Source organism: Lolium perenne, chromosome 2 (genome assembly GCF_019359855.2).
Source record: "Lolium perenne isolate Kyuss_39 chromosome 2, Kyuss_2.0, whole genome shotgun sequence".
Classification (NCBI taxonomy): Eukaryota; Viridiplantae; Streptophyta; class Magnoliopsida; order Poales; family Poaceae; genus Lolium; species Lolium perenne.
Genome location: NC_067245.2, coordinates 51136596 through 51713311, shown reverse-complemented (window position 1 = coordinate 51713311; position 576716 = coordinate 51136596). Strand labels below are relative to the sequence as shown.

The window sequence follows — 576716 nt, the reverse complement described above, 5'->3', positions numbered from 1 at the left end:
TTTGATAGCTTGGAAGTTCAAATAGTTAAGTTTGGTGAACATATGATCCTCATAAATTTGTGGGATGAGGAGGAAAACTGTAAATGGGATTTTATTTATATCCATGTATGGTCTAGATCATGATGAGGTTAAATCCAATTTTATTTTTGGGTTGTATTTCTTTTCCCATTGTCTGGATGTTTCCTATGTTGTTGGTGGTGAATTCAATATTCTTAGGCATGTGTTGGAGAAGAATAAACCTACTGTGTTATCTCCATCTTCTGAACTTTTAAAGATGGACATTCATTCTTTGGCTTTTCATGAGGTTTACATGAAAGGTGGTCTAATAGACAAAGGAAGACCCACCTTGGAAAATAAAACTGTAGAGTATAAGTTTTATTTATCCATCTTCTCAAAATAAAACTAGAGAGTTTAAGTTTGATTTATCCTCGTTAAAGAAGTCTAACTTCATAACCTTAGTAAAAGATATTTGGGGAAAAACCAACAAGAGTAAGGATACTATTGATATTTTAATATCAAACTGAAATTGTTTCAAAAACATTTCAAATATTGGGGAGTTAATTTGTTGGGTATGAATAAGAAGAGGAAAATGGAAATTAAAAATGTGTTACTGGCCATAAAAATCCTGGAGGAGAATGTTTTCTTACTCCTGAAGAGCAAGTTCATAGGACTAATATCCAGGTAGAACTTTACAATAGTTTCACTAAAGAGGAGAATTATTGGTACCATAGAGCACATGGTATGTGACTTTTAGATGGTGACAAAAACATTGCCTTTTTCCGTAGAGTGGCTGATAGCTCCGAATTCTGTGATTTCTAGCTATGGTTTTTTCCTCAGGTTTCCACTTGTTTTCGCCGGTTTTTTTTTAATCTTTGACTAACACTTATAGTGCAAAACAAAGAGACCTTATGCTTTATTGAACCTTTAAAGTGGTTTGACGTATTTTGGGGGAAATGAAGCCACACTTAAATTTTTTTGGAGTATTTTGATCAACTTTGCAGTTGGAGGCATCTTCATCTGAGGCTCCAGAGAGCTTAACTACCAGTGATACGGTCGCATCTTGCTCGTATCGCTGCCCGTATGGGATACCACCGTCTCCGCATCATTATAAGGGGCACCTTCATATGAATTTTTAACTTTTCAATTTCTCATAAAATATTCATATTAATGTTTAAAACAAAAATAAAAATATAAAGAGTAGACAAGGGGAGAATAGTAAAAGAAAAGGGAAAAAAGAAACATAACAAAAAATACAACTCAATATAGAGCCGCGCTATAAGAGGCCCATTAACGAAAATGCTTCATGTGTTGCCTCGTTTGCTGATGCAGCGAACGCCATATAGGAGCTTCCGGGATGGGGCACCACATGTGGCTCTTAAACACCCCTGATATTGTACCGATCCCTCTATTTGTTGTAAACATTATTCATTCATAAAGGGATGGTTTATCTTTAAAAAGGAGTTTCCGGGACTAATAGCATCGTAGGAGCAAAGTCATTCTTTAGGTTTAGCATTGCTGAACAGGCTGAGGACTGAGGAGTGTCCAAGAATTGGCCCGGCACTCTGCTTGGGGCAGAGACCAGCACTGGCCATAGCTTTCAGCCAACAAAATGGTTACTGGCGGAAAAAACCCTTCACCAAGTCTGTGTGCAAGTTCAAGTACTGTTACTGTCGTTTGTCGCTTCAACCATCGGATTTTAAGTTTGCCAAGGTAGCCATAAACTTCACCAGATTATGCAGTGTCCTTTCCATTTTGCAAAACATATTTCCTACATGTCCTCCCCACAATGAGTATGATAGAGTAGCAATTGAGATATTGGACATCGAAATATAAGAAAAATTGCAGTGAGCATTTTTGGATCTGTTCAATTCTACTGGAAGATATATACTGAGAACAAAACATCTTAGAGCATCTCGAATCCCCCACCCCCCAAATTCCCCACATAGGGTTACTAGGCCCCGTAAAAAATGGGCTGACACCACGCGCCCCCAATCTTTGCTGGCAGATGACGTGGCCCAAAACTTTGTCCGCCATTCTCGCGTCGGACCTGACCCATTGGGAGCGTCGGCACGCGCCATGTAGGAAACAGACAGGTGGGCACCACATTGCAGCGACCTAAACCATTCACTCTCACCCCTCTTCACTCGTACTCGCCTCCTCCCTATGAATCATCCGCAAAACCGCCACCACCCCCATTGTGACGCACCAACCTATACACACTTATATGGAGCACCGGTGCCTTCCTCCTGCTTCATCTATCACTCATGTCCTCGTTTGGAAGCCGTCGTTGCTTTGGGCCATCCACAACTCGGACAACTTCATTATGCGGGCTTAGCATTCCCGCTGACGCCTTCCGTCATGCGGAGCTAGAATAATGGTGAGACGTCCATCGAGTCATTTTTTTTCAAACGTCCATTGAGTCCTGGTAGGCGACTTTTGAGTCCTCTTAGCCAATTTGGTGCTATTTTCCTAACTGGTTGAAGGATTTATGGTTTTATTTGCTTAAATTTAGTCCTATTTTGCTCGATTTGAGTACCCGTAGGTGTACTATGCTCTCAAGTCCACCGCAGACCTAACATTCCGCGGGCTCGCCGACAATGTTTTCTGAGCGTTGTCATATCCACAAGCGCGTGCTGGAGGAAGTCATTGCTTTTGAAATGAGGAACACATGTCGGCAGTTCTACGCATGTTCACATCACAATGTAAGTGATGGTGCATTGCTAAATTCTAGTTGATCTAGGGTCACAAGATAATATGCATTGGTAGTTTGATTTGCTCAATTATAGTGTTCATCATATATATTTGTAGGACGCCATAATTGTGGCATTGTTTATTGGCCGGGTTGATCTTGAGTGGCTTGCAACATGCACTATCTATTTTATGGGGCATCTAGAAAAATGATGACACCGCTAAAATTGAAGAGAAAATTCAAAATGTTGTTTTGGTTAAGAATTGAAAAGAAGAATAAGTTAGATACAAAATACACAAGCTTATTACAAGATGTGAAACAATGGATGGATGCCACTGAACCCTGTGTTGAAGCAGAGATTGAGTTTAGTAGAGGGGAGGAACCTGCTGAAAGAGGAGAAGAAGGAATTGGAGGAGGAGAGCTGCAAGAGAAGAAGAGAAGGAAGAAATACATGTTGTTTGATCTTCTATAAATCAATGACCATAATAAAAAAGATGAAGAAGATCAGACAAACTTGTGAAGAATGATGTTGACATTTATGGCTCAAATAACCTAGCATTTGTCTAACTAGCACGGCGGCCCTCGCAAATGCGAGGGCATGCACTACCGTATCGTGTGTATAAGAAACACACTGCTAGCTTCATAGATATCCGTATTATGTAAATATAATATTGCTTGTGTTGAAAATATATTCAATCATGCTTAATCCAAGAGTAAATATTACTATGAAATTTTCAAGCTAGACCGTAATGAAGCCAATATTGTGTCTTCTTTACGATGTTAATCGGATTCGTAAGTGTGATTAAATTAAATAGTTTGGTGTACACATACACTTTCTCGGTATGATTTTATAAGACCCATGTGTATTATAAGTAATTTTGGACCCATATTTGATAGATAACATATATATTAGTAATACACCACTAAAAATATATGGTTGGATTTACATTTGAAAGAAGTTTCCAATGGAATTTCACATACGAAAGATTATACAGGTGAATAGACATGCTTTGATGACTATATATTTAAGAGCCAGAAATACGCCATGGAATTAAGCGGCAATGATTTGCTTCTTGCAAGCACATGTTGGTCTTACTGTTCGATTACATTTTTTTCGATAATGAGCGCTTTATTACTCATAAAAAGCAATTACACTCGACCTCTGCATAGCTAAGATGCACAGCCGTTCAAAAAGTCTCGAAAGTCTGGAGTGCTAAAAAAGACGAATTACATATCAGGCATGAGCAAATGTAAAACGCCTAAGGTGAAGGTGGAGGCCCAATCCGTAGATTATGCTGCCACCCATGTAGGGAAAAAGTATCCCTCGCCGTGTTCTCCAACCATGTACAGACCTCCGTAAACAGGTCGCGGTTCTCCACCTTCTGCAGCGCAGTACACGAACGCAGTACACGAACGGAGACTGTTCGATTACATAACACATATGTTAATGTACAAGATATCGTACGGTGACGTTATGGAGGTTCAGATGAATCTGGACAGAAGTTCAGATATTGGCGTGCGGTAGTTCAAATGTATTTGTGATGATCTGATCGCAACTATAAGATCAAGATCATATCCCTTCCTTTTCTCTTTCTGTTGTAACCTCTCATGTATCTATCTGTGCCATTGTTGGCCTATATAAAGTAACACGGAACCGATGGAAGTCCCCATCGTTAACAGCCAAACATTCACAACATAGAGTGGGCAATATCTTCAAGAACCACTCTGATCGAGACACTTAAAATTAATCCTGCAACAAAAAGTCTATAAGCGATGTTGTCTACCTGAATGTGTAGTACATAGTGCAGTACTTTGATTGCCCTCTTGCTGCAACTCCTTTGGTAGCATCCGTGCAACTTCGATCGACCAAGCAAACACAAGTTAGTTTAGGCACACAAAGAAAATCATTTTGAGAGAACCTTGCATACATGTGACCCTCAAATAAAAAAATGTATACATGCAGAGAACAATTATGCACTTAGGGGAGACCTGGATGATTTGAAAGAACCTATGAATCAAGCACTACATATGCTTCAATACGTGCGAGCCGAGAGAATAGCATTTCACACCACTTGTTGGGGCTAAAGTTGCCCAAAACGACAACTTCAGTTTGTTGTTGCATAAAACACCACTTTTTCATGCAATTCTTCGCAGGGAACATAATAGTACTAATTAAGAAACCTAATAGGCCATTAACAAATCAGACGCACTATCACGAGCCCAAGCCAAGCTCAATGTGACCAAACTGGTCAACGAGTTAAGCACACATGTTTCACACCACAATTTGTACAAATTTGGAAACACTACAGGAAAACGCTTCTACGCCGACCGAACTTGTTGTCGGCATAGCGCACAAAACCGTCGGCACAACCCTATGCCGACGGTCACCATCGGCCCATCACCCTTGGTAAAGCGTGTGACGGCACAACGGAAGAACCGTCGGTACAATATATCCGTCGGAATAGACCAGCTATAATGACGGGTTTCTTTGGCCGTCAGCACAGATGTTGCCCTTAGGGCTCCACCACTAACAAACGGGGGTAATGACGCATGACCTATGCCAATGGTCATAGGTTGGCCACGTGTTAGGCGCTGACACCCTCGTGGACGGCTCGCCTGCAGGAGCTATGCCGAGGGTCTAGTGACCTCGGGCGCAACAGGGAGGGAGCTATGCCGATGGTTCATACAGACACATACACCGGTCACCTTGATCACAGGAGAAACACAAACTTCACCACCGAGAACATCATCACTACAAAATGAAAGACAACACCAATTTAACATGGATATTCGTGGAAGTCAAAATCCATGAATGGAAAAATGATCAAACGCCCCTGTCGCTGGCTCGGTTGGAGGCTGGTTCGAGTCCAAACCAGTCAATGTCTGGTTCTGCGGCTCCAAATACTTCGTGGCCGTGTGTGTGTGGGGGGGGGGGGGGGGGGACTCATCCGGGCCGCCGGAGTTGTGGATGGTTGCCCATTGAGGGTTTGCTATCGAGAGGAACAGATGAGAGCATAGCCCGGTCGATCGCATTGAGTGGAGGCTGAGTGTGGGTTAGGCCCTAATATGTTAAAGGCCTATTAGGCTTTCTAAGTAGTATTATTGTGTTCTCTGCAAAGAATAGTATGAAAAAGTGGTGTTCTGTGCAACAACAAACAAAGTTGTGGTTTTGTGCAACTTCAACCCCAACAAGTGGTGGGAAGTGCTATTCCCTCGTGCGAGCCATCAGGGGACTGGGAAGGGCCGGCCAGTGCCTTCCAGCAATGTCAGATTATTTGAGCCACGGTGTCTCTCCGTTGCATCCATCGATCAGTTCACGTACCAAGAGAGGATGAAGAAGGTTGGGATGGCACGCGGACAGTGGCGCCACACCCCCTTCCAACAAAGATGGTGTGGTGGCGCTAGGGCAGCCACATGTCACCTTGGCTTCTTCCTTTCTGTTGCATCCGTTGATCGGATCACATGTCAAGAGAGGAGGAATGGCGTTGGGCTGGCAGCCTGGCACATCGTCGGACATTGGCTCAACGGCGTGCTTGGAAAGATGGTGCAACATGAGGAAAGTCAAATTGAACGTTGCATGTCATGAAGGACGGACTGAAAGCACCGAAGCGGATAAGCGCCACAACGTGTTACAGGCTGGGGATAGGAATACGGCGGAAGCGGCATCGTTCGAATATAATCTTGAATTTGGCGGCGGCAGGCTGCTATCAGACTGGCAAGAAAGAGCGAACTACTTTAAAGCTAATTATTTAGAACCAAATTGATCAAGAAGATGTGTGGTGTATTCTAAAGAAATAGATACAGAAAAGCTCATACGTAGGTACCTGCTTTGGGCTGGTTGATCAGGTTGGATGCATGATGCATGTCAAATTCCATGGATCGATCTATGTTGCATGGCTGCATGGTGATATATGAGGCAAAGCTTGAAATCTCACTAGTAGAGAAACCCCCTTTAGTACCGGTTCTAAAGGGCCTTTAGTACCGGTTTTGGAACCGGTACTAAAGATTCGGTACTAAAGGCCTCCCACCTTTAGTACCGGTTCCTTACGAACCGGTACTAAAGGTGCCTCAACGTGGGCATGGAGGAGCCCGCGGGGCTAGAGACCTTTAGTACCGGTTCGTATTTCGTTTAATTTTTTTATCCATTTTTTCTAATTATTTTTCACTCCCTCTTTTTTTTATTTTTTTCAGAATTTCTAGTATTTTCGTTAGTCTCTAACTACACTTTATCTCTAGTCAAATTACTTACCCGTGGTCAAACTTCCCGGTTGGTCACCCATCCTTACACTACTCCCGCACTAGCACGCTTAACTTCCGAGTTCCATCCCGTTCCACTTCCAAGTGCTTCGCGCGCATGTATGTGATAGTACTATCATATCAATCCTATTAACATGTTTGTCGATGTCACACTTCTTTATTGTTTAAAATCCAAATAATTCTTTGAGTAAACAAAAGTAATGATGTAATAATAATGTTGAATAAATAAATTAAATTAAATTTTATAAATTGTATTATTTTTAATTATTTTTAAAAATTTAATATTTTTTTGCCAAACCTAAAACCTGAAAATTTGAAAATCTTATAATTTGCTAAAAGTAATAGTAATATTTTAGGACTCAAAAAATCTTATAATTATTAATTTTAATTTTTTAAAAATAAAAAATATATAAATTTCTAAATTTCTGGAAAAAAACTAAAATCTTCTTGCTTTCATATTTTCATTTGGAATTTTGAGAATCTAAAAATTGGCTAACCGTGTAAACCCTGGTGAATTCGGATGTAACTTTTTCTCACGATGATTTTGATATATTATACGCATTTTTCCGACGTCGTATGCAAAAATTAATGCGATTTTACCATTTTTAAAACTTTTTTGCAAAAAAAGTCAAAATTCGAATTTCTTAATTTCACCGAATAGTTGGTTGCATAACATACAAGAATCTGAAAACATTTTATTTTTTGAATTTTCTTTCATTTTCATTTGGATTTTACAAAGCAAAAAAGGCGTGGGGAGCAGAAAAACGAACCGGTACTAAAGGTCTACCCTTTAGTACCGGTTCGTGTCACGAACCGGTACTAAAGGTTTTCCGCCTGACGCTAAACTAAAGGCCTAAGCAGTGCAACCGGTACTAATGCACCCTAACCGGTACTAAAGTTCTAGACGGAAGCCCCTTTTTCTACTTATCTGACCAAGGTTGATGTACAACTGATCGCATCAGTGCACGTATCTGCCATGGCATTGAAATACAGTGGCGGGAGCGTGCTGTGCGGATGGTCTAGTACATGCATCTGTTGCAAGATCCAAACTTAAGCATTTATCGATGCATGCACTTTGAGGAGATCCGCTGGCCCGAAGGGGCAAAGGAAAATATGGCGGCGGCTGGGCGTGAGGATATCCTAAAAAAAAGCTTAGCATAGGGTTTTTTTTGTTTTGTTTTGACGGAGGAGATTTTACATGTAAACGTGGACACATCAAATTTTAAACGTGTACGCGTCAAACGACATGTTACATAATTTTTGTTTTAATCATGACCATCAACTTTATATCTAACTGTCTACATAATTAAGATGATGTGGATTAACCTAACGCCTCGAAAAACACATTTATTTTGCTTTTAGTATATAATAGATAGATTTTACGTGTAATTTTCCAAGTTGTTGTATGACACTATCTTGGGACCCATTCAGTGTGCTTGTATTTTCATCTCGAATGTCGTTAATATTCAAAAATTGTTAAAAGAAACGATTTGGGTGGGCCTATTTAAGGGCACTGCTGATGGCAGACAACCCTAAACAGACGCCTGAAAAGGGTTTTTTTTTGCCGTTGTTGCCAGACAGAGTGTTTGAGCGCCATAGATGCTCTTAGTTGCAAACAAGACCATCTCCGGGCGCAACTGAAACTTTCATGACAACCAAAATTATTTACTACAACATAACTAGAATAAATTACCACAACCTGGGTTAATTTCCCGAAGGAGCATTCCTTAGATCCAATATTTAACCAGAAAGAGATCAGAGTACTTACTACCTCTATTCATGTTTAATTAACGTGAGACACGTACATCCGTAAGCTATTTTTTATGCACCACTCAGCGTCAATTTTATCCGAACGGAGGGAGTACATCATACCAACAAAGCAGCAAATTAATCAAGGAAGAAATGAACTCACACCGCGTTCACTAACCATGTCATCCTCATTCTTCAACACGCCGGACGTACCTAGCCGAGTAGGAGAAAGATTCACTTCTCTCTACCACTAGTGTCCCTGTGGATCTGTGATACAGCAAATCTCCCGCGCGCAAAGAGAGACGAGGGGCGACCATGGCTGGCCTTCGGCGGCCGCAGACGGCAGAAGCAGGGTCGCAGCAGTCGTCAAACGGGACTGCTTCCATAGAACCCAAATCCAGAGCTATGCACCGCAGCACCGGAATCAGCAGCAGGCGTGGCGTTCCACCCGAGGAAGGTGCCGATCGCGTCGAGCAGTGAAGAACTAGTCCTGTTACTAGTGGCGCCATTGTGAGGAGAAGCGCGCGCAGCAGCTGAGAGATTGAAATGCGACGGGGTAAGAACGGCGCCGGTTCCGGGCAGGACGTGTGGCCGTGGCGGGTGGACGAAGGGAGGCGGCGTGGAGAAGCCGGTGAACTCGTGCACCATGGCGCGGAAGTTGGAGGCGTCGGTGGTGAGAACGGTGGTGGGCTGCCGGCGCGACGGCCTGGGGCGCTTCCGCGTCTGCTTGTGCTTGGGCGCGCCGGACGTGGGAGGTGAGGGGTTCTGTGCGTCAGCCGCCGGGAAAAAGTAGCCGGAGGGGATGTGCAGGCTCGATGATGCCTGGTTGTTGTCGAGGAAGATGGAGGAGGGTGAAGGGAGGAAATATGTGTGGGAGTCGGACGGCGCTGCGGTGGACGGCGGGAGGCCGCGGCTGCCGCTGGTGGTCGGCGCCATTGAAGGGAGGGTGGCGAGGTGGCTGGGTATGATCCGCAAACACTGCTTTTTATATGAAGAAAACTCCAGTGTGAAGATCACAGCAGACAGACAACCACATGTCATGATGCTAAGCACTGTTCGCTCGTTACTTCTCTTCTCAAGGACACTGAACAGGATTATGCCAATTAAATCACATTTAAGCACCTTTAAGATCTCGCACGGTACGTAGCACAGTTCAATTCTGCACAGATCCTTTAAGAGAAATTCTGTACAGATTGGAGCTGTGCACGTACGAATCCTGCAGCATAGTGCACCACGTAATAGGATCGATACAGCCTTTTGCCTCATCGTTCAGTACCAAATATGTGATGCGACACGCCTCCTGCAGGAAGATAAATGGCGAGCGTGCAGTGGTACCTCGTCTGACCGGCCGGACTCCATAAATCTGGACAAAGTACTCGTACAATACTCCTACTACCATTAATCGCACCGTCAAATCAGCGGAGGCGGCAAGTGTCTTAAGTTAATTCCTACCCTAACTGACAAGCGCCAATGTAGAATTCCACCAGGTTTTGGAATTTGGATGGTAGTACGCACGAACACATTTTTTGTACAGTCTGTTGTTGCTATTAAGGTAAAGTGTGGTTGTGAGATGAAATTGTTCTTGGGTTTATTTTATTTTATTTATTTCATTGTTATGAGATGATTCAGAACCAGTCCCTTGTTGAGGCGACACGGAGGAAACCCTAAATCCTGTCATCTGCTGTCCTCCTCCCGCTCTCTCCATCACCTTTGTTGACGCCGCCGACGGAAGTGGGATCTCTCCCACGCACGGCACATTTGTGGAGCAAGGTGATAGTGAGAATCCGGTGACGAGATGCGCATACCCAGGTTCGAGTCCTCAACGGTTGATGGATCGAGGTATGGCAACTAGAGAGGGTGTAAAGGAGTTATAAAAAAAGCTACCGAAAATGGAAATCGGATTAGCAGGAGGTTCAAGCTAACCACAGAATTGCCAGATTACAAGTGAAGCGAAGCTACAAGTGATCAAGAGAGATATATAAACTGAAACGTAATGATAGGAAACGAATAAACGTTCGGATCTATATGGAGCCATCCTGTAACCCTATGTGATACGGCTGTCTACCCCATCCATCGCACGATGTCCAAGAGAGAAAGCTCACGCCAAGTTCTCCACCAATGTCATCTACCGCGCTACACGAGGACATCTACCACAACTCCCTAAACCGTACATCCGTTAAAAGAAGGTCACGAGATCAACTTAACGTGTAACACATGTCAAGACCTAATGTATGCCATGGAAAGATAACTCTACCAAAGTCAAGTTAGATTCACCGAAAAGTCTATGTTGTCTTTGTGATGCATAAATCCTAGCCACATCTCATCTTTTCGGGTGCACCTATAAACTCTACGAGATCCCATATTGTAATAGTCATGTACGATTGTGTACATGGGCGGCGCCAGAGGTATTCCCCTGTATTCATGTGAATACCAAAGATTTGGAGAAAAAGAAAATTAGTACTACTCATCTCTCCCATAGCCCACACAACGACAGCCCACCACGGTTGCTCTCCTCGCTACGGAGCCTGTCTCTCGCTAGCAACTCGCACACGAACTGAGAAAATTAATTCGGAAAGAAATTTTTTTGAAGCTCCACGCTGGCATCGCTGTCTCGCACACACAGCAGGCGGGCGGCGCGGCAACCCTAGGATCGGAGCCACGCCCAGCTTGCTCACGTCACCGGCGGGAAGCGGCGGCGACCGGAGCACCGGCGAGCGGCCAGGAGACCATCGCGGCACCGCTAGCTATGGACTTCATCTCCTGATCCCCTCTGCCCTCAATCCCTCATGCACGCATCGCAGTGGGCTCAAGTTTGTCTAGAAAATTAGCACTTAGAACTCGGAAGCAAATTTGGTGCACATAAGCACCAGTTCTCTCAGTTTTTAAAATATTTGAAAACTGAATTTTTGCATTTCAAAAAATCATCACATTTATTTCATGAATACATACGCATATTCTGAATATTCATGCAAAGTTTTGGTAGAAATTGCATTGTATTTTGAGCTACAAGAAAAAAACAAATTTGTGGCTATGTATAGAGGTATATATTTCACTGGTAGAAAAATGGCCTTCCGTCCAGCCCCATTAGTCGCCAAAATATAGGAACCGCGACTAATGGGGTCTTTAATGCATGATTCGGGTGGCGAATCATGACTAAAGAGCTGGGCCGGCCGCTCGCTGGCCAGCCGGTGGACGGGAGGAGTTTTAGTCGCGGTTGGCCTGGCCAACCGCGACTAAAGGTGCCCGAATGCCTTTAGTCGCGGTTGGCCTGCCAACCGCGACTAAAGCCCCACCCCTATATATACCGTTCAGCCCACAGCACTTAGCCATTTGGTGCCACTTCTCTTCACAAGCTTCACAAGGGGGTGTAGGTTTGCTTTTGGTTCCTCTTATGCACACAAGGTGTTTGATAAAATGCCCCAAGAGCATGAAACAAACATGATATGAAGTGTTGGAGCCACACTTGAGCTTCCTCATTTATTTTTTCCTCCTCGATCGCGGTTAGCAACTTGAACCTTTCATGCATGTGTGTCATTGATAAAATATGCATGTGTGTAGTTCATTGTTTAATTTCTATTGTTTGTAGCTAGTTAGTTTAACAATTGCATGATGGTTAATTATATATTTTATATTATAATAATGCAGATGAATCGGCAATGGATGTACGGTAACCGACTCTCCGGCGAGTTCACTACGGGTTTGAAAGATTTCCTCGTAGTGGCTAATGCGAACAAGCAGGGGGGTTTTGTTATCTGTCCATGTGTTAACTGTAAGACTCAGAAGGGTTACTCATCCTCAAGAGATGTTCACATGCACCTGCTTCGGCACGGTTTCATGCCAAGCTATAATTGTTGGACCAAGCATGGAGAAAGAGGGGTTATAATGGAAGAAGATGAAGAAGGGGATGATTTCATCGATGAAAGCTATCTTGCTCATTTCGGTGATACTTTCATGGAGGATGCTGAAGGTGAAGGGAAAGGTGAAGGGGGAGGTGAAGAAGAGGCACGTGATGAGCCCGTTGATGATCTTGGTCGGACCATTGCTGATGCACGGAGACGCTGCGAAACTGAAAAGGAGAGGAGAATTTGGATCGCATGTTAGAGGATCACAGAAAGGCGCTATACCCCGGATGTGATGATGGTCTGAAAAGCTGGGCTGCACACTGGATTTGCTGAAATGGAAGGCACAGGCAGGTGTAGCTGACTCGGCATTTGGAAACTTGCTGAAAATGTTGAAGAATATGTTTCCAAAGAATAACGAGTTGCCCGCCAAAGATGCGTCTGAAGCAAAGAAGGTTGTCTGCCCTCTAGGTTTAGAGGTTCTGAAGATACATGCATGCATCAACGATTTGCATCCTCTACCGCGGTGAATACGAGAATTTGAATGAATGCCCGGTATGCACTGCATTGCGTTATAAGATCAGAGGCGATGACCCTGGTGACGATGTTGAGGGCGAGAAACCCAGGAAGAGGGTTCCCGCCAAGGTGATGTGGTATGCTCCTATAATACCACGGTTGAAACGTCTGTTCAGGAACAAAGAGCATGCCAAGTTGTTGCGATGGCACAAAGAGGACCGTAAGTCGGACGGGGAGTTGAGACACCCCGCAGATGGAACGCAATGGAGAAAGATCGACAGAGAGTTCAAAGATTTTGCAGCTGACGCAAGGAACATAAGATTTGGTCTAAGTACAGATGGCATGAATCCTTTTGGCGAGCAGAGCTCCAGCCATAGCACCTGGCCCGTGACTCTATGCATCTACAACCTTCCTCCTTGGTTGTGCATGAAGCGGAAGTTCATTATGATGCCAGTGCTCATCCAAGGTCCGAAGCAACCCGGCAACGACATCGATGTGTACCTAAGGCCATTAGTTGATGAACTTTTACAGCTGTGGGGCAGACCTGGTGTCCGTGTGTGGGATGAGCACAAAGAAGAGGAATTTGACATACGAGCGTTGCTTTTCGTAACCATCAACGATTGGCCTGCTCTTAGTAACCTTTCGGGACTGTCAAATAAGGGATACAATGCATGCACGCACTGCTTACATGAGACTGAAAGTGTACATTTGCCAAATTGTAAGAAGAACGTGTACCTTGGGCATCGTCGATTTCTTCCGAAAATTCATCCAAAGAAGAAAGAAAGGCAAGCATTACAACGGCAAGGCAGATCACCGGCGAAGCTCGCGGAACGCACTGGTGCTGAGGTATTTGATATGGTCAAGGATTTGAAAGTCATCTTTGGAAAGGGTCCTGGCGGACAATCGGTTCGAAGGGAGCTGACGGGCACGCAGCCATGTGGAAGAAGAAATCTATATTCTGGGAGCTAGAATATTGGAAAGTCCTAGAAGTCCGCTCTGCATCGACGTGATGCACGTTACGAAGAATATTTGCGTGAACCTCCTAAGCTTCTTGGGCGTGTATGGGAAGACAAATGATACAAAGGAAGCACGGCAGGACCAGCAACGTTTGAAAGACCCTGATGACCGGCATCCGGAATGGTTTCAAGGTCGTGCCAGCTACGCTCTGACCAAAGAAGAGAAGGTCATCTTTTTTGAATGCCTGAGCAGTATGAAGGTCCCGTCTGGATTCTCGTCCAATATAAAGGGAATAATAAACATGGCGGAGAAAAAGTTCCAAAACCTGAAGTCTCACGATCGCACGTGATTATGACGCAATTGCTTCCGATTGCTTTGAGGGGCTCCTGCCGGAAAATGTTCGAGAATCCAATGTGAAGCTATGTGCATTCCTCAATGCAATCTCTCGAAGGTAATCAATCCGTAAGTTCTACCACGGTTACTGAACGATGTGATCCAATGTCTTGTCGATTTCGAGTTGGTGTTCCCGCCATCCTTCTTCAATATTATGACGCACCTCCTGGTTCACCTAGTCGAAGAGATTTCCATTCTCGGTCCTGTATTTCTACACAATATGTTCCCCTTCGAGAGGTTCATGGGAGTATTAAAGAAATATGTTCATAACCGTGCTAGGACAGAAGGAAGCATCGCCAAGGGCTATGGAAATGAGGAGGTAATTGAGTTTTGTGTTGACTTTGTTCCTGACCTTAAGCCGATTGGTCTTCCTCGATCGCGGCACGAGGGGAGACTAAGTGGAAAAGGCACGATCGGAAGGAAATCAACGATATGTATGGACGGCCATTCTCTGATCAAGCACACCACACAGTTCTGAACAATTCCAGCTTGGTGGCTCCGTACTTTGAGAAACACAAGAATATTTTACGCTCGGACAACCCTGGGAAGCCTGAATCCTGGATTAGGAAGGCCCACATGGAGACTTTCGGCAGTTGGTTGAGAAAACATTTAATGAATGACGATCATGTTGTAGATCAGCTGTACATGTTGGCCAAGACACCATCTTCGACTATAACGACTTTCCAAGGGTACGAGATAAATGGGAATACATTTTACACGATCGCCCAAGATAAAAAGAGCACCAACCAAAACAGTGGTGTCCGCTTTGATGCAGCAACCGAGAATGGGCAAAAGGTCACATATTATGGTTACATAGAGGAGATATGGGAACTTTACTATGGACCCTCCTTTAAGGTCCCTTTGTTCTGGTGCAAATGGTTCAATCTAACAGGAGGTGGGGTAAAGGTGGACCAGCAATACGGAATGACAATGGTGGATTTCAACAATCTTGGTTACCTTGACGAACCATTCGTCCTAGCGAAAGATGTCGCTCAGGTTTTCTATGTCAAGGACATGAGTAGCAAACCGAGGAAACAGAAAGATAAGAAAACGATCAGTACATCATGCGATGATCCAAAGCGCCACATTGTTCTTTCAGGGAAAAGAAACATCGTGGGAGTGGAGGACAAGACAGACATGTCAGAAGATTATAATATGTTTGCTGAAATTCCGCCCTTCAAAGTGAACACCGACCCAAGCATTAAGTTAAATGATGAGGATGCTCCATGGATACGGCACAATCGTAAGCAAGCAGGGACACAAGGGAAGAAATGATGTGTAATAATTTATTGTACCAAACTTTGTTGAATGGATCATGTGAATTATAGTACCCGTGATGTGTTTGGTGTCCATTTTCGAATGATTCGAGATACCACTGATGATACATGAAATTTGGAGTGATTTAGTCATACGCCTGCCTAGGCGTATAATATGCATACTCGTAGTCTTCATAGCCGCCGCCGTTGTACTGGTAGTCGTCGCCTTCTAAGTTGCCGCCGTCGTCGTCGCTGCTGTCGTCGCTGTCGTCGGGCGGCGCTCGTGGCTCGAACTGAGGGTAGCGCAGGCGGGGGATATCGCCGGCCGTGATGTAGTCCATGACGCTCTACAGAGTCCGGCCGTACCACCATAGCCGACGACCGGCCTCGTGGAAGTTCCCGAGAGGCGCACCGTCCTCCTCATACCTGGCGAGCGCCCTCTCACGCCGATTGATGAAGAAGGCGTCCCAAGTATGCTGGTTATCGGGATGCCAGCGGGGATTCATCCGCTGCTTCGGCGTGAGGTCGAGGTAGTAGTGGTTCGTGATGGCCGCCCGGCGCGCAGTACCCTGAGGGACGGGAGGGACCGGCACGCCGCCGGCGCTTAGGCTCCAGCCGGCGGGGACGCGGTAGCCCGGTGGGCAAGGGTAGTTCGAGGCGCAAAGCTCCTCCACCTGCTGGTAGGTTAGAGTGGGTGCGGTGGAAGCCATGAGAGAGTGATGAGAGATTGTAGAGATGTGATAATGCTGGCCAAGCCGGGCTACCTATATGTAGTGACAAATGGCGGGAAAAATGGGAGCGGGAAGACAGGAGGCGGGAAGAAAGTGGCAGGAAGAAAGAGGCGGGAAGAAAGTGGCGGGAAGACAGGGAAGAAATGGCGGGAAGAAGAGGAATCCAGAGCTGGTCATCTAATCTTTAGTCCCGGCTGGTGGGTGCAACCGGGACTAAAGGTGGTTTTGTATCATCTAATAAAACTGTCGGTGGGATAAGGACGGATGGGTAAGCTTTAGTCCCGGCTGGTGGGTGCAACCGGGACTAAAGGTGGTTTTTGTGTCATCTATGAAAACTGTCGGTGGGATAAGGATGTTTGGGTAAGCTTTAGTCCCGGCTGGAGGGTGCAACCGTGACTAAAGCTGTCGGCGGGATAAGAACGCGTGGGTGGACGCACTGCTCGATGAGATAAAGCATGTAGCGCAACTTCTCGAAGATGTCGTCGGTGCACACGCCCTATGACATCTTTGGAAGTTGCTCCTCGGAATTTTTTCTGCAAGCCCGTGAAAGAGGGGGGCGAGAAGACAGAGGCGTCCGGGAAGAACTGGCGGGAAGAGGGGGGGCGGAAAGACAGAGGCGGGAAGAGGGGGCCAGCGGAAAGACAGAGGCGGGAAGAGGGGGCCGGCGAGAAGACAGAGGCAGCCGGGAAGAAGTGGTGGGAAGAGGGAGGCGGAAAGATTTTTAAATGAATTAGTTTTATTTTTCTGAATTTTTTGATATATTATTTGTATTTTTAAGATTTTTAAATGAATTAGTTTTATTTTTCTGAATTTTTTGACATATTATTTGCATTTTTAAGATTTTTAAATGAATTAGTTTTATTTTTCTGAATTTTTTGATATATTATTTGTATTTTTCAGATTTTGAAATGATTTAGTTTTAATTTTCTGAATTTATTGATATATTATTTGTATTTTTAAGATTTTTAAATGAATTAGTTTTAATTTTCTGAATTTATTGATATATTATTTGTAATTTTCAGATTTTTAAAAAGAAAAGTATTTTGAAAAATACCTTTAGTCGCGGTTGGCCGCCCCACCCCCGACTAAAGGGTATTTTTCCGCGGGAAACGAAATTCGGGCGAAAAATACCCTTTAGTCGCGGTTGATGTGGCCAACCGCGACTAAAGTACCTTTAGTCGCTGGGGGGCTCCCCACCCGCGACTAAAGGGGGGTCCCTATTTAAACGCGCGCGCGCGATGGGCGGTTCACTTCGTTCTCTGCTCGCGATTCATCTTCGTCTCCGCCGTTCTCTGCAGCCGCCTCGCCGTCGCCGTCGCCGCCTTCTCTCCGTCGACGTCGCCGCCCTCTCCGTCTCCGCCTCGTACGTCGCCCCGTCGTCGCCGCCGCCCACCGTGTCACACTCGCGCGCGCCGGCCGTTTCCTCTGCCCCCCGCCTCGTACGTCGCCCCTTCGCCGTCGCCGCCATCGTCGTCCTCCTCCCTCTCGCCCAAGGCGCCGCCGCCGCTATCACCGGCCGCCCTGCGCCCACCCGCGCGCGCGCTGCGATGAACGACGCGCGCGGCCGCCTCGCTCGCCCGCCAACGCCGCCGCCCGGCCGGCGCCTCGGTTGCCGCGCGCGCACGCGCAGCGGCGCGCGCCTCTCTTGACGAGAGAGATCGTGTGGGAAAGGAGAGAGAGAGGGCGCCGGCCGCCGGATTTTTTTTAGTTTCTTTGTTCTTTTTAATTTTAACTAGTTAATTAGTTTTAGAAAAACGGTAAAATTTGATAATTAACAAAAAAACCGTAAAATTTGATAATTAACAAAAAAGTATATAAAACTTGATAATTAACAAAAGAAGTAAAACTTGATAATCAATATACAACGACCCCGCGCGTTAAAAAATGTACACGACCCCGCGCGTATACGGAGATGGGGCGGCGAGGGGGGCGGTGACCGCCGCCCCCCTCGCCGCCCCCTCCGTATATGCGGGTTTTTTTTTTGTTCGCGGCGAGGGGGCGGCGCCACAGCCACCGCCGCCCCCCTTTCGCCACCGCCACCGACCACCTTCCGCCGCCCCCCTTTCGCCACCGCGACCCCGCATATATGCATGTGTTGTGTCTCGACTCCGCCGCCGTAGGTCCCTAGCCATCGTCAACCCATTGCCGCTTCAGTCAAGGAACGCACGCGCGCGTACACTATATAATCCTTGTCATATCGGAACTCGTCACGCCTCGATGACGAGATTCTCGTCCGGTAGACATATCCGAGAAAACTCTCTCTAAGTTGAAAAAATGTATACTCTCACACACTAAACAAACGCCCCGTCTCGCGCTCTACCGCGACACCCTCTCCCACCCCTTCCTCGCCCCCTCCTTTTGCCACCGCCCTTTCGCCACCGCCACCGCCCCCCTTCTTCACTTAATTAATTTGTTTTGACTACATGTTTTCAGGACTGACATATGGCGGACGATAGAGCTGACCCGATTATGGCCAGCTATGATCCGGACGCTGAAGACCATATGTTCGGCATCATAAACGGCGATATTCTATATGTGCCGACCGGACAAGAAGAAGATGATATCTCTTCTTATCTGAACCTTGACGGTCAAGATGAAGGCCGTCAGCAAGATGATGCCGAAGAAACGTCGATAAACGACGATCTTCAATTGGAAGTAGCAACCACCTCCGGCGCCGAGGTATATATATACATTGAGCCTCTGGTGATACAAACTAACTGATTTGAATAAATATGTGTGTACTAACGCGCACGACTCTCTTTCTTATTTTAGCCCTCGGCCGGATCGTCGAAACAATTGAGTACGTCGTCAAAGCGTGGCGCAACCAAGACGATGAAACAAGGAGAAACATGTACCATCGAGGTTGTCGACAGTGCAACCGGCAGGCCGCTGGAGCCCCGCAAGAACGCCACCAAGTTTATCAGCCAATGCGGAGCCGTTGTTAGAGGCAACGTCTCGATCACCGTCCAGGAGTGGAATGAGCCAAAGAAGGCACGTCTTGGTTTCACTTTTGTCGATAAGAGAACAAAAAAAGATTGCTTCAAGAAGCTTATGGAACATTTCGTTCTACCTCCGGAATACAACAAATTCGATGAGGAGGGTAACAGGATTGAGGAAAACAAGGAGAGGAGGAGGCTAGTCAAACAGTTCACTCTTCATAAGATGTCCGACGCATTCCGGAAATTCAAGCAAAATCTAGCCCATGACTTTGTCAAGCAGAACAAGACTCCGGATTTCAAAGGACAATATGAGAAACTGAAACATGATTGGCCAGAATTTGTGAAGCAAAAGAAATCGGAGCAGTTCATTCAAATATCGAAAAAAATAAGGAAAATGCGGCTAAGGAGTACAATCATATTATGGGGCCAGGAGGGTATCGCCTTTGGGAGCCTAGGTGGGAGAAGATGGAGAACGAGCTGAGGGCGCGAGGAATCCGTCCAGGTACGGAGGGATGGGACCCAAGGGCCAAAAGATGGTGGTACGGGCATGGGGGATCGCTGAACCCGGAGACAGGGGAGTGTGTTTACCGGGGCAAAATAATTAAACCCACCAAAGCCCTTATTGAGGCAACGAGGGATGCTCAAGAGGGGAAGATCAAGTTCAACAGAGAGAACGACGTGTTGACAAAAGCCCTCGGGAATCCTGAACACGGAGGACGTGTACGAGGCATGGGGCACATTCCGTGGAAAATAGGGTTCCCCCAGAACGATGACCCGTACGGTTACAGAAGCCGTAAGAGAAAGATGGATCGGGAAGCAGATGTTGTGGCGCGGTTGGCATCGGAAATGGATGTGATGAAGAAAACCGTGAGTGTACTAGTAGCCGAAAGAGATGCAGCTCGGGCGCAGCATGAAGATCATCCATTGGATCTCGGAAGCCAGCAGCGGAGAAGCAGCGTGGCTTCCACGGAGGCCCCACCGGCTGGTGCACCGACGATCGAAATTACTGCACCGGAGCCTCTGGTGGTCGAAATTACTGCACCGAAGCCTCCTCGCTACCCCGTGGACGATATAAAGGAGATGAAAGAATGTCATCTGTATTATCCTATCGGGAACATGTCCATCAAGGTAGCCATCGGCAGTGCTTTACCATGTTTACCTGGAGCACTCCACCACAACAACCCCATTCAAGATGGCTATGCGCGTGTCACGGTGGAGGACATAGTCCAAGGGTTTGAGGACCTGGACATTGACATTGCTACACCTGAAGGGGCGAGAAGACTTGGAGATGTCAAGCGCCAATTCACTCTATGGCAAAAGAAGTTTATCAAGTTTCCAGGCGAGGCGCCAACAAGTCCACCCCCCTACGGTGGTGGTGGCGGTGGCGGTGGTGGTGGTGGTGGTGGTGGTGGTGCTTCACCTACACCTCCTTCACGTTAGCCGATGCCGCCCCCCAATTCACCTCCGGCGGGTAAGCAGCCGCCGCCCCCTAGTCCGCCCCGGGCGGGTAAGCAGACGCCGCCCCTAATCCACCTCCAGCGAAGAAGCAGAAGAAGTCCTGGATTATTAACCCGGACCCTTATGTACCTAAGATAACAAAGGTACCGGAGCCATGAAAGGATCGTATGCCGCACCTAGAGGGGGGGTGAATAGGTGCTAACCAATTTTTAGTTCTTTTTCAATTTAGGCTTGACACAAAAGGTAAATTCTCTAGATATGCAACTAAGTGAATTTACCTATATGACAAGGCTAACAACTAAGCAAGATATAGCTAAGCAATATAAGAGATAGAATAGGATAGAGGTAACCGAGAGTGGAGCACGCGATGACACGGAGATGATTCCCGTAGTTCCCTTCCTTTGCAAGAAGGTACGTCTACGTTTGGAGGAGTGTGGTTGCTACGAAAGCCAAACCAACAGCCACGAAGGCTTCACTCAGATCTCCGGTGAGCAACGCCACGAAGGCCTAGCCCACTTCCACTAAGGGATTTCCTCGAGGCGGAAACCGGGCCTTTACAAGGTTCTTGGGGCACACATCCACAACCGAATTGGAGGCTCCCAAATCTGTTACAACACAACAATCAACAACAATACATCAACACAAATCAACTAGGGAACCAAATAGGAACACTAGCATGAGATCCCTCAAACAAGAGAGGGGGAAATGAAGAACGCTTCGGTGAGGATGTAGATCGGTGTCTTCTCCTTCGAATCTCCAAAGATCAAGAGCTTTGGTTGGGGGAGGAAGGAGATCTTGCAAATCTTGTGTTCTTGAGGTGGCTCCAATGGTGGTGAAGCTTGGCAGATTTTTCTTGCAATGATTGAGCAACTTGTCCCTTTGGAGAAGAAAGCTATTTATATGATTGGAGCTCTCAGATCTGACCGTTGGGGACGAATTCCACTTACACCGGAAGTTCTGGCCAGGATGGCCGGAAGTTCCGGCTTCCACCGGAAGTACCGGCCATTAGGGCCGGAACTTCCGCCTTCGATAAATGCCCTGCACAACAAAAGATGGGGCGGAACTTGGGCGGAACTTCCGGTGACCGGAAGTTCCGGCCAAGTTCCGGCCAAGTTCCGGAATCTTGCGAAAACCTTACTGGACTATACTGAGCCACAATTCGAGAATTCCGGAACTTGTCCGGAAGTTGGGCGGGAGTTCCGCTGACCGGAACTTCCGGCCAACTCCACCGGAACTTCCGGTCAGGAAGAAAAAAACTGAGCACAGACGGCGCTGAGAAGCTTCTGCTGAACAAGCCAGGGCGGAACTTCCGCCTGCTGTGGCCGGAACTTCCGCCAGAGACAGAAAACCTGCAGAACTTCAGAACAGCTATACCAATTCACCGATCCAACATATTTCTTGATAGCTTGTACCTGTCTACATCAACACACATAAAAATATACATAGTGTTGACATCAAACACACAAAACCCAAAAGGGCGGGAAATGTTCTTTCAATCTCCCCCTTTTTGGTGTTTGATGACAACACAAGTATTTGCAAGGAATGGATAATGTAAACCAACAATGTGAGAGATATAGAGGAGCTCCCCCTAGATGTGAGCAATGGTACATAAGAAGCTCCCCCTATATCTTGCATCCGTCTTCCAAGGGTTAGCAATACAACATAGTGACAAGCATATGGATAATAAGATCATGCACACATAGATAACCAAGGAAGACTCACATACGGAGTTTACCATACACAAATATAAGGTTCCAAACACATAGATAGAGTTTACAAACCAAATAGCTAAGAACATAGTTCGACACCACAATGATATAAGGTTCCAAACACATAGATAGAGTTTACAAACCAAATAGCTAAGAACATAGTTCGACACCACAATGATAAATAGAATCACAAGCAATAAAAACAAAAGCCAACTAGAGCTTGTGACTCCACCATGCAAATACCCAATGGAGAGCAACCTAATAGGGTCTCACTCTCCCCCTTTGGCACCAAAGCACCAAAAAGGGATAGGAGAAACTACACGCCCCAAGGATCGGCGTTAGCCCAGCTGGGAGGGAGGTTCGATGAAGCGCCGGGGTAGGGAGGAGTGTGAGGAGGAGACTCGATCTCAAGGCCATCCGGAGGAAGAGGAACACCATGCCGAGAAACCCACTCAACCTCCGGAGTGATATTCTCCTCGGATCCGGGAGGAGACACTTCCACCTCAAGGGCCCCCATAATGCTCTTCTGACGAACCCTAGACTTCTTGGCTTCAACATGCTGCTGATACTGACGGTGGTTGACTACAGAGGTGAGGCAAAAAATCTGTCTCATGCGGCGAGCAAGCTTGGAAGCCCAGCTAGGTGGCTTCTCATCCATGGGGGTAACATCTTCAAGAGGAGAGTTGTGGCGCTTGGTCCTCAATGACTTCACTTCATGGGATGTGAGATTGAGAGGAATGGAGTGAAGGAGTGTAGCCTCACAAGTATCAACCCAAGTGTCCTCAATGAGCTTCATAATGTACGGAGCATAGGAGGGAAGCTTCTTCTCCATCACACATGACCACATCTCATGGTAGATGTAGTCCATCACATCAAGTTTCTCACCGGTGTCCTTCTTAGCAAAAGAGTTTGCCATTAGATCCACTTCATAAAGATGTAGCTCATCAAGATTGCCACCCTTTGGTCCAATGGTTTCCCGGTAGACTCTAAGCATAATGTCCCAAGTAGGGAGAAGATCCGCACTCTTGCCCGGTACACCCCAACCGGGGATGTAGAGGTTCTCCAAGACTTCCCTTGTTTGAGCCCATGAACTATCATGGCACCTCCAACCATTTGCATCTACGCCCGGGTAGCGAGGGTATCCAAGGGCGGCTCCAAACTTTGCCAAGTTAGACTCAAGGAGCCTCTCATGAGTCATCCACCGAAAAGTTCTAGCTTCATCTTGCTCAAAGTGGACGGTGGCATAAAATTGTTGAATCAACCCGATATCATAATCCTTGTTGAGCTCCATAATGGGATAGAGCCCAAACTCTCCACGCATAGCATAGGCTTCTTCAAAGTACTTAGTAGCGGCCATCTTCCCGGTGTCAATGGCATGTTGAGGGGCTACCCCCTTCTTGAATGGTATATAGACCTCATAGAATATCTCCTCTTGGGTCTTGTTGTGGAACCGCTTATCCGTAACCCTATTGCTCCGAGGGGTGAGGTAAGGGTTCATGTCATGGAGCTCCTTGTACTCAAGATATTGCATGCCCTTCACGGATACATGGATGTTCTTCCCACGAACAGCGGGTGACTTGTGCCTCTGAGCAGCTTGCTGACGAGCGGTGAGCTTGGATGGTCGGGTTTGCTCAAGTTCTTCCTCAACCTCATCCACATGATCTTTGCCTCTCTTCTTGGAACCACCTGGAAAGGAATCAACATGATAGGAATGATGAATGAGTGCACACAAGCAAGGAGGCCAAAAACCAGAGCATGCACGAGATATTGGGTAACAGCAGCAAAAATCGCCAGGCCGGAAGTTCCGGTGAGAACCGGCGGAAGTTCCGCCCCGGGCCGGAAGTTCCGGCGTGAAGGGCCGGAACTTCCGGCTGTTCGAAAATAGCGGCAGTTTCTCACCAGATCTGAGGCAATGGCTTAGAGAACCGCATTACCACGACATCCTATGCACGATCTAGTAGAGGAAAGGCATCTAGAGAGTTTCTACCATAGCTTTGCCTAGAGTATGCCTTATAGTTCATCTAGTGAGGTCTACCCACACATAGAGAGGGAGAGGGCACAAACCGGGGGAGCCATGGAGGAGAAGAGGGAGGGGATGCCGATCCACGGAGTCGATCCGGCGGGGAACGCCGGAGGAGGGAGATCCGGCCGGATGGGGTTGCAGCCGCCACAGGGAAGGAGCACCACGAAATAGATATTGGAAAGGGGAAAAGTGAAGGGGATGGAACTGCACCCCTGTTTCGGCCCAATTTTATAGTGGTCACTTAAGGGCGGAAGTTTCACTCGTTGGAGCCGGAACTTCCGGTCCCTCAGAAACCACACAAAGTTGGATCGAACAATGCAGATCTGGCGGAACAAAATCAGCCGGAAGTACCGGTCGGAACGACCGGAACTTCTGGTGAAACAAGAAACTGTGCCAAGATCAGGATTTTGACAGGGACAAAGGTGCACTCGGAGATGGTGAAGGATATGGCTTAGATGAGATAGGCTTAGGACAGATACGCTAAACTGTGAGATGGTACATGATCACTCATTTTTGCAAATAATGCAAACGAAGGCCAAAAATGAGTGATTTCCCATAAACAAGGAGATGTCAATAAAATCCAATGAAGATCCAAATAACTCCAACTCTTCATGAAGAAGAGTGCGGTGGCCTAGGCCACCATATATGAGTGTTATGGTATGGCACCGCGAAGATATATCTTGGGTCCAAACCAATACTCATCATTTAAGCTCACATATCAACACATGATATAACGAGAATGAAATCTTTAATGTTGGCATTATGGGGGGAGGGATAGCTCAATAATTTAAACCGCACTTCCCCTATTTCCATGCCCACATCTAAACCAAATAAAGTTTTGAGACGAAGGTGTGTTTGCAAGATGGTCAAACTATACTCCTTGAATCAATGATATTTAGCTCATTCCTCAAATAAGTGAACCTTGCTTCATCAAGAGGCTTCATGAATATATCGGCAAGTTGATCTTTGGTAGGAACATAGATAAGCTCAATATCACCACGGGCAACATGATCCCTAATGAAATGATTCCAGATCTCAATATGCTTCGTTCTTGAATGTTGCACCGAATTATAGGCAATCTTGATGGCACTTTCATTGTCACATAATAGAGGCACTTTGTCACAAATGACACCGTATTCCTTTAAAGTTTGCCTCATCCATAACAATTGAGTGCATCCACTTGCGGCGGCAACATATTCGGCTTCGGCGGTGGAGAGAGATATACAATTTTGCTTCTTAGATGACCAACACACCAAGGACCTACCAAGAAATTGGCAAGCCCCGGAGGTTGATTTCCTATCATCCTTGTCTCCCGCCCAATCCGCATCGGTGTACCCATTGAGAATAAAACTTGAGCCTTTGGGATACCAAATACCATATCTTGGGGTATCAACCAAATATCGAAAGATTCTCTTGAGAGCTATCATGTAGCTCTCCTTAGGAGAAGCTTGATACCTTGCACACACACAAACACTCAACACTATGTCCGGTCTAGATGCACAAAGGTAAAGCAAGGATCCAATCATGGAGCGATATACCTTTTGATCCACCTCTTTACCATTGGGATCAAGTGCAAGATGACATTTGGTAACCATAGGAGTGGCAACACCTTTCATCTCGGTCATCTTGAACCTCTTGAGCATGTCTTGGAGATATTTTGCTTGGTTGATGAAGGTTCCTCCTCTCAATTGCTTGATCTCAAAACCAAGGAAGAACTTCATCTCTCCCATCATAGACATCTCAAACCTATCGGTCATAAGCTTTGAGAATTCATCATTGAAAGCTTTGTTAGTAGAGCCAAAGATAATATCATCAACATATAATTGGCAAACGAAAAGATCCCCATTGACCCTCTTAGTAAAAAGAGTGGGATCGATTAGCCCAACATCAAACCCACGGTCTACCAATAATTCCTTAAGGTGCTCATACCAAGCTCTAGGAGCTTGTTTGAGACCATAAAGAGCTTTATCAAGCTTGTAGACATGGTTAGGGAAGTTGAGATCCTCGAACCCCGGGGGTTGCTTAACATAAACCTCTTCATGCAAAGGACCATTAAGAAATGCACTTTTCACATCCATTTGTTGTAACTTAAAGTTATGATGCGATGCATAAGCAAGAAGGATACGGATGGACTCAAGGCGAGCCACGGGTGCATAGGTTTCTCCAAAGTCAATTCCTTCAACTTGAGAGAACCCTTGAGCCACCAATCTTGCCTTGTTCCTCACAACATTCCCAAACTCATCTTGCTTGTTCTTGAAAATCCATTTAGTGCCAATAACATTGCGGCACCCCTTTGGCTTCTCTACTAAGGTCCACACTTTGTTGCGCTTGAAGTTGTTGAGTTCTTTGTGCATAGCTTCCAACCAATCCAAATCTTCAAGGGCTTCAAATAATTTCTTGGGTTCCACTAAGGAGATATAAGCATGATGATTGCTAAAGTTAGCCAATTGCCTTCTTGTGGAAACCTTCGCCCTTATATCACCAAGAACCTTATCATGAGTGTGATCACGAAGCTCAAGGTTCCTTTCTCTTCTTGCTAGATGACGGGCCTCGATCTCCTCCTTGGTTCTTCTTGGCCTTGGAGGTATCACTTGATCAACTTGATCTTTTGGGTCCCCGTCTTGACCTTCAACTTGAGCAACTACAATTTCTTGTGAGTGCTCAACATCATGTGCTTGATCTTGGACATCATTTGGTGCGGAGCAAATATCAAATGGATACTCGCTGGAACCATCATGAATTCTTGGTTGATCTTGACCTTGGTCTTGTCCTTGATCTTGTCCTTGATCTTGCCCTTGATCTTGTCCTTGATCTTGCACACTAGAGGGAGGGTTTTGTTCTTGTTCTTGGGTTGGTGCATCATTTGCTTCACTTGATGGGGTTTGTTGATGTTGAGAAGATGAGGGCTCCACCGTGGTAGAGCATAGTCCTTCCCGAGACGCCACACCGTGTCCCTCAACGGGGCGGAAAAATCCCACACCCATTCTTACTATGGCATCTTGAGGTATTTCATCACCTGCACATACATCAACTTGCCCCACTTGGGAGCCATCATTTTCTTCGAACCTCACACTACAAGATTCAATGATAATCCCGGAGGCTATATCAAGGATTCTATAAGTGTGAGACTCGGCACCGTAACCAACAAATATACCCTCCAAAGCTTTAGGAGCGAATTTAGATAAACGAACCCCTTTGATTTTGTAGAAACACTTACACCCGAACACCTTGAAGTATGAGATATTAGGCTTGTTCCCGGTGAGTATTTCATATGGAGTCTTGTTCAAGCCCTTGCGGAGATAGAGCCGGTTGGAGGAGTGACAAGCGGTGGAGATGGCTTTGGCCCAAAAGTTATAGCGGGATTTATACTCCGCCATCATAGACCTTGCCATATCCATAAGAGTCCGGTTCTTCCTCTCCGCAACACCATTTTGTTGAGGGGTGTAAGCAGCGGAATATTGATGACGAATCCCCTCATCACTAAGAAAATCATTGAGTGTGTAGTTCTTGAACTCGGAGCCGTTGTCACTTCTTATTGCCATAATGAGGAGGTTGTGTTGGCGTTGCACCTCGGTAGCAAAGTCAATGAATATTTTTTGAGTCTCATCTTTCGTCTTGAGAAAGTAGACCCAAGTGTATCTTGAGTAGTCATCGACAATCACCAAGCAATGTTTCTTCGCACCAAGACTTGCATGAGTAACGGGACCAAAGAGATCCACATGAAGGAGCTCCAAGATCCTCTTGGAAGAAATGATGGTCTTGCTTGGGTGCGGAGAGTCATGCATTTTGCCTTCAACACTGTCGTGGTATCGTCACGGCATATGCCAAGGTGGTTCCTGAGAGATCTCACGGCGGTATCCGGATGCGGGTATGGGGACGAGCGACACGGCGACGTACCCAGGTTCGAGGCCCTCCGATGGAGGTAACACCTCTACTCCTGCTATGAGTGTATATGATGATCACACAATACAATGGTGCTCCTAGAGCTGTGTCCGGCTGCTCCTGGGAGGCTAAGGGAGACGATGGTCGCTCTCACAGGGCAGCGCTAAGGGTGGAATGAAGTCAGAATGATCGATCCCCTGCACGAGAGGGGGTAGTGCGGCTTATATAGGCACCGGCACTTTACATATAAGACCCTATAGTTTACTGGCCGGCTTGGCCGGCTCCGGCTTCCGCTCCTTCCCGAGGCAGTGACGTCAGGAGCCGTTGAGGCCTCATGGCCTGTCCCATCCGGCTGCCAGGGTCAGCGGCATGGTGAGGAGGTGTCCCTGTCGCCATCAGCCACTGTAGCCAGTACGGATCGTCGTAAGCCATGATGGCCTGTCCGGCGCGTGGCACTATTGCTCCACAGTGCCCCGCGCTTTACGGAAGATGGAGTCAGCGTGGACTTTGGGAACCCGGATCACCAACCCGGTTCCTTCTAGTGCAAGACTCGCCAGCCTCGAGTCGGTCTGAGGTACAAACCCCCAGTCGGATATGGCTTGTAGAAGCCGGCCCAGCTACAGCATTGGCGGCCGTAGCCAGGCCGACTAGGACCTAGAGCCAGCCGGCTTCCGGACCAGCCGGCCACGGCGCCAGCCGGCTGCTCCTCAGCTGGCCTTTGCCGCGAGCCGGCCAGTGGCCAGCCGGCTGCTCCGCGTCCATTGCCCTACCCGGGGTCTTCCCCCCGACATTAGCCCCCGAAGCTGGCAAGGTCCTGCGTTTAGAAGGACCTAGGCAGGTTTTCCTGGCTTCTTGAATATACTTGACGGCACTTGGAGGGGCCGACTGAGAATTTCCATTCAGCCGGCTGCGCCCTCGTCCGGCTCGCCTCGGCCGGCTGCTTCTAGCCGGCCACTATTTACACTTATGCAGCTTCTGCTTACTCGCAAGTTTTGGTGGTGTCTCCACCTTGCTGGATGACTTTTGGTCCGAGTTGAACTTATTGTCCGGCTCCGGCTTGCGGCGCGCCGGAGTCTCCGCCGCCTCGGGTCCTGCACCCGACTTGACCGGTCTGACGCCTGGGCTCTGCCGCCGGTTCGTCTGGTCACATCAATGTTCCCTCCGGATCCGGTGCGGTCTTGGGCGACGTGGTGTGGCGGTTTCCAGTAACGGCAGCGGTCGTGGGGGAGTTAACGCGCAGAAGATCCGGGCGACGTGGCCACGATCGCCACTTGGAGGCTAACCGTCCGCCGCGGTCGGCTATAAATGCCGCGGGGGAGGGTACCGAGGCGGCCACTGCTTCACTTCATCTTCCTCGCGCTCCCGCTCCTCTTCGCTCTCTTCTTCGCGCTCAAGCCCGTTGCTGCTCCGGCGAACGTCTTCCACTGGCGAACTCCGGCAAGCACATCTCCACCGATCCGCCGCCGCTACTCCGACGAGCCGGCACCACGGGGCCCCGCATTTCGACGGAGCGTCCTCCGCCGCCGTCGTCGCCGCCGCCGTCGCAAGGTTCTTCCTCGCCTTTCCGCCTTTCGTGGTCTTCCTCTTCTTCTTCCTCGATGATGGCCTCCGCCAGCGGATCATGGAGGGGCTCGTACATGAGGGAGGACGACATCGAGCAGCTGGTGCGCCTCCGCCGGATCCCGTCGTCGGTGGTCACGCGGGCGCCCGGCGAGGAGACGGAGCCCGAGCCGGAGCCCGGCGAGCGCGTCGTCTTCGGCGCGCATCTCGATCGCGGGCTGGGCCTGCCGGCCTCCACCTTCTTCTGCCAGTTCCTCGACAACTTTGGCCTGCAGCCGCACCACCTGCCGGCCAACGCCTGCATCCTCCTCAGCTGCTATGTGGCCTTCATGGAGGCCGACGCCGGCTTGTGGCCGGATATCGACTTCTGGAGCCGGCTGTTCTACCTCAAGGCGCAAACCACTGAGGGCCGCCTGCGGGCCTGCGGCGCCGCCTCGATCTACACCCGGCCGGGTACGCCCTTCCCCAAAATTCCAACCGTTGACTCGGTGAAGAATTGGCAGATGTCGTTCTTCTACGTGCGCAACGAGGGCCAGCTCGTCGACCGGATCAACCTGCCGGAGTTCAACCCGGTGATATGTCTCCGACGTATCGATAATTTCTTATGTTCCATGCCACATTATTGATGTTATCTACATGTTTTATGCACACTTTATGTCATATTCGTGCATTTTCTGGAACTAACCTATTAACAAGATGCCGAAGTGCCGATTCTTTGTCTGCTGTTTTTGGTTTCAGAAATCCTAGTAAGGAAATATTCTCGGAATTGGACGAAATCAAAGCCCAGGGGCCTATTTTCTCACGAAGCTTCCAGAAGTCCGAAGGAGAGACGAAGAGGGGCCACGGAGGGGCCACACCCTAGGGCGGCGCGGCCCCCCCTTGGCCACGCGGCCCTGTGGTGTGGGGCCCCCGTGCCGCCTCTTGACCTGCCCTTTCGCCTATAAAAAGTCTCCGTGACGAAAACCCCAGTACCGAGAACCACGATACGGACTACCTTCGTGTGTCGCCGCCGCCGCCGATCCCATCTCGGGGGATCCAGGAGATCGCCTCCGGCACCCTGCCGGAGAGGGGAATCATCTCCCGGAGGACTCTACGCCGCCATGGTCGCCTCCGGTGTGATGTGTGAGTAGTCTACCCCTGGACTATGGGTCCATAGCAGTAGCTAGATGGTTGTCTTCTCCCCATTGTGCTATCATTGTCGGATCTTGTGAGCTGCCTAACATGATCAAGATCATCTATCTGTAATTCTATATGTTGCGTTTGTTGGGATCCGATGAATAGAGAATACTTGTTATGTTGATTATCAAAGCTATGCTTATGTGTTGTTTATGATCTTGCATGCTCTCCGTTATTAGTAGATGCTCTGGCCAAGTTGATGCTAGTAACTCCAAGAGGGAGTATTTATGCTCGATAGTGGGTTCATGCCTCTGTGAATCTGGAGGAGTGACAAGAACCACTAAGGTTATGGATGTCTTTGTTGCCACTAGGGATAAAACATTAGTGCTATGTTCAAGGATGTAGTCACTAGTTACATTACGCGCAATACTTAATGCAATTGTCTGTTGTTAGCAACTTAATACTGGAGGGGGTTCGGATGATAACCTGAAGGTGGACTATGTACTTTGTCGTAATGCCCAATTAAATCTCACTATACTCATCATGATATGTATGTGCATGGTCATGCTCTCTTTATTTGTCAATTGCCCAACTGTAATTTGTTCACCCAACATGTTGTTCGTCTTATGGGAGAGACACCTCTAGTGAACTGTGGACCCCGGTCCAATTCTCTTTACTGAAATACAATCTACTGCAATACTGTTCTACTGTTTTCTGCAAACAATCATCTTCCACACAATACGGTTAATCCTTTGTTACAGCAAGCCGGTGAGATTGACAACCTCACTGTTTCGTTGGGGCAAAGTACTTTGGTTGTGTTGTGCAGGTTCCACGTTGGCGCCGGAATCTCTGGTGTTGCGCCGCACTACATCCCGCCGCCATCAACCTTCAACATGCTTCTTGGCTCCTCCTGGTTCGATAAACCTTGGTTTCTTTCTGAGGGAAAACTTGCTGCTGTGCGCATCATACCTTCCTCTTGGGGTTGCCCAACGAACGTGTGAAATACACGCCATCAAGCATATTTTCTGGCGCCGTTGCCGGGGAGATCAAGACACGCTGCAAGGGGAGTCTCCACTTCTCAATCTCTTTACTTTGTTTTTGTCTTGCTTAGTTTTATTTACTACTTTGTTTGCTGCACTAAATCAAAATACAAAAAAATTAGTTGCTAGTTTTACTTTACTTGCTATCTTGTTTGCTATATCAAAAACACAAAAAATTAGTTTACTTGCATTTACTTTATCTAGTTTGCTTTATTTACTGTTGCTAAAATGACCAACGCTGAAAACACTAAGTTGTGTGACTTCACAACCACAAATAATAATGATTTCTTATGCACACCTATTGCTCCACCTGCTACTACAGCAGAATTCTTTGAAATTAAACCAGCTTTACTGAATCTTGTTATGTGAGAGCAATTTTCTGGTGTTAGTTCTGATGATGCTGCTGCCCATCTTAATAATTTTGTTGAACTATGTGAAATGCAAAAATATAAAGATGTAGATGGTGATATTATTAAACTAAAATTGTTCCCTTTCTCATTAAGAGGAAGAGCTAAAGATTGGTTGCTATCTCTGCCTAAGAATAGTATCGATTCATGGACTAAATGCAAGGATGCTTTTATTGGTAGATATTATCCCCCTGCTAAAATTATATCTTTGAGGAGTAGCATAATGAATTTTAAACAATTAGATACTGAACATGTTGCTCAAGCTTGGGAAAGAATGAAATCTCTGGTTAAAAATTGCCCAACGCATGGACTGACTACTTGGATGATCATCCAAACCTTCTATGCAGGACTAAATTTTTCTTCACGGAATTTATTGGATTCAGCTGCTGGAGGTACCTTTATGTCCATCACTCTTGGTGAAGCAACAAAGCTTCTTGATAATATGATGATCAACTACTCTGAATGGCACACGGAAAGAGCTCCACAAGGTAAGAAGGTAAATTCTGTCGAAGAAACCTCTTCCTTGAGTGATAAGATCGATGCTATTATGTCTATGCTTGTGAATGGTAGGCCTAATGTTAATTCTAATAATGTTCCGTTAGCGTCATTGGTTGCACAAAAAGAATATGTTGATGTGAATTTCATTAAAAATAACAATCACAATGATTCCAGGCCATACCCTGCTAATGGTAATTCTTATGGTAGATATGCTTCATCTAATGAAGAAAAGATGCTAGAAATTGAAAGATCCACTAAGAGCTTTGTGCAATCACAACATGAGCAAAATAAACTATTTACTAAAACTATGAATGAGCAATCTACCTTGTTGAAGAATATAGGGAATCAACTTGAAAATTTGAATAGGGAGATCTCGGGGTTGCAAACTAAACTTGCTAATGCTGAAACCCGAATCTCATATATGTCTGCATCACAATCTTCTTTAATTAATAAAATGGCTGCTAAACCTGAGGATTTAGATGATAAAATTACTACTACAGCAAATGCCATTCAAGTTAGAATTAATGAGAATATAAGATTAATGGCTGAACTGCGTGCTAGGTGGGATAGAGAAGAAAATGAAAAAACTAGCTAAAGAGAAGAATATAGCTAAAGTTTGGACTATTACCACCACTAGTAATGCTAATGCTACACATGTTGCTGCACCTCCTACTCATACTAATAAAAGAATTGGTGTTAGCAATGTTTCCACTTCGAATGCAAAGCGCGAAAAACTGCTGAAAGCTGCTAAAGCTGCTGAAACTGCCTGTGATAAAGCTGCTGAAATTTTTTCCAACATTGGGGATGATGATCCCATTGCTTTAGATTATAATGGTTTGAATTTTGATGATTGCCACATCTCTGAAGTTATAAAGTTCTTGCAAAAACTTGCTAAAAGTCCTAATGCTAGTGCTATAAATTTGGCTTTCATGCATCATATTACAAATGCTCTCATAAAAGCTAGAGAAGAGAAACTAGAGCGTGAAGCCTCTATTCCTAAAAAGTTAGAGGATGGTTGGGAGCCCATCATTAAGATGAAGATTAAAGATTTTGATTGTAATGCTTTATGTGATCTTGGTGCAAGTATCTCTGTTATGCCTAAGAAAATTTATAATATGCTTGACTTGCCACCGCTGAAAAATTGTTATTTGGATGTTAATCTTGCTGATCATTCTACAAAGAAACCTTTGGGTAAAGTTGATAATGTTCGCATTACCGTTAACAATAACCTGGTTCCCGTTGATTTTGTTGTCTTGGATATTGAATACAATGCATCTTGCCCCATTATATTGGGAAGACCTTTTCTTCGAACTGTTGGTGCTATCATTGATATGAAGGAAGGTAATATAAAATATCAATTTCCTCTCAAGAAAGGTATGGAACACTTCCCTAGAAAGAGAATGAAGGTACCTTTTGATTCTATTATGAGAACAAATTATGATGTTGACACTTCATCTCTTGATAATACTTGATACACACTTTCTGCGCCTAGCTGAAAGGCGTTAAAGAAAAGCGCTTATGGGAGACAACCCATGTTTTTACCTACAGTACTTTGTTTTTATTTTGTGTCTTGGAAGTTGTTTACTACTGTAGCAACCTCTCCTTATCTTAGTTTTGTGTTTTGTTGTGCCAAGTTAAGCCGTTGATAGAAAAGTAAGTACTAGATTTGGATTACTGCACAGTTCCAGATTTCTTTGCTGTCACGAATCTGGGTCCACCTCCCTGTAGGTAACTCAGAAAATTAAGCCAATTTACGTGCATGATCCTCAGATATGTACGCAACTTTCATTCAATTTGAGCATTTTCATTTGAGCAAGTCTGGTGCCATTTTAAAATTCGTCAATACGAACTGTTCTGTTTTGACAGATTCTGCCTTTTATTTCGCATTGCCTCTTTCGCTATGTTGGATGAATTTATTTGATCCACTAATGTCCAGTAGCATTATGCAATGTCCAGAAGTGTTAAGAATGATTGTGTCACCTCTGAATATGTCAATTTATAATGTGCACTAACCCTCTAATGAGTTGTTTCGAGTTTGGTGTGGAGGAAGTTTTCAAAGATCAAGAGAGGAGTATGATGCAACATGATCAAGGAGAGTGAAAGCTCTAAGCTTGGGGATGCACCCGGTGGTTCACCCCTGCATATATCAAGAAGACTCAAGCGTCTAAGCTTGGGGATGCCCAAGGCATCCCCTTCTTCATCGACAACATTATCAGGTTCCTCCCCTGAAACTATATTTTTATTCCATCACATCTTATGTGCTTTTTCTTGGAGCGTCGGTTTGTTTTTTTGTTTTTTGTTTTGTTTGAATAAAATGGATCTTAGCATTCACTTTATGGGAGAGATACACGCTCCGCTGTAGCATATGGACAAGTATGTCCTTGGTTTCTACTCATAGTATTCATGGCGAAGTTTCTCCTTCGTTAAATTGTTATATGGTTGGAATTGGAAAATGATACATGTAGTAATTGCTATAAATGTCTTGGGTAATGTGATACTTGGCAATTGTTGTGCTCATGATTAAGCTCTTGCATCATATGCTTTGCACCCATTAATGAAGAAATACATAGAGCATGCTAAAATTTGGTTTGCATATTTGGTTTCTCTAAGGTCTAGATAATTTCTAGTACTGAGTTTGAACAACAAGGAAGACGGTGTAGAGTCTTATAATGTTTTCAATATGTCTTTTATGTGAGTTTTGCTGCACCGGTTCATCCTTGTGTTTGTTTCAAATAAGCCTTGCTAGCCTAAACCTTGTATCTAGAGGGAATACTTCTCATGCATCCAAAATACTTGAGCCAACCACTATGCCATTTGTGTCCACCATACCTACCTACTACATGGTATTTTCCGCCATTCCAAAGTAAATTGCTTGAGTGCTACCTTTAAACAATTCAAAATTTATCACCTCTGATTTGTGTCAATGTTTTATAGCTCATGAGGAAGTATGTGGTGTTTATCTTTCAATCTTGTTGGGCAACTTTCACCAATGGACTAGTGGCTTCATCCGCTTATCCAATAATTTTGCAAAAAGAGCTGGCAATGGGATTCCCAGTCCCAAATTAATTAACAAAAATAGACACTCCTCCATGGTATGTGATTGTTGGACGGCACCCGAAGGATTCGGTTAGCCATGGCTTGTGTAAGCAAAGGTTGGGAGGAGTGTCATCATAATAAAACTAAAATAAAAAGGCACTCCTTCATGGTATGAGATTGTTGGCAGGCACCCGAGGATTCGGTTAGCCATGGTTTGTGAAAGAAAGGTTGGAAGGAGTGCCACCCAAAATAAAATAAAATGGGAGCCGCTCTTTGAAGGTTTGTCGGCAAGGGGTTAGAGTACCCGCTACCATTCGTTGACAACAACATACACCTCTCAAAACTTTATTTTTATGCTCTCTTTATGTTTTCAAAATCAAAGCTCTAGCACAAATATAGCAATCGATGCTTTTCCTCTATGGAGGACCATTCTTTTACTTTCAATGTTGAGTCAGTTCACCTATTTCTCTCCACCTCAAGAAGCAAACACTTGTGTGAACTATGCATTGATTCCTACATACTTGCTTATTGCACTTATTATATTACTCTATGTTGACAATATCCATGAGATATACATGTTACAAGTTGAAAGCAACCGCTGAAACTTAATCTTCTTTTGTGTTGCTTCAATACCTTTACTTTGAATTATTGCTTTATGAGTTAACTCTTATGCAAGACTTATTGATGCTTGTCTTGAAGTGCTATTCATGAAAAGTCTTTGCTTTATGATTCACTTGTTTACTCATGTCATATACATTGTTTTGATCGCTGCATTCACTACATATGCTTTACAAATAGTATGATCAAGATTATGATGGCATGTCACTCAGAAATTATCTGTGTTATCGTTTTACACCTTCGGGACGAGCAGAACTAAGCAGGGATGCTGATACGTCTCCGACGTATCGATAATTTCTTATGTTCCATGCCACATTATTGATGTTATCTACATGTTTTATGCACACTTTATGTCATATTCGTGCATTTTCTGAACTAACCTATTAACAAGATGCCAAAGTGCCAGTTCTTTGTTTCTGCTGTTTTTGGTTTCAGAAATCCTAGTAAGGAAATATTCTCGAATTGGACGAAATCAAAGCCCAGGGGCCTATTTTCTCACGAAGCTTCCAGAAGTCCGAAGGAGAGACGAAGAGGGGCCACGGAGGGGCCACACCCTAGGGCGGCGCGGCCCCCCCCCCTTGGCCGCGCGGCCCTGTGGTGTGGGGCCCCCGTGCCGCCTCTTGACCTGCCCTTTCGCCTATAAAAAGTCTCCGTGACGAAAACCCCGATCTGAGAACCACGATACGGAAAACCTTCCGGAGACGCCGCCGCCGCCGATCCCATCTCGGGGGATCCAGAGATCGCCTCCGGCACCTGCCGGAGAGGGGAATCATCTCCGGAGGACTCTACGCCGCCATGGTCGCCTCCGGTGTGATGTGTGAGTAGTCTACCCCTGGACTATGGGTCCATAGCGGTAGCTAGATGGTTGTCTTCTCCCCATTGTGCTATCATTGTCGGATCTTGTGAGCTGCCTAACATGATCAAGATCATCTATCTGTAATTCTATATGTTGCGTTTGTTGGGATCCGATGAATAGAGAATACTTGTTATGTTGATTATCAAAGCTATGCTTATGTGTTGTTTATGATCTTGCATGCTCTCCGTTATTAGTAGATGCTCTGGCCAAGTTGATGCTAGTAACTCCAAGAGGGAGTATTTATGCTCGATAGTGGGTTCATGCCTCTGTGAATCTGGAGGAGTGACAAGAACCACTAAGGTTATGGATGTGCTGTTGCCACTAGGGATAAAACATTAGTGCTATGTTCAAGGATGTAGTCACTAGTTACATTACGCGCAATACTTAATGCAATTGTCTGTTGTTAGCAACTTAATACTGGAGGGGGTTCGGATGATAACCTGAAGGTGGACTTTTTAGGCATAGATGCAGTTGGATGACGGTCTATGTACTTTGTCGTAATGCCCAATTAAATCTCACTATACTCATCATGATATGTATGTGCATGGTCATGCTCTCTTTATTTGTCAATTGCCCAACTGTAATTTGTTCACCCAACATGTTGTTCGTCTTATGGGAGAGACACCTCTAGTGAACTGTGGACCCCGGTCCAATTCTCTTTACTGAAATACAATCTACTGCAATACTGTTCTACTGTTTTCTGCAAACAATCATCTTCCACACAATACGGTTAATCCTTTGTTACAGCAAGCCGGTGAGATTGACAACCTCACTGTTTCGTTGGGGCAAAGTACTTTGGTTGTGTTGTGCAGGTTCCACGTTGGCGCCGGAATCTCTGGTGTTGCGCCGCACTACATCCCGCCGCCATCAACCTTCAACGTGCTTCTTGGCTCCTCCTGGTTCGATAAACCTTGGTTTCTTTCTGAGGGAAAACTTGCTGCTGTGCGCATCATACCTTCCTCTTGGGGTTGCCCAACGAACGTGTGAAATACACGCCATCACCCGGCTCCTCCAGTCGGCCGGATCAACTGGAGCTACAACGCCCGCACGACGGATCCGGACGCTGAGGTGAATCAGCTCTGGGACTTCCTGGGGGCGGCTGTCGCGAACGGGCTGACCGCCGAGGACCTCCTCTGCACCATCGCCGAGCGCCGGGTGCTGCCGCTCCAAATGCGCACCCACAAAATCGGGCACATGTCCGGCCGGTTCGACCCGAACCGGATGTCCAAGGCGCTGCTCTCCAAGGCGCAGGTGGCCCACCGGGTGAATAACATCACCAAGGCGAACATGCCGGATGAATGGAACTACGGGCTGGCGCCCCACGACAGGGACCACCAACCCGAGCTGGTAAGCTTTGTGTTTTCGCCGACTTCCGGCTTGCGGCTACGAGGCCGACTTCCTTTCCTTTCTGCCGACTTCCGGCTGGTTGTTTGCTCATGTTTTGTGTTTTTCTAGCTCTTTGACCGCCAAAACGTCGAGGATGGCGACCCGGCGACGAGGAGGTGGGCGCCGGATCACGCCGATCCGGCTGACCAAGCCGGCGACCAGGCTGGCGACGACGACCTGCTGCAGGCGCCTGACCTAGGCGGCCAGGGGGAGCACAATCCGCCCCCCTCTCCGGAGCAGCAGGAGGACGAGGAGCCGGCGACGTCCGCCACGGGGACAATCCCCTCCGTGCCCCTGCGCGCGAGGCCGCCAAGCACCACGGCGACTTCAGTGCCTAAGGGGAAGAAGCGGGCCAGCGAGCCCCGCTCTACTGCCGCCTTGGAGGCGAAGGCGAAGAAACTCCGCCGGCAGCAGCCGAAGAAGGTTCCGGAGTAGGCCGGGTGAGCTCTCTTTCTCTTTTGTTTGATTTCTTTTCTTTCCTTACTCTTTATGCTTATCTTCTCCTTGTTTGTCCGGCTAGGGCCCCCATCAAGTTTGCCCAGGGCGGCGGCTCCCGGCAGACTCCGCGCGTCGTGTCGTCGCCTCCGCGCCAAAGGAGGGAGCCGACGCCGCAGCCTCCATCGCGCGCACCTACGCCGCCGCCGCCTGCGGGTACTCCGCCTCCCGCAGGGGCGTCTTCCTTCGCCGTGCCACTGGCCTCGGCGCCGATCGCGGCACGCGGGCCGAGCCAACGCGCCAGCCGACGCTGGACGACATGTTCCCGCGCCAGACTCGTCTTCTGGATCCAGCTGCTGGGGCCGGCCGGGGCATGCCGCCTTCGACCGGAGCCGGAGCCGGTAGGGCTGCACCGCCCGCGGCCGGAGCCGGAGCCAGGCCAAGCGTGGTGGTGCTGGATGAGAGCCCGGAGGGCACCTCGAGCGCCGGAGACGGCTGCGCCGACTGGGCCATCTGCTTCGCCCGGAGCGCCGCCACCGCCGGAGCCGACGACGGAGGAGCCGGCCAGGCAGGAGCCGGCAAGGGATGAGCCGGCGCGCACGGAGGGCGCCGACTCGCACGCGCTGGTGAGGACGGGAGCCCCATCGGCGCCGCAGCAGGGCCTGCACATGGCCAAGGGCGCTCTTCTTCTGCATGTGACGTCCGCCTCCGACTCCAGCCTTGGCTCGGCTGGTACTATGGAGCAGGCGTGGCTCCGCGCCGACTCCTATGAGGTGACCAGCCGGGAGGGGAACCCCGGCCAAGCATCGGTGGAGATGTTCTTCTCCAGCCTGCAGGCCAACCTCAAGGCCAGGGCTGCCGAGGCCGCGGCCAACGTCGCCAAGGTGGATGAAGCCAACAAGGTACGCTTCATCTGTTTTCTGATTTGGGTATCATCCTGGTAGCCCTCCGAGGCATGGGCCGGCTGCTCGGAGCAGGCCCGGGTTTCGCCTAGCTGACTGATTTTCTTTTTTCCTTAGGCTGTGGCGGATCGGCGCACCAATTTGTACAATCGCGCCGTGACCCACTACCACAAGGCCAAGCTGGACCGGGCCGACTTGGCTCGCGAGCTGGAGGCCGTCAAGGGTAAGATCTTGCTTCTTCCGACTCGATATCTTCTTTCTTTTTAGTCTTGGTTGGCTAACGTTTCTTTCCGGCTGCCTTGCAGTTGAAGCCGCCAAGGTCCCGCGGCTGGAGGCGGATCTCTGGGCTGCTCGCGCCCAGTGCGCCGAGAGCGAGGAGGCGGGCCGATCTGCAGCCGCCAAGCTCAAGGTGGCTGAGCAGGAGCTGACGCGGCTGCGCCTGCTTGAGCAGAACCACCTCACCGAGCTTGCCTCCCTTAGGACGGCGGAGAAGGAGAAGGTGGAGGATCTGAGCCGGCGGCTGACCGAGGTGGAGAAGCAGCGGCTTGCGCTTCAGGAGGAGGTCACCACCAAGTCCACGGAGCTGTCGGCCACTGCCAAGCGCTGGACGGATGAGATTGGCGCGCTTGACCGTGGCTTGTCGGGTGAGTGCATTTCTTTGCTCCTTTCCCTCTGCCGACTTTCGGCTGTCGGCTGCCGACTTTCGTTGGTAGCCGGCGGCGGAAACTCTGATTTCTTCGCTGTCTCCATCTTTGGGCTGGGGGCAGGCGGTTCTTGCCGGCTGCCGCCAGGCTTTTCCTTTTGTCTTAGGACTTCGAAAATTTGCATTTTTCAGCTTATTTCGGCTTCGATGATTTCTGACTTGCTTCTTCTTGCAGCGGCCTTCCCGGAAACGCAGGATGCGGCGTTAGCAGCCGTTGGCGTTGCGCGCGAGTCCAGGAGGCGGGCGACTGGCGAGGGCAGCTCGGAGTATTTCACCATGGAGGACTATATGGCGTCCATGGCTGCCCGCGTCGAGCCCATCACCAAGCTTGGCTGGGAGCTCCGGAAGGCGGCTGAGGAGCTGGTCCCGATGCTGTGGCCCGGGGAGGCGGTGCCGCAAGACATCTCCAACCTTGTCTCCTTGATGGAGCGGGCGCCGGATGGCTTCCTCGACTGGAAGAAGTCTGCCACGCGCGCTGGTGCCGACATGGAGCTGTCCTTTGTCCTCTCCTGGTACAACGAGGTGGACCTGGGGCAGCTCGAGTATCGGCGAGCCGGCGTGGAGGACAAGCTCCCGGCCGAACACAAGACCGCCCGGCTTGCCCGAGCCAGTGCCATCGCCGACTTCATCGACAAGGGCCTCTTCGTCGCGGACCCGAACCCTCAATCTGATGAGGAGTACGAGATGGAAGATGAGGAGGCGGAAGACGCGCCCGAAGACGACCCGGCAGCCGGCTCCGTTGACGCTCCTCCGGCTGATCCTTCTCCAGCCGCTGCTTAGTTTACCTGTTTCTGTTGTTGCTTTTGCCAAGACAATTTATTAAATCCCCGGGATGCCGGGTGCATATGTATGAATATTATCGTCCTTTCGTTATATCATACTTTAATGTGTTTGTTAATCACTTATGTGCCGAGTTGCTTTCTTTCGACTCGTTCGCTTTTTCCCATCCGCCCCACTCTTTGGCTGTGCTCTTGCCGGTCGTACGTCCGACTTGCGATCCGTCGCCGGATCAAGAGCGGGCCGCTGGGTGAGGCCGATAGTATTTCAGTCGAACGAGCTGAGTTCGGCAATCCGGCACTTTTATGAAAAGTTGCAAGTCAACTCGCTTTTACTCTTTCCCTTAGTCGTTTTTCGCGTGCCGGCTCCCTAGGCCTTACTCCCGCCAGCCGGACAGCCGGGTTGCGGTCTGTAGCAGGATCAGAAACCGGATCACGTTACTGAGCCGGCCGCGTGAGAGGGTTCAAGCCAATTGGCGAAACAAGGTAGAGTACGCGAAAAACTTGTCGGAAACGGCGCTCTTGGCGCGTGCTTTTTCGTAGCTTACAAAATGGGCGGAGTAAGTTGACATTCTAGGGACGTTTAGTCTCCTCGTCAGCCTTGTCCGGCTTGTTTTTCTTAGCCTCTTGGGCATCTATGAGATAGTAGGAATCATTGCCTACTGCCTTGCTCACGATGAAGGGACCCTCCCATGGGGATGACAGTTTAGGCTGTCCGGCTGTCCGCCGGATCAGCCGGAGTACTAGGTCTCCTTCTCGGAATGCTAAGGGCTGGACCTTCCGGCTGTGATAGCGTCGGAGGCTCTGCTGGTAGATGGTAGATCTGGACGCAGCCAGCAGCCGGGCCTCTTCGACCAGGTCGACTCCATCTTCGCGAGCTTCTTTGGCTTCGGCTTCAGTGTATAGCTTGATCCTTGGCGCGTCGTGCTCAATATCAGTCGGCAAGACGGCTTCGGCCCCGTATACGAGGAAAAATGGTGTGAAGCCGACTGAGCGGTTTGTTGTTGTGCGCAGGCTCTACAGCACATTGGGCAGTTCTTCAATCCAGCAGCCGGCTGCTCGCTCAAGCGGCTCCACCAGCCGGGGCCGGATGCCGGCTAGGACTAAGCCGTTAGCCTTTTCCACCTGTCCGTTGGACTCTGGGTGCGCCACAGAAGATAGGGCCATCCGGATCCCCATTTCCCCGCAATAGCGAGAGAAGATGCCTTGGGAGAAGTTGCTGCCGTTGTCGGTGATGATGCTGTGGGGGTAGCCGAATCTCACAATGATTTCCTTGAGGAATGTGACGGCTGTGGAGCCATCCAGCTTCTTGATTGGCTTGGCTTCGATCCACTTGGTGAATTTGTCAATCATCACCAAGAGATGTGTCATGCCGCCTCGCGCCGTTCTGAATGGGCCTACCATATCCAAGCCCCATACGGCAAATGGCCACGTGATGGGGATGGTTTTCAGGGCGGAAGCCGGCTGGTGTCTCTTCTTTGCGAAGCGCTGACAGCCGTTGCACTTCTTCACCAACTCTTCTGCGTCTCTGAGCGCAGTCGGCCAGTAAAACCCATGCCGGAAGGCTTTGGCCACTATGGCTCTGGATGAGGCGTGATGTCCGCACTCTCCTTGATGGATTTCCCGTAGGAGTTCAATCCCTTCAGCCGGCTCGACGCACCGCTGGAACACCCCACTTACGCTGCGTTTGTACAGCTGGTGGTTGATGATTGTATAGGCCTTGGCCCTTCTCTCAATCTGCCTGGCCTGGACTCTATCATCAGGCAGCACACCGTCGGTGAGGTAGGAGAGGAATTCTTGTGCCCATGAAGGTACGCATCTTATCTCGAATACGCTGACCAACAGGGCCTCCTGCGTGGGAGCTTCCGGATTCGACTGCATGGTCGCCGGGTTCGGCTTGCTAGCCGGCGGGTTCGGCTTGCTAGCCCCCGAGTTTGGCGATGAAGCCCCCGGGTTGGACTAAGGAGTCCCCGAGTTCGGCATGGTAGCCGGCGGGTTTGGCTTTGAAGCCCCCGACTTGGGCGATGAAGCCCCCGGGTTCGGCTGAGCAGCCCCCGGGTCAGCCGGCACGAATATTGAATCCGAGTCCGGTGACGGTATGATGGACGGCTTCTTGAGAACCGCCAAGGCGATGCCCGGCGGAATGGCTTGCCGGGTTGAGCCAGTCTTGGACAAGGCGTCAGCCGCCTCGTTGTTTGCTCGTGGCACATGGTGGAATTCGCAGCCGTCGAAGAAGCCGGATAGCTGCTGGACATGGAAGCGGTATGAGGCCATGTTGGCGTCCTTCGCGTCCCAGTCGCCAGATGCTTGTTGTATGACCAAGTCGGAGTCGCCGAAGCAGAGTATGCGACGTACGCCAATCTCCTTGGCCAGCTTCAACCCATGAATGAGCGCTTCATACTCCGCCACATTGTTGGATGCGGCGAAGTGGATCTGCAGGACGTAGTCCAGCCGGTCTCCCTTGGGAGAGGTGATGACGATGCCGGCTCCCAAGCCGTTGCGCATCTTCGAGCCGTCAAAGTGCATCTTCCAGTGTGTGGAATCCGGCACAGGCGGCAGGTACTGCATCTCGGCCCAGCCGACGAAGAAGTCCGCGAGGATCTGCGACTTGATGGCTATGCGTGGCTCGTAGAGGATGGTGTCGGCGGCTAGCTCCAGGGCCCACTTGGCAACCCGGCCGTTGGCATCCTTGCTGCCGATGATTTCCGCCAAGGGCGCTGTGGCAACCACCTTGATGGGGTGCTCTTGGAAGTAGTGCTTGAGCTTCTTGGCCGCCATGTAGACACCGTAGGTGACCTTCTGGTAGTGGGGGTAGTTTTGCTTCGACTGGGAGAGCACTTCGCTAAGGTAATAGACTGGGCGCTGAACCAGCTGCTCCCTGCCGGCTTCTTTGCGCTCCACCACCAGGACAACGCTAACCACTCGGTTGGTGGCTGCGATGTACAACAGCATCGGCTCCATTGAAGCCGGCGTTGCAAGGATTGGCGCGGTTGAGAGCACGCGCTTCAAGTCACGGAAAGCTTCATCCGCCTGCGGTGACCAGACGAACTTGTCCGCCTTCTTCATCAATTGATACAGGGGCAGTGCCTTCTCCCCCAGCCGGCCGATTTAAGCGGCTCAAGGAAGCCAGGCAGCCAGCGAACTTCTGGACGTCCTTGAGGCACTGCGGCAGTTCCATCTTCTCCAGGGCACTGATCTTCTCCGGGTTGGCTTCGATCCCTCGCTGAGAGACGAGGTAGCCAAGGAGCTGGCCAGACGGCACGCCGAATGTGCACTTGGCCGGGTTGAGCTTCATCCGAAATCTTCTCAGATTGGTGAAGGTTTCTCTCAGGTCATCAAGGAGGGTAGTCGTCTCCTTGGTCTTTACAACGACATCATCCACATATGCGTGAACGTTTCTGCCGATTTGATCCTGCAAGCATTTTTGCATGCACCTTTGGTAGGTGGCGCCTGCATTTTTCAAGCCGAACGGCATAGTCGTGTAGCAGTAAGCCCCGTACGGGGTAATGAACGAAGTCTTTATTTGATCAGCCGGATTCAAAGGAATCTGGTGGTAGCCTGAATAAGCATCTAGAAAAGACAACAGTTCACAGCCGGCAGTCGAGTCTATAACTTGATCTATGCGCGGCAGGGGGAAGGGGTCCTTCGGGCACACCTTGTTGAGGCTGGTGTAGTCGATACACATGCGCCAGGAGCCGTTCTTCTTCAAAACCAGGACTGGGTTCGCCAACCAGTCCGGGTGCAGCACTTCCATGATGAAGCCGGCTGCCAGCAGCCGGGCGATTTCTTCACCGATGGCCTTCCTTCTTTCTTCGGCGAAGCGCCTGAGAGGCTGCTTCACCGGCTTGGCTTCAGGCCGGACGTGGAGGTGGTGCTCAGACAACTCCCTCGGCACACCCGGCATGTCTCTTGGAGTCCATGCGAAGATGTCCCGATTCTCACGGAGGAAGCTGGTGAGCTCGCTTTCCTATTTCTTGCTCAAGCCGGCACCGATGGTGACGTACTTGTCCGGCTGCGCCGGGTCCAGCAGGATTTTCTTGGTGTTGTCGGCCGGCTGGAAGTGAGTCGTCCCAGCCGGGTTGCCTGCAGCCGGCATGTCTGTCTGCGCGGCCTTGGCGAGGGCGACGGCGTCGTGGATGAGCTGCTTCTCGGTGGCGATGACCAGCGTCTGGGCCATCTTGGAGCTCTGCGTGGCGCAGTCCATGGAGCGGCGATAGTCGCCGGCTATGGTGATGACCCCCTTTGGGCCAGGCAGCTTCATCTTCAGGTACCCATAGTGGGGCACCGCCATGAACTTGGTCAGGGCCGGCCTGCCCAGAAGCGCGTGGTAGGGACTCACGAGGTCCACCACCTCGAACTCAATTCTCTCGGTGCGGAAGTGGTCCGGCTTCCCGAACATCACCTCGAGCGTGATCCGGCCGATCGGCTGGCAGCAGCGGCCTGGCACGATGCCATGGAAGACGGTGGGGGTGGGGCGCAACTCGGCCTCCTGGATGCCCAGCTTGCGGGCGGTGTCGCGGTAGAGGATGTTGATGCTGCTGCCCCCGTCGATGAGGACGCGCGAAAAGCGCACGCTGCGCCGGGTTGTGCCGATGGTGGGGTCGAGGACCATGGCGTAGCTGCCCGGCTTCGGCAAGACAGCCGGTGTGTCGCGGCGATCAAAAGTGATGGCCTGCTCTGACCAGTTTAGGTACTGGGGGACCGGCGGTATGACCGCGTTGACCTCGAGGGAACGGCTCTGCTGGCTCGTCTTGTCCTCGGGCTCGGAGGTGAAGATGATGTAGGTAGCATCTTCGGCCAGATATCGGCCGCCATGGTGCACTTGGTTAGCCTCGTGGTGCTCGAGGTTGGCGTTCTCCGCGCCGTCTTGGCCACCCGGCCCGCCGGCTGGTGGAGGCGGGGGTGGAGGCGGGAGAGGTTCACCGCTTGTCAGCCGCTTCATGAAGTGGCAGTCGCGGGTGGTGTGGTTGGAGGGGTTCTTGCCGCTGTGGTACTTGCACGGCGAGTCGAGCATATGCTCGAAGGTGTACTTCGGCTTCCACTGCCGGTCTTGCTTCTGGCGGCGGCTGCCGCCTGCCGCGTTGTCTGCCACGGCGGCTACGTGGGTGGAGCCGTACCGGCGGTCCGGCTGGTCGCTGTGACGCTTGCCGCGGTAGTTGTCTCGCCGGCTGCCATGCGAGGCGCCCTCGGCCGGCTTGTTGTTGTCCCTCCTGGCGGGGGCCGACGGAATTTCAGCCGGAGGCTTGCCGGCTTCCTCAGCCAGCGCGTACTTGTCGGCGATGACCATCAAGGCGGCCATCGACTGGGGGTCGCTGCGGCGTAGCTTGTGCCACAGCATGGTGTTGGGCCGACAGCCTCCCATGAAGAAGCTGATGGCCTGGATCTCGTGCACGCCCTCGCAGGAGTTGCGCATCTCGCACCAGCGCGTTAGGTACGCGCGATCCGTCTCGTCGGGGCCCTGCTTACACATCTCAAGCTGTTGGGGCCGACCCGGCCGGCGGTAGGTGCCGGTGAAGTTGCTGATGAAGGCCGCTTCGTAGTCCAGCCAGCCGTTTATGCTGCCGGCTGGCAAGTTGTTGAGCCATGTGCGGGCGGAGCCGAGCAACATGAGGGGGGAGTAGCGTACAGCCCATCGCTTGTTTCCCTTGGCGATGCCGACTGCGGTGGAGTAGTCCTGCAGCCAGTCCTCCGGCTTGGCAGTGCCGTCGTACTTGGGGGTGTCGCGCGGGAGCTGGAAGCCGTCGATCATGGGCTCGTTGATGATGCGTGGCCCGAAGCACTTTGGGCCGGCCGGAGCTTCTTCTTCCGCAATGCGGGATTCGACCAGCCGGTCGAGGCGTTCTCGGGCGTCGGTTGGCTCGATGCGCGGGCCCAGCCGGGAGCGTGCCGGCTGGCGTGCGCCGCTTGCTTCTGGAGCCGGCCGGTGCTGGCGGCGGGGCTCGGAGTCTTGCTCCTGGTTCCGGCTTGGAGGAGGCCGGCTGCGGCTGCTGCCGCCCGGCTGGTGGCTCGGCCGGCTCGAGCTGGCATGCGTGGCCCGGGAGTCACGGTGCCGGCTTGGTGTTGGGGAGGCGGACTCGGCCGAGTCCCTGGCGCCTTCCCTGTCGTTGCCTGCAGCTCCACGAGCGTGAGAAGTTCTGGGGGCATTGACATACCTGGGGTCGGCCGCCTGCCTGGTGGCTGCGTTGAGCAGCTCAGTCACCCGCTTGGTCTGGCGGCGTAACTCTTCGCCTTCGAGACGGTTCAGCTCTTCTGCGGCGGCTTGTGCCGCGCGCATGTTCTTGTCGGGGGTGTTGTAGACGGGTTGCTCCGCGGACGGAGCCGGCGAAGGAGCGCCGTCGCGGGCGATCTCGGCGCCAAGGTCGCGGCCCCTGCGGCGGATCTGGCCGGCTCGGCTGGGATCGTCGCCGCCTGGAGTGAGGCCGTGGGCGCGGTTGTACTCGCGCTGGGTGATCTCCATCTGGCGCTTAGCAGCAGCCAGTTCTTCTGTTTGCTTGAGGAGGAGCTGGCGGTGCGCCTCCAAATCCGCCTCGATGGCGGTGGGGTCGGCACCAGGCGTGAGCGGGGTGCTCAGTTTCGCCCGGACTTCGTCCAGTCGGGACGGTGGCGCCTTTGCGCCCGAGCCGGAGGCGTTGGGGTCGATGTTGCGCTCCAGGTTGGGGCCACGGGTGCGCGGGTTCTTGGTGGGGAGCTCCTCGCCAGCCATCATGACTTGCACGACGGCGGGGCTGGCGGGAGAGCTGCTGCCGGCTCGCGGAGGAGGGCTTGCGCAGCGCAGCACCTGCCACGGGTAGCGCGGCGGTGCGACGGTGGCGACGTAGACGTCGTGGCCGCCGAAGGAGATGACGCTGCCGCCGGCTGGGAAGGGCCGGTCAGCGAAGCAGCCAGTGTTGTCGCTGACGCAGTCGAGGGAGCCGAATCTCCAGATCAAGCCTGAAGCGACTCGCTCGCCGGTGGTGATGGTGAGGCCCGTCCGGATGAAGACACCGGCCGAGGATGCTGAAGGCCCCACGGTGGGCGCCAAATGTCGTGGTATCGTCACGGCATATGCCATAGGGTGGCTAATCGAAGGTGGTTCCTGAGAGATCTCACGGCGGTATCCGGATGCGGGTATGGGGACGAGCGACACGGCGACGTACCCAGGTTCGAGGCCCTCCGATGGAGGTAACACCTCTACTCCTGCTATGAGTGTATATGATGATCACACAATACAATGGTGCTCCTAGAGCTGTGTCCGGCTGCTCCTGGGAGGCTAAGGGAGACGATGGTCTCTCTCACAGGGCAGCGCTAAGGGTGGAATGAAGTCAGAATGATCGATCCCCTGCACGAGAGGGGGTAGTGCGGCTTATATAGGCACCGGCACTTTACATATAAGACCCTATAGTTTACTGGCCAGCTTGGCCGGCTCCGGCTTCCGCTCCTTCCCGAGGCAGTGACGTCAGGAGCCGTTGAGGCCTCATGGCCTGTCCCATCCGGCTGCCAGGGTCAGCGGCATGGTGAGGAGGTGTCCCTGTCGCCATCAGCCACTGTAGCCAGTACGGATCGTCGTAAGCCATGATGGCCTGTCCGGCGCGTGGCACTATTGCTCCACAGTGCCCCGCGCTTTACGGAAGATGGAGTCAGCGTGGACTTTGGGAACCCGGATCACCAACCCGGTTCCTTCTAGTGCAAGACTCGCCAACCTCGAGTCGGTCTGAGGTACAAACCCCCAGTCGGATATGGCTTGTAGAAGCCGGCCCAGCTACAGCATTGGCGGCCGTAGCCAGGCCGACTAGGACCTAGAGCCAGCCGGCTTCCGGACCAGCCGGCCACGGCGCCAGCCGGCTGCTCCTCAGCCGGCCTTTGCCGCGAGCCGGCCAGTGGCCAGCCGGCTGCTCCGCGTCCATTGCCCTACCCGGGGTCTTCCCCCGACAAACACAAGCCCTACAAACACGATCTTTGGCAAAAGACACATTTTCCATTAGTCCCACAATATGGTTCCCCTTGTGAAGACTTTGCAAAGTTCTCATGTTGACATGGGCTAGGCGGCGATGCCACAACCAACCGACGTCCGCCTTTCCGAATAGGCACATCGCACTTGTCGTGGTGGTCCCCGAAAATTCCACCACATACAAGTTGTGTTCGCGATACCCAACGAATGCGAGTTTTAGAGTCTTGCTCCACAAGAGGACCACAATATCATTATCAATAAAGACGGCGAAACCCATCTTGCCAAGGGCGGAAACGGAAAGCAAATTGTAACCAAGGGTTTTGACAAGCATGACATCCACAAGAGTAATGTTGTGTGCAACCACAACCTTGCCAAAACCCAATACCTCGGATGTAGATTTATCGCCAAAGGAGACGGTGATATGATTTATGTTGGGCCTCAACTCCTTGACGAGGTTCTTGCCGCCGGTCATATGACTTGTACATCCACTATCAAGTACCCATTTTGAACCTCCGACGGCATAGTCCTACATGAGATCAATTCTTGAATTTAGGTACCCATTTTTCAATGGGTCCTCTTTTGTTAGCAACAAGGGTTTTTGGAACCCAAATAGACCAAGCAACATAACCATCATATGGACCAACATATTTAGCATAAACATCACCATAATAATCTTTAAAGAGAACATAGTGAGGGTTATCTATTCCCGCACCATCATCATTAATGGTTTTGCCCTTTCGGGTTTCACCATTAGCTTTCTCATGTGCGGGCTTGGTCTTTTTCTTGTTTGCCTTTTTAGCCTTGGTATTATAACCAAGTCCCTCCTTCCCATTGTTTGACCTTTGCTTACTCAAAAGATCATCCAAGGAAAGTTTACTTTGGGGACAGGAGGCCTTAGCAAGTTCATCCTTCAACCTAGCATTTTCCTCAATAATATTTGCATGATCACATGAAAGAGTAGAGGTACTAGGTATGTCATATGAAGCAAGCCTAATTTGAAGTTGCTCATAAGACTCGGAGAGGAGAGAGTATTCACTCTTCAAGGCTTTGTGAGCCTTGTCTAGTTCATCTAGATCCTTCACAAGTTTCTCATGATCAACACCAAATTTGGCCTTTTCCTTTATAAGCACTTTAGTCTTAGCTCTAGCAAGATCTCTCGCTTTAGTGAGCTTGTTAAGTTTATCTTGAGGTTCTTCAAGATTGTCTAGCTTCTCTTCAAGAGATGCTATAGTTTCTTGACATTCCTCAAGAGCATTTTTAAGAGCATGTATTTCTAGAGAGTCTTGTCTCTCTATTTGGCACTTTTTCTCAAGAGTATCATTTAGTTGAGCCATATGTACCATGAGACTTGAAACATGCTTCTTAGTGTTACCTTGTAGGTTACTAATGAAATCATCAAACTCTAGCATTTCTTGTTTCACTTTTAGACTAGCGGGGTCAACTCCTAGATCATTAGAAATGTTAGGCATAGAGGGGTTAGGAGATGATACCTCGGAAGATTTAGCCATGAGGCAACTTTCTTCCTCCACATGAATGACCTCATTGGGAGATTCACTTGTTGATGAAGAGTTAGTAGAGAGGGAGGCAAGGGCAACCAATCCATTTGAGGTTGCATCTTCTTCATCATCAACATCTTCATCTCCGGAGGTATACTCTTCTTGAGTTGATAGCACAATAGATGTGTCCAAGGTGGACCTTGCCATGAAGCAATGTGCATTCTTGCGTTGAGGGTTCTCATTGGGTGAATCAAAGAGAGAGGAAGAGGGAATGTTGGTGGTGACAATGGCGGCCACTTCTCTTGAGCTTTCCTCTTCATCATCACTAGCACTTGCAATCTCATCGGAAGAGTATTCTTCATTAGCCACTAGCACAATCCTTGAGGGCCTCTTGCCCTTCTTGTTCTTGTTATAGAATTTCTTGTTGGGGGGCTTTGAATATTTGCCCTTTGAGTCTTTCCTCTTGTCCTTGGGGATGAGCCTTCCACCATGAGTCTCCCTATTCTCATAGGGACATTCGGCAATGAAATGGCGCTTGTCATTGCAATTGTAGCAAGATCTTGTTCTTGGGCCCGAGCTTGAGGGACCCCTTGAGTTGTTTCTCTTGATGTTGTCCTCCTTGGCCTTGGAAGGATCAATCCAAAAGGTGTTTGCATGGAATGCCATGTGGTCATGGTAGTGGTGTTCCAAGTCTTCCGGATAGGTCATGCTCCAAGATGCCCTATAAGATTCTTGAGGAATCACTTCTTGCACGGGGTTGACCACCAAGGCAAGGTTGGACCCTTTTGTCATCCCAATGGCACGATTGCGGGAATCATGAGAGTTTTGCTCAAGCACCTTGAGAGCTTGCATCTCGTGCACGGCTTGTTGAGAGGTGAGAGAGGCATAGCATTCTCTTCCGACAAGAGTCTTGACATCAATAGGCTCGAACGGCATCATGCACTCAATGTACTTCTCCTTGATCCAAGAGTCATTAATGTGAGTGGCTCCAACAATCCGGAAGGCGTCGGCAACGGTGAGACGTCTTCCATACATGTCTTCATGATCTTCATCCGGAAGCCTCATGAATCCTTCGGCTTTATTCCGAAGAGCATTATACTTGTTCCTTCTTGTGCTCTCACTTCCAATGCAACTCGCGGCCAAAGCATCCCAAGCATCCTTGGCGGTGGTGAAATGCCGAACACGAGACAACTCCTTTGTCCCCACAGCAGTTTGAATCATGTGCAAGGCGGTGTTGTTGAGTTGACTATCAACTGCTTCTCTTCTAGTCAACTTCTTGGGGTTGTAAGGATTGAAGCCTTCCTCGATGATTCTCCAAAGTTCATTGGAGGCACTGCGAACATGAGAGCTAAACTCAAATTGCCAAGTATCGTAATCATTAACGGAAAACTTAGGTGGGTCGCCCCGGATGTTTATATGAGGATGGGGAACCGGTATATCGGGTGATTGGAAAGGTGGAGGTACTCGATTGTAGCTCTCACTTCCACTAGTTCCCTTGGGAGATGCAATGGGGGGTTTGATAGTGTTTAAGTTATCACCATCCATGGGTGTGGTAGCGGAAGGTAATATCGAAGTATCACCCTCTACAACTGCATCCGTGATACTAACATCTATGGTGGGAGCCACGGGACGGGGAGGAGTCAAAAGCTCGGAAATCATTTTTCTCATGCTTTCCATTTGAGCATCCATGGATGACTTCAACGAATTGATATCATCCATGGTGACCGACCTAGCCTCCCCTTCCGAAGGTCCATCGTCCGGCATACTCTTAGGCGGTTAAGCCCGAAATAAGAGCCGAGGCTCTGATACCAATTGAAAGGATCGTATGCCGCACCTAGAGGGGGGGTGAATAGGTGCTAACCAATTTTTAGTTCTTTTTCAATTTAGGCTTGACACAAAAGGTAAATTCTCTAGATATGCAACTAAGTGAATTTACCTATATGACAAGGCTAACAACTAAGCAAGATATAGCTAAGCAATATAAGAGATAGAATAGGATAGAGGTAACCGAGAGTGGAGCACGCGATGACACGGAGATGATTCCCGTAGTTCCCTTCCTTTGCAAGAAGGTACGTCTACGTTTGGAGGAGTGTGGTTGCTACGAAAGCCAAACCAACAGCCACGAAGGCTTCACTCAGATCTCCGGTGAGCAACGCCACGAAGGCCTAGCCCACTTCCACTAAGGGATTTCCTCGAGGCGGAAACCGGGCCTTTACAAGGTTCTTGGGGCACACATCCACAACCGAATTGTAGGCTCCCAAATCTGTTACAACACAACAATCAACAACAATACATCAACACAAATCAACTAGGGAACCAAATAGGAACACTAGCATGAGATCCCTCAAACAAGAGAGGGGGAAATGAAGAACGCTTCGGTGAGAATGTAGATCGGTGTCTTCTCCTTCGAATCTCCAAAGATCAAGAGCTTTGGTTGGGGGAGGAAGGAGATCTTGCAAATCTTGTGTTCTTGAGGTGGCTCTAATGGTGGTGAAGCTTGGCAGATTTTTCTTGCAATGATTGAGCAACTTGTCCCTTTGGAGAAGAAAGCTATTTATATGATTGGAGCTCTCAGATATGACCGTTGGGGACGAATTCCACTTACACCGGAAGTTCCGGCCAGGATGGCCGGAAGTTCCGGCTTCCACCGGAAGTACCGGCCATTAGGGCCGGAACTTCCGCCTTCGATAAATGCCCTGCACAACAAAAGATGGGGCGGAACTTGGCCGGAACTTCCGGTGACTCGATAAATGCCCTGCACAACAAAAGATGGGGCGGAACTTGGGCGGAACTTCCGGTGACCGGAAGTTCCGGCCAAGTTCCGGAATCTTGCGAAAACCTTACTGGACTATACTGAGCCACAATTCGAGAATTCCGGAACTTGGCCGGAACTTCCGGTCACCGGAAGTTCCGCCCAAGTTCCGCCCCATCTTTTGTTGTGCAGGGCATTTATCGAAGGCGGAAGTTCCGGAATTCTCGAATTGTGGCCAACTCCACCGGAACTTCCGATCAGGAAGAAAAAAACTGAGCACAGACGGCGCTGAGAAGCTTCTGCTGAACAAGCCAGGGCGGAACTTCCGCCTGCTGTGGCCGGAACTTCCGCCAGAGACAGAAAACCTGCAAAACTTCAGAACAGCTATACCAATTCACCGATCCAACATATTTCTTGATAGCTTGTACCTGTCTACATCAACACACATAAAAATATACATAGTGTTGACATCAAACACATAAAACCCAAAAGGGCGGGAAATGTTCTTTTAAGCCATCACTGAAGCCTCTCCCCACGAGGCCTTGGGAACGTACTGCCGAGGAAGTCGACGCGGCCGCGACTGCTGATTATGAGAAATGGAAGGCGGACTGCAAGAAGAAAAGAGAGCCCGAGCCCAAGCCAGTATTTTCTGATGAGCAAAAGAAATGGGCTAAGTCATTTTTGAACGAACCGTCCCAAGCCGCGAAGAATCTGCCTGACGACTATGCACGTGAACTTCGTAAGCAGGCACTCATGTTCAAGGAGAAGAGAGAGCGGGAGGAGGCCGAGATAACAGAATTAGAAAGTAAAAAAAGCGGGAAACGAGTTGCCCAGCTCGGGGAACAAAGTAAACAATCGATTGCCCCGCTTATAGTGAAAGCCGCCGGTCCGGATGCCCCCGATATCATAGAAGCTGCGGCAGCACAGGGATTGACTGTAACGAGTGCCAGAGAACAAGCGGCCAACTTAGGTATTACTCTTCGTGAACTGTTAGGCCTTGATGAGGCGCCAGTGAAGGAGGTAGTAATTCAATATGTGAAGAATGGGCCTCTCGTCGAGCCTGCGCAGGAAGAGGATCTACCTCCACAAATGAAAGGTCTGCTGAAATAGTACAAGGGTTACATAAAAAATAAAAATGCCAAAAAATATATTTATGCGGAAGTTAGATATGAGCATCACTTCAAACATTACTATGTACAAATTCATCCGAGTGAATTGTTCAAGCTTTTCAATCTGCGCGAGCTCGACAAATCTATCATCAGTTGCTACGTTCTGTAAGTGATTTATTTCTACCCCATCTCGTTCATATTGCCTGCACTATATATATGTCCTAACTATATTGTTGTGTCCGCTATTATATATACATGCAGAATGAAGATTAAGGAATGCAGTGTAAGGAACATCCATGATGTTGGGTTCATTGACCCACACATCGTTAATGGATATGTGTTAGAGCATCACCCCGCCGACGTGGAGGCAGACCTGTGGCAGTTTCTTACAAAGCAGGAACTCAAAAGTGATATTCTATTTTCTTACCATTTTGGGTGAGTGTTTCTGTCTTGAGCACATTCTCTTGTGTTTACTCTAATCGATGAGTTATGCATGACGTACTGTGCATGTATCGTGTCCGCAGGTTCCACTGGATTCTGCTAGTAATTAAAGTTGACAAATCAGAATGTCTCGTCCACGACTCTCTGACTCTGGATTCAAATCTTTGGGGCGGCATGAGAAGAATGCTGCATAAGTAATTATTTTCATTCATTTGCGCTCTATATCGATCGGCCTATTTCGTTCATTTCCTAATTAAGCTTCAAGTAATTAACTAATAACTCTCTTGTTCATTTAATTTTCTTTGTCTCGTAGGGTTTGGAGACGGTTCTCGGATCAAAAGGTCGGTGAATTCAAAAAAGAGCTACATTTCATGCGGTCAAAGGCTAAGAATGGTGGCGATATTCAGCCACCGGGGACCAATCTATGTGGATTCTATGTCTGTGAGATGATCCGGAGATACACCTCTGAGCGCGTTCCGAGTGATACCAATGCTCAGAGGAATAACCTCCGGATGATGCTTAGTCCAGAAGCTCGCTTCCGACCACTTCAAGAGGAACTAGCTGGATGGTTCAGGAGGGAAGTCCTCGATCCTAAAAGAGAACACCATTACGAGGACGTAGAACTATACATGCATTAAATTATGTATGGAAACTTGTTCAAACTTGTATATGGTCATCCGATGATATTGAATATATATTGTGTATTCCTCTTGAATTTTTTTTGGTTCTAATTTCAAATTTGTTTGAAATTGTACATTCATATGCATGTATGTAGTACCGTAGAATATGTGAAACTCCTTCAAAATTAAAATAAAGCACAAAAGAAATATAACAATACAAATTAAACAGAAAACAGGTTTAGGGGGGGCAGGTTTAGGGGGGTGCTAAAACCCTAAACCTGCGGCGGCCTTTAGTCGCGGTTGGCCAGAAGAACCGCGACTAAAGGTCCTCCGCCCCGACGGCCGCCTGGCGCCCACGTGGACGGGCCTTTAGTCGCGGTTCTTAAGCAACCGCGACTAAAGGGGGGGCCTTTAGTCGCGCTCATTTGGTCGCGGTTGCGCAACCGCGACTAATGGCAGTTGCGAACCGCGACCAAAGGCCCTTTTTCCACCAGTGTTTGTCAGAAATTTATCTTTTTTGTATAGCTTTAAATATAACATATTTTTTTCAAAATTTCTACCGTACCTTCAGAATGTTTATATGTATGTGGGTATTTAATTTCATATTTTTTCAAATCCAAAAAATATAGTGCTCATGTGCCAAATACACTTTTCGTTAGAACTCGCAGTACCAAATTAGCAATTTTGCTATTTAGGAGAGTAGTAGACTAGCACTAACAGTAGCAGATATAATTTTTTAGATGCCATTACCGCTAGATGCAAGCATGTAATTGACTATTTTTTCCCTAAATTTTGCCCTTGTTTTATTTTGTAATGCTGATGGGGTTTGTTCGTTGACTGGATGGAAAATACCGTTCGAGCTTCCCCAAAGACGGCCCGTAAGGGCATCCCCTCGGCGGTCATGTTAAAGGCGCAACGCAATCATCTTCGATGGCTCGCGGCCCAATCTTCATGGCTTGCTCGACATGATTAAGATGGAGACCAAATCGTGAGCGGCAGTGGAGACTTCGGGGCTAGCGACGCTGCTCCCACGGCTTAGTGTTGTGGCCTTTCTAGGCTTGTATCAAGTTCTCCCTACCAATGCAACGAAATGCAAGGTTTTTTGTTTTCTCAGAAAGAAAAAAAGCTAGCAGTAGCCTACTGAAATTAGTCCTGAAACATTGGCCATATGTCTTATATATAGCTAGCAGTGCTTTGAGAATTTTTTTTGCAATGAATACACGCTGCCAAATTCCTGGCGCCGCCACTGATTGTGTAAATTACACGATGAATAAATCCGAGGGAGCTTCATCATCATTAATATGTAACCTCTTCTGATCCTAGGCACTGTGATTGATTGCCGAGGGATCATAAAAACAATTATTCGTCAAGGAAATATGCCCACCACCCGCTTATGTTGGACTACTTTGGAATGCCAGGTTCACTCACATGATACTTTCTTCATTAACACTTCGAATGTGATAAAAAGGAAAGAAAACTTATTTAAACAAAGAAGGAAATAGAGTTGCACGGGCTTGCTTGGTCATATAATACTTTGCAGAAGATGGCAGCGGCTCCCTTCACAATATGGCCTATATAGTCCTGGCTGATTTGGTTGATGACCACATTGATGACCATATTCTATTTGAGATCTTTTGCGCAAGAAATTATCAAGTGCTTTGGTGACTGGTACTTAAGAGCACCCAACTAAAGACACCAAGGGGCTTTTAGAGATGATCGCCACAAGGGGGTTTCCAGGGATGCTTGGTGATGATTTCATGGGCCATTGGGCCCCAGGTAGGCCCACTAGGCATGGAGGAGGACCACTCGGCATGTGGCTCAGCAACCCCACTACGCGGGCATCGGTCGGAGCCTGATCGACGATTCTCGGAACACAAGCCATGTCAGGGCCAAGCTGAGGATCTCTCCAAGGATTATTTGGGATGTAATTTGTAACCGACCTTAGATCGGACCTACAATCTCTCATTAGGATCCACTTACCGCTAGAGAGAATGGTTTGGCACCTATAATGCTTGGTCCTCTACTATATAAAGTACCTAGGGAGTCGCCGTCAAAGGACACACATCTCTCGCACAACTCATGTGAGAGCCATCATTTAAGATCCACCATAGAAGAGGTCAAGTCTAACTAGGCTTCGTTCTTGAGCATACTTAGAGATAATCCATCCACCACAACTAGGAGCATGAGTTTTACTGCGCCGAACGTATGGCTCTTCCGAAAAACAAATCTATCACCGAGAAAATATCACGAGAGTTGGATCTATTCACTACAAGGAAAAGCCTTATTGCCGGCGCACCAAAAACGGCTATTGCCGGCGCACCAGAGCCCGCCGGTGCGAACAGGCCGGTGGTAACAAGTTACCGCCGGCGCACCAGCTGGTGCGCCAGCAGCAACATGAATTATCCCCGCGAACTGTGCCTCGGGTGCGCCGTGCGACGTTTTTTTCGAAATTCAAAAAAAAAAGCCCGATCCAGATCTAGATCTAGATCTAGATCTAGCTCGGGTCCTCGAAAACAGTGGCCGTGCGTCACCTTGTCGTCATTGCCGCGCCGGAGGAGAATGAGGCCGGAGGTGGTGGTGGTTTAGGAGGAGGAGGATGAGGCCGGAGGTGGTGGTTGTGGTTTAGGAGAGGAGGAGGAGGAGGAGAAGATGGCCGGAGGTGGAGGTGGTGGAAGAGGAGGAGAAGGAGAAGGCCGGAGATGGAGGTAGAGCCCCGAGGTGGAGGAGATTACCGGAGGAGGAGGAGGAGTAGGAGGTCATCGGAGCCGCAGTAGTAGGAGGTCACCTGAGTAGTAGGAGGTCACCGGAGTAGTAGGAGGAGGAGGCCGTCGGTGAGTACTGCAAGGAGAAGAGGAGGAGGGAAAGAGAAGAAGGGGGAGAAGTGAGGAAAGAGAAGAGGGAGGAGGGCCGGCATGAATATATAGCACAGCTTACCGCCGGCGCACCTAGTATGGTGGTGCGCCGGGGGTAAACTTTTTATTTTTTTCACCCAAATCTTAAACCTGAAAAAAGTCCTGTTTCTGTTTTCCAATTGACGAATCCATTTTTTGTCCAAACGGCCGTAGGCGGTTGAATTCGAATAGGAAATTTCGAGTAGATCGATTTTGATATAAAAAAGTTTTTCATCGGAGGTCGTATGCAACCAGAAATCCCGTTTTACCGAAAGATGACGCCATTTTGCATAATACATCGAAATTCAAATTTTCAAATTTTTACTAAAACTAGATCACATATTACATGGGCATTTCAAAGGATTTTATTTTTTGAATTTTCTATCATTTTCTATTATTTTTTCGAAAACTGAAAAGGCGATTCCCGGGGGGGGGGGGGTGGAGAGAAAAATCTAGGCAGCTTACCCCCGGCGCACCTCTATGGTGGTGCGCGGTGCGCCGGGGGTAAGGTGCCCAGATTTTTACTGTTCATCCAGATCTCTTCGAATTTTATCCCCGGCGCACTAATTTTTTTTGTGCGCCGGCAGTATAGGTCCATCGCCGGCGCGGCGCTTATTTGGTGCGCCGGCAACATGTTCCACCGGCGCATGCCTATGGTGGTGCGCCGGCACCACTTGCGTGCAGCTATAGCCCTTTTCCTAGTAGTGATTGATTGCAGGACGCAGCGGGGGCCGGGGGCTGTGGCCCACCCAGAAATTTGCTGGCCCAACTTGTACCCATGGAAAAAAAATGGAAAAAAGCCATTGAGCAAGCCCATCCTGGAGCCTGGAGGAGTCGAGCCCCACGCCACGCGCACGACGCCCGGACCTTCGATTCCCCACTCCACCACCAGTCTCCACGCGCGTCCCTAGCCCGACCGCAGCCGCCACCCGCCGCTCCGGCCTCGGCCCCGCCGCCGCCCGCCTTGCCCCGCCGCTGCAGGTGGCCATCGGCCCCGCCAATCTGGCGCTCGCCCGCGCCCGCCCGCCTGCGTCGCCGCGCCTCGCTCTCGAGGCCCTCGTTGCTGCCGTGCCGGCCGCCCGGCCGCAGCACTGGCACCGACGGAGGCCCGCCCCGGCGCCCCGGATCTTCCCAGTTCACACGACTGCGAGCCTGCAACCAGAAGTGAGAGGGCTAATTTTGCTATTCAGTATCCAATTTGTTGTTTGCATATGATTCTCTGTTTGTATGAAAAATTGTTATTTTCATGTGTCTATGTATCAAATTATCAATGTATGTTAAGTCTTATATGATGAAGAACACATAAATTGTTAAATTAGTAATGTTTGAATGTTTCAATTGTGTAGAAATGAAGAGAAATAGCCAAATTGCGCTACTTTTTCAGAAACAAGCTGTTGACCACCAAAACCCACCGGCGAGCAGCGACGGGCAACACGTAGAGCCAGGAGGCTCCCAGGACTGCTGGTGGGCCCTGGTCCCACGGGCGACGGCCCGCAATGCTCCGGCACACGTCCAAGCTGGTGCAAGGGCGTGCCACCTGACCTATACCTGGTCAGGAAGGTGATGGATTGCTTCGACTAGTTTCCTGCATGGCATACACGTAAATATTAAATACGAGCCTCGATCGGCTCTCAGGTAATCCTGTGAATCGGCTCATGGATCCGATCCACCCATGACTCGTATTGGTTCTACGATGACATGGTGGTCCTGCTTGATCAATACTAAGCTAAAACGATCTACGACGATTTAGGGTTTTCACCACACAACCGGAACATCTTACACGTGATTGAGCCTGTCAGGTACGAAAGATGACGGAAAATCAACCCTAGAAAAGGCCTAAAAACCAACATGAAGTTGATCCTCGGAACATCCCTTCTAGGATCAACAAACCGTACCTCACGCCCTACTGGATCCTTCAACCCGTTTGCAAGGCCTAACCATATGGATATTAAACTAATCCTTGAAGAACAAGGAGCAATCATAACAGATCAGATCTACTAAACAATGATCAAGCAAGGTGCTGCCCTTACATCTAAGATAGGCGTAAAAGCAGCTAGATGTCTAGGGATAGCATATATGAACGCATACATCAAGATAAAACGATGCTAACCCTAACACATCTATGATAACTACATTGCTCGCCATCAACAAGGCTTCAGCACGAGCAACGCATGAACAACGAATAGACTCAATACTGCCTAGATCGCGAGATGCGATCTAGGCAGCATGGTGCTTACCCGGAAGAAACCCTCGAAATAAGGGGTGGCGATGCGCCTAGATTGGTTTGTTGTGAACGTGATCGTCCTCCTTTCTCAATAACCCTAGATACATATTTATAGTCCGTAGACTTTCTAACTTGGGAATAATCCCAACCGTACACGAGCTAAACTCTATCTTTTAATTCTAACCGACACGTAACCTACTATAATTTACAGATACACGGGCAATCTAGCCCAAACTCTTGCACGAGGTCGATTCATGAATATTTCCCGTGTATATTCTCCAAGCCCATCTCAATCACGGCCCACCTCCTGACTTGGTTAAAATCTGGTGATAACACATGCCCCCTGGTTTTGGCAATGATAATTCCAAAACCACTCTGTTTTTTCTTCGTAGGGTCATGTCGTGGCAGAGCAGAACCGTCGCAGTATCCTTCATCATGATGCCTTGCCTTCTCAACTTCTCCGCGTGATTTGACAGTTTTTTTTTTGGCACCACTTCCTCGGAAACTGCTATGGCATTAAATCTCCACTATATCCCCTTTTATTTAACCGCGCCGAACAGTTCGCCTCTTCATCCCCTTGCTCTGTACTAGCCATCGGCAAAAAACCCCCTTCCTCTGTAGCAATGTCTTCCTCTTCCTCCTCCTCCGCCTCGTCGGGTCTCTCTTTCCAATCTTCCTCCTCCAGCGAGCCGATACCAGAGAACGACCTAATGGCGCAGTACAAGAAAGAAGCCCCCGAGCATTGGGACGATGAGGAGTGGGATTTCACCGTCAGGGTGAACGACGCACCCCTGGTCCCTGTCGGGTCAGACGACGACTTGTCCCTGACCGATGGGGAGGCGGACCTCCGGTTCCTCGTCGACGGGGAATTGGAAGCAGAGAGCGAGGACAACCTCTTCTCCTGGGCGAGCTTCTCCTCCTTCGACGAGGAGGAAGAAGAGGAGGATGACGCCTCCTCTGACGAGCCACCGGCGAAACGCTTCCGCGCCGGGTGGGAGGACGACGACGATGGTGATGATGAGGAGGAAGAAGCCCCGGCCGAGGGCTACGGCAGCAGCGACGAGGAGCTCGCCAGAAGCAGCGCCGACGGCAGCTACGACGGCGATGACGAGGCCAGCGACAGCCCTTAGAATAGGAACTACTAGTATAGGACTAGTAGTAGTTCTTGAGCATTCGGCTCTTCTTTTGTTCTTCCTTCTTTGAGCAATCGGCTCTTCGTTGTAAAAAACCCCCCTTAATTAATGAAGAAGTGTTTCCAATTGATCTCGCCGATAGTCAAAGTTAGTCAACTCTCAAAGAGCCGATGGCATCGCATCGGCCTTTACCATAAAAACGTGAGTAAGGCCAAATCAGTTGCCTATTCAAACGGTAACCTGCACCCTTCGTCTGAGAGAGTAAACTCAGATCCCCAAATCGCCGTTCGAACAGATCCAAATCGCGGCCACACGAATCTCAGATCTCAATCGCTCCAATCCAACTCCGCGGCGAATCCAATGGCGGAATCATCCAACGCCAATGCTTCGGTCGCCAGTCTGAAGGTAATCCTTAACCGCTCCTCGTCATCCGAGTAAATGTTAGGATTAACAGCAAACACCTGAATTAATGTCCTATTTCGTTATTAATTTTTAGGTTTCAGACATTGTGCTGCCGCATCCTTCTCTCCCAAATTCTCTTTGTCTTGGTCCCCGTTCTTCCGAGAGTCCTGCCCATTTAATTTCATGCGAGGCCAATAGAATTCCCTTCGTAAACCAGAATTTAGATCTGACTTCTTGGGCCGACTGCCTACGAGCCTGGCCTAATCCTCCTGAGGGTTGGGTGGCATGGTACAGTAGAGTATCCAAAACTCACTATGCCACATGGGAAACTATAGGGATAGCCGATGCTTTGTCATTATCATTGTCTCCCCTTGAGAAGAACGAGAACCTTCTGAAAACCATCGGCTACTTTTGGTCTGACGCACTGAATTGCTTCATGTTTGGCCATGGCCCCATGACACCAACTCTGCTAGACGTGGCCATGATCACAGGTCTAGACATTGCATCCCCAAGCCCTTCTGCCTTTATGCTGCCAAAGGTTCCTTTCACCCTCTCCTCCAAAACAGAGTGTACAAGCTGGGGTGCCTACCTTAGACGTTACATGAAAACCAAAGGCCCTGTGACAGAGAAAGAACACACGGCCTTCCTAAACTTCTGGTTGGAACACTTCATATTATGTGGCCCTTCACTCGCCCCAACCAAGAATTACCTTTCCCTGGCCTATGAACTTGTCAAAGGCACTCAGCTTGGCATCGGCAAACTATTCCTTGGAGAGGTCTATCGATCTCTCCAACTAATGTCTGTCAAACTGTTCTCCCAAAAGACAGTTAAAACAGGAGGCCCCTGGTGGTTTATTCAGTTATGGGCTCAGCTGTACTTCCAAAACCAGATCCCAAACTCCCCACCTTTGGCCACTTGCACCTTTCCAGATGCCAATGGGAAGCAGATCCAATGCACTAGCTACGGCCAAGCTCTGTATAGCCTTCCAGGTAGCAAACTGATCCCTAAGGAAGCATCGGAATGGTTCAGGATTTTCTTCCAAGGCCTGGACAATCCCCTGTTCTTTCCTTACACCGAATCTGGAGATTTTGAAAATCCAGTCTCCTTCAGGCTAGACAGCTTTGCCGATGACCCTAGCACTCGGCACTTATATTCCATTATGATCCGTCCCTGCTTCCTTCCAGTTGGCATGAGCACCTCTAACAGGATCATCAAACCTGGTTATGAGTCTTACCAGCCGGTCGTAGTAGCCCAGCAGTTTGGTCTTGGCCAGGTGTCTCCACACTTCTTCCTTCACCATTTGACCGAAAGTAGAGCCGAGTTGCCTGATGTCCTCACCGGCCAAAGGTGTTACTCTTTCTTTGATGCTCTAGCAATTCCAATCCCTCACAACCTCCATTTCATCTCGTCAACCGATGGCTTTGAGACCTGGTGGTCAATATGGAAGACCCACGCCTTCAGGAGAGCTCTAGGACCGTTGCTGAAACAACTTGATGCTGAATACGATATCCCTGCAGAACAGGTACCATTACTCACAAATTTCTTGCAGTGGCTCACAATGATTGTTTGTATCCTGACTTTGTTTCCTTGCAGCAACAAGATGGTCCAGAACCTGTACATGAGGATGGCTCCTCCTTCAAGTTCCTTCCCCCAGCTCCAGTGGTTCTCTTCTGCAAGAGCTCACCATCCTTGAAGAAGGTTGTGATGCAGAGTCAGCCGATTCCGCCAAAATCGGCTCCTAAGAGCACAGCATCTTCTAGGCCGGCTGCCCCCCGAGCCTCAATCAAGGCGAGAAAAGCAGTAAGGAAAGTAGCTGCCAGGAAGACCTTGAAGCGCCCAAACCCTACTCCCGCTCAAGAAAGTTTGCACGTAAGCTGATCCATGCCTTGGTTAATTTCATCTATCTTTCCAGGTTTTTTTGCAACATGCTTGTATTTCTTTCGCATGCCTCTACTGAAGAAAACTCTAGCGAGGAGACACAATCCAGTCGAGAGAATTCCAGCTCGGGCAACTCTGGGAAAACCACCACGCAGAGCCAGCCAGACTTGCCACCGTCGGCTTCCAAGAAAAGGTCAGCTCCTGAACCTGCTTCCTCCCAAGCTCCCATCAGAACAGGGCTACGCACTAAGAGCCGATGCGTCAAGAGAGCTCGCAAAGAACCACAAGCTTCTTCAACAAGCCAGGAGGTTTCAAATGTAATTATTCCCCCTGGTTCATATTTCATACCAACCCATCGTTACTCGCATCGGCTGACCTCTTCCTTTGTAGACTGATGACACTTCTAGCGGGGACGTCGAGGAGGTACTGATGCCATCCGCCACCCTGGATCTAGCAACTTCAAAGAGCGCGGCTGACACGGTAGCCAACCTAGCCAAGCCCCCAGAGAAGCCGATCACCACAACATCGGCTGTCCCTCCAGTCTTAGGAGAGGTACACTCCATTCCCTTGGCTCTACCCTTTTGTTTTGCTGCATACTGACGATGTTCTTGTTTGTCTGTCAGGGTTATGACCTTTCAAGCTTGCTGACGTTCGACCCTGAGTCCATCGAACCAGCTATTTCCAGGGCTAGTGAAGAGCCAGGACCTAGCACTACCCATGGACAACTCCAGCGTCTCAGGGCTTTGCTCTCCTCTTCAATTGAGACATTGATTGAAAACCCCGAGGAGGTAAAAAGCATTCTTGAAGACATTCAGCCCCATCTCCCAGTGACACTGCAGGTGAAACTCTGGCCAGTCGTGACTCTGTCAGCCTTCAGGTCAAGGATGAGATTGGCCCGTCAGAGAATTGACCTTCGCCACGCCCAGCTTCCGTTGAAAGCCGATATTGCAGACAAGTGTCAACGGCTTAATGAGAAAAAGGCTGCCTTGGACACCAAAACTGACACTTCCGTCAGCAGCACCGAACTTGAGAGCCTGCGCAAGGAACTGGAGAACCTTGAAGAGAGGGTCAGGGTAACCAAACAGCTTATCCAAGATAAGGAAGCTCTTATTGCCCGCTCCCGAGAGGAAGCAGAAGGCCTCAAGGCTGAACTGAAGACCGATCTGGCCGAACTACGCGCCCTGAACAGCCAGCTGGTGACAGGCAAGGACGAGGATGATGAGGCCGTGATGGCCGAGGTGGATCGTGTCCGTGCTGACGCCCTCCATGCCCTTAGTGTATTCCTTCGTAGAGCCTCCCTTTGTAATTTGATACCTGCTGATAACTGCTCAATCGAGCTTTTTCATTCCGAAGTCGATGTCTGTGCATCGGCTGTACTTGCATCAATCGGCTGTACTGGTATCCATATTTCTAAAGTCGATGTCTGTGCATTCGGCTGTGATTTGTATGTACACATTTTTTTTACTGGCCGATTTTTTATGCATCGGCCCCCATATTTCACTTTCTATGTATACTCCATTTAGATGCCCCCCGAGCCGAATCTTTCAAGTAATTGAAGATATCGGCTCTCCAGTCATCCTGTCTGTATGGCTTGATGAACCCGGCATCCAACACCTCCTTGATCTCCTTCTTGACTTCTTCAAGAATTTCGGCCTTCATCTGACGTGCTCGTTGCTGGAATGGCCGAAATCCTTTCTTGAGAGGGAGCCGATGCTCAATTATGCTCATGTCTAACCCAGGCATCTCTGTGTAATCCCATGCAAAACAATCTGGGTATTCTTTCAACAGAGCTATCATCAGGCTCCTCAGATGCGGATCTAACTTTTTGCTGATAAAAGTTGGTCGTGGCTTATCCCCAGGACCAATGTCAACCTCTTCTAGCTCATCAGCCGATGTAAACCCATACCCTAGCTTTCCGTCTCCTGCTAGATCGATGCTCAACACAGGCAAAACGTATGGCGAGGATAATATGGGCCGATTGCTGGAATCGGCCCCCATTTTGATTGCATTGCTCAATGAAGGTTTACATCTTGTTTGTGCTCTACTATATCTACGTGACATGCTTGAGTTGAGATCATCACTTCCTATTTTTGGGGGCCGATCACAGGGATCGGCCTTGTCACGCAAGTCCATAGACTTTGCTCTTGCTATACTGTCAGGCCGGTGGATAAGACCAGCCTCACCCCGTTTTTTGTCACTTCGATGCGCTCACAGCCGTCCAAACTGACTCCAGAGAGTGGCTCTTGGTCTACAGCATCCCAAATGTTCATGCCAGCCGTTGAAATTTCGGCTGAGTCATCTGCATGGACGACCTCCACTTCATCTCCATCCCACTGTATCAAGCATTGGTGCATTGTGGATGGAATGCAGCAGTTGGCATGAATCCAATCCCTTCCTAGCAGGACAGCGTAGGTGCTTTTGCTGTCGATGATGAAGAATGACGTGGGGATGGTCTTGCGGCCTACAGTCAGATCCACGCTTAGAACACCTTGCGCTTCTGATGCTTGGCCATTGAAGTCGCTCAATGTGACGTTGGTTTTGATCAGATCCGCGCTAGAGCGTCCCAGGCGACGTAGCATGGAGTATGGCATTATATTGACTGCCGCTCCCGTGTCCACCAGCATCTTGTTGACAGGCTGCCCGTTGATATAACCTTTCAAGTACAGGGCCTTTAGATGTCTGTAGCTCCTCTCCCGCGGCTTCTCAAAGATAACTGGCCGTGGGCCGCAGTCAAGTTGTGCTACAGATGCCTCTTCTGCTCTTGGTGCACAAAACTCCCGACGGAAGTATGAACACCATGTTTGTGTTAGCCGATGTCTGATCATCGGCTTTCTTTGGTTTGGGGCGCCATTCTTTCTTCTGTGGATGACCTTCTTCGTCCAAAGTTTGCTGAATTTTAGCGGCCAGATCGGGCCGCGCCTTCCTCAGAGTGTGCAGGTATAACCTTTCGGCTTCCTCCAAGCTACGTAGCCGCTGCACCCTGCGCTTTTGAGAATGGCTGAGTCCATCAGGGCACCACCTTGGTCAGTGGTATCTGTCTTCTTCTTCTTCTTCTTCATCTTCTAACTCCTCGAGATCTTCCACTCGAGAGGACTCAGCTTTGTTGTTCCGAGATGGGAGAGGCCCTAGACGTTTGAACACTGACACGTCTCATGCGTCCTTCTTCTTTGGTCTACATACTGGGCAGCTTTCGATTGTAGGCAATCGGCTCATTCCTGAGTCCCAGCAGTGTTTAAAGAAAGGACAGTCCCAGTGACGGTCCAGGTCTTCTTGCTCCCTTGACCTTCCCTTAGCGCGGTGCTCATATCCTTCGTCATCTCTATCATACCGATGATATTTTCTATCGTCGACGTTAAGCCGACGATCTCTTTCGTCAGCCGTGTCATACCGCCGGCGTTGGTCATACTGACGCTCATATTTGTTAAGAAGGTGCTCGGAGAGTGGCCGTTGGTACCGCACGCTTCTCACTTGTTCCTCGGTGACGTACCGTTTGTCATCATATCGGGGCCGGTCGCGTGAACCGGCCTCCTCCTTGTCCTTACCACGAGCACGACTGCTCTCTTCTTTGTCCTTGCCAGGGTGGTATACAGGCCCTGCCATGTTAATACTGAACGAGAAATCTGGCTGACGCCTCGTAGGGTAGCTGTACTCCACCATGTTGACGGCAGGGAACTGTTGCGTGTCCACTTTCATGGCATACTGGCTGAAAATCAGTCGGCCTTGTTCTATCGCCATTTGGATCTGCTGACGCAACACTTTGCAGTCGCTGGTGGTATGGGTGAACGAATGATGCCATTTGCAGTATGGCCTTCCGTTTATCTCTTGCACCGTAGGGATTCTATGGGCTTCGGGTAACTTCAGCTGTTTCTCCTTAAGCAAAAGATGGAAAATCTGCTCAGCTTTGCTCACGTCGAAGTCAAACCCTTTTGCAGGACCTTGTGGTATAACCCACTTGCAGGACACGGGGTTTGCCCCCCGGGCCCATTCAGCCACGGCTACTTCCTGGTCTCCTGGAGAGTCTTCATCCTCTTCTGTCTCAACCAGGCTTATCGCGCGTTTGAATTTGTCCTGGTACAATTCTGGGTGGCGTTGTTCATACAATGAAAGTTTTTGAACCATATGCGCCAGTGAAGTGTACTCCGCTTGGGAAGCCATGTCCTTGATCGGCGACGCGAGACCTACCACTGCCAGATCAACCGCTTCTTTCTCATTCAAACGAGCCGAATAGCATCGGTTCCTCACGTCCCTGGAGCGCTGAATATATTCTGATACTGTTTCTCCGCGCCTCTGTCGTACTTGTGCCAGATCGGCAATGCCAGCCTCGGAAGCTTCTGAGTGATATTGCATGTGGAACTGCTCTTCCATCTGCTTCCACGTCCGGATTGAATCTGGTGGCAACGAGGTGTACCATCCAAAAGCCGGTCCCGTGAGAGACTGCGCAAAAAACCTTACACGTAGCGGGTCTGATGCTGAGATCATGCCCAACTGTGCCAAATATCGGCTCAGATGCTTAATGGAACTAGAGCCTTCTGAGCCACTAAACTTTGAGAACTCAGGGAGCCGATACTTGGGCGGCAGTGGAATCATGTCATACTCGTTGGTACGGCTTGGAATAGCCGATTGCCCTTCTTTTCGGCACCATGCCGAACTGGTCTCTCAAGATTGCGCTGATCTGGTCCACTGTAGGAGCTGCAGGGGTTGAATTTTGCTGATCTGTTGGGGTGGCGTATTTAGCCAGCCACGCCTGCTTCTCAACGTCTCCTCCAGTAATTGCTCCTGTGGCTCCAGAAATTCCTCTTGTGGCTCCAGAACTTCCTCCTGCTGTAGTCTGGTTCGTGCGCGCCAAGTTGTTGCAGTCTGGCACGTACATGCACGTGTATCCATGCGGGATTTCCTTAGGCGGTTCCAGCATGAACTGGTAATCAGCAGGGTCGCCTCCAATCTTGTAGACGACGAACGCCGGTGAACCCGGCGGCTCTGGAGCTGCTAGCGAGAACGGCAGCTGCGGTCTGGTGTAGAGCGGCATCTCTCCTTGGTGAGTCCCTAGTGTAGGTCCTGACGGAGAGTACTGATGCTTCATGATTTCCTGGACCACACGAAGCGCAACGCGCTCGAAAGCGTTTACCAGGCTCTCGGAATGATGGTGTAGCAAATGAGCTACCATGTAGTTAACTTCCTGGCGTAGAGCTCTGGTGCGTTCTTCTGAAGGAGTAGACAGATCCACCTCATCAAGGGCGCCTTCAGCTGAGAACCCTTTCCACCTAATGCCGTGTGAGCGGGTCCTCTGGAAAGAGCCGATGAGCTCGGCTTCGAAGAGAGCTTTGATCTCGTCATACTTCATCTTGTACTCCTCAGTCAGATCTTCGTACGTGACTGGGTCTTCCGCCATCTCTGATGCAGATGTTGATGTAGATGTTGACGTAGATGAAGGTCCCACCGGGCGTGCCAGAATGTGTTGACCACCAAAACCCACCGGCGAGCAGCGAGGGGCAACACGTAGAGCCGGGAGGCTCCCAGGACTGCTGGTGGGCCCTAGTCCCTCGGGCGACGGCCCGCAATGCTCCGGCACACGTCCAAGCTGGTGCAAGGGCGTGCCACCTGACCTATACCTGGTCAGGAAGGTGATGGATTGCTTCGACTAGTTTCCTGCATGGCATACACATAAACATTAAATACGAGCCTCGATCGGCTCTCAGGTAATCCTGTGAATCGGCTCATGGAGCTGATCCACCCATGACTCGTATTGGTTCTACGATGACATGGTGGTCCTGCTGGATCAATACTAAGCTAAAACGATCTACGATGATTTAGGGTTTTCACCACACAACCGGAACATCTTACACGTGATTCAGCCTGGCAGGTACGAAAGATGACGGAAAATCAACCCTAGAAAAGGCTTAAAAACCAACATGAAGTTGATCCTCGGAACATCCCTTCTAGGATCAGCAAACCGTACCTCACGCCCTACTGGATCCTTCAACCCGTTTGCAAGGCCTAACCATATGGATATTAAACTAATCCTTGAAGAACAAGGAGCAATCATAACAGATCAGATCTACTAAACAACGATCAAGCAAGGTGCTGCCCTTACACCTAAGATAGGCGTAAAAGCAGCTAGATGTCTAGGGATAGCATATATGAATGCATACATCAAGATAAAACGATGCTAACCCTAACACATCTATGATAACTACATTGCTCGCCATCAACAAGGCTTCAGCACGAGCAACGCATGAACAACGAATAGACTCAATACTGCCTAGATCGCGAGATGCGATCTAGGCAGCATGGTGCTTACCCGGAAGAAACCCTCGAAATAAGGGGTGGCGATGCGCCTAGATTGGTTTGTTGTGAACGTGATCGTCCTCCTTTCTCAATAACCCTAGATACATATTTATAGTCTGTAGACTTTCTAACTTGGGAATAATCCCAACCGTACACGAGCTAAACTCTATCTTTTAATTCTAACCGACACGTAACCTACTATAATTTACAGATACACGGGCAATCTAGCCCAAACTCTTGCACGAGGCCGATTCATGAATATTTCCCGTGTATATTCTCCAAGCCCATCTCAATCACGGCCCACTGACTTGGTTAAAATCTGGTGATAACACAAGCATCAAAGAAGATTGCATCTCCGGTCCAATCTTATATTGTTCACGATGAAGAAGTCGAATCCGATGTTGAGAGTGAGATTGACATTGAAGATACAACACCACACCCACCCTCACCCCAACAACCAAATGCAAGGTCATATGATGCTCACTTTTGTCCACATGATCCGGGGGACAGGATTCCTATTTCAAGTTATGATGTTAATATTCAAGATGACGTTCGGAGAGGATATATCCTAAAAGGTCCATGCCGACCATATGAGCATGCTTTCCCGCCAACAAAAAAGAAGGGCAAAAATCGACACTTTAGTTGTGTTTGGTTTCATCACTACAATTGGCTAGAATATAGTATCGGAAAGGATGCGGCATTTTGCTTTGTGTGTTTCTTGTTGAAAGAGAGAGCCAATGGAGGTCCCGGAGGAGATGCCTTTGTTAAAGATGGTTTTAGAAATTGGAAAAGACCCGAATCATTTAAGAAACATGTGGGTGGTGTTACTAGCATTCACAACCAAGCTCAAGAGAAGTACAACTTATTTGTTGCACCCAACACCAAAATTGATAATGTTCTTATGAGGTGTCTAAGAAGGACGTACTTCTTTACAAGACTAGGCTAACTTACTCTCTTAGATGCTTGAGATTTCTTTTGAAACAAGGATTGGCATTCCGTGGACATGATGAGAGTGAAGAATCAACCAACCGGGGAAATTTTATTGAACTTCTAAAGTGGCTTGCGGAAGGTAATGAGGAAGTCAATAAGGTTGTTTTGAAGAATTCTCCCGGAAATTGCATCTTGAATAGTCCAAGGATACAACATGACATTATTGAATGTTGTGCCATAGAAACTACTAGACTAATCATTGAAGATCTTGATGGTGACCACTATGCAATTCTAGCCAACGAGACTAGTGATATGTCTCACAAAGAACAACTTGCTCTTTGTTTGCGTTATGTGGATAAATTGGGAAGAATATGTGAGAGGTTCCTTGGAGTAGTTCATGTTTCCGATACTACTTCATTGTCTCTCAAGGTTGCAATTATATCTTTGCTAAAAGATCATCATTTGTCTCCCACTCAAATTCGTGGACAAGGATACGATGGGGCTAGCAACATGAAGGGTGAGATTAAGGGGTTAAAAACATTGATCATGAAAGAGTCACCTTCTTCTTATTACATACATTGCTTTGCACATCAACTTCAATTGGTTCTTATTGTCGTGGCAAAGGATAATGAAGCATGTGTGTGGTTCTTTGATCATGTTTCTTATTTGTTCAATATCATTGGAGTTTCTTGCAAGCGTCATGACATGCTTCGAGATGTTAGAGCTCAACAAGTTTTACAAGAACTTGAGATGGGTGAAATTGAAAGTGGAAGTGGACTCAATCAAGAGATGGGTTTATCTAGACCCGGTGATACTCGAGGGGGCTCTCATTACAAGATCATTCTACACATTGTTGATATGTACCCGGTGATACTTGAGGTGCTTGTAAGGATTGGAAAAGATCGTTCAAAAAAGAGTGAGTGGACAAGAATAAGAGGATTTGCCGCGGCCTTTGAATCATTTGACTTTGTTTTCAATCTCAACTTGATGCTTGTTGTTCTTGGCTACACAAATGACTTGTCTATATCTTTGCAAAAGAAGGATCAAGATATTCTCAATGCAATGGTTCTTGTTGGATTGGCAAAGGAGAAAATGAAGGATATGAGGTCATCACTTGGATGGGAAAGATTTCTTGCAAAGGTGACATTATTTTGCAACACTCATGGCATTGAAGTTCCTTCCCCGGAATCTAATTATGTGGCTCGTGGAAGATCACAACGGTATTATGAAAAGCAAACAAATGATGATCGTTATAGAAGAGAAGTGTATCTTAACGTTGTTGACCAAGTTATTCAAGAGCTTGACAATTGGTTTGATGAGGTTAACATGGAGTTGCTTATTTGTATGGCGGCTTTGAATCCCGTGAATTCATTTGCTTCTTATGATGCACAAAAGGTAATGAGACTTGCTCAATTCTACCCCAATGACATATCAAGCATGGATTTGTTAAGACTTGAACCCCAACTTGAGATCTTTATTGATGACATGCGAAAAGATGATAGATTCAAATGTGTCAATCATCTTGGTGAGCTCTCTATTAAGCTTGTTGAAACGAAAAAGCATGTTGTTTATGATTTAGTTTACATGCTTCTCAAATTGATATTGCTTCTACCGGTGGCGACGGCGAATGTTGAAAGAGTATTTTCCGCAATGAGTTTAGTAAAAAACAAGTTGAGAAATAGTATGGGTGATAACCTCTTGAACCATTGCTTAGTAACATTTATCGAGTGAGGGGTGTTCATTCATGTAAGTGATGATACCATTGTTGAAACTTTCATGGCAATGCGAAACCGTAGATTGAAGAAACGATGTAAGTTTCTAATTATGCTATATTCTACCATGTAAGACCCTTGTAATATTTTGAACTATTTGTATTGTAATCGTGCACATTTATTGAACTCCAATGCAATGAATTTGTCTTGTATATTGTTCATTACTTCATTCTGCAAAGGTTTTTCACAATTTGGGGGTGCGCAAAAAAAAATTGAGGTGGTGCCCCCCCCCCCCCCCCCTCCAATTCTTTCCTGCGTCCGCCACTGACTGCAGGTGAAAGAACTGCATGGCGGCATGGCATGGATAGTTCAATGGACATGTAGAAGACCCAACCGTCATACTTGAGGCATTTTTAGATGAGGAGACATGGATTTGAAATGCATATTTTAGTAAGCCTCAAGCTTGCAATGATATCAATGTGCTAAATTGGTCACCTCTTTCGCAAGCTTATATTAGTGATGGGAGAATATGAGAGGTGGATTTTAAACTCAATGGAAACAAATATAACAAGGGTTACTATCTTGATGACCGTATATACCCACCTTAGACAACATTTTTGAAGTCAATTTAGCGACCCCAAGGTAACAACTAACCACATTTTCATAATGCTCAAGATGCCGCGAGAAAGAACATGGGTAGGATGATTGAGATTTTGCAAGCCTAGTTTGCTATTGTGTTAGGTCTGGCTTGGTTTTGGGATAAAAAACTTCGGGAGTATCATGATTGCATGTGTGATCTTGCCCAATATGAACAACGAGCATGAGCGGTGTGACGAGGATTTCGCCTACCGTCCTAATTTCATTGGAAGTGTAGTGCATCCTCATAGGAGAGAAGAAGGCAGCATGCACTTCCTTCAATTTCACCATGAGATTCGAGATGCAAAGACTCATCAACAACTTAAACAATATCTCACTCAAGAATGTGGGAAGTGGAGTGGTGAATAGAATACTTGATTGGCATGGTTTGCTTCGATGCACTTTGTGATTTGCTTCATTGGAATTTTGTTTTGTTGATGACATTGTGTTGTAATAAATGTGTCCTATTTTTTGGATTTTATTTTACTCAATTTAAATTTATTATTGAGTTAATTAGACTACATATGCATAATTAGAAGTAAGATCTCAAAATCTTGCCACTCCGGTTCAACAATCCGATTATAAGAAGGTATGGAAAACATAATCTTTTCTGGGTTGCTAAACCTTTCTTTTCTCTTCCTATACCCAGTTTGCCTTGGCCTTTGGTTCCATCGAGGAGCTCCACCGCGTGAGGATGGCGGTTGTCAAGATGGAGGCATCGATTTGGGGTCGTTGATGCTTGGGCGTGTCAGTGTGGATCTTGATCTGCAGGACATCGGCCCCTAGCTCGAGGGTTGGCGGGTTCAGGTGCGTGTCGGCTATGGCCGGCGGGAGCTCTCTGGTGACCATCTTCGTGAGCTTCGTGGGAAGCGCAGGGGCAGAGAGGAAGCCGGGGCGGCGGCCCAGGTCGAGGACGATGGGTCTTGGTGGATGTGTGGCGGCGTGCTTTGCAGCGTGATGTGCTGCTTCGGCCGCCGCTTCGAGGATGCCAAGGAATCGGGCCCGGATGAGGGTGGCTAGGCACGCTATTGCTGCCACTGCCAGGGCAGATGTGCGGCAGCGTTTTTCGTAGCGTGAGGTGTTTCTCTGGACGCTGTTTCAAGGTGCTTGGTGGTCGATGATGGAGATGTGCGGCAATCCTTGCTGAGCTCTGAGCAAGCCTTTTCTCGGAGTGGAGAAGATCCGACATCTTTTCCCCGACCTCATGCCGTTGCCGACGATGGTATTGTCTACAGATGTTGTTTCCTCCTTGAAAGCATCGTTCTCTCTTCCGATGTGAATGCCTTGGGCTCTCCGGGTGAAAACTCAAGCTTCATTTATTAGGAGAGAGCGACGATGGCGGTGATTGCCTCCCTCTTGTGGGCATCGTCTTGGAGAGTCAACTTTAGTGGTTGTTTGTGGTTTCTCTTCCATCATAGTCCGTCGATGTCGGGGCAGTGGCTCCGGACGTTGGTTGTGCATCAAAGCGGCGGGATCGGTACCCATGGGCCACGGTGTGCATCAGCCTCATGAGGAGTGGTCATTGCTTGCGTGACTTGGGTCACATTATTTTTGTGCTAGTGCGGCAAGGTTATCGGCTCGGCCGACGCGCTTCAGTGGAGGCAGTTTGACTTTATGTTTGGGGCCGCCATCGTGGAGGTTGGCGCGACGGACGGGGTCTACGAGCAGTTTCCCTGTGGAGCTTGGGCTGCGGGGGGCTGGGCCGTGCGGCGTCGTCGCTTCGAGAGCGAGTGGTCGGAAGTTGGGAGAGTGGTCCCAGAAGCTAGTGTTGGCGGTCTGTTGGGCGTGACGGAGCAGATGGATGTCGGGGCGGCGGCCACGAAAGTTTGAGTGGGTTGAGAGTGTCAACCTTTTGTGTCGTGCGGCCGACGGGGTTGCCCTTGATGCTGGTCGTTGGCGGCGGGTTGGTGCAACCCTCCTAGTGTTGGTTTCTTCATCTATGTTTGAGCATCCCGTGTTTGTTCCTCCCATAGCATACATGGTGTCTTCTCTCTGGCGATGGTACGAGGCCATCTAGTCTTGGTAGGGTGGAGTGGTCTCTTGGGCTCGGTCTTGATTCTCGGATCTTGAGTTGGTTTGGTCCTATGGCGTAAGTGGGCGTGACTCCGTGATGTTGGTGTTGTTATATGGTTTTGGCCCGGTTTTTTGCTACTTAACTCGGTCATATCTTCCAAATTAATAGATAAGACAAATCTTTTGCCTCGTTTAAAAAAAAAACTAGTTTGGCTTCCTAAAATTTACCAATGATCTTGCAGTCGATTGAGTTGTTCTGTCGAAGAACACAGTTTCACCTTACAAACGTTTTGTCATGTGTTGACATTCCCTGCTCAGAAGATTTTTTTTGCAAATTTTCACACTCGTCTCTGTGATATGCGTGCGTTAAAGTTGTCTTGTTTCCAGATACTGAACTGTATAAAGCGACATCATAGACAGTTCAAAAGCGCAACATGATGAGGGTAGATAGCTCAATACAAATCTGATTTCTTCCGTAGCTTGGCGAAGCATAAGATTCAATACTGGTAAACACAGCCCACAGGCTTAATTATACTAGGGGAGATGGATCAACTCGCCTCTGGCATACGGAGTACGAAAGCACAGCTATAGACATGGCAGATTTAACAGCTAAACCCAAGCCGCCGTACGCTGGTACGTAGGCTGAGCCGTCGAGGGAGCTAGCCACTGCCAGTACTACTTATTACTACGCAACAGTAGATTAGATAATCACCGATGAGTTCTTGACGAGGAAGCGGCCGCCTTCTTCTTGAGCTCGACGCGACGAGGCCGGTCAGAGCTCCAAGCGCGGCGCGCGAAGCGGCCGGTGAAGCACGCGCGCGCACCAGTCCAGCGCACGCACGCACCAGTCGTTGAAGAAGACCTCGAGCGCGGGGCGCGCCCAGACGGGCGGGTGCGCTCCGATCACGATACCGATGAGGAAGCCCGAGATGAAGAACTTGGCGAGCAGCGCGAACTCCTCGTCGTGGTTCATGCCTGATCTCCTGGGGTGGGGAGGAACTTGGCAGCTGGAAGGGCGCTCTATCTGACAACCGGAGGAGGAAGTGGATGGATGCTGCTGAATGCTGAAGGATTGCGTCGAGTGATCTCAGATATCGTGTGCGCTCCCACCTATCTTTGCCTTCTCCCGAGACTAGAGTTAAGACAGGGCAGAAGTGGCAATGTTAGGGGGGATGATAACTGATGAAAATAGCGAACCTCTCTGTTCTTGTCGAAAAAAATGGGGTGCGTGAGACAGTAGGAGAGCTCTAAAAGAGAATGCTTGAGAGAGGAGGAGATCCAAGTTGTGAATGCTATATGAGGGACGAATGGTGAATTCTGGAGGAACTGAGGAAGGCACCGATCAATTTCAAATATCCTGTGCGCACCCACCTATCGATAGCCTTCTCAGGAGCCATTTCAGAGTAAAAAAGTGGCAATGTTAGGAGGACAGCTGCTGAAAATGGTATGAACCTCTCTGTTCTTGTCGAAAAAGTGAAGGTGCGTGAGACGGGAAGAGAGCTCGAAAAGAGAATGAGAGCGACATCCACACAAGAGGGTGCTCAACTGTGGCTCTTCGTCATGCCCCACTCGTGTGAATTGCTGGTCTTAGTGAGTGGCAAATTGCAGAAATACATGGAGACTATACAAGTGAGTGGCTGGACGTACAGGTCTTTATGACTGTATCTGTACTATGACTTGATGTTTTTCTGTTGAGTTGGGTTGTTACGGTTTCATGGGGGAATGTTTGGTTTCTCTCTGAGCTGAGAAAATCCAATAACTGATGTGAACATAATTGAACGCTTGTGTACTGCATTGACCATTGATTTTGAGGTTTTGGAAATCTAATGAGGTATATTGGGGTGAGCGGGTGTGAAGGAAACGCAGCAACCGAAGTAACCGGAAGCCCGGCGTCCTACCAATGGGCCATGGAGCAGCCTGGTTGTCACTTATGGGCCTCTATTCTGCTTGCGTCGCCGGGTTGGACGGGGGGTCTTATATACCGCATAAAGCGTAACTACGTGAGGCACCGCATACCCACGTCTAGCAATTGGCTCGGCCCATGTAAGTTAGATTGTTCCCCCGTTCAATAGTTTACTTCTTTTTTACTGTTTCGCCCGTTTTCAAGCGAATGAGTCCCCGCCACGGCGCCACCTGCTGCTTTCACTGGTTCGTTTTTTTTTGAGGTATTCACTGGTTTGTATCCTGTGCTACAGTTCTTCAGCGGGACTAACTAAGAAATGTAATTGGCAAATAAAACTAGCACTTATATTTTTTTTCATTTGCATTCTTATATTTTCGACTGTTTATTCTAATGTACATTTGTTGTACGGTCAGCATTTTTTGACCTGTCAAATAGTTTTCCAATACATGAACATATATATTATCTTGTTTGACGATTGCGTCGGGATCGCTTCAGGATTAGTAGCAGCACTGAGATCACTGTATCTCTTGTTATGATTAACTCCAGTGTTTCCTAAATGGAAAATAGCTGCACAGCGGTGGCCACTAATCTTACAACAGACAAAGGCCACTAATCTTACAACTGACAAAGGCCACTCTTTTAAAAAAAAAATCTTTAGAATATATCTTTCTTTTATACATTTAATTGATTAGAAAACTGTTCTGTAACCTTTATAGAAATACTGTGAAGATTTTTTTGAACAGTGAACATTTTTTGAATCTCGTGAAGTATTTTTGTTTACCTTGTGGAATTATTTTTGAACTGCGTGAACAATTCTAAAATCATTGAGCAGTTTTGAAACATGTGAAATTATTTAATAACCCAAATGAAACTATTTTTAAATCCATCAACATTTTTCTTAACATCATGTACCTTTTTTTGCGGAACTGTGAATATTTATTGAATCGGGTCAAACTATTTATTTAACTTCATGACCTTTTTTCAAACATCACAAAAATTCATTTTGAATCGTGAACATTTTATGAACCCAAGTATTTTTTTAACCTCGCGAACATGTTTTTGAAACATCGTGAACTTTTTTTAAATCGATGAACACTTTTTTTCTAGAACCATGAATATTTTTTAAACATATTACTTTTCCCGAATGCTGGAACATATTTTTAAGAACCGTGAATGTTTATCAGAACACGTAATTTTTCTGAATCCATGAACATACTTTTTTGAACCCATGAATAATTATTTAAACCTTCTGAGGATTTTTCAAACTATGTGAACAATTTTTAAATACGAAGATAAATCTTTTCTAATCCATGAACGTATTTATTAAAACTCATGAATTATTTTTGAACCTAATGAATATATTTCGGAAATTTTGAATGTTTTTTGAACCTATGAACATGCTTTTTAAACATATAAACATTTTTATTCCGCGTGCATACTCTATTTTGAACCAATGAACACTATTTTGAACCAAAAAAACTGCAAAATTATATATTTTCTAGAAGTAAGAACAACTTTTAGAATACATATAATATTTTATTTGAACATGTGAACATTGTTTGGACCCGAGAACATTTTATTGAGTTGCGAACAATTTTTTGTGAACCGTGAATATTTTTATTTTGAATACATAAACATATTTTTTTGAGCCTTTGAACACTGCTTGGACCTTAGAACATTTTACTTTATATAAACATAATTACATTTATCAATGTTTAAGAACATTTTTATATGTTCACATGTCTCTAGAAAATATTCATGTACCCCTGAGCAAGGTGCCATCAGGCGTTCAAGAGGCACTCTCACTATCAGGCATGAGTTTCCTGGAGATGAAATTGTATACTCCCTTTGGTCGGAAGGCGGCGGGGGGAAGGAAGGGGACACTGGGCGGGATCTTTCAGTGGCGAATTCCCCATACAGATAGAGGCATCCGGCCCATCCTTCAATTTCACCATGAGATTTGAGATGCAATGACTCACCAACAACTTTAACAAGATCTCACTCAGGAATGGTGGAAGTGGAGTGGTCAACAAAATGAATGATTGAGATGTTCGGCTTCTATGAACTTTGTGATTTGCTTCATTGGAATTGTGTTTTATCGATAAACATTGTGTTGTAGTAATTATGTTTCCTGTTTTTTAATTTTATTGTACTTCCATTTAAATTTATTATTGAATAATTTGGACTACATATGCATAATTAGAAGTAGGAGCTCAAATCTTGCCACTCTGTTTTAGCAATCTGGTTATAATAAGGCTTGGAAAGCAGAAATTTTCTAGATTGCTAAACCCTCTCTTCTTTTCCTATAACGGTTGGACCGAGGTGCGATGCAATGTACGTTGTGTTGAGGCCGACTATTCTTTGCTGTGCACAAAATTCATGCTACAGAAACTGTAATAAGCGATGCACACACTCTCTCTTGTTGTGCGAGTTTCCAGATGCCACATTACATTAGGCCATGTCCGGTTAATCCCCACCCCAAGTATATTTAAGTGTATTAGGGAAAAAATTAACTTAAATGGAATTTAATACTCCTCAATACACTACAAAACAAGGGGATTATTTTGGCTCAAACTGAACAAGGCCTTAGTCAAATTACTGTGTGCGTGGTTGGCAAGGCGCCAACCATGCATGTATACCGCAGCCGAGCCCCTAGTCTTCGTGTAGTCGTGTTCTCAACATCAACAACTCAACTGCCCCAGATAGAACATGCATGATTCAACGTCCTTCATGTTTTCATGCTTCATCAAGACTTCTAGCTTAGGTCGAGCCTCAAGCATGACCGTCAAATATTCCATCTTCGTGTTTCCAACTCACTGAAGAGAAAAAGGCCGCGCCACCAAAAGAAAATATTTCTTCAGCTTCTTTCCATGGTTGCCTTTACGACAAATACACACGTGTGAAATGATATCACGTCGCCAGTAATGTATCACGTCATATGCATGCATGCATCTGCATAGCTTTCTATGATTCTTTCTATGTATAAACTGCTGAAAACAATCTAATCAGCTAACAGTAACAGATGCATGATGCCTGGACTGATGTCGCTATTAGTCAAAGATCTGCCTCCACCTAACTAAAGTTCGGTTCTCTGGCAGCTTCTGCACGGCTACTTCTACATTTCCAGATGTGCAAATTCAAGCGTGCACCCTTTTCAACTCGGCGTGCGTGTCACTCTGCGATCGAGTTCCAAGATTCCAAGTCGGCCTAATCAAGGCTTAAGCAAGTACTTAGTGCCTTCTAGAGCACACTGCTGGTGCCACTTGCATCAAGCATTCCTCACACGAAATGTTTATATTGGAATAAAGTGCTCAGAGGACCGGCCTAGCTAGCTAAGCACGTTCTGATATGATTTGTCATTGTTTCCGAACTTCGAGGCGTGCAAATCATCAATTAGCATGAGCCTAGAATCCATGCGATACAGAAAACAGGAGCGAAGAATCAAGGCGTAAAATTGTGATCTTGTTCCATCACTTTAGATATGCTAATTGGAGAGGTCGATTGGTGTTTACCTAGCCTTGATGCTTGGTCGTCAATTCCAGACATTCACGAAAACATGCATGCTTTTGGAACATAGAGATCAACCAGGACATCTCTCTTGATTCGCAGTCTATCTGCATGTTTGCAGAGGACAGATGTATGCCATTAGGAAATCGCCGGTAAAAATGTCAGCATCTTATATATATTCGTCACATGATGTACCTCAATATGCTCCTTCACCTACTAGACAATACAATGTACTAGATGCCTAGGGGACCGTATCGATTTCATATGATCGGATCAGATCGTATAAAGTGTATATCACTGCCTTAAAGTTACAAAAATCACATCTTCGATCTTTCACCCGAGAAAAATATGTAAAATTCAATCAGTGCATGATGCTTGCATTGATACCCATATCTACCTTTCATGTGTACTCCTACATTATTATGGAATGGCAGGCTTAATCTTCTTTCATATGTACAATACCATATAACCGTCTACCACAGAAATACCGTCGTACTGTACACACTATTACTAACGAGAACCATATCTCAAGCTGCCTAAGGCTGCTCATAGTGGGAAGTAACTTAGACTAGTAACATATGTCATGTTACTAGTATATGTTACTAGTAACATATGCCCTTTTGCGAAGATAGTTTGGCGTATGATGTACCTTGCTTATAATATTCCTCCGCCAGCTAATATTACTAATATGCTTGGTAGATGGTTGAATGGGGTGAGGAAAGAGGATAAGCAAAAAATTTGGATTGGTGTTTCTGCTCTTTGTTGGGCCATTTGGAGAACCAGAAATGGTATTATATTTAACAAACAAAATGGAACTAATTTTTTGCAGGTTATCCGGCGGGCTGCTCTTCAATTCAGCAATGGGTTTTACTCCTCCCAGTGGAACAGCGGGAGGATAAGGTTATTGGATGCAACCGAATGCTAGTGGTTGCTCAGGACTTCTTTTTCCAGGCTACTGGGTTGCGGCATCTTAATATAATAGCAAATGCATAGCCTTTCTCTTTGCCATATTTTCAGCTGGTTGATTCATGTATCGACCTTAGCTTTTCTGTGATTGTAATAAAGGTATTGGATGTTCTATGACTTGATACTTTGTGGTTAATAAAGCAAGCCGTGTGCATCTATTGATGCAGAGGCTGGGGCTAAGCTCCTTTATCGAAAAACTAGTATAAGTTATTACCTCCATAGTGGGTGTAGTAACTTAGATGTAGATTCATGCATTGTGTTATTTATTATATTGTAGACTCATATTGCCTTGAAATGTGTGATGTTATGGTAACATAGCTAGTTACCACCTCACTCTCTTTGTTCGGTTATTGTCATGCCATGTCACCAAAATACCTTGAGATGTGTGATGTTACCACCTATGTTACCCCCACTATGAGAAGTCTCTATGCCTGCCACAGGACGCTCAAACTTCATTGCGAGTTTGGTGATAAACAAGTGAAAGAACATTTATTGCGGAATGGACAGGTTGACACATCCCACGATAGGACTTGACCATTCATAATGTATAGAACTATATACTAACTAAACATACTTGTAAGAGATTAGCGTATAAGTAACTGCAAACCTAAGCAAAACTTGCTACCATAAATTCAGAAGAGAAGGAAGCGATATCGTACAAGGTAAGTTTTGTGGAATTACAAGCTCTAACGAGTTCAATTAAAAAGGCCGATTTCGTGGAAGAGACTATCTAAGAAATTTAATTCAACGCCTACCCTCCGGTGGCCTTTTTAGTTTAGACACAAGGGGTCACTCAACTATTTATTGTCTTTTTAATACTAGGTTGACTAGGATTTAATCCCAAGAGGTAGTAGGTTTGATACAATGTTGCACGGGATCTTTACTGTTGAATCTTTATCAGGTAGACCGCAAATATTTATTTTTGACACCATGTTAGCTAAGATTTGATATATGATCCTTGTGGCTCGCATACAGTGTGAAATTGCATAGTCCAGCTAGTTTAACCAAAATATCGATCTTATGAAAAAGTCTAGGCAATTATATTCAACAAGTTTCACTTGATATGCACGAGATACTCTTACTTTTCAACATCCTTCAATACATAGTTAACTCTGGATGTTGTCTATAGGAAGAAAAAGAAGAAACTAGGAAGTGAAGTAATAAAATTAACAAGAATTCTCTAGGTTAGGTATAGTAAGTTTCTTGATTGAATTTATGCCTACTCCTCATAGATATCCTTTTTCCTTCTTGACTTTTGCAGCAGGCTAGAGGAGAGCCAGAAGGCTAATTCCTTAAAAAGATGCTAAAAGCAAGTTGGTGGTTCAAGTGACAAAACAAGACGCTTTAGGTACAGCCATGCTTGCCTGAAGATTGGTGTCTTGCTTGCAGTACTGCCAAGTAGCGCAAGGAGGCCATGGTGACTTCTCCAACTCCATTTGTCTGTCCGTTTGCAAAGATACGAAATTGGGAATATTTAGATAGTTGTCACGACACTCACTAGGTACAACGTGAGTGTGTATGCACTTGTGATTTAATGCCGGCATTTTGATCGATCGACCTATATATGTACTGGTGTTACGTACACAAATATCTAGATGCATGGACGATTTCCCTTTATTATGGGAGACATACTATAGAGGACTTGCACTACCACACTCTGATATGGCCTTCGCAATTGGATTAACAAAGCGGGGCAAAAAAAAATCTGGTTGTGTAAGGGTTTATAGTTGGCGGTTTGCTGCTAGAGCCGCCTACGAAACTTTCAAAGTCAGTTCCAGGGATGTACCGAATGTGGGCAGATTTATTTTGGCGACCCTACACAAGAAAATTGGTTGCCAATCTAGGTCATAATATCAACCAAATATGAGAACCAACCTGAGGTTGGGTGGTTAGGAGGGTGGTTGTACCCCCAGCCCACCAGAGTTCAAATCCCAGATTTGACATCTGTGTGTCTCATTAAGGCGGAATATTCATTCAGTGGGAGGCGACGTTCCCGTCGACAGCGAGGCGCCAGTGGTGACTTCGTCAATTTCAAGATCCCGTCGGCTCGGTCTTTCGGAGGTGCTCATAGGGGTAGGGTGTGCGTGTGTGCATTCATGGAGGTGAGTGTATGCGCGTGTATATGAGCGCCTGCGTTGTACTGTGTTTCTCAAAAAAAAAATCAACCAAATTTCTTCTTGTTCTTTATTTTATCTTAGGTTGTACTGTAGTAGTATGTGGACATGTTTGATTTTGTTAGTTTAAAATTTATCAACTTGAATTATTGTTTCTCTCGATCTTCCTGGTACGGAAGTGAGGCTTTTCTTGATAAGATAACAGCTCAGGCAGTTCACAACAATGAACCGTCCGTGAAAAGCATACTACAATCAGTTCTTACCGATGAGCGTCGGCATAATCTCTATTTTCATTATTGGCGTGCTTCTCCGACCGTGAAGGCCATTAGATCACCGACGACTCTCTTCAGTTGATATGTAAGCCTATCTCCAGTGGAGTGAAATGCGAAGACCAAATATGTAGTACTGTTGTTAGATATGTGGGTTTCCTTTTGGTTTTAAATGGTGTGAGCACACCATGTTTGTCTTAGTTTCTTGTGATCTCAAGAAGAGCATTGCATTGTATCGCTGCAGGGGATCCTAATTTCTCCGGAGGCTTTGCAATACCTTTCAGATGCCTTCTTTTTGCCATTTCCTTGGCCAAGCTCGCGCACTAGTTAATATATTCCCTCGCCGAGGTTGTGTGCTCTAGCTAGTTAGTCGTTTTCGATGGAATTATTTTTGCTAAAGTGCTCAACTAAAGAGTAGTATCCACCCAGCTGCTAGTGTCAGAGCTTTTTCACCGCCTTTTAAAACTTGCATGCAGTGCACACCCCATTTAAGTATGTGGCTACTTTCAAGAGTCCCACTCCCACAGAATTTAGCCTCGCCGAAGTGATCATGTACACAATGAGGATTTACGATGGTATAGGTATGCTAGCTCTTGACAGAGAAGATATGGAGAGAAGCCTAATCATAAGATCTGGTCACAATCGGGCCAAAAGTAGAACCAAACTGGACTAGTGGAGAGTCTGCCAGAGCAAATCAAAAACTATCATTGTCACCTAAAAAAGCAGAAGAAAAGGAAACAAAAGGCCAAGATCGATTGCAATTCGACATACCATAGCTATATATAATGGTCTTCAAAGAGAGGACTCAATCGCTAGGTGCAGCTAGTGTGCATGCGTGCCTGACTGCCTGCACAATCGGACAACGCAGATTTGTTTCCAAATATGCATCCAGCCTGTGCTGCCGCGATTGCCTCCCCTTTTCCAAGGCGGCCAGACAAAAAGTTGCAGTCCGAGTTTATATTTTGCTGAGGAAGAGCAGCTTGGTCGTTTATAAGAATTTGGGAACTATATATGTAACAAAAAAACAGAGCGTGGACACACTTTGCGGATGTGGTTCATGCCAAGACGCAGACGATCTCCTGTTGCCATATCCCGGACTAACTGCCTCCGACTTAAAGGTGTTAATACTTAGTTGGGCCTGTGAGCTAGCTTTGTCTTCACACACATACAGACAGAATTGATTGAGCAAACTCTCGCTCGTGACACCCTCACTTAGTGCCGTCCTGGAGAAATTTATGCCCAGGTTTTTGTCATCTGCTACATGTTAATTTCATGCCCATAACCGTATCCAGCAGATACAAAATATAGCTAGCTAGCAAGAATCGATCTGTGTGCTACCTGAATCAAATAAATCAATATGTATGTATATTCGTTGGATTTATCATACCGGCCAAAACAGAAAGATTGCGCATATCTGACCGGTTGATTTGCAAGCTAGACACGCGAAAACAACTAATAGTCTAATGCCGGCCAGACTGTTCAGTGTCTTAATATATATACAATCATTTTTATGTCCCAAATAAATGATAAATCATGCAGCCGACCTGACTGTGGCTTGAAACAGAAAATCCTGAAATCAGCCAAAGGTCAGCTAACAGTCGCATCTTCCCATATCACGCCCAATCACCAAACCTAGTCACATTGCATTATTATTTTTTTGCTTTTGTTTGGCAGCAATCTAGCTAGCGCTCTCTCTTTTTTATAAGAAATCAGAATTCGCGATCGCATGCTTTTGCCACAGTACTGTAACCGGACAGGCAGGCAACCCTAGCTACCAGTGCACATTTGATACTTAGATAATTGATCATTAAACCATAGCATGTACTAGCAGTAATGCACTTCCAACAGAAACCACTACAGATTGCGGAGCTTCTTCAAAGAGTTATACTTCGAAACTGACATCTTCGAGAAATACATACGTCACCGACATGTTGACCCTCCAAATTTCTGCAAAGAGGTAAACTTCTAGTGCAAAGTAGGATATTATTTGATTGATTAACCCAGTTGTTATTGCCGCTTAGCAGATGGACTGGCTTCAAGGGGAGGAAGCTTCCATGCATCTTACGCCTAGAAAACGCCATGCAAGTACACGGGTACGTACCCAAACGATATATATTGCGAAGCAATCTATATGGATCGATGATGTTCATGTAACAACGCGAGGCAACATTCAAGTGGCTGGATGTTTTTAAGTAATTGCCGCCACGTATGATTGACTTGGATCCATGACTACGGATCGACTGTGCCATCGGGCTTTTCTCCCTGTCTCTGTCCTCCGACCCCTTGAAAAAGTGCTATGATACAAGGTATCGATCATATATATACACAAATAATAAGCTGGCGCACTGACATGTACTTGACTAGGCACGAACATATATAAACACAAATAATTTTCGTAGTACTAACTGATAGTTCAGTTTTGCACCAATGCATGTGCTTGACGTAGACATGATAGTGGGCTAACACTAGCATGTCAAATGACGCTAATAGAACAAGTACACAAATTTAAACACATAAACGTCTAAGATAACTCGATACCCCTTCATAATTAAGGGCATGCTCACGTTAAAAAACCTAGACGGGTATACGTAGCCCTAAAACCCGTTTGGCCTAAATTATTTGTACGAATATATATTGTATGTATATGTAGGAGTAGTATGTTTGTATGCCATTGTCAGCTCATCGACGACGACTTTGCCAGGCGATGGAGGTTCACTAGTAGAAAATGGATCTTTCGTTTGGAGCTGTAAGGAGCATTCGTCCCGGCCATGATTTGATTCAGCATTATTGCTCCCGGTTCCAACGGCTAGAACGTGAGGTAACATATAGTCCCGGTTCGTTAGGGACCTTTAGTCCCGGTTAGTGCCAATAACCGGGACTAAAGGTTCTACGTGGGGTGCGGCAGGTCGCGAGCACCTTTAGTCTCGGTTGGTATCTCCAACCGGGACTAAAGACCTTTTATTTGCGCCAAAACTAAGTTTTTTTATATATGTTGAATATTTGATAAGTGATTTAATATGAATTTGAATAACTATTGCATACTTTCGAATGTGAATAAACTTTGAACATGGAAAGTATTTGAATTTGGAGAAGCAATCGAAAACATTTTCTGTTTTGTAGAGTAATTATTCTAACTATTTAAACCATTAACCAAACCCACGCTCCGATTTCCATTTCACGACTTGACAGACATGACAACACCTCTAGTGTGTGGTCGATCACTGTCCATTAACTTCATCGTGGAGGCGTTCACGGGCTTGCGGGGGAATTTTCCCGGGCCGGAACTTTCGAAGATGTTCTAGGGCGTGTGCACTAACGACATCTTCGAGAATTTCCGCCACGGAAGATTTTCCAACCCTTTCCTCGTAGATGTAAGATATTAACACTAGAGATGATTGGCTTGTTTTTGCTAGTTATATAGGGTTGTGACGTACCATAGGGAGATTCCCAACACTGTTATAGGAGATGGAAGCTTTCACGGGTTTGCAGAGAAATTTTCCTGAGCCAGAATTTCCGAATATTTCCTAGGGCGTGTGCACCAAAAATATTTTCGAGAAGCTCTGCCACGACAGATTTCCCAAACTTTCCCCCGGCCATGGGGACGAAGCTCCCTACCTTTTGGTTGGCTTGTTGATCTGCTTGCGTTTAGCGATTCTCATTTTATAGGCCCGATGCCGCTTCCTCCTTCGTCTTGTTCCTGATGAAAACCTCTTTAGTCCCGGTTGGTTCCTCCGATAGGACGGAGTGCGTTACATTCCTTATCTCACCGAGCAGTGCGTCCACCCACGCGTCCTTATCCCATCGACAGTTTTGTTAGATGACACTAAAAATCCACCTTTGGTCTCGGTTGCACCCACCAAACGGGATTAAATGTTGGTGTGCCAAAAACCCTTTTGTTCTAGTTGCACCCACCGAACGGGACTAAAGGTTGGACTGCCGGAAAACTCTTTAGTCCCTGTTGGTTTCTCGGATAGGATGTCGTGCGCTACAGGCCTTATCTCGCCGAACAGTGCATCCGCCCATGCGTCCTTATCCCATCGACAGTGTTTTTATGTTGAAAGTTTTGCCAGATTTAAAATTATGCAAAATTTTCCCGCTCTTATTCCAGTTGGTTCCTCCAATCGGTAGTGTTTTCATGCTGCTTCCTTCTGGTATGAATTTTTGTATTGATCCCAAGTTTGTGCAACAAACTGCATGTGTTGGTCTTCAACTTCCTGCAATCAATTGTAGGCAGGGAAATTGCTTTGGATCACCCAATAAACATCTTAGATGACTCTCCTCTCATAAGTTTGCAGGTTACATTCTTATTCTCTTCTTTTGATGGCCCATGATTATTAGCGGTCTCTTTTCTTTCTTTCTTATACTATTTTAACTTTACTGTTGGATGTATTAAAGTGCCAGAAGGGTGCTAATTCTATGGATCATTTCGGTTTTCTGTTCCTGTCAAAGAATCTAAAAAGGTATATATCATAGACGGTGAAGTACTCTCCTGCTCTTCCGAAGCTTTTTGTCTATAGAGTAACTGAAAGATCGAGATGTCGCCTAGAGGGGGGTGAATAGGCAATTAAAAACTCTTGCGGATTTGTCTTGTAAGAATGCAGAATTCAACTATAGTTTAATTTACAAGCACAACCCCTAAATATGCTAAGCTCAACTAAGTGTAACAATAGCAACTAGAGCTAAGCAAGATAGGTACAAGATATATGTAGCATAAGTGATAGCAAGATATATGTACTTCAAGCACGATGACTATCACAAGGAAAGAGAGCTCGGGTATAGAAATAACCGAGGCACGCGGAGACGAGGATGTATTCCCGTGTTCCCTTCCTTTGCAAGAAGGTACGTCACGTTTGGAGGAGTGGAGGTCCCACGAAGGATTCCTCGCGCCACGAAGGCTTACCCTATTCTCCGAACCACACTCACGAAGGATAATGGCCCTTTCCTTATGGTTGGCTTCTCCGTTCCGGAGATGGCAAGCTCCACAACCACTTCACAAGCTCCACGAAGGAGAAGCCCGGGCCCCTTCATAATATTCCACGAAGAGATCACCGGGGCACCAACCAAGCCAACTAGGAGGTCTCCCTCCAAGAGTAACAAGCTCACGGTCTCTCACTCGAACTAATCGTGGTGGAGAGCTCAACACTATGCAATGACGCAAAGCAAGAACACTAGAGGTGTTCAAGTCCTTCACACTCAAATCCCACCCAAACAACAAATGCTAGGATGAGATTGGAGAGGAAGAACAATGGGGAAAGTCAACAAGACTCCAAGATCTAGATCCCAAGAGTTTCCCTCACTTAGAGGAGAAATGGATTGGTGGAAGTGTAGATCTAGATCTCCTCTCTTAGATCCCTCAAGAATGAGCAAGAATCATGGGGGGAGACAGGAGAGAGCAAGTTCTTCAAAGGAAACAATGGAGGAGAGAGAATGAGAAGAACTAACTTGCTCAAGGAGGAAGAAGGGCTATTTATAGCTAGGGAGCAAATATAACCATTGGGGAAAAGGACATGTGAAAATCGCAGGAAAAACGGGCCAGAAAAGTGGCCCAGCCGGCTGCCAGGCCGGCTGACCGGAATTTCTGCTGAGGAGGCTGGCCGGGCGTACGGTCGGGCTGGCCCACCAGCCGGGTGATACGTCTCAAACGTATCTATAATTTCTTATGTTCCATGCTACTTTTATGATGATACTCACATGTTTTATACACACTTTATGTCATTATTATGCATTTTCCGGCACTAACCTATTGACAAGATGCCGAAGAGCCAGTTGCTGTTTTCTGATGTTTTTGGTTTCAGAAATCCTACAAAGGAAATATTCTCGGAATTGGACGAAATCAACGCCCAGGGTCTTATTTTTCCACGAAGCTTACAGAAGACCGAAGGGATTACGAAGTGGGGCGACGAGGCGCCGACACCACAGGGTCGCGCGGCCTGGGTGGGGCCCGCGCCGCCCTATGGTGTGGGGCCCTCGCGCCGCCTCCAACCCTGCCCTTCCGCCTACTTAAAGCCTTCGTCGCGAAAACCCCTGTACCGAGAGCCACGATACGAAAAACCTTCCAGAGGCGCCGCCGCCGCCAATCCCATCTCGGGGGATTCAGGAGATCGCCTCCGGCACCCTGCCGGAGAGGGGAATCATCACCCGGAGGACTCTTCATCACCATGATCGCCTCCGGATTGATGTGTGAGTAGTTCACCCTGGACTATGGGTCCATAGCAGTAGCTAGATGGTTGTCTTCTCCTCATTGTGCTATCATGTTAGATCTTGTGAGCTGCCTATCATGATCAAGATCATCTATTTGTAATGCTACATGTTGTGTTTGTTGGGATCCGATGAATATGGAATACAATGTCAAGTTGATTATCAATCTATCATATATGTGTTGTTTATGATCTTGCATGCTCTCCGTTGCTAGTAGAGGCTCTGGCCAAGTTGATACTTCTGACTCCAAGAGGGAGTATTTATGCTCGATAGTGGGTTCATGCCTCCATTGAATCTGGGACAGTGACAGAAAGTTCTAAGGTTGTGGATGTGCTGTTGCCACTAGGGATAAAACATCGATGCTTTGTCTAAGGATATTTGTGTTGATTACATTACGCACCATACTTAATGTAATTGTCTGTTGTTTGCAACTTAATACTGGAAGGGGTGCGGATGCTAACCTGAAGGTGGACTTTTTAGGCATAGATGCATGCTGGATAGCGGTCTATGTACTTTGTCGTAATGCCCAATTGAATCTCACACTACTCATCATGATATGTATGTGCATTGTTATGCCCTCTTTATTTGTCAATTGCCCAACTGTAATTTGTTCACCCAACATGATATTTCTTATTGGAGAGACACCACTAGTGAACTATGGACCCCGGTCCATTCTTTTACATCTGAATACAATCTACTGCAAACATTGTTCTTTACTGTTCTTCGCAAACAAACATCATTTTCCACACCATACATTTAATCCTTTGTTACAGCAAGCCGGTGAGATTGACAACCTCACTGTTAAGTTGGGGCAAAGTATTTGGATTGTGTTGTGCAGGTTCCACGTTGGCGCCGGAATCCCTGGTGTTGCGCCGCACTACACTCCGTCACCAACAACCTTCACGTGCTCCTTGACTCCTACTGGTTCGATAACCTTGGTTTCTTACTGAGGGAAAACGTGCTGTTGTACGCATCACACCTTCCTCTTGGGGTTCCCAACGGGCGTGTGCTTGACGCGTCAACAAGACTGTTTTTGGCGCCATTGCCGGGGAGATCAAGACACGCTGCAAGGGGAGTGTTCCACTTCCAATCTCTTTACTTTGTTTTTGTCTTGCTTTACTTTATTTTATTTACTGCTTGTTTGCTTTCTTATATCAAAAATACAAAAAAATAGTTATTTGCATTTACTTTATTTTACTGTCTTGTTTGCGTTCTCTATATCAAAAACACAAAAAAATTAGTTACTTGCATTTACTTTCTCTAGTTTGCTTTATTTACTATTGCTAAAATGGGTACTCCTGAGAATACTAAGTTGTGTGACTTCACAAGCACAAATAATAATGATTTCTTATGCACACCTATTGCTCCACCTGCTACTACAGCAGAATTCTTTGAAATTAAACCTGCTTTACTAAATCTTGTTATGAGAGAGCAATTTTCTGGTGTTAGTTCTGATGATGCTGCTGCCCATCTTAATAATTTTGTTGAACTTTGTGAAATGCAAAAGTATAAGGATGTAGATGGTGACATTATAAAATTAAAATTGTTTCCTTTCTCCTTAAGAGGAAGAGCTAAAGATTGGTTGCTATCTTTTCCTAAGAATAGTATTGATTCATGGACTAAATGTAAGGATGCTTTCATTGGTAGATATTATCCTCCTGCTAAAATTATATCTTTGAGAAGTAGCATAATGAATTTTAAGCAATTGGATAATGAGCATGTTGCTCAAGCATGGGAAAAAATGAAATCTCTGGTTAAAAATTGCCCTACCCATGGACTGACTACTTGGATGATCATCCAAACCTTTTATGCAGGATTGAATTTTTGTTCGCGGAACCTATTGGATTCAGCTGCTGGAGGTACTTTTATGTCCATCACTCTAGGCGCCGCAACAAAGCTTCTTGATGATATGATGATTAATTACTCTGAATGGCACACGCAAAGAGCTCCGCAAGGTAAGAAGGTAAATTCTGTTGAAGAAACCTCCTCCTTGAGTGATAAGATTGATGCTATTATGTCTATGCTTGTGAATGGTAGATCTAATGTTGATCCTAATAATGTTTCGTTAGCTTCATTGGTTGCTCAAGAAGAGCATATTGATGTGAACTTCATTAAAAATAATAATTTCAACAACAATGCTTATAGGAATAATTCTAGTAACAACTATAGGCCATATCCTTCTCATAATAGTAATGATTATGGTAATTCTTATGGTATATCTGTTTCGCCTAATGAGGAAAAGATGTTAGAAATTGAAAGAGCTACTAAGAGCTTTATGCAATCACAATATGAGCAAAATCAATTGTTTACTAAAACTATGAATGAAAAATCTGCCTTGTTGAAAAATATAGGAAATCAACTTGAAAATTTGAATATGGAAATTTCTGGTTTGCAAACTAAGCTTTCAAATGCTGAAAACCGAATCTCATACATGTCTGCGTCGCAAGCTTCTTTAATTAATAAAATGGCTGCTAAACCTGAGGATAATGATAATAAAATTGTTACTACAGCAAACGCCATCCAAGTTCGAATTAATGAGAATATTAGATTGATGGCTGAATTACATGCTAGGTGGGAAAAAGAAGAAAATGCTAAAGAGAATAATGTAGCTAAAGTTTGGACTATTACCACCACTAGTAATGATAATGTTTCACATGTTGCTACACCCCCTACTATCAATGGTAAAATAATTGGTGTTGGCAATATTTCTACTCCTAATGCAAAGCGTGCAAAACTGCGTGAAACTGCTAAAACTGCTGAAACTGCTAGTGATAAAACTGCTGAAATTTTTAAAAATATTGGGGACAATGATCCCATTGCTTTAGATCATAATGGTTTAGATTTTGATGATTGTCACATCTCTGAATTTATAAAGTTCTTACAAAAACTTGCTAGAAGTCCTAATGCTAGTGCTATAAATTTGGCCTTTACAAAACATATTACAAATGCTCTCATTAAAGCTAGAGAAGAGAAATTAAAACTTGAAACTTCTATTCCTAGGAAGTTAGAAGATGGTTGGGAGCCCATCATTAAGATGAAGGTCAATGATTTTAATTGTAATGCTTTATGTGATCTTGGTGCAAGTATTTCAGTTATGCCTAAGAAAATCTATAATATGCTTGACTTGCCACCATTGAAAAATTGTTATTTGGATGTTAATCTTGCTGATAATTCTACAAAGAAACCTTTGGGGAGGATTGATAATGTTCACATTACGGTTAACAATAACCTTGTCCCCATTGATTTTGTTGTCTTGGATATTGAATGCAATGCATCTTGTCCCATTATTTTGGGAAGACCTTTTCTTCGAATTGTTGGTGCTATTATTGATATGAAGGAAGGTAATATTAAATATCAATTTCCTCTCAAGAAAGGTATGTAACACTTCCCTAGAATGAGAATGAAGTTACATTTTGATTCTATTATTAGAACAAATTATGATGTTGATGCTTCGTCTCTTGATAATACTTGATACACACTTTCTGCGCCTAGCTGAAAGGCGTTAAAGAAAAGCGCTTATGGGAGACAACCCATTATTTTACTTCTGCACTTTTGTTTTATATTTGAGTCTTGGAAGTTGTTACTACTGTAGCAAGCTCTCCTTATCTTCATTTTATCGCATTGTTGTGCCAAGTAAAGTCTTTGATAGTAAAGATGATACTAGATTTGGATTACTGCGCAGAAACAGATTTCTTGCTGTCACGACTTTGAGTAGGATTCTCTGTTGGTAACTCAGAAAAATCTGCCAATTTACGTGCGTGATACTCAGATATATACGCAACTTTCATTCAATTTGAGAATTTTCATCTGAGCAAGTTAAGTGCCCCAGAAAAATTCGTCTTTACGGACTGTTCTGTTTTGACAGATTCTGCCTTTTATTTCGCATTGCCTGTTTTGCTATGTTTGATGGATTTCTTTGTTCCATTAACTTTCAGTAGCTTTGTGCAATGTCCAGAAGTGTTAAGAATGATTATGTCACCTCTGAATATGTGAATTTTTGATTATGCACTAACCCTCTAATGAGTTTGTTTTGAGTTTGGTGTGGAGGAAGTTTTCAAGGATCAAGAGAGGAGGATGATACAATATGATCAAGAAGAGTGAAAACTCTAAGCTTGGGGATGCCCCGTGGTTCATCCCTGCATATTTCAAGAAGACTCAAGCATCTAAGCTTGGGGATGCCCAAGGCATCCCCTTCTTCATCGACAACTTATCAGGTCACCTCTAGTGAAACTATATTTTTATTCCATCACATCTTATGAGCTTTACTTGGACCGTCTTTATGTTTTTATTTTCGTTTTTGTTTGAATAAAATCGGATCCTAGCATTCTTTGTGTGGGAGAGAGACACGCTCCGCTGTTGCATATGAACACATGTGTTCTTAGCTTTACTCTTAATGTTCATGGCGAACGTTGAAACTGCTTCGTTCATTGTTATATGGTTGGAAACAGAAAATGCTGCATGTGGTAATTGGTATAATGTCTTGAATAATTTGATACTTGGCAATTGTTGTGCTCAAATAGATCATGTTTAAGCTCTTGCATCATGTACTTTGCACCTAGTAATGAAGAAATGCTGTAGAGCTTATTGACATTTGGTTTGCATGATTGGTCTCTCTAAAGTCTAGATATTTTCTGGTGAGTGTTTGAACAACAAGGAAGACAGTGTAGAGTCTTATAATGCTTGCAATATGTTTTTATGTAAGTTTTGTTGTACCGGTTCATACCTATGTTTGCTTCAAACAATCTTGCTAGCCAAAGCCTTGTATTGAGAGGGAATACTTCTCGTGCATCCAAATCCTTGAGCCAAAAACTAAGCCATTTGTGTCCACCATACCTACCTACTACATGGTATTTTTCTGCCATTCCAAGTAAATACTTCATGTGCTACCTTTAAACAATTCAAAAGTTATTATCTCTTAGTTGTGTCAATGTTTTATAGCTCATGAGGAAGTACGTGGTGTTTTATCTTTCAATCTTGTTAGGCAGACTTTTACCAATGGACTAGTGGCTTCATCCGCTTATCCAATAATTTTGCAAAAAGAGCTGGTAGTGGGGTTCCCAGCCCCCAATTAATTAACTTTCATTAATAATTCTCTTCACATGTTTTGCTCTGATTCATCAGTAAGCAATTTAATTTTGCAAATAGACACTCATCCATGGTATGAGATTGTTGGAAAGCACCCGAGGATTCGGTTAGCCATGGCTTGAGAAAGAAAAGGTTGGGAGGAGTGTCATCCATAAATAAATAAAAAACTAAACTAAAGTACATGTGTAAACAAAAGAGAAGAGGGATGATCTACCTTGCTGGTAGAGATAACGTCCTTCATGGGAGCCGCTCTTTGAAAGTCTGTTTGATGAGGGGGTTAGAGTGCCCACTACCATTCGTTGACAACAACAAACACCTCTCAAAACTTTACTTTTATGCTCTCTATATGATTTCAAAACTTGAAAAGCTCTAGCACATGATTTTATCCCTGCTTCCCTCTGCGAAGGGCCATTCTTTTACTTTATGTTGAGTCAGTTTACCTACTTCTTTCTATCTTAGAAGCAAACACTTGTGTCAACTGTGTGCATTGATTCCTACATACTTGCTTATTTGCATTCATCTATTACTTTGTGTTGACAATTATCCATGAGATAAACATGTTGAAGTTCAAAGCAACTGCTGAAACTTATATCTTCCTTTGTATTGCTTCAAAACTTTCTACTAAGAATCTATTGCTTTATGAGTTAACTCATATGCAAGTCTTATTGATGCTTGTCTTGAAAGTACTATTCATGAAATGTCTTTGCTATATGATTCAGTTGTTTATTCATTGTCTTTACCATTGCTTCGAATCACTTCATTCATTACATATGCTTTACAATAGTATTGATCAAGATTATGATAGCATGCCACTTCAGAAATTATCCTTGTTATCGTTTACCTACTCGAGGGCGAGTAGGAACTAAGCTTGGGGATGCTTGATACGTCTCAAACGTATCTATAATTTCTTATGTTCCATGCTACTTTTATGATGATACTCACATGTTTAATACACACTTTATGTCATTATTATGTATTTTCTGGCACTAACTTATTGACAAGATGCCGAAGAGCCAGTTGTTGTTTTCTGCTGTTTTTGGTTTCAGAAATCCTACAAATGAAATATTCTCGGAATTGGACGAAATCAACGCCCAGGGTCTTATTTTTCCACGAAGCTTCCAGAAGACCGAAGGGATTACGAAGTGGGGCGACGAGGTGATACGTCCAAAACGTATCTACTTTCCCGAACACTTTTGCTATTGTTTTGCCTCTAATTTTTGTATTTTGGATACAACTAACACGGACTAACGCTGTTTTCAGCAGAATTGCTCTGGTGTCTCGTTTTTGTGCAGAAATTCAACTTTCAGGAAAATCCCCGGAATTTATGTCGAAGGGCTTATTTTTCCAGAAGAATCAAGGAGCCAGAAGGGCAGGCCTGGGGGAGGCCCAGGGCCCCCACACACTAGGCCGGCGCGGCCTGGAGGGGGGGGGGGCGCGCCGCCCTAGCGTGAGGCCGCCTCGGCCAGCCTCTGACGCCCCCCTCTGGACTATTTAAGGGTTTCGATCTAAAAACGCGAGGGGGGAAGTCGAAGTCGCCAGAAACCATCCAGAACGCCGCCACCATCGCGAAACTCCGTCTCGGGACCAGAAACTCCGTTCTGGCACTCCGCCGGGACGGGGAATTGGAGGAGATCATCGCCATCATCACCACCGACGCCTCTCCATCGACCAGCAATGTTTCCCCCATCCATGTGTGAGTGATTCCCCCGCTGTAGGCTGAAGGGGATGGTAGGGATTGGATGAGATTGGTCATGTAATAGCATAAGATTGTTAGGGCATAGTGCCTAGTGTCCGTAATTGGTACTTTGATGATATTGTTGCAACTTGCTATGCTTAATGCTTGTCACTAGGGCCCGAGTGCCATGATCTCAGATCTGAACATGTTATTGTTTCATGATGATATTCATTGTTTTATGATCTTACCTGCAAGTTGTATACACATGTCGCTGTCCGGAACCCGAGGCCCCAAAGTGACAGAAATTGGGACAGCCGGAGGGGAAGGCGGTGATGTGAGGATCACATGTGTTCACGGAGTGTTAATACTTTGCTCCGGTGCTCTATTAAAAGGAGTACCTTAATTTCCAGTAGATTCCCTAGAGGCCCGGCTGCCACCGGCTGGTAGGACAAAAGATGTTGTGCTAGTTTCTCATTGCGAGCACGTACGACTAAATATGGAACACATGCCTATGGATTGTTTAGTACTTGGACACCATTTTATTACTATCTGCAAATGCCCTGCTTTGATTGTTACATGAGTTTCTCTCATCCATGCAAAGCCCGTTCATCCATCCCTGTGCCTACAGTATTTTAATCCTACTGTTTACTATAATCACTACTGCTGTCTTTGTTACACTGCTGCTGTTATTTCACTACTGCTACTACTATAAACTGTTACTACTGATAAACTCTTGCGAGCAAATCTGTTTCCAGGTGCAGCTGAATTGACAACTCTGCTGTTAAGGCTTTCAAGTATTCTTTGTCTCCCCTTGTGTCGAATCTAAATTGGGTTTTACTTCCCTCGAAGACTGTTGCGATCCCCTATACTTGTGGGTTATCAAGACTATTTTCTGGCGCCGTTGCCGGGGAGCATAGATTTATTTGGAAGTTCACTTGGATTGATATTTTTCGCTGCAAATTCTCCATCATGGGTAAATCTTGCGATCCTAAAGTCGCCATATTACCATCCACTACAAGAAAAGGTACAACTCTGAGTACCTCTGATGCTATTGATTCACCATCTGTGATAAGTCAACTTGTTTCACCACCACAAGCTTCACTTGCTGGTACTTCTGCTGAATCTGAAAACTCTTGTATTATTGATGATGTTTCTGCTGTGCTTGATGATAGTGGTTCATTGGGATCTTTTCTAGATGCTACAATTGCTAGGTCTAGACAAATTGAAAATACTGAAACTCCTAATGAAAATGCTGCTACACCTGTTAATTCACCTGAGTCTGTTGAATACTCTAGTGATGATCCTGATGAAGATTATGTGGAACTTGATGATGATTTTATTGATAGATGAAATGCTACTACTGATGCAAGAAAAATTAAAAAGTTCCCTGCACAACATACTGTTAGATATAAACTGTCTCCTGATCCTAAATTTGCCACATCTCCTATAAACATTAAGGATAAGGATTATGATTTTTCTCTTGATCTATCTCATATAGCTATTGTTGAGAAAACACCCTTTTGTGGTACTGAAAAAGAAAGTGTTGTAGAACACATGAATGAACTTTCTACTTTGAGTAGCTTGTTTTCTGATGATGTCAAGATGCGTACTTAGTTTGTTGCTAAAAATTTTCCTTTCTCATTAAAGGATGATGCTAAAACTTGGTATAATAGTTTGCCTCCTAGTTCTATTGATAGTCCAAGTGGCTTGCTTGATGTTTTCTTTTGGAAATACTTTCCTGCTAGTGCTCAACATATTGCTTTGCACAAAATTTATAGCTTTGACCAGGAAGATGGAGAGAAATTGCCTGAAGCTTGGGCAAGATTTTGCTCTCTTATCAGAGCTCGACCTGGACATGATTTGGAAAAGCATGATTTACTTGATATATTTTATAGTGGACTAACCGTTGAGTCTAGGGCATACCTGGATAGTTGTGCTGGTTGTGTTTTCAGGAAAAGAACTCCAGACGAAGCTGAAGAATTATTGGCTAAAATAGGCCGGAATCATGATGATTGGACTACACCTGAACCAGCCCCGATGCCAATATTGAAGAAGAGGGTTTTGATTAAATTAAATGATGAAGATATGAGGGAAGCCAAGAAATCTCTTAAGGAGAAAGGTATTAAATCTGAAGATGTGAAGAACTTACCTCCCATAGAAGATTTATGTAAGATAATTCCCCCTTCATCCATGATTGAGGTAAACTCTCTTCAACGCTTATTCAGTACCTCATGCTGCTGATAATTGTGGATCTTTCTGGTGGAGATCGGTTATGAAATTATCACCAATTTATAGAGGAGTAGCTCAATGCACAGTTGGTCAAGGTTCATCAGTATTATTCTGGAAAGATGATTGGAATCATGGTATCATGCAAAATAACTATCCATGCTTATACTCATACGTTTTAAATGAGGACTGTTCAGTGGCTGATTTCTGCTCAACCAACGACCTTACTGATTTATTCCACTTACCCTTAACTCCCGAAGCTTTCAACAAATGGGAACAACTACAAAGTACCATAGAAGAAAATCTGCATATTACTTTGGAGAATGATACATGGAAATATAAATGGGGAGGGAAATTTACATCTAAAAGCTTCTACAAATATTGCTTCCGAAACATCACACCGTCGGCTCCTTTTTTATGGATATGGAAATCAAAACTTTGGCCAAAACTAAAATTCTTTGCATGGTTATTACTGGCGGACAGACTTAATACGAGAAATATGCTCAAAAGGAGGAATATTGATATTGGAAATAATTTCACTTGCCCCTTATGCAACACTGGAGAAGAAGAAACACTTGTACACCTATTCTTCAAATGCCCCTTTAGCTCTAGTTGTTGGCCCAGATTAAACATAGCGTGGTCTGATGCAAGCTACACATTAGACATCATATCTCAGGGTCACTCAATGCATCAGGATCCACTCTTCTTTGAGAAATTTATCATTGGTGCGTGGGGAATCTGGAAAGAGAGAAACAATCTTATTTTTAGGGATATTAGACCAGCTAGAGCGTCTTGGAGAGAAAGAGTTTACTCTGATTTACTTTTGCTTAGGTTCAGGGCACCTCAAAACCTGGTAGATCACATTTATAGTCTTATAGACGCATTGTAATATTATCTTTTCGTGTCGGTCATTGTAAAGGGTGTTTACACCAAACTATGTAAATATCTGTGGTAATGAATGAATGAAATACCACAGTAGGAGCCTCTCCTACTATGTCTTTGTAAAAAAAAAACGCTTTACTAGGGAAGATATTCCGTATTCGAAACCTCCTGCTCAATGCTTAGATGAGTTTGATAATTATATTGTTAAGCAAGAAAATTTTAATATGAGAGTAGAGAATCATTTAATGGAAAATTCTCAAGCTATTAGTAATTTGCATGATATTGTGGAGAGAACCTCCAATGTTGTTAAGATGCTTGTTAAACATTTTCATATGATTCAAACTCAAATTGATCAACTCACTAAAGTGCAAAATGAGTTGTTAAAAAATAGTTCTAAAGAAAAACATGCATATGAAGTAACAACTAGAGGCGGTGTTTCTACCCAGGATCCTCTATATCCTGAGGGGCATCCCAAAAGAGTTGAACAAGATTCTCAACGAATTGAACCTAGTGCTCCTTCTAAGAAAAAGAAGAAGAAACATAAAACTGTTGTAGAATCCTCTGAACCTGTTAATGATCCTAATAGTATTTCTATTTCTGATGCTGAAACTGAAAGTGGTAATGAACCTGATAAAGATAATGGTAGGAATGATGCTTCTGATAAAGAAGAGGTTGAAGATGAACCTGAAAAGCATGCTAAAAATAAAAAGTATACTAAAGAAGATTTTACTGCTAAGAAACATGGTAATGAAAGAGAACCATGGGTTCAAAAACAAATGTCTTTTCCTGCTAAGAAACTAAAATCAAAGGAAGAAGAACACTATAATAAATTTTGCGATTGGATGAAACCTTTATTCTTGCAAATCCCTTTGACTGATGCTATTAAATTACCTCCTTATTCAAAGTATATGAAAGATATTGTCTCTAACAAAAGGAAAATTCCTAATGAGGAGATTTCCACTATGCTTGCTAATTACTCTTTCAATGGCAAAGTTCCAAAGAAGTTGGGCGACCTAGGTATACCTACTATTCCTTGTTCTATTAAGAATAATTATGTTAGAACTGCTCTATGTGATTTGGGAGCGGGTGTTAGTGTTATGCCTTTTTCTCTTTACAAGAGACTTTATTTAGATAAGTTGATACCGACTGATATATCTTTGCAAATGGCTGATAGATCTACTGCTATTCCTGTTGGTATATGTGAGGATGTTCCTGTTCAAGTTACTAATAACTTCTTGATATTAACTGATTTTGTTGTGTTGGAAATGCCTGAAGATGATAATATGTCTATTATTCTTGGGAGACCTTTTCTTAACACCGCAGGGGCTGTTATTGATTGCAATAAAGGAAAAGTTACTTTCAATGTCGATGACAAGGAACATACCATTTATTTCCCCAAGAGGATTGATAAATTATGTGGAGTTAATACAATTTCTAATGTGAGAACTATCAAAGTTGGAACTATTGATTGTCCTATATATGAGCCTAAAGAAGGATATCAAAATATTATGATTGGATCCATATCAATACAATTCAAGGTAACATGATTGATTTGAGGTTTATTTCTTCTTATGCTATGTAAAATTTATTTGGTGGCAAGACTTGATCAACCTTGTTAACAAATTCATTTTATATGCATAGAGGAACGAAACAACATCTCTTTCTTCCTCCACTTGTTCTACTTGCTGTAGCATTTTTGTTTTGCAAAGTTCTTTAGTTAATGAGAGGATTCAAAATCTTTTTCTGCCCGGTAATAATAAATTTAATACCCAGAAATGTGCATTTTTTAAAGTTTTCAAAAATTCACAAAAATTATATCGTTGGTCTTATTTTTCGAAGAGGCACCTGGGAACACCTGGGGATGACCAGTGGGGCACCCCAGGGTGGCTCCCCACCAGCCGGCGCGGCCAGCAAGGGGGGCGCGCCACCCTGTTGTGTGGGGCCCTCCTTGCCCCACCACTTAATCTCTTTCTTCCATCTCATTCTCTCTCCCGAAAAAACTCGCACCAGCTTTCTCTCACTCGCGTTTCTGCTCAAGAGCTCAAGATTTCTCGATCTCTTTGCTCAGCCCAGATTTCTGTCTGAAATTTGGCACATTTGCTCTCCGGTATGTGACTCCTCCGATTATCCAAGTAGAATTTTGTTTGGTTGAGTATATCTTGAATATTTTGCTGTTGTAGGTAACATGTTTAGTGAGCTTGCATGCTTGTTATAAGTTGTAAAAACTAGTTTTGATGCATGCTTAGTACTCTACCAAGTTCCTATAGTAGTTTCCCTCAATTATATGTCACCAAATCAAATTTTATAATGTTTGTTGAAAAATTTCAGAAAAGGAAGATGGATAATTATAACTTTGGAGAAGTGTTTGAAAGAGAGACGACAAGCACGTGAAGGCCCTCTAGGACCGCCACTCGATTCAGGCGATCCTATAATGAGGACGTCATCGCACCGAGCTTCGAAGCCGAAGAGGACAATGGAGTCCCTAACGCTTCATATTTTCCATGTTATAACTTTTTGAGTAATGCAGGTCTGCTGGATGATTTCTTGGTCCTCGTCGGTAATGTGGGCTTAACCACCTACATGGAAGATGAGAGGGATCAATACCACATGCTAACCAAAATCTTTGTTGAAAGCTTTCATTTCAACAACAAGCACTATCAACCATCAGTTGCATTCAGGATCTATGGTAATCCTATTACTATGAAGTTTAAAGATTTTTGTACTGCATTGGATATTGCCCCTGTAGGTACAGCGAAGAAGATCGAGGACAATCCCAAGGCTTTGCTGGAGCTCTATCGAGATATCACCAATGATGATAGCTGATGACCCACAAGTATAGGGGGTGTATCGTAGTATTTTCGATAAGTAAGAATGTCGATCCCAACGAGGAGCAGAAGGTGTTGACAAGCAGTTTCGATGAAGAATTCCCTGTAAATGCTCACAGACAAGTATTCGAGGGGTTTTGATGTAACAGTTGAATAAAGTACGAGTAAGTAAAGTGCGAGAGTAACAATTGCAGCGAGTGGCCCAATCCTTTTTAGCACAAAGGACAAGCCGGTTTGTTTACTTATAATGACCAAACGTTCTCGAGGACACACGGGATTTTAGTCTAGTGCTTTCGCTACATATGGCTAAATAATCTTCATTGTTATGATAAGTGTTGTGTGGGTGAACCTATGCTAATGTACCGCCCTTCCTAGGACTAATACATACTTGTGATTATACCCCTTGCAAGCATCCGCAACTACAAGAAAGTAATTAAGAATAAATCTAACCACAGCCTTAAACTCTGAGATCCTGCGATCCCTCCTGCATCGATATACCAACGGGGGTTTAGGTTTCTGTCACTCCGGCAACCCCGCAATTGGCAAACGAATACAAGATGCATTCCCCTAGGCCCATAAATGGTGAAGTGTCATGTAGTCGACGTTCACATGACACCACTAGAAGAATAACACCACAACTTAAATATCATACCATTGAATATTACTCAACCATAGTTCACTACTAACATTTAGACTTCACCCATGTCCTCAAGAACTAAACGAACTACTCACGAGACATCATATGGAACATGATCAGAGGTGATATGATGATGAATAACAATCTGAACATAAACTTGGTTCAATGGTTTCACTCAATAGCATCAACAACAAGTAGAGATCGATACCGGGAGAGTTTTCCCTATCAAACAATCAAGATCAGACCCAAATTGCTACGGCGGTGACGGTGTCCAGCGGTGGAGACGGCGGTGATGATGGTGGAGATGATGATGATGGTGATGGAGATGATGTCCAGCTCGATGACGGTGACGATGGCGTCGATTTCCCCCTCCCGGAGGGAATTTCCCCGGCGGATTCCTGCCCGCCGGAGAGCTCTTTTCTCTCTGGTGTTCTCCGCCCCACAGAGGCGGCTGTAACTCTTCGCGAGGTACCCTCTGTGGCTTAGGTTTTCGGGACGAAGGATTTCGCGAAGAAAAGGAGGTGAAAGGGGCTGTGGGCCCCCCACACCACATGGTGGCGCGGCCAGGCCATGGGCCGCGCCGCCCTATGGTGTGGGCCCACCCTGGGTCCTCCTGGCTCCTCCTTCTGGCTTCCTTCGTCATCTTGAAAAATAGGATTTTTGGTATAATTTCCTTCCACAGTTGATCTTCCGAAATATTGCGTTCTGACGGTGCTTTTTCCAGCAGAATCCTGGCTCCGGTGCTTGATCCTCCAATAATGATGAAACATGCAAAATGGATGAAATAACATAAGTATTGTGTCCCAATATGAAATATATCAATGAATAACAGCAAATTATGATATAAAATAGTGATGCAAATTGGACGTATCAACTCCCCCCAAGCTTAGACTTCACTTGTCCCCAAGCAAAACTGAGCTCGATAAACAGGACCACATGTTTATGGAGTGAAGAGTCGATAAATAAAATACGGACAAGAAGCATCATATTCATTCGCACAAGACATTATAGTAGTCAACTTCCTCATATAACTCAACTTGAAACAAGTATAAGGTAATCACAAATAAAGGTGCATAGGAAATCATAATTGGTGATGGCAAACTTCGTTCTTGGTCAGAGAACAATTAACAGATTATACTTATCTCATTGAGCAGCGCTCTCATGTTAAAGTTTATATGGCACAACTTGCATACTCAATCATAATGGTCTCCTCATAATCATTGATAACTTGCAAAGTTATGTTCATTCAGATAAAACTTGTACTAAACAAGGAAGAATAAAAAGACATGATGAAGCAAATCACAATATAATGGTTTGATCACAACTACTCAAATGCTTGCTTGAGATGGAGGGAAATAGGTTTACTGACTCAACATAAAGTAAAAGACAGGCCCTTCGCAGAGGGAAGCAGGGATTAAATCATGTGCTAGAGCTTTTTCAGTTTTGCAATCATATAAAGAGAATAAAAGTAACATTTTGAGAGGTGTTTGTTGTTGTCAACGACTGGTAGCGGGTACTCTAACCCCCTTGCCAGACAAACCTTCAAAGAGCGGCTCCCATATTATTTTCATTTTGTGTGGCACTCCTTCCAACCTTTCTTTCACAAACCATGGCTAACCGAATCCTCGGGTGCCTGCCAACAATCTCATACCATGAAGGAGTGCCTTTTTATTTTAATTTTATTATGATGATGACACTCCCCCCAACCTTTGCTTACACAAGCCATGGCTAACCGAATCCTTCGGGTGCCGTCCATCAATCACATACCATGGAGGAGTGTCTATTTAGTTTAATTAATTTGGGACTGGGAATCCCAATGCCAGCTCTTTTTGCAAAATTATTGGATAAGCGGATGAAGCCACTAGTCCATTGGTGAAAGTTGCCCAACAAGATTGAAAGATAAAACACCACATACTTCCTCATGAGCTATGAAACATTGACACAAATAAGAGATACTAAGTTTTGAATTGTTTAAAGGTAGCACATGAAGTATTTACTTGGAATGGCAGAAAATACCATGTAGTAGGTAGGTATGGTGGACACAAATGGCATAGGTTTGGTTTAAGGTTTGGATGCATGAGAAGTATTCCCTCTCAGTACAGGTCTTTGGCTAGCAAGGTTAATTAGCAAGCATAAGAGTCGAGGGAAACAAACAAATATGCATGTGATAGAAACAATCATGCATCTTCCTTGTAAGCACAAACAGTTTTAACTTCAGAATAATAAGCTATGAGCTAACAAGAAAGAAAGACAATGAAACATCTACATGTATTTCTCTTTTCTACTTAAACCTCAAAGTGTTGTTGCTATTAACCAATGCTAAGTTTGCCAAAACCAAATAGATTTATTCAATGCTCCCAAAGTGATACCAATACTAATGACAAGGTAAATCATATAATATAGATTGCAAACTAAAATAAGATGTGCAATATGTAAATGATAAGACTTCTCATTAATATTCTATAACGATAACTCACACCAAGGGATACATAGACAACCAACTAAAGGAGAGATACTTCCAAACTGCAACCCAATCTTATATGATAACTTCCCTACTCATGATATGACACTACTTGACAATAAAAGTAGAAGGTAGTGATGATGCGATACCGCGGCACTCCCCCAAGCTTGGAACAAACCAAGGGGATGCCAATACCGATGATGAATTACTCCTTTGGTGATGATGGTGATGAACTCCTCCCGCGCTTCTTACAGAACTCCTTCAACTTCAGTTTCTCAGCTTGACAATTCTGCACTAAGATTCGAAGAGATTCATTGTTATCTGAAATTGGCGATGATGACCTTGTGATGCGAATCGAGTGGTGTTCCAGCATTCTTTGGAGACGGCAACTCTCCTCTTGGAGTATCTCCACTTCTCTTCTTAGAGCCCGATATTGATCACAAAACTCATCGGTAGTCCGTAGAACTTCTTCCAACATAGGGAAGGAGTCGAGGCTCAGAGCGGGTGGTAAAGGTCCCTGCAGGTTATGAGAAAAAGAACGTCGAGTGTCAACAGATCCCACCAAGATTTGCTTGCTCCCGCCGGCCTGCTGCTCTTGTCTTGATGGCACCTTCTTCACTTCTTCCTCCGAAAGCCCCTTGCCCTTGTTGTTGGAGGCCATGGTGCTTCTAGACCGAAAACAGATCCTGGCAGAAATAGCTCAAAATGAAACACGTCGAGAAAACGATATACGGACCTCCAGGGGTCCGGGGGATTATATAGCAAAAATTTTCTCGACAAAAGGAAAGTACCAGATCGAACCAGAGTCGGAAAGGGGCGACGGGGCGGCCAGACCATAGGTCGGCGCGGGCCCAGGTCAGGCCGCGCCGCCCTATGGTGGCACCCCCTCGTGCGTCCTTTCCACTCCGTTTCGAACTCGTAATTTTTCATATTTTCCAAAAACAGCAAAAATATTGTTCGGAAAGTAAATTGCGTACTTTTCATTACCAGTACTGTTACCTATTCAAAGTCGAGTTCTGGCGGACTGTCAATTTGCCCTTTGATGAAAGCCTCCGGTGTTTCCACTTGAATAATATCAACATCAACATTATAGGAATCACCTGAGATATAATGCTTGAGTCTTTGTCCATTCACCACTTGCGTAGCATTGCCTTGGAGAGAGCTAATTTTGATTGCTCCTGAACGATACACCTCCTCGACAACATATGGTCCTTCCCATTTCGAGAGTAATTTCCCTGCAAAGAATCTGAGACGCGACCGATACAATAGGACTTTGTCCCCAATATTAAATTCTCTTTTGATAATCCTTCTATCATGCCATTTTTTAACTTTCTCTTTAAAGAGTTTAGCATTTTCATAAGCTTCATTTCTCCATTCATCTAGAGAACTTAATTGCAACAACCTCTTATCACCGGCAAGTTTAGGATCTTTATTTAATTCTCTAACAGCCCAATAAGCTTTGTGCTCTAGTTCTAAAGGTAAATGACAAGCTTTCCCATAAACCATTTTATAAGGTGACATTCCCATGGGATTTTTATAAGCAGTTCTATAAGCCCATAGTGCATCCTTCAATTTACTAGCCCAATTCTTTCTAGTTTTATTAACGGTCTTTCCCAAAATAGATTTAATTTCTCTATTTGATAATTCCACTTGACCACTAGTTTGAGGATGATAAGCGGAAGCAATTCTATGATTAATACCATACTTAGCAAGAGTTTTTCTAAAACCTCCATGAATAAAATGAGAACCTCCATCAGTCATAATATATCTAGGCACTCCAAATCTAGGAAAAATAATGTCTAAAAGCATTCTTAAAGAGGTCTCACCATCAGCACTTTTTGTAGGTATGGCTTCCACCCATTTAGTAACATAATCAACAGCAACAAGTATGTGAGTGTTACCTTCTGAAGACGGAAAAGGTCCCATGAAGTCAAATCCCCAACAATCAAACGATTCAATAACAAGAGTATAATTCATAGGCATTTCATTACGTCTGGAGATATTACCAACCCTTTGGCATTCATCACAAGATAAAATAAACTTTCTCGCATCCTTGAAGAGAGTTGGCCAATAAAAACCTGATTGTAGAACCTTTTGCTCGGTTCTTACTCCTGCGTGATGTCCTCCATAAGCACTACCATGACATTTACTCAATATCTCTTGTTGTTCATATTCGGGAACACATCTTCGCATAATACCATCCACTCCTTCTTTATATAAGTGTGGGTCATCCCAGAAATAATGCCTCAAGTCATAAAAGAATTTCCTCCTTTGCTGAGCTGAAAAGGTTGGAGGCAAGTACTTGGAAACAATAAAGTTAGCATAATCAGCATACCAAGGACTGTCTCTCGAGCTCACCTTTATTACAGCCAATTGTTCATTTGGAAAACTATCATTAACAGGAACAGGATCATAAGCAATATTTTCCAATCTAGACAAATTATCAGCAACAGGATTATCAGCACATTTCCTATCTACAATATGTAAATCAAATTCTTGCAAAAGAAGTACCCATCTAATAAGCCTCGGCTTAGCATCTTTCTTTGTCATAAGGTATCTAATTGCAGCATGATCAGTATGAATAGTAACTTTTGAATCAACAATATAAGATCTAAATTTATCACAAGCAAAGACTACAGCTAATAATTCCTTTTCAGTTGTAGCATAATTTCTTTGAGCAGCATCAAGAGTTTTACTAGCATAATGAATAACATTCAGTTTTTTATCTACTCGCTGTCCAAGAACAGCGCCTACAGCAAAATCACTAGCATCACACATAATTTCAAATGGTAAGTTCCAATCAGGAGGTTCAACTATAGGAGCAGTTGTTAAGGCTTTCTTTAGAGTTTCAAAAGCTTCCTTACAATCATCATCAAAAACAAATGGTACATCTTTTTGAAGAAGATTAGTAAGAGGTTTTGAAATCTTGGAGAAATCTTTAATAAATCTCCTATAAAACCCAGCATGACCAAGAACACTACGAATACCTTTAACATCCCTAGGATAGGGCATCTTCTCAATTGCTTCAACTTTAGCTCTATCAACTTCAATACCTCTCTCAGAAATTTTATGTCCCAATACAATTCCTTCATTAACCATAAAATGGCATTTCTCCCAATTAAGAACAAGGTTAGTTTCTTCACATCTCTGCAAAACTTTATCAAGGTTCCGCAAGCAACTATCAAAAGAATTCCCATAGACGGAAAAATCATCCATGAATACCTCTACAATACTCTCACAAAAACCATGAAAAATAGCAGACATGCATCTTTGAAAAGTAGCAGGAGCATTACATAAACCAAAAGGCATGCGTCTATAAGCATAAGTTCCATAGGGACAAGTGAAAGTAGTTTTCTCTTGATCTTTAGCTTTAACAGCAATTTGTGAAAACCCAGAATAACCATCAAGAAAACAAAAATGAGTATTTTTAGACAACCTTTCTAGCATTTGATCAATAAATGGTAAAGGGTAATGATTTTTCTTAGTAACTTTATTAACTTTTCGAAAATCAATGCACATTCTATACCCTACAACTACTCTTTGAGGGATGAGCTCATCATTATCATTAGGCACAACAGTCATTCCTCCTTTCTTGGGAACGCAATGCACAGGACTAACCCATCTACTATCAGCAATAGGATATATAATACCAGCTTCAAGAAGTCTTAATACCTCATTCCTTACCACTTCCTTCATCTTCGGAATTAGACGACGCTGATGTTCAACAACAGGCTTTGCATCATCTTCCATATTAATAGCATGTTGGCAAATAGAGGGAGAAATCCCTTTCAAATCATCAAGAGTGTAGCCAATAGCTCCTCGGTGCTTCTTCAATATTTCCAATAACCTTTCTTCCTCAATCTCTGAAAGCTTAGAACTAATAATAACAGGATATATTTTCTTATCATCAATATGAGCATATTTAAGATTATCAGGCAAAGGCTTTAAATCAAAAACAGGATCTTCCTTTGGTGGCGGTGTTGTACCCAAATCTTCCACCGGTAAATCATGCTTGAGAATAGGTTGGCGAAGAAAAATTTCCTCAAGCTCATCTCTTTCTTTCCTAAAAACTTCACTCTCGCTATCCTCCAAATGTTGCTGCAAAGGATTGTTAGGAACAAGAACAATAGATGCACATTGCTCCATTTTAAAATCATCACTAGGCAAATCAGCTTTATAAGGAGTTTTGGTAAATTTAGAGAAGTTAAACTCATAAGATTCACCAGCAAATTTAGTCAAAATTTTCTCTTTCTTGCAGTCTATAATAGCTCCACAAGTATTTAGAAAAGGTCTACCAAAAATGATAGGACAATAATCACTAGCAGCAGAACCAAGTACCAAAAAGTCAGCAGGATATTTAATCTTACCGCATAAAACTTCCACATCTCGAACAATACCAATTGGAGAAATAGTTTCTCTATTAGCCAGCTGAATAACCACATCAATATCTTCAAGTTCACAAGAATCAATTTCGTGCATAATCTCCGTGTAGAGCTCATAAGGAATAGCACTAACACTTGCACCAATATCACATAATCCATAAAAGCAATGATCACCAATTCTAACAGACAGCATAGGAACACTAACTTGTTTGGGTTTATTAGGATGTGAAACAATATTAGAAGCATCTTCACAGAAAATAATATGACCATCCTCCACATTTTCAGTCACAAGATCTTTAACTATTGCAACAGCAGGTTCAACTTTTATTTGTTCTTCAGGTTCTACAGGTTTCTTTTCACTTTTATGAACCGCACTATTTATAACAGAGTACTCCTTCATTTTAGCAGGGAAAGGAGTTTTTTCAATATAAGCTTCAGGAATAACATGATCAGCAGTTTCAACTACAACGCATTTATTAATAGATGAATCAATTTATCTTTATACGGTTCATGATACTTATCAAAATTCTTCTTTGGCAATTCATAATGAGAGGCAAAAGCTTTAAAATGATTTGCAGCAACTTGAGAATCAAGACCATATGTAGCACTCATATTACGAAATTTATCAGTATCCATAAAAGCTTCAATGCATTTATAATCATAAATTATACCTGATTCTCTATCCTTGTCGTTCTCCCAACCTTCAGTATTTTCTTGGATTCGATCAAGAAGGTCCCTTTTAAACTCTTCTTTGTTGCGTGTAAATGATCCAGAACAAGAAGTATCCAGCAAGGTCTTGTCTTGAAAAGAAAGTCTTGCATAGAAATTATCAATAATAACATTACCAGGAAGCTCATGAATGGGGCATTTGAGCATTAAAGACTTCAATCTCCCCCAAGCTTGGGCAATACTCTCTCCATCATGAGGCCAAAAATTATATATGCGATTCCGATCCTTGTGAATTTCACTTGGAGGATAGAACTTAGAATAAAACCGGGGCACAATATCATTCCATTCAAGAGAATCCCCATTATCCAGTAATTTATACCAATGCGCCGCTTTACCAGACAGCGATAAAGAGAATAGTTTCTTCCTCACTTCATCCATGGCAATACCTGCACACTTGAATAAACCGCATAATTCATGTAAGAACAATAAATGATCTCCAGGGTGGACAGTTCCATCCCCTTCATAGCGGTTATCCATAACACGTTCAATAATTTTCATAGGTATTTTATATGGTATCACTTCCTCACCTGGCGCCTCATCCACTACCGTTGCAGTAGTAGTAGATTTCCCAAATAGAAATTGAAGAGAAGATCTCTCCATAATGACTTATAGCAGCAGGCAGAAATAAAATCAGCACAAACAGTAAATATTTTCCTTACCAATTCCACTTACCAATAGCGCTTCACTCCCCGGCAACGGCGCCAGAAAATAGTCTTGATGACCCACAAGTATAGGGGGTGTATCGTAGTATTTTCGATAAGTAAGAATGTCGATCCCAACGAGGAGCAGAAGGTGTTGACAAGCAGTTTCGATGAAGAATTCTCGTAAATGCTCACGTACAAGTATTCGGGGGGTTTTGATGTAACAGTTGAATAAAGTACGAGTAAGTAAAGTGCGAGAGTAACAATTGCAGCGAGTGGCCCAATCCTTTTTAGCACAAAGGACAAGCCGGTTTGTTTACTTATAATGACCAAACGTTCTCGAGGACACACGAGATTTTAGTCTAGTGCTTTCGCTACATATGGCTAAATAATCTTCATTGTTATGATAAGTGTTGTGTGGGTGAACCTATGCTAATGTACCGCCCTTCCTAGGACTAATACATACTTGTGATTATACCCCTTGCAAGCATCCGCAACTACAAGAAAGTAATTAAGAATAAATCTAACAACAGCCTTAAACTCTGAGATCCTGCGATCCCTCCTGCATCGATATACCAACGGGGGTTTAGGTTTCTGTCACTCCGGCAACCCCGCAATTGGCAAACGAATACAAGATGCATTCCCCTAGGCCCATAAATGGTGAAGTGTCATGTAGTCGACGTTCACATGACACCACTAGAAGAATAACACCACAACTTAAATATCATACCATTGAATATTACTCAACCATAGTTCACTACTAACATTTAGACTTCACCCATGTCCTCAAGAACTAAACGAACTACTCACGAGACATCATATGGAACATGATCAGAGGTGATATGATGATGAATAACAATCTGAACATAAACTTGGTTCAATGGTTTCACTCAATAGCATCAACAACAAGTAGAGATCGATACTGGGAGAGTTTCCCCTATCAAACAATCAAGATCAAACCCAAATTGCTACGGCGGTGACGGTGTACAGCGGTGGAGACGGCGGTGATGATGGTGGAGATGATGATGATGGTGATGGAGATGATGTCCAGCTCGATGACGGTGACGATGGCGTCGATTTCCCCCTCCCGGAGGGAATTTCCCCGGCAGATTCCTGCCCGCCGGAGAGCTCTTTTCTCTCTGGTGATCTCCGCCCCGCAGAGGCGGCTGTAACTCTTCGCGAGGTACCCTCTGTGGCTTAGGTTTTCGGGACGAAGGATTTCGCGAAGAAAAGGAGGCGAAAGGGGCTATGGGCCCCCCACACCACATGGTGGCGCGGCCAGGCCATGGGCCGCGCCGCCCTATGGTGTGGGCCCACCCTGGGTCCTCGGCTCCTCCTTCTGGCTTCCTTCGTCATCTTGAAAAATAGGATTTTTGGTATAATTTCCTTCCACAGTTGATCTTCCGAAATATTGCGTTCTGACGGTGCTTTTTCCAGCAGAATCCTGGCTCCGGTGCTTGATCCTCCAATAATGATGAAACATGCAAAATGGATGAAATAACATAAGTATTGTGTCCCAATATGAAATATATCAATGAATAACAGCAAATTATGATATAAAATAGTGATGCAAATTGGACGTATCAATAGCCGCACCATTCAGCGCGGCAAGATAAGAAACATTCAACTCCCTGCCATTAGATATTTCGCTTATTATCTTGCTACAAGCATTCTTGGTAGGGAGAACACTAGCAATATTTCTATTTATCATCTTGCTTTCTTAATTGCTGCACTTACTGGAGAAACACCTTATCATCTTGGTGCTCTTGTTGCTCGCCGTTTGTCTAACAAGGGTCCTATTTTTGGAGGAATTATTGCATCACACATTTTAGCATATCTAGATCTTCCTCTTGACCCTACTGATGTGAAATTAACTCCTATAAGGCTTGATATTGCTGCTATGAAGAGTCATCAATTTGTTACAACTGACTCTAGTTTAGATAATATGGTCTATAGAATGTTGTTTACTGACGGGGATGAGAGGGAAATCCCTTTGTCGCAGCCAGATTTGTTCAGTATTCACAAGAAACCGTGGTCGCGCTCTAAGGAGGAGGTGGATGAGCAAACTGAAGATACATGTCTTACACCAGCAGCATGACTCCGAGGACGCCGAGCCCTCCTACGACTACACCGTCACGTATCCGGGTGCTTCTTCCAGCACATACCCGGATCCATCTTCGTCGTACTACGGAGGTGCTACTTCATGGGCACCATGGGATTGAACTCCACTTAGGCCAAAATCCTAAGCTTGGGAGGAGGTATACCGGCATCACTCATTCTTTGCATATTATGATTGCTGGATACTTGTACATACTTGTTTAGTTTCTTAAAGTGGTTTTCTAATAAGAGGGAGATGATATTTGGGGAAGTGCTGCCTGAAAATAGATTCTGGACTGATACCAAAAAAATTCTCAAAAACAGCCAGAACGTTATTTTGCGAAGCCAGTTTTTGTGCATGTTTCCCAGGTTGTTATCTAACTTTCATTAGTTGAACACTTTTCGATCTGGGCAGCGGAAAAATTTCTTAAAAATCGATTACTGTACTGCTGTCAAGTTTGACGAATTCCTGCTGCTTTGTGTTTATGTGACTCTTCTAGTTTTCATTTTCTTGTTTTTGCTTTGTTTCTTTCCCAAAACACAAAAAGACCAAAAATATTTCTGTTGTTTCTCTTCACCATTTGTTTATTTTGGTTTCTTGCTTTTATTTTGCTTTATTTGCTTGTTTCCTTTTGTTCTTGTTTCCAATCCGAAAACACCAAAAATATTTGTTGTTCTTCTTTGGTTTTGTGAAGTCCATTATGGAGTTCAATGGTCTTCGGTGGCTGGAGCGTGGTTTTCATTCCATATTATTCAAGCTACACAAGTGAAAGGCAATAATGACGATCTATGACAATTCGACTGTGGTGAGAGGCTGGTATGAACTCTATTTGTTTTCATTTTTGTACATATACTCATCCATGTGAGCATGCTTAGTTGGTTCATGTGAGGTATATGTCATTTAAGAAAGTCTAGTAGTTCATGATCTCTCATGTTTAGCTCCAGTTTATTAATATGAGTAGCATGTCATGGATGTTTGCTTGCATTGTTTTATTCATAAATAGGTATGACATTGTGATATCCTCCTCTGAATAATTCATTTGAATCGACTTGGCACATGCTCACGCATGCATATGACTGAACAAAAGTCAATTAAGCCTTGATGATTTACTTTGCCTCAGAGTTCTTGTATCACTTTTATGCCTCTGTTAATTTATTTTGCCGCAAGCATGATTATGACAGTGACTGCTCTCTTGATTGTCGCTCCCCAGTCTATTGCTAGCCTTCACTTGTACTGAGCGGGAACGCTGCTCGTGCTTCCAAACCCCTGAAAACCAAGTTATTCCAAAGTGTCCACCATAAATACCTATGCATGGCATTTCAAACCATTCCAAGTAAATTCTCATGCGCTACCTTTAAAACTTCAAAATGCTTCTCAATTTGTGTTAATGTTTTATAGCTCATGAGGAAGTATGTGGTGTTTATCTTTCAACCTTGTCATTTATTTTGACAGACTTTCATAATAAGAGCTGGCAACGGGGTGCCCAGCCCAAATTAATTAACTTTCATAATTTTACAAATAGACACTCCTCCATGGTATGTGATTGATTGGAAGGCACCCGAGGATTTGGTTAGCCATGGCTTGAGAAAGCAAAGGTGGGGAGGAGTTCGTCTCTAAATAAAACTAAAATAAATAGACACTCCTTCATGGTATGTGATTGTTGGAAGGCACCCGAGGATTCGGTTAGCCATGGTTTGTGAAGCAAAGGTTGGAAGGAGTGTCACCTAAAAATATAAATTTCATGGGAGCCTCTCTTGAAAGTCTGGTTGGCGAGGTAGTTTGAGTACCCATTACCATTCGTTGACAACAACAAACACCTCTCAAAATAATTTTACTCCTGATTTAAAAATGAAAAGCTCTAGCGCATGTTAATCCCTGCTTCCCTTTGCGAAGGGTCAATCTTTTACTTTTATGTTGAGTCACCATCCTTTCTTTGAGCACTTTCTTGAGAGCGCAGATGTCATTCTTAGTATAATATGCTTGTCCCAAAATGTGATTGACTGTGGTATAACTTTGATGCTTTTATCTTTGACAATCTCTACTTCTAGTCTTTCCATGAACTTCAGAGGTGCCCGAGCATTTATGTTTTTCTGTACAAATACGGGCAAGCTAGATACCACTTTATTATATCCTTTTATGAACATTGCAATCCTGCTGATAGACATGATTCATGATGCTTATTATTAATTTGTTGGTACCTTTTCCATGATTGACATAGCTATTAGATGATTTTATTTGCATGTATCTTATTATGAATTGTCTAAGTACTTGTCCATATCATGAGAATATTTACATCATATGAACAAATATCTTCGTGAAAGTTCTTTTATCGCACTCAGTTGTTAACTGAATTGCTTGAGGCCAAGCAATAAGCTAAGCTTGGGGGGAGTTGATACGTCCAAAAACGTATCTACTTTCCCGAACACTTTTGCTATTGTTTTGCCTCTAATTTGTGTATTTTGGATACAACTAACACGGACTAACGCTGTTTTCAGCAGAATTGCTCTGGTGTCTCGTTTTTGTGCAGAAATTCAACTTTTAGGAAAATCCCCGGAATTTATGTCGAAGGGCTTATTTTTCCAGAAGAATCACGGAGCCAGAAGGGCAGGCCTGGGGGAGGCCCAGGGCCCCCACACACTAGGCCGGCGCGGCCTGGAGGGGGGGCGCGCCGCCCTAGCGTGAGGCCGCCTCGGCCAGCCTCTGACGCCCCCCTCTGGACTATTTAAGGGTTTCGATCTAAAAACGCGAGGGGGGGAAGTCGAAGTCACCAAAAACCATCCACAACGCTGCCACCATCGCGAAACTCCGTCTCGGGACCAGAAACTCCGTTCTGGCACTCTGCCTGGACGGGGAATTGGAGGAGATCATCGCCATCATCACCACCGACGCCTCTCCATCGACCAGCAATGTTTCTCTCATCCATGTGTGAGTAATTCCCCCGCTGTAGGCTGAAGAGGATGGTAGGGATTGGATGAGATTGGTCATGTAATAGCATAAGATTGTTAGGGCATAGTGCCTAGTGTCCATAATTGGTACTTTGTTGATATTGTTGCAACTTGTTATGCTTAATGCTTGTCACTAGGGCCCGAGTGCCATGATCTCAGATCTGAACATGTTATTGTTTCATGATGATATTCATTGTTTTATGATCTTACCTGCAAGTTGTATACACATGTCGCTGTCCGGAACCCGAGGCCCCAAAGTGACAGAAATTGGGACAACCGGAGGGGAAGGCGGTGATGTGAGGATCACATGTGTTCACGGAGTGTTAATGCTTTGCTCCGGTGCTCTATTAAAAGGAGTACCTTAATTTCCAGTAGATTCCCTAGAGGCCCGGCTGCCACCGGCTGGTAGGACAAAAGATGTTGTGCAAGTTTCTCATTGCGAGCACGTACGACTAAATATGGAACACATGCATATGGATTGTTTAGTACTTGGACACCGTTTTATTACTATCTGCAAATGCCCTGCTTTGATTGTTACATGAGTTTCTCTCATACATGCAACACCCGTTCATCCATCCCTGTGCCTACAGTATTTTAATCTTGCTGTTTACTATAAACACTACTGCTGTCTTTGTTACATTGCTGCTGTTATTTCACTACTGCTACTGCTATAAAATATTACTACTGGTAAACTCTTGCGAGCAAGTCTGTTTCCAGGTGCAGCTGAATTGACAACTCCGTTCTTAAGGCTTTCAAGTATTCTTTGTCTCCCCTTGTGTCGAATCAATAAATTGGGTTTTACTCACTACAAGAAAAGTTGCCATGGCCGACGAAGTTGAAGTCGCGCCGTGGTTGCTGGTGTACCATGGCCGACGATTTTGGGTATGTCTGTTGTGCATGTCAAAACATTTTTTTTCTCGTTTTTGAGGCCACCTAGCCCGACGAAAACGGCCAAAACGTTGCGTATGGTGTCCCGGGACGTGGTGCATCTTGAATTCTCGGGTTCGCCGACCGAGTCAACGCAAATCCGCACCGCCGAGGGATGTAGGGCCCAGATGGCAGCCTCTCTGGCATTGTTTTTTTTCTCGATCGCGCTATCTTGTTCAACGCTCTCCGATCGAGCCGTTTACGATGCAGGATCATGGGTCTCGCATGTCATCCTCTATGAACCAAAATTCTTTCTATTCTTGGATTTTTTTGACCCCCTGATTTCTGGCTATTTCCTTTTTCTTTTGATCCCTTGCCACCTTGGAAACATTGAGACCGCTGCTGCTAATTGGGACCCGCATGTCATCCTCTATGAGCAATCAACTTTCTTTTCTTGGAGTTTTTTTTGGCACCTCAAATTTGGTCACTTGCCTTTTTCTTTCGATCCCCCGCCGCCTCTCAAGCGGTGATACCGCTGCTGCTAAATGGGACCCGCATTTCATCCTCTATGTACTATAAAACTTTCTTTTCTTGGATTTTTTTGGCACCTCATATTTGGTCACTTACCTTTTTCTTTCGATCCCCTGCCGCCTCTCAAACGGTGATACCGTTGCTGCTAAATGGGACCCGCATGTCATCCTCTATGTACTATAAAACATTCTTTTCTTGGATTTTTTTGGCACCCCATATTTGGTCACTTGCCTTTTTCTTTCTATCCTCTGCCGCTTCTCAAACGGTGATACCGCTGCTGCTAATTGGGACCCGCATGTCATCCTCTATGTACAATCAAATTTCTTTTCTTGAATTATTTTTGGCTCCTGATATTTGGTCACTTGCCTTTTTCTTTCGATCTCATGACACGTTTGAAACGTTGAGGAACCTGCAGGCTCATGGGACCCGCATGTCATCCTCTATGTACTACTCCCTCCGTTCCTATATATAAGCCATATAGTTTTTTGAGAAAAATTCCAGAATATAAGGTTTATTGCGTTGCCCTACTTGTATGGACAATATTTTGAAAGATTTGATTAGGTTTACTTATCTTATGCAAAGTCCTCTATTAGCTCACGGCAATTACTTACGGTTAACCCTAGCCAAACATGGTGTAATTTTTCCTAAATATGTGTTTCTTAATTTCCGTGCCAGAAATTATATGGCTTATATTTAGGACCGGAGGGAGTATAAAAGTTCATTTTCTTGGTTTTTTTTCACCCTCTGATTTTTGGCTATTTCCTTTTTCTTTTGATCCCCTACCGCCTTTGAAACGTTGAGGACTTTGCTGGCTCATAGGTCCCACATGTCAGCCTGTATGAACGATAAAACTTTCTTTTCTTGGAGTTTTTTTTACTGGCTACTTTCTTTTTTCTTTTGATCTCAAGCCACATTTGAAACGTTGGGACGGCTGCTGCAAAGTGGGACCCGCATGTCATTCTCTATGTACAATAAAGTTTCTTTTCTTGGATTATCTTTGGCTCCTGATATTTTGTCACGTGCCTTTTTCTTTCGATCTCATGCCGCCTTTGAAACGTTGACTAAGCTGCTGGCTCATGGGTCCCGCATGTCATCCTCTACGAACAATAAAAGTTTCCTTTCTTGGAGTTATTTTTTGACCCCTAATTTCTGGCTATTTTCCTTTTTATTTTGATCCCTTCCCCTTTGAAACGATGAGGACGCTGTTGGTAGGTCGGTCCCACATATCATCCTCTATGAACAATAAAAGTTTCCTTTGGTGGATTTATTTTTGACCCCTAACTAATTTTCGGCTATTTCCTTTTTTTTTCTTTTGATCCCCTGCCGCCTTGGAATCGTTGAGGATGCTGCTGCCTCATGGGTCCCGCATGTCATCCTCTCAGAACGGTAAATATTTCTTTACTTGGATTTTGTTTACCAACTGATTTTTGTCTTATTTTTCCTTTCGATCTCCTGCCGCCATTAAAACGTTGTCAAGAGGCTGCTGGCTCACGGGTCCCACATGTCAGCCTCTATAAACAATAAACGTTGAGGATGCTGCCTCATGGGTCCCGCATGCCATCCTCTCAGAACGATAAATGTTTTCTTTTCTTCGATTTTTTTACCAACTGATTTTTGGTTTTTTTTCATCCCCTGCCGCCTTTAAAACGTTGACGACGCTGCTGGCTCATGGGTCCCCGATGTCAGCCTCTCCGTACAAGAAACATGTGATATCTTGATTATTTTGCAGACAATAAACATTGTATTTCGCTCTGAGCTATTGCAAACGGATAAATTAAATATTTATTTTTACATAAACAAACTTATATGTAGAATCTCCTTGTTTTGTGTTTTTGCGAAGCATAGGACTTTCCTGTTTTTTTTAGATAAATCCGAACTTTCCTGTTTTGGAGTGGGCTGAAATTGTACGAGTCAAAAGGCCCAGCAGGATAGTTTGAAGGCCCAGATGTCCAGATGCAGCCCAATTGAAATCTTTCTTTTCTTGGATTTTTTTCACCCCCTGATTTCTGGCTACTTCATTTTTCTTTTGGTACTCTGCCGCCTTGGAAACGTTGAGACCGCTGCTGCAAAATGGGACCCGCATGTCATCCTCTATGTACAATAAAATTTCTTTTCTTGGATTATTTTTTGCTCCTGATATTTGGTCACTTGCCTTTTTCTTTCAATCTCATGCCGAGTTTGAAACGTTGAGGAACCTGCTGGCTCATGGTCCCGCATGTCATCCTCTATGAACAATAAAAGTTTCCTTTGTTGGATTTATTTTTTACCCCTAATTTCTGGCTATTTGCCTTTTTCTTTTGATCCCCTGCCCCCTTTGAAACGATGACGACGCAGCTGGCAGATCGGTCCCACATGTCATCCTCTATGATCAATAAAGGTTTCCTTTGATAGATTTATTTTTTACCCTAATTAATTTCTGGCTATTTCCTTTTTTATTTTGATCCCCTGCCGCCTTGGAATAGTTGAGGATGCTGCTGCCTCATGGGTCCCGCATGTCATCCTCTCAGAAAGGTAAATGTTTCATTTATTGGATTTTGTTTACCAACTGATTTTTGGCTTATTTTTTTTGTTTCGATCTCCTGCCGCCTTTAAAACGTTGACGACGCTGCTGGCTCATGGGTTCCCAATGTCAGCCTCCCCGTACTGCAAATCCTCTTTCTGCAAAGGTTGTATTTCTAGCTAGATAGCTAAGGTGGATTCGAATCTGCCGTGGTTCAGGCAGCTCAGGTAAGCCTTCTTGCACTGATTAATGGAACTAGTGTATAGCAAGGTCAAGACATGTGGCTCGGTGTAATGAATCTATTTGAATCATGTTGTGGATTCAATCTGATAGTTCTCTAACAGGTCGGCCAAAATAGAAATTAAGTTTTTTTCTAAAACGGAAATGCAAATTAAGATGAACACAAACATTAGTTATCATAATAGCTGATCATACATACATACTTGCTAAGAGCAAAAGCTTGCAGAGTTTTACCACCCATATAATTAATTAGCAGTTCAGATAAGATAACCTTATATAAGTATAACTACAAATGCATTTGCTAAGGGCTCATGGGACAACAGAGCTAGACAACCACAAACTTTATGACCAGCATGTCACAGTGGCATCGAAAGATCTTGACCTTCAACTTTGATCCAATGCGAAGTTTGGCACCGCCAATGAACTTTTTCCACCTGGAAGTAACAGCCAAGCGGCCATCTGTGGGACTGACGGAGTACCGTCCCTCCACGGTGAGACCTTCACTCTCCATGACGAGGGAAATCTTGCCCCTTCGGCCAGCATTGAGATCATTGGAGATACTTTTAGGCAATTTCTGATTCAAAGCAAGAGATACCACCAAAAATTAGTCAATGGCACCAATGCACTAAAGACTGAACCATGTGAGACTTTGAGCAGAGAAGATATCAAGATAAGAGCAGTTATGCTGTCATATACTCACGAACATAGCCTTCAGATGCGTCATGGTCACCACACGGGTGGCCACAGCAATGAGCTGAGACATCGGTGATCTGGCTGGGGCAGGTGCAGGAGCAAGGGCTGGTACACGAGCTGGTGCTGATGCAGGAGACTGCTGGGCAGGTGCAATAAACGGTGACTCTAGTGGAACCGGTGCTGATGCAGAGACTGTTGGGCAGGTGCGATGAACGGTGCAGCTAGAGGAACCGATCTTGATGCGGGGAGCTGCTGGGCAGGTGTAGTATATGGGGCCTCGACAGGAACCAATGCTGATGTAGGGGCCTGCTAGGTAGATGCAGTAAACGGAGCTGGTACAGAAACCAGTGCTGATGCAGGAGAGTGGGAAGCCGGTGCCGGTGCTGGTGTGGGTGCCCTTTGTGACATCCGCTCATGTTCCATCAGGGGATCTGCAGCTTTGATCATGTTAAACCCAGCAAGCCAGAACAGAGGGAATGGTTTAGAACAACTGCTCAGAATGCAGTAATCAAAGGATATGAGTACAAAAAAGTTACATATTATATATTTGGAAGTGTCTCCAACTCTGTAAGCAGTTACGTATATCTGCCCGTTTGAGTTTCTGATCCTCAGCTCGTCGCCCTTCTTCAGACCGTAGTCAAAAGCAAACTTTCTCCAATCACTACACCACGACCCTACATATGGCTACGCATACCTTCCAACGGATTACCGATGCGTGTCTAGAAAACAACTTCCCCACTTCGCGTGCCAGCGGAGAATAAGATAATACACGATCTCTAACTTCCCAGACTCTCCTCCTTGATATTTCCTTTCAATCCCATCCTTTCCCCGCTACGCTCCTGCCAGATCTTCTCCCCGCGAGTAATACGCCCCAGCCAGATCCTCTTCTGCCGCTATGCCCCGACTGCCGCTGCGCCCCGGCCGCCGCAGCAACCCACCTTCACAAGCCTGGGTGCGCATCTCTACATCAATCCTCAATCTCATCTATTGATACACAGCCTCTGGGTCAGCCAGCCGTGCTTCATTCTTCGCACTCGCGTTATGGATACAGATGTTTAGGGTTCATCAACTATGTGCAGGGGCAAGCCGGCACACTCGCGTTATGGATACAACCGACCATCGACAGGAACTGCTCTATGCAGAGACATCGCTAGATATCCGGTTCAGCTCTGCAAATATTTAAGTTTATCGCTCACCCAACCCGATTTTCTGCACTCTATGGTTGGCTTGATCTGTTTTTTTTTCAGGTGATGTGGTTGATGGATCCGTGTTGTGCCTCCTGCTGTTCCCGACCTTCAACCAAGGGTGCCCTCACTCCCAGATCCCCTGCCATGAGTGTCACCTGCCAACCATCTCCAACACCCGACTCCTCTCTTAATCAGGTGACAAGTTCCTACATCTGATCGCTCCTTTTTACTTATTTTAGTACTACATGATTTGTTCCCCCAAATATTACAGCATGGTAGGTTCTGTAGCTTCATTGGTGCTCCTGTAACTAACATGTGTCTATGGTTTCATTAAACATATAGATGTGTGGTTGATTACTAAGCATCGAGTTTAGATCAAATGGTCCGCCAATATTACTAGTTATAATACTGTGCTTATGAGATTCTTCCTAGCAATAACTTCTTTATTTGTGCAAGCCAGCGGCTGTGTTTTTTCCATATATGCAATAGAAGATTTATATTACATACCTGCTTATGTCTTGTTGCTACACATGTGAAAACGAAAAGAAAAAAAATTAACTCATAATATTCATCTTGCCATCAATGATTGTGTATGGATTGTCATGTATGCATACTTCGGGGCTAGCTAACGCAGTAACTAGTTGGTTCACTAGTGGAAAACTGCTCTTTTGCACCGGTTCAAAAGGCCCATATGCACCGGATGGCCAACCGGTGCAAACCATCCGGTGCAAAAGGCCCCCCCCTTTTGCACCGGTTCTGTTACAAACCGGTGCTAAAGGGGGCACCACGTGGCCGTCTGTGGTGAGTCCGGCGGGGGACCTTTTGCACCGGTTCGTAATACGAACCGGTGCAAAAGGGTTGTGCCGCGGCAGGGTTTTGGTGCCATTCCCTGCCGCGGTAGACTCTGCCGCGGCAGAGAATTGCACTAAAACGCTGCCGCGGCAGACTCTGCCGCGGCAGGAATTTTCACTAAAACGCTGCCGCGGCGACTCTGCCTCCATTCGAAACACGGTATAATATTAATGCAAACAATTCAAATATATATATAGGAAACCATTGTATTACATATATCGATCAAAGTGACACACGTTCATGCATATATATATATATGTCTACATCAACTTTGATATTGGCGGTTGTCCACATAGTGTTCTCCATCTGGAGCTATGACTTGCTCAAGTAAGAACCCCGCCAGTTCTTCTTGAATTGCTCGTACACGCTCTGTTGCTAGAAGACCGTCCCGCAACCGTTCGATCTAATAATTTGAAGAAGATACGATGGTCAGTATATATATATGTGTGTATGTGAATGAAACACAAGGTGATCGATAAAATAAAGCCATGAATGTTGTTTAATTACTTACATCAAGTTGTTCCAAAATGTCCCTCACATGATGGGTATTCTGGCGGATGAACTCGCAAACGTAGAACCCGTATAAATTATTCCCGTCCTCTTGCCTCAAGCACTTTACGAGAACAAAGTTCAATCAAAATAATATATATATAATCAAGGATGATAATAATTGTATTGAAACTAGAATCAAAGAGATGCGCGGCCTAGCCATTAGTACTTACCGGTACATGTTTTATTCGAAGATCTTTATTCTTTAAACCCGGAGCTTTGTTGGTGAACCGTTTCCAAGCCTTGTGGAGGATATCAGCCATGTCCCCCCACGCCTCAAGGGGTTTACTCTTCGAGTCCGTGACTTCTACTATCCCGGTGTCGGGTTCAATGACTAGCAGGATATAGTGAAACCTGCGGACACACACATATATATATATATGCATAACTCATCAATTACACTTAACACATGGAGTAAGCGAAAAAGATTTAATGTGTGAAGAGAGTAACACTCACGCGAAGTTGTAAGGAAATAGTATTGCCCTTTTGTATGAGTTTTTCCTTAAGACATGTACCAAGTTATTCTCCGTGTCCTTGGGAGAGTTGTCGACGTATACCCATTCACGGTATATGGGTCAACGAACCCAAGATCATAGATTTGCCCTTGCGGCATTCGCGAATCTTCATTCGCATAATACGGTGAGAGTATGGTTATATGCATGCAATAATGGACGAGTCGCGGTAGAGACTTAATTACATAAATAATACTTACAGACAGTATGCACTCAGCGAGAGATTTGTCGAGGGCGTCTTGGTTGAATAACTGAAATAATTCACAAAATTCGATGTTCATCACGTCAGTTCGCCCGTAGTGCTCATCTCTTATTGCCACCATGATCCAGTTCTGGCCGTCCTTACATGCATCCAAGTAACAATTATGTAGTCTTCGCAGCTGTGTTGATAGATTAGGCAACTCCGCAGCTCTGACAAGAGGTTCCCCGTATGTGTAATGGTATGCTAATTGGACATCGTCCGTGGCCATGAATTCGATGCGGCTTAAGTACTCAGGAATACTCATACCGGCCGCATCTGCCTCATCTTTGTATAGTTTTACCATCGTTGGATCAAGGCACGCTAGGACATCGGGATACACTTGGAGCGGGGGGCACGAGTTTTTCTGGGCTCCAAGCTGGGGAACTGGTTTCCCATCTACCTTACTTTTTCCCACCGCTCTTTTGCTAACACATTTGACTTGCGAATAGACCGGTCATAGTTCGATGAAAGACTTGGCTCAGGTTGATGAAGGTTCTTCAGCAGTTTCAACTTCTTTTCCAGAGATATAGCTGGCTCCGGCTCAAGCTGGGGCTTTTTAAGTTTCAACATTTGTTGCTTGTGCTGTTCAGCTACGATCTTGGCATTTTCCTCAACTGTATAGTCATAAGGTCTCTTGGGAGCAACCTTAGGCACTCTTGGGAGGGGCTCTTGTTTGCGTCTCGGTGATTTGTTACGACTCAGCTGTGTCGTAGCGGCCTGCCTAATTTTCCTCTTATACTTGGGCGGCGGAGAAGGCTCACGCGGCGGCGGAGATGGCTCACGCGCCGGCGGGGAAGGCTCACGCGGCGGCGGAGATGGCTCACGCGCCGGCGGGGAAGGCTCACGCACTGGAGACGGCTGCATCGGTGGAGAATGCTGGCTCGGTGGAGACCTTGTTGGCGCCTTCCAACCCGGAATCACAATGAATTCCTTTCGCCATAGAACTGTAGTGTTCTTGGCCTCTCCCAGCTCTAGCAAATCCCCTTCACCGGCAGGGTGGTCAAGCCTCAGCGGCCCATACCCATCCATAACTTGATCCACCCCGGCAACAGCGTATCCAGGTGGAACCGGCTTGAAGTGATATCTTTGATCAGGTACCGGCGGTAAGACATAGCCGATCGCCGCCTTGAGCGTTAAGTAGCCCATCGTTTGGAAATGTAGCTCACAAGGTGTCGACTCTGTGATAAAGTCCACAGGGTAGAGATCAGAAGGCATCTGCGGATCCACAGGGGAGGGAGGAGCCATCTGCGGATCCACATCTGCATCATCACCAGGCAGCTCCGTGGAAGCCACGCTGCTCTTCCGCTGAGATCCCTGGCCGGTAGCATCGAATGCAACTTCTTCTATCCGCGGATTAGGTTGAGGTTGGGTGATCGTGATCGAGCACGACATTATCATCCTCACTTGCTCCTCTAGCTTAGCAACGCGTTCTTGAACCACATCCTTTTGCCTCTGACGGCTTCTATCGGGATATTTCTTCGTTTCTGCAGGAAACCCAATACACCACGGCTTGCCACCTGGTATGGTTCGTGTTCGTCCTGGGTTTTCAGGATTCCCAAGGGCGCGTGTGAGCTGGTCCTTCTCTCTTTCGGGACGGAACTTCCCCTCTTCAACTTCCTTTGCAGCATTTCTAAAGGCTTCGATGGGAAGTGGGTTTTCCCGATGTCTTTGTGTATATATGCAGAACCCTTGTGCGTCCAACGTGCCCCCATGCGCGTAAAACCAATCCCTTGACCGCTGGTTCCATTTCCGTACCTCTGGCTGGATCCCGTTCTTAATTAGGTCATTCTCCCATTTCTCCCACTTAGGTCTGCCAGCCTTGTAGCCTCCTCGCCCCATGGTATGGAAGTACATCTTATTAGCAGCATTTTTCTTGTTGGTGTCTGACCTTGTCTTTGCCCTCTCCGATGTCTTGTACTTCACAAATGCCTCCCAGTGGTCTTTTATCTTCTCATAGGGGCCGTTGAAATCTGGAGTCTTCTTTTTCTTGACAAAGGAGTTGTCCAATTTCTTCTTGTAGTCGTTGAACTGCGTTGCCATCTTCTTAAGAGCCCACTTCTTGACTCTTCGTTGTATGCTATTCAGCTCGGGATCCTCAGGGTCTGGCCTTTTATTATCACTATCAGAGTCAGCTGGCTCCGGAAATGTGAAATTTACCATGAGTTTCCTAAACATCAGATTTTTGGATCTCGTATCGACGTAAGTAACTCCTTCGTCCTCCTTTGCAGGTTTCTTCCATTCTTGAGTGGTGATCGGGATGGTGTCCCTAACAATAACTCCGCATTGACTTACAAACTTTTTTGCGTGATCCTTGGGAGAAATCGGTTCGCCGTCTATAGCGATTTCCGTGATGATGCACCTTTCATGCTCTTCCATCTTTCTGGCCGCGCCTCGTTTAGTTCTGCCAGTAGAGTGTGTTGATTGGGAGGTCTAAAAGAAGAAACAACGTTAATATATGTATATGCACATATCTGTAGGCTTGGTTAATTAATATATATACACCTCGACGTGGTGAGCTTCTCCCTCGCGATCGTCACCTTCGCCCTCACCGGAGCCGTCTCCACGGTGGTCTTGATCATCTTCCTCATCGGAGCCGTCTCCTCGGGTTCGCTCGTCTCCCTCGCCGGATTGGTTTAGGTAAAGAGAGGTGATATCATCATCATCACGGATAATCTCCTCGACGAGGTATTCTTGTTCTAGGTCTCTTTCCATAGTTTCTGCAAAGACTTAAAAGTTATTCTAATGCTATAAACACAACGAAGCTAGATTCTGCAAAGACTTACAAGTTTCTGCAAAGACTTACAAGTAATTAAGAATAATGCTCAATACATGATCAATAATAGTGCTGAAAGCAGATAGTGCAGTTACATGCATACATAGATCGATAATACATCAATCACTACTACAAAAACTCAACCACTCAACCGCGTGACCGGGTCCTAGAGGGCGCCGACCGGGTCCTGAGCCGCGCTGGGTGTACCCCCAAAGCCACGGAACAACAACGGGAGCATAGCTAACATGAGATCCCTGCATAACGCTCCATCCGGTCCTATACATGTTGTCTAACGCATACATGTAACGGCGAACGTGCTGGTCCTCCGCTTCAATGCGCTGAGCTACCTCCTCCGGCGGGGCCGGCTCCCTCTGAAACGAACGTGGCCCATAAGACCTCCACCAGAGAATATCCGGGTCGACGACGGGACCCGGATTCCGCACCAAGGTGCGCGCCCCGGAAGATAACACCTCCCAGTGCCACCCCGGCGGAGCCCAGTCCCGGACTTCCCCCATCTGCTGCATCTCCTCTAAAACTGTCCTAGCTCCAGGACGCGGAGGCCGCGGCATCGTATGCAAACTAACAAATATAATATTGAATTTGAATAAAGTACTTATGAATATGAATCAAAGTAATTAAAAATTTTCTAACACATACTAATATAGTACTGACATATTCCATCTAATTTTTTTCTAACACATCTAAAATAAAGTACTTACATATTTCATCTAATTTTTTCTAACACATACTATTTAAAATCTAACACATACTAAAATTTCCTAACACATCTAACACACTAAATTTTTTCTAACTAAAATTTCCTAACACATGTAACACACTAACTTTTTTCTAACACACTAAATTTTTTCTAACTAAAATTTCTAACAATTTCCTAACTAAAATTTCTAACAATTTACTAACTAAACTTTCTAACAATTTCCTAACTAAAATAACTAAAATTTCCTAACTAAAATTTCGTAACTAAAATTTCCTAACTAAAATTTTCTAACTAAAATTTCCTAACTAAATTGTTTCTAACTAAAATTTCCTAACTAAAATTTCTAACTAAAATTTCCTAACTAAAAACTAACTAAAACAAAAAAAAGGAGGGGGCAGGGGCGGGCGGCGCTGCTCACCTCGAGGGCGTGCGGCGCGGACGGCGCGAGGGAGGAGAGCAGCGGCGCGGGCGGGCGGCGGCGCGCGGGCGACGGCGGGCGACGGCGGGCGACGGGCGCGGTGTGGAGGAGGAAGCGGAGGAGCAGGGCGCGGCGCGGGCGGGCGGCGGGCGCGGGCGGGCGGCGGCGGCGGGCGACGGGCGGGCGACGGCGGGCGACGGCGGGCGACGGGCGCGGTGTGGAGGAGGAAGAGGAGGAGCAGGGCGCGCGGGCGGGCGGCGGCGCGGCGGGCGACGGCGGCGGGCGCGGCGACGGCGGGCGACGGCGCGGGCGGGCGCTGGCGACGGCGCGGACGGCGGGCGGGCGGCGGCGACGGCGAGGGCTTGGAAAAATTTGGCAGCCTGCCGGCGTCCAAAGCTCCTCAGCGAATGGGGAAGAAGGAGGCGCACGCAGATTAAGTAGCAGGGTCTTTTGCACGGTTCGTGGCTGGAACCGGTGCAAAAGAGTCTTTTGCACCGGTTCCAGCCACGAACCGGTGCAAAAGACCCCAATTTTGGCTGAAAATTTTGCGTTCTTCCCGCCTTTTTTCTCTGTTTCGCGCGGGATCGAGTTCCCGCCACGACTTTTGCACCGGTTCCAGCCACGAACCGGTGCAAAAGACCCCAATTTTGGCTGAAAATTTTGCGTTCTTCCCGCCTTTTTTCTCTGTTTCGCGCGGGATCGAGTTCCCGCCACGACGCTGCGCGGGTTTCCGCCACGACGCCGCGCGGGATATGTTCCCGCCACGACGCCGCGCTGGACATTTCCCGCCACGACGCTGCGCGGGTTTCCGCCAAGACGCCGCGCTGGACATTTTCCCGCCACGACGCTGCGCGGGATATGTTCCCGCCACGACGCCGCACTTGACATTTTCCCTCCACGACGCGCAGCGCGGAGATTTCCCGCCTAAACGCCCTCTATAAATAGTACTCCCCCGTGTCTCCCATTTCACTCATCACTGAACCCTAGCCCATTGCACAATGCCTCCAAAGCCGCACCCACCGCCGGTGGAGGTGGACCCGCAGCTCGCGGAGATAGAGGAGTGGGAGGAGCTGCGGCAGGAGGCGGCAGCCAGGAGGGCAGCAGCGGATGAGGTGGACCCGCAGCTCGCAGAGATAGAGGAGTGGGAGGAGGCGGCGCTAGCGGCTACCATAGAAGCGTTTGAGAGGCAGAGTCTCCAGGAGCTGCATAAGCGGCCGCGTGTGGCGGATCTGGATAGTGAGGAGATGCATAAGCGTCGTCGTGAGGAGGAGCTGCGGCAGGAGGCGACAGCCAGGAGGGCAGCAGCAGATGCGCGGAAGAACTAGTAGAAGTTGTTATTTTTGAATTTCAATAAAGCAGTGTTGTCGTTGTTTTAGTTTAAGTTTAGTTAACGTATCTTGTTAAATTTTAATAAAGTCGTTGTCGTTTTATCCCGGTTAATGGCTGGAACCGGTGCTAAAGACGGTTGATTAGTTTATATACCCCTTTTATCCCGGTTACTGGCTGGAACCGGTGATAAAGATGGTGGATTAGTTTATATATCCTTTTATCTCGGTTCCTGGCTGGAACCGGTGCTAAAGATGGGGGGGCTAAATCTGGGGGAGGCTTATCTGTTATTTGCCTTATCTGGGGTGGTTTCATCTGGGGGGAGGGGATTATCTGGAGGCACACACCGCTATATATAGCCCCCTCCGACCAATGTTACAGATACATATCACAACAAACGCTTCACAATATGAGCTCAAGGTACATGATAATAATTAATACATTATGATCGCTTCGACCGTAACCATGGAGTATCTTCAGCATTTAACGCGATGGTTGGATCAATGTTCACTGTGAAGGGCGGAATTTTAGCAAACTTATTATAATCTTCTGACATGTCTGTCTTGTCCTCGACTCCCACGATGGTTCTTTTCCCTGAAAGAACTATGTGACGCTTTGGCTCATCGGATGAGCTCGTTTCCTTATGTTTTCTTTTATTCGGTCTAGAGGACATGTCCTTCACATAGAAAACCTGAGCCACATCATTGGCTAGGACGAATGGTTCGTCTCTGTAACCAAGATTGTTGGTATCCACTGTTGTCATTCCGTACAGCTGGTCTACCTTTACCCCTTTTCCATCCAGCTTGAACCATTTGCACCGAAATAAAGGGACCTTAAAAGAAGGTCCATAGTCAAGTTCCCATATCTCCTCTATGTAACCATAATATGTGTCCTTTTTGCCACTGCTAGTGTTTGTTGCATCAATGCGGATACCACTGTTTTGGTTGGTGCTCTTTTTATCTTGGGCGAACGTGTAGAAGGTATTTCCATTTATCTCGTACCCCTGGAAAGTCACTATAGTCGAAGATGGTGACCCAGCCAACATGTACAACTGATCTACAATACTGTTGTTATTAATGAGATGTTCTCGGAGCCAACCGCCGAATGTACGCATATGTTTATGCGTAATCCAGTCTTCAGACTGCCCCGGATGTTACGAGCGCACAATATTCTTGTGATCAGTGATATACGGGGCCACCAAGGTGGAACTTTGTAGAACTGTGTAGTGTGCTTGAGTGAAAGAAATGCCGTCCCTACATATCATTGATTTCCTTCCTAGCGTGCCTTTTCCACTTAGTCGCCCCTCATGTCGCGATTCAGGAACACCAATCGACTTAAGGTCAGGAATGAAGTCAACACAGAACTCGATGACCTCCTCTGTTCCATAGCCCTTGGAGATGCTTCCTTCTGGCCTAGCACGGTTATGAACATATTTCTTTAAGACCCCCATGAACCTCTCGAAGGGGAACATATTGTGTAGAAAGACAGGACCGAGGATGGCCATCTCTTCGACAAGGTGAACCAGGAGATGTGTCATAATATTGAAGAAAGATGGTGGAAACACCAACTCAAAGCTAACAAGACATTGCACCACATCCTTCTGTAACCTTGGAAGACTAGCTGGATCGATTACCTTCTGAGATATCGCATTAAGGAATGCACATAGCTTCACAATGGGTATTCGAACATTTTCCGGCGAAGCCCCTCAGTGCAACCGGAAGCAACTGCGTCATAATAATGTGGCAGTCATGCGACTTCAGGTTCTGGAATGTTTTCTTCTCCATATTTATAATTCCCTTTATATTGGAGGAGAAGCCAGACGGGACCTTGATACTGTAAAGGACTTCAAAAAAAGATATCCTTCTCTGCTTTGGTAAGAGCGTAGCTGGCAGGACTTAAGCGACTCCCTGTATCCTTGTAATCCTGTTCTTGCTTGTCTTTTGGGACTTTCATACGATACTGGTCCTCCCGTGCTTCTGGTGTATCTTTTGTCTTCCCATACACGCCTAAGAAACCTAGCAGGTTCACGCAAAGATTCTTCGTCACGTGCATCACGTCGATTGAAGAGCGGACCTCTAGGACTTTCCAATAGGGTAGATCCCAAAATATAGATTTTTTCTTCCACATGGGTGCGTGTCCGGTAACGTCGTCATTCGGAACAGATTGGCCGCCAGGACCCTTTCCAAAGATTACTTTTAGGTCCTTGACCATATCAAGTAAAGCATCACCGGTACGGAGTTCAGGCTTCACCCGGCGATCTGCCTCACCTCCGAAATGATTGCCTTTCTTTCTGACGGGGTGCCTCTTTGGAAGAAATCGACGATGCCCCAGGTACACAACCTTCTTACATTTATGCAAATAGGCACCTTCGGTCTCATCTAAACAGTGCGTGCATGCATTGTACCCCTTGTTTGTCTGTCCTGAAAGATTACTAAGAGCAGGCCAATCATTGATGGTCACGAAAAGCAACGCTCGTAGGTTAAATGACTCCTGTTTGTACTCATCCCATGCATGTACACCTGGTTTGCTCCACAACTGTAAGAGTTCTTCAAATAATGGCTGTAGGTACACATCAATGTCGTTGCCGGGTTGCTTTGGGCCTTGGATGAGCACTGGCATCATAATGAACTTCCGCTTCATGCACAACCAAGGCGGAAGGTTATAGATACATAGAGTTACAGGCCAAGTGCTATGACTGCAGCTCTGCTCCCCAAAAGGATTCATTCCATCTGTACTTAGGCCAAACCTTAAGTTCCTCGCGTCATCTGCAAAATCCGGGAACTCTCTATCGATTGTCCTCCACTGCGACCCATCAGCGGGGTGTCTCAGCATCTCGTCTTTCTTACGGTCTTCTTTGTGCCATCGCAACAACCTGGCATGCTCTTTATTTCTGAACAGACGTTTCAACCGTGGTATTATAGGAGCATACCACATAACCTTGGCAGAACCCTCTTCCTAGGGGCTCGCCCTCAACATCACCAGGGTCATCTCGCCCGATCTTATACCGAAGTGCGTGCATACCGGACATTTTTCCAAATTTTCATACTCAGCGCGGTAGAGGATGCAGTCATTAATGCATGCATGTATCTTCAGCACCTCTAATCCTAGAGGGCAGAGAACCTTCTTTGCTTCGTACGTACTGTCAGGCAATTCGTTATTCTTTGGAAACCTCCTCTTCATTATTTTCAGTAACTTCTCAAATGGCTTGTCACATATACCAGCCTCTGCCTTCCATTGCAGCAACTCCAGGGTGGCACCGAGCTTTGTGTTGCCATCTTCGTAATTTGGGTATAACTTCTTTTTGTGATCATCTAACATGCCCTTTAACTTTCGCTTCTCGTTTTCTGTTTCTGCATCTCTGTGTGCGTCGGCGATGGCCCGACGAAGATCATCATCAACGGGCTCATCTGATGCCTCTTCATCTTGATCACCTCCTCCTGCATCTTCATCTTCATCATGCCCTGTTGCAGTATCACCGTAGTTAGGGTACATATCATCATCCTCTTCTTCTTCTTCATCGTCTTCCATCATAACCCCTCTTTCTCCATGCTTGGTCCAACAATTATAGCTGGGCATGAAACCTTTCCAAAGCAGGTGTGAGTGAATGACTTGCCATTCAGGGTATTGCTTCAAGTTATGGCAATCAACACATGGACAACACATAAAACCATCCGCCTGTGGGTTTTCCTGAGCCACACGGATAAATTCTTCCAGGCCCGATCTAAACTCGGGTAGACGTCGGTCAACGTACATCCATTGCCGCCGGTTCATCTACATCAAATAATTAATTAAGTTTATCAATAAACAATTACAAAACATCATAATATTTATAAATAGTGGAAATTAGCACCGTACAAATGAAAGGGTTAAGTTGTTGCTTAAACCTTGATCGAGGAGGAAAGAAAGAGGAGAAAGCTTAAGTGTCGCTCCGGCACCTCATCTCATTTTTGTTGGGTGTAAAATCAAGCGGCATCACTCTCTCACACATTTCATCGAGCACCTTATGTGCATGCCAAAGAGAAGCAACTTAGCACTCAACACACACACCTTCTCCTAGCAAAAATGAAGTGAGCTGGGCTGTTTGGCCGGTAGCTGAGCTGAAATAGGGCTGGGGACCTTTTAGCACCTGTTCGTGTTACGAACCGGTGCAAATGGTCTATCTTTTGCACCGGTTCGTAACACGAACCGGTGCTAAAGGTTCCTCGGCTGACACGTGCCTGGCGACGAACCTTTTGCACCGGTTTGTGTTACGAACCGGTGCAAAAGATAGATCATTTGCACCGGTTCGTAACACGAACCGGTGCAAAAGGTCCCTCGGCCGGCTGCTCCCCACGAACCGGTGCTAATGACCCCTTTTAGCACCGGTTCGTGCCAAATCCGGTGCAAATGACATTTGGGGCAAAAAACCAAAGCCCTTGTTTCTACTAGTGGTTGTGTAAACATAGGATAAATTGTGCTGACTTCTGAAGTTCTTTAATATATAACCCTCTGTACTCAAGGAGGGACATGATAAAGATATTAAATTCTCTAACTTAGTTGTGTTTGTCAGGTAATCTTTGCATGGACCTATACACACTGGTTCTGAAAATTAAAAAGAGAGGTAAGCTTTCGTATTTGTGATGCAATTAGAAATATAAATCCTGGGTTGTACAGAAGTACTGTCCATAATGTAATCAGAGTATGCATAGGTACTGGTGACGTCTTTGGTCTTGAGGTGGTTATGGTCTCACATATATCGGTCTAGGAATCTCGCATGGACAAGTATATACATTCTGAAGCATGTAGATATATCTGAATTTACTTCCATGTGCATTTTTTTTTGTATAACTTAGCTACTTTTCAATAACGTTTCTTTTTTGGAGATTTACTTCTAGAAGGATGCACATTGAGTCATCACATCACAGAAATGCTTAGCGAATTACCACGCCACAATTTTTCTTCAATCTGCCATATTCTTTAAAATCTTAATGTATTGCTCTGTCAACTATAACTATATATCATGCGTAGTCAAAAGAAATGTTTGACAGCTAGTAAGCTAAATATTTTATTCCACCTGTTATATTAATTTAATACTTACTCCACGAAGCACAACATGCTTAGTCAAAAGATTTAAAGCACTAAGGTACTTGGTGTAAGTAAGATTGCAATCTTGGGTAAAGTCTCCTCAACGAGTGTGGCAGCCTGGGAGGGTTAATTGGATCACAATAATAGATAATTTATACTATATGATAGAAACATTTCTCGGTTTCTTGTTTTTTGTTTTGACCTTGCTATTTATAGAAGATAAGCTCAAGTTCCTTATGTGTTTCAAGAAGTGGTCATGCATTAAGGTTAATTATCTCATTGTCTTCAACCTTTTTATGTCGCGGCTATTTTAAATTTTACTATTTTACTCGCTTGTTTTTTTACACAGTATTGTTAAGCTACATATCTAAATTTGTTGCTTTTGTTGCAGATTGGCAAAATAAGTGGATGATGCATGGCTGTGATGATGACACCAAGTTTCGAGAATGGTGTCACTACTAGATAGTTGTCTATTATGTTTTAGAATGTTATTGATATACACAACTTGTATTCACCAATTCATTCTCCATGTAAAGCTACAAAGTTATTTAATATATGACATCTTTCTTTTACTATATTACATCTCATGGTGCACTCCGATCATTGAAAAATAATTGTTGATGTCCATTTATAAACTAGTATTAATTATCTGAGCTATCCAGCAACTCTTATAATATTTTGCAGTGATCTATTATGTGTATTTATAAATCCAATCATGCAGGACAACCACCAACGCATATGAAGTGTTGTTAGTTTCTAGCCATATACGTTGCTATCTTACAACGGTTTTAATGTCGATTACCAACGCATCTATATCCATTGTTGTAGACCCTTGCAACGCCACCAACGGCAACGCATACCAAATCCGTTGGTGTAGACATTACCAACGCTTATTTGGACATTTGGCAACACAACGATGCGTTGCTGAAGGGGGGTTCTTGTTGTAGTGAATCATGTCCATACAAATATGTGATTGCCTGCGTCTTGTAGACATACACCTCATAGACCGTGTAGGTGTTCATCAATTTTCCATTGCCATGCATAGTGAAAGACCCTTCATGCGGACACATCTGGTTAATCATTGGACGAAGTTCACAAGGTACAGTCTGCGGGTGAAAATTGATACTAATGTAAGAAGCAGGAAGACTAAAAACAAGACTTTACTATATGCCAATTCATGCTAAACCACTGAGAATACATACCTTTAACTCTGTGAAGGAGTTATTAGAAAGGTAGATAGAGCCATAGGAGGTGTTATATGCGGGGTATGTACATGGGCTCGCCATATTCCCGCAAGCTCGGCATCGGGATGGTGAAGGAAACATGGGAGGTACTACTGGTGCGTAGCGCTGAATGTAAGTGGAAGAATTAGGTTGTGTAAAGTGCATAGTTCAGAGCAATGCAAATGTTGACAAGCGAGTGCATAACACTATGTTACAAACTGAACAGTCAAAATTTAGTGTACGATGAATATAAGCATGCTAATTTGGCGTTTCCGAATTCCAAAAAGCATTAGACAGAGCCGGTGATAATATCAGACATAAATCATGGCTTGTATATTGATACGTCCAATTTGCATCACTATTTTATATCATAATTTGCTGTTATTCGTTGATATATTTCATATTTGGAGATGATACTTATGTTATTTCATCTCTTTTGCATGATTCATGATTATTGGAGGATCGCGCACCGGAGTCAGGATTCTGCTGGAAAAAGCGCCGTCAGAATGCAATATTTCGGAAGATCAACAGTTGACGGAAATTATATGAAAAATCCTATTTTTCTAGAAGACGAAGGGAGCCAGAAGGGGAAGCCGAGGGGACCCGAGGTGGGCCCACCTCATAGGCCGGCGCGGCCCAAGGCCTGGCCGCGCCGCCCTGTGAGGAGGGGGCCCACAGCCCCCTCTCGCCTCCTTTTCTTCGCGAACGTCTTCGTCCCGAAAACCTAAGCTCGAGGGGATAGGTCGCGAAGAGTCACAGCCGCCCCTGCGAGGCGGAGAACACCAGAGAGAAAAGAGCTCTTCGGCAGGCTGAGATCCGCCGGGGAAATTCCCTCCCGGAGGGGGAAATCGACGACATCGTCACCGCCATCGAGTTGGACATCATCTCCATCACCATCATCATCGTCTCCATCATCATCACCGCCGTCTCCACCGCTGCACATCGTCACCGCTGTAACAATTTGGGTTTGATCTTGATTGTTTGATAGGGGAAACTCTCCCGGTGTTGATTTCTACTAGTTATTGATGCTATTGAGTGAACCGTTGGACCAAGGTTTATGTTCAGATTGTTATCCATCATCATATCACCTCTGATCATGTTCCATATGATGTCTCGTGAGCAGTTCGTTTAGTTCTTGAGGACATGGGTGAAGTCTAAATGTTAGTAGTGAAGTATGGTTGAGTAATATTCAATGTTATGATATTTAAGTTGTGGTGTTATTCTTCTAGTGGTGTCGTGTGAACGTCGACTACATGACACTTCACCTTTATGGGCCTAGGGGAATGCATCTTGTACTCGTTTGCCAATTGCGGGGTTGCCGGAGTGACAGAAACCTGAGCCCCCGTTGGTATATCGATGCAGGAGGGATAGCAGGATCTCAGAGTTTAAGGCTGTGGTTAGATTTATCTTAATTACTTTCTTGTAGTTGCGGATGCTTGCAAGGGGTATAATCACAAGTATGTATTAGTCCTAGGAAGGGCGGTACATTAGCATAGGTTCACCCACACAACACTTATCAAAACAATGAAGATTAATTAGCCGTATGTAGCGAAAGCACTAGACTAAAATCCCGTGTGTCCTCAGGAACGTTTGGTCATTATAAGTAAACAAACCAGCTTGTCCTTTGTGCTAAAAAGGATTGGGCCACTCGCTGCAATTGTTACTCTCGCACTTTACTTACTCGTACTTTATTCAACTGCTACATCAAAACCCCTTGAATACTTGTCTGTGAGCATTTACAGTGAATCCTACATCGAAACTGCTTGTCAACACCTTCTGCTCCTCGTTGGGATCGACATTCTTACTTATCGAAGATACTACGATACACCCCCTATACTTGTGGGTCATCAAGACTATTTTCTGGCGCCGTTGCCGGGGAGTGAAGCGCTATTGGTAAGTGGAATTGGTAAGGGAAATTTCTACTGTTTGTGCTGATTTTATTTCTGCCTGCTGCCATAATTCATTATGGAGAGATCTTCTCTTGAGTTTTTATTTGGAAAATCTACTACTACTGCAAAGGTAGTGGATGAGGCGCCAGGTGAGGAAGAGATACCATACAAAATACCTATGAAAATTATTAAACGTGTAGTGGATAACCGTTATACAGGGGATGGAACTGTCCACCCTGGAGATCATTTACTGTTCTTACATGAATTATGCGGTTTATTCAAGTGTGCAGGTATTGCTATGGATGAAGTGAGGAAGAAACTATTATCTATATCGCTGTCTGGTAAAGCGGCGCATTGGTATAAATTACTGGATAATGGGGATTCTCTTGAATAGAATGATATTGTGCCCCGGTTTTATTCTAAGTTCTATCCTCCAAGTGAAATTCATAAGGATCGGAACCACATATATAATTTTTGGCCTCATGATGGAGAGAGTATTTCCCAAGCGTGGGGGGAGATTGAAGTCTTTAATGCTCAAATGCCCCATTCATGAGCTTCCTGGTAATATTATTATTGATAATTTCTATGCAGGACTTTCTTTTCAAGACAAGACCTTGCTGGATACTTCTTGTTCTGGATCATTTACACGCAATAAAGAAGAGTTTAAAAGGGACCTTCTTAATCGGATCCAGGAAAATACTGAAGGATGGGAGAACGACAAAGATAGAGAATCAGGTATAAATTATGATTATAAATGTATTGAAGCTTTTATGGATACTGTTAAATTTCGTAATATGAGTGCTACTTATGGTATTGATTCTCAAGTTGCTGCAAATCTTTATAAAGCTTTTGCCTCTCATTATGAATTGCCTAAGAAGAATTTTGATAAGTATCATGAACCGTATAAAGATAAAATTGATTCATCTATCAATAAATGTATTGTAGTTGAAACTGTTGATCATGTTATTCCTGAGGCTTATATTGAAAAAACTCCTTTCCCTGCTAAAATGAAGGAGTACTCTGTTATAAATAGTGCGGTTCATAAAAGTGAAAAGAAACCTATAGAACCTGAAGAACAAATAAAAGTTGAACCTGCTGTTGCAATTGTTAAAGATCTTGTGACTGAAAATGTGGAGGATGGTCATATTATTTTCTGTGAAGATGCCTCTAATATTGTTTCACATCCTAATAAGTCCAAGCAAGCTAGTGTTCCTATGCTATCTGTTAGAATTGGTGATCATTGTTATTATGGTTTATGTGATATTGGTGCAAGTATTAGTGCTATTCCTTATGAGGTTTACACGGAGATTATGCACGAAATTGGTTCTTGTGAACTTGAAGATATTGATGTGGTTATTCGGCTGGCTAATAGAGAAACTATCTCTCCAATTGGTATTGTTCGAGATGTGGAAGTTCTATGCGGTAAGATTAAATATCCTGCTGACTTTTTGGTACTTGGTTCTGCTGCTAGTAAATATTGTCCTATCATTTTTGGTAGACCTTTTCTAAATACTTGTGGAGCTATTATAGACTGCAAGAAAGAGAAAATTTTGACTAAATTTGCTGGTAAATCTTATGAGTTTAACTTCTCTAAATTTACCAAAACTCCTTATAAAGCTGATTTGCCTTATAATGATTTTAGAATTGAACAGTGTGCATCTATTGCTCTTGCTCCTAACAATCCTTTGCAACAACATTTGGAGAATAGTGAGAGTGAGGTTTTTAGGGAAGAAAGAGATGAGCTTGATGAAATTTTCCTTCGTCAACCTATTCTTAAACATGATTTACCGGTAGAAGATCTGGGTACGACACAACCGCCAAAGGAAGATCCTGTCTTTGATTTGAAACCATTGCCTGATAATCTTAAATATGCTCATATTGATGATAAGAAAATATATCCTGTTATTATTAGTTCTAAGCTTTCAGAGTTTGAAGAAGAAAGGTTATTGGAAATACTGAAGAAGCACCGAGGAGCTATTGGTTACACTCTTGATGACTTGAAGGGGATTTCTCCCTCTATTTGCCAACACGCCATTGATACGTCTCCGACGTATCGATAATTTCTTATGTTCCATGCCACATTATTGATGATATCTACATGTTTTATGCATACTTTATGTCATATTTATGCGTTTTCCGGAACTAACCTATTGACGAGATGCCGAAGGGCCAGTTCCTGTTTTCTGCTGTTTTTGGTTTCAGAAATCCTAGTAAAGAAATATTCTCGGAATCGGACGAAATCAACGCCCATCATCTTAGGATCACCCGAAGCTTCCAGAACACCCGAGAGAGGCTAGAGGGGGGCCACAGGCCCACCAGACACTACCCTGGCGCGGCCAAGGGGGGCCCGCGCCCCCCTGTTGTGTCGTCGCCTCGTTGACCTTCTGACGCCGCCTCTTCGCCTATATAAAGGTCCCTGACCTAAAACTTCGATACGAAAAAGCCACGGTACGAGAAACCTTCCAGAGCCGCCGCCATCGCGAAGCCAAGATCTGGGGGACAGGAGTCTCTATTCCGGCACGCCGCCGGGACGGGGAAGTGCCCCCGGAAGGCTCCTCCATCGACACCACCGCCATCTTCATCACCGCTGCTGTCTCCCATGAGGAGGGAGTAGTTCTCCATCGAGGCTAAGGGGCTGTACCGGTAGCTATGTGGTTAATCTCTCTCCTATGTACTTCAATACAATAATCTCATGAGCTGCCTTACATGATTGAGATTCATATGATGATGCTTGTAATCTAGATGTCATTATGCTAGTCAAGTGGATTTTACTTATGTGATCTCCGGAGACTCCTTGTCCCACGTGTGTAAAGGTGACAGTGTGTGCACCGTGTGGGTCTCTTAGGCTATATTTCACAGAATACTTATTCACTGTTATGAATGGCATAGTGAAGTGCTTATTTATATCCCTTTATGATTGCAATGTGTTTTGTATCACAATTCATCTATGTGCTACTCTAGTGATGTTATTAAAGTAGTTTATTCCTCCTGCACGGTGTAATGGTGACAGTGTGTGCATCGTGTAGTACTTGGCGTAGGCTATGATTGTGATCTCTTGTAGATTATGAAGTTAACTATTGCTATGATAGTGTTGATGTGATCTATGCCTCCTTTCGTAGCGTGAAGGTGACAGTGTGCATGCTATGTTAGTACTTGGTTTGGTTATGTTGATCTGTCATGCACTCTAAGGTTATTTAAATATGAACATTGAATATTGTGGAGCTTGTTAACTCCGGCATTGAGGGTTCGTGTAATCCTACACAGTTAGTGGTGTTCATCATCCAACAAGAGGGTGTAGAGTCTAGCATCTATCTATTTATTCTGTTATGTGATCAATGTTGAGAGTGTCCACTAGTGAAAGTATGATCCCTAGGCCTTGTTCCTAAATACTGCTATCGCTGCTTGTTTACTGTTCTACTGCATTTGTACTGTCCGCAATATTACCACCATCAACCACACGCCAGTCCTGGACAGCAAAGCACTTTTCTGGTGCCATTGCTACTGCTCATATTTATTCATACCACCTGTATTTCACTATCTCTTCGCCGAACTAGTGCACCTATACATCTGACAAGTGTATTAGGTGTGTTGGGGACACAAGAGACTTCTTGCTTTGTGGTTGCAGGGTTGCTTGAGAGGGATATCTTTGACCTCTTCCTCCCTGAGATCGATAAACCTTGGGTGATCCACTTAAGGGAAACTTGCTGCTGTTCTACAAACCTCTGCTCTTGGAGGCCCAACACTGTCTACAAGAATAGAAGCACCCGTAGACATCAGCCATTAATATGGAAGATGATGCAAAGCCTGTTGTTGAACCTCAGCATCGTCTAATTCCTAAGATGAAGGATGTGGTAAGAAATGAGGTATTAAGACTTCTTGAAGCTGGTATTATATATCCTATTGCTGATAGTAGATGGGTTAGTCATGTGCATTGTGTTCCTAAGAAAGGAGGAATGACTGTTGTGCCTAATGATAATGACGAGCTCATACCTCAAAGAGTAGTTGTAGGGTATAGAATGTGCATTGATTATCAAAAAGTTAATAAGGTTACTAAAAAAGATCATTACCCTTTGCCTTTTATTGATCAAATGTTAGAAAGGTTATCTAAAAATACTCATTTTTGCTTTCTTGATGGTTATTCTGGGTTTTCACAAATTGCTGTTAAAACTAAGGATCAAGAGAAAACCACTTTCACTTGTCCCTATGGAACTTATGCTTATAGACGTATGCCTTTTGGTTTATGTAATGCCCCTGCTACTTTTCAAAGATGCATGTCTACTATTTTTCATGGCTTTTGCGAGAGTATTGTAGAGGTATTCATGGATGATTTTTCTGTCTATGGGAATTCTTTTGATAATTGCTCTCGGAACCTTGATAAAGTTTTGCAGAGATGTGAAGAAACTAACCTTATTCTTAATTGGGAGAAATGCCACTTTATGGTTAATGAAGGAATTGTATTGGGACATAAAATTTCCGAGAGGGGTATTGAAGTTGATAGAGCTAAAGTTGAAGCAATTGAGAAGATACCCTATCCTAGGGATGTTAAAGGTATTCGTAGTGTTCTTGGTCATGCTGGGTTTTATAGGAGGTTTATTAAAGACTTCTCTAAGATTTCAAAGCCTCTTACTAATCTTCTTCAAAAAGATGTACCTTTTGTTTTTGATGATGATTGTAAGGAAGCTTTTGAAACTCTAAAGAAAGCCTTAACAACTGCTCCTATAGTTGAACCTCCTGATTGGAACTTACCATTTGAAATTATGTGTGATGCTAGTGATTTTGCTGTAGGCGCTGTTCTTGGACAGCGAGTAAATAAAAAATTGAGTGTTATTCATTATGCTAGTAAAACTCTTGATGCTGCTCAAAGAAATTATGCTACTACTGAAAAAGAATTATTAGTTGTAGTCTTTGCTTGTGATAAGTTTAGATCTTATATTGTTGATTAAAAAGTTACAATTCATACTGATCATGCTGCAATTAGATACCTTATGCAAAAGAAAGATGCTAAGCCAAGGCTTATTAGATGGGTACTTCTGTTGCAAGAATTTGATTTACATATTGTAGATAGGAAAGGTGCTGATAATCCTGTTGCTGATAATTTGTCTAGATTGGAAAATATTGCTTATGATCCAGTTCCTGTTAATGATAGTTTTCCGAATGAACAATTGGCTGTAATAAAGGTGAGCTCGCGAGACAGTCCTTGGTATGCTGATTATGCTAACTTTATTGTTTCCAAGTACTTGCCTCCGACCTTTTCAGCTCAGCAAAGGAGGAAATTCTTTTATGACTTGAGACATTATTTCTGGGATGACCCACACTTATATAAAGAAGGAGTGGATGGTATTCTGCGAAGATGCGTTCCCGAATATGAACAACAAGAGATATTGAGTAAATGTCATGGTAGTGCTTATGGAGGACATCACGCCGGAGATAGAACCGCACAAAAGGTTCTACAGTCAGGTTTTTATTGGCCAACTCTTTTCAAAGATGCAAGGAAGTTTATTTTATCTTGTGATGAATGTCAAAGGGTTGGTAATATCTCCAGACGCAATGAAATGCCTACGAATTATACTCTTGTTATTGAACCGTTTGATTGTTGGGGATTTGACTTCATGGGACCTTTTCCGTCTTCAGAAGGTAACACTCATATACTTGTTGCTGTTGATTATGTTACTAAATGGGTGGAAGCCATACCTACAAAAAGTGTTGATGGTGAGACCTCTTTAAGAATGCTCTTAGATATTATTTTTCCTAGATTTGGAGTTCCTAGATATATTATGACTGATGGAGGTTCTCATTTTATTCATGGTGGTTTTAGAAAAACTCTTGCTAAATATGGTATTAATCATAGAATTGCTTCTGCTTATCATCCTCAAACTAGTGGGCAAGTAGAGCTATCAAATAGAGAAATTAAATCTATCTTGCAAAAGACTGTTAATAAAACTAGAAAGAATTGGGCTAGTAAATTGAAGGAAGCACTATGGGCTTATAGAACTGCTTATAAAAATCCCATGGGAATGTCACCTTATAAAATGGTTTATGGAAAAGCTTGTCATTTACCTTTAGAACTAGAGCACAAAGCTTATTGGGCTGTTAGAGAATTAAATAAATATCCTAAACTAGCTGGTAATAAGAGGTTGCTACAGTTGAGTTCTCTAGATGAATGGAGAAGTGAAGCTTATGAAAATGCTAAGCTCTTTAAAGAGAAAGTTAAAAACGGCATGATAGAAGGATTATCAAAAGAGAATTTAATATTGGGGATAAAGTCCTATTGTATCGGTCTCGTCTCAGATTCTTTGCAGGGAAATTACTCTCGAAATGGGAAGGACCATATGTTGTTGAGGAGGTGTATCGTTCAGGAGCAATTAAAATTAGCTCTCTCCAAGGCAATGCCACACAAGTGGTGAATGGACAAAGACTCAAGCATTATATCTCAGGTGATTCTTATAATGTAGATGTTGATGTTATTCGAGTGGAAACACCAGAGGCCTTCATCAAAGGTCAAACTGACAGTTCGCCAGAACTTGACTTTGAATAGGTAACAGTACTGGTAATAAAAAGTTCGCTATTTACTTTCCGAACAATATTTTTGCTGTTTTTGGAAAATATGAAAAATTACGAGATCGAAATGGAGTGGAGGAGATGCACGAGGGCGTGCCCCCATAGGCCGGCGCGGGCCCCAGCCAGGCCGCGCCGCCCTATGAGCTGGCCGCCTTGTCGCCTCTTTCCGACTCTGGTTCGACCTGGTACTTTCCTTATGACATACAAACTCCTGCTATATAATCCCCCGGACCCCTGGAGGTCCGTATATCGTTTTCTCGACGTGTTTTGTTTCGGGTTGTTTCTGCCAGGATTTGCTTCGGATCTAGAGTCATCATGTCTTCGTCGGAAACCCCGAAGGACAGCTCCTGCAAGGACGATGACAACTGGTACATGAACGAACTGAGGATGCATCCCAAGGAGTTGCTGCTCGTTGATGGGGAGCTGCAGATCAAAGATGTTCAGGGTCCTAAAGGAGCAGGAAGCTTGGAAGACAGGATGGAGAAGCTAGAACAAGAGGTCTTCAAGTACAAGAGGATGGCTGAGCGTGAGGTGGACGTTTTCCACAAGATTGTGTCTGAACTTATTGATGCACACGAGAAGGAGACTGCAAAGCTATGGGGCGACATCCTCTCACTTCACGACACCACCAACAAACTCCAAGCTCAACTCTATGACGTTCAGAATCAGAACTGTGAGTATGAAAACAGGTTTAAACACATAAGCTATGCCGCTAGTTTCAGGATTCCCGAGACCAAGATGTCGTTTGTTGATGGAGAGCCTCTTCCTTGGAAATCTGATGATGGGAATTCATCACCACCATCGCCGAAGGAGTAATTCATCATCGGCATTGGCATCCCCTTGGTTTGTTCCAAGCTTGGGGGAGTGCCGCGGTATCACATCATCACTATCTTTTACTTTTTACTATCAAGTAGTGTCATATCATGAGTAGGGAAGTTATCATATAAGATGGGTTGCAGTGTGGAAGTATCTCTCCTTTAGTTGGTTGTCTATGTATCCTTTGGTGTGAGTTATCGTTATGGAATATTAATGAGAAGTCTTATCATTTACATATTGCACATCTTATTTTAGTTTGCAATCCTTACTATATGATTAATCTTGTTATTAGTATTGGTATCACTTTGGGAGCATTGAATAAATCTATTTGGTTTTGGCAAACTTAGCATTGGTCAATAGCAACAACACTTTGAGGTTTAAGTAGAAAAGAGAAGTACATGTAGTTGTTTCATTGTCTTATTTTCTTGTTAGCTCATAGCTTATTATTCTGAAGTTAAAATTGTTTGTGCTTACAAGAAAGATGCATGATTGTTTCTATCACATGTATATTTGTTTGTTTCCTTCAACTCTTATGCTTGCTAATCAACCTTGCTAGCCAAAAACCTGTACTGAGAGGGAATACTTCTCGTGCATCCAAACCTCAACCCAAACCTACGCCATTTGTGTCCACCATAACTACCTACTACATGGTATTTCCTGCCATTCCAAGTAAATACTTCGTGTGCTACCTTTAAATAATTCAAAATTTACTATCTCTTATCTGTGTCAATGTTTTATAGCTCATGAGGAAGTATGTGGTGTTTTATCTTTCAATCTTGTTGGGCAACTTTCACCAATGGACTAGTGGCTTCATCCGCTTATCCAATAATTTTGCAAAAAGAGCTGGCAATGGGATTCCCAGTCCCAAATTAATTAACCTAAATAGACACTCCTCCATGGTATGTGATTGATGGACGACAGCCGAAGGTTTCGGTTAGCCATGGCTTGTGTACACAAAAATAAAAATAAAATGGGAGCCGCTCTTTGAAGGTTTGTCTGGCAAGGGGGTTAGAGTACCCGCTACCAGTCGTTGACAACAACAAACACCTCTCAAAATGTTACTTCCATTCTCCTTATATGATTTCAAAACTGAAAAAGCTCTAGCACATGATTTAATCCCTGCTTTCCTCTGCGAAGGGCCTGTATTTTACTTTATGTTGAGTCAGTAAACCTATTTCCCTCCATCTTAAGCAAGCATTTGAGTTGTTGTGATCAAACTACTATATTGTGATTTACCTCATCATGTCTTTTACTTTTCCTTGTTTAGTACAAGTTTTATCTGAATGAATATAGCTTTGCAAGTTATCAATGATCATGAGGAAACTATTATGATTAAGTATGCAAGATGTGCCATATAAACTTTAACATGAGAGCGCCGCTCGATAAGATAAGTAGAACCTGTTAATTGTTCTCTGACCAAGAACGAAGTTTGCCATCACCAACTATGATTTCTTATGCACCTTTATTTGTGATTACATTATACTTGTTCCAAGTTGAATTATATGAGGAAGTTGTTTACTAGAATGTCTTGTGTGAATGAATATGATGCTTCTTGTCCGTATTTTATTTATCGACTCTTCACTCCATAAACATGTGGTCATGTTTACCGAGTTCAGTTTCGCTTGGGGACAAGCAAAGTCTAAGCTTGGGGGGAGTTGATACGTCCAATTTGCATCACTATTTTATATCATAATTTGCTGTTATTCGTTGACATATTTCATATTTGGAGATGATACTTATGTTATTTCATCTATTTTGCATGATTCATGATTATTGGAGGATCGCGCACCGGAGTCAGGATTCTGCTGGAAAAAGCGCCGTCAGAATGCAATATTTCAGAAGATCAACAGTTGACGGAAATTATATGAAAAATCCTATTTTTCCAGAAGACGAAGGGAGCCAGAAGGGGAAGCCGAGGGGACCCGAGGTGGGCCCACCTCATAGGCCGGCGCGGCCCAAGGCCTGGCCGCGCCGCCCTGTGAGGAGGGGGCCCACAGCCCCCTCTCGCCTCCTTTTCTTCGCGAACGTCTTCGTCCCGAAAACCTAAGCTCGAGGGGATAGGTCGCGAAGAGTCACAGCCGCCCCTGCGAGGCGGAGAACACCAGAGAGAAAAGAACTCTCCGGCAGGCTGAGATCCGCCGAGGAAATTCCCTCCCGGAGGGGGAAATCGACGCCATCGTCACCGCCATCGAGTTGGACATCATCTCCATCACCATCATCATCGTCTCCATCATCATCACCGCCGTCTCCACCGCTGCACATCGTCACCGCTGTAACAATTTGGGTTTGATCTTGATTGTTTGATAGGGGAAACTCTCCCGGTGTTGATTTCTACTAGTTATTGATGCTATTGAGTGAACCGTTGGACCAAGGTTTATGTTCAGATTGTTATCCATCATCATATCACCTCTGATCATGTTCCATATGATGTCTCGTGAGTAGTTCGTTTAGTTCTTGAGGACATGGGTGAAGTCTAAATGTTAGTAGTGAAGTATGGTTGAGTAATATTCAATGTTATGATATTTAAGTTGTGGTGTTATTCTTCTAGTGGTGTCGTGTGAACGTCGACTACATGACACTTCACCTTTATGGGCCTAGGGGAATGCATCTTGTACTCGTTTGCCAATTGCGGGGTTGCCGGAGTGACAGAAACCTGAGCCCCCGTTGGTATATCGATGCAGGAGGGATAGCAGGATCTCAGAGTTTAAGGCTGTGGTTAGATTTATCTTAATTACTTTCTTGTAGTTGCGGATGCTTGCAAGGGGTATAATCACAAGTATGTATTAGTCCTAGGAAGGGCGGTACATTAGCATAGGTTCACCCACACAACACTTATCAAAACAATGAAGATTAATTAGCCGTATGTAGCGAAAGCACTAGACTAAAATCCCGTGTGTCCTCAGGAACATTTGGTCATTATAAGTAAACAAACCGGCTTGTCCTTTGTGCTAAAAAGGATTGGGCCACTCGCTGCAATTGTTACTCTCGCACTTTATTTACTCGTACTTTATTCAACTGCTACATCAAAACCCCTTGAATACTTGTCTGTGAGCATTTACAGTGAATCCTACATCGAAACTGCTTGTCAACACCTTCTGCTCCTCGTTGGGATCGACATTCTTACTTATCGAAGATACTATGATACACCCCCTATACTTGTGGGTCATCATATATGTGGCTTAAGAAAATATACCCGAACCCTTGGATGGTTACGGCCCGGCTGGTCCTTGGACTTGAGCTTATATAAGCATCCAGAAGGTGGGGCTGACAGTAACTTGGTGGCAGCCTCTGCAGATGTCTCATCAGCAGCAGTTGCAATCCTTTTGACCAATGAAGGCTTAGCAGTTTCAGTCTGCATATCAAAATTGAAGAGCAACAGACATCAGCCGTGATATATAAAATGAATCTATGATACACTGATGCATATAGTGCTGGATGTAAGTGGAAGAATAGGGTTGTGTGTGTTTCTGAACTATTGGTAAGCATTAGACAAAGCCGGCAATAAACAGACAAATCAAATCATGTATGAGGATTAAGAAAATATACCTGCTATCGAAAAGGATACCACCCAGCTGGCCCGTGGCCTTGTGCTTGAGGAGGTTTTCAGAAGATGGTGGCGGCACCATCGTCTTCACAGCAGCCTCATCAGGATCATTTTTTTTTCCATTTGAGTAGAGGCACAGAAGCTTCATCCTGCATATGAATAGCAAAAGAACTCATCATTGATATTCAATAAATCTATGAGATAGACTGATGCAAGTAGTGCGGGATGTAAGTGGAAGAATAGGGTTGTGCATAGACAACAGTTGACAACAATCCAAATGATTACAAAAGAAGCCAACAGAACTCAACAGTTTATATACTGGATGAGACAGACTGAAAAGTGAATAATTAGTGTATGATGATTGTAAGAAAATGCAGTGTTTCTGAACCTTTGCTAAGCATTAGGCAAAGCCAAAAGTAATTAAATAGATAATAATAAAATCATGTATGTGGATTAAGAAAATATACCAAATTCATTAAAAGGTCACCACCCAGCTGGCCCATGGCCTCGTGCTTGTAGAGATTTTCGGATGATGGTGCCGGCACCATCGTCCTCACAGCAGCCTCATCAGCCTCATTTTGCATCCACTTGAGTAAAGGCGCAGCAGTTTCAGCCTGCATAAGAATGGGAACAGATCTCAGCAGTGATATTGAATGACTTTGAGACAGACTGATGCATATAGTGCTGGTGTAAGTGGAAGGGTATGGCTGTGTATGGACAACAGTTCACAACAATTCAAGGGTGTGTTCGGTTCTGAAACAGCGTGGAATGGAATGGAATGGTTCCATTTCAGAGGAATGGAATGGTTACATTTTTTTGGTTGGGAAAAATGGAGAGCAGAACAGATCGAGGTTAAACTAATCATTTGTCTCAAAATTGTAATTAGCAATTGCAAATGACATTTTAATCTCAAAGTCGTAATTAACAGCGCCTAATGGTGCTCTTTTAATCTAAAAATTGTAATTAACATCATTTTTTGTTGGGTTAGGGGAACTGGAGAGTAGATGAACATTACTGTATGATGATTGTAAGCAAACGAATTTGGTGTTTCTAAACTTTTGGCTTCGAGATCTTATGGGTTTCAACTCTAGCCTACCCCAGCTTGTTTGGGACTGAAAGGCTTGGTTGTTGTTGTTGTTGTAAACTTTTGGCAAGCATTAGAAAAAACCGACAATAAACAGACAAAAATCAAGGCATGTTTTGTGGATTAAGAAAATATACCATATTCATTAATAGATCACCACCCAGCGGACGCGTGGCCTTGTGCTTGTAGAGGCATTTAGAAGATGGGGGCGGTATCAACATACTGGCAGCCTGATCAGCCGCAGTTTTGATCTTCCTTTTGAGTAAAGGCCCTAAAGTTTGAGTCTGCATATGAATAGCAAAACAAAAGGCTGACCTCAGCAGTTATATTGAATTACTGTATGAGATAGACTGATGCATATAGTGGATGCTCTTAGCTTTTTGCACCATGAACACTAGCTATGGACAGACAAAAAAAACTAGTTGACTCAGCTTTGTCTAGATACCTCCATCCCAAAGCTTAAGGCTTATTTATTTTTGAGAAATCAAAACAAGTAAAGTTTGACCAAAATTTTAGAACATTCTATCAACAAATATAATATTGTAAAGATACCGTAGGAAAATATATTTCACAACCTATTTAATGATATTAATTTTGTATTTTGCATGTTAATGATTTTTGGTAAAAGCTTAGTCAAATATGGTATAGTTTGACTTTCTAAAAATAATATAAGCCCTAAGCTTTGGGATGGAGGTAGTAGTATCTAGAGCTAAAACACGTCTAGATACATCCGTATCTACAGATAGTTGAGTCAATTAATTTGGATCTGAGGGAGTATCAGATTCAGACTACATCATGGTAAGTTGGTTAAAAAAATTTACCCCTGGGCGGTCCCTGCCCAGCTCGGCAGTGGCATTTCGCTTCTTGTGCTGCAGATCTAGCCATGCTCCTGCATCAGGTGGGGCGCTATCGTTCCCCATAGCCTCAGCACGGAACCTGGAGGTACCAACCTGATACAGAGAATATATAGCATGGTGTCACAGAGGCTTTACGCACAAACAGCTGAAGACATGTGCTACTTTAAGCATTTTCCAGAACAGGAACAGATTGTGGATGCAGACAGACAGAGTGGATAAGCAAACGGAGTACCTGCTTTGCGGGGCTGGGGACGCAGCTCAGGCTCAGCCAACTGCCCACATGCGTGGTGGCCTTACGCTCCATTGCCCCCCCACCACCACCACCGAGGTCTTCCCTTTCCTGTACAAGCTGACAAAAGATACAGTGAGGATCAGCAAAAACTACAAAGGTTGCAAATGTCGACAAATAAAGGAAGAACACCCCAATCCAAGCAAAGGTAGCCCCCGCCCCCATCCCCATCAATCACTCCCAGCGCGAGGGTGACCAGAAAGACACCCCTTCGCCTAGAATAGGAAATAGATGCGCAAGATATCGAGGTGAGGAAAAAAGAACCGATCTCGAGAAAGGAAAGAACATTACTAGTACTACCTAATCCCCTTGGTCTAGATGCAGCTTGCCCCTCCAAGCTGGATGCCTGGACGGTGGAGGCGAAAGGAGGGGATCGAGCTAGCGGCATGCATCCGTCAGCTGTCGGCACTCGATCGGGAGAGACAAGGGGGGCTACATAAAGGGGAGGGGTAACATATTTTATTAGACAGTGAACTTACTGATGTGACTAGTCATTACATGTCTCACTGAAACTGGGGCCCATAGTGTGGCACCCCAAATTCACTTGAACTTGCCCGCGGTACGCATTGGCGCGTCAAGAAAACCCCCGAATTGTAGCGGGGAAATGAAACATTTCACAATAATTCGAAATTCAAGCACACTGCCACGCGCCAAGCACGCGGGCTGTTCCTTCCTCTTCCTCGGTTCCTCCTCCCCTATCCGAAAAAAACCCCAAATCCCAAGCTCAAACAACAAAAAAGAAAACCAAATCCCCTGGCCGCCATGCATGTCCTCGTTAACCCGCTGGAGATCGTTCCCGGACGAGGCGGACCCCCCGCCCTGAGATCCCGAGTTCGTCCGTTCCGTCCACCTCGAGGCACTGCGTGCTGTCTTGCAGCGGTGGCTTGAGGGCGCTGCAGAGGAAGTTCCGCCGGAAAGTGCTCATGGCAACCATGCAAGCTCACCGGCGTGCTGTATCCCGAGAGGAACTGGTTAAAGCTTTGCTATTCTCAAAAAAAAAGCGGGCCAAGATCTGGTCAAAGCTTCATCGATGGCTTGCCGCGAGAGGCTTGGAGTCCAGAGTCAATAAACTAGCTGCTCGAGGACTTGGGCGGTTTACACCGATTCATATTAACTGACTCAAGTTTGTTAGTCTAGTTAACAAATGCATCTAGATACATCCATATCTAGACAAAATTGAGTCAATTAATATGAATCAGAGGGGAGTGCCTGAAAGTGTTTCATGCTACCAATTAATGCGTTGGCAGGACTGGCTGTAGAAGTAATTGTGCTACTACTCATACGAGGAACTGATTGTGTGGGTGTCAAATTTTGCAACGCGATCATCCACTGAATGCTTAATTATAGTTCTAGCGCCAAAGGGGTACAAATCATAACAAAGATAGTACATACTACAGCACCTGTACATAAGAGTACGAATCATAAAGTAGGTCAACATTTTGCATCAGGACTGGGTGGTCCTGAGACTACCGGGACGCCCCTGATGATCTCCGGGCGTGCATCCACTTCAACGCAAAGCTGTGTACTCGGTCCACTGCCTCCTTCTGTAGGCTGGATAATCTCAGGTGCAGGACCTTCGTCTATGAAAGGCTCGTCATCAGTACCATCCACGGGTGCATCAGGGCTGGGTGGTCTTGAAACTACCAGGACGCCCCTGATGATCTCTGGGCGTGCATCCACTTCAACGCAAAGCTGTGTACTCGGTCCACGGCCTCCTTCTCTAGGCTGGATAATCTCAGGTGCAGGACCTTCGTCTATGAAAGGCTTGTCATCAGTACCATCCACAGGTGCATCAAACTGAGATTCATCTTCAAATCTCCCATCAAACTGAGAGACCACTTCAACTCTATGCTTCTGCAATTAGTACATCAATAGATTAGACAAACATCTAAGGGATGCAACCTGAACAAATGCCGTTTTACATATTTACTTTCTCATCTGGCACAGCACATGTCCCAGAGCTGAAACCCGTTTCCTGAAGCAAGCGCTTTTTCTCTCCTTCCCGTCCATCCATCTACAACAAGTTAAATTTGAGTACAAAACCTTGCACAGCAATGCAAACTATTGATCGAAACAGCGACAGAGGAGTCCATTATCTGTTGTCTATGTTGTCCCGGTATGGATGTCTAAGTTGAGAATAATCAAAAGCGAGAAATCCAATGCGAGCTTTCTCCTTAGACCTTTGTACAGGCGGCATAGAGGTACCCCTTTGTGATACTTGGTTAAAACATATGTATTTCAATGATAATCCATGTAAATCCGAACTAATTAGGACAAGGTGCGGGCACTATTGGTAATCTATGCATGAGGCTTGCAACTTGTAGGATATAATTTACATAATGCATATGCTTTATTATTACCGTTGACAAAATTGTTTCTTGTTTTCAAAATAAAAGCTCTAGCTCAAACATAGCAATCCATGCTTCCCTCTGCGAAGGGCCATTCTTCTACTTTTATGTTGAGTCAGTTTACCCACTTCTTTCTATCTTAGAAGCAAACACTTGTGTTAATTGTGCATTGATTCTTACATACTTGCTTATTGCACTTATTATATTACTTTATGTTGACAATATCCATGAGATATACATGTTACAAGTTGAAAGCAACCGCTGAAACTTAATCTCCCTTTGTGTTGCTTCAATGCCTTTATTTAGAATCTATTGCTTTATGAGTTAACTCTTATGCAAGACTTATTGATGCTTGTCTTGAAAGTACCATTCATGAAAAGTCTTTGCTATATGATTCAGTTATTTAATCATTGTCTTTACCATTGCTTTGAATCACTTCATTCATCTCATATGCTTTATAATAGTATGATCAAGATTATGTTGGTAGCATGTCACTTCAGAAATTATTCTTTTATCGTTTACCTACTCGAGGACGAGAAGGAACTAAGCTTGGGGATGCTGATACGTCTCCAACGTATCTATAATTACTGATGTTCCATGCTTGTTTTATGACAATACCTACATGTTTTGTTCACACTTTATGATGATTTTATGCGTTTTCCGGAACTAACCTATTGACGAGATGCCGAAGTGCCAGTTCCTGTTTTCTGCTGTTTTTGGTTTCAGAAATCCTAGTAAGGAAATATTCTCGGAATGGGACGAAATCAACGCCCAACATCTTATAATTCCACGAAGCTTCCAGAACACCGGAGAGACACCAGAGGAGAGGCCAGGGCCACCACACGTGTGGGCGGTGCGGCCCAGGGGGGGCGCGCCCCCCTACTGTGTGGCTGCCCCGTGGCCCCTCCGACTCCGCCTCTTCGCCTATATGTTGCCTCCTGACCTAAAACATCGAGACAGATTGACGAAACCCGAGAAAACCTTCCAGAGCCGCCGCCATCGCGAAAATCCAATTCGGGGGACAGAAGTCTCTGTTCCGGCACCCTGCCGGGACGGGGAATTGCCCCCGGAGTCATCTTTACCGCCGTCTCCACCGCCATCTTCACCTCCATCGCAGTCTCCATGATGAGGAGGGAGTAATTCACCCCCGGGGCTGAGGGCTCCGCTGTAGCTATGTGGTTCATCTCTCTCTCTTTGTGATCTAGTTTAATATCATCTATGTGCTACTCTAGTGATGTTATTAAAGTAGTCTATTCCTCCTCCATGATGTAATTGTGACAATGTGTGCATCATGAAGTACTTGGTATATGCTATGATTGTGATCTGTTGTAGATTATGAAGTTAACTATTACTATGATGGTATTGATGTGATCTATTCCCCCTTTAATAGCTTGTCGGTGACAGTGTGCATGCTATGTTAGTACTCGGTATAATTGCGTTGGTCTATCATGCACTCTAAGGTTATTTAAATATGAACATCGAATGTTGTGGAGCTTGTTAACTCCGGCATTGAGGTGCTCTTGTAGCCCTACACAATTAATGGTGTTCATCATCCAACAAGAGAGTGTAGAGTGGTTTTATTATGTGACCATTGTTGAGAGTGTCCACTAGTGAAAGTAGGATCCCTAGGCCTTGTTTCTACACATCGAATCTCCGTCTGTTTACTGTTCTGTTGCATGTTTACTCGCTGCCATATTTTATTCAGATTGCTATTTCCACTCATATACATTCATACCACTTGTATTTCACTATCTCTTCGCCGAACTATTGCACCTCTACATCTGACAAGTGTATTAGGTGTGTTGGGGACACAAGAGACTTTTTGTATCGTGATTGCAGGGTTGCTTGAGAGGGATATCTTTGACCTCTTCCTCCCTGAGTTCGATAAACCTTGGGTGATCCACTTAAGGGAAAATTTGCTGCTGTTCTACAAACCTCTGCTCTTGGAGGCCCAACACTGTCTACAGGAATAGAAGCGTGAGTAGACATCACTCAACTTTGCTTATCTAAATATGGGTGTATCCACACATGTTTTTACTCTAGATACATACACGTCTAAGGATAGTTGAATCAATTAATTTAGTTCGGAGGGTGTACGATATACAGAGAGAAGTCGGCCTCGTCTCCGGCCGGCGAGGCCGCCGGAGAGACGGGGGAGAGGAGCCGGGGGAGTGGGAGAGACTCGAGAGAGAAAGAGAAGAGGAAGAAATGAGAGCTCCCTGGGGAAGAACATTATTTTTGTCGTTCTGCTCGTAGCTTGAAACTAAAAATTTCGGCCGCGCGCCAAATCATCCCGCCGCATCCATTCGAAAATCCCGTGACCAGTTTTACCCTTTTAACCCTGGTCCGGAAGCTACAACCCACCGACCATGGAGGGCTCTTTCGGTAACAATGAAATATCTTGCCTAGATCCCGAACCCTCCCCACAGGCCCACACCCACCCACCAACCATTCACCCCATTAGCTCAAAAATACTCTCACATGCCAAAGCTCTGACTCTCTACAGTACTAGATCTGCTTCGCCGCCGGCATACTCCTCCATAGCGTAGGCTTGATCGTGTTGGCTGTCCACCCACCTGATCCGCTCCCCCACCGCCCTCGCCACCGAAGGATCTGCTTCACCGCCGACCTCGCCACCGACGGATCTGCTTCATCGCCGACCTCGCCACCGACGGATCTGCTTCACCGCCGACCTCATCCACAGCGTAGCAATCAACGCCTTTCCTGTCGACGCACCGGATCCTCTCCAACGGAACCGGGTCTACTTCACCGCGGCCCCCCCCTCCACAGAAGCCGATCTATTCCACCGACTACCTCGGCGCAGCGGTTGTATCAACTTCACCGAATCCCTTGCCAGCCAACCAGATCTGATTCACTAACGCGTACTTCTACTGAAACAGGGTCGACTCATCATCTCCCGCGTTCGCCGCCGCTGGAATGCAAGTTGCCGCCCCCGTCCACCCCGCCGCAGCTTAGTTAGTACGCTGGCCCGTTAGATCGCGGTGTTTGTTTTGGCATGTTTTGTGTAGTTATTTGCATATCTCATATGCCATTAACTTTCTTGATGTGTTACTTCACATGAAGTTCGTTTAAATATTGTACAGTACAAAAGCATTATCCGGTCGCTACCATCCTGTTCATTCTACTGACACCTGTGTGCATCCACATATTTATAGCCTTATACCCATTCATTTGCTGCCAACTGTTTTTGTACTGCATGCTATTCCTTTTATAGTCATGCTATGGGCATTTCCAATCTGGTTGTTCTTATACCACGTCATTAGCTCACCGCTAGCCGCTAGCTGTTTTCCCGTGCCTGCTATTCTCACACTGCTTTTATAATCATGCTATGTGCATTTCCAATCTGCTTGCTCTTATACCTCGTCTTTAGCTTATAGCTATTTTTTTCCATGAATGCTCCTGTCGCACAGCTTGTATAGTTATTGTTGCGTGCATGTCTTGTCTTTGTATTATCGTAGACTAACTTGTCAATGTTATTTTTCCTAGGGATTGATCATGCGAACCACTTATTAGAATATCGAACATTAACAGCGGGGACGCTAGGGAAGGTTGGAATATGAGTTCTTGGTTGGTAACTTTGGCAGTTTACTTCCGTTATTATCTATAACATATTTGCATTGTTCCTTATGCAAGAGATTAACACTTGGAACCCTGCCATAGCAATGCCATCCATGCTTTACTATGTTTCTGCCTATTTGATATGCTTGTCTTGGAGCAAATGCGAAGGTGATTTGAACCTGACATTTGGTCATTCTTAATGCCAGTTTACTTTATGTGGAAAACCTTGGCATTACCCTACTCTAAATCTGAATGTCTGAAATTCGTATCTCATGCAAAGCAACATCTAGTTGGTTTTAATCTGATATCTGGTAAATATTGGCTTATTCATTTGACAGCTCAAGTTCTTTGTTATTTGAAACCAGCTGACTTGGTCTTAAATGTGATATCTAAACACAGATTAAGGACAATGGAGCAGGAGGATTAGCATTTCACTTGATGGCTGAACCTAAAATGACAGGCATGTCGACCACGACTAGTGCACGCAGGAGAAGGACCTGCAGCGAGCCAGTATGTGCTTAGTACATGCATCTTATCTTATCTTGTGCTTATTTCTGCTACATGTTGTTATCTGATCTCTACATTGCGTAATACATTTTTGAATAGTTAATTGTTGTAACTATGTTTGCAATATTACCGTGCAGTTTTAGTGAAGCAGTCATCATTAGAAGATACTCGCCAAAGCGACCCTGTGCAACATTATGATGTAAGTCTGCTTAGTACAAGTTCCATACATTGTCTTATTTATGCAACTTGTTATTATCTTATATCTACATTGCACAATAAATGTTTGAATAGTTCACTGTTGTAACTATGTTTGCAATATTACTAGAATGCAGTTGTAATGAAGAAGTCCTTAGTAGAAGATAGAGCGCAAAAAAGGTTCCGGGGTGAGCCTATGCAACGATATAATGTAAGTCTGTGCTTAGTACTTGTGACTATCTCATATCGACAATGCTTAATACATGTTTGCATAGTTCATCATTTAAATCTTTTGCATTATTATCAGAATGTAGTTGTGATGAAGCAATCTTCATCAGAAGAGAGGCCCACAAAAAGTTCTAATCTTTCTTCTGATGCATCCTCTCATAGCCGTCAACCTAGACCATTCTTTTCATCAAACAGTAAATATCTCAAGGCTGTACTTTATAAAAGACATGGTATTGCTGCATTAAGATCTGTAGCTGATATGTTGACCAAGAGTACACAAGATTCAATCAAGGCGATTGCCAAATGTCAACGTGTTATTGATGATGCTAATAGAAGTCTTCAATGATTCTATGTAATTTTTTTATTTGGGCACATTAATTGCCTTGTAATTTTCCTAGTTATTTTATTTGTGTATGTAATTGTGTGTATCATTGATATCAGATTGTAGGCTCATGAAATTTAATGCAATTTGACTAGTCAAACAACCAGGGCCCTACAACAGATTGGGCCGTCCTATTTACAGTAGTGTGGGACCCACTTTCATTTTGGGCCGGCTCACTTACTTATTGGGCCGCCCCGTTAACACGATAGTGGGCCCACCTGCTTATTGGGCCGGCCCACTATCTTGTTGGGCCGGCCCACTTGCTATATGGTGGACCCCACATACTAAATGGGCCGGCCCTTTAATAGGCAAGTGGGACCCACATGTGTTTTTGGCCCTGCCCACTTTCTTGTTGGGCCAGCCCACTAGCTATGTGGTGGACCCCACAAACTAAATGGGCCGGCCCTTTAACAGGAAAGTGGGACCCACCTGTGTTTTTGGCCCGGCCTACTACCTTGCTGGGCCGGCCCACTGGCTATGTGGTGGACCCCACATACTAAATGGGCCGGCCCTTTAACAGGAAAGTGGGACCCACCCGTGTTTTTGGCCCGGCCCACTATCTTGCTGGGCCGGCCCATTTGCTATATGGTGGACCCCACATACTAAATGGGCCGACCCTTTAACAGGAAAGTGGGACCCACCCGTGTTTTTGGCCAGGCCCACTTTTTTATTGGGCCAGCCCATTTGATCTATTGTGGACCCCACGTACTAAATGGGCTGGCCCGGTAGCAGGAAAGTGGGACCCACAGGCTAATTGGGCCGGCCCACTTGCTTTAAGGTGGACCCCACTTGTAAAATGGGCCGGCCCAATAATAGGAAAGTGGGTCCCACATGTCTTGTGGGCCGGCCTTTTTGCCTGTTGACCGGTCAAACAAGTGCATTCGGCCCGGCCCACATGCTTAGTGGGCCGGCCCATTAATGTTTTGACCAGTCAACCTTAGAGGTTAGGCCCGACCCACGTAACTAATGGTCCAGCCCAGCTATATAGTTGACCGGTCAAACTAAGTCAGCTGGCCCGGCCCGCAAACTTAATGGGCCGGCCCCCTCAAGATTTGGCAGGCCTCGTGTGGGCCTACCATCTACCACGGGGTTTCAGCCGGTTAACGCCGTTAACTGACAGTTAACGGCGTCTGCCATGTGGCAGTTTGCATGACGTCAGCAGTCAACGGGCTCCCGGAAACACTTCGGCAACGGTCCGATTTTCCATGGCGGAAGGGCGCCCAAGCGCGACAGACCGAAAAAAACGTGGTAGGACTTTGCCTGACGCAATTTCGACAACAGAACCCATATCGTCGGGTTAGGCCCATAGGAGATGAAAAATACCCCTTAGCGGACGATTTTGGGACGTTGTTTATCAGAACTTTTCTTGTAGTGACTTCCCTCGAAGACTGTTGCGATCCCCTATACTTGTGGGTTATCACGAGGCGCCGACACCACAGGGCCGCGCGGCCTGGGTGGGGCCCACGCCGCCCTATGGTGTGGGGCCCTTGCGCCGCCTCCAACCCTGCCCTTCCGCCTACTTAAAGCCTTCGTCGCGAAAACCCCTGTACCGAGAGCCACGATACGGAAAACCTTCCAGAGACGCCGCCGCCGCCAATCCCATCTCGGGGGATTCAGGAGATCGCCTCCGGCACCTTGCCGGAGAGGGGAATCATCACCCGGAGGACTCTTCATCACCATGATCGCCTCCGGATTGATGTGTGAGTAGTTCACCCCTGGACTATGGGTCCATAGCAGTAGCTAGATGGTTGTCTTCTCCTCATTGTGCTATCATGTTAGATCTTGTGAGCTGCCTATCATGATCAAGATCATCTATTTGTAATGCTACATGTTGTGTTTGTTGGGATCCGATGAATATGGAATACTATGTCAAGTTGATTATCAATCTATCATATATGTGTTGTTTATGATCTTGCATGCTCTCCGTTGCTAGTAGAGGCTCTGGCCAAGTTGATACTTGTGACTCCAAGAGGGAGTATTTATGCTCGATAGTGGGTTCATGCCTCCATTGAATCTGGGACAAAGGATGAAAAGTTCTAAGGTTGTGGATGTGCTGTTGCCACTAGGGATAAAACATCGATGCTTTGTCTAAGGATATTTGTGTTGATTACATTACGCACCATACTTAATGCAATTGTCTGTTGTTTGCAACTTAATACTTGAAGGGGTGCGGATGCTAACCTGAAGGTGGACTTTTTAGGCATAGATGCATGCTGGATAGCGGTCTATGTACTTTGTCGTAATGCCCAATTGAATCTCACACTACTCATCATGATATGTATGTGCATTGTTATGCCCTCTTTATTTGTCAATTGCCCAACTGTAATTTGTTCACCCAACATGCTATTTCTTATTGGAGAGACACCACTAGTGAACTGTGGACCCCGGTCCATTCTTTTACATCTGAATACAATCTACTGCAAACATTGTTTCTTTACTGTTCTTCGCAAACAAACATCATTTTCGACACCATACATTTAATCCTTTGTTAGAGCAAGCCGGTGAGATTGACAACCTCACTGTTAAGTTGGGGAAAAGTATTTGGATTGTGTTGTGCAGGTTCCACGTTGGCGCCGGAATCCCTGGTGTTGCGCCGCACTACACTCCGTCACCAACAACCTTCACGTGCTCCTTGACTCCTACTGGTTCGATAACCTTGGTTTCTTACTGAGGGAAAACTTGCTGCTGTACGCATCACACCTTCCTCTTGGGTTCCCAACGGCCGTGTGCTTGACGCGTCAACATCGAGCGGGGCGGCGCACCGCACAGGGCGGCAGATAGCCCAGGCCGCGCGGGGCGTCGCGGGCAGCAGGCCACGCTGTGGGCCGTGATACGTCTCCTACGTATCGATAATTTCTTATGTTCCATGCCACATTATTGATGATATCTACATGTTTTATGCATACTTTATGTCATATTTATGCGTTTTCCGGAACTAACCTATTGACGAGATGCCGAAGGGCCAGTTGCTGTTTTCTGCTGTTTTTGGTTTCAGAAATCCTAGTAAGGAAATATTCTCGGAATTGGACGAAATCAACGCCCGGAATCTTAGAATCCCCGGAAGCATCCAGAACACCCGAGAGTCGCCAGAGTGGACCCACAGGGGGCCCAGGAGGTAGGCCGGCGCGGCCCAGGCCCTGGCCGCGCCGCCTTACCATCTCACCGCCTCTTCGACCCTCTGACGCCGCCTCTTCGCCTATAAAAAGGTCCCTGACCTAAAACCTCGATACGGAAAAGCCACGGTACGAGAAACCATCCAGAGCCGCCGCCATCGCGAAGCCAAGATCTGGGGGACAGGAGTCTCTGTTCCGGCACGCCGCCGGGATGGGGAAGTGCCCCCGGAAGGCTTCTCCATCGACACCACCGCCATCTTCATCAACGCTGCTGTCTCCCATGAGGAGGGAGTAGTTCTCCATCGAGGCTCGGGGCTGTACCGGTAGCTATGTGGTTCATCTCTCTCCCTATGTACTTCAATACAATAATCTCATGAGCTGCTTTACATGATTGAGATTCATATGAGTTTTGTATCACTATTCATCTATGTGCTACTCTAGTGATGTTATTAAAGTACTCTATTCCTCCTGCATGGTGTAAAGGTGGCAGTGTGTGCATCATGTAGTACTTGGCGTAGTTTATGATTGTGATCTCTTGTAGATTATGAAGTTAACTATTACTATGATGGTATTGATGTGATCTATTTGGTTATGTTGATCTGTCATGCACTCTAAGGTTATTTAAATATGAACATCGAATATTGTGGAGCTTGTTAACTCCGGCATTGAGGGTTCGTGTAATCCTACACAGTTAGTGGTGTTCATCATCCAACAAGAGGATGTAGAGTCTAGCATCTATTTATTTATTCTGTTATGTGATCAATGTTGAGAGTGTCCACTAGTGAAAGTATAATCCCTAGGCCTTGTTCCTAAATACTGCTATCGCTGCTTGTTTATCGTTCTATCGCATCCGTATCGTCCGCAATATTACCACCATCAACTACACGCCAAAGAAGCACTTTTCTGGCACCGTTACTACTGCTCATACTTATTCATACCACCTGTATTTCACTATCTCTTCGCCGAACTAGTGCACCTATTAGGTGTGTTGGGGACACAAGAGACTTCTTGCTTTGTGGTTGCAGGGTTGCATGAGAGGGATATCTTTGACCTCTTCCTCCCTGAGATCGATAAACCTTGGGTGATCCACTTAAGGGAAACTTGCTGTTGTTCTACAAACCTCTGCTCTTGGAGGCCCAACACTGTCTACAAGAATAGAAGCTCCCGTAGACATCAAGCACTTTTCTGGCGCCGCTGCCGGGGAGGAAAGGTAAAAGGCACTCATACTCCGGTTCCAGGTAACAGTACTTTTCTGGCGCCATTGTGTTTGTGTTCGAAGCTATTTCCTTTAGATCCTGCAATTGCATCTTTTTGTTTCTTGTTTTACACTAGTTAGGCATAATGGAAAACAACAAAAATATGAGAGATCTTTATGAACTTTATCTTGAATTAGGACATGAAGTGTTTGAAGAGAGAATTAAAAAACCCATGGAACTTTATATGCATGCTAATGGGAATGTTATTAATATGAATGCTTTGAACACTATTGTTGCTAATGCTATGGAAAATTCTAAGCTTGGGGAGGTCGGTTTTGATGAAAATGATCTCTTTAGCCCTCCAGGTATTGAGGAGAAAGTTTATGTTGATTATGATATGCCTCCCATATATGATGATTATAATGATAGTGGTCTTTTGGTGCCGCCTGTTATGGAGGATAAATTTGATTATGATTACAATATGCCTCCTATATTTGATGATGAAAATAATAATGATAGATACTTTGTTGAATTTGCTCCCACTATTACTAATAAAATTGATTATGCTTATGTTGGGAGTAGTAATAATTTTATGCATGAGACTTATGATAAGAATGCTTTATGTGATAGTTATATTGTTGATTTTTCTCATGTTGCTACTGAAAGTTATTATGAGAGAGGAAAATATGGTTGTAGAAATTTTCATGTTACTAAAACACCTCTGTATGTGCTGAAATTTTTGAAGCTACACTTGTCCTATCTTCCTATGCTTGTTACTTTGCTCTTCATGAACTTGTTTATCTACAAGATTCCTTTTCATAGGAAGCATGTTAGACTTAAATTTGTTTTGAATTTGCCTCTTGATGCTCTCTTTTGCTTCAACTACTATTTCTTGCGAGTGCATCATTAAAACTGCTGAGCCCATCTTAATGGCTATAAAGAAAGCACTTCTTGGGAGATAACCCATGTGTTTATTTTACTACAGTACTTTTATTTTATATTTGAGTCTTGGAAGTTTTTACTACTGTAGCAACCTCTCCTTATCTTATTTTTATTGCATTGTTGTGCCAAGTAAAGTCTTTGATAGAAAGGTTGATACTAGATTTGGATTACTGCGCAGAAACAGATTTCTTGCTGTCACGAATCTCCGCCAAATTCTCTGTAGGTAACTCAGAAAATTATGCCAATTTACGTGAGTGATCCCCAGATATGTACGCAACTTCCATTCAATTTGAGCATTTTCATTTGAGCAAGTCTGGTGCCTCAATAAAATTCGTCTTTACGGACTATTCTGTTTTGACAGATTCTGCCTTTTATTTCGCATTGCCTCTTTTGCTATGTGGGATGGATTTCTTTGTTCCATTGACTTCCAGTAGCTTTAAGCAATGTCCAGAAGTGTTAAGAACGATTGTGTCACCTCTGAACATGTGAGTTTTTGATTATGCACTAACCCCCTAATGAGTTTATTTCGAGTTTGGTGTGGAGGAAGTTTTCAAGGGTCAAGAGAGGAGGATGATATACTATGATCAAGGAGAGTGAAATCTCTAATCTTGGGGATGCCCCGGTGGTTCATCCCTGCATATTTCAAGAAGACTCAAGCATCTAAGCTTGGGGATGCCCAAGGCATCCCCTTCTTCATCGACAAATTATCAGGTTCCTTCTCTTGAAACTATATTTTTATTCGGTCACATCTTATGTACTTTACTTGGAGCGTCTGTTTGTTTTTGTTTTTGTTTTTGTTTGAATAAATGCTTGTGTGGGAGAGAGACACGCTCCGCTGGTTCGTATGAACACATGTGTTCTTAGTTTTTAATGTTCATGGCGAAGGTTGAAACTGCTTCGTTAAATTGTTATATGGTTGGAATCGGAAAATGATACATGTAGTAATTGCTATAATGTCTTGGATAATGTGATACTTGGCAATTGTTGTGCTCATGTTTAAGCTCTTGCATCATGTACTTTGCACCTATTAATGAAGAAATATATAGAGCTTGCTAAAATTTGGTTTGCATAATTGGTCTCTCTAAGGTCTAGATAATTTCTAGTAAAGTGTTTGAACAACAAGGAAGACGGTGTAGAGTCTTATAATGTTTACAATATGTCTTTTATGTGAGTTTTGCTGCACCAGTTCATCCTTGTGTTTGTTTCAAATAGCCTTGCTAGCCTAAACCTTGTATCGAGAGGGAATACTTCTCATGCATCCAAATACTTGAGCCAACCACTATGCCATTTGTGTCCACCATACCTACCTACTACATGGTATTTTTCTGCCATTCCAAAGTAAATTGCTTGAGTGCTACCTTTAAATTTCTATCCTTCACCTTTGCAATATATAGCTCATGGGACAAATAGCCTAAAAACTATTGTGGTACTGAATATGTACTTATGCACTTTATATCTTATTAAGTTGCTTGTTGTGCGATAACCATGTTCCTGGGGACGCCATCAACTACTCTTTGTTGAATATCATGTGAGTTGCTATGCATGTTCGTCTTGTCTGAAGTAAGGGAGATTTACCGCTAGAATGGTTAGAGCATGCATAATGTTAGAGAAAAACATTGGGCCGCTAACTAAAGCCATGATCCATGGTGGAAGTTTCAGTTTTGGACAAATATCCTCGATCTCATATGAGAAAATTAATAATTGTTGAATGCTTATGCATAAAAGAGGAGTCCATTATCTGTTGTCTATGTTGTCCCGGTATGGATGTCTAAGTTGAGAATAATCAATAGCGAGAAATCCGATGCGAGCTTTCTCCTTAGACCTTTGTACAGGCGGCATAGAGGTACCCCTTTGTGACACTTGGTTAAAACATATGCATTGCGATGATAATCCAGGTAATCCGAGCTAATTAGGACAAGGTGCGGGCACTATTAGTATACTATGCATGAGGCTTGCAACTTGTAAGATATAATTTACATAACACATATGCTTTATTACTACCGTTGACAAAATTGTTTCTTGTTTTCAAAATAAAAGCTCTAGCACAAATATAGCAATCGATGCTTTCCTCTTTGAAGGACCTTTCTTTTACTTTTATGTTGAGTCAGTTCACCTATCTCTCTCCACCTCAAGAAGCAAACACCTGTGTGAACTGTGCATTGATTCCTACATACTTGCATATTGCACTTGTTATATTACTCTGCATTGACAATATCCATGAGATATACATGTTATAAGTTGAAAGCAACCGCTGAAACTTCATCTTCCTTTGTGTTGCTTCAATACCTTTACTTTGAATTATTGCTTTATGAGTTAACTCTTATGCAAGACTTATTGATGCTTGTCTTGAAGTACTATTCATGAAAAGTCTTTGCTATATGATTCATTTGTTTACTCATGTCATTTACCATTGTTTTGATCTCTGCATTCATTACATGTGTTTACAATAGTATGATCAAGGTTATGATGGCATGTCACTCCAGAAATTATCTTTGTTATCGTTTACCTGCTTGGGACGAGCAGAAACTAAGCTTGGGGATGCTGATACGTCTCCGACGTATCGATAATTTCTTATGTTCCATGCCACATTATTGATGATATCTACATGTTTTATGCATACTTTATGTCATATTTATGCGTTTCCTAACTAACCTATTGACGAGATGCCGCAGGCTGCTTCTTTGTTTTCTCATTGTTTTTGGTTTCAGAAATCCTATTAAGGAAATATTCTCGGAATTGGACGAAATCAACGCCCGGCATCTTAGAATCCCCGGAAGCATCCAGAACACCCGAGAGTCGCCAGAGTGGACCCACAGGGGGCCCAGGAGGTAGGCCGGTGCGGCCCAGGCCCTGGCCTCGCCGCCTTACCATCTCACCGCCTCTTCGACCCTCTGACGCCGCCTCTTCGCCTATAAAAAGGTCCCTGACCTAAATCCTCGATACGGAAAAGCCACGGTACGAGAAACCATCCAGAGCCGCCGCCATCGCGAAGCCAAGATCTGGGGGACAGGAGCCTCTGTTCCGGCACGCCGCCGGGATGGGGAAGTGCCCCCGGAAGGCTTCTCCATCGACACCACCGCCATCTTCATCAACGCTGCTGTCTCGCATGAGGAGGGAGTAGTTCTCCATCGAGGCTCGGGGCTGTACCGGTAGCTATGTGGTTCATCTCTCTCCCTATGTACTTCAATACAATAATCTCATGAGCTGCTTTACATGATTGAGATTCATATGTGTTTTGTATCACTATTCATCTATGTGCTACTCTAGTGATGTTATTAAAGTACTCTATTCCTCCTGCATGGTGTAAAGGTGGCAGTGTGTGCATCATGTAGTACTTGGCGTAGTTTATGATTGTGATCTCTTGTAGATTATGAAGTTAACTATTACTATGATGGTATTGATGTGATCTATTTGGTTATGTTGATCTGTCATGCACTCTAAGGTTATTTAAATATGAACATCGAATATTGTGGAGCTTGTTAACTCCGGCATTGAGGGTTCGTGTAATCCTACACAGTTAGTGGTGTTCATCATCCAACAAGAGGGTGTAGAGTCTAGCATCTATTTATTTATTCTGTTATGTGATCAATGTTGAGAGTGTCCACTAGTGAAAGTATAATCCCTAGGCCTTGTTCCTAAATATCGCTATCGCTGCTTGTTTACCGTTTCTCATCGCATCTGTACTGTCCGCAATATTACCACCATCAACTACACGCCAGCAAGCACTTTTCTGGCACCGTTACTACTGCTCATACTTATTCATACCACCTGTATTTCACTATCTCTTCGCCGAACTAGTGCACCTATTAGGTGTGTTGGGGACACAAGAGACTTCTTGCTTTGTGGTTGCAGGGTTGCATGAGAGGGATATCTTTGACCTCTTCCTCCCTGAGATCGATAAACCTTGGGTGATCCACTTAAGGGAAACTTGCTGCTGTTCTACAAACCTCTGCTCTTGGAGGCCCAACACTGTCTACAAGAATAGAAGCTCCCGTAGACATCAGGCCGCGCGGGGGAAAGGCGGCCCAACGAGGAAACCGGCGGGGCCGGGAGGTGCGCCGGGCAGGCCGGTCGCGGACCGAACCTGCGGCCGGTCACGGGCCAAAGGCCACTGGATCCAGCCGGTTGGCACAGGCGCCCGGGCCGGTCTCGGCCGGGTGGGCCGGCGGCTGGGCCGGTCCGGCCGGCTGGCCTCTTTCCTTTTTCTTTTCTTTTTCTTCTTTTACTCTTTTCCCTTTTTTCTTTAATAACTAATGCTCCCGAACTCTGATTCGAATGAAACCAATTTTTTTTGGAAGATAACAACAAATGCTATCAAATAGAAAGTGAAAACTCAAGAATCTATAGGAGGGGATTTTATCATGAATATAAAAGGTAGAACCTTATATCATGAATAACCGGTAAAATCACCCAACCTCGAAAACGCAATAGAAGATGCATGCGAACTCCGTTTTTGATGAACTTGGGCTTGTTGTAAAGCTAGCAACAAGCTCAAGAACCTCACACCGAGAAACACCAAGAAGCAATAAGGATATGCAATGTATGCAAAGGATTGAGCTCCCTAAGACGATGTGATCAAGTTACTCAACCGAAAGCCCCTCTTAATAGTGCGGCCATCTGTCCTATAATCCGGTCTCCCATCAACCACCTTGAGACCGGTAAACGGAAAACGTATCAAGGTTATACCTTTGCCTTGTGCATCCCGCTTGATCTTGATGATAACACTTCAAGCTCTACACAAGTCGGAATGTGTAACACCCCAAAATTTTAAAACAAAGAGAAAATGAATTTCCCTTTTTCCAAAAATGAGAGCCAACAAAAACTTTTATTAAATAAGGTGCTATGCATAGTGCTCTTGTTTGATAATTGTGTTATTGCCAAAGTTCTTATGTGAACTACCTTGAATTGTTCCTAAACCCTGAACCTCACCATTCTTTTTCTTCTTCCAAAAAGAAAACAAAATAAAAAGGTTTTAATTTAAAAAGTGGAGGCCTATGTAAGCCTATGGCTATTTTTGCAAATGATAAACTAGGCCATATCTACTTTGTGTAGATGGTTTGGAATACCTCAACAAAACCAACCCACCACTTACCAACCAAGTCCTTGGTGAAACAAAAAGAAAATAAAATTAGATATGGAGGCATATGTGGCACATAGCCATAATAGCAAATTTTGCCCTACGCCCTCATACCTTACCCAAATGGTTTGAAACTCTTATCCAACTCAATCTAACCCTAAATAGATCCTAACAACATGCCTAATTGGATCAAGTGAACCAAAATGGAAAAATAAGAAAAATCCAATTCAACACACACTTGTGTTTATGGCCATTTTGCAAAACTTTGACCTAGGCCAATTTGGCTTGTGCCATTGATTGTAGAATGTTACTAAACACTTAATAACACTTTTTTATCAAGAAAAACCAAATCAAATCAAGAGAAATTCAAAAACCTAGTCATATATGATAATGGTCATATATGTGCCACTTTTAATATCTTACCCACTTTGAGCCTCTTAGTTAGGAGTTTTTCAAACCAAACTTTGCCAACTCTATGCACCTCATCCAAGACAACATCAAGGTGAACAACTTTGGTAAAGACCACCAGTAAAAATTCATCTTAGATCAAATGCTATGCTCAAGCCAAGAGGAGACTTTGAAGCAAAACCAAGATTATCCCACTTTGCAATTTTTGCAATTCTTTTTATTTTTTAAATGCCACCACCACCTTTGTGTGTCTCTGGTCATTTGAACCAAGTCTAACCAATCCATTTTCAAAATTTTCAAAGTGCATTGCATGAGGCAATTGGACAAACACTTGGTGATCAAATTTAACACACATCCATTTTTCACTATTTGCAATAGTGTTCTTGCCAAACCTAGTACACCACTTGCCCCTACCTTGTCCCCTTGTCCCCCTCCACACAATGCACCTACCTGGGCATGCTAGACACGGCCAGGCATGGCAAGCAATGCCCATGCCGGCCATGTTGGCACACACCAAGCCAACCCTAGCTCCTCCCATCTCTAGCTCGGCCGACCCTGCCATTCTGCTTCCCCATGATCCACTGAGCCTAACTGGGCTAGCCACGGTCGAGGAGGAACCCTGCACCGCCGGGAACGCGCCGTGTCTGTGGCGCCCAGAACACGCCAGGGTGTGCATCGGCACGCCCTGGACACCATAGAACGTCGACGTGTGCCGTCGACCCAGGCCCCCTCTCGCCCTCTCCCTTCTCCAACACGCTCCCCTGGACAACAGCAACCCGCCAGACACGCTCCCGTGCCCGCGTGAGCGCCATAGCCTCCGCCATCGTCGCCGAGTTTCCGCCACAGCCACGAAGTACACCACTTGCCCCCGACCGATTTTGGCACCGACCCACTCCGCCGTTGCCGCCAGAAGGTCCGCCAGGAACCGCAGCACAGTGTAGCGTCCTCACCTTGCCCCTTCGCTCACCGGAATCGCCGTGCCATGGTCGACCCGAGCTCACACCCGCAGCACCCCTCGCGCCTATAAAAAGGAGCCTCCCCTTCCTCATCAGAGCACACCCATCGACTTCCCTCCTCTCTCTGATCCTCCTCCGCCCATTACCTCACCACATTGTCGCCGGTAGACCGCCAATCGCTAGCTGAAGTCCGCGGCGGTGCTGCACAAGGAGCCGTCAATTTCCGCCACCTCTGGAGTCGCCGCCGGTACCAGAGGATCCGCCGTCGACCGCAACGTCGCTGGGCGTCGTCGCCGATCATCGCCGGAGCCCAGGATCGCCGCCGACCCCCTTCCTCCACCGTGCCAGTGCCTCCCCTCTCGTCGACGTAGACGACGCATGTGAGCCGTCGATCCATGTTCTAATCGTGTGTCGGAGATTAATCGGTACCGTTTCGGGAGTTATGAGGCACTGACAGGCGTGCCCCACCCTGTCAGGCGGCCCGCTCGCGCCAGATGCGTAGCTGGGCTGGCCCAACTCCCTCTCCCCCGTTTCGGCCCGTTAATTTTCCCGCGCAGCCCTTTTATTCAAATTCGAATTTTTGGTTTTAAATCAACTTTCTTGCAAATGCTTTGTTCAAATTTGAATAGAATCATTTTGGCTCAACAAATTTAATGAATTGCATATGGTTAGAAAGCTAGAGAAAAGATCTACACAACCCCACTGGTCTCATCATGAGATTCCTTGTAGAATTAATCTGACAAAAAGAACAAGGTAGAGACTTCTCCAACTTCAAACAATTATTAAAAATCAACCAAAAATGCTTTTGAGTTGATTCCAACTCACATGAATCACATTTCACTTACATTACATGTTTCTGCAAAAATATGACATGGTTACTTTGAGTGATCATGGCCTAAATTCAATAAAGGACTTTATGGCTATTCCAGTCAAATGATATTGTCCAAAACTATTATTGAAATCTTATGCGAGGCTTGCTCTCATTTAAATCTTTTCCCAAGTAACTTCATATGAGGTTGTGACCATGGTCTACTTACTCTCATATTGAATTACTTGGTGATGTTAAATCATAAGTGGTATTGTTAAATTGTATGAGGTATTCTACCTCATTTAAATCATTTTCCCAAATGATGATTATGAATGGTTGGCCTTGGTCAACATGGATTCATAGGTTATTCATTTGAGGAGATTAAATCTTAACAAGATAATGAGAGGAAATTACTTCCCCCAAGACTTAAATAGAAACTCTAAGTCAAGTTTGATAATGAGAGGAAATTATTTTCTCTTAAGAAGAAAACAAGTCAACCAACCTTTTAGTAAATGTGGTGATGATAGATTAGTTTGTGTGAACCATGTGTGTGCTTAGAATAGTTCATAAGCTTGTTTGGTGATTGTTACCTCGTATCCGTTTTTAGACGCTAGCACAGAAAAGTACCAGGAGGAGGAGGTCTACCATCAAGAGGAGGAAGGCCACTTTGACCAGTACACCAACCAAGGAAAGCTAATATTCTTGCAAGTGCAAAGCTCTCTTGAGCAAGGCACCCTTTCTTTACTTAATGTGCAATGAACCCATCCCAAGTTTTTACCTTACAAGTTTTGATTTACCAAAGGTTACTTTTTGATTCATGATTCACTTGGTCTAAGTTAGCTAAGTAGTCAAGATTATCACACTTAGCCTACCAAGCTTTCAAGCTAGATAGCACTATCACCATGATTAGTGGCTAGTGCTAATTAAAATATGACTACTCTAGATGGGAACTTGTGATTTGAGAAATGACTTTGAAAAACCTTGGAAAGATGATTCTTTCTATTGAGAGATTTTGAAGGTGAATATGACTTGGTGAACTTTACCAAAAATGATAGTTGGGTTTGGATGCGATACCTTTCCAATATTTGAGTACCCCCTGACATGGGCATACCCTTCGGGTATCCATTATTAGTATACCTGGCTTGGCTCGGCCCAATATGGAGAAGGCCCAACAAGGCAACCCGAAGAAGTAGTCGACTAGGACTCTTGTGAAACCCTAGGCTGGTTGCATATATAAAGCTAGCCAGGGCATCCGAAATAAGAGGGACAACAGATAGATAATAGATAGACAACATAGCTCCGCCTATGGCGACACCCTGTAAACACATCTATGATCATATACTGGATTGCTAGCAGCACGCAGGGATCCTCCACCGAGGGGACCCGAAGCTGGGTACGTCGTGTGCCTAATCTCGCTCCCGGAATCTCCATCGTCGCTCTCTCCCGAAACCCAAGTCTACAATATGTAGGCATTGCCGAGGTGTTCCCTCGTCAATTGGCTCCGTCTGTGAGAATTCTGCGGCGATTGGATTTTGTCATCCGGGCGAGATCCTTCGACTTCAAACAAACTACGATCAGATCTTCCAAGTTCATCCGCCTCTTCACGTCAGGCTTCACCCGCTCGGCTTCATCATCCGCGAGAAAAAAAGCTAGCGCTGTTCCCATCATGGTCGATCAGCCCGATCAGCCCGTCTACACATACATGGATCCTGGATGACATGGATAGTGCCGCACGGAATTGAGATCAGGCTGCATCACCTGCAGGATCAAGCCCCGATGATACAATCTGAAAAAAAAAGCAGGAAAACATGCATACGCATGTCCACGAGGCTACGTCTATGACGCTACCGCTTGTGATTTATTTTTTCTATCTGATCTAATATCTTTCTCTCTCCTCTTATTTGTTGAATCAATTGTTTGTTGGATCGATCTAATCGTTTTGCAGGGACATGTACGTATTATTGGGGGAGATATGTGGAGACTTCGCGGCCACGACTTCGTCCAACGCCCAAATTTCTGCCAAGGATACTTCAATCTTGCGTGAATCTTTTCAACCGTGCCATGGATCTCTTCAACTGCGCGGACGACCCGGCATGGACTCATCATTGTGCACATCCGTCAGCACACGTTACCGCGAATTTGCCATCCGACAAAAAAATTTCAGCTTTCGGCTAAAACGCGGCATCTCTCCACTTCATCGGTCGCGTCCTCTTCATCGACTATATCGGCCACATCTACTACTTTCGGCCAGGCGCCGCGCGACTACATCGACCACTTCCGGCCAGGCGTCGCCGCAGCCGATAAAAAGCTAAGTAGTACGCTTCAAAGAGTCAATTATTATTTATTTTCTCCACACCCGAATACTTGGGGGCTGCACCATTACATCATTAGAGCAGATTCACCCAACACTTGGGCTGTGCCATTACTTCGTTATCACAAATATACTCGGTTACTTGGTGAATTTCTTTTTCTTCAGCTCTAGATATGTCTTCTCCGGCTCAGTGAAAATATTTTCTTCGTCTCAGTGGAAGTATTTTTTTTCGACTTAGTGGCTTTATCTTCTTCGGCTCAGTGGATTTAATTTATTCGGATTACTGGATTGGTTTTCTTTGGATTATCTTTGGTTCACTTATACAATATTACCCGATGCGTTTCCGGGTCAATGGATTCATCTTCTATGGTTATTATTGGAACTATTTTCTTCGGGTCAATGGATTCATCCTCTATGATATCAGCGGATTCATCTTCTATGGTTATTACTGGATTCTTCGGGTCAATGGATTCATCATCTATGATATCGGCGGATTCATCTTCAATGTATGCTTCATGATTAATGGCTGGATTCATACTATATTATTGCCAATGGTTTCATCCTAAATGGCCTCACCTTATTTCCGCGACTCCGCCAACTTCTTCCGACTTCACGACAAATGCTCGGGGGCTCAACAACTACTTCGTCTAGAGTAACAACTGTGACACGGCGTCTAAGCAACAATCATGACATCACCCCAGCAGTACTCGGGGGCTCGGCTATCTCTTCATCAACAATTTGGTAGTATCCACTTTCGCTAATTCGGTGGTTTCTACTTCGGCTCGACTTTTTCGCTGCACTCGAAGAACTCATCGTGCATCGACTCCGTCGTGCCCAATAAGCTAAGTGTTCCTTTATTTCACATGAAGTTGATTATCATTTACTTTCGCCGCACCCGACGCTCAGGGGCTGCGTGGCATATATTCACTTTACATATCATTGAATCCGAGCATCTGACACCGCATGCGAAAAAGAAACTAAGGGAAAAGATAGAAAAAGTTTGTTTGTTTGTGCATGAGAAAGCAAATTTCAAAGTATATAAGAGAGAACCCGACAAAATTGTCTACAGGGAGAACTCGACGAAATTGTCTTCAAGAAAGGACAGGACCCGACGAAATTGTCCTCAAAAAGAACCCGAAGAATTTTCCTCGAGGAGGACCCGATGAATTTCCCTCAAAAAGAACTCGAAGAAATTTTCTTCAAGGAGGAACTTTAAAAAAAATCTTCGAGGAAGAACTCGACGAAATTATCATCAAGGAGGAGCATAAAAAAAAGAGAGGGTGGATAAATCTTCGGGTCCATTGACTCGTCATATTCTTCCGAGCAAGAGCATCGGTGATGTACCCGACAATATAGAAGAACGCAATATATTCGGCTATCTCATCACGCCCGAGAAAAATATAGAAGAACCCGCAAAATGGGCCATTGCATCAGCCGAACAAGGCACTGGACAATATATTCTCAGAGCGCCAAAAGTCGCGAATAATCTCTGAATGCCGCAAAACTCTGCGAAGGTAAGACCCCGGGTCCGTCCTGTGTGGCGTGGCATCGCTAAAGACTGCGCTCTGCTACTTTTTTCCACATCAACAGATGTGAAGAAATATCCCAGCGGACGCGCTGTCGACCCGATAAAACATGACTGGGGCTCGACATATGGTAAGACCTTAAGCGGCACCTGTCGAGTTAGCACCAGTATCCCGAGATCATGTCCAGGGACGTGATCTTGAAGTAGGTTTTTGCGGATTGCCACTAGAGCAGTTAACTAGTACCTGATCCGTCAGATGAACTAGCCCCAATTACCATTATCCCTATACAATATAGATATGGATGTCAAATAAAAATAGCAACGGCTTAGAGTCGATAAAAAGAGGGACTGCGCCAAGTTCTTTATCGAGTAGTACAACTCGAGCTTATGCCTAGGTGCAAGCGCCTGCCCATAGGCTCGGGGGCTACTCTTATCGAGAGTATTGTTAACCCTCCTGATAAGATAAAAGAAAGAGGAAAAATTGTGGAGTCGATTAAAAGCAAGTTGAGCCTACACCCAAGTGCAAATACTTGGCTGTAGCCTCGGGGGCTACTCCCATCGGGAGCGCTGGTCGCGCATCCGATAGAAAAATAACTTCGGCAGCATCTATGACAATCAAGGTTTGTAGACTCAACTCGATTCTACGACTCGAGTAGAGCCTACTCCCATCGGGAGCACATGGATTTCATCAAGTCCTCCAGAAATATAGTTAAGTTCTTTATCAAGTAGTACAACTTGAGTCTATGCCCAAGTGCAAGCACTTGCCCATAGACTCGGGGGCTACTCCCATCGGGAGCGCTGTCGCGCACCCGATAATTTCAAGAATCGTCGACATCATCTACGCTACACATGATCTATGACATGGACCTCGCCTTGTATTTTCTTCAACTCCGGAGATGGCTATGCTTGGAGTTTCTATGCAAGTATTCGACTTCCCTATAAACTCGGGGGCTACTGACATGGGCATACCCTTCGGGTACCCATTATTAGTATACCTGGCTTGGCTCGGCCCAATATGGAGAAGGCCCAACAAGGCAACCCAAAGAAGTAGTCGACTAGGACTCTTGTAAAACCCTAGGCTGGTTGCATATATAAAGCTAGCCAGGGCATCCGAAATAAGAGGGACAATAGATAGCCAATAGATAGACAACATAGCTCCGCCTATGGCGGCACCCTGTAAACACATCTATGATCATATACTGGATTGCTAGCAGCACGCAGGGATCCTCCACCGAGGGGACCCGAAGCTGGGTACGTCGTGTACCTAATCTCGCTCCCGGAATCTCCATCGTCGCTCTCTCCCGAAACCCAAGTCTACAATATGTAGGCATTGCCTAGGTGTTCCCTCGTCACCCCCACAATACCTGATTATGGGTAGGGCTTAACTGGAAGTTTATACATCTTAGTATGGGTTCCCTCTGAACAAGCATCATAGGGGTTATGCCGAGGCTGCCTCCGTTACAAGTGAAATGATGTGAATGTACAGCCCAAGCCCTATGCAGTTCCCAGGTTGACGGTTTGTCTTTACTGGGAGGCCAAGCTCATGGGGAGAGGTACCTATACTAGGGTATGTAAGTGAAAGGTTATGGTTGATGATCCGCGTACTGTGTTACGATGATTCAGGGTTATCCCTGACGTATGTAATCAAATGTTGTGGCACAAGTGTGCAACCTCTGCAGAGTGTAAATCTATTCGAATAGCCGTGTCCACGGTTACGGACGGTTGGAAAGGTCATACTGTACCAGTTGTCAGTTGTTTTCTTGAAAAGGGATTGGTGATTTGAATGGTGACTTGTGACTGAAGTTTGAATGGTGACTTGACTTGAAACACTACTGAGTTGTGGGAATGACACTAATGTTCCCTCTTGAGTTAGTTAGCACATGAAGAGTCTTTTATCAAATACTTGTGAACTAAAACTGGCTTTATGCAAAATAAACTAGAGCTTAGAATCCCCTTATTAAAAATGTTAGTACTTGCACTAGTATTAGTTTGCGAGTATTTAAAGTACTCACGGCTGTGTCCCTGGCTATTCAAATGGCCAGACTATGAAGAGGAGCAGAACTACCAAGGTGACGACCAGCAGGACGCCTACGACAACTAGGAATCTTCTGACGTCAAGCGTTGTCCTGTGGACTAGATAGTCCCTTCTATTACGCTTCCGCTATGAATTGTGTTCGCTGATCATTAGATCAACTATTTGTGTAATATTGGATCATGTGATCTGAATTTGTAAGACAAGTATGGTTTGTAATGAATGATGACTTATGATATCGACTGTTATGTCTCACAACAACAATGTTCCTGGGATTGCGATGTATGGCATAATAGGCATCTGGACTTAAAAATCCGGGTGTTGACAAGTTGGTATCAGAGCCATTGTTTGACCTTAGGAGACCTAGTTAGAATGGACGTCTGAAAAACTTAGTTTCAAAACAAATGAAGTGAATATTTATGAAAACTTATTCCCCCTCTTATCCTTGAGATCTTTTCGAAATGAGAAATCCATGCTCTACTTTCCTTGTAATCCTACATAAAATTTTGCACACTTGACCACTTCTCTAACTTACTGATACGTCTCAAACGTATCTATAATTTCTTATGTTCCATGCTAGTTTTATGACAATACCTACATGTTTTATACACACTTTACATCATTATTATGCATTTTCCGGAACTAACCTATTAACAAGATGCCGAAGTGCCAGCTCCTGTTTTCTGCTGTTTTTGGTTCCAGAAAGGCTGTTCGGGCAATATTCTCGGAATTCGACGAAACAAAGGCCAAATATCTTATTTTCCACGGAAGGTTCCAGAACACCGAAGGAGAGTCGGAGGCGGGCAGCAGGGGACCCACACCATAAGGCGGTGCGGGTGGCCCCCTGGCCGCGCCAGCCTATGGGGAGGGGGCCCCCTGCCCCCTCCGACTCCGCCTCTTCGCCTATATAAGCCCTCGTGACCTAAAAACGCAATACCAATTGACGAAACTCCAGAAAGACTCCAGGTGCGCCGCCGCCATTGCGAAACTCTGTTTCGGGGGACAGAAGTCTCTATTTCGGCACGCCGCCGGGACGGGGAATTGCCCCCGGAGTCATCTCCATCGACACCACCGCCATCTCCATCGCCGTTGCTGTCTCCCATGATGAGGAGGGAGTAGTTCTCCCCCGAGGCTGAGGGCTCTACTGGTAGCTATGTGGTTCATCTCTCTCTCCCATGGTGTGATCTTTATATGATCATGAGCTTTGTATCACTATTAATCTATGTGCTACTCTACTGATGTTATTAAAGTAGTCTATTCCTCCCCCATGATGTAATGTTGACAGTGTGTGCATCATGTAGTACTTGGCGTAGGTTGTGGTAATCTCTTGTAGAATATGAAGTTAACTATTACTATGATAGTATTGATGCGATCTATTCCCCCTTTCATAGCTATTGTTGACAGTGTGTATGCTATGTTAGTACTCAGTCTAAATTGCAACGGTCTATTATGCACTCTAGAGGTTACTTTAATATGAACTCCGGATGTTGTGGAGCTTGTTTACTCCGGCTTGAGGTGTGCTTTTGTAGCCCTACACAATGAATGGTGTTTGTTAACCAACAAGAGAGTGTAGAAAGTAGAATTTATTTATTCAGTTATGTGATCAATGTTGAGAGTGTCCACTAGTGAAAGTATGATCCCTAGGCCTTGTTTCTAACCATTGAAACATCGTTTCCAACAAGTTCTGTTACATGTTTGCTTGCTGCCATCTCTATTTCAGATTGCAATTACTACTTACAATCATCCATATTACTTGTATTTCACTATCTCTTCGCCGAACTAGTGCACCTATACATCTGACAAGTGTATTAGGTGTGTTGGGGACACAAGAGACTTCTTGTATCGTAATTGCAGGGTTGCTTGAGAGGGATATCTTTGACCTCTATCTCCCTTAGTTCGACAAACCTTGGGTGATTCACTTAAGGGAAACTTGCTGCTGTTCTACAAACCTCTGCTCTTGGAGGCCCAACACTGTCTACAGGAATAGAAGCGTGCGTAGACATCAAGCTATTTTCTGGCGTCGTTGCCGGGGAGGTAAGGTAAAAGGTATTCACATCCTCCGACTACTAAGCTATTTCCTAGCATTGTTGCCGGTGTGTGAGTGCTCAAAGTTATTTCCTTTAGATCCTGCAATTGCATCTTTTTGTTTATTGTTTTATTTTCACTAGTTAGGCTTAATGGAAAACAACAAAAAAATTAGAGATCTTTATGAACTTTATATTGAATTAGGACATGATGTGTTTGAAGAGAGAATTAAAAACCCATGGAACTTTGTTTGCAAAATAGTTGTAGCAATGCTATTAGCATGAACTCTTTGAACACTATTATTTCTAATGATATGGAAAAATCTAAGCTTGGGGAAGCTGGTTGTGATATTTTTAGTCCCCCAAGTTTTGGGGGGCATATAGAATGCACTAGGATCATGAGGTGTACTAATGCACTAAGCATCCACAACCACACGATCAAGAAATCAGTGGCCCAAAGGACAGCTCACGTTTCTTTTGTAATATAACCCTGCTGCTATGCTATTTCAACAAAAGAACGTGGTCTGTTAGGGGTTTCACAAAAGTTTCCGCTATTGTTGAATGCATTTGCTAAACATATCATGAAAAAATATTATGTTCTGAAAAAAACTTTTTTTGAAAAATACATGATGGTTCAAACAAGCACCGTACAAAATTAACTACTCCCTCCGGTTAAATTTTTTGCTAAAAATGGATATATCTACATACTAAAACATGTCTAGATACATCTATTTTTGGCATATTTTTGTTGGTTTCACTAAAGTTTTAGGGAAAAATTAAGTATGGTCCAAATAATCTTTTGCGAAACTTTTAGCATTTCCCAAATTTGGATTAGTGTGTACACAGATTTCACATAAGTTTCTTTCTTCTTTTCGTGTGTTCTGTACAAGTTTCACATAGATTATATTCATGATTCTAGCTAATTAGGCATGTGTTTACACAGGTTTCACGTAAGTTTCATTCAAGTGTCAAGACATGAAAAAAATCAAAATTTTCAAAATGTGTCAAATTGATCTTGTTTCGAAGGTCTCGTCAAGACAAAGAAGATGGTGAAAACCTCTCCTGAATCGGACTCTCAGTTCAAAATATATAGTCTTTTCTTTGTTGGAACAAAATTTTGAATGCGTCCAGTAAATAATGGGAAAGAGGGAGTGTACTGCGGGTTAATTTTAGTAAAATCCGGGTGGTAAGTGCACAAACAACTGAACACTTGAATCTGGATCGGATGTAGAAAATCAAACGGTCATGGACTACCTTAGTGCATTAGTACACTTGATGGCCCTAGTCCATACTATATGCCCCCCAAGTTTTGAGGAGAAAATTTTCTTTGATGATACTTTGCCTCCCATTTATGATGATTATAATGATAGTGGTATTTTGGTGCCACCTACTATGCCTCCTATATTTGATGATTATGGTGATGAGAATAAAAATGATATCTACTTTGTTGAATTTGCTCCCACTACAATTAATAAGAATGACTATGCTTATGTGGAGAGTAATTATACTTTTATGCATGTGAATAAGAATGCTTTATGTGATGGTTATATTGTTGAGTTTGTTCATGATGCTACTGAAAGTTATTATGAGAGAGGGAAACATGGTTATATGCATCTTAATAATATTAGGTTTCCCCTCTTTATGTTGAGAATCTTGAAGTTGCGCTTGTGTTGCCTTTCTGTGCTTGTTGCGTTATGCTTACATGACTTGTTTATTTACAGGATTCCTTTTAATAGGAAGTGGGTTAGGCTTAAATTTGTTTCATACTTGCTTTTTTATGCTCTTTTTGCTTCAACTCTCATCCTTATGTGAGCATCATTGAAATTGCTGAGCCCATCTTAATGGCTATAAGGAAAGCACTTCTTGGGAGATAACCCATGTTTTTATTTTGCTACTGTTTTGTTGTGTCTTGGAAGTTGTTACTACTGTTTAAACATCTCCTTATCTTTATTTATTGCATTGTTGTGCCAAGTAAAGTCTTTGATAGTAAGGTTGATAATAGATTTGGATTACTGCGCAGAAACAGATTTCTTGCTGTCACGAAATTGAGTAGCCCCCTCTGTAGGTAACTCAGAAAAATCTGCCAATTTACGTGCGTGATCCTCAGATATGTACGCAACTTTCATTCAATTTGAGCATTTTCATCTGAGCAAGTTAAGTGCCTCTAAAAAATCCGTCTTTACGGACTGTTCTGTTTTGATAGATTCTGCCTTTTATTTCGCATTGCCTCTTTTGCTATGTTGGATGGATTTCTTTGTTCCATTAACTTTCAGTAGCTTTGTGCAATGTCCATAAGTGTTAAGAATGATTATGTCACCTCTGAATATGTGAATTTTTGATTATGCACTAACCCTCTAATGAGTTTGTTTTGAGTTTGGTGTGGAGGAAGTTTTCAAGGATCAAGAGAGGAGGATGATACAATATGATCAAGAAGAGTGAAAAGTCTAAGCTTGGGGATGCCCCCGTGGTTCATCCTTGCATATTTCAAGAAGACTCAAGCATCTAAGCTCGGGATGCCCAAGGCATCCCTTCTTCATCGACAACTTATGAGGTTACCTCTAGTGAAACTATATTTTTATTCCGTCACATCTTATGTGCTTTACTTGGAGCGTCTGTGTGCTTTTATTTTCGTTTTGTTATCTTAGTTCTCTGAATAAATCTTATCCTATCATGCTTGTGTGGGAGAGAGACACGCTCCGCTTTTTCATATGAACACTGGTGTTCTTCGTTTTACTTTTAATGTTCATGACAAAAGTTGGAAGCTACTGCACTTATTGTTATTTGGTTGGAAACAGAAAATGCCTCATATTGTCTTGGATAATTTGATACTTGGCAATTGTTTTAAGCTCTCAAGTAGATCATGATTAAGCTCTTGCATCATGTAGTATAAACCTATTAGTAGAGAACTACCGTAGAGCTTGTTGACATTTGGTTTGCATGATTGGTCTCTCTAAAGTCTAGATATTTTCTGGTGAGGTGTTTGAACAACAAGGAAGACAGTATAGAGTCTTATAATGCTTGCAATATGTTCTTATGTAAGTTTTGCTGTACCGGTTCATACTTGTGTTTGCTTCAAACAACCTTGCTAGCCCAAGCCTTGTATTGAGAGGGAATACTTCCCGTGCATCCAAATCCTTGAGCCAAAACCTATGCCATGTGTGTCCACCATACCTACCTACTACATGGTATTTTTCTGCCATTCCAAGTAAATACTTCATGTGCTACCTTTAAACAATTCAAAAGTTATTATCTCTTATTGTGTCAATGTTTTATAGCTCATGAGGAAGTATGTGGTGTTTTATCTTTCAATCTTGTTTGGCAGACTTTCACCAATGGACTAGTGGCTTCATCCGCTTATCCAATAATTTTGCAAAAAGAGCTGGCAATGGTGTTCCCAGCCCCAATTAATTAACTTTCATTAATAATTCTCGTCACATGTTTTGCCCTAATTCATCAGTAAGCAACTTATTTTTGCAAATAGACACTCCTTCATGGTATGTGAATGTTGGAAGGCACCCGAGGATTCGGTTAGCCATGGCTTGTGAAAGCAAAAGGATGGCAGGAGTGTCATCCATAAATTAAAAAAAAACTAAAGTACATGTGTAAACAAAAGAGAAGAGGGATGATCTACCTTGCTGGTAGAGATAACGTCCTTCATGGGAGCCGCTCTTTGAAAGTCTATTTGATGAGGGGGTTAGAGTGCCCACTACCATTCGTTGACAACAACAAACACCTCTCAAAACTTTACTTTTATGCTCTCTATATGATTTCAAAACTTGAAAAGCTCTAGCACATGATTTTATCCCTACTTCCCTCTGCGAAGGGCCTTTCTTTTACTTTATGTTGAGTAAGTTTACCTACTTCTTTCTGTCTTAGAAGCAAACACTTGTGTCAACTGTGTGCATTGATTCCTACATACTTGCTTATTTGAATTCATCATATTACTTTGTGTTGACAATTATCCATGAGATATAGATGTTGAAGTTGAAAGCAACTGCTGAAACTTATATCTTCCTTTGTGTTGCTTCAAAACTTTCTACTAAGAATTTATTGCTTTATGAGTTAACTCCTATGCAAGACTTATTGATGCTTGTCTTGAAAGTACTATTCATGAAAAGTCTTTGCTATATGATTCAGTTGTTTAGTCATTATCTTTACCATTGCTTCGAATCACTTCATTCATCTCATATGCTTTACAATAGTATTGATCAAGACTATGATAGCATGTCACTTCAGAAATTATCCTTGTTATCGTTTACCTACTCGAGGGCGAGTAGGAACTAAGCTTGGGGATGCTTGATACGTCTCAAACGTATCTATAATTTCTTATGTTCCATGCTAGTTTTATGACAATACCTACATGTTTTATACACACTTTACATCATTATTATGCATTTTCCGGAACTAACCTATTAACAAGATGCCGAAGTGCCAGTTCCTGTTTTCTGCTGTTTTTGGTTCCAGAAAGGTTGTTCGAGAAATATTCTCGGAATTCGTCGAAACAAAGGCCAAATATCTTATTTTCCCCGGAAGGTTCCAGAACACCGAAGGAGAGTCGGAGGCGGGCAGCAGGGGACCCACACCATAAGGCGGCACGGGTGGCCCCCTGGTCGCGCCAGCCTATGGGGAGGGGCCCCCCTGGCCCCTCCGACTCCGCCTCTTCGCCTATATAAGCCCTCGTGACCTAAAAACGCGATACCAATTGAAGAAACTCCAGGAAGACTCCAGGGGCGCCGCTGCCATCGCGAAACTTCGTTTCGGGTGACAGAAGTCTCTGTTCCGGCACGCCGCTGGGACTGGGAATTGCCCCCGGAGTCATCTCCATCGACACCACCGCCATCTCCATCGCCGTTGCTGTCGCCCATGATGAGGAGGGAGTAGTTCTACCTCGAGGCTGAGGGCTCTACCGGTAGCTATGTGGTTCATCTCCCTCTCCCATGGTGTGATCTTTATGTGATCATGAGCTTTGTATCACTATTAATCTATGTGCTACTCTAGTGATGTTATTAAAGTAGTATATTCCTCCTCCATGATGTAATGTTGACAGTGTGTGCATCATGTAGTACTTGGCGTATGTTATGATTGTAATCTCTTGTAGATTATGAAGTTAACTATTACTATGATAGTATTGATGCGATCTATTCCCCCTTTCATAGCTATTGTTGACGGTGTGTATGCTATGTTAGTACTCAGCCTAAATTGCAACGGTCTATTATGCACTCTAGAGGTTACTTTAATATGAACTCCGGATGTTGTGGAGCTTGTTTACTCCGGCTTGAGGTGTGCTTTTGTAGCCCTACACAATGAATGGTGTTTGTTATCCAACAAGAGAGTGTAGAAAGTAGCATTTATTTATTCAGTTATGTGATCAATGTTGAGAGTGTCCACTAGTGAAAGTATGATCCCTAGGCCTTGTTTCTAAGCATTGAAACATCGTTTCCAACAAGTTCTGTTAAATGTTTGCTTGCTGCCATCTTTATTTCAGATTGCAATTACTACTTACAATCATCCATATTACTTGTATTTCACTATCTCTTCACCGAACTAGTGCACATATACATCTGACAAGTGTATTAGGTGTGTTGGGGACACAAGAGACTTCTTGTATCGTAATTGCAGGGTTGCTTGAGAGGGATATCTTTGACCTCTACCTCCCTGAGTTCGATAAACCTTGGGTGATTCACTTAAGGGAAACTTGCTGCTGTTCTACAAACCTCTGCTCTTGGAGGCCCAACACTGTCTACAGGAATAGAAGCGTGCGTAGACATCACTTATCCATCCTAATTGCTCATAGATGGAGTACACATGCAAGTCCTATCAGCTTGGCCACGGAGGAAACCTAATGTTCGAGAAGGATTTGAAGCAACTAGTTGAATATCTAGGACGCCCGTATCCCGAGTTCTTCGAAATACCCCTCAATAATCACTCAGGAGGACCACCTCGGTGGGAAGTTACTGCAGATCTAAGAGGAAAGCTTGGAGCCCCAATATGGGGAACCATTTGGTTTTCTATAACGGGAAACACTTGGAAGGAGGGAATAGTCAGAGCTATGCAAGAAGAAATTGCTCGTCTGTGTGGACAAAATAAGAACAAGATCAAGAACACTCGCTTCATCTACTACCCAAGACATGACCCCCTGGGAAGACCAATGACCATGCCACCGCACCCAGAGATGAACCACTATGTGACACACCTGGATTTCATGCTGTACAAGACCCGCAAGGAGCTGGACAACGCTCTCACCTTTCGCCAAGCACATTAACCGTAAAGACTAAGAATCCACCCTGAAGAGTAGTATCGCTAAAAGCACTTGAGTAGGTGTGAGTTTGTATCAGGATCCCCTTGTATCGTAGAGCGAAGGAATGGTTCTTCAAACCAACGGTGTGTTAGCTTTGTAATGTGTGATGTTTGGTATGAATGAAAAAGTGTTGTTGGTTTTACCCCCTCAACACTACTCAAGTTTTCAAGTTTTGAACTTTTAACTTCTTGAACTTTAAACCAAACAAACCATAGAAATTTCCCTCTTATCTTATCATCTACCTCAATGTTCAGATGGCCCCACCAACCCGCAGCAGCAACCAAGACGCCATGATACAGATGCTGGAGATGATGATGGCAGACCGAGAAGCCGAGAGAGCTGAACGTCAAGCCAATATTGCCGCACTGCAGCAGATCGCTCAGAACAATCACGGCCATGAAACCACGACCACCCGGGGTCAAAGCTGAAGAACTTCCAGAACACCAACCCACCCATTTTTAGCAAGACCGAAGAGCCACTTGACGCAGATGACTGGCTCCAGACAATGGTGAACAACCTAGAAGTTGTGGGAGTTGAAGCCGCAGAGAAAGTGCTATTCGCCACCCACTACCTGTCAGGACCTGCAAGAGCCTGGTGGACCAGCGCCCGCGCAATGAATGCGGGACAGATGATGACCTGGGAGGACTTCAAGACCAAGTTTAGCAAATACCATGTGCCCCAAGGGCTGATTAAGAAGATGAGAGACGAGTTCCGTGAACTCAAACAAGGAAGGATGTCCGTGGTAGAATACCGCGACAGATTCCTCACTCTGTCAAGGTACGCCCCGGACGAAACCAACACCAACGAGAAGAGGAAAGAGAGATTTCTGAACGGACTGCATGACGAAATGCAGACTGTACTGGTCAACATTCCCTTTGCTGACCTAGAAGCCCTGGTGGACTCCGCCATCCAGATGGAAGGGAAGCTTCACCAAGCCAACGAGAACAGCAAACGCCGGATGATGAACCAGAATGGGTCCAGCAATGCCCAGAAGTACCGCAACAACTCAACTGGAGGGTTTGCCCCAAGAAACAACAGGCCACCTGCTCAGAATTACCTCCCAAACTACACCAACAACCATGGAGGACCCCCGAAGCCCGGAGGCAACAACAACAACAATCACAACAACAACAACAACCCCAACAGCAACATCAACAACGAGAACAACAACAACACCAACACTGGTCCAAGGACTGGAAGCAATGCAATCCCCCTCGCCCCCAAGGACAAGTCAACAGTAACTTGTTACGAGTGTGGAGTGGTGGGACACTACTCCAATGAGTGCCCCAAAAGAATAGCCAAGACTGCCACCAACCCTGCTGCACCTGCCCAGCAACAGCGCCGTTTCGCAGCCAGAAGGAACCAGAACAACCACAACGGCCGCCTCTACCACATGAATGCAACAGAAGCACATGAAGCACCTCAGGCCATGCCAAGTATGTTTTCCTGTTAAATCATATTGCCAAATCTCTCTTAGGAACCTAACTTTTCTTAAAATCTCGGGACGAGATTTGTTTAAGGGGGAAGGGTTTGTAACACCCCAAATTTTTAAAACAAAGAGAAAATGAATTTCCCTTTTTCCAAAAATGAGAACCAACAAAAACTTTTATTAAATAAGGTGCTATGCTTAGTGCTCTTGTTTGATAATTGTGCTATTACCAAAGTTCTTATGTGAACTACCTTGAATTGTTCCTAAACCCTAAACCTCACCCTTCTTTTTCTTCTTCCAAAAAGAAAACAAAATAAAAAGGTTTTAATTTAAAAAGTGGAGGCCTATGTAAGCCTATGGCTATTTTTGCAAATGATAAACTAGGCCATATCTACTTTGTGTAGATGGTTTGGAATACCTCAACAAAACCAACCCACCACTTACCAACCAAGTCCTTGGTGAAACAAAAAGAAAATAAAATTAGATATGGAGGCATATGTGGCACATAGCCATAATAGAAAATTTTGCCCTATGCCCTCATACCTTACCCAAATGGTTTGAAACTCTTATAAAACTCAATCTAACATGCCCAATTGGATCAAGTGAACCAAAATGGAAAAATAAGAAAAATCCAATTCAACACACATGTGTTTATGGCCATTTTGCAAAACTTTGACCTAGGCCAATTTGGCTTGTGCCATTGATTGTAGAATGTTACTAAACACTTAATAAAACTTTTTGGGATCAAGAAAAACCAAATCAAATCAAGAGAAATTCAAAAACCTAGTCACATATGATAATGGTCATATGTGCCACTTTTAATATCTTACCCACTTTGATCCTCTTAGTTAAGAGTTTTTCAAACCAAACTTTGCCAGCTCTTTGCACCTCATCCAAGACAACATCGAGGTGAACAACTTTGGTAAAGACCACCAGTACAAATTCATCTTAGATCAAATGCTATGCTCAAGCCAAGAGGAGACTTTGAAGCGAAACCAAGATTATCCCACTTTGCAATTTTTGCAATTCTTTTTATTTTTTAAATGCCACCACCACCTTTGTGTGTCTCTGGTCATTTGAACCAAGTCCAGCCAATCCATTTTCAAAATTTTCAAAGTGCATTGCATGAGGCAATTTGACAAACACTTGGTGATCAAATTTAACACACATCCATTTTTCACTATTTGCAATAGTGTTCTTGCCAAACCTAGTACACCACTTGCCCCTACCTTGTCCCCTTGTACCCCTCCACACAATGCACCTACCTGGGCATGCTAGACACGGCCAGGCATGGCAAGCCATGCCCATGCCGGCCATGTTGGCACACACCAAGCCAACCCTAGCTCCTCCCCTCTCTAGCTCGGTCGACCCTGCCATTCTGCTTCCCCATGATCCACTGAGCCTTCCTGGGCTAGCCACGGTCGAGGAGGAACCCTGCACCGCCGGGAATGCCTCGTGTCTGCGGCGCCCAGAACACGCCAGGGTGCGCATCGGCATGCCCTGGACACCACAGAATGTCGACGTGCGCCGTCGACCCAGGCCCCCTCTCGCCCTCTCCCTTCTCCAACGCGCTCCCTTGGACGACAGCAACCCGCCAGACACGCTCCCGTGCCCGCGTGAGTGACAAGCGTACAGCACGCGACCGTTGGGAACCCCAAGTGGAAGGTGTGATGCGTACAGTAGTAAGTTTCCCTCAGTTAGAAACCAAGGTTTATCGAACCAGTAGGAGTCAAGAAGCACGTTGAAGGTTGATGGCGGCGGAGTGTAGTGCGGCGCAACACCAGGGATTCCGGCGCCAACATGGAACCTGCACAACACAACCAAATTACTTTGCCCCAACGTGACAGTGAGGTTGTTAATCTCACCGGCTTGCTGTAACAAAGGATTAGATGTATAGTGTGGATGATGATTGTTTGCAGAAAACAGTAGAACAAGTATTGCAGTAGATTGTATTCGATGTAAAGAATGGACCGGGGTCCACAGTTCACTAGAGGCGTCTCTCCGATAAGAATAAGCATGTTGGGTGAACAAATTACAGTTGGGCAATTGACAAATAAAGAGGGCATGACCATGCACATACATGATATGATGAGTATAGTGAGATTTAATTGGGCATTACGACAAAGTACATAGACCGCTATCCAGCATGCATCTATGCCTAAAAAGTCCACCTTCAGGTTATCATCCGAACCCCTTCCAGTATTAAGTTGCAAACAACAGACAATTGCATTAAGTATGGTGCGTAATGTAATCAACAACTACATCCTTAGACATAGCATCGATGTTTTATCCCTAGTGGCAACAACACATCCACAACCTTAGAACTTTCTGTCACTGTCCCAGATTTAATGGAGGCATGAACCCACTATCGAGCATAAATACTCCCTCTTGGAGTTAAGAGAAAAAACTTGGCCAGAGCCTCTACTAATAACGGAGAGCATGCAAGATCATAAACAACACATAGATAATAGATTGATAATCAACATAGCATAGTATTCTCTATTCATCGGATCCCAACAAACACAACATATAGCATTACAGATAGATAATCTTGATCATGTTAGGCAGCTCACAAGATCCAACAATGAAGCACAATTAGGAGAAGACGACCATCTAGCTACTGCTATGGACCCATAGTCCAGGGGTGAACTACTCACTCATCACTCCGGAGGCGACCATGGCGGTGAAGAGTCCTCCGGGAGATGATTCCCCTCTCCGGCAGGGTGCCGGAGGCGATCTCCTGAATCCCCCGAGATGGGATTGGCGGCAGCGGCGTCTTTGGAAGGTTTTCCGTATCGTGGCTCTCGGTACTTGGGGTTTCGTGACGAAGGATTTAAGTAGGCGGAAGGGCAGGTCAAGAGGCATCACGGGGGCCCCACACAGCAGGGCCGCGCGGACCCCTGTAGGCCGCGCCGCCCTACTGTGGCGGCGCCCCGTGGCCCCACTTCGTGACTCCTTCGGTCTTCTGGAAGCTTCGTGTGAAAATAGGCCCCTGGGCGTTGATTTCGTCCAATTCCGAGAATATTTCCTTACTAGGATTTCTGAAACCAAAAACAGCAGAAAACAGCAACTGGCTCTTCGGCATCTTGTTAATAGGTTAGTGCCGGAAAATGCATAAATATGACATAAAGTATGCATAAAACATGTAGGTATCTTCAATAAAGTGGCATGGAACATAAGAAATTATCGATACGTTGGAGACGTATCAGTGAGCGCCATAGCCGCCGCCATCGTCGCCGAGTTTCCGCCACGGCCACGCAGTACACCACTTGCCCCGACTGATTTTGGCACCGTCCCACTCCGTCGTTGCCGCCAGAAGGTCCGCCAGGAACTGTAGCACAGTGTCGCGTCCTCACCTTGCCCCTTCACTCACCGGAATTGCCGCGCCATGGTCGACCCGAGCTCACACCCGCAGCACCCCTCGCGCCTATAAAAAGGAGCCTCCCCTTCCTCATCAGAGCACACCCATCGACTTCCCTCCTCTCTCTGATCCTCCTCCACCCATTACCTCGCCACATTGTCGCCGGTAGACCGCCAATCGCTAGCTGAAGTCCGCGGCGGTGCTGCAGAAGGAGCCGTCGATTTCCGCCACCTCTGGTGTCGTCGCCGGTACCAGAGGATCCGCCATCGACAGCAACGTCGCTGGGCGTCGTCGCTGATCATCGCCGGAGCCCAGGATCGCCGCCGACCCCCTTCCTCCGCCGTGCCAGTACCTCCCCTCTCGTCGACGTAGACGACACATGTGAGCCATCGATCCATGTTCTAATCGTGTGTCTGAGATTAATCGGTACCGTTTCAGGAGTTATGAGGCGCTGACAGGTGTGGCCCACCCTGTCAGGCGGCCCACTCGCGCCAGATGCATAGCTGGGATGGCCCAACTCTCTCTCCCCCGTTTCGGCCCGTTAATTTTCCCGCGCAGCCCTTTTATTCAAATTCGAATTTTTGGTTTTAAATCAACTTGCTTGCAGATGCTTTGTTCAAATTTGAATGTAATCATTTTGGCTCAACCAAATTTAATGAATTGCATATGGTTAGAAAGCTAGAGAAAAGATCTACACAACCCCACTGGTCTCATCATGAGATTCCTTGTAGAATTAATCTCACAAAAAGAACAAGGCCGAGACTTTTCCAACTTCAAACAATTATTAAAAAGCAACCAAAAATGCTTTTGAGTTGATTCCAACTCCCATGAATCACATTTCACTTACATTACATGTTTCTACAAAAATATGACATGGTTACTTTGAGTGATCATGGCCTAAATTCAATAAAGGACTTTATGGCTATTCTAGTCAAATGATATTGTCCAAAACTATTATTGAAATCTTATGAGAGGCTTGCTCTCATTTAAATCTTGTCCCAAGTAACTTTATATGAGGTTGTGACCATGGTCTACTTACTCTCATATTGAATTACTTGGTGATGTTAAATCATAAGTGGTATTGTTAAATTGTATGAGGTATTCTACCTTATTTAAATCATTTTCTCAAATGATGATTATGAATGGTTGGCCTTGGTCTACATGGATTCATAGGTTATTCATTTGAGGAGATTAAATCTTAACAAGATAATGAGAGGAAATTACTTCCTCCAAGACTTAAATAGAAACTCTAAGTCAAGTTTGATAATGAGAGGAAATTATTTTCTCTTAAGAAGAAAACAAGTCAACCAACCTTTTAGTAAATGTGGTGACGATAGATTAGTTTGTGTGAACCATGTGTGTGCTTAGAATATTTCCTAAGCTTGTTTGGTGATTGTTACCTCGTATCCGTTTTTAGACGCTAGCACAGGAGAGTACCAGGAGGAGGAGGTCTACCATCAAGAGGAGGAAGACCACTTTGACTAGTACACCAACCAAGGCAAGCTAATATTCTTGCAAGTGCAAAGCTCGCTTGAGCAAGGCACCCTTTCTTTACTTAATGTGCAATGAACCCATCCCAAGTTTTGATTTACCAAAGGTTACTTTTCGATTCATGATTCACTTGGTCTAAGTTAGCTAAGTAGTCAAGAGTATCACACTTAGCCTACCAAGCTTTCAAGCTAGATAGCACTATCACCATGATTAGTGGCTAGTGCTAATTAAAATGTGACTACTCTAGATGGGAACTTGTGATTTGCGAAATGACTTTGAAAAACCTTAGAAAGATGATTCTTTCTATTGAGAGATTTTGAAGGTGAATATGACTTGGTGAACTTTACCAAAAATGATAGTTGAGTTTGGATGCGATACCTTTCCAATATTTGAGTACCCCCACAATACCTGATTATGGGTAGGGCTTAACTGGAAGTTTATACATCTTAGTATGGGTTCCCTCTGAACAAGCATCATAGGGGTTATGCTGAGGCTGCCTCCGTTACAAGTGAAATGATGTGAAATGAGGTGAATGTACGGCCCAAGCCCTGTGCAGTTCCCAGGTTGACGGTTTGTCTTCACTGGGAGGCCAAGCTCATGGGGAGAGGTACCTATACTACGGTATGTAAGTGAAAGGTTATGGTTGATGATCCGCGTACTAAGTTACGATGATTCAGGGTTATCCCTGACGGATGTAATCAAATGTTGTGGCACAAGTGTGCAACCTCTGCAGAGTGTAAATCTATTCGAATAGCCGTGTCCACAGTTACGGACGGTTGGAAAGGCCATACTGTACCAGTTGTCAGTTGTTTTATTGAAAAGGGATTGGTGATTTGAATGGTAATTTGTGACTGAAGTTTGAATGGTGACTTGACTTGAAACACAACTGAGTTGTGGGAATGACACTAATGTTCCAGCTTGAGTTAGTTAGCACATGAAGAGTCTTTTATCAAATACTTGTGAACTAAAACTGGCTTTATGCAAAATAAACTAGAGCTTAGCACCCCCTTATTAAAAATGTTAGTACTTACACTAGTATTAGTTTGCGGGTACTTAAAGTACTCACGGCTGTGTCCCTGGCTATTCAAATGGCCAGACTATGAAGAGGAGCAGAACTACCAAGGTGACGGGCAGCAGGACGCCTACGACAACTAGGAATCTTCTGACGTCAAGCGTTGGCCTGTGGACTAGATAGTCCCTTCTATTGCGCTTCCGCTATGAATTGTGTTCGCTGATCATTAGATCAACTATTTGTGTAATATTGGATCATGTGATCTGAATTTTTAAGACAAGTATGGTTTGTAATGAATGATGACTTATGATATCGACTATTATGTCTCACAACAACAATATTCTTGGGATTGCGATGTATGGCATAATAGGCATCTGGACTTAAAAATCCGGGTGTTGATAGAATGCCTCACTTGATCAATGTTGCTTCGTGAAGACTCACAAATGCTCCCCCATACACTATGATGGGAAAGCTCCATTGATGCACATCTTCACATGTCCATTATCACCAAATGGACGGCAAGCTTCAAGCATGTGATCCACTTGAGATGCTCATCTTGAACTTGCCCAACTCAACCTTGTATCTTCTCATACTCACTTAAGATAGAGCATGGCTAATATTGAGTTCTACATAAGAACTCCATCTTCATTACTTCTTCTTGATCATGTCACATATATATATCTTCAAACAGATGATCTTGATGCCAATACACAAGATGTATCTTTATTTACATGGCATCCATACTTGAATCCAACACATGGAATACAAGTAGAACCTATGAAATATTCCTTCATATAAACTTAATGAAAACATTAGTCCATAGGGGTTGTCATTAATTACCAAAACCACACATAGGGGCAATGTACCCTTACAATCTCCCCCATTTTGTTAATTGATGACAATCACAATAAGAGGGTTTATATAATGAATATTAGAAACAAGTACGCAACTTATCCGAGAATAAGTTGTATACAAGAGGTTGTATTTGATATGGTCAAGTACCACAAAGCTACTCAAAACCGGCTCTACTCACACAACTACAACGAATGCAAGGGATGTGAGTAGAACCAATATATATAGAGAAAACTCCCCCACAATGTATGCACGTGTGATGAACATGAATTCATTGCATACATTGTCAAGATTAACCTTTGGGACAGTTTCCACTATATATATACAACCATGCAAGACATATAAATATGGAATGCATGAGAGGCAAAACACTTAAGCACAAACCAAACTTAAGTATAAAACCATTCCCTTAAACCCTCTAAACTTCTCCCCCATTGGCAACAAGTGCCAAAATGGGTGAAAATTTTAGAAAGCCAATATAATGTGAGTTCCTCCTCAAGGTGTGCACTTCTCATAATTTGAGTGGAATCAAGTGCACATATCCAATGATGAATACTTGAAGGAAGTCAAACTATGTTGAGGATCAAAGATTGCATAAAGATATCATGGTGAAGTGAGCTTAAACAAATAAAGCAAGCAATCAAAGATCCAATTGGACAAACAAAGATATCATGATAAGAGAGATATAGTGCTCTAAATGAAGTAAGGAAGCTCCCCAAGGTTCGTGCACAAATTATAATGTTTGTATTTGAATACAATATGCACAAACATGGAATCCTTACTCCCTCTATATCATTTAGAACACATCTAAGATAAAGAGAATAAGCTTATCAAGAACAACTTGAGCCCAACAAATATGAGATATGAGTGCATGAAGAAGAACAAATAAACCAAGCACTCATAAATCTTCTTTACCAACACCACTAAAATCAAGAGGATAAAAAGTGGTCGGCAAAGAACAAGGATATCAAGGTGATTGATTAACGCTCTCATGTATATAAGTTTCTAAAGTGGACAAAGTGATCCATAAAGAAACATGCACACACAAGAGATTAATAAAATAAATAAGACATGATATCCAAGATGAAGTAATAACCATATACCAAAGGATGTTTGCTTAAAAGCATGTATAGCCTATGGCTCCACTTTTCACTTATGGTATATGAATCAACTTCAACCAAGTAAAATCTCAAAAACATCACAACTAACAATAAGGGAAGTAAAGCTAGTTGGAATGTATTGAGAGAGGCAACAAGTATCACAAATAGGGATTTATTTCGCAATTTCATCAAAATTGCTAGAGGGCATATTTAAGATAGGTGAATCATAAACATGATATATATATATATTCCTATCATATGCATCTTCTCAAATTACTCAAATGTACAATAAGAAGTTTTCTTAAAAAAAGGATTTTCAAGAACCTCAATATTTTCGAAATAAAGAATTTCATGCCAAGATGCAACCTACAAGAGGATGGATGCTATATGAGTATGCATGAATAAGGTACTTGTTACCGAGATAGCAATGGCTTGATGTAGTAGATAAGAGTTCATCGATCATCCTAGCTTGACTCCAATTCTCATATGGTGACAACACCTTCCTTATAGATGAGACAAGCCTCCATTTCATCTCCAATGTACCTAAAACAACATTCAAGTACATCTTGGTCCCCAAACTTATTGGGTCCAAAATGGTTAGACTAACCACAATATATAGGACACACTCCATATAAATATGTGCATATTTACATGAAATTTGAATTTCACTCACATCTTAGCCATTTAGGATTCAATGGAGTATACCCTATATAATGGATCAAAGAAAGCAAGCATGCTACAAGTATAAACAAATTACATATAAGCTTGCACAAAGACTTTAAAGATCCAAGAAAGATACACTTTGGTCAAAACACCAAATGAATTAAAAAAGGCATAGAGGTGTGACCAAACAAATTTGTTTTCCAAATCATATCAAAGAAGCAAATCACAAAAGATTTGTTCAACAAAGTTCAACAAATGAACTAAGAAGAAACCATTGAGCATAAAGGATAAAATAAAGCAAACATGCTCAAAGATTTATCTCATTCAACAAATAAACATATAAGAAGGAATGAGATAGCAAACTCCCAAAAATGCAAGGTTCGAACAAATAAACCAAAACCTCTACACTTTTCACAATGGCACAATGTACCGTAAGGAAAAGGTTTGTCTTCCAAAACAAACACTTGATATGAATCAAGAGGATTTATCAAAAGATTTTTCAAAGGGACAAGGAAGACACATGGGAGCAACAAGGATTTGTTGGAAATAAAATAAGGCAATAAGAAACAATCCAAGATGAAGATGATCCATAAATTCAACCACATACAAGGTTGTCAATTGTCAAAGACAATGCGAATATTGGAATTAACTTCCGGTTGTATATTTCAACAAGAATAGTAAGGATCAACTTCACAATAAAAGGCATAGGATAAGTATATAGAATTAAGCACTATGCACGGATGAAGATTCTTGATAGCTTCAACTAGTCAAACAATCACGCACGGCAATGATTAGAATAACTTGAAGCAATCGGTGTCCCAAATAAGATATAGATATATGTATTTGAGGAAAAACCGTACCAAGAATTTCTTACTCAAAAAAGAATCCATAAGATGAGAAATAAAAGTTTTTCAATAGAAGTGGAGCTTGTTTGAGCAAACATGCCACCTAGGAACAAAATAACTAAGAGCATCAACTCTAAGTGGCATAACCTCATATGTTAACATTTTGTAGGCTTGTGATATGTACAAAACATATTAATCCCCCATAATGTGATAAAACATTTCTTCTAAACAAGAGGCAACTAAAATTCAATTAGAGATGATTAATGGACATTTAGAATTTGAATTTCTCATGAGTATGACATACCACATAGTGACTAGATAATTTTGCAATATCAATACTAAGTGGTGATACCCATGTACACACATTTTAGAGAAAGAGAGATGCACAATGCATATCACTCCCCCAAAATGGGATGTTCCGTTAATCACTCAAAGAGAGCCAAGATATCATCAAGATGCATTAGGCTCAAAACAATACACAAGTATATGATGAGTCAAACAAACATACTTGAATACACAAGATAGGCAAGTAAGACACAACACATACATCACATATTTGGTACAAAACCAAACATGCAAAAGGGGCAAGTAACTTACAATAAATATGAAGAGTTGGAGTATAAGTTACCGCAAAGAGGAACATTGGATATAAGATATATATGATAATCCTTATGACTTGGCTTGGTAAAATATAATATATGAAGATCCCTTATTTCTTCATGAAGTAGCCAAATCTCTAATGCCCTCCACTTGTACCTATTGATCAAGTTTGAACTTGTTGGTCCCCAACCAAGTTGGGTCCTAAGAGGTTAGTCACAATAGGCTTGGCAACCCAAATGGTTCTTTTCTTGAACCCACTTTGAGTTCCAACAAACTTGGCAAACACATTGCCATCCTTATCCTTCCCTAGAGAATAATCATCATCAACAATTATAGGGTTAGATAAAGTACCACCTAAGCAAGAAGAAGCAAAGTGCCCCTTCTCGCGACATAAGTAGCAAGTGTTCCCCTTTTTCTTCTTTATTTATTTCTTCTCTTGGGGAACAATATCTTGATTCTTCTTGGGAAGTGGCCTATCTTCAACTTTAGGTCAAGCTTGAGCTTGACCTTGACCTTGTGGCCGTTTCCCTTGTTGTTTCTCACTTAAGTGCTTCTTCTTCTTCAATGGGAATGATCTAAAATGGTGCCCTTCAACTTTGCACTTGAAGCAAACAATCTTGGCCGAATCCTTGACTTTGTCTTGGCCCTTCTTCTTTTTGTTCTTGCTCTTGGACTTGTTCTTGTTATTGGAGTTGAATCCAAGTCCACTCTTGTCATTGGGGGATTGTTGCACACTTAGCATCTTGTCAAGTGCGGATTTCCCTTCATGACGTTTTTCCAAGTCTTTCTTCAAACAAAGGAGTTGGGCCTCGAGCTCTTTTATTTCATCTACATGGTTAGTAGAAATACAAGTACTAGAGGAAGTAGAAGCTTCATTGTTAGAGCAACAAGGCAAAGCAAGTAATCCCACACAAGGTGTATCACTAGTTTGACTAGATGGATTATAAGGACTAGCACATGGAAAAATAGCAATTTGAGTTGAGGTTGTGCTAATGTCCACATGAGGCTCACAAGATACTACTTTAGTGATACTTGCCTCATGAGCTAACTTTAGCTCATCGTAGGAAGTTAGAAGATCCTCAAGAGAGTGTGAGAGCATTTTATTGCTTTCTTCCAATTCCCTACAATTGCTAGTTAGCCAATCAAGTTGAGCCCTTAGCTCAACATTCTCCTTTAAGATAGATGCTTCACAAGAAGTAGAGTTAGTAGCACAAGCATCAACAATAGATTTTTCATTTTCAAGCTCATAGGATTCAATTTTTTGTGTAAGCATAAAGTTCGTATGCTTCTCATCTTTTAACTCTTGCTTGAGGAGTTCAAGTCTTAGTCTCCTATTTTCAATATGAGACTCTAACTCCACTATGGTTTCCTTGTATTTGTTCAAGGTTTCCAAAGAGTGTTCAAGATTAGCACGAGCTTCTTTATTACCATGAAGAGAAGCATATACCATCCCCATATCATGCAACATGGTATTATATTCTTCATCATTATCATCATCATCACTCTCATCATTAGAGGATGTGTTAGGAGTCAAAGTAGGAGATACCTTTGATCCATTTTCCCTAAGGCACATGTGCATACCGGAGGATGATAATGAGGATATTCTTGAATCCCCATTTGAAATCGTGTCTTGATCCATAGATTGTTCGGTTTCCTCTACATGGTTAGTAAACAAACCACTAGAGGAAATAGAAGCATTTTGATTATCGAAACAAGACAAGGCAGGCATATCATCGTGAGATCTATGTATGCAATTTACACATGATATGCAAGGACTATCAACACAAGCATGTCGATTATTTTCAATGCTAGATGTGTTTAAGTCCAAAGAGGAAGCATTGCAATGGGATAGAGATGAAGAATCATCACTATTGAGCACAATATCATCATTGCAATTTTCCTCACCACTCACCATATCATTACCTCGTGTCTTGCTACACGTTGGTGAAGTGGAAGAAGATGAGACCTCATCACGGCCGGAGGTGGAAGCAACTTGGAGCTCTTCATGATGTGAAGGGGAAGAGAGCTCCTCGGAGACACCACCGACCAAATGAGAAATGGATCCACCAAACATTTCTTTAAGCTTGATCCACATCTCATGAGACGACTTTCGCTTTATATATATCAAGAACCTACGAAAATCAGGTCTCAAGGAGAATAAAAGCTCATTAGATACTTGAGCTTCAAGATGTAAGTTTTTCTCATCCTCTAAAGATAGATTTTGAGGATACATCTAGAAATTGCTCAATGTTTGGACAAAAGGTCCGAAGATTGCAAAGAAAGCAATTTCGCCACAAAAGATTAATTTGTGCCAACTAAGATAATTGTGTCATTGTACACTAAATTACTAGCCGACATCTTTACTCTCAAGGCGGTGAAGCCTTAAACAAGGAGAGACCTTGCTCTGATACCAATTGAAAGATCGAGATGCCGCCTAGAGGGGGTGAATAGGCAATTAAAAACTCTTGCGGATTTGTCTTGTAAGAATGCGGAATTAAACTAACGTTTAGTTTAAAAGCACAAACCCTAAATATGCTAAGAGCAACTAAGTGTAACAATAGCAACTAGAGCTAAGCAAGATAGGCACAAGATATATGTAGCACAAGTGATAGCAAGATATATGTACTTCAAGCACGATGGCTATCACAAGGAAAGAGAGCTCGGGTATAGAAATAACCGAGGCACGCGGAGACGAGGATGTATTCCCGTGTTCCCTTCCTTTGCAAGAAGGTATGTCACGTTTGGAGGAGTGGAGGTCCAACGAAGGATTCCCCGTGCCACGAAGGCTCACCCTATTCTCCGAACCACACCCACGAAGGATAATGGCCCTTTCCTTATGGTTAGCTTTTCCTCCGCTCCGGAGATGGCAAGCTCCACAACCACTTCACAAGCTCCACGAAGGAGAAGCCCGGGCCCCTTCACAATCTTCCACGAAGAGATCACCGGGGCACCAACCAAGCCAACTAGGAGGTCTCCCTCCAAGAGTAACAAGCTCACAGTCTCTCACTCGAACTAATCATGGTGGAGAGCTCAACACTATGCAATGATGCAAAGCAAGAACACTAGAGGTGTTCAAGTCCTTCACACTCAAATCCCATCCAAACAACAAATGCTAGGATGAGATTGGAGAGGAAGAACAATGGGGAAAGGCAACAAAAGACTCCAAGATCTAGATCCCAAGAGTTCCCCTCACTTAGAGGAGAAATGGATTGGTGGAAGTGTAGATCTAGATCTCCTCTCTTAGATCCCTCAAGAATGAGCAAGAATCATGGGGGGGCAAGAGAGAAAGCAAGTTCTACAAAGGCAACAATGGAGGAGAGAGAATGGGAAGAAATAACTTCCTCAAGGTGGAAGAAGGGCTATTTATAGCTAGGGAGAAAATATAACCGTTGGGGAAAAAGACATGTCAAAATCGCAGGAAAAACGGGCCAGAAAAGTGGCCCAACCGGCTGCCAGGCCGGCTGACCGGAATTTCTGCTGAGGAGGCTGGCCGGGCATCCGGTCGGGCCAGCCCACCAGCGGGGCGGCAGATAGCCCAGGCCGCGCGGGGCGTCGCGGGCAGCAGGCCACGCTGTGGGCCGCGCGGGGGAAAGGCGGCCCAGTGAGGAAACCGACGGGGCCGGGAGGTGCACCGGGCAGGCCGGTCGCGGACCGGGCCTGCGGCCGGTCACGGGCCAAAGGCCACTGGATCCAGACGGTTGGCACAGGCGCCCGAGCCGGTCTCGGTCGGGTGGGCCGGCGGCTGGGCTGGTCCGGCCGGCTGGCCTCTTTCCTTTTTTTTCTTTTCTTTTTCTTCTTTTACTCTTTTCCCTTTTTCTTTAATAACTAACTAGCGGGGTGGCCCGCGCACTTTGCGCGGCTAGAATCATGATTCATATCTTGCAATATTTAGTTTAGTTTGGATTTTCATTTGTGTGCGCGTGTATGGTATGGCTCGGCGTTCATCTATTATTTAATGCCTTGGTTTTTCTAAAAAAAATGTATTATATATAGCTACCATTCACAATGTGCATTTCTCATTCCATCACATAATACTAACTTGGTCCTATTTCTTAGGACCGACCGTCATGATTTGTCCAAATATCATTGTTGAGACATCCTAAATTTCAATTTTTTATCTGATATATGCATCCCTGTTTGTGCGAAGTGAGTCAGCAACATTGGTTCGTCACAATCAATTTACTATTTATATGGCCCTAAAGGATATTCATGGGTTTGATGGGTATTTAGATTTGCACCAATATTTTCTGCTATTTCTGTCGCTAATAGATTATGAGTATATATTATTGTAGTGCAGATTGACTCTTTGAAGTATCCAAACAGTTAATATAATATGTCTAACTGAACACAAAAAGCATGCCAACACTGTTAACTGGACCTGCCATTTAATTTTGCACCATTGTTGAGTTAACATTAAGGACAATGCGAATTGCTATTAAATACTCACCTACATGATGAGTGAAATTTATTCATGATTTGAGTCTAATTTATCACACTATAGATTAAATTCTAAATTATAGGTTTAATTATACACTTGAAATACAAACTGAGTCTCAATTTGTATTTACTTGGTATTAGAATTTTATCCTCGTGGACATCTGGAATTTGTCCGTAGGCAATGCCATCCTTGACTACTGACTTAATCTTGGTGAGAAATGTAATAACATCTTCAAATTTAAACAAATATTTTGTAAGTCGATAGTATCACATGGAAGTTATAAATGTAAATATGACTATTGCCGTACCTGGTCATTGTTGATCTTTCTCTAACTGTTCTTGTAGGGAGCATTAATCCTTAGTGAATTCAAACCAATAACTTAAAAATTATATGATGATCATTTTCAAGTACTTTACCTTTTTATATTGTACACAAAACTATTTTTATTTTATGCTTACCACGCGATATTTGCATATTCTACAACATTGAAATTGCTCAAATTATTCTTTCATCTGTAGTAGCCGAAAATCTATATCCTGGTAGTAGCTTAACGATAGACGAATTGATTAAATCAAACATACTCGCTGCACTTACTGTAATGTTGCATATTAGTCATCTCGCGGTCAGCTCACTCAGTTTCTTGGTATAATGTTGTTGTTTCCTTCCGAACTACATCGAAGAATAGTTGTTTATCGGTGATATGAATTTAGATCAGAAATCGGTGATTTAACTACAGAAAATGAACATGGGATTTTTATAATAAGGAAGCTGCGATAATTGTTGAGATGGAAGCAGCCAAAAACACACATGAAGACGTACGTGTTGACATTACTCGTACTGGATTACTTCTTCAGCTGTACTCTTACTTTAAAAAGTGGTGGCGTTGACATATCCAGCAAAAGGAAAACAATAGTTCTCCACCTTGTACAGGAACTTTGCTGCCTGCATGACACGCAGACGCGGCGGAGTATCCATTATGCTAAGCTCCAGGTTCTGCTTCTTAGTGCGCGTCGATCATCCCGCATCCATGCACGCATCTGCTGTTAATTAATCTTGCTGCCGCTCGCCTCCCGTGATCGATCGATCTAAGAATATCCGGCATATCTACGGTACCTCGGATCCATCCAAGGAGGGGGTCCTTGGAGAAACTGGGGCGCATGATGACGACGGGGATGTCGCTGTGGAGCTCTACCAGCAACATCTCCTCCCGCCTCCTGATCCATTAGTAGCTAAGCTCCAGCTTTTGCATCTAGCACTTTGATGATGATCATATCGATCGCCCATGCACCGCTCCACCATTAGTTAAACATGATGCCGCTCGCCGCTGGCAATATCAATCTGTTGATTATCCGGCCGATCGATGGTACGTCGTTCCTTTCATCCATCCGAGTAGATCGTTGAAGATGATGGCGCCGTGGAGCTGGCCTCGCAGTATCTCGTTCTTGACCTTCGTGAACACATCCGTCTTGTACCAACCTAAGTGTTGGGAGATCCTTGAAGATTTTTGGGCGTATGATGAGACGATGACGGCGCCGTAGAGCTGACCTAGCAGCATCTAGTTCGACCTTGGTGAAGTGCTGGGGCCTGGGAGACGGTAGCAGGTGCAACTCCTTCATCGATTTGCTCTGTCATGTGGTCGCCGGAGCAGATCGCGTCATCCCTGGCATCGTCCTCCAGGGTCGCCTACCGGCCGCAGCTTGGCATGATCTCTTCTGTCAGATGAAAGCTATCAAGAGCGTCGATCTCCCATTGATTTTGATCGCTTATACATGGATCGACGTGCGTGTTGACCTTAAATATCTATCTGTGTACCTTTTAAATTTTCTTTCTTGTAGATATGTCTGTTTAAAATTTCTTTCTTGTGCGGCAACCCTTTTTAGATTGGACGTGACATACGTGTTGACCTTGCACATCTATCCGTGTATCACTTTTTTTTTGCAAATGTGTGGCTATACGTGATAAATCTTCACCGTTTCTAAATCTTAGTTTTAGGTTGAGAAATCTCCACCGTTGGTTGTTTGTTGTTTTAATAATATAATAGATGCTCTGAACTCCGATTCGAATGAAACCAATTTTGTTTGGAAGATAACAACAAATTCTATCCAATAGAAAGTAAAAACTCAAGAATCTGTATAAGGGGATTTTTCATGAATATAAAAAGTAGAACCTTATATCATGAATAACCGGTAAAATCACCCAACCTCGAAAACACAATAGAAGATGCATGCGAACTCCGTTTTCGATGAACTTGGCTTTGTTGTAAAGCTAGCAACAAGCTCAAGAACCTCACACCGACAAACACCAAGAAGCAATAAGGATATATAAAGTATGCAAATGATTGAGCTCCCTAAGACGATGTGATCAAGTTATTCAACCGAAAGCCCCTCTTAATAGTGCGGCTATCTATCCTATAATCCGGTCTCCCATCAACCACCTTGAGACTGGTAAAAGGAAAACCTATCAAGGTCATACCTTTGCCTTACGCATCCCACTTGATCTTGATGATAACACTTCAAGCTCTACACAAGCCGGAATGCCTCACTTGATCAATGTTGCTTCGTGAAGACTCACAAATGCTTCCCCATACACTATGATGGGAAAGCTCCATTGATGCACATCTTCACATGTCCATTATCACCAAATGACGGCAAGCTTCAAGCATGTGATCCACTTGAGATGCTCATCTTGAACTTGCCCAACTCATAAGAACTCCATCTTCATTACTTCTTCTTGATCATGTCACATATATATATCTTCAAACCGATGATCTTGATACCAATACACAAGATGTATCTTTATTTACATGGCATCCATACTTGAATCCAACACATGGAATACAAGTAGAACCTATGGAATATTCCTTCATATAAACTTAATGAAAATATTAGTCCATAGGGGTTGTCATTAATTACCAAAACCACACATAGGGGCAATGTACCCTTACAGTAACACATCTGGACTTTTCTCTTCCATGGTAAAAGAGTATGGGGACGTGGCTCTTCAGATCCTGCCATCTGCTCAGGATATACTATGTGAATTCTTAACCATCAGGGGCTTAAGTGTCTCTCTTTCAGATTTTATATTTCTCGGATCATTACTCAAGGAGAAAACTTGCTGATGAGGTTAATCTAGCATTGGATGATGTCGAAGAGGCTTTTCTTGTCAAACAACTAGTGCTAAGCCCAAATTTCATACCAAATCTGAAGTGTTATGATGACTGTGATGATCTATCTAATTTTCATAAACAATCTGATTTCAATCAGAACAGTCTACCAATGATCTTCAATCATTGCATTTAAGAGTGTGTTTAGTGATCTTCTTAAGATGGTTCAACAACACATGAGTAAAGAGAATTCAGTGATAGTTCTATGGATCATTTCGGTCTATTTTAGCTTTATTGTCACGATGTATTAAAGAGCCAGAAGGGTGCTAATTCTATGGATCATTTCGGTTTTCTGTTACTTTCAAAGAATCTAAAAAGTTATAGATCATAGACGGTGAAGTACTCTCCTTCTCTTCCAAAGCTTTTTGGCTACAGAGTAACACATCTACCCTTTTCTCTGCCATGTTCAAACAGTATGGGGCCGTGGCTCTTCAGTTCCTATCATCTGCTCAGGATGTACTATGGGAATTCTTAGCCCCAAGGGGCTTAAGTGTCTTATTTCAAAATTTTATCTGTTCTCCCGGATCATTACTCAAGGAGAAAACTTTCTGATGAGATTAATATAGCATTGGATCAGGCCGAAGAGGCTTTATTGTCAAACAACTATGGCTAAGCTCAAATTCCATACCAAATCTGAAGTGTTATGATGACTGTGTTGATCTATCAAATTTTCATAAACAATCTGATTTCAATCAGAACAGTCTACCAATAATGAAATCTTCAATCATTGCATTTAAGAGTGTGTTCACTGATCTTCTTAGAGCAACTCCAATAGTATAGCCGGTTGTTGGCTATAAGCATGATGCCATGTCATCTATAGTCAACATGTAGCCAACAAGTACAATAGTTGGCTATAAGAATGTACTACTTTTTCAATGGATGGTCCATCTTACATTCACACACCTTGCCTAGGAGCACGTACTAGAGCTAGCTCTTGCATAAGAGCCCACTTACATTCTCTTTCCTCTTCTCTCTCCTCCAACTAGACACAAATATATTATTTTATTTCTTATAGCCAGCTGACTAGACCTTATTGTACTTGCTCTTAAGATGGTTCAACAACACACGAGTAAAGAGACTTCATTGATAGTGATGTGAAAAGAAAAAAATGGGATTAAGTTCTCTTATAGATGAGCTTACAGAACAATGGCAAAATGGTTAATACTTTGGCTAGTTAGAACATTTATTTAGAAAACAGAAAATGATTTTGGATTATTTTTTAAAATTAATGATTTTTTCATGTTTAAAGTTTGGCTAGATTTTAAATTATACAAAAAAAAATGAGTTAATGAATTTTTAATTGAAAGATGGCAAAAAGGTTAATAGTTTGGCTAGTTAGAACATTTATTTTACAAAACAGAAAATGATTTTGGATTATTTTTCTAAATGAAAACATTTTTTATGTTAAAGTTTTGCCAGATTTTAAATTATGCAAAACATATGAGTTAATGCATTTTAAATTAAAAATGGCATAAAATGTTTATATTTTGGCTAATTAGAACATTTATTTTAGAAAACATAAAATGATTTTGGATTATTTTTCTAAATTAAAATATTTTTCATGCTGAAAGTTTTGGCATATTTTAAATTATGGAGAAGTTATTTTAATTCATATTTTAACGCTTTGCAAAACGTGAAAACGGTGGGAAAATTGAAAATCCACTAAAACCGACCTTTTATTCCAGTTGGTTCCTCCAACCGGGACTAAAGGTCATTTTGCGCGCACGAACGAAGTGTTGGCCGAAAATTACCTTTAGTCCCGATTGGAGATACCAACCAGAATATTAGACCCTTTAGTCCCGGTTGGAGATACCAACCAGGATTAAAGGTCCTAGGGTAAAGTGGACCCTCGTCCTCCCAGTTCGTTACATGAACCGGGACGCCTCATAATCTTCTCCACCTGCCGTGCCATCGCTCTGTTCACCGGAGAGGAGAAGTTGCGCCGTCCGCCGCCACTGTGTTCTCGCTCAGGTATGCCCAATCCACCGCATCCGTTCGTCGACGCACCCAATCCACCATATAATCTCGCGCCGTGTGGATTTGCAGTAGAGCGCTTGTGGAGGAGAAGTCACCACCGTCAGCCATCCGTGGAGGAGAAGCCCGTGCGTGTGGAGGAGAAGCCATCGCCGCTATCGTTCGCCGTGCCCGCCGTCGCGCCGGCCGGTGTGGAGGAGAAACAGAGAGAGAGAAACAAAGAAGGTAAGAGAAAAGAGAGAAAAAAGAGAAAAAAGGAGAAAACGTAGAAATAGAAAATAAAATAGGATAATAGAATAGAAATAAGATTATTGCTACATTTCGCAAATGGAACATTATTATGAGAATATGATATTGAAATAAAAAAAAAGGAGAAACGGAAATTCTATTATTGCATAGAAAATTTGAATTAGAAATTAGAAATGTGATTATTGCTTAGAAATTGAAATGTGATTATTTCATACTCCATTTTATATTATTATCAAGATTATTTAGCACATGGAACATTATTAGGAGAAATAGGATTTAGAAATACTAATAGAATAAAAAGAAATTATATTATTGCATAGAAAATAGGATTTAGAAATAGAAATGGGGATGGAGAAGTTGGAAATAGAAATAGAGATGGAGAAAATAGAAATGGAGAGGAGATGGAGAAAATAGAAATGTGATTATTGCTTAGAAGTAGAAATGTGATTATTTCATACTCCATTTTATATTATTATCAAGATTATTTAGCACATTCTCCTATTTCACATGGAAATATAATTTCTTCTATTTGTATTTAAGAGAGTGCATTCGCTACCCGCATGGGTAGCTACACACCCATGCAGTATACCAATATGCAATCCATATTAACTTGTTTTAGCTCGGTTTCCTAGTAGAACGTGGAATTCTAGTGTACAAAAGTGGTTTCCGAATTTTGATATGAATATTTTTTGATCAAAGTCAACTCACCAACGTATTTTGCATTGACTTTTTGAATATTGAGTTGACTTTGATAAAAAAAAGTTCAAATCAAAATTCGGAAACCACTTTTATACACTAGAATTCCACGTTCTACTAGGAGATTGAGCTAAAACAAGTTAATATGGCTTGCATATTGGTATACTGCATGGGTGTGTAGCTACCCATGCGGGTAGCAAGCTTCATCCGTTGTATTTAATACTCCATTTATTTTATTGCTTAGAAATGGAAATGGAAATGGAGATGTGGACACAATAGAAATAGAAATAGAGATGAAGAAAATAGAATTAGAAATTAGAAATAGAAATAGAGATGAAGTAAATAGAAATAGAAAGTACAAATGTGATTATTTCATACTCCATTTATATTATTATCAAGATTATTTAGTGCGTGGAACATTATTTTAATGAAAAACAAGTTATGTTAATGCAAACTTGTTTTAATACCTTGTTTTAATGCAAAAAGGAGAAATAGAAATTCTATTATTTCACACTCCATTTACACCACCGTTAATGCAAAACTCCAGTTAATTCAACACTTGTTTTATATCTTTCTTATGTATTAGTTAAGCTATGGACGGTGGGACAGACCATGAAGAAGAACTGTTCCAAATTATAAATGAGGGTGCAGCTCCTGACGGTGGAGGAGATAATGTTGGACCAGAAGAGGGCTCGGATTTTCAAAACGATGCTGGTGAGGGAATGGATATTTAAGCAAGAGACGAAGCGGAAACAAGCGATCGTTGCGATGATGGCTCACATAATGTTGCCGAGGTATTATTAAGTATCTGGTGATCACTACATAGATGCATTACTTATATATATTACAAATGTTTCTTCTTTTGGATCTCCGCATCGAGAGAGTCTTCTAAAAGGATGCGAGGCGGGGCCAAACCTCTCGGCGAATGTGCATCTACCAATTGAAGAAGTCCCCCGACTTGGCGAACCGTTGCTTCCCGTTGCGAATGCAAAAGCATTTATAAATCAATGCAGGGTTGTTGTTCGGGAGAACATCCCGATCACCGCTCGGGAATGGAATAAGCCAACGGCAGACGGAATTACTTTTGTCTACAACAGTACCAAAGAGGAACTTTGGGATTCGCTAATGAAACATTTCACCCTACCGGTCTTGGTGACTACTGCACTCACAGACGCCATGAGGCGTAAAGTCAAGGAGTGGGGTCTTAAGAAGATGGCCACACAATTCTAGACCTTCAAGAAAAGGTTATATAAGTATTATGTCGATGAAAAGAAAGTTTCAGAATGCACCGGCTATCTAGAGAAGCAGGAAGAACACTGGGATACATTTCTGGAGTACAAGGAGTCAGATCTAGCTAAGAAGAGGTCGGTGGTGAATAAGCTGAATGCTTCGAACAGATATATAGCCATCATCTGGGCACATGTGGCTACAGAACTGCCATGCCTAAGTGATATAAAGCTGAGACCGAAATGCGCGCTGTAGGGATGAAGCTAGCTACAGGAGGTTGGCCCCTGATGGCAAGAAATTGGATACTTGCGCATGGGTCATCGTTTAACCCAGAAATTGGATACTTGCGCATAGAACTTACAACAACAAGTGACCCATAAAGGGTCAACTGTTGATCTGCAGCAAGATCATGGGTTCTATACTACCGCCGACCCATCTCAAAAGAAAAACAGTGTGGCTTCCACAGAGGCGCCGGGTGATGATGCACATGTTGATGAGGCACCTATAGATCGCTACCCCATAATACGTCTCAAACGTATCTATAATTTTTTTACTCCATGCTTGTTTTACACTAATCCATATCTGTTTTGCTCATACTTCGTGGCACTTTTATACATTTTCCGGCACTAACCTATTAACAAGATGCCACAATGTCACTTCCCTGTTTTCTGCTGTTTTATATCTCAGAAAAGTTGTACAGGAAATATTCTTGAAATTGGACGAAACAAAAGCAGAAGTCAATATTTTTTCGTAACAAAGACAGAGTCCAGAGGGGGGTCGAAGAGGAGCCACAGGGCGGCCACGCCATGCCTTGCCGCGGCCAGGCCTGGGCTCGCGCCAAGGGGTGGGGTGGCCCCATGGCCTCCACCGACCTCTCCCTTCCGCCTATTTATTCATGATCTCGGGAAAAACCTAAACAGCCGAGCCTCCATCCACGAAAAGTTCCGTCGCGGCCGCCATCGCAGACCCTAACTCGGGAGGGTTCTGAAGCTCTTCCTGGCACCCTGCCGGAGGGGGAAATCATCGCTGGAGGCATCTACATCGCCATGCCCGCCTCCGAAGTGATGCATGGGTAGTTCATCCCTAGACTATGGGTTCATAGCAGTAGCTAGATGGCTGTCTTCTCCAATTTGTGCCTAATGTTTAGATCTTGTGAGCTGCCTATCATGATCAAGATCATATTTATGTAATGCTACATGTTGTGTTTGCTAGGATCCGATGAATATTGAATACTATATTGAGATCTATTATATATATTTGTCATAATTTATTTGTGATCTTGCATGCTCTCCGTTTCTAGTAGATACTCTGGCCAAGTAGATGCTTATGACTCCAAGAGGGAGTACTTATGCTCGATAGTAGGTTCATGCCTCTAGTTTTCTGGAAGAGTGAGAATAACTTCTAAGATTGTAGATGTGTTGTTGCTACTAGGGAGAAAACAACAATGTTTTATCCAAGGGTAATTCTATTGTATACTTTACACACATTGCTTAATGCGATAATTTGTTGCTTGCAACTTAATACTAGAAGGGGTTCGGACGCTAACCGGAAGGTGGATTATTAGTCATAGACGCAGTTGGATTATGGTCTATGTATTATGTTGTAATGTCCAAATGAATCTCATAGTAATCATCTTGTCATGTATGGTCTTTATTTTGTCAATTGTTCAGCTGTAATTTGTTCACTCATCATGTTATGTATCTTTATGGAGAGACACCTCTAGTGAACTGTGGACCCCGGTCCTTTCCTTTACACTAATAAATTCATCTACTGCAATCCTATTATGTTTACTTTAATTTCACTGCAAACATCTCTTTCCAGTCGATAAGTTTAATCCTTTGTGTTCAGCAAAACCGGTGAGATTGACAACCTCATAGTAAGTTGGGGCAAAGTATTTTGGTTGTGTTGTGTGCAGGTTCCACGTTGTTGCTCGCGCTGGTAGTGTGCCCTACCAATAGTCAGCTAGCAACACCTTCAGAAGTCACGCCTTTCTCCTACTGGTCGATTAAACTGTGATTTATTAATGAGGGAAAACTTGCTGCTGTGCTCATCATACCTTCCTCTTGGGGTTCCCCAACAGTGTGAAATCTGCATCACGATAAGCACCATCACCCCGTGGAAGATGATATCATGGAGAAGACAAATTGTGAGCTACACCAGTCAATGAAGAACATATCCATGAAGGTGGCGGCCGGGTTTGCTTTAACTTGTGAATCTGGAGCACAGTGGCATGGCAATGAGATTCAAGTTGGCTATGCTTGTGTCGGGGCGGACGAAATTGCACCGGGGTATGAGTCATTGGATCTTGACATCCCTGGACCTGAAGGGGAGTCAACACTGCGAGAAGCGATGGGTGCTATCATTCTATGGCCAAAGGAAAACATAGTGTTTCCATGATCAGCGCCAAGGCCACCGTTTTCTCCGAGGAGGCATCCAGCACCTCGGAAGCCACCGTGTCCTCCATCTTCTCCAAGTCCACCTCTCCATCAGCAAGATCCAACACCTCCAAAGCCATCGGCTCCTCCAGCACGTCCAACGCCATCGGCTCCTCCATCACGTCCAAAGAGGAAATGTGCCAATACCTCCAAGTCCACCGTCCCCGCCAGCCGCAAGAAAATGGCCTTATCAAAGGATCCTCCTAAGAAGACGTGAAGTGTTGTATCTTGCGGGAAAAAAGTTCCGCAGCTTGGAGAACATGCAAATCAATTGATCCCCCCGCTCTAGGTGCATAACGATAAGAACTTACGCCTAGCTAATATAGCGGGATAACAAGGTCTTACTATTAATCAATATCTGTGCGTCGATCCAATGCCCAACCCTAATGAACTAGCATGTAAATATGTCCGCGTGCAGCCTCTGGTAAGACCTCGGCTGAGCCCACTCCTACTAGAACATATGGGAAAATTGCATGAGTGGTATCTGGACATCACGAACAGAACATATCGGAATTATCTAATGATGGCAGTATGCTTCCGTGAAGACTCCATAACTATTGAGCTTGAAGAATTGATTCAGTTCTTCAATCTAGACGCCCTCGAAAATCTATCATCGGTTCCTATTGTTTATAATTAATTTATTTCTGTAATTAAGTTTCTAGCCCACCTCGTTCATTGCATTTATCATCATTATATTCTTTTGTACGCCATTATGCAGAAGGAAAATTCTCGAATGTAGAAGAGAGGGAGTCTATGACATTGGGTTTATTGACCCATATGTAGTTAATTTTGCTACGGTATCCCAATATCCCAAGGACACAGGAGCCAACTTCCTAAAGTTTTTAGTGAAGCAAAATACCCTTGGGTACATATTATTTCCTTACAACTTCAGGTGAGTGCTTCTGTTTTATACACATATTCTATTTTGCTTACTCGATGCTAAGTGTATTTGATGAGTTATGCATGCATGCGCAGTTACTACTATCTTCTCTTTATCATTAGAGTTGACTTTGAAAAATTATATATCATGGACCTATTAGATAAAACCCAGAGGAGTACAACAGCTTGACATGATCGACATGTAATTTCAATCATTATCACATATCTGCCTTTGTCGTTAATTTCCTGATGAAATCATTATCACTGATGTTGGAAAGCGTTCATCACAGATGTGACCGGTGAATGGGCACCGGAGCTGCGTTATGAAAGGCTCCATGTAAGTACTAAGTACTAGTTCAATATATAAAACATTATCATGCTTGATTATTTGTTGATTCAATTCTATTCTCGTAAAGTGCTTGAGGTAGCCACTGGGGACCAACTTATGTGCATACTACTTTTCGAGTTCATCAACATGGTGACTGAGCTACGCGTAGATTACAAAGACATTCGAGTATGTCAAAAATGTTCACAACTCTTTTTAATTATGATTTGCTATATATACGCACAACTCATATATTCATATATGATCTTATTCTTTATAAACCTAAGACAGGTGTGGGGCATTGATACGTCTCCGACGTATCGATAATTTCTTATGTTTCATGCCACATTATTGATGATTTCTACATGTTCTATGCATAGTTTATGTCATTATTATGCGTTTTCCGGAACTAACCTATTGACGAGATGCCGAAGGGCCAGTTCCTGTTTTCTGCTGTTTTTGGTTTCAGAAATCCTAGTAAGGAAATATTCTCGGAATCGGACGAAATCAACGCCCAGCATCCTATTTTCCACGAAGCTTCCAGAACACCCGATAGTCGCCAGAGGGGGGCCACAGGGGCCCCAGATGATAGGCCGGCGCGGCCCAGGCCCTGGCCGCGCCGCCTTATGGTGTCGTCGCCTCGTTGACCTCCTGACGCCGCCTCTTCGCCTATTTAAGCCCCCTCGACCTAAAACCTCGATACGGAAAAGCCACGGTACGAGAAACCATCCAGAGCCGCCGCCATCGCGAAGCCAAGATCTGGGGGACAGGAGTCTCTGTTCCGGCACGCCGCCGGGACGGGGAAGTGCCCCCGGAAGGCTTCTCCATCGACACCACCGCCATCTTCATCACCGCTGCTGTCTCCCATGAGGAGGGAGTAGTTCTCCATCGAGGCTCGGGGCTGTACCGGTAGCTATGTGGTTCATCTCTCTCCTATGTACTTCAATACAATAATCTCATGAGCTGCCTTACATGATTTAGATTCATATGATGATGCTTGTAATCTAGATGTCATTATGCTAGTCAAGTGGATTTTACTTATGTGATCTCCGGAGACTCCTTGTCCCACGTGTGTAAAGGTGACAGTGTGTGCACCGTGTGGGTCTCTTAGGCTATATTTCACAGAATACTTATTCACTGTTATGAATGGCATAGTGAAGTGCTTATTTATATCTCTTTATGATTGCAATGTTTTTTGTATCACAATTCAACTATGTGCTACTCTAGTGATGTTATTAAAGTAGTTTTATTCCTCCTGCACGGTGTAATGGTGACAGTGTGTGCATCCGTGTTAGTACTTGGCGTAGGCTATGATTGTGATCTCTTGTAGATTACGAAGTTAACTATTGCTATGATGGTATTGATGTGATCTATGCCTCCTTTCGTAGCGTGAAGGTGACAGTGTGCATGCTATGTTAGTACTTGGTTTAGTTGTGTTGATCTTTCATGCACTCTAAGGTTATTTAAATATGAACATCGAATATTGTGGAGCTTGTTAACTCCGGCATTGAGGGTTCGTGTAATCCTACGCAATTAGTGGTGTTCATCATCCAACAAGAGAGTGTAGAGTATGCATTTATCTACTCTGTTATGTGATCAAAGTTGAGAGTGTCCACTAGTGAAAGTATGATCCCTAGGCCTTGTTCCTAAATACTGCTATCGCTTGTTTACTGTTTTACTGCGTTACTACTGCTGCGTTACTACTGCTTGTTTACTGTCCTGGGCAAAGCACTTTTCTGGTGCCGTTGCTACTGCTCATATATATATTCATACCACCTGTATTTCACTATCTCTTCGCCGAACTAGTGCACCTATTAGGTGTGTTGGGGACACAAGAGACTTCTTGCTTTGTGGTTGCAGGGTTGCATGAGAGGGATATCTTTGACCTCTTCCTCCCTGAGATCGATAAACCTTGGGTGATCCACTTAAGGGAAACTTGCTGCTGTTCTACAAACCTCTGCTCTTGGAGGCCCAACACTGTCTACAAGAATAGAAGCTCCCGTAGACATCAAGCACTTTTCTGGCGCCGTTGCCGGGGAGGAAAGGTAAAAGGCACTCATACTTTGGTTCCAGGTTAAGTACTTTTCTGGCGCCATTGTGTTTGTGCTCGAAGCTATTTCCTTTAGATCCTGCAATTGCATCTTTTTGTTTCTTGTTTACACTAGTTAGGCATAATGGAAAACAACAAAAATATGAGAGATCTTTATGAACTTTATCTTGAATTAGGACATGATGTGTTTGAAGAGAGAATTTAAAAACCCATGAAACTTTATATGCATGCTAATGGGAATGTTATTAATATGAATGCTTTGAACGCTATTGTTGCTAATGCTATGGAAAATTCTAAGCTTGGGGAAGCTGGCTTTGATGAGCATGATCTTTTTAGTCCCCCAAGCATTGAGGAGAAAATTTACTTTGATGATACTTTGCCTCCTATTTATGATGATTATAATGATACTAGTCTTTTGGTACCACCTACTATGGAGAGTAAATTTGATTATGATTACAATATGCCTCCTATATTTGATGATGAGAATAATAATGATAGCTACTTTGTTGAATTTGCTCCCACTACATGTACTAAAATTTATTATGCTTATGTGGAGAGTAATAATTTTATGCACGAGACTCATGATAAGAATGCTTTATGTGATAGTTATATTGTTGAGTTTGCTCATGATGCTACTGAAAGTTATTATGAGAGAGGAAAATATGGTTGTAGAAATTTTCATGTTACTAAAACACCTCTCTATGTGCTGAAATTTTTGAAACTACACTTGTTTTATCTTCCTGATCTTGTCGCTTTGCTCTTCATGAATTTATTTGTTTACAAGATTCCTTTTCATAGGAAGCATGTTAGACTTAAATTTGTTTTGAATTTGCCTCTTGATGCTCTCTTTTGCTTCAAATACTATTTCTTGCGAGTGCATCATCAAAACTGCTGAGCCCATCTTAATGGCTATAAAGAAAGAACTTCTTGGGAGATAACCCATGTGTTATTTTGCTACAGTACTTTGTTTTATATTTGTGTCTTGGAAGTTGTTTACTACTGTAGCAACCTCTCCTTATCTTAGTTTTGTGTTTTGTTGTGCCAAGTAAAGTCGTTGATAGTAAGGTTCATACTAGATTTGGATTACTGCGCAGAAACAGATTTCTTTGCTGTCACGAATCTGGGCAAAATTCTCTGTAGGTAACTCAGAAAATTATGCCATATTACGTGAGTGATCCTCAGATACGTACGCAACTTTCATTCAATTTGAGCATTTTCATTTGAGCAAGTCTGGTGCCTCAATAAAATTCGTCTTTACGGACTGTTCTGTTTTGACAGATTCTGCCTTTTATTTCGCATTGCTTCTTTTGCTATGTTGGATGGATTTCTTTGTTCCATTAACTTCCAGTAGCTTTGGGTAATGTCCAGAAGTGTTAAAAATGATTGTGTCACCTCTGAACATGTATATTTTGATTGTGCACTAACCCTCTAATGAGTTGTTCTAAGTTTGGTGTGGAGGAAGTTTTCAAGGATCAAGAGAGGGAGATGATACAACATGATCAAGGAGAGTGAAAGCTCTAAGCTTGGGGATGCCCCGGTGGTTCACCCCTGCATATATCAAGAAGACTCAAGCATCTAAGCTTGGGGATGCCCAAGGCATCCCCTTCTTCATCGACAAATTATCAGGTTCCTTCTCTTGAAACTATATTTTTATTCGGTCACATCTTATGTACTTTACTTGGAGCGTCTGTATGTTTCTTGTTTTTGTTTTTGTTTGAATAAATGCTTGTGTGGGAGAGAGACACGCTCCGCTGGTTCGTATGAACACATGTGTTCTTAGCTTTTAATTTTCATGGCGAAGGTTGAAACTGCTTCGTTAAATTGTTATATGGTTGGAAACGGAAAATGATACATGTAGTAATTCTAAAATGTCTTGGATAATGTGATACTTGGCAATTGTTGTGCTCATGTTTAAGCTCTTGCATCATATACTTTGCACCTATTAATGAAGAAATACATAGAGCTTGCTAAAATTTGGTTTGCATATTTGGTCTCTCTAAGGTCTAGATAATTTCTAGTATTGAGTTTGAACAACACGGAAGACGGTGTAGAGTCTTATAATGTTTACAATATGTCTTTTATGTGAGTTTTGCTGCACCCGCTTCATCCTTATGTTTGTTTCAAATAGCCTTGCTAGCCTAAACCTTGTATCGAGAGGGAATACTTCTCATGCATCCAAATACTTGAGCCAACCACTATGCCATTTGTGTCCACCATACCTACCTACTACATGGTATTTCTCCGCCATTCCAAAGTAAATTGCTTGAGTGCTTGATGGCGTGTAACTCACACGTTCGTTGGGAACCCTAAGAGGAAGGTATGATGCGCACAGCAGCAAGTTTTCCCTCAGAAAGAAACCAAGGTTTATCGAACCAGGAGGAGCCAAGAAGCACGTTGAAGGTTGATGGCGGCGGGATGTAGTGCGGCGCAACACCAGGGATTCCGGCGCCAACGTGGAACCTGCACAACACAACCAAAGTACTTTGCCCCAACGAAACAGTGAGGTTGTCAATCTCACCGGCTTGCTGTAACAAAGGATTAACCGTATTGTGTGGAAGATGATTGTTTGCAGAAAACAGTAGAACAGTATTGCATTAGATTGTATTTCAGTATAGAGAATTGGACCGGGGTCCACAGTTCACTAGAGGTGTCTCTCCCATAAGATAAACAGCATGTTGGGTGAACAAATTACAGTTGGGCAATTGACAAATAAAGAGGGCATGACCATGCACATACATATTATGATGAGTATAGTGAGATTTAATTGGGCATTACGACAAAGTACATAGACCGCCATCCAGCATGCATCTATGCCTAAAAAGTCCACCTTCAGGTTATCATCCGAACCCCCTCCAGTATTAAGTTGCTAACAACAGACAATTGCATTAAGTATCGCGCGTAATGTAATCAGTAACTACATCCTTGAACATAGCACTAATGTTTTATCCCTAGTGGCAACAACACATCCACAACCTTAGGACTTTCTGTCACTGTCCCAGATATCAATGGAGGCATGAACCCACTATCGAGCATAAATACTCCCTCTTGGAGTTACAAGCATCTACTTGGCCAAAGCATCTACTAGTAACGGAGAGCATGCAAGATCATAAACAACACATAGACATAACTTTGATAATCAACATAACAAGTATTCTCTATTCATCGGATCCCAACAAACGCAACATATAGAATTACAGATAGATGATCTTGATCATGTTAGGCAGCTCACAAGATCCGACAATTAAGCACAATGGGGAGAAGACAACCATCTAGCTACTGCTATGGACCCATAGTCCAGGGGTAGACTACTCACACATCACTCCGGAGGCGACCATGGCGGTGTAGAGTCCTCCGGGAGATGATTCCCCTCTCCGGCAGGATGCCGGAGGCGATCTCCTGGATCCCCCGAGATGGGATCGGCGGCGGCGTCTCTGGAAGGTTTTCCGTATCGTGGCTCTCCGGTACTGGGGGTTTCGCAACGGAGGCTTTAAGTAGGCGGAAGGGCAGGTCAGGAGGCGGCACGAGGGGCCCACACCACAGGGCCGCGCGGCCAAGGGGGGCCACGCCGCCCTAGGGTTTGGCCGCCTCGTGGCCCCACTTCGTCTCCTCTCCGGTCTTCTGGAAGCTTCGTGGCAAAATAGGACCCTGGGCGTTGATTTCGTCCAATTCCGAGAATATTTCGTTACTAGGATTTCTGAAACCAAAAACAGCAGAAAACTTGACAAGCGGCACTTCGGCATCTTGTTAATAGGTTAGTTCCAGAAAGTGCACGAATATGACATAAAGTGTGCATAAAACATGTAGATATCATCAATAATGTGGCATGGAACATAAGAAATTATCGATACGTCGGAGACGTATCAGCATCCCCAAGCTTAGTTCTGCTCGTCCTGAGCAGGTAAAACGATAACAAAGATAATTTCTGGAGTGACATGCCATCATAACCTTGACCATACTATTTGTAAAGCATATGTAGTGAATGCAGCGATCAAAACAATGTATATGACATGAGTAAACAAGTGAATCATATAGCAAGGACTTTTCATGAATAGTACTTCAAGACAAGCATCAATAAGTCTTGCATAAGAGTTAACTCATAAAGCAATAATTCAAAGTAAAGGCATTGAAGCAGCACAAAGGAAGATTAAGTTTCAGCGGTTGCTTTCAACTTGTAGCATGTATATCTCATGGATATTGTCAACATAGAGTAATATAATAAGTGCAATATGCAAATATGTAGGAATCAATGCACAGTTCACACAAGTGTTTGCTTCTTGAGGTGGAGAGAAATAGGTGAACTGACTCAACAATAAAAGTAAAAGAATGGTCCTCCATAGAGGAAAAGCATCGATTGCTATATTTGTGCTAGAGCTTTGATTTTGAAAACATGAAACAATTTTGTCAACGGTAGTAATAAAGCATATGTATCATGTAAATTATATCTTACAAGTTGCAAGCCTCATGCATAGTATACTAATAGTGCCCGCACCTTGTCCTAATTAGCTTGGACTACCGGATCATCGCAATACACGTGTTTTAACCAAGTGTCACAATGGGGTACCTCCATGCCGCCTGTACAAAGGTCTAAGGAGAAAGCTCGCATTGGATTTCTCGCTATTGATTATTCTCAACTTAGACATACATACCGGGACAACATAGACAACAGATAATGGACTCCTCTTTTATGCATAAGCATGTAACAACAATTATTATTCTCATATGAGATTGAGGATATTGTCCAAAACTGAAACTTCCACCATGGATCATGGCTTTAGTTAGCGGCCCAATGTTCTTCTCTAACAATATGCATGCTTAACCATAAGGTGGTAGATCTCCCTTACTTCAGACAAGACGAACATGCATAGCAACTCACATGAAATTCAACAAAGAATAGTTGATGGCGTCCCCAGAAACATGGTTATCGCACAACAAGCAACTTAATAAGAGATAAAGTGCATAAGTACATATTCAATACCACAATAGTTTTTAAGCTATTTGTCCCATGAGCTATATATTGCAAAGGTGAATGATGGAATTTTAAAGGTAGCACTCAAGCAATTTACTTTGGAATGGCGGAAAATACCATGTAGTAGGTAGGTATGGTGGACACAAATGGCATAGTGGTTGGCTCAAGTATTTTGGATGCATGAGAGGTATTCCCTCTCGATACAAGGTTTAGGCTAGCAAGGCTTATTTGAAACAAACACAAGGATGAACCGGTGCAGCAAAACTCACATAAAAGACATATTGAAAACATTATAAGACTCTACACCGTCTTCCTTGTTGTTCAAACTCAATACTAGAAATTATCTAGACCTTAGAGAAACCAAATATGCAAACCAAATTTTAGCATGCTCTATGTATTTCTTCATTAATGGGTGCAAAGCATATGATGCAAGAGCTTAATCATGAGCACAACAATTGCCAAGTATCACATTACCCAAGACATTTATAGCAATTACTACATGTATCATTTTCCAATTCCAACCATATAACAATTTAACGAAGAAGAAACTTCGCCATGAATACTATGAGTAGAGCCTAAGGACATACTTGTCCATATGCTACAGCGGAGCGTGTCTCTCTCCCATAAAGTGAATGCTAGGATCCATTTTATTCAAACAAAACAAAAAACAAAAACAAACCGACTCTCCAAGCAAAGCACATAAGATGTGATGGAATAAAAATATAGTTTCAGGGGAGGAACCTGATAATGTTGTCGATGAAGAAGGGGATGCCTTGGGCATCCCCAAGCTTAGACGCTTGAGTCTTCTTAGAATATGCAGGGGTGAACCACCGGGGCATCCCCAAGCTTAGAGCTTTCACTTTCCTTGATCATGTTGCATCATACTCCTCTCTTGATCCTTGAAAACTTCCTCCACACCAAACTTAGAACAACTCATTAGAGGGTTAGCGACAATAAAAATTAGCATGTTCAGAGGTGACACAATCATTCTTAACACTTCTGGACATTGCATAAAGCTACTGGACATTAATGGATCAAAGAAATTCATCCAACATAGCAAAAGAGGCAATGCGAAATAAAAGGCAGAATCTGTCAAAACAGAACAGTTCGTATTGACGAATTTTATCGAGGCACCAGACTTGCTCAAATGAAAATGCTCAAATTGAATGAAAGTTGCGTACATATCTGAGGATCATTCACGTAAATTGGCATAATTTTCTGAGTTACCTACAGAGAAAACAGCCCAGATTCGTGACAGCAAAAAAATCTGTTTCTGCGCAGTAATCCAAATCTAGTATGAACTTTTCTATCAACGACTTTACTTGGCACAACAAAACACTAAACTAAGATAAGGAGAGGTTGCTACAGTAATAAACAACTTCCAAGACACAAAATAAAAACAAAGTACTGTAGTAAAAACCATGGGTTGTCTCCCATAAGCGCTTTTCTTTAACGCCTTTCAGCTAGGCGCAGAAAGTGTGTATCAAGTATTATCGAAGGGTGGTACATCATCCTTACCTTGGGCTTTACCCTTACCTTTCTTGTTTTTTTTCTTTCTCTTTGATTTAGGAAATGTATGATTCCCCCCCGGTATAGAGGTGAAATCCAGGATGCCTTCTCCCACATCTATGACTGCTCCCAATAGTTTTAGCAGGGATCTTCCGAGTGTGATTTTTCCTGTCCCTACACATTCAATAACAAGATAATCAATGGATATTGTTCTTCCAAGAATGGTTGTATGCACACCTGCGGCTATTCCCTTAGGAATTATAACAGAGTTATCAATGAGAGTTATTTCTTCTCCCCCTTCATCAACTCCCCAAAGTTTCAAAGATTTATAAATGCTCTCAGGTATAAGGCAAAATTCAGACATAATATCACAGTTGGCACGAAGAGTTTGATCACCGATAACAATTTTAACAGTAGGATCCCATAATGAAGGTTTAGAGTTCACTAAAACTTGTTCAAGACGATTACGAACATGGCAATAGTTGTCATCCAAGCGAGATGTACTTATCTCGAGATTGTTTAATCTATTATAAATGCTAGTGAGGGCTGAATCAAAGTTATTAGCTGAATCATGTGATGCAACCAACTTCTTTATGGCATTAAAAGCTTGATCCCCATTGCAATGAAGGAAATCTCCTCCCACTAAAGTATCCAAAGCATATCTATAGCGAATCATAAGACCAAAATAAAAATTACTAAGGAGCAAACTTAGAGTCATTTGAGGTTCAGTTTTACGATAAGAAGTAAAAATTCTAGACCAAGCATCCTTAAAACTCTCCTCATCCCCTTGTTTAAAAGTGAAGACTAATTCTTCAGGCGAAGAAGTAACAGGTTCAGAGCTAGACATGGTAACAAAAGTAACTAATTTTTTTGTATTTTTAATATAGAGTGCAAGACAGTAAATAAAGCAAACTAGATAAAGTAAATGCAAGTAACTAATTTTTGTGTTTTTGATATAGCAAACAAGATAGCAAATAAAGTAAAACTAGCAACTAATTTTTTTTGTATTTTGATTTAGTGCAGCAAACAAAGTAGTAAATAGAACTAAGCAAGACAAAAACAAAGTAAAGAGATTGGGATGTGGAGACTCTCCTTGCAGCGTGTCTTGATCTCCCCGGCAACGGCGCCAGAAAAAGAGCTTGATGGCGTGTAACTCACACGTTCGTTGGGAACCCCAAGAGGAAGGTATGATGCGCACAGCAGCAAGTTTTCCCTCAGAAAGAAACCAAGGTTTATCGAACCAGGAGGAGCCAAGAAGGACGGTGAAGGTTGATGGCGGCGGGATGTAGTGCGGCGCAACACCAGGGATTCCGGCGCCAACGTGGAACCTGCACAACACAACCAAAGTACTTTGCCCCAACGAAACAGTGAGGTTGTCAATCTCACCGGCTTGCTGTAACAAAGGATTAACCGTATTGTGTGGAAGATGATTGTTTGCAGAAAACAGTAGAACAGTATTGCAGTAGATTGTATTTCAGTATAGAGAATTGGACCGGGGTCCACAGTTCACTAGAGGTGTCTCTCCCATAAGATAAACAGCATGTTGGGTGAACAAATTACAGTTGGGCAATTGACAAATAAAGAGGGCATGACCATGCACATACATATTATGATGAGTATAGTGAGATTTAATTGGGCATTACGACAAAGTACATAGACCGCCATCCAGCATGCATCTATGCCTAAAAAGTCCACCTTCAGGTTATCATCCGAACCCCCTCCAGTATTAAGTTGCTAACAACAGACAATTGCATTAAGTATCGCGCGTAATGTAATCAGTAAATACATCCTTGAATATAGCACTAATGTTTTATCCCTAGTGGCAACAGCACATCCACAACCTTAGGACTTTCTGTCACTGTCCCAGATATCAATGGAGGCATGAACCCACTATCGAGCATAAATAATCCCTCTTGGAGTTACAAGCATCTACTTGGCCAGAGCATCTACTAGTAACGGAGAGCATGCAAGATCATAAACAACACATAGACATAACTTTGATAATCAACATAACAAGTATTCTCTATTCATCGGATCCCAACAAATGCAACATATAGAATTACAGATAGATGATCTTGATCATGTTAGGCAGCTCACAAGATCCGACAATTAAGCACAATGGGGAGAAGACAACCATCTAGCTACTGCTATGGACCCATAGTCCAGGGGTAGACTACTCACACATCACTCCGGAGGCGACCATGGCGGCGTAGAGTCCTCCGGGAGATGATTCCCCTCTCCGGCAGGGTGCCGGAGGCGATCTCCTGGATCCCCCGAGATGGGATCGGCGGCGGCGGCGGCGTCTCTGGAAGGTTTTCCGTATCGTGGCTCTCCGGTACTGGGGGTTTCGCAACGGAGGCTTTAAGTAGGCGGAAGGGCAGGTCAGGAGGCGGCACGAGGGGCCCACACCACAGGGCCGCGCGGCCAAGGGGGGGGCGGCGCCGCCCTAGGGTTTGGCCGCCTCGTGGCCCCACTTCGTCTCCTCTTCGGTCTTCTGGAAGCTTCGTGGCAAAATAGGACCCTGGGCGTTGATTTCGTCCAATTCCGAGAATATTTCGTTACTAGGATTTCTGAAACCAAAAACAGCAGAAAACAAAGAATCGGCACTTTGGCATCTTGTTAATAGGTTAGTTCCAGAAAATGCACGAATATGACATAAAGTGTGCATAAAACATGTAGATATCATCAATAATGTGGCATGGAACATAAGAAATTATCGATACGTCGGAGACGTATCAGTGCTACCTTTAAACAATTCAAAATTTATCACCTCTGATTTGTGTCAATGTTTTATAGCTCATGAGGAAGTATGTGGTGTTTATCTTTCATTCTTGTTGGGCAACTTTCACCAATGGACTAGTGGCTTCATCCGCTTATCCAATAAATTTGCAAAAAGAGCTGGCAATGGGATTCCCAGTCCCAAATTAATTAACTAAAATAGACACTCCTCCATGGTATGTGATTATTGGACGGCACCCGAAGGATTCGGTTAGCCATGGCTTGAGAAAGCAAAGGTGGGGAGGAGTGTCATCATAATAAAACTAAAATAAAAAGGCACTCCTTCATGGTATGAGATTGTTGGCAGGCACCCGAGGATTCGGTTAGCCATGGTTTGTGAAAGAAAGGTTGGAAGGAGTGCCACACAAAAATAAAATAAAATGGGAGTCGCTCTTTGAAGGTTTGTCTGGCAAGGGGGTTAGAGTGCCCACTACCATTCGTTGACAACAACAAACACCTCTCAAAATTTTACTTTTATTGCTCTCTATATGTTTTCAAAATCAAAGCTCTAGCACAAATATAGCAATCGATGCTTTCCTCTTTGAAGGACCATTCTTTTACTTTTATGTTGAGTCAGTTCACCTATCTCTCTCCACCTCAAGAAGCAAACACTTGTGTGAACTTTGCATTGATTCCTACATACTTGCATATTGCACTTGTTATATTACTCTATGTTGACAATATCCATGAGATATACATGTTACAAGTTGAAAGCAACCGCTGAAACTTAATCTTCCATTGTGTTGCTTCAATACCTCTACTTTGAATTATTGCTTTATGAGTTAACTCTTATGCAAGACTTATTGATGCTTGTCTTGAAGTACTATTCATGAAAAGTCTTTGCTATATGATTCATTTGTTTACTCATGTCATTTACATTGTTTGGATCGCTGCATTCATTACATATGCTTACAATAGTATGATCAAGGTTATGATGGCATGTCACTCCAGAAATTATCTTTGTTTATCGTTTACCTGCTCGGGACGAGCAGAAACTAAGCTTGGGGATGCTGATACGTCTCCGACGTATCGATAATTTCTTATGTTCCATGCCACATTATTGATGATTTCTACATGTTTTATGCATACTTTATGTCATTATTATGCGTTTTCTGGAACTAACCTATCGACGAGATGCCGAAGGGCCAGTTCCTATTTTCTGCTGTTTTTGGTTTCAGAAATCCTAGTAAGGAAATATTCTCGGAATCGGACGAAATCAACGCCTAGCATCCTATTTTTCCACGAAGCTTCCAGAACACCCGAGAGTCGCCAGAGGGGGGCCACAGGGGCCCCAGATGATAGGCCGGCGTGGCCCAGGCCCTGGCCGCGCCGCCTTATGGTGTCGTCGCCTCGTTGACCTCCTGACGCCGCCTCTTCGCCTATTTAAGCCCCCTCGACCTAAAACCTCGATACGGAAAAGCCACGGTACGAGAAACCATCCAGAGCCGCCGCCATCGCGAAGCCAAGATCTGGGGGACAGGAGTCTCTGTTCCGGCACGCCGCCGGGACGGGGAAGTGCCCCCGGAAGGCTTCTCCATCGACACCACCGCCATCTTCATCACCGCTGATGTCTCCCATGAGGAGGGAGTAGTTCTCCATCGAGGCTCGGGGTTGTACCGGTAGCTATGTGGTTCATCTCTCTCCTATGTACTTCAATACAATAATTTCATGAGCTGCCTTACATGATTGAGATTCATATGATGATGCTTGTAATCTAGATGTCATTATGCTAGTCAAGTGGATTTTACTTATGTGATCTCCGGAGACTCCTTGTCCCACGTGTGTAAAGGTGACAGTGTGTGCACCGTGTGGGTCTCTTAGGCTATATTTCACAGAATACTTATTCACTGTTATGAATGGCATAGTGAAGTGCTTATTTATATCTCTTTATGATTGCAATGTGTTTTGTATCACAATTCAACTATGTGCTACTCTAGTGATGTTATTAAAGTAGTTTTATTCCTCCTGCACGGTGTAATGGTGATAGTGTGTGCATCCGTGTTAGTACTTGGCGTAGGCTATGATTGTGATCTCTTGTAGATTACGAAGTTAACTATTGCTATGATGGTATTGATGTGATCTATGCCTCCTTTCGTAGCGTGAAGGTGACAGTGTGCATGCTATGTTAGTACTTGGTTTAGTTGTGTTGATCTTTCATGCACTCTAAGGTTATTTAAATATGAACATCGAATATTGTGGAGCTTGTTAACTCCGGCATTGAGGGTTCGTGTAATCCTACGCAATTAGTGGTGTTCATCATCCAACAAGAGAGTGTAGAGTATGCATTTATCTACTCTGTTATGTGATCAAAGTTGAGAGTGTCCACTAGTGAAAGTATGATCCCTAGGCCTTGTTCCTAAATACTGCTATCGCTTGTTTCTTTGTTTCTTTGCGTTACTACTGCTGCGTTACTACGCTTGTTTCTTGTCCTGGGCAAAGCACTTTTCTGGTGCCGTTGCTACTGCTCATATATATATTCATACCACCTGTATTTCACTATCTCTTCGCCGAACTAGTGCACCTATTAGGTGTGTTGGGGACACAAGAGACTTCTTGCTTTGTGGTTGCAGGGTTGCATGAGAGGGATATCTTTGACCTCTTCCTCCCTGAGATCGATAAACCATGGGTGATCCACTTAAGGGAAACTTGCTGCTGTTCTACAAACCTCTGCTCTTGGAGGCCCAACACTGTTTACAAGAATAGAAGCTCCCGTAGACATCAGGCATCCTACCACAGCCACGCCTACGACATCTTCAGGAGTAATTGTCGGAATTTTTGCTTACGGATGTCATACCTGAAAACGGAGAATACTATTACCCATTTAACACCTTGTAATTCAATGATCTCCATGTAATAGAATAGATGCATCAACATGTACGATCGTCGAGCTCCCAAGGCTACCAATTGTATTTTTATATGTGTGTGGTCGTAAGAGAAAATATGTTATATATATTCATCAACGTGTGCAGTATATATGTATTACCGTAGAATATCTAATGAATTTTTATTGAATGAAAATGGAAAACACAAAATACAGGTGCTAGAACCCTAAACCCTGGCGTGGATTTTAGTCTCGGTTGGTAACACCAACCGGGACTAAAGGTCCGCCAACCAAAGCGGTCCGTCACTGCCACGTGTATGACCTTTAGTCCCGGTTTGTAAGCCAACCGGGACTAAAGGTTAGGGCTTTTGTCCCGCTTTGGCAGTCCCGGATGGTAAATCGGGACTAAAGCCTCTTCCGAACCGGTAGCAAAGACATGTTCTCTACAGGTGGTTGTCGCTGGCGGGTGGGAGTGATGGAAAGACTGTTCTTGCTAGCTACAAGGCATTGTGAGATGGTGCATGCCGGCCACTAGGCACGGTATGTCTCGAGACTAGCCGGGCTTTCGAGCTCGAGACAAGCCGGATTGTCTGGATTCCTTTTTCACAGTCTCGTTGGACACGCGCTAGACTTATTGGCGTTCTCTTGGGTGGACAGACCGGCGAATATGTGGATATTTTTTCATATGCTGGACTGTCTTGCTCTAACGGTCGGACCGTCTTGTGAATGGTATATGGGTATACCCATAAGTCATGCGCTGGACTGTATTGTGTTACGTGCTCTAATTACTGGACACTGTTTTGTGAATGGTATATACCCATGCATGGATCTACTGGGCTTGAACGATTGTGTTTTTTTTTTGTCAACGAAAGAGGTTTGCACATGTAAATGATTTATGGCTATGTTGCCCCAAAGTGTTACCTACAAGAAGACGAAGAAGAAAATTCGAGGGAGGCCGTATATTTGAGAGAAGAATACAAGGGACCATTCCCTGTCTACTTGTCTCTTTCGTCCCTCTTAAATGCACGTTTTCAAGTCTTGGGGCACTTAAATGTGACAGTTAAAACCGTTGAGGTCGAGGCAGAAGTGTGGCAGCACCGCCCAGGACTACAGGTCCAGATCGTCAGAGCCACATGCAAGTCTGTGGGCAACAAAGAACTGGTAGCATGCGTAGTCCTGCATCCGGTATGTGTAAACTGTCTCCCTGCAGGCATGCGGGTCCAGCGGTAGCCCTTGCACGTCGTGATAATGTGAGTACTAGGCGATTAGGCATGTGTGATGTGTCAAGTGCGACGAGGCAGAGAACCAAGTGTGGCCGTGCATGCAGCAACAGTATACTAGTACAGTACTTGTATAGCCACACTACGTGAGCTTTCCGACCGGTACGTACGTGAACTTTCCGACCCGCCCGCCGACCGACCACCGGCGTGAGTGAACGTCCCCACTCTAGCTACTAACGAGTAACGAGTCGTCCATCCTGGTACCAGGGCATGGGTGCCTGCACTTGGCTTTACAGTACGTGTTTCCGCCGCTCTCCATCGATCGGGTCTGCATGGCACGATCGTCGTCTCGGCGTCGGCCCGTGCACGCGCGCGCGAGCTTTACTTAGGTAGGCACGTTTCGATCTGCTGCATGTCGCCGCCGCTCGCGCGCTCACGTACACGCGCGCTCGGCGTGCCGACCACCGGCGTCGGAGCGGCGTGCCGAGCGCCGCGCCTACGGGCATGCGCGCGCGGCGCCGTGCCGGCCGGCCTACACCTTTCGCCGCTGTTCGAATTTACCATGCCAACTTGTGCATGCCGTGGACTGGTGGTGCACCGTGAATGCATGCACACATGTGCGCGCGCGCCTGACAATCGGTGTAGCGGATCGAGGAGACACCGTGCCAAAAAGTAGGAGTACGCATCCATCGGGCCGGTACTTGAACTCTGGTATCTTTGACCCATTTACTCGGGCCGGGTCTAGCTAGCTAGGATCCGGGCGACACGCAGGATCTCCTCACATGCGTCGCGGAATGTTTTCCCTTGGCCTACTCGTGCTACCATCGACACGGCCAGAATATTCGCAGCCGCTTTCCAGTTCAAGTGCATCGTCAAGTCAATCAACTTGTACGACCCTCTTTTGGGGATCCCTAAACAGAACAAACGGGGCCGGCCCCAGGCTTTGCATTGCGCGCCATACATGTGTCTCTCTCTCTCCACGCGATCGCCCCTGTTTCCGGCCGCCTCGGTTTCCCTACGTACGTAACACTAGCAAGCTCTTCCAATAAACTACTGCTCGATCTGCAGGTTTTAGGTTAGTGAGCGAGAGAGATGAGCTTCTTCTTCCTCGAGAAACTAACTAGCTAGTAGCAGCCTTGCTGTACGTACGTGGTGAGCTACTGACATGTCGGTAATTAGACCACCCAAGATTTCTCAAACTGATTTATAAATTTGCCCGTAGTTCATTAAAAGTATTTAAATTTAAGTGAATTATAGAAATGTCGGTGTATTTTTCATACGGTATAAAGTTTTCTAGGTGGTAACCGAAATAACCGGTTTTCGTCGAGATTTTGGAAATCTCGGCCGAGTAAAAAGACCCCATTTCCAATAAAAACTACTTCCCTATTGACTGTAAGGTTAGTGAGAGAGATGAATTACTAGTAATACACGTTGCTTTCTCTATCTCTGCTACACCTATCAAGCTAGCTAAGATGTCGTATGTGTGGATCTCTAAACCAACGGACATATTATATGCATTATTATTGCGGTTTTGCTATGTCTCAGTCAACTGAGATTTTCTTAAGTCTAAGTCACTTACAAAAAAGTGATTTGGGTTGCACTTTTCTGTTAAAAAAAATGCAATTGCACTTTTCTATCAGACATGTGTAACTGGACCGAATTACACTTTTCTTTAAACTACAGTTGCACTTTTCTGAGGTGATTGAGACTTAAGAAAATCTCAATCAACTGATACATAGACACACCCTTATTATTGTTGCCCTTTCAACTGTCAACGTAGGCGAGGCGTAAAACATAAATTACCCCCCATTCTAGTGAATAAGTCTTATTTTTTTAAATCAAGCTAAGTAAAGTTTTACTATTTTTTTAAGGAAAAATCATCATCAATTATATAATATCATATGAAAATATAGTTCATGATGTATCTAACAAATTTAGTTTTGTATTACACATCTTAATGATTAATAAACATTCGGTCAAACTATACATAGTTTGGTTTGTAGAGAAAATATAAGCGATATTCATTGAAACAGAGATTGTAGGTAAGCATGACGAAGATGGCTCTTTGCCACTCGCGTCAGTTGACACCAACGAAATTCAGAAAATCTTTTAAGAAACAAAGTACTTCATAAGTGTCTATTTGATGAACTGAACCTCATCGTCCATTGACGAAACTGACACCATTGATATTTACTCCTAGCTCCGCCCCTATGTACGACAAACATATAACATATAGTGAGTAGTATCATTTTTAAACTCCCGACAGATCAGCAATACGGTGCATAGAGCAGTATTACGACGACACTTGTTGTTTCTGTATGGAAGATATGATAAACTATAAAATCTGGCGCGTACGTACTTTCCTGGAATCGTCGGCAGCTAGGTACGTGCGGCACGTACGTACCAACTTGCATGTCGCCGCATCAGCGAGGTTGTTCCTATCATGAGTCACCGCTTACGTGTAGACAGCGACGAGGGGCTAGCTGTTTTGGACGGTGCTGAGCCTTCTCCGCCCGTGCTCCAGCGCCAAATTAAGCTCCTGATCAAGGACTTATTCATCAGTGTCTGCCTAGTAGTGTATCTGTCTTGCACGCTTCGGAAAGATATCTTTGTCTTTTTTATGTATCTAGTCCAGTGTGCATGTGTGACAAGGAAAGGAATAGATCGGCGACTTAGGCAACTACCTCATCAAATGCTTACAACCACGCTGCGAGATGTTCATGCAATGCAAGTTATTAACCTGATTGATTGGCAGATGGTATGTTGATCGTACAGTATCTGACAGTGACTCCAACATGGTAATAAGCTCATCGATTACCTCACTGCTTGCCCGATTTCTTCTTCTTTCCGATGACAATATATATGTCTATGTGCATGCGAAGCGTGTAGGGTACAAGCTTCACATACATGAGTACATGCATGACTCATTGACAATATTTCCCACATGCCGTTTGAACAAGTAAAACTACCTTGTGTATGTACGTGCTCTGTGTGCTGGCTTGTAGTACGACACGGCCCTTTGACCCTATCGATATCGATCGAAATAATGGTGCTTACTATAGTTAAAGCAAAGGTGTACGATCATGCATTATACTATTTTTGTTTCACATTAGTTGTCGCTAATTCAGATATACATAAACATTATATAAAAGTCAGCGATAACTAGTATGAAACGGAGGAAGGCAGGTTGTCTAGCTAGAGCATGCATGATGTCTACAATCTTGTAGGCCCATGAAAGAATATACACCCCATTATATTTGTTTTCTGTGCTAGTTGAAAGCTACAGAGTAAACAACCATATATATACATATATATTTGCCCACTTGGAACGATGCATGCTACTACTACTTGTAGGCCAAGAAAGAAGAATGTTATGTTTTGCCTGCCTGTCAGCTAGATAGCTGTTCATCAGATCTTCAATGTTGTGTTGTTGTGTGCAAGTACATGTGTAGGTAACCAGCTGTGCAAGGTGCTACCTAGCTGGCTAGCTGTACATGCCCGCACTTTTGTTTGTGAAAACAGTTTAGGGTAGAGTAGATAGGAGGGTAATGCCTGGCACGTACGGCCGGCCTTTGCTCTATTTATATCAGTACAAGATACAGGGTACAGAGGGGTACAGAGGGGTACAGAGATACAAGGATGTACGTATCTTACTCATATACAAACTATACAGATTAGGTAGTTTATCACCCTCCCTCAATCTCAACCGGACTATGAAGGTTGAGATTGCGCTTACAAGCCATAAATAATGGTAGTGGTAGAGGCTTAGTAAATATGTCAGCCAGTTGATCTTTCGAGGAGATGAACTTGATTTGAAGCAACTTCCGAGCCACCCTTTCGCGAACAAAATGATAGTCCACCTCAATGTGTTTTGTTCGAGCATGAAAAACAGGATTAGAAGATAAATATGTTGCTCCAATATTGTCACACCATAGGATGGGTGACCGACGCTGAGAGACTCCAAGTTCACGAAGTAGAGCTTGTATCCATATCAACTCAGCAGTGGCATTGGCAAGTGCTTTGTACTCAGACTCTGTACTGGAATGAGAAACAGTAGCCTGCTTGCGAGCACTCCAAGTAACAAGATTACCACCATAGAATATAGCATGGCCCCCGGTTGATCGCCTGTCATCAGAATTGCCAGCCCAGTCCGCATCAGAGAATGCCGACAAGAGATCTGGTGATGTAGTTGGACGCCGTAGGTGAAGACCATCTGACAGAGTACCCTGAACATAGCGCAGTATGCGCTTAACAGCAGACTAATGTCTACACCAAGGAGCATGAAGATATTGACAGACCTTGTTGACCGCAAAAGATAGATCAGGACGCGTCATAGTAAGGTACTGTAAGCCACCAACAATACTGCGATATCGAGTAGACTCCTCAGGTGTGAGAGGATCACCATCAACAGAAGATAATTTGTCAGATGATGTCATGGGTGTAGATGCTGGACTGCACTTGAGAAGGCCGGCACGCCTGATCAGCTCCGACGCATACTTACGCTCACTAAGGAGTATACCACCATCCAAGAATTTTACCTCAACGCCAAGGAAGTAGTGCAAGCGCCCGAGGTCCTTCAGAGCAAAAGAACCGCGCAGCTGATGTATAAGGCGATCAATGGCTGGACTAGAAGAACTGACAACAATGATGTCATCCACATAAACCAGTAAGTATAGTGTGATATCTGGGCGTCGCAAAATAAAGAGAGATGTGTCAGCTGTAGAGGCAGAAAAACCGAGACCACCAAGAACACTGCTAAGACGAGCATGCCATGCTCTCGGTGCCTGTTTCAGCCCATATAGTGCTTTGTCAAGACGACATAAGTAACCAGGCTGAGTAAGATCCTCAAAACCAGGAGGTTGGCGCATGAAAACTTCCTCCTCAAGAACCCCATGTAAGAAAGCATTCTGTATGTCGAGCTGTCGAAGGTGCCAACCATGTGTAAGAGCCATAGAGAGCAACAAGCGAATAGTAGTAGGTTTGACAACCGGGCTGAATGTGTCTTCATAATCAAGACCGTATCGCTGTTTAAATCCCTTGGCAACAAGACGCGCCTTATACCGCTCAATAGAGCCATCAGATTTTTTGCTTCACTTTAAAAACCCATTTAGAGTCAATAATGTTCACACCTGGAGGTGGTGGAACAAGGCACCACGTCTTGTTAGCTTGAAGTGCTGAGAATTCCGCCTCCATAGCATCACGCCAGTGCGGGCAACCCATAGCTTCACGATGATCACGAGGTTCAGTACGAGTAAGATCAGTTGTATGGACATGATCCTTGCCGTGGTAGTTTTCCTTCATGTGGAGCTTGTCAAGCTCGTTGGTGAGATGATCTGTTGCACCAGTGTCAGCATACCAGCTTGGATCCACAGGGAAGGATGATGTAGACCCATGGGTAGTTACAGAGAATGCCGCAATCTGCTTATCCATGTACCGCCCATCGTTATCCATACCGAGGAAAGTACGGTTGAACCGTTTGAAGCAGCAAGATGCGACATGGCCAGTCTTTCCACAAATCTGGCATGTGGGTCGGTTGCTAGTACCCCCGCCGGTAGGAGTTGAACGATCACCTGAACGTCCGGAGATAGGCAGTGGTGAGTAGTTCTCCTGCTTGGAGTAAACAGGCTTTTGCTGCTGACGCTGGTCCTGGCGGTAAGGCTGCTGGTAGTTGGTCTGATAGTTGGGCTTGCCTCCGCCTGATTTAGCACCATAGTTTGCTGTCATCTGCATCTCAGTACTCAGCTCGGCCTTCCTTTCCCCGACACGCTGCTCAAGGTGCAGCATCTGCGAATAAATATCCTGAATTGGCATTGGATCATGGAGGGCACGGGCTGAAACCAACGTGGCAAGAGGATCATAGTCTTCATCCAATCCAGCAACGAGGTAACCAGTAAATTCGTCAGGCCTGAGGGGGATCCCGATGGACATCAATGTGTCAGCCAGGGACTTCACTTTGTTGAAGTACACCGTGACAGAGGAGTTGAGTTTCTTGCACTTCTGGAGTTCGCCACGGATATGATGAGCACGAGCAGTAGACTGCGACTCAAAGCTTGACGAGAGCGTCGTCCATGCATCTTGCGACGATGTAGCGAAGAGGATGAGGCCCTGGACTGGTTCAGTGGACGTAGTCATGATCGCCGAGAGGATAGCGGCATCCTGCTGGTGCCACGCCGTGAAGTCAGCGTTGTACATCACTGGCGGTGCCTTGGGATCTTCAGCGAGCTTGGGATTCGGAACTGTCTTCGATGGACAGGGGAAGGATCCATCGACAAGTCCCGTCAGTAGATGGCTTCGAAGCACAGGAACCACCTGTGCCTTCCAGTAGAGCCAATTGTCAGGGTTGAGGCGAATCGTGATCATGGGGGCGAAATTGAAGGGCCCTCCCGATCCACCTCCAGAGGACGACGACGAGGAACCGCCAAAGTTGAGGGTAGGGTTGGCGAGCTTGGAGGAGTTCGCCTTGGAGCCAACGGAGGTCACAGAGCTTGGCAAGGACATCGCCATGGATGCAGCGGAGAAGAGGGTCGGCGGCGATTGGATCTAGGTCTGGGCCGCCGGCTCTGATACCATGAAAACAGTTTAGGGTAGAGTAGATAGGAGGGTAATGCCTGGCACGTACGGCCGGCCTTTGCTCTATTTATATCAGTACAAGATACAGGGTACAGAGGGGTACAGAGATACACGGATGTACGTATCCTACTCATATACAATCTATACAGATTAGGTAGTTTATCAGTTTGTACATGTGGGCTTTCTCTGTATTCCAGGGACAAAGCAGATTAGTTAGGCAATGTAACATTCCTGCACGATGCACCACGCGTGCATGCAAGTTGCAAATCTTGGTCGGAGACCGTCGACATCGAGCTAGTAGTCTTGGACTTACGAGTCTCCCAAAGGCTGCAAAGAAAAACAGAATGGTGGCGTGGAGCCAACTAGGACACGCTCAACATACTAGTATAACAAAGCACGCCACTCTTTTTTTTTTTTTTTTTTGAATAACAGCAGGAGAGCTGCTGTGTTCATTGCATTAGAAGAAAAGGTACAGAGACCAAAAACTGCTCAGTTTATTGAAGGAAAACCGAGCGAAAACCTTTACATCAACAAAAGCACCGCTAGACATAAAGGACGCCAGAAAGGTTAGGAGCGAAACAAACATAAAAGCACACCACCGGGGCAAGCAGCGTCACCGAACATCATCCATCGTGCTTACGATGGGACGACTTCGACTTCATTGCAACAGCACCAAGGTCACTCCAATCATGTTGCATCGATCACATTTGCCACGAGCTTGTTCGTCGGCTTCAACAACACCAGAGAGAGAAGACATAACCGAAGGGAGGCGGCATGTGCCGCTCTGGTCTTGGGAGGGCGGAAACAGGACTCGTCTGACGCCGTCTGCATGTCGAGAGTGCTCTTGCTATCGCCACCACGGGGCAACCCACGATCACCACAGACTCCAAGAACGTCCGCCATTGATAGTGCCCGGCCAACCGCTTGACCGCAGTCCATGTGCTCCCACCGGTACTAAGTCTCCAAAACGATGCTTCCAACAAAGTCGCGACATCGGGATGCCGCCATCGCCAATCCGACAAGCGGATTTAGGTTTTCACCCAAAGACAAGAACCAAGAGTGGGAGAGGTGCACGATCTCCTCAGTGATGCCTTCAACAAGGCGAACGACACCCAACAGTGACGTCGTCACCGGCACCGACGGGAGTCGAGCAAGATTTTCATCCGGAGAATCGCGCATCTCGCCGGAACCAGAGTTTCGGCACACCTCAGTCACACCCAACTGCTCCACATACCTCGCCGGAGCACCATCGAAAGACGCCTTCATGACCAGCACCTCCGCCGGCAACCAAGAGCCTGTGTGCACCGCACATACTTCCAGCCGTCAGCCAGGCAGCCTGCAAACTGCCTCAGCCACCAGAGCTCCGGATCTGGAGCAAGGACCGCTTGGTCATCCGCTCCACCATGACTGGAAGCAGCCGGAGCAGTGTATCGCGCCACCACGGAAAAGCCGCGGCCCGGGCTGTCCAGATCCTCCCCAATCTGGCCCGCGTGGCCAGGCGCAAAGCAGCACACGCCGCAGCTGCCGACCACCATCGGCCCGCCAGGAACCGCCGCGCCGCGCCCCACTTCCGCACCGGCGCCCGCTTGGGCGAGGCCGTTCTTACCCGCGCCGACGTCGTCCGCGCTGGGCAGCAGCCTCACTTCGCCGGCGACCGCCACCACAGCCCGGGCCCGCCGCCGGCGCACAACCGCTCCGACGCCCGCGTGAGCGCGGCCGGCCTCGCCGCGCCAACGGCCGCTGGCCGCGGTCGGCCTCGCCCGCACCGATGCCCGCTTGGGCGCGGCCGGCCTCACCCGCACCACCCAACGCCCGCTTGGGCCCGGCCGGCGCCATCGAGGGAGGATCTCGCATCGTCGCAACGGGGAGAAGACCCGCCGCCACCGGCCACCGCACGGGCTTTGCCCGGCGGCATCCACCAGCGGCGGCGGGGGAGGACCCAGGGGGAGGAGGCGGCTAGGTGGTGCTGGTCTGGGCTCCGCCCGAGCCGCTCCAGGAGGAGCGACGCGGGGGCGTTGGAGGAGAAGGTCTCTTGCCGGGGGATTGATGGCTTGTGTACTGATGGCGTGTATTTCACACGTTCGTTGGGCAACCCCAAGAGGAAGGTATGATGCGCACAGCAGCAAGTTTTCCCTCAGAAAGAAACCAAGGTTTATCGAACCAGGAGGAGCCAAGAAGCACGTTGAAGGTTGATGGCGGCGAGATGTAGTGCGGCGCAACACCAGGGATTCCGGCGCCAACGTGGAACCTGCACAACACAACCAAAGTACTTTGCCCCAACGAAACAGTGAGGTTGTCAATCTCACCGGCTTGCTGTAACAAAGGATTAACCGTATTGTGTGGAAGATGATTGTTTGCAGAAAACAGTAGAACAAGTATTGCAGTAGATTGTATTTCAGTAAAGAGAATTGGACCGGGGTCCACAGTTCACTAGAGGTGTCTCTCCCATAAGACGAACAGCATGTTGGGTGAACAAATTACAGTTGGGCAATTGACAAATAAAGAGAGCATGACAATGCACATACATATCATGATGAGTATAGTGAGATTTAATTGGGCATTACGACAAAGTACATAGACCGCCATCCAACTGCATCTATGCCTAAAAAGTCCACCTTCAGGTTATCATCCGAACCCCCTCCAGTATTAAGTTGCAAAGCAACAGACAATTGCATTAAGTATGGTGCGTAATGTAATCAACAACTACATCCTTAGACATAGCATCAATGTTTTATCCCTAGTGGCAATAGCACAACACAACCTTAGAACTTTCTCATCACATCCCTGTGTTAATGCAGGCATGAACCCACTATCGAGCATAAGTACTCCCTCTTGGAGTTACAAGCATCTACTTGGCCAGAGCATCTACTAGTAACGGAAAGCATGCAAGATCCTAAACAACACATAAGCATAACTTTGATAATCAACATAACAAGTATTCTCTATTCATCGGATCCCAACAAACGCAACATATAGAATTACAGATAGATGATCTTGATCATGATAGGCAGCTCACAAGATCCGACAATGATAGCACAATGGGGAGAAGACAACCATCTAGCTACTGCTATGGACCCATAGTCCAGGGGTAGACTACTCACACATCACACCGGAGGCGACCATGGCGGCGTAGAGTCCTCCGGGAGATGATTCCCCTCCGGCAGGGTGCCGGAGGCGATCTCCTGGATCCCCCGAGATGGGATCGGCGACGGCGGCGTCTCTGGAAGGTTTTCCGTATCGTGGTTCTCGGTACTGGGGGTTTCGTCACGGAGGCTATTTGTAGGCGGAAGGGCAGGTCAAGAGGCGGCACGGGGGCCCCACACCACAGGGCCGCGCGGCCAAGGGGGGGGCCGCGCCGCCTTGTAGTGTGGCCCCTCCGTGGCCCCTCTTCGTCTCTCCTTCGGACTTCTGGAAGCTTCGTGAGAAAATAGGCCCCTGGGCTTTGATTTCGTCCAATTCCGAGAATATTTCCTTACTAGGATTTCTGAAACCAAAAACAGCAGAAAACAGAATCGGCACTTCGGCATCTTGTTAATAGGTTAGTTCCAGAAAATGCACGAATATGACATAAAGTGTGCATAAAACATGTAGATAACATCAATAATGTGGCATGGAACATAAGAAATTATCGATACGTCGGAGACGTATCAGCATCCCCAAGCTTAGTTCTGCTCGTCCCGAGCAGGTAAAACGATAACACAGATAATTTCTGGAGTGACATGCCATCATAATCTTGATCATACTATTTGTAAAGCATATGTAGTGAATGCAGCGATCAAAACAATGTATATGACATGAGTAAACAAGTGAATCATATAGCAAAGACTTTTCATGAATAGCACTTCAAGACAAACATCAATAAGTCTTGCATAAGAGTTAACTCATAAAGCAATAATTCAAAGTAGAGATATTGAAGCAACTCAAAAGAAGATTAAGTTTCAGCGGTTGCTTTCAACTTGTAACATGTATATCCATGGATATTGTCAACATAGAGTAATATAATAAGTGCAATAAGCAAGTATGTAGGAATCAATGCACGGTTCACACAAATGTTTGCTTCTTGAGGTGGAGAGAGATAGGTGAACTGACTCAACATTGAAAGTAAAAGAATGGTCCTCATTGAGGAAAAAGCATCGATTGCTATATTTGTGCTAGAGCTTTGATTTTGAAAACATGAAACAATTTTGTCAACGGTAGTAATAAAGCATATGCATCATGTAAATTATATCTTATAAGTTGCAAGCCTCATGCATAGTGTACTAATAGTGCCCGCACCTTGTCCTAATTAGCTTGGACTACCTGGATTATCACCGCAATACATATGCTTTAACCAAGTATCACAAAGGGGTACCTCTATGCCGCACTTCGTACAAAGGTCTAAGGAGAAAGCTCGCATTGGATTTCTCGCTATTGATTATTCTCAACTTAGACATCCATACCGGGACAACATAGACAACAGATAATGGACTCCTCTTTTAATGCTTTAAGCATTCAACAACAATTAATTCTTTTCTCATTAGGGATTTGAGGATTGTTGTCCAAAACTGAAACTTCCACCATGGAACATGGCTTCGGTTAGCGGCCCGATGTTCTTCTCTCACAATATGCATGCTCAAACCATTCAACTCAGTGTAGATCGCCCTTACTTCAGACAAGACGAACATGCATAGCAACTCACATGAAATTCAACAATGAAAAGTTGATGGCGTCCCCAGTAAACATGGTTATCGCACAGCAAGCAACTTAATAAGAGATAAAGTGCATAATTACATATTCAATACCACAATAGGTTTTAAGCTATTTGTCCCATGAGCTATATATTGCATAGGTGAATGATGGAGTTTTAAAGGTAGCACTCAAGCAATTTACTTTGGAATGGCTGGAAAATACCATGTAGTAGGTAGGTATGGTGGACACAAATGGCATAGTGGTTGGCTCAAGTATTTTGGATGCATGAGAAGTATTCCCTCTCGATACAAGGTTTAGGCTAGCAAGGCTTATTTGAAACAAACACAAGGATGAACCGGTGCAGCAAAACTCACATAAAAGACATATTGAAAACATTATAAGACTCTACACCGTCTTCCTTGTTGTTCAAACTCAATACTAGAAATTATCTAGACCTTAGAGAAACCAAATATGCAAACCAAATTTAAGCATGCTCTATGTATTTCTTCATTAATGGGTGCAAAGCATATGATGCAAGAGCTTAATCATGAGCACAACAATTGCCAAGTATCACATTACCCAAGACATTTATAGCAATTACTACATGTATCATTTTCCAATTCCAACCATATAACAATTTAACGAAGGAGAAACTTCGCCATGAATACTATGAGTAGAAACCAAGGACATACTTGTCCATATGCTACAGCGGAGCGTGTCTCTCTCCCATAAAGTGAATGCTAGGATCCATTTTATTCAAACAAAACAAAAACAAAAACAAACCGACGCTCCAAGAAAAAGCACATAAGATGTGATGGAATAAAAATATAGTTTCAGGGGAGGAACCTGATAATGTTGTCGATGAAGAAGGGGATGCCTTGGGCATCCCCAAGCTTAGACGCTTGAGTCTTCTTGATATATGCAGGGGTGAACCACCGGGTGCATCCCCAAGCTTAGAGCTTTCACTCTCCTTGATCATGTTGCATCATACTCCTCTCTTGATCCTTGAAAACTTCCTCCACAGCAAACTCGAAACAACTCATTAGAGGGTTAGTGCACAATATAAATTGACATATTCAGAGGTGACACAATCATTCTTAACACTTCTGGACATTGCATAATGCTACTGTACATTAGTGGATCAAAGAAATTCATCCAACATAGCGAAAGAGGCAATGCGAAATAAAAGGCAGAATCTGTCAAAACAGAACAGTTCGTATTGACGAATTTTAAAATGGCACCAGACTTGCTCAAATGAAAATGCTCAAATTGAATGAAAGTTGCATACATATCTGAGGATCATGCACGTAAATTGGCTTAATTTTCTGAGCTACCTACAGGGAGGTGGACCCAGATTCGTGACAGCAAAGAAATCTGGAACTGTGCAGTAATCCAAATCTAGTACTTACTTTTCTATCAACGGCTTAACTTGGCACAACAAAACACAAAACTAAGATAAGGAGAGGTTGCTACAGTAGTAAACAACTTCCAAGACACAAAATAAAAACAAAGTACTGTAGGTAAAAACATGGGTTGTCTCCCATAAGCGCTTTTCTTTAACGCCTTTCAGCTAGGCGCAGAAAGTGTGTATCAAGTATTATCGAGAGATGAAGTGTCAACATCATAATTTGTTCTCATAATAGAATCAAAAGGTACCTTCATTCTCTTTCTAGGGAAGTGTTCCATACCTTTCTTGAGAGGAAATTGATATTTTATATTACCTTCCTTCATATCAATGATAGCACCAACAGTTCGAAGAAAAGGTCTTCCCAATATAATGGGGCAAGATGCATTGTATTCAATATCCATGACAACAAAATCAACGGGAACAAGATTATTGTTAACGGTAATGCGAACATTATCAACTTTACCCAAAGGTTTCTTTGTAGAATGATCAGCAAGATTAACATCCAAATAACAATTTTTCAGCGGTGGCAAGTCAAGCATATTATAAATTTTCTTAGGCATAACAGAAATACTTGCACCAAGATCACATAAAGCATTACAATCAAAATCTTTAACCTTCATCTTAATGATGGGCTCCCAACCATCCTCTAGCTTTTTAGGAATAGAGGCTTCACGCTCTAGTTTCTCTTCTCTAGCTTTTATGAGAGCATTTGTAATATGATGCGTGAAAGCCAAATTTATAGCACTAGCATTAGGACTTTTAGCAAGTTTTTGCAAGAACTTTATAACTTCAGAGATGTGGCAATCATCAAAATTCAAACCATTATAATCTAAAGCAATGGGATCATCATCCCCAATGTTGGAAAAAAATTCAGCAGCTTTATCACAGGCAGTTTCAGCAGTTTTAGCAGTTTCAGGCAGTTTTTCGCGCTTTGCATTCGAAGTGGAAACATTGCTAACACCAATTCTTTTATTAGTATTAGTAGTGGGTGCAGCAACATGTGTAGCATTAGCATTACTAGTGGTGGTAATAGTCCAAACTTTAGCTATATTCTTCTCTTTAGCTAGTTTTTCATTTTCTTCTCTATCCCACCTAGCACGCAGTTCAGCCATTAATCTTATATTCTCATTAATTCTAACTTGAATCGCATTTGCTGTAGTAGTAATTTTATCATCTAAATCCTCAGGTTTAGCAGCCATTTTATTAATTAAAGAAGATTGTGATGCAGACATATATGAGATTCGGTTTTCAGCACTAGCAAGTTTAGTTTGCAACCCCGAGATCTCCCTATTCAGATTTTCAAGTTGATTCCCTATATTCTTCAACAAGGTAGATTGCTCATTCAAAGTTTTAGTAAACAATTTATTTTGCTCAAATTGTGATTGCATAAAGCTCTTAGTGGATCTTTCGATTTCTAGTATCTTCTCTTCATTAGGTGAAACATATCTACCATGAGAATTACCATTAGCAGGATATGGCCTAGAATCATTGTAATTGTTATTTTTAATGAAATTCACATCAACATATTCTTTTTGAGCAACCAATGACGCTAATGGAACATTATTAGGATCAATATTAGTCCTATCATTCACAAGCATAGACATAATAGCATCAATCTTATCACTCAAGGAAGAGGTTTCTTCGACAGAATTTACCTTCTTACCTTGTGGAGCTCTTTCCGTGTGCCATTCAGAGTAGTTGATCATCATATTATCAAGAAGCTTTGTTGCTTCACCAAGAGTGATGGACATAAAGGTACCTCCAGCAGCTGAATCCAATAAATTCCGTGAAGAAAAATTTAGTCCTGCATAGAAGGTTTGGATGATCATCCAAGTAGTCAGTCCATGGGTTGGGCAATTTTTAACCAGAGATTTCATTCTTTCCCAAGCTTGAGCAACATGTTCAGTATCTAATTGTTTAAAATTAATTATGCTACTCCTCAAAGATATAATTTTAGCAGGGGGATAATATCTACCAATAAAAGCATCCTTGCATTTAGTCCATGAATCAATACTATTCTTAGGCAGAGATAGCAACCAATCTTTAGCTCTTCCTCTTAATGAGAAAGGGAACAATTTTAGTTTAATAATATCACCATCTACATCTTTATATTTTTGCATTTCACATAGTTCAACAAAATTATTAAGATGGGCAGCAGCATCATCAGAACTAATTCCAGAAAATTGATCTTTCATGACAAGATTCAGTAAAGCGGGTTTAATTTCAAAGAATTCTGCTGTAGTAGCAGGTGGAGCAATAGGTGTGCATAAGAAATCATTATTATTTGTGGTTGTGAAGTCACACAACTTAGTGTTTTCAGCGTTGGCCATTTTAGCAACAGTAAATAAAGCAAACTAGATAAAGTAAATGCAAGTAAACTAATTTTTTTGTGTTTTCGATATAGCAAACAAGATAGCAAGTAAAGTAAAACTAGCAACTAATTTTTTTGTATTTTGATTTAGTGCAGCAAACAAAGTAGTAAATAAAACTAAGCAAGACAAAAACAAAGTAAAGAGATTGAGAAGTGGAGACTCCCCTTGCAGCGTGTCTTGATCTCCCCGGCAACGGCGCCAGAAAATATGCTTGATGGCGTGTATTTCACACGTTCGTTGGGCAACCCCAAGAGGAAGGTATGATGCGCACAGCAGCAAGTTTTCCCTCAGAAAGAAACCAAGGTTTATCGAACCAGGAGGAGCCAAGAAGCACGTTGAAGGTTGATGGCGGCGAGATGTAGTGCGGCGCAACACCAGGGATTCCGGCGCCAACGTGGAACCTGCACAACACAACCAAAGTACTTTGCCCCAACGAAACAGTGAGGTTGTCAATCTCACCGGCTGTGGGATAACGTTGCATAGAAAAACAAAAATTTTCCTACCGCGAACACGCAATCCAAGCCAAGATGCAATCTAGAAGACGGTAGCAACGAGGGGGTATCGAGTCTCACCCTTGAAGAGATTCCAAAGCCTACAAGATGAGGCTCTTGTTGCTGCGGTAGACGATCACTTGCCGCTTGCAAAAGCGCGTAGAAGATCTTGATCACGATCGGTTCCGGCGCCACGAACGGGCAGCACCTCCGTACTCGGTCACACGTTCGGTTGTTGATGAAGACGACGTCCACCTCCCCGTTCCAGCGGGCAGCGGAAGTAGTAGCTCCTCTTGAATCCGACAGCACGACGGCGTGGTGTCGGTGGCGGTGTAGAAGTCCGGCGGAGCTTCGCTAAGCTACGCGGGAAATATGAAGTGGAGGAGCAAAGCTAGGGTTTGGGAGGGGGTGGCCGGCCACTCAAGGGGGGCGGTCAAGCTGTGATCTTTTGGGTGGTCGGCCCCCTCCCTTGGCCCCTCATTATATAGGTGGATCCCAAGTGTTGGTGTCCAAGTCTTCGAATAAGACCCGAAACCAAAACCTTCCATAGGAGGGGGCAAACCTAGCCCAACTAGGACTCCCACCCAAAGGTGGGATTCCCACCTCCCATGTGGGGGGTGGCCGGCCCCCTATGGTGGAGTCCACTTGGGACTCCACCCCCACTAGGGCTGGCCGGCCATGGAGGTGGAGTCCCTTGTGGACTCCACCTTCCTTGGTGGTTTCTTCCGGACTTTTCTAGAACCTTCTAGAACCTTCCGCGACATTTTATTTCACATAAAATGACATCCTATATATGAATCTTATTCTCCGGACCATTCCGGAACTCCTCGTGATGTCCGGGATCTCATCCGGGACTCCGAACAAATATTCGAACTCCATTCCATAATTCAAGAACTACCATTTCAACATCCAACTTTAAGTGTGTCACCCTACGGTTCGAGAACTATGCGGACATGGTTGAGTACTCACTCCGACCAATAACCAATAGCGGGATCTGGAGATCCATAATGGCTCCCACATATTCAACGATGACTTTAGTGATCGAATGAACCATACACATATATTACCAATTCCCTTTGTCTCGCGATATTTTACTTGTCCGAGGTTTGATCTTCGGTATCACTCTATACCTTGTTCAACCTCGTCTCCTGACAAGTACTCTTTACTCGTACCGTGGTATGTGGTCTCTTATGAACTCATTCATATGCTTGCAAGACATTAGACGACATTCCACCGAGAGGGCCCAGAGTATATCTATCCGTCATCGGGATGGACAAATCCCACTGTTGATCCATATGCCTCAACTCATACTTTCCGGATACTTAATCCCACCTTTATAGCCACCCATTTACGCAGTGGTGTTTGATGTAATCAAAGTACCTTTCTGGTATAAGTGATTTACATGATCTCATGGTCATAAGGACTAGGTAACTATGTATCGAAAGCTTATAGCAAATAACTTAATGACGAGATCTTATGCTACGCTTAATTGGGTGTGTCCATTATATCATTCACACAATGACATAACCTTGTTATTAATAACATCCAATGTTCATGATTATGAAACTAATCATCTATTAATCAACAAGCTAGTTTAAGAGGCATACTAGGGACTTCTTGTTTGTCTACATATCACACATGTACTAATGTTTCGGTTAATACAATTCTAGCATGATATATAAACATTTATCATAAACATAAAGATATAAATAATAACCACTTTATTATTGCCTCTAGGGCATATCTCCTTCAGTCTCCCACTTGCACTAGAGTCAATAATCTAGATTACATTGTAATATACCTAACACCCATGGCATTTTGGTGTTGGTCATGCTTTGCCCTAGGGAGAGCTTTAGTCAACGGATCTGCTACATTCAGATCAGTGTGTACTTTCCAAAAAATTACTACACCATCATCGATGTACTCGCTAATCGAGTGGTAACGCAGCTTGATATGCTTCAGCCTCTTGTGTGAACTTGGCTCTTGTGCATTGGCGATGGCACCCATGTTATCACAAGTAAATGATTAATGGGTCCAATGCACTAGGAACCACACCGAGCTCTACAATGAACCTCTTCATCCATACCGCTTCGATGAAGCCTCCGAAGCCGCTTATGTACTCTGATTCTGTTGAAGACTTCGCCACCGTGCACCGCTTCGAGCTTGCCCAGCTTATCGCAGCACCATTCAATATAAACACGTACCTGCATTGTGACTTAGAGTCATCGGGATCGGTGTTCCAACTTGCATCGGTGTAACCGTTTACAACGAGCTCTTGGTCACCTCCATAACAAAGAAACATATCCTTAGTTCTTTTCAAGTACTTCAGATATTCTTGACCGCTGTCCAGTTGTTCCATTCCTGGATCACTTTGATATCTGCTAGTCAAACTAACAACATGTGCTATATCCGGTCTAGTACATAGCATGGCATACATGATAGATCCTACTGCCGAGGCATAGGGGATGTTACACATCCTTTCTCTTTCTTCTGCCGTAGCCGGTCCTTGAGTTTTACTCAATACCTTGCCTCGGTAACATAGGTAAGAACCCTTTCTTACTTTCGTCCATTCTAAACTTCTTTAGAATCTTGTCCAGATATGTACTCTGTGATAGCCCTATTAGGCGTCTTGATCTATCTCTATAAATCTTGATGCCTAATATATACGATGCTTCACCAAGGTCTTTCATTGAAAAACTATTATTCAAATAACCCTTAACATCGCTTAATAGTTCTATATCATTTCCGATCAATAATATGTCATCTACATATAATATCAGGAATGCTACAGAGCTCCCACTCACTTTCTTGTAAATACAGGCCTCTCCATGACACTTTGTATAAACCCGAAGTCTTTGATCACCTTATCAAAGCGTCGGTTCCAACTTCTTGATGCTTGCTTCAGTCCATAGATTGAACGCTGAAGTTTGCATACTTTGTCAGCATTTTTAGGATCGACAAAACCTTTGGGTTGTACCATATACAACTCTTCCTCAATGTCTCCATTAAGGAACGCCGTTTTGACATCCATCTGCCAAATCTCATAATCGAAAAATGCAGCTATTGCTAACAAAATCCTCACAGATTTTAGCTTCGCTACAGGTGAGAAAGTCTCATCGTAGTCAACTCCTTGAATTTGTCGGAAACCCTTTGCGACAAGTCGAGCTTTATAGACAGTAATATTACCATCAGCATCTGTTTTTCTCTTGAAGATCCATTTATTCTCGACAGCCTTTCGGCTATCAGGTAAGTCTACCAAAGTCCATACTTTGTTATCATACATGGATCCCATTTCGGATTTCATGGCTTCTTGCCATTTGTTGGAATCTAGGCTCATCATCGCTTCTTCATACGTCGCAGAGTCCTCATCATTGTTATCTACAATCATGACATTTAGACAAGGATCATACCAATCAGGAGTGGCACGTTCCCTTGTCGATCTGCGAGGTTCAGTAGTTTCCTCGTTCGAAGTTTCATGATCATTATCATTAGCTTCCTCTGTTGCCGGTGTAGGCGGTACAGTACAACTTCCGATCGCGCTACTCGATCAACGAGTATAGATTCATCAATCTCATCGAGTTCTACTTTTCTTCCAGTCACTTCTTTAGTGAGAAATTCTTTCTCAAGAAAGGTTCCGTTCTTAGCAACAAAGATTTTGCCTTCGGATCTGTGATAGAAAGTGTACCCTATAGTTTCCTTAGGGTATCCTATGAAGACGCATTTCTCCGCTTTGGGTTCTAGCTTGTCCGGTTGTAACTTCTTTACATAGGCTTCGCAACCCCAAACTTTCAGGAACGACAGCTTAGGTTTCTTATTAAACCATAATTCATACGGTGTCGTTTCTACGGATTTTGATGGTGCTCTATTTAAAGTGAATGCGGCTGTCTCTAATGCATAACTCCAAAATGATAACGGTAAATCAAGAAGAGACAGCAGACTACGAACCATATCGACGCGAGTTCGATTACGACGTTCGGACACACCGTTTCGTTGAGGTGTTCCCGGCGGTGTCAATTGTGAAAGTATTCCGCATTTCTTTAAATGCATGCCAAACTCATAACTCAGATATTCACCTCCACGATCAGATCGTAGAAATTTGATCTTCTTGTTACGTTGATTTTCTACTTCACTTTGAAATTCCTTAAACTTCTCGAAAGTTTCGGATTTATGTTTCATGAAATAGATATACCCATATCTACTCAGATCATCTGTGAAGGTTAGAACATAACGATAACCACCGCTGCGATGCTACGCTCATTGGTCCACATACATCGGTATGTATGATTTCTAATAAGTCAAGAGCTCGCTCCATCATACCGTAAAATGGAGTCTTTGTCATTTTTCCCATTAGACATGCTTCGCATCTATCAAGTGATTCAAAGTCAAGTGATTCAAGTAATCCATCAAGATGGAGTTTCTTCATGCGTTTCACTCCAATATGACCAAGACGACAAGTACACATATAAGTAGAATTATCATTAAGTTTAATTCGCTTAGCATCAATGTTATGTATGTGCGTATCACTACTATCGAGATCTAACAGAAATAAGCCATTCTTTTGTGGTGCTCGACCATAAAAGATATTATTCATAAAAATAGAACAACCATTATTCTCAGACTTGAATGAATAACCGTCTTGCATTAAACAAGATCCAGATATAATGTTCATGCTCAACGCAGTACATAATAGCAATTATTTAGGCTTAAAACTAATCCCGAAGGTAGATGTAGAGGAAGTGTGCCGATCATGATCACATTGACCTTGGATCCATTTCCAACGCGCATCGTCACTTCATCTTTCAGCGGTTGTCGTTTATTCTTTAGTTCCTGTTTCGAGTTACAAATATGAGCAACCGAACCAAGATCAAATACCCAGTACTAGAACGAGAACTAGTGAGATAAACATCTATAACATGTATATCAGATATACCTTCTTTCTTCTTCTTGACAAGGCCGCTCTTCAGATCAGCCGGATACTTGGAGCAATTACGCTTCCAGTTGTCCCTTCTCCTTGCGATAATAGCACTCGGATCAGGCTTAGGGCCGTTCTTAGGTTTCATAGGAGGCGTGGCAGCTTTCTTGCCACCCTTCTTGAATTTTTCCTTAGACTTGCCCTGTTTCTTGAAACTGGTGGTCTTGTTGACCATCAACACTTGGTGCTCTTTCTTGATCTCAATCTCAGCAGCTTTTAGCATGCCAAAAAGTTCAGGTAACTCCTTGTTCATGTTCTGCATATTGTAGTTCATCACAAAGTTCTTGTAACTTGGTGGCAGTGATTGAAGGACACGATTAATCCCCGATCATTAGGAATCACTATTCCCAAGTCACCGAGTTTCTTCGCATGCCCGGTCATGGCGAGCATGTGCTCACTAACGGAGCTGCCTTCTTCCATCATACAAGTGAAGAAATGTTTCGATGCTTCATAGCATTCCATCGCCGCATGAGTCTCGAATATAGCTTTCAGCTCATTCATCAACTCATGAGGATCATGGTGCTCAAAACGTTTTTGAAGATCGGATTCCAGATCGCACAGATGGCACACCGAACTTGAGAGTACCGAGTTTTCCGAGTCGCGTAAACAGCTTTTACTTCATCGGATTCATCTTCTGCAGGAGGGTCACCTAGCGGTGCATCAAGCACAAATTGCAGATTTCCGCCAGAGAGGAAGATCCTCACATGACGGAACCAGTCGGTGAAGTTGCTACCGTTGCTCTTAAGTTTCTCTTTCTCTAGGAACTGATTAAAATTGATTGGGGACGCCATCTCTACAACATATATTTGCAATAGTTTAGACTAAGTTTATGACATATTGAGTTCAAATTTTAATTCAACATAATTAAAAACCTAAGTGAACTCCCACTCAAAACAATATCCCTCGCATTGTCTTAGTGATCACACGAACCAAATCCACCGCACCTAAACCCGATCATCACGAGAAAAGGTGTGATTTCAATGGCGAACACTCAAAGTGTTCATCATATCAACCATATGATTCATGCTCTACCTTTCGGTATCACGTGTTCCGAGACCATGTCTCGTACATGCTAGACTCGTCAAGGCCACCTTAGTATCCGCATGTGCAAAACTGTCTTGCACCCGTTGTATGTACTTATCGAATCTATCACATCCGATCATCACGAGATGCTTCGAAACGATAAGACTTGATAATGGTGCTACTAAGGATGAACACTTTATTATCTTGAGATTTTAGTGAGAGATCATCTTATAATGCTACCGTCGCGATCTAAGCAAAATAAGATGCATAAAAGGATTAACATCACATGCAGTTCATATGTGATATGATATGGCCCTTTTGTCTTTGCGCCTTTGATCTTCATCTCCAAAGCACGGACATGATCTCCATCATCTTCGGGCATGATCTCCATCATCGTCGGCGAAGCACCAAGGTCAATGGCACCGTCTTCATGATTGTCCTCCATGTAGCAACTATTACAACTACTTTGAAATACTACTCAACATGAAATTTAAAGACAACCATAAGGCTCTTGCCGGTTGCCACAATACAATAATGATCATCTCATACATATTCATCATCACATTATGGCCATATCACATCACCAAACCCTGCAAAAACAAGTTAGACGCTCTCTAATTTGGTTTGCATATTTTACGTGGTTTAGGGTTTTCGTTATAGATCTAATCTACCTACGAACATGAACCACAACGTTGATACTAATGTTGTCAATAGAAGAGTAAATTGAATCTTTACTATAGTAGGAGAGACAGACACCCGCAAAGCCTCTTATGCAATACAAGTTGCATGTCGAACGAGGAACAAGTCTCATGAACGCGGTCATGTAAAGTTAGTCCGAGCCGCTTCATCCCACTATGCCATAAAGATGCAAAGTACTCAAACTAAAGATAACAAGAGCATCAACGCCCACAAACCATTGTGTTCTACTCGTGCAACCATCTATGCATAGACACGGCTCTGATACCACTGTTGGATAACGTTGCATAGAAAACAAAAAATTTCCTACCGCGAACACGCAATCCAAGCCAAGATGCAATCTAGAAGACGGTAGCAATGAGGGGGTATCGAGTCTCACCCTTGAAGAGATTCCAAAGCCTACAAGATGAGGCTCTTGTTGCTGCGGTAGACGATCACTTGCCGCTTGCAAAAGCGCGTAGAAGATCTTGATCACGATCGGTTCCGGCGCCACGAACGGGCAGCACCTCCGTACTCGGTCACACGTTCGGTTGTTGATGAAGACGACGTCCACCTCCCCGTTCCAGCGGGCAGCGGAAGTAGTAGCTCCTCTTGAATCCGACAGCACGACGGCGTGGTGTCGGTGGCGGTGTAGAAGTCCGGCGGAGCTTCGCTAAGCTACGCGGGAAATATGAAGTGGAGGAGCAAAGCTAGGGTTTGGGAGGGGGTGGCCGGCCACTCAAGGGGGGCGGTCAAGCTGTGGTCTTTTGGGTGGTCGGCCCCCTCCCTTGGCCCCTCATTATATAGGTGGATCCCAAGTGTTGGTGTCCAAGTCTTCGAATAAGACCCGAAACCAAAACCTTCCATAGGAGGGGGCAAACCTAGCCCAACTAGGACTCCCACCCAAAGGTGGGATTCCCACCTCCCATGTGGGGGGTGGCCGGCCCCCTATGGTGGAGTCCACTTGGGACTCCACCCCCACTAGGGCTGGCCGGCCATGGAGGTGGAGTCCCTTGTGGACTCCACCTTCCTTGGTGGTTTCTTCCGGACTTTTCTAGAACCTTCTAGAACCTTCCGCGACATTTTATTTCACATAAAATGACATCCTATATATGAATCTTATTCTCCGGACCATTCCGGAACTCCTCGTGATGTCCGGGATCTCATCCGGGACTCCGAACAAATATTCGAACTCCATTCCATAATTCAAGAACTACCATTTCAACATCCAACTTTAAGTGTGTCACCCTACGGTTCGAGAACTATGCGGACATGGTTGAGTACTCACTCCGACCAATAACCAATAGCGGGATCTGGAGATCCATAATGGCTCCCACATATTCAACGATGACTTTAGTGATCGAATGAACCATACACATATATTACCAATTCCCTTTGTCTCGCGATATTTTACTTGTCCGAGGTTTGATCTTCGGTATCACTCTATACCTTGTTCAACCTCGTCTCCTGACAAGTACTCTTTACTAAATGCCGTGGTATGTGGTCTCTTATGAACTCATTCATATGCTTGCAAGACATTAGACGACATTCCACCGAGAGGGCCCAGAGTATATCTATCCGTCATCGGGATGGACAAATCCCACTGTTGATCCATATGCCTCAACTCATACTTTCCGGATACTTAATCCCACCTTTATAGCCACCCATTTACGCAGTGGTGTTTGATGTAATCAAAGTACCTTTCTGGTATAAGTGATTTACATGATCTCATGGTCATAAGGACTAGGTAACTATGTATCGAAAGCTTATAGCAAATAACTTAATGACGAGATCTTATGCTACGCTTAATTGGGTGTGTCCATTATATCATTCACACAATGACATAACCTTGTTATTAATAACATCCAATGTTCATGATTATGAAACTAATCATCTATTAATCAACAAGCTAGTTTAAGAGGCATACTAGGGACTTCTTGTTTGTCTACATATCACACATGTACTAATGTTTCGGTTAATACAATTCTAGCATGATATATAAACATTTATCATAAACATAAAGATATAAATAATAACCACTTTATTATTGCCTCTAGGGCATATCTCCTTCACCGGCTTGCTGTAACAAAGGATTAACCGTATTGTGTGGAAGATGATTGTTTGCAGAAAACAGTAGAACAAGTATTGCAGTAGATTGTATTTCAGTAAAGAGAATTGGACCGGGGTCCACAGTTCACTAGAGGTGTCTCTCCCATAAGACGAACAGCATGTTGGGTGAACAAATTACAGTTGGGCAATTGACAAATAAAGAGAGCATGACAATGCACATACATATCATGATGAGTATAGTGAGATTTAATTGGGCATTACGACAAAGTACATAGACCGCCATCCAACTGCATCTATGCCTAAAAAGTCCACCTTCAGGTTATCATCCGAACCCCCTCCAGTATTAAGTTGCAAAGCAACAGACAATTGCATTAAGTATGGTGCGTAATGTAATCAACAACTACATCCTTAGACATAGCATCAATGTTTTATCCCTAGTGGCAACAGCACAACACAACCTTAGAACTTTCTGTCACTGTCCCAGGTGTTAATGCAGGCATGAACCCACTATCGAGCATAAGTACTCCCTCTTGGAGTTACAAGCATCTACTTGGCCAGAGCATCTACTAGTAACGGAAAGCATGCAAGATCCTAAACAACACATAAGCATAACTTTGATAATCAACATAACAAGTATTCTCTATTCATCGGATCCCAACAAACGCAACATATAGAATTACAGATAGATGATCTTGATCATGATAGGCAGCTCACAAGATCCGACAATGATAGCACAATGGGGAGAAGACAACCATCTAGCTACTGCTATGGACCCATAGTCCAGGGGTAGACTACTCACACATCACACCGGAGGCGACCATGGCGGCGTAGAGTCCTCCGGGAGATGATTCCCCTCTCCGGCAGGGTGCCGGAGGCGATCTCCTGGATCCCCCGAGATGGGATCGGCGACGGCGGCGTCTCTGGAAGGTTTTCCGTATCGTGGTTCTCGGTACTGGGGGTTTCGTCACGGAGGCTATTTGTAGGCGGAAGGGCAGGTCAAGAGGCGGCACGGGGGCCCCACACCACAGGGCCGCGCGGCCAAGGGGGGGGCCGCGCCGCCTTGTAGTGTGGCCCCTCCGTGGCCCCTCTTCGTCTCTCCTTCGGACTTCTGGAAGCTTCGTGAGAAAATAGGCCCCTGGGCTTTGATTTCGTCCAATTCCGAGAATATTTCCTTACTAGGATTTCTGAAACCAAAAACAGCAGAAAAAACAAAGAATCGGCACTTCGGCATCTTGTTAATAGGTTAGTTCCAGAAAATGCACGAATATGACATAAAGTGTGCATAAAACATGTAGATAACATCAATAATGTGGCATGGAACATAAGAAATTATCGATACGTCGGAGACGTATCATGTACTTGAATAAAGCACGCCACTCTAGCTGGTTCCAAAGTCTAAAGTTTTCAGCGCAATCTCTGGTCGCATGTACTCCTCCGTTCTATAATTTTTTTTTTTAACTTTGTCAAAATTTAGATGTATGTAGACACTATATAATAGATATATACAATCAAATTTTGACAATGCTGAGATACTTTTGGTGGAATGGATGAAGTACGTACATGCTAAAGGTTTGTATGAGTCAAGGCGACCTACATACATGCACACTATCCCATTTGTGTGTGGGAGCACGCGACCAACTACGAGAACGAGTTTACTAGAAACTTGGACGATGAAATATTTCCAGCCGGTCGATGCCATATTTAAATAATATTTGTTGTAATGCTTGTGAAACTTCTTCATGTGTAGACGTTTTGTGTACGGCCTTGTGCCACTCGAGGCTATGTTTAGTCTAGAAAATTACTGATAAATATGGGGCGTGAACACTTTTGTAGTACCAGTAATTACTTGGTATTTCCTCGGCTCCAAATTAAGTAGCGCAACTCAGGTCATCTCAATACCTAGGTCCGCTTATTTTTTTAAAGGGGATAATTCTTACATGGGGATGCCCAGTTTATTTTCTGGTAGTGTGAGTCTGTGAGAGCATGCATGACAATGCATGCAATGCCGAGCTTATTCTTCGTCGATCGATGCATGATCATGGGCCACCCATTCCATCTATATCATCATGCATGCCCTGATTGACTAGTAATGAAGCAAATTATTGGTGCCCAGTGTCACATTAGTGAAAGGCCGCGTGCAAAAACAACCCATAGATCAAAACAGGAGATGTTTCCCGGGGGCGGAAGCTCCAGGTATGGAACCAACAATCACAAGTAGACTAGCTCGATCGCAGCACCAGTGGTAGAGTACCAAAAGCAGCGGAAACCATGCTGAAAAAGCTGAACAAAACGCACTTGCGTCCAAGATCTTGGCCCAATTGTAGTAAAAATATACTGTAGCATACATTTATATTCTTAAACTAATATAATTATATACTGTAGTAAAAATAGTGCGTACACAGGGATGAAATCCGGCCGCTCCTGAGCAGCAGGCGAGCAAACAAAATTTCACCGTACATGTGTTACCGGCCCCCACATGGCGGTCAAGGTCAAATGGTCAAATATTTTTGGGTTAAAGCCAAAAGGAGGCTGGGAGCACAGCAGCAGAGTACGTACGGGTCTGGGCCCCGGCCGCGACCAACACGTGGCTCGTTCCGCGCCGGACCCGGCGGGCCAGCTAGCCGGTGACACGGTGGACCTGGTGGGCCCATACGGATTCTTGTCTCACCCGATCGCGAGAGCACATTTATGCACCGTCTAAAAATATGACTTGTGCACCCCTAAAAAACGATTTCTGCTTCCAAAAAAAAGGATGCCAACTGATAAAAGACGGTGGATACTGATGACATTACCCATTGGAGTCACAAAGTATATCTATTTAGATTCAAACATTGAAGAGGATTTCCAGGATCAAATGGGATCCAACATGATTCCATCGGCTCACCACGTCAGTTGGTATCAATAAATTGTGCTTCATTACTTCCAAAGATTAAATTTTTATTACTAGTACTACTAGCACAAAATCTTCATCATTAAATATACTCTCTCTGAATATAGATGCATCTAGTCAACAACCATGTCTTGATACATCCATATTTAGACATATTTGACGCAATTAATTTGAATCTGAGGGAGTATTATATCTGGATAATCAATGTATTTAATTACATGCCTGTGTATACTTCCACAAATTCTCCAATTTATGTTCAAAATTATTTTCATTTATGGAGCGATTAAGTTGTATTCACAATCTTATTTATCATTGGCAACTATGGAAATTCGGCAAGGAGAGAAATAAACATCATACGAAAAAAAAGTTTAATTGGTGGGGCTTACATGATGTCGTAGCTTAAATAGATGCAAGGAAAAAATATACAAATAGCGAGGGGCATGATATACTCCTTTCGTTTTTTTATTTACCCCGCGTAATGTGTTTAGCCAAATTTTAAACTGAATAAAATGTGACATGCATGTACATAAGAAATAATATCAACAATCATAATATCAAATGCATATAATACAAAAAATATTGATTATTTGAATTATTATATTGTAGATTTAATTTTGGGCATATGGATGTTTTTACAAATTATTTGGGAAAACTTTATAAATATTGAGTTTGATTCCAGAACTCTTGTTTATTGTGTACGAAAGATGGAGTTCGAGATATACATACTTTCCGGCAAGACGTAAGAAATGAACAAAAGTGAGTATATAGATCAAAATAATATTGACGAGGACGTGAGAGTATTCATTTTACAAAAAACAATAGGATTGAACTACACCATGACCAATTAACATTGCGACGTTTGGCCAATCCTTCCACACCATTGTCCGCGCACCATGATCCCCATCACGAGGTGCGAGCACGCGGGGCCAAATCAAGCGGCCAAGAATAAGGATCATGCATCTAGACCAAAATATTAAGCTTCGCGCTATAAACGTCAAAAGAACTTTGTTTACACATTTAACTAAAGTAATTTAGAGTAGGCATGACACCTGGAAGGTACCGCTCTGCGTCTGCATCAATAACGCACCCCATGTATCCGCCGGCGCACCGCACAAAGGATACCGCTAGATAACATTATTATATCTCAGTTTGTGAACTGACATGGCGTTATCGCAAAAACCACGTAAGCCTATCGCAACACGTTTTATATGTCGGAACAAGTATATCACCCCACACTTCAACCTCTAGAAGTATAGAAAACTCATATGCAACACAATTAACATGTTGTGCAAATGCTTGAAAATTGTGGATACAAAATGTATTTCTTCATTGTCCAAGCCCCCAAGGCATTTTCATGGAATCATAATTTGACACTCCACATCAGAAATTCCCAGAGGTGGGCCAGCCCTCACACTCTCTATATATAGCCATGGCCTCCACCGCCCACTACCATCAAACCACCTTCTTCTTCCTCCACACTCCCCAAACCATCGCCATCGGAGCGTCCCCCTCCCCCTCTTTCTTTGCTCCCCGTTGGAAACCACGCATCTTTTCCTCCCGCCGCTCTTCCGTGCCATGACGAACCACGCCGCCTTCGCTGCCGAGGACGCGGTCACCGCCGTGCCGCCGCCGGCGCAGGCGGGTCGCCATTTCTCGTCGTTTCCGCCGCGGAGGGCGCGCGACTGCAGGAAGGCTACCCTGGGCCGCATGGACCTGGCCGCCTCCGGGGTGCTCAGGGGCGGGTCGCTGCTGGACTCCATGAAGGCCTCCTCGCCGCGCCATGCCAAGTTCGCCGCCGGCGCCGACCACGAGGACTGGATGGTAAAGTTGAGACGCACCTCTCCGTGGCTACGTCTTGGTCCCTCTCACCATCTCCTGAAACTAAGAATTAATGGTGGGCTGAATCGCAGGAGAAGCACCCGTCGGCACTAGAGTGGATCGAGGCCGTGGTGGCGGCGGCCAAGGGGAAGCAGATCGTGATGTTCCTGGACTACGACGGCACCCTGTCGCCGATCGTCGAGGACCCAGACAGCGCCGTCATGACCGAAGAGGTTAGTTTCTTTTTCCTCTCTCTGTTCACAAGCTAGCTCGGTCGCCCCCATGTTATTAATTCTTACCGCGCGGTTAATATTTGTATTGACTCATTGCAGATGAGAGACGCGGTGAGGAGCGTGGCCCAGCATTTCCCGACAGCCATCGTGAGTGGGAGATCCAGAGACAAGGTACATTCCACTGCCCACCAAATACTGGTGTTGCTTTACATTTTTGTTGCCGTAAAAGAAGCAATTTTTTCTCCGGGCCCCTTCCCTTGCAACACCATGAAGCTGTAAATGGAATCTTCCAGGTTTCCCTTTTGCAATGTTTCCGCGTGATTTTATTTTACCCTTGGGCGCGTAGCAGGAGGGACCCTTTGCTTGTTGTTCTTTTTCCTAGTGCTAAATGTGTCCCTTCTCTAGCTTATTTCTGCCTCCATTCCAAAATAACTGCTGCAGCTTGGTCTAAATGTAGATACATCTAGATAAATTTTTATCATAGATAGATCCATATCTTGATAAAATTGTGATATACTTATTTTGTACCAGAGCGAATAATTTCACTGAACTTATGGCCATGGTTTACACACACCAGGTGCTCAACTTTGTGAAGCTAGAGGAGCTGTACTACGCCGGGAGCCATGGCATGGACATCAAGGGCCCCACCACAGTGTCCAACCACAAGGCAAAGGTCAGTTTGGTTAGTCACCATCTCTTTCTGACTTTCTCTCTAGTCTTTTGTCTTGACTTATTCTCTCTCTCTATGGTCTGCCCTTTTCTTCACGACATCACTTGTGAAAAAGACTTTTCCTTGGTCATGATTTGCACACTTTTTTTTGTATTAAATAGTTTGATGATTTAGAGGCTGTTTGATTTGTCTCTGCAGGCTGACGAAGTTCTGTGCCAGCCGGCGACTGAGTTCCTGCCTATCATTCAGGAGGTATATAGACTGCTTGAGATCATTATTTGTCTTCCTGCCAATTAATCAACCTTGAAAACTGCCCATACTACTTCTAGAGTATTACGACATATATACTTAAAACATGTGGAGTAAAATACTCAAAGCAAAATACTGTGCGATTTGCTTACATGTTTTCCTGTCATATATTTATGTATGTTCAGGTGTATGAGACGCTGACCGCCAAGATGGAGGCCATCCCAGGCGCCATGGTGGAGAACAACAAGTTCTGCCTCTCTGTGCACTTCCGCTGTGTTGACGAGGAGGTGACATACCGAAAATACAAATGTACACGTTTTGATCGCATAATTAACTTTGCCTAACTTCAGCTTATTCATGTAGGAATGGGATGCTCTAGGCAAGGAAGTGAGAGCGGTGCTCGAGGGCTACCCAGATCTCCGCCTCACCAAGGGGAGAAAGGTCCTGGAGATCCGTCCCTCCATCAAGTGGGACAAGGGCAATGCCCTTGAGTTCTTGCTTGAGTCTCTCGGTGAGTGATTCGTCGCATACTACATCAGCAGAAAAAATGTAGTTGTCCATGTTACGTTACTTGCTTTTCATAACTTTATTTTTTGAGATAGCAATTATTACTTTATTGCTATGTTTATTATTAAGTGGTGGTGTCAATAAAGTATTTTGTTTGGACTTTTTTCTTGAAGGCTATGCAGGACGTGGTGATGTTTTCCCGATTTACATCGGAGATGATCGCACTGACGAGGACGCATTCAAGGTAGGTGTAGTGCCCGTGTGCATAAATCATCTTCGCTTTTGCACTACCGCTACTTGGAAGAAAAGCAGATCTATGAGCCATGAACTGATGCTTTTATATCCTTTTGCCAAAAATGAAACTATAGGTGCTGCGCAACATGGGGCAGGGCATCGGGATCCTTGTGACCAAGTTTGCAAAGGAGACCACCGCATCCTACTCTCTGCGAGAGCCTGCAGAGGTACATTACTATAAACACAAATATGTGCTTACCAGGATATGTTAATAATACTATGCATGCATGTGTGGAATGTAGTAGGCATGCCTATTCTCGTGGACTGTCTAGGTAGCATGTATCATAATTCATAAAGCAACTATAGGTTGTACTCACTGTGTATGCGCAGTAGAGGTACTAGTTAGGTGCAGGCCATATATATGCTCTCGAACTGCTTCTCCTAAAGTTGATTGTCGGAATGAAAAAAAAGCAATGCAAATCTAGATGATGTCAATTTTATTGTAGCCATAGGTTTTAAAATGTAATAAGTGTTCGGTGACTTAGTACAAACTTTCTACCGACCTAGTATTAAATCTTTGATATTTGTTATAGATCGAAGAAGTTCATGTCTATAACCTTGGTCACTTATATTGTGTTGTTTGACCATGCAGGTGAAAGACTTCCTGGGTAAGCTGGTGATGAGCACCGGGACAAAGGGCTAGTACCTAATTCATCATCAACCATCTGATAGCTCGAAATGGAGAGCAAGCTATATAATTAAGCTAGATTAAGTCTTGTTTCCTTGTTGGACTTTGCGTTTTTGCTGTTGTGTTAACTAGTAGTAGAAGAATGCATGTGTGTGTGTGTGTGTGTGTGTGTGTGTGTGTGTGTGTGTGTGTGTGTGTGTTGGGATCGACCACGATCCAGATCGATCGAGCGCGGTGACCCCTAGGCCTTGGCTCTGAAGGTTTCTATTACTGTATCCTTCTGGCGAGGTTCTTGTAATTATCCTTTCCTAGCTATGACAGAAATGGGAGTGACAAAGTAGCCCCCATTTTTCTCACTTAAATCGTTTCTTTTGCGTGCTCCTCAACTTGTGTTGTTATTCATCTGATGAACTAATTAAGTTATTGTTATGCCAGTATATGCATCATGCCATCATCACTGTGTAGAATATATGCTTAGTACAAATTATACTGTGGTTGTCGGAAACGCACATATGGGATCGATCCATCCTGCATTCAGGTGTGAGAAGTCAGAACTACGCACCTTGAGATCAATGCATGCAGGCCGGCGGCAGGCGGGCCGGTGCTAGCATGCGACCGATTACCCGAGAAGACGGATCGACCTCGCATGAAACGCAACTCGCGCTCTCCTTCTCGGTCCATGAAAGAGACGGCTGCTATGCGTGCGTAGATCGGTAGATGCATCATCAATGGCGTGGTTGCAAAACGTACGTTTCCATGGATGGAAAAGGGCCTGATCGACGGAGAATCGGAGCAGTAGGTGCTACATGGATCGCACCATGTTTCCACGAGTTCCGATGGGTGGAAACGGCAAGGATCCACATGCACATGGTGGGGTGGCTGAGCTTTTCTGGTCATGGCGAGCTCTGCTCTGCGACGAGAGGGACCGGACAGAGACGACGGGCAGCAGATCGCAGCTGAGAGCCTGAGACAGTGCCGATGCCGATGCCCGGGCACCGGAGGGGCGCTTCGATCTGTCCCGGCATGTTCCGGCCTGGCGACAAAAGCCTTCCCCTGCAGGGCTGCTGCAGCGTCTCATTAACTTCGGCGATCGGCCGGTGCAGGAAAGCTATGGCTGCTGCGGCCAAGCTTCCATGGATCGAGCGCAGCAGCCGGCTCATCTCTTGGGAGTACCGGCCGGTACGGCGGTACCACACTACTACTGCTCCTCGGCTCTTGCACACTATACACATGCAGCACCGACCTATACATCTACATCTACCTCTCGTCTCCTTGTCTTAATTTTGCGATCAAACTGTGGGCTTCTACGACAGTAGATCTTCGCGACAACTTGATCGTGGGACTAGTCTAGCTAGCTAGCTAGGGGCCGGCCGGTGTGTGTGGCAACGACCAATTAAATTTTAATTGTATGACAGTATGAGAGCAGTGAGATGGTGTGGTCGCTGTTAAATTCTGTTAATGCAGAATAAGCCCATGAAAAATACTACTATGAGCTAGTTCAAACTAAATTAATTCGCTAAAAGAATTTTATAACTAACCAAGTTACGGTTAATTTTGACTACGAAGTGGGCTCAATCGGGCGCCGCTGTCCATCCCTTCATTCCGCCGAGCGCTCGCGTTACTCCACCGCCGCACCGGAGATTCCTCCGGCGATTCCGTTGGAGATTTCGCGAGATGGCTCCTCAGGAGAGGGAGGGACTTCCCACGCGCCCGGATCGCCTTCGGGAGTCGTCTCACGGACGCGAGACCCTCCGCCGTGCGAGGTGCGGGGTCGCTTGGATGGGGAAGCGGCGGCGCTCCTTGTCCCTGTCGGCGAAGCTGGCCTTGGCGGCGTAGCTTTTCGCGTGCCTGGAGCCGATCGGGAGGCGCCCGGGGATGCGAGACCGAGTGAGCTGTCTGCGGCGGCTCCTCCGTTTTCCTCCTCCAGGTCTGTTAGCTCTGATGGTTTGCTCGATTTTTCTAGTGGGTTGGGGCTCTCTTCTAGTACATCGGAGGCCATTGATGGGACTATGAAGCTTCGGCGTGCTGTGACGCCTTTATCCTGTGATCGAGTTTGGGATGTTCATGATGAGGCTTCGGATCCTGATGACGCTTTTAGAACACGAAGCTCCCCCGTTAAACTTGGGGATTTTGTGAATTTTGGGGAGTATCATTGCAAAGGGAGTTTGTCTTCTTCGGTTGTTCGTGGTGGGTTGGAGGATGTTGGGATTGTTGTGCTTTCATCTTTTGCTCCTCCTGGGCGTCCGAAGGCCTTATCCCGGGTTATGGTGCCAGTTCATGATAAATTCAGCTTGGATGTTAAAAAGGAATTGTTGGCACAGTCTTGGGAGCAGTCTTCAGAGCAAGCGGTGCCTTGTGCTGGTGAAGATTTGAGGGTTCCTCCAGTTGGGAATGGAGATTTTAGGCCGCATTTGGATGATTTCCCCCCGCTCGCCATCAGGCAACCATTGCTAACTCCAGTGGCCCCGTCTGATTTCATGCCTAGGGATTCGACAGCTTTCCCTTCTCCATGCTGGTCTGCCCCTCTGGGGGAGAGATGTGCTACTCTTCGTCCTTCAACCATCATGGTTGGCCGGACTGCGTGTCCGCTGATGCCGGTGACGAGGTCTGATTTTCTGATGGTGAAATCTCCTTTTATTCCTCTCCAGGAAAGTGACGTGGTAGTAGCTGGTGGGCCATCTTCTCCTTTGGGCCCGTGGGAGCAAAGTCAAGCATGGGAGGCCCCGAAAAGGAATATTCCAACAGGGTGGTTTTGGATGCTGAAAGGATCCAATAACTTTAACCTTGGGTTCCCTGCTCGTCGTGGTGAAGTGCATCGCTTTGGCTCGACTGCTAGATCTATCAAATTGCTTCCACCCCCGGGTCCCTTGCTCAAATCCTTTGCCCAAGTGGTTGCTGAGACGATGAATCGTGGCCGTGATCAGTTTCGTGGGAGTGATGGGGGTCATCAAGATTATAGGAAAAGGAGTGCTGAGAGATCTCGTGAGGATGATAGGGAGTGGGACGAACAAGATCGTCGCCGTCGGGAAGATCTGCGTCTGGAAGATGACCTGCGTGGCAAGCTGGATCGGGATATAGGAAGGAAGAGCTATCAGGACCGGCGTTTCCAGGGTGATGGATATGATAGGCGGCCTGACTTTGGAGGGGATTGTGGCCGTGATGATATGAGGTATGATTCCCGTGACTTCTATGATAGAGATCGAGGTCGGGGAGATTACGGTTATGGTGGTCGTGATTTCTCCCCGTGGCATGAAGAGTACAATCAGCGGAGAAACAACCCCCAGATGCCACCTCCTAAAGGGGTCAAATGCTTTCGGTGTGGTGATGAGGGGCATTACCAGGCGTCCTGTACGAAGAATCTCATCTGTTACAATTGCAAAAAAGAGGGGCATGTCACTGCGGGATGTCCGGACCTTCTGAAGGCTAGGGAGCTTAAGATTTTCGGCTTTGGGGTGCCAGGGCAAGGGTTTTATGCCCTGGATGTGGAGGAAGCTGTTCCTGTTGATGCTAAGAAAGGAGTTGGGGCTATAATTAAAGTTCTCTCCGGGGATCACTCTGTTGATGTGCTTGATAAGGAATTGACCTACTGGGTAGATGATAAGTGGGAATGGAATGTGAAGATGGTTGCTGAGGATGAATACTTTACTTCCTTTCCGTCTGCTGGTGCTTTGCGTATTTGCATGCGCGGTGGTGAGACAACGACTCCTCTGTGTAAACTGCGTGTTAAGCTAAGGGAGTCTGATCTTGCACCAGGCGCTTCTTCGATGCTGCAATCAACTTGGGTTAAGGTTTTTGATGTGCCAACTCATGCTAGGAATGAGTCTGATCTGAAAGAGATTTCTAGGACTTTTGGTCGACCAAGAACAGTTGATGCTAAAACCTTGTCTGGCTTCGGCCCTATCCGTGTTCAGGTTGATTGTAAAGATCCTGCGAAGCTAAGGGGCAGAATTGAAATTTTCCTCAACAAGGCTGGTTTCAAATTTCGCATTGAAGCTGAAGGCATTGTTTGGGATTTTTTCTGATAAGCCTAAGCCTAATCATCCTGGGGAGCAAAGAGATCCTGGTGCTGGGGGGGCTTCTGATGATAGCACTGAAGACACTTGGGACAGGCATAGGAAGCAGAATAAGGACAAGCCGGAAGCTTCTGGGTCAAAGCATGAGGGGAGTACCTCGTATAAGCAAAACCAGATGTTGGATCATTATGATTCATGTTTCTCTCCTGTTGATCAGGCTGATATCTTGGTGGGAGGCAATATTGCATTGGGTCCGGATGGCGATGCTGCTGACTCTAATCCTAAGTTTGAACAACCTGCTAGTGATGATGATGATGATGATATGCAAAAGAGTGGTCAGGATTTGTCAGGGGATATTAGTGATGATTCCTCTAAGGGAGATGCTTACAGTGACGACGATGATGATGATTATCCTCCTAGACCTAAGGCCTCTTCCGTTGGACCAATGCAAAAGATAGGAACCCAATCAGTTTACTCAGGTTCTGATGGCAGGGACATGATGTCTTGGAATTCGGCTAATGCAAAAGCTACGGCTATGTCTGCTGATATTATGGAAGAAATCAATGATGACCAAACTCTGAAATGTACTCCGGAGGAGGATGTTTTTGACAAAGACTTTGGAAGTAGGGAGCTGGAAGACATTGCTGAGGGAGATGATGGTAAATCTCAGAATGAGGGGCAATGGTGTGTTGCTGAGAGAAAAGGGAGTAAGAGATGCAAGACTATCCCAGTTCAGGTGGAGAAAAAGAGCAACAGGGTTCTAGACACCGGTTTGTCTATTACTGAGAAAGCTGTAAAACTGGTTGCGGCTCGTAATTTGGAGACGTCAGGTATTCCTTCGAAAAACTCTTATAATTTTGCCATTTTAAATTCTGTTTCTCCGGAGTATTTGGAAAAAGTTGCTAGTGATAGTGGTGTTGCTTTCAATCCTTCTCTTGGTTCTCCTACACATCGAATTTCTATTTTGCAAGCTCATGAGTTAGTGCAGGCAAAATTGGCTGAAGCGGCTTTTAAGCTCCAGAAAGAACTTGAAGCTAGAAAACCTAAAGAAAACAATGGGAGAGACCACCGTGTGTCTAAAAGGGAGTCTTCTAAAGCTGTTCAGTTTGAAGCAAGGGTGACTAGAAGCAAAACTAAAACGTGTTTTCTAGATGAGGGGAGCATCAGACAAGAGGGAGTTAAAGGGAGTGACCAAGAGGCCAAGATGAGGAGGAAAAACTCTAGAAATAAATGAGAGCGTATATTTGGAATTTTAGAGGCTTTGGGAGTAAAGTCAGGAAGAGACAACTTAGGGAGTATGCTAGACTAGAGCAGATTGATATTATTGGTCTTCAAGAAACCATGAGAAGTGATTTCTCGGTGGATGAGTTAAATGGGCTTACTGATAAGCCCTTTATTTGGCATTGGTTAGCTGCCTCTGGTAGATCAGGGGGTATTTTGCTGGGAGTCGACGCAGATAAATATGATGTTTTGGCAAAAGAATGCGGATCCTTCTATGTGAGTTTATCTTTACTTCAGAGGGATGTGAATGTGAAGTGGGAGTGTCTTGTGGTGTATGGTCCAGCTCATCATGATGCTTCCGAGATGTTCCTCAGAGACCTGGATACTAAGCTGTGTAGAACTAATTTGCCAATTCTGCTAGCTGGTGACTTCAACTTGATTAGATCGCCTGCTGATAAAAACAATGATAATATTGATGTGCCTCTCATGTCCTTGTTCAATGATTTTATTGCTCACCACCAATTGAAGGAGTTAAGGAGTTCTGGCAGTAAGTACACCTGGTCTAATAAGCAGATATCTCCGACTATGTGTGTTTTGGATCGTGTTTTGGTCTCTACTGAGTGGGAGTTTCTGTTCCCGTTGGCTACTGTCAAGGTGGATACTCGTATTGGATCAGATCATTCGCCCTTGCTTGCTTCTGATGTTGGTATCTCTAGTATAAAGACTAATCGTTTCTACCTGGAAAAACAATGGTTTACTATGCCAGATTTTAGGGAGTTTGTGGCGTCTAAATGGATCAATGCTTTGTTATCATATACAGGCGATGGTACTGCAATTTATTGTTGGCACCATTGTTCTACTTTGCTCAGGAAAGCTTTGCGGGGTTGGGGAGCTAATGTTAATGCAGATATTAAAAAGCAGAAAATAGACTTGCTGTGTAAAATCAAAGACATTGATAGCATTGCAGATGCTGTGGGTTTGTCTGCTAATCATTGGAAAATTAGGTATGACCTGGAACACCAGCTTGAGGAAGTTCTTGCGTGGGAGGAAGCTTATTGGAGTCAGCGTGCTCATATCCAATGGCTCAATGAGGGTGATTCTAACACGGCCTTTTTCCACTCCTTTGCTAATGGGCGTAGGCGTAAGTGCGCTATCTTCTCTTTGATGGGAGATGATGGCGAAGTGTTTGAGGGAGCTCAGCTTCATGACCATATTTATAGTTTTTATAAGAAGCTTTTCAGTCGTGACCAAGGAGGGGGTTTGCGCCTACAAGAATCTATCTGGTCAGGGGATCAGGTGGTCTCCCCTGAGGACAATCTTCTTCTTACCAGGCCTTTTTCCATGGAGGAAATATGTGGGGTTATTTCTGAAATGAAGCTAAACACTGCTCCCGGCCCGGATGGTTTCCCCGTTTTATTCTTCAAGAAATGTTGGGGGCTTCTAAAATTCTTGGTTAAAGGTATTCTTGATGATCTGTTTCATGGTAGAGGGAGTATTGGTCGTATCAACTATGGAGTTTTGTCTCTGATCCCAAAAGTACAAGGTGCCACAAGCTTGAAGCAGTACAGACCTATTGCGGTTCTGAATGTGATTTTTCGAGCTGTTACTAAAGTCTTTGCTGCTAGGTTGGCTCCAGTTGCTCATTCTGTCATTAATCCTTGTCAGACCGGATTCATCAAAGGGCGTCAGATATATGACGGGGTAGTTGTTATTGAGGAGGTCCTCCATGATCTGAGGGTAAAAAAAGCCTCGGGGATTATTCTGAAACTTGACTTTGAGAAAGCCTACGATAGGGTAGATTGGGAGTTTATGGAGGAGGTTCTCAGGCTTAAAGGGTTTCATCATAGCTGGGTATCTTGGGTCATGAAGACTGTGAGGAATGGGCACTTGGCTATTAATATTAATGGTGAGCAAGGTCCCTTTTTCTGTTCCTCTAGGGGAGTTAGACAAGGGGATCCCTTGTCTCCTCTCCTGTTTGACTTTGTGGTGGAGGCCCTGGCTGCTATCATTGATAAAGCTAGGTTGGCTGGTCATTTGTCTGGGTTAGCTTCTGATCTGGTTGATGGTGGAGTTAACCTTTTGCAATATGCCGATGATACAATCATCTTGCTTGGCAAAACTGATTCCAATGTTCTGCATCTTAAGTTCTTGCTATATTGCTTTGAAAGTATGTCAGGCATGAAGATTAATTATCATAAAAGTGAGGTGTTTGTGCTCGGGTGTGATGTGGCGGAGCAGGAGAGAATTGCTAATCTTTTCAACTGTAAGCTTGGTCGTTTGCCTATGGTTTACCTTGGCATGCCCATTGGGGAGTACAAACTGAATAATGACCAGTTCCTTCCTCTTGTATCAAAAACTACTAAGAAGATGGATCCCTGGCAGGGCAAGCTGATGTCCTCTGCAGCAAGGTTGACGTTATCTAATGCCTGCCTTGCAAATCTGCCTATGTTCCAAATGGGGTTTTATTTGCTTGGGGAGGGTGTGCATGGGGAGCTTGACAAGGTCAGAGGCAGGTTCTTTTGGGAGGGCTGTTCTCAGGATTTCAAGTACCATATGATGAAATGGGAGAATGTGTGTAGGCCTAAGGATTTTGGCGGCTTAGGTATTATCAATACTAGATACATGAATATAGCTTTGCTATTGAAATGGATCTGGAAGCTTTTTAATGGTCCTCAAGATCTTCCTTGGGTTCAGATTATTAACAAGAAGTATTTGAAGCATGGGGAGTCGATTCTAATGAACTCTTCCAAGGGTTCTCAGTTTTGGAATGGCCTGCAAAGTGTCAAGCAATGGTTCGTCTTTGGAGCGGTTCATGTTGTGGGGGATGGCAAGCGTACTCGGTTTTGGCATGATGTCTGGGTTGGAAAAGTTCCACTTCGTGTGGCTTTTCCTTCTTTATTTTGGGCCGCCTCTGAAAACGAGTCGTCAGTTGCAGCCAACTACTGCTTGGTTTCTCATTCTTGGGATGTCAAATTCAAGCGAACTTTTGGAGCTGCTGATGTGTTGCATTGGGAAGAACTCGAGATGCTGCTTGATCCGGTTTTTCTTTCTGACCAAAAAGATACTATTAGATGGGCGTTCGAAAAAGATGTCTAGTACTCGACCAAGTCCATGTACAGATGGTTAGCCTTCAGGGGGGTTTCTGACCCTTTTCTTCAGAGGACATGGAAACTGAAGATTCCTGCTAAAATTAAGTTTTTCCTTTGGCAAGTGATCCATGATAGATTGCCGACTCGGGAGCAAATTCTTATTCGTCATGGCAATACTTCTGGGAAATGTCCTACATGTGATGGGTTGGAGAGCATCAATCACCTCTTGTTTTGTTGCCCGCAAGCTGCTTTTGTTTGGTCCATATTTGCCTCTGTTGTTGGGTGGCCGGCGGGTCCTAGCTGTGTGATGGAACTTCTTGCTATCTCTAAACAAAATGATGGATCTAAATTTGATTTTGTCTGGGTGGGAGCTTCTGCTGTGTTGTGGGCGTTGTGGAACACTCGCAATAAACTGATCTTTGAAGGAAAAATCCTAAAGCAACCTATTGATGTATTCTTCCTGATTTTTTCTTATTTGCAGTCATGGAGACCTCTCTGGTCAGGCAGCCTGTTGGAGGTGATCGATTGGGTCGTTGCAAGATGCAGGAAGAAGATTAAAAGATTCCGGAGGTGTGTAGTTCATGGGTGATGGAGGTCCATAGTTACAAGTTTGTTGACAAAAAGATGAGATGTGAACTTCAGGGAGTTTTGGATGCTTTGAAGCTTGTGGGAGTACTTCATGTTCTGGGAGTTTTCAGACTGCGATGGTTTTGGGCTTCCTTTTCGTCCAGGCGGCGCTTTCCCTTCGTTTGTCTTCTTGGTGCCTGTGTGTGGTAAAGTGCGTTATAGGTTCTAGTAGGTGTGCTGGGGAGTTTCTGCCTGCTTGCATCGCGGTTGCTTCTTTTAGTTGTGTGTAACCCCAGATTGTACTTTTGAACTATGTCTGTTCTTTTTGCTTAATGATAAGCAGGGCGATAAAGCCTATTTTCTAAAAATATTCCGATATCGAGACATGTACGTTTTGTCGTCGTTGGTCGGCATTGATGCACTTGCAAGTTGGGACATTCCCAGATTTCGTGTTCCTATTCGATCTCTAATTACGGAGTAGCTAGAAACAGTAGGGGAACACCAAATCACCTCGTCACCGAATCTCCCTACAGCCCTACACGACATATATCAGCGAGAATAAGCTAAGGGTGTGTTTGGTAGGTCGGTTCACTACAGATTGTCTTTCTCAACTGAGATATGCTCACCCTATACAAGTTGACCTCAGATTTTGCCATGTGTTTGGTGGGTCGGGTGGGTTCAACCATGCTGGGCTAAGAAGCTGTTTGGTGCTCAGCGATGGGTTCAACCATGCTGAGGTCCTATTTTTACACAAAGACCCCTGAAAAGAAAACGGAAAAGCAATCGGGTCCCTGTATATAAAAAAACAAAAGCAATCGGGTCCCCGGCCGGCTGTGGCGGCGCTGGCCCCTGGCTGTGGCCGTGGCCGTTCCCGTAGCAGAGCTGGCCCTTGGCTGTGGTCAGAGCTCGTCAGTGCCCTGGGGGCGGCGGAGCCCGTCCGTGGCCTGTGGGCGGCGGAGCTCGTCCGTACCCTGGGGGCGGCGGAGCCCGTCCGTGGCCTGTGGGCGGCGGAGCTCGTCCGTGCCCTCGGGGGCGGCGGAGCCCGTCCGTGGCCTCGTGGACGGCGGAGCTCGTCCGTGCCTCGGGGGCGGCGGAGCCCGTCCGTGGCCTCGTGCGCGGCGGAGCCCATCCGTGGCCTCGTGCGCGGCGGAGCTTGGCCTGGGCACTCGAATCGCCCGGGAAACCGTCCGTGCGGCAGAGCTGCCCGTGGCCTGTGCCGGCGGGAGGGAGTCCGCAGGGCGGGACGGCGCTGGCGGGAGGGAGTCCGCAGGGCGGGTCGTCGCCGCCGGGAGGGAGGCCGCAGGGCGGGACGGCGCCGGAGGGAGGAAGGCGGGCTAGAGGCTGACGGGAGAGAAGGAGAGGGGGGAAATGAGAGGAAGAAAAGATGGGGGTGAGGGTCTGGGGGTGGAGCTGGTGTCTGCACAGTGTTTTGCGGGGGCGAGTTGAGCCAGGCCGGGTTGTGAAGCTCGATTTCTGCTTCTCAACTCAGCCTGGCTGAGAGCCGTTTTTCGTATTGGTTGGGCACTGCTGAGATGGCCGAGCCGGGCTAACAAACAGAAAATAGTTAGTTGGGCTAGGCTGAGGTGAGAATATCTGAGACCGGCCGGACTACCAAACACACCCTAAGTACCTAGCTAGAGCATACAAGCATCTTTCCAAACTTGCTTTTCTTTTAAGGGCATCTCCAAGGTTGCGACGCATTTCGGACGTTGAAAATGTCCGCGCGTGTCCGTTTGCGTCGGCTCAAATGGTCGAAATCGACTGCGCGTCTGTTTGCGTCGGAGGTGGATCCAGCGGCACGACTTTTCGATTTTGCATTTTTTAAACATGAAAACATAATTTACATAGTAAAAGAAAGGAAAATAAAAACCCTAAAACGCATGCGCCTACTGGTTCTCGTCGTCGCTGTCGATCACGACGAGCTCCGGTACCACTCACGTCCAGTTGGTAAGCGGCGGAACATATGCCGGTGCCACCGGCAGTGGTGGAGGTGGAGCAGCCCAGGCCGATGGTGGTGCGTGAGGTGGACCAACCCAGGCCGGTCGTGGAGGTAGAGCAGCCCACTCCGGTGGAGGAGGTTGAGCAGCCCACGCCGGTGGTGGAGCTGGAGGCCCCCACGGGTTGTACGGAGGAGGTGGAGGCGGCGGTTGCACTAGTTGGGTGGCCGAGTCCTGGAGCGCCAGTCGTAGGGCCTCTTCCTCCGTGAGGCCCGGCGGCATGATGCCGGTGGCGTACCGGGGCAGCGGCGGCTGCACCAGTCGGTCCACCTCCGAGACGAGGACGTCGAGCCTAGCGATCTCGTCGTCCGTCATGTTGTCCGGGTACTCGAACTTCCGGCCCTCCGCCATGGCCAACTGTCATTCCTGGAAAATGCACGCGACATAGTCGTCGGTGTCATCCTTGGCCTCCTCGTTGTGGTACGCCAGCGCCTCGTTGTAGTCCTCATCGTCGTCGTCCCTGTGGTCGTCGTTGTCGCCGTCGTCGTCGTCGTTGTCCTGTGCAGGCGCCGACGCATGCCGTATTCGATGATGAGGCGCTGGTGGACGGTCAAAGGGGAAGTCCCTGTCGCCGAGGAAGCCCGCCCTCCTCCTCGGAACCTTCTCGGTCTCGCGAAAGGTGCGCCAGGTGTCGAAGTCGATGGCGTAGGCGGGATCGGCGCGGAGGTCCCGCGGCAGGTACTGATACGCCTCCGACGTATCGATAATTTCTTATGTTCCATGCCACATTATTGATGATATCTACATGTTTTATGCACACTTTATGTCATATTCGTGCATTTTCTGGAACTAACCTATTAACAAGATGCCGAAGTGCCGATTCGTTTTTTGCTGTTTTTGGTTTCAGAAATCCTAGTAAGGAAATATTCTCGGAATTGGACGAAATCAACGCCCAGGGTCCTATTTTGCCACGAAGCTTCCAGAAGACCGAAGAGTCAACGAAGTGGGGCCACGAGGCGGCCAGACCACAGGGCGGCGCGGCCCAGGTCTTGGCCGCGCGGCCCTGTCATCTGGGCCCCTCGTGACGCCCCTTGACCTGCCCTTCCGCCTACAAATAGCCTTCGTCGCGAAACCCCCAGTACCGAGAGCCACGATACGGAAAACCTTCCAGAGACGCCGCCGCCGCCAATCCCATCTCGGGGGATTCAGGAGATCGCCTCCGGCACCCTGCCGGAGAGGGGAATCATCTCCCGGAGGACTCTACGCCGCCATGGTCACCTCCGGAGTGATGTGTGAGTAGTCTACCCCTGGACTATGGGTCCATAGCAGTAGCTAGATGGTTGTCTTCTCCCCATTGTGCTTAATTGTCGGGTCTTGTGAGCTGCCGAACATGATCAAGATCATCTATCTGTAATTCTATATGTTGTGTTTGTTGGGATCCGATGAATAGAGAATACCATGTTATGTTGATTATCAATTTATATCTATGTGTTGTTTATGATCTTGCATGCTCTCCGTTACTAGTAGATGCTCTGGCCAAGTAGATGCTTGTAACTCCAAGAGGGAGTATTTATGCTCGATAGTGGGTTCATGTCTCCGTGAATCTGGGGGAGTGACAGAAACCTCTAAGATTATGGATGTGCTGTTGCCACTAGGGATAAAACATTGGTGCTATGTTCGAGGATGTAGTTACTGATTACATTACGCGCAATACTTAATGCAATTGTCTGTTGTTAGCAACTTAATACTGGAAGGGGTTCAGATGATAACCTGAAGGTGGCCTTTTTAGACATAGATGCATGCTGGATAGCGGTCTATGTACTTTGTCGTAATGCCCAATTAAATCTCACTATACTCATCATAATATGTATGTGCATGGTCATGCCCTCTTTATTTGTCAATTGCCCAACTGTAATTTGTTCACCCAACATGCTGTTTATCTTATGGGAGAGACACCTCTAGTGAACTGTGGACCCCGGTCCAATTCTCTTTACTGAAATACAATCTACTGCAATACTCGTTCTACTGTTTTCTGCAAACAATCATCATCCACACTATACATCTAATCCTTTGTTACAGCAAGCCGGTGAGATTGACAACCTCGCTGTTTCGTTGGGGCAAAGTACTTGGTTTGTGTTGTGCAGGTTCCACGTTGGCGCCGGAATCCCTGGTATTGCGCCGCACTACATCTCGCCGCCATCAACCTTCAACGTGCTTCTTGGCTCCTACTGGTTCGATAAACCTTGGTTTCATACTGAGGGAAAACTTGCCGCTGTACGCATCACACCTTCCTCTTGGGGTTCCCAACGGACGCGTGCTGTACGCGTATCCGGTACCGCCGCCTTCGCCGGATCTCGGCGCTCCTATATGGCTCGCGCGCAGGCACGGGCGGGACGGGCACCCGAAGGTAGCTCAGCCGCCAGTCGACAAGCATGTGTACGTCCCCCTAGCCATCGCACGGCGTCCAGTTCGCTTGCATCAGCCGCGCCACGCTGACAGGCAGCGGCACCGTGTGCGGCCGCTCCGCCTTCTTGGTGCCGCTATCGGACGCCTCGAAGTCATTCTTCTTCTTCCCCATGATGTTGCGGCGGCGGTGGTGGGAGTGGAGATGTGGGCGATGGCAAGAACGATGCCGATCGACTTTTAAAGCCGGTCACGCGCGGGAAACGATGCGATTGAATGCGGCGCAGAAGCCCAGCCGTCACCCGCCAGTGCGCGCAGAAGAGGCAACCGCGACATAATGGCGAAGGCTGCGACGCAGACGCGGAAGCGCTGACCGCGAAAGCAATCGCCGCGAAAGCGATCCCCACGATACAGGCTTGCTTCCAGGCGGGCCCGGTGGAAAAGCGAACGGTCACTAGGGCGTCCACGCAACGTCCGATGCGACACATTCCAGGCGCAAATATGCGTCGGATTTACGTCGCTGCGGATGGCACGGTCATTATGCGTCGTCCCGCTGGAGCATATCCATATGCATTGTCGACCCGGACGGATGCAAACGGTCGCTCCGCATCCATTTGCGTTGCCCCGTTGGAGATGCCCTTAGGCCCCCTTTTGACCCAAACGAGCGAGACATCGATATGGGCATCGCGTCATCGCGGCATGGATGAGATGCACCTCCCTTCCATATGCAAATTAGTTTCTCTCTGATCCATAATAAATATCAAGGCCAAAGCCTCGACATTTAAATTTAAACTATATTATTGACACTTATTATGCAGCGGAGGGTAGATTCTCCTTATGTTTCATCGAAATTTCTGACCCCGGCCCAAATTATGAAGCGGAGGTTAGATTCTCCCTCCTGTTTCATTGAAAGTTCTGACCCCAAATTAGCTTAACTTAAACATACAATCGGGGCAAAGACATGAAGTACAACAGCTAGATTCTCCTTCCTGTTTGCATCGCATGTGATGTGGTGAATCGGCAAATGCGAAAGAGATGGATGAACCAATGCATGGTGTGGGGGTAGCACAATCCCTCTTTATGGCAGCCTAGCTCGTACTAGAAATGCTCCATGCCTTAACGTGCAAGAAGAAGCACACTAGCGGACAAGAAGGCCACTATGTGATGTGTGCGTAAAGACATTTTAGCAACTGTGTCCCGTTTGCAAAAGTTGGACAGGCTACGAGTTAGTTGGACTCCACTTGAATGTTCATGCGTCCGGGCTTTCCCCGTAAAGTCTTTCGTATATTCCTTGGTCCCAAAAACTGCACTTAGGGTATCTTCAACCGGGCGACCCAAATAGACGCGCTGGACCGTCCGTTTTGGGCCGTTTGGGTGGCCGCGCGGACACCCGGACAGCGCCCCGCGTCCGCGTGTCCGTTTGAGTCGCACGCAGCAGCCACCCATTTGGCCATTTGGCATATTTCTTTGAGAAATAGGCCATCTGGCCACACATACTTATAAATAGTATCTAACAAATATAGAATAATATCTAACAATTATAGAATAATATTAAATAGCATAAAATAATATCAAATAAAATGTTGCATGATGAAGAAATGAAATGTGCCATAGTTCGAACAAATATAAAAATTACAAATTGAGATTGTCAACTCAATTTGGGCGCTCTAGGATCTCCTTCTGCATCTTCTCGAACCAAGCTCTCTTCGCCTCGCTCATGTTGGTCAACTCGGCGTTCATGATCAGGTTGTCCTCGGCTTGCCGTTTGAGCTCAACTTCCTTCGCCTTCAACTCCACCTCTTGGGCCCTTGCCATTGCTATGAGCTCAATTTCTCTCTCTTTGAGCTCAATTTCTCTAGCTTTGGTCTTGGCCTTGACCTCTTCAATCTCAAGCTTCTTCTTTTGGACATCGAAGTAGTTTTTCCTGTCCTCATCTTTCTCCCGGCGCCTTCTCTTATCCCTCTTGTCCGTGGACACCTCTCTGTCGGCATGCATCTCCTTCAAAGTGCCAAACAATAGCATGGACGAGGCATCACGCTTCATGTCAGCTTTGGTTGCCTTGTGGCCGCGAGGACGACTTGCACGAGAAGCGAAGCTACCGCAAGGCTGCCCACCATCAAGGTCAATGACCGTGGGATCTTTGGCGATCTTGTTGCCAGTCAAGGTCGCCATGTACCCGTGGTACCCCTCCTGGAACTTGGGGGTGCCATGGAGTTCCTTCCAACAATGAGGGAAGGCAAAGGTCTTTTCTCCATTGTTGGCTTTGTACCATTCCAAAGCTTGCTACACCTAGAGAAAATCAAGACAACAATGATAAACATATGTGCAAACATTGGATGACTAAGTTGAGGTTAAGAATCATACCAAGTCCTTCACACCCATGCCACTAACGGGGATCCGCTTCACGTGATCATACGCCGCCTGGAACTTGTTTCATTCCGTTTGAATTGCTCCCCACCTCTTTTGGAGCGATGTCTCGCTGCGGTCGCTCTCAAATGGCTCCTGTCCGTATTTGCGATGTTCATGGAAGTAATCATAGATCCGGCGCCAGAATGCGGTCCCCTTCTACTCGGCACCCGTCAATGCATCTTGCCCGATGGTCAACCATCCATCGACGAGCACCTTGACCTCCTTCTCCGTGTAGTTTCTGGTTCTTTTGCTTACGCGGCGACCTCGAGCATGTGCAGCTGCGGCTTGCGTGAGCTCCTGAGCGAACAACGGCTCCTCCTCGATGTTAATGCTGCTGGGACAGGCAGTGCTGTCCTACTGTGTGTCAATGGGAGGTGGCTGGGGAGCCTGCTCGGTTGAAGCATAGGGCATGGTGGTCGGCATTGTCTGCATGTAGGACGGAGGGGCCTGCACGGTGGACGGTGCCTGCATCGGAGGCGGCACGCGCTCGGCCGACAAATCGTCGAGCAGGTTGCGCGCTCAGGCCATCGCTGCTGATCCCATGTGATTGGGGCCTTTGGAGTTCGCTAGCGCACGGTTCAGGTCAATGGACGAAGGAGACGGCCCCGTGAAGGACTCGCCCACCTCCGGTGACCCATCCCGTGACGGGTACGCGTACCGCGCCGACTGCGCCCCCAATTCGTGCGCGCCGGGCGTGTACCCAAACGGGGCAGTCGGCTGGGATGTCGACCATGGAGGAAGGGGCCGGGTCAGGGATGAGGCCGAGCTCCCCCCCGAGGTCGTGCCGGCGCCCGGGAGGATCAAGTGCTGAGCGAGCGCTGCGTGGCCGTAAAAGAGCATGGCATGCTCTTGCATGACGTTCGCCTTCGCCTCCGTCTTGAGTTGGAGGAGCTACTCCGCCGCCCGCTACCGCTCCTCCGCGGCAGCGACATCCCTCTTCCGTTGCTCGACCGCCCTGCGGCACTCGCCCCGCTTCTTGCTCTCGATCTTCCTCTGCTCCGCGGTGAGGTCGGGCTTCGCCTTCTTCGTCGCCTGCCCGGGCTCCACGACCACCGGAGCGTCCAGTTCAGGAGCCTTCGACACGGGAGGAGCGGCAACGGCCGCGAGCTAGCTGTGCCTCGTGTCCGATGGTGGCGGTGCTGGCGGTGGCGGTGGCAGTCGCTTCGTCGGCCATCTCTAGGTTTTGGGAGTGGAGTGGAGTGTTTCTGTTTTGGGAGATAGACAGGCGGGCCAGGGGCGGACAAGGGGAGGACGCGAGCGACCAGCATTCGGCGTCCGCGGCCACGCAAACTCGTCCCAGATTTGGGCCGGGTTTGGGTCGTCCCGGACGCCGTGGCCATCTGTTTTAGGGATGGGTCCGCGCGCTGGGCCGCGTTTTTGTCCGGTTCGACCCATCCGGACGCGCGGGCGCGGTTTGGGTCGCCCCGTTGGAGATGCCCTTAGCTCGTGTAAAAATCCCATCCGAGTGAAAAAAAAATTTGGGCTTGTTATATCTCAAGTAGCTGAGGATTAAATTAACTCTCAACCGAGGCCTACACTGTGGATTTTGATTACGATTTGTGCATTTATGAGCTTATAAGTTGGATTTCAATTGACATTTTTTTTCAGTTGTAGGTGCTATTGCAACAAGAAAAGATACCTCGGGGAGTCGGGGGTTGAGAACTTGACTGAGAACTAATTTAATTCTAAGATTCCATTAGATCACTTGACTGAGATCGAACTAATTTAGTTCTTGTTCAATCGAGAATTAGTCACAATCAAACAAAAATCCCTCAACGGCTGCATGTCAGTGACACGTGATAAGGGCATCTCCAACGCCTCCGACCCAAACGGACGTGTTGGAGCGTCCGTTTTTGGTTGTTTGGGTCGCTGTCCGGAGACGCGGACAGAACAGAACGTCCGTGCCTTTTTTTGATCCCAACGCACAGAAGACCCAAATTCCTATTCTCTAGTACTAGCTGCCATGAACCAGCCCGGCGAGCTCCGCCGCGCCCGTGCTCGCTGCATCCCGGCAGGCCGCGCCCCAGCGACCTCCGCCCCCGCCCGTGCCGCCCCCCGCGCGTGCAAGCTCCGTGGTAGGCCGCGCCCCGACGAGCTCGCCCCAGGCCGCTGCGCTCCGTCGCGGCGCCCTCGCCCGTGCTCGCGGCCAGAGAGGTGCGGCACGGCGAGCGCCCGCAGGCCCGGACGGCGCGGCCGAGAGGTGCTTTGCGGCGAGTGCTTAGGCCAGGACGGCGCGGCAGAGGAGAGCCCCCGCGCGGCCTGGACGGCGCGCCCGTGGCCGGAGCGAGCCCTGCGCGGCGTGGCGAGGCCGGCGACGGCGCAGCCGTGGCGAGCGCTGCCCAAGCTCGACGCGGGCGCGGCCGAGCGAGGAGACACGGGCGCGGCCGGAGTGAGGGCGGCGCGGGGCGGCGCGCGCCGTGGCCGGAGCGAGGAGGCGCGGCGTGGCGAGGTCGGAGCGAGGAGGCGCGGGCGCGGCCGGAGTGAGGAGGCGCGGGGCGGCCGGAGCGAGGAGACGCGGGCGGCGGCGCGGCCTGTGCGAGGGCGGCGCGGGTCGCGGCCGTGGCGTGCAAGGGCGGCGCGGGGCCGTGGGGCGCGGGCCGTGCGAGGGCGGCGCGGGGCGCGGCTGTGGGGCGCGGGCCGCGGCCTGCGCGGGCGGCCTGGGCGGGCGGCGCGGCCTCGCCGGCGCTGGGCGCGGACTGGGCGGCACGGGCGCGGCCGCGAGGGCGGCCTGGCTCCGCTCGATCTCCCTCCCCGCCGCCGCAGCTGCTCTGGCCCGCTCGCTCTCGCCCACCGGCACGCCCCGCGCCGGAGGCGCCGCGCCCGCTGCGGCGGCTGACCCGCTCCACGCCGCGCGTCGCCCCGCCTGCCACGCCGCGCTGCAGCTGCTCCTCTGCGCTTGCTCGCGCGCTGCTCCGCCCGCAGCGCTGCTGCCTCTTGCAACTGCAAAGCCCTTTCACGAGCACGCGGTGGTGTGGCGAGCGGCCGCCACCCTGCAGTTCACCATCGACGAGCTTTGCCGTCGGAGTTTTTTTTGAAGCAGCAACTTCCGGCATGGATGAAAAAAAGTGAGGAGTCGGCGATGGGGTGCGGCCGGCGTGGGCGACGGCGGCAGTTGGCCAGGCCAGCCAAAATCCGGTGGCTATTCCGGTCATCTCCATGGGAAAAAGAGGACAGAGGTGAGAGAACATGTGGGGCCATGTGGAAAAAAACGGACGTCCCGAGCTGTCCCGAGCCATCCGGACAGACGCAAAGTTCGCCCAGATTTGGGGCAGGTTTGGGTCGCCCCGGACTTAAATGGCCGTCCGTTTTGCATTTGGGTCTGCGCGTTGGGACGCGTTTTTACCCAAACGGACGAAAGTGGTCTCCGTTTTTGGGTTTGCGTCTCCACGTTGGAGATGCCCTAATACCATGTGTACAGTATCACTACAGGAAACTATATATGCATGGAGCGTTTCATTTGAGCCAATGGCGACCACAGGTTTTGCACCTAACAACTAATGGTTTATAAGGTGGTGGTGGTGGGGGTGATTGATGATCGGTGTCATGCGTGGAAAGACGACGAGTGCAATTGCCCATGCTTTGTGCCAAAAGTAAAGAACAATTAAAATTGTGTGTGCCTTAGCTAGGGTTGCATAAACAAGGAACCGACAGACACTGGCCTGGTTGGAATAATTGGAGGCATAAGAGGGAATGCCTGGGAGCCAACCACTTAACCTCAAACAAGTGGGAAAAGCAAGTCCACTTTCCAAGTGCACGTCTTGATATTTTCAAACGGTTGGTGTACATGCTTGCATGGTCGGCAACGCATAACATATTGCTGAAGTGAAGGCCACTTGTAGTGAACCAGTGAATCTTTATATGTAGGAACCCCAACCGTAATATTTTTAAGCATGTCACGAATCAGGGCTACAAAGGGCGACCACATTCAGAGTCACAGGGGCCGGTGGTCGAGTCAGTGACAGTGTGCTTGCGTTGTTAGCTCGTGTTAAAAGGAAGAGTTTCTCGAAATTTTGACACAAAGGACCACCTGTCTCAGTGAATTGTCAAAAAAACCATCTGTGAACAGAATTGACAAAAAAAGACCACCTTCGTTGTGGCAGAACAGCCCCCCAGGCAACACGTGAAAGATGCCGCCGTAGCAGCTGGCGGCAGAGCTTGCCGCCGCCCCATGTGGCGGCACGTTAGCTGCTAGGGTCGCCGTCAGGAGCCGTCGAGCCACGGTGGGCCCTGCCGCCCCCGCCTGTGGCGGCAAGGTGACGTGGCAGGGTGCCGCCACGGCCCCTGGTGGCATGTCCGTCCTTCCAGCTAGTGCTCGATCAAGGATGCTGGGTTGTTCCTTACGTACGCATGTGCTAGCATGCTGATTAACCTTTACAGAACTTGGTTGTTCTTTGCTTGTTGATGACGCGTAAAGCACACGTCCGTTGGGAACCCCAAGAGGAAGGTGTGATGCGTACTGCAGCAAGTTTTTCCTCCGTAAGAAACCAAGGTTATCGAACCAGTAGGAATCAAGGAGCACGTGAAGGTTGTTGGTGACGGAGTGTAGTGCGGCGCAACACCAGGGATTCCGGCACCAACGTGAAACCTGCACAACACAATCAAAGTATTTTGCCCCAACGTAACAGTGAGGTTGTCAATCTCACAGGCTTGCTATAAACAAAGGATTAGATGTATAGTGTGGAAGATGATGTTTGCGAAGAACAGTAAGAACAAGTATTGCAGTAGATTGTATTCGATGTAAAAGAATGGACCGGGGTCCACAGTTCACTAGTGGTGTCTCTCCAATAAGAAATAGCATGTTGGGTGAACAAATTACAGTTGGGCAATTGACAAATAAAGAGGGCATGACAATACACATACATATCATGATGAGTAGTGTGAAATTCAATTGGGCATTACGACAAAGTGCATAGACCGCTATCCAGCATGCATCTATGCCTAAAAAGTCCACCTTCAGGTTAGCATCCGCACCCCTTCCAGTATTAAGTTGCAAACAACAGACAATTGCATTAAGTATGGTGCGTAATGTAATCAACACAAATATTCTTAGACAAAACATTGATGTTTTATCCCTAGTGGCAACAGCACATCCACAACCGAGGTGGGAGGCTCCATCTTGCCCCTCAAGTCGGCAGTGATCACCCACTGCAACTCTCCTCCGGGCGTGTCGTCCAACTGAACCCCGTGGAACTCGGGGTGTGGGCGCCCAAGGAAGTCAGAGACGGCGTTGAGGTCGTGCTCGAAGATCAAGCTCCCTCCGTTCCCAAGCTGGTAAAACTTGGTGTTGATGGGTTCATTCGGCTCCATCTGAAAGAGAATTGGATGAGTAAGTTAGAGAGTGCAAGATGTGGCAAAATTTTAAGTAGATTCTAGTAAGATAGAACATGATTCATCAAATTTTGGCAAAGTCTCAAAGACAAGAGTGTAAGTAGATTTTCACAAATATTTCTTCATTTGATTTTCAAAGTTAAGTTTTTCAGAACGCCCATTCTAACTAAGGTCTTCTAAGGTCAAACAATGGCTCTGATACCAACTTGTCAACACCCGGATTTTTAAGTCCGAATGCCTATTATGTCATACATCGCAATCCCATGAATATTGTTGTTGCGAGGCATAATAGTTAAGTATCACAGTCATCATTTATTACAAACCATAATGTCTTACAACTTGGAATCACATCATCCATATTACACGAATAGTTGATCTATTGATCAACGAACAAACACAAGTTCATAGCGAAAGCGTAAGATACAAGGACTCTCTAGTCCACAGGCCAACGCTTGACGTCGGAAGACTCCTAGTTGTCGTAGGCGTCCTGCTGTTCATCTCCTTGTTCATCTTCATACTCTGGCCATTTGAATAGCCAGGGATAAAGCCGTGAGTACTTCAAGTACTCCCAAACTAATACTAATGTAAGTGCTAGACATTCTAGTAAGGTTTGCTAAGGTCTAGTTTATTTGCATAAAGCCAGTTTTAGTTCACAAGTATTTGACAAAAGCTGATTCAAATGCTAACTAACTCAAGTGGGAACATTAGTGTCATTCCCACCATTCAAGTGGTGATTTCAATTCAATTCACCACAAGTCATTTCACCATCCTCTTTCCACATCATTTTCAAAGATATGACATCGGAAACTGTATGGCCTTTCCAACCGTCCGTAACCGTGGACGCGGCTATTCGAATAGGTTTACACTCTGCAGAGGTTGCACACTTGTGCCACAACATTTGATTTCATCCGTCGGGATTACCCCGAATCATCGTAACACAGTACGCGGATCATCAACCATAACCTTTCACTTACAAATCCTAGTATGAGCACCTCTCCCCATGAGCTTGGCCTCCCAGTGAAGACCAACTATCAACCTAGGAACTGCACAGGGCTTGGCCGTACAATTCACCTCAATTCACATCTTTTCTCAACAACGGAGGCAGCCTCAAGCATAATCCCTATGATGTGTGTTTAGAGGGAACCCATACTAAGATGCATAAACTTCTAGTTAAGCCCTACCCATAATCAGGTATTGTGGCGGTACTTGTTATTGGAAAGGTATCGCATTCAAACCAATATCATGTTTGTCAAAAATCACCATCTTCTCTTGGTCATATTCACCTTCAAAAATCATTCAATGGAATGCTTCATCATTCCAAGGTTTCAAATTCAGTTCAAGTCACATTGTTCCCATCTAGAGTAGTCAAGTTTTATTCATTAGCACTAGCTCTAAATCATGAGGGGTGCTATCTTGCTTGCTTGAGTAAGACTAGCTTTACTACTCTAGTAAACCTCTTTTCTTTGACCAAAGTTAACTATAAAAGTAATCTCTTGAGAAAACAAGTAAAAACTTGTAATGTATAAACTGGGGATAGGCTTATGTAAGAAAAGATAAGACTCATGGTGCCTTGCCCCAAAGGGCTTTGCACTTTGCAATAATATTAGCTTGCCTTGGTAGTTCTCCAAGTTCTCCTCCTCCTCCTCCTGGTAGCAACCTTCTTCTTCCGGGTACTCTCCGGTGCTAGCGTCTAAATTTGAATACGAGTATAATTACTCACTAATTCAATGGCTATTCCATGTATCACATACAAACACACAAACTATTCTATGCACACAAATAATCTAATTATGGTGCATGGGTTGTGTTGCTTGAGGAGAATTCACTTCCTTTGATTTAATATGTAAATGATAGTTTCCATAGGGTCCTTGAGAAATAATTTCCTCTTATTGAAATCTTCTTAAGATTTAATTTCTCCAACAATCATATATGAACTTATATTGACCTAAGTCAATTATTCATCATTATCATTTGAGAAAATGATTTAAATGAGGTAGACCACCTCATACCATTTAGTAATGCTACAAATGATTTAAATCTCTAAGTAATTCATATAAGTGAGTTTGGCCAGGGGTCCAAACATCACATGAATTCATTTGAGACAAGGTTTAAATGAAGTATCAAACTTCATATGATTTACTTAATAGTTTTGGACAATATCAACTACATAAACTAGCCATATTGTCCATTAATTAAACTAGGGCATGATCATGCAAAGTGACCACACCATTTTATTGCATAAAAAATTATTGTAAGTCAAATGTGAGCTATTAGAGTTGGAATTAACTTAATATCTATTTTGGTTGATTTTTAATAATTATTTGAATATGGAAAAGTCCCTGCCTTCTTCTTTTTATCAGATTAATTCTACATCACATCTTGGCATGGGACCAGTGGCATTCTTTAGATCTTTTTACTAGCTTTCCAACCATATAAAATTCATTGAATTTGGTTAAGCCAATTTGAACCTATTGATTTTCAAATTTGGGCAGTATTGAAATTATTTGGAATTGTTTAAAAGGAGTTTGAATTAAAAGGGCCGGCGGGAAACGAAACTGGGCCAGAATTCAAATTAAAAATGGCCTGCCCAGCCCACCACGGTCCACAGACGCGTGGGCTGCCTGACAGAGTGGGACCCGCCTGTCAGCGGCTCACCACACCCGAATCGGTACGGGGCGACGTGGAGCGTTAGATTAGAAAGGGATCCAACGGCCTAGGTTCATCGTCTCGCCGGCGAGAGAGGGTTCACTGGCACAGCGGCGCTAGGGGGTCGGAGAGCTCACCGTGGCTCCAGCGGCGGTGGGTAGTATGCTCGACGAAGTGGTGGACGACGGCGAAGCTCCAGGTACTTGCGGCTCGTCCTGGGGTGGCTCCAATCGGCGGCGAGCTTCCGCGGCAGCGTGCGGCAGTGAGGTAGAAATTGGGCGGTGGCGATGGCTAATCGAGGTAGTGGAGGAGCTCAGGCGGTCGAGTGAGAGGAGGTGAGGCTGCTGGTGTGAAGAAATCGACGAATGGGCGTCTCCTCTTATAGGCGCGGAAGGGCACCGTGGTGCTGCGGCGAACTCGACCGTGGCGCGGCTTCTCCGGCGAGCTACTGGGCTAGGCGAGGGCGGCGTACTGCTCAGTGTGTCCAGGCGGTCCGATAGGCGGCGCTAGCTAGTCCAGGCGGTGCCTAACTTGGTCGGGCTGTCGCGGGTTCTGGCGCGTCTGCGGCGGGATGTCGTCTCCATCTCCGGCGGCGGCGGGCACGGGTCGCTGTCATGGACGTGTCTGGTGGCTTCCTGGTCGCCAGGCGGTGCTCAACCTGCAGCGAGGTGGTCCAGGGCGTGCGCGAGGCGGTGGCGTTGCACGTGGCCAGTGTGCGTCTATGGCGTGCACCGTGCGACGCGAGCGGCATGCTGGCCGCCATGGGCGCGAGCTGGTCTGGCGCGTCCAGTGCTCCTCCTCGACAATGTCTGTTGCTAGGTGGTGTAGGAGTGCGAGGTGGCGCGATGGGGCACGGTGGCCGTGGCTGAGGAAGAAGGGAGAGGGGTGGAGCTCGACGTGTGGAGCATGGCCGGCATGGCCATGTCCATGTCTTGTTAGCTCTCTCCTAGGGTTTCTATTTGGCATTGATGGTTTAGAGGGAACCAGGGGACTATTTGGTGTAGGTTGGGGTAGATTAGATGGGGTAGATCACTATAGCAAATAGTGTCAAATAGTTACATAGATGCCATTTTTGAATTTTGTCCAAATTTGATTTAATTCAAATGGTTGCAAGTTTTGAATTGTGAGTATTTCATTTAGTTAGAAATGACCAAAGGTGATGGAGTGTGGTGGTGGAATTGTTAAATTCAAAGTTTGGCAAATTTGGCTAAGTGTGAGATTGTTGCACATATTAAAATGTTGCAACTTTGGTTGAGCATAGTGATAACCCACAAGTATAGGGGATCGCGGCAGTCTTCGAGGGAAGTAAAACCCAAATTTATTGATTCGACACAAGGGGAGGTAAAGAATACTTATAAGCCTTAACAACTGAGTTGTCAATTCAGCTGCACCTGGAAAAGCACTAGTAACAGGGGTGATGTGAAAGCAGCAGTAATATGAGAGCAATAGTAACAGTAACACAGCAGCAATATCAGTAACACAGGAGCAATGGCACCAGAAAATAGTTGATACTACTTCCAATAACATATAGAACGAGTATACGATGATGAGAGATGGACCGGGGTTCCCAGCGATCTACACTAGTGGTAACTCTCCAATAAGTGACAAGTGTTGGGTGAAGAAATTACAGTTGGGCAATTGATAGGATTCAAAGCATTAAGACAGAACATCAAGATTATTAATTATGTAGGCATGTTTTCCATATATAGTCATACGTGCTCGCAATGAGAAACTTGTACAACATCTTTTGTCCTACCAGCCGGTGGCAGCCGGGCCTCAAGGGAATCTACTGGATATTAAGGTACTCCTTTTAATAGAGTACCGGAGCAAAGCATTAACACTCCGTGAAAACATGTGATCATCACATCACCGCCATCCCCTCCGGTTGTCCCGATTCTTGTCACTTCGGGGCCTTTGGTTTCAGACAGCGACATGTGCATACAACTTGTAGATACAATCTAAGCAATAAGTATAGAGCTTAAATCTAAGATCATGCCACTCGGGCCCTAGTGACAAGCATTAAGCATAACAAGATTGCAGCAACAATAACTTCACAAACTTTATAGATAGACTAATCATAATGTATCATCCATCGGATCCCAACAAACACAACACCGATTACATCAGATGAATCTCAATCATGTAAGGCAGCTCATGAGATCATTGTTTTGAAGTACATGGAGGAGAGAATACCAACTAGCTACTGCTAGAACCCGTAGTCCATGGGGGAACTACTCACGGAGCATGGTGGAGGCGGTGGCGTCGATGGAGATGGCTTCCGGGGGCACTTCCCCGTCCCGGCAGGGTGCCGGAACAGAGACTTCTGTCCCCCGAATTGGAGTTTCGCGATGGCGGCAGCGCCCCTAGAGTCTTTCTGGAGTTTCGTCAATTGGTATCGCGTTTTTAGGTCGAAAGGGGTTAAATAGGCGAAGAGGTGGCGCAGGAGGGCGCCTGGGGCCTCCTCCCCATAGGCCGGCGCGGCCAGGGTGGAGCCCGCGCGGCCCTGGCGTGTGGTGGCCCCCCTGGCCCGCCTCCGACTCTCCTTCGGTGTTCTGGAGCCTCCCGGGAAAAATAAGATCTTTGGCGTTGATTTCGTCCAATTCCGAGAATATTGCCCGAACAGCCTTTCTGGAACCAAAAACATCAGAAAACAGGAACTGGCACTGTGGCATCTTGTTAATAGGTTAGTTCCGGAAAATGCATGAAATCATCATAAAGTGCAAGCAAAACATGTAAGTATTGTCATAAAACAAGCATGGAACATCAGAAATTATGGATACGTTGGAGACTGATACGCCTCCGACGTATCGATAATTTCTTATGTTCCATGCCACATTATTGATGATATCTACATGTTTTATGCATACTTTATGTCATATTTATGCGTTTTCCGGAACTAACCTATTGACGAGATGCCGAAGGGCCAGTTCCTGTTTTCTGCTGTTTTTGGTTTCAGAAATCCTAGTAAGGAAATATTCTCGGAATCGGACGAAATCAACGCCCAACATCCTATTTTTCCACGAAGCTTCCAGAACACCCGGGAAGGACCAGAGGTGGGCCACAGGGGCCCCAGGAGGGTGGCTGGCGCGGCCCAAGCCCTGGCCGCGCCGCCATACCCCCTCACCCCCTCACCGCCTCGTCGCCCCTCCGATTCCGCCTCTTCGCCTATATAAAGGTCCCTGACCTAAAACATCGATACGGAAAAGCCACGGTACGAGAAACCATCCAGAGCCGCCGCCATCGCGAAGCCAAGATCTGGGGGACAGGAGTCTCTGTTCCGGCACGCCGCCGGGACGGGGAAGTGCCCCCGGAAGGCTTCTCCATCGACACCGCTGCCATCTCCACCGCCATCTTCATCAACGCTGCTGTCTCCCATGAAGAGGGAGTAGTTCTCCATCGAGGCTCGGGGCTGTACCTGTAGCTATGTGGTTAATCTCTCTCCTATGTACTTCAATACAATGATCTCATGAGTTGCTTTACATGATTGAGATTCATATGAGTTTTGTATCACAATTCATCTATGTGCTACTCTAGTGATGTTATTAAAGTATTCTATTCCTCCTGCATGGTGTAAAGTGGGCAGTGTGTGCATCATGTAGTACTTGGCGTAGTTTATGATCGCGATCTCTTGTGGATTGTGAAGTTAACTATTACTATGATGGTATTGATGTGATCTATTTGGTTATGTTGATCTATCTTGCACTCTAAGGTTATTTAAATATGAACATTGAATATTGTGGAGCTTGTTAACTCCGGCATTGAGGGTTCGTGTAATCCTACACAAGTGGTGTTCATCATCCAACAAGAGAGTGTAGAGTCTAGCATTCATCTACTCTGTTATGTGATCAATGTTGAGAGTGTCCACTAGTGAAAGTATAATCCCTAGGCTTTGTTCCTAAATACTGAAATCACTGCTTGTTTACTGTTTTACTATGTTTCTACTGCCTGCAATATTACCACCATCAACTATACGCCAGCAAGCACTTTTCTGGCACCGTTGCTACTGCTCATATTTATTCATACCACCTGTATTTCACTATCTCTTCGCCGAACTAGTGCACCTATTAGGTGTGTTGGGGACACAAGAGACTTCTTGCTTTGTGGTTGCAGGGTTGCATGAGAGGGATACCTTTGACCTCTTCCTCCCTGAGATCGATAAACCTTGGGTGATCCACTTAAGGGAAACTTGCTGCTGTTCTACAACCCTCTGCTCTTGGAGGCCCAACACTGTCTACAAGAATAGAAGCTCCCGTAGACATCAGAGACGTATCAGCATCCCCAAGCTTAGTTCCTACTCGTCCTCGAGTAGGTAAACGATAAAAAGAATAATTTCTGTAGTGACATGCTACTTACATAACCTTGATCATACTATTACAAAGCATATGAAATGAATGAAGTGACTCAAGGCAATGATTTATAGTTGCTAACAAATAGATAACATATAGCAAAACTTTTCATGAAGAGTACTTTCAAGACAAGTATCAAAAGTCTTGCATAAGAGTTAACTCATAAAGCAATAAATTCAAAGTAAAGGCATCGAAGCAACACAAAGGAAGATATAAGTTTCAGCGGTTGCTTTCAACTTTCAACATGCATATCTCATGGATAATTGTCAACATAAAGTAATATGATGAATGCAAATAAGCAAGTATGTAAGAATCAATGCACAGTTAACACAAGTGTTTGCTTCTAAGATGGAAGGAAGTAGGTAAACTGACTCAACATAAAGTAAAAGAATGGCCCTTCGCAGAGGGAAGCATTGATTGCTATATTTGTGCTAGAGCTTTGGTTTTGAAAACATAAAGAGAGCATAAAAGTAAAGTTTTGAGAGGTGTTTGTTGTTGTCAACGAATGGTAGTGGGCACTCTAACCCCCTTGCCAGACAAACCTTCAAAGAGCGGCTCCCATTTTATTTTATTTTTGGGTGGCACTCCTTCCAACCTTTCTTTCACAAACCATGGCTAACCGAATCCTTGGGTGCCTGCCAACAATCTCATACCATGAAGGAGTGCCTTTTTATTTTAGTTTTATTATGATGACACTCCTCCCCACCTTTGCTTTCTCAAGCCATGGCTAACCGAATCCTTCGGGTGCCGTCCAACAATCACATACCATGGAGGAGTGTCTATTTAGGTTAATTAATTTGGGACTGGGAATCCCATTGCCAGCTCTTTTTGCAAAATTATTGGATAAGCGGATGAAGCCACTAGTCCATTGGTGAAAGTTGCCCAACAAGATTGAAAGATAAACACCACATACTTCCTCATGAGCTATAAAACATTGACACAAATCAGAGGTGATAAATTTTGAATTGTTTAAAGGTAGCACTCAAGCAATTTACTTTGGAATGGCAGAGAAATACCATGTAGTAGGTAGGTATGGTGGACACAAATGGCATAGTGGTTGGCTCAAGGATTTTGGATGCATGAGAAGTATTCCCTCTCGATACAAGGCTTAGGCTAGCAAGATTGTTTGAAGCAAACACAAGTATGAACCGGTACAGCAAAACTTACATAAGAACATATTGCAAGCATTATAATACTCTACAATGTCTTCCTTGTTGCTCAAACACTTTTACCAGAAAATATCTAGACCTTAAGAGAGAACAATCATGCAAACCAATTTAAACAAGCTCTACGGTAGTTCTCCACTAATAGGTTTAAACTACATGAAAAAACTTAATCATGATCTACTTGAGAGCTCAAAACAATTGCCAAGTGTCAAATTATCCAAGACAATATGAGGCATTTTCTGTTTCCAACCAAATAACCATAAGTATTGTAGCTTCCAACTTTTATCATTGAACATTAAAAGTAAAACGAAGAACAAGTGTTCATATGAAAAAGCGGAGCGTGTCTCTCTCCCAAACAAGGATTGCTAGGATCCGATCTTATTCAAACAAAAACAAAAATAAAAGCACACAGACGCTCCAAGTAAAGCACATATGATGTGACCGAATAAAAATATAGTTTCAATAGAAGAAACCTGATAAGTTGATGAAGAAGGGGATGCCTTGGGCATCCCCAAGCTTAGACGCTTGAGTCTTCTTGAAATATGCAGGGATGAACCACCGGGGGCATCCCCAAGCTTAGACTTTTCACTCTTCTTGATCATATATCATCCTCCTCTCTTGACCCTTGAAAACTTCCTTCACACCAAACTTCTCATAAACTTCATTAGAGGGGTTAGTACTCAAAAAATTTGAATCCACCTTGGTCCTGTAGTGACACATTGCAAGAACTCAATAAAACATTAGCTACAGCTCTCCACGTCTAGAAAGTCTTGCTTAAAGTCCACAAGAGACAATGCAAAAAAAACAGAGACAGAATCTGCTAAAACAGAACAGCCAGTAAAGACGAATTTTAAAGAGGTACTTCCGTTGCTCAAATCAGAAAACTCAAAACTAATGAAAGTTGCGTACATATCTGAGGAACACGCACGTAAATTGGCAGATTTTTCTGAGTTACCTACACAGAAAACAGCCCAGATTCGTGACAGATAGAAATCTGTTTCTGCGCAGAAATCCAAATCTAGTATCAACCTTCGATTAGAGGCTTCACTTGGCACAACAATGCAATAAAATAAAGATAAGGAGAGGTTGCTACAGTAGTAACAACTTCCAAAACACAACAAAACAGTAGCAAAATAAACACATGGGTTATCTCCCAAGAAGTTCTTTCTTTATAGCCATTAAGATGGGCTCAGCAGTTTTAATGATGCACTCGCAAGAAATAAGAGTTGAAGCAAAAGAGAGCATCAAAAAGCAAGTTCATAACACATTTAAGTCTAACCCACTTCCTATGCATAGGAATCTTGTACACAAATAAATTCATGAAGAACAAAGTAACAAGCATAAGAAGATAAAACAAGAGTAACTTCAACAATTTCAGCATATAGAGAGGTGTATTAGTACCATGAAAGTTTCTACAACCATATTTTCCTCTCTCATAATAATTTTCAGTAGCTTCATGAATAAACTCAACAATATAACTATCACATAAAGCATTCTTTTCATGATCCATAGACACATAATTTTTATCAAGCTCAAAAATAGTGGGATTAAAACTTTCAAACCCACTTTTATCAATAACATAACAAGATGATTGATCAATCTCAAGAGATATGGGACTCATAGATAATGTCAAGATCTCTCCAATCCCATTTTCATTAGTAGTACAATTAATATTATCAAGTAACATAGGACCATCATCTAGAGATTTATCATAAACATTTGCTAAGCAAAATTCTTTAGTACCATGCATTTCGACATCAGGCACAAACAAAGCATTATCATAAGATTTATCAAAGTAGCATGGATTATCATAAATAACAGTAGCATAATTATTCTCACAAGTATTACTCATAGGTACTATTTCAAGAGAATCCACAGGAACATAACATTCAACCTCTTTTGGTAAGCATGGAGGACAATCAAATAGTGTAAGAGATAAAGAGTTACTCTCATTAGAAGGTTGGCATGGGTAGCTAATCCATTCTTCCTCCTTTTGTTCATCACTCTCCTCTTCTTTTTCATCCAATGAGCTTTCCAGTTCATCAATTTCCTCCTCTTTTTCATCCAATGAGTTTTCAGGTTCATCAATTTCTTCTTCCATTCCTGCAAATTGTGAGTGCATTCTTGTGCATTAATGAGTCTCTCTTTATAATCAATGATATACGGATTATCACTGTAACTTTCATTGCAAAAATTAAGGATAGAAGAGACATAATATTTAAGGTCCTTACAAACAAGTTTCATAATTCTTAACCATGAAGGATTCTATCTCAGAGGCTCCCATAAATATGACAAATTGTTCTACCTCTTCAAACCCAAAATGAATATAGCTATTCCGATTATAGTTCTTAATTAAAAATTTCTCACTAAAGCCACATTGAAATTTAAGATGTTTAGTGTCCCGTTGAGAGCAACAGTTTATATCATGGCGTTTAAGCAAGATTTTAGCAATTGCGTTCAATTTTTCTATCACAGCACTCATGACTTTACCATTTCTTGATTCTCTATAATTATTATAATATTCTATAAGCTCCAAATAGGTTGTGGGTTCTCCCATAACAGCAGTTTTTAATTTTTAGGTTTTTCAAATTTTTATGGATTTTTGGGTATATGAGAAAAATAAAACAAGACAAAAAGAAACTAAAGAAAAGTAAACTAAACAAAGTAATACTAGACAGAAATAAACTAAGCACAAATAAACTAGACAAAAGTAAACTAAGCAAAACAAAATAAAATAAAACAGAGAGAGAGGTAGAGTGTACTCCCCAGGTGAACTTATGAGTAGAGCTATGCCTCCCCGGCAACGGCGCCAGAAAACAGTCTTGATAACCCACAAGTATAGGGGATCGCGGCAGTCTTCGAGGGAAGTAAAACCCAAATTTATTGATTCGACACAAGGGGAGGTAAAGAATACTTATAAGCCTTAACAACTGAGTTGTCAATTCAGCTGCACCTGGAAAAGCACTAGTAACAGGGGTGATGTGAAAGCAGCAGTAATATGAGAGCAATAGTAACAGTAACACAGCAGCAATATCAGTAACACAGGAGCAATGGCACCAGAAAATAGTTGATACTACTTCCAATGACATATAGAACGATTATATGATGATGAGAGATGGACCGGGGTTCCCAGCGATCTACACTAGTGGTAACTCTCCAATAAGTGACAAGTGTTGGGTGAAGAAATTACAGTTGGGCAATTGATAGGATTCAAAGCATTAAGACAGAACATCAAGATTATTAATTATGTAGGCATGTTTTCCATATATAGTCATACGTGCTCGCAATGAGAAACTTGTACAACATCTTTTGTCCTACCAGCCGGTGGCAGCCGGGCCTCAAGGGAATCTACTGGATATTAAGGTACTCCTTTTAATAGAGTATCGGAGCAAAGCATTAACACTCCGTGAAAACATGTGATCCTCACATCACCGCCATCCCCTCCGGTTGTCCCGATTCTTGTCACTTCGGGGCCTTTGGTTCCGGACAGCGACATGTGCATACAACTTGTACATACAATCTAAGAAATAAGTATAGAGCTTAAATCTAAGATCATGCCACTCGGGCCCTAGTGACAAGCATTAAGCATAACAAGATTGCAGCAACAATAACTTCACAAACTTTATAGATAGACTAATCATAATGTATCATCCATCGGATCCCAACAAACACAACACCGATTACATCAGATGAATCTCAATCATGTAAGGAAGCTCATGAGATCATTGTATTGAAGTACATGGAGGAGAGAATACCAACTAGCTACTGCTAGAACCCGTAGTCCATGGGGGAACTACTCACGGAGCATGGTGGAGGCGGTGTCGTCGATGGAGATGGCTTCCGGGGGCACTTCCCCATCCCGGCAGGGTGCCGGAACAGAGACTTCTGTCCCCCGAATTGGAGTTTCACGATGGCGGCGGTGCCCCTGGAGTCTTTCTGGAGTTTCGTCAATTGGTATCGCGTTTTTAGGTCGAAAGGGGTTAAATAGGTGAAGAGGCGGCGCAGGAGGGCGCCTGGGGCCTCCTCCCCATAGGCCGGCGCGGCCAGGGTGGAGCCCGCGCGGCCCTGGCGTGTGGTGGCCCCCTGGCCCGCCTCCGACTCTCCTTCGGTGTTCTGGAGCCTCCCGGGAAAAATAAGATCTTTGGCGTTGATTTCGTCCAATTCCGAGAATATTGCCCGAACAGCCTTTCTGGAACCAAAAACAGCAGAAAACAGGAACAGGCACTGTGGCATCTTCTTAATAGGTTAGTTCCGGAAAATGCATGAAATCATCATAAAGTGCAAGCAAAACATGTAAGTATTGTCATAAAACAAGCATGGAACATCAGAAATTATGGATACGTTGGAGACGTATCACATAGCTAATGATCAAGAAAGAATTTGGCATGGTGATCTTTACAAAAAGTGTTCACCTTGATGTTGACTTGGATGTGGTGCAAAGAGTTAGCAAGGTTTGGTTTGAGAAATTTGAATTGTAAAGGCTCAAAGTAGTGATCAGACTAGAATTGGCAGTTTTGACCATTATCATATGTGAGCAAGTTTTGTATTTGAAATCCATTTGACTTGTGATTCTTTGATTCCAAAAGTTGTAATAAGTGTTTAGTAACATTATTCAACTAATGGTGAAGACCAAATTGGTCTAGGGTCAAAATTTATAAAAATGCCATAGGGCATATGTGAGGGTTTTAGGGTTTTTCATTTATTTGATTTCTTTTTCTTTTTGATTTATTTGGTTGGTGATTGATACGTCTCCGACGTATCGATAATTTCTTATGTTCCATGCCACATTATTGATGTTATCTACATGTTTTATGCACACTTTATGTCATATTCGTGCATTTTCTGGAACTAACCTATTAACAAGATGCCGAAGTGCCGTTCTGTTTTCTCGCTGTTTTTGGTTTCAGAAATCCTAGTAACGAAATATTCTCGGAATCGGACGAAATCAACGCCCAGGTTCCTATTTTACCCGGAAGCATCCAACACACGAGAACCGCCAGAGAAGGGAGGCAGGGCCACCACACCACACCCGGCGCGGCCTAGGCGCGCCCCCCTAGGGTGTGGGCCCCCCTTCGACCTTCCTGCGCCGCCTCTCCGCCTATAAAAAGCCCCTGGATCAGAAAACCCTACATCAATTGACGAAACCCACGAAAACCTTCCAGAGCCGCCGCCATCGCGAAGCCAAGATCTGGGGGACAGGATCTCTGTTCCGGCACCCTGCCGGAGCGGGGAAGTGCCCCCGGAAGGCTTCTCCATCGACACCGCTGCCATCTCCACCGCCATCTTCATCACCGCTGCTGCTCCCATGAGGAGGGAGTAGTTCTCCATCGAGGCTCGGGGCTGTACCGGTAGCTATGTGGTTAATCTCTCTACTATGTACTTCAATACAATGATCTCATGAGCTGCTTTACATGATTGAGATTCATCTGAGTTTTGTATCACAATTCATCTATGTGCTACTCTAGTGATGTGTTATTAAAGTAGTTCTATTCCTCCTGCACGTGTGTAATGGTGACAGTGTGTGCACCGTGTTAGTACTTGGTTTATGCTATGATCATGATCTCTTGTAGATTGCGAAGTTAACTATTGCTATGATAATATTGATGTGATCTATTCCTCCTACATATGCATGAAGGTGACAGTGTGCATGCTATGTTAGTACTTGGTTTAGTCTGTTGATCTATCTTACACTATAAGGTTACTAAAACATGAGCATTATTGTGGAGCTTGTTAACTCAGGCATTGAGGGTTCGTGTAATCCTACGCAATGTGTTCATCATCCAACAAAAGTGTAGAGTATGCATTTATCTGTTCTGTTATGTGATCAATGTTGAGAGTGTCCACTAGTGAAAGTGTAATCCCTAGGCCTTGTTCCTAAATACTGCTGCGTTACTACTGCTTGTTTACTGTTTTACTGTGTTACTACTGCTGCAATACCACCACCATCAACTACACGCCCGCAAGCTATTTTCTGGCACCGTTGCTACTGCTCATATATATTCATACCACCTGTATTTCACTATCTCTTCGCCGAACTAGTGCACCTATTAGGTGTGTTGGGGACACAAGAGACTTCTTGCTTTGTGGTTGTAGGGTTGCATGAGAGGGATATCTTTGACCTCTTCCTCCCTGAGTTCGATAAACCTTGGGTGATCCACTTAAGGGAAAACTTGCTGCTGTTCTACAAACCTCTGCTCTTGGAGGCCCAACACTGTCTACAGGAAAGGAGGGGGAACGTAGACATCAAGCACTTTTCACGCTCGTTGCCGGGGAGGAAAGGTAAAAGGCTCTCATACTACGGTCCCAGGTAAAGTATTTTTCTGGCGCCGTCGTGTGTGTGCTCGAAGCTATTTCCTTTAGATCCTGCAATTGCATCTTTTTGTTTCTTGTTTACACTAGTTTGGCATAATGGACAACAATGAGCTTCTTGTTCTATTTCCTGATTTAAAACATGGATTGTTTGATGCGAAAATTAAAAAACCTACGAAATCTTCTTTGCATGCTGGTAGTAATATTAGTATGAACGCTTTGAACACCATTGTTGACAATAATATAGAAAGTTCTAAGCTTGGGGAAGCTGGTTTTCATGATATTTTTAGTCCCCCAAGCATTGAGGAGAAAATTTTCTTTGATGATACTTTGCCTCCTATTTATGATGATAATGATACTGGTCTTTTAGTGCCGCCTACTATGGAGAGTAAATTTTGTTGTGATTATACTATGCCTCCTACACTTGATGAGAATAATAATGATAGCTACTTTGTTGAATTTGCTCCCGCTATTACTAATAAAATTGATTATGCCTATGTGGAGAGTAATACTTTTATGCATGAGACTCATGATAAGAATGCTTTATGTGATAGTTATATTGTTGAGTTTGCTCATGATGCTACTGAAAGTTATTATGAGAGAGGAAAATATGGTTGTAGAAATTTTCATGTTACTAAAACACCTCTCTATGTGCTGAAATTTTTGAAGCTACACTTGTTTTATCTTCCTATGCTTGTTACTTTGCTCTTCATGAACTTGTTTATTTACAAGATTCCTATGCATAGGAAGCATGTTAGACTTAAATGTGTTTTGAATTTGCCTCATGATGCTCTCTTTTGCTTCAAATACTATTTCCTGCGAGTGCATCATTAAAACTGCTGAGCCCATCTTAATGGCTATAAAGAAAGAACTTCTTGGGAGATAACCCATGTGTTATTTTGCTACAGTAATTTGTTTTTATTTGTGTCTTGGAAGTTGTTTACTACTGTAGCAACCTCTCCTTATCTTAGTTTTGTGTTTTGTTGTGCCAAGTAAAGTCTTTGATAGTAAAGTAAGTACTAGATTTGGATTACTGCGCAGTTCCAGATTTCTTTGCTGTCACGAATCTGGGTCCACCTCCCTGTAGGTAGCTCAGAAAATTAAGCCAATTTACATGCATGATCCTCAGATATGTATGCAACTTTCATTCAATTTGAGCATTTTCATTTGAGCAAGTCTGGTGCCATTTTAAAATTCGTCAATACGAACTGTTCTGTTTTGACAGATTCTGCCTTTTATTTCGCATTGCCTCTTTTGCTATGTTGGATGAATTTCTTTGGTCCACTAATGTCCAGTAGCATTATGCAATGTCCAGAAGTGTTAAGAATGATTGTGTCACCTCTGAATATGTTAATTTTTATTGTGCACTAACCCTCTAATGAGTTGTTTCGAGTTTGGTGTGGAGGAAGTTTTCAAGGATCAAGAGAGGAGTATGATGCAACATGATCAAGGAGAGTGAAAGCTCTAAGCTTGGGGATGCCCCGGTGGTTCACCCCTGCATACATCAAGAAGACTCAAGCGTCTAAGCTTGGGGATGCCCAAGGCATCCCCTTCTTCATCGACAACATTATCAGGTTCCTCCCCTGAAACTATATTTTTATTCCATCACATCTTATGTGCTTTTTCTTGGAGCGTCGGTTTGTTTTTGTTTTTATTTTGTTTGAATAAAATGGATCCTAGCATTCACTTTATGGGAGAGATACACGCTCCGCTGTAGCATATGGACAAGTATGTCCTTGGTTTCTACTCATAGTATTCATGGCGAAGTTTCTCCTTCGTTAAATTGTTATATGGTTGGAATTGGAAAATGATACATGTAGTAATTGCTATAAATGTCTTGGGTAATGTGATACTTGGCAATTGTTGTGCTCATGTTTAAGCTCTTGCACCATATGCTTTGCACCCATTAATGAAGAAATACATAGAGCATGCTAAAATTTGGTTTGCATATTTGGTTTCTCTAAGGTCTAGATAATTTCTAGTATTGAGTTTGAACAACAAGGAAGACGGTGTAGAGTCTTATAATGTTTTCAATATGTCTTTTATGTGAGTTTTGCTGCACCGGTTCATCCTTGTGTTTGTTTCAAATAAGCCTTGCTAGCCTAAACCATTGTATCGAGAGGGAATACTTCTCATGCATCCAAAATACTTGAGCCAACCACTATGCCATTTGTGTCCACCATACCTACCTACTACATGGTATTTTCCGCCATTCCAAAGTAAATTGCTTGAGTGCTACCTTTAAAACTCCATCATTCACCTTTGCAATATATAGCTCATGGGACAAATAGCTTAAAACCTATTGTGGTATTGAATATGTAATTATGCACTTTATCTCTTATTAAGTTGCTTGCTGTGCGATAACCATGTTTACTGGGGACGCCATCAACTTTTTATTGTTGAATTTCATGTGAGTTGCTATGCATGTTCGTCTTGTCTGAAGTAAGGGCGATCTACACTGAGTTGAATGGTTTGAGCATGCATATTGTGAGAGAAGAACATCGGGCCGCTAACCGAAGCCATGTTCCATGGTGGAAGTTTCAGTTTTGGACAACAATCCTCAAATCTCTAATGAGAAAAGAATTAATTGTTGTTGAATGCTTAAAGCATTAAAAGAGGAGTCCATTATCTCGTTGTCTATGTTGTCCCGGTATGGATGTCTAAGTTGAGAATAATCAATAGCGAGAAATCCAATGCGAGCTTTCTCCTTAGACCTTTGTACAAAGTGACATAGAGGTACCCCTTTGTGATACTTGGTTAAAGCATATGTATTGCGGTGATAATCCAGGTAGTCCAAGCTAATTAGGACAAGGTGCGGGCACTATTAGTACACTATGCATGAGGCTTGCAACTTATAAGATATAATTTACATGATGCATATGCTTTATTACTACCGTTGACAAAATTGTTTCATGTTTTCAAAATCAAAGCTCTAGCACAAATATAGCAATCGATGCTTTTTCCTCTATGGAGGACCATTCTTTTACTTTCAATGTTGAGTCAGTTCACCTATTTCTCTCCACCTCAAGAAGCAAACATTTGTGTGAACCGTGCATTGATTCCTACATACTTGCTTATTGCACTTATTATATTACTCTATGTTGACAATATCCATGAGATATACATGTTACAAGTTGAAAGCAACCGCTGAAACTTAATCTTCTTTTGTGTTGTTTCAATATCTCTACTTTGAATTATTGCTTTATGAGTTAACTCTTATGCAAGACTTATTGATGCTTGTCTTGAAGTGCTATTCATGAAAAGTCTTTGCTATATGATTCACTTGTTTACTCATGTCATATACATTGTTTTGATCGCTGCATTCATTACATATGCTTTACAAATAGTATGATCAAGATTATGATGGCATGTCACTCCGTAAATTATCTCGTGTTATCGTTTTACCTCGCTCGGGACGAGCAGAACTAAGCTTGGGGATGCTGATACGTCTCCGACGTATCGATAATTTCTTATGTTCCATGCCACATTATTGATGTTATCTACATGTTTTATGCACACTTTATGTCATATTCGTGCATTTTCTGGAACTAACCTATTAACAAGATGCCGAAGTGCCAGTTCCTGTTTTCTGCTGTTTTTGGTTTCAGAAATCCTAGTAACGAAATATTCTCGGAATCGGACGAAATCAACGCCTAGGTTCCTATTTTACCCGGAAGCATCCAGAACACACGAGAACCGCCAGAGAAGGGAGGCAGGGCCACCACACCACACCCGGCGCGGCCTAGGGGGGGCGCGCCCCTAGGGTGTGGGCCCCCTTCGACCTTCCCGCGCCGCCTCTCTCGCCTATAAAAGCCCCCGGATCAGAAAACCCTACATCAATTGACGAAACCCACGAAAACCTTCCAGAGCCGCCGCCATCGCGAAGCCAAGATCCTGGGACAGGATCTCTGTTCCGGCACCCTGCCGGAGCGGGGAAGTGCCCCCGGAAGGCTTCTCCATCGACACCGCTGCCATCTCCACCGCCATCTTCATCACCGCTGCTGCTCCCATGAGGAGGGAGTAGTTCTCCATCGAGGCTCGGGGCTGTACCGGTAGCTATGTGGTTAATCTCTCTACTATGTACTTCAATACAATGATCTCATGAGCTGCTTTACATGATTGAGATTCATCTGAGTTTTGTATCACAATTCATCTATGTGCTACTCTAGTGATGTGTTATTAAAGTAGTTCTATTCCTCCGCACGTGTGTAATGGTGACAAAGGTGTGCACCGTGTTAGTACTTGGTTTATGCTATGATCATGATCTCTTGTAGATTGCGAAGTTAACTATTGCTATGATAATATTGATGTGATCTATTCCTCCTACATATGCATGAAGGTGACAGTGTGCATGCTATGTTAGTACTTGGTTTAGTCTGTTGATCTATCTTACACTATAAGGTTACTAAAACATGAGCATTATTGTGGAGCTTGTTAACTCAGGCATTGAGGGTTCGTGTAATCCTACGCAATGTGTTCATCATCCAACAAAAGTGTAGAGTATGCATTTATCTGTTCTGTTATGTGATCAATGTTGAGAGTGTCCACTAGTGAAAGTGTAATCCCTAGGCCTTGTTCCTAAATACTGCTGCGTTACTACTGCTTGTTTACTGTTTTACTGTGTTACTACTGCTGCAATAGCACCACCATCAACTACACGCCCGCAAGCTATTTTCTGGCACCGTTGCTACTGCTCATATATATTCATACCACCTGTATTTCACTATCTCTTCGCCGAACTAGTGCACCTATTAGGTGTGTTGGGGACACAAGAGACTTCTTGCTTTGTGGTTGCAGGGTTGCATGAGAGGGATATCTTTGACCTCTTCCTCCCTGAGTTCGATAAACCTTGGGTGATCCACTTAAGGGAAAACTTGCTGCTGTTCTACAAACCTCTGCTCTTGGAGGCCCAACACTGTCTACAGGAAAGGAGGGGGAACCTAGACATCAGTGATCTTCTCATGATTGAAGGAGATATGCCCTAGAGGCAATAATAAAGTGGTTATTATTATATATCTTTATGTTTATGATAAATGTTTATATACCATGCTATAATTGTATTAACCGAATCATTAGTACATGTGTGATATGTAAACAACAAAGAGTCCCTAGTATGCCTCTTAACTAGCTTGTTGATTAATGGATGATTAGTTTCATAATCATGAACATTGGATGTTATTAATAACAAGGTTATGTCATTATATGAATGATGTAATGGACACACCCAATTAAGCGTAGCATAAGATCACGTCATTAAGTTATTTGCTATAAGCTTTCGATACATAGTTACCTAGTCCTTATGACCATGAGATCATGTAAATCACTTATACCGGAAAGGTACTTTGATTACACCAAACGCCACTGCGTAAATGGGTGGTTATAAAGGTGGGATTAAGTATCCGGAAAGTATGAGTTGAGGCATATGGATCAACAGTGGGATTTGTCCATCCCGATGACGGATAGATATACTCTGGGCCCTCTCGGTGGAATGTCGTCTAAAGTCTTGCAAGCATATGAATAAGTTCATAAGAGACCACATACCACGGTACGAGTAAAGAGTACTTGTCAGGAGACGAGGTTGAACAAGGTATAGAGTGATACCGATGATCAAACCTCAGACAAGTAAAATATCGCGTGACAAAGGGAATTGGTATCGTATGTGAATGGTTCATTCGATCACTATAGTCATCGTTGAATATGTGGGAGCCATTATGGATCTCCAGAGCCCGCTATTGGTTATTGGTCGGAGTGAGTACTCAACCATGTCCGCATAGTTCGCGAACCGTAGGGTGACACACTTAAAGTTGGATGTTGAAATGCTAGAACTTGAATATGGAATGGAGTTCGAATATTTGTTCGGAGTCCCGGATGAGATCCCGGACATCACGAGGAGTTCCGGAATGGTCCGGAGAATAAGATTCATATATAGGAAGTCATTTTATGAGATTTAAAATGATCCGGAAGGTTCTATGGAAGGTTCTAGAAGGTTCTAGAAAAGTCCGGAAGAAACCACCAAGGAAGGCGGAGTCCCGGAGGGACTCCACCTCCATGGCCGGCCAACCCTAGAGGGGGAGGAGTCCCAAGTGGACTCCCCCTATGGGGGCCGGCCACCCCCCCACATGGAAGGGGGGAATCCCACCCCAAGTGGGATTCCCACCTTGGGTAGGTTTCCCTATCACATGGAAAGTTTTGGGTTCGGGTCTTATTCGGAGACTTGTAGTCCAACACTTGGGGCTTCCACCTATATAATGAGGGGCCAAGGGGAGGGGGCCGGACACCCCAACAACCACCAAGGTGGCCGCACCCCTTAGATGGCCGGCGCCCCCTCTCCCCAAACCCTAGCCGCCCCGCTCCTCCACTTCCCGCACACTTAGCGAAGCTCCGCCGGATTTCTCCACCACCACCGACACCATGCCGTCGTGCTGTCGGATTCAAGAGGAGCTACTACTTCCGCTGCCCGCTGGAACGGGGAGGTGTACGTCGTCTTCATCAACAACCGAACGTGTGACCGAGTACGGAGGTGCTGCCCGTTCGTGGCGCCGCGATCAAGATCTTCTACGTGCTTTTGCAAGCGGCAAGTGAACGTCTACCGCAGCAACAAGAGCCTCATCTTGTAGGCTTTGGAATCTCTTCAAGGGTGAGACTCGATAATCCCCTCGTTGATACCGTCTTCTAGATTGCATCTTGGCTTGGATTGCGTGTTCGCGGTAGGAAATTTTTTTGTTTTCTATGCAACGTTATCCTACAGTGGATCAGAGCCGTGTCTATGCATAGATGGTTGCACGAGTAGAACACAATGGTTTTGTGGGTGTTGATGCTCTTGTTATCTTTAGTTTGAGTACTTTGCATCTTTGTGGCATAGTGGGATGAAGCGGCTCGGACTAACTTTACATGACCGCGTTCATGAGACTTGTTCCTCGTTCGACATGCAACTTGTATTGCATAAGAGGCTTTGTGGGTGTCTGTCTCTCCTACTATAGTGAAGATTCAATTTACTCTTCTATTGACAACATTAGTATCAACGTTGTGGTTCATGTTCGTAGGTAGATTAGATCTCTATCGAAAACCCTAAACCATGTAAAATATGCAAACCAAATTAGAGACGTCTAACTTGTTTTTGCAGGGTTTGTTGATGTGATATGGCCATAATGTGATGATGAATATGTATGAGATGATCATTATTGTATTGTGGCAACCGGCAGGAGCCTTATGGTTGTCTTTAAATTTCATGTTGAGTAGTATTTCAAAGTAGTTGTAATAGTTGCTACATGGAGGACAATCATGAAGACGGCGCCATTGACCTTGACGCTACGCCGACGATGATGGAGATCATGCCCGAAGATGATGGAGATCATGTCCGTGCTTTGGAGATGAAGATCAAAGGCGCAAAGACAAAAGGGCCATATCATATCACATATGAACTGCATGTGATGTTAATCCTTTTATGCATCTTATTTTGCTTAGATCGCGACGGTAGCATTATAAGATGATCCCTCACTAAAATCTCAAGATAATAAAGTGTTCATCCTTAGTAGCACCATTGCCAAGACTTGTTGTTTCGAAGCATCTCGTGATGATCGGGTGTGATAGAATCAACAAGTGCATACAACGGGTGCAAGACAGTTTTGCACATGCGGATACTAAGGTGGCCTTGACGAGCCTAGCATGTACAGACATGGTCTCGGAACACGTGATACCGAAAGGTAGAGCATGAATCATATGGTTGATATGATGAACACTTTGAGTGTTCGCCATTGAAATCACACCTTGTCTCGTGATGATCGGACTTAGGTGCGGTGGATTTGGTTCGTGTGATCACTAAGACAATGCGAGGGATATTGTTTTGAGTGGGAGTTCACCTAGATTTTTAATTATGTTGAATTAAAATTTGAACTCAATTTGTCATAAACTTAGTCTAAACTTTTGCAAATATATGTTGTAGAGATGGCGTCCCCAATCAATTTTAACCAGTTCCTAGAGAAAGAAAAACTTAAGAGCAACGGTAGCAACTTCACCGAATGGTTCCGTCATGTGAGGATCTTCCTCTCTGGCGGAAATCTGCAATATGTGCTTGATGCACCGCTAGGTGACCCTCCTGCAGAAACTGAAACCGATGAAGTAAAAGCTGTTTACGAGACTCGGAAAACTCGGTACTCTCAAGTTCAGTGTGCCATCATGTGCAGTCTGGAATCCGATCTTCAAAAACGTTTTGAGCACCACGATCCTCATGAGTTGATGAAAGAGCTGAAAGCTATTTTTGAGACTCATGCGGCCGTGGAATGCTATGAAGCATCGAAACATTTCTTCAGCTGTATGATGGAAGAGGGCAGCTCCGTTAGTGAGCACATGCTCGCCATGACCGGGCATGCGAAGAAACTCAGTGACTTGGGAATAGTGATTCCTAACAGACTGGGGATTAATCGTGTCCTTCAATCACTGCCACCAAGTTACAAGAACTTTGTGATGAACTACAATATGCAGAACATGAACAAGGAGTTACCTGAACTCTTTGGCATGCTAAAAGCTGCTGAGATTGAGATCAAGAAAGAGCACCAAGTGTTGATGGTCAACAAGACCACCGCCCAAGAAACAGGGCAAGTCTAAGGGGAAATTCAAGAAGGGTGGCAAGAAAGCTACCACGCCTCCCCGTGAAACCTAAGAACGGCCCTAAGCCCGATGCTGAGTGCTATTATCGCAAGGAGAAGGGACACTGGAAGCGTAATTGCTCCAAGTATCTGGCTGATCTGAAGAGCGGCCTTGTCAAGAAGAAGAAAGAAGGTATATCTGATATACATGTTATAGATGTTTATCTCACTGGTTCTCGTTCTAGTACCTGGGTATTTGATACTGGTTCGGTTGCTCATATTTGTAACTCGAAACAGGAAATAAAGAATAAACAAAGACTACTGAAAGATGAAGTGACGATGCGCGTTGGAAACGGATCCAAAGTCGATGTGATCGCTGTCGGCACACTTCCTCTACATCTACCTTCGGGATTAGTTTTAAGCCTAAATAATTGTTATTTTGTACCCGCGTTGAGCATGAACATTATATCTGGATCTTGTTTAATGCAAGACGGTTATTCATTCAAGTCTGAGAATAATGGTTGTTCTATTTTTATGAATAATATCTTTTATGGTCGAGCACCTGAAAAGAATGGCTTATTTCTGTTAGATCTCGATAGTAGTGATACGCATATACATAACATTGATGCTAAGCGAATTAAATTGAATGATAATTCTACTTATATGTGGCACTGTCGTCTTGGTCATATTGGAGTGAAACGTATGAAGAAACTCCATACCGATGGATTACTTCAATCACTTGACTTTGAGTCACTTGATAGATGCGAAGCATGTCTAATGGGAAAAATGACTAAGACTCCATTTTCTGGTATGATGGAGCGAGCTACTGACTTATTGGAAATCATACATACCGATGTGTGCGGACCAATGAGTGTAGCATCGCGCGGTGGTTATCGTTATGTTCTAACCTTCACAGATGATCTGAGTAGATATGGGTATATCTATTTCATGAAACATAAATCCGAAACTTTCGAGAAGTTTAAGGAATTTCAAAGTGAAGTAGAAAATCAACGTAACAAGAAAATTAAATTTCTACGATATGATCGTGGAGGTGAATATCTGAGTTATGAGTTTGGCATGCATTTAAAGAAATGCGGAATACTTTCACAATTGACACCGCCAGGAACACCACAACGAAACGGTGTGTCCGAACGTCGTAATCGAACTCTCTTAGATATGGTTCGTTCTATGATGTCTCTTACTGATTTGCCGTTATCATTTTGGAGTTATGCATTAGAGACAGCCGTATTCACTTTAAATAGAGCACCATCAAAATCCGTAGAAACGACACCGTATTAATTATGGTTTAAGAAGAAACCTAAGCTGTCGTTCCTGAAAGTTTGGGGTTGCGAAGCCTATGTAAAGAAGTTACAACCGGACAAGCTAGAACCTAAAGCGGAGAAATGCGTCTTCATAGGATACCCTAAGGAAACTATAGGGTACACTTTCTATCACAGATCCGAAGGCAAAATCTTTGTTGCTAAGAACGGAACCTTTCTTGAGAAAGAATTTCTCACTAAAGAAGTGACTGGAAAAAAGTAGAACTCGATGAGATTGATGAATCTATACTCGTTGATCAGAGTAGCACAGTACCGGAAGTTGTACCTGTACCGCCTACACCGGCAACAGAGGAAGCTAATGATAATGATCATGAAACTTCGAACGAGGAAACTATTGAACCTCGCAGATCGACAAGGGAACGTGCCACTCCTGATTGGTATGATCCTTGTCTAAATGTCATGATTGTTGATAACAATGATGAGGACCCTGCGACGTATGAAGAAGCGATGATGAGCCCAGATTCCAATAAATGGCAAGAAGCCATGAAATCCGAAATGGGATCCATGTATGATAACAAAGTATGGACTTTGGTAGACTTACCTGATAGCCGAAAGGCTGTCGAGAATAAATGGATCTTCAAGAGAAAAACAGATGCTGATGGTAATATTACTGTCTATAAAGCTCGACTTGTCGCAAAGGGTTTCCGACAAATTCAAGGAGTTTACTACGATGAGACTTTCTCACCTGTAGCGAAGCTAAAATCTGTGAGGATTTTGTTAGCAATAGCTGCATTTTTCGATTATGAGATTTGGCAGATGGATGTCAAAACGGCGTTCCTTAATGGAGACATTGAGGAAGAGTTGTATATGGTACAACCCAAAGGTTTTGTCGATCCTAAAAATGCTGACAAAGTATGCAAACTTCAGCGTTCAATCTATGGACTGAAGCAAGCATCAAGAAGTTGGAACCGACGCTTTGATAAGGTGATCAAAGACTTCGGGTTTATACAGTGTCATGGAGAGGCCTGTATTTACAAGAAAGTGAGTGGGAGCTCTGTAGCATTCCTGATATATGTAGATGACATATTATTGATCGGGAATGATATAGAACTATTAAGCAGTGTAAAAGGTTATTTGAATAATAGTTTTTCAATGAAAGACATTGGTGAAGCATCATATATATTAGGCATCAAGATTTATAGAGATAGATCAAGACGCCTAATAGGGCTATCACAGAGTACATACCTGGACAAGATTCTAAAGAAGTTTAGAATGGACGAAAGTAAGAAAGGGTTCTTACCTATGTTACCAGGCAAGGTCTTGAGTAAGACTCAAGGACCGGCTACGGCAGAAGAAAGAGAAAGGATGAGTAATATCCCCTATGCCTCGACAGTAGGATCTATCATGTATGCCATGCTATGTACTAGACCGGATATAGCACATGCTGTTAGTTTGACTAGCAGATATCAAAGTGATCCAGGAATGGAACACTGGACAGCGGTCAAGAATATCCTGAAGTACTTGAAAAGAACTAAGGATATGTTTCTTTGTTATGGAGGTGACCAAGAGCTCGTTGTAAACGGTTACACCGATGCAAGTTGGAACACTGATCCTGATGACTCTAAGTCACAGTCTGGGTACGTGTTTATATTGAATGGTGCTGCAGTAAGCTGGGCAAGCTCAAAGCAGTGCACGGTGGCGAAGTCTTCAACAGAATCAGAGTACATAGCGGCTTCAGAGGCTTCATCAGAAGCGGTATGGATGAAGAGGTTCATTGTAGAGCTCGGTGTGGTTCCTAGTGTATTGGACCCATTAATCATCTACTGTGATAACATGGGTGCCATCGCCAATGCACAAGAACCAAGGTCACACAAGAGGCTGAAGCATATCAAGCTGCGTTACCACTCGATTCGCGAGTACATAGAAGATGGAGAAGTAAAGATTTGCAAAGTACACACTGATCTGAATGTAGCAGATCCATTGACTAAAGCTCTCCCTAGGGCAAAGCATGACCAACACCAGAATGCCATGGGTGTTAGGTATATTACAATGTAATCTAGATTATTGACTCTAGTGCAAGTGGGAGACTGAAGGAGATATGCCCTAGAGGCAATAATAAAGTGGTTATTATTATATATCTTTATGTTTATGATAAATGTTTATATACCATGCTATAATTGTATTAACCGAATCATTAGTACATGTGTGATATGTAAACAACAAAGAGTCCCTAGTATGCCTCTTAACTACCTTGTTGATTAATGGATGATTAGTTTCATAATCATGAACATTGGATGTTATTAATAACAAGGTTATGTCATTATATGAATGATGTAATGGACACACCCAATTAAGTGTAGCATAAGATCACGTCATTAAGTTATTTGCTATAAGCTTTCGATACATAGTTACCTAGTCCTTATGACCATGAGATCATGTAAATCACTTATACCGGGAAGGTACTTTGATTACACCAAACGCCACTGCGTAAATGGTTGGTTATAAAGGTGGGATTAAGTATCCGGAAAGTATGAGTTGAGGCATATGGATCAACAGTGGGATTTGTCCATCCCGATGACGGATAGATATACTCTGGGCCCTCTCGGTGGAATGTCGTCTAAAGTCTTGCAAGCATATGAATAAGTTCATAAGAGACCACATACCACAGTACGAGTAAAGAGTACTTGTCAGGAGACGAGGTTGAACAAGGTATAGAGTGATACCGATGATCAAACCTCGGACAAGTAAAATATCGCGTGACAAAGGGAATTGGTATCGTATGTGAATGGTTCATTCGATCACTAAAGTCATCGTTGAATATGTGGGAGCCATTATGGATCTCCAGATCCCGCTATTGGTTATTGGCCGGAGTGAGTACTCAACCATGTCCGCATAGTTCGCGAACCGTAGGGTGACACACTTAAAGTTGGATGTTGAAATGGTAGAACTTGAATATGGAATGGAGTTCGAATATTTGTTCGGAGTCCCGGATGAGGTCCTGGACATCACGAGGAGTTCCGGAATGGTCCGGAGAATAAGATTCATATATAGGAAGTCATTTTATGAGATTTAAAATGATCCGGAAGGTTCTATGGAAGGTTCTAGTAGGTTCTAGAAAAGTCTGGAAGAAACCACCAAGGAAGGCGGAGTCCCAGAGGGACTCCACCTCCATGGCCGGCCAACCCTAGAGGGGGAGGAGACCCAAGTGGACTCCTCCTATGGGGGCCGGCCACCCCCCCCACATGGAAGGGGGGAATCCCACCCCAAGTGGGATTCCCACCTTGGGTAGGTTTCCCTATCACATGGAAAGTTTTGGGTTCGGGTCTTATTCGGAGACTTGTAGTCCAACACTTGGGGCTTCCACCTATATAATGAGGGGCCAAGGGGAGGGGGCCGGACACCCCAACAACCACCAAGGTGGCCGCACCCCTTAGATGGCCGGCGCCCCCTCTCCCCAAACCCTAGCCGCCCCGCTCCTCCACTTCCCGCACGCTTAGCGAAGCTCCGCCGGATTTCTCCACCACCACCGACACCACGCCGTCGTGCTGTCGGATTCAAGAGGAGCTACTACTTCCGCTGCCCGCTGGAACGGGGAGGTGGACGTCGTCTTCATCAACAACCGAACGTGTGACCGAGTACGGAGGTGCTGCCCGTTCGTGGCGCCGTGATCAAGATCTTCTACGCGCTTTTGCAAGCGGCAAGTGAACGTCTACCGCAGCAACAAGAGCCTCATCTTGTAGGCTTTGGAATCTCTTCAAGGGCGAGACTCGATAATCCCCTCGTTGCTACCATCTTCCAGATTGCATCTTGGCTTGGATTGCGTGTTCGCGGTAGGAATTTTTTTTGTTTTCTATGCAACGTTATCCTACGATGATCACATTAGGGTTTTAGGGTTTAGCTTATACACATAATAACAATCATCATGGCATATCAATCAAATGCACAAGTCCTATGCATGGCACTATATGCAATTTAAAAAGTTTTTGTTGGTTTGAAATTTTGCTCTCTGGAATTCTTCTAACTTTCTTTTATTGAAATTTGGGATGTTACAAACCCTTCCCCCTTACAAAAGATCTCGTCCCGAGATCGAAAAGAAAGTTAGGTACTAAAGAGATCTGGGTACTCCTTCTTCATGAAGTCTTCGCGTTCCCATGTGGCTTCATCCTCGGTATGATTGCTCCATTGTATCTTCAGAAACTTGATGCTTCGGGTGCGGGTGGTTCGGTAAGCTTCCTCCAGGATGCGAACCGGCACTTCGCGGTAAGTCAGGTCCTTGTTGATATCCACCGATCGGTGATCGATGTTCTTGAACACTTCGGTCTTCTCGGGGACTTCAAGGCACTTCCGGAGGAGTGAGATATGAAACACGTCGTGCACAGCTGACATCTCTTCAGGTAGCTCCAGTTGATAAGATACTTCTCCTCGGCGGCTCAGAACTTTGAAGGGTCCGACATATCGGGGTGCGAGCTTTCCTTTCAGCTGGAATCTCTGCATTCCTTTCAAGGGGGATACCTTGAGATAGACAAAGTCTCCAATCTCGAAGGTCATATCCCGACGTCGCTTGTCGGCGTAGCTCTTCTTTCTTGATTGCGCAGTCTTGAGGTACTCACGAATCTTGTGTACTTTCACTTCGGCTTCACGAAGAACATCTGGGCCAAAGACTTGGCTTTCTACGACTTCCGACCAGTTCAGGGGGGTACGTCATTTCCTTCCGTACAAGGCTTCAAAGGGGGCCATCTGTAGGCTAGCTTGGTAGCTGTTGTTGGAAGAGAATTCTGCGTAAGGTAAGCAGTCTTCCCACTTGGATCCGTATTCCAGTACACATGCCCTCAGCATGTCCTCCAGTATCTGGTTGACTCTCTCAGTCTGTCCGTCGGTCTGAGGGTGATAGGCGGTGCTAAAATTCAGACGGGTTCCTAGTCCTTCATGCACTTTCTGCCAGAATCTTGAGGTGAACTGTGATCCTCTATCTGACACTATCGATTTCGGGGTTCCGTGCAGGGCGACTATTCTGGAAATGTACAGTTCAGCTTACTTTGGGCCTTGGTATGTGGTCTTGACGGCTATGAAATGGGCGACTTTGGACAATCTATCGACAACTACCCATATTGAATCATTGCCTTTGCTGGATTTCGGCAGTCCGGTGATAAAGTCCATTCCTACGGAGTCCCATTTCCATTCTGGAATCCGGAGTGACTGTAACAGTCTGGCGGGTCGTTGATGTTCTGCCTTGACTCTCTGACAGATGTCACACTTGGCGATGTAGCTGCCGATTTCTCTCTTCATTCCGTGCCACCAGAATTGCTCCTTCAGGTCTTGGTACATCTTGGTACCTCCGGGGTGGATTGAATAAAGGGTGTCGTGGGCTTCTTGCAGGATGACTTGCTTCAAGTCTGAGTCCGATGGTACGCAGAGACGTTCTTTGTACCAAAGAACTCCGGCTTCGTCTACGGTGAATCCGGGGGCTTTTCCTGCGGCTATCTGTTTCTTGATTCCGTCAATTCTAGCGTTGTCCTTCTGGGCTTCCTTGATTTGGCTAACCAAGGTGGGTTGCAGTTCTATGCTGGCTAGGAATCCTTCACTAAAAAGTTCAAGTCTGAACTGTTCAAACTCTTGATGCAAGCTGGGCTGTTCTGTTGCGAGCATGGAGTTCAACTGACACGGCAGTCGACTCAAAGCATCCGCTACCACATTGGCCTTGCCGGGGTGGTAGTGAATCTCCATGTCGTAATCCTTGATCAATTCAATCCATCGGCGTTGTCTCATGTTCAGCTCCTTCTGGGTGAAGATATATTTCAGGCTCTTGTGGTCGGAGTAGATCTCGCATCGATTACCCATGAGGTAATGACGCCAAACTTTCAAGGCTAGGACCACGGCTGCAAGCTCGAGGTCATGGGTGGGGTAATTCTGTTCATGTTGCTTTAGCTGTCTTGAAAGGTAGGATACAACCTTGCCTTCTTGCATAAGCACACATCCAAGACCAGTCTTGGAGGCGTCGCAATATACGTCAAAGGGTTTGGCGATGTCTGGCATGATCAGGATTGGGGCTGTTGTCAGTCTACTCTTGAGCTGTTGAAAGCTCTCTTCACATTTGTCGGTCCACTCAAACTTTCTGTCCTTTTTCAACAGTTGGGTCATTGGTCGAGCGATGCTCGAAAAGCCTTCTACAAATCTGCGGTAATATCCGGCTAATCCAAGAAAAGCGCGGACCTCGGTTTGGGTGGTTGGGGCTTGCCATTCCATAACAGTTTTGATTTTGGCGGGATCTACGGCAATTCCTCCTGCAGACAATATGTGTCCCAGGAATCCAACTTCTTCCAACCAAAACTCACACTTGCGGAACTTGGCATACAACTGGTGATGCCTAAGGGTTTCTAGGACAGTCTCCAAATGCTGTTCATGTTCCTCTTCGGACATGGAGTACACAAGGATGTCATCGATGAAGACAACGACAAACTTGTCCAAAAAGTTCATGAAGATCTTATTCATGAGATTCATGAAATAAGCGGGGGCATTGGTCAGTCCAAATGACATGACGTTGTACTCATACAACCCATATCTGGTGGTGAAGGCAGTTTTTGGAATGTCGGTGGCTCGGATTTTCAGCTGATGATATCTAGTTCTAAGATCTATCTTGGAGAAAACTCTGGCTCCGGTGAGTTGATCAAACAAGTCCTCTATCTTGGGTAAGGGGTATTTGTTTTTGATGGTGACATCGTTAAGCTTACGATAGTCCGTACATAAACGATTTGCACCATCCTTCTTGTCCACAAACAAAACTGGTGATCTCCAGGGGGATGCACTAGTTCTAATCAGACCCTTGGCTAACATATCATCTATTTGTTTCTTCAGCTCCACAAGCTCTGTTGCGTTCATGCTGTAGGCTCTCTGGGCTATGGGTCTAGTTCCGGGGATTAACTCGATGATGAACTCGATATCCCGATCCGGGGGCATACCGGGTAGATCATCCGGAAACACATCAGGGTAGCGACAAACGACCCTGATTTGATCCAGAGTTGGCTTGGATACACTTTGGTTGCAGGTGAATTTTCTGGGTAGTTTTTCAGAGATAGGTTCAACTACAATACCGGTGCTGCTGGTCATGGTTATGGCTTTCTTGGCACAGTCTATCAATCCATTGTGCTTGGACATCCAGTCCATTCCTAGTACGACTTCCAAACCTTTGGTTCCCAGAATGATTAGATTGGCATAGAAATCTACATCATGGATTTTGATAGGTACATTTTTGCAAAATTTTCTAGCTTTGGTGGTTGATCCGGGAATATGAACTATCATAACATGCTTCAAACTGAGGGGTTGAATTTTACTTGTTGATGCAAAGTCTTCGGTGACAAAAGAATGAGATGCTCCAGAATCAAACAACACTCTGGCAGGGATGTGATTGACAGAAAACATACCCAGTACAACATCTGGTGCTTCCTGGGTCTCTTCGGCGTTCATGTGGTAGAGGCGGCCGTTGCGGTTATTGGGGTTGTTGGGGGCGAACTTCTTGCCGGTGGAGACACGGCGTTGCTGCTGAGCAGGTGCTGCGGTGTTGCCGGCGAGCTTGGCGAGTCGCTTGGGACACTCGTTGGAGTAGTGCCCCACTACACCACACTCATAACAAGTGATGGTGGCCTTGTCCTTGGCCGCAACGGGGACGGCGTTGCTTCCGGTTCTGGGAGCGGTGTTGGTGTTGTTGTTGTTGTTGTTGGGGGCTCTGGGCGGAGCGCGGTTGTAGTTGTTGTTGTTGGTGTAGTTGTTGTTGTTGTAGCCTCCTGGCTTGGAGTTTCCTCCACTCCGGTTCTGATAACCGGGGCGCGAGTTCTGCATCGGTGGCTTGTTGTTTCTCGGAGTGAAACCTCCGCTTGAACTGGGGCGAAACTTCTGAGTATGGCTAGACCCACTTTGATTCGCCATGCAGCGCTGGCGGTTCTCATTGGCTTGGTTCAGCTTGCCCTCCATCTGGATGGCGGAGTCAACAAGGGCTTCAAGGTCGGCGAAGGGGATGTTGACGAGGACAGTCTGCATCTCATCATGCAGTCTGTTCAGGAATCTCTCCTTCCTCTTCTCAACGGTGTCGGTCTCATCAGGGGCGTACCTCGACAGTGTGAGAAACTTGTCGCGGTATTCTACCACCGTCATGCGACCTTGTTTCAGTTCACGGAACTCATCCCTCATCTTTTTGATAAGACCCGGGGGTACATGGTACTTGCTGAACTTTAGCTTGAAATCCTCCCAGGTCATGAACTGACCTCCGTTCATGGCACGGGTGCTTGTCCACCAAGCGCGGGCTGGCCCAGCGAGATAGTGGGTGGCAAACAAGACTTTCTCGTTGGCTTCCACTCCGGCTACTTCTAGGTTGTTCTCCATAGTCTAGAGCCAGTCGTCGGCGTCGAGGGGCTCCTCGGTCTTGCTAAACACCGGAGGGTTGGTGTTCTGGAAGTTCTTGAGCTTGGATCCAGGGTGGTCATGATTTCCATGGCCTTGGTTGGTAATGTTCTGCAAAGCAGTGAGGTTGGCTTGGCGTTCAGCTCTTTCTGTCTCCCTGTCGGCAAGCAGGGTTTGCAGCAGTTGCATCATCGCGTCGTTGGTGCGATTGGGAGGGGCCATCTGAAGATATAGAAGATCATGAGATAAGAGGGAATATTCTATGGTTTATTTTGGGTAAGTTTGAAAACATTTGAAATTTGTAATCTTTTCATGACAAACATAACATTCATTCATTCATTCAACACATAGTACAAACTAACACACTCATACTCCAATGGTTTTAAGAACCATTCTCATGCTACGATATAAAGGACGGGATACAACTCACACCTACATAAGTGAAACTAGTGCAACTACTCCTCATCCTCGACATCGATCGGGACATAGTCATCGGGTCCTGCCTCCAGGAACTCGTAGTCCTCCTCCTCGGTGAACTCGTCCTCCTCAAAGTCGTCGTCGTCGCTCAGGAAGGCTCCTCCTCCCTGAAGGTCAATACCTCCGTCGTCATCCTCCATCTCTCTGAGCTGGTCCTCCTGGGCCTTGACAGTGGCCTCAAGTGACGCGATCTTGGCGCGAAGGCGCACAATCGTAGCGTCCTTCTTGGCACGCTGCTGGCGAAGGCTCTTGCGGTCGTTGTTGAGTAGCTTGATCTCCTCACCCTGCTCGATGATGTGAGCATGGGTCTGGTTCGCGTAAGCGTGAGTGGCGTCGAGGTCCTTCTGAGTCTGGTAGAGCATGAAGTCCAGGTGCTCAGCATGGTGCCTCAACTCCGGGTGCGGCTGCAACTCCATGGGCACTACCATGGCATCACGCCTCACAAGATGCGCGAAGCGCGAAGCGAGGATGCGCACCACGTTCTGTCCACAGAGGCGCGCAAGTGCCTCCTGAAGGCCACGGGCGAGTCCGTCGAGCCAGTTGCTCTCGCGGAAGGAGAAGAGGATCCTCTCCGAGGTGGGAGGCTCCATCTTGCCCCTCAAGTCGGCAGTGATCACCCACTGCAACTCTCCTCCGGGCGTGTCGTCCAACTGAACCCCGTGGAACTCGGGGTGTGGGCGCCCAAGGAAGTCAGAGACGGCGTTGAGGTCGTGCTCGAAGATCAAGCTCCCTCCGTTCCCAAGCTGGTAAAACTTGGTGTTGATGGGTTAATTCGGCTCCATCTGAAAGAGAATTGGATGAGTAAGTTAGAGAGTGCAAGGTGTGGCAAAATTTTAAGTAGATTCAAGTAAGATAGAACATGATTCATCAAATTTTGGCAAAGTCTCAAAGACAAGAGTGTAAGTAGATTTTCACAAATATTTCTTCATTTGATTTTCAAAGTTAAGTTTTTCAGAACGCCCATTCTAACTAAGGTCTTCTAAGGTCAAACAATGGCTCTGATACCAACTTGTCAACACCCGGATTTTTAAGTCCGAATGCCTATTATGTCATACATCGCAATCCCAGGAATATTGTTGTTGCGAGGCATAATAGTTAAGTATCACAGTCATCATTCATTACAAACCATAATGTCTTACAACTTGGAATCACATCATCCATATTACACGAATAGTTGATCTATTGATCAACGAACAAACACAAGTTCATAGCGGAAGCGTAAGATACAAGGACTCTCTAGTCCACAGGCCAACGCTTGATGGCGGAAGACTCCTAGTTGTCGTAGGCGTCTTGCTGGTCATCTCCTTGTTCATCTTCATACTCTGGCCATTTGAATAGCCAGGGACAAAGCCGTGAGTACTTCAAGTACTCGCAAACTAATACTAATGTAAGTGCTAGACATTCTAGTAAGGTTTTCTAAGCTCTAGTTTATTTGCATAAAGCCAGTTTTAGTTCACAAGTATTTGAGAAAAGCTGATTCAAATGCTAACTAACTCAAGTGGGAACATTAGTGTCATTCCCACCATTCAAGTGGTGATTTCAATTCAATTCACCACAAGTCATTTCACCATCCTCTTTCCACATCATTTTCAAAGATATGACATCGGAAACTGTATGGCCTTTCCAACCGTCCGTAATCGTGGACGCGGCTATTCGAATAGGTTTACACTCTGCAGAGGTTGCACACTTGTGCCACAACATTTGATTTCATCCATCGGGATTACCCCGAATCATCGTAACACAGTACGCGGATCATCAACCATAACCTTTCACTTACAAATCCTAGTGTGAGCACCTCTCCCCATGAGCTTGGCCTCCCAGTGAAGACCAACTGTCAACCTGGGAACTGCACAGGGCTTGGCCGTACAATTCACCTCAATTCACATCTTTTCTCAACAACGGAGGCAGCCTCAAGCATAACCCCTATGATGTGTGTTTAGAGGGAACCCATACTAGGATGCATAAACTTCCAGTTAAGCCCTACCCATAATAAGGTATTGTGGGGGTACTTGTTATTGGAAAGGTATCGCATTCAAACCAATATCATGTTTGTCAAAAATCACCATCTTCTCTTGGTCATATTCACCTTCAAAAATCATTCAATGGAATGCTTCATCATTCCAAGGTTTCAAATTCAGTTCAAGTCACATTGTTCCCATCTAGAGTATTCAAGTTTTATTCATTAGCACTAGCTCTAAATCATGAGGGGTGCTATCTTGCTTTGCTTGAGTAAGACTAGCTTTACTACTCTAGTAAACCTCTTTTCTTTGATCAAAGTTAACTATAAAAGTAATCTCTTGAGAAAACAAGTAAAAACTTGTAATGTATAAACTGGGGATAGGCTTATGTAAGAAAAGATAAGACTCATGGTGCCTTGCCCCAAAGGGCTTTGCACTTTGCAAGAATATTAGCTTGCCTTGGTAGTTCTCCAAGTTCTCCTCCTCCTCCTGGTAGCAACCTTCTTCTTCCGGGTACTCTCCGGTGCTAGCATCTAAATTTGACTACGAGTATAATTACTCACTAATTCAATGGCTATTCCATGTATCACATACAAACACACAAACTATTCTATGCACACAAATAATCTAATTATGGTGCATGGGTTGTGTTGCTTGAGGAGAATTCACTTCCTTTGATTTAATATGTAAATGATAGTTTCCATAGGGTCCTTGAGAAACAATTTCCTCTCATTGAAATCTTCTTAAGATTTAATTTCTCCAACAATCATATATGAACTTATATTGACCTAAGTCAATTATTCATCATTATCATTTGAGAAAATGATTTAAATGAGGTAGACCACCTCATACCATTTAGTAATGCTACAAATGATTTAAATCTCTAAGTAATTCATATAAGTGAGTTTGGCCAGGGGTCCAAACATCACATGAATTCATTTGAGACAAGGTTTAAATGAAGTATCAAACTTCATATGATTTACTTAATAGTTTTGGACAATATCAACTACATAAACTAGCCATATTGTCCATTAATTAAACTAGGGCATGATCATGCAAAGTGACCACACCATTTTATTGCATAAACAATTAGTGTAAGTCAAATGTGAGCTATTAGAGTTGGAATTAACTTAATATCTATTTTGGTTGATTTGTAATAATTATTTGAATATGGAAAAGTCCCTTCCTTCTTCTTTTTATCAGATTAATTCTACAGCACATCTTGGCATGGGACCAGTGGCATTCTTTAGATCTTTTTACTAGCTTTCCAACCATATAAAATTCATTGAATTTGGTTAAGCCAATTTGAATCTATTGATTTTCATAGTTTGGCCAGTATTGAAATTATTTGGAATTGTTTAAAAGGAGTTTGAATTAAAAGGGCCGGCGGGAAACGAAACTGGGCCAGAATTCAAATTAAAAATGGCCTGCCCAGCCCACCATGGTCCACAGACGCGTGGGCTGCCTGACAGAGTGGGACCCGCCTGTCAGCGGCTCACCACACCCGAATCGGTACGGGGCGACGTGGAGCGTTAGATTAGAAAGGGATCCAACGGCCTAGGTTCATCGTCTCGCCGGCGAGAGAGGGTTCACTGGCACGGCGGCGCTAGGGGGTCGGAGAGCGCACTGTGGCTCCAGCGGCGGTGGGCAGTATGCTCGACGAAGTGGTGGACGACGGCGAAGCTCCAGGTACTTGCGGCTCGTCCTGGGGTGGCTCCAATCGGCGGCGAGCTTCCGCGGTGGCGTGCGGCAGTGAGGTAGAAATTGGGCGGTGGCGATGGCTAATCGAGGTAGTGGAGGAGCTCAGGCGGTCGAGTGAGAGGAGGTGAGGCTGCTGGTGTGAAGAAATCGACGAATGGGCGTCTCCTTTTATAGGCGCGGAAGGGCACCATGGTGCTGCGGCGAACTCGACCGTGGCGCGGATTCTCCGGCAAGCTACTGGGCTAGGCGAGGGCGGCGTACTGCTCAGTGTGTCCAGGTGGTCCGATAGGCGGCGCTAGCTAGTCCAGGCGGTGCCTAACTTGGTCGGGCTGTCGCGGGTTCTGGCGCGTCTGCGGCGGGATGTCGTCTCCATCTCCGGCGGCGGCGGGCACGGGTCGCTGTCGTGGACGTGTCTGGTGGCTTCCTGGTCGCCAGGCGGTGCTCAACCTGCAGCGAGGTGGTCCAGGGCGTGCGCGAGGCGGTGGTGTTGCACGTGGCCAGTGCGCGTCTGTGGCGTGCACCGTGCGACGCGAGCGGCATGCTGGCCGCCATGGGTGCGAGCTGGTCTGGCCCGTCCAGTGCTCCTCCTCGACAATGTCTGTTGCTAGGTGGTGTAGGAGTGCGAGGTGGCGCGATGGGGCACGGTGGCCGTGGCTGAGGAAGAAGGGAGAGGGGTGGAGCTCGACGTGTGGAGCATGGCCGGCATGGCCATTGTCCATGTCTTGTTAGCTCTCTCCTAGGGTTTCTATTTGGCATTGATGGTTTAGAGGGAACCAGGGGACCATTTGGTGTAGGTTGGGGTAGATTAGATGGGGTAGATCACTATAGCAAATAGTGTCAAATAGTTACATAGATGCCATTTTTGAATTTTGTCCAAATTTGATTTAATTCAAATGGTTGCAAGTTTTGAATTGTGAGTATTTCATTTAGTTAGAAATGACCAGAGGTGATGGAGTGTGGTGGTGGAATTGTTAAATTCAAAGTTTGGCAAATTTGGCTAAGTGTGAGATTGTTGCACATATTAAAATGTTGCAACTTTGGTTGAGCATAGCTAATGATCAAGAAAGAATTTGGCATGGTGATCTTTACAAAAAGTGTTCACCTTGATGTTGACTTGGATGTGGTGCAAATATTTAGCAAGGTTTGGTTTGAGAAATTTGAATTGTAAAGGCTCAAAATAGTGATCAGACTAGAATTGGCAGTTTTGACCATTATCATATGTGAGCAAGTTTTGTATTTGAAATCCATTTGATTTGTGATTCTTTGATTCCAAAAGTTGTAATAAGTGTTTAGTAACATTATTCAACTAATGGTGAAGACCAAATTGGTCTAGGGTCAAAATTTATAAAAATGCCATAGGGCATATGTGAGGGTTTTACGGTTTTTCATTTATTTGATTTCTTTCTCTTTTTGATTTATTTGGTTGGTGATCTTCTCATGATCAAATTAGGGTTTTAGGGTTTAGCTTATACACATAATAACAATAATCATGGCATATCAATCAAATGCACAAGTCCTATGCATGGCACTATATGCAATTTAAAAAGTTTTTGTTGGTTTGAAATTTTGCTCTCTGGAATTCTTCTAACTTTCTTTTATTGAAATTTGGGATGTTACAGCGCGGCCCTGGCGTGGCGGCGCCTCGTCGCCCCACTTCGTAATCCTTTCGGTCTTCTGGAAGCTTCGTGGGAAAATAAGACTCTGGGCATTGATTTCATCCAATTCCGAGAATATTTCCTTTGTAGGATTTCTGAAACCAAAAACAACAGAAAACAACAACTGGCTCTTCGGCATCTTGTCAATAGGTTAGTGCCGGAAAATACATAAATATGACATAAAGTGTGTATAAAACATGTGAGTATCATCATAAAAGTAGCATGGAACATAAGAAATTATAGATACGTTTGAGACGTATCAAGCATCCCCAAGCTTAGTTCCTACTCATCCTCGAGTAGGTAAACGATAACAAAGATAATTTCTGAAGTGACATGCTATCATAATCTTGATCAATACTATTGTAAAGCACATGAGCTGAGATCAAATTATTCAAAGCCAATATCTATAATTGATATAAAGAGATGATAATGCAAGAGTTTAAACAAGCTAAAAGTTTTCATGAACTCTTGCTTTAAAGACATGAAACCGTACAAAGTTCATTAGAGATGTTTTAAGTATCCAGCGTAGAAGTTCTATCCTTCATTCCAAGCATGAAGTAAATTTTCACAACAAAGAAGGATTCAGTCAAGTAAAATTAAACATGAACGTCATGAATCAACTGTTTCGAAGCCTACTCAACCGGTGAGCGCAAGCATTTGGTATTGGCACCAGGATGTTATGGCATAAAGAACGTTAATAGGGGTTTGGAAGGCCAATGAAAGAAAGTCTCACAAAGCTATAAGTGATCATTAGACAAGGGGAAGTCTTATAATCGAAGCTATGCGAGGAGTAGTGATTGCCATGCAACGGATGCACATAGAGCTATATGTGTATGAAAGCTCTCCAATGGAACTAGTGGGGGTGCATCCAACTTGGTTGCTCACGAAGACCTAGAGCACTTTTGAGGAAGCTCATCATTGGAATATACAACCCAAGTTCTATAGTGTAAATTCCCCACATAGTTATACTAGTAAAACATGAAAACTCTCTCATATGGAGTATAGGTGCTAAACATGAGCACAAATGATGACTATGAATACTGCAGGTGCTAAAACATGAGCACAAGTGTGGATAAAAGATAGTGATGCTGCCCCCTTTTTTCTTTTTTTTTCTTTTTCTTTTTCTTTTCTATTTTTTTCTTTCTTTTCTTTTCTTTTTCTCTTTTTGATGGCCTCCATGGCTCTTTTCACTTTTAGGGGCAACATCCTAATATGACAACACACTTTTTGGTACAAATAACTCATAATGAATAAAACATGATGTAAAAAACTGTATGCCTCTGCCAGTGTAGCAGGATGTGCAATGATCTAGCGTAACATGGGTAAACCTCACATCAGCTGTATAGAATCATGCAAAGCAATATATAAATAATAAATGACAACAAATCATGTAATGTAAAATGGAAGTTGCATGGTAATATATCTCGGAACAGCTATGGAAATGCTGTGGTAGGTAGGTATGGTGGCTGTTTTGAGGAAGATGTATGGCTTATGTGTAGGAGAACAAGAGAAAGTCCTCCCACGGGTTTGGATGTACTGGCGAAGTATGCACAATTCTCAATGTGAGCAAAAGGCAATGCACAGTACCGAAGAGGCTAGCAAATTTGGATGGTGGAAGTGCCAAAAACCGTAGCTTAACATTAGTCAAAAAGAACTCACAAGCTTATTGCAAACATCTAGCAGATTCAACATTAAGAGCATGATTAAAATTTACTCTAAGGAGGGCCATTCACGGTGGCACAAGTACCCCGCTAGCTCCCTCGACCTTCAGCACAACTTAGTTATTACGATGAAATCTCAGACATGGAAAGCTATCAAGTCCAATTACACCTTCAACTATTTAAATAGAGTTTGTAGTACGGCACAAGCTTAAAGACAACAATCCACTACTAAATTTAACTTATTTATCCAGCAAGCTTTACCATCTAAATACCTCAAAAAGTTTGCAAAGAATCAAGTTATCAAAGCTCAATGATCTACAAGTATTTCATTATACACTACCACATGCAACATTTTCTGTTTCCAACCATATAACAAATAACGAAGCAGTTTCAACCTTCGCCATGAACATTAAGAATAAAGCTAAGAACATATGTGTTCATATGCAACAACGGAGCGTGTCTCTCTCCCACACAATGAATGCTAGGATCCAATTTTATTCAAACAAAACAAAAACAAGAACATAAAGACGCTCCAAGTAAAGCACATACGATGTGACGGAATAAAAATATAGTTTCACTAGAGGTGACCTGATAATTTGTCGATGAAGAAGGGGATGCCTTGGGCATCCCCAAGCTTAGATGCTTGAGTCTTCTTGAAATATGCAGGGATGAACCACGGGGGCATCCCCAAGCTTAGAGTTTTCACTCTCCTTGATCATATTGTATCATCCTCCTCTCTTGATCCTTGAAAACTTCCTCCACACCAAACTTAAAACAACTCATTGGAGAGTTAGTGCATAATAAAAAATTCACATGTTCAGAGGTGACATAATAATTCTTAACACTTCTGGACATTGCACAAAGCTACTGAAAGTTAATGGAATAAAGAAATCCATCAAACATAGCAAAACAGGCAATGCGAAATAAAAGGCAGAATCTGTCAAAACAGAACAGTCTGTAAAGACGAATTTTTCTGGGGCACTTAACTTGCTCAGATGAAAATGCTCAAATTGTATGAAAGTTGCGTACATATCTGAGAATCACTCACGTAAATTGGCAGATTTTTCTGAGTTGCCTACAGAGAATACTACTGAAATTCGTGACAGCAAGAAATCTGTTTCTACGCAGTAATCCAAATCTAGTATGAACCTTACTATCAAAGACTTTACTTGGCACAACAATGCAATAAAATAAAGATAAGGAGAGGTTGCTACAGTAGTAACAACTTCCAAGATTCAAATATAAAACAAAAGTGCAGAAGTAAAATAATGGGTTGTCTCCTGTTGGGGGGATAACCCCCGGTATGCCAAAGGCATGCCAAACCGGATGGTTTGAGCCATCAAGATACCGGTTTCATGTTCGTACCGGAAGCCTAGTAGGAATCCGGGAGAGCAAGGCTAAGCCGGTATCCCCAAAGGGGTATGCCGGAACCCGGTATAGAAGATACCGGAAAGGAGAAGCCTATCGGCAGGACTGGTCAAAGATTCTCTTCAGAGCAAGAAGACAAGGATGAGCTAAGCAAAGTAACTTTATTCAGAGCCCTGGCGCCAAAGAGAGAGGTGACGGAGAAAGAAGCCGGAGGACGTCAGCTTCTATGATAAAAGAAGGCCCCGGTGTCACCTATGATTAAAGTAGCTTTGTACGGTAACTCTGTAAAGTAGTTTGTCCAGTCAAAGATGCCATTAGGGTTTCTTGCTCTGTAAGCCACCCTCTCCCCTGTATAAGGAGAGGGGGCAGCCCTCCTTGCGGGCAGGATACGAGACGTTAGGTTAAGAGACGTGTGTATGTATGAAGGCATAGCCTGTAACCTGTGTGAATCTATGAACATGGTGATCTAGAGGGAGTTCTTCCTTGTGCCTTTCTTCTTCAACCTCTGGCCTTGGCCAAGTTCTTGAGGAAACCATCCGGAATCTCTTCCCACCTGATCGCAAACCCTCCCCCGAATCCTCTTGCGTCCATTCGGCCCCAATCTAAGCCATCCTATGGCATCTGCTCGTTCACCACGACGACAGTTGGCGCCCACCGTGGGGCCTGAAGTGGCGCTTGATGGAGTTCACATTCGGGCGGGCGTCCTCGAGATCTCCGGCGAGCGTACGGTGTCCGCGTTGGTGCAGAGCATCTACGCCATGGACTTCATCAACGACAACGCGGGCTGCTTCGCCAACGGCGGCGTCTTCCCCAAGAACGGCCGCATCATCGAGTTCGGCAGCCACCGCGTCTACTTCGGCACCGTCCCCATGCGCCAGCGCCTCTCGCCGGTGCTGGTGGCACCGGACCCGCCAAGATGGCTTTGTGCTGGCCGCGCCGCCGGCAGCGTCGAGGTAATGATGACCGGTGTGGCTGGTGCAGGAAAGGAGGTTGCGGCGGAAGGTGCCGGTCGCGCGGTTTCGACCCGTGCGGCTAAGCCACCGCTGGAGCGCGGCGCAGGCGCAGCGGGAGCATCATCCGCGCCACCGGAGACACCGCTCCAGGCAGTGATGAACGTCCTCGCCACCCCCATCGCGCAGAACATCGACCCGGCAGCGGCTCAGGCGGAGCTGGAGGCGCAGCGCCAGAAGATGCTGGAGAGCGGCAAGGACATCGTCAGGGCGCAGCGCGAGCTGAACCTAACCGTACGTGAGTATAACGCTGCCCATGGCTTTGCTTCTGTTAGCGCGCATGCTGCTAGGATGCCGGAAAACCGGCTAAAAGCTCGCAACCTAGATCAAGATTTGCGCAAAGAGATTCTTACCGGCAAGAGCGCCTCTGCATCTGTTAGCATCGTGGAAAAGCCTAAGTATAGCAGCCCGGATAAAACTATAAAAGCTGCTAAGGCTGCAGTAGAGCTATGTGAGTCGCTTTCCGGAGAGGCTTTGGTAAAGCAGCAAGAGCGTGTCAGAGAGCTGCTGGAAACCATAGAGCAGCAAAATGCTGAGCAGCTGGCTAAGCTGAACAAGGCCGCGGCCTCAAAATCCGCGCGTTCAACAAAGAATGCCGGTAGCAAGTCCCATGGGCAGGCATCGTCCCCCCATCCGGATAGAAGAAGAGAAAAAGAAGTGAATGCGCAGCAGATGACTGTGTACGATCCGGTTCTTGCCGGAAAGCAACAAGCCGGGCAACATGATGCCGGAAGAAAAAGCCAAGGGGCAGAGCGAGGCTACGCCAGAGGCTATGCCGGAAACAATCATGCCGGTAGATATGAGACCGGGCAAAACTATCGAGCTGCAAGGGCAGCGTACGATGAGGAGGAAATAGATCCCCCTAGGTACCGGCAGGCAAGGGCCGCGGTACCGGAATGTTACGATGAAGCCGATTCCACCAGACCGGCAGCATACCGGAACCCATTGGGAGAACGCCTGGGAGAGAGATACTTACCGGAACGGGATGCGAGGCACCGTCTGGATAGAGTGTACTTGTCAGAAATGATCGAGGAGGAAGGTCCTCCAGGTCCAAAGTGCTTTGGCCCAAGGATCATGAAAGAAAAACCACCAGTCCGCAACTTTATGTTGCCCCGTGACACAAAGACATACGATGGCACCACGAAGCCGGAAGACTGGCTCGCGGATTACGTGACCGCGGTATACGTTGCAGGCGGTGGAGGAACCGTAGCAGGAGGAGGAAACCGGCGTTGGGCCGTGAGGATCATACCATCGTTTCTGGTTGGACCGGCAAGAATCTGGCTAAACAACTTGCCGGCAGGAAGCATAAATGGCTGGCTGGATTTTGAGGAGGCCTTTGTGAGCAATTTCAGCAGCACCTATCAGAGGCCAAACAGGCCGCAGCAACTTGCTCTGTGCGTGCAGCGTCCGAACGAAACAGACCGGGATTATCTGGCCCGGTGGAACACCACAAGGAACTCCTGTGAAGGGGTAATCGAGGCACAAGCCATTGCTTGGTTTAGCAGTGGATGCAGAAGAGGTTCACCGTTGTGGCAAAAGTTGCAGCGCAACATGCCGACAACGTTGGCAGAGATGATACGTGTGGCGGATAGCTATGCGTTGGGAGACCCAACGCAGCCGGCAGTGCAACCGGAGCCGGAACAGCTGCGCCACGAACAACACCGGGACAACCGGAATAACAAAAGAAGAGAAGATTTTCCGGATCGAAGGTACGGTCCGCAGCAAGTTGCTGCTGTGCAGGAAAACTTTGAGGCCAGCGACAGCCAGAGGCAAAAAACCGGATCGCAGCCATGGGCGGGTCCTAAGAAGCAATGGGTAGAAAAGAAACCCTGGGTCCAGAAAAGAAACTGGCAAGAACCCGCAAAATACACCATGGAAGCTGCCATGGACCAACCTTGCCGGTGGCACACGCCGAATCCGGCACACCCGTCAAACCATCTGACAAAGGATTGCACCTGGACCAAGTACTTGATGCAAAAAGGAACAGTGAAAGATGCGCGGCCACCACAAGACATGCCGCAGCAGCAACAACAGCTACCGCCACCACCACCACTTACCGGGGCAAACGCCTTACCGGTGCAGCCAAACCGGCAGCAGTACCAGCAAGTTAACCGGGTGGAGCAAAATGACAACCAACCACCCCCACCGGCACCTTTGGGTCGGAACGTTTACGAAGATCCGCATCTGTGCTGTGTTGTCTTTGTCACTGAGCCAACAGACCGGCAAAGTGTACACCGGCGCTCCATGGAGGTCAATGCTGTGATGCCGGCAGTTCCCAAGTACATGATGTGGTCCAATCAGGAAATTACCTGGTCATCCAAGGATCACCCTAAGATCATGCCGAATCCGGGTGGATATGCTCTTGTTGTGGACCCAATCATGAAAGGGCCGCAAACTCGAGTGAAGTTCAGCAAGGTGCTGATAGACAATGGCAGTAGCATCAACATCATGTACAAGCACACCATGCATACGCTAGGCATAACAGAAAACATGCTTCAGCCGACGCGCACAACGTTCCACGGGATTGTTCCTGGCTTGTCCTGTGCCCCGATAGGAAAAGTTCGGGTGGACGTGGCATTTGGAGGACGTGACAATTGCCGGGTGGAAAATCTGGAGTTTGAGGTGGTGGATCTAGACAGCCCCTACCATGCATTGCTGGGGAGACCGGCATTGGCAGCCTTCATGGCCACGACTCATACGGCTTACCTCAAGATGAAGATGCCGGCACCTCGTGGACCACTGACTGTGGTGGGAAACTATAAGATCTCACTGGAAACTGCATCTGCCGGATCGAACCTAGCGGAATCGCTGGTGATCGCGGAGGAAAAGAAAAGAATGCAAACAGCTGTTGCGCTGGCTCAATCCTCACAAATGAGCTTAGCGGCAATGAGTGAAAACATGGGCACACCGGCATTCAAGCCGACAAATGAAACAAAGGACATCGTGCTGGATCCGGCTTACCCAGAGCGCACCGTTCGTATCGGTGCCGGCCTTGATCAAGCATAGGAAAGCGCGCTCGTCAGCTTCCTCCGTGAGAATCGGAATATCTTTGCCTGGTCAACTGATGATTTGGTAGGTGTTCCGAGGGAGCTGGCTGAGCACTCTCTAAACGTCCGGAAAGATGCCAAGCCGGTACGGCAACCACTACGCCGGTTCGCTGAAGATAGAAGAAAGATCATAGGAGAAGAGGTAACCAAACTACTTGTTGCCGGGTTCATTGTGGAGGTCACGCACACAGAGTGGCTGGCCAATCCGGTAATGGTTGAAAAGAAGAAAGATGAGAACCTGGAGGCAAAAGCTCTGAAGGTGTGGCGCATGTGCATCGACTACACCAACCTGAACAAGGCTTGCCCAAGAGATCCTTTTCCTTTGCCACGAATCGATCAAGTGATTGATTCAACTGCTGGGTGTGAGTTGTTGTCCTTTCTGGATGCCTATTCCGGTTTCCACCAAATTCCCTTGAAAAAGGAAGATCAAATAAAAACTGCGTTCATTACCCCGCACGGGGCTTATTGCTATGTCACTATGCCTTTTGGTTTGCGCAACGCTGGTGCAACGTACCAGCGCTGTATGCAAAAATGCTTGTTTGATCAGATTGGAAAAAACGTGCAAGTCTATATGGATGACATCGTGATAAAAACTAAGGTAAAGAACACCTTAATTGATGACATCCGGCAAACGTTCGATAACCTAAGACGGTTCCGGATGAAACTCAACCCGGCAAAATGCACCTTTGGTGTCCCTGCCGGCAAGTTGCTCGGTTTCCTGGTATCAAGCCGGGGCATAGAGGTTAATCCGGTAAAGATCCGGGCAATAGAAAGAATGGCTATCCCTCGAGAGTTAAAAGATGTGCAGAAGTTTACCGGAAGCTTGGCATCGCTGAGCCGGTTCGTGAGCAGGTTGGGAGAAAAAGCTCTGCCACTCTATGCTCTGATGAAAAAATCTGACACGTTCGTCTGGACCCCTCAGGCAGACGCTGCGTTTAAAGAGCTAAAAACAATGCTAGCCACAGCACCTATACTGGCGTCACCTCTAGAAAGAGAGCCTATGCTGTTATACATAGCAGCAGCAAACCGGGTTGTGAGTGTAGTGGTTGTGGTTGAAAGAGAAGAGGAAGGAAAAACCGTCCAGAGGCCGGTATACTACCTGAGCGAGGTGCTCTCCCTCTCAAAACAGAACTACCCTCACTTCCAGAAAATGACTTATGGCGTGTACATGGCCGCCACCAAGCTCAAGCACTACTTTGAGGAGCACCCCATGAAGGTGGTGAGTGAAGCACCAATTTCCGACATCATGTGCAACAAAGATGCCAGCGGCCGGATTGCAAAATGGGCAATCCAGATATCACCATACGTGCCGATGTATGAAAGAAGAGATGCCATAAAATCACAGGCTTTGGCTGATTTCCTTGTTGATTGGGCGGAGATGCAATACAAACCGCCAGATCAGAGGATAGAGTACTGGAAGATGCACTTTGATGGGTCCAAGCTCAAGGAAGGTCTAGGTGCCGGTGTGGTGCTCACTTCCCCAAAAGGAGACCACCTCCGGTATGTTTTGCAAGTGCATTTCAGGGCATCAAACAATGTCGCTGAATATGAAGCTTTGATCCATGGGCTTAAGGTCGCAAAAGAAATCGGTGCACACCGGATCATTTGCTATGGCGATTCAGATCTTGTGGTACAGCAGTGTTCAGGAGATTGGGATGCAAAAGATGCCAACATGGCCTTGTACCGGTTTCACGTGCAAAAGATTGCCGGATTCTTCGAAGGGTGTGAGTTCCACCATGTGCCACGCGCAGAAAATGAAGCCGCAGATGCTTTGTCCAAGCTGGGCTCATCTAGGCAAGAAATTCCTCCCGGAATAGCTTTGGCTCACCTAAGAGTGCCATCGATCAAACCGAGCCCGGAGTCAGAATCAATTTTTGTACCGGAGTCACACGTAGTACCCATGGATATCGATGAAGGGAACCCGGTGACTGCTCCGGCAAGCTCGGGGACTGCTCCGGTAAGCTCGGGGACTGCTGTACCCATACCGGAAGAAATGATGCTGGTGGATAGCATGGAGATAGATGCACCGGTGTTTTTGGTTCGAGAGATACCGTCATGGGTTAAACCTATTAAGGAATTCCTGATCAACGGCACCTTGCCGGCTGACGAAAATGAATCAAGGAGGATACAAAGAAGGTCCAAAGCTTACACATTCATCAATGGTGAGGTGTACAAGAGAAGCGTTACCGGTGTCCTTCAAAGATGTGTGGAACCGGAGGAAGGGAAAGAAATGCTTGAGGAAATTCACCAAGGAGAATGTGGGCATCATGCTTCGTCAAGGGCGCTAGTAGCAAAAGTATTCCGGCATGGGTTCTATTGGCCCACTGCTTTGGAGGACGCTGAAGATTTAGTAAGAAAATGCAACGGCTGCCAGAGGTACGCCAAGCAAAATCATACCCCAGCATCCGGTTTAAAGACAATACCGCTAACATGGCCATTCGCCGTTTGGTGCCTTGACATGGTTGGACCATTCAAAACTGCAAGAAGCAGCATGACTCACATCTTGGTGATGGTGGATAAGTTCACCAAGTGGCTAGAAGTAAAACCTATCGCAAAGTGTGATGGGCATACAGCTGTGAAATTCCTAAAAGATGTCATTTTGCGGTATGGATACCCGCACAGCATCATCACTGATAATGGAACCAACTTTGCTCAAGGCGAGTTCAAAAGGTTCTGTGGCACACCCACAAGGCAATGGCCAAGTGGAAAGAATGAATGCCTTGGTGCTTTCCGGTATCAAGCCTAGACTCATTGATGCGGTGGAAAAGTCACCGGGATGTTGGCTCGATGAGCTACCATCGCATCTTGTGGAGTATAAGAACAACCCCAAACCGGTCTACCGGATACACTCCCTTCTTCATGGTTTATGGAGCAGAAGCGGTGATACCAACCGACATCATTCATGATTCACCAAGGGTACAGCTCTATACTGAGCAAGAGGTCAAAGAGGCCAGAGAAAATGATGTGGACTTGCTAGAAGAAGCAAGAGAGCTGGCTTTGGCAAGAACAGCCATTTACCAGCAAAACCTAAGACGCTATCATAACAGGAAGGTTAACCCAAGAGTTTTCCGGGAAGGAGATCTTGTACTTCGCCTGGTGCAGCGCACTGAAGGCCGGCATAAGCTCTTGCCACCATGGGAAGGTCCCTTCATTGTAAGCAAGGTGCTTCACAATGATGCATACTACTTGATCGATGCACAGGAGTGGAAGAAAGGAAAGGCGGACAGGTCCGGAGAGGAGAGCAAACGTCCATGGAACGTAGCTCTGTTGCGTCCCTTCTACTCTTGAAGTGGTGGTGTAAGAAGTTCCTTTTTGTACCTTATAAGCTATGAATAAAAGTTGCCGGAATCTTGAATGAATCTCGGGGACTACCCCAACTAAAGTTGCATGTAACTTGTCTATTTTTTCAGTTTATCGGTTGCTTATTGAATGTTTTTTCTTTCCGGTTTAGTAGTGTGCTAAATCCTACCGGAGTCTTCGACTCTGCTGCTGTCTGCAAACCGGCTTCATGGCAAGCAAGATAAACCGGTAGGAGATAAGCACATGAACTGCGAGGAGGGAGAGCAGGAAAGAACAATCCGGAAAATCTAACTAACCCCGGTTAAACCGGTTTTTTGCGAAATTTCAAAGTTATTTCTAAGTTCAAGAAGATGCTTGTTTGGTGAAAGAACCTTGTGCTTATACGCCAAAGAACGCCCAGAGAAGGCAGGCAGAGCCAAGGCAAAAGAACCAAGTATGCATTAAATTGGATGCGGAAACAATTGAGAAATCTTTGCAGTGCAGGATAAAATCAAAACCAAAAGCAAAATATGCTAAGGCAAACTTATAAATACTTAGCTACCGGTATAACTTACCGGCAGGAAATGTTGTAGCACAACCACAGGCAAACTTAAAGTCTTACATCATAGACCCCGGCATTCCGGGGCAGAATTTAACGAACATTGTTTCAAAGATAAGCAGGACCAACAAACAGATAGCAGGCAAACACTTCAAAGAGAATAATCACGCAGCAGGGGCTTCCGGAGGAGCAGCGCCGGCATTAGCATCGTCCAAGACCTCTTCTTCGGCTTCACCCTCCTCCTCGTCGAGATAGTCCGTGACGCCAGGAGGGGGAGGGATGAAGGTGCGCATGTCGGCATACTCCGCGATCCGGTACGCGCGATCCTGCCGCTTGGCGGAGAGGATCGGGTCCAGATCCGTTTCGGCGTCTTCACGCACGCCGGTAAGGGCGTCCAGATCGAGCTCCGGGTACCAGGAGCAGGCGACGCGGAGGGCGGAGTCCGCTCCAGCGCGGGCAGCAGAGCACTGCCACTCGCGGATCCTCTTGCCGGCACCCTTGAGGCGATCGCTGATGAGGGAGAAGGTGTCCGGCACCTCCTCGCCAGGCCATAAAGTCCTGTATAGCTGGGTAGCTACATCAGGGATGTCTGAAAGATTGCGGTCTATGCAGCGCATATGGGACACCCGCGCGTTAAGTGCGACCAGATGGTCCTTGGGCGTCCATGGCACGGTAAGATCCGCTTGGCCTTTGTCCTTGCGTTGCGCGTCGACCTTCTTGACGGCGTACCTCTGCGAATCCGGAAAGAGGCCTATGCAAAGAAAGAAAAAGTTTAAGGAAAAGAGTCCGGAAGAAAAAGAGACCGGAAGGAAAAGAGTCCGGAAGAAAAAGAGACCGGAGAGAAAAGAATCCGGAAGAAGAGAGACCGGACGGAAAGATAGCGGAAAGAAAATGGGGTCGAAGGAAGAAAGGCTCGTATGCAGTAGTCAAAGTGTAAAAGAAAAGAACTTACGGAGGGCGAGTGTGTCGGTCTGCAGGATCAGCTGATCGCACTCCTTATGCTCCTCCTCCAGCCGCGCGGCCTTCTCCTCGGCACCCTTCCGGGCCTTGGCCATCTCCTCCAGCTCTGCCCGCAACACCACAGTGGCATTGCAAGCATTCTCCAGAGCCTCGTCCAACTTGGCCGCTGCGGTCACTTCAGCGGCTTTGAGGGCCTTGGCGTGGTCAAGCCCCAGCTGAATCAGCTGAGACTTGAGCTCCTGGTAGCTGGTCTTGAGGGCGTTCAGCTCCTCCTGGTGCTGCCGGCTGAGCTGGTCCTTCTCTCCTGTAACCGGAAAAAAGAGTGTTAGTAAAAATGAAAAGAAACCAAGTTCAAAGGAGAAAGGAAAAAATAGTACGTTGGGCCGCGGCGAGCTGCTCCTTCAGAGCATCGATGGAAGCTTCCGGGATCACTGTTGAACAGAAATTGTAAATATCACAAGGAAAAAAGGTTTCCGGTAGCAAAGATGCCGGTGGAACAAAAACTTACCTTGGCACTTGTCATGTGCCTCAGCGAGCTCCCGGTGCTCCCACAAAAGCTCCTCGAAGAGGGCCTTCCGAGTGTCAGCAGTGACCTGTTCAAGAAAAAGAAGAAATGAGTTAAGTTTTGCGCTAAGAACAAAGTTCTTAACCCGAAACTCGGGGACTGGCAGTGCCGGTTTTGCGCGTTTTTAAGATAAGTTTTGCGCTAAGAACAAAGTTCTTAACCCGAAACCCGGGGACTGGCAGTGCCGGTTTTGCGCGTTTCTAAGGTAAATTATGTGTTAAGGAAAAGATGTTTAACCCGAAACTCGGGGACTGGCAGTGCCGGTTTCACGCTAAAATCTTAAGTTAAGTTTTGCGCTAAGAGTTGCGCTCTCACCACAAAACTCGGGGACTGGCAGTGCCGGTTTCACGCTAAAATCTTAAGTTAAGTTTTGCGCTAAGAGCTGCGCTCTCACCACAAAACTCGGGGACTGGGAAGATAGACAAGAGAGAAACCGGCATGAAACTAAGGAAAAGAGAAAACAGAGCCGGAAACGAAGAAACCGGCAAAGATTGAAAGTTAGTAGAACATACCGTCAGATTGTTCGTGGAATCGTACCACGCGCTGTCAAGCTCTTTTACGGCAGCCCGGAGCCGCATGAAGTGCTCCTCGGAACACCGATCCCCGACAGGATCAGGTGCCGGCAGCCGGTCCTTGCCCATTCCGCGGGTCGCCGGAGTGATGTCCGCGGCGTTCCACTTTTGAGCATAGGGCAGGAGGTGCCCCAGGTCCCGGCCTTGGCGCTGGAACTCCGTGATGCGGCCGAGGAGGCCGGTGGCCTTCGTGCTGGCACTTTTGGCGGCCTTGGACACGTGCAGCACCAAGGGCTGCTGGCCGCCCGAAGGGGCGCTGGAGGCCGTCGCCTTCCCCTTAATGAGCTTGGAAGGCTTGGGCGGCGGCGCGGTAGAGGAGGCCCCGGAGGTCTTGGCCGGCGGCGCGCTAGGAGCGGCCTTGGAGGGCTGGGCGCGAGGAGCCTCTGGCGGAGGCATGAGGATGGTGCGTGGAGAAGGGGGAGCGCTAGGAGCGTCACCCGTGTTGGAGCCTTCCGGCGCGGAAGGTTCCGGCGCGGAAGTTGTCTTTTCAAGGACGGGAGGAGCAGAAGGCTCCGCCCGCCCGGCAGCTTCTTCTTCTCCGGCGCCGATGTTGCTGGCGCCGGTGTCTTGGTGTTCCGGGAGGCAGGAATGTGCCTCCTCCGGGCGGTGATCGACGCTGAAGGGGCCGCACGCCCGAATTTGTTGTGCCCCCCGAAAGGGAGGCAGAGGTGTTGCCGGCACCAGATGGTGCCGGGCTTGAACGAGGAGGAGGGGTTGAGGTCCTTGCGGATCCCTCAGAGCCCGATGGCCTTGGGCCAAGCTTGAGAGCGGGGCTGAGAAAAAGAGAAAAGACCAATGGTTGAGAAAAAGCAACCGGAAAAAGAACTTAGCACAAAAGAGGCAAGCCGGAAAAGAAAATTACCCGGAAGCGGTTGGCATCGCTTTGCGCCCGTAGCGGCGCACGCCCACTTCTTTCTCCCCCACGGGCTCCGTCCGGAAGCGCTTGGAGGGAGGAGCATGGCTGGAGCCGGCAGTAGATGCCGGCTGCTTGTTCTTCTGGCCCTGGGCCATGAGTTTGTCCACAAACTCAGAGCCGGCCTCGGCGCGCAGGGGCGGCACGCGCTCGTGGATCTGTGAGTTGGATATGGCTAAGAAGCAATTCGCAAGAAAGCAATAGTGGCAAAGTATAGGAAGCCGGAAAAGAAAGTACCTCGAGCACAACCAGGTCCTCGGGGTTTCCGGTGGGCTCCGGCGGGTCCCGGCCAAGGCGCGCAGCCGGAGTCTTCCCCATCTTCAGATCCTTCCAAAGAATGTAGGGATCCGGGTCGAAGGAGTCAAAGGCGCGCTTCCGGAGAGTTCTTCGCGGCTCTGCCCGGATGAGAGGGAAACGGTCCCTGGCCTGAAACAAGATAAAAAGGAAGGTTAACAAAAGCAGAAGTTACCGGCAGAAGACAACCCTAAATTGCGCAATCTCTTACTTCTTGAGTCGGAGGGTTAGAGGAACTGAGGGGAAGGAGGCCCCATTCCCACGCAAAAGGCATAGCAGTTTGACAAATCTGCTTAGCCTTGCGAACAACGTCTTTCTTGCTGAGAGCACGGCCTGTGATCTTGGTAGGATCGCCTGGGCCATACATCTCGCTCATCCTATGTGCGCGGCGCTTAAGAGGAAGCACCCGGCGCGATATGAAAGTCCGGATGATATCATCAGAGCAGATGTTGGTCTCCTTCTTCAAAGAGGCCAAGAAGCGCACTACCCGGTTGGTTTCGGCGTGCTCCGTCCTCGGGTTGTAGCTCCAGTTGGTTCTGCTGGGGGGGCCCTCTTGGTATGGAGGAAGATTGATGAGATCGGCGCGGCCGGTGTTCTTCACATAGAAGAAAGTTCCTTGCCAGGCGCGGCAAGACTCGAGGCCGGAAAACTTAAGAAAAGTGCTCCCCTGGCGGGAGCCGACGATGCAAGAGCCGCACTGCACGGGCGGCTTGGGCTTAGGAATATCCTTGCCCTGGACGGAGTTGATCCGCAAGTTGAAGAAGCGGGCAAACGTCTCACGAGTGGGACGAATGCCGATGTAAGCCTCCATGAAGGTGGCATAGCAAGAAAGATAGAAAATGGCGTTGCCAGGAAGGTGGTGAGGTTGGAGTTCGTAGAAATCTAGAAACTCCCGGAAAAAAGTAGAGGCAGGAAGGCCGAAGCCACGCTCAAAGTGAGCGAGAAAAACAACATACTCGTCGTCTTCCGGATCCGGTTCGATCTCGTCATCCGGAATCCGGCAGGTAACTCCTTCCGGAATCCTCCGAGACCGGTACAACCAATCGATCTCAAACTCAGTAATGTTGGAGCCCATCCAGGCTCCGCGGGTGGTTGGGGAAGGCTCCTCGCCGGAAGATTGGCTGGAGCTGCTAGAGGCTTGGCCAGAGCTACTGGCCTCTTGGCTACCGGAAGCTTGGCTAAAGCTACCGGATTCTAGGTGGCCGCCGGACTCTTGGAGGCTACCGGATTCCTGCTGATTGCCGGAATCGGTCTCCATCGGATCTGAGGCCGTAGATTCACCGGGAGAGGGTCTACGGCGCTTGAGAGAAAGGGAAGAAGAAGATGCGGAGGAAGATTCCTCGTCAGACATTGCGAGGGTAGGCGGAGAAACAGAAATCCCAAACTTGAACCCCTCGTGAAGATCTACGAGTAAGAATAAAACCAAAGAAAAAAAGCAAATAAGAACACCAAAGGCTCAAGATCTGGAAAGCAAGCGAACGGCGAGTAAAGTGAAATTGGTACCAACCTTGAGCGGCGCGGTCGCTGAAGGAAGCGTTCATTGACGGTGAAGCGGGTCTGCGGTCGCCGGCGAGCTCCGTCGACGGCGAGGCGGAGAAGCTCGCGAAGAAGCACAAATGCGGCGGACGCGAGGAAGTTGCTGCCGAAGAACCCCGCACAGCGAAGTCCGGCGGAGGCGCGGCGTGAGTTCGCCGGGCGCCGGAGCTTGAACGAGCGACGGCGGACGGAGAACGGCGGTGGCGCAAAGGCGTGGAGCTCTGTGCGCGAAGGAGGAGAATGCGAAGAAGATGAAGAGGAACGGGCAGTTGTGTTTATAAAGGAGAGAGAAGGTGGGGATGGAACCGCTGGGCCGCGGCGGTTCGCCTCGCGGCCCGCGACGGTTCGCACCTTGGGCCGCCACGTGTCGAACGGATACACGCGAGAGAGGGAGGCCACACGGAGGTGCACACAGGATCCCGAAGAAGTAGTGGGATCCGCAGAGATGCATTAACTGCGCGCGCGGGAGTCGAAGCGATGTGACAACGGACACTGGCGCGTCAGTTACAGTGCGCATGTCTCTGACAGGCGCGGGGCCCGAGATATTCTCGACTTCGCCGAGGAAGTAGTAAAGACACGTGGTGCCGGAAAAAAGAGACGCCGGAACGAGCCTTGCAAAGAGAAGAAAAAGAACAAGGGTAAAGGTGCCGGAACTAAGCTCAAGACATGAGTGATTAAACCGGTATCTTAAAAAGATGAAAACCTGGCATGGTCTGTAGGATAGAATCCTCCAGGCCATACCAGCTTCGGGGACTAATGTTGGGGGGATAACCCCCGGTATGCCAAAGGCATGCCAAACCGGATGGTTTGAGCCATCAAGATACCGGTTTCATGTTCGTACCGGAAGCCTAGTAGGAATCCGGGAGAGCAAGGCTAAGCCGGTATCCCCAAAGGGGTATGCCGGAACCCGGTATAGAAGATACCGGAAAGGAGAAGCCTGTCGGCAGGACTGGTCAAAGATTCTCTTCAGAGCAAGAAGACAAGGATGAGCTAAGCAAAGTAACTTTATTCAGAGCCCTGGCGCCAAAGAGAGAGGTGACGGAGAAAGAAGCCGGAGGACGTCAGCTTCTATGATAAAAGAAGGCCCCGGTGTCACCTATGATTAAAGTAGCTTTGTATGGTAACTCTGTAAAGTAGTTTGTCCAGTCAAAGATGCCATTAGGGTTTCTTGCTCTGTAAGCCACCCTCTCCCCTGTATAAGGAGAGGGGGCAGCCCTCCTTGCGGGCAGGATACGAGACGTTAGGTTAAGAGACGCGTGTATGTATGAAGGCATAGCCTGTAACCTGTGTGAATCTATGAACATGGTGATCTAGAGGGAGTTCTTCCTTGTGCCTTTCTTCTTCAACCTCTGGCCTTGGCCAAGTTCTTGAGGAAACCATCCGGAATCTCTTCCCACCTGATCGCAAACCCTCCCCCGAATCCTCTTGCGTCCATTCGGCCCCAATCTAAGCCATCCTATGGCATCTGCTCGTTCACCACGACGACATCTCCCATAAGCGCTTTTCTTTAACGCCTTTCAGCTAGGCGCAGAAAGTGTGAATCAAGTATTATCAAGAGATGAAGCATTGACATTCTTACCAGGGGCGTTGCGCCTACCTTTCTTACCCTTATTCTTACTCTTTGTTTTAGGAAATATGTGCCCGCATCCAGGTATCGAGGAATTTAGAGTTCCTTTCCCCACATCTATGGTCGCTCCCAAGAGTTTCAGCAGGGATCTTTCAAGTGTGATTTGTCCTGTCCCTACACATTCAATAACGAGATAATCAGTGGATACCGTTCTTCCAAGAAGGGTTGTGAACACTCCTTCAGCTATTCCATTAGGAATCATAACAGAGTTATCAGTAAGAGTTATTCCTTCTCCACCTTCAGTAAGTCCCCAGAGTGTCAAAGATTCATAAATACTTTTAGGCATAAGGCAAAATTCAGTCATGATATCACAACGGGCATATTTTTTTACCATCAATAGTAACTTTAATAGTAGGGTCCCACATTGAAGGTTCAGAGTTTATTGGAACATAATCAAAATGCTCACGAATCCGACTATACCCTTCTTTTAAGTAAGATACATTTGTCTCAAGAGTGTTTAATCTATTATAAATGCTAACAAGAGATGGATCAAAATTATTAGCGGAGCTAGATGATGTAACCAATTTTTTTACGCCAATAAAAGCTTGATCGCCATTGCAGTGAAGGAAATCTCCTCCCACTACAGCATCCAAGGCATATCTATAGCGAAGAAAAATCCCAAAATAAAAGTTACTAAGAAGCAAACTTAGAGTCATTTTAGGTTCAGTTTTACTATAAGAATCGAAAATTCTAGACGAAGCTTCTTTAAAACTCTCTTCACCACCTTGTTTAAAAGTGAAGATCGATTCCTCAGGTGATAGAGTAACAACTACAGGACTAGTCATGATAATAAAATAAAGTAAATGCAAGTAACTAATTTTTTTGTGTTTTTAATATGGAGAACGCAAACAAGACAGTAAATAAAGTAAATGCAAGTAACTAATTTTTTTGTATTTTTGATATAAGAAAGCAAACAAAGCAGTAAATAAAATAAAGTAAAGCAAGACAAAAATAAAGTAAAGGGATTGGAAGTGGGAGACTCCCCTTGCAGCGTGTCTTGATCTCCCCGGCAACGGCGCCAGAAAAAGATCTTGATGACGCGTAAAGCACACGTCCGTTGGGAACCCCAAGAGTAAGGTGTGATGCGTACAGCAGCAAGTTTTCCCTTAGTAAGAAACCAAGGTTATCGAACCAGTAGGAGTCAAGGAGCACGCGAAGGTTGTAGGTGACGGAGTGTAGTGCGGCGCAACAACAGGGATTCCGGCGCCAACGTGGAACCTGCACAACACAATCAAAGTACTTTGCCCCAACGTAACAGTGAGGTTGTCAATCTCACTGGCTTGCTGTAAACAAAGGATTAGATGTATAGTGTGGAAGATGATGTTTGCGAAGAACATGAAGAACAAATATTGCAGTAGATTGTATTCGATGTAAAAGAATGTACCGGGGTCCACAGTTCACTAGTGGTGTCTCTCCAATAAGAAATAGCATGTTGGGTGAACAAATTACAGTTGGGCAATTGACAAATAAAGAGGGCATGACAATGCACATACATATCATGATGAGTAGTGTGAAATTTAATTGGGCATTACGACAAAGTACATAGACCGCTATCCAGCATGCATCTATGCCTAAAAAGTCCACCTTCAGGTTAGCATCCGCACCCCTTCCAGTATTAAGTTGCAAACAACAGATAATTGCATTAAGTATGGTGCGTAATGTAATCAACACAAATATCCTTAGACAAAGCATTGATGTTTTATCCCTCGTGGCAATAGCACATCCACAACCTTAGAACTTTCTGTCACTGTCCCAGATTAAATGGAGGCATGAACCCACTATCGAGCATAAATACTCCCTCTTGGAGTTACAAGTATCAACTTGGCCAGAGCCTCTACTAGCAACGGAGAGCATGCAAGATCATAAACAACACATATATGATAGATTGATAATCAACATAACATAGTATTCCATATTCATCGGATCCAACCAAACGCAACATGTAGCATTACAAATAGATGATCTTGATCATGATAGGCAGCTTACAAGATCTAACATGATGGCACAATGAGGAGAAGACAACCATCTAGCTACTGCTATGGACCCATAGTCCAGGGGTGAACTACTCACACATCAATCCGGAGGCGATCATGGCGATGAAGAGTCCTCCGGGAGATGATTCCCCTCTCCGGCAGGGTGCCGGAGGCGATCTGCTGAATCCCCCGAGATGGGATTGGCGGCGGCGTCTCTGGAAGGTTTTCCGTATCGTGGCTCCCGGTACTGGGGTTTTCTCGACGAAGGTTTAAAGTAGGCGGAAGGGTAGGTTTGGGGACGACGCGAGGGCCCCACACAACAGGGCGGCGCGGCCCCACCCTTGGCTGCGCGGCCCTGGCGTGGCGGCGCCTCGTCGCCCCACTTCGTAATCCTTTCGGTCTTCTGGAAGCTTCGTGGGAAAATAAGACACTGGGCGTTGATTTCGTCCAATTCCGAGAATATTTCCTTTGTAGGATTTCTGAAACCAAAAACAGCAGAAAACAGCAACTGGCTCTTCGGCATCTTGTCAATAGGTTAGTGCCGGAAAATGCATAAATATGACATAAAGTGTGTATAAAACATGTGAGTATCATCATAAAAGTAGCATGGAACATAAGAAATTATAGATACGTTTGAGACGTATCACTTGTACGTACACACTACTAGCATGCTCATTCAACTTACGGAGCACATGCAAGGATTCAGTTTGTGGGCTATCATGACGGACGGACATGCCGCCAGGGGCCGTGGCGGCACCCTGCCACATCACCCTTGCCGCCACAGGCGGGGGCGGTAGGGCCCACCATGGCTCGACGGCTTCTGACGGCGACCCTGGCAGCTAACGTGCCGCCAGCTGCTACGGCGGCATCTTCCACGTGTCGCCTGGGGGTGTTCCGTCACGACGAAGGTGGTCTTTTTTGTCAATTCTATTGACAGGTGGTCTTTTTTGACAATTCACTGAGGCAGGTGGTCCTTTGTGTCAAAATTTTGAGTTTCTCTTCTCATGGTCATGGGTCCAAATCAATGACAAGACCACCATATGCACATGCATGATCGATCGCCAACCTAGACACATATGTGTGGTGCTGTGGTGGTGGTCCTGCATGGGTAGCTAGCTCGATCGATCGACCAGGCGCGGCGGCCGCCGTGTGCGTGCTCCCGCGGGTCACGGGTCGGTGAGCGCTGAAAAGGCGAAATATACGGAGGAAAGACGAGTAAAGCGGAAGGAGCAGGGCAAAGGGAAGAAATTTTTGATACGAGTACGTGGCCGGGTGGCTGCTAAGCATATGCATGTGGCTCTATGGGTATGTATCAGATGATTGAGTGAAATTGCACGCGAGGTCCGGGCCACGAGCGTTACTAATATTTCTTTAGATACTCTGCACTTTGCCTGCAGAAACTGAACTGAACTTTGCTTGCATGCCTGACCAGTAGTACAGATTGAACCATTACACACGAAATGGCCCGTCGCACACAGTAAACTCAACCGTCACAAGGAGAGGGTGTGATACGCCAAAACCACATGGTGTTCAAAACCGTGCACGACGGGATCCAGTGTTCGACACGGTTAATTATGTTAAATCGTGTGCGATAAACTGGTCTGTCACACACGGTGTTCCCTATTCGACCGTCAGCAGACTGGAAGATCGCAAATGTTGTTGTTACTTTAGACGTATGCGTTTCACAGAGATTGCACATGTTTGTTTTAACCAGCCGTTTGGTTTCTGGCACCATCAGTGACATTTTATATATGCAGCAAGCAATGCCCAGTTGTCTGAAGTAGCCCATAACTCAACATTGCATTCACAAAAAAAAATCAAAACTCATTTATATTTGATTTGTAAATTTTATACACCACATATACACATGTATTTCGACATAGATTAACTGCTAGCTTTAGAAACGAGAGTTCTACAGCACTAGTTCTTGGTTACGTCGTTGTCTCCACGCTATTGAAGGTTCTATTACAAATGGCCAACCTTCATTGAGAACCTTCGGTACTCTTCTCGTCACTTTTGTGATATTCTAGCAACACTGCATAAGGCACTCTTAACTAAAAAGGTGTCTTATGCAGTGCACCAAAACATCGCAATAGCAGCGGTTTGCAATCGTTATGGCACGATGCCGGTATCTCATTTGAAATAAACTGCACAAACAAATCTTTGGAGTTAGAATATGAACATTCCGAACACGTGATAGCTAGACTTAAACTGGTTAAGAATAAATGATTTGGGGTCTTAGTGATTCAGAGTGAAACAAGAGACACCATTGACCTAATCAGCTATTCAATTTCTTATGGAGTGTCACCAAAATAAAACCCATGTTATATGATGATAGATATGGTTAACTATAAAAAAACATATAGGAAAAATAGTAATCTGTAGATCTAAGACATGAAATTAATTGTGCTTTCACAATGGATCTGGTAAACGTTTGATTTGCACATGAACATATAGATCAAACAATACACAATGACATAAGTGGTGAAAAATGCTAATACTTAACAAAGTATTTTAATCCAATTAAAACATGGTGCATCCCCTAGCTAATAGTTGATCCGGCAACTCGCATACAACATAACATATATAATATGGTATCTTACACGTCAAATGACACAACATCTAGGCATAACAATATTCTAATGAAACCGATCTTGCTAACTGTGAGATTTATTAAAAATCTGAAACTCACCGATCCTAACACAATATTCTAATGGATCCAGCCTTGGTAACAGTGTTACGCATCAGATCCGCTGGAGATGTCCTTAGGTAGTACAATCTCAACTAGCGGTCGCTCACTCACGCGAGCGCCCGCTTGGCGTGCCGACTATCGGTGACAACGACGACCGACATGCTTACGTACATGGGCGGATCTAAATGAAGTATGGGATTCACAACTGCCACATGAAGCGCCACAGATGTCACTCATGCAGGTGAAGGTGAAAGCGCCAGAGGAGAAGAAGGTGGTGTACACATTCCCCACCCTACGGCTCGGGCACCTAGACTGGTCGCCGTACCACTGTGCCGACGCGCTGTAGGCGGAGCCGCTCCTAGTGGAGGATAAGGTGGGGTAATGATACATCTCAAATGTATCTACTTTTTAAAACACTTTGCTCAATGATTTGCTCCATAATCTCACCATACTTGGATAAAAATTGCTGAATCTTATGATGTTTTTAGCAAGGTCTCGTTTTTGTCAGGTTTTCGCAGGAAATAAAGTCGCGGAAAAATACATGGGGAGTTTTTCATGAAATGGGAGGACCTGAATCTTTGGATCACTAGGGGGAGCCACGATGCCCAAATGGATCCAGGTGGCGGGCAATATTTAGACAGAATTGCATTTAATATTTTTAGGGACATGACTGTGGAAGAAGCTAGGGAATTACTGGATACCATCAAGCAGAACTACGATGATTGGCATATGGAAGAAGATATTACATATCGAAGAGGTATGCATAAACTATATAATAAATACATGAAAGAAGCTTCAAAGTCTGTTAAAGAGAACGACATTAAAACTTCTTATTTGAAAAAATCTCTTAAGAGGTTTTTAAATTGGGATTTCTATTTTCGTGCCCTCGGGTCCTTAGTTGTAATCAGTTTTCCCCAGCTCCTTAGTTTTTCCTCAGTTTTCCCCAAGCCCTTGTCTGTAACCCGCAGAAAGAGCTCGGACGGAAGGAATCCCGTTTAGTTGACGTTGGTTGGTGCTGGCAAGTGGGGCCGCTGTTGGTGCCCCGCAGTGGACACGTCTCCACTTATCCAGATCATCGTGGGACCCACAACTTGTCCACGTTAGCGCGCCGGACCCACAGCTTACCCAGGTGACCGTTGCAAAATGGGAGCCCGAGCCAGCCCCGCGCCCGTGCCCGTGCCATTGCTTCCCCTTTCTTTCTCCGCGCCCCATTGTTCTTCTTCTCCGCCAGCGGCAGCCCTTCTCCGGTAGGCGGGTGATGTCTAGTTTCTCTTCGACCTCCCGTTCTTCATGGCCGCAGTATGGACCCGTGCCTTTGACAAGATGCCCTGACTGCACACGCCAGGAGCCTCTGAAGCGGTCGATCTGTAAGACGGACGAGAATGGCAACCGTGGACGTGAGTTCGTTGCATGCGAGAGCTTGCCATATAGAGAGGGGGATAAGGTTAGATCTCGCTCCAATTTCTCTGTTTTCTCTCGATTTTCTTGTTATTCCCTCGAATTTGGGATTTAGGGTTCACGTTGTTGTTTTCAGATCTTGAAGAAATGCAGGCATTTCGAGTGGATCGATGTGTACGTTCAGAGGCTTCAGTTGCAGGAATCAATTGGCGCTATTGGGGGGCGCAATTTGGGAGGGGGGGACTTGCTGTAGAGAATGCGGCGGAGAGAGGAGCCGTTCCGATTATGCCTAATGCTCCCAATGCAGAACTGGTGGAAGTGAAGGGAGAACTGAAGAAAATGAACAAGCAGTTAAGGCAGCTGATCGAGTTGAAGAAGCAAGCTAACCTGATGGCTGGTTTTTTTTGTTGTTGTATAATTACGATCGGATTCTTATCATTGCTCACCAGGCGCTAGAAGTTGTTACAAGGGATACCTTACAAATCCATTATTCAGTTACATGTACTTGTAGTTGTTTTCAAAGTTAGTGTGTGCATTCACCGAAATTACCAACTATATTCCCTACAAGAAAAGGAAAGCTAAAGATAGTTGATAATTGTTAGAGGGGTGACAAATAATGCAATCACCGAAATCCGCAAATATGTATGCCTCGTGTTTATACCAAAATTAGACCACTTTTAGGCCGTTTCAAAATACCAATACCATATCCTAAACTATATTCCCTAAAAGAAAAGGACAGCTAAAGATAGTTGATAATTGTTAGAGCGGTGACAAATAATGCAATCACCGAAATCCGCAAATATGTATGCCTCATGTTTATAACAAAATTATACCACTTTTAGGCCGTTTCAAAATGGGATCCCTTTCAAAATAGGGTCCCTTCAAAATACCAATACAATATCCCAAACTATATTCCCTAAAAGAAAAGGACAGCTAAAGATAGTTGATAATTGTTAGAGGGGTGACAAATAATGCAATCACCGAAATCCGCAAATATGTATGCCTCATGTTTATAACAAAATTATACCACTTTTAGGCCGTTTCAAAATACCAATACTATATCCCAAACTATATTCCCTAAAAGAAAAGGACAGCTAAAGATAGTTGATAGCAATCACCGAAATCCGCAAATATGTATGCCTCATGTTTATAACAAAATTATACCACTTTTAGGCCGTTTCAAAATACCAATACTATATCCCAAACTATATTCCCTAAAAGAAAAGGACAGCTAAAGATAGTTGATAATTGTTAGAGGGGTGACAAATAATGCAATCACCGAAATCCGCAAATATGTATGCCTCATGTTTATACCAATACTATATCCCAAACTATATTAAGTGGCAAACTCGTTATTGCACATAAATAGAGGGGTGGGCATTCTCCACCGACAGAGAGAGAGAGAGGGGTGGCCACGAAGAGAGAGAGAGAGAGAGAGAGAGAGGTTGCCACGAAGAGACGGATAGGGGTATACTGCCCGTTAGATCAGTGGATCAACGGTTCGTGGAGTCGATCCGTGTGACAACGGCTCAACCAATCAGGATAAGTTTGGGCTTCTCAGAGCATTTGTGACAGTACTTGAGGGCAAAACTGAGTAGTACTAAGAATCCAAGGGCACATAAATAGTAAATAGACTAAGGGATTCAAACAAAAGAATTACAAAATGAAAAATGTGTGTTTTGTACAATATAATTCATATTGGGCTACATCAAATTATTTGCAATTCAAATATACATGAGTGTGACAATTATGGCATCATTTAGACAAACTATGTTTTGGGAAAGATGTTTTGCAAAGGGGTTTGGGTGGAAAACCAATCATCTTCATAGCTACACTAGTGATTCTGAGAAGTGGCAATTTGTGGTAAAACTTGATTTATATATGTTTGTTAAGGTTTTCTAGGTGGCAGGTTGCGTAGGAAGACTCCATGAGTAGTTGCCACTATGTTTTTATTTTTTTGGATTTTTTTGCGCATGAAATGACTCAATTAGCTATGTTAATCTCATTTGTTGACTCTCTGTTGACCAGCTACTTGAGGGTAAAACTGAGTATATTGCACTTGCCGGTCTAAGTCCTCGAGGGGAAAACTGAGTACAGATAAAATTTCTGTATAAGGCCTGAGGTTATAACTGAGTACACCAAACGTCCCAGGGTTAGACTCATGTAGCGGTGCACGCTGCAGCCGTGCATAGCGGACGCGTGTTGCGGTACACGCCACCTTCGTCTTTATAGAGCCCCTCTTTCTCTCCCTCGACGCACGTTCTCACTGGCTCACTGCAACCGCCTCTCCTGTCCCATCATCTTCTCCACAACCGAAGAAAAAACCCCGAAGAAAACCGCCGGCGATGGAGAAGAATGAGATGCCCATTGTCGGCACATCAGCCGCCGCCCCCGTCCAGGCCCCTGTCGCTGCTTCCAACGTAGCAGCCGGCACATCGGCCGCCGCCCCCGTCCAGGCCCCTGTCGCTGCTTCCAACGTAGCAGCCGGCGGATCGGCCGCCGCCCCCGTCCAGGCCCCTGTCCCTGCTTCCAACGTAGCAGCCGGCGGATCGGCCGCCGCCCCCGTCCAGGCCCCTGTCGCTGCTTCCAACGTAGCAGCCGGCGCATCGGCCGCCGCCACCGTCCAGTCCCCCGTCGCTTGGGACCCGTACGAACCAAAGGTAATACGACGCGCCGGAGAACCCCTACGACACCAGCATCGTCGACAACGAGCCGGAGGTAACCCTTTGTTCCCTTGTTCTTATCTCATTTCAATCATTTTGTGTTAGATCTAGCGTTATTACGGTTCGTCTGTTCCTAGTTCAATCCTTTTGTGTTAGATCTTGCGTTATTACTGTTCGTCTGTTCCTAGTTCGATCCTTTTGTGTTAGATCTTGCGTTATTAGTGTTTGTGATTTGCTTTTGTTTAAGATTTGTGCCAATGATGATGAATATTTGGGCATAAATTGATTCAGGGTTTGGTCAGTAAACAATTGGTGTGTACAAATTTGTTGTGCATGATCTTTGGTTTGCTGACTCAAATCCTGGATATAAGTGTGTCCAATGTAACTGAGGCTACCTCTTTTTTTCGAGCCCATATTATCATGCATGATTTTTTGTTCACTCTCTGTTCCATCATCGTTGCAATTGACTCCGTTTTTTTTGCACGATCTTTGGTGCTACGTGACAGGTGCAGAGCAGCGACGTCGACAGCGACGACGAGTCCTTCCACACCAAGACTCGTCACGTCCTCAGGAGGCTGCAGTCCGGCCATTACGATGGCCCCTTTGCTCGAGGCATTTACAAGTGCCCCTTCTGCAACAGGAAGCTCCGCGCCACCGACTTCAACTCCCTGGTGAACCATGCTGAATCCATTGGCAGATGTGGCGCTAGAGTTGGAAGGACCGTGAACGTGCATGCGTACATGGCCAAACACAAAGCACTTGGGATTCACCTGCGCAACCTCCAAGCGAGTCACACGCGCTACCTGGAGGCGTTGAACGTGCCTACTGCATTCTCTGTATGTGACTGCTTGATACGTCCAATTTGCATCACTATTTTATATCATAATTTGCTGTTATTCATTGATATATTTCATATTGGGACACATTACTTATGTTATTTCATCTATTTTGCATGTTTCATCGTTATTGGAGGATCGAACACCGGAGCCAGGATTCTGCTGGAAAAAGCACCGTCAGAACGCAATATTTCGGAAGATCAACTCTGGAAGGAAATTATACCAAAAATCCTATTTTTCAAGATGACGAAGGAAGCGTAAGGAGGAGCCAGGAGCAGCCAGGGTGGGCCCACACCCTAGGGCGGCGCGGCCCAGGCCCTGGCCGCGCCGGCCTGTGGTGTGGAGGGCCCACGACCCCTTTCGCCTCCTTTTCTTCGCCAAACCCTTCGTCCCGAAGACCTAAGCCACAGAGGGTACCTCGCGAAGAGTTACAGCCGCCTCTGCGGGGCGGAGAACACCAGAGGGAAAAGAGCTCTCCGGCGGGCAGGAATCCGCCGGGGAAATTCCCTCCGGGAGGGGGAAATCGACGCCATCGTCACCGTCATCGAGCTGGACATCATCGCCATCACCATCATCATCATCTCCACCATCATCACCGCCGTCATCACCGCTGGACACCGTCACCGCCATAGCAATTTGGGTTTGATCTTGATTGTTTGATAGGGGAAACTCTCCCGGTATCGATTTCTACTTGTTGTTGATGCTATTGAGTGAAACCATTGAACCAAGTTTATGTTCAGATTGTTATTCATCATCATATCACCTCTGATCATGTTCCGTATGATGTCTCGTGAGTAGTTCGTTTAGTTCTTGAGGACATGGGTGAAGTCTAAATGTTAGTAGTGAACTATGGATGAGTAATATTCAATGGTGTGATATTTAAGTTGTGGTGTTATTCTTCTAGTGGTGTCATGTGAACGTCGACTACATGACACTTCACCATTTATGGGCCTAGGGGAATGCATCTTGTATTCGTTTGCCAATTGCGGGGTTGCCGGAGTGACAGAAACCTAAACCCCCGTTGGTATATCGATGCAGGAGGGATCGCAGGATCTCAGAGTTTAAGGCTGTGGTTAGATTTATTTCTTAATTACTTTCTTGTAGTTGCGGATGCTTGCAAGGGGTATAATCACAAGTATGTATTAGTCCTAGGAAGGGCGGTACATTAGCATAGGTTCACCCACACAACACTTATCACAACAATGAAGATTATTTAGCCGTATGTAGCGAAAGCACTAGACTAAAATCCCGTGTGTCCTCGAGAACGTTTGGTCATTATAAGTAAACAAACCGGCTTGTCCTTTGTGCTAAAAAGGATTGGGCCACTCGCTGCAATTATTACTCTCGCACTTTACATACTCGTACATTATTCAACTGTTACATCAAACCCCCCTGACTACTTGTCTGTGAGCATTTACAGTGAATCCTTCATCGAAACTGCTTGTCAACACCTTCTGCTCCTCGTTGGGATCGACATTCTTACTTATCGAAGATACTACGATACACCCCCTATACTTGTGGGTCATCAAGACTATTTTCTGGCGCCGTTGCCGGGGAGTGAAGCGCTATTGGTAAGTGGAATTGGTAAGGAAAACCTTTACTGTTGTGCTGATTTTATTTCTGCCTGCTGCTATAATTCATTATGGAGAGATCTTCTCTTCAATTTCTATTTGGGAAATCTACTACTACTGCAATGGTAGTGGATGAAGCGCCAGGTGAGGAAGTAATACCATATAAAATACCTATGAAAATTATTGAACGTGTTATGGATAACCGCTATGAAGGGGATGGAACTGTCCACCCCGGTGATCATTTACTGTTTTTGCATGAATTATGCGGTTTATTCAAGTGTGCAGGTATTGCTATGGATGAAGTGAGGAAGAAACTATTCTCTTTATCGCTGTCTGGTAAAGCGGCGCATTGGTATAAATTATTGGATAATGGGGATTCTCTTGAATGGAATGATATTGTGCCCCGGTTTTATTCTAAGTTCTATCCTCCAAGTGAAATTCATAAGGATCGGAATCGCATATATAATTTTTGGCCTCATGATGGAGAGAGTATTGCCCAAGCTTGGGGGAGATTGAAGTCTTTAATGCTCAAATGCCCCATTCATGAGCTTCCTGGTAATGTTATTATTGATAATTTCTATGCAAGACTTTCTTTTCAAGACAAGACCTTGCTGGATACTTCTTGTTCTGGATCATTTACACGCAACAAAGAAGAGTTTAAAAGGGACCTTCTTGATCGAATCCAAGAAAATACTGAAGGATGGGAGAACGACAAAGATCGAGAATCAGGTATAATTTATGATTATAAATGCATTGAAGCTTTTATGGATACCGATAAATTTCGTAATATGAGTGCTACATATGGTCTTGATTCTCAAGTTGTCAGTAAATCTTTTTAAAGCTTTTGCCTCTCATTATGAATTGCCAAAGAAGAACTTTGATAAGTATCATGAACCATATAAAGATAAAATTGATTCATCTATTAATAAATGTGTTGTAGTTGAAACTGCTGATCATGTTATTCCTGAGGTTTATATTGAAAAAACTCCTTTCCCTGCTAAAATGAAGGAGTACTCTGTTATAAATAGTGCGGTTCATAAAAGTGAAAAGAAACCTGTAGAACCTGAAGAACAAATAAAAGTTGAACCTGCTGTTGCAATAGTTAAAGATCTTGTGACTGAAAATGTGGAGGATGGTCATATTATTTTCTGTGAAGATGCTTCTCATATTGTTTCACATCCTAATAAACCCAAACAAGCTAGTGTTCCTATGCTATCTGTTAGAATTGGTGATCATTGCTATTATGGATTATGTGATATTGGTGCAAGTGTTAGTGCTATTCCGTATGAGCTTTACACGGAGATTATGCACGAAATTGATTCTTGTGAACTTGAAGATATTGATGTGGTTATTCAGCTGGCTAATAGAGAAACTATTTCTCCAATTGGTATTGTTCGAGATGTGGAAGTTTTATGCGGTAAGATTAAATATCCTGCTGACTTTTTGGTACTTGGTTCTGCTGCTAGTGATTATTGTCCTATTATTTTTGGTAGACCTTTTCTAAATACTTGTGGAGCTATTATAGATTGCAAGAAAGAGAAAATCTTGACTAAATTCGCTGGTGAATCTTATGAGTTTAACTTCTCTAAATTTACTAAAACTCCTTATAAAGCTGATTTGCCTAGTAATGATTTTAAAATGGAGCAATGTGCATCTATTGTTCTTGTTCCTAATAATCCTTTGCAGCAACATTTGGAGGATAGCGAGAGCGAAATTTTTAGGAAAGAAAGAGATGAGCTTGAGGAAATTTTTCTTCGCCAACCTATTCTCAAGCATGATTTACCGGTGGAAGATTTGGGTACAACACCGCCACCAAAGGAAGATCCTGTTTTTGATTTAAAACCTTTACCTGATAATCTTAAATATGCTCATATTGATGATAAGAAAATATATCCTGTTATTATTAGTTCTAAGCTTTCAGAGATTGAGGAAGAAAGGTTATTGGAAATATTGAAGAAGCATCGAGGCGCTATTGGCTACACTCTTGATGATTTGAAAGGGATTTCTCCTTCTATTTGCCAACATGCTATTAATATGGAAGATGATGCAAAACCTGTTGTTGAACATCAGCGTCGTCTAATTCCTAAGATGAAGGAAGTGGTAAGGAATGAGGTACTACGACTCCTTGAAGCTGGTATTATATATCCTATTGCTGATAGTAGATGGGTTAGTCCTGTGCACTGTGTTCCCAAGAAAGGAGGTATGACTGTTGTGCCTAATGATAATGATGAGCTCATTCCTCAAAGAGTAGTTGTAGGGTATAGAATGTGCATTGATTTTCGAAAAGTTAATAAAGTTACTAAAAAAGATCATTACCCTTTACCCTTTATTGATCAAATGCTAGAAAGATTATCTAAAAATACTCATTTTTGCTTTCTTGATGGTTATTCTGGGTTTTCACAAATTGCTGTTAAAGCTAAAGATCAAGAGAAAACCACTTTTACCTGTCCCTATGGAACTTATGCTTATAGACGCATGCCTTTTGGTTTATGTAATGCTCCTGCTACTTTTCAAAGATGCATGTCTGCTATTTTTCATGGTTTTTGTGAAAGTATTGTAGAGGTATTCATGGATGATTTTTCCGTCTATGGGAATTCTTTTGATAGCTGCTTGCGAAACCTTGATAAAGTTTTGCAGAGATGTGAAGAAACTAACCTTGTTCTTAATTGGGAGAAATGCCACTTTATGGTTAATGAAGGAATTGTATTGGGACATAAAATTTCTGAGAGAGGTATTGAAGTTGATAGAGCTAAAGTTGAAGCAATCGAGAAGATGCCTTATCCGAGGGATGTTAAAGGTATTCGTAGTGTTCTTGGTCATGCTGGGTTTTATAGGAGATTTATTAAAGATTTCTCTAAGATTTCAAAGCCTCTTACTAATCTTCTTCAAAAAGATGTACCATTTGTTTTTGATGATGATTGTAAGGAAGCGTTTGAAACTCTTAAGAAAGCCTTAACAACTGCTCCTATAGTTGAACCCCCTGATTGGAATTTACCCTTTGAAATTATGTGTGATGCTAGTGATTTGCTGTAGGCGCTGTTCTTGGACAGCGAGTAGATAAAAAACTGAATGTTATTCATTATGCTAGTAAAACTCTTGATGCTGCTCAAAGAAATTATGCTACAACTGAAAAGGAATTATTAGCTGTAGTTTTTGCTTGTGATAAATTTAGATCTTATATTGTTGATTCAAAAGTTACTATTCATACTGATCATGCTGCAATTAGATACCTAATGACAAAGAAAGATGCTAAGCCGAGACTTATTAGATGGGTACTTCTGTTGCAAGAATTTGATTTACATATTGTAGATAGGAAAGGTGCTGATAATCCTGTTGCTGATAATTTGTCTAGATTGGAAAATATTGCTTATGATCCTGTTCCTGTTAATGATAGTTTTCCAAATGAACAATTGGCTGTAATAAAGGTGAGCTCGCGAGACAGTCCTTGGTATGCTGATTATGCTAACTTTATTGTTTCCAAGTACTTGCCTCCAACCTTTTCAGTTCAGCAAAGGAGGAAATTCTTTTATGATTTGAGGCATTATTTCTGGGATGACCCACACTTATATAAAGAAGGAGTGGATGGTATTATGCGAAGATGTGTTCCCGAATATGAACAACAGGAGATATTGAGTAAATGTCATGGTAGTGCTTATGGAGGACATCACGCCGGAGAAAGAACCGCGCAAAAGGTTCTACAATCAGGTTTTTATTGGCCAACTCTCTTCAAAGATGCGAGAAAGTTTATTTTATCTTGTGATGAATGCCAAAGGGTTGGTAATATCTCCAGACGCAATGAAATGCCTATGAATTATACTCTTGTTATTGAACCGTTTGATTGTTGGGGATTTGACTTCATGGGACCTTTTCCGTCTTCAGAAGGTAACACTCATATACTTGTTGCTGTTGATTATGTTACTAAATGGGTGGAGGCTATACCTACAAAAAGTGCTGATGGTGAGACCTCTTTAAGAATGCTCTTAGATATTATTTTTCCTAGATTTGGAGTACCTAGATACATTATGACTGATGGAGGTTCTCATTTTATTCATGGAGGTTTTAGAAAAACTCTTGCTAGGTATGGTATTAATCATAGAATTGCTTCTGCTTATCATCCTCAAACTAGTGGTCAAGTAGAATTATCAAATAGAGAGATTAAATCTATTTTGGGAAAGACCGTTAATAAAACTAGAAAGAATTGGGCTAGTAAATTGAAGGATGCACTTTGGGCTTATAGAACTGCTTATAAAAATCCCATGGGAATGTCACCTTATAAAATGGTTTATGGGAAAGCTTGTCATTTACCTTTAGAACTAGAGCACAAAGCTTATTGGGCTATTAGAGAATTAAATAAAGATCCTAAACTTGCCGGTGATAAGAGGTTGTTGCAATTGAGCTCCCTAGATGAATGGAGAAGTGAAGCTTACGAAAATGCTAAACTCTTTAAAGAGAAAGTTAAAAAATGGCATGATAGGAGGATTATCAAAAGAGAATTTAATATTGGGGATAAAGTCCTATTGTATCGGTCTCGTCTCAGATTCTTTGCAGGGAAATTACTCTCGAAATGGGAAGGACCATATGTTGTCGAGGAGGTGTATCGTTCAGGAGCAATCAAAATTAGCTCTCTCCAAGGCAATGCTACGCAAGTGGTGAATGGACAAAGACTCAAGCATTATATCTCAGGTGATTCCTATAATGTTGATGTTGATATTATTCAAGTGGAGACACCGGAAGATTTCATCAAAGGGCAAATTGACAGTCCGCCAGAAATCGACTTTGAATAGGTAACAGTACTGGTAATGAAAAGTACGTAATTTACCTTCCGAACTATATTTTTGCTGTTTTTGGAAAATATGAGAAATTACGAGTTCGAAACGGAGTGGAAAGGACGCACGAGGGGGTGCCACCATAGGGCGGCGCGGCCTGACCTGGGCCCGCGCCGGCCTATGGTTTGGCCGCCCCGTCGCTCCTTTCCGACTCTGGTTCAATCTGGTACTTTCCGTTTGTCGTGAAAAATTTTGCTATATAATCCCCCGGACCCCTGGAGGTCCGTATATCGTGTTTTCGACGTGTTTTGTTTCGAGCTGTTTCTGCCAGGATCTGTTTTCGGTTTAGAAGCACCATGGTTTCCAAGAACAAGGGCAAGGAGTTTCCGGATGAAGATGATCGAGATCTTGGGTGGAAAGAGGAAGTCAAGGACGTCAAGGAAGAAGATGAAGAAGAGGTGGAGGAAGACTCGCGCGCAAGCCCGCGTGCTACCATCGCAAGCATCAAGGTGATGGACAACCCTTTTAGTGCAAACAAGAGCGCAAGAATTCGCCTTTGGAGGAGCGGTTCCACGTCATTACCTAGCTCCGAGAACATCTCCATCGTGCACTCATCACCCCTTCCACAATCTAATTTTCAATAATCAAATTGAAGGGACTCCCAAGGCAGCATTGCCTAGCCAAGTGGGATATAGATCGCTCTAACACTGCAGAGAGAAGGAGCCCGAAGTCAAGAGTGGGGAAATAACTCCAAGAGCTGGGACTCGCCATCAGACAGACTCTTTAACCGCGTCGAGCACAACTCAGAGATGATTCGCAATCTCATACACAGGATTGACGAGCTTCAGGAGCTTATTGAGAAGCTTGTCAGGAATTCATCACCACCATCGCCGAAGGAGTAATTCATCATCGGTATTGGCATCCCCTTGGTTTGTTCCAAGCTTGGGGGAGTGCCGCGGTATCACATTATCACTACCTTTTACTTTTATTGTCAAGTAGTGTCATATCATGAGTAGGGAAGTTATCATATAAGATGGGTTGCGTTTGGAAGTATCTCTCCTTTAGTTGGTTGTCTATGTATCCCTTGGTGTGAGTTATCGTTATGGAATATTAATGAGAAGTCTTATCATTTACATATTGCACATCTTATTTTAGTTTGCAATCTTTACTATATGATTCACCTTGTTGTTAGTATTGGTATCACTTTGGGAGCATTGAATAAATCTATTTGGTTTTGGCAAACTTAGCATGGGTCAATAGCAACAACACTTTAAGGTTTAAATAGAAAAGCGAAATACCTGTAGATGTTTCATTGTCTTTCTTGTTAGCTCATAGCTTACTATTCTGAAGTAAAATTGCTTGTGCTTACAAGGAAGATGCATGATTGTTTCTATCACATGTATATTAGTTTGTTTCCCTCGACTCTTATGCTTGCTAATTAACCTTGCTAGCCAAAGACCTGTACTGAGAGGGAATACTTCTCGTGCATCCAAACCTTAACCCAAACCTATGCCATTTGTGTCCACCATACCTACCTACTACATGGTATTTTCTGCCATTCCAAGTAAATACTTCATGTGCTACCTTTAAACAATTCAAAACTTAGTATCTCTTATTTGTGTCAATGTTTTATAGCTCATGAGGAAGTATGTGGTGTTTATCTTTCAATCTTGTTGGGCAACTTTCACCAATGGACTAGTGGCTTCATCCGCTTATCCAATAATTTTGCAAAAAGAGCTGGCAATGGGATTCCCAGTCCCAAATTAATTAACAAAAATAGACACTCCTCCATGGTATGTGATTGTTGGACGGCACCCGAAGGATTCGGTTAGCCATGGCTTGTGTAAGCAAAGGTTGGGAGGAGTGTCATCATAATAAAACTAAAATAAAAAGGCACTCCTTCATGGTATGAGATTGTTGGCAGGCACCCGAGGATTCGGTTAGCCATGGTTTGTGAAAGAAAGGTTGGAAGGAGTGCCACACAAAATGAAAATAATATGGGAGCCGCTCTTAGGAGGTTGTCTGGCAAGGGGGTTAGAGTACCCGCTACCAGTCGTTGACAACAACAAACACTTCTCAAAATGTTACTTTTATTCTCTTTATATGATTGCAAAACTGAAAAAGCTCTAGCACATGATTTAATCCCTGCTTCCCTCTGCGAAGGGCCTGTCTTTTACTTTATGTTGAGTCAGTAAACCTATTTCCCTCCATCTCAAGCAAGCATTTGAGTAGTTGTGATCAAACCATTATATTGTGATTTGCTACATCATGTCTTTTATTCTTCCTTGTTTAGTACAAGTTTTATCTGAATGAATATAGCTTTGCAAGTTATCAATGACCATGAGAAGACCATTATGATTGAGTATGCAAGTTGTGCCTTATAAACTCTAACATGAGAGCGCTGCTCAATAAGATAAATATAATCTGTTAGTTGTTCTCTGACCAAGAACGAAGTTTGCCATCACCAATCATGATTTCTCATGCACCTTTACTTGTGATTACCCTATACTTGTTTCAATATGAGTTATAAGAGGTTGTCTACTATAATGTCCTGTGTGAATGAATATGATGCTTCTTGTCCGTATTTTATTTATCGACTCTTCACTCCATAAACATGTGGTCATGTCTATCGAGCTCAGTTTCGCTTGGGGACAAGCGAAGTCTAAGCTTGGGGGGAGTTGATACGTCCAATTTGCATCACTATTTTATATCATAATTTGCTGTTATTCATTGATATATTTCATATTGGGACACATTACTTATGTTATTTCATCTATTTTGCATGTTTCATCGTTATTGGAGGATCGAACACCGGAGCCGGATTACGCCTGGAAAAAGCACCGTCAGAACGCAATATTTTGGAAGATCAACTCTGGAAGGAAATTATACCAAAAATCCTATTTTTCAATATGACGAAGGAAGCCAGAAGGAGGAGCCAGGAGCAGCCAGGGTGGGCCCACACCCTAGGGCGGCGCGGCCCAGGCCCTGGCCGCGCCGGCCTGTGGTGTGGAGGGCCCACGACCCCTTTCGCCTCCTTTTCTTCGCCAAACCCTTCGTCCCGAAGACCTAAGCCACAGAGGGTACCTCGCGAAGAGTTACAGCCGCCTCTGCGGGGCGGAGAACACCAGAGGGAAAAGAGCTCTCCGGCGGGCAGGAATCCGCCGGGGAAATTCCCTCCGGGAGGGGGAAATCGATGCCATCGTCACCGTCATCGAGCTGGACATCATCGCCATCACCATCATCATCATCTCCACCATCATCACCGCCGTCATCACCGCTGGACACCGTCACCGCCATAGCAATTTGGGTTTGATCTTGATTGTTTGATAGGGGAAACTCTCCCGGTATCGATTTCTACTTGTTGTTGATGCTATTGAGTGAAACCATTGAACCAAGTTTATGTTCAGATTGTTATTCATCATCATATCACCTCTGATCATGTTCCGTATGATGTCTCGTGAGTAGTTCGTTTAGTTCTTGAGGACATGGGTGAAGTCTAAATGTTAGTAGTGAACTATGGATGAGTAATATTCAATGGTGTGATATTTAAGTTGTGGTGTTATTCTTCTAGTGGTGTCATGTGAACGTCGACTACATGACACTTCACCATTTATGGGCCTAGGGGAATGCATCTTGTATTCGTTTGCCAATTGCGGGGTTGCCGGAGTGACAGAAACCTAAACCCCCGTTGGTATATCGATGCAGGAGGGATCGCAGGATCTCAGAGTTTAAGGCTGTGGTTAGATTTATTTCTTAATTACTTTCTTGTAGTTGCGGATGCTTGCAAGGGGTATAATCACAAGTATGTATTAGTCCTAGGAAGGGCGGTACATTAGCATAGGTTCACCCACACAACACTTATCACAACAATGAAGATTATTTAGCCGTATGTAGCGAAAGCACTAGACTAAAATCCCGTGTGTCCTCGAGAACATTTGGTCATTATAAGTAAACAAACCGGCTTGTCCTTTGTGCTAAAAAGGATTGGGCCACTCGCTGCAATTATTACTCTCGCACTTTACATACTCGTACATTATTCAACTGTTACATCAAACCCCCCTGACTACTTGTCTGTGAGCATTTACAGTGAATCCTTCATCGAAACTGCTTGTCAACACCTTCTGCTCCTCGTTGGGATCGACATTCTTACTTATCGAAGATACTACGATACACCCCCTATACTTGTGGGTCATCACTGCTCTATCTGTAGAGCAGCTTAAATTCATGTAAAATGTAGCTTATATTGGATCTATCGGTACTACTTTTGGATCTGTCCTGAATATATCTATGCTATGTTGGTTGCTGTATGCAGCTTATCCTATATTTTCTCTCTGGATTTGTGCCCTAGATTTCCTACCTGATTGGGTAAAAACGAAGGCATAAAGAAATGAATGGCGTTAAAAAACAGAAGGACAAGCTGCTCTAGATTTGCTACCAATTTGGGCTATCAAATATGAATGAGATCGAGCGAGAGAGAGGAAAAAGGTACATTGAAAACTGCTAATCTGGGCGAAAGAGACAGAAACCACTCGTGCTCCCGTCCCGGACCCACACGGCTCCACACGCTACGGCCCCACAAACATGGTCTCGTCCTGTCCCACGCGGTCCCTTTCTACCAGCCCCACACGACGCGGTCCCACACGACGCGACCCCATAAACGACACGACACCACTCGTCAGCACGGAACGGTCAACTTAACGGATTCCTTCCGTCCGAGCTCCTTCTGCGGGTTCAGACAAGGGCTTGGGGAAAACTGAGGAAAAACTAAGGAGCTGGGGAAAACTGAGTACAACTAAGAACCCGAGGGCACGAAAATAGAATTCCCTTTTAAATTTCCCATCAATGAACCTTGTTTTTCTATGCAAGTGCATGCTATAAGTTCTAGTAAAGGTAATAAAATGGTATCATCTCCTACTAAAGTTTCGTTTGTTAATGATTCTACTTATGATAGAGGAAGCTTTGACTATGATATTATAAGAGATATTGGAAAATTCTCGTAATATAGAAATTATTCATATAAACCTGAGTTTTTGTGTAGATTGTCTGAAAATAACGTTAAAACATTATCATATGATGCATAATCAAGTTTAAGAAATGATTTCTCTTTAAAATGAATTATATGAGAAGCTTCTTGATGAGAAAAGACAAGTTTGTGGAGTTAATACAAGAGGAGGTTCAAGTACTGAGGTTCAAGTACTCAGGACCCTGATTATCCTGAAGGACACCCATAGAGAAAAGAACAAGAAGCTCGCAACAAGAAATCTTTTGCAGGAGAATCCCCCAATGAAAGTGAAGAAAATAAGAACTCTAAAGATCAAGATATTGATATATCTATTTCTGATGCTGAAACTGAAGACGGTAATAATGAAGAAGATGTGAAATATCTCAACCACATGAAGAATCACCGGCAGATATTGCTAATAAAGAACCTGAGTGTAACACCTTTGTTTTAATAAAGGGATTTCTATTTTCGTGCCCTCGGTTCCTTAGTTGTGCTCAGTTTTCCCCAGCTCCTTAGTTTTTCCTCAGTTTTCCCAAGACCTTGTCTGAAACCATCACAGATGCTGTAACGGCCGGTTGCCCGACGGTTGACCGTTATCTTCTGACTAGTGGGGCCACGTAGAGCCCGCAAAGACAAGTCAGACCATCCATCTTTGTTTGACCGTAAGCATCGCTGTATCCCTGACCAAAACATGCACGAGTGGGGCTTCGGTATATCGAATGACAAGTGGGCCATGGCATTGATACAAGGGGCAATACACGGGTAGGAATAGATTTTTAAACGGAGCTCTACAGCGATGGCACGGAGGAGGTGGCCTGCGGGGTGCCGAGATGAGATCGACGTCCACAAAGAACTGCATGAGGCGAGACCAGACGCATTAGATAGATATGAACTAGACGCGTTTAACCATGCAAAGAAGAGAAGAAATGGTCGACGACATCGACGACTACCTCAAAACTTTGACTGACCGTGTCCGACACGAACGCGAGCAATGTAGAAAAAACTAGTGTCTCTCCTTTCTGGCGTGTATAGATGGGTGCTAGAAGAGTGTGGTGGCGAAGGGAAAGACCTCGCGGTGGTCTGTGGCGTCCAGCATAGCGGGGCGGCGTGGCCGTGCCCACATCGGCATGGATGCATGTTCGGCATTGGCATCAGCATGTACGTTCGGCATTGGCCTCGGCGGTATCTCTGGTGTGTCAGTGATCGAATGAGGGGACGGGATTGAGGGTGCATCCCGACGGTGACCTAGCAGTGGCGTCGAGCATAGCCGTTCTGACCATGCTGATATCGGCATCGGCAAAGTTTGGAGGCTGTGGTGCTCGAATCAAGGAGGGATTTGTTTCTTGTACGCCAAAAGTGATTTGAAACAAGTTTCGTGTTGAAGGTTAGGTAACGAAAGTTTGTAACTAAGCCCAAAATTATACTAGCGCCATGGTGAGGTTCTTTTTGATAGAGCTATACGGTTGGGCAAACTTTTTTGACACTTTTTAGATAGGGTTCCTTGTTACACGTATGGCATCATGTATGGCAAATTTGGGATCATTTGGAGATGTTCGAAAAAATCACTTTGCTTAAACGCATGCCGTTTCGTCTCACTGAAACCAGCTTTTCTAACAAGGTGATTAATCCTACCTCCTCTAAATAACCTCAAATTTCATACAGCTGATCTTCTATACATAGATAGATAGATTGTTTCGTTTTTATATTTTTCGAACTTTTTATTTCCCTTTATAATATCCAATTGATTTTCAGCTCAAAACCTCGAAAAACAGCATCATGTATGGCATCATTTTCGCCATAAATTTCAAATTTTGAGAAACTTTCCCTTTTAGATATTCCTTGTTGTTATAGATATGGCATAATGTATGCCAAATTTGGTTAGGTCTCACTGAAACCAGCTTTTGTAACAAGTTAGGTTTTTTCGACCTTCTCAAAAGGGATTTTTTTCTACCTTCTCTAAATGACCTCAAAAATCATACAGACGATCTTCTATACAAAGATAGGTAGATTGTTTCGTTTTTACATTTTTTTGAACTTTTATTTCCCTTTATAATACCCATTTGTTTTCAGGTCAAAACCTCGAAAGTTAACATAACTAGATGGTGAACCCTTCCAAACTTCAAATACAGAGATAGATAGATTGGTTCGTTTATCATTTTTACCGTCAATAGTAATGGCTACAAGAAATCGGTGATGGTCTATCATTTTTTGCGTGAAAAGTAATGGATACAACAAATCGGTGATGGTTTATCATTTTTTGCGTGAAAATTAATGGCTACAACAAATCGGTGATGGTTTATCATTTGGGATTTTCGTGAAAATTAATGGCTACAACAAATCGGTGATGGTTTATCATTTTTTGCGTGAAAATTTATGGCTACAACAAATCGGTGATGGTTTATCATTTTTTGCGTGAAAAGTAATGCCTAAAAGAGTTTATAATTTTTAGCTCGTGAAAATAAATATAGAAAACCGCCCTTTAGCATACTTAGAGAGTGGAAGGTAACCGCCGACAGAGAGAGAGAGCGGTTATCCTGCCCGTTAGATCATACGATCAACGGTCGGCGGGCACGATCCGCGTGACATGGGCTAGACCAATCAGGGCAATGTTGCACGTGTGAGAGAATTTGTGGAGGGAGAGGGCAAAACTGCGTAGTATCAAGAAACCAAGGGCACCTATGTAATAAACAGACTAAGGGATTCAAATATGAGATTTAAAAAATGGAAAATGCGTGTTTTGTACAATAAAACCCATCTTGGCCTATCTCAAACTATTTGCAATACAAATATACATGAGTGTGAGAATTGTGGCCTCATTTAGACAAAGTATGTTTTGGGGAAAGCTGTTTTGGGAAGGGCTTATTGTGGAAAACCATGCACCTTCATAGCTACTAGGTGATTTGAGAAGGCCTTTGAGAAGTGGCAATTTGTGGTAAAACTTGATTTATCTATGACTTATCTATGTTTTGAGAACTGGCAATTTGTGGTAAAGACTCCATGAGTATGTGCCACTATTTTTCGGAATTTTTTGCACATTAAATGACTCATTTAACTAGTTAATCCCATTTGTTGACTGTCTGTTGGCCAGCTACTTGAGGGTAAAACTGAGCATATTGCACTAGCCAGTATTAGCACTCAAGGGGAAAACTGAGCACACAAAAAATGCTAGTATAATGCTCGAGGTTATACCTGAGTATATCTAAATTTCCAGGGTTAGACTCGAGGACGCGTGTTGCGGTGCAGAAATGAAAGACGTGCAATATTTGACGCGTAGACGCCGGTCGCGGTGCAGAAGTCGAAGACTTGCAATCGTGGACGCGTGGCGCATTGCAGAAGTCCAAGACGTGCAGACGTGCAGCGGTGGACGCGTAGGACGCGGGTCGCATTAACCACCCCTTGCCTTTATAGACGCCTCCTCCCACTAGCTCTGTCACTCTCACTCGCCTACGCAACGCCGCCTCTCTCACGTCCCATCATCTTCTCCAAAGCAAAAAACCCTCTCCCTCTCCCTCTCCTCTGCCGGCGAGATGGACAAGGAGAATGCCAATCCCATCGTCCACGGCGCCGTCGGCTCCAAGCGCGACGCCTTCCTCTTCGACGTCGTCCCCTCAACGGACGTCGCCGCCGTCCCCTCAACGGACGTCGCCGCCGTCCCCTCAGCGGACGTCGCCGCCGCCTCCGCCGGTGCATCGGAGGCTGCTGGCACCGGTCGCGGTCAGATCCCGCCGGGATGGGACCCCTACGAGCCGGTGCCGTACGTCCCGCCCCCGAACCGCTACGACACCTCCATAGAGGACCCATGGAACGAGGTAACTACGGTTTGCTTCCTTTTTTGTTCCCCATTCCTTTTTGAACCCTATTTGTGCTGGTGTAGATGGATCTGTGGATGGATGAGTATTGGGCTAATATTTGCGCCGATTTTATTCCATTTTGCTTTGATCCCTCCTTGATTTCGTTTAAGATTTGGGGTTCGGCCGTTCGGTTAATTTATGCAAGTAATAATGGGATCTCAATCAGTTAATTTATGCAAGTAATCATAGGATCTCAATCAGTTATTTTATGCACGAATCAAAAGATATCAACCGTTTAATTTTGCAAATAATCTGGAATGTGTTCAAGTTCAGATCTGGAATCTGTTTCTTTGCCTATGATGAATCGGTGGGCACAGATTTTTACAGGGAGGGTTCAGCGAACCATTTCTGTGCACAAATCTGTTGTGCATGAGCTTTGGTTCGCTTACACCGTCCCTGTAGACATATAATCGTGTCCACTCTAACTGAGGCTGCCTCTGTTTTTCCTAACTTTGTTATCATGCACGTTTGCAACTCATTCACTAATAAATTCCCGTTTGATATGGATCAGCTGTCTGGCAGCGACGTCGGCAGCGACGACGAGCACCATGACATCAAGACTCGCCAGGTGCTGCGAAGGCTGCTGGTCGGCCAGTACGTCTCCTACCTCGACGTTGCCAAGGGTGTCTACAGGTGCCCCTTCTGCACTAGGAGGCTCGGCGGCACTGACTTCAACTGCGTCCTCACGCATGCCGAGAACATCGGCCACACCAACCCCAAGGTCGGCGCGTCGGTGAACCCCAACTCCTTCCGCGCCAAGCACTTGGCGCTCGGCATGCACCTCCGCAGCATCCAGCGGGTGGAGATCTCCGGCGGGCGCATGCCTCCGCTCAAGCCCAAGGCTCCCAAGGGGAGCAACAAGTGGAGGCAGAGGCAGATGGGGTAGGCGGAGTCCTGGACGTGTGCTGCTGCTGCCTCCTCCATTTTGTTGTTGGGATCCCTTTGTTGTTAGCTAGGGATCCCTCGTTGTTATGTTGTTAGTATGATGGTGCTGTACTGCTGTGAAGAACCTCGAACCCTACTATATTTGGCTGCTGAATGCAGCTTATTATCTATATTATATATCCCTATTCTACTATATGACCTTGTGAATTTATCGTACATTCCCTGTAGATTTGCTTCTAGATTTAACTACATACATATGGACCAGATGGAGAGTACTAGATTGGGCTCCCTACTAGATTTGCTGCCATATTAGGCAAACAACGAGGGCCAAAAGGCATAAATAATAATTGAAGAAAGACAGAAATACAAGCTTCTCTAGATTTGATACTAATTAGGTGAAAAGAGAAGGAGGCAGAAAAGGTACTCTTAAAAGGGAAATGCCAATGGCCGAGAGAGGCAAAACCCAGCTCCTGCTCACGTGCAACCAAATGCTATCTCGTCATGTCCCACGCGGTCCCTTTCTACCAGCCCCACGCTACGCGGGCCCACACGACGCGGCCCCACATGTCAGCACGGAGCGGTCAACTTAACGGGAATCCTGCCGTCTGAGCTGCCTTCTGCGGGTTTCAAACAAGCACTTGGGGAAAACTGAGGAAAAACTAAGGAGCTGGGGAAAACTGAGCACAACTAAGGAACGGAGGGCACGAAAATAGAAATCCCTTTAATAAAACCTATATTATGGTTTGATTGTGCATCATTTCATGAGCATCGTGATTTCCTAAGAAAATTGCATAAAGGAATAATTTTGGAAAACCCTAATGTTATGCAAATCTCTCTCTCAAATTCAAATGTTCAAAATGTTTCAATATTTCAAACTAAGCCTAATGGCACTTCTCTATTTTAAGAAGTCCATGGATATTTGCAAAATATTAAAGAAAGTTTGAAGTTTCAAACAGATTTCAAAATGCAAAGTTGTTGAAAACAAAATAAAAACTGATTAAAAAAAAGAGAATAGAGAAGAAAACCCTCTCTATTTGGGCAGCTGCCCAACTTCCCTATCCCCTTCTCTCTCTGCGCAGCACAGCAAGCCAGCCTAGCTAGCAGCCCACCACAGCCCAGCTAATCCCTAGGGGGTTATTTGTAAAATTGCCAAGTCATCTTCCACCTCCCGTTTCGGGAAGCACCTCGGTGGCACGGCCTCGTCGCTCGCCGGTGTCAAGATGCGCGCCGCCGCCCCTGACGACCTATAACTAGCGCCGCACCGTCGCAAGCCACCCTAGAGCCCCATCTTTCTTCCCCGCGCGACCCTAATTGCTCACAGAAGCTCCGGTCGTCACCTCGCGTTGGTGCTGCAGGCCTCCCCGTTCCCCACTGAAGTCCTCGAGCTCCGCCTCGCTGTCCTCGTTCGTCTCGTCCACGCGTGGGTGCCGGGAAGCTCCCAGACGAGCCAATCGAGCTCATCGAGCTCATCGGCCCGACCTCTGGCCACCGTCGAATCCCCCGCTACATGCCTCCTCCGCCTTTGCTGACAAGCTCTTGAGCTCCGCGGTGAGCTCCTCAACTTCCTGAGCCTCTTCGCCCTCTCCCTAGTGCCCTGGAGCGAGCTCGCATTGGGCAGCTGTGCCAGCCGCCGCTCGCCCTCATCGTCGACCGCGTTCCGACGACCAATAGGTCTCGACGCCGCCACTGTCTTGCTCCTCGTGGTCTGACGAACCACAAGTATAGGGGATCGCAACAGTCTTCGCGGGAAGTAAAACCAAATTTATTGATTCGACACAAGGGGAGACAAAGAATACTTGAAAGCCTTAACAACGGAGTTGTCAATTCGGCTGCACCTGGAAACAGACTTGCTCGCAAGAGTTTATCAGTAGTAACAGTTTTATAGCAAGAGTGATAGTGAAATATCAGCAGCAGTGTAACAAAGACAGCAGTAGTGATTATAGTAAACAGCAGGATTAAAATACTATAGGCACAGGGATGGATGAACGGGCGTTGCATGGATGAGAGAAACTCATGTAACAATCAAAGTAGGGCATTTGCAGATAGTAATAAAACAGTATCCAAGTACTAAACAATCCATATGCATGTGTTCCATATTTAGTCGTACGTGCTCGCAATGAGAAACTTGCACAACATCTTTTGTCCTACCAGCCGGTGGCAGCCGGGCCTCTAGGGAATCTACTGGAAATTAAGGTACTCCTTTTAATAGAGCACCGGAGCAAAGCATTAACACTCCGTGAACACATGTGATCCTCACATCACCGCCTTCCCCTCCGGTTATCCCAATTTCTATCACTTTGGGGCCTCGGGTTCCGGACAGCGACATGTGTATACAACTTGCAGGTAAGATCATAAAACAATGCATATCATCATGAAAAAATAACATGTTCAGATCTGAGATCATGGCACTCGGGCCCTAGTGACAAGCATTAAGCATAACAAGTTGCAACAATATCATCAAAGTACCAATTACGGACACTAGGCACTATGCCCTAACAATCTTATGCTATTACATGACCAATCTCATCCAATCCCTACCATCCCCTTCAGCCTACAGCGGGGGAATTACTCACACATGGATGGGGGAAACATGGCTGGTCGATGGAGAGGCGTTGGTGGCGATGATGGCGATGATCTCCTCCAATTCCCCGTCCCGGCGGAGTGCCAAAACGGAGTTTCTGGTCCCGAGACAGAGTTTCACGATGGCGGCGGTGTTCTGGATGGCTTCTGGCGATTTCGACTTCTCGTATCTCATTTTTAGGTCGAAACCCTTAAGTAGTCTGGAGGGGGGCGTCGGAGGCTGGCCGAGGCGGCCTCACCATAGGGCGGCGCGCCCCCCTCCTAGGCCGCGCTGGCGTATGGTGTGGAGGCCGTGGGCCTCCCCCTGGCCTGCCCTTCTGGCTCCGCTGGGAAAATAAGCCCTTCGACATTAATTTCGGGGATTTTCCTGAAAGTTGAGTTTCTGCACAAAAACGAGACACCAGAGCAATTCTGCCGAAAACAGCGTTAATCCGTGTTAGTTGTATCCAAAATACACAAATTAGAGGCAAAACAATAGCAAAAGTGTTCAGGAAAGTAGATACGTTTTGGACGTATCAACTCCCCCCAAGCTCAGCTTATTGCTTGTCCTCAAGCAATTCAGTTAACAACTGAGTGCGATAAAAGAACTTTCACGAACACATTTGTTCATATGATGCAAATATTCTCATGATATGGATAAGTAATTAGGCAATTCATAATAAGATACATGCAAATAAAATCATCTAACAGCTATGTCAATCATGGAAAAGGTACCAAAAAATTAATAATAAGCATCGTGAATCATGTCTATCAGCAGGATTGCAATGTTCATAAAAGGATATGATAAAGTGGTATCTCGCTTGTCCGTATTTGTACAGCAAAACATAAATGCTCGGGCACCTTTGAAGTTCATGGAAAGACTAGAAGTAGAGATTGTCAAAGATAAAAGCATCAAAGTTATACCACAGTTAATCACATTTTGGGACAAGCATATTATACTAAGAATGACAGTTGTGCTCTCAAGAAAGTGCTCAAAGAAAGGATGGTGACTCAATGTAAAAGTAAAAGATTGACCCTTCGTAGAGGGAAGCAGGGACTAACATGCGCTAGAGCTTTTCATTTTTAAATCAAAAGTAAAATTATTTTGAGAGGTGTTTGTTGTTGTCAACGAATGGTAGTGGGCACTCCAACTACCTCGTCAACCAGACTTTCAAGAGCGGCTCCCATGAAGGACGTCATTTCTACCAGCAAGGTAGATCATCCCTCTCCTCTTTTGTTTACACACGTATTTTAGTTTTATTATGGGTGACACTCCCCCCAACCTTTGCTTACACAAGCCATGGCTAACCGAATCCTTGGGTGCCTTCCAACATTCTCATACCATGGAGGAGTATCTGTTTGCAAATTAAGTTGCTTACTGATGAATCAGGGCAAAACATGTGAAGAGAATTATTAATGAAAGTTAATTAATTGGGGCTGGGAACCCCGTTGCCAGCTCTTTTGCAAAATTATTGGATAAGCGGATGTGCCACTAGTCCATTATGAAAGTCTGTCAAGAGTAAATGACAAGGTTGAAAGATAAACACCACATACTTCCTCATGATCTATAAAACATCAACACAAATTAAGAAGCATTTTGAAGGTTTAAAGGTAGCGCATGAGAATTTACTTGGAATGGTTTGAAATGCCATGCATAGGTATTTATGGTGGACACTTTGGAATAACTTGGTTTTCAGGGGTTTGGAAGCACGAGCAGCGTTTCCGCTCAGTACAAGTGAAGGCTAGCAATAGACTGGGAAGCGACAATCAAGAGAGCAGTAACTGTCATAATCATGCTTGCGGCAAAATAAATTAACGGAGGCATAAAAGTGATACAAGAACTCTGAGGCAAAGTAAATCATCGAGGCTTAATTGACTTTTGTTCAGTCATATGCATGCGTGAGCATGTGCCAAGTCGATTCAAGTGAATTATTCAGAGGAGGATACCACAATGTCATACCTATTTATGAATAAAACAATGCAAGCAAATATCTATGACATGCTACTCATATTAATAAACTGGAGCTAAACATGAGAGATCATGAACTACTAGACTTTCTTAAATGACATATACCTCACATGAACCAACTAAGCATGCTCACATGGATGAGTATATGTACAAAAGTGAAAACAAATAGAGTTCATACCAGCCTCTCACCACAGTCGAATTGTCGTAGATCGTCATTATTGCCTTTCACTTGTGTAGCTTGAATAATTTGGAATGAAAACCAAGCTCCAGCCACCGAAGACCATTGAACTCCATAATAAACTTTACAAAACCAAAGAAGAACAGCAAATATTTTTGGTGTTTTCAAATTGGAAACAAGAACAAAAGGAAACAAGCAAATAAAGCAAAATCTTTTTGGATTTTCTTATAGCAAACCAATGATAGAAAACAAAGCAAAATAAAAGCAAAAAACCAAAATAAACAAATGGTGAAGAGAAACAACATAAATATTTTTGGTCTTTTCGTGTTTTAGGAAAGAAACAAATCAAAAACAAGAAAATGAGAACTAGAAGAGTCACATAAACACAAAGCAGCAGAAATTCGTCAAACTTGACAGCAGTACAGTTATCGATTTTTAAGAAATTCTTCCGCTGCTCAGCTCGAAAAGTGTTCAACTAATGAAAGTTAGATAACAACCTGGGGAACATGCACAAAAATTGGCTTTGCAAAATAACGTCCTGGCTGTGTTTTAGAATTTTTTTGGTATCAGTCCAGAATCTGTTTTCAATCAGCACTTCCCCAAATATCATCTCCCTCTTATTAGAAAACCACTTTAAGAAACTAAACAAGTATGTACAAGTATCCAGCAACTATAATATGCAATGAATGAGTGATGCCGGTATACCTCCCCCCAAGTTTAGGCTTTTGGCCTAAGTGGAGATCAACCCCAACGAGGGTCGGGGTTCCACGCCGGTGGATCGTACATGGCGTAGTCATAATAAGGTCCCGGTGCAGAAGAAAGGGGTGAATGCTCCTGATACGCGTACAGCACGCGTCCGTTGGGAACCCCAAGAGGAAGGTGTGATGCGTACAGCGGCAAGTTTTCACTCAGTAAGAAACCAAGGTTTATCGAACCAGTAGGAGCCAAGAAGCACGTTGAAGGTTGATGGCGGCGAGATGTAGTGCGGCGCAACACCAGGGATTCCGGCGCCAACGTGGAACCTGCACAACACAACCAAAGTACTTTGCCCCAACGAAACAGTGAGGTTGTCAATCTCACCGGCTTGCTGTAACAAAGGATTAGATGTATAGTGTGGATGATGATTGTTTGCAGAAAACAGTAGAACAAGTATTGCAGTAGATTGTATTCGATGTAAAAGAATGGACCGGGGTCTACAGTTCACTAGTGGTGTCTCTCCCATAAAATAAATAGCATGTTGGGTGAACAAATTACAGTTGGGCAATTGACAAATAGAGAGGGCATGACAATGCACATACATGATATGATGAGTATTGTGAGATTTAATTGGGCATTACGACAAAGTACATAGACCGCTATCCAGCATGCATCTATGCCTAAAAAGTCCACCTTCAGGTTATCATCCGAACCCCTTCCAGTATTAAGTTGAAAACAACAGACAGTTGCATTAAGTATGGTGCGTAATGTAATCAATAACTACATCCTCGGACATAGCATCAATGTTTTATCCCTAGTGGCAACAGCACATCCACAACCTTAGAACTTTCTGTCACTGTCCCAGATTTAATGGAGGCATGAACCCACTATCGAGCATAAATACTCCCTCTTGGAGTTAAGAGTAAAAACTTGGCCAGAGCCTCTACTAATAACGGAGAGCATGCAAGATCATAAACAACACATAGGTAATAGACTGATAATCAACATAACATAGTATTCTCTATCCATCGGATCCCAACAAACACAACATATAGCATTACAGATAGATGATCTTGATCATGTTAGGCAGCTCACAAGACCCGACAATGAAGCACATAAGGAGAAGACGACCATCTAGCTACTGCTATGGACCCATAGTCCAGGGGTGAACTACTCACTCATCACTCCGGAGGCGACCATGGCGGTGAAGAGTCCTCCGGGAGATGATTCCCCTCTCCGGTAGGGTGCCGGAGGCGATCTCCTGAATCCCCCGAGATGGGATTGGCGGCGGCGGCGTCTCTGGAAGGTTTTCCGTATCGTGGCTCTCGGTACTGGGGGTTTCGTGACGAAGGCTATAAGTAGGCGGAGGAGATAGGTCAGGGGGCCGCACGGGGGGGCCCACACAACAGGCCGGCGCGGCCAAGGCCCAGGCCGCGCCGCCCTGGTGTCTGGCCACCTCGTGGCCCCACTTCGTCTCTCCCTCGGACTTCTGGAAGCTTTGTGTGAAAATAGGCCCCTGGGCGTTGATTTTGTCCAATTCCGAGAATATTTCCTTACTAGGATTTCTGAAACCAAAAACAGCAAAAAACAGCAACTGGCTCTTCGGCATCTCGTTAATAGGTTAGTGCCGAAAAATGCATAAATATGACATAAAGTATGCATAAAACATGTAGATATCATCAATAATGTGGCATGGAACAAAAGAAATTATCGATACGTCGGAGACGTATCAGCATCCCCAAGCTTAGTTTCTGCTCGTCCCGAGCAGGTAAACGATAACAAAAATAATTTCTGGAGTGACATGCCATCATAACCTTGATCATACTATTGTAAGCATATGTAATGAATGCAGCGATCAAAACAATGGTAATGACATGAGTAAACAACTGAATCATAAAGCAAAGACTTTTTATGAATAGTACTTCAAGACAAGCATCAATAAGTCTTGCATAAGAGTTAACTCATAAAGCAATAATTCAAAGTAAAGGCATTGAAGCAACATAAAGGAAGTGTCGTGGTATCGTCACGGCATATGCCATAGGGTGGCTAACGAAGGTGGTTCCTAGATGATCTCACGGCGGTATCCGGACGCGGGTATGGGGACGAGCGACACGGCGACGTACCCAGGTTCGAGGCCCTCCGATGGAGGTAACACCTCTACTCCTGCTATGAGTGTATAAGGTGATCACACAATACAATGATGCTCCTAGAGCTGTGTCCGGCTGCTCCTGGGAGGCTAAGGGAGATGATGATCTCTCTCACAGGGCAGCGCTAAGGGTGGAAATGGAGTAAGAGTGATCGATCCCCTGCACGAGAGGGGGTAGAAGCCGGCCCAGCTACAGCATTGGTGGCCGTAGCCAGGACGACTAGGACCTAGAGCCAGCCGGCTTCCGGACCAGCCGGCCACGGCTCCAGCCGGCTGCTCCTCAGCCGGCCTTAGCCGCGAGCCGGCCAGTGGCCGGCCGGCTGCTCCGCGTCCATTGCCCTACCCGGGGTCTTCCCCCCGACATTAGCCCCCGAAGCTGGCAAGGTCCTGCGTTTAGAGGGACCTAGGCAGGTTTTCCTGGCTTTTCAATCTCCTGAATACACTTGACGGCACTCGGAGGGGCCGACTGAGAATTTCCATTCAGCCGGCTGCGCCCTCATCCGGCTCGTTTCGGCCGGCTGCTCCTAGCCGGCCGCTATTTTCACTTCTGCAGCATTTTGCTTTTTCACAAGTTTTGGTGATGTCTCCGCCTTGCTGGGAAAGTTTTGGGCCGGATTGAATTTAATGTCCGGCTCCGGCTTGCGGCACGCCGGAGTCTCCGCCGCCTCGGATCCTGCGCCCGACTTGACCGGTCTGACGTCAGGCCGCTGCTGCCGGTTCGTCTGGTCACATCAATGTCTCCTCCGGATCCGGTGCGGTCGTGGGGGACGTGGTGTGGCGGTTTCTGGTAACCGCAGCGATCGTGGGAGGAGTTATGGCGCAGTAAATCCGGGCGACGTGGCCACGATTGCCACTTGGAGGCCAACCGTCCACCGCGGGCGGCTATAAATGCCGCGCGGGAGGGTACCGAGGCGGCACTCCCCGCACTTCTTCTTCCTCGCGCTCTCGCTCCGCTTGTTCTTCCTCGCGCTCGAGCTCCTCGCTGCTCCGGTGGAAGTTTTCACTGGCGAACTCCGGCGAACACATCTCCGCCGACCCGCCGCCGCTACTCCGACGAGCCGGCGCCACGGGGCCCCGCATTTCAACGGTGCGTCCTTCGCCGCCGCCGCCGCCGTCACGAGGTTCTTCTTCACCGTTTCATCTCTCGTGGTCTTCTTCCTCCTCTTCTTCATCAATGGCCGGCGCGAGCGGGTCCTGGAGGGGATCTTACATGAGGGAAGACGACATCGAGCGTCTGGTGCACATCCACCGGATCCCGTCGACGGTGATCACGAGGGCGCCCGGCGCGGAGGTGGAGCCCAAGCCGGAGCCCGGCGAGCACGTCGTCTTCGGCGCGCATTTTGACCGCGGGTTGGGCCTGCCGGCGTCCAACTTCTTCCGCCACTTCCTCGAATACTTCGGCCTGCAGCCGCACCACCTTCCGGCCAACGCCTGCATCCTCCTTAGCTGCTACGTGGCTTTCATGGAGGCGTACGCCGGCTTGTGGCCGGAGATTGACTTCTGGAGCTGCCTCTTCTACATCAAGGCGCAAACCACCGACGGCCACCTGCGGACCTGCGGCGCCGCCTCGATCTACTCCCGGCCGGGTACGCCCTTCCCCAAGATTCCGACTGTCGACTCGGTGAAGAATTGGCAAATGTCGTTCTTCTACGTGCGCAACGAGAATCCGAGCTTCGACCGGATCAACCTGTCGGAGTACAATCCGGCTCCTCCAGTCGGCCGGATCAACTGGGGCTACAACGCCGGAACAACGGACCCGGACGCGGAGGTGAGCCAGCTCTGGGACTTCCTGGGGGCCGCCGTCGCGGGCGGTCTGACTGCCGAGGACCTCCTCTGCACCGTCGCCGAGCGCCGGGTGCTGCCGCTTCAGCTGCGCACCCACAAGATTGGGCACATGTCCGGCCGGTTCGATCCGACCCGGACGTCCAAGGTGGAGCTCTCCAAGCCCCAGGTGGCCCGCCGGGTGAACAACATCACCAAGGCCAACATGCCGGAAGACTGGAACTACGGGCTGGCGCCCCGCAACCGGGACTTGCCGCCTGAGTTGGTAAGTTTGTTGTTTTGGCCGACTTCCGGCTTGCGGCTGCGTGGCCGACTTCGCTCTTCGCTGACTTCCGGCTTGCTTATATTTCTTCCGCCTTCTAGCTCTTCGACCGCCAGAACGTTGAGGACGGCGACCTGGCGACAAGAAGGTGGACGCCGGATCACGCCGATCCGGCTGACCAAGCCGGCGACCAGGCCGGCGACGATGATCTGCCGCAGGCGCCTGACCAAGGCGGCCAAGGGGAGCACAATCCGCCCCCTTCGCCAGAGCAGCAGGAGGACGACGAGCCGGCGACGTCCACCACGGGGCCGATCCCCGCAGTGCCTCTGCGCGCAAGGCCGCCTAGCACCACGGCGACTTCGGCGCCCAAGGGGAAGAAACGGGTCGGCGAGCCCCGCTCCACCGCCGCCTTGGAGGCAAAGGTGAAGAAGCAGCGCCGGCAGCATCCGAAGAAGGTTCCGGAGCAGGCCGGGTGAGTTCTCTTCTCTTCTTGTTTGATTCCTTTTCTTTCCTTTCTCTTTATACTTATCTTTCTCTTATTTGTTCGGCTAGGGCTCCCATCAAGTTCACCCAGGGCGGCGGCTCCCGGCAGGCTCCCCGTATTGTTTCTCCGCCTCCGCGGCAGAGGAGGGAGTCGACGCCGCAGCCTTCGGCGCGCGCGCCCACGCCGCCACCGGTCGTTGTGCCGCCTGCGGGTACTCCGCCTTCCGCAGGGGCGCCTTCTTTCGCTGTGCCTTTGGCTTCAGCGCCTGGCCGCGGCGCACGGGGCGAGCCGACGCGCCAGCCGACACTGGACAACATGTTCCCGCGCCGCACTCGTCTTCTAGACCCAGCAGCTGGAGCTGGCAGGGGCATGCCGCCTGCGACCGGAGCCGGAGCCAGCGGGGCTGCGCCGCCTGCGACCGGAGCCGGAGCCGGGCCCAGCGTGGTGGTGTTGGAGGAGAGCCCGGAGGGGGCACCTCAGGCGCCGGAGAGGGCTGCCCCGACCGGGCCGACTGCTTCGCTCGGAGCGCCTCCATCTTCGGAGCCGACGAGGGAGGAGCCGGCCAGGCAGGAGCCGGCAAGGGACGAGCCGGCGCGCACGGGGGACACCGGCTCGCGCGCGTTGGTGAGGATGGAGGGCCCGTCGGCGCCGTTGGAGGGCCTCGATGTGGCTAAGGGCGCTCGGCTTCTGCACGTGGCGTTCGCCTCCAACTCCAGCCTTGGCTCGGCTGGCACTATGGAGCAGGCGTGGCTCAGCGCGGACTCCTACGAGGTGACCAGCCGGGAGGGGAACCCAGGCCAGGCGTCGGTGAAGATGTTCTTCTCCGGCTTCCAGGCCAACCTCAAGGCCAGGGCTGCTGAGACCGCGGCCAACCTCGCCAAGGTGGAGGAAGCCAGCAAGGTAAGCACTTCGTCTTTTTGTAATCTGGTTATTATCCTGGTAGCCCTCCGAGGCGTGGGCCGGCTGCTTGGAGCCGGTCCGGGTTTCGTCTGGTTGACCGATTCTCTTTTTTCTTAGGCGGTTACGGAGCGGCGTACCAAGCTGTACAACCGCGTCGTGACCCGCTACCACAAGGCCAAGCTTGAGCGGGCCGACTTGGCTTGCGAGCTGGAGGCCGTCAAGGGTAAGGTCTTGTTCCTTCCGACTTGATTTCTTTTTTCTTTGATCTTGCTTGGCTGACGCCTTTTCTGGCTGTCTTGCAGCTGAAGCCGCCAGGGTCCCGCAGCTGGAGGCGGACCTTCGGGCCGCCCGCGCTCAGTGCGCCGAGAGCGAGGAGGCGGGCCGGGCTGCTGCCGCCAAGCTCAAGGTGGCTGATGGGGAGCTGAGGCGGCTGCGCCGGCTTGAGGAGAACCACCTCAAGGAGCTTGCCCTCCTCAGGACGGCTGAGAAGGAGAAGGTGGACGACCTGAGCAAGCGGCTGCATGAGGTTGAGAAGCAGCGGCTTGCGCTTCAGGAGGAGGTGACCACCAAGTCTGCGGAGCTGTCGGCCACCGCCAAACGCTGGGTGGAGGAGATTGGCGCGCTTGATCGCGGCTTGTCAGGTAGGCCTTTTATTTTTCTCTCTTTCCCCTTTTGCCGGCTTTCGGCTGTCGGCTGCCGGCTTGGGCAGGCGGCCGGCAGCGGAAACTTTGGTTTTTTCGTTATCTCCCTCTTCGGGCTGGGGGCAGTCGGCTCGTGCCGGCTGCCGCCAGGCTTTTTCTTCGAAATCTCCATCTTCGGGCTGGGGGCAGTCGGCTCTTGCCGGCTGCCGCCAGGCCTACTTTAGGACTTCGAAAGTTCGCATTTTTTTAGCTTTTTTTTCTGGCTTTGACAGACTTCTTACGTGTTTCTCCTTTGCAGCGGCCTTCCCAGAGGCGCAGGATGCGGCGTTAGCGGCTGTTGGTGCTGCGCGCGAGGCTAGGAGGCGGGCGACTGGCGAGGGCAGCGCGGAGTACTTCACCATGGAAGATTACATGGCGTCCATGGCCGCCCGTGTCGAGCCTATCACCAAGCTCGGCTGGGAGCTCCAGAAAGCGGCTGAGGAGCTGATGCAGCTGCTGTGGCCAGCGGAGACGTTACCGCAGGATCTCTCCAACCTCATCGCCTGGCTGGAGCGGGCGCCGGATCGCTTCCTCGACTGGAAGGAGTCTGCCACGCGCGCTGGAGCTGACATGGCACTGTCCTTCGTGCTCTCCTGGTACAGCGAGGTGGACCTCGGGCATCTCGAGTACCGGCGGGCCGGCGTGGAGGATGCTCTCCCGGCTGAGATCAAGACAGCCCGGCTCGCCCGCGCCTGTGCCATCGCCGACTTCATCGACAAGGGCCTCTTCATCCCGGACCCGAACCCGCCGTCTGAGGACGAGGACGAGGAGATGGAAGACGAGGAGGCGGACGACGTGCCTGAGGATGACCCGGCAGCCGGCTCCGCTGATGCTCCTCCGGCTGGTCCTCCTCCAGCCGGTGCTTAGTTTTCCTGTCTGTATTTCGCTTTTGCCAAGAAAATTCGTTAAATCCCCGGAATGCCGGGTGCATCTGTATGAATATTATTGTCCTTTTATTATGTCGCACTTTAATGCGTTTGTTAATCATTTGTGTGCCGGCTTGCTTTCTTTCGACTTGTTCGCTTTTTCCCATCCGCCCCACTCTTTGGCTTTGCTCTTGCCGATCGTACGTCCGATTTGCGATCCGTCGCTGGATCAAGAGCGGGCCGCTGGGTGAGGCCGACAGTATTTCAGTCAAACGAGCCGAGTTCGACAATCTGGCACTTTTATGAAAAGTTGCAAGTCAATTCGCTTTCACTCTTGCCCTTAGTCGTCTTTCGCGTGCCGGCTTCCTAGGCCTTACTCCCGCCAGCCGGACAGCCGGGTTGCGGTCTGTAGCTGGATCGGAAGCCGGCTGTCGGAAACCGGATCACATTACTTAGCCGGCCACGTGAGAGGGTGTAAGCCAACTGGCGAAACAAAGTAGAGTACGCGAAAAACTTGTCGGAAACGGCGCTCTTGGCGCATGCTTTTTCATAGCTTACAAAAGGAGTACAAGGGATACATACATTCCTGCTCTCAAGTGTAAAATGGGCGGAGCAAGTTGACATTCCAGGGACGTTTAGTCTCCTCGTCAGCCTTGTCCGGCTTGTTTTCTCTAGCCTCTTGGGCATCTATGAGATAGTAGGAATCATTGCCTACTGCCTTGCTCACGATGAAGGGACCCTCCCATGGGGATGACAGTTTATGCTGTCCGGCTGTCAGTTGGATCAGCCGGAGCACTAGGTCTCCTTCTCGGAATGCCAAGGGCTGGACCTTCCGGCTGTGATAGCGTCGGAGGCTCTGCTGGTAGATAGTAGATCTGGACGCGGCCAGCAGCCGGGCCTCTTCGACCAAGTCGACTCCATCTTCGCGAGCTTCTTTGGCTTCGGCTTCCGTGTAGAGCTTGATCCTTGGCGCGTCGTGCTCGATATCAGTCGGCAGGACGGCTTCGGCCCCGTATACGAGGAAGAATGGTGTGAAGCCGACTGAGCGGTTTGTAGTTGTTAGTAGGCTCCACAGCACATTGGGCAGCTCTTCAATCCAGTAGCCGGCTGCTCGCTCGAGCGGCTCCACCAGCCGGGGCCGGATGCCGGCTAGGACCAAGCCGTTAGCCTTCTCCACTTGTCCATTAGACTCCGGGTGCGCCACAGAGGATAGGGCCATCCGGATCCCCATTTCCCCGCAATAGCGAGAGAAGATGCCTTGGGAGAAGTTGATGCAGTTGTCGGTGATGATGCTGTGGGGGTAGCCGTATCTCACGATGATTTCCTTGAGGAATGTGACGGCTGTGGTGCCGTCCAGCTTCTTGATTGGCTTGGCTTCGATCCACTTGGTGAATTTATCAATCATCACCAAGAGATGTGTCATGCCGCCTCGCGCTGTTCTGAAAGGGCCCACCATGTCCAAGCCCCATACGGCAAACGACCATGTGATGTGGATGGTTTTCAAGGCAGAAGCCGGCAAGTGCCTCTTCTTCGCGAAGCGCTGGCAGCCGTTGCACTTCTTCACCAGTTCTTCTGCATCTCTGAGCGCAGTCGGCCAGTAAAAACCGTGCCGGAAAGCTTTGGCCACTATGGCTCTGGATGAGGTGTGATGTCCGCACTCTCCTTGATGGATTTCCCGTAGGAGTTCAATCCCTTCAGCTGGCTCGACGCACCGCTGGAACACCCCAATTACGCTGCGTTTGTACAGCTGGTGGTTGATGATTGTATAGGCCTTGGCCCTTCTCTCAATCTGCCTGGCCTGGACTCTATCATCAGGTAGCACACCGTCGGTGAGGTAGGAGAGGAATTCTTGTGCCCATGAAGGTACGCATCTTATCTCGAATACGCTGACCAACAAGGCCTCCTGCATGGGAGCTTCCGGATTCGACTGCGTGGTCGCCGGGTTCGGCTTGCTAGCCGGCGGGTTCGGCTTGCTAGCCCCCGAGTTTGGCGATGAAGCCCCCGGGTTGGACTGAGAAGTCCCCGGGTTCGGCATGGTAGCTGGCGGGTTTGGCTTGTTAGCCCCCGACTTGGGCGATGAAGCCCCCGGGTTCGGCTGAGCAGCCCCCGGGTCAGCCGGCACGAATATCGAATCCGAGTCCGGTGACGGTGTGATGGACGGCTTCCTGAGAACCGCCAAGGCGACACCCGGCGGAATGGCTTGCCGGGTTGAGCCAATCTTGGACAAGGCGTCAGCCGCGTCGTTCTTTGCTCGTGGCACATGGTGAAATTCGCAGCCGTCGAAGAAGCCGGATAGCTGCTGGACGTGGAAGCGGTACGAGGCCATGTTGGCGTCCTTCGCGTCCCAGTCGCCAGATGCTTGCTGTATAACCAAGTCGGAGTCGCCGAAGCAAAGTATGCGACGCACGCCGATCTCCTTGGCCAGCTTCAACCCATGTATGAGTGCTTCGTACTCCGCCACATTGTTGGATGCGGCGAAGTGGATCTGCAGGACGTAGTCCAGCCGGTCTCCCTTGGGAGAGGTGATGACGATGCCGGCTCCCAAACCGTTGCGCATCTTTGAGCCGTCAAAGTGCAGCTTCCAATGTGTGGAATCCGGCACAGGCGGCAGGTACTGCATCTCGGCCCAGTCGACGAAGAAGTCCGCGAGGATCTGCGACTTGATGGCCGTGCGTGCCTCGTAGAGGATGGTGTGGGCGGCTAGCTCCAGAGCCCACTTGGCAACCCGGCCGTTGGCGTCCTTGCTGCCGATGATTTCCGCCAAGGGTGCTGTGGCAACCACCTTGATGGGGTGCTCTTGGAAGTAGTGCTTTAGCTTCTTGGCCGCCATGTACACGCCGTAGGTGACCTTCTGGTAGTGGGGGTAGTTTTGCTTCGACTGGGAGAGCACTTCGCTGAGGTAGTAGACTGGGCGCTGAACCAGCTGCTCCCTGTCGGCTTCTTTGCGCTCCACCACCAGGACAACGCTAACCACTCGATTGGTGGCTGCGATGTACAACAGCATTGGCTCCATTGAAGCCGGCGTTGCGAGGATTGACGCGGTTGAAAGCACGCGCTTCAAGTCGTGGAAGGCTTCATCCGCCTGCGGTGACCAGATGAATTTGTCCGACTTCTTCAGCAATTGGTATAAGGGCAGTGCCTTCTCCCTCAGCCGGCTGACGAAGCGGCTCAAGGAGGCCAGGCAGCCAGTGAATTTCTGGACGTCCTTGAGGCACTGCGGCAGTTCCATCTTCTCCAGGGCACTGATCTTCTCCGGGTTGGCTTCGATCCCTCGCTGAGAGACGAGGTAGCCAAGGAGCTGGCCAGACGGCATGCCGAATGTGCACTTGGCCGGGTTGAGCTTCATCCGGAATCTTCTCAGATTGGTGAAGGTTTCTCTCAGGTCATCAAGGAGGGTAGTCGTCTCCTTGGTCTTTACAACGACATCATCCACATATGCGTGAACGTTTCTGCCGATTTGATCCTGCAAGCATTTTTGCATGCACCTTTGGTAGGTGGCGCCTGCATTTTTCAAGCCGAACGGCATAGTCGTGTAGCAATAAGCCCCATACGGGGTAATGAACGAAGTCTTTATTTGATCATTCGGATTCAAAGGAATCTGGTGGTAGCCTGAATAGGCATCTAGAAAAGACAACAGTTCACAGCCGGCAGTCGAGTCTATGACTTGATCTATGCGCGGCAGGGGGAAGGGGTCCTTCGGGCACGCCTTGTTCAGGCTGGTGTAGTCGATACACATGCGCCAGGAGCCGTTCTTCTTCAAAACCAGGATCGGGTTCGCCAACCAGTCCGGGTGCAGCACTTCCATGATGAAGCCGGCTGCCAGCAGCTGGGCGATTTCTTCACCGATGGCCTTCCGTCTTTCTTCGGCGAAGTGCCTGAGAGGCTGCTTCACCGGCTTGGCTTCAGGCCGGACGTGGAGGTGGTGCTCAGCCAACTCCCTCGGCACACCCGGCATGTCTCTTGGAGTCCATGCGAAGATGTCCCGATTCTCACGGAGGAAGCTGGTGAGCTCGCTTTCCTATTTCTTGCTCAAGCCGGCACCGATGGTGACGTACTTGTCCGGCTGCGCCGGGTCCAGCAGGATCTTCTTGGTGTTGTCGGCCGGCTGGAAGTGAGTCGTCCCACCCGGGTTGCCTGCAGCCGGCATGTCCGTCTGCGCGGCCTTGGCGAGGGCGACGGTGTCGTGGATGAGCTGCTTCTCGGTGGCGATGACCATCGTCTGGGCCATCTTGGAGCTCTGCGTGGCGCAGTCCATGGAGCGGCGGTAGTCGCCGGCTATGGTGATGACCCCTTTAGGGCCAGGCAGCTTCATCTTCAGGTACCCATAGTGGGGCACCGCCATGAACTTGGTCAGGGCCGGCCTGCCCAGGAGCGCGTGGTAGGGACTGACGAGGTCCACCACCTCGAACTCGATCTTCTCGGTGCGGAAGTGATCCGGCTTCCCGAACATCACCTCCAGCGTGATCCGGCCGATCGGCTGGCAGCAGTGGCCCGGCACGATGCCATGGAAGACGGTGGGGGTGGGACGCAGCTCGGCTTCTTGGATGCCTAGCTTGCGGGCGGTGTCGCGGTAGAGGATGTTGATGATGCTGCCGCCGTCGATGAGGACGCGCGAAAAACGCACGCTGCGCCGGGTCGTGCCAATGGTGGGGTCGAGGACCATGGCGTAGCTGCCCGGCTTCGGCAGGACAGCTGGTGTGTCGCGGCGATCAAAGGTGATGGCCTGCTCTGACCAGTTTAGGTACTGGGGGACCGGTGGTATGACCGCGCTGACCTCAAGGGAACGGCTCTGCTGGCTCGTCCTGTCCTCGGGCTCGGAGGTGAAGATGATGTAGGTAGCATCTTCGGCCAGATATCGGCCATGGTGCACTTGGTTAGCCTCGTGGTGCTCGAGGTTGGCGTTCTCTGCGCCGGCTTGGCCACCCGGCCCGCTGGCTGGAGGGGGCGGGGGTGGAGGCGGGAGAGGTTCACCGCTTGTCAGCCGCTTCATGAAGTGGCAGTCGCGGGTGGTGTGGTTGGAGGGGTTCTTGCCGCTGTGATACTTGCACAGCGAGTCGAGCATCTGCTCGAAGGTGTACTTCGGCTTCCATTGCCGGTCTTGCTTCTGGCGGCGGCTGCCGCCTGCCGCGTTGTCTGCCACGGCTGCCACATGGGCGGAGCCGTACCGGCGGCCCGGCTGGTCGCTGTGACGCTTGCCGCGGTAGTTGTCCCGCTGGCTGCCATGAGAGGCGCCGTCTGCCGGCTTGTGCTCAGCCGACTTGTGGTGGTCCCGCCTGGAGGGAGCCGGCGTTGGTTCAGCCGTCGCCTTGCCGGCTTCTTCAGCCAGCGCGTACTTGTCGGCAATGGCAATGAGGGAGGCCATGGACTTGGGCTCGCTGCGGCGCAGCTTGTGCCACAACATTGTGTTGGGCCGGCAGCCGCCCATGAAGAAGCTGATGGCTTGGATCTCGTGCACGCCCTCGCAGGAGTTGCGCATTTCGCACCAGCGCGTCAGGTATGCGTGATCCGTCTCGTCCGGGCCCTGCTTGCACATCTCCAGCTGCTGGGGGCGACCCGGCCGGCGGTAGGTGCCGGTGAAGTTGCTGATGAAGGCCTCCTCGAAATCAAGCCAGCCGTTGATGCTGCCGGCTGGCAGGTTGTTGAGCCAGGTGCGGGCGGAGCCGACCAGCATCAGGGGGAGTATCGCACCGCCCAGCGCTTGTTGCCTCTGGAGATGCCGACTGCGGTGGAGTAGTCCTGCAGCCAGTCCTCCGGCTTGGCGGTGCCGTCGTACTTAGGCGTGTCACGGGGGAGCTGGAAGCCGTCGAGCATGGGCTCGTTGGCGATGCGGGGCCCGAAGCACTTGGGGCAAGCCGGCGCCTCTTCCTCCGCGATGCGGGATTCGACCAGCCGATCGAGGCAGTCTCTGGCGTCGGCGGGCTCGATGCGGGGGCCCAGCCGGGAACGTGCCGGCTGGCGAGTGCCGGCTCGCTCTGGGGCCGGCCTGTGTTGGCGCCTTGGCGCCGCCTGCTCGGAGTCATGCTCCTGGTTCCGGCTTGGTGGTGGCCGGCTGCGGCCGCTGTGGCCGCTGTCCAGCCGGCTTGTCCGGCTTGAACCTGTGTGCGTGGCGCGGGAGTCTCTGTGCCGGCTTGGCGCGGGCGAGGCGGACTCGGCCGTGTCCCTGTGGGGGTCCTTGCTGTTGCCTGCAGCAGCGCGGACGGGAGGAGCTTTCGGAGCACCGTACCTGGGGTCCTTGGTCTGCTCAGCTGCAGCCCGGCACAGGTCAGCTACGCGCTGCGTCTGGCGGCGCAGCTCTTCTCCTTCGAGGAGGGCCAGCTCCTTGGCAGCGGCTTCGGCTGCGAGGATGTTCTTGTCGGGGGTGTTGTAGACGGGTAGCTCCGTGGATGGAGCCGGCATGTCCGCGCCGTCGCGCTCGATCTCGGCGCCTAGGCCGCCTCCTCGCCGGCGGATCATGCCGGCTCGGCTGGGGTTGTTGCCGCCTGGCGTGAAGCCGTGGGCGTGCTCGTACTCGCGCTGGGTGATGGCCAGCTGGCGCTTGGCGGTAGCCAGCTCGTCAGCCTGCTGGAGGAGGAGCTGGCGATGCGCCTCCAGGTCCGCCTCGACGGTGGTGGCGTCGCCGCCTGCGGTGAGCGAAGAGCTCAGCTTCGCCCGGACTTCGTCCAGCCGGGATGGTGGCGGTGGCGCCTTCGGGCCCGAGCCGGAGGCGTTGGGGTCGACGTTGCGCTCCAAGTTGGGGCCGCGGATGCGCGTGGACTTGATGGGGGGCTCCTCGCCAGCCATCATGACTTGCACGACGGAGGGGCTGGCGGGAGCGCTGCTGGCGCCGGCTCGCGGAGGAGGGCTTGCGCAGCGCAGCACCTGCCGCGGGTAGCGCGGCGGTGCGACGGTGGCGACGTAGACGTCGTGGCCGCCGAAGGAGATGACGCTGCCGCCGGCTGGGAAGGGCCGGTCGGCGAAGCAGCCAGCGTTGTCGCTGACGCAGTTGAGGGAGCCGAATCTCCAGATCAAGCCTGAAGCGACTCGCTCGCCGGTTGTGATGGTGAGGCCCGTCCGGATGAAGACACCGGCCGAGGATGCTGAAGGCCCCACGGTGGGCGCCAAATGTCGTGGTATCGTCACGGCATATGCCATAGGGTGGCTAAGGAAGGTGGTTCCTAGATGATCTCACGGCGGTATCCGGATGCGGGTATGGGGACGAGCGACACGGCGACGTACCCAGGTTCGAGGCCCTCCGATGGAGGTAACACCTCTACTCCTGCTATGAGTGTATAAGGTGATCACACAATACAATGATGCTCCTAGAGCTGTGTCCGGCTGCTCCTGGGAGGCTAAGGGAGATGATGATCTCTCTCACAGGGCAGCGCTAAGGGTGGAAATGGAGTAAGAGTGATCGATCCCCTGCACGAGAGGGGGTAGTGCGGCTTATATAGGCACCGGTACTTTACATAAAAGACCCTATAGTCTACTGGCCGGCTTGGCCGGCTCCGGCTTCCGCTCCTTCCCGAGGCACTGACGTCAGGAGCCGTTGAGGCCTCATGGCCTGTCCCATCCGGCTGCCGAAGTCAGCGGTATGGAGAGGAGGTGTCCCTGTCGCCATCAAGCACTGTAGCCGGTACGGATCGACGTACGCCATGATGGCCTGTCCGGCGCGTGGCACTATTGCTCCACAGTGCCCCGCGCTTTACGGGAGATGAAGTCAGCGTGGACTTACGAACCCGGACCACCTACCCGGTTCCTTCTAGTGCAAGACTCGCCAGCCTCGAGTCGGTCTGAGGTACAAACCCCCAGTCGGATATGGCTTGTAGAAGCCGGCCCAGCTACAGCATTGGTGGCCGTAGCCAGGCCGACTAGGACCTAGAGCTAGCCGGCTTCCGGACCAGCCGGCCACGGCTCCAGCCGGCTGCTCCTCAGCCGGCCTTAGCCGCGAGCCGGCCAGTGGCCGGCCGGCTGCTCCGCGTCCATTGCCCTAACCGGGGTCTTCCCCCCGACAGGAAGATTAAGTTTCAGCGGTTGCTTTCAACTTGTAACATGTATATCTCATGGATAGTGTCAACATAGAGTAATATAACAAGTGCAATATGCAAGTATGTAGGAATCAATGCACAGTTCACACAAGTGTTTGCTTCTTGAGGTGGAGAGAAATAGGTGAACTAACTCAACATAAAAGTGAAAGAAAGGCCCTTCGCAGAGGGAAGCATTGATTGCTATATTTGTGCTAGAGCTTTGGTTTTGGAAACAAGAAACAATTTTGTCAACGGTAGTAATAAAGCATATGTGTTATGTAAATTATATCCTACAAGTTGCAAGCCTCATGCATAGTATACTAATAGTGCCCGCACCATGTCCTAATTAGCTCGGATTACCTGGATTATCATCGCAATGCATATGTTTTAACCAAGTGTCGCAAAGGGGTACCTCTATGCCTCCTATACAAAGGTCTAAGGAGAAAGCTCGCATTGGATTTCTCGCTATTGATTATTCTCAACTTAGACATCCATACCGGGACAACATAGACAACAGATAATGGACTCCTCTTTTATGCATAAGCATTCAACAACAATTAATTTTCTCATATGAGATTGAGGATATTTGTCCAAAACTGAAACTTCCACCATGGATCATGGCTTTAGTTAGCGGCCCAATGTTCTTCTCTAACATTATGCATGCTCTAACCGTTAAATGAGTGGTAAATCTCCCTTACTTCAGACAAGACGGACATGCATAGCAACTCCCATGAGCTATATATTGCAAAGGTGAATGATGGAATTTTAAAGGTAGCACTCAAGCAATTTACTTTGGAATGGCGGAAAATACCATGTAGTAGGTAGGTATGGTGGACACAAATGGCATAGTGGTTGGCTCAAGGATTTTGGATGCATGAGAAGTATTCCCTCTCGATACAAGGCTTAGGCTAGCAAGGCTATTTGAAACAAACACAAGGATGAATCGGTGCAGCAAAACTCACATAAAAGACATATTGTAAACATTATAAGACTCTACACCGTCTTCCTTGTTGTTCAAACTCTTTACTAGAAATTATCTAGACCTTAGAGAGACCAATTATGCAAACCAAATTTTAGCAAGCTCTATGTATTTCTTCATTAATGGGTGCAAAGTATATGATGCAAGAGCTTAAACATGAGCACAACAATTGCCAAGTATCACATTATCCAAGACATTTTACCAATTACTACATGTATCATTTTCCGATTCCAACCATATAACAATTTAACGAAGAAGATTCAACCTTCGCCATGAATATTATGAGTAAAGCCTAAGGACATATTTGTCCATATGCAACAGCGGAGCGTGTCTCTCTCCCACACAAAGAATGCTAGGATCCATTTTATTCAAACAAAACAAAAACAAAAACAAACCGACGCTCCAAGCAAAGTACATAAGATGTGATGGAATAAAAATATAGTTTCACTAGAGGAACCTGATAATGTTGTCGATGAAGAAGGGGATGCCTTGGGCATCCCCAAGCTTAGACGCTTGAGTCTTCTTGATATATGCAGGGGTGAACCACCGGGGCATCCCCAAGCTTAGAGCTTTCACTCTCTTTGATCATATTGTATCATCCTCCTCTCTTGATCCTTGAAAACTTCCTCCACACCAAACTCAAAACAACTCATTAGAGGGTTAGTGCACAATTAAAATTTACATGTTCAGAGGTGACAAAATCATTCTTAACACTTCTGGACATTGCACAAAGCTACTGAAAGTCAATGGAATCGAAAAATCCATCAAGCATAGCAAAACAGGCAATGCGAAATAAATGGCAGAATCTGTCAAAACAGAACAGTTCGTAAAGACGAATTTCTAAGAGGCACCAGACTTGCTCAAATGAAAATGCTCAAATTGAATGAAAGTTGCGTACATATCTGAGAATCACTCACGTAAATTGGCATAATTTTCTGAGTTACCTACAGAGAATTAGGCCCAGATTCGTGACAGCAATGAAATCTGTTTCTGCGCAGTAATCAAAATCTAGTATGAACCTTACTATCAATGACTTTACTTGGCACAACAATGCACAAAACTAAGATAAGGAGAGGTTGCTACAGTAGTAACAACTTCCAAGACTCAAAAATAAAATAAAGGTACTGTAGCAAAAAAAACATGGGTTGTCTCCCATAAGCGCTTTTCTTTAACGCCTTTCAGCTAGGCGCAGAAAGTGTATATCAAGTATTATCAAGAGACGAAGTGTCAACATCATAATTTGTTCTAATAATAGAATCAAAAGGTAAATTCATTCTCTTTCTAGGGAAGTGTTCCATACCTTTCTTGAGAGGAAATTGATATTTAATATTACCTTCCTTCATATCAATGATAGCACCAACAGTTCGAAGAAAAGGTCTTCCCAATATAATGGGACAAGATGCATTGCATTCAATATCCAAGACAACAAAATCAACGGGGACAAGATTATTGTTTATCGTAATGCGAACATTATCAACTCTCCCCAAAGGTTTCTTTGTAGAATTATCAGCAAGATCAACATCCAAATAACAATTTTTCAATGGTGGCAAGTCGAGCATATTATAGATTTTCTTAGGCATAACGGAAATACTTGCACCAAGATCACATAAAGCATTACAATCAAAGTCATTGACCTTCATCTTAATGATGGGCTCCCAACCATCCTCTAACTTCCTAGGAATAGAAGTTTCGCGATTTAATTTCTCTTCTCTAGCTTTCATGAGAGCATTTGTAATATGTTTCGTGAAAGCCAAATTTATAGCACTAGCATTAGGACTCTTAGCAAGTTTTTGTAAGAACTTTATAACTTCAGAGATGTGGCAATCATCAAAATCCAAACCATTATAATCTAAAGCAATGGGATCATCATCCCCAATGTTGGAAAAAATTTCAGCAGTTTTATCACAGGCAATTTCAGCAGTTTTAGCAGTTTCAGGCAGTTTTTCACGCTTTACATTAGAAGTGGAAACATTGCCAACACCAATTATTTTACCATTAATAGTAGGAGGTGCAGCAACATGTGGAGCATTAGGATTACTAGTGGTGGTAATAGTCCAAACTTTTGCTATATTATCTTCTTTTTCATTTCCTTCTCTTTCCCACCTAGCACGCAATTCGGCCATCAATCTTATATTCTCATTAATTATAACTTGGATGGCATTTGCTGTAGTAACAATTTTATTATTATGATTCTCATTAGACATAACTTTCGATTTCAAAAGATCAACATCAGCAGCAAGACTATCGACTTTAGAAGCAAGTATATCAATTTTCCCAAGCTTTTCTTCAACAGATTTGTTAAAAGCAGTTTGTGTACTAATAAATTCTTTAAGCATAGCTTCAAGTCCAGGGGGTGTGTTCCTATTATTGTTGTAAGAATTCCCATAAGAATTACCATAGCCGTTGCCATTATTATAAGGATATGGCCTATAGTTGTTACTAGAATTGTTCCGATAAGCATTGTTGTTGAAATTATTATTTTTAATGAAGTTCACATCAACATGTTCTTCTTGAGCAACCAATGAAGCTAACGGAACATTATTAGGATCAACATTAGTCCTACCATTCACAAGCATAGACATAATAGCATCAATCTTATCATTCAAGGAAGAGGTTTCTTCGACAGAATTTACCTTCTTACCTTGTGGAGCTCTTTCCGTGTGCCATTCAGAGTAATTAATCATCATATTATCAAGGAGCTTTGTTGCTTCACCAAGAGTGATGGACATAAAGGTACCTCCAGCAGCTGAATCCAATAGGTTCTGCGAAGAAAAATTCAGTCCTGCATAAAAGGTTTGGATGATCATCCAAGTAGTCAGTCCATGGGTTGGGCAATTTTTAACCAAAGATTTCATTCTTTCCCAAGCTTGTGCAACATGCTCATTATCCAATTGTTTAAAATTCATTATGCTACTCCTCAAAGATATAATTTTAGCAGGGGGATAATATCTACCGATAAAAGCATCCTTGCATTTAGTCCATGAATCAATACTATTCTTAGGCAGAGATAGCAACCAATCTTTAGCTCTTCCTCTTAATGAGAAAGGAAACAATTTTAATTTTATAATGTCACCATCTACATCCTTATACTTTTGCATTTCACATAATTCAACAAAATTATTGAGGTGGGAAGCAGCATCATCAGAACTAACACCAGAAAATTGCTCTCGCATAACAAGATTCAGTAAAGCAGGTTTAATTTCAAAGAATTCTGCTGTAGTAGCAGGTGGAGCAATAGGTGTGTATAAGAAATCATTATTATTTGTGGTTGTGAAGTCACACAACTTAGTAATTTCAGGAGTACCCATTTGAGCAACAGTAAATAAAGCAAACTAGATAAAGTAAATGCAAGTAACTAATTTTTTGTGTGTTTTTAATATAGAGTGCAAACAAGACAGTAAGTAAAGTAAAACTAGCAACTAATTTTTTTGTGTTTTGATTTAGTGCAGCAAAGAAAGAAAGTAAATAAAATAAAGCAAGACAAAAACAAAGTAAAGAGATTGGATTGTGGAGACTCCCCTTGCAGCGTGTCTTGATCTCCCCGGCAACGGCGCCAGAAAATCTGCTTGATACGCGTACAGCAAGCGTCCGTTGGGAACCCCAAGAGGAAGGTGTGATGCGTACAGCGGCAAGTTTTCCCTCAGTAAGAAACCAAGGTTTATCGAACCAGTAGGAGCCAAGAAGCACGTTGAAGGTTGATGGCGGCGAGATGTAGTGCGGCGCAACACCAGGGATTCCGGCGCCAACGTGGAACCTGCACAACACAACCAAAGTACTTTGCCCCAACGAAACAGTGAGGTTGTCAATCTCACCGGCTTGCTGTAATGAAGGATTAGATGTATAGTGTGGATGATGATTGTTTGCAGAAAACAGTAGAACAAGTATTGCAGTAGATTGTATTCGATGTAAAAGAATGGACCGGGGTCCACAGTTCACTAGTGGTCTCTCTCCCATAAAATAAATAGCATGTTGGGTGAACAAATTACAGTTGGGCAATTGACAAATAGAGAGGGCATGACAATGCACATACATGATATGATGAGTATTGTGAGATTTAATTGGGCATTACGACAAAGTACATAGACCGCTATCCAGCATGCATCTATGCCTAAAAATTCCACCTACAGGTTATCATCCGAACACCTTCCAGTATTAAGTTGAAAACAACAGACAATTGCATTAAGTATGATGCGTAATGTAATCAATAACTACATCCTCGGACATAGCATCAATGTTTTATCCCTAGTGGCAACAGCACATCCACAACCTTAGAACTTTCTCACACGTCCTGCATTTAATGGAGGCATGAACCCACTATCGAGCATAAATACTCCCTCTTGGAGTTAAGAGTAAAAACTTGGCCAGAGCCTCTACTAATAACGGAGAGCATGCAAGATCATAAACAACACATAGGTAATAGATTGATAATCAACATAACATAGTATTCTCTATCCATCGGATCCCAACAAACACAACATATAGCATTACAGATAGATGATCTTGATCATGTTAGGCAGCTCACAAGACCCGACAATGAAGCACATAAGGAGAAGACGACCATCTAGCTACTGGTATGGACCCATAGTCCAGGGGTGAACTACTCACTCATCACTCCGGAGGCGGCCATGGCGGTGAAGAGTCCTCCGCACGGGGGCCCCACACAACAGGCCGGCACGGCCAAGGCCCAGGCCGCGCCGCCCTGGTGTCTGGCCACCTCGTGGCCCCACTTCGTCTCTCCCTCGGACTTCTGGAAGCTTCGTGTGAAAATAGGCCCCTGGGCGTTGATTTCGTCCAATTTTGAGAATATTTCCTTACTAGGATTTCTGAAACCAAAAACAGCAGAAAACAGCAACTAGCTCTTCGGCATCTCGTTAATAGGTTAGTGCCGGAAAATGCATAAATATGACATAAAGTATGCATAAAACATGTAGATATCATCAATAATGTGGCATGGAACATAAGAAATTATCGATACGTCGGAGACGTATCAGCTTGTGGTGACCCTGCATACCACTGCATGTTGTAGTATGCCAGTCGTTGATATAACATTCACGAAGTACCATTCCGCAAATATTACATCCCTCAGAGTAGTACAACAGAACATAGCAGGTCCATAACTCATTCATTTATTATTACAATCATCATACACATATCGTCTTGGAGCTCCTCTTGGGTCCTAAGAGGAATACTCCTGGGTTCGAAGCGAACCCAACTTAGCTTACAATATAGAAGTCTCATTAAGTTATACATTTATCCTCTCGAGCAGCTAAGTATTAAGAGTTCACGCTGCTCGGCTACTACCACTACTAGATGATTCTAGGCTTGATCTCCTCCGGAAGCCTCCCCGGTTCCGTAGACTATCAGGTAGTCTACGCCTTCAATACCTCCAGAGAGGTCTGGTTCTTCATAGCCGATGATCTCGGCTCCTTTAGGGTTGTCGTAGTCCTCCTCCAGATGATTCAGACAATCTAAGCAAGGGATTTAAGATTGGGATGAGTACGAGCGTACTCAACAAGTTCATTATAGAGAAGAGGTGTTTAATGCACTAGCTACGATATTAGACCAGAAAGTCTAATACCAATGCAGGTTTTGATAAACATTTCTTCAAGAGGTTGCTTTTATTTCAAAGAGCTATGTCCGTCAGCCTTCACCGATTTACTAGAACTTCATGGAGCTCCTTTCCGGCCGCGTTCGCAGTTCCATATCCCGGAACAGGGAGTGACAGGTCACGGTTCTTTACACTGTGCAGAGGTGTGTTGCTTTACACATAAGAGATCTTAACCTTGGTGCCAACCGAGCAGCTTTCCCGTCCACACTTCCTTCGGTGTGAGGCCCGGTATAAGGTCTAGCCAATCATGTTCCTCCGCTACCTCGAACACCCACCCTTTGTTGCATGCCCCGACCCTGGGTCCTTGCCGGTCCCATTATTCCCATATATTTCAGGGTGGACCCCGACCACGACGACAGTCTGGGATCGAACCAAACTCCTTCGCCGGTAGCTGCAACCCATCATAGACCGCAATACCGTGGGGACTTAGGACTCCCCAGCCTCACCATCTTGCTCCTTCGGGCGACAAGTGTACTACGGACAATGCCGTGGGGACTTAGGACTCCCCAGCCTCACCAGCTTGACCCCTTGGATTACAAGTGTACTACGGTAAAGCGCGTCCATTGATGAACGAGAGGTGGAAACATTTTTGACTACTCCGTCCCACTCCGGATCTTATGGTTAACACGGGTATTACGGCACAAGAATCACTGGCGACATTTGTTGTTTAATCCTAGATGGATATAACCCTTGCAATGGAACCTCCACCATATCAACACAATCCATGGTTCCATTGCCCACCACATAGTCATATTCATAGTTATGAAAGTAGTGGTTTTGGTTTTTATGCAATAGTGATAATTATAGTACTTTGCAAGTAATTTGATAGAAATACTCAAATGACATGAGCAAGTGATGAACTTGCCTGAACACTGCAAAGTTTTGCAGTTGGATGGTGTGGACTGACCCTTGTCCTCTATCTCTGAAAAATAGCATCATTGTCCGATAAGGGCAATGGTTAAAGATTATGCATGATTCCAGTTTTAGGGTTTGTTCCCCCCTTCCGATGTCGTTATTATTTCATGTGAGGGTTAATACTAAGAACAATTTGGAGATACTTAATTTAGGGTAAAATACAATCTTGAAATATTGTCAAGATGTTTTTAAAAATCCAATTGCATTAATGGACTTATTTTCTTTATTGAAAATAATATGTGTGATTTAAATCCTTATTTAAATCATCAAATTAAGACTTATACTTATTTGTCTTTAAAAATTCTCTTTGATATTTTATTTAGATAGAGAATTTTATGCTGATCAATTTTCATATTTTTAATTATTTTTTTAGAGCTCTTATCAATTTTCTATTTAATTTCAAAGTTTCTGATTTTTAATGAAATTGTGAAAAGACAGATTTGCCCCTTGGGCCCACCTGTCAGGTGGCCGAGCTGGTTAGGTTGGACCAGCCCACTGGGCTCGGCCCAACCGACCCAGTCGCGTCGCCTTCCTCCTCTCCAAAACCCTAATCCCCTTTCGGGCTCCCGCGACACCAAAATCGCCTCCGCCTTCGCCGCCTTGCTCCGGCCGCCTCCGGCCATCATCGGCGACGAACTGATGCGGATCTGGACCGCCTCTCGACGGCGGACATGGTGGTCCTTGTCGATCTGACGCTCGTGTCCTCCTCGACTCTCCTCCAACGCGTCTGCGCCTCGGCCGCACGGATCTGTGAAGGTCCGCCGTTCATCGGCGTCCCTGGCGCCGTGGCGGTGCTGGAGCGCCCTTGCTCGGCGACGTCAGGCCAGGCGCGGCTTGGCGCTGCCGTGGGTGGCCTGTGCCGCCGTGCCGCCATGGCACGTCGGATGCTCTGCTCCAGGTACACGCCCCATTAATCCCCTCCTCTCTCTCTTTCTTGCTTGCTCTTCTTCTTCATCCTCTAGCTTTGGTCGTGGCTGCTCCTCCTCATGGAGATGCCTGCCATGCTGGTGCTCTGCTGCGCCAAGCTAGCTAGACATGCTGCTGCGCTACTGCTGCTGCCATGGCTTTGCTCTAGTTCATGTGCTTGTACTGATGCTCATGCTCATGCTAGCTTTTCTTCTGTGCTGCCACTATAATTGCTCATGCGCAAGCTGTGATGCTCATGGCTTGCCATGTTGCTCCAGCTGTGGTTGCTGTTACTGGATAATCATGTTTGGCCCTGGGTTCTTGCCCCTGGCTTGATTGCTGTACTACCTTGCCATGCTATTACTGATCCTGTGCAAGAATTCCTAGACTATGTGCTTGCTTATGCTAGCACTACTTGCTTAATTTAATCCCTGTGACCATGTCCTGGATGCTACTGCTATTAAATCATCAAGTGTATTCAGTTGATTTGCTCTGGCTGGAGTACTGTGTGTATTCCTTGCAAATTTGCAATTGCCAGAGCTTCAGTTGTGCCGTTCTCTGTGCTATAAATCCTGGAACTGCCCAGTGGGCATTGTTGTTGGCTAAACAGCACCATCCAGTGATGGTGTGCTACTGGATACAATTGTATTCATCTAATTAACTTATCTGTGATGCTATTCATTAATAAATGTGACTGTTTAATTAATATGGTCATGGAATTGATGCTGGAGTTGGTTCTAGCATGCTTTAGCAAGCTCTGGTGATCAAGTGATCATCAGCTGCTTGTTTATTGCTTGCTTTCCTTACTGCCTGTGCCTGTCTGGTGCTTATCCTAATGTTTGTGTATCACCATGCCTTGTGCTGGTGTAGGCTTTGCCTGATCAAGTGTCTGCTGTTGCTTGCAGTGATCCACTGGATCATTTGCAAGTGTCTGTTTCATGATTTACTTATTGATATCAATTATCTGTGTTGCCTTTGTTGATTGAGTGGATAATTGATGTGAACTGCTGAGCAGTAATGATCATATAGATTGATTAAGTGAAGCTAGAGGGATGCCAACAATTGTTGGGTACCCTAGCTCACTCTGAACCCATCTGGGTAATGATACAAGTGCTTGGCTTGATGGTTTGGGCTGTTTCAGTGGTTGAGGTGACCCTAGCAGTAATCATGTACTGCTTTTGGGTAGCTCCCCTCTTGTTGGCTTGTTGTGGCTCACTAGATGCTTTCTGGGTGATCCTTTTATTGGATTGCCAGTAGCTTTTGATGTTGAAATCAAATAGACAATGATTTGTCTAATGTCTGATGGCCTAGCTAGCTGTAGGTGCTAAGTGTGTAGCTAGGCTAGCTGTGTCTTCATCTCTTGCTGGATTTCTTCAGTTATGCATTGATTTTCATAGCTGCTGTTCCCATAAGATGATTTCCTAGTGGCCTTTACTACCTTTGCTTTCACCATATGGCTTAGTAGCCAGATGATGACACAAATAGGGTATCACACCCTTTTGTTTGTGTGTGATTGGTGCATATGCTTATTTATGAACAAAACCATCTGGTTTGTTCATGATGATTTGTATACCTCACTCCAGCTCCTAGAATTGTAGTTGATGTAGAGGATTAGCTGTTGTGTTGATCTTCTGGTTTGGTTGATTTGCTTGCCCTGCTCCTCCTGGTGAGCTTGTGAAGCTTGATCTGGTTCTGTGGGGTTTTTAGACAGGTTGAGCAGCTCTGGCTGTTCTTCCTGTTCTTGCTGTTCTTGACTGTTCTTGGTTCCTAGTGACTTACCAGTGCAATCCTGTCGATGGCATGGCTAGGGTTTACTGTGGAGGCTTTATATGATCTCCTATTCCTTCTCAGGTCGACAACAAGGCCTGGCAGCCTATTGGTGACTCACCAGCTGTGTGTGTGTGGTGTGCTGCATGCACACTGCTGTGTGAGCAGCCTAGCTGTGTGTGTGTGTGCTGATGCTGTGCACTTGGACTTGGTTCTGGTTGTGAGATGGATCAGCTCGACAGATACTTGATCATATCCTCCCATCACAATTTATTTGCTAACCTGCCAAGTGGCAATGCCACTTGGCATAATGCTCTGATTGTTTTGTGTGTGTGCAGGGACAATGTGATGATCAAGATGAAGATCAAGATCTTCTTGAGCAAGAATTACATGATGATCAACAATGTAGTTTAGGGCATTTAATTAACTTGTAATTTTCCTTTTTCTTTTTCAATTTCTTCAATTCTTGTAATGTGTTGTAAATTCATATATCTATTCTGGATATTGTAATGACATTGTATTATGTGTGTGATTATCAATAAAGCTCAAGTTTTCCTTAATGAGCTTTATGTAATTTTGGTATTACTTATAATCTTGGTTAATGATAATTGTTTATTAAATTATCTTAAGTTTGAATTATGTGATAACCATTTGATGTTTGAATTTGAAATTCAAATTCAGATTTGGTTTCAATTCAATCATACAACTTAACTTGTAATTCAATCATACAACTTAAGATTTCAATGCAATATCACTTCTCTCTTCTCAAAACCCTAATTTAGATAAGTAGGAACAAGTTCATCGCACTCTCGAAACCCTAACCCTGTAAGGTGTCGAGAGAGAAACCTGTCCCCCTTCGATGCAGTTTTGTTTTAAAAGCGCGAAATTTCCCCGTAATTTACAATGCAATGCACATCCCTTTCTAAAATCTACCCCTCGATCGTCTCTAAACCTGGGACATTACAGCCTTTCCCTCTTAAAGAAAACTTCGTCCCGAAGTTGTGGTTGTAATACCTGAAGAGTTCGGGGTATGTTTTCCTCAGGTCTTCCTCCTTTTCCCAGGTGGTTTCCCTCTCGGGATGATGCTTCCATTGTATCTTGCAGTACTTTATAGCTCTATTCCTGAGTTGTTTCCAGTTCTCTTCGAGAATCTTTGCTGGCTTCTCGATGTAAGTCAAATCTGGTTGCAACTCGAGCTCTTCATGTGATACTGGTTCATCTGGGGTCTTCAAACACTTTCTGAGTTGCGACACATGGAATACGTTGTGAACCTGAGATAACCTTCCTGGTAGTTCCAATTCAAAGGCTAACCCTCGGTTTTGACTCAGAATCTTGAAAGGTCCGATGTACCTAGGGCTTAACTTTCCCTTTACTCCAAATCTCTGGAGTCCTTTCATCGGGCTCACCTTAAGATATACCATGTCTCCAACTTGTGGCTCCCATGTTCTTCTCTTCTGATCGGCGTAACTCTTTTGTCGGCTTTGGGCGATCTTGAGCCTATCTCTTATAATGTCAATAATTTGTTGCTTTTCCTTGACATAATCAGGATTAAACTCCTTGCTTGCTCCAGCTTCGTACCAACATATCGGTGATCTACACTTCCTTCCATACAGAGCTTCGAAAGGAGCCATCTTGATGCTGCTTTGGTAGCTGTTATTGTATGAAAACTCTGCTAAAGGCAAGTGTTCTTCCCATGACACTCCGAAGTCTAGGGCACAAGCCCTGAGCATATCCTCTAGGATCTGGTGATGACCCACAAGTATAGGGGCTGTATCATAGTATTTTCGATAAGTAAGAATGTCGATCCCAATGAGGAGCAGAAGGTGTTGACAAGCAGTTTCGATGAAGGTTTCCCTGTAAATGCTCACAGACAAGTATTCAGGGGGTTTTGATGTAACAGTTGAATAAAGTACGAGTAAGTAAAGTGCGAGAGTAACAATTGCAGCGAGTGGCCCAATCCTTTTTAGCACAAAGGACAAGCCGGTTTGTTTACTTATAATGACCAAACGTTCTCGAGGACACACGGGATTTTAGTCTAGTGCTTTCGCTACATACGGCTAAATAATCTTCATTGTTTTGATAAGTGTTGTGTGGGTGAACCTATGCTAATGTACCGCCCTTCCTAGGACTAATACATACTTGTGATTATACCCCTTGCAAGCATCCGCAACTACAAGAAAGTAATTAAGAAAAATCTAACCACAGCCTTAAACTCTGAGATCCTGCGATCCCTCCTGCATCGATATACCAACGGGGGTTTAGGTTTCTGTCACTCCGGCAACCCCGCAATCGGCAAACGAGTACAAGATGCATTCCCCTAGGCCCATAAAGGTGAAGTGTCGTGTAGTCGACGTTCACACGACACCACTAGAAGAATGACACCACAACTTAAATATCATAACATTGAATATTACTCAACCATAATTCACTACTAACAGTTAGACTTCACCCATGTCCTCAAGAACTAAACGAACTACTCACGAGACATCATATGGAACATGATCAAAGGTGATATGATGATGAATAACAATCTGAACATAAACTTGGTTCAACGGTTTCACTCAATAGCATCAACAACAAGTAGAAATCGATACCGGGAGAGTTTCCCCTATCAAACAATCAAGATCAAACCCAAATTGCTACGGCGGTGACGATGTCCAGCGGTGGAGATGGCGGTGATGATGGTGGAGATGATGATGATGGTGATGGAGATGATGTCCAGCTCGATGACGGTGACGATGGCGTCGATTTCCCCCTCCGGGAGGGAATTTCCCCGGCGGATTCCTGCCCGCCGGAGAGCTCTTTTCTCTCTGGTGTTCTCCACCCCGCAGAGGCGGCTGTAACTCCTCGCGAGGTACCCTCTGTGGCTTAGGTCTTCGGGACGAAGGGTTTCGCGAAGAAAAGGAGGCGAAAGGGGCTGTGGGGCCCCCACACCACAAGGTGGCGCGGCCAGGCCATGGGCCGCGCCGGCCTGTGGTCTGGCCCCACCTTGGGCCTTCTCAGCTCCTCCTTCTGGCTTCCTTCGTCATCTTGAAAAATAGGATTTTTGGTATAATTTCCTTCCACAGTTGATCTTCCGAAATATTGCGTTCGACGGTGCTTTTTCCAGCGAGAATCCACGGCTCCGGTGCTTGATCCTCCAATAATGATGAAACATGCAAAATAGATGAAATAACATAAGTATTGTGTCCCAATATGAAATATATCAATGAATAACAGCAAATTATGATATAAAATAGTGATGCAAATTGGACGTATCAACTCCCCCCAAGCTTAGACTTCGCTTGTCCCCAAGCGAAACTGAACTCGGTAAACAGGACCACATGTTTGTGGAGTGAAGAGTCGATAAATAAAATACGGGCAAGAAGCATCATATTCATTCACACAAGACATTCTAGTAAACAACTTCCTCATATAACTCAACTTGAAACAAGTATAAAGTAATCACAAATAAAGGTGCATAAGAAATCATAGTTGGTGATGGCAAACTTCGTTTTTGGTCAGAGAACAATTAACAGATTATACTTATCTCATTGAGCAGCGCTCTCATGTTAAAGTTTATATGGCACAACTTGCATACTCAATCATAATGGCCTCATGATCATTGATAACTTGCAAAGCTATATTCATTCAGGTAAAACTTGTACTAAACAAGGAAGAATAAAGGACATGATGAAGCAGATCACAATATAATGGTTTGATCACAACTACTCAAATGCTTGCTTGAGATGGAGGGAAATAGGTTTACTGACTCAACATAAAGTAAAAGACAGGCCCTTCGCAGAGGGAAGCAGTGATTAAATCATGTGCTAGAGCTTTTTCAGTTTTGAAATCATATAAAGAGAATAAAAGTAACATTTTGAGAGGTGTTTGTTGTTGTCAACGACTGGTAGCGGGTACTCTAACCCCCTTGCCAGACAACCTTCAAAGAGCGGCTCCCATTTTATTTTTATTTTGTGTGGCACTCCTTCCAACCTTTCTTTCACAAACAATGGCTAACCGAATCCTCGGGTGCCTGCCAACAATCTCATACCATGAAGGAGTGCCTTTTTATTTTGGTTTTATTATGATGATGACACTCCCCACAACCTTTGCTTACACAAGCCATGGCTAACCGAATCCTTCGGGTGCCGTCCATCAATCACATACCATGGAGGAGTGTCTATTTAGTTTAATTAAGTTGGGACTGGGAATCCCATTGCCAGCTCTTTTTGCAAAATTATTGGATAAGCGGATGAAGCCACTAGTCCATTGGTGAAAGTTGCCCAACAAGATTGAAAGATAAAACACCACATACTTCCTCATGAGCTATAAAACATTGACACAAATAAGAGATACTAAGTTTTGAATTGTTTAAAGGTAGCACATGAAGTATTTACTTGGAATGGCAGAAAATACCATGTAGTAGGTAGGTATGGTGGACACAAATGACTTAGGTTTGGGCTAAGGTTTGGACGCACGAGAAGTATTCCCTCTCAGTACAAGTCTTTGGCTAGCAAGGCTAATTAGCAAGCATAAGAGTTGAAGGAAACAAACAAATATACATGTGATAGAAACAATCATGCATCTTCCTTGTAAGCACAAACAATTTTAACTTCAGAATAATAAGCTATGAGCTAACAAGAAAGAAAGACAATGAAATAACTACATGTATTTCTCTTTTCTACTTAAACCTCAAAGTGTTGTTGCTATTGACCAATGTTAAGTTTGCCAAAACCAAATAGATTTATTCAATGCTCCCCAAAGTGATACCAATACTAACAACAAGGTAAATCATATAGTAGAGATTGCAAACTAAAATAAGATGTGCAATATGTAAATGATAAGACTTCTCATTAATATTCCATAACGATAACTCACACCAAGGGATACATAGATAACCAACTAAAGGAGAGATACTTCCAAACTGCAACCCATCTTATATGATAACTTCCCTACTCATGATATGACACTACTTGACAGTAAAAAGTAAAAGGTAGTGATGATGTGATACCGCGGCACTCCCCCAAGCTTGGAACAAACCAAGGGGATGCAAATACCGATGATGAATTACTCCTGCGGCGATGGTGGTGATGAACTCCCGTCATCAAACTTCCAAGGAAGAGGCTCTCCATCAAGAAACGACATCTTGGTCTTGGGAATCCTGAAACTAGCAGCACGGCTTATGTATTTAAACCTGTTTTCATACTCACAGTTCTGATTCTGAATGTCATAGAGTTGTGCTTGGAGCTTGTTGGTGGTGTCGTGAAGTGAGAGGATGTCGCTCCAAAGCTTTGCAGTTTCCTTCTCATGTTCAGCAATGAGTTCAGACACAATCCTGTGGAAGATATCCACCTCACGCTCAGCCATCTTCTTGTATTTGAAAACCTCTTGTTCTAGCTTCTCCATCCTGTCTTCCAAGCTTCCTTCTCCTTTAGGACCCTGAACATCCTTGATCTGCAGTTCTCCTTCAACAAGCAGCAACTCCTTGGGGTGCATCCTCAGCTCCTCCATGTACAAGTTGCCAACATCCTTGCAGGAGCTGTCCTTCGGAGTTTCCGACGAAGACATGATGGCTCTAGATCCGAAGCAAATCCTGGCAGAAACAGCTCGAAACAAAACACGTCGAGAAAACGATATACGGACCTCCAGGGGTCCGGGGGATTATATAGCAAAAAATTTCACGACAAAAGGAAAGTACCAGATCGAACCAGAGTCGGAAAGGGGCGACGAGGCGGCCAAACCATAGGTCGGCGCGGGCCCAGGTCAGGCCGCGCCGGCCTATGGTGGCACGCCCTCTTGCGTCTTTTCCACTCCGTTTCGATCTCGTAATTTTTCATATTTTCCAAAAACAGCAAAAATATTGTTCGGAAAGTAAATTGCGAACTTTTCATTACCACGATCTTGTTACCTATTCAAAGTCGAAGTTCTCAAGGATCGTCAATTTGTCCTTTGATGAAAGCCTCCGGTGTTTCCACTTGAATAATATCAACATCAACATTATAAGAATCACCTGAGACATAATGCTTGAGTCTTTGTCCATTCACCACTTGTGTGGCATTGCCTTGGAGAGAGCTAATTTTGATTGCTCCTGAACGATACACCTCCTCAACAACATATGGTCCTTCCCATTTCGAGAGTAATTTCCCTGCAAAGAATCTGAGACGAGACCGATACAATAGGACTTTATCCCTAATATTAAATTCTCTTTTGATAATCCTCCTATCATGCCATTTTTTAACTTTCTGTTTGAAGAGTTTAGCATTTTCATAAGCTTCACTTCTCCATTCATCTAGAGAACTTAATTGCAACAACCTCTTATCATCGGCATGTTTGGGATCTTTATTTAATTCTCTAACTGCCCAATAAGCTTTGTGCTCTAGTTCTAAAGGTAAATGACAAGCTTTCCCATAAACCATTTTATAAGGTGACATTCCCATGGGATTTTTATAAGCAGTTCTATAAGCCCATAGTGCATCCTTCAATTTACTAGCCCAATTCTTTCTAGTTTTATTAACAGTCTTTTGCAAGATAGATTTAATCTCTCTATTTGATAATTCTACTTGCCCACTAGTTTGAGGATGATAAGCGGAAGCAATTATACGATTAATACCATACCTAGCAAGAGTTTTTCTAAAACCTCCATGAATAAAATGAGAACCTCCATCAGTCATAATATATCTAGGCACTCCAAATCTAGGAAAAATAATGTCTAAAAGCATTCTTAAAGAGGTCTCACCATCAGCACTTTTTGTGGGTATGGCTTCCACCCATTTAGTAATATAATCAACAGCAACAAGTATATGAGTGTTACCTTCTGAAGACGGAAAAGGTCCCATGAAGTCAAATCCCCAACAATCAAATGGTTCAATAACAAGAGTATAATTCATAGGCATTTCATTACGTCTGGAGATATTACCAACCCTTTGGCATTCATCACAAGATAAAATAAACTTTCTCGCATCCTTGAAGAGAGTTGGCCAATAAAAACCTGATTGTAGAACCTTTTGCGCGGTTCTTTCTCCGGCGTGATGTCCTCCATAAGCACTACCATGACATTTACTCAATATCTCTTGTTGTTCATATTCGGGAACAAACCTTCGCAGAATACCATCCACTCCTTCTTTATATAAGTGTGGGTCATCCCAGAAATAATGCCTCAAGTCATAAAAGAATTTCCTCCTTTGCTGAGCTGAAAAGGTTGGAGGCAAGTACTTGGAAACAATAAAGTTAGCATAATCAGCATACCAAGGACTGTCTTGCGAGCTCACCTTTATTACAGCCAATTGTTCATTTGGAAAACTATCATTAACAGGAACAGGATCATAAGCAATATTTTCCAATCTAGACAAATTATCAGCAACAGGATTATCAGCACCTTTCCTATCTACAATATGTAAATCGAATTCTTGCAAAAGAAGTACCCATCTAATAAGCCTCGGCTTAGCATCTTTCTTTGTCATAAGGTATCTAATTGCAGCATGATCAGTATGAATCGTAACTTTTGAATCAACGATATAAGATCTAAATTTATCACAAGCAAAGACTACAGCTAATAATTCTTTTTCAGTTGTAGCATAATTTCTTTGAGCAGCATCAAGAGTTTTACTAGCATAATGAATAACATTCAGTTTTTTATCTACTCGCTGTCCAAGAACAGCGCCACAAGAAAATCACTAGCATCACACATAATTTCAAAAGGCAAATTCCAATCGGGAGGTTCAACTACAGAGCAGCTTGTTAAGGCTTTCTTTAGAGTTTCAAAAGCTTCCTTACAATCATCATCAAAAACAAAAGGTACGTCTTTTTGAAGAAGATTAGTAAGAGGCTTTGAAATCTTGGAGAAATCTTTAATAAATCTCCTATAAAACCCAAGCATGACCAAGAACACTACGAATACCTTTAACATCCCTGATAGGGCATCTTCTCAATTGCTTCAACTTTAGCTCTATCAACTTCAATACCTCTCTCGGAAATTTTATGTCCCAATACAATTCCTTCATTAACCATAAAGTGGCATTTCTCCCAATTAAGAACAAGGTTAGTTTCTTCACATCTCTGCAAAACTTTATCAAGGTTTCGCAAGCAACTATCAAAAGAATTCCCATAGACGGAAAAATCATCCATGAATACTTCCACAATACTCTCACAAAAGCCATGAAAAATAGCAGACATGCATCTTTGAAAAGTAGCAGGAGCATTACATAAACCAAAAGGCATACACCTATAAGCATAAGTTCCATAGGGACAAGTAAAAGTGGTTTTCTCTTGATCTTTAGTTTTAACAAGAATTTGTGAAAACCTAATAACCATCAAGAAAGCAAAAATGAGTATTTTTAGACAATCTTTCTAGCATTTGATCAATAAATGGTAAAGGGTAATGATCTTTCTTAGTAACTTTATTAACTTTTCGAAAATCAATGCACATTCTATACCCTACAACTACTCTTTGAGGGCTGAGCTCATCATTATCATTAGGCACAACAGTCATTCCTCCTTTCTTGGGAACGCAATGCACAGGACTAACCCATCTACTATCAGCAATAGGATATATAATACCAGCTTCAAGAAGTTTTAATACCTCATTCCTTACCACCTCCTTCATCTTCGGAATTAGACGACGCTGATGTTCAACAAATGTGCTTTGCATCATCTTCCATATTAATAGCATGTTGGCAAATAGAAGGAGAAATCCCCTTCAAATCATCAAGAGTGTAGCCAATAGCTCCTCGGTGTTTCTTCAATATTTCCAATAACCTTTCTTCCTCAATCTCTGAAAGCTTAGAACTAATAATAACAGGATATATTTTCTTATCATCAATATGAGCATATTTAAGATTATCAGGCAAAGGCTTTAATTCAAAAACAGGATCTTCCTTTGGTGGCGGTGTTGTACCCAAATCTTCCACCGGTAAATCATGCTTGAGAATAGGTTGGCGAAGAAAAATTTCCTCAAGCTCATCTCTTTCTTTCCTAAAAACTTCACTCTCGCTATTCTCCAAATGTTGCTGCAAAGGATTATTAGGAACAAGAACAATAGATGCACACTGCTCCATTTTAAAATCATCACTAGGCAAATCAGCTTTATAAGGAGTTTTGGTAAATTTAGAGAAGTTAAACTCATAAGATTCACCAGCAAATTTAGTCAAAATTTTCTCTTTCTTGCAATCTATAATAGCTCCACAAGTATTTAGAAAACGTCTACCAAAAATAATAGGACAATAATCACTAGCAGCAGAACCAAGTACCAAAAAGTCAGCAGGATATTTAATCTTACCACATAGAACTTCTACATCTCGAACAATACCAATTGGAGAAATAGTTTCTCTATTAGCCAGCTGAATAACCACATCAATATCTTCAAGTTCACAAGAATCAATTTCGTGCATAATTTCCGTGTAAAGCTCATAAGGAATAGCACTAACACTTGCACCAATATCACATAAACCATAATAGCAATGATCACCAATTCTAACAGATAGCATAGGAACACTAACTTGTTTGGGTTTATTAGGATGTGAAACAATATTAGAAGCATCTTCACAGAAAATAATATGACCATCCTCCACATTTTCAGTCACAAGATCTTTAACTATTGCAACAAAGAAAGTTCAACTTTTATTTGTTCTTCGTGTTCTACAGGTTTCTTTTCACTTTTATGAACCGCACTATTTATAACAGAGTACTCCTTCATTTTAGCAGGGAAAGGAGTTTTTTCAATATAAGCTTCAGGAATAACATGATCAGCAGTTTCAACTACAACGCATTTATTAATAGATGAATCAATTTTATCTTTATACGGTTCATGATACTTATCAAAATTCATCTTAGGCAATTCATAATGAGAGGCAAAAGCTTTATAAAGATTTGCAGCAACTTGAGAATCAAGACCATATGTAGCACTCATATTATGAAATTTATCAGTATCCATAAAAGCTTCAATGCATTTATAATCATAAATTATACCTGATTCTCTATCCTTGTCGTTCTCCCAACCTTCAGTATTTTCTTGGATCCGATCAAGAAGGTCCCTTTTAAACTCTTCTTTGTTGCGTGTAAATGATCCAGAACAAGAAGTATCCAAAGAAGGTCTTGTCTTGAAAAGAAAGTCTTGCATAGAAGTTATCAATAATAACATTACCAGGAAGCTCATGAATGGGGCATTTGAGCATTAAAGACTTCAATCTCCCCCAAGCTTGGGCAATACTCTCTCCATCATGAGGCCAAAAATTATATATGCGATTCCGATCCTTGTGAATTTCACTTGGAGGATAGAACTTAGAATAAAATCGGGGCACAATATCATTCCATTCAAGAGAATCCCCATTATCCAGTAATTTATACCAATGCGCCGCCTTACCAGACAGCGATATAGAGAATAGTTTCTTCCTCACTTCATCCATAGCAATACCTGCACATTTGAATAACCCGCATAATTCATGCAAGAACAATAAATGATCTCCAGGGTGGACAGTTCCATCCCCTTCATAGCGGTTATCCATAACACGTTCAATAATTTTCATAGGTATTTTATATGGTATCACTTCCTCACCTGGCGCCTCATCCACTACCGTTGCAGTAGTAGTAGATTTCCCAAATAGAAATTGAAGAGAAGATCTCTCCATAATGACTTATAGCAGCAGGCAGAAATAAAATCAGCACAAACAGTAAAGGTTTTCCTTACCAATTCCACTTACCAATAGCGCTTCACTCCCCGGCAACGGCGCCAGAAAATAGTCTTGATGACCCACAAGTATAGGGAGTGTATCGTAGTATTTTCGATAAGTAAGAATGTCGATCCCAATGAGGAGCAGAAGGTGTTGACAAGCAGTTTCGATGAAGGTTTCCCTGTAAATGCTCAGGGGTTTTGATGTAACAGTTGAATAAAGTACGAGTAAGTAAAGTGCGAGAGTAACAATTGCAGCGAGTGGCCCAATCCTTTTTAGCACAAAGGACAAGCCGATTTGTTTACTTATAATGACCAAACATTCTCGAGGACACACGGGATTTTAGTCTAGTGCTTTCGCTACATACGGCTAAATAATCTTCATTGTTTTGATAAGTGTTGTGTGGGTGAACCTATGCTAATGTACCGCCCTTCCTAGGACTAATACATACTTGTGATTATACCCCTTGCAAGCATCCGCAACTACAAGAAAGTAATTAAGAAAAATCTAACCACAGCCTTAAACTCTGAGATCCTGCGATCCCTCCTGCATCGATATACCAACGGGGGTTTAGGTTTCTGTCACTCCGGCAACCCCGCAATCGGCAAACGAGTACAAGATGCATTCCCCTAGGCCCATAAAGGTGAAGTGTCGTGTAGTCGACGTTCACACGACACCACTACAAGAATGACACCACAACTTAAATATCATAACATTGAATATTACTCAACCATAATTCACTACTAACAGTTAGACTTCACCCATGTCCTCAAGAACTAAACGAACTACTCACGAGACATCATATGGAACATGATCAGAGGTGATATGATGATGAATAACAATCTGAACATAAACTTGGTTCAACGGTTTCACTCAATAGCATCAACAACAAGTAGAAATCGATACCGGGAGAGTTTCCCCTATCAAACAATCAAGATCAAACCCAAATTGCTACGGCGGTGACGATGTCCAGCGGTGGAGACGGCGGTGATGATGGTGGAGATGATGATGATGGTGATGGAGATGATGTCCAGCTCGATGACGGTGACGATGGCGTCGATTTCCCCCTCCGGGAGGGAATTTCCCCGGCGGATTCCTGCCCGCCGGAGAGCTCTTTTCTCTCTGGTGTTCTCCACCCCGCAGAGGCGGCTGTAACTCCTCGCGAGGTACCCTCTGTGGCTTAGGTCTTCGGGACGAAGGGTTTCGCGAAGAAAAGGAGGCGAAAGGGGCTGTGGGGCCCCCACACCACAAGGTGGCGCGGCCAGGCCATGGGCCGCGCCGGCCTGTGGCCTGGCCCCACCTTGGGCCTTCTCAGCTCCTCCTTCTGGCTTCCTTCGTCATCTTGAAAAATAGGATTTTTGGTATAATTTCCTTCCACAGTTGATCTTCCGAAATATTGCGTTCTGACGGTGCTTTTTCCAGCAGAATCCTGGCTCCGGTGCTTGATCCTCCAATAATGATGAAACATGCAAAATAGATGAAATAACATAAGTATTGTGTCCCAATATGAAATATATCAATGAATAACAGCAAATTATGATATAAAATAGTGATGCAAATTGGACGTATCATCTGGTTAGTTCTCTCTGTTTGTCCACCTGTCTGGGGATGATAGGCGGTGCTATAGTCCAACTTGGATCCTAAGGCTTCGTGTAGTTGCTTCCAAAACGCTGATGTGAACACGGATCCTCGATCCGACACGATCTTCTTGGGCACTCCATGTTTACTCACGATCTCTTTGATGTAAAGATCGATGAGTTTCTCTCCTTTATCTTGTTGATTTACCGCTAAGAAGTGTGCACTTTTCGTCAACCGGTCCACGATTACCCATATCATATCCTTCTTTTTATTGGTCATGGGTAGTCCGGTGATGAAATTCATTCCTATCTCCTCCCATTTCCATTCTGGAATTGGTAAAGGTTGTAACTTTCCTGCCGGACTCTGGTGTTCAGCCTTCACTCTCTGACAGGTATGGCATTCCGCCACGTATTGTGCTATTTCTCTCTTCATGTTGTTCCACCAGAATAGCTCCTTTAGATCCATGTACATCTTTGTACTTCCCGGATGAATGGAATATGGTGTTTGATGGGCTTCCCGGAGTATTACTTCCTTGATTTCAGCAATATCCGGAACACAAATCCTCTTCTGGAACCATAATGATCCCGATTCTTCGCGGTGAAATTCTGATGGTCTTCCTTCATCTATTCTTCTCATCTCCTCTACGATGAATGGATCGTCCAACTGACCCATCATTATCTCATTCTTCAGGTTGACATTTAGCTCATCGGCTACTTGTAAAGCCGATAGTCCTTCATGAGCTTCTTTCTCCCAAAGTTGTATTTGGGCTTGGCTTATTTCTTTCCTCAATTCTGGTGATATCTCTTGTTCCACTCCTCCGGTGCTCTTCCTACTCAAGGCATCTGCTACAACATTAGCCTTTCCTGGAGTATAATTGATGGTCAAATCATAATCCTTGATTAGTTCAAGCCATCTTTTCTGCCTCATGTTGAGTTCCTTCTGAGTGAAGAAATATTTGAGACTCTTATGATCTGTATAGAGCTCACACTTGGCTCCATAGAGAAAATGTCTCCATGTTTTAAGTGCAAATACGACTGCTGCTAATTCTAGATCATGTGTTGGATAGTTCACTTCATGAGGTCTGAGTTGCCTCGATCCATAAGATATTACTTTCCGATCTTGCATGAGTACGCAACCCAATCCATGCTTGGATGCGTCACAGTTCTCGGTGTAATCCTTGCCAACCTCAGGAACTGCTAACACCTGTGCCGTTGTGAGTTTCTCCTTTAGAGTTTGAAAACACTTCTCACACTCCTCTGACCACACGAATGGTGTGTTCTTTCTTAACAGCTTCGTCATTGGTCCTGCTATCTTGGAGAATCCTTCAATGAATCTCCTATAATATCCTGCCATTCCTAGGAATTCTCGGATTTCCTTGACAGTCTTGGGTGCTTCCCATTCTAGAACTGCTGCTACCTTGCTCGGGTTAACAGCTATTCCATCTTTACTAATGACATGACCAAGAAATTCCACTTGATCTAGCCAAAATTCACACTTGCTGAATTTGGCATATAGTTGATGTTCTCTTAGTGTTTGCAACACTAACCTCAGATGTTCAGCATGTTCGGCCTTGTCTTTGGAATAGATCAAGATATCATCAATGAATACGATGACAAACTTGTCTAGATATGGCATGAAAATCTTATTCATGAGATTCATGAAAATTGCTGGGGCATTGGTTAATCCAAAAGGCACTACAAGGTATTCATGATGTCCATACCTTGAAACAAAGGCAGTTTTCGGAACGTCTTCCTTCTTGATCTTTATCTGGTGATAACCGGATCTTAGATCAATTTTGGAAAAAACTCCTGCGCCTCTAACTTGATCGAAGAGATCTTGTATTCTTGGAAGTGGATACTTGTTCTTGATTGTCACATTGTTCAAATTCCTGTAGTCTCCGCACATCCTTCTTCCTCCATCTCTTTTATCTACGAAGATCACAGGTGATCCCCATGGTGAAACACTCTCTTGTATGAATCCTTTTTGTTCCAAGTCATCCAATTGCTCCTTAAGTTCTTTCAACTCCTTAGGCCCCATCTTATATGGTGCTTTAGAAATCGGAGCTGTTCCTGGAATTAGATCGATAGTGAATTCTATCTCCCTATCTGGTGGCATTCCAGGTAATTCCTTAGGAAACACATCCTGGAATTCATTCACTACAGGTATATCTTCCAACTTCACCTCCTTCATGATGTTCAGCTGTATCTCGACTTCGATCTGTGTATGCTTGTCTCCTTGGTAGATCATTCTACTTCCATCGGGGCTTTTCAAAGACACCGTCTTGTTCACACAGTCAATCAATGCTCCGTTAGCTTCTAACCAGTTCATACCAAGAATGACATCAATGTCCTTCATCGGTAAAATGAACAGGTCTGCGTCAAACGCGCACTTATTGATCATGATGACTTGTTTTTGTTTGGTATGGGTTACTACTATCGTTCCCCCCGCAGAAAGTATGGTTATGGGTGTATCTAACTTAGTGCAACTAATCCCATGTTTGATGATGAATTGCTGAGAAATGAATGATGTAGTTGCACCAGTATCAAAAAGTACTTTGTCAGGATGAGTGAGTATCTGGAGCGTACCTATCACCGCCTTATCGGAGTTAACCACCTCCTCCAAGCTGGTGCAGTTCAATTTGCCGAAGGGTTTCTTGTTCTTCCAATTCCCTCCGTTGTTTCCTCCTCGGCTTCCTCCTCCTCCAGACTGACCTCCTCCATTCTTCTTATTGGGGCAATCCTTCATCATGTGCCCCTCCTGATGACACCCAAAGCAAATGATTCTGGGTTTACGACAATCCTTTGAAGCTTGTCCTTTAATTCCACAAATACGGCAAACTATTTGATTTGCAGTCTGAAACGCTTGGTTCCTCCTGCTACTGTAGTAGTTGCTGTTGTTGTTGTTGTTGTACCTTGGCTTGAAATTCAAGCTGGTATTGGGCTTGTTACTGGAAAACCTTTTAGGCTCAAACTTGGCCTTTTTCCTCTTTTCCTCCTGCAGTTGTTTGAAATCATCTTCCAGAGTGATGGCGGCATCCACCAACTCTTGAAATTCCGTCGCTCTCATCATCCGGAGCTGTACCTTGAACTGGGGACTTAACCCCCTTAAAAACCTCTTCTTTTTCTTGTCCTCGGTGTTGACTTCATCAACAGCATACCGGGACAGCTTTGGGAATTCCCTGACATAAGTCAGGATGGCCTTGTCCTTCTGCTCGAGACTTTCAAATTCTCGACGCTTCAGTTCCACAATACTTTCAGGGACATTGGATTCCCTGAACTTTCTCGCGAACTCCTCCCAGGTGAATACCTTTCCAGCCGGATAAACGGCTACGATGTTGTCCCACCATGATGCGGCAGGTCCACACAATAAGTGTGTAGCATAACGAACCTTCTCCTGGTCATTGCAACCAACAGTATTGAGCTTCCGCTCGGTGTCCATAAGCCAATCCTCCGCGTCCATTGGCTCGGGCGTGTATGCGAAAGATATAGGCTTAGTGTTCTGGAAGTCTGCTAAGGTGACTCCCTGATTCTCGGGTCTCTCCACCCTGTTCTGCTGCAGCACCTCCTGGAAGAATTTATTCTGCTGCTCCAACGTGATACGTTGCCTCTCCTCCACCATCTGCATGTACTGGACGAAATTCTGCTGCGTCATGGGTGGTGGTGGTGGTGGAAACTGATTCATGGCTGCTTCATCAGCCTCTTCCTTCTGTTTTGCTTCGCGCTCCATGCGCTGCGCTTCGGTCTCCTCTCCTACCGGTCCCGACATAACCCCCTAGTTCTGCAACACAAGATGATACTCATAATTACTCCATGCGCAAGTTTTCTGAGCTCAACCTTGTGCACAGAACTAGTCACGCAATGGAAATCAAGAAGCAAATCCAAATCATACAAACCATATACCATGTATATACATACTTAAGTGGTCTTATTACAATCCTCAAGTTGATGTGAGTATGCAAACTCACTTATTAAAGTATACGTACAAATTTCTACAAATATTACACACTACAATACACGTGGTACTTGTGTATTGTAGTCCCGCCTTCCTTGGTGGACTCTAGTCGATCTTCACTCCCGGTACATCCCAGGCTTCCATCCGGTCGAACGTGTTGTCCTCCTGATAGAACCTGGAATATAAGGTCTCCCCGTCGGCTGGTAGTCAGAATCAGATGATGATCCTAGGGAGAAATCAGTGTTCACAAACTGGTCATTCAGTGCATCATAGTCCACCCATCGGGTGTACTCCCCTGTGGCTCCACCATAGGTATTTCCAACATTCATATCCGACTCAACCTGTGTAGGATACTCTCCATCAACTCCTCCATTACTAGGATAACTCTGGTTCTGGGTTGTGGCGTCCTCATTCATCTCTCCGTCATAATACACTGAAGTACTATGAGTTCCAGTATCAGATCCCCAACGCCAACCCGTGGAGTTTTCTATAGGAGTCTCGGAACGCTGATTGTTTTCGGATTCCTCTCCGCCCTCATATCCCCCATAGGAACTACCAAGATAGTTTCCAGGTGTAACGGGTGTAGTTTCACGCTCAAGAGGATCAATACTAATGTAGTCACTAGCTGAGTAAACTGGTGTGTGCACCACATTCTCCATAGGTTCTTTCCCCCTAGTCTCCTCCTTGGGTTCAGTAAACTCTCCTAGCATCGTATCAATTGCTCCCGTCAAATGATGGTTCAACTGAAAGAGCAATGATAGTAAGTTGCGGCTATTATCCATGTATTTTGCAGCTTCTACTAGTTTGCGTTTTGCATATTTGAAGTGGTTAAGCATGGGATCCTCTTCCTCCTGCATATGAGGAATGTGGGTGAATTCGGAACCCATAAGCTCTTTCGTCTTATGCTCCCGAATATCGGTGATGTCTCTCATAACGGCTATATGGTAGGCTGTGTTGATAGTTCTGGCTTCACCTGCTGGCATTACTACGCTCATTCCCAAAGATTCGGGAAGTCGCAGTCCTACCCTACACTTGGCCAATTCAATACCATCGTAGTACATGTATTTCTTTACTTGGATCTGGGGATCACACCCAAATTCAAGTAACATGGCACGTAGAATATCTGCAAGTCCTCCTTCATATTCACTCAGTGTGGAATCCATCACTTTCACGTTTCGTCCCGGACGTGAACTTGCCATTGTTGGCTGTAGAAATAGAAAGAATATAAGATTAGTAATAATGCATCATAATATAGAAAATAAAGAATTATCGCACTAAAAGATATGATTGTTGTATTCTCAATTGAATATACACCATATTTTTAGAGAATTCTTTACTAGTCCTATTTGACTCCTAACGTTTGGTCCCATTTACTAGGTTCCAACCTAAGGTCAAAGCTTTTGCTCTGATACCAACTGTGGTGACCCTGCATACCACTGCATGTTGTAGTATGCCAGTCGTTGATATAACATTCACGAAGTACCATTCCGCAAATATTACATCCCTCAGAGTAGTACAACAGAACATAGCAGGTCCATAACTCATTCATTTATTATTACAATCATCATACACATATCGACTTGGAGCTCCTCTTGGGTCCTAAGAGGAATACTCCTGGGTTCGAGGCGAACCCAACCTAACTTACAATATAGAAGTCTCATTAAGTTATACATTTATCCTCTCGAGCAGCTAAGTATTAAGAGTTCACGCTGCTCGGCTACTACCACTACTAGATGATTCTAGGCTTGATCTCCTCCGGAAGCCTCCCCGGTTCCGTAGACTATCAGGTAGTCTACGCCTTCAATACCTCCAGAGAGGTCTGGTTCTTCATAGCCGATGATCTCGGCTCCTTCAGGGTTGTTGTAGTCCTCCTCCAGACGATCCAGACAATCTAAGCAAGGGATTTAAGATTGGGATGAGTACGAGCGTACTCAACAAGTTCATTATAGAGAAGAGGTGTTTAATGCACTAGCTACGATATTAGACTAGAAAGTCTAATACCAATGCAGGTTTTGATAAACATTTCTTCAAGAGGTTGCTTTTATTTCAAAGAGCTATGTCCGTCAGCCTTCACCGGTTTACTAGAACTTCATGGAGCTCCTTTCCGGCGCGTTCAGCGATTCCATATCCCGGAACAGGGAGTGACAGGTCACGGTTCTTTACACTCTGCAGAGGTGTGTTGCTTTACCCATAAGAGATCTTAACCTTGGTGCCAACCGGGCAGCTTTCCCGTCCACACTTCCTTTGGTGTGAGGCCCGGTATAAGGTCTAGCCAATCATGTTCCTCCGCTACCTCGAACACCCACCCTTTGTTGCATGCCCCGACCCTGGGTCCTTGCCGGTCCCATTATTCCCATATATTTCAGGGTGGACCCCGACCACGACGACAGTCTGGCATCGAACCAAACTCCTTCACCGGTAGCTGCAACCCATCATAGACCGCAATACCGTGGGGACTTAGGACTCCCCAGCCTCACCATCTTGCTCCTTCGGGCGACAAGTGTACTACGGACAATGCCGTGGGGACTTAGGACTCCCCAGCCTCACCAGCTTGCCCCCTTGGATTACAAGTGTACTACGGTAAAGCGCGTCCGTTGATGAACGAGAGGTGGAAACATTTTTGACTACTCCGTCCCACTCCGGATCTTATGGTTAACACGGGTATTACGGCACAAGAATCACTGGCGACATTTGTTGTTTAATCCTAGATGGATATAACCCTTACAATGGAACCTCCACCATATCAACACAATCCATGGTTCCATTGCCCACCACATAGTCACATTCATAGTTATGAAAGTAGTGGTTTTGGTTTTTATGCAATAGTGATAATTATAGTACTTTGCAAGTAATTTTATAGAAATACTCAAATGACATGAGCAAGTGATGAACTTGCCTGAACACTGCAAAGTTTTGCAGTTGGATGGTGTGGACTGACCCTTGTCCTATGTCTCTGAAAAATAGCATCATTGTCCGATAAGGGCAATGGTTAAAGACGCAATTATGCATGATTCCAGTTTTAGGGTTTGTTCCCCCCTTCCGATGTCGTTATTATTTCATGTGAGGGTTAATACTAAGAACAATTTGTAGATACTTAATTTAGGGTAAAATACAATCTTGAAATATTGTCAAGATGTTTTTAAAAATCCAATTGCATTAATGGACTTATTTTCTTTATTGAAAATAATATGTGTGATTTAAATCCTTATTTAAATCATCAAATTAAGACTTATACTTATTTGTCTTTAAAAATTATCTTTGATATTTTATTTAGATAGAGAATTTTATGCTGATCAATTTTCATATTTTTAATTATTTTTTTAGAGCTCTTATCAATTTTCTATTTAATTTCAAAGTTTCTGATTTTTAATGAAATTGTGAAAAGACAGATTTGCCCCTTGGGCCCACCTGTCAGGTGGCCGAGCTGGTTAGGTTGGACCAGCCCACTGGGCTCAGTCCAACCGACCCAGTCGCGTCGCCTTCCTCCTCTCCGAAACCCTAATCCCCTTTCGGGCTCCCGCGACACCAAAATCGCCTCTGCCGTCGCCGCCTTGCTCCGGCCGCCTCCGGCCATCATCGGCGACGAACTGATGCAGATCTGGACCGCCTCTCGACGGCGGACATGGTGGTCCGCGTCGATCTGACGCTCGTGTCCTCCTCGACTCTCCTCCAACGCGTCTGCGCCTCGGCCGCACGGATCTGTGAAGGTCCGCCGTTCATCGGCGTCCCTGGCGCCGTGGCGGTGCTGGAGCGCCCTTGATCGGCGACTTCAGGCCAGGCGCGGCTTGGCGCTACCGTGGGTGGCCTGTGCCGCCGTGCCGCCATGGCACGCCGGATGCTCTGCTCCAGGTACACGCCCCATTAATCCCCTCCACTCTCTCTCTTTCTTGCTTGCTCTTCTTCTTCATCCTCTAGCTTTGGCCGTGGCTGCTCCTCCTCATGGAGATGCCTGCCATGCTGGTGCTCTACTGCGCCAAGCTGGCTAGACATGCTGCTGCGCTAGTGCTGCTGCCATGGCTTTGCTCTAGTTCATGTGCTTGTACTAATGCTCATGCTTATGCTAGCTTTTCTTCTGTGTTGCCACTATAATTGCTCATGCGCAAGCTGTGATGCTCATGGCTTGCCATGTTGCTCCAGCTGTGGTTGCTGTTACTGGATAATCATGTTTGGCCCTGGGTTCTTGCCCCTGGCTTGATTGTTGTACTGCCTTGCCATGCTATTACTGATCCTGTGCAAGAATTCCTAGACTATGTGCTTCCTTATGCTAGCACTACTTGCTTAATTTAATCCCTGTGACCATGTCCTGGATGCTACTGCTATTAAATCATCAAGTGTATTCAGTTGATTTGCTCTGGCTGGAGTACTGTGTGTATTCCTTGCAAATTTGCAATTGCCAGAGCTTCAGTTGTGCTGTTCTCTGTGCTATAAATCCTGGAACTGCCCAGTGGGCATTGTTGTTGGCTAAACAGCACCATCCAGTGATGGTGTGCTACTGGATACAATTGTATTCATCTAATTAACTTATCTGTGATGCTATTCATTAAGAAATGTGACTATTTAATTAATATGGTCATGGAATTGATGCTAGAGTTGGTTCTAGCATGCTTTAGCAAGCTCTGGTGATCAAGTGATCATCAGCTGCTTGTTTATTGCTTGCTTTCCTTACTGCCTGTGCCTGTCTGGTGCTTATCCTAATGTTTGTGTATCACCATGCCTTGTGCTGGTGTAGGCTTTGCCTGATCAAGTGTCTGCTGTTGCTTGCAGTGATCCACTGGATCATTTGCAAGTGTTTGTTTCATGATTTACTTATTGATATCAATTATCTGTGTTGCCTTTGTTGATTGAGTGGATACTTGATGTGAACTGCTGAGCAGTAATGATCATATAGATTGATTAAGTGAAGCTAGAGGGATGCCAATAATTATTGGGTACCCTAGCTCACTCTGAACCCATCTGGGTAATGATACAAGTGCTTGGCTTGATGGTTTGGGCTGTTTCAGTGGTTGAGGTGACCCTAGCAGTAATCATGTACTACTTTTGGGTAGCTCCCCTCTTGTTGGCTTGCTGTGGCTCACTAGATGCTTTCTGGGTGATCCTTTTATTGGATTGCCAGTAGCTTTTGATGTTGAAATCAAATAGACAATGATTTGTCTAATGTCTGATGGCCTAGCTAGCTGTAGGTGCTAAGTGTGTAGCTAGGCTAGCTGTGTCTTCATCTCTTGCTGGATTTCTTCAGTTATGCATTGATTTTCATAGTTGTTGTTCCCATAAGATGATTTCCTAGTGGCCTTTACTACCTTTGCTTGCACCATATGGCTTAGTAGCCAGATGATGACACAAATAGGGTATCACACCCTTTTGTTTGTGTGTGATTGGTGCATATGCTTATTTATGAACAAAACCATCTGGTTTGTTCATGATGATTTGTATACCTCACTCCAGCTCCAAGAATTGTAGTTGATGTAGAGGATTAGCTGCTGTGTTGATCTTCTGGTTTGGTTGATTTGCTTGCCCTGCTCCTCCTGGTGAGCTTGTGAAGCTTGATCTGGTTCTGTGGGGTTTTTAGACAGGTTGAGCAGCTCTGGTTGTTCTTCCTGTTCTTCCTGTTCTTGCTGTTCTTGACTGTTCTTGGTTCCTAGTGACTTACCAGTGCAATCCTGTCGATGGCATGGCTAGGGTTTACTGTGGAGGCTTTATATGATCTCCTATTCCTTCTCTGGTCGACAACAAGGCCTGGCTGCCTGTTGGTGACTCACCAGCTGTGTGTGTGTGTGTGGTGTGCTGCATGCACACTGCTGTGTGAGCAGCCTAGCTGTGTGTGTGTGCTGATTCTGTGCACTTGGACTTGGTTCTGGTTGTGAGATGGATCAGCTCGGCAGATACTTGATCATATCCTCCCATCACAATTTATTTGCTAACCTGCCAAGTGGCAATGCCACTTGGCATAATGCTCTGATTGTTTTATGTGTGTGCAGGGACAATGTGATGATCAAGATGAAGATCAAGATCTTCTTGAGCAAGAATTACATGATGATCAACAATGTAGTTTAGGGCATTTAATTGACTTGTAATTTTCCTTTTTCTTTTTCAATTTCTTCAATTCTTGTAATGTGTTGTAAATTCATATATCTATTCTGGATATTGTAATGACATTGTATTATGTGTGTGATTATCAATAAAGCTCAAGTTTTCCTTAATGAGCTTTATGTAATTTTGGTATTACTTATAATCTTGGTTAATGATAATTGTTTATTAAATTATCTTAAGTTTGAATTATGTGATAACCATTTGATGTTTGAATTTGAAATTCAAATTCAGATTTGGTTTGAATTCAATCATACAACTTAACTTGTAATTCAATCATACAACTTAAGATTTCAATGCAATATCACTTCTCTCTTCTCAAAACCCTAATTTAGATAAGTAGGAACAAGTTCATCGCACTCTCGAAACCCTAACCCTGTAAGGTGTCGAGAGAGAAACCTGTCCCCCTTCAATGCAGTTTTGTTTTAAAAGCGCGAAATTTCCCCGTAATTTACAATGCAATGCACATCCCTTTCTAAAATCTACCCCTCGATCGTCTCTAAACCTGGGACATTACACAGCTCCACATGCCCAAAATGTTGATATGAAGAACTCGCTGCATCAGATGACGAGTCGAGGTGTTCCTCGGCCTCCTCCGTGCCGTCTCTTGCATGATGCCCATCCCCCTCTATGTATGCATTCAGTTCACCTTCCGTGACTGACCAATCCTTCCTGGAATCAAGGTTAAACAAAACAGGTGCAGGCAATCCTACTAGCCTTTCAGTTCTCTTAGTTGTTCTCCAAGTTTTCTTGTAAAATGTTATCTTGTAAGACAGGTTACTCAAATTAGACAAATCAGAAACAAATTCGTGTTTAATCATGGAGACTATGTCAAGTTTCTCTATGGAGAGTTGAATATCAAGATGGTGAGGTTCTACACCGTGCATAGCTAATAAACGAGAGGCGATGAGACCTCCACAAATTCCTCCCTTCTCACGGTTAGTAGCAAGTCTATAGGCTATCAAAGCACCCAAATTATAAGTCCTATCACCTTGTAATGCAGCAGCTATGAAAGCCAAATCCTGGATAGATAACTTAATTGCATCCTTTCTAGCAAGAACACACTTGGTGATGAAATAAGCAAAGTAGCGAATAGCTGGGAGTTGAATACTACAGATTTTACCACTATCATCTGAGAAGCTTCTCCCTTGACAAATCATCTTGTATAGACTTAAGAGCTCATGCGGTAGTCCCCTAACCTTCTCGCATGATCCCCATTGTGGCACTCTAATTGCTGCACAAAAATCATCAAAAGGCAAGTTGACAGTTTTATTATAAATTTTGTACCGAACCATGGGGTTAGATTGAGACCAATTGAATTCAAAATCCAGCACCACTGACATGGTCAGTTTTGCATATTGGTAAGGTTCACCAACAACAAAACTTTCCAACCCTGCATTGGAAATCAAATTTTGAATATCTCGCAAGATTCCCGCGCTCCTCATAAAATCAACGCACGGGTAGTAAGAGGGGTATACTCCCTCTTCGCGGTGAACTCTCATAACTTGTTGCACCTCCAATTCTTGTTGGTTTAGTTGATGCCTATTCCACTCCATTTTCTGAAATTTTTCAACAAACATTATAAAATTTGATTTGGTGACATATAATTGAGGGAAACTACAATAGGAACTTGCTAGAGTACTAAGCATGCATCAAAACTAATTCTTACAACTTAGAACAAGCATGCAAGCTCACTAAACATGTTACCTACAGCCGCAAAATATTCAAGATATACTCAACCAAACAAAATTCTAATTGGATAATCGGAGGAGTCACATACCGGAGAGCAAATGTGCCAAATTTCAGACAGAAATCTGGGCTGAGCAAAGAGATCGAGAAATCCTGAGCTCTTGAGCAAAAACGCGAGTGAGAGAAAGCTGGTACGAGTTTTTTCGGGAGAGAGAGTGAGATGGGAGGAAGAGATGAATAAGTGGGGCAAGGAGGGGCCCACACCACAGGGTGGCGTGCCCCCCTCCTTGGCCGCGCCGGCTTGTGGGGTGCAGCCCTGGGGTGCCCCACTGGTCATCCCCAGGTGCTCCCAGATGCCTCTTCGAAAAATAAGACCAACGGTATAATTTTTGTGAATTTTTGAAAACTTTGAAAAATGCACATTTCTAGGTATTAAAATTATTATTACTGGGCAGGAAAAGATTTTGAAATCTCTATTCAACTAAAGAACTTTGCAAAAAAAGTAGTGCTACAGCAAGTAGGACAAGTGGAGGAAGAAAGAAATGTTGTTTAGTTCCTCTATGCATATAAAATGTATTTGTTAACAAGGTTGATCAAGTCTTCCCACCAAATAAATTTAACATAGCATAAGAAGAAATAAACCTCAAATCAATCATGTTACCTTGAATTGTATTGATATGGATCCAATCATAATATTTTGATATCCTTCTTTAGGCTCATATATAGGACAATCAATAACTCCCACTTTGATAGTTCTCACATTAGAAATTGTATTAACTCCACATACTTTATCAATCCTCTTGGGAAAATAAACAGTATGCTCCTTATCATCAACATTGAAAGTAACTTTTCCTTTATCGCAATCAATAACAGCCCCTGTGGTGTTAAGAAAAGGTCTCCCAAGAATAATAGACATATTATCATCTTCAGGCATTTCCAACACAACAAAATCAGTTAATATCAAGCAGTTATTAGTAACTTGAACAGGAACATCCTCATATATACCAACAGGAATAGCAGTAGATCTATCAGCCATTTGCAAAGATATATCAGTCGGTATCAACTTATCTAAATAAAGTCTCTTGTAAAGAGAAAAGGGCATAACACTAACACCTGCTCCCAAATCACATAGAGCAGTTCTAACATAATTATTCTTAATAGAACAAGGAATAGTCGGTATGCCTGGGTCGCCCAACTTCTTTGGAACTTTGCCATTGAAAGAGTAATTAGCAAGCATAGTGGAAATCTCCTCATTAGGAATTTTCCTTTTGTTAGAGACAATATCTTTCATATACTTTGAATAAGGAGGCAATTTAATAGCATCAGTCAAAGGGATTTGCAAGAATAAAGGTTTCATCCAATCGCAAAATTTATTATAGTGTTCTTCTTCCTTTGATTTTAGTTTCTTAGCAGGAAAATGCATTTTCTTTTGAACCCACGGTTCTCTTTCATTACCATGTTTCTTAGCAATAAAATCTTCTCTAGTATACTTTTTATTTTTAGCATGCTTTTCAGGTTCATCTTCAACCTCTTATTTATCAGAAGCATCATTCTTATCATTATCTTTATCATGTTCATTACCACTTTCAGTTTCAGCATCAGAAATAGAAATACTATTAGGATCATTAACAGGTTCAGAGGATTCTACAACATTTTTATGTTTCTTTTTCTTTTTCTTAGAAGGAGCACTAGGTTCAATTCGTTGAGAATCTTGTTCAACTCTTTTGGGATGCCCCTCAGGATATAGAGGATCCTGAGTAGAAACACCGCCTCTAGTTGTTACTTCATAAGCATGTTTTTCTATAGAACTATTTTTTAACAAGTCATTTTGCACTTTAGTGAGTTGATCAATTTGAGTTTGAATCATATGAAAATGTTTAACAAGCATCTTAACATCATTGGAGGTTCTCTCCACAATATCATGCAAATTACTAATAGCTTGAGAATTTTCCATTAAATGATTCTCTACTCTCATATTAAAATTTTCTTGCTTAACAATATAATTATCAAACTCATCTAAGCATTGAGCAGGAGGTTTTGAATACGGAATATCTTCCCTAGTAAAGCGTTGAAGAGAATTTACCTCAATCATGGATGAAGGGGGAATTATCTTGCATAAATCTTCTATGGGAGGTAAATTCTTCACATCTTCAGATTTAATACCTTTCTCCATAAGAGATTTCTTGGCTTCCCTCATATCTTCATCATTTAATTTAATCAAACCCCTCTTCTTCAATATCGGCGTCGGGGCTGGTTCAGGTGTAGTCCAATCATCATGATTCCGGCCTATTTTAGCCAATAATTCTTCAGCTTCGTCTGGAGTTCTTTTCCTGAAAACACAACCAGCACAACTATCAAATATTCCCTAGACTCAATGGTTAGTCAACTATAAAATATATCAAGTAAATCATGCTTTTCCAGATCATGTCCAGGTCGAGCTCTGATAAGAGAACAAAATCTTGCCCAAGCTTCAGGCAATTTCTCTCCATCTTCCTGGTCAAAACTATAATTTTTCTGCAAAGAAATATGTTGAGCACTAGCAGGAAAGTATTTCCGAAAGAAAACATCAAGCAAACCACTTGGACTATCAATAGAATCAGGAGGCAAACTATTATACCAAGTTTTAGCATCATCCTTTGATGAGAAAGGAAAATTTTTAGCAACAAAATAAGTACGCATCTTGACATCATCAGAAAACAAGCTACTCAAAGTAGAAAGCTCATTCATGTGTTCTACAGCACTTTCTTTTTCAGTACCACAAAAGGGTGTTTTCTCAACAATAGCTATATGAGATAAATCAAGAGAAAAATCATAATTCTTAACCTTAATGTTTATAGGAGATGTGGCAAATTTAGGATCAGGAGACAGCTTATATCTAACAGTATGTTGTGCAAGAAACTTTTTAATTTTACTTGCATCAGTAGTAGCATTGCATTTAAAAATAAAATCATCATCAAGTTCCACATAATCTTCACCAGGATCATCACTAGAGTATTCAACAGACTCAGGTGAATTAACAGGTGTAGCAGTATTTTCATTAGGAGTTTCAATATTTTTAATTTGTCTAGACCTAGCAATTGTAGAATCTAGAAAAGATCCTAACGAACCACTATCATCAAGCACAGCAGAAGCATCATCAAAATTATAAGAATTTTCAGATTCAGCAGAAGTACCAGCATGTGCAGCTTGTGGTGGTGAAACAAGTTGACTTATCACAGATGGTGAATCAAGAGCAGCAGAGGTACCCAGAGTTGTACCTTTTCTTGTAGTGGATAGTAATATGGCAACTTTAGGATCGCGAGGTTTACCCATGATGGAGAATTTGCAGCGAACAATATCAATCCAAGTGAACTTCCAAATAAAGCTATGCTCCCCGGCAACGGCGCCAGAAAATAGTCTTGATGAGCCACAAGTATAGGGGATCACAACAGTCTTCGCGGGAAGTAAAACCCAATTTATTGATTCGACACAAGGGGAGACAAAGAATACTTGAAAGCTTTAACAGCGGAGTTGTCAATTCGGCTGCACCTGGAAACAGACTTGCTCGCAAGAGTTTATCAGTAGTAACAGTTTTATAGCAGTAGCAGTATTGAAATATCAGCAGCAGTGTAACAAAGATAGCAGTAGTGATTATAGTAAACAGCAGGATTAAAATACTGTAGGCATAGGGATGGATGAACGGGCGTTGCATGGATGAGAGAAACTCATGTAACAATCAAAGTAGGGCATTTGAAGATAGTAATAAAACAGTATCCAGGTACTAAACAATCCATAGGCATGTGTTCCATATTTGGTCGTACGTGCTCGCAATGAGAAACTTGCACAACATCTTTTGTCCTACCAGCCGGTGGCAGCCGGGCCTCTAGGGAATCTGCTGGAAATTAAGGTACTCCTTTTAATAGAGCACCGGAGCAAAGCATTAACACTCCATGAACACATGTGATCCTCACATCACCGCCTTCCCCTCCGGTTATCCCAATTTCTATCACTTTGGGGCCTCGGGTTCCGGACAGCGACATGTGTATACAACTTGCAGGTAAGATCATAAAACAATGCATATCATCATGAAATAATAACATGTCCAGATCTGAGATCATGGCACTCGGGCCCTAGTGACAAGAATTAAGCATAGCAAGTTGCAACAATATCATCAAAGTACCAATTACGGACACTAGGCACTATGCCCTAATAATCTTATGCTATTACATGACCAATATCATCCAATCCCTACCATCCCCTTCAGCCTACAGCGGGGGATTACTCACACATGGATGGGGGAAACATGGCTGGTCGATGGAGAGGCGTTGGTGGCGATGATGGCGATGATCTCCTCCAATTCCCCGTCCCGGCGGAGTGCCAGAACGGAGCCTCCAATTCCCCGTCCCGGCGGAGTGCCAGAACGGAGTTTCTGGTCCCGAGACGGAGTTTCGCGATGGCGGCGGTGTTCTGGATGGCTTCTGGCGATTTCAACTTCTCGTATCGCGTTTTTAGGTCGAAACTCTTAAGTAGTCCAGAGGGGGGCGTCGGAGGCTGGCCAAGGCGGCCTCACCATAGGGCGGCGCGCCCCCCTCCTAGGCCGCGCCGGCCTATGGTGTGGAGGCCGTGGGCCTCCCCCTGGCCTGCCCTTCTGGCTCCGTGAATCTTCTGGGAAAATAATCCCTTTGACATTAATTCCGGGAATTTTCCTGAAAGTTGAGTTTTGATGACGCGTAAAGCACACGCTCGTTGGGAACCCCAAGTGGAAGGTGTGATGCGTACAGCAGCAAGTTTCCCTCAGTAAGAAACCAAGGTTTATCGAACCAGTAGGAGCCAAGAAGCACGTTGAAGGTTGATGGTGGCGGGATGTAGTGCGGCGCAACACCAGGGATTCCGGCGCCAACGTGGAACCTGCACAACACAACCAAAGTACTTTGCCCCAACGAAACAGTGAGGTTGTCAATCTCACCGGCTTGCTGTAACAAAGGATTAACCGTATTGTGTGGAAGATGATTGTTTGCAGAAAACAGTAGAACAAGTATTGCAGTAGATTGTATTACAGTAAAGAGAATTGGACCGGGGTCCACAGTTCACTAGAGGTGTCTCTCCCATAAGACGAACAGCATGTTGGGTGAACAAATTACAGTTGGGCAATTGACAAATAAAGAGAGCATGACCATGCACATACATATCATGATGAGTATAGTGAGATTTAATTGGGCATTACGACGAAGTACATAGACCGCCATCCAACTGCATCTGTGCCTAAAAAGTCCACCTTCAGGTTATCATCCGAACCCCCTCCAGTATTAAGTTGCTAACAACAGACAATTGCATTAAGTATTGCGCGTAATGTAACTAGTGACTACATCCTTGAACATAGCACTAATGTTTTATCCCTAGTGGCAACAGCACATCCATAACCTTAGAGGTTCTTGTCACCCCTCCAGATTCACGGAGACATGAACCCACTATCGAGCATAAATACTCCCTCTTGGAGTTACTAGCATCAACTTGGCCAAAGCAACTACTAATAACGGAGAGCATGCAAGATCATAAACAACACATAGATATAACTTTGATAATCAACATAACAAGTATTCTCTATTCATCGGATCCCAACAAACGCAACATATAGAATTACAGATAGATGATCTTGATCATGTTAGGCAGCTCACAAGATCCGACAATGATAGCACAATGGGGAGAAGACAACCATCTAGCTACTGCTATGGACCCATAGTCCAGGGGTAGACTACTCACACATCACACCGGAGGCGACCATGGCGGCGTAGAGTCCTTCGGGAGATGATTCCCCTCTCCGGCAGGGTGCCGGAGGCGATCTCCTGGATCCCCCGAGATGGGATCGGCGTTGGCGGCGTCTCTGGAAGGTTTTCCGTATCGTGGCTCTCGGTACTGGGGGTTTCGTTATGGAGGCTTTAAGTAGGCGGAAGGGCAAGTCAGGAGGGGGCACAGGGGCCCCAGATGACAGGGCGGCGCGGCCAAGGGGGGGGGGCCGCGCCGCCCTAGGGTTTGGGCACCCTGTGGCCCCACTTCGTTTCGTCTTCGGACTTCTGGAAGCTTCGTGGAAAAATAGGCCCCTGGGCGTTGATTTCATCCAATTCCGAGAATATTTCCTTACTAGGATTTCTGAAACCAAAAACAGCAGAAACAGAATCTGCACTTCGGCATCTTGTTAATAGGTTAGTTCCAGAAAATGCACGAATATGACATAAAGTGTGCATAAAACATGTAGATAACATCAATAATGTGGCATGGAACATAAGAAATTATCGATACATTGGAGACGTATCAGCATCCCCAAGCTTAGTTCTGCTCGTCCCGAGCAGGTAAAACGATAACACAGATAATTTCTCGGAGTGACATGCCATCATAATCTTGATCATACTATTTGTAAAGCATATGTAGTGAATGCAGCGATCAAAACAATGTATATGACATGAGTAAACAAGTGAATCATAAAGCAAAGACTTTTCATGAATAGCACTTCAAGACAAGCATCAATAAGTCTTGCATAAGAGTTAACTCATAATGCAATAATTCAAAGTAAAGGCATTGAAGCAACACAAAAGAAGATTAAGTTTCAGCGGTTGCTTTCAACTTGTAACATATATATCTCATGGATATTGTCAACATAGAGTAATATAATAAGTGCAATAAGCAAGTATGTAGGAATCAATGCACAGTTCACACAAGTGTTTGCTTCTTGAGGTGGAGAGAAATAGGTGAACTGACTCAACATTGAAAGTAAAAGAATGGTCCTCCATAGAGGAAAAGCATCGATTGCTATATTTGTGCTAGAGCTTTGATTTTGAAAACATGAAACAATTTTGTCAACGGTAGTAATAAAGCATATGCATCATGTAAATTATATCTTATAAGTTGCAAGCCTCATGCATAGTGTACTAATAGTGCCCGCACCTTGTCCTAATTAGCTTGGACTACCGAATCATCACAATGCACATGTTTTTACCAAGTGTCACAAAGGGCTACCTCTATGCCGCCTGTACAAAGGTCTAAGGAGAAAGCTCGCATTGGATTTCTCGCTATTGATTATTCTTCAACTTAGACATCCATACCGGGACAACATAGACAATAGATAATGGACTCCTCTTTTATGCATAAGCATGTAACAACAATTAATAATTTTCTCATTTGAGATTTGAGGATATATGTCCAAAACTGAAACTTCCACCATGGATCATGGCTTTAGTTAGCGGCCCAATGTTCTTCTCTAACAATATGCATGCTTAATCATAAGGTGGTAGATCTCTCTTACTTCAGACAAGATGAACATGCATAGCAACTCACATGAAATTCAACAACGGATAGTTGATGGCGTCCCCAGTGAACATGGTTATCGCACAACAAGCAACTTAATAAGAGATAAAGTGCATAATTACATATTCAATACCACAATAGTTTTTAAGCTATTTGTCCCATGAGCTATATATTGCAAAGGTGAATGATGGAATTTTAAAGGTAGCACTCAAGCAATTTACTTTGGAATGGCGGAAAATACCATGTAGTAGGTAGGTATGGTGGACACAAATGGCATAGTGGTTGGCTCAAGTATTTTGGATGCATGAGAAGTATTCCCTCTCGATACAAGGTTTAGGCTAGCAAGGCTTATTTGAAACAAACACAAGGATGAACCGGTGCAGCAAAACTCACATAAAAGACATATTGAAAACATTATAAGACTCTACACCGTCTTCCTTGTTGTTCAAACTCAATACTAGAAATTATCTAGACCTTAGAGAAACCAAATATGCAAACCAAATTTTAGCATGCTCTATGTATTTCTTCATTAATGGGTGCAAAGAATATGATGCAAGAGCTTAATCATGAGCACAACAATTGCCAAGTATCACATTACCCAAGACATTTATAGCAATTACTACATGTATCATTTTCAAATTCCAACCATATAACAATTTAACGAAGGAGAAACTTCGCCATGAATACTATGAGTAGAAACCAAGAACATACTTGTCCATATGCTACAGCAGAGCGTGTCTCTCTCCCATAAAGTGAATGCTAGGATCCATTTTATTCAAACAAAACAAAAACAAAAACAAACCGACGCTCCAAGAAAAAGCACATAAGATGTGATGGAATAAAAATATAGTTTCAGGGGAGGAACCTGATAATGTTGTCGATGAAGAAGGGGATGCCTTGGGCATCCCCAAGCTTAGACGCTTGATTCTTCTTGATATATGCAGGGGTGAACCACCGGGGCATCCCCAAGCTTAGAGCTTTCACTCTCCTTGATCATGTTGCATCATACTCCTCTCTTGATCCTTGAAAACTTCCTCCACACCAAACTTAGAACAACTCATTAGAGGGTTAGTGCACAATAAAAATTAACATATTCAGAGGTGACACAATCATTCTTAACACTTCTGGACATTGCATAATGCTACTGGACATTAGTGGATCAAAGAAATTCATCCAACATAGCAAAAGAGGCAATGTGAAATAAAAGGCAGAATCTGTCAAAACAGAACAGTTCGTATTGACGAATTTTAAAATGGCACCATACTTGCTCAAATGAAAATGCTCAAATTGAATGAAAGTTGCGTACATATCTGAGGATCATGCACGTAAATTGGCTTAATTTTCTGAGCTACCTACAGGGAGGTAGACCCAGATTCGTGACAGCAAAGAAATCTGGAACTGCGCAGTAATCCAAATCTAGTACTTACTTTTCTATCAACGGCTTAACTTGGCACAACAAAACACAAAACTAAGATAAGGAGAGGTTGCTACAGTAGTAAACAACTTCCAAGACACAAAATAAAAACAAAGTACTGTAGGTAAAAACATGGGTTGTCTCCCATAAGCGCTTTTCTTTAACGCCTTTCAGCTAGGCGCAGAAAGTGTGTATCAAGTATTATCAAGAGATGAAGTGTCGTTATTATGAGCTCCCCCATCAGTAGTGGTACTAAGGGCTTTGTCAATTTTAGGCCTATAATAATATTTCTTTGGTTTAGGCACTTTAGAGACATACATAAACTTTTGCTCCTTACCCACATAAGCTTTCTCCTTATATTTAAGAGAAGAAAATGTTGAACCCAAGGTTCCCATAGCCTTTTCAAGTTCATCAATCCTATCGATTTGATCATCATGGACAACACAAGTTCCTAGGACACTAATTCTTTCATCAATTCCTCCCAAGGATTTATCAAGTTCATCAGTCTTATCAAGTAACATTTCCAATTTAGCTTCAATACTTGGAAATTTTTCTCTATGGTTTCCAATTTTTTCATAACATCTTCAAGAGAGATTTCAGTTTTAATTTTATCAACAGGGGGTATTCCAAATAAACTCTCAATAATGCAACTAGCTTCTAATGCAGGAGTACTTAAGAAGTCACCTTTTGAGAGACTATCAAGAACATATCTATTCCAGCTAGAGATACCAACATAAAAATTCCTGAGTAAAATAATGGTGGAGTGTTTCTTAGTGCATCTATTATGGGCATCACTAATTCTATACCAAGCATCTCTCAAACATTCTCCCCCTCGTTGCTTAAACGTACGAACTTCAACTTCAGGATTACTCATTTTAGTAGTAGTAAATAAAGCAAACTAGATAAAGTAAATGCAAGTAACTATTTTTTTTTGTGTTTTCGATATAGCAAACAAGATAGCAAATAAAGTAAAACTAGCAACTAATTTTTTTGTATTTTGATTTAGTGCAGCAAACAAAGTAGTAAATAAAACTAAGCAAGACAAAAACAAAGTAAAGAGATTGAGAAGTGGAGACTCCCCTTGCAGCGTGTCTTGATCTCCCCGGCAACGGCGCCAGAAATTTAGCTTGATGACGCGTAAAGCACACGCTCGTTGGGAACCCCAAGTGGAAGGTGTGATGCGTACAGCAGCAAGTTTCCCTCAGTAAGAAACCAAGGTTTATCGAACCAGTAGGAGCCAAGAAGCACGTTGAAGGTTGATGGCGGCGGGATGTAGTGCGGCGCAACACCAGGGATTCCGACGCCAACGTGGAACCTGCACAACACAACCAAAGTACTTTGCCCCAACGAAACAGTGAGGTTGTCAATCTCACCGGCTTGCTGTAACAAAGGATTAACCGTATTGTGTGGAAGATGATTGTTTGCAGAAAATAGTAGAACAAGTATTGCAGTAGATTGTATTACAGTAAAGAGAATTGGACCGGGGTCCACAGTTCACTAGAGGTGTCTCTCCCATAAGACGAACAGCATGTTGGGTGAACAAATTACAGTTGGGCAATTGACAAATAAAGAGAGCATGACCATGCACATACATATCATGATGAGTATAGTGAGATTTAATTGGGCATTACGACAAAGTACATAGACCGCCATCCAACTGCATCTATGCCTAAAAAGTCCACCTTCAAAGTTATCATCCGAACCCCTCCAAAGATTAAGTTGCTAACAACAGACAACTGCATTAAGTATTGCGCGTAATGTAACTAGTGACTACATACTTGAACATAGCACTAATGTTTTATCCCTAGTGGCAACAGCACATCCATAACCTTAGAGGTTCTTGTCACCCCTCCAGATTCACGGAGACATGAACCCACTATCGAGCATAAATACTCCCTCTTGGAGTTACTAGCATCAACTTGGCCAAAGCAACTACTAATAACGGAGAGCATGCAAGATCATAAACAACACATAGATATAACTTTGATAATCAACATAACAAGTATTCTCTATTCATCGGATCCCAACAAACGCAACATATAGAATTACAGATAGATGATCTTGATCATGTTAGGCAGCTCACAAGATCCGACAATGATAGCACAATGGGGAGAAGACAACCATCTAGCTACTGCTATGGACCCATAGTCCAGGGGTAGACTACTCACACATCACACCGGAGGCGACCATGGCGGCGTAGAGTCCTCCGGGAGATGATTCCCCTCTCCGGCAGGGTGCCGGAGGCGATCTCCTGGATCCCCCGAGATGGGATCGGCGTTGGCGGCGTCTCTGGAAGGTTTTCCGTATCGTGGCTCTCGGTACTGGGGGTTTCGTCACGGAGGCTTTAAGTAGGCGGAAGGGCAAGTCAGGAGGGGGCACAGGGCCCAGATGACAGCGGCGCGGCCAAGGGGGGGGCCGCGCCGCCCTAGGGTTTGGGCACCCCGTGGCCCCACTTCGCTTCGTCTTCGGACTTCCGGAAGCTTCGTGGAAAAATAGGCCCCCGGGGCGTTGATTTCGTCCAATTCCGAGAATATTTCCTTACTAGGATTTCTGAAACCAAAAATAGCAGAAAACAAAGAATCGGCACTTCGGCATCTTGTTAATAGGTTAGTTCCAGAAAATGCACGAATATGACATAAAGTGTGCATAAAACATGTAGATAACATCAATAATGTGGCATGGAACATAAGAAATTATCGATACGTTGGAGACGTATCAAGTTTCTGCACAAAAAAGAGACACCAGGGCAATTTTGCCAAAAACAGCGTTAGTCCGTGTTAGTTGTATCCAAAATACACAAATTAGAGGCAAAACAATAGCAAAAGTGTTCGGAAAAGTAGATACGTTTTGGACGTATCACGGTCGCGCGGTTCAGATGCGCCCCTTCGCGAGTCCGGACGTGCACCACATCTCCGCCTCTCTGTGGTCACCGGCGTGGTCCATCGGAGTTGACCACCGGTGTTGACCCCGGTGGGCCCCAACGTTAGATCCTTTTCTTTTCTTTATTTCTATAATTCATAAATCCCTAACAGGTGGGTCCCTCTGTTAGATTTTTATTAATTTCAAAAATAATTAGGAAAAGAATAAAACTATGACAGGTGGGTCCATGTCTTTTAGATTTTTAATCATTTCAAGGAATTTTTAGAAATGATTTAAAATGAATAAACTTGTACAATTCATAAGTAATTCATTTTAAACCGGAAAAATATGTATAATATATCAACATTTTCAGAAAAATGTGATCTACAACTTGGTTATACAATCATGCATTTATAAACAACTTTAAACCCTAGTTGTTTTAGAAGAACCAATTGCACCCCTCTCAGGTTCCGAAATTACTAACCCTAGTCCCGTCGAACCCATTTAAATTGATGATCATGTCTTAGGGTTAGTTCAATACCTTTAACATGTCATATCATCATTCTTGTATGCGCATTGCATCGATGCCATGAGTTGATTGTTGTTCTACCTTTCCGGTATTTGCTTCTTCGCGATTGTTAGAGCAAGTGCCCGAGACCATGAAGATCGACAATGACAAAACTCAATAATTGTCCATCGATGAAAAGTAGTAAAGCATGGGATCTCCGAAGATCCATATTGGTTTGTCAGGGAAAAAGGCAAGCCCTAATCTGGTTCATATATGGTTTCGAAATGCTTTTATTTCTGGTTCCTACATATTGCATACGATTCCAATATGTTTTATCGGCAATTACAATTATCCTGTGTGTTGCATTTACCATCTTTGTAGGCTAAAATACTCTTATCCACTGCTCCCAGCAATACTAGGTTTGAGATTGTGTGCATGTCTAGAGCCATTGTATCGAATATGCTTAGCCATATTTAGTTGGCAAATTCTGATCCATCCGGTTGATGAATCAGAGCTGGGATTGAACCTAGTATGACAGGATGACGTGGTAAGATCAATGATGATAATTAAACATGCTTAAAGGCTTGGATGGGGGCCACATGGGGATATGGTGATTTGGCGCGTGTGCGTAAAGTTATACACCCCTACAGGGTTAAATCTTTTCGAAAAGCCTTGTGCATGGTGACAGACAACTTGGTGATGGATTCTATAATCATAGACAACTTGAACCTAATCGTAAAACTTGATATCAAGAGTGTGAATAAGGATCCCTTCTCAGGGTATTGAGGAGATGATCCTAGTTGATAGGTTCAGCATATGATGAAGATTTGGTGGATTCAATATGATGATCAATAGAGCTAGTGATATCGCTCTCATCCCTTTTAAAATGATCTGAATAGACGAGATTCTTATCTCTCTTGTTTTACAACGGAAAACTGGCTTTACGCAAAATAAGCTCTACATGAAGCCTCGCATACCAGCTTTGCTAACAGGTTGTACCAAGTCTTGCTAAGTCCCTGTACTCAGCTTTGAATGCTTTTGTTCCAGATGAACTCGCTTCTACATATGGTGGTTTCTAGGTCAACATCGACGAGTAGCTTGGGATTCCCACGTGGAAGCCTGGAATCTATGGGCTGGGATGTTGTCATTATGTTCCTGGCCCCTTAGGCCTTTTGCTATCTTGCTAGTTAGAATAGCATAACTTCGCTTCCATTGATTGATGTAATGTCAGGTCAGTGACCTCTGCTTGTAATACTTTGGTTCTTTTCCTCAGTTATGATCTTGTATTACTCTTTGAGTCGTAGAGTCACTGTTGTGTTACCGATTCTCACCGTGTTGGCCCTAGAGATCTAGGTTAGACTTATACCAGATGTAGATCTGGGTTTTTCTAGCCTCGACCCAGGGTCGCCACAGGTTTTGGTATCAGAGCACCACCGCCTGTAGGAAAACCTTTCTATTGGTCGATGTTGAGTCTAGTAGTTGTGAAAACTATTTGAAAGCTAAAAGTATTTGCACTGAATAGGATGATTTTTACTCGTTATCTGTTATTGCTCTAATTCAGAGTCACCTTACCTTGTGTTGATTTGAAAAAGGTTTTACTATCTCTTCTGATCTTTCAAACTTAGGTGCTTGAAGAGCAGGTCGTTTCTTAACCATGCTGACCTAGTGTTGAGTTTTCTAGAGTCTTGTGCGTTTGTTGTTTCCCATTGTTTTGTTTCATCAGTGAGATCTCCTTCCATCATGATCTCTCTACTTTGTGGGTTCCACATTATTCTGTTCTAGGCTTCGAGGTTTCCTTTCACCTCGGACGATGTCTCCTTTTTATTTGCTTGGGTACTTCTGAAGCTAGGTATAGCTTATCGAAAATTTACACCGTGATTACTAACGGGAAGTGTCTTTTGTGTCACTCAGATAGTAGTTACTCCTTCCTGTTTTAACTCTTGGACCTGAACCGAAGGTCTTGGATTGTGATGGGTTCTCTTAGTGTGAACCTCAGTATATGATGCTAACCTTCAACCCAAGATCCATTCCGTTGACCCCTATTATCCATGGTCAAACTGTACATCAGGATGGCTAAATTCAAAGTTATATTTCAAGCTTATGGTTAGTGTCGTGATTGAATTACGGCAACAACAGATCTTTCCCTACCATTAGCTTTGACAGAGGTTCTATCATGAAATCAAATGAATCACGACAAGAGTGCTCTTTGTGAGTCTCACATCTATGTATGTGAATCTTCCACACACCTCCCTTTTCAGCACAAGTTTTACAAGAGTGTTATCTTGGACATCTACCTCTCAGGATTTTTGATCCTGATGTTTCTCCTCCTCTTCAGTTACTTTCCGACCTTTGCCTGCTAGTTAGGAGCCAAGTTGTAAGTGTGCATTGGAATCTTCCAGTGCATGTTACTCCTCTAGTCCGTTAAGGCATTCCACTTCGTTATGTTAGGAGAAACAAACTCCCGTACCTCATCAATTTCTCGGACATGGTCGAAGTGTTGTAATCCAAACGATGTGAGGTTTATGCACCTTCTATTATGTTCAACCTTAGAGTATCACACTCTTCTATATCTATAGGTCGTGTTGAGTCTCATGACCTTATTGAATGTTGGGAATGTTGGGTCTCATTCCCTTCCTCCGAGTTGTCCGTGCTTGGGAATGTTGGGGTGTATGTATTGATCTGGTCTTCCGAGATTCTTAGTAATTCTTATTGCTTTAAATTCCAAGGATGTATGTGTCATTCTTAGCATGATTGGTTAACCAATCACTAAGCAAAGCTTGACTGTGTTTCCAAGTCTGTTTGTTCAGGCGCTCCTTCTTTGGTCAAAGTGTTAGGTTCATGCCGAAGCTCTCAAGAACACATCGCTTTCCTTATAAAGCAAGATTCTGCTCTCGAACTTAGAGATATATCGGTGGTACGTGATATTCTAGATGTCTTTCTAGAAGTATCGCCATGTTGTCACATGACCGTGATATCAAGTTGTGAGTAAGTTGGTTCTCTGAATCGCTATTTCTCTAAGAAACCGTATAGGATACCCCTTATACTAGCTAGTTGGTTGCACTTAAACAACAACTTGGAGAGTTGTAAGACAAGAGCTCTATGCGACTTGATTATTCTTAAAGGGATGTCTAGTTTTGTTCGTGTTGAAGTCAGGAAGTATCTCCTTTATGGATATGCTATCTTCCCCATATTTGATTTGAGTTTGGGCTATCGTCAAATCAAACTCAGCCAAAAACTATCTTGATGGTATTTTCTACTCATAGTATTTTACCTGAATACATCTTCATGTCCTTTGGTCTGACCAATACTTTTCCTTGTTCATACAACATATGAGTCTCTCATTGGAGTATCTTGATAAGTTTGTTGTTGAGCCCATTGATGACATTTTTATTTTCTCCATGTCTAAAGAGGGTCATATTGAACAATTGGCACTAATTTTGGAAACTTTTAAGAACCATCTTTTTGTTATCAAGAAGTATGTGTTCTGGATGCTGGAAGTGATCTTCTCTGGTTCACGTGCATATGCTCAAAGATGTCGCCATGGATCCGAGCGGAGTTTCATTTGTTTTCCCTCGGGAATCATCGGAAGTCAGTCATGCATGTGCCAAATATTCTTGAGTTCGTAGGTTGTTACCACCATTCCTCGAAATGTTCCTCTATGCACCCTAAGCCATTGACTGGTTTGTTCAAGAATGAGAAGAAGCTTAATAACTTCAATCTTCTTTGATGTCCCCACCAGGACTCAATTGTGTTACATTGCAAGAAGTTCATATGCACGCAATTTCCTTTTGGCACTCGCAACCACATGTATTACGCAATCTAGCATGATCTTTTGGTGCTTGACATTGTACTCTATAACTTAGGAATCTAGTGATTTTACCTTGGTGGTAATTCTTGCAAAATTTTCTATTCAGACATGTTGAGTCTGAAATATCGTTACACCGAACCTAAGTTGAATCTCAAGCGGTAATGATGATTAGTGTTTCTCAAAGTTTTGTGACATAGGTCTCTTTGTAAATCTAGCAAGATTGATGTTGTGGTTAGGAAAATTAGTCGGAAGGTCTTATGCCATAATTTCTTAAAATAGCAAGAACAACCACTCTCCATAAGGATGTTGTATGACTTATTCTAGGAGTTGCCCTTATGATATACTCCTTCCATATCATAGCTTAAGGTGTAAATCTGTGAGCGCGCTTATTAAGGAGCAACTAGGCAGCGATGGCCAGGAGAGAAAAAATGGGCAGTTTCCCCTTCTACCCCTGCATGCATGCAATTACTCATGTTTTGCTTGGACTGTTCGGTTCTCTCCCAACGCATGCGCGCCATCAATTACGCTGGGGAGATGCTGTGCAGAACAGAAGAAGTGGAGGTGAAGTACATGGTTTAGATGATTTAGCTGAAGGATTGAAGCGCCGGCTGTTAATACGCGCGTGGAAGTCGAAGCAAAACCTGAGCTGCATGCGCTTTTACTCCTGTAGGGCTTTTACTCCTGTAGCTCTTTTTTCCAGAACGAGGCAACGGGAGGGAGGGGCAAAGTTGGAATACATCTACACAGCTGGACACCACGCCTTAAGCTATGAGCAAATTTTGAAAAAAATTATGCGCCCTAAGCTGTGATATGGAGGGAGTATTTTTAATTCCAAAGTCTGGCGTTCGCTTAATGACCTATTGAAGGCTATTCAAAAATCTAATATTGGTTTCTATAACATCAAGGAGAGCATTAGAAGCAAAGTTGCTAAATGTCTTTTGGTCAATTCCCCGAAACCATTTATTTTGTGATAACAACTCCACTAGGAGAAAATTCACTCCCCGGTGATCCTACTATGTCGTTCGACAATGCTTTTCACCTTCCTTTCGATTTTACTTGAAGATCTCTTTAAGTCACACGTTGTGTGAATTTGTCAACCATTTGTGTGACCCCAGTACTTTTGAGCAAGCTTTAAGTGAATGACAATCCTCTTTTCACATTCAAAGTTCAAAGCCTGGGAGAGGTATCTTTCTTAGGGTGCCAAATCTCCGTGGTCTATTCGTTCAAGTAGCATGAAGTAATATCATAAACCTTGTCCCTTCAGTAGCCAGTGCTCTTTCCCTTCCTATTGTTTGTACCTGAAGTTCTAATCAATTCACATGTTATGTGAATTCGTCAGTCATCTAGGCCCTTAGGATTTTGGGTAGACAACAATCGTTTCATGTATCCTGCCTAAAGAGTGACTAAAAATCCAAAGTTTCTCTCGTTCGATAATCATTCATGCTTCTACGAGTCACTCTCTCTAGGATTGCCTCGTTATGGTATCAAAGGCAGTTTAACTCCTCGCTACCGTGTCCTTCATATTCTTGTAAAGCGTGGAGCAATTGTCTAACAAAATTTGAAAACTTCTTCCGTATCCTCCGTTACCTTGATGCGTCTCATGTTTTTTAGCTCAAGAGTTGTTTCTGAACACTCCTTCCACGAGTTGACCATGAGATACTCGATCTTCATGAATATCCATCGTTCCAAAGTTATTCCCCCTTCACTTAGGTGATGTTGAGCAAAAAATTCAAAGGAAGAAAAAATGAAGAGCTTTTCATGGTGTTGTGGATCAACTTCTTAATGATGTCACGAATCAACCTCTTCAAGAAAGAAGATTGGCGTGGTATCTACAAGATCGTTGAAGACCGGTGTAATCCTTGTTACTTTCTATATTCCTACCTTGGAATCTCGGGACGAGATTCTTTTAAGGGGGATAGATCTGTAACACCCGTGTTTTAATAAAACCTAGATTAGGGTTTGATTGTGCATAATTTCATGAGCATCATGATTTCCTAAGAAAATTGCATAAAGGAATAATTTTGGAAAACCCTAATGTTATGAAAATCTCTCTCTCAAATTCAAATGTTCAAAATGTTACAATATTTCAAACTAAGCCTAATGGCACTTATCTATTTTAAGAAGTCCATGGATATTTGCAAAATATTAGAGAAAGATTGAAGTTTCAAACAGATTTGAAAATGCAAAGGTGGTTGAAAACAAAATAATAACATATTTCAGAAAAAGAGAACAGAGAAGAAAACCCTCTCTATTTGGGCATCAGCCATACTTCCCTCTCCCTTTCTCTCTCTACGCAGCCCAGCAGACTGGCACAGCCAGCAGCCCACCTCAGCCCAGCTAATCCCCTAGAGGGTTATTTGTAAATTCGCCAAGTCATCTTCCACCACCCGTTTCGGGAAGTACCTCGGTGGCACGGCCTCATCGCTCGTCGGCGACAAGATGCGGACCGCCCCCCGGCGACCTATATATAACTAGTGTCGCGCCCGCATGAAACCCTAGAGCCCCTTATTTATTCCCCGCGCGCTCTCCCGCAAAGAAACCCTAACCCTAGCTAACTGCTCATAGAAGCTTCGGTCGTCGCCTCGTGTCGGTGTTGAAGGCCTCCCCGTTCCCCGCCGTGAAGTCCTCCAGCTCTGCCTCGCTGTCCTCATCCGTCTCGTCCATGCGCGTGTGTCGGGAAGCTCCCAGACGAGCCAATTGAGCTCACCGGCCCGAGCTCCAGCCACCGCTGAATCCGCCGCTATGGGCCTCCTCCACCCTCGCCGACAAGCTCTTGAGCTCTACGGTGAGCTCCTCAATCTCCTGGGCCTCTTTGCCCTCTCCCTAGTGCCCTGGAGCGAGCTCGCACCGGGCACCTGCGCCGGCCGCCGCTCGGCCTCGTCGTTGCCGCGTTTCAGCGACCAATGTAGGTCGCGGCGTTGCCACTATCTTGCTCCTCGCGGTCGCGCGGTTCAAATGCGCCCCTTGGCGAGTCCGGGCGCGCACCACAGCTTTTCCTTTGTGTGGTCACCGGCGTGGTCCGCCGGAGTTGACCACCGACATTGACCTCAATGGGCCCCAACGTCAGATCCTTTTCTTTTTCTTTATTTCTGTAATTCATAAATCCTTGACAGGTGGGGCTTTCTGTCAGATTTTTATTAATTTCGAAAATAATTAGGAAAAGAATAAAACTATGACAGGTGGCTCCATTTATGTAATATTTTTAATAATTTCTAGGAATTTTTGGAAATTATTTAAAATGAATAAAACTTGTAAAATTCATAAGTAATTCATTTTAAATCATAAAAATATGTATAATATATCGAAAATTTCAGAAAAATGAGATCTACAATTTGGTTATACAATCATGCATTGATAAAAAATAACTTTAAACCCTATTTGTATTAGAAGAACCAACTGTAGGTTCCGGAACTACTAACCCTAGTGTGGTGACCCTGCATACCACTGCATGTTGTAGTATGCCAGTCGTTGATATAACATTCACGAAGTACCATTCCGCAAATATTACATCCCTCAGAGTAGTACAACAGAACATAACTCATTCATTTATTATTACAAGCATAATACACATATCGTCTTGGAGCTCCTCTTGGGTCCTAAGAGGGATACTCCTGGGTTCGAGGCAAACCCAACTTAACTTACAATATAGAAGTTTCACTAAGTTATACATTTATTCTCTCGAGCAGCTAAGTATTAAGAGTTCGCGCTGCTCGGCTACTACTACTACTCGATGCTTCTAGGCTTGATCTCCTCCGGAAGCTTCCCCGGTTCCGTAGACTATAAGGTAGTCTACGCCTTCAATACCTCCAGAGAGGTCTGGTTCTTCATAGCCGATGATCTCGGCTCCTTCAGGGTTGTCGTAGTCCTCCTCCAGACGATTCAGACAATCTAAGCAAGGGATTTAAGAGTGGGATGAGTACGAGCATACTCAACAAGTTCATTATAGATAAGAGGTGTTTAATGCACTAGCTACGATATTAGACCAGAAAGTCTAATACCAATGCAGGTTTTGATAAACATTTCTTTAAGAGATTGCTTTTATTTCAAAGAGCTATGTCCGTCAGCCTTCACCGGTTTACTAGAACTTCATGGAGCTCCTTTCCGGCCGCATTCGCAGTTCCATATCCCGGAACAGGGAGTGACAGGTCACTCTGCAGAGGTGTGTTGCTTTACCCATAAGAGATCTTAACCTTGGTGCCAACCGGGCAGCTCTCCCGTCCACACTTCCTATGGTGTGAGGCCCGGTATAAGGTCTAGCCAATCATGTTCCTCCGCTACCTCGAACACCCACCCTTTGTTGCATGCCCCGACCCTGGGTCATCGCCGGTCCCATTATTCCCACTCACGGGTGGACCCCGACCACGACAACATTTTGGGACTCGTTAACCAAACTCCTTCACCGGTAGCTGCAACCCATCATAGATCGCAATACCGTGGGGACTTAAGGCTTCCCCAGCCAACCGCTTGTTCTTCGGGCGACAAGTGTCCACGGACTATGCCGTGGGGACTTAAGGCTTCCCCAGCCAACCGCTTGCCCTGACAGATACAAGTGTCTACGGTAAAGCGCATCCGTTGATGAACGAGAGGTGGAAACACTTTTGACTACTCCGTCCCACTCCGGATCTTATGGTTAACACGGGTATTACGGCACAAGAATCACTGGACGACATTTGTTGTTTAATCCTAGATGGATATAAACCCTTGCAATGAAACTCCACCATATCCACACAATCCATGGTTCCATTGCCCACCACATAGTCATATTCATAGTTATAAAAATAGTGGTTTTGGTTTTTATGCAATAGTGATAATCATAGTACTTTGCAAGTAATTTGATAAAGATACTCAAATGGTATGAGCAAGCGATGAACTTGCCTAAACACTGCAAAATTTTGCAGTTGGATGGTGTGGACTGACCCTTGTCCTCTGTTTCTGAAAAATAGCATCATTGTCCGATAAGGGCAATGGTTAAAGAAGCAATTATGCATGATTCCAGTTTTAGGGTTTGTTCCCCCCTTCCGATGACATTATAATTTCATGTAAGAGGTTAATACTAAGATAGATTTGGAGATACTCTATTTAGGGTAAATACAACCTTGAAATATTGTCAAGGTGTTTTTAAAGTCCAATTGCATTAATGGACTTAGTTTCATTATTGAAAATAATAATATGTGTGATTTAAATATTTATTTAAATCATCAAATTAAGACTTATTCTTAGTTGTCTTCAAAAATTCTCTTTGATATTTTATTTAGATAGAGAATTTTATACTGATCAATTTTTATATTTTTAATTATTTTTTTAGAGCTTTTGAACATTTCTTATGTAATTTCAAAGATTCAGTATTTTAGGAATTATGAAATGGCACATTTGCCCCTGGGCCCACATGTCAGTGCGGCCCAGCGGGTTGGGTTAGACCAGCTCGGGTCCAACCGACCCGAGCGGTCGCTCACTCACTCCCCACCTCGCGCCGCCTCGACGAAACCCTAATCCCCTTTCTCTCTGGCGACCTGTGTCGCCCTCGCCGTCGCCGGCCGATTCCGGCGGACTCCGGCCGCCATGGCCCTCGCCATGGGGCGCAATCGAACCTCCACGTGACGGCGATCCTTTCCCTCCACGTCGATCTGGAGCAGACGCTGCTCCCGCTCGTCCTCGACCCTCTTCGCCATGGCTAGGGTTACGGGATCCGCGTGATCCCGTTGCTCCCAGAGCTCCTGGCGTGATGGCGCCGCCGTGGCTTCGCTGCCGTGGTGTGGGTGGTGCTGTGGCGCCGCCATGGCTTGGCTTGGCCTGGCGCCGCCGCGCCCCGGCGTGTGCCGCCGTGGCCGCCATGGTTGTGTCTGCCTGCTCGACCCCGGGTACGTACGCCACCTTTCTCTCTCTCTTGTGCCTGTTCTTCTTCTTCCTCACTTAGCTCTGGCCACGGCTTCTCCTCCTCGTGGAGAGGCCTGCCGTGCCCATGCTCTGCTGCTGTGCCTTGCTTGCCTGATTATGAGCTGCTGTTGCATCTGATGGCCTTGGCCATTGCTGCCAGGACCATGCCAGGCTTGTGTTACTGCTTTGTGCAGCCCTGCCATGCCTCTGTGCAAGAATTTCTAGTTTTAGTGCTGGCTATGCTTGCATTTCTTGTCTAGTTCTATCTCTGTGCCTCTGTTCTTGTTGATAAGCTTGCCAGATATCAAGAGTATTCATGTATGCTGCCCTGGCTTGATTTCTGTGTGTATTACTTGCAAATTTGCAAGTACCAGAGCAATGGTGTGTTGTTCCTGGTGCTCAATTTCATGAGCTTGCTTAACTGAGCATTGTTGTTGGCTTAACTGTATGATTCAGTGAATAGTGATATGTGCTTTATTTGTTTAGCATGATCCAGTGGTTCATCAAGCTTTTGATGTGCTTCTGGATACAATCATAAGGTTATTAATTGATTATCTGTGAAGCATCTCTTGCTTATCTGTGGATGTTTAATTCATGCAAGTACTGTGTGATGCTAGTGATTGATTCTAGCATGCTTTGGTATGCTCTAGCAGGCTCTGGTGATCAATTGATCACCACTTTCTTGTTGCCTGCATGCTTGTTCATTGCCTGTGTCTATCTGCAATGATCCATTGGATCTTCTGCAAGACTTGGTGCATAGTTTACCTCTCTATTTCATTTATCTATATAGTTTTGATTCATTAAATAGATGAATGATGTGAACTGCCTTGCAGTGATGATCATAGGAGTTGATTTATTAGAGCTAGAGGGATGCCAATAAGATATTGGGAACCCTAGCTTTATTTGAACCGATCTGGTAATGATATATGTGCTTAGCTTCTCTGTGGGATTTGGTAAAGTGGTTGAGGTGGCCCTGACAGTAAATCTTTGCTATTAGGGTAGCTCCCACCTATATTGGCTTTCTGTGGTGAATAGATGCTCACTGGCTAATCCCTTGATGGATTTCCAGTGGACTTTGATGTTGACAACATGGATAGACACAGAGTGTCTATCAGTCTGATGGCATCAGTAGCTATAGGTGCTAAGTATGTGGCTAGGCTAGCTGTGTCTTCATCTCTTGCTGGATTTCTTCAGTTATGCATTAATTTTCATAGCTGCTGTTCCCATAAGATGATTTCCTAATGGCCTTTACTACATTTGCTTGCACCATATGGCTTAGTAGCCAGATGATGACACAAATAGGGTATCTACCCACTTTGCTTTCTGTGACTTATGCAAATGATGGATGTGTATGAGCAAAACCCTGCTTGCTCATGATTTGTGGTATACCTCTCTCCAGCTCCTAGTAATTGGTTGTTGGTGTAGAGGATAGCTTCTGTTTGGGTTGATTTGCTCCAGTGATGAACTGGTGCTTGTCCTGCTCCTCCTGGTGAGCTTGTGAAGCTTGATTTGATTCTGTGGGGATTTTGGACAGGTTGAACAGCTCTGGCTGTTCTTCCTATTCTTGTTGTTCTTGGTGTTCTTACCCTTTGGAGATTCTGCCGATGAGCTGCTAGGGTTTCTGGCTGTGAAAAGGTTTTATATGAACCTTGGTTGGCTCCTCTGGTCGATAGCTTGGCCTGGCACCAATTTGGTGACTCCTCACTATGCTGTGTATGTGTGCTGCATGCACACAGCCTTGTGAGCAGGCTGTGTGTGTGTGTAGCCTGATGCTGTGCACTTGGGCTTGGGACTTGGTGGATCAGCTCGGCAGACTTGTTCATATCCATTCCAGATTCATTATTTTTGCTAATCTGCCAAGTGGCATTGCCACTTGGCTTAATGCTCTTCTTGTTTTGCTTGTGTGCAGGGATCAAGAAGTTGATCAGGATGAACATGAAGATCATCAAGTCCAAGATCAGATGATTTTCACATTGTAGTATTTAGGACAGAATCATACTTGTACTTTTTTATTTTCTATTTTTCCCAATTTGTGTAATGTGTTGTAAAATATCATATTTCTGTTCTGGATATTGTAATTGACATTGTATTATGTGTGATTATCAATAAAGCTCAAGTTTTCCTTAATGAGCTTTGTCTAAGTGTTTTATTATTCATATTCTTGATTAATGATAATTGTTTATTAAATTATCTCAAGTTTGCATTATGTGATATCCATTTGATGTTTGAATTTGAAATTCAAATTCAAATTTGGTTTGAATTCAATCATACAACTTAATTTTGGATTCAATCATGCAACTTAAGATTGTGATGCATCTTCTCTTCTCTCTTCTCAAAACCCTAATCTAGTTAAGTAAGAACAAGTTCATCGCACTCTCGAAACCCTAACCCTGTAGGATGTCCAAAGAGAAACCTCTCCCCCTTTGATGCAGTTTTGTTTTTAAAGCGCGAAATTTCCCCGGAATTTACAATGCAATGCACATCCCTTTCTAAAATCTACCCCTCGATCGTCTCTAAACCTGGGACATTACAGCCTTTCCACCTTAAAGAAAACTTCGTCCCGAAGTTGTGGTTGTAATACCTGAAGAGTTCGGGGTATGTTTTCCTCAGGTCTTCCTCCTTTTCCCAGATGGCTTCCCTCTCGGGATGATGCTTCCATTGTATCTTGCAGTATTTTATGGCTCGATTCCTGAGTTGTTTCCAGTTCTCCTCGAGAATCTTCGCTGGCTTCTCGATGTAGGTCAAGTCTGGTTGCAACTCAAGCTCTTCATGTGATACTGGCTCATCTGGGGTCTTCAAACACTTTCTGAGTTGCGACACATGGAATACGTTGTGAACCTGAGATAACCTTCCCGGTAGTTCCAATTCAAAGGCTAACCCTCGGTTTTGACTCCGAATCTTGAAAGGTCCGATGTACCTAGGGCTTAACTTTCCCTTTACTCCGAATCTCTGAAGTCCTTTCATCGGGCTCACCTTGAGATATACCATGTCTCCAACTTGCGGCTCCCATGTTCTTCTTTTCTGATCGGCGTAACTCTTTTGCCGACTTTGAGCTATCTTTAACCTATCTCTGATAATGTCAATTATTTGTTGCTTTTCCTTGACATAATCAGGATTGAACTCTTTGCTTGCTCCAGCTTCATACCAACATATAGGTGATCTACACTTCCTTCCATACAGAGCTTCGAACGGTGCCATCTTGATGCTTCTTTGATAGCTATTATTGTATGAAAACTCTGCTAGTGGCAAGTGCTCCTCCCATGATCCTCCGAAGTCTAGGGCACAAGCCCTAAGCATATCCTCTAGGATCTGATTAGTTCTCTCCGTTTGTCCACCTGTCTGAGGATGATAGGCGGTACTATAATCCAACTTGGATCCTAAAGCTTCATGTAGTTGCTTCCAAAATGCTGACGTAAACACGGATCCTCGATCCGACACAATCTTCTTGGGCACTCCATGTTTACTCACGATCTCTTTGATGTAAAGATCGATGAGTTCCTCTCCTTTATCCTGCTGATTTACCGCTAAGAAGTGTGCACTTTTCGTCAACCAGTCCACGATTACCCATATCATGTCCTTCTTTTTATTGGTCATGGGTAGTCCGGTGATGAAATCCATTCCTATCTCCTCCCATTTCCATTCTGGAATGGGTAAAGGTTGTAACTTCCCTGCCGGACTCTGATGTTCGGCCTTCACTCTCTGGCAGGTATGGCATTCTGCCACGTATTTTGCTATCTCTCTTTTCATGTTGTTCCACCAGAATAACTCCTTTAGATCCATGTACATCTTTGTACTTCCCGGATGTATGGAGTATTGTGTTTGATGGGCTTCCCGGAGTATTACTTCCTTGATCTCAGCAATATCCGGAACACAAATCCTCTTTTGAAACCATAGTGATCCTGATTCTCCTCGGTGAAATTCTGATGGTCTTCCCTCATCTATCCTTCTCATCTCCTCTACGATGAATGGATCGTCCAATTGACCCATCATTATCTCATTCTTTAAGTTAACATTTAGCTCATCGGCTACTTGTAAAGCCGATAGTCCTTCATGAGCTTCTTTCTCCCAAAGTTGTATTTGGGCTTGGCTTATTTCCTTCCTCAATTCCGGTGATAACTCTTGTTCCACTCCTCCAGTGCTCTTCCTACTCAAGGCATCTGCTATAACATTAGCCTTCCCTGGAGTATAATTGATGGTCAAATCATAATCCTTGATTAGTTCAAGCCATCTTTTCTGCCTCATATTGAGTTCCTTCTGAGTGAAGAAGTACTTGAGACTCTTATGATCCGTATAGAGCTCACACTTGGCTCCATGGAGAAAATGTCTCCAAGTTTTAAGTGCAAATACAACTGCTGCTAACTCTAAGTCATGTGTTGGATAATTCACTTCATGAGGTCTGAGTTGCCTTGATCCATAAGATATCACTTTCCGATCATGCATAAGTACGCAACCCAATCCATGTTTGGATGCATCACAGTACACGGTGTAATCCTTGCCAACTTCAGGAACTGCTAATACCGGTGCCGTGGTGAGTTTCTCTTTCAGAGTTTGAAAACTCTTCTCACACTCCTCTGACCACACGAATGGTATATTCTTTCTTAACAGCTTCGTCATTGGTCCCGCTATCTTAGAGAATCCTTCAATGAATCTCCAATAGTATCCTGCCATTCCTAGGAATCCTCGGATTTCCTTGACAGTCTTGGGTGCTTCCCATTCTAAAACTGCTGCTACCTTGCTCGGGTTAACAGCTATTCCATCTTTGCTAATAACATGACCAAGAAATTCCACTTGATCTAGCCAAAATTCACACTTGCTGAACTTGGCATAGAGTTGATGTTCTCTTAGTGTTTGCAGCACTAACCTCAGATGTTCAGCATGTTCTGCTTTATCTTTGGAATAGATCAAGATATCATCAATGAATACGATGACAAACTTGTCTAAGTATGGCATGAAAATCTTATTCATGAGATTCATGAAGATTGCTGGGGCATTGGTTAATCCAAAAAGCACTACAAGGTATTCATGATGTCCATACCTTGAAACAAAGGCAGTTTTCGGAACGTCTTCCTTCTTGATCTTTATCTGGTGATAACCGGATCTTAGATCAATTTTGGAAAAGACTCCCGTGCCTCTAACTTGATCGAATAGATCTTGTATTCTTGGAAGTGGGTACTTGTTCTTGATTGTGACATTGTTCAAATTCCTGTAGTCTCCGCACATCCTTCTACCACCATCTCTTTTATCTACGAAGATCACAGGTGATCCCCATGGTGAAACACTCTCTTGTATGAATCCTTTCTGTTCCAAGTCATCCAATTGCTCCTTTAGTTCTTTTAACTCCTTGGGCCCCATCTTATATGGTGCTTTAGCAATCGGAGCTGTTCCTGGAATTAGGTCGATAGTGAATTCTATCTCCCTATCTGGTGGCATTCCAGGTAATTCCTTAGGAAACACATCCTGAAATTCATTCACTACAGGTATATCCTCCAACTTCACCTCCTTCATGTTCTTCAGCTGTAGCTCGACTTCGATCTGTGTATGCTTGTCTCCTTGGTAGATTATTCTACTTCCATCGGGGCTTTTCAAAGACACAGTCTTGTTCACACAGTCGATTAATGCTCCGTTAGCTTCTAACCAGTTCATACCAAGAATGACATCAATGTCCTTCATCGGTAAAATGAGCAGGTCTGCGTCAAATGCGCACTTATTGATCATGATGACTTGTTTTTGTTTGGTATGGGTTACTACTATCGTTCCCCCCGCAGAAAGTATGGTTATGGGTGTTTCTAACTTAGTGCAACTGATCCCATGTTTGATGATGAATTGCTGAGAAATGAATGGGGTAGTTGCACCAGTATCAAAAAGTACTTTGCCAGGATGAGTGAGTATCTGGAGCGTACCTATCACTGCCTGATCGGAGTTAACCACCTCCTCCAGGCTGGTGCAGTTCAACTTGCCGAATTGTTTCTTGTTCTTCCAGTTCCCTCCTCGGCTTCCTCCTCCTCCTGACTGACCTCCTCCAGTATTTCTCTTGGGGCAGTCCTTCAGCATGTGCCCCTCCTGGCGACAACCAAAGCATATAATCCTTGGCTTCTTGCAATCCTTGGCAAAATGCCCTGGAAGTCCACAGCTTCGGCATACCATTGGATTGGCAGTCTGAAACGCTTGGTTCCTCCTGCTATTGTAGTAGTTGCTGTTGTTGTTGTTGTTGTTGTACCTTGGCTTGAAACTCAAGCTGGTATTGGGCTTGTTACTAACAAACCTCTTAGGCTCAAACTTGGCCTTCTTCCTCTTCTCTTCTTGCAGTTGCTTGAAATCATCTTCAAGAGTGATGGCTGCATCCACCAACTCTTGGAACTCAGTTGCTCTCATCATTCGGAGCTGTACCTTGTACTGGGGACTTAACCCCCGGAAGAACCTCTTCTTTTTCTTGTCCTCGGTGTTGACTTCTTCAACAGCGTACCGGGACAGCTTTGAGAATCCCCTGACATAAGTCAGGATGGCCTTATCCTTCTGCTCGAGACTTTCAAATTCTCGACGCTTCAGTTCCACAAAGCTTTCAGGGACATTGGATTCCCTGAACTTCCTCGCAAACTCCTCCCAGGTGAATACTTTTCCAGCCGGATAAACGGCGACGATGTTGTCCCACCATGATGCGGCAGGTCCACACAACAAGTGTGTAGCATAACGGACCTTCTCCAGGTCGTTGCAACCAACAGTGTTGAGCTTTCGCTCAGTATCCATAAGCCAGTCCTCCGCGTCCATCGGCTCAGGCTCGTATGCGAAAGATATAGACTTGGTGTTCTGGAAGTCTGATAAGGTGACTCCCAGATTCTCGGGTCTCTCCACCCTATTCTGTTGCAGCAGCTCCTGGAAGAATTTATTCTGCTGCTCCAACGTTATACGTTGTCTCTCTTCCATCATCTGCATGTACTGAACGAAGTTCTGCTGCGTCATGGGTGGTGGTGGTGGTGGAAACTGATTCCTAGCTGCTTCGTCAGCCTCTTCCTTCTGTTTCGCCTCGCGCTCCATGCGCTGCGCTACTGTCTCCTCTCCTACCGGTCCCGACATAACCCCCTAGTTCTGCAACACAAGATGATACTCATAATTACTCCATGCGCAAGTTTTCTGAGCTCAACTTTGTGCACAGAACTAGTCACGCAATGGAAATCAATAAGCAAATCCAAATCATACAAAACATATACCATGTATATACATACTTAAGTGGTCTTATTACAATACTCAAGTCGATGTGAGTATGCAAACTCACTTATTAAAGTATATGTACAAATTTCTACAAATATTACATACTACAATACACGTGGTACTTGTGTTTTGTAGTCTCGCTTCCCTTGGTGGTCTCTAGTCGATCTTCACTCCCGATACATCCCAGGCTTCCATCTGGTCAAACGTGTCGTCCTCCTGACAGAACCTGGAACATAAGGTCTCCCCGTCGGCTGGTAGTCGGCATCAGATGATGATCCTAGGGAGAAATCAGTGTTCACGAACTGGTCATTCAGTGCATCATAGTCCACCCATCGGGTGTACTCCCCTGTGGCTCCCCCACAGATGTTTCCAACATTCGTATCCGACTCAACCTGTGTCGGATACCCTCCATTTTCTTCCCCATTCCCCGGATAACTCTGATGCTGGGTCGTGGCGTCCTCATTCATCTCCCCGTCATAATACACTGAAGTACTATGAGTTCCAGTATCAGACCCCCAACGCCAACCCGTGGAGTTTTCTATAGGAGTCTCGGAACGCTGATTGTTTCCGGATTCCTCTCCACCCTCATATCCTCTATAAGAACTACAAAAATAGTTCCCAGGTGTAACGGGTGTAGTTTCTCGTTCAGGGTGGTCAATACTAATATAGTCACCAGCTGAGTAGACTGGTGTGTGCACCTCATTCTCCATAGGTTCCTTCCCCCTAGTCTCCTCCTTGGGTTCAGTAAACTCCTCTAGCATTGTATCAATTGCTCCCGTCAAATGACGGTTCAACTGAAAGAACAGTGATAGTAGGTTGCGGCTATTGTCCATGTACTTTGCGGCTTCTGCTGGTTTGCATTTTGCATATTTGAAGTGGTTGAGCATGGGATCATCTTCCTCTTCCATATGAGGAATGTGCGTGAATTCGGAACCCATAAGCTCTTTCGTCTTATGCTCCCGAATATCGGTTATGGCTCTCATAATGGCTATATGGTAGGCTGTGTTGATAGTTCTGGCCTCACCTGCTGGCATTACTACGCTCATTCCCAAAGATTCGGGAAGTCGCAGCCCTACCCTACACTTTGCCAATACAGTACCATCGTAGTACATGTATTTCTTTACTTGGATCTGGGATCACACCCAAATTCAAGTAACATGGCACGTAGAATATCTGCAAGTCCTCCTTCATATTCACTCAGTGTTGAATCCATCACTTTCACGTTTCGTCCGGCTGTAGAAATAGAAAGAATATAAGATTAGTAATAATGCATCATAATAGAGATAATAAAGAATTATCGCACTAAAAGATATGATTGTTGTATTCTCAATTGAATGTACACCATATTTTTTTAGAGAATTCTTTACTAGTCCTATTTGACTCCTAACGTTCGGTCCCATTTACTAGGTTCCAACCTAAGGTCAAAGCTTTTGCTCTGATACCAACTGTGGTGACCCTGCATACCACTGCATGTTGTAGTATGCCAGTCGTTGATATAACATTCACGAAGTACCATTCCGCAAATATTACATCCCTCAGAGTAGTACAACAGAACATAGCAGGTCCATAACTCATTCATTTATTATTACAAGCATAATACACATATCGTCTTGGAGCTCCTCTTGGGTCCTAAGAGGGATACTCCTGGGTTCGAGGCGAACCCAACTTAACTTACAATATAGAAGTTTCGCTAAGTTATACATTTATTCTCTCGAGCAGCTAAGTATTAAGAGTTCGCGCTGCTCGGCTACTACTACTACTCGATGCTTCTAGGCTTGATCTCCTCCGGAAGCCTCCCCGGTTCCGTAGACTATAAGGTAGTCTACGCCTTCAATACCTCCAGAGAGGTCTGGTTCTTCATAGCCGATGATCTCGGCTCCTTCAGGGTTGTCGTAGTCCTCCTCCAGACGATTCAGACAATCTAAGCAAGGGATTTAAGAGTGGGATGAGTACGAGCGTACTCAACAAGTTCATTATAGATAAGAGGTGTTTAATGCACTAGCTACGATATTAGACCAGGAAGTCTAATACCAATGCAGGTTTTGATAAACATTTCTTTAAGAGATTGCTTTTATTTCAAAGAGCTATGTCCGTCAGCCTTCACCGGTTTAATAGAACTTCATGGAGCTCCTTTCCGGCCGCGTTCGCAGTTCCATATCCCGGAATAGGGAGTGACAGGTCACGGTTCTTTACACTCTGTAGAGGTGTGTTGCTTTACCCATAAGAGATCTTAACCTTGGTGCCAACCGGGCAGCTCTCCCGTCCACACTTCCTATGGTGTGAGGCCCGGTATAAGGTCTAGCCAATCATGTTCCTCCGCTACCTCGAACACCCACCCTTTGTTGCATGCCCCGACCCTGGGTCCTCGCCGGTCCCATTATTCCCACTCAAGGGTGGACCCCGACCACGACAATAGTTTGGGACTCGTTAACCAAACTCCTTCGTCGGTAGCTGCAACCCATCATAGACCGCAATACCGTGGGGACTTACGGCTTCCCCAGCCAACCGCTTGTTCTTCGAGCGACAAGTGTCTACGGACTATGCCGTGGGGACTTAAGGCTTCCCCAGCCAACCGCTTGCCCTGACAGATACAAGTGTCTACAGTAAAGCGCATCCGTTGATGAACGAGAGGTGGAAACACTTTTGACTACTCCGTCCCACTCCGGATCTTATGGTTAACACGGGTATTACGGCACAAGAATCACTGGACGACATTTGTTGTTTAATCCTAGATGGATATAAACCCTTGCAATGGAACCTCCACCATATCCACACAATCCATGGTTCCATTGCCCACCACATAGTCATATTCATAGTTATAAAAATAGTGGTTTTGGTTTTTATGCAATAGTGATAATCATAGTACTTTGCAAGTAATTTGATAAAGATACTCAAATGGTATGAGCAAGCGATGAACTTGCCTGAACACTGCAAAATTTTGCAGTTGGATGGTGTGGACTGACCCTTGTCCTCTGTTTCTGAAAAATAGCATCATTGTCTGATAAGGGCAATGGTTAAAGAAGCAATTATGCATGATTCCAGTTTTAGGGTTTGTTCCCCCCTTCCGATGACATTATAATTTCATGTAAGAGGTTAATACTAAGATAGATTTGGAGATACTCTATTTAGGGTAAATACAACCTTGAAATGTTGTCAAGGTGTTTTTAAAGTCCAATTGCATTAATGGACTTAGTTTCATTATTGAAAATAATAATATGTGTGATTTAAATAATTATTTAAATCATCAAATTAAGACTTATTCTTAGTTGTCTTCAAAAATTCTCTTTGATATTTTATTTAGATAGAGAATTTTATACTGATCAATTTTTATATTTTTAATTATTTTTTTAGAGCTTTTAAACATTTCTTATGTAATTTCAAAGATTCAGTATCTTAGGAATTATGAAATGGCACATTTGCCCCTGGGCCCACATGTCAGTGCGGCCCAGCGGGTTGGGTTAGACCAGCTCGGGTCCAACCGACACGAGCGGTCGCTCACTCACTCCCCACCTCGCGCCGCCTCGACGAAACCCTAATCCCCTTTCTCTCTGGCGACCTGTGTCGCCCTCGCCGTCGCCGGCCGATTCCGGCGGACTCCAGCTGCCATGGCCCTCGCCATGGGGCGCAATCGAACCGCCACGTGACGGCGATCCTTTCCCTCCGCATCGATCTGGAGCAGACGCTGCTCCCGCTCGTCGTCGACCCTCTTCGCCATGGCTAGGGTTACGGGATCCGCGTGATCCCGTTGCTCCCAGAGCTCCTGGCGTGATGGCGCCGCCGTGGCTTCGCTGCCGTGGTGTGGGTGGTGCTGTGGCGCCGCCATGGCTTGGCTTGGCCTGGCGCCGCCGCGCCCCGGCGTGTGCCACCGTGGCCGCCATGGTTGTGTCTGCCTGCTCGACCCCGGGTACGTACGCCACCTTTCTCTCTCTCTCTTGTGCCTGTTCTTCTTCTTCCTCACTTAGCTCTGGCCACGGCATCTCCTCCTCGTGGAGAGGCCTGCCGTGCCCATGCTCTGCTGCTGTGCCTTGCTTGCCTGATTATGAGCTGCTGTTGCATCTGATGGCCTTGGCCATTGCTGCCAGGACCATGCCAGGCTTGTGTTACTGCTTTGTGCAGCCCTGCCATGCCTCTGTGCAAGAATTTCTAGTTTTAGTGCTGGCTATGCTTGCATTTCTTGTCTAGTTCTATCTCTGTGCCTCTGTTCTTGTTGATAAGCTTGCCAGATATCAAGTGTATTCATGTATGCTACCCTGGCTTGATTTCTGTGTGTATTACTTGCAAATTTGCAAGTACCGGAGCAATGGTGTGCTGTTCCTGGTGCTCAATTTCATGAGCATGCTCAACTGAGCATTGCTGTTGGCTTAACTGTATGATTCAGTGAATAGTGATATGTGCTTTATTTGTTTAGCATGATCCAGTGGTTCATCAAGCTTTTGATGTGCTTCTGGATACAATCATAAGGTTATTAATTGATTATCTGTGAAGCATCTCTTGCTTATCTGTGGCTGTTTAATTCATACAAGTACTGTGTGATGCTAGTGATTGATTCTAGCATGCTTTGGTATGCTCTAGCAGGCTCTGGTTATCAATTGATCACCACTTGCTTGTTGCCTGCATGCTTGTTCATTGCCTGTGTCTATCTGCAATGATCCATTGGATCTTCTGCAAGACTTGGTGCATAGTTTACCTCTCTGTTTCATTTATCTATATAGTTTTGATTCATTAAATAGATGAATGATGTGAACTGCCTTGCAGTGATGATCATAGGAGTTGATTTAGTAGAGCTAGAGGGATGCCAATAATATATTGGGAACCCTAGCTTTATTTGAACCCTTCTGGTAATGATATATGTGCTTAGCTTCTCTGTGGGATTTGGTAAAGTGGTTGAGGTGGCCCTGACAGTAAATCTTTGCTGTTAGGGTAGCTCCCACCTATATTGGCTTTCTGTGGTGAATAGATGCTCACTGGCTAATCCCTTGATGGATTCCCAGTGGACTTTGATGTTGACAACATGGATAGACACAGAGTGTCTATCAGTCTGATGGCATCAGTAGCTATAGGTGCTAAGTATGTGGCTAGGCTAGCTGTGTCTTCATCTCTTACTGGATTTCTTCAGTTATGCATTAATTTTCATAGCTGTTGTTCCCATAAGATGATTTCCTAATGGCCTTTACTACATTTGCTTGCACCATATGGCTTAGTAGCCAGATGATGACACAAATAGGGTATCTACCCACTTTGCTTTCTGTGACTTATGCAAATGATGGATGTGTATGAGCAAAACCCTGCTTGCTCATGATTTGTGGTATACCTCTCTCCAGCTCCTAGTAATTGGTTGTTGGTGTAGAGGATAGCTTCTGTTTGGGTTGATTTGCTCCAGTGATGAACTGGTGCTTGTCCTGCTCCTCCTGGTGAGCTTGTGAAGCTTGATTTGATTCTGTGGGGATTTTGGACAGGTTGAACAGCTCTGGCTGTTCTTCCTGTTCTTGTTGTTCTTGGTGTTCTTACCCTTTGGAGATTCTGCCGATGAGCTGCTAGGGTTTCTGGCTGTGAAAAGGTTTTATATGAACCTTGGTTGGCTCCTCTGGTCGACAGCTTGGCCTGGCACCAATTTGGTGACTCCTCACTGTGCTCTGTATGTGTGCTGCATGCACACAGCCTTGTGAGCAGGCTGTGTGTGTGTGTAGCCTGATGCTGTGCACTTGGGCTTGGGACTTGGTGGATCAGCTCGGCAGACTTGTTCATATCCATTCCAGATTCATTATTTTTGCTAATCTGCCAAGTGGCATTGCCACTTGGCTTAATGCTCTTCTTGTTTTGCTTGTGTGCAGGGATCAAGAAGTTCATCAGGATGAACATGAAGATCATCAAGTCCAAGATCAGATGATTTTCATATTGTAGTATTTAGGACAGAATCATACTTGTACTTTTCTTTTATTTTTATTTTCTATTTTTCCCAATTTGTGTAATGTGTTGTAAAATATCATATTTCTATTCTGGATATTGTAATTGACATTGTATTATGTGTGATTATCAATAAAGCTCAAGTTTTCCTTAATGAGCTTTGTCTAAGTGTTTTATTATTCATATTCTTGATTAATGATAATTGTTTATTAAATTATCTCAAGTTTGCATTATGTGATATCCATTTGATGTTTGAATTTGAAATTCAAATTCAAATTTGGTTTGAATTCAATCATACAACTTAATTTTGGATTCAATCATGCAACTTAAGATTGTGATGCATCTTCTCTTCTCTCTTCTCAAAACCCTAATCTAGTTAAGTAAGAACAAGTTCATCGCACTCTCGAAACCCTAACGCTGTAGGATGTCGAAAGAGAAACCTGTCCCCCTTTGATGCAGTTTTGTTTTTAAAGCGCGAAATTTCCCTGGAATTTACAATGCAATGCACATCCCTTTTAAAATCTACCCCTCGATCGTCTCTAAACCTGGGACATTACACCTAGTCCCGTCGAACCCATTTAAATTGATGATCATGTCTTAGGGTTAGTTAAATACCTTTAACATGTGATATCATCATTCTTGTATGCACATTGCATCGATGTCATGTGTTGATTGTTGTTCTACCTTTCCGGTATTTGCTTTTTCGCGATCGTTAGAGCCAGTGCCCGAGACGATGAAGATCGACAATGACACAACTCAATACTTGTCCATTGATGAACAAGTAAAGCATGGGATCTCCGAAGATCCATATTGGTTTGTTTGGGACAAATACAAGCTCTCACCTGGTTCATATATGGTTTTGAAATGCCTTTACTTCTAGTTCCTACATATTGCATACGATTCCAATATGTTGTGTCGATAATTATAGTTATCCTATGTGTTGCATTTACCATCCTTGTAGCCTAAAATACTCTGATCCACTGCTCCCAGCAAGACTAGGTTTGAGCTTGTGTGCATCTCTAGACCCGTTGTATCGAAAATGCTTAGCCATGCTTAGTTGGCGAATTCTAATCCATCTGGTTGATGAATCAGAGCTGCAATCGAACCTAGTATGACAAGATGACGTGGTAAGATCAATGATGATAATTAAACATGCTTAAAGGCTTGGATGGGCTGCCACATGGGGATATGGTGATTTGACTCGTTCTCGCCGATACTAGGACCTGAGTTCTCGCCTTCGGAACCAAGACCGAGCGTACAACCACAAGGGGCCCATGGGAAACCCTTGGCCCGATCTTGCCTAGCTTCTTCATGAGTCACTTTGTTTGCGAGTTCCATTTGGCATTCTGCATCGCGAAGGCGTGGAAAGGGTTTTCAAAGGTGCATCGTACATGAACATGGCTAGGGTGAAGGATGCTGGAGGCATTGAACTGGATCCCCTGCGCACAACAATCGGGACCGCCTCGAAGAAAGGCTACCTACGATGACGGAGCTGCCCAGTTGGAGTGACTCGTGAATTAGGCAAAGCAAGGGAAAGGTTTTGGTCGAACGCCCTTTTTCGGCACACCAAGGAAGTGTGCTAATGTTCTGGCGTTAAGAGTCGGTCGGCGCGTGTGGGTAAAGTTGTACACCCCTGCAAGATTAAATCTTTTCAAAAAGCCGTGTCCACGGTCACGGACGACATGGTGATAGATTTTGTGATCGTAAACAACTTGAACTTAATCGTAAAACTTGATATCAAGAGTGTGAATAAGGATCCCTTCTCAGAGTATTGAGGGGGTGATCCTAGTTGATAGGTTCAGCATATGATGATGATTCAGTAGATTCAGTATGATGATCAATAGGGCTAGTGATATCAATCTATTGTTTTCAAAGAGTGTGAATAAGGAACACAAATCAATTACGGTTAGTTTTAAAATGATCTGAATAGACAAGATTCTTCTCTCTATTGTTTTACAAAGCAAAACTGGCTTTACGCAAAATAAGCACTACATAAAGCCTCGCATACCACCTTTGCTTAGAGGTTGTACTAAGTCTTGCTGAGTCCCTGTACTCATCTTTGCACACTTTTGTTTTAGACAAAGTTGCTTCGACAAATGGTGGTTTCTAGGTTGACATCGACGAGTTGCTTGAGATTCCCAGGCTGCAGCCTAGAATCTATGGGCTAGGACGTCGTCGTTATGCTTCTGGCCTCTTAGGCCTTTTGCTATCTTGCTATTTAGAATAGCATAATTTCCCTTCCGTTGATTTATGTAATGTCAGTTCAGTGGCCTCTGCTTATAATACTTTGGTACTTTTGCTCAATTATGAGCTTGTATTACTCTTTGAGTCGTAGAGTCACTGTTGTGTTACCGATTCTCACCCTGTAGGCCCTAGAGATATAGGTTAGGCTTATAACAGATGTAGATCTAGGTTTGTCTAGCGCCGACCTCCGGGGTCGCCACACTGAGCCTATATATAATAAATGAAGATCCTCAATCCTCCAAGGAGAAAAGTAAGAAGAAGAAGGCTACACCTCAACCAAAAGGTAAATAAAGGGATCCATGGGTTCATAGAACTATAACATATCCCCAAGAGGAAACCAAAAATCTAGATAATGAAAGATTTGATAAGTTTATTGAATTGATAGAGAGTTTATATTTGAAAATTCCTCTTGTTGATGCTATTAAAATTCTTCCATTTTTAAAATATATGAAAGATATTGTTAATAATAAGAGGAAAATACCACGTGAAGCTATTGCTGCTATGCTTGTTGATTATTATTTTAAGGTGAAGTTACCAGAAATACTGAGAGATCCAGGTACTCCTACTATTCCTTGCACTATTAAGTATACCTATGTGAAGTATGCTTTATGTGATTTAGGAGCAGGGGTAAGTGTTATGACATTTTCTCTTTATAAGAAGCTCAATTTAAATAAGTTAGTTCCTACTGAGGTTTCACTTCAAATGGCTGATAAATCCATTGCTATTCCTATTGGTATATGTGAGGATGTTCCTATTATGATTGCTAATGTGCAAATCCCTAAGGAATTTGTGATATAGAAATGTCTGAAGATGATAATTTATCTATTATTCTTGGTAGACCTTTTGTAAATACTGCAGGGGCTGTTATAAATTGCACTAAAGCAAGGTTACCTTTCATGTAAAAGGAAAAGAGCACATATACATTTCCCGAAGAAGATTCTCTTGAGCTACCAAAGAAAAGTTTCAATGTTATTGAGCCAAAGTTTCTAAAAATTGGAAGATTTGAAATACCAATTCCTCCTCCAAAACCAAAGTACCAAATATTAATGGTTGGAACAATTCCAATCCTATTATGAGGTACCCTGAAATTTCCTTTATCATTTTTATTGAATCACTGTTTCTATCTTTATCATGCTAATAATGAGACTTGATCAAACACATTCTTAACATGATAATTATAAGATTATGATTCCTCTTACTTTATTGTTGCATTAGTATTAAAGTTTCTTGCAAGTTTTTCCATTTAGCTTTTAATTTCCTTAATTATTTTCTGCCAATTTTAAATAATTTTTGAGTTTCGAAAAAAATTTACACAAAAAATGTGCTTCAAAAATCACAAAAAATACAAAAGTCATTTTTCTGCAGAGGATCCACCAGGCAAAAGAACGAGAAGAAACAACAAACAGGGGAGGAAAGAACAGGGGTGGCGCGCCCACCTTGTTTGGGCGCGCCACCTGTACTCTTTGAGCCCACAGAGGGAGTTAGGTGAGGGCCAAGTGCCCAGTTCATTAACCTCGACTCAAAACCCGACCAGATATACTTCGGAAAAATTCCTCTGTCCCATTGCTGCTCCATTCTCGATCTCTGGATTTGGGCTAGCATTTGCAAATTCCTTTGGTGGAATTACTCTTCGGTATGTGACTCCTCCACTCATCCAAAAAAAATTATATGATGCTTTATATATTAGGAGGATGTTCTTTTTGGTATCACATAGTATGCTTGAAAAATCCCTAGATTTGCAACTTTTAGAGTGAAATAATTGGTGGTTTTGCTTGGTAGAGCCTCTATGAGTATCATATATAACCTGCTACATCTAATTTTTTAGTTGTTTTTTATTAAAGTGTTGTAGGTTTATACTCTCATGGAGAAGGAAAGGGCTATTTAGTAGCCTAAGATCGAGAAGGAAAGTTGGAGTGGCCATCAATATGGATGATGAGCAACAACTTGAAGATGATTTAATATATCAAGCGGAAGCTCTGGATGTGCATGCCACTAGGTGGCAAGATCCAAGCTAGGATGCTCAAGGAGATTCACATAGAGAAAGATTTGCCTTCTTCCTGGAGCATACAAGGCTGGATGGATTTGCAAGACGTCCCTACAAGACATATGCAGAGATAACTCGCGAGTTTCTCGCTTCACTCAGGTTTGCAGACACCAATGAAAGGGTAGGTAAGAGAGGTACAATCATCCCTGCCTCATTTGATGTTAAATTTGTCGTGAAAAACATAGGTGTGTTATGTCCATTGATGAATTTTGCAAGGCTATTACCGTCCCAAATGTTGGGAGTTGGGAAGAAATTCCTACGGACTCTGATGAAGAACTCTAGATATTTTAGAGAAGCATAAGTGTGGATGTACCCATGCATATCTATAGGAGCAAACTCTCTCATATTCAACATCCAGGGTTGAGATATTTTTCTTTGTTCCTAGTTAGGGGATTCCTAGATAGGAAGAATAAAACTGCTTGCACAGGTCCTGCTATCTATTTGTTGAGTTGTGCTAAAAATGGAACATATCCTGATTTTAACTTGGGTGTAATTTGTGCTAGAACTTTGTCTTATATTGTTATTGACAATGAATCTAAGCCACTCTATGCTGGTGCTATTGCCACTATGGTCTATTAGCATATTATAGATGAACGGGGATTTAAAAACATTGGAAAACTGAAATTTTAGAGTCCAACTCGTTGGATTCTACAATGTTGGTTAGAATGGATATTCTTGTTAGAGTGTGGAATAGTGACTTTTGGAAGTATAAGTACATGGTTAGGCAAGGTTATTTACCTTGTACTGTGCTTCCTTGTCATGAATATTTTGACAGGTTATCAGATAGATGGATTATCAAATAAGAAGAGCATGAATGAGAGTTGGCTCCCAAGGCTCCACAGGACGATGCATGGCCCGAGGAGGCCCGTGAGCCTCCTCATCAGGAGGTATTGGAGGAAATACATGCTCCACCATAGGAGGCATGGTATGATCATGTACCACCTACACAGGATGCATGGTATGCGCCTGTACCGCCAGCGATGGACGCCTGGGGTTCGCACCTGCCGCGCCAGAATACCAGCCAGGGGAAGGATCTTCTTCCCAATGAGGGAATGAAGGTGCTTCTTCACAATGGGGGCAGCCAAGGCCCTCCTATGACGATGGATCATACAGATGGGGTACTTACCCCGACTATCCCGATTTTTTGCTTCACCCCAAGCTTGGGGTAGTATGTGCGCTTCCACTCCTTCTCCATTGTATATTGCCATGCTAGTTTTCAATTTTCTTTGCATGCATTGTAGTTAGTTTAAATTTGCAATTTAAAAAACCCAAAAAGATTTCTATTTGTGTTGCTGCATTTAGTTTCGTTTTGATAAAAACCCATACAGCCAAAAATATTTTCGTTTTAGTATCAATGAAAAAAAAGTAACAAAATCTGCACGATGTTGTTCACCGTTTAATTTTTAATTCCTAGGCTATAACTCCGATTGGGATGAAATTTTGGCAGCACTTATAACTTTTCATCCCATACTCATAAAAATTGGCAAAAACTCCTGGGATGTTTAAGTAGGAATAAAAAGAGATGCACATCCGCTGGAATTTGTTAGCAGATTTTGTTTTTCATCACTAAAAGTGGCTAGTTGAACTTGCTATTGGTCCAAAATGAATCATGTACTTCTATATGGATCTCAGCCACATGAGACACCTTATTGACATCATAGTATTAAGGTTGCTGCTGTAAGAATGAGATGCTTTAAGTGAACCAAGTTTAAATTTCTTAATTCTATATGTGAGCTTGTTGTGCAGTTTCAGTTGGGAGAGGAAGAACAACAACGATGAAACTGTATGTGAGGATCGATAAAAGAGGTATGACACCTCTGCTATATTCATGTATGGAATTTAAAGATAGCAAATACTTATGCATAGTTTCATCAATACTTGGGGAAGTGATATTAGATGTCTACTGTCTTTGTGTTCTCCTCTATATTTATGATGCAAATGAGATATTATTAAGGAATGCTATTTATACTTGATTGAGAGATAGTGGTTTTTAGTAAAACTCTATGCATCCCATTATACTTGTTATTGCAGACTTGGCACATATTCATTGATAAATTATATTTCTATGTGTCTTTAAAATATGAAGGTGGATGTCTATATGACGGTCCAACCCTTTAAATGGCAGAACTCATCGTTGAAGCATATATAAATCGGTTGATAGTATATTTGGTTGACCAACCATTTTTTTAACCTTGAACCATTGAGCCACCTCCTAGAAACATAAAAAAAGAAGTAAAAAGAAAAATAAAAAGAGTCATAGAACAAAGTGAGAGAGAGTTAGAGAGGATGCTCACCGTCTATTATTCATGTTGTCTCGGTATGGATGGCCTATAGTATATATATCTATCTCCTTTGTTCTTTTGTACAGGCGGCATGAAAGTACCTCATTGCGGTACTCGTGAGAGAAGAGTAAAACCCTTAATAGCAATAGTCAATATGTGGCTTGCACAAGACTAGCATGTGGTTATTTAGAGATGCGATGACCGATGGCTTTTTGGGCGCATCTTATTACGGAGCTCTCCCACACACAATATGATTAAAAATATACTTCATCTTCATTAACATGAATCCTAATTCTAGAGGTGGATCCAATAATCTTTGAGAACACTTTGTCTTATTAAGTTTCAACCCATTTCCTAGAACAGTTTTTACTGCTTTATTTACTTTATTTCCAACCAATTACAACCATCCCCTTTAAACATCTTGAGATTAGAAAACAATTTATAAGTAATCTTTAATAGGCAGTAGCAAGGGGCATTAAGATTCTAACTAGTAGCTCCTCGTGGTTCGATACTCTTATTTCAAAACTAACCACAATTGATCCGTGTTCTTGCAGTTTTCACGAATACTTGCCATGTTAAATTGTTTATGCATGTATAGAGCAAAGTTCTTGTCAAAGTCTTTTATCGCTTCAACGCTACGTTAGAGTTGTTTGAGGAAAAAGAATGAGGTAAGCTTGGGGGAGTTGATATATCTCAAATGTATCTACTTTTCTGAGCACTTTGCTCAACTATTTTCTCCGGAATCTCTCCATACTTGAATAAAATTGTTGAATCTGATGTTGTTTTTAGCAAAGTCTCATTTTTGTTAAGTTTTCGCAGGAAATAAAATTGGGGAAAAATAGCAGGGGAGTTTTTCATGAAAAGGGAGGACCGGAAGTTTTGGATCACGAGAGGGGAGCCACGAGACCCAAACGGAGCCAGTGGCGCGCCCACCCTCTTTGGGCACGCCACCAGGGCCTGTTTGCCCCTTGGTCGCCGTCTCACCTCCCCCTTCGCGTGGTGCCTTATATACCCTAAAACCCTAACCCCTTGGAAGGAGAGGACATTTCGCGAAAGAGAGTACCGCCGAGGCCACGATCTTCGTTTCAGGGGCCAGATTTATCCTGCTCTCCACCCCGGGGAGAGGTATTTTGAGGGCTTCTTCATCATCACCTCCACCGACATCATCACTAATCACCATGGACTCGCTCTCCAACACCATGAGTGAGTAGTTCTTTGTAGGCTTAAGAGGTAGATGGGTTTTGGATGAGATTGATCATGTAATCATTCATATGTATCGAGATTTGAGGTGTTCGTCTTGAAGATATTCGTGTATGAGTGTTGCTACACCTTTGATATGATTAATGCTTGTTACTAGGGCCCGAGTGGCATGATTTCAGTACTGAACTTATATTGCTTTATCATATATATATATATATATATATATATATATATATATGCGGTTGGTATCTATTTTCAAGGACTATTACTTGTTATTATGTTGAACCTGCGAATCCTTAATGTGACAGATAGGGAAAAATAAGGGAAATATATGATAGATCGAGGATTTTGTGTGTTCATGAATCTTAATGCTTTGTTCCGGTCTTTTCGAAAGGGTAGACCTTAATTTCATGTAGTTCCAAGTTGGCAACGGTGAAATGGGCAAGCAGGACAAAAGATGTTATGCAAATTCTCTTAGTTAATACGTATGACTATATTAAGATCGCACACCTACACACAACTGAATTAAAGATGAATATTATGTTAGTTGGATTACATTATATGATTAATATCATCCATACAGTATCCCATTACTGCCTCATGCCTACGCTTTTAGCCACGGAAAGTTATATACTACTACTTCCGGTGAAAACTAGAAATCTGATGCTTTTATTTACTATTTGCTTTTACTGCTTTGAATCAACTGTTATAAAATCATCACATGCTTTAAGAGTTTATTGATATAAAAGTGTGGTTGAGAGTGACGTCTCAATTGCTAAAATTTTATTGGTATTCTTGTGTCGCCTTGAGTCGAACTACAAATTTAGGTAATACTTCCCATCGAAAATTTCAGCGATCCCCTATACTTGTGGGCATCATGTACACTTTCCCGACCCCGCGATTCGGGCACCTAGATGTCCTCGGCGAGGCCAATCCACTTCGCGAGCTCCCCCTCCTTGAAGAACATGAAAGCGCGCGTGAAGGCCTCCTCCTCCGTCAGTGGTGGAGCATCCTCCTCCGTGGGATCGTAGTTGAGGTCCTCGTCCACCTACGGATCCTTGGTATCCTCCTCCACTAGCAGCGGATCCGCATACAATGCATCGGCGCTGTAGTACCGCGATCAGTCTAGCTATCGCAGCAGGTCGCGACAGCACATCCATCATTGCCTGCTCCTCGGCAGCTGCCTCCTCCGGTAGCGAATGTGTGGCCGCTGCTTCAAGTCATTCTTGACCTCGATGAAGAGGTGTATAAGCTGTCGGTAGCACCTCCTCCGCGTGGCCATTCTGTTGGTTTTTTCTTTCTTCCTTGATGTAAAAGGTGGAATTTTGTGCCCAAGCAATGTAAATTATGTTTAATGTTTTTTGTTGCATAGTTTTTTTTATTTGAGCTTGTTTTGACCGATGGCACCTCTACTTAGAAAATAAGACCTCTTACCTCTCCGCGGGCGACCGCTAAAGGACATAAATGTACCGATTATGTGTCTGAAATGCGGTGGCCCCTTAGAGCATCTCCACCGGCATGCTCCAAACAGACGACGGCAAAGGTGTCGACACCACGCTATGGGGAGGGGGCACCCTGCTCCCCAATTTGTGGAGCGGTTGCACACACCGGTGACCCCAATAAGAAACCCTTAATAAATAAATAAATATTAAGATAGAAATATTATATATGCTTCATTTTAAGATAGAAATATTACATATGCTTCACTTGACATAACTGCAAATTATGAAGTATTGATGAAACATATAGTAAAGACTAATGATGGTCCTCGCCTTCTTCGCTGTGAAGAAAGAACAACCAGTCACCCAAACTAGAGGGATCCTTCATCGCCGTACAGGAAAAACATCCAGAAACGTAACCTAGTGTCTTCAATTGGCCACTACCATTTTTGCTGCAAAGAAAGAAGATTCGAAAAACAACTCATCAACGATGTCGTCATCGTGGTACTGTGTACAACGGGAAGTGTCGTCAAACGCCTTCACCCTGAGCTCACCGCTGCCTTCCCACTTGAAGTTCACCAAGCAGCAGACCTCGAGGTTGTGGGTGCGGGCGAACTTGTTCAAGCCAGTGTGGAGGAACATGTGGCCTTCCCCGTCGAAAAACACCTCGACAGGCCACCGACAGAAGACGTAGCTCGCTTCCGCAAGTGCATGCTAGCTGGCTCTCTGCCGGCGAGATATTGCGCGAATTTCTGGAAGCCCTTTTTAACTTGAGGACGATGAACTCGAAGAACTTGAGGAAGCAGTCTGGCGACAACGATTGTTCGGGGGGTGGGGATCCTGCACCTCGACCTCTGCCTTGGCGGTCGCGGTCGCCACCACGGCCCATAGAACCGGCCAATGGAGCGCTTGGGGAGATGGTGTGCAACTGGCGGCAGGGCTAGGGTTTGTGTGAGGAGGAGTCGATGCCCTAGCACCCCGTTTTATACCTAGAGGTGCGCAATTATTGCTAGGCCGGAGGTAGGCTAAGGTAGGTGGGCGCTGGTGGCATTAAATCTCCAGCACGCGTGGCTAGTTCATTACGCCAAGGGCTGCCAGGCGGGGTCGAGGGTTTCCATCCGACATACGTGGCGCAAAGCGCCGGTGCGCCCGTTCGGCACCCCACGTAAAGAGGCCGACACGGGGTTGCTGACGATTCTATTGGGCTCCAAAATTGACCATCTACTTTTAGGTGCGCCGGTGCGGACCAAAAAACGCATCGGACCCAACTTGCTATTGGGGTCACTATAGCAGCGCAGGTGGAGATCCTCTTAGATTACTAAGGTATTAGCACTCGAGCTACAACAACTTATCCAACGCGAGCAAATTCATTCATACAACAACCTGCGATCGTGAGCAGTAGACAAACTTGTACCAAGGGAGCAAATAGGTATAAGGGATCTCCAGCGGCGCGACCCATTTTATTGTCCACGAGCGTCCGTTTGCGTCGTGGGGCAGACGCTAAAATGTTCGTTTTTATCCGCGCGTCTGTTTGCGTCTGGGGTTGGCTCCAGCGGGGCGACGCATTTTTTACTTGTTTTTTTCCTCTTCTCCATTTAAACATAGTTCCAAATATTACATATTGAAACATGATTTTACACAAACTAGCACATAGTTTGGAACATGGTTTACACAAACTAACATATAGTTTGAACCATGGTTGACACAAATATAACATTTAAAAAAAGAAACCAATTGTGTTCATTTCCGTATTTTCGCTGCCAAGAAAGAACATTCGAGGGCACACCCAGTCACCCAAACTGGAAAATCCAGTTGGTAACGGTGGCCCTGTTGGTTCTTTCGAGGAAGAACAGGCAGAGACCTTGACTACTGGCTTCAACTGGCTCGTAGCCATATTCGCTGCAAAGAAAGAACACTCTAACATCTAACTATCGGTGTCCGAGCCGGATTTGCCGATGTGGTAATGCCTGCGGCACGCTGTGTCGTCTAACACCTTGAAGATCATCTCGCCATCACCCTCGTAGAGGAAGGTGAGCTGGCAGCCGGGCTCGAGCTCGAGGTCGCGGGCGAACTTGTCCCACCCCGTGTGCAGGTACATCTTGCCCTGCCCATCGAACAAGACCTCCACAGTCCACCGGCAGAAGTTGCAGCTGGCCTCCCGTAGCTGCAACTGCGCCAGCTCGACGCCATCGACGAACTCGCCGAACTTGTCCGGGAGCCGCTTGATGCCGAGTGGATCGTCGTCGATGCGGAGGAGGAACTCGAAGCAGCGGTCCTCCTGCGAAGACGAGGAGGGCGCAGGCGACGGCGACCGTGATGTCGTACCTGCTCCACCACGGCGGCCCCTGCCGCGGCCACGGCCCCGAGGGCGCCCAGGGCCGCGGCCTCGGCCGCCTCGCTGGCCACCAGGTCCCGCCATGGACTACATCGCGGGCCTTGCTGCGTCGCACGAAGAGCTAGGCGGCGCTACGGCGGAGCTTGTGGTGGCTAGGGTTTGCTTGGAGGAGTGGATGAGGAAGAAGAACGCGCGTCCTCTTTATATAGGCCGGAGGCAGGCGATGACAGCAGGACGCGTGGCGTCGCCATTAACTTCGTTGGCAGAGGTGGGCGGCGGCCGCTCGGCAGTCGAGGCATCGCCATTAACGTGGCGCAGACTGCGGAAGCGATGCAACGGCGCCAGTCGCTGGCGCACTTGAGAAGCGCAACGACGCAGGGTCGCTGCCAGGCGGGCCCGACGAAACGTCGCTAGACGCGAGCGGACACTTTGCGCGTCCGCGCAGCGTCCGCAGAGACGCATCTGAGGCGCATATTTGGCGCAGAGACGCAGAGACGCGTCTGCGGACGGCCCGGTCACTTTGCGTCGCGCCGCTGGAGGTGGTACCAGACGTATTTTTCGTGCCGGCGGACGCAAACGGTCGCTCAACGTCCGTTTCCGTCGCACCACTGGAGATGCCCTAAAAGCAAATCAGAAAGTGACATGTGGCTACACAAATTTTGCTAAAAGACCCCTGTATGCTTTTCTTTTGAAGTTTGTGCTTCCAAGTCCGGCGGGCGGCGCCGGTTCGTCCGACAATGTATGAGCACATGTGCGCACCTGACATACAGTTTGGTGCAGATCGAGGAGAGACACATTGATCGGTACTTGCATTTGCCCAACTATCTTTCTTACTTTGACCCGCCCATGGACTCGCGGGTGGCGGTCTATGATCCGGCCTACACCTCACATGTGTCGTGGAATGTTTTTTCTTGGACTCGTGCTACCACACTAGAATATTCGCAGCCTTTCTTTCCAGTACGCATCCAAGTGCGAGTCAATCAACTTGCAAAGCAGTTCGTACGACTCCCTTTTGGGGATCCCTAAACAACAATGGGGGCCGGCCCCGGACTTGTATTGCGCGACGTACAAGTGTCTCCCCGCTCCCGGCTTTCCGGCCTCGGTTTTCCTTCCAACAAGCTAGTGAGAGAGGTGAGGAGACTTCTTCTTCGTCAAAATATAGTGGTGTGCCATGTACTCTATCGATCCCTAGCGAACGACGACATGTGTTTCTATTGTCGTCATGTCAGTTGTCAAGATACAAGACGTCAAAGATAATTAGGCATGTACGGTACGTGAACATATTATATACAGTATATATCGTTTTTCAAACCCCCGACAGATCAGCAATACGTGCATGCGTAGAGCGATACTACGACGGCACTTGTTGTTTCTCTATGGAATACATATGTTAAACTAAGAAATCCAGCGAAGTACGTACGCACTTTTTTATGGAATCCTCTTCAGCTACGTACCTACGGTACGTATGTACGTAGTACCAACATGTTGCTGCATCAAGTTGCTGTCATGAGTCAACACGTACGTGTAGACAGCGACGGGCGGTTAGCCATGCATATTGGACGGTGCTGACTGCTGAGCCTTCTCTCCTCCGGGCTCCACCGGGAAATTATGCTCCTGATGGAGGACTTATTCATCAGTGTCTGTCTTCGTTAGGCCACATGCAGTAGTGTATTTGTCTTGCACGCTTCAGAAAGATACAGAGTATATACATCTCTGTCTTTTTTATATGCCTATAGTCTACCCGAAAACCTCTTTTGTAGCCCGGGCTACATGTAGCCCTGTTTTTTTCTTCTCTCAAAAACTTTAAAACTTTTGATTTTATAGATCCAAAAAAATTGAAAAAAATACGTAGACGTAGAGAATGTTGGACTCTATCAATGTGTAAATTTTCATATTAAAATATATTATATTTTTCCTCAGTAAAAATGACAAAATCTCACAAGGGGAGATCAACGGCTCACAGGGTCATAGTTTTCCGGTTTACAAAACGGAACCACAAGGGGAGATCAACGGCTCACAGTTGGTAACATGACCCAAAAACTTGAAGGGAAATTAGCTTAGCACCTAACCAGTGTTAAACGTACAACATCCACATCCACAAAACGGAACCACAAACGTTTTACTGACAATCTCAATAAACATTTTTTGGTACTTTCTATGAGCTCATTTGTATTTCTCTTTCCTGGAACCAGTTCCAGCAAAAACTCTCATTTGCTGAACCGGAGCATGTGCGGCGCCCAGGTAGAATTGTCTCTTTACTCGATTAATTCACTTATCTGAAATGACACTTAGCACCTGTTCTTAATTTTCATAATCAGTATCAGTCGAGTCGTAAATAATATGAAATGGAGGGAGTAGTTGGCTAGAGAATGCACGGATGCAGGGTCCTGAGTAAGAATCCTTTAAAGGCATGAAAGAAATATACTTCCCTCTGTACTTGTTTTCCTGCTAGCTGAAAATTAGAACATATTAAAGATGCATATATTCGTACTAAGACTATGCATACCAATACTTTTTTTGCAGGGAAAGAAGCTTATATTAAAAAAAAATTGAAAAATCAACCGATCTATTAATAATCATCAACAGTAGTACAAATAGCCTAAAAAGCAAAGAAAATGACAAATTGATACTCGAACAACCTAGCGACAACTACAGACACTAGCACGAGCCGAAGACGCGTCCCTATCCTTGCCCCTCCATCGCCGGAGTAGTAGATCTTGTTATATTAATTAAACAGGAATAGTACAATCAGCGATGAAGGCGGGTACCAAACTACCAGTACTTGTATGCCATGAAAGAAGAATGTTATGTTAAGTTTTGCAGCCAGCTCACTACAGGAAACGACATCGTTACCCGGGTATCAAAAATACCCGGCGAGGGGCTAAAAACATCCGGCGAAGATTTCACGGCAAAGACGTGGCTGGCGAAGAATCTTCAGTTAGATAGATGTTCATCAGATCTTCAGTGCTGATGCGTGCATGTACCTCTGTACAAGCAGTTCCAGGTGCTACCTAGCTGTTCCCATGATGATCAACTGAGCCGACGGTGTGCATGTCAGAGACCTTGGCTGATCACATCAGATTTCACACCAAAACCACTATTCTGTTACGATACGCCCGGGGACAGCTAGCTGTGCATCCACACACAGGCAAATTCGTGTTTGTTGAGATTAGGCAACGTAAAGTTTTGTCATGTCTGTGCAAGTTGCAAGGATGGTCATGTGTTATTTGCTCAGCCGAGCAGAGTTCCTCCTGGTGAAATTTCCCGTCCCTATCTCTTTCTACAGTAACCGAGAGAGGCGACCCACAGTTCCCTGGTTCTCGCCGGCGAGTCCGCCGCTCCCCTTCACCTCCGGTCGCCGTTCCGGCACCGTGAGGTGGGGGGGGGGGGAGCTCCGGTCCTCGTCGTGTATAGTTAGGGGTTGCTTCTAGGTGTGTGTGTGTGTCCTCCCGGCGTGATCGAGACGGTGGCGATGGCGTCGGTTTGGTGGTGTTCGTCCTCCCCCTCTTTGTGTCGGAGAGGTGGTGGAGGCTGTTTGGTGCCTGTGCTTAACCGACGAGGCGGTGGCGGCGGTCAAGCTAGGGCCTTTTGTCCCGGGTCCTCTTCCCTGCTCTCCTGGTGCTTGCTCTGGCGCTGGTGGTGGGGTCTCCGGGGTCCGCTTCAGGAGCAGGTGGCCTGTTGCGGTGGTTCTGCTGCGGCCGGCGAGCCCGGATGGGGGTGGTGCGGCTGCTGAGGATGGGGAGTGGTTGGCGGTGGTGGGAGCAGCTGGCATGTCTGTGCCAGATCTGGAGCGTGTGGTGCTCGGCGCGTGTCGCCGGCCGCTGCTCCTTTGCGATGAAGATCCAGCTCTCCAGGGCTGGTGGTCACTGCGGCTCTTCAACGCCTTCTGGCTGGGGGTGCCTCCGGCTCCTTGGATGGTCGTCGACGGCGGTTGCTTCGCAGGTGTCCGCGCTGGTGGAGGATCGCCTCGATGGCATGTGGATGATGAAGATGAAGATCCTCAGCAGTTCCTCTGCCTGTATCCGCTTCTGCTCTGCTTGCATTTGTACGTGTTCAGATCTTGTATCCTTGTTACTGTTGGGTGAATACAAGTATTTCCATCAAAAAAAAAGTTGCAAGGATGGTCGGAGACCGTGTCACGGAGGCAGCAGACTTGGACTTCCGAACGCAGCAAGTAAACATAAGGGTGGCGTGGGGCCGACCTTATGCATGGCCAACTAGGGCTTCTCTCAACATATATGGTAGCTTCACGTGCGAGTTTAACAAAGCACGCCTCTTTCTCCCTAGCTGGTTCTCCCAAAGTCGGGGGCATATGCTGTGAACTAGCTCCATCAGGTGTACTAGTGTACTAGGAGGCACATGAGCCATCGGATTATGTATAGAGCGTCTAGATTGATGCGGGCGGACTACATCTCACTTCGTTTGAATATTTTCTCAAAAACCTCAGCCAAATACGTCTCTTCGTTGCACATGGTTCGTCTTCCTTGCGCGACGCTGCGCCATGGCAGGCCTCGACGAGACAGCAATGGCGGGCGGTAGAACGCGCGGGAAAGTTCCCGCGCGCACCAAGGTTCCCGTGCGCGCGAAAAGGCCATTAGCGCGCGCTCGCGCCCAAATTTCCCGCCCAAGGCCACCGGCTATAAAAGACGGCGGCGGTCTCACAGATCTCATCACACCCGCTCCGCCGTCCTCTCCCCCTCCAGCTTCTCCGGCGCCATGCCGCGCACTCTGCAGGCCACGTGGGCCAAGTTCTCCCTCGCCGCCCGGGCCAGGTTCCCGCGGACGGAGGAGGTGGAGCGCGCGGACGCGCGGTGGGTCACCGACGACGAGGCGCTTCGCGTCGTTGCCGAGGCGGCGGCGAAGAAGGAAGAGGACGCGGAGATGGTGGAGGCGGCCGCTGACGGCTGGCACGAGACCGCGGACGGGTGGTACGAGGCCGCGGAGGAGGGGGCCGCCGCAGAGGAGGAGCCCGTCGACGCGGAGGGCCTCGCGCTGGCGAACATCAACGCCGCCATCGAGGAGCGTCTCGCCGACCTCACGCGCGTGACGAAGGAGCACGAGGCCACCTGCCGGGCCGGCCGCCGCCGATTAGGCGACCTCCTCGGCCAGAAGAACCAGCTCCTTGATACGTCTCCAACGTATCTATAATTTCTTATGTTTCATGCTAGTTTTATGACAACATCTACATGTTTTGTTCACACTTTATAATGTTTTATGCATTTTCTAGGCCTAACCTATTAACAAGATGCCACAGTGTCAGTTCCTGTTTTCTGCTGTTTTTGATTTCAGAAAAGCTAGTTTACAAATATTCTCGGAATTGGACGAAACAAAAGCCCATGGCCCTATTTTCCACGGAGTCTTCCAGAAGTCCAAAGAAGAGTCGAGGAAGGGCAGCAGGGGGCCCACACCATAAGGCGGCGCGGGGGCCCCACTGCCGCGCTGGCCTATGGGGAGGGAGCCCCTGGCTCCCCCGCTGCTGCCTCTCCGCCTATTTATTCCTTCGTCCGCGAAAACCCTAGTACCGAGAGCCAAAATACGAGAAAAGTTCCTCAGACGCCGCCGCCGTCAATCCCATCTCGGGGGGGGGGGGCACCCTGCCGGAGAGGGGTATCATCACCGGAGGGCTCTACATCACCATGCCTGCCTCCGGACTGATGTGTGAGTAGTTCATCCTTGGACTATGGGTCCATAGCAGTAGCTAGATGGTCGTCTTCTCCTATTATGCCATCATGTTTAGATCTTGTGAGCTGCCTATCATGATCAAGATCATCTATTTATAATGCTACATGTTGTGTTTGTTGGGATCCGATGATTATGGAATACTATGTCAAGTTGATTATTGATCTATCATATATGTGTTGTTTATGATCTTGCATGCTCTCCGTTTCTAGTAGAGGCTCTGGCCAAGTTGATACTTGTAACTCCAAGAGGGGGTATTTATGCTAGATAGTGGGTTCATGCCTCCATTGAATCTGGGACAGTGACAGAAAGTTCCAAGGTTGCGGATGTGATGTTGCCACTAGGGATAAAACATCAATGATTTGTCTAAGGATGTTTGTATTGTTTAGATTACGCACAGTACTTAATGCAATTGTCTGTTATTTGCAACTTAATACTGGAAGGGGTGCGGATGCTAACCCGAAGGTGGACTTTTTAGGCATAGATGCATGCTGGATGGAGGTCTATGTTCTTTGTCGTAATGCCCTAAGTAAATCTCATTGTAGTCATCATGATATGTATGTGCATTGTTATGCCCTCTCTATTTGTCAATTCCCAACTGTAATTTGTTTACCCAACATGTTATATATCTTATTGGAGAGACACCACTAGTGAATTGTGGACCCCGGTCCATTCTTTTACATCTGAAATACAACCTACTGCAATCATTGTTCTCTTTTGTTTTCTGCAAGCAAACATTATTTTCTACACCATACGTTTAATCCTTTGTTTTCAGCAAGCCGGTGAGATTGACAACCTCACTGTTAAGTTGGGGCAAAGTAGTTTGATTGTGTTGTGCAGGTTCCACGTTGGCACCAGAATCCCTAGTGTTGCGCCGCACTACACTCCTTCACCAACAACCTTCACGTGGTCTTCATCTCCTACTGGTTCAATAACCTTGGTTTCTTACTGAGGGAAAACTCGCTGCTGTACTCATTATACTTTCCTTTTGGGTTCCCAACGGACGTGTGCTTTACTGTCACAAGCACTCCTCGCTATGCGAGCAGCCCGCCACCTCATCCAGCTGCCCTCGTGCAAGCGGCACGCCCGAGAGGCTGCTGCGCCGGTGGAGCGCAGCCGAGAAGAGCGCATGCGCCGGCGGAACGAGAACCACGAGGCCTAGGCCGCCGGCCGCGTCCGCCTGGAGGCGCGGACCGCTGTGGAACGCGCCGCCCTGCAGGAGATGGAGCTATGCGGGAAGCGGATGGTGCCGCCGCAGGAGGCAGAGCGCGAGCACGCCCGAGGCGCGAGGACGGAAAGGAGGAGGATGAAGTCCTCCGCCGCGCCACCTAGCTTGTAAGCTGGAGTGGAATCCTCACGCGTATAGGCCGCCCGCGTCGAGTGAAATCCACGGCCCCGACGACGCGTCGGCGAGGAGTCGCTGGCAAGGCCGCCGGCCCCGTACCTATTAGGATAGGAGTAGTAGATTAAAAAAAATGTAATGGGTACCTTTTTAGTGAAGAAAAAATATTTTTTCCTATGACACGCGGGCCAGGGGCGGACGCGAGCGGCGAGCCATCGGTGTCGGCGGCCACGCAAACTCGTCCCAGATTTGGGCCTGGTTTGGGTCGTCCCGACGCTGTGGCCATCTGTTTTAGGGATGGGTCCTTGCGCTGGGCTGGGTTTTTGTCCGGCTCGACCCATCCGGACGCGCGGGTGCGGGATGGGTCGCTCGGTTGGAGATGCCCTAAGAGCATCTCCACCGGCAGCTTCCAAATAGGCGCCGGCAGGGATGCCAGTGCTGCCGTACGAGCATATGGGGGGCGTCGGCACATCATCCTGTATTTGGGGACGCTGCTCCCACACCGGCGCCCCCAAACCGATGGCCCCGGTAGATTTAGAAAATCAAATTCATATTTTTAAAACGATATTCATACGAAGTTCGAACGAAATTTGTAGAAATTTAACGTGAATTCAAACTAAAAAAACTAAAAAAACATGTAGCGGCGCTACGAGTCGAAGGCGCTGAAGTCTAGGTCGTCCCCGCTCGATGACCCGAAGGACCAGTTGTCGACATCGTCAGCCTCCTCCTCATCGGCCTTCTCCTCCTTTGGCACCGGGAGCTCGGATGGTCCAACGAGGTCGACGTAGTTGGCACCGTGGTCCCTGGCGGACCACACCGCCACCTGCCACGGGTCGATCGCGATGTGACGGTAGTCTTCGTCGACGGAGCGGCCGAGGATGAAGTTCTGGCCGGGGAACTCCTCCTCGTCGATGTCACCACGGATGAATTCCTTTGCCTTGGCCTCCTACTCCCACCATTGCTTCTTCGCCGACGGAAGTGGTGGCGATGCATCCTCGTCCTTGACACGGGAGCGGCGGCCGACCCCGTCGTCCGGCGAGCCGGAGTAGAGGACACGTGCCTCGCCTCGTCGCGGATGATGACGCCTCCGGAAGGAGGCGCGGGCGCGGCCGAGCGCGTGCACGCGATGACACACGACGATTCGGTGCGCGAGCTTCCGGACGCCGCGGTCCTTTCCGGCGCCCTCTGCAGGGTCGGAGGCAGCGCCATGTTCGCCGCCTGCGGGAAGTACAACAACTCCCGTTTCCCGCGGACGGAAGCCGTGCTGGCAGAGCATGTCCTCGACGGAGCGGCCGTACCACCAGGCACAACGGCCGACATTGTTGAAGCGACCGCCCGAGAGGTTGTCCGTCCGCGCGAGCTCGACAGCGCGCTCGTGTTCGAAGCGTCGTGCCCAGGACGGGCTGTCGAGGGCGTTCTCCGGCAGGTTCCTCACCTCTAGCGTCATCTGGGCCCGCCGTTCCCTGGCGAGGGCCCGCGTCTGCGGTCCTGCGGTGGCGGCGGCACGGCGAAGCCGCCGTTGGAGACGTGCCAGCCGTGTGGCAACTTGTACTGTACTTGCACGGGGATGCGGTGCTAGTACAGTACGCCGGCCTCGTCGAAGGTGAAAGATCGAGATGTCGCCTAGAGGGGGGTGAATAGGCAATTAAAAACTCTTACGGATTTGTCTTGTAATAATGCGGAATTAAACTATCGTTTAGTTTATAAGCACAAACCATAAATATGCTAAGCTCAACTAAGTGTAACAATAGCAACTAGAGCTAAGCAAGATAGGCACAAGATATATGTAGCACAAGTGATAGCAAGATATATGTACTTCAAGCACGATGGCTATCACAAGGAAAGAGAGCACGGGTATAGAAATAACCGAGGCACGCGGAGACGAGGATGTATTCCCGTGTTCCGTTCCTTTGCAAAAAGGTACGTCACGTTTGGAGGAGTGGAGGTCCCACGAAGGATTCCCCGCGTCACGAAGGCTCACCCTATTCTCCGAACCACACCCACGAAGGATAATGGCCCTTTCCTTATGGTTAGCTTTTCCTCTGCTCCGGAGATGGCAAGCTCCACAACCACTTCACAAGCTCCACGAAGGAGAAGCCTGGGCCTCTTCACAATCTTCTTGAAGAGATCACCGGAGCACCAACCGCCAAGCCAACTAGGAGGTCTTCCTCCAAGAGTAACAAGCTCACGGTCTCTCACTCGAACTAATCGTGGTGGAGAGCTCAACACTATGCAATGATGCAAAGCAAGAACACTAGAGGTGTTCAAGTCCTTCACTCTCAAATCCCACCCAAGCAACAAATGCTAAGATGAGATTGGAGAGGAAGAACAATGGGGAAAGTCAACAAAAGACTCCAAGATCTAGATCCCAAGAGTTCCTCTCACTTAGAGGAGAAATGGATTGGTGGAGATTGTAGATATAGATCTCCTCTCTTAGATCCCTCAAGAATGAGCAAGAATCATGGGGGAATCAAGAGAGAGCGCAAGTTCTTCAAATGCAACAATGGAGGAGAGAGAATGGGAAGAACTAACTCAGCCCAAGGTGGAAGAAGGGCTATTTATAGCCCAAGAGCAAATATAACCGTTGGGGAAAAGTTGGGCTGAGTCAACCGTCGAGGAGGCCGGTCAACCGGGCCTGGGGCCGGGCTGCCCGGTCCAGGGCCTGGTCAGACCGGGCCACAGACCGGACCAGCCGGTCCAAATCGGTCGGCAGGCCGGACCCCGACCGGGGTAACTTTGTGTCGTCCAGGAGGTCACCCGGTTGGCGCCCGGTTGACCGGTCGGCACGCCGGGCCAGCCGGTTGGGAGGCTGGCTGACTGGGCGGCAGACCGGAACCGATCGGCGCATGGGCCGGTCCGACCGGATCCCTGACCGGGTGAGCAGGAAAACATGTTATACAAAAACTGTGATAACTTTTGTGTCCGGACCCCGATTGACATGAAACCAATTTGGTTGGAAAGATAACGACGAATAGAACCCCAACAAGAAACTCCTCACAAAACATTTTAGATGATTTTAGAGAGGGAGTCTCCCACTGTCAAGAAACGGTGAAGACGTCCAAACTCGAAAACGCAATAGAAGATGCATGCGGATTCCGTTTTCGATGAACTTGGGCTTGTTGTAAAGCTAGCAAGAAGCACAAGAACCTCACACAGAGAAACACCAAGAAGCAATAAGGATATGCAAAGTATGCAAAGGATTGAGCTCCCTAAGACGATGTGATCAAGTTACCCAACCGAAAGCCCCTCTTGATAGTGCGGCTATCTATCCTATAATCCGGTCTCCCAACAACCACCTTGAGACTGGTAAAAGGAAAACCTAGCAAGGCCATACCTTTGCCTTGTGCATCCCGCTTGATCTTGATGATAGCTCTTCACGCTCCACTCAAGCCGGAATGCCTCACTTGATCATTGTTGCTTTGTGAAGACTCACAAATGCTCCCCCATACACTATGATGGGAAAGCTTCATTGATGCACATCTTCACAAGTCCATTATCACCAAATGGACGGCAAGCTTCAAGCATGTGATCCACTTGAGATGCTCATCTTGAACTTGCCCAACTCAACCTTGTATCTTCTCATACTCTCATAAGATAGAGCATGACTAATATTGAGTTCCACATAAGAACTCCATCTTCATTTCTTCTTCTTGATCATATCACATATATGTCTTCAAATCGATGATCTTGTTGCCAATACACAAGATGTATCTTTATTTACATGGCATCCATATTTGAATCCAACACATGGAATACAAGTAGAACCTATGGAATATTCCTTCATGTAAACTCAATGAAAACATTAGTCCATAGGGGTTGTCATTAATTACCAAAACCACACATAGGGGCAATGTACCCTTACAGAAGGTTAGCTGCATCGAGCGGAGCACGCCGCCGCCGCTGCCGCCGGCTTGGTCATTGTGCGCCATCGCGTCGGCGGGGTGCGTGGGAGGTTCACACGGAAGTTGAGGATGGCGGCTGCTAGGTTTGGATGGCGGGGAAAAGCCACAAGTGCGCGTCGGTGGGGTTTTAAGGGAGGCGGCGGACGCGCATTGAAGGCGCGTGGGTAAGGTAGGTTCACGCCGCTTGGCTAGTCGCCGCCCTCGCCGTTTGGGTTTCCACGCGGGAGGCCATTAACGCTGATGACCAACCTCCCCGCGTCGTTTCCGATGCGAATCGCCGCGTCCTCTCGCTGACAAGGCGCCCCCACCCGCGAAAACTGTCATTCCGCGAGGCGTCTGTAAAAGTCGTAGAGTGGAACGTGCTTTGATCTGCATGGTTGCGTGTTAATTTATATGGCACAAAGCCGGTTGTTACAAAGATAACAAGAGGGATACGGGAGAGGGAGAAACCGGTAGGGTGGAGGACTCCTACATACCTACAACCTAAACCAGAATACATATGTTTAACACTCCCCCTTAATCTAAACCTGTAGAAAGGTTGAGATTACGTTTAAACTCCTCTAGCTTCTTGATTGGAAGAGCCTTTGTAAAACCATCTGCAACCTGATCTTTACTTGAGATAAATCTGATGTTTAGCAAGTTCCTTGCAACTCGTTCTCTCACAAAATGAAAATCGATTTCAATATGCTTAGTACGAGCATGAAACACTGGATTTGCAGACAAATAGGTAGCACCCAAATTGTCACACCAAAGGCATGGTTTTTCTTTCAATTTTACCCCAAGTTCTCTAAGAAGAGCTTCAACCCATATCATCTCGGCTGTGGCATTTGCTAAAGATTTATATTCAGCTTCAGTACTTGACCTGGATACCGTAGCTTGTTTTCTAGCACTCCAAGATACCAAATTTGGTCCAATAAATATAGCAAAACCTCCTGTAGACCCTCTATCATCAATAGAACCTGCCCAGTCTGCATCTGAAAAGGCACTAAGAAAGGTGGAGCAGGACTTGACAAAGGTAATCCCAGTGTTCACAGTGTCTTTCACATATCTAAGAATACGTTTCACAGCTGTCCAATGTTCTGTAGTAGGGGCATGAAGATACTGACACACCTTATTAACTGAGTATGCCAAATCTGGTCGTGTCAGAGTTAAATACTGCAAACCTCCAACAATACTTCTATACTGAGTGCTATCATCAGATCCTAGAGGTGTACCATCTGTAAGAGACAACTGTTCAGTAGAGGACAGAGGTGTTGGAGCTGATTTACAACCTTGCATGCCGACCTTATGAAGCAAATCATTGGCATATTTTTCCTGTGTTAACAACAGGCCATTACGCATCCTTTTTACCTCAATGCCAAGAAAGTAGTACAAATCTCCTAAATCCTTGATGACAAAGTTCTTATTAAGATCTTGAAGCAAAGCATAAATAGCATGATCAGAGGAGCTTGTTACTAAGATATCATCAACATATATCAGGACAAATATAGTAATACTTGCTCTATTGAAGAGAAACAATGAGGTGTCAGCCTTCGAAGGTATGAAACCAAGGTCACATAGCTTTGAGCAGAGCCTAGAATACCAGGCTCTAGGAGCTTGCTTCAGTCCATATAAAGCTTTATCAAGTTTGCAAATATAATTAGGAACATTAGGATCTTCAAAACCTCGATGTTGTCTCATATATACTTCCTCTTCTAGAACACCATGAAGAAACGCGTTCTTGACATCTAGCTGCCATAGACTCCAACCTCTAGAAACAGAAAGAGCCAGAACAATTCTGATAGTAGCAATTTTAACCACAGGACTGAACGTATCTTCATAATCAATACCATATCGTTGTTTAAAACCTTTTGCAACCAACCTTGCTTTATACCTATCAATTGTGCCATCTGCCTTCTTCTTTATGCGATACACCCATTTGCAGTCAATTAGATTCTTGTTTCTACTTGGAGGAACAAGATGCCAGGTTTTATTATCCATCAATGCCTTGTACTCTTCATTCATAGCATTGCACCAATTTTCATCACCTAAAGCTTCTGTCAGTGTACATGGTTCACCTGTGGAAGTAAACATGCCATAGAGAATTGTACCATCAGTATACTTCTTCGGATTTTTGATACCTCGTTGGAGCCGGGTGCGAATAGGTGATAGCTGTGTAGGCTGCACTGGTGGTGCAGATTGCACTGGCGAGGATGGCGGTGAATTATCAGAAGACACACCTGGACTGCCCACAGAGTCATGTGCAGCACTAGAGGATGTAGAAGATCCTCCCTGGCCAGCAGACTGCGCATCAGAATCTGTAGGAGAACCATGCATGTGAGGCCCCGTCGAGCTACTTGGCTGCTGACGCGTGGCTGCACCAGGGGCGTGGTCATCTGGCGTGGAGCGGGCGCCTGGCGCGGAGCGGGCAGCGCGCGTGGGCGTGGCGTGCGGGGCAGACGACCCAGACTGCTGCAGACTGGCGTCAGGAGGAGCATCCACCTCGGGATTACACAGAATCTCCTCAGAGTCATCTGCCTCGGGATCTGACAGAGCAGAAGAATGTTCCGCCTCGTGCTCTGAACGAGATTCGTCATCTTCTGCCACATGTGATGATAACCAGTTTTCTGAAGTTTCTGGACGATTGTGAGCTCCGTTTTCAGTACAGTTTTTTTCTGCTGCTTCTCCATCCTGCAACACATTAGTACAAGACACAATAGGCACAATAGGGTCATCAAAATTAGCATTATCCTCTTGGGAAGGGATTGTGGTGGATGGAAGAAGCAAGATATCCTGTTTGAGACGAGCACCAGCATTGGGATGTAGTGCAGCGAAAGGAAAGACATTCTCATCAAAGACAACATCTCGAGAAATATAGACATGTCCAGTGGATATATCAAGACATTTGACACCCTTGTGGAGAGGACTATAGCCAAGGAAAACACATTGTTTTGAACGAAAATCAAGTTTGCGTTTGTTGTAGGGACGAAGATTAGGCCAACAAGCACAACCAAAAGTGCGAAGAGCATCATAATTAGGCGTGATATGAAGAAGACGCTCAGTTGGAGATTCAAAATCAAGGACTTTGCTAGGAAGAATATTGATAAGAAAAGTGGCTGTAAGAAAAGCTTCATCCCAGAACTTAAGAGGCATAGAGGCATTAGCAAGTAAGGCAAGACCAACCTCAACAATATGATGGTGTTTTCTTTCAGATGAACCATTTTGCTGATGAGCATGAGGACAAGAAACATGATGTGTAATGCCAACCTTCTGAAAGAAACCATTTAATTTTTCATATTCACCACCCCAATCAGTTTGCATAGTAACAATTTTCCTATCAAACTTGCGTTCAACATATTGTTGGTAATTGAGAAAGGCTTGATAAACATCAGAACGCTTTTTGATCAAATATATCCATGTAAATTTGCTAAAATCATCGATGAAGCTTACATAATAGGCATGTTTTCCCACAGAAAGAGGAGCGGGGCCCCATACATCAGAGAACACTTGCTCTAAAGGAGCAGTAGAAACACTAGTGGATATGGGATATGGTAGCTGATGACTCTTGACTCTTGGCTATTTTATTCTTCCTAAGAACTTGTTGAACTATAAAAGAAGATGGATGACCTAAACGACGATGCCATGTAGAGGATGACGGCTTTATTGCAGTGTAGGCGAGCTTGGAGGTCTCATGGAACATGGGCAGCAAAGGATAGAGACTATCATAGCAGGGACCCCTAAACAGAGTTCTTCGTGTCTTTATATCCTTGATCAAGAAAAAGAAAGGGTGAAACTCAATAAAAACATGGTTATCAAGAGTGAATTTATGAACAGAGAGAAGATTCTTTGATGCACTGGGAACATGAAGAACATTTTTAAGATGAAAGGAACCAAGAGGATGTGTAAATTTTGAATGCCCAATATGACTAATGTGCATACCTGTACCTTCTGCCGTGCGCACTTGGTCATGTCATGTGTACTTCTCATGTGTAGTAAGCTTGCTTAGCTCACTAGTGATGTGATCAGTAGCACCCTTATCCGAGTACTAGTTCGTGTCAACGCCATATGATGCATGATTTGCACTCTTGTCACCTTTAGAACCCCGATCATCAGTGTCATCATCGTCACCATAGCGCCACCAGCAGTCCTTTGCAGATGTCCATAGATATTGCAGATTTGACACGTTGTGTCCACAAACGGCGTTGGGGCACGGTCAGGGCGACGGCGTCCCTTGCCATTGTCCTGGCGACGATCATCAGTCCGTCGACGAGGGCGATCATCACGGTCACCTCTTGCACGAGTGTCATCCCGGCGGTCACGGCGGAAGTTGCCACCGCCACCTCCTCTATACTCCTGGCGTCCACGATCGCGACGGTCGGGACTCCGAGCACGTGGACGATAGTCACGATCACGATCGTTCTCCTGTCCTCGGCGAATAATGTTGGCAGAGGAGGTGAAACCTTCATGAGCTCCATGGCCGGTGCCGTTGCGCATATCATAAGAGCTAAGTTGCCCAAAGAATTCATCGAGCGTTGTGTCAGCCTTGCCATTGATGTTCGTGATGAGAGAATTATAGTGATCCTTGTCAAGTCCGCGAAGAAGATATCCCACCAGCTCGTCGTCGTCAAGAGGCTTGCCAACAACTGCCAGTTCAGAGGAAAATCCCTTCATCTTGGTGAAATAATCATCGGCACTCAAGGATAGCTTCTTGGTGTCATTGAGCTGGCTCCGAAGATGCTGAGTTTTGGAGCGGGCTGCAGTCTTGAACATGCCATCAATCATTGACCAGGCTTCAGCAGAGGACTCTGCACCCAGGACATGGGACAGAATATCCGGGGACAATGAATTTAGGAGAAAACGCAGGACTTGTTGATCCCTTGCAATCCATGTATCATAGGAAGGATTTGGAACTTCAATCAACTTCTTGTTCTCATCTTCTTCTTCCAGAGTCTCAGGCGGTGCTTTATCAGTGCCAAGGATGAGGCCCATGACACGAGCTCCGCGGAACGCGGGAAGAACCAGCGCCTTCCATGCAAGATGGTTGGTGCGGTTGAGGGTCTGTGTGGGGGGCACGCCAAGAGCGGCAGCCAGCGTCGATGAAGACGACGAAGAGCTCATGATGTTGTGTGGCAAGCGGCGGCTGGGAAATCACAACAGCGGCGGCAGTCGTGGTTGTAGATGGCGGCGGCTGCAAAACAGACAGCGGCGACGGTCTTGATCGTAGGCAGCGACAGTTGCAGAGAGCAATGATACGTCTCCAACGTATCGATAATTTCTTATGTTCCATGCTTGTTTTATAACATTACTTACATGTTTTGTTCACACTTTATGTCATTATTATGCATTTTCTGGAACTAACCTACTGACAAGATGGCGAAGTGTCAGTTCCTGTTTTCTGCTGTTTTTTGTTTCAGAAATCCTAGTAAGAAAATATTCTCGGAATTGGACGAAATCAACGCCTAGTATCTTATAATTCCACGAAGCTTCCAGAACACCGGAGAGGGACCAGAGGAGAGCCACAGGCCCACCACACATGTGGCCGGCGCGGCGCATGGGGGGCGCCCCCTATTGTCTGGCGGCCTCGTCAGCCCTCCGACTCCGACTCTTCGCCTATAAGAAGCTCCCTGACCTAAATCTTCGATACGAATAAGCCACAATACGAGAAAAGTTCCAGAGCCCCCGCCATCGCGAAGCCAAGATTCGGGGGACAGAAGTCTCTGTTCCGGCACGCCGCCGGGACGGGGAAGTGCCCCCGGAAGGCATCTCCATCGACACCACCGCCATCTTCACCACCATCTTCATCACCGCTGCTGCTCCCATGATGAGGAGGGAGTAGTTCTCCATCGAGGCTAAGGGCTGTACCGGTAGCTATGTGGTTAATCTCTCTCCCATGTACTTCAATACAATGATCTCATGAGCTGCCTTACATGATTGAGATTCATATGAGCTTTGTATCACTATTCATCTATGTGCTACTCTAGTGATGTTATTAAAGTACTCTATTCCTCCTCCATGATGTAATGGTGACAGTGTGTGCATCATGTAGTACTTGGCCTAGTTTATGATTGTGATCTCTTGTAGATTATGAAGTTAAGTATTACTATGATGGTATTAATGTGATTCATTCCTCCTTTCATAGCTTGATGGTGACAGTGTGCATGCTATGTTAGTACTTGGTATAATTGCGTTGATCTATCATGCACTCTAAGGTTATTTAAATATGAACATCGAATGTTGTGGAGCTTGTTAACTCCGGCATTGAGGTGCTCTTGTAGCCCTACACAATTAATGGTGTTCATCATCCAACAAGAGGGTGTAGAGTGGTTTTATTATGTGATCAATGTTGAGAGTGTCCACTAGTGAAAGTATGATCCCTAGGCCTTGTTTCCAAATACTACAATCATCGCTTCTTTACTGTTCTACTGCATCTGTACTTCCTGCAATATTACCACCATCAACTGCACGCCAGTTGTATACATCAAGTATTTTCTGGCGCCGTTACTACTGCTCATATTCATTCATACCACTTGTATTTCACTATCTCTTCGCCGAACTAGTGCACCTATACATCTGACAAGTGTATTGGGTGTGTTGGGGACACAAGAGACTTCTTGTATCGTGATTGCAGGGTTGCTTGAGAGGGATATCTTTGACCTCTTCCTCCCTGAGTTCGATAAACCTTGGGTGATCCACTTAAGGGAAAACTTGCTGCTGTTCTACAAACCTCTGCTCTTGGAGGCCCAACACTGTCTACAGGAAAAGAAGCGTGCATAGACATCAAGCTATTTTCTGGCGCCGTTGCCGGGGAGGAAAGGTAAAAGGTACTCACACTCCGGATCTCGGCTACTAAGCTATTTTCTGGGTGAGTGCTCAAAGCTATTTCCTTTAGATCCTGCAATTGCATCTTTTTGTTTCTTGTTTTACACTAGTAAGGCATAATGGAAAACAATTGTGAACTTTTTAATTTATTTCCTAAGTTAAGACATGAATTGTGTGATGCGAAAATTAAAAAACCTATGGAACCTTATTTGCATGCTAGTAGCAATGTTATTAGTATGAACGCAATCACTGCTAATGCTATGGAGAAGTCTAAGCTTGGGGAAGCTAGTTTTTGTGATCTTTTTAGCTTCCCACCTTTAGGGGAGAAAATTTGCTCTGATAATACTTTATCTCCCATATGCGATAACTCTAATGATGCTTGTGATATTTTAAATCCACCAACTGCAAGTACTGCTTTCGAGATACCCATGAAAATTATTGAACGTGTTATGGATAACCACTATGAAGGGGATGGAACTGTCCATCCTGGAGATCATTTATGTTTTTGCATGAATTATGCGGGTTACTCAAGTGTGCAGGTATCTCTATGGATGAACTGAGGAAGAAACTATTCTCTATTTCGCTGTCTGGTAAAGCGGCGCATTGGTATAAATTGCTGAAGAATAGTCATTCTCTTGGTTGGGAGGAAATTGTATCTCTCTTTTATTCTAAATTTTATCCTCCTCATGAAGTGCATATTGATAGGAATTACATTTATAAATTTTATCCTCGTGATGGAGAGAGTATTTCCCAAGCATGGGGGAGATTGAAGTCACTAATGCTCAAATGTCCCATTCATGAGCTCCCCCGTAATGTTATTATTAATAATTTTATGCAAGGCTTTCAGGACATCATAAGGACTATCTAGACGCCTATTCGGAGGGATCTTTCACAAGCAAGGAGGTTGAAGCTAGATGGGATCTTCTTGATCGGATTGAGGAGAACGCTGAAGATTGGGAGAACGACAAAGGTAAAGAGTCAGGTATAAATTATGATTATGAATGCATTGAAACTTTTATGGATACTGGTAAATTTCGAAATATGAGTGCTACTTATGGTCTTGACTCTCAAGTTGCTGCAAATCTTTATAAAGCTTTTGCCTCTCATTTTGAATTGCCTAAGAAGAATTTTGATAAGTATCATGAACCTTTTAAAGATGCTTGCATGAAGGATGAAAATGTTGTTAATGATTACAATAAACATGCTCAAACTCATAAGAATGCTATTTCCTATAAGCATGTTAATTTTTGTGGAATGCATAGACCCTGTGGAATTAATCAAATCGAAGATGAATATTGTATCCATCATATTAATGAAAAAACTAGAAAGTGGTTTAGGGCTCTAGATGATCTTGGTAAAAAAGTTTGTGCCCTCTATCCTTTTATTTGTGAACTTTGCCATAGAGTGGGTCATTTTAATTTTCAATGCTCCTCCAATGATAATTTGAACCCCATGAGTGCTGCAAATTTGTATTGTGATGATGAAATTACTCCTAATCAGCATGATGAACTTACTTTATTTTTGTGGTGTGAAGAATTATCAAGAAAAATCTCTTTGTTACATATGAGTGATCTTGATATTGATGATGTCCTGCATGGGTGTTTTTCTTATTGAATTGATAATTGCCATACAAATACTTACATACAAAATATTTTAGAAGATGACACCTTGCCAAAATATGATAGGACCGTTGTGTGTTTTGAACTTATTAATGAAAAGGAGGAATCCTCCCAAGTTTCTTCTATTGTTTCTGGAAATAAATCAGGTTATGTGGAGAAGCCTCCCTTCAAGCCTCTTCCTCCTAAAGAGGGGAACGAGGAGAAGGAAGAGAAGAAGAAGAAGGGAACGAAGAGAAAGAAGAAGAAGAAGAAAAAGGGGAATAAAGAGAAAGAGATAATGATAGGTAACCGTAAGTATGTTGCTCATAATAATTATTATGATAATGAATCTGAATACAATGATCTTCATATGCCCTTTACATACATTATTGATCATGATTTGAAAGAGCACAATACTTTTGATATTGCAAATCTCTGGGAAACTAATTCTGAAAATGATGATGTTAATAATTGCCATATTATCAGTACTATCCATGCTTCCTCCCATAATGATATAGAAAGCTATAAGCTTGGGGATGAGGTGTTTAAAAATCCTTTTGCTACTGATCATTATATGTTTGATACATCTCCTTCTAGTAACAATGATGGTATGGTCACAGATGAACATACTGTGAAAGATAACTATTCTATTTCTTATGATGACACTGTGCCTCCGACCTTTAATGATTATTATAAAGAATGCTATGATATAGGTTATAAATATCCTTACGAAACTTGCCATAGTTATGATTGGATTGCCAAAAACAATTCCCTTAATATGCAACTTGTTTACCATGTTCAAATTCTTGATAATAATCTTGCTCCAATTACTATTAATGAGAAGAACTCTTCTTATGCCAAAATTAATGATACTTCTATGCATATGAACCATGATAAGAATGTTTTAAGTGATGGGTATATTGTGGATTTCATCAATGATGCTACTGAAAGTTATTATGAGAGAGGGAAACATGGTTGTATGCATCTTAATAATATTAAGTTTCCCCTCTTTATGTTGAGAATCTTGAAGTTACTCGTGTTTTATCCTCTTATGCTTGTCACTTTGTTCTTCATGAATTCATTTGTGTACAAGATTCCTTTGCATATGAAGTGGGTTAGAATTAAATGTGTTTTGAATTTGCTTTTTGATGCTCTCTTTTGCTTCAACTCTTATTTCTTGGGAGTGCATCATTGAAATTGCTGAGCCCATCTTAATGGCTATAAAGAAAGCACTTCTTGGGAGATAACCCATGTCTTTATTTTGCTACTGTTTTGTTGTGTCTTAGAAGTTGTTACTACTGTAGCAACCTCTCCTTATCTTTATTTTATTTCATTGTTGTGCCAAGTAAAGTCTTTGATAGTAAGGTTGATACTAGATTTGGATTACTGCGCAGAAACAGATTTCTGTCTGTCACGAATTTGGACAGTGTTCTCTGTAGGTAACTCAGAAAAATCTGCCAATTTTTGTGTGTGATCCTCAGATATGTACGCAACTTTCATTCAATTTGAGCATTTTCATTTGAGCAAGTCTGGTGCCTCTAAAAAATTCGTCTTTACGGACTGTTCTGTTTTGACAGATTCTGCCTTTTATTTCGCATTGCCTCTTTTGCTGTGTTGGATGGATTTCTTTGTTCCATTAACTTCCAGTAGCCTTGGGCAATGTCCAGAAGTGTTAAGAATGATTATGTCACCTCTGAACATGTGAATTTTGATTATGCACTAACCCTCTAATGAGTTTGTTTTGAGTTTGGTGTGGAGGAAGTTTTCAAGGGTCAAGAGAGGAGGATGATATATGATTAAGAAGAGTGAAAAGTCTAAGCTTGGGGATGCCCCCGTGGTTCATCCCTGCATATTTCAAGAAGACTCAAGCATCTAAGCTTGGGGATGCCCAAGGCATCCCCTTCTTCATCAACAATTTATCAGGTCACTTCTCTTGAAACTATATTTTTATTCTGTCACATCTTATGTAATTTACTTGGAGCGTCTATGTGCTTTTATTCTCGGTTTTGTTATTTTCATTCTCTGAATAAATTCATGCTTGTGTGGGAGAGAGACACGCTTCGCTGGTTCATATGAACACATGTGTTCTTAGCTTTTAATGTTCATGGCGAAGGTTGAAACTGCTTCATTAAATTGTTATATGGTTGGAAACGGGAAATGCTACATGTGGTAATTGGTATAATGTTTTGAATAATGTGATACTTGGCAATTGTTTTGCTCATGTTTAAGCTCTTGCATCATATACTTTGCACCTATTAGTGAAGAAATACATAGAGCTTGCTAAAATTTGGTTTGCATGATTGGTCTCTCTAAGGTCTAGATATTTTCTAGTAAGGGTCGAACAACAAGGAAGACGGTATAGAGTCTTATAATGCTTGCAATATGTTCTTATGTGAGTTTTGTTGTACCGGTTCATACTTGTGTTTGCTTCAAATAACCTTGCTAGCCTAAGCCTTGTATTGAGAGGGAATTACTTCTCATGCATCCAAATCCTTGAGCCAATAACTATGCCATTTGTGTCCACCATACCTACCTACTATATGGTATTTCTCCGCCATTCCAAAGTAAATTGCTTGAGTGCTACCTTTAAATTTCTATCCTTTGTTTTTGCAATATATAGCTCATGGGAAAATAGCCTAAAAACTATTGTGGTATTGAATATGTACTTATGTATCTTATTTCTTATTAAGTTGCTTGTTGAGCGATAACCATGTTCCTGGGGACGCCACCAACTATCTTTGTTGAATATCATGTGAGTTGCTATGCATATTCGTCTTGTCTGAAGTAAGGGAGATTTATCATGAGTTGAATGGTTTGAGCATGCATATTGTTAGAGAAGAACATTGGGCCGCTAACTAAAGCCATGATCCATGGTGGAAGTTTCAGTTTTGGACAACAATCCACAATCTTTATGAGAATATTATTTGTTGTTGAATGCTTATGCATTGAAGAGGAGTCCATTATCTGTTGTCTATGTTGTCCCGGTATGGATGTCTAAGTTGAGAATAATCAAAAGCGAGATATCCAATGCGAGCTTTCTCCTTAGACCTTTGTACAGGCGGCATAGAGGTACCCCTTTGTGATACTTGGTTAAAACATATGTATTGCAATGATAATCCATGTAAATCCGAGCTAATTAGGACAAGGTGCGGGCACTATTGGTAATCTATGCATGAGGCTTGCAACTTGTAGGATATAATTTACATAATACATATGCTTTATTACTACCGTTGACAATATTGTTTCTTGTTTTCAAAATAAAAGCTCTAGCACAAATATAGCAATCAATGCTTCCCTCTGCGAAGGGCCATTCTTCTACTTTTATGTTGAGTCAGTTCACCCATTTCCTTCTATCTTAGAAGCAAACACTTATGTTAACTGTGCATTGATTCTTACATGTTTACCTATTGCACTTGTTATATTGCTTTATGTTGACAACTATCCATGAGATATACATGTTACAAGTTGAAAGCAACCGCTGAAACTTAATCTTCCTTTGTGTTGCTCCAATGCCTTTACTTTGAATTTATTGCTTTATGAGTTAACTCTTATGCAAGTCTTATTGATGCTTGTCTTGAAAGTACTATTCATGAAAAGTCTTTGCTATATGATTCAGTTGTTTACCCATTGTCTTTATCATTGCTTTGAATCACTTCATTCATCTTATATGCTTTACAATAGTATGATCAAGATTATGTTGGTAGCATGTCACTTCAGAAATTATTCTTTTATCGTTTACCTACTCGAGGACGAGTAGGAACTAAGCTTGGGGATGCTGATACGTCTCCAACGTATCGATAATTTCTTATGTTCCATGCTTGTTTTATAACATTACTTACATATTTTGTTCACACTTTATGTCATTATTATGTATTTTCTGGAACTAACCTATTGACAAGATGGCGAAGTGTCAGTTCCTGTTTTCTGCTGTTTTTGGTTTCAGAAATCCTAGTAAGTAAATATTTTCGGAATTGGACGAAATCAACGCCTAGTATCTTATAATTCCACGAAGCTTCCAGAACACCGGAGAGGGACCAGAGGAGAGCCACAGGCCCACAACACATGTGGCCGGCGCGGCCCAGGGGGGCGCCCCCTATTGTCTAGCGGCCTCGTCAGCCCTCCGACTCCGACTCTTCGCCTATAAGAAGCTCCCTGACCTAAATCTTCGATACGAATAAGCCACAATACGAGAAAAGTTCCAGAGCCCCCGCCATCGCGAAGCCAAGATTCGGGGGACAGAAGTCTCTGTTCCGGCACGCCGCCGGGACGGGGAAGTGCCCCCGGAAGGCATCTCCATCGACACCACCGCCATCTTCACCACCATCTTTATCACCGCTGCTGCTCCCATGATGAGGAGGGAGTAGTTCTCCATCGAGGCTAATGGCTGTACCGATAGCTATGTGGTTAATCTCTCTCACATGTACTTCAATACAATGATCTCATGAGCTGCCTTACATGATTGAGATTCATATGAGCTTTGTATCACTATTCATCTATGTGCTACTCTAGTGATGTTATTAAAGTACTCTATTCCTCCTCCATGATGTAATGGTGACAGTGTGTGCATCATGTAGTACTTGGCGTAGTTTATGATTGTGATCTCTTGTAGATTATGAAGTTAACTATTACTATGATGGTATTGATGTGATCTATTCCTCCTTTCATAGCTTGATGGTGACAGTGCGCATGCTATGTTAGTACTTGGTATAATTGCGTTGATCTATCATGCACTCTAAGGTTATTTAAATATGAACATCGAATGTTGTGGAGCTTGTTAACTCCGGCATTGAGGTGCTCTTGTAGCCCTACACAATTAATGGTTTTCATCATCCAACAAGAGGGTGTAGAGTGGTTTTATTATGTGATCAATGTTGAGAGTGTCCACTAGTGAATGTATGATCCCTAGGCCTTGTTTCCAAATACTACAATCATCGCTTCTTTATTGTTCTACTGCATCTGTACTTCCTGCAATATTACCACCATCAACTGCACGCCAGTTGTAGACATCAAGTATTTTCTGGCGCCGTTACTACTGCTCATATTCGTTCATACCACTTGTATTTCACTATCTCTTCGCCGAACTAGTGCACCTATACATCTGACAAGTGTATTGGGTGTGTTGGGGACACAAGAGACTTCTTGTATCGTGATTGCAGGGTTGCTTGAGAGGGATATCTTTGACCTCTTCCTCCCTGAGTTCGATAAACCTTGGGTGATCCACATAAGGGAAAACTTGCTGCTGTTCTACAAACCTCTGCTCTTGGAGGCCCAACACTGTCTACAGGAAAAGAAGTGTGCGTAGACATCAAGCAACGGTGGCAGCGGTCGTCGAGTTGTAGAGGCGGTGGCGATAATCGAATCGCGGCGGCTGTCGTAGGGTTTGTCAGGTCGTGGAGGCGGCGGCGATGATTGGATCGCGGCGGCTTGTCGTCGGGTTTGTCGGTCGTGAGGCGGCGGCGATTGGATCGCTGCGGCTGTAGTCGCGGTTTTGGTCGTGGGCGCGGCTGTTGCAGAGAACAACGGCGGCGATCGGATCTCGGCAGCTAGAGGTCTCGGAAGAGACGCTCTGATACCATGTAAAAGTCGTAGTGTGGAATGTGCTTTGATCTGAACGGTTGCGTGTTAATTTATATGGCACAAAGCCGGTTGTTACAAAGAGAACAAGAGGGATACGGGAGAGGGAGAAACCGGTAGGGTGGAGGACTCCTCCATACCTACAACCTAAACCAGAATACATATGTTTAACAGCGTCGGCGTGCCCAATTCGCGCCCTTGGCGAAGGGGCCGGCATGGGGTTGCCGGCGAATCTATTAGGCTCGAAAATTGGACGGCGCCATTTGGAGGGCACCGGTGCGAGGCCATTCTCGCTCCCGGCCGCCAAAACACTATCGGGGCCGCTATCGAGACCGTCGGTGGAGATGCTCTAAGTGGAGTAAAAAGTTCGACGATGGAATGGAGCCGATGCCATTTGAATAACAATGCGTGCACAATGCTTGTGAAACTTCTACCTCCTTCACTCCATCTAGAAAAAGATATCGCAGATTTATCTACACGTGCATATGCATATATTCTAGACTGGTTTTGCTTCCTTGTAATTCCCTCTCCTGGACTAACTTACTCCTTCAAATTTGGCGGTGGATGGGGTGAAGGGAGCATATCCTTTTCGGGACGGAGAGAGTACTCCCTCGGTTCACACAATTACCTCGCGTTTCGGGTTTAGTCAAAGTAAAATATTCTAAAATTTATCTTAGTATCAAGGAAAAAACATTAAAATTTATAATATAAAATATATTGTATTATAATCATCATAAACTTCGCACCACCACTAGTAGACTAGCAAGAGGCTGCCGAAACCAAGCAGAAAAAGCTAAACAAAATGCACGCACCCACTTGCGTCCAACATCTTGTACCTAGAGCATCTTCAGCCACGTTTTCCGGCAAATACACCGGATCGGTCAAACGGGAGACTTCGCAAGGTGGTGCAGCTTTTCAGGCGCGCCCCTTTCCAGCCACGTCCCCCAAACATCGCCCTCAAACACTGCAGGAAAAAATTAAATAAAGTTTGTCGCCATTCAAAAGTAATTGTTCCAACCATTGCCATCGCGATAAAAGTAGACGCCATAGTCGACGTGATCAATGTTTCAGACGTGGGTGGAAATTGAGCATAACTAGAAGAAGGGGTTTGGCAACGTTAACGGCACATCTTGAGTCACCGCTGGCCCATCCAGCATGACGACCTCGGCGTACCTTGGTCACATATCCCTTCACAAATTTGCGGCGCACACAGTCTGCCTCCCCTTCCCCCTGTGTCCACACCTCCGTCTTCGTCTTAGGCGGTAGCGCCTTCTGCGGATTCATGAAGAGCGCCTTCGTCCTCTTCTTCGCGACTGCCTTACCCGGTAGCTTGGCGGTTGCGCCTGCCACTTTCTTGTTCTTGGAGTTTTTGAGCTGCATGTCTACGGAAGTGATGGTCTGGGTAGGAGAAATCGGTGGCGGGAGGGATAAATGAATCATGCGGAGGAAGGAGAAAATGATAGAAGCGACGGGAGGAAGGGAAGTGGCGGGATAAATGAAATTGCTTTGTGTCACTGAAGATCTGGCCCGACATTCGCGACGCGTCATTTGGTTGCATTCGTCGTTCCCACAACGTCCCCTATGGAGCGGGGACATGCTTGAGGTGCCGAACACTGTATTGGGTCGCGCCGGGTGGAAAAATGTTTTGGTGCGCGTGGCTGGGGACGGTGAAACGTTTGGAGCACCCCAAATTCCTATTGGGGATGCTTTGGGGACGTGACTGAAGATGCTCTTATATACTAGTAAAAATAATATCACTCTTGAGCTGTCGGCACCCCAGATGGCGGCCAGAGTCAATTCAGACATTGGCACTGCATTTTTTTATTTTAGGAAAGGGCATGGACGGAGATTTGGTGTCCATAGGTATTAGTGATGTCTTTATTAAAAAATATATTATATTTCTAGATTTTATAAAATTCTTGAAAAAGTCTTGATGCAGCCAGTAATGTATCTCACAAATGTGCAAATTTCCAATTGAAAAAATGTGTATTTTTGCTAAATAACAAATATGTAGATCTAAGCATAGTGATTTTATATCTCTAAAAAAGAAAGACTTTTTGTGTAGCTCAGAATGTAAAATATTTAAAATTGAGATTTTACACGTTAGGTCTTCTTTGGTACTAGATTCTTTGTGAGAATTAGTAGGGATAATAGTCTAGATTATTGGGAGAAACCCCTACATTCACCAAATGCACAAAACTTTAATCCCAATCCACTAGGAAAAAATAGAGTATCGGGGATTGTAAAAATTACACTAAGTTTTACAAAAAAAGTGGGGATGTGCAGGGATTGAACTCGCTCAATTCTAGTATCAAACATGCTTTCACTAATAAGTGTGGATTTAAAATTTGGTGGGGATTATCTCCGCTAATCCCCACAAAAACTAGTACCAAACAAGCCTTTGTACGATATATCATCGCTGTTTATAGAATTTTTTTTATAGTTTTTTGAAACCTCTAAATATAAGTTTTATAATTTTCTAATATGTTTAGAGCACCGGTGTACCTTAGCTAAAAATAACTTTCCGTAAAATACACTGCGTTGGATGGAGGATTTGGAGCTTTTACAGGCACTAGATGACCTGTTGCGCTATCGCGCAAATGACATAATCAAATCAGAATTTAAACCATAAATTTTAGCTTATTTTTATATTAAAAATTACCACATAATATCATCATAAAACTTTACGGCAGCAATATCAGATTGCAATGAACCAAGTAATAGAGATGTCTTAGATTTAGTAGTAAGCCACATAATAAAACAATTTTAGGTAATCAGCTTCATCTTCTGCCAGTGCGCGACATCATCACCACCCTGGCAATAGAAGTAGTAAATATTTTGAAGGTACATTGATGTCATGAATAGAAGTAGTAATTATTTACATGAATGGCAATGAAATATTCAGAAATAATACAGTTTTGTAAGCAGCAACAAAACTATATTGCAAGTAAAGCAACAATACTATATTGCAAGTAAAGTGACAATAATGTCATCATAAAACTCTATGGCAACGGTGCCAGATTACAATGAACCATGCAATATAGATGTCTTAGATTTAGTAGTAAGGTACACACTAAAACAATTTCAAGTAATCGGCAGCCGCTTCATCTTCTGCCAATCTGTCTAGAGAGCGAGATCATCACCATCCTGCCAATAGAAATTCAGAATATATCATAATTGCAAAACAACATCAGAAGTGTCCATCCAGTTCAGCAACAAATAAAGATGTTTTCAGTGCCTGGGATCTTTATTTTCTTGTACTCAAAACAGCAACATGATTATACCTCATATTGCAAGCGAATAAAAGGCGACAATTGTTGTATCATGCTATATAAGGAGAAACAACTCAAGAGGGATTTGCCTGAATTATATCTACCACATATTGCATACGACGGCTATTTAATATACCAGACTTTCCTATCTGCCACGAATCAAAAGCTCCTTGCCACTTCAAACTACATCCAGGGAAGTGAAGAGCATATAATCATCCTGAAAAAAGTACACTACTCCCTCCGTTCCTTTTTAATTGACTCGAATTTAGTACAAACTTGTACTAAATCTGAGTCAATTAAAAAAGAACGGAGGGAGTACTATTTAAGAAAAACTTGCCAGAGCAGCCTGGGCAGCCGCTCGGTGTCACTGGGAGTTAGATCCACCCATGCTTGTACTCACAAAAAACCCACTAAATAGTTTGACCATTAAAATTGTTTTAAGAGCTTGACAAAAAAATTGAACACACACATTTTGCTAAAAAAAATGAACTGCAGAAGCAATACCAGTATTTATGTCCATAATGGCAACCAGATCGCCTACTTACTAATATTACATTGGAGTGTGAATTTTCATATGCTAAAAAGTATGTGAATAAGGACATGATCAATGAATCAATGGTGCAAAGTAATGCAAAAATATTAGAAATGCTTTAAAGCAACAAATTTTCCCATTTACAAATGTGTTAATACAGAATACTCCTGTAACCCATACCGACAGCGCAAGATTAACTCTTACTCTGAATGCTAGTACCCTAAACATGAGTGTAACTTGCTAATTATTATTATTATATACAAAATGTAATAACAGTTACACGAACTTAATCTATGCCAGTACATTGCAAGAAATCTATCATCACATATGAGCCAAATACATTGCCAGTACAGAAAATCAATGGCAACATGTAGATAAGCTCAAAATTCAAAGAGCAAACTTCTAATACACCGATTAGCATTTCCCTAATTTTCAAGCCTTAACATTAATCTATACCTGCCTACCCTCATATGAAAACTTCAGAACACTGAAAATATGATCAATCCATATGCATGGAGAACCTCACAGTCAGAAAACAACATTGCTTTCATAAAAAGGAAACAATACAATATGTTTCTTAACAACATGGGCCATGAAAAATCATTAACATGTGTAACATTTGATTCAGAATCACAGAATGTAAAAACTTAAGGAAAATAAAAACTTGGTCAAACTCCCTTCTCTAAATGAACCATTTTAGCTACGGCAGTGCACAACGAGAGAGAGAGAGAGAGAGAGAGAGAGAGAGAGAGAGAGAGAGAGAGAGAGAGAGAGAGAGAGAGAGAGAGAGAGAGAGAGAGAGAGAGAGAGAGAGAGAGAGAGAGAGAGAGAGAGAGAGAGAGAGAGAGAGAGAGAGAGGAGAAGGGAGGGGATCGACATGCTTGACCTGGTCGTCGCCTGTGGACGGCGCTACATCGCTGACTGGCATCGTTCGCCACAACATCGCCACGCCTCCTTCCTCTATTCCATGACCTGCTCCGTTGTTGATTCGCGACGCTCAGATGAATATATCAATGGCAACAAAGTTCACTTAGCATGACTATGCTTACCAGTCTTTGAAGCAAAAACAGAGCACCAGATAGTTCTGTTTTCCCAACGAAAGAAAGACTCATTATCATGCTTGAAATCGGATAGAAAATGTACTCACTTTTTGAACACGGAGAAAATAAAACACTTCAAAATATTACAAAGGTAAAAACGTTCAAACAAAGAATTTTTACCTTCCTGCAATACAGAAGTAATCTTTTCACAGAAAAGGAAACATCTACATTTTGTGCTAGTCATATGCTTGCCTTCCTGAAATACCGAGGTAATCTTTTAGTTGCTCAATATTCCAATTAGAAGCATCTCGTCAAAATAAATAGAAAACACAATCAAAGATAATGAATTTATCAGAACTATACTCTCCAGAAATAACCCCGGAACCTTGCATCTACACCAGGAGGAAGAGTCTACAGCAAGTCGGTCAAGAGCGAGCATGCTATCCTTTCCCATAGGACCCTTACCCACACAAGCATATAAAAGTAACATTTGAGCCATAATTTATGTGATGATGCAGTTGGCTTGGCCCTGGGGAGTTATTAACATGATTTATTATTATTTCACAACAAGTTGAATATTATAGCAAAGGCTGATAACTCAGCTGTTAGTACAAACTTCTTTGCTATGCTGGCATCATAAAACTATTAAAGGCAATTCACTGCTCGGGAATTCCAGAAATCAGAAAGATGGTGTGTCGTGTGTTTTACACAAAACAACATATGGGGCATTAATTACCTTGAAACCAGCATCAAATGGAAGGTCTACTGAAGCTTCTTTAGCATTGCCACTGAAATAACGACCAGAAGTGAAATTAGCCTAGAACACACCATACCATTTTTTTGTTGGACGTTTCATGCAATAAACAATGATGCAAAGAATGCACTTAATCACATAATATTCATTTCTCCATAACAAGCAAAACCAGAATAATATTTAATAAGAAAGAGCATATGACAGTCATTAGATATAATCAGGTCTAAATTTAACATGTGTAACTAAATGGAACTGCAGAAAAATTGAAAGAAGAAACAGTCAAAGTATACCTTCAATCGAGCTTTTGGTCGAGCTTCCATACCCCCTCATCTATAGCTAGCAAACCACTACTTATCTAAAGGCAAGGAGAGCGAAAGAAACACTGAAATAGATCACACCAAAAATGGTACAGCAAGAGTGGCATGCCTTGAACCAATCACCATGGATCTACCATGAATAGCAGAACATGGAAGAGATTAAAAGCATACCTCAAGAACATAAAGATGAGATGAATACCAGCAGGGTCCAGCACCATCAGGTCAAGGGAGGGAGATGACAGCGGGATCACAAGCTGATCCATCACCATTTCACAACAGGTTTCCTGGCGCTAGTTCACTGTTTAAGTATCCATTATGGCTCATGCCTAACCCATTTGTCCGGGAGAAGTGTCAATCAACATAGTCACCGATTCATAGTCACCCTTGTACTTCATACCCCATGGCCGATACTTGCACATGAAAGTTCCATCAGAATATGCCATTATTTCTTGGCAATGAAACAGGTAGTGACTAACAGGTCTGCTATCTGTATGGTTTTCAAACAGAACCACATGGGAAAACTCAAGAGTAGATGACCAAGGTGCTAGGCAGAGCGGCCAGGGCGCTGACAAGCATAGTGCCTGGCAGGGCAGGCTGTGCCCAGCTTTGGAAACCTTTATAATCATCTTTACATGAAAATAGATTATCATTGTATAAAAGTAGATTATCATCTTCGTAATTAACAACCAACTATAAAGTGGTTCCATTTGAGATTTTGAGGTAATGGTTAAAATGGTCATGCAAAATATCAACTACTTTTACTGATATTTGGCTACCACACCTAAAACTGGCTCATAAATATTATATTGCTTTTACTGATATGTACTCTGGCCTACTCGTACAAATACAGGGTAGATGTGCGCCTTGGCGCACGATCCCGTGAAATTTACGGTGATTTACATTTTGTATAACAATAATAAAAAATAAGGTGGGAAAATGATAATTTATTTCTTAGAATTTAAATAACAAAATCAATAGGGTGAAATTAGATAGAATACACGAAACCATGATAGAGTGGCAAACGCTTATATACAATTATAGAAATAGGAAATCAACTTATGGCAACTAACACTTGGTGGTCCAAAGGAACATCAAAGAAACTTATACACAAGGTGCTTAAGCCAAGGACATGGTATAAAAGGCGGCATCCATCAGTGATAGACAAAGCTCGCTAATTGGTTCAAACTTATTATAACCTGCAAATACATGTGGAATGAAATAGAGAAATTATTCAACAACTCATGTCTTTCAAAATACCAATGTATATCTACAGAAAGAATTGTATTATAAAAAGATAAATGAATACAGCTGCCTAAAAGGTAAGAGAATCCCATAAATGTAAAGCAATTTAATTGTCCATGCTACAATACTTTAAATGTCCATGCATTTGAATTTTGGTTAGGTCCCGAGAACTAAAGAATCTTCGTCAGATGGAACCATATTTTCATCGAGAATTTAAACATAAGCAAACAATGCATGGAGAAACTCTCCAAGCACAGAAAAGGTTCACAATTGTAATGCACAAGCAGGAGTAGATGATTACCAACGACACATAAAAAGGGAGAAAAGGAAGAAACACATATATCGACTTGTACTGCTAACTTAATATATTTTACGTCAAACTATTCTAGCAATTTGAAGAACTAATAATAATTGTCTATCAGTATAAAATTCACAATAACAAAATCTCATGTATAGGAAAAGAAGAGATGCAATCTGGTGCTACTTAGGAATGGGGAAAGCATGCAGATTATGACAATAGAGTGAAGCATCTGTAAGTGGTGGAGGATCATTTGTGCTAGAAAAACATAACAAATAAAATAAAATTGCCTTGGTAGTAGGTCTGAATTCAGAGGTCCCAAGCTTGAATATGATGTCCTTGGTTAATGCATGCACCTAATACAATACTTTTCCTAGTAAGCAATCAATGAACTGCGAATACATCAAGGGAAAACATCAGAATATATGGATAAATAGAGAGAAAAGAGAACAGAACATCCAGTACCTGTGTTTTATCCAATAGCCTCAAATAGCCAGTGGGCATTGAACTTGTCCCTCTAGCCTTGGTCGCATTTCATCTAATAAAAAAGCTGAATTATTGCTGCGAGGGAAATAACCTTCAACATCCATGATAATATAATTTAGTTATTTTAGGAATAAACTCCTTGTAATTATATTTCATCAAAATAGAATGCACAACTTAGAACAGAATCATCTCTCTTTCTAACGCCAGTCAGTAATCTCACCTTTGAATATTAAAGTGGTACATCTGTTCTACATGACTACATGTAATACAAAAACAAACTGTACACTAAGATGGATTTTCACATGCATAACGCAATTTATTACATGTATAAGCTTGTTTACCTAGCACATATCACTGACACATGTACGAATCAAACAACCATCAGCATAACATGCAGCACACTATTACTTATAAGTTGTACAGAACAAAGAGTTACTTCAGACAGATAGAGAACCATTGAGGTAGGACCACCAACTTAATTATGTTGTTAAACATGATATTGCAGTGATTAAAACCAAAAGCAAAAAACAGACAGCCCATAGTGCTTTCCCCGGCTACCAAAAATACAAATATAGGAGTGCATAGCAATATGTTTAATCACACTTAACAAGAAAACCCATAACAATATACATATGTAAGAAATCCTCACACCATTAGAGATGACAACGAAAACCTCCTCGTCAGGTCTAGTACCAGCAAGGAAATTCACAGTTAACATGGAAGCAATCCAGATGAAACACCCAACTGCGGAAACCAATCCATAGTGAGTTAACTCTCGGTTTAGATCAGCATGCACCTGCACACATGATAATGGTGTCAGTCTGCTTCATTTGAAAGTAATGCAGAAACTTCAATAGTTATATTCGGTAAATTGACAACTGAGGACCAACAGAGTAAATAGGAGACACGTAGTAGACATCAGGTAGTGATTCATTTGAAAGCAAAGTAATACCTGCAGATGATAAACACATACAAGCATGGCAGCAAGCTGGTTACCTTACAGTTCAAACAAAGTACTGTGCTTTAGGCAGTATGGTACATAAATCGAGATGTAGTATGTGATAGAGCACCGACCATCACTGGCATAGATGATTTCATCATCCAGGGTGCTCTTCATACTATGGTGGCGAGGGACTCCCATAGTTGCCAGGAAATTGGTCACCTTCGCTTAAATCAGAACCTTCCGCAGAAACTTAGTTGATTTGGAAGCGGTCAAGGCCGGCTTCTGAATGTCCAAAAGTGTATTTTATTTTATTGTCTAGTTTGCTTGATCTAATGGTGTAATTTTCTTCAGCTATCTGGTTGGTCTTCCCTCTCCCACTGTTTAGATAGTTGGACCAGCGGAAGATAAATTTATATATGGGAACATCATATCATGACGATATTCCCCCCTTGTACGCAGACCAAAAGCCAAACAAAAATATTACGTGTGAAAGAAAAGTCTTTGCATCATCTTAAGCCTAGTAGCACTACAGAGGGAAACTTAAGCTCACAGAACTTCCTAGACAACCACTTACAACTATTCTATCTGAAGTAGTACGTGCACTTTGAAAGTACTCTATCACTGAAATTGTAAGTAGACATACCCAAGAGACATAATTTAACTTTTTACATATCATACATTATTACTTACAGATAATATATCCTCCCCATTAAAAGCCATGGGCAGTTAAGATTAATCACCAAGCCGGAGGGCTGGCGGCTCAAAAACCTTGGATATATGTATCATTCTGAAGGGAAGAACGAAACTTATTTGTCATATGGATGCAGCCCTCTTGGGTAAACTTTCTCACCCTCCAATGCTTAATGTCTCTATGCCTATGATATGATCCTATCATGTAGGAGAATAAAACACAAGTTAATAGCGGAAACTGAGAAATATTTCCTTCTCTAATGACAAAAATAGAGAATAAAACACAAGTTAATAGCGGAAACTGAGAAATATTTCCTTCTCTAATGACAAAAATAGGTACCACCTAAAATTGCCGTAGAAATATCAGCGATAATTAAATATACCCAGATAAATAAGATATATTATCTAGAGCAAGAAATATGTATGCAGATAAAGATATAGCATAAGGGGAAATTTACATGCCTACTTCACACTGATGAATTTGATGTCAGCAACATCAAAAACAGAGGCAATCAAGATCCAAGTTCACAGGATCTATGTACCATAGGCTCATCGTAAAGAGAACAAAGGTGTCTAAACACAACTCCATCGGTTTGATAACGCACCTACAGTAATGGCATGAATAAAGTGGACTGCATAATTGATTGCAGTGCCACCATATGCAATGCTCCGATGGTCACAAAATTGTGAGGAAGTGTGAAAAGACAAAAATAAAAGTAGATTGCAACACTAATTGCAGTATGACCATATGCAATTCGCATTGGCCCCAACAATATGAAGGGGCGCAAGCCGCCATAGCGAAACACCAGAGAATACCAATATGATTGAATTAGCATAGTCTAACCTAAACACAGGTTAGATTTTGCAATTTTTACATTTTACACAATATAACCTAAACACACAATCCACCACCAGTCACAAGAATTTTGCATTTTTCAAAGAAGACTTGAAGCAATGCATAACCGAGGATGAATCAGTTTTGTCGGGGCACATAATTATTATTAACCTTGCCAAAAGGAAACATTGTTGATACATAACATATAAAGGGATCCACTATAAAAGATTTAGCAGATACTTATACCTTCCATTTCACAGTGTCTCACTATAAGGAGGCAGAGGCCATGCCGCTGCCTAATTTACTCAAGCAAACAACTTAACTTTGGTCTGTATCTATCTCTGCTCAACCAAAAGACCAAAACAGTATAAGACAAAACATGAGAAAGGGAAGCGGACATGCATCTGAATGAGAACATTTTGAGCAAGCATACATTTGGTCAAATGGTAAGATGTAGTGAAAATAGAGTTACCTTAGTTTATGTTTAATCTAAATTGTTTCATTACATAAGGATAACCCATATCAATTTCCGAAAATAAATGGAGATGTAGAAGATAGGAGAGCCAATCCAAACCTACTCATCACACAAGAAAAACAAATCAATTTCTGGACTATAAATTGAGATGCATCTATTAGAGTTAGAAAGACACGGTGAGAGAGTTGGCACCTCCTTGTCAGATCCAACACAGGAAACTGTGTCTAACATCCGCTGGTCGATTTGAGGCAAGAGCACAACCAGGGAGATGACTCTCCCGGTGACCACGGACAGAGCGGCCCTTACAACAGTAAGATTGTATGGTTAAACATCAAACATATGCAAGATACGATGCGTCCTTGATGGAATGCGAAACATGACAAAATCAGCTAATGAAACCGAGAAGCCAATTGACTGGAAACTCACCTCAACCATGATCAAAACTTGTAGCGTTCAGGTTGGTGTTCCTCTCCCTGTCGCTGAGAACAAAGACCCCCACAGAACAACCACCCCCACAATCAGCCAGAACCTGGCCGTCATCTGCCAGACCCGCCTGCGCTTGTACCTCAGCCAGAGGACGGAAAAGGGGTGTGCAACAATGTCCCACGCTCCTCGGGTTGAGCACCGAGGAGAGGAGAGACAGAGTGCGGCAGCAAACCAGCAGCGAGAGAGGTGGCCTGCGCATGGACATACCAAATAAAGATCCGGCGTCAAGCTCGGACAAATTGATGCTTCTTCCACCAATAATTCTGCATAAACAAAAATAGGAAGATACTGAGATTAAATTTTGCAAACCACAACAGCCGAAGATTTTTAGACGGTTGCTGAAATAATAAAAATAAAAGTTCAGGTTGAATCAAGCATACCTAGGACAATGTGGAGCCGGCGAGACCACCGATGCCTAGGCGGCACGCCGCCACCCTTGACCCTCCTCCATGCGAGCTCCTGCAGATCCTGCTACGGCCCGCCACCGCAGTCGTCCCCATCCGGATCCATCCCGGGGCCCACGACCGCGGACGTGCCGCCGGAGATCCCGGCCTCAGGCGCCCCCGCGCTGCGCGGCGTCCTCGATCGCCTCTTCACCCACTGGCACCGTCGGCGGCGGGGTCGAGCGAGGGGTCATCGGATCGCCTCGTCGCCGCTCTCCATCTCCTCCTCTTCCTCCGATTCGTCCCCCCTCGAGCGGATCTCCAGGATCTGAGAGAAGAGGAGGGGGATAACCTCTAGGGTGCTTACTGCCAGCCCCCGCCGCCGCTGGACTAAAAGCAGGACGCGCGCCGCCCGCCACCGCTGGACTAAATCAGGACGCGCGCCGCCAGCCGCCGCCAGCCGCCGCCGACGCATCGCCTTCGCGCGGACGTCTTCCGCGCCTGCCCGCGGTCCTCCAGTTGAGCGGCGGTGTGCTGCTTCCGAGCGGCCGAAGCATCCTCCTCTCCCGAAGCATCCGCCGCCGTTGTACCCGCATACGCGGACAGGAGGGCGAGACGGCGCGAGCTCGACCTCTGAGCCGGCCGACCGCCGCCTCAATCCACTCGCCGCCCGTGCCGCCGGCCTCCATAGAAAAGTACATACATGCCATGAAAATTATTTTGCCTTGAAGCTAAGAAAAATATTTCCGATGTGTGCCAAGGAAAGATAAACGTTAGTAGTTCAGTACCAATGTCAAGATAAATATTAGTTGTTTAGTACCAATGGAAGTAGTCTTAGCATTGTAGAGTGCATTCCCTGCTTAAGAATTGCTAAACTGTATTAACAAATACGCGGATTGCGAACGAATCAGCAACCAACAAATATAAGCTTGCATCATATAAAGAGAAACAAAAGCAAGCTTGCATCATATATTAATGTCCACAGTGGCTGGAACGCTAAGCAATTGCAAGTCTGTGCATCACCTTCTCTCTTACAACACGATATCAGGTTTCCAGTGAAAATAATCTCTAATGAGGGCCACTTGCAAATGAGGGAAGCAGACATATCAATTATGTACCTACTGCAACAATCTAGAATATGTCACTCATCTAGTTGATGTATTACTAATTTGGCTCAGCCACCTCATTGACCTGGAAAAGCACAACCACATGGTCCAACATTGCTCGATGTATTCCCTTTCAGCCAACTAAATCCTGAAATGGTATTGAAAACCTTAAAAAATAGTTGTACCTATTACTTTTCATTGGAGAAACAACTTCTCTCCACATTATTGTTTTAGCACATCAAATATTTTACTGAAATAGTAGCTGCAAAGAGGAAAAATAAACTATTAGGAGCTCTATCTGAAAATACAAACTGTATTAGAACGAACATAACCCAATCTGATACACATCAAACTAACTCAAGAATTTACTGAAGAAATATCCACTTGACCTAATGGCAAGGAAAATATAAAGAAACCGTAAGTACCCCATGGATTCTTCTTATGCATGTGTAGAACTCACATGGCTTACATAGATCAAGCCTAAGCCCAACCTCATTGGAATTCCATCGAACACACCATAGGCGTAGAGAAACAAAACTGCACAAACAAGAAAGAGAAGCTCTAGAGCATGGCACAAGGAGGCAAAAATCAGAGAAGAGGAGAAGAGTGTGTGTGCACCTGCTTAAACGTTCTGCACTGCCGCCCCTCTCCAGTACAACCGCTGCCTCCAGCAGAGCTCTCGGAGGAATCGCGCTGCTACCAGGCAACCGTCCTCAACCACCCGAGGCTGCCGTCACCCACCTGCTGCCGTCTCTAAACAAACGCCATCGTCCACCCGCTGCCGCCGCCTTGCTGCTCCCCCGTTTTGTGCTGCCGCTCCTCTGGCAGCTCGGCCGAGCCAGAGGATTGGGGGTTGGTGCCTTCTGGGTAGTTAGGAGAAGGACGAGCGTCGCCTCCGATGTGCGGCGGTGGATTTCCGTCGGAAATAACTCGAATTCCGTCAGGAATACGTATTCGTGACGGTCTCCGTCAGGAACCAGCCGTCGGTAATAAGGTGTCAGGAAAGATGCTCATTGCTGACGGTGACCGACGGGAAAGAGTATTCCTGACGTTGCACGGGAGCCACGGAAAGAAACATTCCCGTCGGTCTGAGCGTCAGGAAAGCCCGTCAGAGACCACGGCCGTCAGGAATTTGCAATAAACCCTGACGCTCTAGCTCTACGTCAGGAAGCATGTTCAGCCTTCAGGAAAGCACATTTTGGGTGCTCCAGCACAAACGTCAGGAATGTAAGCCATCCGTCAGGACTGTGCGTCAGCACTGTTGCTGAAGCATTTCCCAAATGGAGCCCAAAAATCAATTGGAAAACATAAAAATTGACATGGATATATAAATATATTTTGCCATTATCAAATCACCACACACATCAGATTCACAAATCACATTCAATACATTTTTCTCATTGAACAAAATATCACACAGTATTCCATAATGACACGTACTATATCCATAACAGCCACTTGTTTTTGGCAACATAGAGAAGAAGCAAATATAGAAACATTCAGGTTCACAACTACTCACAAAAGAAAGTCAAATTCCAACATGGTAGCTACATGTGTAACTGCTATATTAATGCTTATTATTCATCCAAGAAAGGTGACTCCTCCCTTGCATGAGTTGTATGAAGCTGGCCTGATGGGGTCGTATCACTTTGCTCTGCGGCACGAGACGATGCCATCACTTGAGTGCCGCCATTTTCTGTAGATGGTGAAGATTGATTCACCTACAAAAACCAACATGAAGAAACGTTGTTTTAAATTGTGCTAGTAACAGTACAAGTACAGTTCTGTAACTTTGAAGTAGTTATATACCCTGCATACATATAGGTACTAGATGGTATGCATAAGTACAAGTACAGTTCTGTAACTTTGTAGTTATATACCCTGCATACATATAGGTAGTAGATGGTATGCATACGACATGTACTATGCAGCAGTAATACTAATAGAATAAATAACTAGAACTTAAGGATATTGGCTTTCTAGTGCAATGACCAAGATAATACAATCAAGCATCGGTCCCTTAGGCAGTACTAGATGGTCTGCATGCATATCATGGAATCTAGTACGTACATGTTAATTATGGATGCTTGGTATGGAAATGAACATGACAACTACTCACCTACACAGAAATCGCTAGTATATATACGTCTGTTCATTCTAGAAAGCGCATAGATATCACACCGCATATTGTTCAGAACATGACACATGTGACATTTTCAAGAATTCCATCACTGCCTACTAAACTCCCAAAATTTCAATGATCTGTAGATTGATTCATTACTCGTGAGAAAAACAAAAAAGAAACTGCAGTCAGGGTACCCATGATTTGCATTTGCTGCTGCAAGGTGCTTCTCAAACAAAAAGCTATTGAAACAGCAGCAGCGCACCTCACGCAACTAATAAAAAGATGGATACTATTGGTTTTTAGTACTTACATGCACACCATCTTCCATCGAGTCATCTTGAAGGTCTTCCGGGACAGGAAGGCCAGCATTGGTATAAAAAACCTGTTGTGCTCAAGTATTAGTTCAGGTTAATTTGGGCAACTGAGAATTCACAATATATGCATATCAGAGAACTTACTCTCATATGTTTAGCATAATTCTTATTTTTCTTTTCCAATAATGTGTTTCTCCTCAACAAATCTTGATACGACATGGACTTTGCTGGCTTTATGTTGCTTCTTTTAGCAGCAGCAACAACTTCTGACTTCCTGAATGCGCCATCACCTATCAGAAACCGTCCATGAGGCATGCCACCACCGGTGGAGTACAGTACAGCGGGATCAAGATCACGCTCCTGCCAATCTTCTGGATATGCACTTTTAAGACCCTTCTCGTAGTCATCCTTGCAACATGATAAAAAGCATATAACGTTTCAGATTACTACAGATAGTCCTATTGAAGAAAGAGCAAAGTTCGGTGTAACTTACAAGGCGCTTTTTAGCCTTCAGGTTCTCGATGGAGGTGTTGCTACCATTCTCTTTATACTTCTTAGCTCCTACTTTCATGCACTTGTAAGTGTTCATGGTTGTTGCTTGTTCAGGCCCAAATGTCTTTCCCTGCATATGAAACCATGATGTTTTATCACGCTGCCACATCTAGAACTACAAAAAAACACATGAAACCGAAGGTGACTCACAATGTACTCTTTGGTGCAAGCGAAATTTCGAGATCCACCTCTGTTTTGTGCAACATCGTCTAGTGATGATGTGTGTGAGAGTTTGCCAAGCCCATGAGATTTAAAGTATTCTTGGACCTATAGAAATTCGTCGGCAAGGATGAATTGCTAGGCAGCAGCTCATGTATCAGCTGAAGCGTATCATTATAAGCAGATTCGGATTGGTTGTTCATTGACTTTATGGTCAACAACCGTGTATGGCAGACATAGTTGACTGGCTTGTGTTTTCATGCACCAACTCTTTCACACTATCAAGCATCCTATAAAAAGCTTTGGCAGATTCTATTGGTTCCTCTCCTACTAGAGGTTAGAAGCAGCTAAGTCAGTCATCATATCGTCCATCCTATCATTATCATCCACATTAGCACCTCCATGGTCTGTTTGATGGACACCCTCACCATGTTCTGTCCAAACATTGTAATTCCGCTTGAAACCAAAGCCACACAAATCTAACTCCACATCATCTCTATCCTTCGTAATATAGTTACGACAGTCTGCGCATGGACATTTGATCTTTCCATTCTGAAAATCTAAGAATTCTTTTGTGTTTTCATACCACTCATCTGTTGATTTACCACGTTTCCAACCACTATACATCCAACCTCAATCATTCTGTTTTTTACAATTAATAAAATATTGCAACCAAATATCAGAATGCAGCAACGAAATGGAAATAAAAAATTAGAAACATAAAGGAATGCCATATCACGTCCATACCGAAGTTTCACCATCAGCAGCCATGGCACGTCAGCACACTTGGAGCGATCTTGCCTGCCAAGGACAAACATATTAGATTACTAATTGCCTTTATTCAGAAAAAATAAAGATTTAGAGTACATGTGTAGACGCGACTACTGGAACGCAATCGAGCAAAACTTACTACATTAGTAAAGCGTGTGATCTGCAGTGCGATCATATAAAAATCACTCATCTGACCATAAGGATAAAATAATCAAGGCCTGCTCTCTACTAATGAGTGAGTTGCAATGGGATCACTAAACAATGTTCTCGATGGCATCATTACAATGCAGTAAAAGGTGGTATCATAAACAATGGCAGCAATGGCATCACTAAACCGTAAGTTAATATTAGATATTCTTGACCATGCTCTACAAACCAATGATCTTGACTTTCCTCTAAATAAACAAAGACTTGGAAGTTAACTAATCAACACAACTACCTAATCAGCTGCAGATTGCCATTCATCGCAACCTGACTTGAATTATTCAGGGTGCTGTTGTTGTAACTTATACATGGGACGGATCTGGAGGTAAAGGTGATTCCCAGTTTCCTTGTTTACATTCAGTTTCATCTACTAAAATATTACATACATGCCCAACTGCCCTATTTGCTGCTTGAGTTGATAGTCAGTATGATGTACCTGAAGCAGGAAAGAAGAGATGGTGCACAGGCAAGCGACGGAAGGGGGCGCGTAGTTTGCAGTGAGGACCGGAGTAGATCGATTGGTCAGCCGCTGAACTGAAATCAGGAAAAAAAATTCTGAGAAAGAGAGGAGAGATTAAGAGCAGAAGAAGATCAGATATTTACCTGGAGGGGCGATGTAGATCAGATCGAGGGGAGCCAGAGAGGATCGATGCGGAGCAGGTGGTTCGCTGGAAATTAGGCAGGCGTGGCGTCCTCCCAGCCTGGTCAGTGGAGGGAAGGAGTTCGCGTGGTGTTGCGGCTTTCCGGAGGAGGGCCCGGCGGCTGGACATGGGAGCTTCTACGCGGACGACGATGCGGCGTCGGCGCAGTTCGCCATGGACGGGGCGGCGTAGCTCGGTCGTGAGGGGAGTGGACAGTTCGATGAACTAGCTAGGGATTGACTATAAGTTCATGGTTCTTTCCTGACGCTGGGCTCGGTCCACGTCGCGAGAGCCCACTCTTTGGCGCGAAGGGCCCAATAATTTCATCAGTTCCGCGCGCACAATGGTCCGCGAGCAGCCAAAAATCAGTCGCGACGGAAAGGAACCGCTCGACACGAAAGAAAAAGACGCTCGCGACGGTTCGAGACAATCGTGAAGGTTATCGGCCCGTACGTCGCGGATGTTTCCAGCTTTCGCGTCAATCCCACGTCCACGTCGGGAAACGGCTCACTCTCGCGACGGACCGTTCGGGGCCGTCGAGAACGTGCCCGGACGTCAGGATTTTCCTCGTTTCGGGTAGTGATGGCTTACGTTGATGCTATGAAATCTATAGAGACCGGGAGGGGGGAGGGGCATCAATTTAATATATAAGATATATTTACTTTTCTCCAAGAAATACGAGTGCATCGATAAGAGGGTAGAACAACACAATATTGAGGATGATGCGAGAGCTTAATTTGGCATAAAAATAGGTATGAATGAACCACCCCATGACCAAATAGTAGCGCGACGCTTGGCCACCTTCGACCACATCATCCTCCGCTCATCACGATGACCATCACTAGGTGCGAGGGAAAACTAGCTATGCGACCAAGAAGAACGGTCACGTGTCTGGACCAAAATCTAGAGATTCGTTTGTAAACTCCGAAAAGACCTTACTTGCGCATTTAACTCAACTGATTAACGATGGGCATGACACCTCGAGGATAGCACACTGCATTTGCTTGAGTATCTCACCCAAATATCATCCGGTGCACCGCGTAAAAGATACTGCTAGACAACATTATTATATCTCAGTTTGTAAACTGATATGGCGTTGACGCGCGAAACATGTAAACCTGCGCAACACGTTTGTATTTCCGAACAAGTATATCACTACACTTCCACCTTGAGAAAGTAAGCAATACCCATATGCAACACAATTAACATGATGTTAAAATGCTTAAAATTGTGGAGACAAAATGACTATTTTTTTTTGAAAGCCAAAATGACTATTTCTTGATTGTGCAAGCCCCCAAGGCATTCTGAAGAAATCAAAATTTGACACTTCCACATCAGATAATCTAGGTGGGCCAGCCCTCACTCCCTCTATATAACACTGTCCTCCACCGCCCACCACAGCCCTCAAACCACCTCCCTCTCCTTCCTCAACACTCCCCAAACCATCGCCATCGCATCTTCCTCTCCCTCTTTCTTTGCTCTCCGCTGTACCCCAGCCACCTTGTTGCTTTCCTTCCGCCGCTCTTCCCCATGACGAACCACGCCGCCGAGGACGCGGTCACCGATGTGCCGCCGCCAGCGCAGGCAAGTCGTCATTTCTCGTCGTTCCCGCCGAGGATGGCGAGCGACTGCAAGAAGGCCGCCCTGGGGCGCATGGACCTCGCCGCCTCCGGGGTGCTCAGGGCTGGGTCCCTGGTGGACTCCATGAAGGCCTCCTCGCCCCGCTATGCCAAGTTCGCCGCCGCCGGTGACCACGAGGACTGGATGGTAAGTTGAGATGCAACGATATATGTACATGGCTACGCTCTCCTTCTGTTCAAAACAAAGAATTAATGGAGGCCTGAATCGCAGGAGAAGCACCCGTCTGCATTAGAGCGGTTCGAGGCCGTGGTGGCGGCGGCGAAGGGGAAGCAGATCGTGATGTTCCTGGACTATGACGGCACCCTTTCGCCGATTGTGGAGGACCCCGACAGCGCCGTCATGACCGAAGACGTCAGTTTCTTTTTCCTCTCTGTTCTATTCAGTGGCTATCTGGGTAAATTTTTACCGCATGGTAATTTTTTGTGTTGACGCATTGCAGATGAGAGACGCGGTGAGGAGGCTGGCGCAGAATTTCCCGACCGCCATCGTGAGTGGGAGAGGCAGGGACAAGGTACATTCCACTGCCACCAAATTCTGCTTTCTTCTTGGTTCCTTGCTGCTGCTGCTTTAGATTTTTGTTGTTTTCTTGCTGCTGTAAACAGAAGCAATTTTTTCTCCGGCCCCCTTCCATTGTTACACACCATGGAGCTGTAAATGAAATCTTATAGGATTCCCTTTTGCAATATTTTCACCTTATTTTATTTTTATTTTACCGTCCATATGCTGCCTTCTTGGCTGCAAGCGTGAACCTAGACGCGATAGACAAAACAGTACATGCAAAAGGGCTATAGCAAGCTTTTTAATGAGCGTTTCTTGTTGTACTTTTGTGGCAGCAGGAGGGAGCCTACAAAAAGGCAGGGACCCTTTGCTTGTTCTTCTTTCTTCCTAGTGCGTTAAATGTGCCCGTACTCTTATTTCTCTCTACCAAAAAAAAAAACATACTGAGTACTCTCTTTCCGTTTTAAAAATGATGTTGTAGAATTTTCTAAATTTAAATATATTTATAAAACTAAAATGGCAGCTGTTTTCTGTAGTATCTTTTTGGTTCTCGTTCTTAGACTCTCGTTTATGCGTTCAACTTGTTTTGCTTCCTGGTAGTAACACTTTAGGTTTGTAAGAAACTTGGAGGCTTCTTTTCTATGAAATAGAGTTGGGGAGTAGATCCCTTTCACTGGTAGAAAAATGACCTTTAGTCGCGGTTCGCAACTGCCATTAGTCGCGGTTGCACAATCGCGACCAATTAAGCGCGACTAAAGGCCCCCCCTTTAGTCGCGGTTGCTTACGAACCGCGACTAAAGGTCCGTCCACGTGGGCGGCTAGCGTGCGCCTGGGCGAAGGACCTTTAGTCGCGGTTGGTGTCCCCAACCGGGACTAAAGGCTATTTTGTTAATTTTATTTTTAATTCATTTGGGTTTCTAATTTTTTTTCACTCCGTTTTTTTTCTATTTTTTCAGAATTTCTATTATTTCAGTTATTTGCATAGCTTAGTCTCTATCTCTAACTACACTTATCTCTAGTCAAATTACTTACTCGTGGTCAAACTTCCCGCTCGGTCACCAATCCTCCCACTACTCCACCTCTAGCACGCTTAACTTCCGAGTTCCATTCCGTCCCGCATCCAAGTGCTACGCGCACATGTATGTGATACTAGTATCATATCAATCCTATTAACATGTTGGTCGATGTCACATTTTTTTATTGTTTGAATTTCAAATAATTTTTTTCATAAACAAAAATAATGATGTAATAATAATCGTGAATAAATAAATGAACATTAACTTTTTTTTTAATTTTTTAAATATTTTTTTTGCCAAACCTAAAAATTTGAAAATCTAAAAATTGGGTAAAAGTATTAATAATCTTTATGCTGGATGCAATTATTAATTTTATTTTTTTGAAAAATTTAAAAAATATAAAATCCATAATTTATAGCAAAAACTAAAATCTTCCTGCTTTCGTATTTTCATTTGGAATTTTGAGAATATAAAAATTGGCTAACCGGGTAAACCCGGGTGAATTCGGATGTAACTTCTTCCCAGGATTTTTTGATATATTATACGTTTTTTTCCGACGTCGTATGCAAAAGTTATTGCGATTTTACCATTTTTTTTTAACTTTTTTTGCAAAAAAAGTGAAAATTCGAATTTCTTAATTTCTCCGAATAGTAGGTTGCATAACAAACAAGAATCTGAAAACATTTTTTTTCGGAATTTTCTATCATTTTCTTTTGTATTTTACAAACCAAAAAAGGCGATCCACGGGGGGGCGGCCCGTGCAGGGTGCGTGGGAGTAAAAAAACTCGGAAAAACCTTTAGTCGCGGTTGGGGACACCACCCGGCAATAAAGGCACCCTTTTGGCGGGGTTGGTGCCCCCAACCGCGACTAAAGGTTTTCCGCCGGTCGCATCCCTCCATCGCCCTTTTAGTCGCGGTTGATGGGTACCCTTTCATCTCAGATGGAGCATTAGTCGCGGGTTGCCTCCCGAACCGCGATTAAAGCCCCCTTCAGTCGCGGTTCGAATATTTCCGGGACTAATGGGGGTGGACGGAAGCCTCTTTTTCTACTAGTGTTTTCATCTAAAAATAAATCGCGCCTAGATATAAAAAACAGTCAGGGACCTTTTGCTTGCTGTTCTCTTTCCCAGTACTTTAAATGTGCCCATTTCACCCAACTAAAAAAGTACACCGAATGTCTGAATTTATGAAAATGGTTACACACACAGGTGTTTAACTTTGTGAAGCTTGAGGAGCTCTACTACGCTGGGAGCCACGGCATGGACATCAAGGGCCCCATCACAGTGTCCAAGCACAAGGCAAAGGTCAGTTAGAGCATCCCCACTCGTTGGCTCTCTTCACGTCCAAATCCGGCGAAATTTTCGTCCGGATTGGACGAAAATTTGGCATGGGGGGGCAGTATATTTTCAGTCGTGTGCTCCCCAAGCGCCGTTTCTCGGGGAAAAAGAGGATGGACCGGGGAGTCCGGACGAAAGAGAAGACACGTGGGCGTGGGCGATTGGTTTTGCTCCATCCGGAGTCCCCGGGAGACCCCCAGGAAATCGAGGATAGCATGGGGAGTCCTGACGAAAATAGGCTCAAATCCGGACCAAAACGAGAAACCGGGGGCCTGACTGGGCCGTTTTTCGCCGTCCGGATGAAAAAAAGTGGTCGTGGAGGGCTTCTGGGGGAGACGAGTGGAGATGCTCTTAGTCACCATCTCTCGCTCTCTCTAGACTTTTGTCTTGACTTATTCTCTCTCTTTTCTTCACGAAATAGATGGCGAAAGAGACTTTGCCTTGGTCATGATTTGCACACATTTTTGTATGAAGTATAAGCTGCCAGTTTGATGATTTAGTGGTTGTTTGATTTGTCCTCGCAGGCTGACGAGGTTCTGTGCCAACCGGCGACCGAGTTTCTGCCTGTCATCCAGGAGGTAGGCTGCATGAGATCATTATTTGTCTTCCTGAGAATTTTCAATCTAGAATTGGTGAACTTTCTTGCAAAGCAGTCCACACTACTTCTAGAGTACTACTACGACATAAAATACTTGAGTAAAATACTGAAAGCAACATACTCCTGTACGATTTGCTGACAAGTTCCCTTTCATATATGTTCAGGTGTATGAGACGCTGACGGCTAAGATGGACTCCATCCCGGGCGCCATGGTGGAGAACAACAAGTTCTGCCTCTCCGTGCACTTCCGTTGTGTCCACGAGGAGGTGAAGTAATTACATGAAGAAAATACAAATGTACACGTTTTAATCGCCTTGATTAACTTTGCCTAACTTTGTCTTATGCATGCAGGAATGGGATGGTCTCGGTAAGGAGGTGAGGGCGGTGCTGGAAGGCTACCCGGATCTCTGCCTCACCAAGGGGAGAAAGGTCCTAGAGATTCGGCCATCCATCAAGTGGGACAAGGGCAACGCCCTCGAGTTTTTGCTCGAGTCTCTTGGTGAGTCACTACATCACATACATATATGAAAAAAAATGCTAGTCCATGTTTAGTTAGTTGCTATTCATTTCTTTCTTTTTTGAGAAAATATTAATTACCATGTTGTTATTCATATTTAGTATAGGTGCTAATAACATATTTGTTTGGTTAATTTTTTTCTTGAAGGCTATGCGGGGCGTGGAGATGTTTTCCCGATATACATCGGTGATGACCGCACCGATGAGGATGCCTTCAAGGTACAACGTCTAGTGCGCGCTGCACAATATAAATCAGCTTAGCTTTTGTTCTCATGCTACTTGGAAAATAAAAGCAGATCTAGGAACCATGAACCGATGCTTATATATGCTCTTTTTTGCCAAAATGAAATTATAGGTGCTGCGCGACATGGGACACGGAATAGGGGTCCTTGTCACCAAGTTTCCAAAGGAGACCACAGCATCCTACTCTCTGCGTGAGCCTGCAGAGGTACATATAACTATAAACACAAATATGGGAAATGCACTTTGGCTCATAGGAGCATATGCTCCCATTATGTGAATCCACATTTCAAAATGTCAAAAAATTCTAAACTAAATTTTTATATGTACATCTAAACATTTTATGTTGGTATACAAGTTTTCAAAAAAAACTAAAAACAATTGTGGCTCCTGTAAAAAAGACAAGTTTTGATGCTATAACACGACCACGTACAGGATATTTTTTTGTCTTTTTTGTACACGCCATATAAAATGTTGTTTTTGCACGAAAATTTGTGCACTAACATAGAATATCACGATGTACACCAACAAATTTATATCAGAATTTTTTAATATTTTTAAAATTGTTTTTTAATTATTTTATATAATGAGAACATTTGCTCCCATGAGCCAAATTGCCACCTCCCACAAATGTGTTACTTTACTTATGCATTGTTGCATGCATAGGGAATATATTAGCTTCATGCATATTCTTGTGGAGTGCCTCGTGTCTAGCTAGCATGGATTGAACGCAACTATAGGTTGTAGTCACTGTGGGACCAGTAGAGGTAGGTGCATGCCATATATTATATATACATGCTCTCGAACAGCTTCACCGTAAAGGTGATTGTTCGAAGAAATAAAACAATGCAAAGCTAGTTGAGATAACTTTTCTTCTAGTCATAGTTTTTTTTTTCTTTATCTAAAAAAATGTAATTAATTTTTTGTTACTCATTGGGTTGTATCACATGATTGCAGGTGAAAGACTTCCTGCGTAAGCTGGTGAAGAGCAGCGTGACAAAGGGCTAATTCATGCATCATGAACCATCTGATAGCTCGAAATGGAGAGCAAAAGCTATATAATTATGCTAGACCAAGTCTTGTTTCTTTTTTTGGAGTTTTTGTTTGTCTCTTGTTAATTCGTAGAAGAATGCATGCATCTGTGTGTGTTGGAATGGGCATATAAGTTTTTAAGGCCTTGGCTCTGAAGGTTTCTATTACTGTATCCTTCTGCCGACTGCCGAGGTCTTGTAATTAGCCTCCCTAGCTATGACAGAAATGGGAGTGACAAAGTAGCCCTCCTTTTTCTCACCCGCACTGTGTGCTCATTATCTATTACTGTATAGTGTATACTTTAGTAGGAATTACTGTGGTTTGTGCAAAATCGTGCAGTTTAGTGAACCTAAAAAATGGCATGCGACGTACCTAGTAGACTGATGAACGCATGTGTGAGAAGTCAGAGCTAGCTAGACTGCACCGGCTTGCTTGCTTGCCCCGGTACGGCCATGCCTGCTGTACAGCTTCAGATCAATGCAGGCAGGCAGGCAGGCGGCTGGCCGGCCGGAGTAAATTTGACGGAGCATACGACCGATTACCGAGAAGCTAGGCGGATCTCGCATGCAACGCAACTCGTTCTCCTTGTCGATCATCAATGGGGTGGTACCAAAACGTACGTTTCCATTGGTCGAAAGGAGGAGTAGAGGTGTAGGTACTTGTTGGATCGCACCACTTTTCCATGGATTCCGATGGGTAGAAACAGCAAGGATCCACATGCATATATGGTGGGGTGAGTGAACCCTTCTGATCGCCCAAGCTCTGCGAAAGAGGGACCTGCATGCATATGGAAAAGAGGAGACCGGCCGGTAGTTTTCCTCTCCTCATTGAAGGCGAGCGCGCAAGGCAGACGACGAGCATGCAGCAGATCGCAGCTGAGACAGTGCGCCGATGCCGATGCCGGCCCGCCCCCACGGCACCGCGCGCGCGCTTCGATCTGTCCCGGCAGGCTGCTGCAGTGTCTCATTAACTTCGGCGATCATGCCGGTGCAAGGAAAGCTATGGCAGCTTGCGACCATGCTTCCGTCGATCGAGCGCACCAGCCGCCTCATATCTTTGGGAGTACGAGTACGACACATCCACTACACTACGACGGCCGTTTACTACTAGTCGGCGCTTGCACACTATACACATGCATCACCGACCTATACATGTACCTCTCGCCTGGTACTTTTAATTTTTGCATCAACTCTGAGGTTCTACGGAAACTTGATCACGGGGTAGCCTACCTGGGGGGCGGTAGTTCTCCATGTTGAAAACATAGCATTTTCAAGGGCAACGCTACGCGTCGGGCGCTGGATATGGAGCCAAAAATTGGTCGTCCTCCGCGCCATCCGATTGCGATCCGCCGGGCAGAATTAACACTAGTAGGAAAAACCTTATAGATAAGATTTTATTTCTGTGGCGCACCGGACATAAGGTGGGGTCCACACCCTGCCAGCCCCAATCATTGGTTTCGTTATTTTTGTGGCGCACTGCACCATGTGCGCCACAGAAATAAAGGATTATGTGGCGCACCATGGCCTGTGCACCGTGCGCCACAGAAATAAGGCATTATGTGGCGCACTGGATCTGGTGCGCCACAGAATTAGCGAACCAGATCTACAAAAGTGCCAACCTCCCACGTACCACACTACCCAAGCCTTTCTTCTTCCTCGTCCATCTAGCTCATCCCCCTTCTCTCTCATCCCATTTTGGCCATACTTTTCACTTGCTTTGGTACTTATTGCACTTACTATGGTTGATACATAATTGGTGTTGAGGAGAAGGCTCTCCATACTCTCTCCTCCTCTCCAACTCATCGATCGCGGTCTCGTCTCGGTATCGAATCTACAAGGTGAGTAGTTAGAAGAGACATGCATATGCATGTCGATCTTGTGTGGCCGTCGGTGTGTATGGATGCTTGTTATAGGTGAAGCGCTTGTGTGTGTGCAGGTGTGGTGCATGGATGTTTAATTACCGAAACGTTGATTTTCTGTTTCGGAAATTTTTTGCACTACCCATACGGCCCATGCATGTGTGTGCATGTGTTGCGATTCTAATTTTCTGTTTTATGTATACCATTGGCAGGCAACCATGGTCCTCTCAATGAGTTCCGCTCGAATCTCTATGTACAAGATAGACATGAAGGAGGACATGATTCGGAACAATAGACGCCAGATAAGATGTCCGTGTCGATCATGCAACCTCGAGCGCTGGATCAACCCTGATTCCGGATAACTGGAGGAGCACCTGCTGAGGCGCGGTTTCATGCAAGACAACCAGGCGCCACCGGCCCCAACAAATGGTGTGCATGAAGACCATGGCGAGCGAGATGATGAAGCACCACATGTCGGTGGAGAATATCATCATGAAGAAGAAGTCGGCGGAGAAGATCATCATAAAGAAGAAGATGCCGACAGAGAATATCATCATGATGAAGAAGAAGATTCCGGCGCGACCCCGCTAATTTCGGCCTTGCGGGACTCTCATGTTCAAGATCTACTCCTCCAGGAGACGAGCAATGACAGAGCTGCAGCTAGAGAGAGAGCCAAGCTATCGCAAATGGAGAAAGACGGGATGACTCCGATCTTTCCTGGGCGTCGTCCGTAGGATACGCGCTTGCATGTAACGCTTGATTATCTGCAGATGAAGACGCATAACAAGTGGACCGATTCCAGCTTCAGCAGGAACTTGAAATTCTGGCACGATCGTCTCCCAGAGGAGAACACATTGCCAAGTAGTATCGAGGAGGCCAAGAAAGTCGTGTGCCCTCTTGACCTACCGCACGAAAAATACCACGCCTGCATCAATGATTGCGTGATTTGTCGGGGCGAGTACAAGGGCAGAACCACATGTCCGGTGTGCGGCCACAGACGTTACAAGGTTGGGAACAAGAAGGTACCTCGAAAAGTGGTATGGTACTTTGCTATCAGTCCCCGTATGTAGCGGTATTTCGTGGACCCTAAGAAAGCAAAGCTCATGCAATGGCACGTGGAAAGGGAGAAACCCGAAGAAGATCCGGAGATGGGCTATATGCTGACACACCCTTCAGACGCTGGCCAGTGGGAAGCATTGGACATCTCCTTCCCTAAGTTCGGGGGAGACGCAAGGAACATCAGGCTGGGTATGAGCACAAATAGACTCAATCCGTTTCGCAACCAGAGTAGCACGCATAGCACCTGGCATGTGTTTGTATGGCCTTACAACCTACCCAGTGGCTGTGCACCAAGCAAAGGTACATACACCTGAGTATTCTCATTCAGGGGCCGAAACAACTAGGTGTCGACATGCATTTGTATCTCGGGCTGCTGAAATAGGAGTTAGACACGTTGTGGAAGACGCCACCCCGTACGTGGGACTCCTACACTAGAACTTATTTCGATATGAGAGCCGCGTTGATCACGACGGTCACGGACTATATCCTGGTAACGCATATGTATCTGCCCAGGTCGGCCATGTATTCTGCGGCTGTGTGAAGTGCATGGATGAGACCCCGCATCTACAGCTACCAAGGGATCCCGGGTCCTCGAAAACTGTGTACCCAGGTGCTCGAAGGTGGCTTCGCTTAGATCACCCTTGGAGAAAACGCGGTGATCTGTTCAATGGTAAAGATGAGCCCGATGGACCCCCACGCCCGAGGAGCGGCGCATAAATCGAAGATCTTCTGAAAAATTGGAAGGAGTGCCCAGCGCCGGGAAAAAAGCGATCGAAGCTAGAGCCGCTGCTCGGTGTATGGAAAGCGAGGTTTGTTTTCCACGACTTGGAGTACTGGAAGGTCCTCCACATGCCCCACAGCCTCGATGTCATGCACATTATGAAGAACGTTACCGAGAGCCTGCTTGGCACTCTTTGCAACTTAGAAAAGTCCAAGGATGGGCCGAAAGCAAGATACGATCTGAAACATTTTGGCATCAGGAAAGATCTTCAAGCCCCCAATACTGATGATGACAATGATGATGATGATCATCAGATGGAAGGGACTCAATGTCTCCGCAAAAGGGCTAAGAAGAACACGGTTGTGCTTCCCGATGCCTGCTTCACAACGAGTCCGGAGGAGCTCGAGCAGTTTTTGCAGGTGCCTCCTAGAAGTGAAAGTTCCTCACGGTTACTCGGGTAATATAAGCAGATATCTGGACATAGTGAAGAAGAGGTTCACCGGGATGAAGTCTCACGATTGTCACGTGCTCATGACGCAGATACTTCCCGTTGCGATCCGAGGGATAATGGACGAGCACGTCCGTGATACGCTGTTTGGCCTTTGCAACTTTTTTGACGTTATCACCAGGAAGTCGATCGGCGTGAGGCAGCTCAAGATGCGACCGAAACTTTGCTGCCTCATTTTACTTGAGAATAGAGAGGTCATAGTTTGATGAAAGCCTTGGCTCGGGTTGATAAAGGTTCTTTAGCATTTTCATCACTTTTTCTTTGCAAAGTTCTTTTCCATATGTTCCTTTGGGATCACCGCATTTTCCTCTAGCGTATAGTCGTAAGCTCTCTTGGGAGGAGCCTTAGGTACTTTTGGGAGGGGCCGCTCCCGTCGGTGTTTGGGTGATCGCTTACGACTCATCAACGGAGCGGCGATAGTATGACTCCGCTTTTGGCTCTCAGCATTAGTGGGCGGAGGCGGACCTGAAAAGTCCGGGAACTCTCTCTCTCTCTCTCGATTTTTCTCCATTGCGACCTATCAACGCGGTGTCTCAATATCGCGTCTTTCTTACAGTCTTCTTTGTTCCATCGCAACATCCTGGCATGCTCGTTGTTTCTGAACAAACGTTTCAACCGTGGTATTATAGGAGGATACCACATAACCTTGGCAGGGACCCTCTTCCCGGGGGGCTCGCCCTCAACATGACCAGGTCATCTCGTCTGGTCTTATACCGCAGTGCATACCGGACATGCTCCCAAATTTTCATACTATTCACTAAGGTAGAGGATGCTGTCATTAATGCATACATGTATCTTCTGCACCTCTAATCTTAGAGGGCAGAGAACCTTCTTTGCTTCGTACGTACTTTCAGGATATTCGTTATCCTTTGGAACCTTCTTCTTCATTATTATCAGTAACTTCTCAAATGCCTTGTCACATAAATCAGTCTCTGCCTTCCATTGCAGCAACTCCAGTGCGGTACCGAACTTTGTGTTGCCATCTTTGCAATGTGGGTAATATTTTTTGTGATCCTCTAACATTCCCTTTGACTTCTGCTTCTCGTTTACACTTTTTTGCTTCTCTGTGTGTGATGGCGCGTGAATCATGATACGTCTCAAACGTATCTATAATTTCTTATGTTACATGCTACTTTTATGATGATACTCACATGTTTTATACACACTTTACATCATTTATATGCATTTTCCGGCACTAACCTATTGACGAGATGCCGAAGAGCCAGTTACTGTTTTCTGCTGTTTTTGGTTTCAGAAATCCTATAAAGGAAATATTCTCGGAATTGGACGAAATCAACGCCCAGGGTCTTATTTTTCCACAGAGCTTCCAGAAGACCGAAGGGGATACGAAGTGGGGCGAAGAGGCGCCCAGACCATAGGGTCGCGCGGCCTGGGTGGGCCCCGCGCCGCCCTATGGTGTGGGGCCCTCGTGCCTCCACCGACGCTGCCCTTCCGCCTATTTATTCCCTCCGTCGCGAAAACCCTATTACCGAGAGCCACGATACGAAATACTTCTAGAGACGCAGCCGCCACCAATCCCATCTCGGGGGATTCAGGAGATCGCCTCCGGCACCCTGCCGGAGAGGGGAATCATCTCCCGGAGGACTCTTCATCACCATGATCGCCTCCGGATTGATGTGTGAGTAGTTCATCCTTGGACTATGGGTCCATAGCAGTAGCTAGATGGTTGTCTTCTCCTAATTGTGCTATCATGTTAGATCTTGTGAGCTGCCTATCATGATCAAGATCATCTATTTGTAATGATACATGTTGTGTTTGTTGGGATCCGATGAATATGGAATACTATGTTAATGAAGAACTACATAGAGCTTGTTAAAATTTGGTTTGCATGATTGGTCTCTCTAGAGTCTAGATATTTTCTGGTGAGGTGTTTGAACAACAAGGAAGAAAATGTAGAGTCTTATAATGCTTGCAATATGTTCTTATGTAAGTTTTGCTGTACCGGTTCATACTTGTGTTTGCTTCAAACAACCTTGCTAGCCTAAGCCTTGTATTGAGAGGGAATACTTCTCGTGCATCCAAATCCTTGAGCCAAAACCTATGCATTTGTGTCCACCATACCTACCTACTATGTGGTATTTTTCTGCCATTCCAAAGTAAATTACTTGAGTGCTACCTTTAAAATTTCATTCCTTATCTTTGCAATATATAGCTCATGGGAAAATAGCCTTAAAAACTATTGTGGTAAAGAATATGTAGCTTATGTAGCTTATTTCTTATAAGTTGCTTGTTGAGCGGTAACCATGTTTCTGGGGACGCCATCAACTATTACACCTTTTTTGAATATCATGTGAGTTGCTATGCATGTTCGTCTTGTCTGAAGTAAGGGTGATTTATCATGATCAAATGGTTTGAGTATGCATATTGTTAGAGAAGAACATTGGGCCGCCAACCAAAGCCATGTATCAGGGTGGAAGTTTCAGCTTGGACATTAATCCTCAAATCTCTTATGAGAATATTATCTTTTGTTGAATGCTTAACAATTATCCATGAGATATACATGTTGAAGTTAAAAGCAACTGCTGAAACTTATATCTTCCTTTGTGTTGCTTCAAAACTTTCTACTAAGAATCTATTGCTTTATGAGTTAACTCCTATGCAAGTATTATTCATGCTTGTCTTGAAAGTACTATTCATGAAAAGTCTTTGCTATATGATTCAGTTGTTTAGTCATTGTCTTTACCATTGCTTTAAATCACTTCATTCATCTCATATGCTTTACAATAGTATTGATCAAGATTATGATAGTAGCATGTCACTTCAGAAATTATCCTTGTTATCGTTTACCTACTCGAGGGCGAGTAGGAACTAAGCTTGGGGATGCTTGATACGTCTCAAACGTATCTATAATTTCTTATGTTCCATGCTACTTTTATGATGATACTCACATGTTTTATACACACTTTACATCATTTATATGCATTTTCCGGCACTAACCTATTGACGAGATGCCGAAGAGCCAGTTGCTGTTTTCTGCTGTTTTTGCTTTCAGAAATCCTACAAAGGAAATATTCTCGGAATTGAACGAAATCAACGCCCAGGGTCCTATTTTCCACGGAAGGTTCTAGAGCACCGAAGAGGGACCAGAGGGGAGCCAAGGGGGCCCCACCCCACATGGCGGCGCGGCCAAGGGGGAGCACCCCCCTATGGTGCTGGTCCCTGATGACGCGTAAAGCACACGCTCGTTGGGAACCCCAAGTGGAAGGTGTGATGCGTACAGCAGCAAGTTTCCCTCAGTAAGAAACCAAGGTTTATCGAACCAGTAGGAGTCAAGAAGCACGTTGAAGGTTGATGGCGGCGGGATGTAGTGCGGCGCAACACCAGGGATTCCGGCGCCAACGTGGAACCTGCACAACACAACCAAAGTACTTTGCCCCAACGAAACAGTGAGGTTGTCAATCTCACCGGCTTGCTGTAACAAAGGATTAACCGTATTGTGTGGAAGATGATTGTTTGCAGAAAACAGTAGAACAAGTATTGCAGTAGATTGTATTTCAGTAAAGAGAATTGGACCGGGGTCCACAGTTCACTAGAGGTGTCTCTCCCATAAGACAAACAGCATGTTGGGTGAACAAATTACAGTTGGGCAATTGACAAATAAAGAGAGCATGACCATGCACATACATATCATGATGATTATAGTGAGATTTAATTGGGCATTACGACAAAGTACATAGACCGTCATCCAACTGCATCTATGCCTAAAAAGTCCACCTTCAGGTTATCATCCGAACCCCTTCCAGTATTAAGTTGCAAAGCAACAGACAATTGCATTAAGTATGGTGCGTAATGTAATCAACAACTACATCCTTAGACATAGCATCAATGTTTTATCCCTAGTGGCAACAGCACAACACAACCTTAGAACTTTCTGTCACTGTCCCAGGTGTCAATGCAGGCATGAACCCACTATCGAGCATAAGTACTCCCTCTTGGAGTTACAAGCATCTACTTGGCCAGAGCATCTACTAGTAACGGAAAGCATGCAAGATCATAAACAACACATAGATATAACTTTGATAATCAACATAACAAGTATTCTCTATTCATCGGATCCCAACAAACGCAACATATAGAATTACAGATAGATGATCTTGATCATGTTAGGCAGCTCACAAGATCCGACAATGATAGCACAATGGGGAGAAGACAACCATCTAGCTACTGCTATGGACCCATAGTCCAGGGGTAGACTACTCACTCATCACACCGGAGGCGACCATGGCGGCGTAGAGTCCTCCGGGAGATGATTCCCCTCTCCGGCAGGGTGCCGGAGGCGATCTCCCGGATCCCCGAGATGGGATCGGCGTTGGCGGCGTCTCCGGGAAGGTTTTCCGTATAGTGGCTCTCGCACCGGGGGTTTCGTCACGGAGGCTTTAAGTAGGCGGAAGGGTAGGTCAAGAGGCGGCGCGAGGGGCCCAGACCATAGGGCCGCGCGGCCAGGGCAGGGGCCGCGCCGCCCTATGCTCTGGCTGCCTCGTGGCCCCTCTTCGTTTCGTCTTCGGACTTCTGGAAGCTTCGTGGAAAAATAGGCCCCTGGGCGTTGATTTTGTCCAATTCCGAGAATATTTCCTTACTAGGATTTCTGAAACCAAAAACAGCAGAAAACAGCAACTGGCACTTCGGCATCTTGTTAATAGGTTAGTTCCAGAAAATGCACGAATATGACATAAAGTGTGCATAAAACATGTAGATAACATCAATAATGTGGCATGGAACATAACAAATTATCGATACGTCGGAGACGTATCAGCATCCCCAAGCTTAGTTCTGCTCGTCCCGAGCAGGTAAAACGATAACACAGATAATTTCTGGAGTGACATGCCATCATAATCTTGATCATACTATTTGTAAAGCATATGTAGTGAATGCAGCGATCAAAACAATGTATATGACATGAGTAAACAAGTGAATCATAAAGCAAAGACTTTTCATGAATAGCACTTCAAGACAAGCATCAATTAAGTCTTGCATAAGAGTTAACTCATAAAGCAATAATTCAAAGTAAAGGCATTGAAGCAACACAAAAGAAGATTAAGTTTCAGCGGTTGCTTTCAACTTGTAACATGTATATCTCATGGATATTGTCAACATAGAGTAATATAATAAGTGCAATAAGCAAGTATGTAGAAATCAATGCACAGTTCACACAAGTGTTTGCTTCTTGAGGTGGAGAGAAATAGGTGAACTGACTCAACATTGAAAGTAAAAGAATTGTCCTCCATAGAGGAAAAGCATCGATTGCTATATTTGTGCTAGAGCTTTGATTTTGAAAACATGAAACAATTTTGTCAACGGTAGTAATAAAGCATATGTATCATGTAAATTATATCTTACAAGTTGCAAGCCTCATGCATAGTGTACTAATAGTGCCCGCACCTTGTCCTAATTAGCTTGGACTACCGGTTCATCACAATGCACATGTTTTGACCAAGTGTCACAAAGGGGTACCTCTATGCCGCCTGTACAAAGGTCTAAGGAGAAAGCTCGCATTTGGATTTCTCGCTATTGATTATTCTCAACTTAGACATCCATACCGGGACAACATAGACAACAGATAATGGACTCCTCTTTTATGCATAAGCATGTAACAACAATTAATAATTTTCTCATTTGAGATTGAGGATATATGTCCAAAACTGAAACTTCCACCATGGATCATGGCTTTAGTTAGCGGCCCAATGCTCTTCTCTAACAATATGCATGCTTAACCATAAGGTGGTAGATCTCTCTTACTTCAGACAAGACGGACATGCATAGCAACTCACATGAAATTCAACAAAGAGTAGTTGATGGCGTCCCCAGTGAACATGGTTATCGCACAACAAGCAACTTAATAAGAGATAAAGTGCATAATTACATATTCAATACCACAATAGTTTTTAAGCTATTTGTCCCATGAGCTATATATTGCAAAGTTGAATGATGGAATTTTAAAGGTAGCACTCAAGCAATTTACTTTGGAATGGCGGAAAATACCATGTAGTGGGTAGGTATGGTGGACACAAATGGCATAGTGGTTGGCTCAAGTATTTTGGATGCATGAGAAGTATTCCCTCTCGATACAAGGTTTAGGCTAGCAAGGCTTATTTGAAACAAACACAAGGATGAACCGGTGCAGCAAAACTCACATAAAAGACATATTGAAAACATTATAAGACTCTACACCGTCTTCCTTGTTGTTCAAACTCAATACTAGAAATTATCTAGACCTTAGAGAAACCAAATATGCAAACCAAATTTTAGCATGCTCTATGTATTTCTTCATTAATGGGTGCAAAGCATATGATGCAAGAGCTTAATCATGAGCACAACAATTGCCAAGTATCACATTACCCAAGACATTAATAGCAATTACTACATGTATCATTTTCCAATTCCAACCATATAACAATTTAACGAAGGAGAAACTTCGCCATGAATACTATGAGTAGAAACCAAGGACATACTTGTCCATATGCTACAGCGGAGCGTGTCTCTCTCCCATGAAGTGAATGCTAGGATCCATTTTATTCAAACAAAACAAAAAACAAAAACAAACCGACGCTCCAAGAAAAAGCACATTAGATGTGATCGAATAAAAATATAGTTTCAGGGGAGGAACCTGATAATGTTGTCGATGAAGAAGGGGATGCCTTGGGCATCCCCAAGCTTAGACGCTTGAGTCTTCTTAGAATATGCAGGGGTGAACCACCGGGGCATCCCCAAGCTTAGAGCTTTCACTCTCCTTAATCATGTTGCATCATACTCCTCTCTTGATCCTTGAAAACTTCCTCCACACCAAACTCGAAACAACTCATTAGAGGGTTAGTGCACAGTAAAAATTAACATATTCAGAGGTGACACAATCATTCTTAACACTTCTGGACATTGCATAATGCTACTGGACATTAGTGGATCAAAGAAATTCATCCATCATAGCAAAAGAGGCAATGCGAAATAAAAGGCAGAATCTGTCAAAACAGAACAACTCGTATTGACGAATTTTAAAATGGCACCAGACTTGCTCAAATGAAAATGCTCAAATTGAATGAAAGTTGCGTACATATCTGAGGATCATGCACGTAAATTGGCTTAATTTTCTGAGCTACCTACAGGGAGGTAGACCCAGATTCGTGACAGCAAAGAAATCTGGAACTGCGCAGTAATCCAAATCTAGTACTTACTTTTCTATCAACGGCTTAACTTGGCACAACAAAACACAAAACTAAGATAAGGAGAGGTTGCTACAGTAGTAAACAACTTCCAAGACACAAAATAAAAACAAAGTACTGTAGGTAAAAACCATGGGTTGTCTCACATAAGCGCTTTTCTTTAACGCCTTTCAGCTAGGCGCAGAAAGTGTGCATCAAGTATTATCAAGAGACGAAGTGTCAACATCATAATTTGTTCTCATAATAGAATCAAAAGGTACCTTCATTCTCTTTCTAGGGAAGTGTTCCATACCTTTCTTGAGAGGAAATTGATATTTTATATTACCTTCCTTCATATCAATAATAGCACCAACAGTTCGAAGAAAAGGTCTTCCCAATATAATGGGACAAGATGCATTGCATTCAATATCCAAGACAACAAAATCAACGGGAACAAGGTTATTGTTAACGGTAATGCGAACATTATCAACTTTACCCAAAGGTTTCTTTGTAGAATGATCAGCAAGATTAACATCCAAATAACAATTTTTCAGCGGTGGCAAGTCAAGCATATCATAAATTTTCTTAGGCATAACGGAAATACTTGCACCAAGATCACATAAAGCATTACAATCAAAATCTTTAACCTTCATCTTAATGATGGGCTCCCAACCATCCTCTAGCTTTTTAGGAATAGAGGCTTCGCGCTCTAGTTTCTCTTCTCTAGCTTTTATGAGAGCATTTGTAATATGATGTGTAAAAGCCAAATTTATAACACTAGCATTAGGACTTTTAGCAAGTTTTTGCAAGAACTTTATAACTTCAGAGATGTGGCAATCATCAAAATTCAAACCATTATAATCTAAAGCAATGGGATCATCATCCCCAATGTTGGAAAAAATTTCAGCAGCTTTATCACAGGCAGTTTCAAATGAGCTTTTAGCAGTTTCAGGCAGTTTTTCGTGCTTTGCATTAGAAGTGGAAACATTGCTAACACCAATTCTTTTATTAGTATTAGTAGGAGGTGCAGCAACATGTGTAGCATTAGCATTACTAGTGGTGGTAATAGTCCAAACTTTAGCTACATTCTTCTCTTTAGCTAGTTTTTCATTTTCTTCTCTATCCCACCTAGCACGCAGTTCAGCCATTAATCTTATATTCTCATTAATTCTAACTTGGATGGCATTTGCTGTAGTAACAATTTTATTATGATGATTCTCATTAGGCAAAACTTTCGATTTCAAAAGATCAACATTAGCAGCAAGACTATCGACTTTAGAAGCAAGTATATCAATTTTCCCAAGCTTTTCTTCAACAGATTTGTTAAAAGCAGTTTGTGTACTAATAAATTCTTTAAGCATGGCTTCAAGTCCAGGGGGTGAACTCCTATTATTGTTGTAAGAATTCCCATAAGAATTACCATAGCCGTTGCCATTATTATAAGGATATGGCCTATAGTTGTTACTAGAATTGTTCCGGTAAGCATTGTTGTTGAAATTACTATTTTTAATGAAGTTTACATCAACATGTTCTTCTTGTGCAACCAATGAAGCTAATGGAACATTATTAGGATCAATATTAGTCCTATCATTCACAAGCATAGCCATAATAGCATCAATCTTATCACTCAAGGAAGAGGTTTCTTTGACAGAATTTACCTTCTTACCTTGTGGAGCTCTTTCCGTGTGCCATTCAGAGTAGTTGATCACCATATTATCAAGAAGCTTTGTTGCTTCACCAAGAGTGATGGACATAAAGGTACCTCCAGCAGCTGAATCCAATAAATTCCGCGAAGAAAAATTTAGTCCTGCATAGAAGGTTTGGATGATCATCCAAGTAGTCAGTCCATGGGTTGGGCAATTTTTAACCAAAGATTTCATTCTTTCCCAAGCTTGAGCAACATGTTCAGTATCTAATTGTTTAAAATTCATTATGCTACTCCTCAAAGATATAATTTTAGCAGGGGGATAATATCTACCAATAAAAGCATCCTTGCATTTAGTCCATGAATCAATACTATTCTTAGGCAGAGATAGCAACCAATCTTTAGCTCTTCCTCTTAATGAGAAAGGGAACAATTTTAGTTTAATAATATCACCATCTACATCTTTATATTTTTGCATTTCACATAGTTCAACAAAATTATTAAGATGGGCAGCAGCATCATCAGAACTAACACCAGAAAATTGCTCTCGCATAACAAGATTCAGTAAAGCAGGTTTAATTTCAAAGAATTCTGCTGTAGTAGCAGGTGGAGCAATAGGTGTGCATAAGAAATCATTATTATTTGTGGTTGTGAAGTCACACAACTTAGTATTTTCAGCGTTGGCCATTTTAGCAACAGTAAATAAAACAAACTAGATAAAGTAAATGCAAGTAACTAATTTTTTTGTGTTTTTGATATAGCAAACAAGATAGCAAGTAAAGTAAAACTAGCAACTAATTTTTTTGTATTTTGATTTAGTGCAGCAAACAAAGTAGTAAATAAAACTAAGCAAGACAAAAACAAAGTAAAGAGATTGAGAAGTGGAGACTCCCTTGCAGCGTGTCTTGATCTCCCCGCAACGGCGCTTAAATCTAGCTTGATGACGCGTAAAGCACACGCTCGTTGGGAACCCCAAGTGGAAGGTGTGATGCGTACAGCAGCAAGTTTCCCTCAGTAAGAAACCAAGGTTTATCGAACCAGTAGGAGTCAAGAAGCACGTTGAAGGTTGATGGCGGCGGGATGTAGTGCGGCGCAACACCAGGGATTCCGCGCCAACGTGGAACCTGCACAACACAACCAAAGTACTTTGCCCCAATGAAACAGTGAGGTTGTCAATCTCACTGCTTGCTGTAACAAAGGATTAACCGTATTGTGTGGAAGATGATTGTTTGCAGAAAACAGTAGAACAAGTATTGCAAGAGATTGTATTTCAAGAAAGAGAAATGGACCGGGGTTCACAGTTAACCAGAGGTGTCTCTCCCATAAGACAAACAGCATTTTGGGTGACCTTTTTTGAGTTGGGCAATTGACAAATAAAGAGAGCATGACCATGCACATACATATCATGATGATTATAGTGAGATTTAATTGGGCATTACGACAAAGTACATAGACCGTCATCCAACTGCATCTATGCCTAAAAAGTCCACCTTCAGGTTATCATCCGAACCCCTTCCAGTATTAAGTTGCAAAGCAACAGACAATTGCATTAAGTATGGTGCGTAATGTAATCAACAACTACATCCTTAGACATAGCATCAATGTTTTATCCCTAGTGGCAACAGCACAACACAACCTTAGAACTTTCTCACATCGTCCCGGTGTCAATGCAGGCATGAACCCACTATCGAGCATAAGTACTCCCTCTTGGAGTTACAAGCATCTACTTGGCCAGAGCATCTACTAGTAACGGAAAGCATGCAAGATCATAAACAACACATAGATATAACTTTGATAATCAACATAACAAGTATTCTCTATTCATCGGATCCCAACAAACGCAACATATAGAATTACAGATAGATGATCTTGATCATGTTAGGCAGCTCACAAGATCCGACAATGATAGCACAATGGGGAGAAGACAACCATCTAGCTACTGCTATGGACCCATAGTCCAGGGGTAGACTACTCACTCATCACACCGGAGGCGACCATGGTGGCGTAGAGTCCTCCGGGAGATGATTCCCCTCTCCGGCAGGGTGCCGGAGGCGATCTCCTGGATCCCCCGAGATGGGATCGGCGTTGGCGGCGTCTCTGGAAGGTTTTCCGTATCGTGGCTCTCGGTACTGGGGGTTTCGTCACGGAGGCTTTAAGTAGGCAGAAGGGTAGGTCAAGAGGCGGCGCGAGGGGCCCAGACCATAGGGCCGCGCGGCCAGGGCAGGGGCCGCGCCGCCCTATGCTCTGGCTGCCTCGTGGCCCCTCTTCGTTTCGTCTTCGGACTTCTGGAAGCTTCGTGGAAAAATAGGCCCCTGGGCGTTGATTTCGTCCAATTCCGAGAATATTTCCTTACTAGGATTTCTGAAACCAAAAACAGCAGAAAACAGCAACTGGCACTTTGGCATCTTGTTAATAGGTTAGTTCCAGAAAATGCACGAATATGACATAAAGTGTGCATAAAACATGTAGATAATATCAATAATGTGGCATGGAACATAAGAAATTATCGATACGTCGGAGACGTATCAGTCCCCCAGGACCCCTCCGAGGCTGCCCTTCCGTCTATAAAGTCTCTCCGTCGCAAAAACCCTAAAAAGAGAAGCCACGATACGGAAAACCTTCCAGAGCCGCCGCCATCGCGAAGTCAAGTTTGGGGGACAGAAGTCTCTGTTCCGGCACGCCGGCGGGACAGGAAAGTGCCTCCGGAAGCCATCTCCACCGCCATCTTCATCGCCGTTGATGTCTCCTATGATGAGGAGGGAGTAGTTCTCCCCCGAGGCTGAGGGCTCTACCGGTAGCTATGTGGTTCATCTCTCTCTCCCATGTACTTCAATACAATGATCTCATGAGCTGCCTTACATGAATGAGATCCATATGATGAGCTTTGTAATCTAGATGTCGGTATGCTATTCAAGTGGATTTTACTTATGTGATCTCCAGAGACTCCTTGTCCCACGTGTGTAAAGGTGACAGTGTGTGCACCGTGTGGGTCTCTTAGGCTATATTTCATAGAATACTTATTCACTGGGTTATGATTTGAGTTGGATGTCTCTATGAAATTGTGGTGTGTTAGTACCTCCTATGAATGCTCACAGTGACAGCGTGGGGTGTTTATTAGTACTTGGGAATACATCTTCAAGGTTTGCTTTTGTAGCCCTACACGATGAATTAGTGTTCGTTATCCTGCCAGAGAGTAATTCAGAATAGCATAGTGAAGTGCTTATATTTATATTCCTTTATGATAACATTGTTGAGAGTGTCCACTAGTGAAAGTATGATCCCTAGGCCTTGTTTCTAAGCATTGAAACACCGTTTCCAACAAGTTCTGCTACATGTTTGCTTGCTGCCATATTTATTTCAGATTGTTATTACCACTCATATTCATCCATATTACTTGTATTTCACTATCTCTTCGCCGAACTAGTGCACCTATACATCTGACAAGTGTATTAGGTGTGTGGGGGACACAAGAGACTTCTTGTATCGTAATTGCAGGGTTGCTTGAGAGGGATATCTTTGACCTCTACCTCCCTGAGTTCGATAAATCTTGGGTGATTCACTTAAGGGAAACTTGCTGCTGTTCTACAAACCTCTGCTCTTGGAGGCCCAACACTGTCTACAGGAATAGGAGCGTGCGTAGACATCAAAGCACACGTTCGTTGGGTACCCCAAGAGGAAGGTGTGATGCATACATCAGCAAGTTTCCCTCAATAAGAAACCATGGTTTATCGAACCAGTAGGAGATGAAGGCCACGTGAAGGTTGTTGGTAAAGGAGTGTAGTGCGGCGCAACACCAGGGATTCCGGTGCCAACGTGGAACCTGCACAACACAATCAAAATACTTTGCCCCAACTTAACAGTGAGGTTGTCAATCTCACCGGCTTGCTGAAAACAAAGGATTAAACGTATGGTGTAGAAAATAATGTTTGCTTGCAGAAAACAAAAGAGAACAATGATTGCAGTAGGTTGTATTTCAGATGTAAAAGAATGGACCGGGGTCCACAGTTCACTAGTGGTGTCTCTCCAATAAAATAAATAACATGTTGGGTAAACAAATTACAGTAGGGCAATTGACAAATAGAGAGGGCATAACAATGCACATACATATCATGATGACTACTATGAGATTTACTTAGGGCATTACGACAAAGAACATAGACCGCTATCCAGCATGCATCTATGCCTAAAAAGTCCACCTTCGGGTTAGCATCCGCACCCCTTCCAGTATTAAGTTGCAAACAACAGACAATTGCATTAAGTACTGTGCATAATGTAAACAATACAAATATCCTTAGACAAAGCATTGATGTTTTGTCCCTAGTGGCAACAACACATCCATAACCTTAGAACTTTCTGTCACTGTCCCAGATTCAATGGAGGCATGAACCCACTATCGAGCATAAATACTCCCTCTTGGAGTTACAAGTATCAACTTGGCCAGAGCCTCTACTAGCAACGGAGAGCATGCAAGATCATAAACAACACATATATGATAGATCAATAATCAACTTGACATAGTATTCCATATTCATCGGATCCCAACAAACACAACATGTAGCATTACAAATAGATTATCTTGATCATGATAGGCAGCTCACAAGATCTAAACATGATAGCACAAGAGTAGAAGACAACCATCTAGCTACTGCTATGGACCCATAGTCCAAGGATGAACCACTCACGCATCAGTCCGGAGGCGGGCATGGTGATGTAGAGCCGTCCGGTGATGATTCCCCTCTCCGGCAGGGTGCCGGAGGCGATCTCCTGAATCCCGCGATATGGGATTGGCGGCGGCGGCGTCACAGTAACTTTTCTCGTATCGTGGCTCTCGATACTAGGGTTTCCACGATGGAGAGATTAAATAGGCGAAGGGGCAGAGTCGGGGGACGCTCGAGGGGCCCACCCCATAGGGCGGAGGGCCAGGGGTGGGGCCACGCCCCCCTAGGGTGTGGCCGCCTCGTCGCCCCTCTTCGTCTCCTCTTCTGACTTCTGGAAGGCTCCGTGGAAAATAAGACCGTGGGCTTTTGTTTCGTCCAATTCCAAGAATATTTCCTGTGTCGGATTTCTGAAACCAAAAACAGCAGAAAACAGGAACTGGCGCTTCGGCATCTTGTTAATAGGTTAGTGCCGGATAATGCATCAAAATGATATAAAGTGTATATAAAACATGTGAGTATTGTCATAAAACTAGCATGGAACATAAGAAATTATAGATACGTTTGAGACGTATCAAGCATCCCCAAGCTTAGTTCCTACTCGCCCTCGAGTAGGTAAACGATAACAAGGATAATTTATGAAGTGACATGCTACTATCATAATCTTGATCAATACTATTGTAAAGCATATGAGATGAATGAAGTGATTCAAAGCAATGGTAAAGATATTGAATAAACAACTGAATCATATAGCAAAGACTTTTCATGAATAGTACTTTCAAGACAAGCATCAACAAGTCTTGCATAAGAGTTAACTCATAAAGCAATAAATTCTTAATAGAAGGTTTTGAAGCAACACAAAGGAAGATATAAGTTTCAGCAGTTGCTTTCAACTTTCAACATTTATATCTCATGGATAATTGTCAACACAAAGTAATATGATGAGTGCAAATAAGCAAGTATGTAGGAATCAATGCACACAGTTGACACAAGTGTTTGCGTCTAAGATGGAAAGAAGTAGGTAAACTGACTCAACATAAAGTAAAAGAAAGGCCTTTCGCAGAGGGAAGCAGGGATTACTCATGTGCTAGAGCTTTTATTTTTGAAAACATGGAAACAATTTTGTCAACGGTAGTAATAATTCATATGTTTTATGCATAAATCATCCTATAAGTTGCAAGCCTCATGCATCGAGTACCAATAGTGCTCGCACCTTGTCCTAATTAGCTCGGATTTCCATGGATTATCATTGCATTACATATGTTTCAACCAAGTGTCACAAAGGGGTACCTCTATGTCACCTGCACAAAGGTCCAAGGAGATAGATCGCATTTGATTTCTCGTTTTTGATAGATCTCAACTTGAGGACATCCATACCGGGACAACATAGAAAACAGATAATGGACTCCTCTTTAATGCTTAAGCATTCAACAAAAGATAATATTCTCATAAGAGATTTGAGGATTAATGTCCAAGCTGAAACTTCCACCATGATACATGGCTTTGGTTGGCGGCCCAATGTTCTTCTCTAACAATATGCATACTCAAACCATTCAACTCATGGCAAATCACCCTTACTTCAGACAAGACGAACATGCATAGCAACTCACATGATATTCAACAAAAGTGTAACAGTTGATGGCGTCCCCAGAAACATGGTTACCGCTCAACAAGCAACTTATAAGAAATAAGATACATAAGCGACATATTCTTTACCACAATAGTTTTAAGCTACTTTCCCATGAGATATATATTGCAAAGACAAGGAATGAAATTTTAAAGGTAGCACGCAAGAAATTTACTTTGGAATGGCAGAGAAATACCACATAGTAGGTAGTTATGGTGGACACAAATGGCATAAGTTTTGTCTCAAGGTTTTGGATGCACGAGAAGCATTCCCTGTCAGTACAAGGCTTTGGCTAGCAAGGTTGTTTGAAGCAAACACAAGTATGAACCGGTACAGCAAAACTTACATAAGAACATATTGCAAGCATTATAAGAATCTACATTGTCTTCCTTGTTGTTCAAACACTTTTACCAGAAAATATCTAGACTTTAGAGAGACCAATCATGCAAACCAAATTTCAACAAGCTCTACAGTAATTCTCCACTAATAGGTTCAAACTACATGATGCAAGAGCTTAAACATGATCTTTTTGAGAGCTCAAAACAATTGCCAAATATCAAATTATTCAAGATAATATACCAATTACCACATGAAGCATTTTCTGTTTCCAACCAAATAGCAATAAACGAAGCGGTTTTCAACCTTCGCCATGAACATTAAAAGTAAAGCTAAGAACACCAGTGTTCATATGAAAAAGCGGAGCGTGTCTCTCTCCCACACAAGGAATGGTAGGATCCGAATTTATTCAAACAAAAACAAAAATAAAAGCATACAGACGCTCCAAGTAAAGCACTTAAGATGTGACGGAATAAAAATATAGTTTCACTAGAGGTGACCTGATAAGTTGTCGATGAAGAAGGGGATACCTTGGGCATCCCCAAGCTTAGATGCTTGAGTCTTCTTGAAATATGCAGGGTTGATCCACGGGGGCATCCCCAAGCTTAGACTTTTCACTCTTCTTGATCATATTATATCATCCTCCTCTCTTGACCCTTGAAAACTTCCTCCACACCAAACTCAAAACAATCTCATTAGAGGGTTAGTGCATAAGCAAAAATTCAAATGTTCAGAAATGACACAATCATTCCCAACACTTCTGGACATTACCCAAAGCTACTGAAAGTTAATGGAGCAAAGAAATCCACTCAACACAGTAAAAGAGGCAATGTGAAATAAAAGGCAGAATTTGTCAAAACAGAACAGTCCGTAAAGATGAATTTTTACGAGGCACTTAACATGCTCAGATGAAGAAGCTCAAATTGAATGAAAGTTGCGCACATATCTGAGGATTACTCATGAATTTTCGCAGATTTTTCCGAGTTTCCTACAGAGAGATCTACTCAAATTCGTGACAGCTAGAAATCTGTTTCTGCGCAGAAATCCAAATCTAGTATCAACCTTACTATCAAAGACTTTACTTGGCACAACAATGCAATAAAGTGAAGATACAAATGTATTGCTACAGTAGTAACAAGCACCTTGACTCAAATATAAAACAAAAATTGCAGAAGTAAAATAATGGGTTGTCTCCTATAAGCGCTTTTCTTTAACGCCTTTCAGCTAGGCGCAGAAAGTGTAAATCAAGTATCATCAAGAGAAGAAGCATCAACAGAGGAGTTGGGAGTTTTCTCAACAATGCATTGTATCTTATCTATGTAAGTTTCAGAGGCTCCTCTTTCATTACTTTTAGGCTTACTATCCTCCTCAAATAAATTTTCAGGAACAATCCAATCAAAATTATTTTCTAGTGCCTCATGCATTCCTATGAGCTTATAAGGTATTGGTACTTGAATCTCCCCCTCACAATTGACTTAATTAGTGTACTTTAGTCTATCTTTTTCCATCTTTTAAATGGTATTTGCAAAATTGATATAAAAGCCAAGCATCTTATGTTGAATAAAGACTTTTCTAGCTTCTCTAGCTACATCACCAAATTCTTTAAGAAGGGTTTCTAAAACAAAATCTTTCTTCTCTCCTTCTTCCATATCAGAGAGTGTAAGAAACATATGTTGCATTATAGGTTTAAGATTAACAAATCTAGCTTCCAACATGTGTACTAAAGAGGCAGTAGCAATTTCATAAGTAGGAGCAAGTTCTACCAAGGGTCTATCTTCAAAATCTTTAACTGTACTAACATTAGTGAAAAAAAATTCTGTATTATCTCTTCCAATGATAGACCCACGCCCTACTGATATATCTTTCAGAGTGAACTTAGGGGGAAGCATGATGAAATAAACAAAAGGTAAATAAAGTAAATGCAAGTAACTAAATTTTTTGTGTTTTTGATATAAAGAAAAGCAAACAAAATAGAAAATAAAAAAATAAAGTAAAGCAAGACAATAAACAAAGTAAATAGATTGGATGTGAGAGACTCCCCTTGCAGCGTGTCTTGATCTCCCCGGCAACGGCGCCAGAAATTTAGCTTGATGACGCGTGAAGCACACGTCCGTTGGGAACCCCAAGAGGAAGGTGTGATGCGTACAACAACAAGTTTCCCTCAGTAAGAAACCAAGGTTTATCGAACCAGTAGGAGATGAAGGCCACGTGAAGGTTGTTGGTGAAGGAGTGTAGTGCGGCGCAACACCAGGGATTCCGGCGCCAACGTGGAACCTGCACAACACAATCAAAATACTTTGCCCCAACTTAACAGTGAGTTTGTCAATCTCACCGGCTTGCTGTAAACAAAGGATTAAACGTATGGTGTGGAGAATGATGTTTGTTTGCAAAGAACAGCAGAGAACAATGATTGGAGTAGATTGTATTTCAGATGTAAAAGAATGGACCGGGGTCCATAGTTCACTAGTGGTGTCTCTCCAATAAGATAAATAGCATGTTGGGTGAACAAATTACAGTTGGGCAATTGACAAATAGAGAGGGCATAACAATGCACATACATATCATGATGACTACTATGAGATTTACTTAGGGCATTACGACAAAGAACATAGACCGCTATCCAGCATGCATCTATGCCTAAAAAGTCCACCTTCGGGTTAGCATCCGCACCCCTTCCAGTATTAAGTTGCAAACAACAGACAATTGCATTAAGTACTGCGCGTAATGTAAACAATACAAATATCATTAGACAAAGCATTGATGTTTTATCGCTAGTGGCAATAACAGATCCATAACCTTAGAACTTTCTGTCACTGTCCCAGATTCAATGGAGGCATGAACCCACTATCGAGCATAAATACTCCCTCTTGGGTTACAAGTATCAACCTGGCCAGAGCCTCTACTAGCAACGGAGAGCATGCAAGATCATAAACAACACATATATGATAGATCAATAATCAACTTGACATAGTATTCCATATTCATCGGATCCCAACAAACACAACATGTAGCATTACAAGTAGATGATCTTGATCATGATAGGAAGCTCACAAGATCTAAACATGATAGCACAAGAGGAGAAGACAACCATCTAGCTACTGCTATGGACCCATAGTCCAAGGATGAACTACTCACGCATCAGTCCGGAGGCGGGCATGGTGATGTAGAGCCCTCCGGTGATGATTCCCCTCTCCGGCAGGGTGCCGGAGGCGATCTCCTGAATCCCCCGAGATGGGATTGGCGGCGGCGGCGTCACAATAACTTTTCTCGTATCGTGGCTCTCGGTACTAGGGTTTTCGCAACAGAGAGATTAAATAGGCGAAGGGGCAGAGTCGGGGGACGCTCGAGGGGCCCACCCCATAGGGCGGCGCGGCCAGGGGTGGGGCCGCGCCCCCTAGGGTGTGGGCGCCTCGTCGCCCCTCTTCGTCTCCTCCTCTTCAGACTTCTGGAAGGCTCCGTGGAAAATAAGACCGTGGGCTTTTGTTTTGTCCAATTCCGAGAATATTTCCTGTGTAGGATTTCTGACACCAAAAGCAGCGAAAAACAGGAACTGGCGCTTCGGCATCTTGTTAATAGGTTAGTGCCGGAAAATGCATCAAAATGATATAAAGTGTATATAAAACATGTGATTATTGTCATAAAACTAGCATGGAACATAAGAAATTATAGATACGTTTGAGACGTATCAGTGTGCATCAGCGATGGCCCGATGAAGATCATCAAAAGGCTCATTGATGTCTATGCAAACTTCTATTCTTGTAGACAATGTTGGACCTCCAAGTGCAGAGGTGTGTAGAACATCATCAAGTTTCCCTTAAGTGGATCACCCAAGGTTTATCGAACTCAGGGAGGTAGAGGTCAAAGATATCCCTCTCAAGCAACCCTGCAATTAAGATACAAGAAGTCTCTTGTGTCCCCAACACACCCAATACACTTGTCACATGTATTGGTGCACTAGTTTGGCGAAGAGATAGTAAAATGCAAGTGATATGGATGAATATGAGTGATAATAACAATCTGAAATAAATATGGCAGCAAGTAAATATGCAGTAAAACATTAAATAAACGGTGATTCGATGTTTGGAAACAAGGTCTAGGGATCATACTTTTACTAGTGGACACTCTCAACCATGTTATCATAAAGGAATATAAATATAAGAACTTCCCTATGCTATTCTGAATTACTCTCCGGTTGGATAACGAACACTAATTCACCGCGGAGGGCTGCAAAGGCAAACCTTAAAGATGTATTCCGAGGTACTAATGAACACCCCATGCTGTAACTTTGAGCATTCATAGGAGGTACTAACACACCACAATTTCATAGAGACATCCAACTCAAATCATATTTCAGTGAACAAGTATTCTATGAAATATAGCCTAAGAGACCCACACGGTGCACACAATGTCACCTTTACACACGTGGGACAAGGAGTCTCCAGAGATCACATAAGTAAGATCCACTTTAATAGCATAACGACTTCTAGATTACAAAGCTCATGATCACATAAAGATCACACCATGGGAGAGAGAGATAAACCACGTAGCTACCGGTAGAGCCCTCAGTCCCGGGGGAGAACTACTCCATCCTCATCATGGGAGTCAGCAACGGCGACGGAGATGGCGGTGGAGTCGATGGAGATGGCTCCGGGGGCAATTCCCCGTCCGGCAGGGTGCCGGAACAGAGACTTCTGTCCCCCCCGGATCTTGTCTGCGTCGGCGGCGGAGTTACATAACTTATCATGGGCGGAGCAAGATTTATTGAGGGTTTTTGTGTCGGGAGCTTTATATAGGCGGAAGGGGGAGGTTGGTGGAGGCCTGGTTCCCCCAGACCACCCAAGGCGCGGGCCAGGGCCAGGCCGCACCTAGGCATGGTCTGGCCACCCTGTGGGCCCCCTTCGTCTCTCCTTTGGACTATGTTTTCGTTACAGAAAAATATGATCTTCAGCTTTTCTTTCGTACAATTCCGAGAATATTTCCTGTACAACTTTTCTGAAACCAAAAACAGCAGAAAACAGGGAACTGACACTATGGCATCTTGTCAATAGGTTAGCGCTGGAAAATGTATAAAAGTGTAACGAAGCATGAGAAAATCATATATAAATTGGTGTAAAACAAGCATGGAGCATCAAAAATTATAGATATGTTTGAGACGTATCAAGCATCCCAAGATTAACTCCTGCTCGTCGAGTAGGTAAGTGATAACAAAATAATTTTTGAGGTGACATGAATCCAACACAATCTTGATCAAGCATTGTAAAAAATTGTGAGCTAGGATCAAAGTACTCTAAACATAAGCATGATAGATATAATTCTAACAATAGAATTTAGCAACTATGTTATAACATGAAAAGTAACTCAAACAAATGATCCTGAATAATAGTGCATTGAAAGCAACTGTTTGTTTATGAACATAGATAAAACATAGTAAAGTGGTACTCAACATGTCCTTTATGGAGTAGCAAAACATAAATGCCAGGACACCTTTAAACTTCAAAGGGTGACTAGATACATGTAATTTAAGAACAAGCAATGTCATAATCATGAATCAATCAATAATAATTTTGGTACTATGCACATTATACTAAGAATGACAACTATGCTCTCTTAATTGGTGCATGAAGTAAGAAGATGAAGACTCAACATAAAAGTAAAAGAAAGGCACTGCACAGAGGGAAGCAAGATTACTCATGTGCTAGAGCTTTTTATTTTGAATGCAATAGGAGTGTTGAACATATATATTTTGAGAGGTATGCATGTCTATGTCAACGAATGGCATCAAATAATCTATCATCCTTTCATATAGTGACCTCAAGAGCGGCTCCCATGTAGTTCTCCATTGCACATCATTATTTAGGATCTCTCCGGTACATAATGTGCGGAGCATTATTTGTTTATTTTATATTTTTATTTAGGATGGGCACCTAGTTGCCTTGCTCTTTTTGCAATATTAAGGACTTAGCACATTATTCATGCTTAGTCAAGGTGTGAAGTCATGAAAAGACAATAAACCATTCAATACTTCCTCATGAGCTAAACCAAAACACAAAACAAGTAGTAATGTTGAAGGTTTAAAGGTAGCACACAAGCAATTCACTTTGGATTGGCGGTGAAATACCACATATAGGTATGTATGGTGGACACAATTGGCATTTTGGTTTTTGGTGGTTGGATGCACGAGTAGAGCTCATACTCAGTACATGCGAAGGCTAGCAAAAGACTAGGAGCGACCAACTAAGAGAGCAATAATGGCCATAATCATGCATAGCGACAAAACATTATTAATCAAATCATAAAGTGATATTACAAGTCAAAAACTAAATGATCATCGAGGCTTTAGTTGACTGGTTATAGTCATAACATGGTATAATCATGTGCCAAGTCAACCCAATAAAGCAGCAATGGAGAATATCACAATATTATGCTTTTATGATGGAAACAACACATGATTCTTTCAATGACACATTATGCACTCTCAGCTATTTAAGATAGTTCATGCTACAATAATAAATACTAAGCATATGACAATAATAACATCCAACATGACATGCCAAAGTCTATGCCACAGTCTAGACAAGCTTTCTTTTGCATCACTATAGACATGAAACATTATACTCGTCTCCAACACCAATCAACTTATTTGAAATATCTCTCAGAGATGAAAATAATTATGGACCAGAGAGCTAATCATACATAAGTAAAGAATACTAACGAGCTCTGAACATAACTCGAGTGAATGAACAAGAGCTAAACACAGTACTAGCAAACTAGAACACCCGCAGAAGAATAAGAGCAAAAACTAGAGTGTTTTGCGCATTGAAAACGGAGCGTGTCTCTCTCCCACACAAGAATGCTAGAATCCAACCATATGTTACAGGAAACCAAACAAAACAAAACAAAAACAAAAACAAAAATAAAGACGCTCCAAGAACAACACATAATATATGAAGCAATAAAAATATACTGTCTTGAAAGATGACCTGATACTTTGTTGATGAAGCCCCAAGCTTTGACGCTTGTACCTCTTTAATATTTATTGGGGTGCAGGGGCATCCCAAGCATGAGATTATGTCTATACTTCATCTCATCACATCATTCTTCTCTCACTACAATTGAAAAATTCCTTCATACAAAACTTAACACAATTCTTTATTAGTAGCATTAGTTCAATCAAAATAAAAAAATCCACTTGGGTTCAGTTCTAACATATATCAAACATCTATTAAAGCATTATCCACTGTATCAAATCATTAAAAAAGCTCTTTTATCAAAATAACTAAAAAAGAAAGAGATTAAGATACAAATGCAAATAGTGCAGAAATCTATCAAAACAGAACAGCAGGTAAAGATCGATTTTTTCGAAAATCCTATGTTGCTCATCTCGAGAAGTGGTCAACTAACGCAATTTATATAATAACATGGTTCATATGCATAAAAATGACAGTTCAAAACTCATATTTTTACGAATTTTTATGGTAATAGCACAGAATCTTTTTCTGGACAACAACTTCCCTAAATCTTACTTTCTTCTATTAGAGGCTATTCTTGGCACAAAAACGAAATAAAAATGATAAAGAGAGGTTATTACAGAGGTAGTAACTTCCAAGACTCAACAAAATAAAAATTACAGAAATAAAACATGGGTTATCTCCCAAGAATGCTTTTTTTTAACGCCTTTCAGCTAGGCTCAGTAATTTGAGAAGATACTCACATAAGAAATATGAATTGAAGTAAAATAGAGCATCAAGAAGCAACTATAAAACTAATTTAAGTCTAACCCACTTCCTATGCATAGGAATCTTGTAAAAAAATAAATCAAAGAAGCACATAGTAATAAGCATAGGAAAGCAAAACAATTGCAATAATAGAAAGGTGTTTTAGTAGCATAAAAACTTGTACAACAATATTTTCCTCTGTCATAATAACTTTTAGTAGCATCATGAATAAACTCAACAATATAACTATCACATAAAACATTCTTATCATGATCCACATGCATAAAATAATTATTAATCCCCACATAAACATAGTCATTCTTATTAATTGTAGTGGGAGCAAATTCAACAAAATAGCTATCATTATTATTTTTATCACCATAATTATCAAATATAGGAGGCATATTGTAATCATAAGTAACTTTCTCCTCAATAGTAGGTGGACTAAAAATAACATAATCATCATTGTCATCATCATATATTAATTGGAGGCATAGTATAATCATAGAAAATTTCCTCCTCAAAAGGTGGGGAACTAAAAAGATCATTTTCATAAAAACTAGCTTCCCCAAACGCAGAATTTTCCATAGCATCATACTAATAACATTGCTACCAGCATGCAAGTAAAGTTCCATAGGTTTTTTAATTTTCTCTTCAAACACCTCATGTCGTAACTTAAGGTAAATACTATAAAGCTCTCTAATTTTTGTTGTTGTTTTTTATTAAGCCTAACTAGTGAAAATAAAAATAAGAAATAAAGATATAATTGCAGAATCTAATGGAAATAACTTCGAGCACTCACCAGCAACTAAAAAACTTAATAGCCAGAGGATGTGAGTACCTTTTACCTTACCTCCCCGGCAACGGCGCCAGAAAAGAACTTGATGTCTACGCACACTTCTATTCTTGTAGATAGTGTTGGGCCTCCAAGTGTAGAGGTTTGTAGAACATCAACAAGTTTCCCTTAAGTGGATCACCCAAGGTTTATCGAACTCATGGAGGTAGAGGTCAAAGATATCCCTCTCAAGCAACCCTGCAATTAAGATACAAGAAGTCTCTTGTATCCCCAACACACCCAATACACTTGTCAGATGTATATGTGCACTAGTTCGGTGAAGAGATAGTAAAATGCAAATGATATCGATGAATATGAGTGGTAATAACAATCTGAAATAAATATGGCAGCAAGTAAACATGCAGTAAAACAGTAAACAAACGGTGATTCGATGTTTGCAAACGAGGACTAGGGATCAAACTTTCACTAGTGGACACTCCCAACAATGTTATCATAAAGGAATATAAATATAAGCACTTCACTATGCTATTTTGAACTACTCTTCGGTTGGATAACGAACACTAATTTACCGCATAGGGCAGCAAAAGAAAACCTTGAAGATGTATTCCCAAGTACTAATGAACACCCCACGCTGTCACTTTGAGCATTCATAGGAGATACTAACACACCACAATTTCATAGAGACATCCAACACAAATCATAACTAAGTGAGCAAGTATTTTGTGAAATATAGTCTAAGAGACCCACACGGTGCACACACTGTCACCTTTACACACGTGGGACAAGGAGTCTCCTGAGATCAAATAAGTAAAATCCACTCGAATAGCATAACGACATCTAGATTGCAAAGCTCATGATCACATAAAGATCACACCATGGGAGAGAGAGAGATAAACCACATAGCTACTGGTAGAGCGCTCAGCCCCGGGGGAGAACTATCCCTTCTCATCATGGGAGTCAGCAAAGGCGATGGAGATGGCGGTGGAGTCGATGGAGATGGCTCTGGGGGCAATTCCACGTCCCGGCAAGGTGCCGGAACAGAGACTTCTGTCCCTCGGATCTTTTCTGCGACGGCGGCAGAGTTATGGAACTTTTCGTGGGCGGAGGCTAATTTATTTAAGTTTTTTGCATAGAAAGGTTTATATAGGCGGAAGGGCGAGGTCGGTGGAGACCTGGTGGCCCCAGACCACCCCAAGGCGCGGGCCAGGGCTAGGGCCAGGCCGCGCCTAGGCATGGTCAAGCCACCCTGTGGCCCCCCTTCGTCTCTTCTCTGGACTCTGTCTTCATTACGAAAAAGTATGATCTTCGGCTTTTGTTTCGTCCAATTCCGAGAATATTTTCTGTACAACTTTTCTGAAACCAAAAATAGGAGATAACATGGAACTGAACTATGGTATTTTGTCAATAGGTTAGTGCCAGAAAATATATGAAAGTGCAATGAAGCATGAGAAAATCATATATAAATTGGTGTAAAACAAGCATGGAGCATCAAAAATTATAGATACGTTTGAGACGTATCAAGCATCTGATGCATTTTCATCTTTAGCTTCCCCTGCCTCTTAATATTCAGCCTCCCTCGTTGCAGTATCACCGTATTCAGGGTACATATCATCATCCTCTTCTTCTTCATTGTCTTGCATCATAACACCTCTTTCTCCATGCTTGGTCTAACAATTATAGCTGGGCATAAAACCTTTCTGAAGCAGGTGGGAGTGAAGGACTTTCCAGGAAGAATATTCATGTAAGTTCCGACAGTCAACACATGAACAACACATAAAATCATCAGCCTGTTGGTTTTCCTCAGCCACACAGATAAAATCTTTCAGGCCCGCTGTGAACTCGTTAAGGCGTCGGTCAACGTACATCCATTGCCGCCGGTTCATCTGCATCATATAATTACTTTTATCAAAAACCATTACAGAAAATCATAAATATAGAAATGACCATTGTAAAAATGAAAAGGTAAAGTTGCTAATTAATCTCGATCGAGGAGAAAAGAAAGAGCAGAATACTTAAGTGTCGCTCGGACACCTCATATTATTTTTGTTTTGTGTGAAATCAAGTGGCATCATTCTCTCAGACATTTCATCGAGCACCTCTTGTGCATAGGAAAGAAAAATAAACTAGCACACAACCCTCACACCTTTCACCAAGAAAAAACAGAGGAGAGGGATGGCTGGGCGAGGGGAATTTATAGGCAAAGGGGAACCTTTAGCACCGGTTCGTGCCACGAACCGGTGCTAAAGGTCCCGCACGAACCGGTGCTAAATCCCTGCGGGTCCCCCTGCGGCGTCGTGGCCACTCGAACTGGTGCTAATGCAGCTCCAAACATAAGCCATGTTTTCTACTAGTGTCCATCATCACGACGCGGTAATCCTGCCGCTCTCCTCCACTGCGCCTTCCCTCCCTGAAGGTACACACCTCTTACTGAAGTAGATGCCCCTCCCGGGTGACTGCACCACATGCCCGTCACGCTCAGCTGAATGGACGGGATCAGGCACCTCGTTTTCGGCTCAATGTAGCAGTTCATGGAGGCCATTCCCGCACCGATCTACTTCGAGACCCAGGACTTCACCGCCGCCTTCATCGACTCCATCCGCTGCAACAAGTTCGTCCTCAAGGGAGGTCTCGTCACCCCTGTCGGAGGGGGATTCTACATCCTGAACATGCAGCTATACAAGGAGCTCAATCTCTACGCCTCGCCCATCAACTGCGCCAACATCGCGTCATCAGGGTGAACACTGAGGGCGCGTACTCTGGTCTCGAGCAGAAGCTCGTCCAAGGAGTCATCGAGAGCCTCACGATATGGCTAATCGCCTATCTCCATTGTTTACAGATCAACTCTATTCCTCCACTAATGCACTCATTCTCCAACTGAAATTAGTATGTGGTTGCTACGTTTTTCGACTCTAATTTTGCTTGATTTCGGCTAGGTTTATTTAGTATTGGGTGTTGCGAAATAGCATATTGTTGTAGGTTCGGTCTCGCCCTGCTAATTCAATCAGTCTGTTGGTTTTCGTCCTGTTATTGTTAGGAGACATCAAATCCTTATTCACAAGCTTGTTAACATCTATTGTACATGTGATTTCATTAGAAAAAAAATGCTGCAATAGTACTAAATACAAATTTCAGTACTTACCTCTTTTATTGAGAAATTTGATACTAGTAACTAAGAATTTGACTAATTCCCTTGTTTATTCAGCATTTGTAATATTATTGTAAAATTATGCATTTACTTGACTCAGCTCTAAATCTTCCCAATATTTCATTAATGGTGTAATTAGTACCAAACACTAGATTATTGATTCGAACGGACACTTCTTTGTGTTGTCTCCTGCCAGTACCATGTACTCATAACAAGTTTCTGTTCCTTTGGTAGGGTTAGATGAATGCTTGTTCATTGTAATTTACGGCATGTAGTGTGTAAATCATGAATGCACATTGGATGAACCGTAATGATGACAGATCGAAAGGTATTTTAACCTATAATTGTTTTTAGATGCACTATTGTATATAATTTGTATAATAATGGCTTAAATTGTTTTTTGAGACAGTTTTAAAAGTGCGTAGGATTATTTTTTGAGGCAAGTTTGTATAACGCCTACAAATGTTCTTTTGAGGCACTTCAATTTGTGGAAGTGCCAAAGTAGATTATTAGAGGCATTGCTCAATAGTGCCTGAAATTATAATCTAAGGCAATTTTTAAAATGCCTCCAACAATATATTTTTAAGGGCACTTTTCAATAGTGCCTTAAATGATTTTTTCCTACCCCATTTGATACATCACTTTTTTCTATTGCATTCAAAGATTTTTAATGGCACTTCAGCTCTTATTTAAGGCACTTATTTGTGCCTCAAATAATCAACTGTGGTGTAGTGCTTTCTAGAGTGGTCGATGGCTTTCTGATCGACAGACACATATGTTTTGTCGTCGGCCGGGCAGCATCGATTCACTTGCAAGTTGAGACATCCCCCGATTGTGTGTTCATTGTTCGATCTTTAATTATGGAGTAGAAACAATAGGGAAACACCAAATCTTCTCGTCACCGAATCTGCGCTACAGCCCTACCGGACATATATCGGCGAGAGTAACCTAAGTACCAAGCTAGAGTATATATACGAGCTTCTTTTCAAACTCACTTTTGTTCTCAGCGCCCCTTTTGACCCAAACGAGAGGGAGACATGGACATGGGCATCACTGCATGGGATCCCTTCCAAATGCTAATTATATTCCCCTTCTGATTTCGTAGAAATTTCTGGCCCCAAATCAACTTAAATTAAACAAAGCCGTCTACACATGCATGTGATCGGGTGAATCCACTGGTGGAAAAAGGGCCTTTGGTCGCGGTTCCCAACTGCCATTAGTCGTGGTTGCGCAACCGCGACCAAATTAGCGCGACTAAAGCCGCCCCCCCCCCCCCCCCTTTAGTCGCGGTTGCTTACGAACCGCGACTAAAGGCCCGTCCACGTGGGCGCCAGGCGACCGTCGGGGCGGAGGACCTTTAGTCGCGGTTCTTCTGGCCAACCGCGACTAAAGGCCGCCGCAGGTTTAGGGTTTTAGGCCCCCCCTAAACCTGCCCCCCCCCCCCCTAAACCTGTTTTCTGTTTAATTTGTATTGTTTTATTTCTTTTGTGCTTTATTGTAATTTTGAAGGAGTTCCACATATTCTACGATACTACATACATGCATATGAATGTACAATTTCAAACAAATTTGAAATTAGAACCAAAAAGAATTCAAGAGGAATATACAATATATATTCAATATCATCGGATGACCATATACAAGTTTCCATACATAATTTAATGCATGTATAGTTCTACGTCCTCGTAATGGTGTTCTCCTTTAGGATCGAGGACTTCCCTCCTGAACCATCCAGCTAGTTCCGCTTGAAGTGGTCGGAAGCGAGCTTCTGGACTAAGCATCATCCGGAGGTTATTCCTCTGAGCATTGGTATCACTCGGAACGCGCTCAGAGGTGTATCTCCGGATCATCTCACAGACATAGTATCCACATAGATTGGTCCCCGGTGGCTGAATATCGCCACCATTCTTAGCCTTTGACCGCATGAAATGTAGCTCTTTTTTGAATTCACCGACCTTTGTATCTGAGAACCGTCTCCAAACCCTACGAGGCAAAGAAAATTAAATGAACAAGAGAGTTATTAGTTAACTACTTGAAGCTTAATTAGGAAATGAACGAAATAGGCCGATCGATATAGCGCGCAAATGAATGAAAACAATTACTTTTGAATCATTTTTCTCATGTCGGCCCAACGCGCCTTATCCATATTCAGAGAGTCGTGGACGAGACATTCTGATTTGTCAACTTTAATTACTAGCAGAATCCAGTGGAACCTGCGGACACGATACATGCACAGTACGTCATGCATAACTCATCGATTAGCCGGCAACATACCATGCATGGAGTAAACAAAAGAGAATGTGCTCAAGACATAAACACTCACCCAAAATGGTAAGGAAATAGAATATCACTTTTGAGTTTCTGCTTTGTAAGAAACTGCCACAAGTCTTCCTCCACGTCGGCGGGGTGATGCTGTAACGTATATCCATTAACGATGTGTGGGTCAATGAACCCAACATCATGGATGTTCCTTACTCTGCATTCCTTAATCTTCATTCTGCATGTATAATAGCGGACACAACAATATAGTTAGGACATATATATATATATATAGTGCAGGCAATATGAACGAGATGGGGAAGAAATAAATCACTTACAGAACGTAGCAACTGATGATAGATTTGTCGAGCTCGCACAGATTGAAAAGCTGGAACAATTCACTCAGATGAATTTGTACAGAGTACTGTTTGAAGTGATGCTCATATCCAACTTCCGCATAAATATAATCTTTGGCGTTTTTATTTTCTATGTAACCCTTGTACCATTTCAGCAGACCTTTCATTTGTGGAGGTAGATCCTCTTCCTACGCAGGCTCGACGAGAGGCCCATTCTTCACATATGTAAGTACTACATCCTTCACTGGCGCCTCATCAAGGCCTAACAGTTCACGAAGAGTAATACCTAAGTTGGCCGCTTGTTCTCTGGCACTCGTTACAGTCAATCCCTGTGCTGCCGCAGCTTCTATGATATCGGGGGCATCCGGACCGGCGGCTGTCACTATAAGCGTGGCAATCGATTGTTTACTTTGTTCCCCGAGATGGGCAACTCGTTTCCCGCTTTTTTTTACTTTCTAATTCCGCTTTCTCGGCCTCCTCTTTCTTCTCCTTGAACATGCCACTACTAGGAAAAGGGCAATCAGTGGCGCACCACTTTTACCCATCAGTGGCGCACTAGTGGTGCGCCACTGTTATCACGCCACTGCTAAGTTTTAGTAGTGGCGCACTAGTGGTGCGCCACAACTACCCTAAGTAACCGTGGCGCACTACGTGGTGCGCCATTGACAAGTCCAGTGATGTGCCACTATTACCCCAAAGGGGTGCGCCACTGTTGTTCTGCAGTAGTGCGCCACAACTCTATGGTGTCGGTGCGCTACTGCTACCTCTGGTGCGCCACTTTGTTATGGCGTTACAGTGCGCCATTGCTGCCTGTACAAGTGCGCCACTGCAGTCTCTCAGACGTGCGCCATTGCTGGCAGCAGCGGTGCGCCACTGCTACTTTCGAAAGGGGATCAGAGAGTAGTGCGCCACAAGGTCCAAACTAGTGCGCCACTGCTACTTACTGGTCGTGCGCCACTGATGGTCCTCTAGTGCGCCACTGCTAGTATTTCGTTTTTATTTTTTGTATTCCTGGCAGGTATTTGTACAGGTTGTATATCACACTATAAGAACACAAATACAGTATATATAACACATATAGGCAGCTAGCACAGTATACCAATACATAGTCCTTCACATTAGTCTCCATGATTCACAAGATTTCAAATATTAGATAAGTGTTACGGTGTTACAAGTCACAAATGAGCTAGTGGTTACACAAGGTCGATCATCTAAACTAGCATCACATAGAAGAGAGCTAGAGTCACTACTAGCACCGTCCCGATGAAAGTGGTCTTCATCCGGTTCCTCCTCCGCTCCGTCCTCTCTCCCGCCAGATAGCGTGCGTATCTGTCTTCGGCCTCCGCTCTAGTGGTGTACCCTTTGTAGCTGTTACCGCTAAAACGGTGAACCTGTCTCCGACACTTCTTCCAGTCGTTGTAGACTCCGGGAACCTTGCCCTTGTACACGACATACCACGTCATATCTGCACATATATGAACAAGCCAAAGAAACATTAGTGCACGCTCATAGATGTTTGCAACGAATAAGAGCAAACTAAAAAACGATCCAAGTAGTATGAACTAAATGGAATGCCTCATACATTGTTGGTCGAAACAAATATGAACATCCCGGGATGGCGTTAGTGAGGCCAGGTAGGATGCACAAGAGATTGATATTTGTGCCATCACACCAGGCTCACTAGCGTCACCCCGGAGTGTAGTGACCACAAAATTTAATCATCGGCCAATGCAATTAAGAAGTGCAAACTCAAATAAGAGACAAGTAGCTAGTATGAACTAAATGGAATGCCTCATATTTTGTTGGTCGGAAAAAATATTAACATTTAAAGAAGGGGTAAGTGAAACCAAGTAGGATGCACAAGAGATTGATATTTGTGTCATCGCACCAGGTTCACTGGCCCCTCCTCCAAGTGTATAGGTGACCAAACATTCTAATCATCGGCATTCTGAAAAATCAAAGCAAATGGAATGACGATGGCCTCATACATTGTTGGTCGAAACAAATATGAACATCCCGGGATGGCGTTAGTGAGGCCAGGTAGGATTCACAAGAGATTGATATTTGTGCCATCACACCAGGCTCACTAGCGTCACCCCGGAGTGTGACCACAAAATTTAATCATCGGCCAATTCAATTAAGAAGTGCAAACTCAAATGAGAGACAAGTAGCTAGTATGAACTAAATGGAATGCCTCATACATTGTTGGTCGAAACAAATATGAACACCCGGGATGGCGTTAGTGAGGCCAGTGTTGTGGGTATACTTCATGGGTGTACCATCGACAGTGCCAAGATCCGGCAAGCCCGGGTGGCCCACAGACGGTGATGAGGCATGTGGCCCATCGGGCGGCCCAGTTGCTGTTGATCATGAAGGAAGAAGTCCAGCCCAGGATCAGCAGGCCGGATCCGCACCAACCTAGGAGTGACCCGGATCCAGGGAGGCCCATGAGGAACCCGGATCCAGTACGACATGTATGGAAGGCGGATCCGTGACGTGCACGGCAAGATATTGTACCGTAGCTAGGCTATCTGTAATCCGGCTAGGACTCTCCGTGTAAACCCTAGATCCGTGCGCCTTTATAAGCCGGATCCCGGGAGCCCTAGAGGCACAACCACAACTCATTGTAACAACGCGAAAGCGCCCAGATAATTCCAGACAAGCAGCAGTAGGCCCTGTCATCGTGCAGGTGTTCCGAAGCTGGGTAACTCGCGTACCACTGTCCCGTGTGCACTCCGCCCTATGGCCCCTACTACTTCTCCCCCTCGTGAGGATCCCTCCTCCGAGGTACCGTCGATTAGGCCACGACAGTTGGCGCCCACCGTGGGGCCTGTGGCGTCTGGAGGCCGGAACCGGGAGGGTTCCGCCATGGGAAGCTACGACGACACCATCGCTGTGGGGCGCGTCCTTTACGCCGGGAATCTGCCGATCGTCCCTCCGGATGAGTGCTGGATTCCGGCTAGGACAAACCCCGTCAAGCTCTCCATCGTCCCAATTGGCGGCATTCACATCTTCATCGGGGAAACCGTCGATTCCGACGGAAACCCACTGGTAAGTAACGCAGACGCGACCGCCGCAGAGCTGGACGCTGTCGCGAAGATCCGATCTGAGATGCAGGAGCTTACGCAGGAAGATTCCGCCTCGGAACTGGAAATTTCAAAGCCCACCCAATCCGCCCCTGAGCAGGAAACAAAGGTGGAAGACCAATGCAGATCCGCCCGGGTTTCCTGTGTGTTAGAAAAGCAGAGGTGCCACTTCGTACACTTCTTGGCCCATACCGCCGGAACCGCCCCTCAAGAAGACGGAGCTGGTCCTGAGCAGGTAGAGGCACCGGAAAACGGCGCAGATCCGGATCAGGCTCAGCTTGTCGGAGAAAGCGAAGCTCCGGTTGAAGAGTCGATTTTGGGCAATCTGAGCCCAATTTCCGGCGACACACCGTCCACGGAATCTGATGACTTCGTTCGCAAGATAAGGGAGTACGGATACGGCGATCAGCCTGAAGTCGACTCCGCCCAGCCCAAGCAGGTTCTCGCAACGGTAGCAGCGCTGGGACAAACTGGATCCGGAGACCAAGTCAGCCAATCTGACCCCCAACCATCCCATCAAGGATCTCCAATGTCTCGGGTGCGACCCCAAAGGGATTCTCCCTCGGAGGAAATCTTGTCGCGAGAGGAGGTGGCCGCGCGAGCAGTTCTTAACACACCTATAACCCCGGGCGACGCCGCAGATCCTGGAGGCCCTAGAGACCGCCGTAAAGGAAATGCTGGCCACAGCCAAGAGGCTCGCCGATACCGAAGCTGCGTTAAGGATAGGAAGGGCAGATCATGCAGCCTGGACGGAAAACTTCGAGAGACAGGACCGCGAGATTGCTGCCACACTCGAGCAGGTCAAGAGCATGAGGGCTGAGTGGGAGGTAAAGATGACCTATGCGCAGGCGGAGGCCGATCGAATTGTCAGAGAAGCAATTCCGCCTCGCAGAATACCCTTCAACACGCCCGCAGATCACCAGCCGCTGGAAACTCCCAAGGACAACATACAGAAAGCAGCGGAATTGCTGAAGAAGAAGGACGAAGAAGTTGACATCAACTATCTCCGCACACTTGTCGCTTCGGCAATGCAGCAGCAGAGCAAGGCAGATACTTCGCGCGAGGTTGGAATCCAATCCGGATAACCGTGTATCTACCGCGCGAAGGACGATGAATCGCACACCGGATCGTCGGAGCGCGAAGAAGGGCCAGGGAGCACCCAAATCCGATCCCCGTTCCGTCACAGACGCCTCCGTCGGATCCAAGGAAGGGAAAGGACGCGATGTACTCCGGAAGAGACAAATACCGCAACCCCTCACCTCCACCCAACGGTTACCCGCGACCCCCTCGCCGCCGTAGTCCAGCCGGAAACACCAGGCCCGTAGGGCATGGTGCGCTTGTTATCCGCGACAACGTGCTGCCAAGAAACAGAACAGGGAGCACTCGCCGGAACCTCGCCGGAATCGTAACAATGTTCATGAGCCCGAGCCCAGAGGAGTCGGAATGAAGACCGCGGTCCGAGCCTCGCCGGAACCGCAATCCAGAACCTCGTAGGAGCCGGGACCCGCAGCCTCGTCGGAGCCGTGACCCGAGCCTCGCCGGAACGACCAGGGCAGCCGGCGCCAAGGCGAAGGCAGCCACGGGAGCCGGAGTCGGCACCAGGAAGGCCGAGGAGATTCAGATGGCGGAGGCAAGAAGTCGACCGCCCACCTCGCAGGTCTCCTCCCCACCACCTAGCGGTGGCGGCGGAGGTGGAGGCGGAGGCAATGGCCGGAGATCTCGCTCTCGCTCAAAGTCTCCTCGCCACGGCTCGCGCGACGCGCGGGACCGCCTTAACGAGTACGTAACCGACTACATTGGCCCGAAGTGCTTTGGCAGGATGATTCGAGAGGAACCAAAGCCAAGGATGAACCTCAAGCTACCCGGAAATCTGAAGCACTATGATGGCACCGAAAGGCCGGATACCTGGATCGAGGATTACTACAATGTCTGTAACCTTCGCCGGAGGAACCCCTAACATCGCTCGCCGCATGCTCCAGCTTGTACCTTGTAGGTCCAGCCCGGATCTCGGCTCGGTGACCTCGTGAAGAACTCCATCTTTTGCTGGTTCGACTGAAGAATGCTTTTGAGAAACACTTCAGTGGGCACCTACAAGAGACCTGCCACAACAAGCGACCCACAGGCTTGCATCCGAAGAAGGGCGAAACATCGAGAAACTTCCTCACCCGATGGTTGGCATGCGTAAACGAGTGCGAGAACGTTGACAACCGCACAGCAATGCACGCCTTCATTGGGGGCTTGCCGAGGAGGATTGCTGCGACACAAGCTAACCCTGCATGGTCAATGCAAATCAACCGACGTTGGATGACATGATCACCATCGCTAGCGACCACACTGCCGCCGATGACGACGCAGCGGTGATCTCGCAGCCACAGCAATCCCCCGCACCAACAAAAGAAGAACCGTGACAATGGCGGCAGCAGCAGCCATAAGCGCAAGAACCCCGATGACCGTAAGAGTGGCGGATCCGAGATGGTCGCCATGGCGTTTCAACGCGGAGGTCCAGGAGGCGGAAGAGGACGCGGACGCGGAGGCGGAGCCGGCAGGGGTCGCAGCATACCTCCGAGGTCACCGCTGCCGGATCCCGCGCACCGCAAACCTATGAGGAGTACAGAGACATGCCCTGCTCGGCCCATCCGGATCCGGTTACAGGAAGTCCACTCATACCAACCGCAATCGCAAGTGGGTCAATGATCTAAAGAACGACCCGGAGGCCGGATACAAGCGCGCCGGAAGCACCGCCCTCGCGGAAAAGGTGGCAAGGGCAAGAACAAGGACAAAGAGGATGATAGTTCCGAGGCGATGGATGAGGATGATAACTCGCCGGATCCCAAGGCAGGATCCGCAGAAAATCCAACCCATTCGACAAAAAGAGCGTGGGGGCTTACCACACTTTCCTCGGAACCCCAACAAGACGCGCCTCCAATTCAGCTACCCGGATCCCGAACGCCATAGTTCCGTCCGTGCCGCAAAGACGTCAGTGGTCGGAAATTCCGTGCACATTTGATCGGAAGGATCATCCCGCAATTGTGCCAAAGGAGTGCTACGCCTTGGTTGTAAGTCCCCGCATAGACGGGTATGACTTCTCCAAGTGCCTCATGGATGGCGGAGCTAGCCTGAACATCATGTACCTGGAGACTCTAGAGCGGATGAACCTCACCAAGGAACAGCTCAAACACAAAGCACCACCGAGTTTCATGGCGTGGTTCCGGTAAGAAGGCGAACTCCCTCGGCAGCATCACACTTCCCGTGGCTTTTGGCGATGTTCATAATTTCCGCGAAGAGAAGATCACGTTTGAAGTTGTGCCCTTCAAGAGCTCCTACCACGTCATCTTCGGCAGGCCCACCTACCACAAGTTCCACGCAAGAGCGTGCTACATCTACAACAAGCTCAAGATTCCGGGTCCTAAAGGTATGATTACCGTATCCGGAGACTACAAAAAGGCTCATGAGTGCGAGTTAGGCGAAGCCGCCTTCGCAGAGTCTGTGATATCCGGAGAAGAGCTGAAAGGCTATAGAGCCGCGGTGGATCCGACAGAGATGCAGACCACCAAGAAGCAAATCTCCGAGCAGAAAACCTCCTTCCAGCCCGCGATAGAAACCAAGAAGCATGACCTCATTCCAGGTGACTCTTCCAAGCAGGTTTCGCCGGAGCCAACATGGACCCCAAATAGGAAAGCGCGCTCGTCGAGTTCCTCCGCGCTAACATGGATATCTTCGCATGGCAACCTTTCTCGACATGTCCGGAGTACCTAGGGAACTCGCCGAGCACTACCTCAACATAAATCCGGGGGCCAAACCAGTGAAGCAAGCTATGCGACGCTTTGGAGATAAGAAGCGCCGCGCCATAGGGATGGAACTAGCAAAGTTATTAGAAGCAGGTTTTGTAATAGAAGTTATCCACACCGATTGGGTCGCGAATCCCGTCCTTGTACCCAAAAAGAACACTGAAATACTAAGAATGTGCATCGATTACTCTGGCTTGAACAAACATTGCCCGAAGGATCCGTTCCCCTTGCCGCGCATTGACCAAGTCATTGATTCGACGGCGGGGCGGAACTTCGTGTTTTCTTGATGCGTATTCCGGTATCATCAGATCCGGATGAAGGAATCCGACCAAAAGGCGACTTCATTCATTACCCCCTTTGGTACTTACTGCTATGTTACTATGCCTTTTGGTTTGAAAAATGCAGGTGCTACTTACCAACGTACGATGCAGCGGTGCCTGAAGGACCAAATTGGCCGGAACGTGCACGCTTAAGTCGACGACATCGCGGTCATGACCCGGAAAGGATCCGACTTGATCAGCGATCTCACAGAAACCTTCGACAACCTCCGCAGGTACAAGATGATGTTGAATCCGCTGAAGTGCGTCTTTGGCGTGCCAGCCGGAAAACTCCTTGGCTTCATAGTCTCTCACGCAGGCATTGAGGTTAACCCGGAAAAGATCAAGGCAATCCCGTGCATCAAAAGGCCAACTTGTCTCAAAGATGTGCAACGTCTAACTGGTTGTGGTGCGGCGATCAGTAGGTTTGTTAGCCGTCTTGGCGAGAAGGCACTACCTCTCGTACAAGCTGCGAAGAAAACAGACAAGTTTGTCTGGGATGATGCAGCCGATGCAGCTCTTCGAGGGTTGAAGGAAATACTTACCTCCCCTCCTATCTTGGCAGCTCCAGCAGAGTCAGAGCCAATGCTCCTTTACCTGGCAGCTACCAACAAGGTCATCAGCCTCGTCATCGTGGTGGAGCGAAAGGAAGAAGGTCATGAATATGACGTCCAGAGACCTGTCTACTACATTAGCGAGGTGCTGACGGAATCAAAACAGAGATATCCTCACTTTCAGAAGTTAGCTTATGGCGTGTTCCTAGGCAGCCGGAAGCTGAGGCATTATTTCCAAGAGCATCCAAGAATGCCGTGAGCAAGGCTCCGCTGTCAACAATTCTCAACAACGCCGACGCAACAGGACGTACGGCTAAATGGGGCATCGAATTATCCGCCTTCGACATCGCTTACAAGCCAAGGACTGCGGTAAAATCTCAGGTTCTGGCAGATTTCGTTGCAGATTGGATAGAAGCTCCGGATGCAAGTCTGGAGCCGGAACCAGAAACATGGGTCATGCACTTCGATGGATCCAAGCAGCATCAAGGCTCAGGAGCCGGAGTCACCCTGAAATCCCCTACCGGAGAAGAACTGCAGTATGTTCTGCAGATCCACTTCGAAGCTACCAACAACATGGCGGAATATGAGGCTCTACTACACGGTTTGCGCATCGCTAAGGAAATTGGGATCAAGCACATCATATGCTGTGGAGATTCCGACCTGGTGGCACAACAAGTAGCCGGAACCCGGAACGCCGAAATTCCGTCATGGCGGCCTACAGAGACGAAGTTGATGAGATTGCCAAGAGCTTCCTCGGATACGAAGTCAAGTACGTCGGGAGAGACGATAACACAAATGCGGACATGCTATCCAAGCTCGGATCCGGCAGAAACCAATTCCGCTCGGCATTTTCCTGGAGCATCTCCGGATACCCTCGCTAAGGGCGCTAACCCGGAAAACCCGCAGGTGGCAGTGTCTCCGGCTAGGGAAGTGATGGCTATCATTCCGGCTTGGACCCAGCCTTTCCTGGACTACCTCATCGATCGAAGTTGCCAGAGGACGAGGTCCTCGCACGACGTATCGTCAAAGTAGCACGAACCTACACAATAGTTGATGGACAGCTCTACAAACGAAGTGCAGCAGGGGTATTTCTTAAATGCGTCTCCAATCAAGATGGCATTGAAATCCTCGTAGAGATCCACGCAGGGGACTGCGGGCATCACGCCGCTCCCGCATCCCTCGTTGCAAAAGCTTTTCGGTTAGGTTTCTATTGGCTTACAACTAAAGAAGACGCTGATAAAATAGTCAAGACCTGCCGAGGTTGTCGCACTACGCTACTCAGCCAAACGCTCCAGCCCAAGAGCTGAAGACCATACCTATCACCCGGCCATTTGCGGTCTGGGGGCTTGATATGGTTGGTAAGTTAAAAAAATCATCTCCGGCGGTTTTGAGTACCTCCTGGTCGCTGTTGACAAGTTCAGCAAATGGATCGAGGCTAAGCCGGTGAGAAAAGCCGACGGTGCTACGGCACTAAAATTCGTCCGCAGCCTCGTGATGAGATTCGGCATCCCGCACAGCATAATCACGTATAATGGCACGAACTTTGCTCAAGGAGAATTGAGGGATTATTGTGAGACAATGGGGATACGATCTGACCTCGCATCCGTGGCTCATCCACACCAATGGTCAGGTTGAAAGGGCTAACGGCCTAATATTATCAGGAATTAAACCACGCCTTGAAGGACCGCTGCGACGAGCAGCCGGAGCTTGGGCTGATGAGTTGGAGGCTGTTCTGTGGAGTTTATGAACTACCCCTAACAGATCAACAGGGTTTACCCCTTTTTTCCTGGTATACGGATCCGGCCGTACTTCCCTCCGACATCATCCATGATTCACCGCGAGTTTCCGCCTACAATGAAGAAACAACGACGAGGCAAGACAGCTATCTCGTGGACCTGATCGAGGAAGCTCGGAACTTAGCAGATCGTAGATCCGCCATCTATCAGCAAAAGCTCCGACGTTATCACAGTCGTCGAGTTCGGAAACGCTCCTTTATGGCAGGAGACCTGGTCCTCCGCCTTCGACAGGTGAAAGACCATAAGCTGCAATCTCCATGGGAAGGACCCTTCGTCGTTAGCAAAGTGCTTCATAACGGGTCGTACTACCTTGTTGATTTCCGCGAGTTAAGGGATAGACTCGCTAATCGGGCACCGGAAACGCAAGCGTGAGGATCCGGATGACATCTACGATGAAACAGATCGCCCTTGGAATATCGCACAGCTACGTCCTTTCTACACTTAGCATATATTTTCCGAGTTCTAAACTGTAATAGTTATACATGATCAATGAAATAAAGCTTACGGTTCACTCTTTTGAGTCTTTTACCTCCTTTACTTGTTCATTTTAGATCGTGTATGTTTTTTCCGACTAAAACCGCAGAGCTGGATTTTTCCGCCTAGGCGTGTATGAAAGTTGTGATTTTCAAAATCGTCCTTTAGGACGTAAGCTTAAGTTTTCTGATTAAGTTGTTATCTGTTGCGAACTCGTGGATTCCTAGTAGCGATCTCCGGCACCTATGCCTGGGGGCTTGTTTCCGCGGTTATGGACGGACTGCCATTGGGCTTCGCTGCCGCTGGCGAGCGTTTCCGGCTAAGGTTTTCCGGCTCGTGGAAGGTCAAGCGAGCAAGCCGGAAAATAGCGAAATCAGCACTTGCTTTCCGACATAAAACGAAACATGCGCATAATATTTAACGGATAGCAGGATAAGTTTTTCCGCCCCAAGCATTATCGTTTCGTTCCTAGCTACTTAAGAATTTAGTCTTATTACAAACCCTCGCTGGGGCCAAAATGATGCAACTTTTTTCAATGTTTCAAACAGGAACTCTACTCGGAGTCCTCCTCTTCAGATTGCTGGTAGCCGGAGCCGTCGTCATCGCCGCCGCATCCGGCTTCAGAGTCGTCTCCAGAGTTTTCTCCGGAGTGCTCGCTGCTGGACCCGGATCCTTCCCCATAATACTCTGGCTCGCCCGCTTCCTCCTCCGCTTCGGAAAAACCTTCTGGCAGATTGTGCTGCTTGTACCAGAACGAGTGATCCACTCGCCTGACAAACAGCTCTTCATAGCCTTCAGTTTCCGCGAGGAGGGCGCTCATGTCGGAACTCTCGGGGGCTCCGCGTGCAGCTTGCGCCAGGTTGAGTGAGGGGAAGAAAGCCTTGCAGGTGGCCAGGACTAAGGAGGCGGCTCCGCGCGCTGAAGATTTTTGCCAGTCCTTCATGAACTCCGGCACCTGTCGCATAAGTTTGGTCATTGTGTCGATGACACTGGTTTTGGCCTTCTTTAGCCGCAGAGCCGTGGCGATTCCGCGACAAGCCCCAAACAGCGCATCAATTGATTTCCGCGTTTCTTCGTACGCCTCCGTCCTCGTCAGATTTGAATCCTTTGTCCATTCAAAGCCAAGGCTCGCTGCGGAAGAAAGAGGATCAGTTCCGTTAGAGAAAATATGCAAAGGTGGTCGGAGCAACGACGCGGAAAAATGCTTACGGAAGATAAGCTTGTCAATGGCTTCCGCCTCCGCTTCCAGGGCTTTGTTCTTGGCAATCAGGGAGAGCGCGCGGCCTTGGCTTCTCTCCAGCTTGTCGATCAGTTCCGCCTTCTCACGGGCGTGTTTCTCGGAGAGCTCCTTCCTCGCCTCAGTCTCTTTGCTTGAAGATTCTTTCATGAAGCTTTGGAGGGACTCGTTCTCCGCCTCAAGCACCTTGACCTTGGCGGATAGTTCATCAAGCGAGGAATGCTTGGCGCTTTCTTCGAAAGCAGAATTGAACATGTTATGCACCTTGAACAACTGTCAGCGCAAAACAAAAAGCGAAGATCCGGATCTCGTACCTTGAAGTCGGGTCTCAAGCAGCTGGATAGTCTTTCGGCTATTTTCCGCGTGTTCGCGCAGTCCCTCGATCTCCTTGATTTGCTCCAGCACGTGAATGCGCAAATCTTCGTGCAGTTTCCGCGTGGACTGAGAAGCAGCAGAGAGAGTCGGATATTAAAATCTGGGGGGCTGGCAAAGATTTCGAAGACTTGGCGAAGATTTCAAATTTCCGCCTAACAGTACATTTTGAGAAGCATCGGCTAATACATGTTACACGGAACTATATCACCCAATGCTTGGGGGCTAGTATTACCTGCCGCACTTCCTTGTGCTTGACGAAAAATTCCTTCAGGCTGTCCTCCAGTTCCGCGAGATAACCCACCTCTTCCTCCGGCTTCCCCCATACCTTGTTCAGCATGGCGGAAACTTCCGCGTGACGCTCTGCGAGTGTAAGTTTTTGGAGGGATGGAGTTGGCTCGAGGTTGACGCGGGTCGCATTGGTAACTTGGAGGAGCTTGGCCTTTTGCTCTTGCTCCTCATCAGTAGGTCCCGCGAAAGCGGAACTTGGTTGATCTGGTGGAGGCACGGGTGAGGAGGTCCTCTGGGCGGAGTCGCCATGGTGGGCAGGGTCTTCCGGAAGGTCATCGAGGTCAATGATGTCCTTCGGATTTGGCTTGCTGGCAGATGAAGCCTTAGGCGGAACTTCCACCTCAGGAGTGATAGGGAAGGAAGCCGGAGATGGTTTGACTTTCTTCTTGATGACCCTTGGGGCCTTGGGAGGTTGGCTTCCGGAACTTTAGGAAAAACATACAAATATAAGAGCAAGTGTTAACCAGAACTTGGGTCTCGGAAGAAGACGCTTACCCGGAAGGCTTGAAAAAGTGCTGGATGGCAGGCTGCCCCTTGTTGCTGGTATTGATCAGCGCGAGGCGCTTCTTTTCCGCCTCAGCTTTCCGGGTAGCCGCGATGCTGAGAGTTTCGCGGGGGCGTTTCGCGTAAGGGCTGGAAGGGGCTGGCTTCTTCCTCTTCGCGGGACGTGGAGCTTCAGGAGCTTCCGCCTCTGACGTGGCTTCCGGATCCGTGTGGCCGGTGGATGGGACTCGGAGGAGAGTTCCGAGCTCATTTTCCTCAAGCGCCTCGAGCTAGTTCAAAGTTACACTTAGCCAAAAGTTTGAAGAAAAGCGATAAGCCAAAGTCAAGACGACGTACCGCAGTTCCGGATCCCTCCGTGTGGATGTCTCTGTTGCATACGTGAACGTGGAGTTCACGTGGGATCTTGATGAGGACCCGGATCCTTTTGTCGATGGCGTCGGCGGAGAGGTTATCCTTGGTGGCGCGCATCGGATCGTCGCGCCCTGTGTATTCAAACATCAGGCGGTCCCGATGTTGCGGCCGGCTGGATCCGCTTCGTGAACCACGAGAGGGTTAGGTCTTTTCCGTCAGCCCCTCCTCCGTAAGCTTGCAGATCCGCCCGACGGCGTGGGTCAGCTGAGGCGAGTCGGAGAAGTGGGGGCGATGCGTCCAAGACGGAAGCTCGGTGGCGGGGCAGTTCTTGAAAGGTGGTAGCTTCTTGTCGCTCGCAGGTCGGAGACGTCCTTCGGATAGAAGAAGCCCCCGGACCAGTATCTCGCGGATTCGTGGCGGTCGGTGGGGGTAAACGCGGCCCGGCGGATGATGAAGGTGACGGATCTCGCAAGTCGCCAACTCGGAAGTTTGGCGGATCTTCTCCTTCTTGAGAAAAGTAGTATTGGAAGAGAGAGAGCTGGGGTTACCCGGAGGTGGCTCTTCGCAGAGAGCAACGTGGTTGCTGATGGCGAGCACGCTGTTCGGAGATATGTTGTGAGGTTGGAGTCCGTATGTCTTCAGAATCTCCCGGAAGAAATGCAAGGCGGAAAGCGAAAATCCGCGCTCCACCAGTGCCTTCGTCAGCACCATCTCGTTGTCCCTTGGAGCCGGAGCTGGTTCATTTGGAACTGTCCTCCAGCTTCCGGGTTGCAGGAAGCCCTCTGTCTCGAGATTCTTTAACTCCATCTCGGTGGTGGTACAGGGCCACCACTTCCCCTTAGCTTCGGAGTCGCGCTTCCGAGCTTTTGATTTCTTGGCAGCCTCTTCTGTTAGCTGCTCCGACTGGCCCGCCTCGGAGGTTTTCTCCGGGTGAGCAGAGGTCCCCTCAGTCTCCTTGCCGGAATCCTTTGTAGGATCCAGCCTGATGGGAACAAAGGGAGGAGGGGCGGAGGAAATGGGCGTCGCCATGATCGGTTCCGAGCTCGGAGGCGGAGTTGTCGAAGACATCTGAAGAAAAAAGGTTGGCGGAAACTTTCCTTAGTCGGATCTCAATTCGTCTTCCCCAAGTTCATCCCTACCAACTACGGCGCGAAGTTTGAGCTCGAGGATTTACCGTAATGGCGCGTGCGGTGGTCGGGGTTGCCGGCGGCGAGTTTTTCCGCGCGGTGGTTCGCCGGAGTTAAGAACACGAAGAACACTGCGGCGGAGGGCTCGCTCCGGCAATGCTCCGGCGACTTTCCGGCAGGTTCCGGCGCGGCGGAGAAGAGGCTCGCGGGCGGCGCTCGGAGGAGAGGTGAAAAGGGGGTGAATGGGGTGAGAAGGGGTCGACGGCTGATATTTATAGGCTGAGGGGATAAGATTCGTGTTCCGCATCCTGTGGTCGGAACGCAAGCGTCGCGCCGTTGGATGCGTGACACGTGTCCCAAACCCTAGCGGTAAAAATGGCTAGAGATAAGTTACCGCGCAAATCGCGCGAAAATGGCGCCAGAATTGGCGGAACCGTTTGAGTCTTTTAAGATTCCGGGTGATTGCGTGAAGATAAGTTGGCTCTTGTTCGCAAGCAGGGAGTAACCCGGAAATGTTCTTTGGAACGTCGATGGATGAAGTCCCGCAGGATGAGAGCATTTTCCGGCTATAAGTTGGAAAAAGAAGAAAATGCAAAGTTTGAGCTCTTCAAGTTTCTCCGCGTTGCCGACGATGCCGGAAACCTAAGAAACAAGCATGGCGGAAACTGCTGGCGAAACTCGGAGAACTCTGGGGGCTACTGTTGTGGGTATACTTCATGGGTGTACCATCGACAGTGCCAAGATCCGGCAAGCCCGGGTGGCCCACAGACGGTGATGAGGCATGTGGCCCATCGGGCGGCCCAGTTGCTGTTGATCATGAAGGAAGAAGTCCAGCCCAGGATCAGCAGGCCGGATCCGCACCAACCTAGGAGTGACCCGGATCCAGGGAGGCCCATGAGGAACCCGGATCCAGTACGACATGTATGGAAGGCGGATCCGTGACGTGCACGGCAAGATATTGTACCGTAGCTAGGCTATCTGTAATCCGGCTAGGACTCTCCGTGTAAACCCTAGATCCGTGCGCCTTTATAAGCCGGATCCCGGGAGCCCTAGAGGCACAACCACAACTCATTGTAACAACGCGAAAGCGCCCAGATAATTCCAGACAAGCAGCAGTAGGCCCTGTCATCGTGCAGGTGTTCCGAAGCTGGGTAACTCGCGTACCACCGTCCCGTGTGCACTCCGCCCTATGGCCCCTACTACTTCTCCCCCTCGTGAGGATCCCTCCTCCGAGGTACCGTCGATTAGGCCACGACAGCCAGGTAGGATGCACAAGAGATTGATATTTGTGCCATCACACCAGGCTCACTAGCGTCACCCCGGAGTGTAGTGACCACAAAATTTAATCATCGGCCAATGCAATTAAGAAGTGCAAACTCAAATAAGAGACAAGTAGCTAGTATGAACTAAATGGAATGCCTCATATTTTGTTGGTCGGAAAAAATATTAACATTTAGAGAAGGGGTAAGCGAAACCAAGTAGGATGCACAAGAGATTGATATTTGTGTCATCGCACCAGGTTCACTGGCCCCTCCTCCAAGTGTATAGGTGACCAAACATTGTAATCATCGGCATTCTGAAAAACCAAAGCAAATGGAATGACGATGGCCTCATACATTGTTGGTCCAAACAAATATGAACATCCCGGGATGGCGTAAGTGAGGCCAGGTAGGATGCACAAGAGATTGATACTTGTGCCATCGCACCAGGCTCACTTGCGTCACCCCGGGGTCCTCTGTTGACCAAACATTTCGTACACACATCATGGAAAACAGCCAATTCGTACACACATCATGGACATAACATCATCATACCTAACATCGTAGCTTCATACAATTTAAGATAGAATTCAAACAACACGAAGCAACGAAGATAGAGTTGACAACACTCTAAGTTCTAACTATCGGTGTCCGAGCCGGATTCGCCGGTGTGGGGGTAGTGCACACGGCAGGCGGTGTCGTCGAACACCTTGACGATCATCTCGCCGTCCCCCTCGTACAGGAAAGTGAGCTGGCAGCCGGGCTCGAGGTGGAGGTCACGGGCGAACTTGTCCCACCCCGTGTGCAGGTACATCTTGCCCGGCCCGTCGAATAGGACCTCCACGGGCCAGCGGCAGAAGTTGCAGCTAGCCTCCCGTAGCTGCAAGTGCGTCGGCTCGACGCCGTCGACGAACTCGGCGAACTTGTCCGGTAGCCTCTTGATGCCGAGTGGGTCGTCGTCGATGCGGAGGAGGAACTCGAAGCAGCGTTCCTCGTGCGAAGACGAGGAGGATGCAGGTGATGGTGACCGTGGGGCCCTTGCTGCTCCACCGCGGCGGCCCCTTCCCCAGCCCCGGGGGCGCCCAGGACCGCGGCCTCGACCGCCTCGCCGGCCACCGGGACCGGCCATCCTACATGTTTACATTTTTTAACCATATTACGATCCATTCCACTAACAAAATTGGGCATGACCTATGCTAATTTATGTACATATGAGTGCCCCATTTTCGCCGAAACGGAAATGAATCAACATTTCGGCGATAATGGGCAACTCTGTCGATCCCTGCACAAGAATATGTCACCATATACACCAGCTGAGCACCATGGCACATGTACAATTGTTCCTCATATACACCAGCTGAGCACCATGGCACATGCACAAGAATATGACACCATATACACCAGCAGCATCAACAGCAAGCAGCAGCTAGCGGCAGCAGAACAAAGCAGCTAGTAGCAGGTAGTAGCAAGATCACTAGCAGATGCATCAACGACAAGAAGCTGACAAGCTAGCAGCTAGTAGCAGCAGCAGCTAGCAGCATGCATCAACAGCTAGCAGCAGCAACTAGCTAGCAGCATGCATCAACAACAAGCTACCTGTCTGCAAGTGCAGCGGCGGTCCTCTGCGGCGGCGTCAGCGGTCGAGGGCTGCACGGCGTGCTTCTCCAGCTGCTGCTCCAAGGTGCGCGTGGAGGTCAGGGCGGCGCGGCGTGCAACAACTAGTGCTGTAAACATCAAAATGAACACTGTGAGCATCAATATAGTGCCATGCTTCTTCTTCATTACTAATTCTTTTGCAGTTAAATCAGCAGTAGTATGTTGTAAGGGAAAACCATAGACTTCCCAAAATAGCAGCAGCAACAAGCAAGCAAGCACATAGCACAGTGGATGAACCTAAGCTACTGAGGAGCAACTAGGTAGCAGCAGCAGTGGATGAACCTAAGCTACTGCCACCTAAACCTAAATTTCCTAAACCTAAATTTGCTACTGCCACCTAAACCTAAATTTGCTACTGCCACCTAAACCTAAATTTGCTACTGCCACCTAAACTAAATGAAACTGCTAACAAGTTAGTTTAGATTTGGCCTATTTCACTCTAAAAGGGTAGCTCTTTATTTTTTTATGAAGGAAATGCTCACTGGTCGGTGCACATGGCCATTTATCTATATGTTTTTTCCTTCAAATTAAGCCAATGCACCTAGCAGCACCTCACCTAGCAGCACCTAACAGCACCTAACAGCCTAACATCAGCAGCACCTAACAGCAGCATCAAGCATCAGCACCACCAAGCAGCACCACCAAGCAGCAAGCAGCAGCAGGAGTAGCACCGGCTCGAGGGGGAGCACCGAGCAGCAGCAGAGGAGGTACCTAGCAACTAACAACCTAGCAACTAGCAGTAGCAAGCTAGCAAACACATATGCATCATGATACATTCATCATGATCACAAACCACTTGGCATTTTGAAGGTTTGCCAATGGGCACATAGCAACTAGCAGTAGCAAGCTAGCAAACACATATGCATCATGATTACTGAATTTTTTTTACACTTGTTACAATAACTCTCTCTCACTCTCTACATACATCATACCCAATGTACATAAATAACACACAGTAATTCATAGTAGTTTCAAAACAAAAAAGTATGTTAGTTTTTTCACAAAATTTAACCGTGATCCATTCTGGAAGAGACAAACAATTAAACAAGAGCGGAGGTGGCGTCAGCGCGTGGACGTCGGCGGCGGCGGCGCAGGAACCCTACCGATGTCGCTCTGTTTGTCGCTACCGTGGCGTAGGAACGTGGGTGGGGCTTCCTCTACCATACCAGACAGGACAATAAACTAACAACCTAGCAGCAGCAGCAAGCAACCTAGCAAGCACATAGCAGCAGCAAGCATCTTTAAGTTGAAATAACTTGCAGTTTAGTTGAATTAGGATTTAGTTGAATACTACTGCAAAATTATTAGTAGTGTGCATATTATAAATTCATTGTAAGTGAAGGAACATGGTTGAACAGTAGAGTACTTGAGCAATTACAGTGAAGGAAAATGGTCTGATTCTCAATTTATTTCTTGTTAAAAGTTAGAACATAATACGTTGCATTTTTAATGGATTCAAATGAAGCACACCATAGCAACTCAATAGACTTTAGAAACAAGATTGTGTATTTAGAAACATGGTCACAAATCGGATTCTTCTGTACTACACTTGGAACTATTCCAAAAAAAATTACTAGCACGTTGATCAGCTATTTAAACATGTTAAATCAAGAAACCCTAAATCATCACTAGGCAGCAGGAGTAGCGGCGGCTCGAGGGGGAGCACCGAGCACAAGTAGGAAGTAACGCCGCAGAGGAGAAGGAGGGGAGGAGCACGGCGGCTACCTGGGAAGGATGCGCGGTGGCGTCAACAGTCGAAGGCGTCAGCGGTCCTCTGCGGCGGCGTCGGCGGTCGAAGGCGTGGCGGGGGTGGCCGGTGGTCTTGGAGCAGACGAGGAAGGCGGCGAGGAGGAACCTGCTCCGCGGCGACGAGGTAGCAGAAGAGGAGGTCGCAGACGAGGAAGGCGACGAGGAGGTCGGAGAAGAGGAGGTCGCCGACGTGCTGAGAGGATCTGCGTGGGGGGAGAGAACGTGAGGCGGCCGGGTGGGGATCGAGGTGAATCGAGGGGGAGGCAGCCGCTGGCGGGGAGGTGAATCGAGGGGTACCTACGCGACGCCGCCGGGGTCTGTTCGCTCGCGTCGCCTGGGGGAGGGGCGGCAGCCGGCGTCGGAGAGGGGGCACCGTGGATCGAGATTGTACTGGGGAAGAATGGGCAATGGAGGATGTGGTCGGGACGGCCGGGGGAATTTTGGCTAAGTCCCAGACACTCTTAGCAATAGCGCACCTCTAGTGGTGCGCCACTATGTGGCTTAGCAATAGCGCACCTCTAGGGGTGCGCCACTACCACTTTATGTCTAGGTCAAAAGAAAAACGCGTGAGGATTTGACATATTCCGATTAGTACCGTACTGGCTCTGTCCCTGGTTGGTTTGTGCCAAACCTTGCCGGCCAGGTTCGAATCCTGGCGGCCCCATTTTTTCCTTTTCTTTTTAAATTGATTTAATACTATAATAAACATCCAAAATAGCACAATACACCAAAATAAAAGGCATAAATAATTATAATTATGTAGAATATTTAAAATACTATAGAATCTAAAAAATATCCAAAATATAAATTATATGTCTATTATTCATACAAGTAAATGATACATAATTATCTTTTCACAATCTTCTTGCCCTTCTTTCTCGCGGTTGAATAATTTAGCCCCGGAACTCCTAGACTTCTTCTCTTGAATGGACGGCCTTTAGGTAGGGTGGTCCTGCTTCTTCTTGTTGTGTATGGTTCTTCATCATCGTCGTCGTCATCTTCCATCTTCGGATCGCCGTACTGGTCAATGTCTAGCTTGTTGGCGGCTCCATCCATTCCGATGATGCTCCTTTTGCCTCTCCTCACGACAACACGGCTGGGCTTTTGCGGGTCGGTAATGAAGAAGCATTGGTCCACTTGGGAAGCTAGTACCCATGGCTCATATTTCGCGATGACCTTTGCGCCCGCTGTCTTGGATTTGGCTTCGGGTATAACCATGGTGGTGAAATGTCGGTGTTCTTTTACGACGTTCTTGGCCCACCTGACACGGAACATCGGCACATTCTCTCCGGCGTAGCTCAGCTCCCAGATCTCCTCGATCTTTCCGTAGTATCTCTGCTTGATGTCACCGGTGTAGGACTCCATCGTTACCCCGGAGTTCTGATAATCGCTCTTCATGTCCTTTTCCTCGGTGTAGAATGTGTAGCCGTTGATATCGTACGCCTGAAATGTCATCAGGTTGTGTTCGGTGCCCTGTGACAAGGCGAAGATGAGTTTTTCTTCCGCAGAAGAATCCTCGTCTATAGGGTACGTCAGCATCTTGTCCTTGAACCACCGCGTGAAGGTTGAGTTGTGCTCTTTGATTATATCTCTGTCCGTCCTCTGTTGGCCCTGATCATTGTACGTCGTGGCGATGAAGGTTTTGTGCTCTACCACCCAAGGATCGACCACGTCTATGTGTTGTAGCGCGACTAGGTTTGCTCTTTCAAAGTCGGCGATTCGACCCTTGAAGTCGACATGCATTTCGTGGCTACCCTCGTGGTGACCCCATCCAGCGAGCTTCCCGAGGTGCCTATTTACGGGCAGACCGACGGGATTCTCGATTTCTAGATAACTCGTGCAGAAGGAGATGCACTCTTCGGTCAGAAAGCCCTTGGCTATGCTTCCGTCTGGACGTGCCCTGTTGCGAACGTACCCTTTGATGACACCATTCATCCTTTCGAACGGCATCATGCTGTGCAGGAACGTCGGCCCCAGTTGGATGATATCCTCCACGATATGTACCAGCAGATGCACCATAACGTCGAAGAATGCGGGCGGGAAGTACATCTCAAGCTCGCACAGTATCACCACGATCTCTTCCTGTAGCCTTCTAAGTTGCCTCACGCCAACAGACTTCCGAGAGATGACGTCGAAAAAGTTGCATAGGCCAAAAAGCGTTTCACGGACGTGCGCGTCCATGATCCCACGGATTGCAACCGGAAGTATCTGCGTCATCAGCACGTGACAGTCGTGAGACTTCATCCCGCTGAACCTCTGCTTCGCTTTGTCTAGGTACCTGCTTATCTTCCCCGCGTAACCGTAAGGAAATTTTACTCCTAGGAGACAGTCGAAAAACTGCTCGATCTCCTTCTGACTTAGAGTGAAGCACGCGGGGGCAGTAATATTCGATCTTTTTGGCCTTTTTGCCCTTGCGACGACTTTGCGTGTCCTCCGCCTCATCATCGTCATCGTCGTCATCATCATCATCATCATTAGGGCGTCCCGCGTGAAGCTCCTCCCTGATCCCAATTGATTGCAAGTCGTACCTTGCTTTCGGCCCATCTTTGGTCTTCTCTGGCATGTTGAGGAGGGTACCAAGCAGACTCTCGCACACGTTCTTCGTGATGTGCATGACATCAAGGCTGTGAGGCACACGGAGGATCTTCCAGTACGGCAAGTCCCAGAAAACAGACCTCGTCTTCCATACCTTAAGCAGCGGCTCCGGCGCCTTTCGCTTCTTTCCCGGCGGTGGGCACTCTTTCCAATTTTTCAATAGCTCGTCTATTTGCTCGCCGCTTCTCGTACGTGGCCGTCTTCGTGGTTCGTCTTGACCATCGAACAGATCCTTGCGTTTCCTCCATGGGTCGTCCTCGCGAAGCCACCTTCGATGTCCCATGAACACCGTTTTCGAGGACCCAGGATCTCTATCTAGCTGGCGGTACGTTGTGTCGTCCATGCACCTGACGCATGCATTGAATCCGTGGACCACCTGCCCCGCGACATATCCGTAACCGAGAAAGTCATGCACCGTCGTGAGCAACGCGGCTCTCATAGGGAAATATTCTTCTGCGGCGGCGTCCCACGTGTTGGCAGGCGCGTCCCATAGCGTGGCTAGGTCCTCTTTCAGAAGCCCCATATACAGATTGATGCCGTTCCCTGGTTGTTTCGGCCCTTCGATTAGCATACTCATTTGAATGTACTTCCTCTTCATGCACAACCAGGGGGGGAGGTTAACGGCTCCGCATTGGCTGACAAACTTGGTGGCGTTCTTGCGGGGCTCTAGCGGCCTGCCGGTTTTACTGTCGACAACCTTGATGGTGCATGTTTCTCCTTGTTTCATCGTCTTGGTTGCGCCACGCTTTGACGACGTACTCGATTGTTTCGACGATCCGGCCGAGGGCTAAAATAAGAAAGAGAGTCGCGCGCATTAGTACACATGCACATATTTATTCAAATCAGTTAGTTTGTATCACCAGAGGCTCAATGTATATATATACCTCGGCACCGGAGGTGGTTGCTACTTCCAATTGAAGATCGTCGTTTATCGACGTTTCTTCGGCATCATCTTGCTGACGGCGCCCTTCATATTCACCATCAAAGTTCAGATAAGAAGAGATATCATCTTCTTCTTGTCCGGTCGGCACATATAGAATATCGCCGTTTATGATGCCGAAAATATGGTCTTCAGCGTCCGGATCATAGTTCTCCATAATCGGGTCAGCTCCATCGTCTGCCATATGTCAGTCCTAAAAACATGTAGTCAAAACAAATTAATTAAGTGAAGAAGGGGAGTTTTCTCGGATATGTCTACCGGACGAGAATCTCGTCGTCGAGGCGTGACGAGTTCCGATATGACAAGGATTATATATTGTACGCGCGCGTGCGTTCCTTGACTAAAGCGGCAATGGGTTGACGATGGCTAGGGACCTACGGCGGCGGAGTCGAGACACAACACATGCATATATGCGGGGTCGCGGTGGCGAAAGGGGGGCGGCGGAAGGTGGGCGGTGGCGGTGGCGAAAGGGGGGCGGCGGTGGCGGTGGCGCCGCCCCCTCGCCGCGAACAAAAAAAAACCCCACATATACGGAGGGGGCGGCGAGGGGGGCGGCGATGCAAACTTTTATTTTTTTTGAGTTCTTTTAAAATTTAGTTCATTTTTTTGAGTTCTTTTAAAATTGAAAAAATACAAAAGGGAAAATTTAATTAGTTCATTTTTTTGACAAACTTTTATTGTTAAAATTTTGTTATATATGTTAAGTTATTTTGTTATTTTGTTAAGTTATTTTGATATATATGTTAAGTTATTAAGTTATTTTGTTATTTTGTTAAGTTATTTTGTTATTTTTTTCTTAAGTTAATTAAAGTTTTTGTGAAGTTAATTACAAAGTTTTAAGTTTTTTTGTTAAGTATAGTTAAAATTCAAAATAACAAACAAAACATAAAAAAAAGAAAAAAAATTAAAATTTTCGGCCGGCCGGCGCGCGCGCCCTCTCGTTTCTTCCTCTTCCCTCTCTCTAGCGGCGCGCGTGCGTCTGGCGGCGGGAGGCGGCGTGTGGCGGCGCGGCGTCTGGCGGCGGGAGGCGGCGTGTGGCGGCGCGCGTTTGGCGAGCGCGCAGCGGCGGGCGCGCGCGCGCGGTTGTCGTCGTCGTGTACATGTCCGGGAGCTAACGGGCGGCGGCGGGAGGCGGCGGGAGGCGGGAGACGACGTACGGCGAGGCGGCGCGGCGAGAAATGGCGAGGCGGCGTCTTCCGGCATCGATGAGGGCGACGGAGGCGTCGATGAGGGCGACGGAACGACGGCGCGCGGCAGTGATGAGAGGAAGAAGAAGGAACTGCCGTGGCGGTTCGCGCCGCGCGAATTTATAGGACCCCCCCTTTAGTCGCGGTTAGGGTCCCTTTAGTCGCGGTTGGCCACACCAACCGCGACTAAAGGGTTTTTCGCCGGGTTTTTTATTTCCCGCGCGCAAGGACCTTTAGTGGTATTTTTTGAAAATACTTTTCTTTTTTGAAAATCATAAAATACATATAATATATCAATAAATACAGAAAAATAAAACTAATTCAATTCAAAATGTTAAAAATACAAATAATATATCAAAAAATTCAGAAAAATAAAACTAATTCAATTCAAAATGTTAAAAATACAAATAATATATCAAAAAATTCAGAAAAATAAAATTAATTCAATTCAAAATGTTAAAAATACAAATAGTATATCAAAAAATTAAGAAAAGTAAAACTAATTCAATTCAAAATGTTAAAAATACTAATAATATATCAAATAGTATATCAAAAAATTAAGAAAAGTAAAACTAATTCAATTCAAAATGTTAAAAATACTAATAATATATCAAAAAATTCAGAAAAATAAAACTAATTCAATTCAAAATCTTAAAAATACAAATAATATATCAAAAAATTCAGAAAAATAAAACTAATTCAATTCAAAATTTTAAAAATACAAATTATCAAAAAATTCATAAAAATAAAACTAATTCAATTCAAAATTTCTTCCCGGCCGCCTCTGTCTTCTCGTTGGCCCCCTCTTCCCGCCTCCGTCTTTCCGCCGACCCCCTCTTCCCGCCTCGTCTTCCCGCCATTTCTTCCCTGTCTTCCCGCCTCTTTTTCTTCCCGCCAATTTCTTCCCGCCAATTTCTTCCCGCCTCTTTCTTCCCGCCACTTTCTTCCCGCCTTCTGTCTTCCCGCTCCCCTTTTTCCCACCATTTGTCACTACCTATATGTTGCCCGGCTTGGCCAGCATTATCACATCTCTACAATCTCTCATCACTCTCTCATGGCTTCCACCGCACCCACTCTAACCTACCAGCAGGTGGAGGAGCTTTGCGCCTCGAACTACCCTTGCCCACCGGGCTACCGTGTCCCCGCCGGCTGGAGCCTAAGCGCCGGCGGCGTGCCGGTCCCTCCCGTCCCTCGAGTACTGCGCGCCGGGCGGCCATCACGAACCACTACTACCTCGACCTCACGCTGGAGCAGCGGATGAATCCCCGCTGGCATCCCGATAACCAGCATACTTGGGACGCCTTCTTCATCAATCGGCGTGAGAGGGCGCTCGCCAGGTATGAGGAGGACGGTCTGCCTCATGGGAACTTCCACGAGGCCGGCCGTCGGCTATGGTGGTACGGCCGGACTCTGCAGAGCGTCATGGACTACATCACGGCCGGCGATATCCCCCGCCTGCGCTACCCTCAGTTCGAGCCACGAGCGCCGCCCGACGACAGCAGCGACGACGACGGCGGCAACTTAGAAGGCGACGACTACCAGTACAACGGCGGCGGCTATGAAGACTACAAGTATGCATATTATACGCCTAGGCAGGAGTATGACTGAATCACTCCAAGTTTCATGTATCATCAGTGCTATCTCGAGTCAATTGAATCATTCGAAAATGGACACCAAACACATCACGGGTAATATAATTCACATGATCCATTCAACAAAGTTTGGTACAATAAATTATTACACATCATTTCTTTCCTTGTGTCCCTGCTTGCTTACGATTGTGCCGTATCCATGGAGCATCCTCATCATTTAACTTAATGCTTGGGTCGGTGTTCACTTTGAAGGGCGGAATTTCAGCAAACATATTATAATCTTCTGACATGTCTGTCTTGTCCTCCACTCCCACGATGTTTCTTTTCCCTGAAAGAACAATGTGGCACTTTGGATCATCGCATGATGTACTGATCGTTTTCTTATCTTTCCGTTTCCTCGGTTTGCTACTCATGTCCTTCACATAGAAAACCTGAGCGACATCTTTCGCTAGGACGAATGGTTCGTCAAGGTAACCAAGATTGTTGAAATCCACCATTGTAATTCCGTATTGCTGGTCCACCTTTACCCCACCTCCTGTTAGCTTGAACCATTTGCACCGGAACAAAGGGACCCTAAAGGAGGGTCCATAGTCAAGTTCCCATATCTCCTCTATGTAACCATAATATGTGACCTTTTGCCCATTCTCGATTGCTGCATCAAAGCGGACACCACTGTTTTGGTTGGTGCTCTTTTTATCTTGGGCGATCGTGTAAAATGTATTCCCATTTATCTCGTACCCTTGGAAAGTCGTTATAGTCGAAGATGGTGTCTTGGCCAACATGTACAGCTGATCTACAACATGATCGTCATTCATTAAATGTTTTCTCAACCAACTGCCGAAAGTCTCCATGTGGGCCTTCCTAATCCAGGATTCAGGCTTCCAAGGGTTGTCCGAGCGTAAAATATTCTTGTGTTTCTCAAAGTACGGAGCCACCAAGTTGGAATTGGTCAGAACTGTGTGGTGTGCTTCAGTCAGAGAATGGCCGTCCATACATATCGTTGATTTCCTTCTGATCGTGCCTTTTCCACTTAGTCTCCCCTCGTGCCGCGATCGAGGAAGACCAATCGGCTTAAGGTCAGGAACAAAGTCAACACAAAACTCAATTACCTCCTCATTTCCATAGCCCTTGGCGATGCTTCCTTCTGGCCTAGCACGGTTACGAACATATTTCTTTAATATTTCCATGAACCTCTCGAAGGGGAACATATTGTGTAGAAATACAGGACCGAGAATGGAAATCTCTTCGACTAGGTGAACCAGGAGGTGCGTCATAATATTGAAGAAGGATGGCGGGAACACCAACTCGAAACTGACAAGACATTGGATCACATCGTTCTGTAACCGTGGTAGAACTTCTGGATTGATTACCTTCTGAGAGATTGCATTGAGGAATGCACATAGCTTCACAATGGCTACTCGAACATTTTCCGGCAGAGCCCCTCAAAGCAATCGGAAGCAATTGCGTCATAATCACGTGGCGATCGTGAGACTTCGGGTTTTGGAACTTTTTCTCCGCCATGTTTATTATTCCCTTTATATTGGACGAGAATCCAGACGGGACCTTCATATCGCTCGGGCATTCAAAAAAGATGACCTTCTCTTCTTTGGTCAGAGCGTAGCTGGCACGACCTTGAAACCATTCCGGATGCCGGTCATCAGGGTCTTTCAAACGTTGCTGGTCCTGCCGTGCTTCCTTTGTATCATTTGTCTTCCCATACATGCCCAAGAAGCTTAGGAGGTTCACGCAAATATTCTTCGTAACGTGCATCACGTCGATTGCAGAGCGGACTTCTAGGACTTTCCAATATTCTAGCTCCCAGAATATAGATTTCTTCTTCCACATGGCTGCGTGCCCGTCAGCTCCCTTCGGAAGCGATTGTCCGCGAGACCCTTTCCAAAGATGACTTTCATATCCTTGACCATATCAAATACCTCAAGACCGAGTGTGTTCCGCAGGCTTCGGCCGGTGATCTGCCTTGCCGTTGTAATGCTTGCCTTTCTTTCTTACTGGATGAATTTTCGGAAGAAATCGACGATGCCCAAGGTACACGTTCTTCTTACAATTTGGCAAATGTACACTTTCAGTCTGATGTAAGCAGTGTGTGCATGCATTGTATCCCTTATTTGACAGTCCCGAAAGGTTACTAAGAGCAGGCCAATCGTTGATGGTTACGAAAAGCAACGCTCGTAGGTCAAATTCCTCTTCTTTGTGCTCATCCCACACACGGACACCAGGTCTGCCCCACAGCTGTAAAAGTTCATCAACTAATGGCCTTAGGTACACATCGATGTCGTTGCCGGGTTGCTTCGGACCTTGGATGAGCACTGGCATCATAATGAACTTCCGCTTCATGCACAACCAAGGAGGAAGGTTGTAGATGCATAGAGTCACGGGCCAGGTGCTATGGCTGGAGCTCTGCTCGCCAAAAGGATTCATGCCATCTGTACTTAGACCAAATCTTATGTTCCTTGCGTCAGCTGCAAAATCTTTGAACTCTCTGTCGATCTTTCTCCATTGCGTTCCATCTGCGGGGTGTCTCAACTCCCCGTCCGACTTACGGTCCTCTTTGTGCCATCGCAACAACTTGGCATGCTCTTTGTTCCTGAACAGACGTTTCAACCGTGGTATTATAGGAGCATACCACATCACCTTGGCGGGAACCCTCTTCCTGGGTTTCTGGCCCTCAACATCGTCACCAGGGTCATCGCCTCTGATCTTATAACGCAATGCAGTGCATACCGGACATTCATTCAAATTCTCGTATTCACCGCGGTAGAGGATGCAGTCGTTGATGCATGCATGTATCTTCAAAACCTCTAAACCTAGAGGGCAGACAACCTTCTTTGCTTCGTACGTACTGGCGGGCAACTCGTTATTCTTTGGAAACATATTCTTCAACATTTTTAGCAAGTTTTCAAATGCCGAGTCAGCTACACCTGCTCGTGCCTTCCATTTCAGCAAATCCGATTGTGCAGCCCAGCTTTGTCAGCCCATCATCGCTTCCGGGGTACAGCGCCTTTACGTGATCCTCTAACATGCGATCCAAATTCTCCCTCTCCTTTTCGGTTTCGCAGCGTCTCCGTGCATCAGCAATGGTCCGAACAAGATCATCAACGGGATCAACAAGTGCATCTTATTCACCTTCCCCTTCCCCTTCACCTTCAGCATCCTCCATGAAAGTATCACCGAAATGAGCAAGATAGCTTTCATCGATGAAATCATCCCCTTCTTCATCTTCTTCCATTATAACCCCTCTTTCTCCATGCTTGGTCCAACAATTATAGCTTGGCATGAAACCATGCCGAAGCAGGTGCATGTGAACATCTCTTGAGGAAGAGTAACCCTTCTGATTCTTACAGTTAACACATGGACAGATAACAAAACCCCCCTGCTTGTTCGCATTAGCCACTACGAGGAAATCTTTCAAACCCGTAGTGAACTCGCCGGAGAGTCGGTTACTGTACATCCATTGCGGATTCATCTGCATTATTATAATATAAAATATATAATTAACCATCATGCATTTGTTAAACTAACTAGCTACAAACAATATAAATTAAATAATGAACTACACACATGCATATTTTATCAATGACACATGAAAGGTTCAAGTTGCTAACCGCGATCGAGGAGGAAAAAATAAATAAGGAAGCTCAAGTGTGGCTCCAACACTTCATATCATGTTTGTTTCATGCTCTTGGGGCATTTTATCAAACACCTTGTGTGCATAAGAGGAACCAAAAGCAAACCTACACCCCCTTGTGAAGCTTGTGAAGAGAAGTGGCACCAAATGGCTAAGTGCTGTGAGCTGAGGCCCTTTTATAGGGATGGGCCTTTAGTCCCGGTTGGCCTGGCCAACCGCGACTAAAGGCCTTCGGGCACCTTTAGTCGCGGTTGGCCTGGCCAACCGCGACTAAAGCCCCTCACGTGCACCAGCTGGCCACCGAGCGCCCTGGGCCCAGGCCTTTGGTCGCGGTTCGCCTCCCGAACCACGACTAAAGACTCCATTAGTCGCGGTTCCTATAGTTTCGCGACTAATGGGGCTGGACGGAAGCCTGTTTTTCTACCAGTGATCGGCAAGGGAGAAGAAATAATAAAGCAACGGATGAAAGGCAAATGCATTATGTGGGGGTAGCCGATCGATAAACAGTCCTCTTGGTCATACCCCGCCTCCCAACCCTAACCTACCGCACCCCGCCTCCCAACCCTCCCGCCACCACCGCCGCCGGCAGCGTCGCCGGGGCAAAGATCTCGGGGCGTGGCGGCGGCGGGGGCCTACCCTTGTGACGCGTCGGGAACGGCGGCCATGGAGTCTCTCGCGCGGCGGCCCTTCCGCCCTCCGGGGCGGCGGCGGTCGGACGAGGTTGGAGGGGCGGCGGCGACCCTCCTGGGGACGATCCAGCTGCGGGCTGCGGCCTCCCCGCCTCCCATCGGCGGCATGCCGGCGGTGGTGGCTGGTGGTGGCGGACATCGCCTTTCCCTCCGCCTCTCGCCAGTGAGGGGCGATGATCTTGGGGTTCTCCCGCGGTACGAGGACGCCCGGGGCAGCAGCCTTGGGTTCGACGGTGGAGGTGACCCTCTTCTTCGCCAGAGAGGATCGTCCTGCGGTTGGTGGTGGTGGATCTTTTGATCTATCACCGCGTTCCGGCGGCGAGATGGAGGAGCTTGGAAGCCGGCGATGGTGTCGCCGGTGGAGGGTTGGAGTGGCCAGCCCAGGGTGGTCGCCGACGTGGGGGTCCGACCTGAATAAAGGTGGCGGTCCTAGGGCCTCTCTTGCATGAAGAGGAGGATCTACCGGAGGCCTGGACTCGTGATCTGGCCGGAGTGTTGAGTTCCGGAAGGCTCTGCCGGCGAATGTAACAGTTCTTTTGCCTGGAGTTTGCTGGATCGGTGGTATTCGGTCGTGCGCACCCATGCATTTATTCCGACCGTTTGGGTCTGGAGGGAGCGGCGCGAAGCTCTTTTTCTGTGTTGACATCAAGTGACTATGGATCCATGATGAAAGTCGGAAGAAGAGAATTTCATGAAGGTCGGAGGGGAGGACTAGCTAAG

The 576716-nt window shown here is 45.0% G+C and overlaps 2 protein-coding genes, 3 long non-coding RNA genes, 1 other non-coding gene and 1 pseudogene across 13 annotated transcripts; 3 read left to right on the top strand and 4 right to left on the bottom strand.

The window, feature by feature from the left end:
- The first annotated feature begins 57867 nt into the window (after positions 1–57867).
- On the top strand, positions 57868–73664 carry LOC139835478 (uncharacterized; annotated as a pseudogene).
- A 49567-nt stretch (positions 73665–123231) lies between these two features.
- Positions 123232–136728, top strand: LOC127332581 (uncharacterized). The gene is made up of 5 exons (XR_007870536.2): positions 123232–123506; positions 123634–123715; positions 123802–123936; positions 135680–135730; positions 136586–136728. It is a non-coding gene; the product is annotated as an uncharacterized lncRNA (long non-coding RNA).
- Positions 136729–234234: 97506 nt separating this feature from the next.
- On the bottom strand, positions 234235–234379 carry LOC127337302 (small nucleolar RNA Z247). The gene has a single exon (XR_007873714.1). It is a non-coding gene; the product is annotated as a small nucleolar RNA Z247 (small nucleolar RNA).
- A 22692-nt stretch (positions 234380–257071) lies between these two features.
- On the top strand, positions 257072–513127 carry LOC127332580 (trehalose 6-phosphate phosphatase RA3). Of its 3 annotated transcripts, none has more exons than XM_071826009.1 (10): positions 257072–257426; positions 257516–257656; positions 257756–257827; positions 258234–258338; positions 258525–258578; positions 258761–258862; positions 258939–259086; positions 259256–259326; positions 259451–259543; positions 512878–513127. In XM_071826009.1, the coding sequence occupies exons 1-10, from the start codon at positions 257181–257183 to the stop codon at positions 512926–512928; spliced, it is 1083 nt and encodes a 360-aa protein (XP_071682110.1). In that variant the 5' UTR covers positions 257072–257180; the 3' UTR covers positions 512929–513127. The 3 variants fall into 3 exon arrangements, with proteins under 3 accessions (XP_071682110.1, XP_051214856.1, XP_051214855.1); XM_051358896.2 differs by lacking the exon at positions 512878–513127 and adding an exon at positions 259969–260366 and having other exon boundaries at positions 258234–258329; XM_051358895.2 differs by lacking the exon at positions 512878–513127 and adding an exon at positions 259969–260366.
- LOC127332579 (uncharacterized) lies at positions 492044–494539 on the bottom strand. The gene is made up of 4 exons (XR_007870535.2): positions 494338–494539; positions 494030–494081; positions 493474–493549; positions 492044–493337 (listed from the first exon to the last, which is right to left on the bottom strand). It is a non-coding gene; the product is annotated as an uncharacterized lncRNA (long non-coding RNA).
- On the bottom strand, positions 495355–500235 carry LOC127332578 (uncharacterized). 4 transcript variants are annotated; one of them, XR_007870534.2, is made up of 9 exons: positions 500200–500235; positions 499760–500082; positions 499526–499634; positions 499331–499432; positions 499105–499199; positions 498024–498221; positions 497042–497186; positions 496370–496481; positions 495355–495560 (listed from the first exon to the last, which is right to left on the bottom strand). It is a non-coding gene; the product is annotated as an uncharacterized lncRNA (long non-coding RNA). The 4 variants fall into 4 exon arrangements; XR_011751590.1 differs by having other exon boundaries at positions 496370–496465; XR_011751588.1 differs by lacking the exon at positions 495355–495560 and adding an exon at positions 495567–496296.
- LOC127332577 (uncharacterized) lies at positions 502678–506364 on the bottom strand. 3 transcript variants are annotated; one of them, XM_051358892.2, is made up of 8 exons: positions 506037–506355; positions 505870–505967; positions 505206–505259; positions 504450–504566; positions 504241–504369; positions 503892–504155; positions 503744–503815; positions 502678–503029 (listed from the first exon to the last, which is right to left on the bottom strand). In XM_051358892.2, the coding sequence occupies exons 3-8, from the start codon at positions 505227–505229 to the stop codon at positions 502886–502888; spliced, it is 750 nt and encodes a 249-aa protein (XP_051214852.1). In that variant the 5' UTR covers positions 505230–505259; positions 505870–505967; positions 506037–506355; the 3' UTR covers positions 502678–502885. The 3 variants fall into 3 exon arrangements, with proteins under 3 accessions (XP_051214852.1, XP_051214853.1, XP_051214854.1); XM_051358894.2 differs by lacking the exon at positions 503744–503815 and adding an exon at positions 503628–503646 and having other exon boundaries at positions 502916–503029; positions 503978–504155; positions 506037–506364; XM_051358893.2 differs by lacking the exon at positions 504450–504566 and having other exon boundaries at positions 506037–506353.
- Positions 513128–576716: the final 63589 nt, after the last annotated feature.

Coding starts and splice junctions, on each gene's coding strand:
- LOC127332580 (XM_071826009.1), top strand. CDS start 257,181: ATGACGAACCACGCCGCCTTCGCTGCCGAGGACGCGGTCACCGCCGTG. Junction 258,579..258,760: donor TCCTGCCTATCATTCAGGAG/GTATATAGACTG, acceptor ATGTATGTTCAG/GTGTATGAGACGCTGACCGC. Junction 259,087..259,255: donor GTTCTTGCTTGAGTCTCTCG/GTGAGTGATTCG, acceptor TTTTTCTTGAAG/GCTATGCAGGACGTGGTGAT.
- LOC127332577 (XM_051358892.2), bottom strand. CDS start 505,229: ATGGCTGCTGATGGTGAAACTTCG. Junction 504,156..504,240: donor TGAAGGCTAAAAAGCGCCTT/GTAAGTTACACC, acceptor TCATGTTGCAAG/GATGACTACGAGAAGGGTCT. Junction 503,816..503,891: donor ATTATGCTAAACATATGAGA/GTAAGTTCTCTG, acceptor TGAGCACAACAG/GTTTTTTATACCAATGCTGG.